The sequence below is a fragment of the Ranitomeya variabilis genome, chromosome 1 (assembly GCF_051348905.1).
Source record: "Ranitomeya variabilis isolate aRanVar5 chromosome 1, aRanVar5.hap1, whole genome shotgun sequence".
Lineage (NCBI taxonomy): Eukaryota > Metazoa > Chordata > Amphibia > Anura > Dendrobatidae > Ranitomeya > Ranitomeya variabilis.
In genome coordinates this window covers 486,258,090-486,783,544 of record NC_135232.1, presented here as the reverse complement: position 1 = coordinate 486,783,544, position 525,455 = coordinate 486,258,090, and the positions used below count along the sequence as shown (strand labels likewise).

Genomic DNA, 525,455 nt, shown 5'->3' with positions numbered 1-525,455 from the left:
GCACATATCCACATCAGTGCAAGGCATGCAGGCACTGTATGTGAGTATTTAGATCTCACTGAATACATCAAGAGGGTCCTTACTGTCTGCTGCTGCCTGTTTATATATACCTAGCTGCAGGTATCTGTGGCTAGGATTAATTTTTTTGGCACCTGAATCCTGCTAATTTTATTACAAAGCAATCCAGAGCCTCTTTTTTTCTACATTTATTTGCTTGGTCACACTGCAGACTACAGCCAAGTCATTTTAATATAATAGCGTGAAAATCTAGCAATTTAAAATGGCTTTTTTGTCCTAGGTATCAGATGTGAGTGCACAGAAAATTCTGGGTCTGGGTTTTAGGCCTGTCCCACACGTCCAGATAATTCCGGTACCGGAATAATCGGTACCGGAGTTATCCGTGTCCATGTGTCCGTGAGCTCACGTGGCACATCAGTGTGGCACACGTGCAGCAGCCGTGTGCCGCCCGTGTGCCGACTGGGTACCACACGGACCGTGCAGGAGACAGCGCTACAGTATGCGCTGTCCCCTGCTTTGGGTGCTGAAGCCGCCATTCATTTCTTCTCTCCAGCAGCGTTCGCTGGAGAGAAGAAATGAAAAATCATTGTTTTTTGTTTTTTTTGCAGTTGAAATAAAGATCTTTGTCACCACCCCCCTCCCACCCCCTGTGCGCCCGACCGCTGGAAATAAAATACTCACCCGGCTCCCTCGAAGCATCCTCTCCGCGCCGCAGCTTCTCCTGTATGAGCGGTCACGTGGTGCCGCCCATTACAGTGATGAATATGCGGCTCCAACCCTATGGGTATTTTATTTCCAGCGGTCGGGCGCACAGAGGGTGGGAGTGGGGTGGTGACAAAGATCTTTATTTCAACCGCGAAAAAAAAACAAAACAATGATTTTTCATTTCTTCTCTCCAGCGAACGCTGCTGGAGAGAAGAAATCAATGGCGGCTTCAGCACCACGCTGGGGGGACAGCGCTTACTGTAGCGCTGTCTCCTGCACGGCACACGGACGGCACACGGATGGCACACGGACAGCATCCGTGTGCGGTACGTGTTTTACACGGACCCATTGACTTTAATGGGTCCGTGTGATCCGTGCGCTCCCACGAACACTGACATGTCTCCGTGTTTTTAAAACGGACACATGGTCCGTGAAAACACGCTGACATGTGCAGAGACACATTGATTTTAATGAGTCTACGTGTGTCAGTGTCTCCGGTACGTGAGAAAACTGACACCTCACGTACCGGAATCACTGACGTGTGAAACCGGCCTTATATGGTATATTGGGTCTGGGTTTTATATGGTAATATTAAAAGTGAAGTTTTAAGGGATTATATGTACGTACACAGAAAATTCTGGCCTATTTTTGTATGGTAGTATTTTTTGGCGTGTCTTTCAACATTTTTGGACACAATTTAGCTGGCCAAAAAATATTTAGCCATAGTTCTTATATTTATCACTGTGTTTTGTAAGCCACACACATTGCATATCATTGCGCTAAATATTTTACAATTTTAGTACTCCAACATTTTTTTTTTGTGTGTCATAGCCTACTTATTGACACAATTTTGGTGGTCCCCCCAAAAAAGTAGACATATTTAACAGTTTACTATCTCTGTCAGATGCCAGATCTATCTGTGCTCTACAAATAGTTGCTTTTCAGGCCTACATTCCACTTTTTTGGCTGTCCGCTATTCTTGGTCTACATAGTATTTTGGGGTAAAAAAAATAAAAAAAACCCACCAGGCCACAAATTGAAGAGTGTAATATCTCCGTGAGACTCCTGGTCTATCTGTGCTCTCCAAATAGTTGCTTTTCAGGCCTACATTCCACTTTTTTTGCTGTCTGCTACCCTATGTCTATACAGTATTTTGGGGTAAAAAATAGAGACCACGTATTGAACAGTCTGTTATCTCCGTCAGACTCCTGGTCTATCTGTGGCCTACAAATTGTGGCAATTCAGGCCTACATTTCACTGTCTTTGCTGTCTGTTACCCTAGTTCTGTACACTATTTTGGGGTAAAAAATAAAAAAATACAGGAAACGTATTGAACAGTCTGTTATCTCTGTCAGACTCCTGGTCTATTTGTTGCCTACAAATTGTGGCAATTCATGCCTACATTCCACTGTCTTTGCTATCTGTTACCCTAGTTCTGTACACTATTTTAGGGTGTAAAATAAAAAAACTCCAGGCCATATATTGAAGAGTTCGATATCTTCGTCAGACTCCTGGTCTATGTGTGCTCTATAACTAGTTGCTTTTCAGGTCTACATTCCACTTTTTGGGCTGTCTGCTACCCTAGGTCTATACACTATTTTGGGGTAAAAAATAAAAAAATACCGGCCACATATTGAACAGTCTGGTATCTTTGTGACACGCCTCATCTATCTGTGGCCTACATATTGTATCATTAGATTAGAGTCGAGGCTTGCATTTACCTTTTTATTATAATGGGCAAGGCATGTGGAAAGGGACGGGGAAGTGGACGTGATGGTGATGGTGCATCCAGAGGTCGAGGCCGTGGGCAAGCTGAAATTGTGCCACAACAAAGACCCACATCTTCTTTCAACAGATTCCTGTCAGAATTCATAGGGCACAGCAGAACAACACTCTTGACACCAGAGCAGCGTGAAAAGGTAGTTGGTTGGATGGCAGATAATGCTTCCAGTCACTTTGCCACCACCACCAGCACCCTGTCTTCCACACGGTCAAGTCTGAGTAGCCATGACTCTGCAGTGCATATTCCTCAACCTGATCCTCCTTCCTCCCACCATGCTGAGTGCCCTGAGACAACTGACCCAACACTTGAACAGTCCGAAGAGCTGTTCATTTTTCCATTTATCGATTCGTGCCTCTCTCCCGATCCACTTGAAGCGAGGCAAGATGAGATAAGAGAAATGCATAAGCAAACAGTATGGGAGACACACTTTCTTCTAATGGGAACAATTTTGTCATGAGACCCTCAAGTACGTCTGCTGAAAGGGTTATTGTGGTGCATGTAACATTGATGCAGGGCAGGCCTTGCATTCAGTGCATAAGCAAACAGTATGGGAGACACAATTTCTTCCAATGGGAACAATTTTGTCATGAGGCCCTCAAGTTCATCTGCTGAAACAGTTATCGGAGTGCATGTAACATTGGTGCAGGGCAGGCCTTGCATTCTGTGCATAAGCAAACAGTATGGGAGAGACACTTTTTTCTAATGGGAACAATATTTACATGAGGCCCTCAAGTACGTCAGCTGAAACAGTTATTGGACTTCATGTAACTTTGGGTCAAGTCAGGACTTGCATTCAATACATTTTTTCAGGAGGCCCTCCTGTACGTATTGGGGATGGGGTATTGGGGTGCGTCCTAATTTTTGACAGTCCAGCCACTCACTGCATATGCAATAACAGTATAGGACACCCACTGTTTAATGGCCCTTTAAGAAGATTAATGTCGCCTGATGCCCCTCTAAAAATAGGCTCTGTGACTTTAAGGGTATGTGCACACGGATTGGCCTGCAGAGTTTTCCACACAGAATCTGCATCTCTTGGCAGAAAACGCAGGCCAAAATGCTTGCGGATTTCATGCGGAATTGATGCGGATTTGTTGCGGATTGTCATGCGTTTTTTGATATGCGGATTTGCCTTACTCAATGTATAGTCAATGGGTGTAGAAACACTGCGTTTACGCACAAAGAATTGACATGCTGCGGAAAAAAATGCAGCAAATATGCACAGATTTTTCCACAGCATGTGCACAGCGTTTTTGTATTTCCCATTGATTAGCATTGTGTGCAGAACGCACTGTGGATTTGAGGCAATTCCATGTGTCCAAAAACGCTGCGGAAATGCATCAAAATCCGGTATGTGCACATACCCCGAGTCCCTCCTTCATAAATGAAACAAGATGTGTCTCCTTATGTGTCACACACCACATGGCCAGCTAGGGTTGTTAAATGTTACAATGACATTTCCCAGTGAATGCATTTGTAGCGGTTGAAAGCAATGTTAAAGTTGAAAAACGCATCAAAAACGCTGAGTGTGAACATAGCCCTAGTGGGGGAGGAACATTTCAGTCTGGGGTAAATTATTTTGCCTTATATACAAGCCATTACCCTGGAAAGGATGTACCTTAATATATTTCACAGCAAAATCCATGTGGGTTTCAGTTTTGTATGTTTTTTGGTGCACCTGAAAAAATGGTGTGAAACTCTGACAACATTATTTACAGCTGTGACTTAGCAGTCAGAAATGCTTCCAGGGGCGATCTCCATGATGTTCTCGTGTCAGTTGAGCAGTGTTTCCATCATTTTCAGACGTTTTTAGACCTTCAAAGGACCTCTGGGGGGGATTGCGGTAAAAATGCTCTGGTTTCCCATAGACTTACATTGGTCTCGTTGTTCTGTTCGAGTACCTGAGTATTCAAATCTGCTCGACCCAAGGAACGAGCACCTGAGCATTTTAATGCTCGCTCATCACTATTTGACACCCATTACAGGTAGTGTATGGCTTCAAGGGTGCAGTTTACAGAGCAAGAGGAACAGAACTATTAAATTTTATATATTTTATCTGAAAAGGTAGACTTTGTTTATAAAAATATCCAAAGATGTCACAAAATGGGAACGAAACAATACAGGATATACAATCACATAAACTAAAAGGGATGGCAAAAGAAAAGTATTAAACCAGTGTCACGGAAATGTCTCAGAGCTTAACGAAGGAAGTACTCCTTAGGAGAATGGACAGAACCACAGCAAGCTGTTCCTTACAGGACTGACAAAAGATCAAAACCCAAACTCTGATTTTTATTACATCAAGGTGCCGCCCATATACCTAATGTACTACATATATTTTTTCAGTTTTTTTGACATATTTTAATTCTGACTGTCTCGTTTAAGAACAAAAATGCATCCATAAGCTCTTTCAATCTTTGCTATTGATTTGACATTTAGTTTTTTGGTACCATTCAGCTTCCATAGCTGAATGAATGTGGTAGCTGAATGTCAATGTGGTATACAGAATAATACAGTTTCTCCTATCTGGGATATTAAAAGTATGCCATTAGCTTACTGTTTTTTCATCACAAAATACCGGATTCATTAATGTATTTCGAAGTACTATTGGGTTTTTCATTATTTGATTTCATTTTGTCAAGTTTTATGATTTGTGCTTGACTGATTATATGGTGGAATGAAAGGTTGCTCTATTTTAAGTCTTCTATAGCCTCGAATACAAACATAATGCATATGCACACTGCAGTAAGTAAATAGTAACAAGTAAAAACAACCCAGTTAACATTTTTTTATCAAAGCGTAAAAGCAAACCCACTGTGACAAGATGAGCCCAAATCAAGATGGTCTCTAATTCTAACTCACTTCACTATGTACCTACCAAGGCCTCAAATTACAGTGGCTTGTGGAAATATTCACCCCCCCCCCCTTGACTTTTTACCTATCTTGTTACATTACAACCTTTGTTCAAATATTTGTGGAATTTGTACGTGACGAATCAGCACTAAATAGTCTAAGTTGGTGAAGTGAGAAAAATATAGACATAAATTGAATTTATGGGATCAAATAACTAAAAATTGGCATGTGTATACATATTCACCCTTTTTGCTATGAAGCCCCTACAAATTTTTGGTGCTTTTTGGTGCAAGCAATTAACTTCATAAGTCACATGCTTAGAGAGAGGAAGTCCACCTGTGTGCAATCTAAGTGTCACATAGTCTGTCAGTATTGTAGAGGTTTGTAGTCATTCAACTGGGATTGAGTTAGTCACAGGAAGTGGTTTCTTTAAAATGTGCAGGCAGGCTTATTACAACTCCACAAACCTCTCAGGAAACCAAACAAAAAAGCAGACTTTTTTGGCACAAAGTGAAAACACAAAGTAAAAAGTCCATTCAATATTGTTGGTTCACCCGCTCAGGTTAGTGTCCAGTTCTTAAGGCCTTAGCACAGACCAACACACAGGAGATCCATACATCTCCAGACCCAGACACTGAATGAGACACTTGGTCTCCATTAGGGTTGAGCGACTTTCATTTTTTTAAGATCGAGTAGGGTTTTGGGAAACCCGATTTTGTCCAGAGTCGAGTCGAGTGCAGTCGGCCGATTATCGCTAAAAGTCGGGGATCGACCGAAACACGAAACCCAATGCAAGTCAATGGGGAAGCATAGTCGGCAGTGAGTGGAGGCCAGGAAAACACCTACAGTGCCCATTTTAATGCCAAAAACATCCATTCTTGTTTCTGAAGCTTGCCAATCTTAATTAACTGTATAATAATAGTTGGGCATAAGGAATTGGGGGAAAGTTGTGGGGGGAGTAGGGCTGGCTCAAGTTTTTCGTGGGCCCAGGAAATGCGGACTACGTCACGGCGGTGTTGCAGGGAAAGGTAAGTATTTAAAAGTTGCAAGTGCTGTGATCCTGAGCAAGCAGGGGGGGCCCACTCGTTCGCATTGCCACTGGCACAGGGCCCCTCAAAGTACGGCGGTGTGTTTGCATGGCGGGGGCGCCTCCCACCAGCAGCGACACTTTTGCGTACTCTGAGGGGCCCTGTGCCAGTGACGTCGCCAACGAGTATGCCCCCCCACCTGATGAAGGAACCTGCACTTTCATCTGCACCTTCCTCTTTGTCCCTGTGTAAGGTGGTATAACATGCGGGAAGGGGAACCTTACTTTCAGCAGGGTCAGATTCTGGCTGTGTAGAGTACAAGGGGAATGTAGTGGTCTAGGTCAATGTACCAGCAGACTCATTTAGCAGTGGCTGGGCAATGGGCAGGATGAGGAGGAAACAGATATAGGGCCAAAGAATAAAGTAGGCTACATGCAGTTCAAAATTGGTAACAGGACTAAACAGGCGGCATTGCTTTGTTCAGTGGAGTAGCAAACCCAAGAGCAGCAGACACTGTTTCAAGGGCCTAACCACACTAGTAGGCCAAATGCAGTTTAATATCTGATAGTATAGGGCGAAAGCCAGAATGTGGAAGCTCAGCTTTGTTCAGTTGAGGACAACACCAGGGAGGGGCAGACACCTTTAGTAGGCCGGAAAAGCCTATTGCATTTTTTAAAATGGTAATTTGGAGCAGAAGGTTGAAGCTCAGCTTTATTTAGTTGAGGGCAACACCAGGGAGGGGCAGAAGCCGTTAGTAGGCCCTAACCACCATTTTTTTTTTTTTTAAAACCACTTAATGAGAGCCGGAAGGTTGAAGCTCAGCTTTATTTAGTTGAGGACAACACCAGGGAGGGGCAGAAGCCGTTAGTAGGCCCTAACCACCATTTTTTTTTTTTTTAAAACCACATAATGAGAGCCGGAAGGTTGAAGCTCAGCTTTATTTAGTTGAGGACAACACCAGGGAGGGGCAGAAGCCGTTAGTAGGCCCTAACCACCATTTTTTTTTTAAAACCACTTAATGAGAGCCGGAAGGTTGAAGCTCAGCTTTATTTAGTTGAGGACAACACCAGGGAGGGGCAGAAGCCGTTAGTAGGCCCTAACCACCATTTTTTTTTTTTAAACCACATAATGAGAGCCGGAAGGTTGAAGCTCAGCTTTATTTAGTTGAGGACAACACCAGGGAGGGGCAGAAGCCGTTAGTAGGCCCTAACCACCAATTTTTTTTTTTTTAAAACCACTTAATGAGAGCCGGAAGGTTGAAGCTCAGCTTTATTTAGTTGAGGACAACACCAGGGAGGGGCAGAAGCCGTTAGTAGGCCCTAACCACCAATTTTTTTTTTTTTAAAACCACTTAATGAGAGCCGGAAGGTTGAAGCTCAGCTTTATTTAGTTGAGGACAACACCAGGGAGGGGCAGAAGCCGTTAGTAGGCCCTAACCACCATTTTTTTTTTTTAAACCACATAATGAGAGCCGGAAGGTTGAAGCTCAGCTTTATTTAGTTGAGGACAACACCAGGGAGGGGCAGAAGCCGTTAGTAGGCCCTAACCACCAATTTTTTTTTTTTTAAAACCACTTAATGAGAGCCGGAAGGTTGAAGCTCAGCTTTATTTAGTTGAGGACAACACCAGGGAGGGGCAGAAGCCGTTAGTAGGCCCTAACCACCATTTTTTTTTAAAAACCACTTAATGAGAGCCGGAAGGTTGAAGCTCAGCTTTATTTAGTTGAGGACAACACCAGGGAGGGGCAGAAGCCGTTAGTAGGCCCTAACCACCATTTTTTTTTTTTAAACCACATAATGAGAGCCGGAAGGTTGAAGCTCAGCTTTATTTAGTTGAGGACAACACCAGGGAGGGGCAGAAGCCGTTAGTAGGCCCTAACCACCATTTTTTTTTTTTTTAAAACCACTTAATGAGAGCCGGAAGGTTGAAGCTCAGCTTTATTTAGTTGAGGACAACACCAGGGAGGGGCAGAAGCCGTTAGTAGGCCCTAACCACCAATTTTTTTTTTTTTAAAACCACTTAATGAGAGCCGGAAGGTTGAAGCTCAGCTTTATTTAGTTGAGGACAACACCAGGGAGGGGCAGAAGCCGTTAGTAGGCCCTAACCAAAGTTGAAGGCCAAATGCAGTTTAATTTCTGATACTATAGGCCGAAAGCCAGAAGGTGGAAGTTCCGATTTAGACAGTGGAGGACAATTTGAATTAGGGACTGCAGACAGACTTAGTAGGCTGTCCCCTGTGGACCATGCATCCACCACATTAACCCATTGCGCCGTAATGGACACGTAATCTTCCGTGGCCATGCCTACAGGTCCATGCGTCTGTTGTCAGGTGCACCTTTGTACTCACAGATTGCCAGAGTGCATGGACAATGCGGTCTTCTACATGCTGGTGGAGGGTTGGGATGGCTTTTCTCGCAAAAGAAGTGTCGACTGGTTAGCTTGTAGCGTGGTACAGCGTAGTCCATCATGGCCTTATTAATAGTAAATAAAATATATAACTAGGCTCTATGAACTTTTAAATAGGTTCCAGGGGTACACGGGCAGCATTGGTGTGGTCAGTGGAGGAGTATTGCAAGTAGGGGCTGCAGACAGGCTATCAAAGGCCTAAAATAACAAACAGTAGGCAGTCATGGCAGTTTTACATCGGTTACATGGATACACAGGCAGGCACTCCAGGCAGCATTGTGCTCAGTGGAGGAGTATTGCAAGTAGGGGCCGCAGACAGGCTATCAAAGGCCTAAAATAACAAACAGTAGGCAGTCATGGCAGTTTTACATCGGTTACATGGATACACAGGCAGGCACTCCAGGCAGCATTGTGGTCAGTGGAGGAGTATTGCAAGTAGGGGCCGCAGACAGGCTATCAAAGGCCTAAAATAACAAACAGTAGGCAGTCATGGCAGTTTTACATCGGTTACATGGATACACAGGCAGCTAGGTGGTGAGTGGAGGAGTATTTAAAGTAAGGACCGCAGACAGGCTATCAAAGGCCTAACATAACAAACAATAGGCTCATGGCAGTTTTACAGCGGTTACATGGATACACGGGCAGGCAGCTTGGTGGTGAGTGGAGGAGTATTTAAAGTATGGACCGCAGACAGGCTTCGAAGGCCTAACACAATAAAATGGGCTGGCTGTAGGCACTTTAAAATTGGTTCCAGGGGTACACGGGCAGCAGTGGTCTGGTCAGTGGAGGACTAGTGGAAGTATGGACCGCAGACAGGCTTCGAAGGCCTAACACAATAAAATGGGCTGGCTGTAGGCACTTTAAAATTGGTTCCAGGGGTACACGGGCAGCAGTGGTCTGGTCAGTGGAGGCCTAGTGGAAGTATGGACCGCAGACAGGCTTCGAAGGCCTAACACAATAAAATGGGCTGGCTGTAGGCACTTTAAAATTGGTTCCAGGGGTACACGGGCAGCAGTGGTCTGGTCAGTGGAGGCCTAGTGGAAGTATGGACCGCAGACAGGCTTCGAAGGCCTAACACAATAAAATGGGCTGGCTGTAGGCACTTTAAAATTGGTTCCAGGGGTACACGGGCAGCAGTGGTCTGGTCAGTGGAGGCCTAGTGGAAGGAGGGACCGCAGACAGGCTTCGAAGGCCTAACACAATAAAATGGGCTGGCTGTAGGCACTTTAAAATTGGTTCCAGGGGTACACGGGCAGCAGTGGTCTGGTCAGTGGAGGCCTAGTGGAAGGAGGGACCGCAGACAGGCTTCGAAGGCCTAACACAATAAAATGGGCTGGCTGTAGGCACTTTAAAATTGGTTCCAGGGGTACACGGGCAGCAGTGGTCTGGTCAGTGGAGGCCTAGTGGAAGTATGGACCGCAGACAGGCTTCGAAGGCCTAACACAATAAAATGGGCTGGCTGTAGGCACTTTAAAATTGGTTCCAGGGGTACACGGGCAGCAGTGGTCTGGTCAGTGGAGGCCTAGTGGAAGGAGGGACCGCAGACAGGCTTCGAAGGCCTAACACAATAAAATGGGCTGGCTGTAGGCACTTTAAAATTGGTTCCAGGGGTACACGGGCAGCAGTGGTCTGGTCAGTGGAGGCCTAGTGGAAGGAGGGACCGCAGACAGGCTTCGAAGGCCTAACACAATAAAATGGGCTGGCTGTAGGCACTTTAAAATTGGTTCCAGGGGTACACGGGCAGCAGTGGTCTGGTCAGTGGAGGCCTAGTGGAAGTATGGACCGCAGACAGGCTTCGAAGGCCTAACACAATAAAATGGGCTGGCTGTAGGCACTTTAAAATTGGTTCCAGGGGTACACGGGCAGCAGTGGTCTGGTCAGTGGAGGCCTAGTGGAAGTATGGACCGCAGACAGGCTTCGAAGGCCTAACACAATAAAATGGGCTGGCTGTAGGCACTTTAAAATTGGTTCCAGGGGTACACGGGCAGCAGTGGTCTGGTCAGTGGAGGCCTAGTGGAAGGAGGGACCGCAGACAGGCTTCGAAGGCCTAACACAATAAAATGGGCTGGCTGTAGGCACTTTAAAATTGGTTCCAGGGGTACACGGGCAGCAGTGGTCTGGTCAGTGGAGGCCTAGTGGAAGGAGGGACCGCAGACAGGCTTCGAAGGCCTAACACAATAAAATGGGCTGGCTGTAGGCACTTTAAAATTGGTTCCAGGGGTACACGGGCAGCAGTGGTCTGGTCAGTGGAGGCCTAGTGGAAGGAGGGACCGCAGACAGGCTTCGAAGGCCTAACACAATAAAATGGGCTGGCTGTAGGCACTTTAAAATTGGTTCCAGGGGTACACGGGCAGCAGTGGTCTGGTCAGTGGAGGCCTAGTGGAAGGAGGGACCGCAGACAGGCTTCGAAGGCCTAACACAATAAAATGGGCTGGCTGTAGGCACTTTAAAATTGGTTCCAGGGGTACACGGGCAGCAGTGGTCTGGTCAGTGGAGGACTAGTGGAAGGAGGGAGCGCAGAAAGGCTTCAAAGGCCTAAAATAACAAACAATAGGCTCATGGCAGTTTTACAGCGGTTACATGGATACACGGGCAGGCAGCTTGGTGGTCAGTGGAGGAGTAGGGACCGCAGACAGGCTATCAAAGGCCTAAAATAACAAACAATAGGCTCATGGCAGTTTTACAGCGGTTACATGGATACACGGGCAGGCAGCTTGGTGCTGAGTGGAGGAGTAGTGCAAGGAGTGTCTGTCCCAGTACTCCCAAAATATAAATAGATGTTAATGTCTCGCAAAACAACCAAAACAAAAAAAAAGATGGCATACTTAGGTACAGGGGTGGGCTCATCTGCTGTGTTTCTGACATAGTAATTTGGCAGTAACTATTTAATGGTGCCAATATAGGACACAGACACAGACTACTTTAAGTTGCATCATAGATGTCTACAAATTTGTATTGTCAGTGCCAGACATTGAATGATGTCAGCGAATAGACTAAAGATTGGTGGAGCTGTGCGACATAATTTTGCACGTAGTACAGCCCAGTTTGAGCTGGGGTAGGGGGGAACTCTCTTGAGGCCGGCGGGACCGCCCCAGGGCCACTCATGTTACAACGGTGTGTCTGACGTTGGGTGCGCACCACCACCGCCAGAGACACTACATTGTACTATGAGGGACCCAGTAGCAATGCCGTCAACCAAAAGCGAGCACACCCACCTCTTCAGACAAACAGCAGTCTCACGGGTGCTTGCGCCAAGTCGCGATACCACGGCCCCGTGTGGGGAGTTTGGCCATTTAGGGAGGTGTAAACATGTCGTATGCTGTACAATCTGCAGCAGCAAATTAGACATTAGAAAAGTAATTCACAGGCAAGAGCTTTTCATAGGAAAGCTAGGTGTCGGCCGGGCAAGGTGGGGCAAAAGATTTTGAAATCCAGTTGTGGTTCATTTTAATGAATGTTAGATCGTCAACATTTTGGGTAGCCAGACGAGTCCTTTTTTCGGTTAATATTGACCCTGCAGCACTGAATACTCTTTCTGATAGGACACTTGCTGCCGGGCAAGCAAGCTCCTGCAATGCATATTCTGCCAATTCTGGCCAGGTGTCTAATTTGGAGGCCCAGTAATCAAATGGGAATGACGGTTGAGGGAGAACATCGATAAGGGATGAAAAATAGTTAGTAACCATACTGGACAAATGTTGTCTCCTGTCACTTTCAATTGATGCAGCAGTACCTGTCCTGTCTGCGGTCATAGCAAAATCACTCCACAACCTGGTCAGAAAACCCCTCTGTCCAACGCCACTTCTGATGTGTGCACCCCTAACACTCCTAGTCTGCTGCCCCCTGGAGCTCGTGTGAGAACGATCACGTGCGCTGTGTGCTGGGAATGCCTGAAGCAAACGGTCAACAAGAGTTGATTGTTTGGTTGCTAATATTAGTTCCAAGTTCTCATGTGGCATAACATTTTGCAATTTGCCTTTATAGCGTGGATCAAGGAGGCAGGCCAACCAGTAATCGTCATCGTTCATCATTTTCGTAATGCGTGTGTCCCTTTGTAGGATACGTAAGGCATAATCCGCCATGTGGGCCAAAGTTCCACTTGTCAAATCTCCGGTTGTGATTGGTTGAGGGGCAGTTGCAGGCAAATCTACGTCACTTGTGTCCCTCAAAAAACCAGAACCCGGCCGTGACACGCAACCAATTTCCTGTGCCCCCGTGAAAGTTTCCGCATTAAAAATATACTCATCCCCATCATCCTCCTCGTCCTCCACCTCCTCTTCGCCCGCTACCTCGTCCTGTACACTGCCCTGACCAGACAATGGCTGACTGTCATCAAGGCTTCCCTCTTCCTCTGGTGCAGACGCCTGCTCCTTTATGTGCGTCAAACTTTGCATCAGCAGACGCATTAGGGGGATGCTCATGCTTATTACGGCGTTGTCTGCACTAACCAGCCGTGTGCATTCCTCAAAACACTGAAGGACTTGACACATGTCTTGTATCTTCGACCACTGCACACCTGACAACTCCATGTCTGCCATCCTACTGCCTGCCCGTGTATCCTCCCACAAATAAATAACAGCACGCCTCTGTTCGCACAGTCTCTGAAGCATGTGCAGTGTTGAGTTCCACCTTGTTGCAACGTCTATGATTAGGCGATGCTGGGGAAGGTTCAAAGACCGCTGATAGGTCTGCATACGGCTGGCGTGTACAGGCGAACGTCGGATATGTGAGCAAAGTGCACGCACTTTGAGGAGCAGGTCGGAGAACCCAGGATAAGTTTTCAATAAGCACTGCACCACCAGGTTTAAGGTGTGAGCCAGGCAAGGAATGTGTTTCAGTTGGGAAAGGGAGATGGCAGCCATGAAATTCCTTCCGTTATCACTCACTACCTTGCCTGCCTCAAGATCTACTGTGCCCAGCCACGACTGCGTTTCTTGTTGCAAGAACTCGGACAGAACTTCCGCGGTGTGTCTGTTGTCGCCCAAACACTTCATAGCCAATACAGCCTGCTGACGCTTGGCAGTAGCTGGCCCATAATGGGACAACTGGTGTGCAACAGTGTCATCTGCCGATGGAGTGGTTGGCCGACTGCGTTCTGTGGAAGAGCTGTAGCTTCTGCAGGAGGACGAGGAGGAGGAGGAGGGGGTGCGAACGCCTACAGCCAACTGTTTCCTAGACCGTGGGCTAGGCACAACTGTCCCTAAATTGATGTCGCCTGTGGACCCTGCATCCACCACATTCACCCAGTGTGCCGTGATGGACACATAACGTCCCTGGCCATGCCTACTGGTCCATGCATCTGTAGTCAGGTGCACCTTTGTACTCACAGATTGCCTGAGTGCATGGACGATGCGCTGTTTAACATGCTGGTGCAGGGCTGGGATGGCTTTTCTGGAAAAAAAGTGTCGACTGGGTAGCTCGTATCGTGGTTCAGCGTACTCCATCAGGGCTTTGAAAGCTTCGCTTTCAACTAACCGGTAGGGCATCATCTCTAACGAGATTAGTCTAGCTATGTGGGCGTTAAAACCCTGTGTACGCGGATGCGAGGATAAGTACTTCCTTTTTCTAACCAGAGTCTCATGTAGGGTGAGCTGGACTGGAGAGCTGTAGATCGTGGAACTTTCGGGTGTGCCGGTGGACATGGCAGACTGAGAGACGGTTGGAGACGGTATTGTTTCCGCCGGTGCCCTACATGCAATATTTCCTCCTACAAAACTGGTGATTCCCTGACCCTGACTGCTTTTGGCTGGCAAAGAAACCTGCACAGATACTGCCGGTGGTGCGGAAAATGGTGGCCTTACAGTGACGGAAGGGATGTTGCGTTGCTGACTAGCTTCATTGGCCGAGGGTGCTACAACCTTGAGGGACGTTTGGTAGTTAGTCCAGGCTTGAGAATGCATGGTGGTTAAGTGTCTATGCATGCAACTAGTATTTAGACTTTTCAGATTCTGACCTCTGCTTAAGCTAGTTGAACATTTTTGACAGATGACTTTGCGCTGATCAGTTGGATGTTGTTTAAAAAAATGCCAGACTGCACTCTTCCTAGACTCTGATCCCTTTTCAGGGATTGCAGACTGAGCTTTAACCGGATGGCAACGCTGTGCTCCAACAGGTTTTGGCTTTGACACGCGTTTTGGTCCAGATACGGGCCCGGCAGATGGAACCTGTTGCGATGTTGATGCCTGCTGCGGCCCCTCCTCCACCTCCGCTTCTGAACTACTGCCGCCTGCACCCTGTTCCCCCAATGGCTGCCAATCGGGGTCAATAACTGGGTCATCTATTACCTCCTCTTCGAGCTCGTGTGCAACTTCGTCTGTGTCACTGTGTCGGTCGGTGGTATAGCGTTCGTGGCGGGGCAACATAGTCTCATCAGGGTCTGATTGTGGATCTGTACCCTGAGAGGGCAATGTGGTGGTCTGAGTCAAAGGAGCAGCATAGTACTCTGGCTGTGGCTGTGCATCAGTGCACTCCATGTCAGAATATACTTGTAATGGGCATGGCCTGTTAAATGTTTCACTTTCTAAGCCAGGGACGGTATGTGTAAAGAGCTCCATGGAGTGACCCGTTGTGTCGCCTGCTGCATCCTTCTCTCTTGTTGTAGTTTTTGCTGAGGAGGACAAGGAAGCGACTTGTCCCTGACCGTGAACATCCACAAGCGACGCGCTGCTTTTACATTTACCAGTTTCGGAAGAGGAGGCAAAAGAGCTAGAGGCTGAGTCTGCAATGTAAGCCAAAACTTGCTGTTGCTGCTCCGCCTTTAAAAGCGGTTTTCCTACTCCCAGAAAAGAGAGCGTTCGAGGCCTTGTGTAGCCTGACGACGAAACTGGCTCCACAGCTCCAGACTTAGGTGGAATATTTTTATCCCCACGACCACCTGATGCTCCACTACCACTACCATCATTACCAGCTGACAATGAACGCCCACGACGACCTCTTGCACCAGACTTCCTCATTGTTTTAAAATCTTAACCAAAGTAACTTTATTTGTTGCTATCAAACAACTTACACGGTGAGCTATAACTTCAGTATGATTTCAATATCCCTTAACAGGTTGGTGAGACCACAAGGAAAATCAGGCACAATGTTACACACTCTGTTTTCTGTGGCACAAAATCACAGAGATGACACACACGCAGGACTGTCACTCAAGCACTAATGTCAATATTAATCTCCCACCTAATTTATTTATTTTTTTTTCTCAGGGAGACTTTAGAAACCAAATAATATTAAAAAAAAAAAAAAAAGGCTTTCTATGGCCCACAATTAGAGAGAGAGAGGTGGCACAACCAGGAGTCAAGACTGGCACACAAGCTGAAAGGGCAATATTACTCTCCCACTGTTTTTTTAGGTTTTTTTTTTTTTTTCAGGGAGAATTAGAAACCAAATAATATTAAAAAAAAAAAAAATAGGCTTTCTATGGCCCACTGAATGAAAGGGAGAGAGGTGGCACACCCAGGAGTCAAGACTGGCACACAAGCTGAAAGGGCAATATTACTCTCCCACTGTTTTTTTAGGTTTTTTTTTTTTTTTCAGGGAGAATTAGAAACCAAATAATATTAAAAAAAAAAAAAATAGGCTTTCTATGGCCCACTGAATGAAAGGGAGAGAGGTGGCACACCCAGGAGTCAAGACTGGCACACAAGCTGAAAGGGCAATATTACTCTCCCACTGTTTTTTTATGTATTTTTTGTTTTTTCAGGGAGACTTTAGAAACCCAATAATATTTTAAAAAAAAAATAAATAGGCTTTCTATGGCCCACTGAATGAGAGGGAGAGAGGTGGCACACCCAGGAGTCAAGACTGGCACACAAGCTGAAAGGGCAATATTACTCTCCCACTGTTTTTTTAGGTTTTTTTTTTTTTTTCAGGGAGAATTAGAAACCAAATAATATTAAAAAAAAAAAAAAAAAAAAAAAAAATAGGCTTGCTATAGCCCACTGAATGAGAGATAGCACACACAGCAGTGGCACACAAGCCCTTACTGAGGCCAATATTTTTCTCCCACTGATTGATGTAGTGTTTTTGTGTTGAGGTAGAATTTAGAACACAAATCACGGAAAAAATAAATAGGCTTTCTATGGCCCACTGAATGAAAGGGAGAGAGGTGGCACACCCAGGAGTCAAGACTGGCACACAAGCTGAAAGGGCAATATTACTCTCCCACTGTTTTTTTAGGTTTTTTTTTTTTTTTCAGGGAGAATTAGAAACCAAATAATATTAAAAAAAAAAAAATAGGCTTTCTATGGCCCACTGAATGAAAGGGAGAGAGGTGGCACACCCAGGAGTCAAGACTGGCACACAAGCTGAAAGGGCAATATTACTCTCCCACTGTTTTTTTATGTATTTTTTGTTTTTTTCAGGGAGACTTTAGAAACCCAATAATATTTAAAAAAAAAAATAAATAGGCTTTCTATGGCCCACTGAATGAGAGGGAGAGAGGTGGCACACCCAGGAGTCAAGACTGGCACACAAGCTGAAAGGGCAATATTACTCTCCCACTGTTTTTTTAGGTTTTTTTTTTTTTTCAGGGAGACTTTTGAAACCAAATAATATTAAAAAAAAAAAAAAAAAAAAAATATAGGCTTGCTATAGCCCACTGAATGATAGCGCACACACAGCAGTGGCACACAAGCCCTGACTGAGGCCAATATTTTTCTCCCACTGATTGATGTAGTGTTTCTGTGTTGAGGTAGATTTTAGAACACAAATCACGGAAAAAATAAATAGGCTTTCTATGGCCCACTCAGTGAGAGATGGCACACACAGGGATGGCACTGTAGCAGAAATGCCAATCTTAATCTCCCACAAAAAAAAAACAAAAAAAAAAAAAAACTGTCCTACAATTACTATCTCCCTGCAGTAATGTAAGCCAGGTATGGCAGGCAGCAATAGGAGTGGACTGATGCACAAATTAAATAAAAAGTGTGGACAAACAAAAAAGATAGCTGTGCAGAAAGGAAGGAACAAGAGGATATGTGCTTTGAAAAAAGCAGTTGGTTTCCACAGTGGCGTACACACAGCAATACAGCTATCACGGAGCCTTCTAGGGCAGCCCAATGAGCTACAGCGCTGAGGGGAAAAAAAAAAAAAAATAGCTTCCACTGTTCCTGCACACCGAAGGTGGTGTTGGACAGTGGAAATCGCTGCAGCACAAGCGGTTTGGTGGTTAGTGGACCCTGCCTAACGCTCTCCCTGCTTCTGACGAAGCGGCAGCAACCTGTCCCTAAGCTCAGATCAGCAGCAGTAAGATGGCGGTCGGCGGGAACGCCCCTTTATAGCCCCTGTGACGCCGCAGACAGCAAGCCAATCACTGCAATGCCCTTCTCTAAGATGGTGGGGACCAGGATCTATGTCATCACGCTGCCCACACTCTGCGTTCACCTTCATTGGCTGAGAAATGGCGCTTTTCGCGTCATTGAAACGCGACTTTGGCGCGAAAGTCGCGTACCGCATGGCCGACAAGCACAGGGGTCGGATCGGGTTTCATGAGACGCCGACTTAGCCAAAAGTCGGCGACTTTTGAAAATGATCGACCCGTTTCGCTCAACCCTAGTCTCCATTTTATCTGCTACACCAGACCCCAGAGGGGGGGGGGGGGTGTATATTTAAGCAGTCATTCCATCCTATGTCTTTTGAATGCTCATAACACCTGGCCCTGAAATGCCCTATTAACTCTCTCAGTACTATACGTGCTGGAGCATGCTTTACCAGGCTTACAACACCAAAGCTACAAACCTCGATGATACATATCTCCCCTCAAGGACCTGTCCGGCAGCCATCTTATAGTATATACACATCTTTTCTGAAAGGCCACAGAGGCTGCAACACCATAAAGCAAGAGGCACCACTAACCAAATAACACCATGAAGACCAAGGAGATCTCCAAACAAATCAGCAAATCAGGGACAAAGTTGTTGAAAGTCCATGTCAGGGTTGGGTTATAAAAAAAAAATCCCAATCTCTGATGATCCCCTGAAGCACCATCAAATCCATTATCATCAAATGGAAAGAACATGGCACTTTGATCAGAGCGACAGTGAATCTGTCCACATGACCACAATAAGCCATACACCCCATAGAGGTGGAAAGAAAAAAGCCTTTACTTACACACAACAATCGTAAGGCTCATTTTGAGTTTGCCAAAATACATTTGGGAGAATCCCAACTTTTTGGCCAACAAGGTAAACGCTACATCTCTGGCCAAACCAACACAGCTCATCACCCCAAGAACACCATCCCCAAAGTGAAACTTGGTGGGAGCATCATGCTGTGGGGATGTTTTTCAGCAGCAGGGACAGAGGAAATGATCCATGTTGAGGGAAAGATATATGTTGCGAAAATACAGGGATATTCTTCAGCAAAACCTGTTTGTCTGTCAGTGATTTGATACTGGGACGGAGGTTCACCTTACAAAGAGACAATGACCCAAGGCATACAGCTAAAGCAACACATCGGTGTTTTTGTTCAATGTCCATTATATTTTAATTGTTTTTCTGGGATGAGAAACAACAACAGCATCTGAGTTCTGTCCAATTTTTTAAAGGACCAAAAGACTTGCATTGCCGACACTTGGATCAATATCAAACATGTCACCACAATTTTGAGCGGACTGCTCAGTCTGCAAAGCCCCCGAAAGAAAATGAACATATGAACATCACAATAGAGTATACTAGGCACCAATAGGTATCCCGGGTGGACACAGATAGAAGAGGGCCACTGTGCAATGTGCATATGGGCCCTTTGCAGTCCTATAATTTATCATAATGCCCCTCTTTATGTGTCTGTGACAGAGCTACTTGCTGCTTTGGAGGTACAGTATAAATGGGGCACAAGTTGCACTATAGGTATGTCCACCCCTGCTAGGTGCGAGTTCTATCTGTGAAGAACAAAGATAGCTTTCACACGAGAAAAACTGATGTCTGAATGAGCCCTAAACTGTCCGAAAACTGTCTGCAAAAGTAGAAAAGCAACTTCAAACGCTATATGGAAATGCAAAGATCCGTGTTTTCATCTCAGTTTGTTTCTATGTATACTCCTGAAACATGACACTGGAATTTGAAATGTACACAAGCAATGGCAGATAAGGCAGTTATTTCTAACATCATTATTGAAAATGCCCTAAACTGAATTCAGTCACTCGGTATATTTCAGCATATTTTATAGTATTATTGTATAAAGGAAACATTGTAGTGCCTGGCACTATGTGGTTCAAACTAAAAACTTTTTATAGTCTTGGCTTCAATATCAGAAAAAGCAGCACAGCAAGATAAGAAAAGAGTAAAGTTCACCTCTCTGGAATATGCAGCGCAATGATCATATAAGTACAATTTCTGATCTAAGCAGAATAAGAGCGCCTAATGACCAGGATTGCAAAAAAGTCCCCCTAGATTTAATAGTTTAATATTCATTTTACCAACTGCCTAAATTGATATTTAATATGCTGAACAAAGTGAAGTTAAATGGTAGCTAGGTAATTCTTTGGAAAGTAGTTTCCATGCAAAGGACTCGTTTACACAACTATTTTTTTAGTCCCAGTGAGGACCATGGGAAAAAAAACAACAAAACTTGGAACAATGTTATTGAATGGGGCAGGGCAGATTTTTTTCACTGATAGAATCTGCGCTTGGAAAATATGGAAGCATGCTCTAGTTTCTTCCGGAAATCGGGTAAGACTCACCTATTCAAAACTCTGGGTGCGTAAAAAAAAAAAAGAGATTGTACACGGATGACTAATGGCAAATAAATTGTCATGATGAAGCTCTGAATGTGTAGCTTCACACTAAAATATTAAAAAATCAAACAGGAAGGTTTGATATAGTGCAGCACCCCAGAGTCCTGGTTGTTGCAGTACTGTGGCTCCGCCACTATGGGGAGCTATGGTACGTCTGATTGCACTAAGGAGTTTCTCTGACCAGGTACACTCACACCACACTTCACACTCCGGCCACCAGGGGGGGTGGTCCTATTTAGTAGGCCACTCCTCACAACTCTGGTAAAACTGGGGGTTGGACAGGAAGACAGGGAGAAGTAGCTGGGAAGAGCTAGTGAGAGGACCTGTCAGGGATGGGATCCTGGCAGACTCCTCAGAGCAGAACAAACCAGTGAACAACGGGAATACAGCAAAGAGGAATTAATACCAGAAGGAGTCGTGCTGTTAGACCGAGGCAACATCCTTCTGAGGCGCAAACAGTCGGTGGCCGGAACGCCGAGCAAGTAAGAGACTTTAAGTACACTGCAAACCACGGCCGGACAGCCAATTATAGGTTGGCTGTCTCACTTAACACCTAAGCAGACAACGGAGGCAGCTGTGGGAGAGGGGCGACTCTAGGGTCCCGGAAGAACTCCAGGCCTACCCCGTCATACGGGTGCGTCCTACCATATCATCTGGAGGACGGAGAAAACGAACATCAGAGACAGACAGAAACAGTTGTGAGGACTATCCCGGGAGCTCAGCAGGGAAGAACTACAACACCCAGCGCTAGCAGGTAGACACTGATTCCCACCTGTAAAGAGAACTCCTGATGTGCCTTTGGACCGGCCGGTCTCTGACAACCCAGTTAACAGCGCTCTGGACTGAGGTCTCCAAAAACCTTCAGTAAAGAGGTAAAGAGACTGCAACCTGGTGTCTTTGTTATTTACCGCGACCTGCACCTCACAACTGCACCGTTACAACACCACTTATTGCACCGGACGTCCCCCACTGACAGACAGGGCCACGGACCGGGTCTAGCCACCGTGACAACCCCAGGACTGAGACCTAGAGGCCCGGCTCCGGGTACCCCTCGGCCCTGCGGCGGTGTGGGGGCGCTCCAAACTTGGCGTCACGAACAGGATCTACTTAAGCTTGAAGAATCAGGTCATGTGTGCCTTGGAACTGTGATTTATTGCGCTTGAATTGTACTTTACTGAAAAGACTGTGTATCGCCATTTACCGCCAAAAATTCGCCATTGCCGCGCACGGAGGGAGGAGCCTTAGCTACGTGGGCGGAATCAGCCAAAAGAAGCGCGGAACGGAAAGCGCGGTAAAGCGCCAATCCCGGAAGAGGAACTCCGACCTCCAGCAGGTTCGTGGGAGGAAGGGACAGCCATGTCTGAGTCGGGAGGAGAGGAGGTGGTGGTCGCAGCCGCGGACGCAGGGGCAGCTCCGGTCCCCGCAGCGGACGGAGCCGCGGCCCTAATATCACCACCGGTAGCCGCAGAACCCACTGTTCCTCCCAACCAGCCGGACGCTGCCGCTAACACAAAAGCCATAATGCCCTTCTCTATGCCGTACCTGCCCGGAGCGGCTTGGCTTCCGCGATACTCTGGGGAGTCGCATACGTTCACTGACTTTAAAGAGGGGCTCTGCAGCCTGCTCGAGTTCTATCCCCTAACCGAGCCTCAGAAGGTCCATATGATAGCCGGCCAACTCTTTGGGGCGGCTCTGAGAGAATTGAAATCCTGGCCCGCTGAGGATAAAGAAACTGCACAACAGATTTTTGCCAAGCTTAAAGCCACCTTTGATACTCGCACTGCTACAGAAATTAAACTGACTTTTTATGGATGCAAACAAAGGCCACAGGATAGCTTACGGGACTATGCCCTTAATCTCCAGGAAGCGATGCGGGCCATGAAGCAGAGTGACCCCGGCAGCATGCAGGATGAGGATAAAATCCTGAAGGAGCGGTTCATTGAGGGGCTCCTGTGCAGTCACCAGCGGGGCCAATTGCACTTCCTGGCCATGCAAAATCCAGACTTGACTTTTGCGCAGTTTAAAGATAAAGCTATCCAGGCATTGCAGGAGCGACAGCCCAGCCGCGCAGTACCACCCAGGCGCCCCGCTCTCACATACCACCAGGAGGTGGCATCGGATACCCCAGTTGCCGCGGAGGCCGACGCCCAGAGCTTCGAGGACGACTCCCCTGCAGGACTCCGTCTCCAGATGCAAGAGCTAACCAAGAGCGTTGCTGCCCTGGCCCGGACGGTGCAGTCCCTACAGGAGGCCCCCAAAGAGAAGATCCAGTTGGCTTCCAGCCCGGAGGATGTCCCTTGGATGCGACAGAGGAGGACTCCGCCGACCAGGAGCCGGCCCGACGATCGCTTCCACCAGGATGGACGACCCATCTGCCGCCGCTGTCACCAGGTGGGCCATCTTGCAAGGTACTGTCCTTTAAACGAGCAACCCCTGGGGCAAAGGGCCAACCCCCAGGAGTAGGACGGTCAGGCCCGCAGCATTGGAGAACCAAGTATATTGGAGGACGACCAGTTCTCCCTGTAGTGATTGATGGAATCCCCTTGAATGCTTTGCTGGACACCGGTTCTCAGGTGACGACTATACCTTACGTGCTCTACAAACGGTATTGGGAGGACGCTGATATTACTCGTGGCCCTGACGATGATTTCACCATAATCGCCAGTAATGGTCAGCCGTTGCCACAAGTGGGGTATAAGGAGGTCACCATCAAAGTGGGGCGGGTGGAATTGAAAGCCCAAGGGATTGTGATTGTTGATATTGATCGTCGAGAATGTAATCCCATGATGACTCTTGGTACTAATGTTATAGAAAATTGTCTTGCAGAAGTGATTGTTTTGTTGCAACAGGTGGCAGAAACTGCTGGCCACAGTGAGCAACGTGCCCTGCAGAAGGAAATCAGAGCTCTGATGCAGAGACAGCAGGTAGAGCTGACTGGTGGTGAGATTGGTCGTGTCACTGTGAGTGATTCAAACCCCATCGCGATACCCCCCAAGAGTGAAATGTTAATATGGTGTCGAGCAGCCATAGGCCTCAGGGGTAGGGACTACCAGGCCTTGGTAGAACCCGTATATTCAGACCATAGGCCTACTGTTCTGACAGCCCGGGGGGTGGTCGACGTCCGTCAGGGGAGAGTGCCCATACGTGTCCTCAATTGTGGGGAGGAAGAGGTTCACCTCACCAAGTATACCACGCTCGCCAAATTGTTCACTGTTAATAATAATGTGATACAGACACCTGAACCCTTGGTCCCGTCAAACTTGGCGGAGAACAAAGGTTCTGCAGAGCCCTCGAAGGACTGGTGTCGGGAATTGCATGTGGGCACTGACTCTACCCCATCCCATCAAAAACAGGGGGCCTACAGGGTGGTACACGAGTACGAGCAGATATTCAGCAAACACCCCTCAGATTTTGGGCAGGTGAAAGGGATCCAACATCACATCCCCACGGGAGATCACCGACCCATAAAAGAGAGATATCGCCCTGTACCCCCAGCTCATTACCAGTGTGCCAAGGACATGTTGCGGGAAATGAAGGAGGCTGGGGTGGTGAGAGACAGCTGTAGCCCCTGGGCAGCTCCGTTAGTCCTTGTTAAAAAGAAAGATGGTACAATGAGGATGTGCGTTGATTACAGGCAGTTGAATCGCATTACACATAAGGACGCATACCCACTGCCTAGGATAGAGGAGTCTCTGGCTGCCTTAAAATCTGCTAATTACTTCTCTACCTTAGATCTCACCAGTGGGTACTGGCAGGTTCCTGTAGCGGAGGCGGACAAGGAGAAGACGGCCTTCACGACGCCAATGGGTCTCTGTGAGTTCAACTACATGCCCTTCGGATTGTGCAATGCTCCCGGAACGTTCCAGAGGATGATGGAGTGCTGCCTGGGACACCTGAACTTTGAAACCATGCTGCTATATTTGGATGATGTCATTGTCTTCTCTAAGACCTACGAAGACCACCTGAAGCACCTGGCCGAGGTGTTTGAAGCCCTATCCAACTTCGGTTTAAAGGTGAAACCGTCCAAGTGTCATCTGCTGAAACCTAAAGTGCAGTACCTGGGCCATGTGGTGAGCGCTGAAGGAGTGGCCCCAGACCCCGACAAGGTCACAGTGATTAAGGACTGGCCAAAGCCCAGTGACCTCCACGAAGTCCGGCAGTTCCTCGGGCTGGTAGGCTATTACCGGAGGTTCATTAAGGACTTCACCAAGAAGGCTGCACCCTTGCAAAACCTGTTGGTGGGCCAACCAAAGAAGACCAAGGGGAGGAACACCCCCTTTGATTGGAACGAAGAGCTGGAGGAATCCTTCACCTGTTTGAAGTCGGCACTGACGGGAGAAGAGGTACTGGCTTACCCCGAATACGACCAACCGTTTGTGCTGTACACAGATGCCAGTAATGTGGGACTAGGAGCCGTGCTGTCTCAAGTCCAGAAAGGCAAGGAAAGAGTGATCGCTTACGCCAGCAGGAAACTCCGTCCCACGGAAAGGAACCCTGATAACTACAGTTCCTTCAAACTGGAATTCCTTGCCCTTGTCTGGGCAGTGACAGAGAGGTTTAAGCACTACCTGGCCTCCGCGAAATTCACCGTCTTCACGGACAACAATCCGCTAACGCATCTGGGTACTGCCAAACTCGGGGCTTTGGAACAGCGGTGGATGGCCCGGCTGTCCAACTATGATTTCACCATCAAATACCGGGCAGGACACCAGAATGCCAATGCCGATGCTCTGTCCCGAATGCCCAATTTACCAGAAGTGGGAGAAGACCCAGAGGCACTTGAAGAGGTGGAGCTGCCTGCCTTCCATCGCCCAAAAGCCACTCAGCACTCTCACCATGTGAAGAACAGGCACAAGAACCAACCGGATGCCACGCTGAATCCCCTGCCCCACCATGGATGGGCAGAAACCCAGGATAGTGACCCCGCGGTCCGTCAGGTGAAGGAGCTCTTGACGCAGGCTGGGTTGCACCCTGGCCCAGATGATCCACAAGAAACCCAACAGCTGTGGAAGGGGAGAAGCAAGCTGTTTATCCATGATGGCAAGCTGTGCAGGAGGAGCATCGACCCACGTACTCATGAATTGGTGTGGCAGATAGTGGTGCCAAGGCGAGATGCGCCCATGGTTCTGGGAGCCTACCATGATGGAGCCAGACACTTCGGATGGAAGAAGCTGGAGAAGCTACTCCGAGGGAGGTTCTATTGGATTGGCATGAAGAGAACCATTGAGAAGTGGTGTCGGGAGTGTGGTCCATGTAGTCTGCGCAGAAAGGACCGTGACAGTCAACGGGCTCCCCTGCGGCCTATCATCACCAAACGGCCGCTTGAACTGGTCGCGCTGGATCATGTGAAGCTGACACCTAGCCGGTCGGGCTATATCTACGCCCTTACCATCGTGGACCACTACTCCAGGTTTTTGGTGGTTGTGCCTGTTAAAGACCTAACGGCCAGGACTGCCGCCAGGGCCTTCCAGCAGCACTTTTGTAGACCCCATGGCTACCCAGAGAAGGTACTGACCGACCAGGGTCCTGCCTTTGAAGCAGAAGTGTTCCAAGAATTCTGCCAGCTGTACGGGTGTAAGAAGATCAGAACCACCCCGTACCACCCTCAAACCAACGGGATGTGCGAGAAGATGAACCAGGTAGTGATCGATTTATTGAAGACCTTGCCTGTGGAAGAACGGAACCTGTGGCCGACAAAGTTGCCTGACCTGGTGGATATGTACAACCACATCCCAGTAAGTTCCACCAACTGTACTCCAGCGTACCTGATGCGAGGAAGGTCTAGTCGGTTACCCGTTGATCTGGACATGGGGGTCCTAGTACCCGAAGATACCTCGCCGGAGGCAGATTGGGATACAGAAAGGCAGCAAAGATACCGCGAAGTACAGGAGTGTGTAGAGAGAAGTCTCGCCCAGGCTAGGCAGAAACAAGAAAAGGACTACAATCAACACGCTCCTGCGATTCCCCTGTCACCTGGTGAGCAGGTACTTAAACGAAAGAGGAGATTACATAAGCTCGATGACCAATGGGAAGCGGAACCGTATACCATCCTGCCATCCGACTTCGACAACACAAAGGTCTGTCTCATCAGCAAGGACAGAGGGGAGACCTCGACAGCGGTATCCAGGGATCACCTTAAGGTCTGCCCCGATAAGTTGAAAGAGAGGGGCACGGCCCCAGAAATCTCCCCGCCGGTGGAAAAGGAGAAGATGTTCCATACCGTCCTTGGTGACTTTCCCCAATCCTGGACTCAGATAAACCAAGCCATCGCGGTGCCTGTTCTAATGTTTCAACAGCCGGACCCACCAGAACCAATGGTGGTACCAGATCATCTGGCCCCGCTACCTCAACAAGCCTTACCTGATGAAGCCATGCCAACCATTGAGCCGGCAAATCCTCCCTCTGCTATCAGTGAATCTGCTGTACCCACTGTTGATAACCGCAGCTCTGAGAGCCCCAACCTGCCAGTGCTACCCAGACTCACTAGAAGTGTAGTTAGAAGACAGTGCACTACACCAGCAGTAGCAAGCATAGCGGGCCCTGTTAGGCCAATAGCAACCCCTGCGCTGCGAAGGTCCACACGCAGCACTCAAAATCAAACTCCCCTCCGCTACAAAACTTGGAGGTATTGATAAGGGCTGCTATTTAATTGAAAATGTTTGTATGCATATATTTTGTTACAGGTTTTTAAATGGACACTAGAGTAATGGACGGTGAATTGCTCAAAAAACTTTCATACGGGGGACCCCTTTGTTTACCCGGGGTCCCCGCTGTTTCAACCACTGAACTGAGAGTCATAAACTGTGCATGACCTAACTTTTGCAACGTTCAAGAATCCTCACCTCCCGTAAAGGGAAGCATAGTTATGTTCAATTGTTATGCTATTTCAAAAATTTGTGTGTTTCCTGTTAACATGTATTATTGTTCTTGTTTTCCCAGTCCCGGAGTACTGGATTTAACCGGGGGGGAGTGCAGCACCCCAGAGTCCTGGTTGTTGCAGTACTGTGGCTCCGCCACTATGGGGAGCTATGGTACGTCTGATTGCACTAAGGAGTTTCTCTGACCAGGTACACTCACACCACACTTCACACTCCGGCCACCAGGGGGGGTGGTCCTATTTAGTAGGCCACTCCTCACAACTCTGGTAAAACTGGGGGTTGGACAGGAAGACAGGGAGAAGTAGCTGGGAAGAGCTAGTGAGAGGACCTGTCAGGGATGGGATCCTGGCAGACTCCTCAGAGCAGAACAAACCAGTGAACAACGGGAATACAGCAAAGAGGAATTAATACCAGAAGGAGTCATGCTGTTAGACCGAGGCAACATCCTTCTGAGGCGCAAACAGTCGGTGGCCGGAACGCCGAGCAAGTAAGAGACTTTAAGTACACTGCAAACCACGGCCGGACAGCCAATTATAGGTTGGCTGTCTCACTTAACACCTAAGCAGACAACGGAGGCAGCTGTGGGAGAGGGGCGACTCTAGGGTCCCGGAAGAACTCCAGGCCTACCCCGTCATACGGGTGCGTCCTACCATATCATCTGGAGGACAGAGAAAACGAACATCAGAGACAGACAGAAACAGTTGTGAGGACTATCCCGGGAGCTCAGCAGGGAAGAACTACAAGACCCAGCGCTAGCAGGTAGACACTGATTCCCACCTGTAAAGAGAACTCCTGATGTGCCTTTGGACCGGCCGGTCTCTGACAACCCAGTTAACAGCGCTCTGGACTGATGCAGCGCCCCAGAGTCCTGGTCGTTGCAGTACTGTGGCTCCGCCACTAAGGGGAGCCATGGCGCGTTCGATGGCACTGAAGGAGTTCCTCTGATCAGGTATCACAGACACCAATATGTTTCACAGCAGGGCCTCCGGGGGGAGCTAAGGGTGCTATTCATTAGGCCACTCCCCACCATAGTGGGTAAACTGGGGGTCAGGCAGGAAGTTAGAAGAGAACGCTGACGGGATTGAACGGAGCAACACCTTGTGGCAGAGGGTGTTGTGAAGGGAGAGACTGTAGGGTCTCTGCCAGGGGTGGGACCCTGGCAGAGGCTTGGCATTGAGAGAACGTAACGGGACCGTGCCTGCTCAGCTTAGCGGCGGTGCCCAAGAAAGGACTAGAAGCGAGGCAGATTGTGCTGAGTGAGAAACGAGATCAAGCAGAAGGCGAATACCAGCAGGGGTTTTGTTGAAAGAGGCAGCACCCTGCTGAGGCGCAATACCGGTGGCCGGAACGCCGAGGGAGTGGATTAGAATACAGCTTCAAGCCATACTCCAAACAGCGGCAGGACAGTCGGTCTCAGGCGGGCTGTCTACCACATATCACCTATGAAGTCTTGGGGGGCAATTGCGGGAGAGGGGCGTCTCTAGGGTCCCGGAAGAACTCCAGGCCTACCTGACAAACGGGTGCCATTCCAACCTGAATACAGGGAGGGGTGGATTACAGAGGAACATCAAATCGAGTTGTGAGGGAACTTAAGAAACAGACACAACCGTTGTGGGGTCACTTTCCGTGAGCACAGCAGGGAAGGACTACAACACATAGCGCTAGAAGGAAGGCACAGATTTTCACCTGAGAGGAGGACTCTGGAGGTGCCATTGGACCGGCTGGACTTGCGTAGCCTGGTGAACCGTGTTCTGGACTGAGGACTCAGAGATCTCCAGTAAAGAGGTAAAGAGACTGCAACCTGGTGTCCTTGTTATTTACTGCGACCTGCACCCCACAACTGCACCGCTACATCGCTATCATCACCACCATTAGCACCACTTATTGCACCGGACGTCCCCCACCGACGGACAGGGCCACGGACCGGGTCTAGCCACCGTGACAACCCCAGGACTGAGACCTAGAGGCCCGGCTCCGGGTACCCCTCGGCCCTGCGGCGGTGTGGGGGCGCGCCGCAGACTTGGCGTCACGAACAGGATCTACTTAAGCCTGAAGAATCAGGTCATGTGTGCCTTGGAACTGTGATTTATTGTGCTTGGACTGTACTTTATTAAGAGGACTGTGTGTTGTGCCAGTTGCCGCCAAAAGCAGCCAGAAGTTCCCGCCAAAACCGCCGCCATTACAGCGCTAAGGAGAGCGCAGGAGAAGAAGAAGGGCGTGGAAGTGGGCGTGAACAAGCTGAAGAGCGCGAAAGACAATGGCCGCCCAGTCTAAATATCTCGGCCCCTTGAGGACGTGTCCGTCAGCAGCCGAGATCCGCCTCCTGATCCTTAATGGTGGGCAGAGACAACGAAAACGAAACCGCCCACGAAGGAGAGAGCGGGAAAAGGACCAGGAAGAAGAATTCAGCGACATAGAGGACGCCATGGCCAGCCGCCCGGAGCCGGAGCGTGGGGTCGGAGCCGAGGACTCCCCCAGCTACCCGGAGAGGCACCGCAGCCAGACCTCCACAGTTGACGCTGACCTCCTGCAGACCGGAGCGGACGGGCTGATCCATCAACCCCGGCGGATGCAGCTGAGCACTGAGGCCGGGTGGAAGAATACCATCATCGGGAGCCTCGCCAGACGTCTGTCGGCAGCCTCGTCTGGTCCGGAGCAAGAAAGAAGTTCCAGCGCTCCGAAGCCAGAAAAGCAAGGCCCTGCCGGAAAGCGAGGTACTGCAAGCAGAGATGACAGCGTCGCAGCACAAGGCCCTGCAACCAGCGCTACAGGCCGCAGTGGAGACGGAGCAGACCGGCACCGGAGGGACCGCATCTGAAGCAGGTATGAAGGACGACCCTGCCCTGACGACCGACACCACTCCAGCGACTGCTAGTGCCACAGCTGCTGACTCCGTTCCAGTGACTGATCTTGCAGCAGCCGCTACCTCTGCTGCAGCAAATGCCCCTACTCAAGCTGCGCAGACCTCCATCACTGCGCATGATTTAACTGTACATGAGAGACGGATTAACGGCGTGTGTCCAGCACTAGGTGCAACCCTGGACTTCACTCTTCCCGGGCCAAGAGGGGTTAAGTGCCAGGTGCAGCCCTGGAAGCCGTTCAACTAAGCCTCGGAAACCTGAAACTGTAAATAGTTAACTGTTTATTTCCTTGCTGTTTTGCTGCTAAAACCCGTCCTGGGTTAACTCTTAAAGGGATCCCTTTGTTTACCCGGGATCCCTATTGCTTTTTATTTTGCTTTCACTTTCATTTTTGCTTTGTGTTCCACAATGTTATAAAAACTGCTGAATCATGAACAATGCATGATACAAACTTCCTGTATATAGTTTGCACCTTATTAAAGGCGCTTCCTACTGGTTTTGTTTAAAGACATTTTGCGAAGATACCATTCCGGAGCCTTTGCATGGACTGGTAGGCTGAGAAGAAGAGCTACCTCAGAAAGACTTGATCTCCTCTTAAAGGGGAGGTTAGAATTGAACTTGAAAGTGATACTGTTTTAGAACAGTAATGTCGAGATAATGCTTTGAAGGAAATGTAACTGTTTTTCATGGAAAAGTTATGTGTGTTTAATTTGTTTAAAATGTGAAACCTAGATAATGTTCTTTGAAGAGAAAGATGCAGAAAGCCCGTAGGGGTAGATGTAGAGTTCCATTTAACTAAAAGTAAAGAAGTAATAACGAATGTGAGGATAGAAGGTAAACCCTGCGTCCCCATAGAAAGTTAGTTCGTTACTAAGGACAGAAAGTAGACCCGTAGGGGTTAGTGAGTGAGTCCTTATAGGAGCCAGGCAGAGTGGGCTCCATGTTCTCAAACTGAAAGGAATGTTATGTCTATACTATGTATAGTAGAGAAAGGCAGTAGGCCCTGGCTGAACGGGGCGGTCCTGTAAAAGAAAGGAGAGGCAGTAGGTCTGGTGCCATAGGGACAGGCGGTCCTGCAGGTTCAAAAGTAGGAGAATGAAGAGTTACCTTGCCCTGTAATGTGATTATAGGAAGGCCTTTGGTAAACTAAGAGTGTATGTTTCTTAAAGGCAATGTTAATTTATTGTTCCAGCATTTGCACTTAGTAGAATACCCGGTTGTGTAATGAGAGTAAATTGTAGCCTGTTGCTATGATATTTGATTATGTTTTGTAACGTTAAAGTGTCCTCACCTCCCATAAAGGGAAGCCTGTTCAAGTATGCTTATTGTTTTGCACTCAACAAATTTGTATGTCTTTTTGCTAACCTGTATTGTTGTTTTCTTCCCAGTCCCGGAGTACTGTGTTTAACCAGGGGGGAGTGCAGCGCCCCAGAGTCCTGGTCGTTGCAGTACTGTGGCTCCGCCACTAAGGGGAGCCATGGCGTGTTCGATGGCACTGAAGGAGTTCCTCTGATCAGGTATCACAGACACCAATATGTTTCACAGCAGGGCCTCCGGGGGGAGCTAAGGGTGCTATTCATTAGGCCACTCCCCACCATAGTGGGTAAACTGGGGGTCAGGCAGGAAGTTAGAAGAGAACGCTGATGGGATTGAACGGAGCAACACCTTGTGGCAGAGGGTGTTGTGAAGGGAGAGACTGTAGGGTCTCTGCCAGGGGTGGGACCCTGGCAGAGGCTTGGCATTGAGAGAATGTAACGGGACCGTGCCTGCTCAGCTTAGCGGCGGTGCCCAAGAAAGGACTAGAAGCGAGGCAGATTGTGCTGAGTGAGAAGCGAGATCAAGCAGAAGGCGAATACCAGCAGGGGTTTTGTTGAAAGAGGCAGCACCCTGCTGAGGCGCAATACCGGTGGCCGGAACGCCGAGGGAGTGGATTAGAATACAGCTTCAAGCCATACTCCAAACAGCGGCAGGACAGTCGGTCTCAGGCGGGCTGTCTACCACATACCACCTATGAAGTCTTGGGGGGCAATTGCGGGAGAGGGGCGTCTCTAGGGTCCCGGAAGAACTCCAGGCCTACCTGACAAACGGGTGCCATTCCAACCTGAATACAAGGAGGGGTGGATTACAGAGGAACATCAAATCGAGTTGTGAGGGAACTTAAGAAACAGACACAACCGTTGTGGGGTCACTTTCCGTGAGCACAGCAGGGAAGGACTACAACACATAGCGCTAGAAGGAAGGCACAGATTTCCACCTGAGAGGAGGACTCTGGAGGTGCCATTGGACCGGCTGGACTTGCGTAGCCTGGTGAACCGTGTTCTGGACTGAGGACTCAGAGATCTCCAGTAAAGAGGTAAAGAGACTGCAACCTGGTGTCCTTGTTATTTACTGCGACCTGCACCCCACAACTGCACCGCTACATTGCTATCATCACCACCATTAGCACCACTTATTGCACCGGACGTCCCCCACCGACGGACAGGGCCACGGACCGGGTCTAGCCACCGTGACAACCCCAGGACTGAGACCTAGAGGCCCGGCTCCGGGTACCCCTCGGCCCTGCGGCGGTGTGGGGGCGCGCCGCACTGAGGTCTCCAAAAACCTTCAGTAAAGAGGTAAAGAGACTGCAACCTGGTGTCTTTGTTATTTACCGCGACCTGCACCTCACAACTGCACCGTTACAACACCACTTATTGCACCGGACGTCCCCCACTGACAGACAGGGCCACGGACCGGGTCTAGCCACCGTGACAACCCCAGGACTGAGACCTAGAGGCCCGGCTCCGGGTACCCCTCGGCCCTGCGGCGGTGTGGGGGCGCTCCAATACTATTCGCAACTAGGGTTGAGCGACTTTCATTTTTTTAAGATCGAGTCGGGTTTTGCGAAACCCGACTTTGTCCAAAGTCGAGTCGAGTGCAGTCGGCCGATTATCGCGAAAAGTCGGGGATCGACCGAAACATGAAACCCAATGCAAGTCAATGGGGAAGCATAGTCGGCAGTGAGTGGAGGCCAGGAAAACACCTACAGTGCCCATTTTAATGCCAAAAACATCCATTCTTGTTTCTGAAGCTTGTCAATCTTAATTAACTTTATAATAATAGTTGGGCATTGGAAATTGGGGGTCATTTGGAATGTTTAAATAAAAATGAACATTTAACTTTTTTTCACAAAAAATTTATTTCAGCTCCAATTTGTTTTATTTTACCAAGGGTAACAGGAGAAAATAGACCCCAAAATTTGTTGTACAATTTGTCCTGAGTACGCTGATACCCCATATGTGGGGGTAAACTACTGTTTGGGCGCATGGCAGAGCTCGGAAGGAAAGGAGCGCCATTTGACTTTTCAATGCAAAATTGACTGGAATTGAGATGGGACGCCATGTTGCATTTGGAGAGCCCCTGATGTGCCTAAACATTGAAACCCCCCACAAGTGACACCATTTTGGAAAGTAGACCCCCTAAGGATCTTATCTAGATGTGTGGTGAGCACTTTGACCCAACAAGTGCTTCACAGAAGTTTATAATGCAGAGCCGTAAAAATAAAAAATCATATTTTTTAACAAAAATGATATTTTCGCCCCCAATTTTTTATTTTCCCAAGGGTAAGAGAAGAAATTGGACCCCCAAAATTGTTGTGCAATTTGTCCTGAGTACGCTGATACCCCATATGTGGGTGTAAACCATTGTTTGGGCGCAGGGCAGAACTCGGAAGGGAAGGAGCGCCATTTGACTTTTCAATGCAAAATTGACTGGAATTGAGATGGGACGCCATGTTGCATTTGGAGAGCCCCTGATGTGCCTAAACATTGAAACCCCCCACAAGTGACACCATTTTGGAAATAAGACCCCTTAAGGAACTTATCTAGATGTGTGTTGAGCACTTTGACCCAACAAGTGCTTCACAGAAGTTTATAATGCAGAGCCGTAAAAATAAAAAATCATATTTTTTCACAAAAATGATCTTTTCGCCCCCAATTTTTTATTTTCCCAAGGGTAAGAGAAGAAATTGGACACCAAAAATTGTTGTGCAATTTGTCCTGAGTACGCTGATACCCCATATGTGGGTGTAAACCATTGTTTGGGCGCAGGGCAGAGCTCGGAAGGGAAGGAGCGCCATTTGACTTTTCAATGCAAAATTGACTGGAATTGAGATGGTACGCCATGTTGCGTTTGGAGAGCCCCTGATGTGCCTAAACATTGAAACTCCCCACAAGTGACACCATTTTGGAAAGTAGACCCCTTAAGGAACTTATCTAGATGTGTGGTGAGCACTTTGACCCAACAAGTGCTTCACAGAAGTTTATAATGCAGAGCCGTAAAAATAAAAAATCATATTTTTTCACAAAAATGATTTTTCGCCCCCATTTTTTTATTTCCCCAAGGGTAAGAGAAGAAATTAGACCACAAAAGTTGTTGTGCAATTTGTCCTGAGTACGACGATACCCCATATGTGGGGGTAAACCACTGTTTGGGCGCATGACAGAGCTTGGAAGGGAAGGAGCGCCATTTGGAATGCAGACTTAAATGGATTGATCTGCAGGCGTCACGTTGCATTTGCAGAGCCCCTGATGTACCCAAACAGTACAAACCCCCACAAGTGACCCCATATTAGAAACTAGACCCCCCCAAGGAACTTATCTAGATGTGTTGTGAGAGCTTTGAACCCCCAAGTGTTTCACTACAGTTTACAACGCAGAGCCGTGAAAATAAAAAATCTTTTTTTTCCCACAAAACTTATTTTTTGGCCCCCAGTTTTGTATTTTCCCAAGGGTAGCAGGAGAAATTGGACTCCAAAAGATGATGTCCAATTTGTCCTGAGTACGCTGATACCCCATATGTTGGGGTAAACCCCTGTTTGGGCACACGGGAGAGCTCTGAAGGGAAGGAGCACTGTTTTCCTTTTTCAACGCAGAATTGGCTGGAATTCAGATCGGATGCCATGTCCCGTTTGGAGAGCCTCTGATGTGCCTAAACAGTGGAAACCCCCCAATTATAACTGAAACCCTAATCCAAACACCCCTTACCCTAATCCCAACAGTAACCCTAACCACTCCTCTAACCCAGACACACCAACCCTATTCCCAACCATAAATGTAATCCAAACCCCAACCCTAACTGTAGCCCCAACCCTAGCCCTCACCCTAGCAATAACCCTAGCCCTATCACTAGCCCTAACACTAGCCGTAACACTAGCCCTAACCCTAACCCTAGCCCTAACCCTAACCCTAACCCTAGCCCCAACCCTAGCCCTAACCCTAGCCCCAACCCTAGCCCCAACCCTAGCCCTAACCCTAGCCCTAACCCTTGCCCTAACCCTTGCCCTAACCCTAACCCTAGCCCTAACTCTAGTCCTAACTCTAGCCCTAACCCTAACCCTAATGGGAAAATGGAAATAAATACATTTTTTAATTTTTTTATTTTTCCCTAACTAAGGGGGTGATGAAGGGGGGTTTGATTTACTTTTATAGCGGGTTTTTTAGCGGATTTTTATGATTGGCAGCCGTCACACACTGAAAGACGCTTTTCATTGCAAAAAATATTTTTTGCGTTACCACATTTTGAGAGCTGTAATTTTTCCATATTTGAGTCCACAGAGTCATGTGAGATCTTGTTTTTTGCGGGACGAGCTGACGTTTTTATTAGTAACATTTTCGGACACGTGACATTTTTTGATCGCTTTTTATTCCGATTTTTGTGAGGCAGAGTGATCAAAAACCAGCTATTCATGAATTTCTTTTGGGGGAGGCATTTATACCGTTCCGCGTTTGGTAAAATTGATAAAGCAGTTTTATTCGTCGGGTCAGTACGATTACAGCGATATCTCATTTATATAATTTTTTTTATGTTTTGGCGCTTTTATACGATAAAAACTATTTTATAGAAAAAATAATTATTTTGGTATCGCTTTATTCTCAGGACTATAACTTTTTTACTTTTTGCTGATGATGTTGTATGGCGGCTCGTTTTTTGCGGGACAAGATGACGTTTTCAGCGGTACCATGGTTTTTTATATCAGTCTTTTTGATCGCGTGTTATTCCACTTTTTGTTTGGCGGTATGATAATAAAGCGTTGTTTTTTGCCTCGTTTTTTTTTTTTTTTCTTACGGTGTTTACTGAAGGGGTTAACTAGTGGGGCAGTTTTATAGGTTGGGTCGTTACGGACGCGGCAATATTAAATATGTGTACTTTTATTGTTTTTTTTATTTTATTTAGCTAAAGAAATGTATTTATGAGAATAATATATATTTTTTTTTCTTTATTTAGGATATTTTTTTTATTTTTTTTTTACACACATGTGGGGAATTTTTTTTTTACTTTTTTACTTTGTGCCAGGGGGGGACATTACAGATCATTGATCTGACAGTGTGCACAGCACTCTGTCAGATCGACGATCTGCTGTGCAGGGCTGCAGGCTTACCAATGCCTGCTCTGAGCAGGCACTCGGTAAGCCACCTCCCTCCCTGCAGGAGCCGGATGCCGCAGCCATCTTGGATCCGGGACCTGCGGCGAGGAGGGAGGTAGGAGACCCTCACATCGCGTTGCTCCGGGGGTCTCAGGGAAGCCCGCAGGGAGCCCCCTCCCTGCGCGATGCTTCCCTATACCGCCGGTACACCGCGATCATGTTTAATCGCGGTGTGCCGGGGGTTAATGTGCCGGGGGCGGTCCGTGACCGCTCCAGGCACATAGTGCCGGATGTCAGCTGCGATATGCAGCTGACACCCGGCCGCGATCGGCCGCGCTCCCCCCGTGAGCGCGGCCGATCGCGTATGACGTACTATCCCGTCGGTGGTCATACGGGCCCACCCCACCTCGACGGGATAGTACGTCTAATGTCAGAAAGGGGTTAAATAGGTTCCAGGGGTACACGGGCAGCATTGGTGTGGTCAGCGGAGGACGATTGCAAGGAGGGACCGCAGACAGGCTTACTAGGCCTAAAATAAATAAAAATAGGCTCAAGGCACTTAGAGTTATCTCGCAGGGGTACACAGGCAGCATTGTTGTGGTCAGTGGAGGAGAATTAATTATCATATAATACTTAAATGAAACCAATTTATTATTAAATATCGTTTAAAAATCCACCAACCTGTGGTTACACCAACAGAGAACATACAAAAAAACACACCGTGGAAAAACTAGTGTGGAGGGACTAAGAAACCCCTACGCTCCGTCTATACTGGAGACTGCCTAACTGCGGGGGTTGGCGCCCTATGGGATGCGTATTGGCGCCCCCGCTCCACGTAGGCTGTCCCTGGGGTCCCTGGTATGCCCTTATTAACTTTTTGGGCCCCACTACCCACACAATGATGGCTGGAGGACCTCTATGAGCTAGACAAAGACCAATCCTGTGTCTAAGGAGTCCTATACCCCACACTGTGAAATTAAAAGCAGAACTGAGCACATGAAAAAAAGGCTGTCAGCGGCAATTGCAAAGTGACTAAAATGAATTTCTCCTTGATGGAATGATATTAGTGCGGTTTGATTGATAAATAATTTCCAGAACAATAGCCGCACTTTTCTAACTATAAACCATCATGAGGAAGCAGCCACATACAAAATCTTGCTGCCACTTTGCAGCTTATTGATGAAAGCCATATTGATACTTATCGCAATATCCAGATGCCGCCCTCCTTGTGCCTGTGTAGCCTCAACGCGTTTCGCCTCTCTGGCTCATCAGGAGGCTCGATTCAATACCATGTGTCTCGATGTATAATGACTTTCACTTATGTGGGGCATACCTTGGCTTATATATGGTCGTCCTGTCCCCAGGTTCTTAGGGAACATTTCATGTGATGTCATCATGGCTTATATAGCATAAATAGGTTTGGGAGATGATAAGTTGCCTAACTTTTGTATCTCATTTTTGCACACTCACTCCATGCCTGTAGGGTATACCTGGCAGCAGACGGACATGTATTAGTGTTCATTTTTATACAGATGTACATGTACTATCTTGTTACTAATGTTTTTTTGAATTGTTTGGTGCTTGATGGCATTTACTTCCAATTGTCTGGGGGGGGTTGCATGTGGCCTATCAGCCATACGACGTTGTCCTTTTTTGGTCTTTTAACTGTTTTTAAATGTGTGTCTTGCTCTGTTGTGCCTTTTTGTATTAATAAAGTTGTAATTTTTTGAAGGTTGATCCCATTGTTATGCATATCTCTCTTTTTTTGATTGTTCATGATGGAGCTACCTAGCGCCTGACACTGCTAACCTATGCACAAGAGCACGGTCCTTACTGCGTCTAACCAGCAGTGAGCCAGTGCGGCGCTGTACGCAATCTTTAATTACTCCTGATAACCGGTCAGTTTAGGGTTGGAACTCCCACTTGATCTGAGCATCTGATTCAGGGTGTCCTCAGGCACTAGCTCAAAAGCCACCGAGTGTCAGGGCGAGATCAATCACCAGCATAGTGGGGGTGAATTGTAGGGCTCACTAGCATTCATCTGCTGCACCCTGTGACTGCTAACAAGGCACAGTGTTTCCTTGTTTCCCTGCGACTCTGTGAAGCAACAGAGTTCGCATCTATACCGGGTGATGGAACCCGTGTTTATTCTGGCATAGTACTGCCATATAGTGCCGCCGTTACCTAGCAGCAGGATCCATTCCTGCACGGTGGACCCCGGGCTGCGAACACACCTTTTACTATCTTTATATTTATTCATTGCATTCCACCAGCCCTAACACAACCTTCCTCAAAAAGCCCACCCTTGACCCATCCTCTGTGTCTACATGTCGCCCCATATCATTTCTCCCCTATGCCTCCAAACTACTAGAACAACACATCCATTTTGAACCATCCTCCCACCTCTCCTCTTGCTCTCCCTTTGACCGCTTAGAATCTGGCTTCAGACCACACCATTGCACTGAAACTGCCCTGACTAAAGTCATCAACGACCTACTAAACGCCAAATGAAAGCGACGTGAGTTTGTCCTCCTCCTTCTCCTGGGCCTGGCATCTGTTTTTGACACAGTGGACCACTCCCTCTTACTACAGACTTGGCCCTTTGTTGGATTTCCTCGTACCTAACAGACAGGACATTCTGTGTCTCCCATTCACACACCACCTCCTCATCTCGCCCCCTATGTGTCGTTGTCCACCCAGGTTCAGTAGGAGGACCAGGAACTGTGCTTAGAGGGCGCACACACGCACTCCCTCCCTCTTAAGGGGCCTGCCCGCATCAACCTAAGGTATTTATAACCTGTAGCTGGGCGACATCTTCTATTTAAGACCTCCTCCAATATGGAGGTGCCTGAGCTGCGTTGTTAGTTTGCCTTGCATGCTTGCTTGTTGTCAAGTTCCCCAGGTTTGCCGTCTGCTTGTCTACAATGTACCCATCTGCTCTTACCTGTCTGTGCCCGTCTGATCATACCGGTCTGCGCTCTTCTGTCCAGATCGCACCTGCCAGCGCCCATCTGTCTAACACCCAGTAAGCCCGCACCTGCCAGTGCTTTTCTGTTCCTCAGCCGGTTCCATCTGCACCCGTCATTCCAGAGTCTGTACAGTGCCTGCCTGCACTTTTCATCCCTGATTTGGGATGTAGCAGCTTACCCGCTGTACGGGGTCAGCTGCCACATTCTGTAGGTCAGCCATAAAGAAGCACCTGGCGCCACCTCTTTGTACCTCCTTGGGTCGCAGTTTTTGCCTGCTGCCACTTGTCCGAGTAGGGATTTGGTAGGTCACCTAGTTACGCCCTTCCAGGATTTCAGAAGGATAAGGAATAGTGATTCCACCACCTTGTTCGTTACAGTCTCCATCCGCTGGGTTGGCTGTAGTGGAAGAGGTGTCGTTCCCCGCTATACTAATCTACTTTATTGCAATTGGTGCCACTTTGTTGATGTCTGCCAATAATTTTTGGAAATATGAACACTCCTTGTAAGGTGTCCATCTCATCTGCTGGATTGGGTGCAGTGAAAGACCTATCGGTCCCTATTATACTATTTCTACTGTGGTGACATTGATGCCATTTTGGTGGTGTCTGCCAATAAGTTTTGGAAATGTGAACACTCCTGGTTGGGTGTCCATCTGCTGGATTGGGTGTAGTGAAAGAGCTGTCGGTCCCTATTATACTATTTCTACTGTGGTGAAATTGATGCCACTTCCGTGGTGTAAGGGTCTCATTTCTTTAACCCCTTTACCCCCGAGGGTGGTTTGCACGATAATGACCGGGACAGTTTTTACAATTCTGACCACTATCCCTTTATGAGGCAATAACTCTAGAACGCTTCCATGGACATGGATCCTGGTAATTTTGACATTGTTTTTTCATGACATATTTTACTTCATGATATTGGTAAAATTTCTTTGATATAACTTTATTATTATTTATTATAAAGTTTATTTGTGAAAAAAAAGAAATTTGGTGAAAATTTCACAATTTTTCAACTTTGAATTTTCATGCCCTTAAATCATACAGATATGTCACACAAAATACTTAATAATTAACATTTCCCACATGTCACATTTGAGAGACAAATGATAGAACATACCCAAAAGTGACACCATTCTAAAAACTGCACCCCTCATGGTGCTCAAAACCACATTCAAGAAGTTTATTAATCCTTCTGGTGCTTCACAGGAATTTTTGGAATGTTTAAAAAAAAATGAACATTTAACTTTTTCACAAAAAAAATTACTTCAGAATCTTCAGATCCAAATTTTTGTTATTTTCCCAAGGGTAACAGGAGAAGTTGGACCCCAAAAGTTATTGTGCCATTTGTCCTGAGTTCGGTGATACCCCTTATGTGGGGGGAACCACTGTTTGGGAGCATGGCAGAGCTTGGAAGGGAAGGAGCACCGTTTGACTTTTTCAACGCAAAATTGGCTGAAATTGAGATCGGACGCCACGTCACATTTGGAGAGCCCCTGATGTGCCTAAACAGTGGAAACTCCCCACAAGTGGCCCCATTTTGGAAACTAGACCCCCAAGGACCTTATCTCCATGTGTGGTGAGAACTTTGAACCCCAAAGGGCTTCACAAAAGTTTATAGCATAGAGCCATAAAATTTAAAAAATCATATTTAAAAAAAATGTTCTTTTCACCCACAATTTTTATTTTTCCAAGAGTAGCAGGACCCGAAAAGTTATTGTTCAATTTGTGCTGAGTACGCTGATACCCAATATGTGAGGGTAAACTGCTGTTTGGGCACACGTTGGGGCTCAGAAGGGAAGTAGTGACGTTATAGAATGCAGACTTTGATGGAATGGTCTGCGGGCGTCCTGTTGCGTTTGGAGAGCCCCTGATGTGCCTAAATAGTGTAAACTCCCCACAAGTGACCCCATTTTAGGAACTAGACCCCCCAAGGAACTTATCTAGATGTGTGGTGAGTACTTTGAACCCCCAAGTGCTTCACAGAAGTTTATAACATAGAGCCGAAAAAATAAAAAATCAAATTTTTTCCACAAAAATAATTTTTTCACCACCAATATTTTATTTTCCCAGGGGTAAAAGAAGAAATTAGACCCTAAGAGTTATTGCACAATTTGTGCCCAGTATGCTGATACCCCATATGTGGGGATAAACCACTGTTTGGGCACATGGCAGAACTCAGAATGGAAGGAACGCCAGATTTTACTATTCTGGTTTGCAGGTGCCATGACCCACTGGGAGACCCCATGAGGTGCCAAAACAGCAGAACCCCCCATAAGTGACGCTATTTTACGAATTACACCTTTCAATGAATTCATCTAGGGGTACAGTGATCATATTGACACCATGGGTGTGTCACAGAATTTTATACCATTGGGCAGCCATGCGGAGAGATTCGGGAGGAACGGAGCGCTATTTGCCTATTCAAGTGAATGTGCAGTAAGTGCTGTTCCCTGGTGCTGAACGCGGCTCTCATCATTCTCCCCTGCTCTGCCGGTGATCGGCACAAGCAGGGGAGAATATGACTGGAGTGTGACTGTTTGAGATTGTGGACAGGTGTCTATTATACTGATAAAAAGTTCAATCAGGTGCTGTTAATACACGTAATGAGTGGAGAACTGAGGAGCCTCTTAAAGAAGAAGTTACAGGTCTGTGAGAGCCAGAAATCTTGCATGATTTTAGGTGACCAAATACTTATTTTCCACCATAATTTGAAAAATAAATCTTGCCAATCAGACAAGGTGATTTTCTGGATTTGTTTTCTCAATTTTGACTCTCATAGTTGTGGTCTGCCAAGATGTCAATTACAGGCCTCTCTCAACTTTTTAAGTGGGAGAACTTGCACAATTGGTGGCTGACTAAATACTTTTTTTCCCCACTGTATAACTAAAGAGGATAATAAGGGACGGCGTTATAAATAATTAAAGAGGAAACTATGTAATTAAGGACAGTGTTATACATAATAATTGAGTACACTATAGAATAAGGGACTCTGCTATGCATAATAAGGCTACATTTCCTGTATCTATGTGCAGTGTCAGTGTGCTGCCCAATTTTACAGACGCACTGAGCATGTCCTATTCTGATGCTGAAAATCAGATCAAAACAGAACATTCTCTGACCGTCACGGATCTCATTCTCAGATCCGTGATTTTCATGTATGTGTGAATTGACCTTTAAAACTCTATGAGCCCTTGTGCCATCGACAAAAAAACCCAGAAGCACACGGACATTTCACATAAATGTAAGAATGTAGAAATAGGGATTTTACAAAAAAACATTATCACTCCTCGTCACACAAAACAGATACAGAATAATATAATGTATATTATATATGTATATAATATAAGTTTTCATCCCCGCAGTTGAATGATTTACAGCTATTAGCCAGGCTGAGTACATGTGGGGGTTGCCTGGTTGCTAGGGAATCCCCACATGTAATCAAGCTGGCTAATAGCTGTAAATCATTCAGCTGCGGCGTTGAAAACTTAATCTCCGAACACTAACAAATACTAGGAGGTCACCTCAGCGTGCTCGGGAAAACCCGAGCAACGAGTACACTCGCTCATCACTAGTCTCTACGTGTTTCATCCATCCTATCTTGGGTGGGCACATCAGGGACGCACTTTCTGTTAATATAGATATGGCACCAGAGTCCTGATGTTGACCCTTGTGGCCACGATATGAGCCGCACATGGCGACACATATGCTGGTCTTTTATAAACAACTTTCCCTCAGAGTCACGCGACCACTGCAGAACCAATCTGATCACTTGCACTGTCCAGCCAATCAAAATGGACCACTAGCGGTCACATGTCTACGCATCACAGGGGGCGCAGTAACAACTATAGTAATCACAAACGTTTAATACTGAGGATACAGGTATTCTTAGCATCATAGCAATGCAAAAATATGAGAAGCCCCTGCAAAACACCCGGCACATTTCCCCTTGTACACTACACTACTGCTTAGCCATACAGCGAAACTTGAGAGGGATGGAGCGTTATTGCCAAATATGCAAATATTGCTCTACAAAGTACTGATTTTAAGCCGGTGAATGGATATGCACACTGAAGTTTCCAGTTATCTTGTCCTATTTATTTTTTGCTTCACAAAATAAGAAAACCAAATGCTCACAATTGTAGGCATGTTCTTTACATGAACTGATGCAAACCCTCAAAAATAAAGTGAAATTCCAGGTTGTGAGGTAGGAAACAGCAAAAAAAATGCCAAGGGTGGTGAACAGTGTTGAGCGATACCTTCCGATATTCGAAAATATCGGTATCGGATTGGATCCGATATCCAAAAAATATCAGATATCGCTGATACCGATACGCGATACCAATGCAAGTCAAGGGGACAAAAATATCGGAATTAAAATAAACCCTTTCTTTCCTTGTAGGTTAATTCTACATGAAGAAAAACAACTAAGAATAATGTAGGATGTATTGGGGGACGTGGCGGAGACATTAAAGGCATACAGGTTTAGCCCAATCAAATGGAATAGCAGGAATTAATTTTTTTTTTTAAGACGTTCGGAGTTACAAAGATATTGACTATGTTAATCTTTTTTATATTTTGTCAGATATTTATGTTTCACTACTTCCATGCTCTTCACCTTCTTTTTTACTTCTCCCACACTTTCTTCTTCATCATCCTCAGCAGCAGCATCTTTTTCATCAACTTCTCCTTCACCTTATTCATCTTCTTCTTCTTCACCTTCTTCCTATTCTTCTTTTTTTTTTACTTTCTTCATATTCTTTTTATTCAACTATTATTCTTCTTCATATTCTACTTCTTCATCTTCTTCATATTCTTCTTTTTCATCATATTCTTATTTGTGACAGGCATTCCTGTAGTTGTTATCTATAAAAGTTTGAAGATTACACCTTCCGTTCTGCCTGTCACAAAAGATTTACAACAGGATTTGTCAGCGTTCAGTTTGGCCTGCAGCAGCAGGTTTTTTCCAGGGGCACCACGAGGAGGAACGAACTCACCCCCATACATTGCTTAGTCTTCTTCTGCTTATAATTTAGATAATATCTTTTGCTCTGATTTTTAGCCTTATGCTTAATGTTCTTCTGCTTTTTGTTCTGCAGCTTCTTGTTTTTCTGCTTCTTGGTCTTCAGGGTCGTCATCTCCAGGGTCATTGTCTCCAGGGTCGTCGTCTCCGAGGTCGTCATCTTCTTCGGGGTGGTCTTCAGGGCCTTCGTCTCCAGGGTCATCGTCTTCTTCGGGGTGGTCTTCAGGGTTGTGGTCTTTAGGGTCGTCGTCAGGGAGATCCAGAGTGATTAGCAAAAACCATTTCCAAAAGCATGAACTTGGAAATGTAGCAGAAGGTACAAGAAGGCTGAGGAACTGCCGAGAACCAGCTGACGGTACTGGAACCCGGATGGCTACCCGAAGGTACAAGAGCCAATGGAACAACCGAGGACCAGCTGACGGTACTGGAACCCGGTTACTAAGCAGGAGGTACCCGTGTCAGAAAGCACTACCAAGGACCACCAGACATTGGTGGAACTCGGATACCCAGAAGGAGGCACTTAAGCTAAAGGCTCTGCACGGAACCAGCTGACGGTACTGGAACCAGGATGGGGAGCAGAAGGTACAAGAGCCAAAGACACTGCCGAGAACCAGCTGACGGTACTGGAACCCGGATGGGTAGCCGAAAGTTCAAGAGCCAATGGAACTACCGAGGACCAGCTGACGGCACTGGAACCTGGTTACTAAGCAGGAGGTACCTGTGCCAGAAAGCACTACCAAGGACCACCAGACGTTGGTGGAACTCGGATGCCCAGAAGGAGGAACCTTAGCCAAAGGCTCTGCCCGGAACCAGCTGACGGTACTGGAACCAAGATGGGGAGCAGAAGGTACAAGAGCAAAAGACACTGCCGAGAACCAGCTGACTGTACTGGAACCTGGATGGGTAGCCGAATGTACAAGAGCCAATGGAACTACCGAGGACCAGCTGACGGTACTGGAACCCGGTTGCTAAGCAGAAGCTACCTGTGCCAGAAAGCACTACCAAGGACCACCAGACATTGGTGGAACTCAGATACCCAGAAGGAGGTACCTTAGCCAAAGGCTCTGCCCGGAACCAGCTGACGGTACTGGAACCAGGATGGGGAGCCGAAGATACAAGAGCCAATGGAACTACCGAGGACCAGCTGACGGTACTGGAACCCGGTTACTAAGCAGGAGGTACCCGTGCCAGAAAACACTACCAAGGACCACCAGACGTTGGTGGAACTCGGATACCCAGAAGGAGGTACCTAAGCCAAAGGCTCTGCCTGGAACCAGTTGACGGTACTGGAACCCAGGAGGACCTATTCAAAATTGACTTCTAAAGAACCAGCTAAAGGAGCTGGAACTCAGATAGTCAGCAGAATGCCCACATGAACCAAAAATTGCAAGGGCGCGAGCCGGCCGGAGTTATAGAAACCCACAGTCCTACAGGGGGTGCTTGTCCTATTGGCACTACAGAACCAGCCTTCATTGCCAGATACCACATGTGACCTTGACACTACCCGGAAACAGCTGGAGTGCTGGAACCAGGCTGGGCAGGAGGGATGTTGTGAATTTGCTTTTTGGCTCCCTCTAGTGGTTACTAGTTTTTTGACTCTGGTTTTTCTGTCATTCCTTTTATCCGCACCTGGGTCGTTAGTTAGGGGTGTTGCTATATAAGCTCCCTGGACCTTCAGTTCAATGCCTGGCAACGTAGTTATCAGAGCTAATCTGCTGTGCTCTTGTCTACTGATCCTGGTTCCGGTTATATCAGCTAAGTCTGCTATTTTGCTTTTTGCTATTTGTTTTGTTTTGTATTTTTGTCCAGCTTGTTCCAAATCTGTATCCTGATCTTTGCTGGAAGCTCTAGGGGGGCTGGTGTTCTCCCCCTGGACCGTTAGACGGTTCGGGGGTTCTTGAATTTCCAGTGTGGATTTTGATAGGGTTTTTGTTGACCATATAAGTTACCTTTCTTTATTCTGCTATTAGTAAGCGGGCCTCTCTGTGCTAAACCTGGTTCATTTCTGTGTTTGTCATTTCCTCTTACCTCACCGTTATTATTTGTGGGGGGCTTCTATCCTGCTTTGGGGTCCCTTCCTCTGGAGGCAAGAGAGGTCTTTATTTTCTTCTACTAGGGGTAGTTAGATTCTCCGGCTGGCGCGTGTCATCTAGAATCAACGTAGGAATGATCCCCGGCTACTTCTAGTGTTGGCGTTAGGAGTAGATATATGGTCAACCCAGTTACCACTGCCCTATGAGCTGGATTTTTGTATCTTGCAGACTTCCACGTTCCTCTGAGACCCTCGCCATTGGGGTCATAACAGTTTGCCAGGCCAGTATTAAATGTTTAATGCATTGCAGAAGAGGGATTATAAGAAAGAAGATTCTGAGTTTTTTTTTTCTCCTCTCTCATTTTTTTCTTTTTTTTTTTTTTTTCTCCTTCCCCTTTACCTCAGAGTGGCTTAAGCTTGCTGCAGACATGAATGTCCAGACCTTGATTACAAGTGTGGACCAGCTGGCTACTCGTGTGCAGGGCTTACAAGACTATGTTATCAGAAGTCCTAGGTCAGAACCTAAGATACCGATTCCTGAACTGTTTTCCGGAGACAGGTTTAAGTTTAGGAATTTCATGAATAATTGCAAATTGTTTTTGTCCCTGAGACCCTGTTCATCTGGAGACTCCGCTCAGCAAGTAAAAATTGTTATTTCGTTCTTACGGGGCGACCCTCAAGATTGGGCTTTTTCGTTGGCGCCTGGAGATCCGGCATTGGCTGATATTGATGCGTTTTTTCTGGCGCTCGGTTTACTTTATGAGGAACCCAACCTTGAGATTCAGGCAGAAAAGGCCTTGCTGGCTATGTCTCAGGGGCAGGACGAGGCTGAAGTGTATTGCCAAAAATTTCGGAAATGGTCCGTGCTGACACATTGGAACGAGTGTGCACTGGCCGCTAATTTTAGAAATGGCCTTTCTGATGCCATTAAGAATGTTATGGTGGGTTTTCCCATTCCCACAGGTCTGAATGATACTATGGCACTGGCTATTCAAATTGACCGGCGGTTGCGGGAGCGCAAAACCGCAAATTCCCTCATGGTGTTGTCTGAACAGACACCTAATTCGGTGCAATGTGATAGAAAAACCGCAAATTCCCTCATGGTGTTGTCTGAACAGACACCTGATTTAATGCAATGTGATAGAATCCTGACTAGAAATGAGCGGAAAATTCATAGACGCCGGAATGGCTTGTGTTACTACTGTGGTGATTCTACACATGTTATCTCAGCATGCTCTAAACGTATAGCTAAGGTTGTTAGTCCGGTCACCGTTGGTAATTTGCAACCTAAATTTATTCTGTCTGTAACTTTGATTTGCTCACTGTCATCTTATCCTGTCATGGCGTTTGTAGATTCAGGTGCTGCCCTGAGTCTTATGGATCTGTCATTTGCTAAGCACTGTGGTTTTATTCTTGAACCATTAGAAAATCCTATTCCTCTTAGGGGTATTGATGCTACGCCATTGGCAGCAAATAAACCGCAGTATTGGACACAGGTTACCATGTGCATGACTCCTGAACACCGCGAGGTGATACGTTTTCTTGTTTTACATAAAATGCATGATTTGGTTGTTTTAGGGCTGCCATGGTTACAGACCCATAATCCCGTCCTGGACTGGAAGGCTATGTCAGTGTCAAGTTGGGGCTGTCGTGGTATTCATGGGGATTCCCTGCCTGTGTCTATTGCTTCTTCTACGCCTTCGGAAGTTCCGGAGTATTTGTCTGATTATCAGGATGTCTTTAGCGAGTCCAGGTCCAGTGCATTGCCTCCTCATAGGGACTGTGACTGTGCTATAGATTTGATCCCAGGCAGTAAATTTCCTAAGGGAAGACTGTTTAATCTGTCGGTACCTGAACATACCGCTATGCGTTCGTATATCAAGGAGTCTCTGGAGAAAGGACATATTCGTCCTTCTTCTTCCCCTCTTGGGGCGGGATTCTTTTTTGTGGCTAAAAAGGACGGATCTTTGAGGCCTTGTATTGATTATCGGCTTTTAAATAAGATCACTGTCAAATTTCAGTATCCTTTGCCGCTGTTGTCTGACTTGTTTGCCCGGATTAAAGGTGCCAAGTGGTTCACCAAGATAGACCTTCGTGGTGCGTACAACCTTGTGCGCATTAAGCAAGGTGATGAATGGAAAACCGCATTCAATACGCCCGAAGGTCATTTTGAGTACTTGGTGATGCCTTTTGGGCTCTCCAATGCGCCTTCAGTTTTTCAGTCCTTTATGCATGACATTTTCCGGAAGTATCTGGATAAATTTTTGATAGTTTATCTGGATGATATTTTGGTTTTTTCTGATAATTGGGACTCGCATGTGGAGCAGGTCAGGTTGGTCTTTAAAATTTTGCGTGAAAATTCTTTGTTTGTCAAGGGCTCAAAGTGTCTCTTTGGTGTACAGAAGGTTCCCTTTTTGGGGTTCATTTTTTCCCCTTCTGCTGTGGAGATGGACCCAGTCAAGGTCCGAGCTATTCTTGATTGGACTCAGCCCTCGTCAGTTAAGAGTCTTCAGAAGTTCTTGGGTTTCGCTAACTTCTACCGTCGTTTTATCGCAAATTTTTCTAGCATTGTGAAACCTTTGACGGATATGACCAAGAAGGGCTCCGATGTAGCTAACTGGGCTCCTGCTGCCGTGGAGGCTTTCCAGGAGTTAAAACGCCGGTTTACTTCGGCGCCTGTTTTGTGCCAGCCCGATGTCTCACTTCCCTTTCAGGTTGAGGTGGATGCTTCAGAGATAGGAGCTTTGTGCCTGATGCTCCTGGAGTCGCTGACCCTGTTGGTATTCTTAAGGATGGAGTTATCTTGTCAGCTATTTCTCCGGATCTGCGACGTGTGTTGCAGAGATTTCAGGCTGATAGGCCTGAGTCTTGTCCACCTGACAGACTGTTTGTCCCGGATAAGTGGACCAGCAGAGTCATTTCTGAGGTTCATTCCTCGGTGTTGGCAGGTCACCCGGGAATTTTTGGCACCAGAGATCTGGTGGCCAGGTCCTTTTGGTGGCCTTCCTTGTCAAGGGATGTGCGGTCATTTGTGCAGTCCTGTGGGACTTGTGCTCGAGCTAAGCCTTGCTGTTCTCGTGCCAGCGGGTTGCTCTTGCCCTTGCCTGTCCCGAAGAGACCTTGGACACATATCTCCATGGATTTCATTTCTGATCTTCCGGTGTCTCAGGGCATGTCTGTCATCTGGGTGATATGTGATCGCTTCTCCAAGATGGTCCATTTGGTTCCTTTGCCTAAGCTGCCTTCCTCTTCCGATCTGGTTCCTGTGTTTTTCCAGAACGTGGTTCGTTTGCACGGCATCCCTGAGAATATTGTGTCAGACAGAGGATCCCAGTTCGTTTCTAGGTTCTGGCGATCCTTTTGTAGTAGGATGGGCATTGATTTGTCGTTTTCATCTGCTTTCCATCCTCAGACTAATGGACAGACGGAGCGAACCAATCAGACTTTGGAGGCTTATTTGAGGTGCTTTGTCTCTGCTGATCAGGACGATTGGGTGACATTCTTGCCGTTGGCTGAGTTTGCCCTTAATAATCGGGCTAGTTCCGCCACCTTGGTTTCGCCTTTTTTCTGCAACTCTGGTTTCCATCCTCGCTTTTCTTCGGGTCATGTGGAGCCTTCTGACTGTCCTGGGGTGGATTCTGTGGTGGATAGGTTGCAGCGGATCTGGAATCATGTGGTGGACAACTTGAAGTTGTCACAGGAGAGGGCTCAGCGCTTTGCCAACCGCCGCCGCGGTGTGGGTCCCCGACTACGCGTTGGGGATTTGGTGTGGCTTTCTTCTCGCTTTGTTCCTATGAAGGTCTCCTCTCCAAAATGTAAACCTCGCTTCATTGGTCCTTACAAGATATTGGAAATCCTTAATCCTGTATCTTTTCGTCTGGATCTTCCTGTGTCGTTTGCTATTCACAATGTATTTCATAGGTCCTTGTTGCGGCGGTACGTTGTGCCTGTAGTTCCTTCTGCTGAGCCGCCTGCTCCGGTGTTGGTTGAGGGCGAGTTGGAGTACGTGGTGGAGAAGATCTTGGATTCGCGCCTCTCCAGGCGGAGGCTTCAGTACCTGGTCAAGTGGAAGGGCTATGGTCAGGAGGATAATTCCTGGGTGGTCGCCTCTGATGTTCATGCGGCCGATTTAGTTCGTGCCTTTCATGCCGCTCATCCTGATCGCCCTGGTGGTCGTGGTGAGGGTTCGGTGACCCCTCACTAAGGGGGGGGTACTGTTGTGAATTTGCTTTTTGGCTCCCTCTAGTGGTTACTAGTTTTTTGACTCTGGTTTTTCTGTCATTCCTTTTATCCGCACCTGGGTCGTTAGTTAGGGGTGTTGCTATATAAGCTCCCTGGACCTTCAGTTCAATGCCTGGCAACGTAGTTATCAGAGCTAATCTGCTGTGCTCTTGTCTACTGATCCTGGTTCCGGTTATATCAGCTAAGTCTGCTATTTTGCTTTTTGCTATTTGTTTTGTTTTGTATTTTTGTCCAGCTTGTTCCAAATCTGTATCCTGATCTTTGCTGGAAGCTCTAGGGGGGCTGGTGTTCTCCCCCTGGACCGTTAGACGGTTCGGGGGTTCTTGAATTTCCAGTGTGGATTTTGATAGGGTTTTTGTTGACCATATAAGTTACCTTTCTTTATTCTGCTATTAGTAAGCGGGCCTCTCTGTGCTAAACCTGGTTCATTTCTGTGTTTGTCATTTCCTCTTACCTCACCGTTATTATTTGTGGGGGGCTTCTATCCTGCTTTGGGGTCCCTTCCTCTGGAGGCAAGAGAGGTCTTTATTTTCTTCTACTAGGGGTAGTTAGATTCTCCGGCTGGCGCGTGTCATCTAGAATCAACGTAGGAATGATCCCCGGCTACTTCTAGTGTTGGCGTTAGGAGTAGATATATGGTCAACCCAGTTACCACTGCCCTATGAGCTGGATTTTTGTATCTTGCAGACTTCCACGTTCCTCTGAGACCCTCGCCATTGGGGTCATAACAGAGGGAGTACCCGTTGAAAAGACACGTCTGAGCAGCAACTGGTGGTGTTGGAGCCCAGAGATTACATGAGAAACAGAGTGTAGGCTGAGGCCTAATTGGAGCAAGTTGAAAGGGAACATTTAACCCCCCCCAGGCGCTTGTAACTAAAAGAGCCACCTTGTGCAGCACTAATGCTGCACAAGGAAAAGGTGGCTCTTTTACTTATGCTCCGTGCACACGCCGAAGTTAACAATTATAAAATGTGCCCCCTCATACCAGGAAACCATCCCTGAGGTGGGACTTTCCTTGCTAATCAGACGCGGCACAGCTGTCATTCATACCCCCTTGGTGCCGTGCTCTGCCTCCTGAGCGTTGTTTGAATCTGTCCCAGAGCCAGCGCTGTTATGTTATCCCTTGGCCATACGCAGTTAGCGCTGCCCATCTTCTGACATCATTTGATGTCAGGCTGACTCCGCCTGTGCGGCCACACTGCCCGAGATCAAGCCCCGCAGTGTCTTCTCATTTATACACACTGCGGGGCTGGGATTCATGGGCATGCGCTGTGCATATCTTCACCTCTCACTCATCTCCTTCCGCCTTCTTCAGACTGTGCGGCATCAGCGGATCCCTAAGCGCATGCCGCACAGGAGCAGTCAGCCTGACATCAAATGATGTCAGAAGACGGGCAGCGCTAACTGCGTATGGCCAAGGGTTAACCTAACAGCTCAGGCTCCGGGACAGATTCAAACAACGCTCAGGAGGTGGCGCACCGTGCCAAGGGGGTATGAATGATAGCTGTGCCGCGTCTGATTAGGAAGGAAAGTCCTAATTTCTGTAGTAGTGTGAGTGTGGAGAGAGCAGGAGAAATTGCCGGATACACAGCTGGGGAACAGCTGGCGTTACTGAACCCCAATAACAGAGGAGCAACTGTTGACTGTGCAGACAGCACTTCCGGGCAGCAACTGGCGGTGTTGGAGCCCAGGGTCAATGCTAGGAACTGATGGCAGAAATTGCCGCACACACAGCAGGGGAGCAGCTGGCATTTCTGAAATCCAATAACAGAGGAGCAACTGTTGACTGTGCAGACAGCACTTCCGGGCAGCAACTGGTGGTGTTGGAGCCCAGGGTCAATGCTAGAAACTGATGGCAGAAATTGCTGCACACACAGCAGGGGAGCAGCTGGTGTTACTGAACCCCAATAACAGAGGAGCAACTGTTGACTGTGCAGACAGCACTTCCAGGCAGCAACTAGCGGTGTTGGAGCCCAGGGTCAATGCTAGGAACTGATGGCAGAAATTGCCACACACACAGCAGGGGAGCAGCTGGCATTTCTGAAATCCAATAACAGACGAGCAACTGTTGACTGTGCAGACAGCACTTCCGGGCAGCAACTGGTGGTGTTGGAGCCCAGGGTCAATGCTAGAAACTGATGGCAGAAATTGCTGCACGCACAGCAGGGGAGCAGCTGGCGTTACTGAACCCCAATAACACTGGAGCAGGTGTTGACTGTGCAGACAGCACTTCCAGGCAGCAACTGGCGGTGTTGGAGCCTAGGGTCAATCAGGGTGTAGGCCGAGGCCTAATTGGAGCAAGTTTAATATCTGATCTGAATGTGGAGGGAGCAGGAGCAATTACCGTACACACAGCAGGGGAGCAGCTGACATTACTGAACCCCACTAACACAGGAGCTAGTGTTTTTCTCTGTGCAGACAGCACTTCCGGGCAGCAACTGGTGGTGTTGGAGCCCAGGGTCAATCAGCGTGTAGGCCAAAGCGTAATTGGAGCAAGTTTAATATCTGTTGTAGTGTGAGTGTGGAGGGAGCAGGACAAATTGCCGGATACACAGCAGGGGATCAGCTGACATTACTGAACCCCAATAACACGGCAGCAAGTGTTGACTGTGCAGACAGCACTTCCGAGCAGCAACTGGCGGTGTTGGAGCCCAGGGAATGCAGGAGAAGCAGAGTGGAGGCATTGCCGGATACACAGCAGGGGATCAGCTGACATTACGGTAACCCAATAACACGGCAACAAGTGTTGACTGTGCAGACGGCACTTCCGAGCAGCAACTGGCATTGCTGGATACACAGCAGGGGATCAGCTGACGTTACTGAAACCCAATAACTGAGGAGCAACTGTTGACTGTGCAGACGGCACTTCCGAGCAGCAACTGGTGGTGTTGGAGCCCAGGGTCAATCAGGGTGTAGGCCGAAGCCTAATTGGAGCAAGTTTAATATCTGAATTAGTGTGAGTGTGGAGAGAGCAGCAGGAGCAATTGCCGGACACACAGCAGGGGAGCAGCTGACGTTACAGAACCCCTCTAACACAGAAGCTAGTGTTTTTCTCTGTGCAGATGGCACTTCGGAGCAGCAATTGGTGGTGTTGGAGCCAAGGGTCAATCAGGGTGTAGGCCAAAGCCTAATTGGAGCAAGTTTAATATCTGAATTAGTGTGAGTGTGGAGGGAGCAGGAGCAATTGCCGGATACACAGCAGGGGATCAGCTGACATTACGGTAACCCAATAACACGGCAACAAGTGTTGACTGTGCAGACGGCACTTCCGAGCAGCAACTGGCATTGCTGGAGCCCAGGGAATGCAGGAGAAGCAGAGTGGAGGCATTGCTGGATACACAGCAGGGGATCAGCTGACGTTACTGAAACCCAATAACTGAGGAGCAACTGTTGACTGTGCAGACGGCACTTCCGAGCAGCAACTGGTGGTGTTGGAGCCCAGGGTCAATCAGGGTGTAGGCCGAAGCCTAATTGGAGCAAGTTTAATATCTGAATTAGTGTGAGTGTGGAGAGAGCAGCAGGAGCAATTGCCGGACACACAGCAGGGGAGCAGCTGACGTTACAGAACCCCTATAACACAGGAGCTAGTGTTTTTCTCTGTGCAGATGGCACTTCGGAGCAGCAATTGGTGGTGTTGGAGCCAAGGGTCAATCAGGGTGTAGGCCAAAGCCTAATTGGAGCAAGTTTAATATCTGAATTAGTGTGAGTGTGGAGGGAGCAGGAGCAATTGCCGGACACACAGCAGGGGATCAGCTGACATTACTGAACCCCTATAACAGAGGAGCAAGGGTTGACTGTGCAGACGTCACTTCCAAGCAGCAACTGGCAGTGTTGGAGCCCAGGGAATGCAGGAGAAGCAAAGTGGAGGCATTGCTGGATACACAGCAGGGAATCAGCTGACATTACTGAAACCCAATAACACTGGGTCATGTGTTGACTGTGCAGACGGCACTTCTGAGCAGCAACTGGCGGTGTTGGAGCCCAGGGATTGCAGTTCAGGTGGTAGAAACATGAACACAACAGGAGACCTGGATACTGTTGCCAACCAATTATTTAATCTGGAAGAGGAGTGGCAAATTCCTGCGAGATCCAGGCCATGTTCATTTTCAGAAAAGTAAGCCGGTCAACATTATCGGAGGATAGTCGCATGCGACGGTCTGTTAGTACACCACCTGCGGCACTAAAGACGCGTTCCGATAATACACTAGCAGCAGGGCAAGCCAGCACCTCCAATGCATACTGGCTAAGCTCTGGCCATGTATCCAGTTTAGAGACCCAAAACTTGAAGGGGGAAGAGCCATCTGGGAGTACATTGAGAGGGCAAGACATGTAGTCTGTCACCATCTGACGGAAACGTTACCTCCTGCTGACTGGAGCCGTCTGTGATGGTGTAGACATTTGTGGAGGGCACACAAAACTTGGCCATACTGGTCTTGCCTTGTGCTGAGCCACTGCTTCTGCTCCCTCTTTGTGCAGAGCTTCCTCCACTGCCTCGATGCACTGAGCTGCTTTGTAAAGCACTAGCAGCACTGCTCTCAGTTGTACTGGAGAAGATGATGGAATGCACCAGTGTGTCTTGGTACTCCCGCATTTTACGCTCCCGGTTCAACGGTGTTATGAGGCTTTGCAAGTTGTCCTGGTAGCGAGGATCTAGGAGGGTGTACACCCAATAATCAGCCGTCTTGAGAATGTGGGCGATGCAGCGGTCATTTCTCAGGCACTGCTGCATGAAAGCAACCATGTGCTGCAGACTGCCAACTGGCCAAAAAAACGCTGTCCCCTGCTTGAGGCGTGATCTCTGCCTGCTCTGCATCACCCCACCCTCGCTCTACACACTGACTACTGGAGAATTGTGTAACTCCCTCCTCTGGACAGATGTCTTCCTCCTCACAAAGTGTCCCCTGCCTCGGCCTTTGTGAGGAACCACGTTGTGCAGACTGTCCAGAAGCAGATGGCATTTGTGACTCCTCATTCTCCACCTCTTCCACAACCTCATCCCTTAGCACTTGCAGTGTTTTTTGAAGCAGGCAGATAAGGGGGATAGTCATGCTGACTAGTGCATCATCCGCGTGGAATCATCGAAGGCACGCAAAACCTAGCAGATGTCCTTCATAGTGGCCCACTCAGTGGTTGTGAAGTCCGAACGGCGCGAAGTGCGACTTCTTTGCGCCTGATGCAGCTGATACTCCATTACTGCTGCCTGCTGCTCACACAACCGCTCCAACATATGTAACGTTGAATTCCACCTGGTGGGTAGGTCACATATGATGCGATGTTCTTGAAGGCGGAATCGGCGCTGCAGAGCTGCAATGCGCGATCTTGCCATACTGGAACACCGCAAGTGAGCACCCTCTAGGCAGACCTTGTGCAGCAGTGCTTCAATATCTGGATAGTCCCTCAAAAAACTCTGCACGACCAAGTTCAGCACATGTGCCAGACATGGGAGGTGAGTGAGGTTGCCTAGGCCCAGAACTGCCACCAGATTTTGACCATTGTCACACACTACCATGCCTGGCTGGAGATTCGCTGGCACAAACCACACGTTTGTTTGCTATCCTGCTTGATGGCATTCCAGAGCTCCTGCGCTGTGTGGCTTCGATTCCCCCAAAGAAATTAATTTCACTACGACCTGTTGACATTTGGCCATGGCTGTGCTCATGTCGGTCGTAAAAGGTAAACGTTCACGGGTCCATGTGGAGGTGGACTGTGACGGCTCCTGCAGCGCTGATTCAGAGGAACTGGAGTATGAGGAGGAGTCAATGTGTACAGACTGGATTGCTGCAATCCTTGGAGTTGGCAGAACATGTACAGAGCCACTCCCAAGATCTATACCTGGCTCCACAACATTTACCCAATGGGCAGTGAGGGAAAGGTATCATCCCTGTCCATGGTGACTGGTCCATGAATTGGTGGTGAGTAGTGTTGAGCGATACCGTCCGATACTTGAAAGTATCGGTATCGGAAAGTATCGGCCGATACCGGCAAAGTATCGGATCTAATCCGATACCGATACCCGATACCAATACAAGTCAATGGGACACCAAGTATCGGACGGTATCCTGTATGGTTCCCAGGGTCTGAAGGAGAGGAAACTCTCCTTCAGGCCCTGGGATCCATATCAATGTGTAAAAGAAAGAATTAAAATAAAAAACAGGGATATACTCACCCTCTGACGCGCCCTGGACTTTACCGCCGTAACCGGGAGCCGTTGTACCTAAGAATGCGCGCTTGAAGGGCCTTAGATGACGTCACGGCGCTCTGATTGGTCCGTAGCGGTCGCGTGACCGCTACGCGACCAATCACAAAGCCGTGATGTCACCTAAGGTCTTTCAAGCGCTTGAAAGACCTTAGGTGACGTCACGGCTTTGTGATTGGTCGCGTAGCGGTCACGCGACCGCTACGGACCAATCAGCGCCGTGACGTCATCTAAGGCCCTTCAAGCGCGCATTCTTAGGTACAACGGCTCCCGGTTACGGCGGTAAAGTCCAGGGGCCGCCGGAGAGGTGAGTATATCCCTATTTTTTATTTTAATTCTTTCTTTTACACATTGATATTAATCCCGATACCGATTCCCGATACCACAAAAGTATCGGATCTCGGTATCGGAATTCCGATACCGCAAGTATCGGCCGATACCCGATACTTGTGGTATCGGAATGCTCAACACTAGTGGTGAGGTGGACCTTGCTACTGACAGCGTTTAGTAGCACATGTTTAATGTTTCCCTCCACATGCTTTTGCAGGGCAAGCCGCCTGCTGAAATAAAAGCGGCTGGGCACGTTGTATTGTGGGACTGCCAATGCCATCAAGTTACTTAAGGTGTTAGTCTCCACCAGCCTGAATGACAGCATTCAGCACTGATGGCTGTAGACTGGGCTGGGAATGTGAGGGTGACAGGGAACGTGGTGCTGTGGGTGGAATTACACTGGGTCTCTGTACAACAGTGCCAGAGGTTCTTCCTTGGCGATCTTGTGAGGAAGCCAAACCAGCTGTGTGTGAGCTGGAGGAAGAGGCTACAACACGAGCTGAAGAGGTGGTAGGTGCCGCTGTAGGTTGGCCTAGGTCTTCAGTGTGTTTTTGTAACTCCACCACGTGCTTGGTCCGCACATGTTTCCACATATTTGTGGTACTGAGGTTGCGGACACTTTTCCCTCTTTTGACTTTGTGATGACACACCTTGCATTTGACAAAGCAAATGTCATCTGCAACTGTGTCAAAAAAGGACCAGGCACTGCAAGTCTTGGGAGCGCCCGTTTTGGCTTTTGTAAGAGGCTTCCTCCTAATGGGTGCCGAAGTGGAGGCTACAGGCAACGCAGTCTTCCCCCTCCCTCTCCCTCCTTTTTGGGCCGTTCGGGGAATCTCTTCCTCAGAGCTGCTCCCACCACCTTCCTGTACCTCACGCCATGATGGGTCAAGGACCTCATCATCTACACTACCCTCTCCCAACAACTGCTTCTCCTGGGTAGTCTCGGCAGCACAGTATGCACCAGAAAGTGGCACCTGAGTCTCATCATCAGATGCGTACTGAGGTGTGCTGACCAGAGGCACTGGTCCACCCGCCTCTTCAGATTCAGAGAGACAAAGCAGTTGGGCATCACTGCATACTGCCTCTTCTTCCATTTCTCGAATGCTGCTTGGCTGGCCCCCTCTTTCCAAGCCAAGAGATTCAGAGAACAGAAGAAGAGATGGCTCCTGTACAGGGCTCTCTGACTGCCTGGGTAATTTGGCAGGTGGTGAAGAGACAGATGGGTGCTCTTCAGTGCTCTGTGCCTGAGAGGATGTGGCACTAATTGAAGTCGATGCTTTAGCTGCCATCCATCCGACAACGGCTTCAATTTGTTCGTCCCGCAGCAGTGGGGTAAGGCGAGCTCCTACAAAGCTGCGCATGAAGGACTGTTCCCTGGTGAACCTGGGGGATGACGAGTCACCGGTGCCCGCAGCAGGCACAGAATCCCCACGTCCTCTCCCTGCAGAAACTCCACACCCACGACCACGTGCCTTACTCCCTGCCTTCTTCATCTTGGTAGACTGATAAAGATAAGCAGAAAAGTACTAAGGGCTTAGTGTGCTTAATCCTGAACGGCTGCTTACAGGTATAAGAAACACTAATTTTATAGTGTGGACTAGACTTTAAAGGGAACCTGTCACCCCGTTTTTTCGGTATGAGATAAAAATACTGTTAAATAGGGCCTGAGCTGTGCATTGCAATAGTGTAGTTTGTGGACCCCGATTCCCCACCTATGCTGCCGAAATACGTTACCAAAGTAGTCGTTTTCGCCTGTCAATCAGGCTGGTCTGGTCAAAAGGGCGTGGTGTCTTCCCCCAGATTTTGCTTAGTTTTCCGTTGGTGGCGTAGTGGTGTGCGCATGCCCAAGGTCCCGAATCCTCTGCCAGGATATCGCGGCGGCCATTTTCCTGAAGCCAAGTTCGCATCTCGGCTTCAGGAAAATGGCCGCCGCGATATCCATCTGCGCACGCGCGGCATCCCGCGGCCATTTTCCTGAAGCCGCGGCCAGCAGAGCGCCGCTTCTGCGCACGCGCGGCCAAAGGAAGATGGCCGCGCCCACCGATCACCAATGAAATAACGAACATCGTGCTCTTTTCAATCCCCTGGCAGAGGATTCGGGACCTTGGGCATGCGCACACCACTACGCCACCAACGGAAAACTAAGCAAAATCTGGGGGAAGACACCACGCCCTTTTGACCAGACCAGCCTGATTGACAGGCGAAAACGACTACTTTGGTAACGTATTTCGGCAGCATAGGTGGGGAATCGGGGTCCACAAACTACACTATTGCAATGCACAGATCAGGCCCTATTTAACAGTATTTTTATCTCATACCGAAAAAACGGGGTGACAGGTTCCCTTTAATATGAACTAATGTGGCCTACACAACTGTAAAGTGGAGTGGAGTAAAGATAGCAAACAACACAGGTGCAAATAATACCGATGCAGCCAACCTACAATCAGGAATTGGCTGCTTGGAGCACCCATGCAAAAAAATAGTCTGTATGTGGCATGTTCACACAGGATGCATCATGGTTAGCCCGCTATATTTATGGCGTCATTAATAGGCTTTTCACCATATACTTTGCAGTCCTGTGTGAACATGCCACATACAGACTATTTTTTTGCATGGGTGCTCCAAGCAGCCAATTCCTGATTGTAGGTTGGCTGCATCGGTATTATTTGCACCTGTGTTGTTTGCTATCTTTACTTGGGCCTGGTGCACCCTGGGTAGTGCAATTGTTGGAGGCCTTGAACAGGTAAGCATGCCTGTGTTCTGGTGTTTTTTTTGAGTTTAGTGGAGGTTTTCCTCCAATGGTGTTTTTTTAGATTAGGACTGCCAAGATACAAGGACCCTTGACGTGGGTTGGCAGCTTCAATATTGTGGCCATAATATCAACCAATACCTTGCATACATTGTTATGTTTTTGGTGCACTGTACATTTTTCCAGGGTGCGCCTGGGCCCTAGATGGCTCTGTACACTGTGGCCTCTGTTCACACAGGATGCATCATGGTTAGCCCGCTATATTTATGGCGTCATTAATAGGCTTTTCACCATATACTTTGCAGTCCTGTGTGAACATGCCACATACAGACTATTTTTTTGCATGGGTGCTCCAAGCAGCCAATTCCTGATTGTAGGTTGGCTGCATCGGTATTATTTGCACCTGTGTTGTTTGCTATATTTACTTGGGCCTGGTGCACCCTGGGTAGTGCAATTGTTGGAGGCCTTGAACAGGTAAGCATGCCTGTGTTCTGGTGTTTTTTTTTAGTTTAGTGGAGGTTTTCCTCCAATGGTGTTTTTTCCACACTCTAGCAGGATACAGATGGAAACCCACTAATAGGATAAATCAGAAAAAATGTGCAGCAGGCTGCAAGAATTGAAAAAAGGACAATGGAACAGTATGAGGCAGTGACGCACTCTGAGCTGACTACAACCAGCGGTGGCTGCAGAACAGGCTACAGCGTGAGCTGCACTCACACACAGACCTTGCAGACAGCCGTGAACAGCGCTGCAAGGCAAAAACAAGGTTCTCACACAGCGATTGCTAAATTAACCTGGGTAAAGTACAATGAAGCAAATCGCTATCTCAAACTATCCCTCAGTCAGAACAGCAGCGTCCTGTCCCTAACTGAATTCACAGCAGTGAACCCAAAATGGCGGCGGCGGCTTTTATAGTGCATCATTACATCATTTCAGCAGCCAATCACAGCCATGCCCTTACTTACATGCCTAACATGCATAACAGGATGTGCCCACACTTCTTAGGATTCCTCATTGGCTGAATTAAATCACACTGGCTCATTGAATTATGGGAACTTCCGATTCCGGTATCCGATATTGAGAAAGTATCGGAACTCAGTATAGGAATTCCGTTAACGCGAATATCGGCTGATACCCGATATTTGCAGTATCGGAATGCTCAACACTAGTGGTGAATACTTTTGCAAATTACTGTAATATCTGACATCTCAATGAAAAACTTTGCCTTTTTCTTCTAGTCATTTCATATTTTTATTGTGGCTCTAGACAGTTTATTGTTAGACACACCTGATCACATGGAAACACTGTAAATATGAACTTTGATAAGGAATACTATACAGCACACAATTCAGAATCCTGAACTTCTCCAAACATTAAAAGTACCATAAGTATTCAGTAAGAGTGGGACATGTATAGGAGTAATGATTAGAAATTAGAAAACTTGTTCAAAAAACATCGGCCAATCTCAAATTTGGCACTAACGTAGCTCATTTAGCTTCCTGTTCAGATTCAGAGTATTTTCCCTCAAAGTCGGCAAAATTCGAGCACCATTCGGTAAATGATCATGTTTCCACTAACGCTTTTGTTAGGACTTTGGCTAGGATAGTGGTGCTGTATGATGAGCCTTGGTAATGTGTTTTAGGAGGGGAGGGGGAGGGTAGAGGTCAGAGGAGCAGGGGAGTATTATTTTTATTTTTTTTAATTACCTTAATGTGTGTAGATTCCGGCAGCCAATTATGGCACAGAAACCATCCACAACATCCAGACAAAAGGGCTTCTATCATTGGCTGCCGAAGTCACATCCCTCTCCATATAAACAATGGACATGTTTTGCTGGCACCATTTTGTCAGTGTAACAGCACAGAGAGACTGATCCAGCTGCTGCAAGTTGTCATATAGTTAGATAGCATCCTGTGTAAAATCGAGCTTCCAGCATCTAACTAATTTGTGCTAACAGTGTTGTCCAGACAGGAGCCCACATTTCTTAATCAATATTTTTTGGGGCGATACTGTGTTGCATTCAGGTCACATTTCCGGATCAAAAAATTTTGGGATAATATTGGGGTGCAGGCACCAGGCCCCATTTCCTGTTCAAAGTAATTCAGAACATGTACAGTATTTTTCGGACTATAAGATGGACCAGACCATAAGACGCACCCCAAATTTTGGGGTGGAAAATAGCAGAAAAAATGATTTTTATGAGATGGGGGTCCGTCTTATTGTCCGAAGTTAAGGTATCCTGCCTGAGGGCCATTGTTGGTACAGCGGGGTCACAGGAGACCAGCGGCGGCAGAAGTGGGGCAATGCTGCAATCCTGGAGAGCGATGCTGCCGGTCCGGTGTCGGCGGTGAGGCAGAGCACGGTCCATTCCTCAAGATGCCTGTGGCAGAAATATGTCCACGGTGCCGTCCGGTATCCACGGCGAGCGCACCACCGGTTTCCATGCGGCCATCTTCCTGAAGCCGCGCGTGCGCAGACTGAGATCGCGGTGGCCATTTTCCTGAAGCCGAGATCCGCCAAGATCTCAATCTGCACACGCGTGGCCTCCGGCGGCCATTTTTCTGAATCCTCTGGCGGTCCATGGCTTCAGAAAGATGACAGCAGGGAAACCGGTGATGCGCTCACCGTGGCCATCAGGCAGCGGCGTGGACACCGGGCCACGGCGTGGGTGGACACATTTCTTAGATAGCCCATAACAGGAGATTTAAATGGCACAGAGAACCAGACTGATTTTGCACAAGGAAAAGAATGGCGGTGCAGCATGTCACATGGTGTGCTGGCAAATGACAGCCATGCCAGTACTTTACAACTTGTATGTATCCATACATCCAAGTCGCCTAGTACTTCACAACCTTGGACGTATGGATAAGCCATGGCGATTGACCGCACACAGGGGCTGTGAGAGCGCGATTGCCGCCAAGTGGCAGTTGATTCTGACAGCTGACACCCGACACTCAGTGCCAGGAGCAGTGCTACACTGCTCCTGGCACTTTATTCCCCTAAAAGAGGAGATTGAAATCGATCACAGCATTTAGAGCATGCAAAGGAAGGAAGCCCCCTCTGCCCTTGGATCGGCACATCGGTGATGTAATATTGGAAGCCCGATCGTTGCTATAATGACCCAATGTCGTCATGACTACATCTGGGTCACCAGAGAGTTAGCAAACTTGCTAGATCATGCTCAGTTCATGATCTAACAAATTTGTCTGTTAGTTGTCAGTGCAGCGCTGACAGTTTGTACAGCATAGGAATGCTCCTGTATTCCTAAGCTTTACAAGTGATCAGCCTGCAAAAAGTGAAAGTCCCATAGTGGGACAAAGTAAAAATGTAAAAAAAAATAAAAATAAAAAATGTATTGTACCTATAAATATAAAAAAAGTAAAACAAAAAAGTAGACAGTAGTACATGTACGACCTATGAAACTGTCCCTCTAGTTAACCTTTAGTGAACACCGTAAAAAAATAAATAAAACGAGGCAAAAATCGATACTTTATCATATCGCCGAACAAAAGGTGGAATGAAAAGCGATAAACACGAATATAAATAAAAATGGTACAGCTGAAAATGTCATCTTGTCTTGCAAAATAACAAGCTGCCATACAGATCAATCAGTGGAAAAATAAAAAATGTTATAGCTCTCAGAATAAAGCAATGCAAAAATAAGTATTTTTTCTATAAAAGCTTTTATTGTGTAAGGGTATGTGAACACGTTGCGGAAAAGTGTGCGGAAAGATCTTTCCGCACTGATTTTGGTAAATCTGCAGGAAATCCGCACTGTGGATTTACCCTTGATTTACTGCATTTTTTTCATGGCGGATTTCTATAATGGAAGGGTGCAAAAACGCTGCAGATCCGCACAAAAGTAGTGACATACATTTCTTTTAAATCCGCAGCGTTTCTGCTCAGATTTTTCCGCACAGCTTTTTTTCTCCATTGATTTACATTGTACTGTAAATCACAGTGCGGATCTGCAGCGTTTCTGCGTGGAAAAATCCGCTGCGGATCCGCACTAAATCCGCATCGCGTGCACATAGCCTTATTATGTGAATGGCTCCCTCAGGGGTTTCATCGGAATCACATTACTCAGATTTAGATGGAAACCCCGATATAAGTGCTCAGCGTAGCGCACCAGATAAATGTAAGCCCAAACGTTATATAAAATGTTCCTAACAAAAGCTTCAAGTCAATCCGTAAAAAAAAGATATCTCCAGTCAGGTCTGTTATCTGTCAATGGAAGCACGAGCTGGGAACAAAAGTACTACACCGGCACTTTGCAAATTTTCACTCAGCAACATCCACTGGAAAACACCCATGTAGTCAAAATCATTACACCTGTTGATAAATTCCCAAAGGGGTATAATTTCCAAAATGGAGTCACTCAAGGAAGGGATTCTGCTCTTCTAGCACTTAGGGGCTCTGTACATGGAGTCCGCAAACAATTCTAGGAAAATCGGCACTTCATCAGGCAAATAGAGCTCCATCAGTCTATCCCTAGATGAATTGAGAGGTGGTTTGTAAAATGGTGTTTCTTATTGGGGGTTCTGTTGTGCTTCACCTCAGGGGCATGGTCAATGTGACATGGTGCCCTCAAACCAGTCCAGCAAAATCTGAATTTCAATATGGCAATTTTTCCCTTCTGAGTTTTGCACTGTGCCCCAAAAGTAGTTTTCAACCACATATGGAGTATCAACATACTCAGGAGAAATTCCACAACACATTTTGGCTTCTATTTTCTCCTGTCACCCTTGTGAAAATAAAAAAAAATTGAGGCCAACATAAAAAAAAAAAAAAATTCCCACAAAAATTTTATTATCATGGCGTTACATTAGAAGCTTCTGTGAAGCACCTGGTAGTTCAAGCTGCTGACCACACATCTAGTTTCATTCCTTGAGGGGTCTAGTTTCCAAAATGTGGTCACTTGTGGGAGGTTTACACTGTTTAAGCACATGCATTCCAAAACGTCACTCCTTCCTTTCTGAGCCCAGCCATGCTCATGAGAAATTTCACAACAAATTTTGTGGTCCAATTTTTCCTGCTACCGTCATGAAAATAAAAAATTGGGTCAAAATTAAAAAATTTTTGAAAAAAGTTAAATGTTCATTTTTTTTCTTCCACATTCTAAAAATTCCTGTGAAGTACTTGAAGGGTTAATAAACTTCTTGAATGTGGTTTTGAGCACCTTAAGGGGTGCAGTTTTCAGAATGGGGTAACTTGAGTATTTTGTCATGTAGACCCCTCAAAAAATATTCCCTAAAAAATATCGTTTTGTAAATTTTGTTGAAAAAAAGAGAATGAAAAGTTGCTTGTCAATTTTTAACACTGATAATCCTAACAAAATATGTTTAAAATATTGTACTGCTGCAAAGTAGACATGTTGGAAATGTTATTAACTATTTTGTGTGACATAACTCTCTGATTTAAGGGTACAAAAATTAAAAGTTTGAAAATTGCAAAATGTAACATTTTGTCCAAATTTCAAGTCATATCAGACTTCTGGTTTGGCCAATTATCCTAAGGCCTCTTTCACACTTCCGTCTTTTCAGATCCGTTGCAATGCGTCATTTTGGGGAAAAAACGGATCTTGCAAATGTGTCCGCAGGAACCGTTTTTTTTCCCATAGACTTGTATTAGCGACGGATGGCCCGTCGCATCCGTCATGCGACGGATCCGTCGTGTTTTGGCGGACCGTCGTCTGGAAAAAATGTTCAATGTAACATTTTTTGTCTGCGTCGGGAAAACGTGTTGCGACGGATCCTGCGGCATATGTCGTTGACTAGAATGGAAGCCTATGGAGGCAGGATCCGTCGTGACGTCATATGACGGAATCCAGCGCTGGAATCCGTTTTTTTTACACTGAGCATGCTCAGAATCAGGAATTTGTAGCCAATTGGCCAGACAGGCCCCAAATCTATATAAACCTGACCTGGGGCGTCACCCCCAAATGTGCCAGAAAGACTCCTGCCAGCCTGAAGACAGCCAGCCAGTCAATATATTGGTTTCCCTATTTTCCAGTAGCCAATCACATTTGGGAGACTCCCCTTTTTAGGCATGGAAAACGGATCCGTCAAAAAACCGGATGAAATGGATGCAACGCATCCAGTATTTCGACGGATCCGCTAGATGGTTCCGTCGAAATACTGGATGTGTTGCATCGGTTTTTCACTATTTTTGACGCATCCGTCGATACGTCGCGCATTGTGACGGATTCAAAAAAACAAGTGTGAAAGTAGCCTTAGTCATGTGACAAGGCTCGTTAAAGGGTCAACATTGACTTGTAGGATTGCTACCTTCCAATAGGTGGCACTAGAGTTCTAGCTCCCTTCCTCTCTGAAGAGACAATTTGCATAATTATAAACATATTGACCGTAGAGTTATTAAATTGTACTCAGTCATGAAGTGTTTGATACTAAAACGAAATCTTTATTCACATATAAACAAATACAAAAACATTAAAAACAGTGCCTCAAAATCAGATCAAACTTTCATATCAAGGTAAGCGAAGGGAGCCACAAGTATACCAAATCTAATTATTCAGGATTCCTACTATTTATAGAAATTTTTTAATAATTACCAGGAGAACATTCCCTTGTAGTCAATGCCACAATTCTCCAGTGACATTTGCAAAATTGCTACTACATATCTACCTAGAAATGCTCTTAAAGGGTACACAAACATCAAAATACCTCAATAAATTTCCCACGGTAAATGCTCAAAATCCCTTTCTAAAGTGATAGTGCGAAATTCATGTCAATGAATGGCACTACATGGGGGGATATACCCAAAAACGCAAAGCCAATCCCTTTTCCAAATTATCAGGGTGGGACCACAAAATATTGCACATTGTCCATATCTCATAATCTCAAACTGCGTTAGTGGAACCCAAAGCGAACAGTCCCACCATCAGAAATCCCACCGGACAAAACCGCAGATCATAGTATCTACCGTAGAACTAACACCTCTGTCACATCTGAAACATCACATGGGGTTATGAGCAAACTGCTCGGTACATATTACCTGAATGAACCCGCTGCTCCCCTGCCTCGTGGCACGCTGCACCTTGACTACCCCGACGCGCGTTTCGTATCCGCTTCCTCCTGGGGGCGTGTCTAAGATCAGGCATCATAGGATACTTAAAGCCCAATCTCACCAATAAGGTTCCTTGTACGGGGATATCCCAGGCGCGTCATCCGGAGACCCTATCCACATATCCACCAATCAAATACAGGGGGCTGTCCCCGGCGCGTCACCCAAAGGCCGCACCCATTGGCCAACATCACCTCCCCCAACTGCCGTACACACCAGGCCAGGCCCTCAGCCCCAGAGGGCGGGAATACGCCAATGAAGCAGGAGTTTGAATGTCATTCGTCATACGGGGAAACACACCCCCCAACGAAAACCCCGCTGTAATTGCCAAAGCGTAAAAATAACGTATAACTCCTTCCTAGCGCCGCCTCCCAGGGTTTATGCATCGATCGTCACAGGGGGAAACAAACCCCCAAACATAAACCCCACTGTGATTGCCAAAGCATTGGGATAACAGATAACTCCTTCCCAACGCCGCATCCCAGCGCCTTGCTAAATAACCAAGGAAAAATTAGAGCCGAGACGGGGGGAGTATAAACAAGAATAGAAACCCATGACAGAATGAATAAAAATAATGGGCAACTAATTCCCAGCACCATCCCTAATATAGGAAATGGGCAACACCTTCCCAACACCATCTCTGAGGACATTTCCTGTATAATACGCTACGCCAAATAGCAAAGATAGCACAAGTAAAAGGAAGGATGTAAACATGAATCATCCAAAAGCCCATATTAGAAATAGGATATACCGAGGCAACACCTAAGCCTGGATCACACAATGGGTTAGTGAGGAGCATCCGGGACCCCCCCTGCAGGACGGGGTGCCAAACAGCATCACCTCCTGTGCGATCCAGGGTGGTGCGCTCCAGTAGGATAAAGATCCCCAATCCCCGTGAAACAAAAGAGGACCACCACACTCACAACCAAAGTGGGGCTAACATCATGATGGCTAGTTGCCATCATAATAGTTAGAAATACGGCTAAGTCCGTTGTTTATTCCAGAAACCTCCATAGGCCATGATGACATACATCTGTCCAGCAAGATTTGGGCCAATATCTGTTAATTCCTTCCCCCACAGTCCAATCTCCCATTGCAAGTCAAACAAATCCCTTATACTTTCAAATCCGTATGTACAGAAAGGACAAGGGGACAGTTTTTCATTAGCACCCAAATTAATCCGCAATTGTAGAATACAAAAAGTCCATCATGTCATTTATTTGGAGCTGTGAATTGGGGATAAAGTCCATTGCATCAATTGTTTGGAGCTGTAAGCTGGGAGACATCACTTGACTGGTGATTACTTTATTGCTTCGGATGAAGTTGAGGACGCCACAGAGCTCACGACAGCCTCCTAGTGTTGTTTCTAAATCACATCCCCTGGTCAGCAATTCTTTGTTATATATAACCACAAAAAAGCAAGTACAAGAACCTGAAAAATAATGCACAAGAATTAAAAACAAGCTATATACAATCTAAAACCATAAAGAAACCTACACCCAAAAACAAGATAAAATAAGTTAGAACGACCGAAGAAAACACATATGTATATATGTACACAAGTGGCCCAAGAATGAGACCAAAGTCATCACAAAAAGGATCCAAGACCCAAATTCTCATTTAATCCCTACGGGGACAGGGTGCCTAACTGATAAATCCATCGGCTTTCAACCTGAGCCAGAATTTTCCCCAGATCTCCTCCTCTGGGGCCCAAACTAACAAGATCTATACCTTTCACGCTCATAAACCGGGGGGTTACAATCATGGAATTTTTTATAATGCCTCGGAATTGTCTTGAGACTCGAGATATCCTCTACCATTTTAGCTCTCTCGATATCTAGGATGTGCTCCCGAATGCGAACTCTTAACTCCCTAGTGGTGAGGCCAATGTATACCTTACAACATGGGCAGGTAGAGTGATAAATCACCCCCTTAGATGTGCATGAAATAAATTTCCTAATTTCAAAGGTTTTAGACCCATCAAAATTAGTAAACCTCTTAGTTTTAACACAGTTGGCGCAAGCTTTGCAGCGACCGCATGGAAAAAAAGCCCATTAAGTTATTGCTAGTACCTTTCTTCTTATTCGGCTCAATGGCTGTGTACCAAAATATCATGAATATTTCTTGACCTTTTAGCTACTATGGCAGGTTTGGGGGGTAGGATTAGTTTCAGGACTGGATCAGTGTGTAAAACTGCCCAATGTTTCTCCACAATCTGGCTAAATTCGAACTATTTATTATGTTATCCCGTGATCAGTCGTACCTGATCCTTGTTGTCATTTGTCGTCTTTGGATTGTTATTGTATAGTAAAGCATTTCTAGGCATATTCTTTGCTCTCACCAACCCCCTCCTAATTGTTTTTTGGCCATAGCCACGATGTAAAAATCTCTCAGCCAGCTCTTCCGATTGAGCCTCAAAGTCAGCCTCATTAGAACAAATGCGGCGAACTCGTAAAAATTGTCTGATGGGAATTCCTCTTATAGTAGAGGGCAAATGTGCAGACTGGGCGTGCAGCAAAGAATTCGTAGCTGTTTCCTTGCGGAAAACATTGGTAATCTCCCCCTCAGGGCGGGCACGTATCTGCAGATCCAAGAAATCCACTGATCTTCCATACTTGAAAGTAAGCTTAACCCCTTCATGACCGTGGGATTTTCCGTTTTTCACTCCCCTCCTTCCCAGAGCCATAACTTTTTTATTTTTCTGTCAATTTGGCCATGCAAGGGCTTATTTTTTGCGGGACGAGTTGTACTTTTGAACGACATCATTGGTTTTACCATGTCGTGTACTAGAAAACGGGAAAAAAATTCCAAGTGCGGTGAAATTGCAAAAAAAAGTGCAATCCCACACTTGTTTTTTGCTTGGCTTTTTTGCTAGGTTATGCTAAAACTGCAATTATGATTCTCCAGGTCATTACGAGTTCATAGACACCTAACATGACTAGGTTCTTTTTTACCTAAGTGGTGAAAAAAAAATCCAAACTTTGCTAAAAAAAAAAAAAAAAAAAAAAAAATTGCGCCATTTTCCGATACTCGTAGCGTCTCCATTTATCATGATCTGGGGTCGGTTGAGGGCTTATTTTTTGCGTGCCGAGCTGGCGTTTTTAATGATACCATTTTGGGGCAGATACCTTCTTTTGATCGCCTGTTATTGCATTTTAATGCAATGTCACGGCGACCAAAAAAACGTAATTCTGGCGTTTCGGATTTTTTTCTCATTACGCCGTTTATGGCGGTTATGTGTAGGTTTGATTTTTTTTATTGATTTATTTTGATTGGGGCGAAAGGGGGGCGATTTAAAATTTTATGTTTTTTTATTTTTTTCACATTTTTTTAACTTTTTTTTTTTTTTTTTTTACTTTTGCCATGCTTTAATAGCCTCCATGGGAGGCTAGAAGCAGGCACAACTCGATCGCCTCTGCTACAGAACAGCGATCATCAGATCGCTGCTATGCAGCAGAAAATCAGGTGTGCTGTGAGCGCCGACCACAGGGTTGCGCTCACAGCTACCGGCGATCAGTAACCATAGAGGTCTCAAGGACCTCTATGGTTACAATAATGAAGCATCGCCGACCCCGGATCATGTGACGGGGGTCGGCGATGACGTCATTTCCAGCCGCCCGGCCGGATGCGGTAGTTAAATGCCGCTGTCTGCGTTTGACAGCGGCATTTAACTAGTTAATAGCGGCGGGTGAATCGCGATTTCACCCGCCGCTATTGCGGGCACATGTCAGCTGTTCAAAACAGCTAACATGACCCGGCTTTGATGAGGGCTCACCGCGGAGCCCTGCATCAAAGCAGGGGACCCGACGTCGGACGTACTATCCCGTCCGACGTCAGGAAGGGGTTAATGTTGACACGGTTCTGGTTCAAATTAGCCATGAGGGCATTGAGATCTGCAATGCTCCCCTCCCACACAAACCAAATGGCATCAATATATCTCATCCATTCCTGGATGAGTTGACTCTGGGGGATGGGATTACTCATGAAGATGTCTCTCTCCCAAGCCCCCAGAAAGAGGTTTGCGTAGGAGGGAGCGCAGCATGCCCCCATCGCATTGCAGTGCCCTGTAACTGCAGATACATGCCCCGCCCAAAAACAAAAACATTGTGTGTGAGCACGAATTCCAACAGTTCGAGCAACAACACAATTAGCTTCCTGTCTAAATTACTGGACTCAAGATACCAAGCTACTGCCCTTACCCCGTCTGCATGCCTAATCGAGGTGTAAAGTGCCTCTACTTCGGCGGTAACCATGACACTATTGGGACCAAGCTGGAGGTTATCCAATCTGCGCAAAGCTGCTGTAGTGTCCTTAATAAAGGATGGTAACTGGCTGACCAAAGGCTTGAGGTAAAAATCAAGGACCTGAGTGACGATCTCACATAAACCCCCATTACCCGACACAATGGGTCTTCCCGGGGGGGTCTATGGGATCTTTATGCACTTTCGGTAATAAATATAGTGTTGGCATCCTTGGATGCATGTTTTTAATTAACTCCCATAATCTCTTAGGGATTGTGCCTTCCAAGAATGCCTTATCTATCATGTCACTCAATACATCCTGAAAATACCTCAAAGGGTTACTGGCCAGTTTTTTGTAGCAGTCTTTGTTATCCAGGAGTTTATAAGCCTGTTTCTCGTACTGGGTGTGGGGCCATATCACCAAATTTCCGCCCTTATCGGCTGGTTTGAATAAGACATCGCTCCACTCTTTAAGAGTATCCATTGCTCTTCTATCTGACTGCCTGACATTGGAATGACCAAACCCACTCCCGGCCAGCTTCTCAATCTCGCCAGTAACCAACTTTGTGAACACCTCCACTGCCGGGCAAATACTAAAAGCTGGAAACTTTTTTGGCTTCCCAACCAAATGGTTTGGAAACCCACTCACCTCCATGGGATTATTTTCCAGTTCTAAAGCTTCCAAATTTGCCAAAGCCTCCCTTTCCTCCTCCGTGTCAAAAATTAAATCCCCTTGCCCCTTGTGATGAAGTTTCTTTAAAATGAGTTTTCTTGAAAAAACATGTAAGTCTTTCACTGATGTGAATGCATCTAAAAAAAAATGAGGGACAAAAGGTAAGACCCTTTTCAAGAATAGCCGTTTGTTCATCAGACAACACGTGATGACAAATTGATCACCTTCATTTTGTCATTCCTTTGATACGGTCTCTTTTTGAAGAAGTCATGAGATTTAGACGTGCCACCATATCTGGTACGTTTATTCCATGGAACAGTTTCCGTACCCTGATTAGAGGTGCCCACATCAGACATTGATGAGGCAGAGCTAATGGAGGTGGCCCTAAAATCCCTCCTTTCCTTTTTGGGTCGTGGATCCTGCCATTTATAAACCCTCTTGTTCTCATAGTCTGACATCCCTCTAGGGATGATTTTTTTGGCTCACATAATTTTCGAGGGTAGTCTTGGTCCACCATACTTTTGTCTTCTTGTGTACATAATCCTTATACTGTTTCATTAAATCTTTTTCATTGCATAATTAGCATATTACCCAGAGGAGCATTGCAGCTTTAAGTCTCCTCATCTAGGCATGCTTAGCATGTCGATCTCCGCAAGGAGAAATGATACTTCTTGGATAACGGTCTGACGCCTCTCACTCAGCCAAACCAGATCTCCGCTTTGCACTGACGAAGGGCAGTACCCCGAAACACAGTCTGCAAATTGAGATTCTAGTTTGGCTATTATCCCAAGTCATGTGACAAGGCTCGTTAAAGGGTCAACATTGACTTGTAGGATTGCTACCTTCTAATAGGTGGCACTAGAGTTCTAGCTCTCTTCCTCTCTGAAGAGACAATTTGCATAATAAGTCATATCAGAGAAATTTTACCACTATCATGAAGTACAATATGCCACGAAAAAAATTTTTTTTCAGAAGCAGCGAGATTACCACCACAAAGTGACACTGGTCAGAATTGTAAAATTTGGCCTGGTCATGAAGGTGCAAACAGCCTTAGGGTGTAAAGGGGTTAAGAAAAATAGTCAGCTCCTCCCAAGCAAGCTATTCAGTGAGAAAAGCAGAAAAATATTAGTATACAATCACATGTCCATAGAGGAAAAGTGAACAAAACTGTGGGTGCTGTCACCCCCAATGAAGGCTATGAGAAAGGGATTTTACAGCAAGTCCAAAAATCCTCTTTTCTCGGCGCTTTATTCAGGAACACCATGGGACATTCCAAAGCATATAAATGTATAAACGTGCAATACAAATCTCTTTAGTAACCTTACCGACTGCTGCTTGTAGCACCTTTCTGCCCAGACTCCACCGTGGTGTAAACCCTGAATTTGGAGAAGTTTTGAGAAAGTGTAGATAGAGGGCCTAGTAGCAGCCTTACAAAGCTGCAGGATCAATGCCTGAGGGCGGACAGCCCTACCTGGGTAGAATTCGCATTGCCCCCTAAAACCTTGTGATTGTGTCGGAATGCCATCAGCTAAACATTTGATCGAACATGGATGGATAAACCTTTACGACTTAAGTCTATGGCCAAATTGTCTATTCTTGGAATGTGGATCACTGAGATTTCCAGGATTCATTGTTCTGCACAGTTGAGAATCTGATACCTCTGCCATTGCTTGACTTTTCAGTCCCACCTTGATAATTGATGGAAGCCACAGCGGTGGCGTTGTCATACTGGATCCGGATTTGGAGACCAGTCAGCTGGTACTGCCTTTGTAAGAGTGCAAGACAAACAGCTCTACAGTTCCAGGACATTGATAGTAATGACTTCATGATTCTTCCATCGACCCTGCACTGTCAGCTTCCAGCAGACTGCTCCCCAACCGAGAAGGTTTGCATCTGTCGTCACAGTCTGCCAGTAAATAGGAAGGAATGATGAGGGGTATTTTTTGGCTGACCACTATTCCTGAATTTCATGCTCTACCCAGCAAAAGAATCTCTCCTCCCTCCAATCACTTCTCCATGGACGCAACTCAGGTACCTCTGCATCAACGGCAAGTTGTCTGTGCAGAGCTAAAGGTGGTGAAGATCAGAGTGCCCATTGAGACCTGCCAAGTAGAGTGGCTTGTGCCAAGTGTGTCTGTGCACTCATCAGTGTAGTTAAAATAATTGATAAAGCTTGACTACAGGATTAATTTAGGAGACTGGAGATAAAATCAGGCATGTAGCAAAGCAGCATATAGTAGGTATAGACTTGTTTCACTCTTTCCCATCTACTTCACAGGTTGGGACCATGTTTAGACTGCTTTGCTGTGTGCCTGCTTTTGTCTTGGATACAGCACAGAGGTTAGGGCAGACCCACAATTTTCAGCATCCAAGCCTTAGTCATGACCACGGCCTGTACCCTGAAACGCGTCAGTCTGCCCTTAATCTCTGATGTCAGTAACAATTTATTTTTTTTTAAATCACTAATAAAAGTGAAGTTTTCTAGTTACCTTTTCATCGCTGCAGCTTTTCTATTTTTCCCCATTTGCCTCAACCTGCACCAGTGCGGCTTCATGCAAGGACTCCATTCCCACCCAGGCGCAGAGCAATAAAAGTGGTGAGCAGCATTTCTTTTTTGGCTAATTATTTTAAATGGTTTTGAGATCAAACTGTTTTATATGTGCCCCGCTTACAGGCTTCATGCATACTTTCTTCTCAGCAATAGAATTATTATTGTTGTTTGCCTATCTATCTAGTACACCTGAAACCATGATTTGAAGCACTATAGTGTTTCCTGCTGTCAGCACAACCTCCTGAATTGGTCGGCGCTGATTAGAGGACTCGCATACTGCTTCTTCGCATAGATTTATTTCAGAAAGAATATGAAAATCTGTATTGTAGTGGACAATATTTTGCAGGACACAAAAAGCAACAGAACAACCAATAACTGGTCAGTTTTAAATATATTAAACATAAAAGCAAACAACAGTCATAAGTGTACATCATACATTTATTACTGAACAACCCTCTCTCAACTCCAAAATTGGACACAAGGGGTAAAAAAAAAATAAAATAAAAATAATCAAAAAGAAAAATCATTGCACTACTTAGTAAAGCATTACTAGTAACTCTCATAAAAAATGTACAAATTTTGTTAAAAATTTATCAAGCCTTCAAACGATTTGGTTACAGATATTTATAATACATTTAAAACTACATGTCATGTTAAATGATACGATAGAGAACGATTTAAAGAAAAATATGAATCCAATAAAATTAATAAGCTTTCATTGGCAAATCTGAAAAACACATAAATAGCAAAATGAGGTAACTGTAAATGTACCAAGAGGGGAGAACAGGCAAAAGGCTCCTTTCCTGTAAGGCCTAACGATTATTCAGTTCAAAACATTTATGGGGAAGGGCAGGATAAAAATACTGTAACAGTGGCAAAGAAAATATATATATGTGTATATATATATATATATATATATATATATATATATATATATATATATATATATATATATATATATATATATATATATATATATATATATATATATATATATATATATATATATATATATATATATATATCTCTCAAAACCCTGAACATCTACAGGCCTTGATAACCACTCTTAGACAAGAAACATTAAACATGAAAAAGCAAAGACTTCATGCAAAATGAAAGGTAAATGCAAAACAAAATACCAGTTGCTGAAGCCAACAGTTGATTTAAAAAAAAAAAAAAAAAAAAAAGGTAACGGAGTGGTAGATGACAATATGTATTAATTCATGTGTGGGTCAGGCACTACTGCAGGCTAGGGCTAGAGGCATCAGATCTAGAACATATGGCAGTAACAACTGAGAAACATCCTCTGGCTCCTGGATAGGTTGGTCTTTAGAGAAAATTAAAAGAAAAAAAGGGAACTTTGTAATCAGTCCGAGCTGGTTCAGAACACATGCATGTGTGCTTTTTATAGATGAGGTCTATTCAATACATTAACCACAGAAAGAAGCAAGTAAGCATATGTCTAACAAGAGACCCATGCAAAAAAAGAAAAAAAAAATGATATAAAAGTTAATTCCAAAAACTTTCCAGGAGTACCAGCCTCCAGAGTGCAAAAACCCCCAAAAACTAGTGACCCTGCTCTTTGAACAATTTGCGGAAAAGAAATAAAGGAAAAAATAAAATAAAAATCAGTAAATTGCATTGTGCCAGAAAGTGAACATAATATTACATGTGTACCCTAGACTTTGTTTTTTTCCTTTATTTTATTATTTTTTTCTTCATTTTTGCATTTATCTCAGTCTATGCTAGAAAAAGTGCGATGCTTGCATGCTTTAATAAAGTGAATATTGAGTGTAGTAGTGTTATTAAGTCTATACAGGTAAAAAAACGTTTGCAATATATAAAAAGTATTCGTCGCACTATAAGAGGAGTGTGGTAGACAACATCTGCAATTATATGGTTTCATAAGGTTAATAAAAATGTGACATGACATCCAATGGCTGGTTAGTTTAAGCAAAGGTTGATTTAGAAGGATAGTAAAAGCAACTTTTCTCCATTTGGTTTGATTATATTGTGGATTTTACAGGATTTTTTTTTTTGCTTTTTTTTTTTCTTAAATGGTGTTGATTTTTTACTTTTGGGTAATGGAGGCAACATTGTGTAAAAAACCACAGGCAAATTGTGCTTTTGTTTTAGTCCACTGAACCACAAGCTGGGATAAAAGACAAGCAGCATGGAATAACACTGTCTGGAGAACCAGAACTGTGACATGTGGGAGGGTCAGACATGCATCACTAGTTAGGGGACACACACACACACACATATATACAACTTAAAGCTGGAACTGGCAGCAAAATACGGCAATATCGGTATTTGTGCTGCTTGTGCTATTGCAACCAAAAGTAGTAACCATTTAAGTAGCAAAAAAAGTTACATCACAAAATGTATGCTACAAACATTTCCGGGTGGGTTACCAAATCTTTTGTTTTGCCCACTTATCTTGTGCAAGTAAATATAGGTATTAGACAAGCACCACAGCCACTTCCACAAATGTGGAGAATCAGTAAGTTGTCCAGTGGCGCATGCCATGATTTCTACAGAACCCAACAGGAAACAACTAATTACCGCTAATTACTAACATGCAGTAATCACAAAAATTTCACTGATGGTGGATTGACTGGTAAGAGTACCACTATTTTATTGATAATGTTAATGTAAAAAATTAAAAATGGGGGAAAAAAAAAAAGCCTGCCTCATACAAGTGTCCTTTCTACATAATTTTATAATCCAGGACATCGATCAGCTTTGCTGACTATGTACGAGAAGACTGATTTAACAATGCAGTGTCATTAGTATCTGGCAAGGAGACTGGAGGAAACTTACTGTGAACCATCATTCTCTGAAGGCAGCCATTTCTTACAGCACCTTTCAATATACAAGGAGTCCCCAAAGTCTGGACACAGGCAAAAATACATATCTTCAAGAAATTAAATGTATTAATATTGTATTCAACTGGAATATTAAACATCATCTTCAATATGATTTCCAGCAAAGGTTGAGGCGCTTTGCAAAATTCTATTACAGTTAATTAAATTATTTTAAATTACAATTAATGAGCATTCCTGTGTCCAGATTTTAGGCACACCCTGTACATCAGCAGGTGAGGACCATGACTGGAGCAGATTTTGGCTTCCAACCAGCTGAGATACAGATTTGCATACCTTACCTAGAGGCGCTATTGCCTGGTAAATAAGGAACATGGGAAACAGAACAATGGACCAACTAGGGTGTGAGGTGGTGGCCTCGCTAGAACATACTGTATGAACGTACGTAGCATATTACACAAAGAAAAAACAGATTCTTAAAAGACCACTCGAGACATAGTTCTCCTGAAAGCCATGCTACTTTAGAAAGAAATAGTTACTTTGATTGGACTCTAGAATTATCTTACCAACTAAAGTAAGACGTAGGCCAGACCACTGGTCTAATATCTTAAAGTGACAGTAACAAATGTAAATTTAGGTCAGACTCATGACTAATATGGATGCTAAAATGCACCCGCATAACACTTATCTGAAACTGGCCTTAAAGGGTTTGGATACTAATGTTTTATGCATGGCCTATTGTATGATGGACCATCAACATATGACTGGTGGTGTTGCGACACCCATACTGATCAGCCGTTACTGAAAGTGTTTGGAAATTTTCCAATGGTGCTGGAACACAGCAGCTCTATTATTTCTATAGTGGCCACGACTGGCTGCTGCAGATCCACCACCCTATCATTTGAATAAGGGGTGGATTTGCTGTGACCACAATAAAAATGACAGTGCTGCTGTGTTCCGAAACCATCTGAGGACCTCCAGCCACCGGCAACAGCTGAGCGGCAGTGGTGCTGGGTGTCTCACCACCCCCAATCAGATATTAATGGCTCACATTTAGCTTAACTTATATGCTCCCTGGAAGCCTGTTCAGAAAGAAAACCAAGCAAAACCCCTCTGCATATATTTTTTGTAGAGTGTTATTCCCGTTATTCCTTACAGCACTGACCTGCTATAGAAGTGACTTAGGGTACCGTCACACAGTGCCATTTTCATCGCTACGACGGCACGATTCGTGACGTTGCAGCGTCGTATGATTATCGCTCCAGCGTCGTAGACTGCGGTCACACGGTGCAATACACGGCGCTGGAGCGATAATTTCATGACGTATTTGCGATGTAGAAGCCGTTGGTTACTGTGCGCACATCGTATACAACCTGTGTCACACGATGCAATCATGCCGCCACAGCGGGACACTAGACGACGAAAGAAAGTTTCAAACGATCTGCTACGACGTACGATTCTCAGCGGGGATCCGGATCGCAGTAGCGTGTCAGACACAACGATATCGTAACGATATCGCTAGAATGTCACGAATCGTGCCGTCGTAGCGATGAAAATGGCACTGTGTGACGGTACCCTTACAGTATATGAAGAGACCACTGGAACCTTACATTGAGGCAGAACCGGTCAAGTTAATCTATCAGGGTGGCTGAATTTTACGTTTTTGTTGCTTTATGTACACAAGAGATGCAATCACTAGAACAGAAATGCGACTTTATACAATGTGAAAAATAAACGGCTTAATGTGTAGCTGCTGAATTCGTGTATACAATCCCGCATTCTATTTAAAAAATACATTGCTTTTTATCCCTGCAGTGGCACAAATATGCAAAACGCGGTAAGCGGTATAAGTGGTAAGGTTGTATGGACGAAAGGCATGTGGGGGGAAAAAAAGGAAGGAAAAGGGTATGAAATGCCTATAGATTGCTACACCCTTAGCATTCAGTGTGCAACTGCAAACACATGAAAATAAACCAGTGTACAGTACTAGTACTGTTTAAATAACACAAGATTATACATTGCAGCATAAGTAATACTACACACATACGTTCTCAGTACATGCTGGTATATATGTTCTCAACCATACATACGCTCTTGTGCTTGACACAAGCAAACATACAAAAGCAACATAGCCACTACCACACAGTCTTACATTCCATCCGTCCGCTCTCACAGTATCTGAAGGCTCTATAATAAAGGTAGATTGCTAAATTGTTTGGAACTACCACTGTATCTTGGTTTTTTTTTTTTTTTGCTTTTTTTTCCCGTTTAAATATAAAAGCACATGCTAAAAGATCACATCCACGTAATCTTGCAGCAAAAACACTCGGAATGATCACACAAAAACCAGGGAATGTTAGTGCACACACAAAATAAGCTATAAAAAATAATAATCTTTGGAGTCCCAATCACACAGTTAGTATAACAATCCCTTAATTGTGAAGACTAATTAGAAGCTTTATAATTGATTAAATCACACAGTGCAAAAAGAGGTCCATTGACCCTTTTGTGTAAAGAAGAGGCTGGAAGCCAGACGGGTTAAGTTCAATGGATGGTTGTTGTGCATGTGTACTAAAGAACACACGTACACATGACTAGGCACACCCGAGCTGGACTTGTGCTCTCAGACTGGTCATTCTGAATCACGGTGCACTTCTGAAGCATCAGCTCGACATATAGGGCAGGTACGATTTGCCTAGAGAAAAAGAAGGGAAAAAAATACTGTAAAAAGAACAAACCAGAAAGAAAATATAACACCAATATGGCATGCCCCCTGAGGAAGGTTTCTTAACTGAAACGCGCGTCGGGGATCGCAGTGGACGGCGTGGTGACGGACATTATACCCTGGTATGTTGCTATCCTAGCGTATTCACTATATTGCCTTATGTATTTCCTATTACTAGTACCTGGGGAGCCAAGCATGGCTTCATAAGGGATTACGCCATGTTAAATCCTTGCTTCTACCATTACCTTTTTTTTAATATACTATATGGATACCGTCCACAGCTCTTTGGGCACTATAGTGCTGTGTTGTTATATGTGTTCCCATGTTTTCAAATGTACCTGTTTCTCTATTTTTTATAAATAAAATATAGCTTTTTGCTACTTTGGATATTTAAACTGCTGTGGTGCTTTTTTGTTTGCTTAGTGTTTATTGTAGTTTATCCCAATATGGTCCATATATGTGAGGGGGACCATACATTATATTCTTGGCTCTAATGTTGGGCCCTGTACTTAGGTCTTCTTTCCCTGCACATATAGAATGTCAATGTTGATATATTTACTATGCCAGCTTCTGAAGCATGGCAAAAGTAAAAAAAAAGTTTTACAAAAATATGAAATAAATAAAAAATATATATAAAAGTTTAAATCATCCCCTTTCGCCCCATTCAAAATAAAATAAAATCAAATATACACATATTTGGCATCCCCGCGTTCAGAATCGCCCGATCTATCAATAAAAAAAAGAATTAACCTGATCGATAAACAGCGTAGCGAGAAAAAAAAATTCGAAAAGCCAAAAAATACGTTTATTTGGTCGCTGCGACATTGCATTAAAATGCAATAACGGGCGATCAAAAGAACGTATCCGCACCAAAGTGGTATCACTAAAAATGTCAGCTCGGCATGCAAAAAATAAGCCCTCACCTGACCCCAGATCATGAAAAATGGAGGCGCTACGGGTATTGGAAAATGGCGCAATTTTTTTTTTTTTTTTTTAGCAAAGTTTGGAATTTTGTTTTTTCCACCACTTAGTTAAAAAATAATTTAGTCATGTTTGGTGTCTTTGAACTCGTAATGACCTGGAGAATCATAATGGCAGGTCAGTTTTAGCATTTAGTGAACCTAGCAAAAAAGCCAAAACAGAAAACACGCATTGGATTGCACTATTTTTGCAATCTCACCGCACTTGGAATTTTTGTCCCATTTTCTAGTACACGGCATGGTAAAACCAATGGTGTCGTTCAAAAGTACAACTCTTTCCGCAAAAAATAAGCCCTCACATGGCCATATTGACAGAAAAAAAAAAAAAAAAAAGTTATGGCTCTGGGAAGGAGGGGGAGCGAAAAACGAACACGCAAAAACGGAAAATCCCAAGGTCATGAAGGGGTAAAGGAACAATAACTTAGCCAGAATGTAAGGAGTATTTTAGGACAAAATCTCACCTTAAGCCACTTGTCGACACACTTGGCATGGAATTCATGGTTGCACGGTAAGACTCTTAGAAGTTGCCTCGACTCAAAATCACACATGCATACTACACACCTAGAATAAGAAAAAGAAATGTTCTATGACTCCATACTCAGCCAGACACACACATGTTTTCTGTTCTTACATGAATGTTACCATGGAGGGATTCTTTTGTCAATGTGTATCAATGGTATAGCAAGCATCAAAGGGGTTGTTTTATGTATATGTGCATTTAATTTTTTATTATACACAGCACGGTGGCTCAGTGGCTAGCACTGCAGCACTGGTGTTCTGGGTTCAAATCCCACCAAAAATATATTCTCCCTCCTCTGGGGTCTACAGTTTCCTCCCACACTCCAAACACATACTGATAGAGAATTTATATTGTGAGCCCCAATGGGGACAGTGCCGATACGGTCTGTGGACTATGATGGTGATTTAAGCGAGCATAATAAATATGGATGACCAAATGCTGCATTATGTTGTATTGCATTTGTGAATATGGATGTCAGAGGGAAGACCCCTGCTCTGGTCTTACGTCCAGAGAGATAAAACAAGACCGCTGCTTTTGTTCTAGCGGATATTTATGTATTACATACAGTGCCATGCACCGGATTCCCAAGCAAAATCAGCGATCTGCTATAGAAGCTGTACCCATCGCAATGGCTTCCATAAGAAGAAGTGGTTGTTTCCATCTCAAAGACATTTATTGCAATTTGGCCAGGCAGACATCGCTTGGCTGTGGTCAGCTTTAGACAAGTCTGAATTAATGGAACATAATAGCTCATGGGCGGTACACAGATAAGCTATTGCTATAGTTTGCAATTAAAACTTACAAGGTCTGCTCCGATTGGTGGTTGTTTGGGTTAAATCTATACGACGGAAGCTGTTCTATATCGGCTTTTGTTAATCCTCGTGGTTTAGCTTCTCCCAGTCTTTCAGCAAGATTTAGCAATGCCTGTAATGGAAAGGAGTTATGTGAATAAATCATTAATGGTGAGTTATTGGGCAGCATGGTGGCTCAGTGGATAGCACTGCTGGGGTCCTGGGTTCAAATCACACCAAGGACAACATCTGCAAAGAGTTTGTCCCCGTGTTACTGTGGGTTTCCTCCGGGGTCTCCAGTTTCCTCCCACAAACATAGGACTTTAGGGTTGTGCGTCCCAATGGGGACAATGGAGATAATGTCTAAAGCGCCGTGGAATTAATGGCGATATATAGGCGAGTAACACAAAATATTAAAGGGGTGAAAGTGGATAAATTATGAAATACAAGTTAACAGTTTGTAAGCCAAAGGTTTGAGATATGATACAGACAAGGATAGTTATCAATTATTTATCAATGAAAGCAGAGGTTTTGCTTTGTTCTAATTTTTTTATATAGCAAAAATAAAATATGTCTGAATACATACACCAACCTCATAGTTTTCCACCTCTCCATCTTCGACATCCAACTCGAAGCTAAAGGCTGGTCCCACAGTAGGAGGCACTGGAAGCATTGATCTAAAAGAGAATAAAGAAAAGAAGGATGATCATTGACGTTATATCCAAAGTGTGTATCTAATACTAGGATTATAGAAAGCTTCAGAGAATTACAGTGTAGTTCCCCACCATCAGTTTCCTTCGGATTTTAGGGAAATTACTTCACAAAAATCAACTATACACATCATAGCTGAAAGATGGTGCTCTTCTGCTCCTCAGTCTTTGGGGCAAGGCTTAGGAATTGAGGGATTTAGGAGAGGAGAAAACATCTATTCGGGTTCATATGGAATGTGAACGCTGTAGCCAATCAGTGCCAATTGATTGCCTGCAGTGATCACTCGACATTCCCTGTCGGAACAATCAGGAATGAAACCAGCAGGCCATGCAAACAGTGCTGCAGTGTCAGCGTGGTAGGTGAATGCTTGTTTTTTTATACTCCCATGTGCCACTTTGTAAAGAAGTTGTCCACTGCTAGGACAACCCCAAGCCCTTCTCATTAGTTCGTGCCGACTGGGGGCAGGACTCGTGTCAAAATACCGCACATGAGCCCTGGGAACACGAGTGCAGACACAGCTGGAACGGCATCGGCACAGGAGGGGAGTATAAGTGTTTTATTTTATCAGGGCCGAATATGGGGAATGAGAAGGGGTTGTGCTAGTAGTCGTCAACCCCTTTAAGGCCTCAATTTATCAATTGCATTTTGATATTGTGTTTCTTTTATTTTTTTGCTGATGGACTTTGTGTACCATTTTGATGAATTAAATGCAATGTTTGAAGAACCGGCACAAATTAAAATATGCTTTGTTTGTGCTTTTTTTTAATAAAATGTGAATTTTTAAAGCTTATTGAATGGATTGTTTTGCAAGTTATTACTGGAGTCCCATTTGGCAAAAAAAAGGTGACATTAGGAAAAAGTGCAAATGATGAATTAGCTGAAAACCTAAAAAAAAAACTAAACTAAAAAATTCCGTGCAAAAGCCATGATTTTAATGCTAAACAAATATCAAAAATTGTCTTAAAAACACCCATAAAAAATAGAATCTCTTCCACTGGACAGTCAAAATTAGCTCACTAATAAAATCTCAGTTAACCCGTTTACAGACACTAATAGACAGTGCAATGGAGGCTAATAGGAGAAAAACTGTCCAATTTTTAATGAAAGCCAGTTACATAAAATGATCTTTAGCCCAAAACATATACATTTAGGTAAAAGAAGAAAAATGACACCAAAGGTGGACAATCCTTTTCAGCTACATTTTGAAAAGCTTATTCAAGCAATGTGCCTTTCCATCTTGTGATACCTGAAATACTTACAGAACATAAGGTAAAAGGCTTGGATGGTAAGGTGGTGGTGGTATTGGCTGTTGTGATCGATATCTGCTACGACCAGTTAGTCTTCTAGGCATAAATGGAGGATATGGCTGAAAACACAAAAAGAAAATATAGGATTTAGAAACGGCTGTGAAAGATAACTGGAAATAAAATCCTTCAAGATCACTCGGCAGCTTCTTACAGGCATTAAGGTTATACTGCACATCTAGGATCACAAGTATGACCGCTGCCGCCGGCAGCCTGACGTTGAGAGGTTAGTGTCCAGATTACCCATTAGAGTGTTTGGTTCCTCTTATAGATACCGTGCAGACGTGTACCACACAAAAGAAGGGGGATTGTTAAGCCCAGGCTACTTGGACTTTTGGAGTCAATTGCTTCAGTCTACAGAGGTACACGGATCTGTATGCGAGCTTGTGGACTGCAGCTGTCACTTGGAGACAAGTCCCCGACTTATGTATGACCCCCTAGTTACAAACGTCGGATGTATTTAAAAAAAAAAACAATCCAAATATTCACTTCTTCAGACATCAACGGTTTCCTTCTTTCTGACCTCTTCACTATAGATCAGACTGTCTGCAATAACTAAGGCTATAACACAACTTTGTAAAAAAATAAGGCAATCAGAAACATTTACTTACAACTCCAAAGGAAACCTCCTGGTGCAAAGGATCGTGGGTTATGAACTGTAAGGGCGCAGAGGGTTGTAATGTGGGCGCATGAGCAGGCGGAGGATATGTAAACCCTCCTACAGGTAGATGTTCACCCAACAGCTCTACTTCATTCTCTATCCTCTGCAGAGGCTGGAACACCAAACAAACAATACAATGTTAAGCCAAGAGAACATAGTCCAATCCATAATGGATGTTTGGCAGGCACGACCGGAAATGGTACATTATCCTTTATTTTACCAAGACATCTTTGCATTCAATCTAAAATTAAGGTAGAATATTTTGACATGTTTGGATCACACCGACACTATTTTAGATTTTTACTAATTTTGTTTATAAAAATCATAGTATTATTGTTCGTAGGAACACGATTTTTGTTGCTAGCTAGATGTTTTCCGCACCCCTTAACATAACCCGGATTTTATGCTTTTCTCAAGGTGCACTACAATTAAGAAGCTATTGGCAGAGGCAGTAAAACGTTATGGAGACAGATTTTAGAACTTACCGATCGAGACTGTTGTGTCTGGAAGGGCACAAATTGGCCAGGAGGGGGCAGATGTGCATGGTGATGTGGAGAAAGGTGCGGTGGATGTAACAGGAATGGGTCACTGGAAATTAGGGGAGGGAAAGCAGCATAGGGAACTGGTAAATGCTGAACGGAGCAAGCCTGAAGCATCTGGAAATAGAGGAGAATATAGTTAATAGTATTCAATATGAGTTGCACAGAAAGTCGTGAATGTTATATTGCTAGGCATTCAGGACTATAGCTACAATTTCAAAAACTCAATATATTAAAAGCGACCTGCCACCCTCGTACCAAGAAACGACTATACCTAGCCTAATGGCCTCCAATTTCTTTCTTAATTGAGACAGCATTCTGGTCTTACTGCATCCAAGACGGCTGCCTATACTATGGGAGTGGAAAGGCAGATGAGGCGAGGTTCAGAGTCGCCACTGCAGCAGCCATGGAGGCACCAGGTGGGATGAGGATACATGGCAAATATATAGATTAGGGTAGAAGAGGGGAAAAATTATTTTCTATATGGAAAAGTTCAAGGGGGTATGAATACATAATATTACCCATTAGGGTGTTTGCTTGTACTGAGAAAGTAATTCCCCTTCTAGATACCGAGCAGATGAGTACACACAAAAAGGATCAGGAGATTGTGCGCAGTGTTAAGCCTGGGCTACATGAACCTTTGTAGTGAATTGCAGCAGTCTAGAGCGATACACTGATCTGTGCGTGCACATAAACCTATATACACACACACACACCTCTAAAAAGTATTCATACCCCGTGAATGCTTCCACATTACACCCACAAACTTAAAATGTATTTTATTGGGATTTTGTGATATACCAACACGAAGTAGCAACTTATTTGCTTGTGACAAGTAAAAATGACATGGTTTTTGAAATAATAATAAAAAAAAACTAATTGATCCATAATGTTCTCAAACAAGCCTCTGAGTCCTTCAGAGAACAGCTCTACTTAAACTGAGAAATTACACACAGGTAAACTCAATTTACTGGGACTTCTGGAAACAATTGGTGACTCAGGATATTAAATAGGGGCATCTCAGTACAGGGGACTGAATACAAATGCATGTCACAATTTACAGATTATTATATTTTAAAATACAGTAGTTATAAAACCATTTATCATTTCCCTTTAAGACACTGTGTGTAATAAAATATTTATTTTAATTTTTTTTAGTAAAGGGCTGACAAATAGCTTGGCACCCAATCAGCACTAGCATCACCATCTCTGCTAGAACAGGAGGGGCATATAGTTTTTTTGTTTTAAATCTGGGCCATACATTGAAATCAAGAAGAGCTTGTTCTAGTAGTGGACAACCCTTTTAACAGTACAGTCCCACTATCTGCTGTGATAAGTAGAGCTGCAGACTTTGTTGGTAAAAAGCATGGACTTTCTGTCCTTTCCCCTGCATACATTAACTTGCGCAGTTTGCATACAATCTCATTCACAATGCTGTTACTGTTATATGCAGTGGATTTAGCTCACACAAATCAGCCCACCGCATATTCGTCCAGAGGAAACCTGCCTTTTGATCTTTACAAAGGTATAGAAAGACTGGAATTAGCATCACATACCTTATTTACACAGACCTTTTTAAACATTTTTTGTTTACATTTCAGAGCACCCTAGGGACTGTGAAACGGGTTTGATTAGAAGTACAATACTGCGGGATTTTAGTATATTACACATCTCCTATAAAGCCCTACCCCAAGAGAAAAAGGTGGGAGTTCTGGGGGGCCGACAACCTGATGGCACCCTACAACTGAGTCACCCACAGTCTATCATGGTCACTACCATATTAACAAGGGATTACATTTACAGGCCAGTACTGGCTTTTAAACCCTGGCACCCCAGTGGCTCAATCTGGTTATGTAGGAGCAAATCCACTTACTGGAGGAGGCACGCTGCAGACTGGTAAGTGCTGGCCACTGAAGACCACAGAGCAGCCTGGAACCTGTTGTGCACTGCAAGCAGGGATGTGCTGTCCTGTACAAAGAGGGATTCCATGTGGGGCAACCGTCGTGACAGTGTATGAAACCGGAACCGTGCCCTGGTGAATCTGGAGATGGGAAAAAAGGAAACCATAAGTTATGAAAATAAGGAAAAACACATTAAAAAAAAAAGGAAAAGGAGACAAGCTACCTGTACAAATACCACCATCATTTCTCAGTTGTCCTGGTAAATTTGGGACCTTCTATTCACTGCACACAGGTAGACACTAGTCCCTAACAGCCACTTGTGCTGCTTTTAGTAGGAGGGAGCCAGGTATCACATTTCAAGATCTAAAGATAAAGAGTACCCATCATCCAATCTGGGACCGCCCCTTTTATTTAACAATACAATGGCTAGCTGGGTGGGGGGAGGGGGTATGTTAACTAGTAAAGTCACCAATGAAGAAAATGCTGGCAAGTGTCATTCATGGCCTCCTACTTTTGCTAGATTCCCACAGCCCACTGCAGCTCCTCTCACAGGGAAAGCGCAGGATCTCCAAGATCTCACACTTGGAACTAAACTGCGACATCCAATACAGAGATGTCACTGACTGTAACCGCAAGGCCGGAGTCACACTACAGCGAGATACGGCAGTCTCGCAGGTTAAAAACAAGCTCTGGCACCGGCACTCCGGAGCGGAGCGTGCGGCTCCATGTATTGTATGCGGCTGCATGACTCCGGCCTTAGAATGAGGCGACCATTTCGGCAACTGCTCAGTAAAGGATTATCGGTTTTATTTCTATAGCGGCAACACATTCCGCAGCAAAAGCTATACAAGACATTACAAAGCAAAACATTATTCCATAACGATAGGGGTGAGAGCTGCTCTGATCGCAAGTGTACGATCTATGAGGATATAGGTGGGACACAACTGGTTGAAAAAAAAAAAAAAAAAGTGCTTGTCATGTTTGGTCCAGCCATCATTATAATAAGTAGGAGCATTCAAATAAAGCTACATGAAGCGGTCATCAACCAGTATCTACACACAGATACAAGTAGGGACCAGTTTCTGGGGAAAGTTAAGAAGGGAGAAAGAGGTTTTAGAAGTACAAAGAAAGCTACAAATAGATGGTCTGGGGTAGTGCATTCCACAGAACTGGCGCAGCACAAGAGAATATTTGGAGACAGAGTACAAGGGTCGGCTCATGGAGGATGTTAGTCTTAGATCATTAGCAGGACAGAGAGCATGGGTGCAGGTAGACATATTGTGAGATGTAGGGTGGTAAAGAACTGTGGAGAGCTTTGTGGGTGAGATTCATAAGTTTATATTGGAAGGGCAATGACTGGCACTCGGGTGTTCTACAAGTATTTTGGCGTGCTCGGGATTTAGTTTCAGTCTCCGTAGTTGCATGATTTGTGGCTACTAGACAGCTTGAATAAATGTGGGGATTGTCTCTTTGTTAGGCAATCTCCACATGTATTCAGGCTGTCTAGTAGCCGCAAATCATGCAGCTACGGAGACAGAAACAATCTCCCACAAAATCTCCAAGCACGCCGAAATACTCGGAGAACATCGGAGCATGCTCAGAGAAACTAGAGTAAGGCTACGTTCACACTAGCGTTGTGCGCCGCTGCGTCGGCGACGCAATGCACAACGCACGCAAAAACGCGGCAAAACGCACGCAAAAACGCTGCGTTTTGCGACGCATGCGTCGGTTTTTGCCGAAAATCGGACGCAAGAAAAATGCAACTTGCTGCGTTTTCTTGGTCCGACGCTTGCGGCAAAAAAGACGCATGTGTGGCACAACGCAACAAAAAAAAACGCATGCGTCCCCCATGTTAAGTATAGGGGGCGCATGACGCATGCGTCGCCGCTGCGTCGCCGACGCAAACCCGACGCACATTAGCCAAACGCTAATGTGAACGTAGCCTAACGAGCACACTCGCTCATCACTAATAATGATCCTTAACCCCTTAATGACAGCCAATACGTCTTTTAACTGACCTGAGATATAAGAATAGCCTCCCCATACAGGTGACAATCCAGCAGCTGTCGGCTGTACACTATAGCTGACAACTTGCTGCATCAGCCACGATCAGTATTATCACTGTCCAGATCTGTTTAACCCCTTAGATGCTGCTGTCAATAGTGACTACATCTTATAAGTGGTGGGGGCTTCCTCTTTATCCCAGCTGGTGCCCTCAGATCATAATTGTGTGGTCCTGATGTTTGCCATGGCAATTCATAACCAAATAGCGGCCTTAGGCCGGTTTCACACTTGCGTTTGGAGCAGCTGCGGAGGGCTGCGGACTTCCTCTGCGAAGCCCCGCCCTCTGCCGCGAGCTCCGCCTACTTCGGCATGCGGCCTGTGTACCTATATTTAACATTAGGTACGCAGGTCGTGCGGCTGTATGTGGAGGCTGCCGCATGCGTCGTTTTGACGCTGCGGCGACCAGCGTAGGACGCAGCCTGTAACATTTTTTTTTTTATATCCGCAGCGTCAAAACGACGCATGCGGCAGCCTCCGCATACAGCCGCACGACCTGCGTACCTAATGTTAAAGATAGGAACGCAGGCCGCATGCGAGCGGCATGCAGAAGTAGGCAGAGCTAGCGGTGGAGAGCGGGGCTTCACGGAGGAAGTCCGCAGCTGCTCCAAACGCAAGTGTGAAACCGGCCTTACAGTCTGATGGCATTTGTAACCTGTTCAGAAGTTAGCGGCATTTAGGTGGTAAAAATACACATTTTCATTTCTGCTGTGCCACTTTGCATTAATTCCTGAAAAGCACCTGAAGGGTTAAACTACCTGACCTGTGTGGTTTTTAAAATGGTATCAGTTTTGGGGGATTTCCAATATATGGGACCCCTAAAGGCACTTCAAACATGGATATGTCCCCAAAAAATTACATTTGGTAAATTTCCTTGAAAAAAAAAAAAAATGAAAAATTACTGCTAGCATTTTAGGAGGTTTAAAAATGTAACAAAATAAAAGAACATTTTACAAATGGTGCTGATGTAAAGCAGACATGAGGGAAAAGGGGGTGTTACTAGGTACTAACCATGCAGGGTGTCCAAACTTTTGCATTGACCAATTATTCTTTTTGTAATTTTTAAAATGTAAAAAAAAATTACTTTTTTAGCCTACAATACAAAGTAATTGTGTCATTAACTTTCTGTTTTTTTTTTTTTTTTTTTTTTTTAAATCAGATACATTTTTATTTAATTTTTCAACATATAACAAAAGACAACACCCTGTCATCTTTAACTTTAGCCCTTTTAGAGATCATTTAATCGACGACTTGCTTAACTGTTAACAATAACTGTAATTTTGACCAGAGGTGCTTAAACTTTTACATGCCACTGTAAATGCCTAATTTAATAATCTAATCACTTTTCTACTTTAATTAAGAATTCCATACCAATCATCCTCTAGACTAAAAGCATTTAACTACTTTTTATGATGACACTTAGTTTGAGAATCCCAGTGCATGCTGGGATAGCCAAAGGAACAGTCATCAGGAAGCAGAGGCTGCGATCCCTGCTGCTACCTCCTCCGCCCGCTCCCTGAAACAAAGCATCATCAGTGCCCCCTATTTCAGGGGCTGGGCTAGTCCCTGTTCTACTGAGCATGTGTCAGTTGTCAAATTTGAAATAAACTTAATAGATTCTGTCACTAGCGCTGAAGTACTGTCAGCCCAGCAGTAGATTCTGCCACTGTGCAGAACAAAAAGCAGCAGCACGCTCGCTGGTCGGCTCTGAGCAGAAGTAATGACAAGAGAGTGCACTGTGTCTCTTTCTCTTTATATAAAAAAAAAAAAAGTAGCACAATCACAGAGAATTTAGAAGAATTATCATACCTGTTCATGAATGTCAACCATCACAGCATTTTGCTGTTGTGGATGTGCAGCTGGGTGGAGCATACGCGGAGATACATTCGGTGGGTGGAAAGCCCTAGGTTCTTCTACTGCCGGTTGCTGACCATACGAAAGGTGATGGTAATTTTCATCTTGGTTAATGGAATTGTGACGAGAAATTCTCTCTCTTCTTCCTCTTTGTCGCCTGACCGGAGGGCTATTCAAACATATCAGTAGTCTAAGATTAGAGTAACACTAACATAAAACACGCAACTACAAAGTAACAAGTGACCCTACACAAGTAATGTTTAGGCTGTCAGTATTTCTGTCATACTAGCTCTCCATTTAGTAAATAAGCAGAATGGCGGGTTAACGGTAAGGCGGACTGTCCTATATAGATGGTATCGGCAACTCTCGGCTATGCCCAGACAGCAGATGTCACAGACAGAACAATTAGGCATGTTGGATTTCAATACGCAGATTACATAACCATCCATCTCCAGGAGGTTAACCCTTCTGCACGATTATGCTGGACAGGTGCAAGCTTCCCCATAATGAAGCAAGTAGTACACAATAGCTTATCTTGTGGCTCTGTGCAGGTAGACTTAGGGTACCGTCTCACAGTGGCACTTTGGTTGCTACGACGGCACGATCCGTGACGTTCCAGCGATATACTTACGATCTCGCTGTGTCTGACACGCAGCAGCGATCAGGGACCCCGCTGAGAATCGTACGTCGTAGCAGATCATTTGAAACTTTCTTTCGTCGTCAGATCAACTGCTGTCATCGCTGGATCGTCGTGTGTGACGCCGATCCAGCGATGTGTTCACTTGTAACCAGGGTAAATATCGGGTTACTAAGCGCAGGGCCGCGCTTAGTAACCCGATATTTACCCTGGTTACCATTGTAAAAGTTAAAAAAACAAAACAAAAAAAAACACTACATACTCACATTCTGATGTCTGTCACGTCCCCCGCTGGCGTCCACTGGGTTAAAACTGCTTTCGGTAAGAGCGCTGCTAATGCACGCGCTGCTGCCGAGAGCTTCCCTGCACTGACTGTCAGCGCCGGCCGTAAAGCAGAGCACAGCGGTGACGTCACCGCTGTTACTGCCGGCGCTGACACAGTCAGTGCAGGGAAGCTCTCGGCAGCAGCGCGTGCATTAGCAGCGCTCTTACCGAAAGCAGTTTTAACCCAGTGGACGCCAGCGGGGGACGTGACAGACATCAGAATGTGAGTATGTAGTGTGTTTTTTTTTTTACTTTTACAATGGTAACCAGGGTAAATATCAGGTTACTAAGCGCGGCCCTACACTTAGTAACCCGATGTTTACCCGGGTTACCCGGGTGCTGCAGGGGGACTTCGGCATCGTTGAAGACAGTTTCAACGATGCCGAAGTCGTTCCCCTGATCGTTGGTCACTGGAGAGAGCTGTCTGTGTGGCAGCTCCCCAGCGACCACACAACGACTTACCAACGATCACAGCCAGGTCGTATCGCTGGTCGTGATCGTTGGTAAGTTTAGTGTGACTCCAGCTTTAGGGTTGGGGCTGAGGGTTATGGTTAGAGTTGGGATTAGAGTTAGAATTGTGGGGTTTCTACTGTTTAGGTACATCACAGGATCTCCAAACGAGACATGGCGCCCGCCATTGATTCCAGCCAATTTTGCATTCAAAAAGTAAAACGGTGCTCGCTCCTTTCTGAGCCCTACCATGCCCCAAAACAGTGGCTTTCCCCCACATACGGGGTATTGGCGTACTCAGGAGAAATTGCACAACAAATTTTGTGGTCCATTTTCTCCTGCTACCCTTGTAAAAATTAAAAAAAAAAAAAAGTTTGGTTCCAAAGTAAAAAATTTTGTGAAAAAAGTAAAATGTTCATTTTTTCCTTCAACATTGCTCTAGGTCTCATGAAGGACCTAAAGGGTTAATAAACTTCTTGAATGTGGTTTTTGGCACCTTGAGGGTGCATACATACACAGTACAGACCAAAAGTACTATGAAGAACCTAGAATATAAGATATAATTTCAGTTGTTTCACTCTTTTCTGTTAAGTATATAATTCCACATGTGTTAATTCATAGTTTTGATGCCTTCAGTGTGAATGTACAATTTTCATAGTCATTAAAATACAGAAAAATCTTTAAATGAGAAGGTGTCCAAACTTTTGGTCTGTACGGAGATAGATAGTTAGATAGATAGATATCCATCCTTGTATGCATGGCTCCTTAGGGTACTGTCACACAGTGGCACTTTTGTCGCCACGACGGTACGATCCGTGACGTTCCAGCGATATCCATACGATATCGCTGTGTCTGACACGCAGCAGCGATCAGGGACCCTGCTGAGAATCGTACGTCGTAGCAGATCATTTGGAACTTTCTTTCGTCGCTGGATCTCCCGCTGTCATCGCTGGATCGTTGTGTGTGACAGCGATCCAGCGATGCGTTCGCTTGTAACCAGGGTAAACATCGGGTTACTAAGCGCAGGGCCGCGCTTAGTAACCTGATGTTTACCGTGGTTACCAGCGTAAAAGTAAAAAAAACAAACAGTACATACTCACATTCCGGTGTCTGTCCCCCGGCGTTCTGCTTCTCTGCACTGTGAGCGCCGGCCAGCCGGAAAGCGAGCACAGCGGTGACGTCTGACGTCACCGCTCTGCTTTCCGGCTGGTGCAGACACAGTGGAGAGAAGCAGAACGCCGGGGGACAGACACCGGAATGTGAGTATGTACTGTTTGTTTTTTTTACTTTTACGCTGGTAACCACGGTAAACATCAGGTTACTAAGCGCGGCCCTGCGCTTAGTAACCCGATGTTTACTCTGGTTACCCGGGGACCTCGGCATCGTTGGTCGCTGGAGAGCGGTCTGTGTGACAGCTCCCCAGCGACCACACAACCACTTACCAATGATCACGGCCAGGTAAATCGTTTAGTGTGACAGTACCCTTACTCCCATCCTTGTATAGATGGGGATGAGTTACCATGAATATCAGAATAGGGATTAGGAGACAAGACAATGCATACCTGGCTCATACTAGAGTCAATAAGTTTTCCGAGGCAAAATTGGGTGCCTCGGCTTGTACTCGGGTCAACTCATACACGAGTATATACTGTACATATCAATGTTTTGCTTAAAAGAAAGCCATTTGCGATCCCGTGCTGTAATGTCAGACTATGTCCCTGTACAGTCAGGCAACCATTGAACAGCAGCAGCACATTTATAAAGATTATCTCAGCACAGGAACATTTTATTTAAAACACATCCAATTGTGCATATTATTCTTCCAAGTTCTATTGATTAAAATCAACTTCCTATGCGTACACAAAGTCATGGTGAATGTTGGGGGAAAAGTTGCTGGGATCTGCCTTGGACTAGTCAACTGAGACAAGTAGTTCCTGGCCGGCTTTTCAAAGCATGTAAAACATACACTGTTACAACAGCACAGTCAGTATCCGATTCATGCTGTCTGTGGTTCGGAAAGCATGATCCAGATGACCAGTTCCCTTTATAAGTTTTACATGCTCCATGCTAATAAAATATCTGATAGAGTATTGGGTAACCGAGTCAATCGCAGACAGTACTTTCAGTGTGCAAAAAGGTCATTCCATGAATACATAATGTATACAATTTACCTACACGGCACGGTAACATCCACAGCTGCCAGTAAAACAGCCATATAACATCACCATTAATAAGAATTACATGAGAACAGCCATGTAGTAACTTTTACCAATCTCTATGCAGACTGCACTGAAGGAGTATGTATGGCATGCATCCATGTCACTACAGTGCTTAAATCTACATTATTAGAGCCCTCAATTGCAATTACCTTCTTCGGTTTCTCGCAGGAGTGTTGCATCTTTCCCCTGAGAAATGGTGCTGATTGGGTCGGGCAGAAGGAGGCCGCCTATTTGATGACATCTCCCATGGTCGCATTGGCGGCGATGGTGCAGGCGATGGTGCTGGGTAATCAAAGACTGAATTTGACAGTCTTTGTCTTTTTGGACTGGGACTGTCTTCGTTCTGAAAGACATGGGAATTTACATAAATTAAAAAGAATGCAACACAACCTTTTGTCAATTGTCTCTAGTTATACAAATACTGAAATTACAGATAAAGAATGGGCACCCAATAGGCACCACTTTAATAGTGACTGCAGAGTTTGGGCAGCACTGTCATGCCGTCATCTCATCCCAGCACACATAGAATAAAGAAATACCGCACCTGGCAATCTGATAAAAGTTTAAAGAGCTGACAATAAGGTCTATTACAGACCAGGAAGAAACGAGGATAAAAAGCACCATGATCCTGCAGCCATTATGAAGCGTCAGAATAGCACACAGCAGATGTAATGTGCTGCTTACACTGGATGTATACAGTAGTCTACAGCTGAAACAATGTGACTGGTGCGTAACGACACATCGGAGATAAATAATGTAAATAGTGGCTCCTCTACTGTACACAGCTCAGGCTCTGCTCACATCACATCACATCCATGGGCTAATGTAACCCTACCGAGATGTTTACATGTACAGAAGCCAAAAACAGCACAAACCTGATGGGAACATTGCCTTACAAAAGGCTTTTCACCTATGCAAGTACAAGTTAGAGGTCTATGCATGGCAGGAATGGAGTTCACAGGAAAAAAAAAAAATACTAAAAAATGTCATATAAAGAAGACATTCGACCACATATCATGCAATATCTCAAAAAATTTAGATAATTGCCCTAACTAAAAGGGAATCTTATGATTTAGGGGCAGAGACCCCACTTACTGAGCTGCTTGCTGTCATTTTGGCAGATCTACCAGTTCTCTGAATGCTGTATACCCCCAGCCACAACACTGATTACCAGCTTTCTGTGAACACTGTGCATAGACAGAAAGCTGCCAGTCACTGGTGGGCTCGGGGTTATACAGCCCTCATTAATATGGAGGAATACAGCAGGTTTACTACTCTTAGTACAAGTGATAAAATCACAGCTTTATCAGCAGAAGATTATCAAAACTGGAATAAGGGTCTGTCTTTACTTTTTTTTTTTGCACCTGAAAACACCACAAACTGATGACAGATTCCCTTTAAAGGGCTCATACTCACCTGCGAGAAACTCGGATGAGTCCCGCATGTTAATACCTGGCACTCAGATCGGAGCATGCGGCCGCATAGCAATACATTCAAGCCGCACGCACCGTTCCAGACTGCCGGGTGTGTGAACTTACCCCAAGTCTATGGAGTGTCAGAACAAGAGTCCATAGACTTACATTGTAATGCATAGAGCGAGACAGATAATTAGAAGATTGGTGTCGTCACTACGAAGAGGAGCGGAGCGGTGCTAGATATTGAGGAGACAGCACAGTAACACTGATCGTACAATACATTACACACACAAGATATAGAAAAAATGTTCAGATGTGTGCTTCTTTCATTACCAGTCCTACTACTGAGTTCCTGAGCTGTGAATAAAGGCCCCGTCACACTTAGCGACGCTAAAGCGATCCCGACAACGATACGACCTGTCAGGGATCGTTGCTGCGTCGCTAGTGAGATGTCAAACAGTGAGATCTTCCCAACGACGCAGCAGAGCTGCGGCGACCTGTACAACGATGTCGTTGTGACCCTGTCACATGGCAGCTATTATGACGATTCAGACCTCGATGAGGGACGTCCTGTGTGACGTTGTAGTCACACAGGCGTGCATTTGCGTTGCCTTTTCCATGCCCATTCAGTTCCGATTGGTGGTCGCTACCGCGTTCTGATTGGTGGCGGCCTTGCCTTATGAGGCTTATGATTCTGTTGAAGGCATGACCGCCAATCAGAACGCAGTAGCGACCACCAATCGGAGCGGAGGGGTGCGGAAAAGGCAACGCAAATGCACGCCTATGTGTCGGTGTCTGAGTCGTCAACGAGGTCGTTGGTAAGTTGTCAAACACAGCGACGTGTGCTACCCAGCGGGACCTCAACGATCAAAAAAAGGTCCAGGCCATTCCGACACGACCAGCGATCTCACAGCAGGGGCCTGGTCGCTGCTACGTGTCAAACATAGCGAGATCGCTACGGAGGTCACTGTTGCGTCACAAAACTTGTGACTCAGCAGCGATCTCGCTAGCGACCTCGCTTAGTGTGACGGGGGCTTAAGGCATAAACTGTACACAAGCACTACATGCACTCTCACTTTATCTTAACAGTGTACATACTGGGGAGCTCAACAAGCTTAAATAGGGTCTTACAAGATAATGAGAGTGTTCAATACCCTGATGGAGTGGCAAAATTGCAACATCTAAAATGCATGAGAGAGCTGCAGCAGGACACGAAAAAGACCGGAGACGTTTGATCTAGGTGAATGGTGTCTATACCGGCGCTGCTGATGAAGATTCCAAGATATCAAGAAGTTCCATGAAAGGTTTTATTTAATCAGGTTTTTAAAAGTCAAAGCGTTTCGAAGTCTCACGACCTCTTCTTCAGGACATAACAGTATTGTGATCAAGGTGTTAGGTTATCATGGCAGACTGACAGGCTGTTACATCTCTAATAAAAGATGTGAGACGCAAGTACATGTCAGAGGTCTCCTTATGGACACGCATCTTGTACATAATCTAATATTACAACACTGTATAAACTAGGCCCCGCCATACCCAATCTTTACACCTCTCTGCCGAGGAGAAGAGGCACACAGTTGGCAGCTAACGACACCCAAAAGAATCCTCATTGCGCATGAAATCTTATTTTGTGTGGCCATGCTTAGCTTCTCCTTCCATAAACAGACTGAACGCCGTGTGCGAGATATAAAACACTTAGTGCAATGGAAGCATTGCGTCAGACATAACTATTCTGGAAATACACTGACAACTGAGAAGAAATTACACCCAGCACAGCAATCTCATCAAAGTTAGTCAAATTGAATTTTCAACACCATTTGCATGTCAAAGCCAGAACACTACATGAACTCCTTTTAAATACAAATTGCGGTATGCAAACACCAATCCAAGGCCTTTGAAATACAAGAAAAAAACCACATTTGCATTTCCCCTTTCTTTTCCTCTGAAAAGAAAAATGCATCAAACCAATTTAAATCTGGCTACTACTGAAACGACGGAGGGGAAACGCTTCCATTTTAATGCTGCACCATCAAGAGAAATGTTCAATGTAAAAGGAGCCTGCCACAATTCAGCCAAATGGTAGCTGGTTCAGGGCATGCATATAAATGGAGAGTTCAGGCGCTGCCTGGATTAGGGCCCCTCTGCATCTAGTGCATTGCCTCATACACCAACAATAACTTGGGGGGATAGGCAGCCCCACAGAGAAATAGGAGGCAGTCCTCTAACAGCGGATAGAGAATATCTGGAGACATTGTGAAAAGTCATCCGAAAAATAATGGAAGGCAACATAGTGCACATGGGACTCTACCCACACCAATGGTCCGCGGCAGCAAACAACTATTGTGGTCTGATGTGGACGAGCACACGGATCACGTCATTGAAGCCCAGTTTTCATCTGGTTTTCTGATCTTGGCCCAAGGCTGCTTCTACCCTAATTGTAGAGAGCAGCATGTTATAAGTATGCCAGCTATTAGTAACCTGAACGGTACAAGAAGTCTTCCAGGTTTACAGTTTTATGTAAAGGAAGCTTCTTACGTAACTTAAAGGGAACCGGTCCACAGTTTTGTCATATCAACTAAAATAAAACCATCACTGTGCTGCAGTCCGTCAATGGTTATGTAACCCCCTGACTCCCCCTATATACTCCCCAAAAAACCTTTTAAGAGTTCTCCTGTGCTGCATGTTAATCCTGTCAGTCCAAGCCGAATAAGGTGATTAAAGGGATCTTCCAATCAAACAATAATGATGTCCTACTGTTCAGACAATAGCACATTTATACAGGTCCAATGCCCTGCTCCACACCAATCATTAAAACCATGACTGAAGCAGCACAGTGCAGCTCTGTCCAATGTGTAGTAACCGCAGCAGAGTACTGCAAAATAGTTTACATCCAGCCGACTCCAGAGACAGTAGCAGCTGATCATTGGGGTACTGGGTGGCAGTCCTGCACTGACCGGTCAATCGCAAGCCGCAGGATAACAACACCTTTAATTTGTACTCAAACTCCCTCAAATTTTTTATATCTCAATTTGCTGTCATCCAATGGAAAATCAAAAACCCTGAGATGTGGTTACACACGAATCCAGTCTAGATGATTCTCTGAGATAAGCAGCCTGTACTCCAGACAGATACATAGCGGCAAATAACCAGGCCAAGAAATGTGCCAGTATTGCTGCCAGGAATGTCTAGACTGGATACAATAGTATCCACCTCTTACATGTAATTACTTTATGTCTATTCAGGTACTGGATCTAAAAACCATTTTCATTCACATACCATAAACTGATCATAAAAATGAAGAGGAATGTCGCCACACATCCCTTTGAAAATTCTTTGATTAAATATACGGTACCCAGCGGACTGTATCACGCATGATCGCTTTGATACACGTTTCAGCAGATTGTATCACACTTAAGGTTTAGATACATGGCTAAAAATTACTGTGATTTGAGCGAAGCAGCCATAATAATATCTGTTCTGCTCAGGTCACAGTAACTACCGGTACGGACAGGTCCAGGCACCAGGACTTCTTCCAATGGTGAGTACACATCACTGAATGAAGTCACCACTGGTGCCCGGACCTGTGCTCGCCGGTAATTACTGACATGACCGCTCCACTGAGAACAACCATTACAGGTGATAAGAGGGAAATGGTAGCCCAATGTATAGTGCTGTGCTACAATAACATGGCAGCTGGGAAGTGATATTCAAATGTCACATGCAACTACCAAAACATTTCTGGGGAACAAAAACATAAATTAAAAATAAAAAATAATAAAAAAAATAGATGACTATAGGGAAAGGAGTGGTGTGTAGACTGGAGAACATTTGCGCAAAAGTTTTCAAACTTTTTAAGTCTAGCATCATGAATTAGAAATATTTTTATTTCAAAAACCATAGCCAAAATGGTAAAGAGGGAGAAAAAAAAAAAAAAGACAGGAGAATAGGCTTCAATATACTGTATGTACAACATAAAAAGGCAGGGCAAAGAAAGGCCCAATTCAACACAACACAAAACTGCTTTGAAACAGGAAAAATTAAAACAAAAAATATGTACGAATGCGATAATTTGGGATCCCCTAAACCTTTATAAAAAGGGGATGTTGGCCAGGTAAAATTTAGCAATGGATGAGGTTTTAGCTGACTAATGTCATACCATCATCACATGGAAAGATGTCAGCCATGTTTAAAGTTTTTGTCAGATAGCCACTAATGACCTTTCCAGAACATGTGTGGTATGAACTATGTACGGTATATCTGGTTTGAATAACTAACACCCAATATGGTCTAAAAGGTGCAAGGCTGTGTCAGCTAGATGATCCTAATAGTCCATTCATCATCCTACTTCCATGTGCCCTTGTGGACTATGCAGGAGCCACATTTAGCACCAAGCATGGGAAAGACGTTTCCTGTCAGATGAGGAAAAAGATCTTTGCTTGGTTTCTGCACAAATCTGTGGTAACAGGGTTGCCACTGGTTCATACATTTTACAGTCCACAAAATATTGTCTACGGTGAAAAATATAAGCATAAATTAATGGGATCAAATAACTAAAAATTGGAATGTAAATATGTATTCACCCCTTTTGGTATTACCTTCATAAGTCACCTGCTTAGTGATAGGAAGTTCACCTGTGTGCAATCTAAGTGTCATATAGCCTGTCAGTATATACCAACCTTTTCTGAAGGGTTATGAGGCTGCAACACCATAAGGCTATGTGAACACGTTGCGGATTAGGCCGAGGAATTTCTGGCGCAGATTCTGCAACGCTTGGAAGAAAACGCAGGTGCGGATTTGACGCGTTTTTTTGTGCGGTTTTGCTGCGGATTTATTGTTTTTTACCCCTGCGGATTTCTATAATGGAATGGGTACAAAAACACTGCAGATCCATAAAAAAGAAGGGACATGCTACAACTTTTAATCCGCAGCGTTTCCACACGGAATTTTCTGCACCATTAGCAGAGCGTTTTTTTTTTACCATTGATTTACAATGTACTGTAAATCACTTGCGGATCTGCAGCGTTTCTGCACTGCAAAAAACGCTGCGGATCCGCAGGAAATCCACAACGTGTGCACATAGCCTTAAGCAAGGGGCAGCACTAACCAAACACCATGAAGACCAAGGAGATCTCCAAACAAGTCAGGGACAAAGTTGTTGAGAAGTACAAGTCAGGGTAGGTTATAAAAAATATCCCAATCTCTGAAGATCCCCAGGAGCACCATCCAATACATTGTCATCAAGTGGAAAGAACATGGCACCACAACTAACCTGCCCACCAAAGAGAGGGCTGCCCACCAAAACGCTCACCTTGGGGGAAGGAGAGCATTAATCAGAAAGGCAGCACGAGACCTATGGTAACCCTGAAGAGACTTTAGTATCTGTCCATACGACCACAATAAGCCCTACACTCTATAGAGGTGGCCATAATGGAAGAGAGGGCAAAAAAAAGCCTTTACTTACACACAAAATATTTTGAACTTGCCAAAAAACATGTGGGACTCTCCCAAAATGTATGGAGGAAGGTGCTGTGGTGAGAGGAGACCAAAATTGAACTTTGTGGCAAACCAACACAGCTCGTCACCCCTAGAACCCCATCCCCATAATGAAACATGGTGGTGGCAGTATCATACTGTGGGGATTTGGGGGGGGGGGGGGGTCAGCAAGGACAGGGGAAATGGTCCGATTGAAGGGGAAGATGAATGGTGGAAAATACAGGGATGTTCTTCAGCAAAACCTGCTTCAGTCTGTCAGTGATTTGAGGCTGGGGCGGAGGTTCACTTTCCAACAAGACAATGACCCAAAGCTTACTACTAAAGCAACACTCGCATGATTTGCGGGTATGTTCCTATGTTAAGGATCTGCTGCGGTTTTGTTGCTGCAGAATGTCCACACCTATTATGCAAATTAGCGGACATGCATTTACATTTTTTACACATGTGGATTTTCCTCATTAATGCAAATCTATAGGGAAAATCCATATGCGTACCCTCAAGAGAAATTGACATGCTGCGGATCTGAAAGACGCGCCGCATGTCATTTTCTGTGGGTGATCCACAGGTGCACAGACGCACAGTGGACATGGGATTTCTAGAAATCTCATCTACTATACTGTAACATCTGGCCGCTGCGTTTTGGCACTGCAAAAATACGTATTGTCAAAACAACAACAAAATTCTAAACATGGGAATGTACCCTAAGGAGAAATGTGTAAATGTTTTGGAGTGGCCAAGTCAAAGCCCAGGCTGTAACCCAATTGAGAGTTTGTGAATCTGGATTCGATTTCCACATGTAATGTGTATGCGCCGGCAGCAAGTGACGTGGGCAGGGAAAATACAGTAAACTTTGATTAAGCCATCTAGACTGTATGGTCCAGTGAATATAATTTACAGATCGGTGGGGGCTTCACACATGGCACCTTTAACTTTGTTAGAAGCAGTATTTTTTACAGGGCTGACGAAAAAACCCAAGTGCAGCACTCTGACGGGGAATGAATGGAGCTGCGGTCGAGCATGTGCATTGCTGGCTCCATTCTAACAGGAAGATCGGGATCAGTCCCCCACCAATCTTTAACTCATCACCTACCATGTGGAAAGTTAGGGACCCTGTTGTAACGATTAAGCCAATCTTAAGACTTGTTCAGATGAGCACATTTTTTGGTCAGCATGCTCTTCGTGTGCCAATAGACCACACACAGACCAAGGCAATTGAACTGGGTAGTTCACATGACTGTAGCCCGTGGTAAAAACAAGTAACCTGTATTATTCTTATTAGTTCCTTGGATCAGATTAAACTCAATATTTCCATTAAAAAACAAGATGCCATATGGATACTATCTGTACAGCCTCTGTTTTTGAAGGATCCACTGTAATAATTATATAGGTCTTCTATCATGTTTAACTGTGTTGATGTAAAAAATGAAGGGTCATTAGGAGGACATAGATGTAAGCGAGAATTGACATAGGGAGCGCCATATGGACTGGAAAAAAATGTCAGCAGCTGCAGCACTCATGTGATTTATGTCAGAAGAATGGCACTGGTCCGGGACATATACTTTTTTTAAATTTTGCTGCATAGTAATCCTGGGGTTATAAACAATGGATTGCCCAGTAGTGGACAAATCACTTAATGCAGGTCAAAATAATCAGGCTGACAGAAAATTCAGAGTCAAAGGCATTATGTTGAGGCGGTTTTGGAAAAATAGCCATTTTAGGTAGGGAGTGACAAACATTTGTTCCAGCCATGATTTTTTTTTTTCTGGGTTGAAATCCTCACAAATGAGGAGGTTGGCAACTGTGAAACAGTCATGTGAAAAGAGCAAGTCAATTTAGTATAGGAACCTGCAGGTATAGAGGAGAAAAAGCAGGTCTCTACCTGAATATTACCCCGTGGCTCCAGCATTAATGCAAGGATAACCAAACCATGGGATGCGATATACAGTTAGCACTAACACTACCAGAAGAGAAGCTATACCCCACTCTCCAAACACAGGATTTCTTCCAATAACATTTGTGTTTCTGCGGTATACAGCTTACAGTCTATCACAAGAGCGTCACAGGCTTGCGAATAAACACAAATGCCACACACACTCAGTATTTCCTTCACAAACCAGTATTGGGAAAAAAATTATACAAATTTGCCAATATATTATTGATATAGAGTACATACTGTAACAAAATAAACCAAGCCCACCTACTACTAGAGAGTGTGTGTGATAGACATTATATAGACTGTCCAAACCAAGTCCAGCACTCTGTGTGTCATGGCGGGGCCGATCATTTATCTACACCTTTCCACCTACTTGTTTTCACCCTCTATCTCCACTGAAAGAAGGGTGGTAGAGATAGATGGAAAGCAAGCAGGTGGGAAGGTGTATATAAGGGTATGAGCACACGTTGCGGATTTTGCTGTGGATCCACAGCGGATTTGCCTCTGCCTCCTTTTGCACATTAACATTAGTAGTGTGGAATATGCAAAAAAAAAAAAAAAAAAAAGGATATGAGATGGTTTACTGTATGTAAACCATGTCTCATATCCTGTCGGGTTTGTGACGGAGAAATGAAAAGCCGGCAATTGAATTACCGGCTTTTCTATAGAACACCGCTGCGTATTTCTCGCAAGTCACACGCATGGTCCGTGTGTAATCCGTATTTTTCTCGCCCCATAGACTTTCATTGGCGATTTTTTTGCGCAATACGCTGACAAACGCAGCGATTTTCTACGGCCGTAGAAGACCGTATAATACGGATCCGTAAAATACGGCTGATAGGAGCTGGGCCATAGAGAATCATTGGGCCGTGTGTTATGCGTATTTTACGGATGTATTTTCTGTGCTCATACGTCCGTAAAACTCGCCAGTGTGACGCCGGCCTCAGGATGAGTCTTAAATTCCAGTGGGGTTTGCACACCACCTTATCTAAATACTTTGGTATGCACATTTTCTTAATGCAACCTACCCTGCTGCATGACAGTTCTTCCAAGAAGCACCAAGATCGGCACTGTGCTATGCAATGTATTAAAAAAGTTGTCCAAAAAAATAAAAATCAAGATAACTTGCTTATTGCTGAAGGTACAAACCCTCAGCGATCCCAAGATCATAACATTGGAAGAATAGGGAGGAGGCCAAGCATAAGCAACTTTGCTCCATTAAGGATATAGTTCCAAAGCTCTGATCTCGAGATTCGGGGTCCCAGTGCTCAATTCTGGGTAAGTAGCTGTGCTGAAGCTGACAGCTGGGGGTTGCAGCTAGTGATGAGCAAGCATACTCGTTGCTCGGGTTTTCCTGAGTATTTGTGACTGCTCGGAGATTTAGTTTTTGTTGCCGCAGCTGAATGATTTACAGCTACTAGCCAGCCTGAGTACATTTGGGGACTCCCTAGCAACCAGGCAACCCCCACATGTGCTCAGGCTGGCTAGCAGCCATAAATCATGCAGCTGCGTCAACGAAAACTAAATCTCCGAGCAGTCACAAATACTCAGGAAAACCCGAGCAACGAGTATGCTTGCTCATCACTAGCTGCAACCCCCAGCTGTCAGCTTCAGCACAGCTAGTTACCCAGAATAGAGCACTGGGACCCCCAATCTCGAGATCAGAGCTTTGGAACTTTGGCTGCTAGCCAACTAGGGTTGGCTAGCAGCCGTAAATCATGCAGCTGCATCAACGAAAACTAAATTTCCGAGCAGTCACAAATACTCGGAGAACACCCGAGCAACGAGTATACTCGCTCATCACTAGTTGTGAGTTCTGTCTCACTGGTTATCAAAAATACAGGTGGGGGGGGGGGGGAGGTTTTAGAGTCCGCTCTGCTGGATGACAGGCTACACAGACACCATGCTGCCTGCCATCTAGATGTAGCAGAGCCGACTGACATCACATCCGGCTGTCCTTGACCTTCCTACAGCAAATATGCTGCAAGAAGAATCAACCTGCGTATTTGCAGCATTTTTTCACCACCCATTCAAGTCAATGGGTGAAAAATGCTGCAAACATGCTGAAAGAAGTGACATACCCTATATAAAAAAAAAAAAAAAAAAAACAGCAAAGCCCAAAATACTGATGATAAAAAAACAATGCGTGAGCATGAAATTTCGGATATCTCATAGGCTTTGCCAGTACTGTAAAAAGCAGCTGAAAAATAAAGCATAAAACACAGCAAAAACGTCCTGTGTGAACCTACCCCGAAAGTTAGCGGAAAAAAAGTTTCTTAAATTTTTTGTTTGTTTGTTTTTTTACATTAAAACCTCAAGTTTAGAAATATTTATTTCCGGAGGCCAGAAGAGTACATACTTTCACGCTTTTTTTTTTCCAACTTAAAGGCAAAAGGATGTTATTGTTTGCAGGTGTGTATATATATTAATAATTAATTAATAAACAATTAAAAATGAATGAGACTATATACCTCTGATGAAAGGCTGCTGTCTGCACAAGGCCTAATAAAACAAGCTGATAGATTAGGAGTCTCAATAGTAAGCAAGGTTTTCCATTGGTTTGAGTCAATTACATAAAATATAGGGCCATACATAAGAAAACTAAAAGTAATAGGAGGAGAAGGACTGAGGCCATATGCAGGAACATAACTAGTTCCCATCGTCTTATTATGCTGCTCTGAGTTTCAGATTACCATCAGACACTCCTACTAAATCATATGAAAGGGCGGCATGAAATCTCGAGCTGATAATGAGCGCTGTGACGCCTTAAGAAGGGGGTTCTGGTGCTGATAAGTAACAAGTGTCACATGTCAGTGGGTCTCCAGGTTTTACTTCTTGACAAGAGGACACCATTACATCTTTGAACTGCAATCTAGTTACACTGCATTTAGTATTTTTTAGTCATTGGCACAACATTTGCAAACAGTCCCTCTCTTTCATGGCCACTGCAAGGTCTAGTTCACACTTACAAGAAAATGGAGCAAATGACAAAACACTCACTGATGCATAGAAACGCAATGTGCTTCTATTTTCTCTATTAATTGAGTATGCCTGGCCAAATTAAAAAGTAAAAACTAAGCGCACAGCTTTTTTTTTTAAAGTATATTGAACAAAAAAAAAAAAAAAAAAAGAAACACAAAACACTTTCGGGCAACACAAGCACGAGTGTGTGCAAGATTCCATATTATATATACGGTACATATAAATAATGGCAGTGTCTAACATTGGATGTTCTAGTTCTACAGTTAAGTTGTATGACTTTTTGGCACATCCGTAGATCTGTGTAGGAGAGTCATCCAAAATACAAAAAAGTACATGCTGTGATTTTTTTGGCCAGTGTGAAAAAAAAAAATAAAAAAATAAAAATCTGAACAGTCAAAATGACACTGGTCTCAGTGGTCTGTGATCATTTTCTGCCTGCACTCTACAGAAAGTGAAGTTTAAGCCATCATAATTAGAGTGCTTGATGCCCTTCTGCATGGCCAAGAGGCTCAATATGTCATTCTGCACACTGGCTTTGCAACTTCAGTTTCTGCAGAATGGAATGGACGCAGCAAATTACAGAGGCCCTGATTCATCAAAGTGACTACTTCAAACAGCCGTGACATATGCAACTGCGGCGCTGAACATTATCGGGAGCGCTCCAGGTATCCAAGTTCCGGATGCAGCTATTCGGATAAGGAGTTATCGGAAGCTATTCGATCATCCCTACTCCGGGCCTAAGTATGCTAAACCAGCCTCTTACCAGCAGTCAAAACGGACAGTTTTCTCAAGCAAAATACAATAAAAGAATTGTTATTTTTCCCTGGAATTTTGCATCGCTGCGTTTTTGTTTGTTTTTTTAATTCGCTTTGAGTACTCTTTCATGTGTTTTTTTCCCACATTTTTTGGATGTCGTCTGGACTTTTTTTTTTTTTTTTATAAATCCGTTAAAAGACTTCCAGCACAGGGTGACTGCTCAAACTAAGTCCAGGCGCTCGGTGAACCTTTGGCATGGCCAACAGTGCAGTATGCCTTCCCACCTGCTCAATATGTCCTCCCCTCCCTTCTTTAGACAGCTCTGGCTTGAGGGAGCCAGTGAAGGGCATAGATGGAAAAGAAGCAGGTGGGAAGGTAGCGCTTGGCTCAGAAATGATGCACTGAGCACCTGGACTTTGTTTGAAATAATTTTTGTGCTAACAGACTCAGTTTAAACCAATTATATATATATATATATTTTTTTTTTTTTTTTTTTTAAGCAAATACGCTGACAAACCAAAGACAAAGACGCCAGGGCATCCTACAAATCTTCCCATGGACTTCTCTTGTAAACTTTTAAGGCTATGCGCACACGTTGCGGATTTGGCTGCGAATCCGCAGTGGATTGGACACTGCGGATTCGGAACAGTTTTCCATCAGGTGTACAGTACCATGTAAACCTATGGAAAACCAAAGCCGCTGTGCCCATTGTGCCGAAAAAACAGCACGGAAATGCTGCGTTGTATTTCCCGCAGCATGTCAATTCTTTGTGTGGATTCCGCGTTTTACACCTGTTCCTCAATAGGAATCTGCAGGTGTAAAACCGCAGGTGAAATCCGCACAAAAATAACACACAAAATCCGCGGGTAATCCGCAGGTAAAACGCAGTGCACTTAGCCACAAGGTGGGCACATAGCCTTAGTGTCTTCAAAAGAATGGTCAGCATACTTCTTTTATAAGCTTGGAAGCCTGAAACCATTAACCCCTTTCTGACCTCGGACGGGATAGTACGTCCGAGGTCAGAACCCCCGCTTTGATGCAGGGCTCCGGCAGTGAGCCCGCATCAAAGCCGGGACATGTCAGCTGTTTTGAACAGCTGACATGTGCCCGTAATAGGCGCGGGTGAAATCGCGATTCACCCGCCGCTATTAACTAGTTAAATGCCGCTGTCAAACGCAGACAGCGGCATTTAACCAGCGCTTAAGGCCGGGCGGCCGGAAATGAGCGCATCGCTGACCCCCGTCACATGATCGGGGGTCAGCGATGCTTCTGAATAGTAACCATAGAGGTCCTTGAGACCTCTATGGTTACTGATCGCCGTTAGCTGTGAGCGCCACCCTGTGGTTGGCACTCATAGCACACCTGCATTTCTGCTGCATAGCAGCATCTGATGATCGCTGCCATGTACCAGAGCCGATCGCGTTGTGCCAGCTTCTAGCCTCCTATGGAGGCTATTGAAGCATGGCAAAAGTAAAAAAAAAGTGAAAAAAAATATAAATAAAAGTTTAAAATCACCCCCCTTTCGCCCCATTCAAAATAAATCAATAAAAAAAAAAAAAAAAAAAAAATCAAACCTATACATACCGTATATACTCGAGTATAAGCCGACCCGAGTATAAGCCGACCCCCCTAATTTTGCCACAAAAAACTGGGAAAACTTATTGACTCGAGTATAAGCCTAGGGTGGAAAATGCAGCAGGTACCGGTGAATTTCAAAAATAAAAATAGATGCTCCATACCGTTCATTATGGCCCCATAGCTGTGCCATATAGTGCTCTGCACCGTTCATTATTGCCCCATAGCTGTACCATAGAAAGCTGTGCCATATAGTGCTCTGCACCGTTCATTATTGCCCTATAGCTGTGCCATATAGTGCTCTGCACCGTTCATTATTGCCCCATAGCTGTGCCATATAGTGCTCTGCACCGTTCATTATTGCCCCATAGATGTACCATAGAAAGCTTTGCCATTGCTGCTGCAATAAAAAAAAAGAATGACTCACCTCTCTTGCTTGCAGCTCCTCAGCGTCCTGTCCCAGTGTCTCTCCGCACTGACTGATCAGGCAGAGGGCGGCGCGCACACTATATGCGTCATCGCGCCCTCTGACCTGCACAGTCAGTGCGGAGAGACGCCGGGAAGATGGAGCGGCGCCCGGCGTGTGGAACGCGGACAGGTGAATATGTAATACTTACCTGCTCCCGGCGTCCCGCTCCTTCCCCCGGACAGCTGGTCTTCGGTGCCGCAGCCTCTTCCTCTGTGCAGCGGTCACTGCTACCGCTCATTAGAGAAATGAATATGCAGCTCCACCCCTATGGGAGTGGAGTCCATATTCATTTCTCTAATGAGCGGTCCCACGTGACCGCTGAACAGGGGAAGAGCTGCGGCACCCGGAGACCGTGGGACTGCAGGGACAGCGCCAGGAGCCCCGGAAGCAGGTAAGTATGCCTCAGCGCCCTCTCCCCCTCACCCGCCGACCCTGCCGCCAACCGTGACTCGAGTATAAGCCGAGAGGGACACTTTCAGCCCAAAAATTTGGGCTGAAAATCTCGGCTTATACTCGAGTATATACGGTATTTGGTATCGCTGTGTTCAGAATCGCCCTATCAATAAAAAAAAAGTATTAACCTGATCGCTAAACAGCATAGCGAGAAAAAAATTAGAAACGCCAGAATTAAGTTTTTTTGGTCGCTGCAACATTGCAGTAAAATGCAATAATGGGCGATCAAAAGAACTTATCTGCACCGAAAGGGTATCATTAAAAACGCCAGCTCGGCACGCAAAAAATAAGCCCTAAACCGACCCCAGATCATGAAAAATGGAGACGCTATGGGTATCGGAAAATGACGCAATTTTTATTAGCAAAGTTTGGATTTTTTTTTCACCACTTAGATAAAAAAGAACCTAGTCATGTTAGGTGTCTATGAACGCGTAATGACCTGGAGAATCATAATGGCAGGTCAGTTTTAGCATTTAGTGAACCTAGCAAAAAAGCCAAACAAAAAACAAGTGTGGGACTGCACTTTTTTTGCAATTTCACCGCACTTGGAATTTTTTTCCCGTTTTCTAGTACACGACATGGTAAAACCAATGATGTCGTTCAAAAGTACAACTCGTTCGGCAAAAAATAAGCCCTCACATGGCCATATTGACGGAAAAATAAAAAAGTTATGGCTCTGGGAAGGAGGGGAGCGAAAAATGAACACGGAAAAACGGAAAATCCCAAGGTCATGAAGGGGTTAAAGGGCACCTGGGTTCGCATCTCTGCTTCAGGAAAATGGCCGCAGCGATCTCCATCTGCGCACGCGCGGCATCCCGCGGCCATTTTCCTGAAGCCGCGGCCAGCAGAGCGCCGCTTCTGCGCACGCGCGGCCAAAGGAAGATGGCCGCCCCCACCGAGCACCAATGAAATAGTGCACATCGCACTCTTAACTCCCCTGTGCAGTGGATTCGGGACCTTGGGCATGCGCAAACCACTACGCCACCAACGGAAAACTAAGCAAGATCTGGGGGAAGACACCACACCCTTTTGACCAGACCAGCCTGATTGACAGGCGAAAACGGCTACTTTGGTAATGTATTTTGGCAGCATAGGTGGGGAATCGGGGTCCACAAAATACACTGTTGTAATGCACAGCTCAGGCCCTATTTAACAGTCTTTTTATCTCATACTGAAAAAACGAGGTGACAGGTGCCCTTTAAAGAAGCACTCCCATCAAAACATTTTTTTCCTCTCAATATATTACAATCATCATATTATGCATCATAATATAAAGCACTGAGTAATTACAATTGCTCATTTTTCCTTTGTTCTCAGTTAATTTTTCACTTTTCCATTAGGTCTATAACATCACGTGATCAAAAACTGAATTCTTCTACGCTCTATATAGAAAGTCACTGTAAAGGTCCCTGGCAATCACTCCTGCAGGGACAAGAGTCTCCCTATATAGAGTGCAGAAAAGGGAAGAAATAGCTGGTAGAAAGGCAAAAGGAGCAATTAGTGCTATATAATATGACGACTGCAATATATTAGAAGGATAAAATCTTTGATGGGAGGAGTGCTTCTTTAACCCCTTTCCAATGTTGGGAGACGTCAGACTCCGGTGCTGAGCCCACATCTTTTCCGGAACATGAACAGCTGACACGTGCCTCTAAGCCGTGGGTGTTATCGCAATCCACCCGTGGCGGTTAAATAGGTAAATGCCAATGTCAATCTCTGACAGCAGCATTCAAGAAGCGCTTCCGGTAAGCATGCCAGAAATCATGGGTCATCGATGGGTTGGCATGCCATCCAGAGGTCTCCAGCAGACCCGGTGGCCGACGCTCATAGCAAGTGAGCAATTCTGCTACATACAGGTGATCTGATCATCGCCTGCATGTAGCAGAGCCAATCAGGTTATGGCAGCTTCTAGTCTCCCATGGAGACTATTGAAGCATGCCAAAAGTAAAAAAAAAAAAAAAGGAAAATTGTAAAAATGCTACAAAAATAAAAAAATAAAGAATTAACCTGATTGCTAAAAGGCGTAACAAAAAAAAAAAAAGTCTGGTTGCTGCAACATTGCATTAAAATGCGATAATGGGTGATCAAAAGATCGTATCTGCATTAAAAACATTCTCAGCACGCAAAAAAAAAAAAAAAAGCCCTCACCCAACCCAAGATGACGAAAAATGGAGATGCTACGGGTATCGGAAAATGGTGGGTTTTTTGCTTTTTTTTATAAAATTTTGGAATTTTTTTTTCCCACCACTTAATAATCTTTATTTATATAGCGCCAACATATTCCGCAGCACTTTACAATTAAGCGGGGACATATACAGACAATTTAAACAGTGACATTAGGAGTGAGGTCCCTGCTCGCAAGCTTACAATCTACAAGGAAATGGGGGGGGACACAATAGGTGAAAAGTGCTTGTTATTTCAGGTCTGGCAATTATAATAAATAGGGATTTTCATATAAAGCTGCATGATCAGGTCATCAGCCCGTGTGTTTAAGTGCAATAGTCAAGTATCAAGTGCAGTTATCGTGTGCATGGAGGGTGTGGAGACAGATGAATAGTAGGGTGCAGATTCAGAATAATATTTGGAAGGAGGGAACAAGGCAAAGTTAGGTTACTGAGTAGTTGATGTGGTAGGCTTGTTTGTAGAGATGGGTTTTTAGAGCGCGCTTGAATAGGTCGGGCCATAGCCATGTTTGGTGTCTGAACTCATAATGACCTGGAGAATCATAATGGTAGGTCGGTTTTAGTATTTAGTGAACATGGTTAAAAAAAAAAAAACAACTGTGGGATTGCACTTTCACAGCACTTGGAATTTGTTTCCCGTTTTCAGTACACAATATGTTAAAACCAATGGTGTCGTTCAAAAGTATAACTCGTTCTGTACAAAAACAAACCCTCACATTGCCATATTGACGGAAAAATAAAAAAAGTTATGGCTCTGGGAAGAAGGGAAGCAACAAATAAAAATGCACAACCAAAAATACCTCTGGTCGGTCATTAAAGGGTTAAATACATTCAAAAGCCTGACATATGAACAGCAAGATGTTTTACTGCACAAATTATTAGCACCATTCTGTTAAGTGTTTTGTTGGTGCCCTTAAAAAATGTTTTTCTTTTTACCTTTTTGTAAAAACCATGTCACTTACAAAGCTATGTACTTACTTTATATTGTCAGTTTGGGTGATAAGACTTCATTTAACTCCTTCATGACCCGGGGTATTTTCATTTTTCGCTCCCCTCCTTCCCAGAGCCATAACTTTTTTATTTTTCTGTCAATATGGCCATGTGAGGGCTTATTTTTTGCGAAACAAGTTGTCCTTTTTAACGACATCATTGGTTTTACCATGTCGTGGACTAGAAAACGGGAAAAAAATTCCAAGCGTGGTGAAATTGCAAAAAAAAGTGCAATGCCACACTTGTTTTTTGTTTGGCTTTTTTGCTAGGTTCACTAAATGCTAAAACTGACCTGCCATTATAATTCTCCAGGTCATTACGAGTTCATAGACTCCAAACATGTCTAGGTTCTTATTTATCTAAGTGGTGAAAAAAAATTCCAAACATTTTTTTTTTTTTTAAAGCAAAGAGCCATTTTCCGATACCCGTAGTATCGCAATTTTTTGTGATCTGAGGTCGGGTGAGGGCTTATTTTTTGCATGCCGAGCTGACGTTTTAAATTATACCACATTTGTGCAGATACGATCTTTTGATCGCCCATTATTGCATTTTAATGCAATGTCGCGGCGACCAAAAAGATGTAATTCTGGAGTTTCAAATTTTTTTTTTATCGCTACGCTGTTTAGCGATCAGGTTACTCCTTTTTTTATTGATAGATCGGGCGATTCTGAACGCGGCAATACCAAATATGTGTATATTTGATTCTTTTTTATCTTATTTTGAATGGGGCAAAAGGGGGTGATTTAAACTTTTACATTTTATTCATATTTTTTTTAAACTTTTTTTTTTTTACTTTTGCCATGCTTCAATAGCCTCCATGGAAGGCTAGAAGCTGGCACAACTCGATCAGCTCTGCTACATAGGAGCGATGCTCAGATTGGTCCTATGCAGCTGAATTCCTGCATTGCCATGAGCACTGACCACAGGGTGGGGCACATAACAATACGGCATCAACAATCAGAGGTCTCAAGGAGACCTCTGGTTGTCATGCCGACGCATCGCTGACCCCAGATCACGTGATGACATGTCCCAGCTTTGATGCAGGCTCACCGCCAGAGCCCGCATCAAAGCAGGGGATCTGACCTCGGATGTACTATCCCGTCAGAGGACAGGAAGGGGTTAAGGCCAAAGCCAAAATTAGGGTGAGAAATGTAGAAGCAGTGTCGTGTTTACATTAGATTATTGTCACACGTTCCGTATTTTACATAAGTATGTGTAAGCTATGAGAGGAACAATCAGAGGAAAAAGTATAATAGGAACATGTCGCCACTTCTGTATTATCAACCCACTCCTGGTTTTGGCTTACAGATACTGAGGTAAAATACTCACCGAACACTGAGGTTATGTGCCCACGTTGCAGAAATGCTGCGGAAATGTCCGCAGCATTTCCACAACTCCCTGCTGCGGATAAAACACATGCGGAATTCACATGCGTTTTCCCGCAAAACACAAGTGTTTTGCAAGCGTTTTTAGCTTGCAGAATGCTTACGTTTTCCAAGCGATGTGAAACATCGCTTGGAAAAGTGATTGACAGGTTGGTCACACTTGTGACAAGTGTGACCAACTTTATACTATTGATGCTGCCTATGCGCTCACTTTACACATGTGGCTATGACCACCATGCGTAAAGTGAGCATTTCAATGCAATCGGCACGATTCCGCAGAAATAATGAACATGCTGCGGATTTTACCGCTATGCGATTCCGCAGCGGGAAAATCCGCAGCAGGAAAATCCGCAGCATGGGCACAGCAACTGCAGAATCCCATAGGATTGCATGGGATCGCGGTTTTTAAGCGTTTCCGCTGCTGCAAAAACATGGCAGAAATGCATAAAAAACGTAACATGGGCACACAGCCTAAATGTGTGAGTGTGGCATTAATCTTTGAAAATAAATTGGGAAGAAAAAACAAAACAAAAAAATAAAAAAAAACTTAAGACTCACAGCAAAGCATCATTATACAACCAAATGCTATTACTAACAAACACTCCAGATATAGCCAATGTCATTTCCATGTTCAGAAAAGATCAAATGTGTCACAGATGAAACAGGACACAAAACAACCATATAACGCACGGAGACAAAAATTATGCAATCAACAGAACGCCAGTGATTACTTCTGAACATTATATCATTTAGCTCTATAAGCAAGAAGGGAAGGAGGACGTGTGCATAAACCACAGTAACACTGGGCCCACCGAGTACGCTTGTATAGCACTTTCATGGTGTAGAAAGGCTGTATATGCTGTATGTCACGGAAATCTGTTCATCAGTTCCTATATGGCAGACACCCATCTGCTGCTTACAAAGACATCAGGAAGGTCACAAACAAGAACGTGAAATATTGGGATCCTACCGAGAGCAGCAAGATTTCGGAGAATGACAACATTCTGATCCCTGAGATTTCTCCTTGTACGAAAATGGATTTAGGACCATAGGGCCACGTTCAGTATATTTAAAAACCAGGAGTGGGTGATAATACAGAAGTGGTGATGTGTTTCTATTCTACGTTTCCTCTGATTGTTCCTCTCCTGGTTTTGGCTTACAAATACTGATGAAAAATACTGAACATGTTAACGTTGCCTAAGGGCTGTCCCACACGTCCAGATAATTCCGGTACCGGAAAAAATCGGTACCGGAGTTATCCGTGTCCGTGTGCCCGTGAGCTCACGTAGGCCATACGTGCGGCACACGTGTGCCGCCCGTGTGGCGAGTGGGTACCACACGGAGCGTGCAGGAGACAGCGCTAAAGTTTAGCGCTGTCCCCTGCATCGTGCTGAAGCCGCGATTCATATCTTCTGTGCAGCAGCGTTTGCTGCATAGAAGATATGAATAATAGTGTTTAAATGAAAGATCTATGTGTCCGCCACCCCCCACCCCCCTGTGCGCCCCCCCGCTGTTCAGAAAATACCCACCCGCTCCCACGTTGGCTGTCGCGGCTTCCTGGTCTGGCCCCATCTTCTCCTGTATGCGGTCACGTGGGGCCGATCATTTACAGTCATGAATAGGCGGCTCCACCTCCCATAGGGGCGGAGCCGACTATTCATGATTGTAAATGAGCGGCCCCACGTGACCGCATACAGTAGAAGCCGCGGCCAGACCAGGAAGCAGCGACAGCCAACGTGGGAGCGGGTGAGTATTTTCTGAACAGCGGGGGGGCGCACAGGGGGGTGGGGGGGTGGCGGACACATAGATCTTTCATTTAAACACTATTATTCATATCTTCTATGCAGCAAACGCTGCTGCACAGAAGATATGAATCGCGGCTTCAGCAGCATGTGGGGGGGACAGCGCTTACTGTAGCGCTGTCTCCTGAACGCCACAGGGACTGCACACGGAGACCGTCCGTGTGTAGTCCGTGTTTTACACGGACCCATTGACTTTAATGGGTCAGTGTAATACGTGCGCTCCCACGAACACTGACATGTCTCCGTGTTTGGCACACGGAGACACGGTCCGCAAAAAATCAATGACATCTGCACAGATGCATTGATTTTTATGGGTCTACGTGTGTCAGTGTCTCCGGTACGTGAGGAAACTGTCACCTCACGTACCGGAGCCACTGATGTTTGAAACCGGCCTAAGGCTGTGTGCCCAGGATAAATTTTTGACAGGTCAAAAACGCAACTTCTTACAGTTCCAGCAAAATGGATGGGATTTATAGAAAGGTCATGCCTGCTGCAACGTGTGCACATACCCAGAGTGTTTCTGCAGCACAATCATCAACAAGGCATGTAATCCGCACATAAATATCTATAACGTTTTGTCAAACACAAATGCCAGGAAGTATCAAACACAAAGCAGCTTTGTTTAAACCAGGGCATACAAACAAGATAGGAAAAAATGCAACGTTAAAATTAACACTGACAAACAATGTAACCTAAATAACTTAGGCCTTTTTCAAGCTCCCATCGAAATCCGTCGATTTTTGAAAAAAACTGATTTTTTCTGCTGGATCCTGGTTTTTCCTATAGACTTGTATTAGTGACGGATGGCCATCATTTTCATCCGTCGTGCACTGGATCTGTCCGAAAATTGCTGTCCGTCGGGCGGAGAAAGAGTATGTGCACAAGATGCGGAAAACGCTGCGGATCCGCAGCAGTTTGCCATGAGTTTACATTACAACGTAAACCTATGGGAAACAAAACACGCTGTGCACATGCTGCGGAAAAAAACGCGCGGAAACGAAGCGGTTTACATTCCGCAGCATGTCACTTCTTTCTGCGGATTATTATTATTATTATTATTATTAATTGTTATAGCGCCATTTATTCCATGGCGCTTTACAAGTGAGGAGGGGTATACATAATAAAAACAAGTACAATAATCTTGAACAATACAAGTCATAACTGGTACAGTAGGAGAGAGGACCCTGCCCGCGAAGGCTCACAATCTACAAGGATTCCGCAGCTGTTTTACAGCTGCTCCAATAGAAAACCGCAGGTGTAAAACCGCAGTGAAATCCGCAGCGGTTTTATTATATGTGTGCACATAGCCAAAACGTTCAGAGGAACGTATTTCTGTACGTTGGAAAATCTCAGCGATGGATCCTGCACTGTCCGTCGTTGGCTATAATGGAAGCCTATGGACACAGGATCCGTCGCTGACTGTGAAAAGCAGGAATCCAGCGACAGGTTCAGTCTTTTGAAACTGAGCATGAGTGGAAGAATTTCCCGCCAGGGAAATTCTCTCTCGCTCTCTTTTACTATTGATGCTGCCTTTATTTTTTGTTCCTTGTGTGGTAAAAGTGATAAGACCGATTTGTTTGTCGGGTTCAGTACGATTACAATGATATCAGATTTATATTGCTTTTTCATGCTTTGCTACTTTTACACACTAAAAACTTACTAAAATGAATTTCTTTTTGCATCGTCATTCTGAGAGCTACAACGTTTTCATTTAGGACCATTGTTTTTACTTCCTTGCATTTTATTTTGAGAAAACTTCACTGATACAGTGGCGTATGAAGTACAAAGCTGTACAGACAATGACGTAGGTACAAAGCCATTCACAATCTGACTCCTCCATACATATGTGACATGGTCTCCCGTTATCTACCTGCACGCAACCTTCGATCATCTCATGATCTCCTTCTCTACTCCTCTCTCATCTCGTCCTCCCACAACCGCATCCAAGACTTCTCCCGTGCTTCCCCCCTACTCTGGAACTCTCTACCCCAACACATCAGGCTCTCACCTACCACGGAAACCTTCAAAAGGAACCTGAAGACCCACCTCTTCCGTCAAGCCTACAACCTGCAGTGATCCCCAGTCTACTGAACCGCCACATGACCAGCTCTACCCTCCCCTAGTGTATCCTCACCCCCCTGTAGACTGTGAGCCCTCGCGGGCAGGGTCCTCTCTCCTCCTGTACTTGTGTGTGCCTTGTTTTACTCAGGTTTATTGTACTTGTCTATATTTGCACCGTTCACATGTAAGGCTACTTTCACACTAGCGTCGTGCACTGCACGTCGCTATGCGTCATTTTGTTGAAAAAACGCATCCTGCAAAAGTGCTTGCAGGATGCGTTTTTTCTACATAGACTTGCATTAGCGACGCAGTGCGATACATTGCCACACGTCGCAACCATCGTGCGACGGTTGCGTCAGATCGTCGCCACCAAAAAATGTTGCGTGTAACGTTTTTTGGTGCGTCGTGCCTGTCTTTTCCGACCGCGCATGCTCGGCCGGAACTCCGCCCCCCCCTCCCCGCAATCACAATGGGGCAGCGGATGTGTTGAAAAACAGCATCCGCTGCCTCCGTTGTGCAGCGCTTACATAGTATGCGTCGGTGCGCCGCAACGTCGCATTGCGACGTGCAGTGCACGACGCTAATGTGAAAGTAGTCTAAAGCGCCATGGAATAAATGGCGCTATAAAAATGAATAATAATAATAATAATAATAATAATACAGCCATATATGGATTACATGTGTTTTTAATGTGTTGCTACAACAGGTGTTTTTTTACCTGCACGCTTTCCACATCTAATCCAATTCTTTGGGGAAAATCCACCCCATAAAAGCTTTCAGAGAAATTGACAAATTGCAATTTCAAAAACGCACCGCAGATCAGTTTATGCAGAGTTAAAAAATTAAATAAATAAAACAGCGGGTGTGAGGTTCCTGTAAATCCTATTCATTTTACTGGGGTCTAAGGGGTAACGTTTCTTTTTTTGGAGAGTGACAGAGTTTAAGTCCTTTTTTTTTCTGAAGAGGCAGTTTGTATATTCATTTCACTGGAACAGAGAGACACTTTTTTTTTTGCAAAGCGAAAATAGTGTCAAACACTCATTGTGCCTTGAGCCACGGTCACACGTTCAGTTTTTTACCTCAGGATCTGTAAGCCAAAACCAGGAGAGGAACAATCAGAGGAAAAGTATAAGGGTATGTGCACACGTCCGGATTTCTTGCAGAAATTTCCTGAAGAAAACCGGAAATTTTCTGCAAGATATTCCGCATTTTTTTTTGCGTTTTTTTTAGCATTCTGCAAGCGTAATTAGCTTGCAGAATGCTAAAGTTTTCCAAGCGATCTGTAGCATCGCTTGGAAAACTGACTGACAGGTTGGTCACACTTGTCAAACATACTGTTTGACAAGTGTGACCAACTTTTTACTATAGATGCTGCCTATGCAGCATCAATAGTAAAAGATAGAATGTTTAAAAATAATAAAAAAAATTAAAAAAATGGTTATACTCACCCAGACGATCTCAGCGACGTCCGTTCCTCTTCCTATAGCTGGTGTGCGCGCGCAGGACCTTCCATGACGTCGCGGTCATGTGAGCGGTCACGTGAGCGGTCACGTGAGCGGTCACATGACCGCTCACGACCAATCACAAGACAGTGACGTCATCACAGGTCCTTCACCGCACAGCAGCTATAGGAACCGAAGCGGCAGCGTGCAGCGGTGAGCGGGAAGACATCGAGGGTGAGTATAGGACTATTTTTTATTTTAATTCTTTTATTTTTGACCACTTATATGGTGCCCAGTCCGTGGAGGAGAGTCTCCTCTCCTCCACCCTGGGTACCAACCGCACATGATCTGCTTACTTCCCGCATGGTGTGCACAGCCCCGTGCGGGAAGTAAGCAGATCAATGCACTCCTAGGTGTGCGGAATCCCCGCAATTCCGCATTTTTAATGAACATGTTGCTTTTTTTTCCGCGATGCGATTTTTTCGCGGAAAAAAATCGCAACATTTGCACAAAAAATGCGGAATACACTGTAAATAATAGGAGGCATATGTTAGCGTTTTTTTCGCGTTTTTATAGCGGGAAAAAACGCGAAAAAAACGCTAAAAATCCTGAACGTGTGCACATGGCCTAATAGAAACACATCACCACCTCTGTATTATCACCCACTCCTGGTTTTGCCTTACAGATACTGAGGTAAAATACTGACCAAATACTGAGGCTATAATATACTGACCAAATACTGAGGTAATATACTGACCAAATACTGAGGTAATATACTGACCAAATACTGAGGCTATAATATACTGACCAAATACTGAGGTAAAATGCTGAATGTGTGAACGTGGCTTTATTATGGGACAATTCCATGTTTAAAAGGTGCAAGTATCAGTGTAAACAAAATGACAGCCATAGTCTAGACTATACCAACTCCATAGATTAGCAGGACACCACCTTTGTCACTATGGGCAAAGGGGTCACCTTTAACTTAAGTAAGACGCCACATTAACACTTTACCGACTGGAGTGTTGATGGGACACATTTTAATATTTCACTCCTAGTGATGAGTGAACATGCTGGGATAAGGTGTTATGAGAGCACACTCGTGTCATATCTTGGGCATCCTCAAACAATATGTTCAAGACCCCCGCGCCTACATGTCTCGGAGCTGTTTGACAGCGCAACACATGCAGAGATTGCATGACAAAACATAATCCCTGCATATGTTGTGGCTGTCGGACAGCCACGAGAGCTCGAACATATTACTCGAGCACACCAAAGACACTTAGCACCTGAGCATGCACCTAGATCACCTTATCCCAGCACATTCACTCCACTACCCATTTGCCCCTCAATTTCACCAATATTATTACAAGACACCCATTAGTAATACATTCCCCTGCGCTGAGCATCCTTAGCCTAGGCCTGCCGAGCAGAAGACAAGCAGGAGCCCCTTATATTGTAAATCTTCACTACTGATCTGTCACATTAAAGCTTTGCCCATGTACAGGTGCAAGCGTCCTGACAGATACGACGATGATGCATACACGACCATGCCAAAGGGAGAAGTCACGCCGTGAGTGGTTATTGACACACTACTTTATCTACATGAGAACACGTGCACACCAGCCAGCGGATGTACACATGCAAATCAGCCACAGCTCACCCATGAGTCACACGGCAGGAGGTGGCTAGGATCACTACAGCTGGCAACAGTCACAACTTGCCAATGTGACTGGTAAGGGTACTTCCCGTCAGTCACGGATCTGTGCGAGTTCCTATTCCGCGCCCTGCTCGTCAACAACAGTCAGGAACGAAAGCTGTGCACAGGGCATTCACACCCGAGGACGTGAGCCGTGATGATGAAATATTAGTGGAGCACAGTCATATGCCCCATGTCCGCAGACAGAAAAGCCCCACATAACATGGCAGCCTCAATTCTGGGGACCCCTAGGGATTATACGAGTGTAGCCTGGCATGGTTACTACTGCATGGAAAGGGAGCAATTCACTAGGGACCGGTGTGAAGATCCACAAAGCCATAGGTTCATCAAATCCTTACCCTACAGTATGACAGCAGGGAGCGTTAACCCCTACAAAGCCTAGGCTTCTTGTGTCCTAAACCAGAGCTAATACACAAACACAAATAAAGAGGATATTATACAACATACAATGGATACATGTACATTCACATTCTCCCACAATACAAAAACCTGAGGCCAAAGAACCATCACAAGCAATGGAAAAAGTAAGGTGCACACATCAGTGACAGGAATCATAACCAAAATGCACACCGACACCGTACAGCTCACTAATTCATACTGTATCCATGTAGGCGCTGGATCAGCCATCTATTATGTAGCTAGTACAAGGGAAAGTAGCCAATCTGGTGTGTTGTGAAGGACGAGAGGGGAGCCATCATCTCCCCTGATGAGAAAGACAAGCCGGAGAGGAGACAAAGGCAGCTGCAGGCCTGTTGTGTGCCAGCACTGTGGTGATGGGGGAGCAACAGTACCAACATGGGGTGGTGGGCAGCCTGTCAGTGCCAGCATTGGGGCTGAGAGAAAGCAGGACCAGCATCGGAGGGTTTTTGTTTTTTTTTTAGGTGTGGGGAGGATATATGAGCTAGCACAGGGGAAACAGTACCAGCCGGGAGAATAGGGGACTCCAACAAGAGTGAGATCAGCAATCAGTTCTTTCAAGGATCTGGCAGAGTGTGTGCCGGATTCCTTCCCCCTCTCCAAACACATACGGAATATAGATTGTGATCCCCAATGGGGACAGATGATAATGTCTGTAGAGCGCTGCAGAATATGATGGCGCTATACAAGCAAAGTGTAATATAGGAGGAGGAAGGGGGGATTGGAGGGATGTGAGGTACCAGCACAGGAGGAGGAAGGGGGGATTGGTGGGATGAGAGGTACCAGCACAGGAGGAGGAAGGGGGGATTGGTGGGATGAGAGGTACCAGCACAGGAGGAGGAAGGGGGGATTGGTGGGATGAGAGGTACCAGCACAGGAGGAGGAAGGGGGGATTGGTGGGATGAGAGGTACCAGCACAGGAGGAGGAAGGGGGGATTGGTGGGATGAGAGGTACCAGCACAGGAGGAGGAAGGGGGGATTGGTGGGATGAGAGGTACCAGCACAGGAGGAGGAAGGGGGGATTGGTGGGATGAGAGGTACCAGCACAGGAGGAGGAAGGGGGGATTGGTGGGATGAGAGGTACCAGCACAGGAGGAGGAAGGGGGATTGGTGGGATGAGTGGTACCAGCACAGGAGGAGGAAGGGGGGGATTGGTGGGATGAGAGGTACCAGCACAGGAGGAGGAAGGGGGGGATTGGTGGGATGAGAGGTGCCAGCACAGGAGGAGGAAGGGGGGGATTGGTGGGATGAGAGGTGCCAGCACAGGAGGAGGAAGGGGGGATTGGTAGGATGAGAGGTGCCAGCACAGGAGGAGGAAGGGGGGGGGGGGGATTGGTGGGATGAGAGGTACCAGCACAGGAGGAGGAAGGGGGGGATTGGTGGGATGAGAGGTGCCAGCACAGGAGAAGGAAGGGGGGGGATTGGTGGGATGAGAGGTGCCAGCACAGGAGAAGGAAGGGGGGGGATTGGTGGGATGAGAGGTACCAGCACAGGAGGAGGAAGGGGGGGGATTGGTGGAATGAGAGGTGCCAGCACAGGAGGAGGAAGGGGGGGGGGGGATTGGTGGGATGAGAGGTGCCAGCACAGGAGGAGGAAGGGGGGGATTGGTGGGATGAGAGGTACCAGCACAGGAGGAGGAAGGGGGGGATTGGTGGGATGAGAGGTGCCAGCACAGGAGGAGGAAGGGGGGATTGGTGGGATGAGAGGTGCCAGCACAGGAGGAGGAAGGGGGGGGGGGGGGGGGATTGGTGGGATGAGAGGTACCAGCACAGGAGGAGGAAGGGGGGGATTGGTGGGATGAGAGGTGCCAGCACAGGAGGAGGAAGGGGGGGATTGGTGGGATGAGAGGTGCCAGCACAGGAGGAGGAAGGGGGGGGATTGGTGGGATGAGAGGTGCCAGCACAGGAGGAGGAAGGGGGGGGGGGGGATTGGTGGGATGAGAGGTGCCAGCACAGGAGGAGGAAGGGGGGGATTGGTGGGATGAGAGGTGCCAGCACAGGAGGAGGAAGGGGGGGGGGGGATTGGTGGGATGAGAGGTGCCAGCACAGGAGGAGGAAGGGGGGGATTGGTGGGATGAGAGGTGCCAGCACAGGAGGACGAAGGGGGGGATTGGTGGGATGAGAGGTGCCAGCACAGGAGGAGGAAGGGGGGGGGGGGATTGGTGGGATGAGAGGTGCCAGCACAGGAGGAGGAAGGGGGGGGGGGGGGGATTGGTGGGATGAGAGGTGCCAGCACAGGAGGAGGAAGGGGGGGATTGGTGGGATGAGAGGTGCCAGCACAGGAGGAGGAAGGGGGGGGGGGGATTGGTGGGATGAGAGGTGCCAGCACAGGAGGAGGAAGGGGGGGATTGGTGGGATGAGAGGTGCCAGCACAGGAGGACGAAGGGGGGGATTGGTGGGATGAGAGGTGCCAGCACAGGAGGAGGAAGGGGGGGGGGGATTGGTGGGATGAGAGGTGCCAGCACAGGAGGAGGAAGGGGGGGATTGGTGGGATGAGAGGTGCCAGCACAGGAGACAAGTGGCACCGATTCCCCCACCTTATTGGCTTGTTTCCCCCATTACAAGTGTCTAGCTTCCGATATAGGCGCAGACAATAACGGGGCGACACACAAAGCCAGGACACAATGCAGACCCCATACACACAGAACGCCACCCCCTCCCCGTCCCGGACACAGCACGGATGTACACAACCCCCGCCCGCCATGCTAGATGTAGGCACAGAGATATACATACAGAGTACATAACGCTATACACAACTCGCCTCCTTCGCCACCACAACGGCCGAGTGTCGTTACTGCACGGGTCCTACACGCGCCGAGGCCGCTGCTTCTCACTAGTGCACCGCCCGCCCCTCTCCATTCTCCGGATTTATCTCTCGCTCTGCTGCCTCTTCCTCACTGTATAATCTGGGCCTGGACAAGAACCGAACCCGCCCCCAATGCTTGGCCTGGGGTGCAGTGACGTCACGACAGTGGCCCCGCCCCTGCCTGCTATAAACACACCGGGAAGAGCAGCCATCTTTGATGTGGGCGCCGGGAGCAATATTAAGAGGACAGGGGACGTGTAGTCACGGGTGCGAGGAGCGGAATAGTTTATTTGCTGTTGATCATCTTAAAGAGGTTGGGTGGAGATTATCGGGTACTGAACAGTGTTGCCAGCATTAAACATGTCGCTGATGGCTCCGGGCACTGCTTGGATTTGTGTCTGGGGTGGGATAAGTCAGGCGAAGAAACAAGCGCAAAGAGTTCCGCCTGGTCTCCCTATTATTAATGCGTTTCGGTCTCCTGGAAAATGGCCGGAGGGCGACCCCTGACTTCTCCGCCGGCTAATCACACAGCTGTCTAGTTCAGTAGCGGCGCTGTCAGAGTGGGCAACTGCACGGCTTTGTGTTGTGCTGAGGCTGCGGCCGCCATGTTTGTTCTGGGCAGCGGTCCAGCAGTCAGAGCCACTATGGCTGTGTGGACGAGCGTGTACTCAAGAGTAGCAGCCATTAATAAGACTAAAATAACAAGAGCACACATATACTGTAATGAGGTCACACATGATGGCTCCACTGGTGTTTAGTTGCATTCTAAAGGGTGTTAGAAGATGCCCCAGTTGTACGCGCCCATGAGAGATAAGTCACCAAGACCCGATGACGTCAGAGCCATTGGCCGGCAGTCTAATGTGTATAGGCATCTACCACCTATTCCTCACTGATGTCTCATGGCGTAAGGATTGGGTGGTTGGTTGTCCATTGCGCACACCTGGTGTGTATATATACAGAGGGAGATGTGGTGGGGATTCCCAGGCCCTAAGCGGCCCTCTGTATAGGGGTGTCAGGAGAGATGGAGACGACTGTTCACCTGGCGGCTGCCAAATGTGACTGATATTGGCAACAGCGTACACACACACACGAAACCAGAAGTTTACATACACTATATAAAAAGACGCATCTGCATGTTTTTCTCAATATTTGACATGAAATCAGAATAAACCTTTCCTGTTTTAGGCCAATTAGGATTACCATAATTATTAATATTTGCCAAATGGCAGAATAATGAGAGAGAATGTTTTAAGGCATTTTTATTACTGCAAAGTCAAAAATTTACAAACACTAAGGCTACTTTCACACTAGCGTCGCACGACGAATTGCGTCGTTGTGACGTACCGACGCAAGCAGTGAATGCGCCGCACAACTGGGGCAGCGGATGCTGTTTTTCAACGCATCTGCTGCCCCATTGTGATGTGCGGGGAGGCGGGGGCGGAGTTCCGGCCACGCATGCGCAGTCGGAAAAGACGGTCACGACGCACCAAAAAACGTTACATGTAACGTTTTTTGGTGGCGACTGTCCGATGCAACCGTCGCACGACGGTTGCGACGTGTGGCAATGCGTCGCTAATGCAAGTCTATGGAGAAAAAACGCATCCTGCAAGCACTTTTGCAGGATGCGTTTTTTTCTACAAAAAGACGCATAGCGACGTGCAGTGCACGACACTAGTGTGAAAGTAGCCTAAGATTACTACGCCTTTAAACAATTCTGGACTGCCCATACGATGATGTCATGTGTTTGGAAGCTTCTGAGTTAGAGACACACCTGTGGATGTATTTTAATGCACACCTGAAACACACTGCTTCTTTGTGTAGCATCATGGGAAAGTCTAAAGAAATCAATTGTGGACTTGCCCAAGTCTGGCTCATCCATTGGTACAATTTCAAGATACCTGAAGGTACTTTGTTCATCTGTGCAAACAATTATATGCAAGGACAAACAAGATGGGAATGTCCAGCTGTCATACCGCTCAGGAAGGAGACAGGTTCTGTGTCCCAGAGATGAACGTGCTTTGGTACGACATGTGCATATCAATCCAAGGACAAAAGCAAAAGACCTTGTGGAGATGATGGCGGAAGCTGGTGAGATTGTGTCAATTTCCACAGTGAAATGAGTACTATATCAACATGGGCTGAAAGGCCATCACTCCAAAAGAAACATAAAAAAGCCAGATTAATGTTTCAAATGCACACAGGAACAAATACTTTAAATTTTGGAGACATGTCCTATGGTGTGATGAAACTAAAATTTAACTTTTGGGGCATAATGACCATCGTTACTTGGAGGAAAAAAAAGAGAAGCTTGAAAGCCTAAGAATGCCATCCCACCTGTGAAACACGGGGGTGTCAGCATCATGTTGTGCGGTTGTTGTTTTGCTGCAGGAGGGACTGGTGCACTTCACAAAATAGATGGCAACATGAGAAAAGAAGATTTTGTGTCAATACTGAAGCCACATCTCACGACATCAGCCAGTAAGTTACAGCTTGGGCGAAAATGGGTCTTCCAAATGGACAATAACCCAATGCATACTGCCAAAATGGTAACAAAGAGGCTTAAGGATAACAAAGTCAATATTTTAGTGAAAATGTATGGGCAAAACTGAAAAGGCAGGTGCGTGAAAGGCGACCTACAAATCTGGATCAGTTCCACCAGTTTTGTCAGGAGGAATGGGCCCAAATTCCAACCAACTATTGTGAGAAGCTTGTGGAAGGATATCCCAAATGTTTGACCCAAGTCATTCAGTAAGGGCAATGGTACCAAATAGTAATGAAATGTATGTAAACTTTTGACTTTGCAGTAAGTGATAAAAATGCCTTAAAACATTCTCTCATTATTTTGGCAAATATTAATAATGATGGTAATACTAATTGACTTAAAACAGGAAAGGTTTATTCTGATATCATGTGTCAGATATTGAGAAAAGCATGCATATGTGTTTTTTATATAGTGTATGGAAACTTCTAGTTTCAAGTGTGTGTGTGTGTGTGTGTGTGTGTGTGTGTGTGTGTGTGTGTGTGTGTGTGTGTGTGTGTGTGTGTGTGTGTGTGTGTGTGTGTGTGTGTGTGTGTGTGTGTGTGTGTGTATATTATATTTGCCTGCACCCCGCTATAGCCACAAGCTCATGGCTGCATTATTTTTGTATAGTGCGGTGCAGGATAGATGTGGTTCCTAGTGGGGTCTGCACCAGCTTTACATGTAATAAATTAATTTTTATGTATAGAACTGTATTGAGTGCTGCCCAATATATTATAGTATATTATATTCAGACCTCAGGGCAGAATATACTGTACATTGGGAGGGGAGAAGCCATACTCCACTCTCCTCACCCACAGCCCCAGAGAGTGGGCATCAGATCTGTTACTGCTGCTCCGCCATTCTCCCCATCACTGTGCACACTAGCCTCATTAACCCTTTACCTGCTCTGGGAACCGAACATTAGTGCCTGCACACAATGGTGACACACTATTCCCCTAGCAGTGAGAGGTGGCCTGTGGGTTCTGCCTGCCCTCCCTGCTGGGGCTCACCATGCTTTCAGTGCTTGTCTTGGCCAGTGGCATGTGCAGGTACTAAAATCCTGAGAAGGGAGAGCGGCCATAGAACACAGGTGACCTCTCGTAGCTCAGGGTTTGGAGACATCAGTGCAGCATCCAGTCACTCCAGGTGTCAAATCTGCAATTGATTTCCAAATATCAATACATTTTCTTTTCTAACATTTAAATCTTGCGACAAATCTTTTAAGGGTTGTCTAGTGTGAACAATACAATATAATGCAGTGAAAAACCCAAGCTGACAGAGAGGGGCACTATTTGTGATGCCTATCCACTGTGGACTCAGACAACCTTACTGTGGCGGCCTCAGCTTTCACTATGAGTCTGGGTTCAGATGGTCTGTTTATCATCTAGAAAAAAACTGCCGATTTTTCCATTTTGTTATCATCTGTTTTTGGCATCCATTTTTATACATCAGTACAGTTTCCCATGTTAATAATTGATAAGGGTCTGTTATATATGGACAGTGTTCAAATTGCATTGGTTTGTTTTTTTTTTACACACATTGAGTTCAATGGGTGACCCTGATCCGTAATTTTTACATGGTCATCAGTAAAAACCTTCATCTGAATCCCTCCATTCATTGACTTTGGTGTATATGCTATCCATGTTTGGCAAATGACCGCGTAGCGATGAACATGTCTGTAAATGGCGAACATCATTAGTTGTGTGCGCTTGACAGCATGGACAAAGGACCTGTCTACTATTCACGTGCACTAGTCTGGTTCATAAGTGGGACTACACAGACCTGTGCTGAGATTACTGCCCACACAGGCTTCACCCCTAAGTGTGAGTCGTGAGTACCAAGAAGGGACCATTAGCTGCATATACCCTCTATAAGGCTGACTAGAGGTGACTACATGCATACGGCACCCCTATGATAGCGTGGAGGAAGACCAGCCGGAAGTGTCACCATAAGGAGTCCAGCTGTGGCGGGAACTGGGCTTGTAGCACCTTACTTTTATGTGTTCTGTTCCATTCCTAATTGTAACTCAGCTTCTCTTACTTTTATCTTCTTACTGTAATGTCTGACAGTTCTTCAGTATCTCTTCTAGTATTTTTACCTTTCTGTACAATGTAATTCCATAAAGGGAAGAGCACTGAACCGTTTAAAGCAAAAAAAGTATTCTACATTTGGCTATACTATTATCTCATGGCGATAAGCTACTGCGGTCACCAATTGGTTACACATCCAATGTGACACAATGTAGCACATAATAACTATGGCACCAATGTAACAGTTGTCTCCATGATACACCGCTAATGGGGCAGGGACATGACTGCTGCTGTTCTTACTAGGCATCCATGATGAGGTCACTATCTTTATAGGTATTTGATTGTAGGCTGTATACGAGTCTGTGATTCACTGTGACGCACATTGGTCATACTCTGCTATTATTACAATTAACCATTTGAAATTAATGCATAATGATTGAATATATCATGCTTTTTAGTGTTATTCAATGTAATCTGAGAGCAGCATGATCTAGAGACAGAGAGCCTGATTCAAGCGATGTTCAAGTGGGCAGCTTGGTGTAATTTAGATAGAATCCCTGTTTTGTCTGATGTACAGTATATGTAGCAAAGCTAAGACTTCTGGGTTGTGTATAAGCCCGCAGACACTCCTGATTGGCAGCTTTCTACCTGTGTACACTGCATTGTTAGTCAGCTGGCAATCCGCGATGGGGTGGGGGTTACATTGATTAGCCTGACTGGCCTGCCCAAGACATGTAGTCCTCACTGATTGTTTTGAAGCTACAGCACAAAGCCTAATAAGAGACACATCCCTGTAATCAGTCTCTCGGCTCCTATATAGAATCATGTTGTTCACAGATGACATAACAAAACCTGCTGACAGATTCCCTTTAAAGAGAACGTGTCAGTGTGAGTTTGTAATATAAAGTAAACACATAGCTGTTACACTGATTACATAGATACCTTTGGTGGTGAAATCAGCTTTGTGGTTCTTCTCTAATAACCACTTGAAGTTTTCTGCTAATCAGATTTTGGTTTACAGGGGCCGAACTTTACACGGAGTCTTCTCCTCCTGTCTGTGATTCCTTGGACCCCCTACAGCATCCAGTCTATGAGTAATTGATCTCTGCTGAGATATCAAACAAAGGAGGCAGCAGGGGTCCAGGAATCACAGACAGGAGAAGACCCTGAGTACAGTCCGGCTCCTCCGCCTGCCTCTGGTCTATGAGTGACTGATCTCTGCTGAAATGTCAGAGGAGGCAGGAGAGGGTCCGGGGAATCACAGACAGGAGAAGAAGACCCCGAGTACAGTCCGGCTCCTCCGCCTGCCTCTGGTCTATGAGTGACTGATCTCTGCTGAAATGTCAGAGGAGGCAGGAGAGGGTCCGGGGAATCACAGACAGGAGAAGAAGACCCCGTGTACAGTCCAGCCTCTCCGCCTGCCTCTCCTCTATGAGTGATTGATCTCTGCTGAGATGTCAGAGGAGGCAGCAGAGGCTCTGGGAATCACAGGCAGGAGAAGACGACCCCGTGTACAGTCCGGCCCCTGTGCACCAAAATCTGATTAGCAGAAAACTTCAAGTGGTGATAAAAGAAGAACCACAAAGCTGATTTCACCACCAAAGGTATCTAAGTAATAAGTATAACAGCGCCATTACAGCCATGGCTTCACTTTACAAAATCCTGCTGGCAGGTTCTCCTTGTCACAGATATTTAAGCTTCTGGGCAACTTTACATACCATGTAAAAGAAAAAATGGAAATCTATTTGAACCAACCACTAACCATTGTATTTTAATGGCCAGTTCATTAGAGCTGCCAAATCTCATTTACATTTTTGTTCCATTTATTTTTTTATTTTACCCACTTATATAGCGCCATTAATTCCACAGCACCTTACAGACATTATCATCGCTGTCCCCATTGGGGCTCACAATCTAAATTGTATGTGTAAGGAGTGTGGGAGGAAACCAGAGAACCCAGAGGAAACCCAAGGGGAGAACATACAGACTCCTTGTAGATGTTGTCTTGGTGGGATTTGAACCCAGGACCCCATTCAGTCAGTTTTATCAGCACACTGCAGTGGCTGAGGTGGCATACACAGTCCATGGTGGACATCAGGTGGGCGACTATACGGTTATTCTAGAAGCATGGGTTCTAAGGGAGAATAGACAATGTAATGGAGCACACAGGAACCACCCAGAGATACAGTGAGGACCAATAAACCTCCTCAATGGGGAGAAGTAAAGCTTGCAATAATAATCTTTATTTTTATATAGCGCCAACATATTCCACAGCGCTTTACAGTTTGCACACATTATCATCGCTGTCCCTGATGGGGCTCACAGTCTACATTTTTTATCAGTATGTCTTTGGAATGTGGGAGGAATGAATCTCCGTGACATGTAGCTTCCTGTGTCTCCATTTACTGCCAAAGCCTATATTAGTGTAAAGTGTCCTAGAGACCGATCGATTGGTTTGTATACGTCTGGTAATATTTCACTACCTGCTTCTTCTGAAACTGTTGCCTGCTTTTGGATAAGCTCGGCTGTTTGGTAATTGCAGCTGCATACTGCCAGTGATGTCAGCCAGACTAGGAGAACTGGCAGCGAAACCTGGGCAGGAGAGTCAGACTGCCGGGCATGTGTATAATGAATGCAGCTCCTGATTGAACAGCAGCTATCGCCAATTCAATCAAGAGGCCTACTACTCACCACACACATATCCAGCCTTACACAGCTAATGGCTTGGATTCGCCAGAGCTGTCTTCTAGGTAACAGTATTGCAGTCGCTCTCTGGTAATAGTTAGATTACTACTTTGAAGTTATTTGCTTTGCAGCGATATTAAAACCCTAAACTGAGTTTGAATCCCTAATACAGCACCCATATCGCACTGTACCTTAGATATTGTAATATGGTGATTTTCACAAAAACCAGTACCATATGGAGATGCATACAGTGCCTACAGGTCCATAAGATTATCAGGGTTTTAGCATTTAAAATACACACTTATTCTCCCATCCCTCTAAGAAATGCAGGATGAGCATATTTTACGTGGGCCTATTGTAGATAGGGGGCACATGGTGCAGAGCGTGGCAGACATCTTGTGCATGCATGCATCAAGCCACACCCACTACCGCCTCTCATTGGCTGACACTCATTTTTAAACTCCCCTCAGATGACGCCATCCCCTGACAAAGGCAAATGCCGAAACGCGAGTTGGGGTAGTCTCCTCCTCCTGATTGTATCTGCTGTACACCGCACAGGTATATACTAATCTTAATTCTTTATTATTTTCAATATCTACTTACAAGGGGTAATTCATTTCACATATGTCTATGCACTTTCGCACTTTTGTATTCTAATAGACATATCATGATACGCTTCGGCTATTCCCTATGGGTTAGTATTACAGCACAGCAATTTCACAGCAATGAATAATGGCCATCATTTAGCGTTGCCTATTATAACATTGCGTCTCCATGCACATACTTTAATGACGCTTTCACATGGGTTATGCATACTGTAGTTGTCACCATACATGAACTTTGCCTAGTACACCAGTAGATTTAGGCACTCGGCAGCTTCCTTTCACATATTATCTTATATATTTATTTTTATGGTTCCAGATCATTTACTGTGTTTTTTTACTTGGCTGTGCGCCTGCTTTCTTCTGGCTGCATTTCTTTTGTGTACCAATTGCATGATCAATAAACTTGTGATTTTTCTACACCTCATTATATTTGGCCCACATTTCGGGGTGTTCTTTCTCGGTTTATATATAATAATTACCATGTGTATGGGTTTATTTTACCTTGCTTTTGAGTTTTCTAATGTATTGTAGATACAGCATCATCTCCAGACGATATGGGAACAGCTGACAACTTGTACCGTATGTATTTCCTATGGTTTCTGCTCATATTGGTGATACTATCATAATCCATATACCGGTAGATAAGTCTTAAAATTCAGAAATGTACATTTTTCGGGAGCATAACAACTCATATTTACCTAACAAAAGCAGTTTATAAAAACCTAATAAATGCACATTAAATGGAATCTGTCCGTAAGATCAACCCTCCTAAGCCATCTATATGAGCTTTTGGTCATAGGAAGCTGAATACAATGAGGTTTTGATCTCAACGATCTGATGTCTTGTTTCAGAGAAATCTACATTTTTCTTATACATAAATGAGCTGTTAAGATCTATAGGCCAGGCAGAGATCTCTCGGAGAATCTGTATCCAGAGCGGGCGTGTAAAGGACCTGGCCATTGGCCATTTTTTTAAATATTCAAAATGAATATTTTTGCAGGCAATTTACTGTGTTTTTATTTATCACCCAGAAAAATTAACGTTGCTCTGGGTTACAAGATAAGGCCCTCATTCTCATTATACTAGAGTCGATTGAAGCCACTGATAATGGAGGGATTGGACGTCAGTCTAATGTATATGAGGGGGCCTCCCAAGTCCTCCCCCACATATAATCATATACTGTTGAAGGAGAGAAGGGTTTGGCCTACTCAGTTTCAGTGTCCAATCCTTTTGTTCTCCCTAGAGATAAGAAGTCTGGCAGTAGCCATGGCTTTGACAAAGATCGTTGAGATCGAAACATGTTGCCTTTGTCCGTGTTTGGCATATATCCAAGGAAGCATGTACACCATGTGCATTTACTTTTAATGATGAAATAAAGAAGAATTTTAAGGAGCTAGAACTGCTTTTTCTTTTTCCATTAGAAAATAATCACAGATCTGCATTGCCCCATAGTATAACTTTCAGCCAACATCAGACAGCACTCGGCTGTGTTATATGCCCGTGTAAGCTTACCTTATAGTTTTGCTTACAGTTCATACATTACATTTACAGTCGTGGCCAAAACCCATGGCTACAGTGCCATGGGTTGTAAACGTCTTGACTATGTTGCGCACCGTAGACAAAGGAACATCAAGATCTCTGGAGATGGGTTTGTATCCTTGAGATTGTTGACGTTTTTCAACAATTTTGGTTCTCAAGTTCACAGACAGTTCTCTTCTCTTTTCTGTTCTCCATGCTTAGTGTGACACACATAGACACCCAATGCAAAGATTGAGCCAACTTATCCTCTTTTTATCTCGTTTCAGGTGTGATTTTCATACTGCCCACACCTGTTACTTGCCACAGGTGAGTTTAAACGAGCATCACACGCCTGAGACAAGTTGTGTACCCACAATTTTGGAAATGAACAAGAAAAGGAAAGAAAAAATCTGTGTTCAATGTTGACTGTATAGATAAAACTTCATGTTTATTGGAGCTTCATAAAAAATGACATGCTGGAATACCTCCGGGTACCCAAAGGACAAACCAGAGCATTTTGACTAAGGAGTCTTATTCATCGGTGGTATGCCAGCATGTGATATTTTATGAAGATCCAATAAATGTGAAGTTTTATCTATACAGCCAACGCTGGAGAATTTCTTTCTTTATCCTGTACATTTTGGAACGTTCCAGACTAGGACGGCTCCATGCTGTGATTCTCATCCAGGCAAGGTGCAGCGGACAACGGTGAGCTGACTTCTCTACCCCTTATATGCACAATTTTGGAAAGGTGGCAACAATTTTGTCCTGCTCATTTTTGGGATTGTATGTGAAATTATGTCCAATTTGCGTTTTTCTCAGTTTGTTTTGCATTGCTCCAATAAACACAAAGGAAATAAACGTGTACAACAAAACGTGCAATTGTAATAATTTTCTGGTGAGAAATACTTTGTGTATACAAGTGAAGACACTGGAGATAGAAGCAATAGTGACAGCAAACTTATTTCCTGTAGTTTATAGTCTATAGGCCACAGGAACAGAATTATGTTTCAGTGATTTTACATATCAGGAAAAGGGGCCTTCTGTCAGTAATCTCACAAAAGGGTTCTGCAGAGAGCTAATTGAGACCTAAGAGGAACTAACAGACAATGGATTGCATTCAGCATTGCAGGCTAGGTAAATACACTATCAACCAGCCAAAGTACGAGAACAACAATGTAGCGACACATTAAAGTAAAGTTCCCATAACATGGGCATGTAATCAGTTGAATGACCATTCTTATGACCCCATACACATTAGATTAATGTTGGTCGAACCTGTCAATATCGTTGGCTTCGACGGACAGTATAATTTGTATGGGAGCTGCCGCCGTGCAATGGAGAGATCTCGGTCCCATTGTTTTTCTGGAGATAACATTGGCCAGTGGCTTTCTTAGAGAACACAGGAGCGCTCCTGCGTATGGGAGGCTTGGCTGAAATGGCTGTTGGCTAAACAATCGGAAGAAGTATCATTCGGCCTACTTCCATCTAATGGGTATTACCAGCTTTAGGAATCGTGGTTCTTGATAATACCGAAACATACCAAAGTTCAGAAGACTAAAGCATAAAACACTGATTTGATCATTTACGCAGACCCTCTCCTGTATTAACGTATAATTGGTCCATCTATGCTTCTCAGACACGTTATCAATGCTGTGTCCCATAAAATAATAATTTTCTTAGAAGTCTTTGGGGAAAAATTATTTGAACCATTGTGTTTGAAATGCCGATCTTATGCTTAGGAAGAATGAGATTGGTCTCCACCCCAACTACTTATACCTTCTGATGCAAACCCAATAATCTGCCCCTATGTGATGTTCTGCTCCTATTTTATTCCTTTAAGAAATACTTACTGTGAGAGACATAATCTTAAAAAAAATCCAGAAAATCACACTGCATGATTTTATATAATTAATTTGCATTTTATTGCATGAAAATAAGTATTTGATACAATGGAAAAACAGAACTTAATATTTGATACAGAAACCTTTGTTTGCAATTACAGAGTTCAGATGTTTCCTATAGTTCTTGGCCAAGTTTGCACATACTGCAGCAGGGATTTTGGCCCACTCCTCCATACAGATCTTCTCCAGATCTTTCAGAATTCGGGGCTGTTGCTGGGCAACACTGAGTTTCAGCTCCCTCCAAGGATTTTCTACTGGTTTCAGGTCAGGAGACTGGCTAGGCCACTCCAGGACCTTAAAATACTTCTTACAGAGCCACTCCTTAGTAGCTCTGGCTGTGTATTTCTGGTCACGACCCATCTTCAATGCATTTACTTAGGGAAAGAAGTTGTTGGCCAAAATCTCGCGATACATGACTCCATCTCTTCAATACGGTGCAGTCATCCTGTCCCCTTTGCAGAAAACCACCCCCAAAGTATGATGTTTCCCCCACCATGCTTCACGGTTGGGACTGTGTTTATGGGGTTGTACTCATCCTTCTTCCTCCAAACACAGCGAGTGGAGTCGATACCAGAAAGTTCTATTTTGGTCTCATCTCACCACATGATTTTCACCCATACTTCCTCTGGATCATCCAGATGGTCAACTTCAAATGGGCCTGGACATGTGCTCACGTGAGCAGGGGGATGTTGCATGCCCTACATGATTTTAATCCATCACAATGTAGTATGTTGCTAATGGTAATGTTTGAGACTGTGGTCCCAGGTCTTTTCAGGTCATTGACCAGATCCTCCCGTGTAGTTCTGGGCTGATTACTGATCTTTCTCAGAATAATTCTTGCTCCACGAGACAAGATCTTACATGGAGCCCCAGACAGAGGAAGATTTACAGTCATGTTTCTTCCATTTTCTAATAATTGTGCCAACAGTTGTTGCCTTGTTAATGTCCTGTAGCCCATCCCAGCCTTGTGCAGGTCTTGTGCTCTTTGGTCTTGGCCATGGTGGAGTGGTTGAAGTGTGATTGAGTGTGTGGATAGGTGTCTTTTATAGCGGTAACAAGTTCAAACAGGTGCAATTAATACAGGTAATGAGTGCAGAGTAGGAGGGCTGCACAGTGGCTCAGTGGTTAGCACTGCAGTCTTGCAGCGCTGGAGTCCTGGGTTCAAACCCCACAAAGGACAACATCTGCAAGGAGTCTGTATGTTCTCCCTGTGTTAGCGTGGGTTTCCTCCGGGTTCTCCGGTTTCCTCCCACATTCCAAAGACATACTGATAGGGAATGATCTTACTGTCGCTCTTATTCATTTTCGTCTGGACTACTGCAACTCTCTTCTGATCGGTCTCCCTCTTACCAAACTTTCTCCTCTCCAATCCATCTTGAATGCGGCAGCCAGGGTGATATTTCTGTCCAGCCGCTTCACCGATGCCTCCATCTTGTGCCAGTCATTACACTGGCTACCCATTCGCTACAGGGTCCAGTATAAACTCATCGCTCTCACCCACAAAGCCCTCCACAGTTCTGCACCGCCTTATATCTGCTCTCTCATTTCTGTCTATCGCCCTACACATGCCCTCCGTTCTACAAATGACCTAAGACTAGCATCCCCCATAATCCGAACCTCACACCTCCATCTCCAAGACTTTTCTCGTGCTGCGCCAGCTCTCTGGAATGCACTTCCCCAGACTATCAGACTGATACCTAGCCCCGACCTATTCAAGCGCGCTTTGAAAACCCATCTCTTCAAACAAGCCTACCACATCAACTACTCAGTAAACTAACTTTGCCCTGTTCCCTCCTTCCAAATATTATTCTGAATCTGCACCCTACTATTCATCTGTCTCCACACCCTCCATGCACATGATAACTGCACTTGATACTTGACTATTGCACTTAAACACACGGGCTGATGACCGGATCATGCAGCTTTATATGAAAATCCCTATTTATTATAATTGCCAGACCTGAAATAACAAGCACTTTTCACGTGTCCCCCCATTTCCTTGTAGATTGTAAGCTTGCGAGCAGGGACCTCACTCCTAATGTCACTGTTTAAATAGTCTGTACATGTCCCCGCTTAATTGTAAAGTGCTGCGGAATATGTTGGCGCTATATAAATAAAAATTATTATTATTAATTATTATTATTATTATAATGTAGATTGTGAGCCCCATTGGGGACAGCGATGATAACGTGTGTAAACTGTAAAGCCCTGTGGAATATGTTAGCGTTTTATAAAAAAAAATAAAGAAGAAGAAGAAGGGCTTCTTAAAAAAAAAAAAACAACTAACATGTCTGTGAGAGCCAGAATTCTTGCTGGTTGGCAAGTGTTCAAATACTTATTTCATGCAATAAAATGCAATGTAATTATGGTATGTAAAAATCATACAATGTGATTTTATGGCTTTTATTTTTAGATTCTGTCTCTCTCAGGTGAATTGTACCCACGATAAAACTTACAGAACTCTACATTCTTTGTAGGTGAGAAAACTTGCAAAATTGGCAATGTATTAAACACTTATTTTCCTTACTATATATATATATATATATATATATATATATACATATATACATAAACACACACACACAACTGAATGACACCATAATATTTACCAATGAGGTGTTTGAGTACTTCAATGATGTCCTGCTCATGATTAGTTTATATTATCTGAAGAACGTTTGGACTGGCATTGGTATTATATAGCAACTGTGAATGGGCAATCAACTAACGCATGAGGAGTCATGAGTAGAAGCAGCTTTTGCTGCGGAATCCCACCCTAGTTAATGGTGGGGGGTTCTTGAGCAGGGAACCTTTCCATATCTTATATTCATATTATTCTTTTTTATTTGTCATAAATTCCCTTTTTTACTATTGGGATATATTTTCATATTTTTCTATACTGTGATCTGTTGGTGTTTCTAGCAAAATTCTATAGAAAATGCAAGTATATACCTTAAGTGTCCTCTAATAAACAGGACATAACCTAGGTAAAGCCACATCCATTTTTAGAGAGTGATGCGAGGGCTAACACATTTCACACAAGCACATGAAAAGTCATCATGGGAATCTAGAGATCCTAGGGATCTAGGAATGAAAATTCAGCTTATAACAGGAGGATATTTATAATGCCATGGGACGGCATCTGCTCAGAAAACATTTGGCTCAGAGGCCCATTAGTGATATAATGTAAGCCTCCCCTGCCACTGGCATATCAATTTAAGCCAACTGTACTTGCAAATGTTCTGGTATGTAAACACTAAGAACAGCTATCAATCCCACTTGCCATATAAATGATTCTGCTATCTGGAAAATAAACCCACGTCTCTCCCATCTAACTTTATTTGTACGTAGTAAAAAGCAATGTGGCATCACAACACAGCAATGTCTACCCACCCCGATCATAAATTCATTACAAATCAAGCCACGTATTAAAGCAGCATATGTGTAACTAGATGGGTAAGCATATTCACATTTCTGTGAGGTCAGAAAAACACATGAAACCCTGGACATTACCCATCTTCCAGTAACCAAAGATATGCAGAACATGGCTAAAGGTGTAATAGGAATCAAAAACTGTCACAGGCAAGGAGCTCAGCGGCATTTACCTGTAATGTATCTAGCAAAAAGTTTGTGTTTTTCCAGCATCAAGATTCACGCAAACGTTTGTTTTAGGGTTTAGATACATATTTAGGTAATGAGAGCAGTGTACACATGATTGGGTCTTATTAATTTATATGGGTTTGAAATGAATGCCAGGTTCAGGTAATAACACAGATGTACAGTGGCTTGCAAATGTATTCACCCCCCTTGGCTTTTAACCTATTTTGTTTCCTTACAACCCATGTTTAAATATTTTTGGAATCCAATTTGTGTCTGATACATCAGCACTAAATAGTCTAAGTTGGTAAAATGAAGTGAGAAAAACATACATTGCATTTATGGGATCAAATACCGTATATACTTGAGTATAAGCCGACCCGAGTGTAAGCCGAGGCACCTACTTTTGCTACGGAAAACGGGGTGAGCTTATTGACTCAAGTATAAGCCGGGTATGCATTGTCCCCCTCATCCCTGTCATGCTATGGGTGGCTGCCCTATCCCTGTCCTTGTCTGCATGCCTCCCCTGTCCCTGTTATTGCATGCATGCCTCACTCTTTCCTGGACGGTATGAATGCCTCCCCGTCCCTGCCCCTGTCTACATGCCTCCCCCGTTCCTTCCCTGTATGCATGCCTCCCCCCCGTTCAGTCCCTGTATGCATGCTTCCCCTTTCCTGTCCTCGTATGAATGCCTCCCCTTTCCTGTCCTCGTATGAATGCCTCCCCTGTTCAGTCCCTGTATGCATGCCTCCCCTTCCCTGTCCTGGTATGCATGGCTCCCCCGTTCCATCCCTGTATGCATGCCTCCCCCGTTCAGTCCCTTTAAGCATGCCTCCCCCGTTCAGTCCCTGTATGCATGCCTCCCCTTTCCTGTCCTCGTATGCATGGCTCCCCCGTTCCATCCCTGTATGCATGCCTCCCCCGTTCAGTCCCTTTAAGCATGCCTCCCCCGTTCAGTCCCTGTATACATGCCTCCCCCGTTCAGTCCCTGTATGCATGCCTCCCCCGTTCAGTCCCTGTACGCATGCCTCCCCCGTTCAGCCCCTGTATGAATGCCTCCCCCGTTCAGTCCCTGTATGCATGCCTCCCCCGTTCAGTCCCTGTATGCATGCCTCCCCCGTTCAGTCCCTGTATGCATGCCTCCCCCGTTCAGTCCCTGTATGCATGCCTGTCATGATCTCTGCAGGCAGAGATCATAGCAAGCCTATAGAGGGACAAGCTCTCGGAAGATGGAACTATACTGACCATGAACTAAGCCTGCCGCGCAACTAGAAATAGCCAGGTAGCATTTCCTATTTATCGCTAGATGCCCAGCTCTGGCCTAAGACCTAAATAGCTAGCAGAGGGAAATATAAGACCTGGCTCACCTCTAGAGAAATATTCCAAAGAAGACAGTAGCCCCCCACATATAATGACGGTGAGTTCAGATGAAACAACAAACGCAGCAGGAAAATAGTCTTAGCAAATTTGAGGTCCGCTTACTAGATAGCAGAAGACAGATAGTATACTTTCATGGTCAGCAGAAAAATACTAACAAAACACCATCCAGAGATTACCTTAAACTCTGGCATTAACTCATAACGCCAGAGTAGCAATCCCTGATCGACGAGAGCTTTCCAGACACAGTAACAAAACTTCAGCTGCAAACTGGAACAAATAGGCAAACAAAACATGGACAAAAGTCCAACTTATCAGTAGTTGTCTAGAAGCAGGAACAAGCACTGAGAGGCATCAGATAACATTGTTGACCGGCAAGAAACCACCAGAGAAATGAGCTTAAATAGCGACACCCACTACTGATGGAATCAGGTGAAACAGGAAAGAGGATGACAAGTCCAATTCCACAAGCGGCCACCGGGGGAGCCCAGAATCCAAATTCACAACAGTACCCCCCCCTCAAGGAGGGGGCACCGAACCCTCACCAGATCCACCAGGGCGACCAGGATGAGCCCTATGGAAGGCACGAACAAGATCAGAAGCATGAACATCAGATGCATTGACCCAAGAATTATCCTCCTGGCCGTAACCCTTCCAGTTGACCAGATACTGGAGTTTCCGTCTGGAAACACGAGAGTCCAAAATTTTCTCCACAACGTACTCCAACTCACCCTCAACCAACACCGGAGCAGGAGGCTCAACAGAAGGTACAACAGGTATCTCATACCTGCGCAATAACGACCGATGAAAAACGTTATGAATGGAAAAGGACGCAGGGAGGTCCAAACGGAAAGAAACAGGATTAAGAATCTCCAATATTCTATAAGGGCCGATGAACCGAGGTTTAAACTTAGGAGAAGAGACCCTCATAGGGACAAAACGAGAAGACAACCACACTAAATCTCCAACACAAAGCCGAGAACCAACACGACGATGACGGTTGGCAAAACGCTGAGTCTTCTCCTGGGACAACTTCAAATTGTCCATAACCTGCCCCCAGATGTGATGCAATCTCTCCACCACCGCATCCACTCCAGGACAATCCGAGGATTCCACCTGACCGGAGGAAAATCGAGGGTGAAACCCCGAATTACAGAAAAACGGGGACACCAAGGTGGAAGAACTGGCCCGATTATTGAGGGCGAACTCTGCCAATGGCAAAAAAGCAACCCAATCATCCTGGTCAGCAGAGACAAAACACCTCAGATATGTCTCAAGGGTCTGATTAGTCCGCTCTGTCTGGCCATTAGTCTGAGGGTGAAAAGCAGATGAAAAAGACAAATCTATGCCCATCCTAGCACAGAATGCCCGCCAAAATCTAGACACAAATTGGGTACCTCTGTCAGAAACAATATTCTCAGGAATACCGTGCAATCGGACAACATTCTGAAAAAACAGAGGAACCAACTCAGAAGAAGAAGGCAACTTGGGCAGAGGAACCAAATGGACCATTTTAGAGAAACGGTCACAGACCACCCAGATGACAGACATCTTCTGGGAAACAGGCAGATCTGAAATAAAATCCATCGAGATGTGTGTCCAAGGCCTCTTAGGAATAGGCAAGGGCAACAGCAGTCCGCTAGCCCGAGAACTACAAGACTTGGCCCGAGCACAAACGTCACATGACTGCACAAAGACTCGCACATCTCGTGACAGAGAAGGCCACCAGAAGGATCTTGCCACCAAATCCCTGGTACCAAAAATTCCGGGATGACCTACCAATGCAGAAGAATGTACCTCAGAGATGACTCTGCTGGTCCAATCATCCGGAACAAACAGTCTATCAGGCGGACAACGATCCGGTCTATCCGCCTGAAACTCTTGCAAGGACCGCCGCAGATCAGGAGAAACGGCCGACAAAATTACTCCCTCCCTAAGGATACCTGTGGGTTCAGAATTACCAGGAGAGTCCGGGTCAAAACTCCTAGAAAGGGCATCTGCCTTAACATTCTTAGAACCCGGTAGGTATGACACCACAAAATTAAAGCGAGAAAAAAATAAAGACCAGCGCGCCTGTCTAGGATTCAGGCGTCTGGCAGTCTCAAGATAAATCAAATTTTTGTGGTCAGTCAATACCACCACCTGATGCCTAGCCCCCTCGAGCCAATGGCGCCACTCCTCAAACGCCCACTTCATGGCCAAAAGCTCCCGATTCCCAACATCATAATTCCGCTCTGCGGGCGAAAATTTGCGAGAAAAGAAGGCACAAGGCCTAATGACGGAGCAGTCGGAACCTTTCTGCGACAACACTGCCCCAGCTCCGATCTCCGAAGCGTCAACCTCAACCTGAAAAGGCAGATTCACATCAGGCTGACGCAACACAGGGGCAGAGGCAAAACGGCGCTTAAGCTCCTGAAAGGCCTCTACAGCATGAGGGGACCAATTAGCAACATCAGCGCCTTGTCTGGTCAAATCAGTCAGTGGTTTAACGACATCCGAAAAACCAGCAATAAATCGGCGGTAAAAGTTGGCAAAGCCCAAAAATCTCTGAAGACCCTTAAGAGAGGAGGGCTGAGTCCAGTCACAAATAGCTTGCACCTTGACGGGATCCATCTCAATGGAAGAGGGAGAAAAAATATACCCCAAAAAGGAAATTTTCTGGACCCCAAAAACGCACTTAGACCCCTTCACACATAAAGAATTAGACCGCAGAACCTGAAAAACTCTCCTGACCTGCTGGACATGAGAGTCCCAGTCATCAGAAAAAATCAGAATATCATCCAGATATATTATCATAAATTTATCCAGAAAATCGCGGAAAATATCATGCATAAAAGACTGGAAAACTGAAGGGGCATTAGAAAGACCAAAAGGCATGACCAAATACTCAAAGTGGCCCTCGGGCGTATTAAATGCGGTCTTCCACTCATCCCCCTGCCTGATCCGCACCAAATTATACGCCCCACGAAGATCAATTTTAGAGAACCACTTAGCACCCTCTATACGAGCAAACAAATCAGTAAGCAATGGCAATGGGTATTGATACTTAACAGTGATCTTATTCAGAAGCCGATAATCAATACATGGTCTCAAAGAGCCGTCTTTTTTTGAGACAAAGAAAAACCCAGCTCCCAAGGGAGAAGAAGATGGACGAATAAGTCCCTTTTCCAAAGACTCCTTTATATATTCCCGCATAGCAGCATGTTCCGGCACAGACAAATTAAACAAACGACCCTTTGGATATTTACAACCCGGTATCAAATCTATGGCACAATCGCACTCACGGTGCGGAGGTAACGACCCAAGCTTGGGTTCGTCAAAGACGTCTTGATAATCAGAGAGGAACTCAGGGACTTCAGAGGGAATGGACGACGAAATAGAAACCAAAGGTACGTCCCCATGAATACCCTTACATCCCCAGCTCAACACAGACATAGCTCTCCAGTCCAAGACTGGGTTGTGAGACTGCAACCATGGCAATCCCAGTACCAAATCGTCATGTAAATTATACAGCACCAGGAAACGAATAATCTCCTGGTGATCCGGATTGATACGCATGGTTACTTGTGTCCAGTATTGTGGTTTATTATTAGCCAATGGGGTGGAGTCAATCCCCTTCAGAGGAATAAGAGTCTCCAAAGGCTCTAAATCAAAACCACAACGATTGGCAAAGGACCAATCCATAAGACTCAGAGCGGCGCCAGAGTCAACATAGGCGTCCGTGGCAATGGATGACAAAGAGCAAATCAGGGTTACAGACAAAATAAACTTAGACTGAATAGTGCCAATGGAAACAGACTTATCAAGCTTCTTTGTACGCCTAGAGCATGCCGATATAACATGAGTAGAATCCCCACAATAGAAACACAATCCATTCTTCCGTCTAAAATTCTGTCGCTCGCTCCTGGACAGAATTCTATCACACTGCATACTTTCTGGCGTCTTTTCCATAGACACCGCCAGATGGTGCATCGGTTTGCGCTCCCGCAGACGCCTATCAATCTGAATAGCCATTGTCATGGACTCATTCAGACCTGCAGGCAAAGGGAACCCCACCATAACATCCTTAACGGCATCAGAGAGACCTTCTCTGAAAGTTGCCGCCAAGGCGCACTCATTCCACTGAGTAAGCACAGACCATTTACGGAATTTTTGGCAGAAAACTTCAGCTTCGTCTTGCCCCTGAGATAGTGCCATCAAAGTTTTTTCTGCCTGAAGTTCCAAATGAGGTTCCTCATAAAGCAAGCCCAAGGCCAGAAAAAACGCATCCACATCGCGTAACGCAGGATCCCCTGCTGGCAATGAGAAGGCCCAATCTTGAGGGTCACCCCTGAGCAAGGAAATCACAATCCTAACCTGCTGAGCAGGGTCTCCAGCTGAACGAGACTTCAGGGACAAATAAAGCTTACAATTATTTCGGAAATTCTGGAAGCTATCTCTATTCCCTGTGAAGAACTCCGGCAAAGGAATTCTCGGCTCAGATACCGGAGCATGTACCACAAAATCTTGTAAATTTTGTACTTTCGTGATGAGATTATTCAAACCCGCAGTTACACTCTGGAGATCCATTATTGTCAGGTGCACACAGAGCATACAGAGATTAGGAGGAGAGAGAGAAAAAAGACTGCAGCAAGACAGACTGGAGGAAAAAAAAAAAAAAAAAAAAAAAAAATTCCAGCAGACTTCTTATAACTCTCCTTTCTCAACCTGGGTCTTTAACACTTTATTGGGCCGGTCAAACTGTCATGATCTCTGCAGGCAGAGATCATAGCAAGCCTATAGAGGGACAAGCTCTCGGAAGATGGAACTATACTGACCATGAACTAAGCCTGCCGCGCAACTAGAAATAGCCAGGTAGCATTTCCTATTTATCGCTAGATGCCCAGCTCTGGCCTAAGACCTAAATAGCTAGCAGAGGGAAATATAAGACCTGGCTCACCTCTAGAGAAATATTCCAAAGAAGACAGTAGCCCCCCACATATAATGACGGTGAGTTCAGATGAAACAACAAACGCAGCAGGAAAATAGTCTTAGCAAATTTGAGGTCCGCTTACTAGATAGCAGAAGACAGATAGTATACTTTCATGGTCAGCAGAAAAATACTAACAAAACACCATCCAGAGATTACCTTAAACTCTGGCATTAACTCATAACGCCAGAGTAGCAATCCCTGATCGACGAGAGCTTTCCAGACACAGTAACAAAACTTCAGCTGCAAACTGGAACAAATAGGCAAACAAAACATGGACAAAAGTCCAACTTATCAGTAGTTGTCTAGAAGCAGGAACAAGCACTGAGAGGCATCAGATAACATTGTTGACCGGCAAGAAACCACCAGAGAAATGAGCTTAAATAGCGACACCCACTACTGATGGAATCAGGTGAAACAGGAAAGAGGATGACAAGTCCAATTCCACAAGCGGCCACCGGGGGAGCCCAGAATCCAAATTCACAACACATGCCTCCCCCGTTCAGTCCCTGTATGAATGCCTCCCCCGTTCAGTCCCTGTATGAATACCTCCCCCATTCAGTCCCTATATGCATGCCTCTCCCATTCTGTCCCTGTATGCATGGCTCCCCCGGTCCATCCCTGTATGCATGCCTCCTCCGTTCAATCCTTGTATGCATTCCTCCCCTTCCCTGGTATGCATGGCTCCCCCGTTCCATCCCTGTAAGCATGCCTCCCCCGTTCAGTCCCTTTAAGCACGCCTCCCCCGTTCAGTCCCTTTAAGCATGCCTCCCCCGTTCAGTCCCTTTAAGCATGCCTCCCCCGTTCAGTCCCTGTATGCATGCCTCCCCCGTTCAGTCCCTGTATGCATGCCTCCCCCGTTCAGTCCCTGTATGCATGCCTCCCCCGTTCAGTCCCTGTATGCATGCCTCCCCCGTTCAGACCCTGTATGCATGCCTCCCCTGTTCAGTCCCTGAATGCATGGCTCCCCCGTTCCATCCCTGTATGCATGCCTCCTCTGTTCAGTCCTTGTATGCATGCTTCCCCTTCCCTGGTATGCATGGCTCCCCCGTTCAGTCCCTGTATGCATGGCTCCCCGTTCCATCCCTGTATGCATGCCTCCTCCGTTCAGTCCTTGTATGCATGCATCCCCTTCCCTGGTATGCATGGCTCCCCCGTTCCATCCCTGTATGCATGCCTCCTCCGTTCAGTCCTTGTATGCATGCATCCCCTTCCCTGGTATGCATGGCTCCCCCGTTCCATCCCTGTATGCATGCCTCCCCCGTTCAGTCCCTTTAAGCATGCCTCCCCCGTTCAGTCCCTGTATGCATGCCTCCCCTTTCCTGTCCTCGTATGAATACCGCCCCGGTTCAGTCCCTGTATGCATGCCTCCCCTTCCCTGTCCTGGTATGCATGGCTCCCCCGTTCCATCCCTGTATGCATGCCTCCCCTTCCCTGTAATGGTATAAATGCCTCCCCATTCAGTCCCTGTATGCATGCCTCCCCCATTCAGTCCCTCTATGCATGTCTCCTCTTCCCTGTCCTGGTATGCATGCCTCCCTTTCCCTGTCCTGGTATGCATGCCTCCCCTTCCCTGTCCTGGTATGCATGCCTCTCCCGTTCTGTCCCTGTATGCATGCCTCCCCTTCCCTGTAATGGTATAAATGCCTCCCCCGTTCAGTCCCTGTATGCATGCCTCCCCCATTCAGTCCCTGTATGAATGCCTCCCCCGTTCAGTCCCTGTATGCATGCCTCTCCCGTTCTGTCCCTGTATGCATGCCTCCCCTTTCCTGTAATGGTATAAATGCCTCCCCCATTCAGTCCCTGTATGCATGCCTCCCCCATTCAGTCCCTGTATGCATGCCTCCCCCATTCAGTCCCTGTGTGCATGCCTCCCCCGTTCAGTCCCTGTGTGCATGCCTCCCCCGTTCAGTCCCTGTGTGCATGCCTCCCCCGTTCAGTCCCTGTATGCATGCCTCCCCAGTTCAGTCCCTGTATGCATGCCTCCCCCGTTCAGTCCCTGTATGCATGCCTCCCTCGTTCAGTCCCTGTATGCATGCCTCCCCTTCCCTGTCCTGGCATGCGTGCCTCCCCTTCCCTGTCCTGGTATGCATGCCTCTCCCGTTCTGTCCCTGTATGCATGCCTCCCCTTCCCTGTAATGGTATAAATGCCTCCCCCGTTCAGTCCCTGTATGCATGCCTCCCCCATTCAGTCCCTGTATGAATGCCTCCCCCATTCAGTCCCTATATGCATGCCTCTCCCATTCTGTCCCTGTATGCATGCCTCCCCCATTCAGTCCCTGTATGCATGGCTCCCCCGTTCAGTCCCTGTATGCATGGCTCCCCCGTTCCATCCCTGTATGCATGCCTCCTCCGTTCAGTCCTTGTATGCATGCCTCCCCTTCCCTGGTATGCATGCCTCCCCCGTTCAGTCCCTGTATGCATGGCTCCCCCATTCCATCACTGTATGCATGCCTCCCCCGTTCAGTCCCTTTAAGCATGCCTCCCCCGTTCAGTCCCTGTATGCATGCCTCCCCTTTCCTGTCCTCGTATGAATGCCTCCCCGTTCAGTCCCTGTATGCATGCCTCCCCCGTTCCATCCCTGTATGCATGCCTTCCCCGTTTAGTCCCTGTATGCATGCCTCCCCTTCCCTGTAATGGTATAAATGCCTCCCCCGTTCAGTCCCTGTATGAATGCCTCCCCCATTCAGTCCCTGTATGAATGCCTCCCCCGTTCAGTCCCTGTATGCATGCCTCCCCATTCAGTCCCTGTATGCATGCCTCCCCTTCCCTGTCCTGGTATGCGTGCCTCCCCTTCCCTGTCCTAGTATGCATGCCTCCCCTTCCCTGTAATGGTATAAATGCCTCCCCCGTTCAGTCCCTGTATGCATGCCTCCCCCATTCAGTCCCTGTATGCATGCCTCTCCCGTTCTGTCCCTGTATGCATGCCTCCCCTTCCCTGTAATGGTATAAATGCCTCTCCCGTTCAGTCCCTGTATGCATGCCTCCCCCATTCAGTCCCTGTATGCTTGCCTCCCCCGTTCAGTCCCTGTATGCATGCCTCCCCCGTTCAGTCCCTGTATGCATGCCTCCCCTTTCCTGTAATGGTATAAATGCCTCCCCCATTCAGTCCCTGTATGCATGCCTCCCCCATTCAGTCCCTGTATGCATGCCTCCCCCGTTCAGTCCCTGTGTGCATGCCTCCCCCGTTCAGTCCCTGTGTGCATGCCTCCCCCGTTCAGTCCCTGTGTGCATGCCTCCCCCGTTCAGTCCCTGTATGCATGCCTCCCCAGTTCAGTCCCTGTATGCATGCCTCCCCCGTTCAGTCCCTGTATGCATGCCTCCCTCGTTCAGTCCCTGTATGCATGCCTCCCCTTCCCTGTCCTGGCATGCGTGCCTCCCCTTCCCTGTCCTGGTATGCATGCCTCTCCCGTTCTGTCCCTGTATGCATGCCTCCCCTTCCCTGTAATGGTATAAATGCCTCCCCCGTTCAGTCCCTGTATGCATGCCTCCCCCATTCAGTCCCTGTATGAATGCCTCCCCCATTCAGTCCCTATATGCATGCCTCTCCCATTCTGTCCCTGTATGCATGCCTCCCCCATTCAGTCCCTGTATGCATGGCTCCCCCGTTCAGTCCCTGTATGCATGGCTCCCCCGTTCCATCCCTGTATGCATGCCTCCTCCGTTCAGTCCTTGTATGCATGCCTCCCCTTCCCTGGTATGCATGCCTCCCCCATTCAGTCCCTTTAAGCATGCCTCCCCCGTTCAGTCCCTGTATGCATGCCTCCCCTTTCCTGTCCTCGTATGAATGCCTCCCCGTTCAGTCCCTGTATGCATGCCTCCCCCGTTCCATCCCTGTATGCATGCCTCCCCTTCCCTGTAATGGTATAAATGCCTCCCCCGTTCAGTCCCTGTATGCATGCCTCCCCCATTCAGTCCCTGTATGAATGCCTCCCCCATTCAGTCCCTATATGCATGCCTCTCCCATTCTGTCCCTGTATGCATGCCTCCCCCATTCAGTCCCTGTATGCATGGCTCCCCCGTTCAGTCCCTGTATGCATGGCTCCCCCGTTCCATCCCTGTATGCATGCCTCCTCCGTTCAGTCCTTGTATGCATGCCTCCCCTTCCCTGGTATGCATGCCTCCCCCATTCAGTCCCTGTATGCATGGCTCCCCCGTTCCATCCCTGTATGCATGCCTCCCCCGTTTAGTCCCTTTAAGCATGCCTCCCCCGTTCAGTCCCTGTATGCATGCCTCCCCTTTCCTGTCCTCGTATGAATGCCTCCCCGTTCAGTCCCTGTATGCATGCCTCCCCCGTTCCATCCCTGTATGCATGCCTTCCCTGTTTAGTCCCTGTATGCATGCCTCCCCTTCCCTGTAATGGTATAAATGCCTCCCCCGTTCAGTCCCTGTATGCATGCCTCCCCCATTCAGTCCCTGTATGAATGCCTCCCCCGTTCAGTCCCTGTATGCATGCCTCCCCATTCAGTCCCTGTATGCATGCCTCCCCTTCCCTGTCCTGGTATGCGTGCCTCCCCTTCCCTGTCCTAGTATGCATGCCTCCCCTTCCCTGTAATGGTATAAATGCCTCCCCCGTTCAGTCCCTGTATGCATGCCTCCCCCATTCAGTCCCTGTATGCATGCCTCTCCCGTTCTGTCCCTGTATGCATGCCTCCCCTTCCCTGTAATGGTATAAATGCCTCTCCCGTTCAGTCCCTGTATGCATGCCTCCCCCATTCAGTCCCTGTATGCTTGCCTCCCCCGTTCAGTCCCTGTATGCATGCCTCCCCCGTTCAGTCCCTGTATGCATGCCTCCCCGTTCAGTCCCTGTATGCATGCCTCCCCGTTCAGTCCCTGTATGCATGCCTCCCCCGTTCAGTCCCTGTATGCATGCCTCCCCTTCCCTGTCCTGGTATGCATGCCTCTCCCGTTCTGTCCCTGTATGCATGCCTCCCCTTCCCTGTAATGGTATAAATGCCTCCCCCATTCAGTCCCTGTATGCATGCCTCTCCCGTTCTGTCCCTGTATGCATGCCTCCCCTTCTCTGTAATGGTATAAATGCCTCCCCCGTTCAGTCCCTGTATGCATGCCTCCCCCATTCAGTCCCTGTATGCATGCCTCCCCCGTTCAGTCCCTGTATGCATGCCTCCCCCATTCAGTCCCTGTATGCATGCCTCCCCAGTTCAGTCCCTGTATGCATGCCTCCCCCGTTCAGTCCCTGTATGCATGCCTCCCCCGTTCAGTCCCTGTATGCATGCCTCCCCCGTTCAGTCCCTGTATGCATGCCTCCCCCGTTCAGTCCCTGTATGCATGCCTCCCCCGTTCAGTCCCTGTATGCATGCCTCCCCATTCAGTCCCTGTATGCATGCCTCCCCCGTTCAGTCCTTGTATGCATGCCTCCCCATTCAGTCCCTGTATGCATGCCTCCCCTTCCCTGTCCTGGTATGCATGCCTCTCCCGTTCTGTCCCTGTATGTATGCCTCCCCTTTCCTGTAATGGTATAAATGCCTCCCCCGTTCAGTCCCTGTATGCATGCCTCCCCCATTCAGTCCCTGTATGCATGCCTCCACCGTTCAGTCCCTGTATGCATGCCTCCCCCAGTCAGTCCCTGTATGAATGCCTCCCCCATTCAGTCCCTATATGCATGCCTCTCCCATTCTGTCCCTGTACGCATGCCTCCCCTTTCCTGTAATGGTATAAATGTCTCCCCCGTTCAGTTCCTGTATGCATGCCTCCCCCATTCAGTCCCTGTATGCATGCCTCCCCCGTTCAGTCTCTGTATGCATGCCTCCCCCGTTCAGTCCCTGTATGCATGCCTTCCCGTTCAGTCCCTGTATGCATGCCTCCCCCGTTCAGTCCCTGTATGCATGCCTCCCCGTTCAGTCCCTGTATGCATGTCTCCCCCGTTCAGTCCCTGTATGCATGCCTCCCCCGTTCAGTCCCTGTATGCATGCCTCCCCCGTTCAGTCCCTGTATGCATGCCTCCCCGTTCAGTCCCTGTATGCATGCCTCCCTCGTTCAGTCCCTGTATGCATGGCTCCCCCGTTCCATCCCTGTATGCATGCCTCCCCCGTTCAATCCTTGTATGCATGCCTCCTCCGTTCAGTCCTTGTATGCATACCTCCCCTTCCCTGTCCTGGTATGCATGCCTCTCCTGTTCTGTCCCTGTATGCATGCCTCCTTATTCCCTATCCCTGTGTCCATGTTTCCTATTGAAAAAAAACAAAAATCATACTCGCCTACCTGAGTGCCCTGGGTGCTGGCACCTCATCTGGTTCCGGCCGCCTGCCTATGGGAGTGGAGACGCGTCCATATTCATCACCTTAATGAGCGGTACCACGTGATGCACAGGACGAGCTGCAGGCAGGCGCCAGCGGCCCGAACGAGATGAAGTGCCAGCACCGAGGGTGCGCAGGTAGGTGAGTAGGATGTGTGCGCCAGCTCCTGGCACCCGCTGCTCTGACTCCCTCCCCTGCCGGCTTTCTGTACCGCGACTTGTGTATAAGCCAAGGGGGGTGTTTTCAGCACAATAAAATGTCCCCCAACGTCATCTGCCAGGGGAGAGTTGGGAAACCCCCATGCAGATTAGATTGATGGTTAATATCACCTTCATCGGCAGGTTTGTCTGACATTAGTCTTATGTGTAAGAGGGCCTTATGCATGATTTGGTCAGCCTTCATTGTATTTTCTGCAAGTTTCCGATTCATGTTTTCTATTAGTCATTCTTTATGATAGATTGAAAAATAATTTCAGGCTGTCCAGTCCTTTTGGGACCCTTAAATAAATAAATAAATAAATAAATTAAAAAAAGCAAGTGAATTGTGACTCTACTATGAGTCAATCTCTTAAACTTGGTGTAAGATCTACAACATATTTCAACACAAGAAATTCTAATATACGAGTACGTTCTCCATGCAATGACGTTTCTCACACACTAAAAGTGAATGATGTGTGATGCCATTCTAACTTAGTCATCTATATTCATAAAGGGATTTCCTCAGCTGATGATGTCAGACTGCCAGTAAGTAGGAGGCTCCAGATTTGACGGCAGGCAGTGAGAGCACACATGCAAACGTTTACTACGCTTTCTCTGATCCCTTTACACTGGTTCTTTATCCCTTAAACATTGATGGGAAATTTAGATATCATCTAAGCTCGGCATTGAGGGCTCCATTGAAACCCAATGATAGTTCTATCCATAGATCCGTATGACTGATATTTTAGTATGTCAAGACTAGAATTTAGTTGTATTAGTCACGTTAGCAGAATGTTTACTATAAGTTACACTGACTACAATATGCTACATTTATTCTGCCTTTTGTGTTAGTCATTCACTTCTCAGGAAAATGTTCTATTTAGTTATTAGTCAATATTTAGGGGTATAATAACGGGAAGTGTGGCAAAGAAAAACGTCACTGCCTCGCTAGTAATCATTTTACAATAAAATAATCTCTACAGAGTCTAATTGGCTTTAAGTAGTGATGAGCGAGTGTACTCGTTGCTCGGGTTTTCCCAAGCACGCTCAGGTGTCCTCCAAGTATTTGTTAGTGCTCGGAGATTTAGTTTTCATCACGGCAGCTGCATGATTCACAGCTATTAGCCAGGCTGAGTACATGTGGGGATTCCCTAGCAACCAGGCAACCCCCACATGTACTCAGCCTGGTAATAGCTGTAAATCATTCAGCTGCGGTGATGAAAACTAAATCTCAGAGCAGTCACAAATACTTAAAGAACATCCAAGCGTGCTCGAGAAAACCCGAGCAACGAGTATACTCGCTCCTCACTAGCTTTAAGTAATTGGTTCCGATTTTCCAGACAGGAGTACTGTAAAACTACATTCCCACGATGAGTATTTGGTGAGTTTTTGATACTGCAGATTTTCTGTATCATTTAGTCCTTGCACCTTAATCAACAATTATTAATCAAGCCAGACATGTCACTCGAAGCAAGGCTCACCAGGCTACGACTTCCCTACTTTGGACACATCATATGAAGAAAGTAATAACTGGGGGAGGACATCATGGTCAGAAGCATACAAGGAACAAGGTGAAGAGGGAGATCAGCAAACCAATGGCTTGATACAATCAAGAAAACGGCGGAGAAGACCCTGGTGGGCCTATCTAGGCTTGCACAAGATCAATCTTCCCACAGAGCGTTTATCCATCAAGTCTACATAACTCGAGATCAAGCTGAAGGCCGTTAAATAATAATAATAATTATGCACCTAGTTTTTTTTTCGTTGCATTTTTATTGATTTTTTTTTCACTGTGGTTTGTTTCTCTTTGTTATGTCATGTTTTAAATAAAGCAGCTTTGTTTTTCATATTTCCTAGTATTTGGCTTTGATAAAGCTTTTTTGATAGTCATGTGGAGATTAAATGCGGTTGTAATGCATTTCCACAGTGAATACACACTAAAAACAGATTTCATTTTTTTTACCTGCGGATTTTCTGCATCTTATGCAAGTTTATGGGTAAAATCTGCACATAATACTCAGGGTACTCGCAAGGGTACTCAGCGGTCATTTACTATCCTGTTTAAACAGGCAGACCACGGTTAACGGTGTGCAATGAACGATCTATAATAGCTCGCCCAATGCGCATAGGCTGCCATTGTTCTCAGCAGTGAGAGTCCTGTTTAGGCTTATGTGTAGCCGAGAACGATGATCTTTTGTGGTGCACAAAAGATTATTTCACCCAACGAATTAGTGTTCTGCTCACTCATCTGGTGATCAGCAGCCTGTTTACACTCAATTTGCAATAATATTTCAGTGTAAATTTCTAATCATTCCACTTCCTAAATGAAAGAGGTCATGGTATTTCACAGCCATTGGGATCTTGTGTAGAAAGCATGCTACAGGAAATCTCCAACACCGTGTTATTGGATTTTCCCAATTACATACATTTTCTACGCTGAAGGATTTAAGGGGAGGGAGGTTTACAAAGTTTAATGGTCATTTAATAGCATTAAATCAAACACCCCGAATGATAACGAGAGGAATCTGCCTATTCTATCCCAATCTATACAGCAACACTGACAAATGAGCTACACTGGGGAAGGAAAAACCTATTCTGACTGCTCCTGTGAAACTGGAATATCTCAAGATTCAATTAAAGATAAAGAAAATGATAGAAATATTAAAATAATGTAATTTTCTATTAATATATTCCTATAAGTGCCAGCTGTGGTCTAAACATATGGATTACTTACCATCAAAAGCATATTTTGACTTGCCAGAAGATGTTTTAAAGCCTTCTCTCTTTAAAGCGTACCTACAATTTTACTATTTTTTTAATATGCTGCAGCTGCTAAAGCGTCCGAATTTTCCACTGGCAAGATTGTTTAAAAGTGTGTAGAAGTGCTGAGCTCTAGTGGTAAAGGCGGTCAGCCCCTGCATGTGTGCATCATTGCTTCTGCACAGTCTTTTGAGCGATCGGGGGGGGGGGGGGGGAGGGTGCGTTTCAATATCTGCAACATGTAAAATAACTTGTTAAAAGTGTAGATACACCGTAAAGAGGTTTTCCAGGTCTTTTATTAATTTTGTGTATGAGGCAAAGAACTAACAGGCAGGTAGCTGCTGACTATCTGCCTATGCTGCATAGGGACAGTCTCTGCTGGTTCTGGTGAAGATTACCCTGATTCATTTTACCTCTTGTCAACAGAACAGCTCTTTCTCTTTCAGTCTGCTCATTTGACAGGCATCAATGCTGATGTTATGCTGATTAACAGACTGCTCACTGAAGTTAGGAGGCGAGTATCAAGCATGACATTGGCAGAGACGCCTTGTCAACAGAGCAGAGCGGGGAGAAGAAGCTGCTCTGTCGACATGATGTAAGCAGAAATAAGGGAGGAGAGAGCAGTATGTGATGGCAGCAGTGAGCAGTCTGTGACGACAGGAGTGAGCAGTCTGTGACGGCAGGAGTGAGCAGTCTGTGACGGCAGGAGTGAGCAGTCTGTGACAACAGGAGTGAGCAGTCTGTGACAACAGGAGTGAGCAGTCTGTGACGGCCGGAGTGAGCAGTCGGTGACGGCAGGAGTGAGCAGTCTGTGACAGAAGGAGTGAGCAGTCTGTGACGACAGGAGTGAGCAGTCGGTGACGGCAGGAGTGAGCAGTCTGTGACAGAAGGAGTGAGCAGTCTGTGACGGCCGGAGTGAGCAGTCTGTGACGGCCGGAGTGAGCAGTCTGTGACGGCAGGAGTGAGCAGTCTGTGACGGCAGGAGTGAGCAGTCTGTGACGGCAGGAGTGAGCAGTCTGTGACGGCAGGAGTGAGCAGTCTGTGACGGCAGGAGTGAGCAGTCTGTGACGGCAGGAGTGAGCAGTCTGTGACGGCAGGAGTGAGCAGTCTGTGACGGCAGGAGTGAGCAGTCTGTGACAACAGGAGTGAGCAGTCTGTGACAACAGGAGTGAGCAGCCTTTGCTGCAGGAGTGAGCAGTCTGTGACGGCAAGAGTGAGCAGTCTGTGACGACAGGAGTGAGCAGTCTGTGACGACAGGAGTGAGCAGCCTTTGCTGCAGGAGTGAGCAGTCTGTGATGGCAGAAGTGAGCAGTCTGTAATGGCAGGAGTGAGCAGTCTGTGATGGCAGGAGTGAGCAGTCTGACGACAGGAGTGGGGTGAGCAGTCTGTGACGACAGGAGTGAGCAGTCTGTGACGGAAGGAGTGAGCAGTCTGTGACGGCAGGAGTGAGCAGTCTGTGACGGCAGGAGTGAGCAGTCTGTGACGGCAGGAGTGAGCAGTCTGTGACGGCAGGAGTGAGCAGTCTGTGACGACAGGAGTGAGCAGTCTGTGACGAAAGGAGTGAGCAGTCTGTGACGACAGGAGTGAGCAGTCTGTGACGACAGGAGTGAGCAGTCTGTGACGGAAGGAGTGAGCAGTCTGTGACGGCAGGAGTGAGCAGTCTGTGACAACAGGAGTGAGCAGTCTGTGACGGCCGGAGTGAGCAATCTGTGACGACAGGAGTGAGCAGCCTTTGCTGCAGGAGTGAGCAGCCTTTGCTGCAGGAGTGAGCAGCCTTTGCTGCAGGAGTGAGCAGTCTGTGATGGCAGAAGTGAGCAGTCTGTGATGGCAGGAGTGAGCAGTCTGTGAAGGCAGGAGTGAGCAGTCTGTGACAACAGGAGTGAGCAGTCTGTGACGACAGGAGTGAGCAGTCTGTGACGGCAGGAGTGAGCAGTCTGTGACGAAAGGAGTGAGCAGTCTGTGACGAAAGGAGTGAGCAGTCTGTGACAACAGGAGTGAGCAGTCTGTGACGGCCGGAGTGAGCAGTCGGTGACGGCAGGAGTGAGCAGTCTGTGACGGCAGGAGTGAGCAGTCTGTGACGACAGGAGTGAGCAGTCGGTGACGGCAGGAGTGAGCAGTCTGTGACGGCCGGAGTGAGCAGTCTGTGACGGCCGGAGTGAGCAGTCTGTGACGGCAGGAGTGAGCAGTCTGTGACAACAGGAGTGAGCAGTCTGTGACGGCAGGAGTGAGCAGTCTGTGACGGCAGGAGTGAGCAGTCTGTGACGACAGGAGTGAGCAGTCTGTGACGACAGGAGTGAGCAGCCTTTGCTGCAGGAGTGAGCAGTCTGTGATGGCAGAAGTGAGCAGCCTTTGCTGCAGGAGTGAGCAGTCTGTGACGGCAAGAGTGAGCAGTCTGTGACGGCAGGAGTGAGCAGTCTGTGACGACAGGAGTGAGCAGTCTGTGACGACAGGAGTGAGCAGCCTTTGCTGCAGGAGTGAGCAGTCTGTGATGGCAGAAGTGAGCAGTCTGTAATGGCAGGAGTGAGCAGTCTGTGACGGCAGGAGTGAGCAGTCTGTGACGGCAGGAGTGAGCAGCCTTTGCTGCAGGAGTGAGCAGTCTGTGATGGCAGAAGTGAGCAGCCTTTGCTGCAGGAGTGAGCAGTCTGTGATGGCAGGAGTGAGCAGTCTGACGACAGGAGTGAGCAGTCTGTGACGACAGGAGTGAGCAGTCAGACGACAGGAGTAAGCAGCCTTTGCTGCAGGAGTGAGCAGTCTGTGACGGCAGGAGTGAGCAGTCTGTGACGACAGGAGTGAGCAGCCTTTGCTGCAGGAGTGAGCAGTCTGTGACGGCAGGAGTGAGCAGTCTGTGACGGCAGGAGTGAGCAGTCTGTGACGACAGGAGTGAGCAGTCTGTGACAACAGGAGTGAGCAGCCTTTGCTGCAGGAGTGAGCAGTCTGTGATGGCAGAAGTGAGCAGCCTTTGCTGCAGGAGTGAGCAGTCTGTGACGGCAAGAGTGAGCAGTCTGTGACGGCAGGAGTGAGCAGTCTGTGACGACAGGAGTGAGCAGTCTGTGACGACAGGAGTGAGCAGCCTTTGCTGCAGGAGTGAGCAGTCTGTGACGGCAGGAGTGAGCAGTCTGTGACGGCAGGAGTGAGCAGTCTGTGACAGCCGGAGTGAGCAGTCTGTGACGACAGGAGTGAGCAGTCTGTGACGGCAGGAGTGAGCAGTCTGTGATGGCAGAAGTGAGCAGCCTTTGCTGCAGGAGTGAGCAGTCTGTGACGGCAAGAGTGAGCAGTCTGTGACGGCAGGAGTGAGCAGTCTGTGACGACAGGAGTGATCAGTCTGTGACGACAGGAGTGAGCAGCCTTTGCTGCAGGAGTGAGCAGTCTGTGACGGCAGGAGTGAGCAGTCTGTGACGACAGGAGTGAGCAGTCTGTGACAACAGGAGTGAGCAGCCTTTGCTGCAGGAGTGAGCAGTCTGTGATGGCAGAAGTGAGCAGCCTTTGCTGCAGGAGTGAGCAGTCTGTGACGGCAAGAGTGAGCAGTCTGTGACGGCAGGAGTGAGCAGTCTGTGACGGCAGGAGTGAGCAGTCTGTGACGACAGGAGTGAGCAGTCTGTGATGACAGGAGTGAGCAGCCTTTGCTGCAGAAGTGAGCAGTCTGTGACGACAGGAGTGAGCAGTCTGTGACGGCAGGAGTGAGCAGTCTGTGACGGCAGGAGTGAGCAGCCTTTGCTGCAGGAGTGAGCAGTCTGTGATGGCAGAAGTGAGCAGCCTTTGCTGCAGGAGTGAGCAGTCTGTGACGGCAGGAGTGAGCAGTCTGTGACGGCAGGAGTGAGCAGTCTGTGACGACAGGAGTGAGCAGCCTTTGCTGCAGGAGTGAGCAGCCTTTGCTGCAGGAGTGAGCAGTCTGTGATGGCAGAAGTGAGCAGTCTGTGATGGCAGGAGTGAGCAGTCTGTGATGGCAGGAGTGAGCAGTCTGACGACAGGAGTGAGCAGTCTGTGACGACAGGAGTGAGCAGCCTTTGCTGCAGGAGTGAGCAGTCTGTGACGACAGGAGTGAGCAGTCTGTGACGGCAGGAGTGAGCAGTCTGTGACGGCAGGAGTGAGCAGTCTGTGACAACAGGAGTGAGCAGCCTTTGCTGCAGGAGTGAGCAGTCTGTGATGGCAGAAGTGAGCAGCCTTTGCTGCAGGAGTGAGCAGTCTGTGACGGCAAGAGTGAGCAGTCTGTGACGGCAGGAGTGAGCAGTCTGTGACGACAGGAGTGAGCAGTCTGTGACGACAGGAGTGAGCAGCCTTTGCTGCAGGAGTGAGCAGTCTGTGACGGCAGGAGTGAGCAGTCTGTGACGGCAGGAGTGAGCAGTCTGTGACAGCAGGAGTGAGCAGTCTGTGACGACAGGAGTGAGCAGTCTGTGACGGCAGGAGTGAGCAGTCTGTGATGGCAGAAGTGAGCAGCCTTTGCTGCAGGAGTGAGCAGTCTGTGACGGCAAGAGTGAGCAGTCTGTGACGGCAGGAGTGAGCAGTCTGTGACGACAGGAGTGAGCAGTCTGTGACGACAGGAGTGAGCAGCCTTTGCTGCAGGAGTGAGCAGTCTGTGATGGCAGAAGTGAGCAGTCTCTGATGGCAGGAGTGAGCAGTCTGTGATGGCAGGAGTGAGCAGTCTGACGACAGGAGTGAGCAGTCTGTGATGGCAGAAGTGAGCAGTCTGACGACAGGAGTAAGCAGCCTTTGCTGCAGGAGTGAGCAGTCTGTGACGGCAGGAGTGAGCAGTCTGTGACGACAGGAGTGAGCAGTCTGTGACAGCAGGAGTGAGCAGTCTGTGACGACAGGAGTGAGCAGCCTTTGCTGCAGGAGTGAGCAGTCTGTGACGGCAGGAGTGAGCAGTCTGTGATGGCAGAAGTGAGCAGCCTTTGCTGCAGGAGTGAGCAGTCTGTGACGGCAGGAGTGAGCAGTCTGTGACGGCAGGAGTGAGCAGTCTGTGACGACAGGAGTGAGCAGCCTTTGCTGCAGGAGTGAGCAGCCTTTGCTGCAGGAGTGAGCAGTCTGTGATGGCAGAAGTGAGCAGTCTGTGATGGCAGGAGTGAGCAGTCTGTGATGGCAGGAGTGAGCAGTCTGACGACAGGAGTGAGCAGTCTGTGACGACAGGAGTGAGCAGCCTTTGCTGCAGGAGTGAGCAGTCTGTGACGACAGGAGTGAGCAGTCTGTGACGGCAGGAGTGAGCAGTCTGTGACGGCAGGAGTGAGCAGTCTGTGACGACAGGAGTGAGCAGTCTGTGACAGCAGGAGTGAGCAGTCTGTGACGACAGGAGTGAGCAGCCTTTGCTGCAGGAGTGAGCAGTCTGTGATGGCAGAAGTGAGCAGCCTTTGCTGCAGGAGTGAGCAGTCTGTGACGGCAAGAGTGAGCAGTCTGTGACGGCAGGAGTGAGCAGTCTGTGACGACAGGAGTGAGCAGTCTGTGACGACAGGAGTGAGCAGCCTTTGCTGCAGGAGTGAGCAGTCTGTGATGGCAGGAGTGAGCAGTCTGTGACGGCAGGAGTGAGCAGTCTGTGACGGCAGGAGTGAGCAGTCTGTGACAGCAGGAGTGAGCAGTCTGTGACGACAGGAGTGAGCAGTCTGTGACGGCAGGAGTGAGCAGTCTGTGATGGCAGAAGTGAGCAGCCTTTGCTGCAGGAGTGAGCAGTCTGTGACGGCAGGAGTGAGCAGTCTGTGACGACAGGAGTGAGCAGTCTGTGACGACAGGAGTGAGCAGTCTGTGACGACAGGAGTGAGCAGCCTTTGCTGCAGGAGTGAGCAGTCTGTGATGGCAGAAGTGAGCAGTCTGTGATGGCAGGAGTGAGCAGTCTGTGATGGCAGGAGTGAGCAGTCTGACGACAGGAGTGAGCAGTCTGTGATGGCAGGAGTGAGCAGTCTGACGACAGGAGTAAGCAGCCTTTGCTGCAGGAGTGAGCAGTCTGTGACGGCAGGAGTGAGCAGTCTGTGACGGCAGGAGTGAGCAGTCTGTGATGACAGGAGTGAGCAGCCTTTGCTGCAGAAGTGAGCAGTCTGTGACGACAGGAGTGAGCAGTCTGTGACGGCAGGAGTGAGCAGTCTGTGACGGCAGGAGTGAGCAGCCTTTGCTGCAGGAGTGAGCAGTCTGTGATGGCAGAAGTGAGCAGCCTTTGCTGCAGGAGTGAGCAGTCTGTGACGGCAGGAGTGAGCAGTCTGTGACGGCAGGAGTGAGCAGTCTGTGACGACAGGAGTGAGCAGCCTTTGCTGCAGGAGTGAGCAGCCTTTGCTGCAGGAGTGAGCAGTCTGTGATGGCAGAAGTGAGCAGTCTGTGATGGCAGGAGTGAGCAGTCTGTGATGGCAGGAGTGAGCAGTCTGACGACAGGAGTGAGCAGTCTGTGACGACAGGAGTGAGCAGCCTTTGCTGCAGGAGTGAGCAGTCTGTGACGACAGGAGTGAGCAGTCTGTGACGGCAGGAGTGAGCAGTCTGTGACGGCAGGAGTGAGCAGTCTGTGACAACAGGAGTGAGCAGACTTTGCTGCAGGAGTGAGCAGTCTGTGATGGCAGAAGTGAGCAGCCTTTGCTGCAGGAGTGAGCAGTCTGTGACGGCAAGAGTGAGCAGTCTGTGACGGCAGGAGTGAGCAGTCTGTGACGACAGGAGTGAGCAGTCTGTGACGACAGGAGTGAGCAGTCTGTGACGACAGGAGTGAGCAGCCTTTGCTGCAGGAGTGAGCAGTCTGTGATGGCAGAAGTGAGCAGCCTTTGCTGCAGGAGTGAGCAGTCTGTGACGGCAAGAGTGAGCAGTCTGTGACGGCAGGAGTGAGCAGTCTGTGACGGCAGGAGTGAGCAGTCTGTGACGGCAGGAGTGAGCAGTCTGTGACAGCAGGAGTGAGCAGTCTGTGACGACAGGAGTGAGCAGTCTGTGACGGCAGGAGTGAGCAGTCTGTGATGGCAGAAGTGAGCAGCCTTTGCTGCAGGAGTGAGCAGTCTGTGATGGCAGAAGTGAGCAGTCTGTGATGGCAGGAGTGAGCAGTCTGTGATGGCAGGAGTGAGCAGTCTGACGACAGGAGTGAGCAGTCTGTGATGGCAGGAGTGAGCAGTCTGACGACAGGAGTAAGCAGCCTTTGCTGCAGGAGTGAGCAGTCTGTGACGGCAGGAGTGAGCAGTCTGTGATGACAGGAGTGAGCAGTCTGTGACGGCAGGAGTGAGCAGTCTGTGACGACAGGAGTGAGCAGTCTGTGACAACAGGAGTGAGCAGCCTTTGCTGCAGGAGTGAGCAGTCTGTGATGGCAGAAGTGAGCAGCCTTTGCTGCAGGAGTGAGCAGTCTGTGACGGCAAGAGTGAGCAGTCTGTGACGGCAGGAGTGAGCAGTCTGTGACGACAGGAGTGAGCAGTCTGTGACGACAGGAGTGAGCAGCCTTTGCTGCAGGAGTGAGCAGTCTGTGACGGCAGGAGTGAGCAGTCTGTGACGGCAGGAGTGAGCAGTCTGTGACGACAGGAGTGAGCAGTCTGTGACGACAGGAGTGAGCAGCCTTTGCTGCAGGAGTGAGCAGTCTGTGACGGCAGGAGTGAGCAGTCTGTGACGGCAGGAGTGAGCAGTCTGTGACGACAGGAGTGAGCAGTCTGTGACGACAGGAGTGAGCAGTCTGTGACGGCAGGAGTGAGCAGTCTGTGACGACAGGAGTGAGCAGTCTGTGACGACAGGAGTGAGCAGCCTTTGCTGCAGGAGTGAGCAGTCTGTGACGGCAGGAGTGAGCAGTCTGTGACGGCAGGAGTGAGCAGTCTGTGACGGAAGGAGTGAGCAGTCTGTGACGGAAGGAGTGAGCAGTCTGTGATGGCAGGAGTGAGCAGTCTGTGACGGCAGGAGTGAGCAGTCTGTGATGGCAGGAGTGAGCAGTCTGTGACGGCAGGAGTGAGCAGTCTGTGACGGAAGGAGTGAGCAGTCTGTGATGGCAGGAGTGAGCAGTCTGTGACGGCAGGAGTGAGCAGTCTGTGATGGCAGGAGTGAGCAGTCTGTGACGGCAGGAGTGAGCAGTCTGTGACGACAGGAGTGAGCAGTCTGTGACGGCAGGAGTGAGCAGTCTGTGACGGAAGGAGTGAGCAGTCTGTGACGGCCGGAGTGAGCAGTCTGTGATGGCAGGAGTGAGCAGTCTGTGACGACAGGAGTGAGCAGTCTGTGACGGCAGGAGTGAGCAGTCTGTGACGGAAGGAGTGAGCAGTCTGTGACGGCCGGAGTGAGCAGTCTGTGATGGCAGGAGTGAGCAGTCTGTGACGACAGGAGTGAGCAGTCTGTGATGGCAGGAGTGAGCAGTCTGACTGCTCTGAGCTAGCAGACATTGGTGCCTGGAGAACAGGTAGTTAGCAACTACCTGCCGGTAAGTTCTTTGCACCATAGTGAAAACAATTAATCTCAGACTGTTTATATATATGCCCTAGAAGCTCCAGTTCCATCACTTTCTGACACCATAATGCACAAAAGTGAAAAAGGGGTGAGTTTGTGTGTCCATCATGTAACAGATCTATCCACTGCATGAATTTTGGTTTTCGATTCCTATTCCCAGTCTTATACACTTTATATCACACCAAAATATTGCAATAATTTGGTCATAGTGACCCCTACTTCTGTTGTGGATTCTGTTTTTATCAAGAGCTAGTCAATATTTCCTTTTGTCAAGTAAACATGTGATATAAAGCTTAAAGCACAATGTTTTGTTTCATCAATGGTACCACAAAGCACAAAAAATAAGCAATTCAAGGTAAGAAACCAGTCATTGAGCAAAAAAAAAAGAATAATTTTCTATTATTAAGATACAGTTTTTGCCACTGCCCTCCCTTTCTGGGTACTGATACAGCACCTTCATATTTGTGTATGAAATACCTTACTGGTGTGTGTTATTTATAAGCAAAATGTCTAGTTCCCATTAAATGTCAGGTTATTTTGAAGAAACCTTTAATTACATTTCGCAAAGGAGCAGAGTTAATTTCTGCTGACATAATATGAATAATTCCGCCTGTGTGGAGGAGGGGAGCACAGGGAGTTTATGTGCTTACAGTACCCAGCATTTTCCACTGCAATGATTTATGTGTCTTTATAACAGTCTCTTATGGGGACAGACCAGGGCACAGTTATAACAAAAAGTAGTCATTTGTTCCACAGTTTTTCACTGGTATAATTGGTACAAATATAAAGCAAGAAATAGTACTTGTGTAAAAGGATAAACAAAGAAGGTGTAAGTAACATTTAACACAATATTTTCCAAAAAGCTTGTTTTAAATTTCCGCATTTTTTAGATTATAAAATGCACTTTATTCCCCCTAAATTTGGTGGGGAAAATGTGGGTGCGTCTTATAATTCAAATATACCGTTCCGCCTGCAGTGGAGCGGGGTCCCAGGGTCACTGCTGGCGGAGGCAAAAGTGGGGAGATATTGCGGGCAGCAAGCTGGGAGAAGGGGTTGTTCAGAGGTGCGTCGTATCACTGAACACCCGCAGCATCGCACCTCCGCTCTGAACACCCCTTCCTTCTAGCCTGGGGACCGCAGCATCGCCCCACTCCTGCCTCTGCCACCAGCAACCTTGGTACCCCGCTCTGCTGCAGCCGCCACCTCGGGTAAGTAATATGATGCACGGATTATAAGAAGCACCACCATTTTAATAATTATAATAATAATCTTTATTTATTTAGCGCCAAAATATTCCGCAGCGCTTTACAGTTTAACAGTTTCAAACATAACAGTCATAAGTAACAACGTTAACAATACAATAATAAAGCACAATAAGACGACCCTGCTCGTGAGAGCTTACAATCTACAATGAGGTGGGGGAGATACAAAGCACAGGTGTGTATTTACAATGATGTATTTACAATGATGGTCCAGCCATCTTCAGGAAGTGGGGGATAGATAGAAGTAGTGAATGGGCTACACACACAAACATAAAATGACTTTGATTAGGGAACGTGGTAGGCCGCTCTGAACAAATGTGTTTTGAGCGAGAGCCTAAAACAATGTAAATTGTGGATGATCCTAATATCTTGGGGTAGAGCATTCCAGAGGATTGGCACAGCACGGGAGAAGTCTTGGAGTCGGGAGTGGGAGGTACAGATTAGTGCAGAGGTTAGTCGAAAGTCGTTTGCAGAGCGCAGCGGTCGGCTAGGCCGATAGACAGAAATGAGGGAGGAGATGTAAGGGGGTGCCGCACTGTGGAGAGCTTTGTGGGTGAGAACAAGTACTTTGAATTGTATCCTGTAATGAATGGGCAGCCCGTGTAACGACTGGCGAAGAGCGGACATGTCCGAGTAACGATTAGCTACATAGACAACCCTGGCTGCTGCATTAAGGATAGACTGGAGAGGGGAAAGTCGCGTGAGGGGGAGGCCAATTAATAGAGCGCTGCAGTAGTCCGGGTGGGAGTGGATCAGGGTGATAGTCAGGGTTTTTGTTGTTTCCACGGTGAGAAAAGGGCGGATTCTAGAGATGTTCTTTAGGTGTAAGCGGCACGAGGGGGCAAGAAATTGCATATGAGATGTGAAGGAGAGATCGGAGTCAAACATAACACCCAGACAGCGTGCCTGCTGCCGGGGTGTTATTATGGTGCCACCCACGGAGAGGGAAACGTCAGATTTAGGGAGGTTAGTAGATGGCTAGATTTTTTTCCTATTTTTCTCCCCAAAATTTGGGGTGCGTCTTCTAATCTAGTGCGTCTTATAAATGGCAAAATACAGTTGTTTCTGATATTTTCCACAGTTGAGTTTTGTGGAGGCTTCAGCAGTCACATGACATTATTTATGTCAGTAGACCAGTGTGGGAGCCTAGAGGAGCAATATTGATCCAGGAGGTAAGTAAAGAAATATATATTTTTTTTAATTTGTGCCTTACACTGGGGCTATTAATAAAAGTTCATTGACTGAGGTGGACAACTAATACCTAAAACATAACTTTTAATATAATTTATTAATTAAACGGCCACCAAAAATTGTGTGCAGTCTATCCACTTTTGATTTACAATAGCGGATACAAATAAATAACTAGACACTGAAAACAGAGAAAAGGGAAAGGGGAAGTGACACTTATGGCACTATGACCCTAGTGATTTTGTTATTCTATTTCCACCCTATTATTAGTGATTTTGCTATTAATAAAAGATTGTGGATACAAGCAACATTGCTAATGTTTACTAATATTAGTCTGTTAACATTACTTTAGGTTAAAGCATGTGGACACGATATCTGTGCAGTTGGACACTGATCATTATGGGGACCTGTCAGAGGCGTAGCTAGGGTTTCAGCTTAGGGGGGGGCGAAACATCTGAGTGGGCCCCTAACCAGCTAACCCTGATTACAGCTATGGTTGCACACTTATTGTGAATATAGGGGAACCTCAGAATATTACCCTACTGTTATTGAAAATAAATCTATATACAAAAACGAACGTTAACTTTACCACCATATTGGACCATATGCACAATAATAATGTCCCCTAAGTTCCCCCATGTACTGCTCCATTATACACACTATTGTGAACTTAAAGCTTCCCTATACACAGTATAAGGCCCCCACAGCTCCCCTATACACGATATGATGTTCCCACTGCTCCCCTCTACACAGTATGAGCCCAATGCTCCCCTATACACAGTATAATGCTGACAGAACTCCACTATAGAAAGTATAATGCCTCCCAGAGCTCCCCTATATACCGTGTAATGGGCCAACAGCTCCCCTATGCACAATATGCATTCACAGTTCCCTATACACAGTGTGATGGGCCCGCTGCTCCCGTCAAACAGTATGATGTCCCTCACCGTTCCCCTGTACACAGTATGACGGGCCCGCAGCTCCTTTATACACAGTATGATGGGCCCGCAGCTCACTTATACACAGTATGATGGGCCCGCAGCTTCCTTATACACAGTATGATGGGCCCACAGCTCCCTTATACACAGTATGATGTCCCTCACCGTTCCCCTGTACACAGTATGACGGGCCCGCAGCTCCTTTATACACAGGATGATGGGCCCGCAGCTCCCTTATACACAGTATGATGGGCCCACAGCTCCCTTATACACAGTATGATGGGCCCGCAGCTCCTTTATACACAGTATGATGGGCCCACAGCTCCCTTATACACAGTATGATGGGCCCGCAGCTTCCTTATACACAGTATGATGGGCCCACAGCTCACTTATACACAGTATGGTGGGCCCGCAGCTCCCTTATACACAATATGATGGGCCCGCAGCTCCCGTATACACAGTATGATGGGCCCGCAGCTCCCTTATACACAGTATGATGAGCCCACAGCTCACTTATACACAGTATGATGGGCCCACAGCTCCCGTATACACAGTATGATGGGCCCACAGCTCCCTTATACACAGTATGATGGGCCCGCAGCTTCCTTATACACAGTATGATGGACCCACAGCTCCCATATACACAGTATGATGGGCCTGCAGCTCCCTTATACACAATATGATGGGCCCGCAGCTCCCGTATACACAGTATGATGGGCCCGCAGCTCCCTTATACACAGTATGATGAGCCCACAGCTCACTTATACACAGTATGATGGGCCCACAGCTCCCTTATACACAGTATGATGGGCCCGCAGCTTCCTTATACACAGTATGATGGGCCCGCAGCTTCCTTATACACAGTATGATGGGCCCACAGCTCACTTACACACAGTATGATGGGCCCGCAGCTTCCTTATACACAGTATGATGGGCCCACAGCTCCCTTATACATAGTATGATTGGCCCGCAACTCCCTTATACACAGTATGATGGGCCCGCAGCTCCCTTATACACAGTATGATGGACTCACAGCTCCCTTATACACAGTATGATGGACTCACAGCTCCCTTATACACAGTATGATGGGCCCGCAGCTCCCGTATACACAGTATGATGGGCCCGCAGCTCCCTTATACACAGTATGATGGACCCGCAGCTCCCTTATACACAGTATGATGGGCCCACAGCTCCCTTATACACAGTATGATTGGCCCGCAGCTCCCTTATACACAGTATGATGGGCCCGCAGCTCCCGTATACACAGTATGATGGACTCACAGCTCCCTTATACATAGTATGATGGACTCACAGCTCCCTGTAATGATTTGGATGTCCCGGTCATTTACTCATCCTCTGGCGTATTCACTATTTTGTGGCACTGCTGCAGTCCCATGGCTCAAACTTGTGAGCGCAGCTTCTGACAGGCCAGAAGTTAGAAGCTATGTCACAAGCGCTCAATGTAAGACTATGAGGCTATGTGCACTTGTTGCGGATTCGTGTGCAGATTTACCGTGTATTTCCTGCGGTTTTTGTGCAGATTTCACCTGCGTTTTTACACCTGCGGAATCCTATACAGGAGCAGATGTAAAATGCTGCGGAATCCGCAAAAGAATTGACATGCTGCGGAAAATACAACGCAGCGTTTCCGCGCGGTATTTTCCGCACCATGTGCACTGTGGATTTAGTTTTCCATAGGTTTACATGGCACTGTAAACCAGATGGAAAACTGCTGCGAATCCGCAGCGGCTAATCCGCACCGTGTGCACATAGCCTGAGAGGGAGAAAGAGGCCAGAACGAGGCTCCCACAGACTCACACTGATTAGTGACCTCTGCGCTGCTCCATGAAACACTGGAGCCTCGGACAGGTCACAAACTGCAGGAGACGGAGCCGAGCGGAGACAAAAACAGATGAAAACGCCAGAAGGCGAGTATCAGACAGAGGGCAGGGGACGAGGATTTTCAGCACCGCTCCAGCAATGAAATATAAAATAATGCTGGAGTGGTGCTGTAAATGTGACGCAGCTCTTGGTTACTGTATGGGGGCTCCTTATACTAATACTCCTAAAAGACCCAGGTGGTACGTATCAAAAGCCCCCTACCCCCCATCTCCAGCCTCCCCAGACAGCAAATATTACGTGATGGAGCACATATAATATCATAACTAAACATTATAATATTCAGCCCCCAGTGCCCTGTCCCCCCTCCCCCCTCCCCCACTTCAGCCCCAATACCCCCATCATCTCACATCCACCCCTCAGTGCCCTGTCCCACCTCACCCACCTTCTGCCCTCACAACCCCCAAATGGTCTCACATTCACCCCCCCAGTACCCTGTCCCCACTCACTCACTTTCCGCCCCCACAATACCCCAACGGTCTCACAGTGGCATACCTGAATTTAATATACCTAATAAGTTCCATCCCCACTTACTGATAAAGTTTGCACTTTCCAAGGGGCCAAATACTTTTGCAAGGCACTGTATATATATATATATATATATATATATATATATATATATATATATATATATATATATATATATATATATATATACACATACAGTATGTCCCTTATCCTAGGCTCCATCCTGGTATATATAGCCCACATCCTGGTATATATGTGCCTCATCCTAGTATATGTCCCCTATTCTGCAGCTGTTTTTTAACCCCTTCATGACCTGAGGTATTTTCGTTTTTGCGTTTTGGTTTTTTACTCTCCCTTCTTCCCACAGCCGTTATTTTTTTATTTTTTGGTCAAAATGGCCCTATTAGGGCTTGTTTTTTGCAGGACAAGTTGGACTTTTGAATAACACCATTGGTTTTAACATTTCGTGTACTAGAAAAACGAGAAAAACAATCCAAGTGCGCTGAAATTGCAAAAAAAGTGCAATTTTACAGTGGTTTCTTTTTTGTTTTTTTTACCATGCTCACTAAATGCTAAAACTGACCTGCCATTATGATTCTCCCGGTCATTAGGAGTTCATAGACACCAAACATGTCTAGGTTCATTTTTTATTTAAGTGTTAACAAAACTGGTGCCATTTTCTGAGACCTGTAGTGTCTCCATTTTTCGTGATTTGGGCTGGGTGAGGGCTTATTTTTTGTAAATACTAAACATGTATAAGTTCTTTTTTATTTAAGTAGTGATAAAAAAATCAAAAGTTTGTTAAAAAAAAAAAATGGCGCCATATTCCAAGACCCGTAGCGTCTCCATTTTTAGGGATCTGGGACTGGGTGAAGGCTTATTTTTTGAGCTAACATTTCTATCCAATCAATTTTTGGGTAGATAAAATCTTTTGATCAACTGTTATTGCGTTTTATTGCAACATTACAGCAACCAAAAAAAACGTAATTCTAGTGTTTTGAACTTTTTCCGCATGTGGTTTACTGATCAGATTAATTATTTTTATCGTTTGATAGATCGGGCATTTCTGAATGCAGCGATACCAAATATGTGTATTTTTGATTTTTTTTTATTGTTTTATTCTGAATAGAAAAAGAGGGTGAATTCAACTTTTATATATATTTTTTTACCAGATTTTTAAAAACTTTTTTTCACTTGCTTCAATAGTATACATGGCGATGACTATGCAGGGAGGAAGTGAGAAGAGCACCTTACCGGAGGTCACTGGAGCTGAAGTCGCCGGCGCCTGTGCAGAAGATCCCCAAATGCAGTGCCCATAGAAGGGAGGAAGAGGTATGGATTTTTAAGGGAGTTCAGGGCGCAGGCGCAGGATTCCAGGGCCATAACTTACATGCATGGGAGAGGGGTAGTACTGTATTGAAGAAAGGATGCATGGGGGATTTCTTCAAGGCACCGCACTCCCCGGAGCCTGGAAGAAATCATTAGCATAAAGACAGAATATAACATTCCTCAACAACAAGACCATTAATATGAGGCATACAGGTAGGACTAGTTTATCATTTTTCTATTACCAGTGTGCCCAAAATTAATAGGTCATATACGTCCCGGGGGGGGGGTGACAAGATTCCCTTTAACAGAAAGCAGGTTAGACTCTATGATTTTTTTGGGTGTTTAAAACCACTGTAAATTAACACAAAGCAGGTAAAACTGTATGGATGATAATAGTCAATTTTTTTCACAAAAAAATTGGTCACCTCCAGCAGGCAAAGTGTTTTTTTTTTTCTTTTTTTAGTTTAAAACTAACGTAATTAAACACAAACCAAGTTAAGCTGTATGAATGACAATACAGACAATTTTTTCACAAAAAATGGCAATCTGCAGCAGCTACTGTATATGTTTACCAATGGACTGAAAAGCACTAAGCCCTGCCTAGAGACTGTATTCAGCCACTTTTCCTGCTCCAGCAGCTGCCCTAGGCTAAATGCAGAATGTATCTGATACAAACTGCAGAGCACAAGATTAGCTGGTAGAAGGACTTTTAGTATGGTGGTTCAGCAAAGTATTACCACTAGAGGACTCTGATTTCTAAAACTGTGCCTAGAGATCTGAACAACGACTCTCTTCCTCCAATCAGAACTGTCCCTGAGCTGTGTAATGGTGTGAGTGTGCCGAGCGTGGCAGCATCTGTCCTTTTATAACTTCTAAGGAGGTAATGCGGCCAGCCAACCACAGTAATGCCACAACCAAGATGGATACCGCATTACAGTGACTGGCATGCAATCGCCACATGTTTATTGGTTGTACAGGTGCCAAACATGCAAGGCGGGTATTCGAGCATTACATCCAAACACCAGACAATGATTGTCAAATGCAGAGCATATCCGAGCACCCAGAATCTTGAGTGATATCAGAGAATCACCGAGCATGTTTGCTTATCCCTAGCTGGAAACTACCTTCCTGTAAGCCCATAGGCCCATACGAAAAAAAATAGTCCCTAATAACCCCTTTAAGGATTTAAAACATTAAAAACTATAACATTAAAAGTCTTCATAGTCTACCAACCTTCCAAAATAAAACATTCAATTTTGTTGAAAATATTAAATGTAAACCAGCGGCTGGGGATCAATTTTTTTTCATCTCTTAAAATTAAAAATATTACAAGAGGGTTTTTTTTCTACTTTTTGAACTTTGATTTACTGGGCAAACCTCTGAACAAAATGTGAAAGGGCTTGTGATTCCCTTTGCTTTATGGCTGTGGTTAGTTATAATTACATAATAGGTATGCTGTGGATGTGAGATCAAATCCACAGAGGAAATATTGCTACATTTTAAAGAGGTTTGAAAACGTCATTCTTGCGTGGTACTGTACATTGTTGTAGATTTTCAGTGCAGACACATCTGAACACATTCTAATGATCCAAGCCACAGAGAGATGGACAATATTCATAAGAAAATATTTAAAAAATTCAACTCCATTAGTAACTAGTTATGGAGCCGCTGACTAAATGCTGAAATCAGAGACAGTGAAAAAATGTCATATATGTCTATGACACATTGGTGCCAAAGCAGATTATTAATTACTAGATGGTGGCCCAATTCTAACGCATCGGGTATTCTAGAATATGTATGTATGTATGTATATAGCAGCCACATAGTATAAAGCACAGGCCACGTAGTATATAGGAGCCATGCAGTATATAGCAGACAAATACTACGTGGCCTGTGCTATATACTATGCGGCTGCTATATACATACATACATATTGTAGAATACCCGATGCGTTAATACAGGCCACGCAATATATAACAGTGGCCACGCAGTAACTAACACAGGCCATGCAGTATATAACACAGCTCACATACTATATAACACAGCCCACGTAGTATATAGCAGCCACGCAGTATATAACACAGGCGGCGCAGTATATAGCAGCCACACAGTATATAACACAGGCCACGTAACATATAGCACAGCCCACGCAGTACAAAACACAGGCCACATAGTATCTAACACTGGCCACGTAGTATATAGCACAGCCCATGCAGTACAAAACATAGCCCACATAGTATGTAACACTGGCCAGGTAGTATAAAGCAGCCACGCGGTATATAACACAGCCCACGTAGTATACAGCAGTGTGGGCACCATATCCCTGTTTAAAAAAAATAATTAAAATAAAAAATAGTTATATACTCACCCACCGAGATCCATCGAAGCTCTGGAGATGTGTGCGCGGCTGCCGCCATCTTCCGTTCCCAGGATTCGAGACCGCTAAGTCTTCTGGGTAATTTTTCAATGCATCTCTGGGAATGAAAGATGGCGGCAGCCACGCGCGCCTCGGCGGACTACGGAGGGTGAGAATAGCAGGTTTTTTGTTTTTTTATTATTTTTAACATTACAACTTTTTACTATTGATGCTGCATAGGCAGCATCAATAGTAAAAAGTTGGGGACACACAGCGTTAATAGCAGCGATAACGGAGTACGTTACCCGCGGCATAACGCGGTCCGTTACCGCTGGCAGTAACCCTGTGTTAGCGGTGACCGGAGGGGAGTATGCGGGCGCCGGGGACTGACTGCAGGGGATTAGGGAGGGACTAATCGGACTGTGCCCATCGCTGATTGGTCGCGGCAGCCATGACAGGCAGCTGGCAAGACCAATCAGCGACGCGGGATTTCCGTTATGGAAGTTGAGGACAGAAAGACGGAAGTACCCCTTAGACAATTATATATATAGATTTGCTGATATAAGCATACTGACACTAGAGTTATTAGACTCCCATAGTCAAGAAGCGCTGAATTTTAAACAAATATCTTTATTAACATATAAAATACACATACACATGGTTAAAAAATGCCTCTCAATCAAAGATTTAAATACCAGTACAGAGACCAGCGAGTTTTGACTTGTGCAGATCCAGGTAAATACGCACAGTAAATATAATTAGTATTGCACAGACTACAATGTAGCAAAAAAAGGAAATTAGAAAGTGACAGTGCAGAGTTTTAATTATTTGTGTGTGTTGTTTTGGTTTGGTTTTGTTCATAGATTGTTTTTAATTGTGAGTTCATCACTTCCAGAATCTGCTGCTCAGACTGTGGTGCTATTGGGACCAATGGCTAATTTCCCGACTACACGAATATGGATATGGATGTAATCCTGAAAATCTGTGTTTCCAAGTTGGAAGAGACTGCTTGTTAAAAGACAGGATCAACTTGCCACCGATATGATCAAGATGTTCTGGCATTATACTGAAGATGCCGAGAGTTTCGCCGGAGGCTTAATGGAATTATATGTTTTCTGCCAACATGGACTAACTCCTTATGAGTGCATCAGATGAATGATCTGGGCTGATGGACCTATGAGTCATTTATCGATTAACTACTGTGTTTTGAATTTATTGCTTTATTTATTTTTTTTTTGTTTTCATTATGGTCATATTTTGTGTTGGTAGGACAGTGGGGGTTGATTTATAGGTATTACAGTAGATTGACGATGCCTCTAATTGGCGGGTACGGTATATCTTCATCGGTGTCAATAGAAGTGTACCATCTTGGTTAGGATTAGCATATTTCTCTTGTGGTTTATTTACCAAATAGTGGGAGCGTTTTTGGGGTTTCGCTATGCACGGGGTTTTCCGCACGGAAAATGCCCCTGTGCTTTGGTATTTAGCGAGTGATTCCACATTTTGCTTTATAGATACGGATATCTTTATTCTGCTTATAGCTGCATCAATTTATTGTACATTAGATTATGTATGGCCCAGGGGGTGTGGGTTCATGCGGGGGCGATGGTGAGTGTCAATGCCCCATCCTGCAGGGGAGGCTTCGGCACTGCCTCGCTGTCCTTTGCGTGAATCTACCCCGCTGTGCTATGGATCTAGCATTAGAAGTCTCTTTATATTTATTTTTATTGTTATTTATTAGTTAACACTTATGCGGCTCATGTTCCATTGAGTATTGACAGTATAGATTGGTTATGCTTGTAATAATGTGGCCGTAAGGTCCTTTCCAAGTCCGGGAATATATTCTCGGCTTCACTAGCAGTGTGGGTGTGTAAATTATGGAGTATCTGATTGGCCTAGGTCTCCTTAGGAAACATCGCAGTGATTGGGCTGTGATTTCTGGAGAAGCATGACTCACTGAGGGTAAGCCTCATTCTAGCAACCTGATTGGTTGCTCGTGTTTTTTAAGAAGTAGCGACGCCTTACCAGAGACACGCCCCCAGGAAGAAGCAGATGCGAAACGCGCGTCGGGGTAACGGAGTCTCAGCGTGCCACGAGGTTACGAACGTCTACTTGTGTACCCAGGTAATATGTACTGCACCGGACTTTGTTTCCATGATTGAGTCTCCATAGTGAGATGTGTTCTCCGGATTCCGGGTTGAAATTGTGTTAGGTGCGGGTGACCATAATGTGATTTGGCCATTGTTAGGCTATAAGGTTTAGGAGCATATCAGGTGCAAATACATGCAATTATGTATGTCGGACAATTGTCCGCTATTACTGCTGGATAATTTATCCTTGCGTTATGATTTATCATAGTCCTCTGTTTGAGGAAATGGGAATGCACAATATTTATTGGCACCCTTAGGGGCCTTTTTTGGCTATTTACTCTGCACTGTCACTTTCTAATTTCCTTTTTTTGCTACATTGTAGTCTGTGCAATACTAATTATATTTACTGTGCGTATTTACCTGGATCTGCACAAGTCAAAACTCGCTGGTCTCTGTACTGGTATTTAAATCTTTGATTGAGAGGCATTTTTTAACCATGTGTATGTGTATTTTATATGTTAATAAAGATATTTGTTTAAAATTCAGCGCTTCTTGACTATGGGAGTCTAATAACTCTAGTGTCAGTATGCTTATATCGATTTTGAAGTGTTTCCCATTCTAGGGGTTGAAGAAATGGGTTGGTGCTTTATGTTTATCATAGATTTGCTGATGTCTGATCTTCTAGATTTCTACATATCTATAGCAATTGTGTACAGTATTTGCAGTGGAATGCTTTGATCCTTTAGGTGACATGACAACTCATAGGCCTTATTTACACAACCATATTTCAGATCCATATTCCCTTCCGTTTGGATCCCAGGAGGATGAAAAGGAAAACCTTTTTCTTTGGGAAAACTTGTATTGTGGGAAAACGCTTTCGTTCTTCCTCTTGTTGAGATACTTTTTTAGTCATGTCATGACACTTTTCAGGCAGAGACTAAATGATTTGTCGGTCTGGCTACTTTAAACATGAAACACAAGAAACATTACCACATTTGAAGAACTGTAAAGCTGAGCTGTATCTGCTTTATATGCCTCTTCATACCCTAAGGCTGTTTTTTTTTCAGGACTAAATCTGTTCATGTTTTCTTTTTTTCCTTTAGAAATTCTTCACTGTGTTTCTGAGAAGACTCCAAACAATACAATCTAGCAACATTATGTGTCTGCCGCTGTTCCCAAAAGAGCTTTGGACAGCAGAGATTAAATTCTTTATCTTTATTATTGTAGTTATTTTGCCAGCCTTGTAAATGTTTTTGAACTACATATTACAAAATCACAAGTAAAATGTGCCTTCCTGTCATTACCCTCTTGTAATTAACCCTAGATCAGCTTCTTCAGCTCCTGACCTAAAGGAAAACATTTGCAAATAAGTAAGCAAAGGCTGCAAAACTAATCAGTCAGTACTTGATGGATTTTTGCAGTCACCTTCCATTCAAAGTTGTACTTACCTACAGCCACCTAATGCAGAGAGCAATAGAAATTATTTTTATGTTTTTATTTCTACAGGGTGCTTCACTTGCTACTTTACCTAGAAAGATTGCTGTAACTTGTAAAAGAGACGATCTGAAATTTGGACTATACATACCTTGTGTGAGATATGGGAACATGATATCTAATTGATATTTTGATATCTGATAGTTTGGCCCAAAAATACTTGCTCCAAACTCAGCCCCCACCTTTGGCATTCCCCCAGGCCAAAACGGAAGTCAAATACGCATCAAAGGGACCTCATTATCGAGGGAAGGCACTTCCTTGGACAAGGCAGACCAATGGCTTTTTTTAATTAGCTCAAGCAAATAGGCCTTTGAAACTCTCTCCAGGGGGGGCAAAACACATAGACCCTGCGTCCCCCAGCACCAAGTCCAGCAATTATCACAGGAGTGTGAACTCTTGTGCAGTTACCAGCCAACTGGCTTCCTTTGTTGGACTCAGGCTGACACACAGACATATTGGCACCGCAGAACCCAGGCTCAACAGCACCAGGCTCTGAGATATTGAATCTAGAAAATGACCTTTAATAAAAGAATGCAATATCTCTGAACCTAGCCGAACACATAATCAGAATCTGCATTCCTTTCCCCACAAGCCCATACCATGCAGCCACCTCTAGAACCCTGCGTTATTGAGTTATAAAGCATAGCTACCAGCAATTAAATACTGTAGCCTGGAATTAAATACAGTCTCCCTGCACAGATAAAATCCAGCAGAAACCAGTGGTGCCGCTGCTATCCCATTTAGAGTGTCGGAGGGAAAGTTATGGGCATCCATGGTTCTGGATGGAAAACCATGCTCTCAGATATGGGAGGAGAGAGGCTGCACAGCCCAGGAGTTGGCTCAGCGTATGGGAGGGAGCAGCCTAGAGGATAATAGGCAGCTCCTCATTTTGGACTTAGTCTTTCCCTACTGGCAGGAGGCCCATTAGCTGATGCGGCCAGAGAATTATGTAACAAAGATTTGGACCTGTGATTCATCAGCGCCTCCCTGTGGTCACATGCTACATAACACGGTAATTGTAATCTATCTGTATACTACACTCCTGACTGTATAATTGTATATTGTTCTTGTATATATTGTAAGATAGTGCTTACGACATTGTCAGGACTCTGAACATTTTTTATTACCTTTTTGTGCATTACTGCCCTTTTCCAAGATGGCGTCTTTGGTCTCATGTGCACTGTGTCTTCCTGCTATAAAACTCCACCCGAGCCTTCAGTCTGTGCTAGAGTATTCTGCCTTGCATCCAGCTCCTGACCTCTGGTGACTCCATGGCTATATACCTGCTCCTGTGAACCTGTGGGGTTATCCTGCTACTCTGCTCTGAGTTCCTGCTGCATACACCAGTTCCAGTAATCCTCCTTCATCTGCTGCTCGTGTTTGCTTCCATCTGCATTTGCTGGACATGTAAGCTGTTTCTGCTCTGCAAGAACCTGAGACTATTAACCAGACCTCCCTGGTTGAGCTAAGATATTATTTGAACTGCCTTATAAGCATATCTATCTGTGTTGTGGACTAATGTCATGGTTCCCAATGGCAAGGGAACGTAAAGAACACATAAGTAACGAACGAGCTCTCGGGTGATGGAAACTCGAGTTGACCGTGAGCTAAATCTACCACACAACTAACAGTAGCCAGGGAGCATACCTACGGCTTCCTATATGCCACGCGCCAGCCGGAGGACTAACTACGCCTGGTAGAGGAAGAAACAGACCTGGCTTACCTCTAGGGAAATACCCCAAAAGATGATAGCAGCCCCCCACATGTAATAACGGTGAATTAAGAGGAAAAGACATACACAGTATGAAAGTAGATTTAGCAAAGAGAGGTCCACTTACTAGATAGCAGAAGGATACAAAAGAGGACTTCACGGTCAACTGAAAACCCTTTCAAAAACCATCCTGAAATTACTTTAAGACTCCTGTGTCAACTCATGACACAGGAGTGGCAATTTCAGCCCGCAAGAGCTTCCAGCTACAGAGAAATACAAAAACTGCAAACTGGACAAAAGGTACAAAACAAAAGGACAAAGTCCACTTAGCTGATCAGCAGACTAGTAGCAGGAACATGCAACCGAAGGCTCTGGTTACAATGATGACCGGCAAGGAAATGACTGGAGAGCAAGGCTAAATAGGAAACTCCCAAACACTGATGGAAGCAGGTGAACAGAAGAAGCAAAGTGCAAACAAGTCACCAGTACCACCAGCAACCACCAGTGGAGCCCAAAAAGCGGATACACAACAGTACCCTCCCCTTAAGGAGGGGGCGCCGAACCCTCACAAGAACCGCCAGGGCGATCTGGATGAGCCCTATGAAAGGCACGAACCAAATCCGAGGCATGAACATCAGAGGCAGTTACCCAAGAATTATCTTCCTGACCATAGCCTTTCCATTTAACCAGATATTGAAGTCTCCGTCTGGAAATACGGGAGTCCAAGATCTTCTCCACGACGTACTCCAATTCACCCTCCACCAGCACAGGAGCAGGAGGTTCAGTAGAAGGAACCACCGGTACCTCATATCTCCGCAACAACGACCGATGGAACACATTATGGATAGCGAAAGATGCCGGGAGGTCCAAACGAAAGGAAACAGGGTTAAGAATCTCCAAAATCCTATAAGGACCGATGAACCGAGGCTTAAATTTGGGAGAAGAAACCCTCATAGGGACAAAACAGGAAGAAAACCACACCAATTCCCCAACGCGAAGGTGGGGACCAACACGACGACGACGGTTAGCAAACTGCTGAGTCCTCTCCTGGGACAATTCCAAATTATCCACCACTTGTCCCCAAATCCGATGCAACCGATCCACCACCGCATCCACTCCAGGACAATCCGAAGATTCAACCTGACCAGATGAAAAACGCGGATGAAACCCTGAATTGCAAAAGAAAGGAGAAACCAAAGTGGCAGAACTAGCCCGATTATTAAGAGCAAACTCCGCCAACGGCAGAAAGGCAACCCAATCATCCTGATCCGCAGACACAAAACACCTCAAATAAGTCTCCAAAGTTTGATTAGTTCGCTCCGTCTGGCCATTGGTCTGAGGATGGAATGCAGACGAAAAGGACAAATCAATGCCCAACCTGGCACAGACTGCCCGCCAAAATCTAGACACGAACTGGGTACCCCTGTCAGAAACGATGTTTTCCGGAATACCATGCAAGCGAACCACATTTTGAAAAAACAGAGGGACCAACTCAGATGAGGAAGGCAACTTAGGCAATGGCACCAAATGAACCATTTTAGAAAAACGGTCACACACCACCCAGATGACAGACATCTTCTGAGAAACAGGGAGATCCGAGATAAAGTCCATAGAGATGTGCGTCCAAGGCCTCTTCGGAATAGGCAAGGGCAACAACAACCCACTAGCCCTAGAACAACAAGGCTTGGCCCGAGCACACACATCGCAAGACTGCACAAAAACACGCACATCTCGAGACAGGGAAGGCCACCAGAAGGATCTAGCCACCAAATCTCTGGTGCCAAAAATTCCCGGATGACCCGCCAGAGTAGAAGAATGAACTTCCGAGATGACTCTAGTGATCCACTCGTCAGGAACAAACAGTCTACCAGATGGACAACGATCAGGTCTATCCGCCTGAAATTCTTGCAAAGCACGTCGCAAATCTGGAGAGACAGCAGACAAAACCACTCCATCCTTAAGGACACCAGCAGGTTCAGAATTCCCAGGAGAGTCAGGCTCAAAACTCCTAGAAAGAGCATCTGCCTTCACATTCCTAGAACCCGGTAAGTACGAGACCACAAAATTAAACCGGGAAAAGAACAACGACCAACGTGCCTGTCTAGGGTTCAGGCGCCTGGCAGACTCCAAATAAATTAAATTCTTGTGATCAGTCAAAACTACCACCTGATGTTTGGCACCCTCAAGCCAATGACGCCACTCCTCAAATGCCCACTTCATGGCCAAAAGCTCCCGATTACCAACATCATAGTTTCGCTCGGCGGCCGAAAATTTTTGCGAAAAGAACGCACAAGGTCTCATCACTGAGCAGTCGGAACTTTTCTGCGACAAAACCGCCCCCGCTCCGATCTCGGAAGCATCGACCTCAACCTGAAAGGGAAGAGAAACATCAGGCTGGCGCAACACAGGGGCAGACAAAAAGCGGCGCTTAAGCTCCCGAAAGGCCTCCACGGCAGCAGGGGACCAATTGGCAACATCAGCACCCTTTTTAGTCAAATCCGTCAGAGGTTTAGCAACGCCAGAAAAACCAGCTATAAATCGACAATAAAAATTAGCAAAGCCCAAGAATTTCTGGAGACTCTTCAGAGAAGTAGGCTGCGTCCAGTCGTAAATAGCCCGAACCTTGACAGGGTCCATCTCAATAGAAGAAGGGGAAAAAATATACCCCAAAAATGAAATTTTTTGAACCCCAAAAACACACTTTGAACCGTTTACACACAAAGAATTCTCCCGCAAAACCTGAAAAACCCTCCTGACCTGCTGAACATGAGACTCCCAGTCATCAGAAAAAATCAAAATATCATCCAAGTACACAATCATAAATTTATCCAAATATTCCCGGAAAATATCATGCATTAAGGACTGAAAGACAGAAGGTGCATTAGAAAGGCCGAAAGGCATTACCAAATACTCAAAATGGCCCTCAGGCGTATTAAATGCGGTCTTCCACTCATCCCCCTGCTTAATTTGCACCAAATTATACGCCCCACGAAGATCAATCTTAGAGAACCACTTAGCCCCCCTTATGCGAGCAAACAAATCAGTCAGCAAAGGCAACGGATACTGATATTTGACTGTAATTTTATTCAGGAGACGATAATCAATACAAGGCCTCAGAGAGCCATCCTTTTTAGAGACAAAGAAAAAAACGGCTCCTAAAGGTGATGAAGAAGGACGAATATGTCCCTTTTCCAGGGACTCCTTAATATACTCGCGCATAGCAGCATGTTCAGGTACAGATAGATTAAACAAACGACCCTTTGGAAATTTACTGCCAGGAATCAGATCTATGGCGCAATCACAATCTCTGTGAGGAGGGAGTGAACCAATCTTAGGCTCTTCAAAAATATCACGATAATCAGACAAAAATGCCGGAATCTCAGATGGAATAGATGACGAAATGGACACCATAGGAGTGTCCCCATGAGCCCCCCGACATCCCCAGCTTAACACAGACATAGCCTTCCAGTCAAGGACTGGGTTATGAGACTGTAACCATGGTAATCCAAGCACCAAAACATCATGTAAATTGTACAACACAAGGAAGCGAATCACCTCCTGATGGTCTGGAGTCATACGCATAGTCACTTGCGTCCAGAACTGTGGTTTATTACAAGCCAAAGGTGTAGAATCAATACCCTTCAGAGGTATAGGGACTTCCAGAGGCTCTAAATCAAACCCACAGCGCCTGGCAAAGGACCAGTCCATAAGACTCAGAGCGGCGCCTGAGTCCACATAGGCACCCCCGGTAATAACTGATAATGAACAAATCAAGGTTACAGACAAAATAAATTTGGACTGTAAAGTGCCAATTGAAATGGACTTGTCAACCTTCCTAGTACGCTTAGAGCATGCCGATATAACATGAGCAGAATCACCACAATAGAAGCACAACCCATTTTTACGCCTATAATTCTGCCGCTCGCTTCTGGACATAACTCTGTCACATTGCATTTTCTCTGGCGTCTCTTCAGAAGATACCGCCAAATGGTGCACGGGTTTGCGCTCCCGCAAACGCCGATCAATCTGAATTGCCATTGTCATGGACTCATTCAGACCTGTAGGCGCAGGGAACCCGACCATAACATCCTTAACGGCATCAGAAAGGCCCTCTCTGAAATTTGCCGCCAAGGCGCACTCATTCCACTGAGTAAGCACAGACCACCTACGAAATTTTTGGCAGTATATCTCCGCTTCATCTTGCCCTTGAGATAGGGCTATCAAAGCTTTTTCAGCTTGAATCTCCAAATTAGGTTCCTCATAAAGCAACCCTAAAGCCAGGAAAAACGCATCCACATTGAGCAACGCAGGATCCCCTGGTGCCAATGAAAATGCCCAATTTTGAGGGTCACCTCGCAGCAAAGAGATTACAATCTTAACCTGCTGGACAGGATCTCCTGAGGAGTGAGGTCTGAGAGAAAGAAATAATTTACAATTATATTTGAAATTCAAAAACCGAGATCTATCTCCGGAAAACACCTCTGGAGTAGGGATTTTAGGTTCAGAAATAGGAGCATGTATAACAAAATCTTGTAAATTTTGAACCTTCGTAACAAGATTATTTAAACCTGCAGCCAAACTCTGGACATCCATGTTAAACAGCTAAGGTCAGAGCCATTCAAGGGTTAAGAGGAGGTAAGAAGCAGCTAGACAGCAATTAAGGGCTAGGCAGCAAAACTCTGAGGGAAAGAAAAAAAAAAAAAAAAATCTCCCTTCAACACTTCTTTTTCTCCTGCTTCAGCCCAAACAATTAACACTTTGTGGGCCGGTCATACTGTCATGGTTCCCAATGGCAAGGGAACGTAAAAAACACATAAGTAACGAACGAGCTCTCGGGTGATGGAAACTCGAGTTGACCGTGAGCTAAATCTACCACACAACTAACAGTAGCCAGGGAGCATACCTACGGCTTCCTATATGCCACGCGCCAGCCGGAGGACTAACTACGCCTGGTATAGGAAGAAACAGACCTGGCTTACCTCTAGGGAAATACCCCAAAAGATGATAGCAGCCCCCCACATGTAATAACGGTGAATTAAGAGGAAAAGACATACACAGTATGAAAGTAGATTTAGCAAAGAGAGGTCCACTTACTAGATAGCAGAAGGATACAAAAGAGGACTTCACGGTCAACTGAAAACCCTTTCAAAATCCATCCTGAAATTACTTTAAGACTCCTGTGTCAACTCATGACACAGGAGTGGCAATTTCAGCCCGCAAGAGCTTCCAGCTACAGAGAAATACAAAAACTGCAAACTGGACAAAAGGTACAAAACAAAAGGACAAAGTCCACTTAGCTGATCAGCAGACTAGTAGCAGGAACATGCAACCGAAGGCTCTGGTTACAATGATGACCGGCAAGGAAATGACTGGAGAGCAAGGCTAAATAGGAAACTCCCAAACACTGATGGAAGCAGGTGAACAGAAGAAGCCAAGTGCAAACAAGTCACCAGTACCACCAGCAACCACCAGGGGAGCCCAAAAAGCGGATACACAACAGACTAAGCAAGGACTTATTTGTGTCAAGTATCCTCAAGAATATTGTGCTTCATAGACTTTCTGCGTGATTGCATTTTCCTCTGGTTTCCTATAGACTGCTAAGCTGTGTTTATTATTTGCACCAAGTGTTGTGGACTTGAGTTTCTCTCTGCACCTGTTTGAATCACCGTGTGATAATATAGACTTTACCACTTATAAAACGGTGTCCTGTAGTTGTCTTGTTCCACGCAAAGTCTCCTGAGTTATCTCCTATAATTATTACACACATGTGTTGGGGGACTGTCATGATCTCTGCAGGCAGAGATCATAGCAAGCCTATAGAGGGACAAGCTCTCGGAAGATGGAACTATACTGACCATGAACTAAGCCTGCCGCGCAACTAGAAATAGCCAGGTAGCATTTCCTATTAATCGCTAGATGCCCAGCTCTGGCCTAAGACCTAAATAGCTAGCAGAGGGAAATATAAGACCTGGCTCACCTCTAGAGAAATATTCCAAAGAAGACAGTAGCCCCCCACATATAATGACGGTGAGTTCAGATGAAACAACAAACGCAGCAGGAAAATAGTCTTAGCAAATTTGAGGTCCGCTTACTAGATAGCAGAAGACAGATAGTATACTTTCATGGTCAGCAGAAAAATACTAACAAAACACCATCCAGAGATTACCTTAAACTCTGGCATTAACTCATAACGCCAGAGTAGCAATCCCTGATCGACGAGAGCTTTCCAGACACAGTAACAAAACTTCAGCTGCGAACTGGAACAAATAGGCAAAACAAAACATGGACAAAAGTCCAACTTATCAGTAGTTGACTAGAAGCAGGAACAAGCACTGAGAGGCATCAGATAACATTGTTGACCGGCAAGAAACCACCAGAGAAATGAGCTTAAATAGCGACACCCACTACTGATGGAATCAGGTGAAACAGGAAAGAGGATGACAAGTCCAATTCCACAAGCGGCCACCGGGGGAGCCCAGAATCCAAATTCACAACAGTACCCCCCCCTCAAGGAGGGGGCACCGAACCCTCACCAGATCCACCAGGGCGACCAGGATGAGCCCTATGGAAGGCACGAACAAGATCAGAAGCATGAACATCAGATGCATTGACCCAAGAATTATCCTCCTGGCCGTAACCCTTCCAGTTGACCAGATACTGGAGTCTCCGTCTGGAAACACGAGAGTCCAAAATTTTCTCCACAACGTACTCCAACTCACCCTCAACCAACACCGGAGCAGGAGGCTCAACAGAAGGTACAACAGGTACCTCATACCTGCGCAATAACGACCGATGAAAAACGTTATGAATGGAAAAGGACGCAGGGAGGTCCAAACGGAAAGAAACAGGATTAAGAATCTCCAATATTCTATAAGGGCCGATGAACCGAGGTTTAAACTTAGGAGAAGAGACCCTCATAGGGACAAAACGAGAAGACAGCCACACTAAATCTCCAACACAAAGCCGAGAACCAACACGACGATGACGGTTGGCAAAACGCTGAGTCTTCTCCTGTGACAACTTCAAATTGTCCATAACCTGCCCCCAGATGTGATGCAATCTCTCCACCACCGCATCCACTCCAGGACAATCCGAGGATTCCACCTGACCGGAGGAAAATCGAGGGTGAAACCCCGAATTACAGAAAAACGGGGACACCAAGGTGGAAGAACTGGCCCGATTATTGAGGGCGAACTCTGCCAATGGCAAAAAAGCAACCCAATCATCCTGGTCAGCAGAGACAAAACACCTCAGATATGTCTCAAGGGTCTGATTAGTCCGCTCGGTCTGGCCATTAGTCTGAGGGTGAAAAGCAGATGAAAAAGACAAATCTATGCCCATCCTAGCACAGAATGCCCGCCAAAATCTAGACACAAATTGGGTACCTCTGTCAGAAACAATATTCCCAGGAATACCGTGCAATCGGACAACATTCTGAAAAAACAGAGGAACCAACTCAGAAGAAGAAGGCAACTTGGGCAGAGGAACCAAATGGACCATTTTAGAGAAACGGTCACAGACCACCCAGATGACAGACATCTTCTGGGAAACAGGCAGATCTGAAATAAAATCCATCGAGATGTGTGTCCAAGGCCTCTTAGGAATAGGCAAGGGCAACAGCAGTCCGCTAGCCCGAGAACTACAAGACTTGGCCCGAGCACAAACGTCACATGACTGCACAAAGACTCGCACATCTCGTGACAGAGAAGGCCACCAGAAGGATCTTGCCACCAAATCCCTGGTACCAAAAATTCCGGGATGACCTGCCAATGCAGAAGAATGTACCTCAGAGATGACTCTGCTGGTCCAATCATCCGGAACAAACAGTCTATCAGGCGGACAACGATCCGGTCTATCCGCCTGAAACTCTTGCAAGGACCGCCGCAGATCAGGAGAAACGGCCGACAAAATTACTCCCTCCCTAAGGATACCTGTGGGTTCAGAATTACCAGGAGAGTCCGGGTCAAAACTCCTAGAAAGGGCATCTGCCTTAACATTCTTAGAACCCGGTAGGTATGACACCACAAAATTAAAGCGAGAAAAAAATAAAGACCAGCGCGCCTGTCTAGGATTCAGGCGTCTGGCAGTCTCAAGATAAATCAAATTTTTGTGGTCAGTCAATACCACCACCTGATGCCTAGCCCCCTCGAGCCAATGGCGCCACTCCTCAAACGCCCACTTCATGGCCAAAAGCTCCCGATTCCCAACATCATAATTCCGCTCTGCGGGCGAAAATTTGCGAGAAAAGAAGGCACAAGGCCTAATGACGGAGCAGTCGGAACCTTTCTGCGACAACACTGCCCCAGCTCCGATCTCCGAAGCGTCAACCTCAACCTGAAAAGGCAGATTCACATCAGGCTGACGCAACACAGGGGCAGAGGCAAAACGGCGCTTAAGCTCCTGAAAGGCCTCTACAGCATGAGGGGACCAATTAGCAACATCAGCGCCTTGTCTGGTCAAATCAGTCAGTGGTTTAACGACATCCGAAAAACCAGCAATAAATCGGCGGTAAAAGTTGGCAAAGCCCAAAAATCTCTGAAGACCCTTAAGAGAGGAGGGCTGAGTCCAGTCACAAATAGCTTGCACCTTGACGGGATCCATCCCAATGGAAGAGGGAGAAAAAATATACCCCAAAAAGGAAATTTTCTGGACCCCAAAAACGCACTTAGACCCCTTCACACATAAAGAATTAGACCGCAGAACCTGAAAAACTCTCCTGACCTGCTGGACATGAGAGTCCCAGTCATCAGAAAAAATCAGAATATCATCCAGATATATTATCATAAATCTATCCAGAAAATCGCGGAAAATATCATGCATAAAAGACTGGAAAACTGAAGGGGCATTAGAAAGACCAAAAGGCATGACCAAATACTCAAAGTGGCCCTCGGGCGTATTAAATGCGGTCTTCCACTCATCCCCCTGCCTGATCCGCACCAAATTATACGCCCCACGAAGATCAATTTTAGAGAACCACTTAGCACCCTCTATACGAGCAAACAAATCAGTAAGCAATGGCAATGGGTATTGATACTTAACAGTGATCTTATTCAGAAGCCGATAATCAATACATGGTCTCAAAGAGCCGTCTTTTTTTGAGACAAAGAAAAACCCAGCTCCCAAGGGAGAAGAAGATGGACGAATATGTCCCTTTTCCAAAGACTCCTTTATATATTCCCGCATAGCAGCATGTTCCGGCACAGACAAATTAAACAAACGACCCTTTGGATATTTACAACCCGGTATCAAATCTATGGCACAATCGCACTCACGGTGCGGAGGTAACGACCCAAGCTTGGGTTCGTCAAAGACGTCTTGATAATCAGAGAGGAACTCAGGGACTTCAGAGGGAATGGACGACGAAATAGAAACCAAAGGTACGTCCCCATGAATACCCTTACATCCCCACAATAGAAACACAATCCATTCTTCCGTCTAAAATTCTGTCGCTCGCTCCTGGACAGAATTCTATCACACTGCATACTTTCTGGCGTCTTTTCCATAGACACCGCCAGATGGTGCATCGGTTTGCGCTCCCGCAGACGCCTATCAATCTGAATAGCCATTGTCATGGACTCATTCAGACCTGCAGGCAAAGGGAACCCCACCATAACATCCTTAACGGCATCAGAGAGACCTTCTCTGAAAGTTGCCGCCAAGGCGCACTCATTCCACTGAGTAAGCACAGACCATTTACGGAATTTTTGGCAGAAAACTTCAGCTTCGTCTTGCCCCTGAGATAGTGCCATCAAAGTTTTTTCTGCCTGAAGTTCCAAATGAGGTTCCTCATAAAGCAAGCCCAAGGCCAGAAAAAACGCATCCACATCGCGTAACGCAGGATCCCCTGCTGGCAATGAGAAGGCCCAATCTTGAGGGTCACCCCTGAGCAAGGAAATCACAATCCTAACCTGCTGAGCAGGGTCTCCAGCTGAACGAGACTTCAGGGACAAATAAAGCTTACAATTATTTCGGAAATTCTGGAAGCTAGCTCTATTCCCTGTGAAGAACTCCGGCAAAGGAATTCTCGGCTCAGATACCGGAGCATGTACTACAAAATCTTGTAAATTTTGTACTTTCGTGATGAGATTATTCAAACCCGCAGTTACACTCTGGAGATCCATTATTGTCAGGTGCACACAGAGCATACAGAGATTAGGAGGAGAGAGAGAAAAAAGACTGCAGCAAGGCAGACTGGAGGAAAAAAAAAAAAAAAATTCCAGCAGACTTCTTATAACTCTCCTTTCTCAACCTGGGTCTTTAACACTTTATGGGCCGGTCAAACTGTCATGATCTCTGCAGGCAGAGATCATAGCAAGCCTATAGAGGGACAAGCTCTCGGAAGATGGAACTATACTGACCATGAACTAAGCCTGCCGCGCAACTAGAAATAGCCAGGTAGCATTTCCTATTAATCGCTAGATGCCCAGCTCTGGCCTAAGACCTAAATAGCTAGCAGAGGGAAATATAAGACCTGGCTCACCTCTAGAGAAATATTCCAAAGAAGACAGTAGCCCCCCACATATAATGACGGTGAGTTCAGATGAAACAACAAACGCAGCAGGAAAATAGTCTTAGCAAATTTGAGGTCCGCTTACTAGATAGCAGAAGACAGATAGTATACTTTCATGGTCAGCAGAAAAATACTAACAAAACACCATCCAGAGATTACCTTAAACTCTGGCATTAACTCATAACGCCAGAGTAGCAATCCCTGATCGACGAGAGCTTTCCAGACACAGTAACAAAACTTCAGCTGCGAACTGGAACAAATAGGCAAAACAAAACATGGACAAAAGTCCAACTTATCAGTAGTTGACTAGAAGCAGGAACAAGCACTGAGAGGCATCAGATAACATTGTTGACCGGCAAGAAACCACCAGAGAAATGAGCTTAAATAGCGACACCCACTACTGATGGAATCAGGTGAAACAGGAAAGAGGATGACAAGTCCAATTCCACAAGCGGCCACCGGGGGAGCCCAGAATCCAAATTCACAACAGGGGACACTCGCTTAGCAACGGGACTACTACACTCCTGACTGTATAATTGTATATTGTTCTTGTATATATTGTAAGATAGCGCTTACCACATGTGTTGGGGGACACTCGCTTAGCAACAGGACTCAGTCACACAGGCACGTTTTTCTCAGAAAAACAGTCCATGCAGTTTATAATGACATCATAAACCGGGTCATGCACAGTACATTACACTTCATGGAACACAATAGGCACCATCAGGTGACATTAAGTTGTGGCTTTAACTTAGATATTTCATATACGGCTTTTAACTCACAGTTCAGATACTACACCCGCCAGCCCTCCTTGACTAGTTCCCGGGGGTGTCCGTAAGCCATATCAATGTCTAGTCATATAGCGCACACGACATTGATTCATAGTCTCTAAACATGCTGGACCTCACTTCGTCCAGTTACCGTGGGAGACGACACAGTTCATTACTGACGCCCTGTCAGTGCACACAATTCCCCATACTCTGGGTTACCTTCCAGGAGCTCTTGCTCCACATGCTGACTCCTGTCAGTCCTCTCTCAGGGAAGCTGCCGATCTGGGATCACCAACCCGGACAATGCCTTGCTCACTAGGCCACCTGACAGTCCAGATCCTCAGATGGGCTGTAGCTCCCCAAATGCAGTGCTGTTGCAGACTCTGCCTCCACTCCTTCCCAAATGCTCTTCAAGAATCCTACTCCCTGGACTTCCAACACAGGTTGTGCTATTAAGGAATCCTACTCCCAGGACTTCCAACACAGGCCACTCAGTGCGCTATTCAGGATGTCCGTCCCCACCTGGGACTGTCCAACACACCAGTCTCTAAGTGCGCCGTTCAGGAATCCGATCCCACTCCCAGGATCTTCCAACATACAGGTCTTCAGATCAACGGCCTCTGTTGTGAACTCTATTTTTGGGCTCCCTCTAGTGGTCACAAGCGGTACTGTGTAGTGTTGTCTTTCTGCAGGTTGCAGCATCAGCTAGTTCATTATCCTTGGTTGGTTTCCTATTTAGCCCACCTGGATACTCAGTTCCTTGCCTGCTATCAATGTATTCAGTGCTCTTCAGATTCCTTGTGTCTACCTTGCTCCCAGTCTCTCCTAGACAAGCTAAGTTTTTGTTTGATCATTTTTTGATTATCAGCGTTCATTATGTTTTTAGTCCAGCTCGCTAAAATGTGATTTCCTCGCTTGCTGGTTGCTCTAGGGGACTGAGTTTCTCCCCCCACACCGTTAGTTGGTGTGGGGGTTCTTGAAATCTCAGAGTGGATATTTTGTAAGGGTTTTTTACTGACCGCATAGATTCCCTTTTCTATTTTCTGCTATCTAGTATTAGTGGGCCTCATTTGCTGAATCTGCTTTCACCCCTGTGTATGTGCCTTCCTCTTACCTCACCGTTATTATTTGTTGGGGGCTTCTATATCTTTAGGGATTATTTCTCTGGAGGCAAGAGAGGTCTTTCTTTCTCTCTAGGGGTAGTTAGTTCCTCAGGCTGGCTCGAGACGTCTAGGATTTTTAGGCACGTTCACCGGCTATTTCTAGTGTGTTTGGATAGGTTCAGATTTGCGGTCAGTCCAGTTTGCCACCTCCCTAGAGCTTGTCCTATGTTTGTTACTTAGCTGGAGTAATTTGTGATCCTCAACCACTAAGGATCATAACAGTATAGCAGGCCCAAAAAGTGTTTAATGCATCGCAGAAGTGGGATAAAAAGAAGACCTGAGTACATTTTTTTTTCCCTCCCGCTTTTCCTTTGCTGCAGTCTGTTTAGCTTCTTTCTTCCCCTTGAACTCTGGGTGGTTTTGAGCTCAGCTGCAGACATGAATGTTCAGACTCTGACTTCTAGTGTGGATCATCTTACTGCACGGGTGCAAAGTATTCAGGATTTTGTTATTCATAGCCCTATGTCAGAACCAAAGATACCCATTCCTGAGTTGTTTTCTGGAGATAGATCTAGGTTTCTAAATTTCAAGAATAATTGTAAGTTATTTCTATCTCTGAGACCTCGTTCCTCTGGTGATTCCGCTCAGCAAGTTAAAATTGTTATCTCCTTGTTGCGTGGCGACCCTCAAGATTGGGCTTTCTCTCTGGCGCCAGGAGATCCTGCATTGCTTAATGTAGATGCATTTTTTCTGGCTCTTGGACTGCTTTATGAGGAGCCTAATCTTGAGAATCAGGCAGAAAAAGCGTTGCTGGCTATCTCTCAAGGTCAGGATGAAGCAGAGGTGTATTGTCAAAAATTTCGGAAATGGTCGGTGCTTACTCAATGGAATGAGTGTGCCCTGGCTGCAAATTTCAGAGAAGGTCTTTCTGAGGCCGTTAAGAATGTTATGGTGGGGTTTCCCACCCCTAAAAGTCTGAGTGATTCTATGGCTTTAGACATTCAGGTTGATCGGCGTTTGCGGGAGCGCAAATCTGCTCATCCTTTGGCGGTATTTTCTGTAGAGACCTGAGTCTATGCAATGTGACCGAACTCTGACCAGAATTGAGCGACAAAGTCATAGACGTCAAAATGGGTTGTGCTTTTACTGTGGTGATTCTACTCATGTTATCTCAGCATGCTCTAAACGCTTAAAAAAAAAATCACTAAACCTGTCACCATTGGTACTATACAGCCTAAATTTATTTTGTCTGTTACTTTGATTTGTTCTTTGTCGTCCTACCCGGTTATGGCTTTTGTGGATTCGGGTGCTGCCCTGAATCTGATGGATTTGTCGTTTGCCAGGCGCTGTGGTTTTGTCCTGGAGCCTTTGGAATTTCCTATTCCTCTGAGGGGAATTGATGCTACGCCATTGGCTGAGAATAAGCCTCAGTATTGGACGCAAATGACCATGTGCATGACTCCCGTACATCAGGAGGTGATTCGCTTTCTTGTTCTGCATAATTTGCATGATGTTGTCGTTTTGGGTCTGCCATGGCTGCAAGCTCATAATCCAGTTTTAGATTGGAAAGCTATGTCTGTGTCGAGTTGGGGTTGTCAGGGAATTCATGGCGATACTCCGTTGGTGTCTATTGCTTCTTCCACTCCTTCTGAGGTCCCTGAGTTTTTGTCTGACTTCCAGGATGTATTTGATGAGCCCAGGTCCAGTGCCCTGCCCCCTCATAGGGATTGTGACTGTGCTATAAATTTAATTCCTGGTAGTAAATTCCCTAAGGGACGACTTTTTAATTTATCTATACCAGAGCATGCCGCGATGCGGAGTTACAGTGGGGCAAAAAAGTATTTAGTCAGTCAGCAATAGTGCAAGTTCCACCACTGAAAAAGATGAGAGGCGTCTGTAATTTACATCATAGGTAGACCTCAACTATGGGAGACAAACTGAGAAAAAAAAATCCAGAAAATCACATTGTCTGTTTTTTTTATCATTTTATTTGCATATTATGGTGGAAAATAAGTATTTGGTCAGAAACAAAATTTCATCTCAATACTTTGTAATATATCCTTTGTTGGCAATGACAGAGGTCAAACGTTTGCTGTAAGTCTTCACAAGGTTGCCACACACTGTTGTTGGTATGTTGGCCCATTCCTCCATGCAGATCTCCTCTAGAGCAGTGATGTTTTTGGCTTTTCGCTTGGCAACACGGACTTTCAACTCCCTCCAAAGGTTTTCTATAGGGTTGAGATCTGGAGACTGGCTAGGCCACTCCAGGACCTTGAAATGCTTCTTACGAAGCCACTCCTTCATTGCCCTGGTGGTGTGCTTTGGATCATTGTCATGTTGAAAGACCCAGCCACGTTTCATCTTCAATGCCCTTGCTGATGGAAGGAGGTTTGCACTCAAAATCTCACGATACATGGCCCCATTCATTCTTTCATGTACCCGGATCAGTCGTCCTGGCCCCTTGGCAGAGAAACAGCCCCAAAGCATGATGTTTCCACCACCATGCTTTACAGTAGGTATGGTGTTTGATGGATGCAACTCAGTATTCTTTTTCCTCCAAACACGACAAGTTGTGTTTCTACCAAACAGTTCCAGTTTGGTTTCATCAGACCATAGGACATTCTCCCAAAACTCCTCTGGATCATCCAAATGCTCTCTAGCAAACTTCAGACGGGCCCGGACATGTACTGGCTTAAGCAGTGGGACACGTCTGGCACTGCAGGATCTGAGTCCATGGTGGCGTAGTGTGTTACTTATGGTAGGCCTTGTTACATTGGTCCCAGCTCTCTGCAGTTCATTCACTAGGTCCCCCCGCGTGGTTCTGAGATTTTTGCTCACCGTTCTTGTGATCATTCTGACCCCACGGGGTGGGATTTTGCGTGGAGCCCCAGATCGAGGGAGATTATCAGTGGTCTTGAATGTCTTCCATTTTCTAATCATTGCTCCCACTGTTGATTTCTTCACTCCAAGCTGGTTGGCTATTGCAGATTCAGTCTTCCCAGCCTGGTGCAGGGCTACAATTTTGTTTCTGGTGTCCTTTGACAGCTCTTTGGTCTTCACCATAGTGGAGTTTGGAGTCAGACTGTTTGAGGGTGTGCACAGGTGTCTTTTTATACTGATAACAAGTTTAAACAGGTGCCATTACTACAGGTAATGAGGGGAGGAAAGAGGAGACTCTTAAAGAAGAAGTTACAGGTCTGTGAGAGCCAGAAATCTTGATTGTTTGTTTCTGACCAAATACTTATTTTCCACCATAATATGCAAATAAAATGATAAAAAAACAGACAATGTGATTTTCTGGATTTTTTTTTCTCAGTTTGTCTCCCATAGTTGAGGTCTACCTATGATGTAAATTACAGACGCCTCTCATCTTTTTAAGTGGTGGAACTTGCATTATTGCTGACTGACTAAATACTTTTTTGCCCCACTGTATATAAAGGAGTCTTTGGAGAAGGGACATATTCGCCCATCCTCTTCCCCTCTTGGTGCAGGATTTTTTTTTGTGGCCAAGAAGGACGGTTCTTTGAGACCTTGTATAGATTATCGTCTTCTGAATAAAATTACAGTCAAATTTCAGTATCCTTTGCCACTATTGTCTGATTTGTTTGCTCGGATTAAGGGTGCCAGTTGGTTCACCAAGATAGATCTCCGTGGTGCGTATAACCTTGTGCGCATTAAGCAGGGAGATGAATGGAAAACAGCATTTAATACGCCCAAAGGCCATTTTGAGTACTTGGTGATGCCTTTTGGACTCTCTAATGCTCCTTCTGTGTTTCAGTCCTTCATGCATGACATCTTCTGAGAATATCTGGATAAATTTATGATTGTTTATCTGGATGACATTTTGGTCTTTTCTGACGATTGGGAGTCCCATGTGAAGCAGGTCAGGATGGTGTTTCAGGTCCTGCGTGCTAATGCTTTATTTGTGAAGGGCTCAAAATGCCTCTTCGGAGTACAGAAGGTCTCCTTTTTGGGTTTTATTTTTTCTTCTTCTACTGTGGAGATGGACCCAGTCAAGGTCCAGGCTATTCATGACTGGACTCAGCCAACGTCTGTTAAGAGTCTTCAGAAGTTCTTGGGTTTTGCTAATTTTTACCGTCGTTTCATCGCTAATTTTTCTAGCGTGGTTAAACCTTTGACGGATTTGACCAAGAAGGGTTCTGATGTGACTAATTGGTCTCCTGCGGCCGTGGAGGCCTTTCGGGAGCTGAAGCACCGGTTTTCTTCAGCTCCAGTCTTATGTCAGCCAGATGTCTCTCTCCCCTTCCAGGTCGAGGTTGATGCTTCTGAGATTGGAGCAGGGGCTGTTTTGTCGCAGAGAAGCTCTGATGGCTCTGTGATGAAGCCATGTGCTTTCTTTTCAAGAAAGTTTTTGCCTGCCGAGCGGAATTATGATGTTGGTAATCGGGAGTTGTTGGCTATGAAGTGGGCATTTGAGGAGTGGCGACATTGGCTCGAAGGAGCTAAACATCGTGTGGTGGTGTTGACGGATCACAAAAATCTGATTTACCTTGAATCTGCCAAGCGCCTGAATCCTAGACAGGCTCGTTGGTCGTTGTTTTTCTCCCGTTTCAACTTCATGGTCTCATACCTGCCCGGTTCGAAGAACGTGAAAGCTGATGCACTTTCTAGGAGTTTTGTGCCTGACTCTCCAGGAGTTTCTGAGCCGGCTGGTATTCTCGGAGAGGGAGTTATTTTGTCTGCCATTTCCCCAGATTTGCGACGAGTGCTGCAGAAATTTCAGGCGGATAGACCTAACCGTTGTCCACCAGAGAGACTGTTTGTCCCGGATAGATGGACCAGCAGAGTTATTTCCGAGGTTCATTCTTCGGTGTTGGTGGGTCATCCTGGGATTTTTGGTACCAGAGATTTGGTGGCTAGGTCCTTCTGGTGGCCTTCCATGTCGCGGGATGTGCGTTCCTTTGTGCAGTCTTGTGGGATTTGTGCTCGGGCTAAGCCTTGCTGTTCTCGTGCCAGCAGTTTGCTTTTGCCTTTGCCTGTTCCGAAAAGGCCTTGGACGCACATTTCCATGGATTTTATTTCGGATCTTCCAGTATCTCAGAAAATGTCTGTCATCTGGGTGGTGTGTGATCGTTTTTCCAAGATGGTCCATTTGGTGCCCTTGCCTAAGTTGCCTTCTTCCTCCGATTTAGTTCCTCTATTTTTTCAGAATGTGGTTCGCTTGCACGGCATTCCTGAAAATATTGTGTCTGATAGAGGATCCCAGTTTGTGTCCAGGTTTTGGCGGACTTTTTGTGCTAAGATGGGCATTGATTTGTCTTTTTCGTCAGCCTTCCATCCTCAGACTAATGGCCAAACCAAGTGAACTAATCAGACGTTGGAAACTTATTTGAGATGTTTTGTTTCTGCTGATCAGGATGATTGGGTGACTTGTTTGCCTTTGGCCGAGTTTGCCCTTAATAATCGGGCTAGTTCTGCTACTTTGGTTTCGCCTTTTTTCTGCAATTCTGGTTTCCATCCTCGTTTTTCCTCGGGTCAGGTTGAGCCTTCTGACTGTCCTGGGGTGGATTCTGTGGTGGATAGGTTGCAGCAGATTTGGAACCATGTGGTGGACAATTTGAGGTTGTCACAGGAGAAGGCTCAGCGCTTTGCCAACCGCCGCGGTGTGGGTCCCCGACTTCGTGTTGGGGATTTGGTGTGGCTGTCTTCTCGGTATGTTCCTATGAAGGTCTCCTCTCCTAAATTCAAGCCTCGCTTCATCGGTCCTTATAAGATCTTGGAAATCCTTAACCCGGTGTCTTTTCGTTTGGATCTCCCAGCATGTTTTGCCATTCATAATGTGTTCCATAGGTCTTTGTTGCGGAGGTATGTGGTACCTGTGGTTCCTTCTGTTGAGCCTCCTGCTCCGGTGCTGGTCGAGGGTGAATTGGAGTACGTGGTGGAGAAGATTTTGGATTCTCGTATCTCTAGACGGAGGCTGCAATATTTGGTTAAGTGGAAGGGCTATGGTCAGGAGAATAATTCCTGGGTTGTCGCCTCTGATGTTCATGCGGCCGATTTGGTTCGTGCCTTCCACGCGGCTCATCCTGATCGCCCTGGGGGTCTTGATGAGGGTTCGGTGACCCCTCCTCAAGGGGGGGGGGTACTGTTGTGAACTCTATTTTTGGGCTCCCTCTAGTGGTCACAAGCGGTACTGTGTAGTGTTGTCTTTCTGCAGGTTGCAGCATCAGCTGGTTCGTTATCCTTGGTTGGTTTCCTATTTAGCCCACCTGGATACTCAGTTCCTTGCCTGCTATCAATGTATTCAGTGCTCTTCAGATTCCTTGTGTCTACCTTGCTCCCAGTCTCTCCTAGACAAGCTAAGTTTTTGTTTGATCATTTTTTGATTATCAGCGTTCATTATGTTATTAGTCCAGCTCGCTAAAATGTGATTTCCTCGCTTGCTGGTTGCTCTAGGGGACTGAGTTTCTCCCCCCACACCGTTAGTTGGTGTGGGGGTTCTTGAAATCTCAGAGTGGATATTTTGTAAGGGTTTTCTACTGACCGCATAGATTCCCTTTTCTATTTTCTGCTATCTAGTATTAGTGGGCCTCATTTGCTGAATCTGCTTTCACCCCTGTGTATGTGCCTTCCTCTTACCTCACCGTTATTATTTGTTGGGGGCTTCTATATCTTTGGGGATTATTTCTCTGGAGGCAAGAGAGGTCTTTCTTTCTCTCTAGGGGTAGTTAGTTCCTCAGGCTGGCTCGAGACGTCTAGGATTTTTAGGCACGTTCACCGGCTATTTCTAGTGTGTTTGGATAGGTTCAGATTTGCGGTCAGTCCAGTTTGCCACCTCCCTAGAGCTTGTCCTATGTTTGTTACTTAGCTGGAGTAATTTGTGATCCTCAACCACTAAGGATCATAACAGGCCTCACAGTGTGCTATTCAGGGATCAGTCTACACTCAGGACCTCCCAAAACATAAGCCGTCCAGGATCTACACAGTCTCCATTACAGAGACCACTACACCACCATGTGATGACACCATGGTCACATTATGCAGTTGTAACAACTCCCATAGATGGGAGGTTTGTGTGTGGCTAGTTCAACCAGCCCAGATCTCAGAACTAGCCCTGCCAGCCTCCCTCTAAAACAACACAATTATTTGTGGGAATACAGGTCCCAGAACATCCTTACTTCAGGCTTACAGAGCAGAGTATCTTCCTCTGCGACACACATATTGGCCATTTACAACTCTACCAGTCACTGTTTCACCATCATTATAACCACAGATAGACCTCCATGCATATCTCGAGGAGCACACACAGCACCCCCTAGCTGCAACAGCAGTCACTGCATCACAATATATACCTGTATCTTTCTAGTGCTCCTTTCAGTGGTTAAATATAAAATTAATCTTGGGCTGCTCTTTTATCCCAATTCACAAATCCCCACATCTGCACGCTCAGTTGGTTATTATTCGCTTCCCGAGGTTGGTTTCTGACCAGATATAAGCCTGTTGGCGGATGGTGATTATATCTAATGAGGAACTGGTGACAGCATACCATACAGTGCTAGTGAGGAACTCTGACAGTGATGGCCGGGAAATTTATATATATCCCCAGCCTGAATTGGTGATATATATCCCCACTCACTGGGAGTGCCACAATAACTCGTACCTATAAGGGAAGCCTTCCGGCAACTATTTGCCCTCAGTGCAGTTCCCTGACTGACCTGGGGTAAGTAGTGGCGCCTGAGAGCTGATCCCTGCTCTGTCATTCTCTCCCCTCCCCTATACAATCCGTCACACCTTGCTTCATGAGAAACTGATGTTTTAAAGCAAGTGTTGAAAATGTCACTGTTCACATCCAAGCATGCCTGCATGCGCCGTTCCATATTGTTGAATGTACTCCGCAGAATGTCTGGGTTCATAGCCTGAATTTCTCGCTGTATGTTCTCTCAGAGTGCCTGTAATGTTCGTGGCTTGTTATTATAAATCTGAACTTTCAAATGGCCCAAAAAGAAAAAATTTGACGGTGTATGCACTGCCCTTTTAAAAACAAGGGAGCGAGCATTAGCCGCACCGCTGGGAAGCCGTTACAGCATGAACAGGAAGCAGGAGATGTGCCAGGAGACGAACATACCCAAACCCCATTGACTTCAGTGGGAAGCAAATCCAAACGCATAGATAAAACCTTCATGCGGGGGGGGGGGGGGGGGAAGCTGCGAAAACAGCTAAAATTGCGCTATACATAATTTAAAAATAATTGACTTGCGTTCCCCTGTATTTTTGATAACCATCCAGGCAAAACTGACAGCTGCAGGCTGTGACTCTCAGCTGTCAGCTTATCAGGAATAGAGAGGTCCCCATGCTGTTTTTTCAAATTATTTAAATAAATAATTTTAAAAAACGGCATGGGTTCCCCCCATTTTTGACAACCAGCCAAACTAAAGCTGACAGCTGGTATTCTCATGCTGGCAAGGGGCCATGAAGATTGCCCCCTTCCCAGCCTAAAAATAGCCCACAGCTGCCCCAGAAAAGGCGCGTCTATTATATGTTCCAATTCTGGTGCTTTGCCCGGTTCTTCCCACTTGCCCTGTGGCGGTGTCAAGTGGAGTTCAGTATGTTTGTGGGGTTGATGTCACCTTTGTATTGTCTGGTGACATCAAGCCCATGACTAAAGGTACCTTCACACGAAACGACTTTACAACGAGAACGACAACGATCCGTGACGTTGCAGCGTCCTGGCTAGCGATATCGTTGTGTTTGACACGCAGCAGCGATCTGGATCCTGCTGTGATATCGCTGGTCGTTGAATAAAGTTCAGAACTTTATTTGGTCGTCAGACCGGCGTGTATCGTCAGGTTTGACACCAAAAGCAACGATACCAGCGATGTTTTACGCTGGTAACCAGGGTAAATATCGGGTTACTAAGCGCAGGACCGCGCTTAGTAACCCGATGTTTACCCTGGTTACCAGCGTATAAGTAAAAAAAACAAACAGTACATACTCACCTGCGCGTCCCCTGCCGTCCGCTTCCTGCTCTGACTAAGCACCGGCCCTAAAGTGAAAGTAAAAGCACAGCGGTGACGTCACCGCTCTGCTGTTAGGGCCGGCGCTGACACAGTACAGGAAGCGGACGCCGGGGGACGCGCAGGTGAGCATGTACTGTTTGTTATTTTTACTTTTACGCTGGTAACCAGGGTAAACATCGGGTTACTAAGCGCGGCCCTGCGCTTAGCAACCCGATGTTTACCCTGGTTACCTGGGGACCTCAGCATCGTTGGTCGCTGGAGAGCGGTCTGTGTGACAGCTCTCCAGCGACCAAACAGCGACGCTGCAGCGATCGGCATCGTTGTCGCTATCGCTGCAGCGTCGCTTCGTGTGAAGGTACCTTAAGTAAAGGAGAGGCATCTATAAGACACCTATCCATTACCAAACATTCAAATAGAGAATGAAGACAGCACCTCATACGTTGGTGAAAAATCACAGTTCCTTTATTTTGCCCTCTGTGGTGACGTTTTGATCTACATGATCTTTTTCAAGCTTGATACTTAACCCTTTATTTGCTACGAGGTGCTGTGAATTGTTTATTATTTGAATACCTATCCATTACTAATCCTATAGTTATATTGTAACTAAACACACAGCCAGAATAAAGTCCTTTAATTAAAAGAATGACACAGACTCCTTTAATGAGTCTAAATTAAACCATACTCACGTCATCACCAATTCCTCAGAAGCTGATCCAAAGGCAGAGGGGCTGTTAGCCCTCTGTCAGCACCTGGAATGCTGCAATCGTGTTTGATCGCAGCATTTCGGGAGTTAAAGTGCCTGGAGCGGTCTGTGACTGCTCCTGGTACCTAGTGCCGGGTGTCAACTGTCAGAATCAGCTGACAACTGGCAGCGATCGCCTGCACACCACCCATGTGCGCAGATGATAGTGCAGACGTTATTATCCGTCCAAGGTCAAATAGGCCCAGAACACATGGACAAATTATTCTGTCTGACGTCAGAAAGGGGTTAAAAGAAATCTGCTACCAGGTTTTTGTTCCTTCACCTGAGAGTAGCATAATGTAGAGAAAGAGACCTTGATTCCAACAATGTATAACTTACTTTAATGGGTGTAGCCATTGTAATACAATCAGACGATCTCTGAAAGCTATCCCCGCCCACACCATAGCTTTCTGGATAGATTTTGTTTTGACATTAGCCTAATTAGCAGATGGGGCACGGATGAACCAGGATGCAGGTGATCTGTAGTGTGGCAGGGATAATCTCCTGCCGATAAAACACTCATTGTATTGAAAGAACAGCACACAGCCTAATAAGTGAGATATCCCTGAAATCTGTGCCTCAGCCGCTGCCCTCAGACTACGTACAGTTGAAACTAGAAGTTTACATACACTATATATATGGTGGATCCGCGTAACCAGATATAGGAAACATGCTGATAATGTGCAGTGCATGATCAGCAAGTCTCTCTGTCAATGCAGAGCTGACAGTTTCTACAGCATGGGGATTCTGCTGCATCTCCATGCTGTAGAAGTGATCAGCCTACAAATTTTATTTTAAATAACTGTAAAAATATTTTTCTTAATCAAAAATAATAACAAAAATCATAAGATATTGTATCTATAAATAAATATTTGAATGAAAAAAAATATAAAATAATAAAAGTACACATATTTGGTATCACTGCATCCGCAACGACCCGACCCATAAACTGTCCCACTAGTTAACCCTTTAGTGAATACCATAAAAAACAAGCCAAAAAACAATGCTTTACAATCATGCTGCTGAAAAAAAAAGTGGAATAAAACACAATCAAAAAGACTCATATAAATAAGCATGGTGCCGCTGAAAATGTCATCTTGTCCTGCAAAAAACAAGCTGCCATACAGCTCCATCAGCGGAAAAATAAAAAAGCTATAGCTCTCACAATAAAGAGATGAAAAAATAATTATTTTTACTACAACATAGTTTTTATTGTGTAAAAGCGCCAAAACATAAGAAAACTTTACAACTGAGGTATCGCTGTAATCGTACTGACGCGAAGAATAAAGCTGCATTACCAATTTTTACCACACATAGAACTGCATAAAAAACCCACAAAAAACAATTCCTCAATTGCTGGTTTTTGTTTATTCTGGCGCCCAAACGGCAGTTTTCTTCCTCATATTGGGTATTGGTGTATAAATTGTACAACAAATTGGTGCGATTTTTCCTGTTACACTTATGAAAATGCAATATTTTGTGCTGAAAAGATATTTGTGGGGAAAATTTGATTTTTTTTTTACGGCTCAACATTATAAGCTTCTGTGAAACACCTGAGGCTTCAATTTGCTCACCACACATCTAGATCAGTTTCCAAAATGGTGTCACTTGTGGGGGATTCCCGCTGTTTAGGCCCATCACAGGCTCTCCAAATGCGACATAGTGTCCACCAATTGTTGCAGTAAATTTTGCATTCAAAAAGTCAAATGGCGCTCCTTCCCTTCCCGAGCCCTGCCGTGCGCCCAAACAGTGGTTTTCTCCCTCACATGGGGTATCGGCATACTCAGGAGAAGTTACACAACAAATTTTGAGGTCTATTTTTTTCTGATACCCTTGTCAAAATAAAAAAAATTGGAGCTGAAGTCAATTTTTTGTGAAAAAGTTAAATGTTAATTAAAAAAAAAAATCATGTGAAGCACCTGAAGGGTTAATATACTTCTTGAATGTGGATTTGAGCACTTTGAGGGGTTAAGTTTTTAGAATGGTGTCACTTTTTAGCATCTTCTTTCATATAGACCCCTCAAAGTGACTTCAAATGTGATGTAGTCCCTAAAAAAATGGTTTGTAAATTTTGTTGGAAAAATGAAAAATCTCTGGTCAAAGTCTAACTGATGTAAAGTACACATGTGGGAAATGCTATTTATTCACTATTTTCTGTGACACATCTCTGTGATTTAAGGGCATGAAAATTCAAAGTTTGAAAATTGTGAAATTTTCACCAAATGTCCTTTTTTTTCACAAATAAACGCAAGTCATACCAAAGAAATTTTAGCACTACCATGAAGTACAATATGTCACGGAAAAATAATCTCAGAATCACCAGGATCCGTTCCAGAGTTACTGTATAACCTCATAAAGTGACAGTGGTCAGAATTGTAAAAATTGGCCTGGTCATTAACGTGCAAACCACCCTCTGGGATAAAGGGGTTAAATAGCATGCTTCAAAATGATTTGGGAGAGAGCCATTACTTATACACAGAATTAATTTATGTTTTCTAAGTTTAGACTTCTATTCTACACATCTTTTTGAAATTAAAATCTCTGATAGTATTGTTTCTTGAGACCTTCTTTAATTGAATGTCTTAAATACATCATATACTATAAGTAGTGAACTATATAGTGCTGTATATTTCCATAGACAATGTAAATTACATATATACAGTATATGAGGCCATTGGTTTTGGGTCGGGAGACTTCAGGAATGTCTGTGAATTGCGGTGCATGTATGAACTGAGTTTCACTGATGTCTGCATTAGCCCTTATTGTTTAAAGGGAACCTGTCACCCCCAAAATGGCTGGTGAGGTAAGCTCACCGGCATCAGGGGCTTATCTACAGCATTCTGTAATGCTGTAGATAAGCCGCCAATGTATCCTGAAAGAGGAGAAAAAGAGGTTAGATTATACTCACCCAGGGGCGGTGCCGCTGTGGTCCGGTCGGATGGGTGTCTCCGGTCCGCTCCGGTGCCTCCCATCTTCGTTCCATGACGTCCTCTTCTGGTTTTCACGCCGCAGCTCCGGCGCAGGCGTACTTTGTCTGCCCTGTTACGGCCTCTCTGACCTTTCCCAGCGCCTGCGCACTGCAGTACTTTGCTCTGCCCTCAACAGGGCAGACAAAGTAGGCCTGCGCCGGAGCCGCGGCGTGAAGACCAGAAGAGGACGTCATGGAACGAAGATGGGAGGCGCTGTACCGGACCTGAGACACCCATCGGAGCGGGACCGCCCCTGGGTGAGTATAATATAACCTCTTTTTCTCCTCTTTCAGGTAACATCGGGGGCTTATCTACAGCATTACAGAATACTGTAGATAAGCCCCTGATGACGGTGAGCTTACCTCACCATCGATTTTGGGGGTGACAGGTTCCCTTTAAATCAGGCTCTTATATTAAACATATATTTTTTAAAGATTGCTGGCAATGTTTTTTTTTTTCATATCACGATCTGAAAAGAAAATAGAAATCTTGCAATTTTCTAATTAGCCATTGGGGGCTGTCTTAGACTAATTTTCCTGTTTTCAGCACTCTTCTTATCATCAGAGGCAGGAATGTAATAACAGGTAACTCCTGTATACACAGCTGATTACACAGGATGCACCAATCACAGTAGGTGATAACACAGCTCCCCCTACATCTCTTTCCTTCACATGATATTTGCACTAGATGCTTCAATGAAATACAAATGATGTGGTCAGAGCCAGCCAATATATTGTACATGTGGATTTCTTTAGCTCCTTAACGACCATAGGATTTTCCATTTTTGCATTTTTTTTTTTGCCTTCTTACCAAAGCCATAACTTTTTCATCAATATGGCAGTGTAAGGACTTGTTTTGTGTGGAACGAGTTGTACTTTTGAACAAAATCATTGATTTTACCGTATATTGTACTGGAAAATGGGAAACAAATTCCAAGTGGGGTGAAATTGCAAAAAAAAGTGTAATTCCACAATTGTTATTTGTTTTTTTTACCATGTTCACTAAATGCTAGAAACCGACCTGCCATTATGATTTTCCAGGTCATTACGAGTTTGCAGATATCAAACACATATTAGGCTATGTCTCCACGTTCAGGATGGCCGGCGGTATCGCCGCAGCAGCGAAGCCGCTCGGCGCTAAGCCCCGCCCCCTTTCTGGGACGCGATCATGCCGGATGTGTTAACTCTTCACATCCGGGATGATCGCTCGCTCCCATAGGGCCCTGTGATATGCCTTGCGGGGACGCTGCGTCCCCGCAAGGTGTACGGACATGCTGCGATCTGAAAAGACGCGCAGCATGTCCGGAGTCGCAGGGCCGCCGCGTGCGGGTTTCCACGCATAGTGGAGATGGGATTTCATAAAATCCCCTCCACTATGCAGGAACATCTGGACGCTGCTTGTATGACACTGCAGCTCTGCGCAGCGTCAAAAAAGCAGCGTTTCCTGACTGTGGAAACATACCCTTAGTTCTTTTCTATTTAAGTAGTGAAAAAAAAATCCAAAATTTGTAAAAAAAAAAAGTTGCCATTTTCCTCCGAGATCTGTACTGTCTCCTTTTTTGGGATCTGGGGCTGGTTGATGGTTTATTTTTTACGTGCTGAGCTAACTTTTCTTTATTGGTGTATACAGGGCCGTATTTGCCACTAGGCACTCGAGGGCACGTGCCTAGGGTGGGGACGATGCGGGGGGCGGCACCTGAGCAAGCGAGCAAGGTGTTGTTTTTTTTTGTTTTTTTTTTTCCCCACCTCCCGACCGCCCCAACCCCCGCCCCCCCAGCCCCCCACCCGGGACCAGCGAACCAACCCACCCTCCGACCGCCGCCCCCTGCCTCCCCCCGCCCTCCTTGAAGACGATACTCACCTTGCTCCAGCGATGCCTGGTCTCAGCTTCTGTAGCGCGTCCTGAGTGAGCGGTCATGTGGTACCGCTCATTAAGGCTCATGAATATGCGCATATTCATGAGCCTTAATGAGAGCGGTATCACGTGACCGCTCACGCAGGAAGAAGGAGCTGCGAGCCTGCGCCTGTGCGCCGGGAGTCGGGACAGAGAGCCGGAGGGATGTCGGCGCGCCCGCTTGGTGTGAGACAGCTGACAGGTGAGTATGAGGGACAGAGGACAGGGGGGATTGAAGGAGGACGGTAAGCCGCCCATGCCATGGGAGAAGGAGCGGGGAGCGGAGGCTGGTGGTGGAGTGATGAGCCATGCATGGGGGGGAGGGGGGAGTGATGAGCCATGCATGGGGGGGGAGGGGGGAGTGATGAGCCATGCATGGGGGGGAGGGGGGAGTGATGAGCCATGCATGGGGGGGGAGGGGGGAGTGATGAGCCATGCATGGGGGGGGAGGGGGGAGTGATGAGCCATGCATGAGGGGGGAGTGATGAGCCATGCATACGGGGGGGGGGGTTTGGGGGGAGAGATGAGCCATGCATAGGGGGAATATGAGTCATGCATACAAGAGGTGGGGGGTTATGAGCCATGCATACAGCCAGGGGGGCGGATATGAGCCATGCATACAGGAGGTGGGGGGGAATTATGAGCCATGCATAGGGGGATATGAGCCATGCATACAGGGGGGCGGATATGAGCCATGCATACAGGGGGGGGAATTATGAGCCATGCATAGGGGGATATGAGGCATGCATACGGGGGGGGGGTGGATATCAGCCATGCATACAGGGGGGAATTATGAGCCATGCATATAGGAAGTGGGGGGGAATTATGAGCCATGCATAGGGGGATATGAGCCATGCATACAGGGGAGGGGGGGTGGAGAGATGAGCCATGCATAGGGGGGAATATGAGTCATGCATACAAGAGGTGGGGGGATATGAGCCATGCATACAGGGGGCGGGGGGGGTGGATATGAGCCATGCATACAGGGGGAGAATTATGAGCCATGCATACAGGAGGTGGGGGGGAATTATGAGCCATGCATATGGGGATATGAGCCATGCATACGGGGGGGGAATTATGAGCCATGCATATGCGGGGGGATATGAGCCATGCATATGGGATGGGAGGAAGATGAGCCATGCATACAAGATGGGAGGGGGGCATTATACACTATTGAGCATCATATGGGGTCATTATACAGTATGGAGCATCATGTGGGGTCATTATACAGTATGGAGCATCATGTGGGGTCATTATACAGTATGGAGCATCATTTGTGGCCAATATACAGTATGGAGCATCATGTGCGGCCAATATACAGTATGGAGCATCATGTGCGGTCATTATACAGTATGGAGCATCATGTGCGGTCATTATATAGTATGGAGCATCATGTGCGGTCATTATACAGTATTAAACATCATTTGTGGCCATTACACAGTATGGAGCATCATGTGCGGTCATTATACAGTATGGAGCATCATGTGCGGTCATTATACAGTATGGAGCATCATGTGCGGTCATTATACAGTATGGAGCATCATGTGCGGTCATTATACAGTATGGAGCATCATGTGTGGTTATTATACAGTATTAAACATCATTTGTGGCCATTATACAGTATGGAGCATCATCTGCGGTCATTATACAGTATGGAGCATCATGTGCGGTCATTATACAGTATGGAGCATCATGTGCGGTCATTATACAGTATGGAGCATCATGTGCGGTCATTATACAGTATGGAGCATCATGTGCGGTCATTATACAGTATGGAGCATCATGTGTGGTCATTATACAGTATTAAACATCATTTGTGGCCATTATACAGTATGGAGCATCATGTGTGGTCATTATACAGTATGGAGCATCATGTGCGGTCATTATACAGTATGGAGCATCATGTGCGGTCATTATACAGTATGGAGCATCATGTGCGGTCATTATACAGTATGGAGCATCATGTGCGGTCATTATACAGTATGGAGCATCATGTGCGGTCATTATACAGTATGGAGCATCATGTGTGGCCATTATACAGTATGGAGCATCATGTGTGGCCATTATACAGTATGGAGCATCATGTGCGGCCATTATACAGTATGGAGCATCATGTGCGGTCATTATACAGTATGGAGCATCATGTGCGGTCATTATACAGTATGGAGCACTGTGTGGCCATTATACAGTATGGAGCACTGTGTGGCCATTATACAGTATGGAGCATCATGTGTGGCCATATTTTTTTGGTTATAATTATTGTATATGAAACAGTTGTGATCAGCAGTGCTAAATGGGTGTGGTTGGGACTTGGATATGGGTGTGACTAGTTGTGAAATGGGTGTGGTCAGAGGCGTGGCCTAAAATTTATGCCTCTTTCCCTTCAAGAGTTGGGAGGTATGGTACCGCATTTGCCAGATCACAGCAAGTGCCACAAATCCCATAGGGAATGAATGAAGCCAAACGCAGTGTTGCCGTAAGTGATCCGTTGTAAGTGATCCGTTACGCGGCAGATGCGAAAAAACTGCCCGATCTGCTGCAAAAGGCTATTTTCACAACAGCGATTCTTGCCAAAGTCACTGCCGATAGTGTCATACTCACCAATGGGGGAGGCAGCACTAAAAGTGCCTAGGGCAGCAGAAACTCTAAATACGGCCCTGGGTGTATATATGATGTTTTGATCATCTGTTACTGCATTTAATTGCCATGTTGCAGTGATCAAAAAAAGGTAATTCTAGAGTTTTCATTTTTTTTCTTGTTACATCATTTACTAATTTAGTTTATATTTTGATGTATTGTGTGTTTCTGAAAGCGGCAATACCAAATATGTGTATTTTTTAAATTGTTTTATTTTGAGCCAAAAGGGGTGATTTGGGGACAAAAGGTGAGTGATTTGAACTTTTATGTTTTTAAAATATTTTTTTAAAACATTTTATACTTTTTAACTTGCTTCAATAGTCCCCTTAGGAGACTTGAAGTGGAGATTATCCGATCGCTTGTGCTACAAATAGCAGGGCTTCAGCCCTGCTATGTGTAGCTAAAATCATCTCCTATGAGGAGAGCTACAATCTCAAGCCTGGGGTTCTTTTGGTTCTTTAACCCCTTCATGACCTTGGGATTTTCCATTTTTCCATGTTCGTTTTTCGTTCCCCTCCTTCCCAGAGCCATAACTTTTTTATTTTTCCATCAATTTGGCCATGTGAGGGCTTATTTTTTGTGGGACGAGTTGTACTTATGAATTACATCATTGGTTTTACCATGTCGTGTACTTGAAAACGGGAAAAAAATTCCAAGTGTGGTGAAATTGCAAAAAAGTGCAGTCCCACACTTGTTTTTTGTTTGGCTTTTTTGCTAGGTTCACTAAATGCTAAAACTGACCTGCCATTATAATTCTCCAGGTCAGTACGAGTTCATAGACACCTAACATGACTAGGTTATTTTTTATCTAAGTGGTGAAAAAAAATTCCAAACTTTGCAAAAAAAAAAAATTGCGCCATTTTCCGATACCCGTAGCGTCTCCATTTTTCATGATCTGGGGTCGGTTGAGGGCTTATTTTTTGTGTGCCGAGCTGGCGTTTTTAACGATACCATTTTGGTGCAGATGCGTTCTTTTGATCGCCCGTTATTGCATTTTGATGCAATGTCGCGGCGACCAAAAAAACTTAATTCTGGTGTTTCTAATTTTTTTCTCGCTACGCCGTTTAGCGATCAGGTTAATGCTTTTTTTTATTGATATATCGGGCGATTCTGAACGCGGCGATACCAAATATGTGTAGGTTTGATTATTTTTTTATTGATTTATTTTGAATGGGGAGAAAGGGGGGTGATTTAAACTTTTATATTTTTTTATTTTTTTCACATTTTTTTTACTTTTTTTTTTTTACTTTTGCCATGCTTCAATAGTCTCCATGGGAGGCTAGAAGCTGGCACAACACGATCAGCTCTGCTACATAGCAGCGATCTGATGTTCGCTGCTATGTAGCAGAAATGCAGGTGTGCTGTGAGCGCCGACCACAGGGCCGCCGCTTTCATCCTTTTCTAGCATCGCTCCTGTTGGTCTCCGGCAAAAAGTGACCTGTCGGCAGTTCCAGTGTTTCATGAGAGCCTCATTCAGGCTCTCAAAAACTTGCATTGATTGAGCTCTTCTGATGTAACTTCTGATATCTGGCCAGTCAGAAGTTATGGGCACAATATGGGGTTGTGGGCCCAAAACGGCATCTTTAAGAAATGAAGCAGCTGGAGGGTGAGTAAAAGAACAAGGGCAGAGGGCTTACATTTAACGTGCCACTCCAGAGCTGCAAAGAAAAAATAAAAGCTCAGTGGTGCTTTAAAGAACAAGAAGTGCAATTCTAGAATAGCCCCAGTTGTAGATAGTATAACGTGGCACTACTGGGAGGGTGCTCAAGTAGCTTCCCAAACCAATATGTAAAACAAGATACAACTTAAGTAATCTGTGAAAAGTTCTTTAATGCAGTCCCAAAACAAAACAGACGTTTCGGTCCTAAACAGACCTTCATCAGTGTGCAGCCTGCTCAATAGGAATGAGAAAATGTATAGACAGCGCTGTGCAAAAATACACCTGTTAAGACCTGAATGGACAAAATAAGACTGGTGTTCAAATGGGTAATCCACCCAAAGTCCTAGTTCAGATGCGTTTCCCAATCAAATATAGGTATTATCCGTTGTCCACCAGGTGTGAGGTATAAGTTGTACCAGTGGTGGTCAGTGGGTGCGCGTCCTTATCCAATGCAGTATCCGAAAAAAAAATGCCCAGTGTGAACTTAGCTTAAGTCATTTTCTGATGACAAATTCGCTTTAAGAAATTCAAAACTTTTTTTTCTTAAGTTCAGCAGCATGCTGATATGGTAAGATTACCATTCTAGACAGTGAGTCATATTTTATTGCAGTCATGCCACACAAGAAAGGTCCTGCCTCTCTTTTCCTTCTGATCACAAATACCATTAATTCATTACACTTGTAAATGAAGCTATGGGTACCGTCACACAGTACCATTTTCATCGCTACGACGGCACGATCCGTGACGTTGCAGCGTCGTATGAATATCGCTCCAGCGTCGTAGACTGCGGTCACACTTTGCAATCATGGCGCTGGAGCGATGCCGAAGTCCCTGGGTAACCAGGGTAAACATCGGGTTACTAAGCGCAGGGCCGCGCTTAGTAACCTGATGTTTACCCTGGTTACCAGCGTAAACGTAAAAAAAACAAACAGTACATACTTACATTCCGGTGTCTGTCCCCCGGCGTTCTGCTTCTCTCCACTGTGTAAGCGCCATAGCCGGAAAGCAGAGCGGTGACGTCAGACGTCACCGCTGTGCTCGCTTTCCGGCTGGCCGGCGCTCACAGTGCAGAGAAGCTGAGACGCCGGAGGACAGACACCGGAATGTGAGTATGTACTGTTTGTTTTTTTTACGTTTACGCTGGTAACCAGGGTAAACATCGGGTTACTAAGCGCGGCCCTGCGCTTAGTTACCCGATGTTTACCCTGGTTACAAGCGAACACATCGCTGGATCGGTGTCACACACAACGATCCAGCGATGTCAGCGGGTGATCAAGCGACGAAAGAAAGTTCCAAACGATCTGCTACGACGTACGATTCTCAGCAGGGTCCCTGATCGCTGCTGCGTGTCAGACACTGCGATATCGTAACGATATCGCTAGAACGTCACGGATCGTACCGTCGTAGCGATGAAAATGGCACTGTGTGACGGTACCCTAAGAGCAAATCCCAGGTGCTCTATCCCTATACAACCTATTTCTCAAATTTTTATTGTATTTCTGCAAATCTACTCAGCATACTAGAGACTAGATTTTACTGTCGGTGGAATGCTGCTTGCTTGTCTGAACAGGAATTTAGAGTGGTAGTCTACAGAAAGAAGCTAGTTGGTTTCCATTAGAAGGTTGGGTCAGGGAAGGTAAGTCAAAGCATAAACAGGTGCTTCTCACAAAATGAGAATATCATCAAATGGTTAATTTATTTTAGTTCTTCAATACAAAAAGTGAAACTCATATTATATAGAGTCATTACAAACAGTTACAAACAGAGTGATCTATTGTAAGTGTTTATTTCTGTTAATGTTGATGATTATGGCTTACAGCCAATGAAAACACAAAAGTCATTATCTCTGTAAATTAGAATAATTAACAAAAAACACCTGCAAAGGCTTCCTAAGCATTAAAAAAGATCCCTTAGTCTGTTTCGGAATGACACGTTCAGTCATGGCTGCTGCATGGTCAACGTGACATTAGAGCTGCACCCAGTACAGGATAACTAGAACAGTGGCAGAGACTCATTGCTGGACAAGGGGACAGTGAGTAAAGTGTGATTTTTTTTTAACCAAACTGTGCCAGGGAACCTGCTTTCTTCTGAAAAGGGACAACCCCTATAACTCTTATGTACAGGATTCTCTGATTTGCATGGACTTATTACAATCAGTACTATCATAGAATCATAAAATTATAGAATTTTAGAGTTGAAAGGATCTCAAGGGTCATCGTGTCCAACCCCCTGCTCAATGCAGGATTCACTAAACCATCTCAGACAGGTGTCTGTCCAGCCTCTGTTTGAAGACTTCCATTGAAGGAGAACTCACCACATCTCGTGGCAGCCTGTTCCACTCATTGATCGCCCTCACTATAGAATCAGTATTTAGAAGTAGTTCTTGTAAAGGGAATACCTCCATCATAAGGCCTTCAAGATGTGGCATATAATACTTCATAAAATGGAGCTATAGAAATTCTATTTGCCACTTTCTAGTCTCTGGTGGGCAAATGTTACCTTAAAGGGAGTAATCAGAACAAAATCCATATCCATAAGGCCAACTCATCTTCTTGCACAATGGAACAGAAAAAATATAAGTAAACAAAGGTAGGTTGGCACAATAATCTTGTCGAATCTTGCTATATGATGCCATCTATCTATATGGCTGCTTTGTACTTATGCTTAGTAGCTTCAAGATCACAGATACCACAATATCTAGCTATGGAGCTTCTACGCAGTGGCTCAGTGGTTAGTGCTGGGTTCCTGGGTTCAAATCCCACCAAGGACAACATCTGCAAGGGGTTTGTATCTTCTCCCTGTGTTTGTGTGGGTTTTCTCCTGGTTCTTCTATTTCTTCCCACACTTCAAAGACATACTCATAGGGAAAAATTGGAACCCCAATGGGGACAGTGATACAAATGTCTTTGAAGTGCTGAGAATATGCTGATGGATATGCAAGCATAATAAATAAAGATAGATACAGAATGCACAAAAAATATATATCCACCATGTTTCAGAGCTAGGCTTTGTAAAGTACATCTTATTATCCATTCATGTCACCTTCACCTTTGTTTGCTGCATTTCTTATTTTGTGCCTCTTTGACAATTACTTTCTGTTAATGCCTTTATCCTTAGACACAGCAATGCACATGAATAAATATATTAGGTTATATGTAGACACATATTTGAATTTCATGAGAAACATTCTTTAATAAAGGTTAAGCTTCCTCCTTAAGGCATCTGAGACTCCCGGGCTGTGCGCTGAAATGTTTAATGCACTTCTCGCCATGTGGTATTGCTTAAGTAATGAGCAATTATTGAATTTCTTTTTAAAGTGTGAAAGGTTGTCATGTTATTTATGAGCTTTTAAGGGCACATGTACCTTTTCGCTGTCATCGTTGCATATGTGGTCTTGATGTACTGGCTGACACTGAAACGAGGGGCCCAAATGACCTGCAAAAGAAAAATAATAAAAGAGGTATATCACTCATTGTTGCAAATGGCTCTTAAAAGGTGGCTGTGCATACACTATTAAACCCACAGTAAAATGAAGTCACATACTTAGTTTTACCATGTTCATTTGTATTAAAAATGGTCAATTTATATTAGAAATGCCATTCAATACATGGGCAGTGTGTTACCATAATTAGCAGGAAGAGCTCAACCGATTGATATATAGGGAAAAATTCAGTATACCTTTTATTTAAAAGCACTGAAATCCCTGCTCATTTTTGGGTTTAACAGCAGTCGAGAGGTGGAGCTAATCTGTGATTGACAGCCTTCTTTATACTTGTGTGTTTACAAAGATAACTGTCAGTCACTAATTAGGGCCACCCCCTTAACATCTATGCGTAGAATGAGCAGGAATTTCAATGACGAAAATACAAGTAAAGCTGGTCATACTCATTAGATGGCTGTTGGCCAAATGATGCTTTGGCTCGTCGTTCGGCTGATCGTTTGAATGACAGACAAGCCAGCCAGCCCTATGATGCAAAGGAGTGCTCATTTGGCTGAGCGCTCCTATGTTCTCTAGGAGAAAGCAGCCAACAGACATCTCTGCCAACCTATCTCTGGGAGAACATAGCGATTGGTAACTGGATCGACATTTCACCCCACGATCAGCCTCAATACACATCAGAGTATCGATATTGGTGGGTTCGGACAACATTAGCCTAATGTGTGCAGTGGGTCTAAGGCTAGGGCTCACACACCACTCAAATCACAGTGCTGCAATGCAACATCACATCTAATGATTTCCAATGGTATCACATAACCATCTGTGTCTGCAACAGAGTTGCAAATGTTTCCAGATGTGTTTGGTTTTTGGTCACTGGTCACAAGTCACACGCAAATCACTTGCCATAAACAGTTGCATGTGACTTTCGTGCAACACATGTCAACAAGTGGCCTGTGATATATGTGATGCAGTAACCCCTGTAACAGGTAGGGGGCGCTGCATGGTCTCCCCGGGATCTGCACGGAGTTGTATTGAGGCCGTGAGAATTGACCTGCAGTGATGTCAGGATCACGTGACCAGTCCATGTGATCCATTACTGTGGGTGTGGTTACAGGTACATAACGTGACCAGAGTGTGGGTCACATGTTCCTGTGTGGTTCCAGTGTTTGGACCTGAAGGGTCCAAGTGCAAAATCCCTGAGGGAGTTCCTGAGGGCTCGGTGTGTTCCTGTGTTGGAAGCCTGAGAGGAGGCTTCCTGGAAAGCACCTGCTGGCGTGGGAGGTCCTAGGAGGAGGACCGGATCCCGGAGCAGTGCACAGTGGAACTGGGGAAGCTGGAGTCCTTCGGTGAGGTCTGGACTAACTAGTGTGTGCCGGCCAGGCAAGTTGGTGATCCCTGTAAGGCAGCTTACCCGGAGGTGTGGACTGGCGAGGAGTCAGCAGGTGGAGCCGGAGCTCCCGTCAGGTATCGTACAGGCCGGTAGTGCTTGTGAAGTTCTATGAACTGTGTGGTCTCCCTTGGGAACTGGTTAAGGGAGGACCAGCGTGTTAGTGTCCGTGAGGCAAAGCCGTACACTGAAGTGTTAGAAGCTGCAAGTAAATATCACCAGTTGGTGCCTGTTGTGTTTCATGTTATGAACTGTGCGTACCCCGGTTTATGAGGCTTAATAAACCGCATGGACTGCTTTGTTTTATAAACCCGTGCCCGTGTGCTTGAATATCGCGGCCAAGTGAGTGTTCCCCAACACTCTCAGTAAGAGAAACCTTACAGGCCCTATACTGAATCTTTCCTCAAAAAATAAATATCACACTGTTCGGTACCTCCTGATTTATAGATTTCTGCTGGCAGATCAGTTTGTTTATTTAACCCCTTCACCCCCGGAGCTTTTTCCGTTTTTTCATTTTCGTTTTTCGCTCCCCTCCTTCCCAGAGCCATAACGTTTTTATTTTTCTGTCAATATGGCCATGTGAGGGCTTATTTTTTGCGGGACGAGATGTACTTTTGAACTATACCATTGGTTTTACCATGCCATGTAACAGAAAACGGGAAAAAAATTCCAAGTGTGATGAAATTGCAAAAAAGTGCAATCTCACACTTGTTTTTTGTTTGGCTTTTTTGCTAGATTCACCAAATGCTAAAACTAACCTGCCATTAATATTCTCCAGGTCATTACGAGTTCATAGACAGCTAACATGTCTAGGTTATTTTTTATCTAAGTGGTGAAAAAAAATTCCAAAATTTGCTAAAAAAAAAAAAAACAAAATTTGCGCGATTTTCCGATACCTGTAGCGTCTCCAATTTTCATGATCTGGGGTCGGTTGAGGGCTTATTTTTTTGCGTGCCGAGCTGGCGTTTTTAGTGATAGCATTTTGGTGTAGATACATTCTTTTGATCGCCCGTTATTGCATTTTAATGCAATGTTGCGGCGACCAAAAAAACGTAATTTTGGCGTTTTTATTTTTTTTCTCGCTACACCATTTAGCGGTCAGGTTAATCCTTTGTTTTTATTGATAGATCGGGCGATTCTGAACGTGGCGATACCAAATATGTGTGTGTTTTTTTTTTTTTTTTTATTGTTTTGTTTTGATTGGGGCGAAAGGGGGGTGATTTGAACTTTTATATATTTTTTTTTTTTTTATATTTTTAAACACTTTTTTTTCTTAATTTTGGCATGCTTCAATAGCCTCCATAGGAGGCACTACACGATCGGCTCTGCTACATAGAGGTGAAATACAGATCACCTCTATGTAGCAGAAAGGCAGGTGTACTTTGAGCGCCGACCACAGGGTGGTGCTCAAAGCAATCGGCCATCAACAACCATAGAGGTCTCAAGGAGACCTCTGGTTGTTATGGCAATGCACCGCTGACGGGGGTCAGCGGTGCGAGCACCTCCGGCCGCGCGGCCTGGAGCGCTAGTTAAATGCCGCTGTCAGCGCTTGACGGCGGCATTTATCTAGTTAATGGGCGCGGGCGGATCGCGATTCCGCTCGCGCTCATTGCGCGCACATGTCAGCTGTACAAAACAGCTGACATGTCGCGGCTTTAAGGTGGGCTCACCGCCGGAGCCCACCTTAAAGCAGGGGATCTGCCAGCTGACGTACTATTCCGTCAGCTGGCAGAAAGGGGTTAAAGTGACAGATTCCCTTTAAGATCAAAGTTCCAACTGTAATATAACGGAGCAATAGTCATTGGGATGCGTGTCAATGAATTATTCCATACAATTTAAATGAAAATGATTTTCAGTTATCCTTTCTGTACACATCAAAATACAATGCATGGTAAAATGATAGTATTTGCAGTTTTGTCCATTTGTTTCTCTTGGTAAGCAACTTTGGTCAACCAGGTACAGTGGGGAAAATAAGTAATTGATACACCACCGATTGTACAAGTTTTCCCACCTACAAAGAATGGAGAGGTCTGTAATTTTTATCGTAGGTACACTTCAATTGTAAGAGACAGAATCTAAAAATAAAAGACAGAAAATCACATTGTATGATTTTTAAATAATTAAATTGCATTATATTGCATGAAATAAGTATTTGATCACCTACGAACCAGTAAGAACTCTGGCTCTCACAGACATGTTACTTTTTCTTTAAGCAGCCCTCCTACTCTGCACTCATCACCTGTATTAATTGCACCTGTTTTAACTCATTACCTGTATAAAAGACACCTGTCCACACACTCAATCACACACTAACCTCTCTTTCATGGCCAAGACCTCAAAGCTGTCTAAGGACACCAGGTACAAAATTGTAGACCTGCACAAGGCTGGGATGGACTACAGGACAATAGGCAAGCAACTTGGTGAGAAGGTAACAAATGTTGGGGCAATTGTTAGAAAATGGAACCCAAGATCACTGTCAATTTTCCTTGGTCTGGGGCTCCATTCAAGATCTCGCCCTATGGGGTAAGGATGATCCTGAAAATGGTCATGAATCAGCCCAGAACTACATGGGAGGACTTGGTCAATAACACACTACACAGTCATGGATTAAAATCCTGCAGGGCAATTAAGGTCCCCCTGCTCATGCCAGCACATGTTCAGGCCCATTTGAAGTTCAACAATGACCAACTATATGCTCTAGAGGACGCATGGGCGAAGGTCATGTGGTCAGATGAGATCAAAATAGAACCTTTTTGGTATCAACTCCACTCGCCGTGTTTAGAAAAGAAGAAGGATGAATACAACCCCAAGGAAACATCATATTTTGGGGGTGCTTTTTCTGCAAATGGGACAGGACAACTGCACCGTATTGAAGGGAGGATGGATGGGGTCATGCATTGCACGATTTTGGCCAACAACCTCCTTCCCTCAGTAACAGCATTGAAGATGGGTCATGGCTGGATCTTCCAACATGACAATGACTCGAAACACACAGCTAGGTTAACTAAGGAGTGACTTCAAGGCATTTCAAGGTCCTGGAGTGGCCTAGCCAGCCTCCAGACGTGAACTCAAAAGAAAATCTTTTGAGGGAGCTGAAATTCAATGTTGTAAAGCGACAGCCCTGAAACCTGAAAGACCTGTATGGAAGAGTGAGCCAAAATCCCTGCTGCAGTGTGTGCAAACTTGGCAGTGACAGGTATTATATGCGAGGGTCGCTATGTGTCCCCCAGGATGCGCATAGAAGCATAATAAGGCCGATGGAGTGCATTGCAGGCACAGATGGTTACAATGGAGAATAAATGTTAGTGTGGTCTTGGATAAGTTATTTGCCCAAGGCAGATTTAAGAAAACCTGGCATGGGCTTTTATTTTTGAAGCGAACTACAGGATGGTAGTGGTGCGGTTCGGTCCTTCCAGGCCAGGTCTTACAAGTGGCCCATGGACACAGATTTCATTTAAAAACCCTGCAGCAAAGGGTTGGGTGTGACAGTCTTGGTTTGCAAACTGCAAAGCAGGTGGCTCTGCAAGGCTCTGCCTATGTGAAGTAACACGGAGCCAAGCGAAGCCAAAAGGCCTGGCACCCCTCAGCGTGACACGGTGGTGTAGTCGCCCACAGAAACCGGTCTCAGATATGGACTTTCTTGACTCCCGGCTGCGATCCATTTGTTTTCTGTTTGTGGGTACATTGGACATTAAAGACACTTTGTTTTGAACTTTCCTTTGGTCACTGCTTGTCTGTCACACTGCACCAACCCCGCTGCACTACAACTTATTTAATGCAATAAAATGCAAATTAATTATGTAAAAATAATACAATGTGATTTTCTGGAATTTTTTTAGATTCTGTCTCTCACAGTTGAAGTGTACCTTTAATAAACGTTACAGAACTCTACATTCTTTGTAGGTGGGAAAACTTGCACAATCAGCTGTGTATTAAATACCTATTTCAGCCATTGTAAGATTATACCAATAGTGACAATGCAAGCAGTTATGGCCTCATGCCAACTTTTGTTGTAGATGGTAAAGAATGAAAGTGGGGATCTTCATCATTTACACATAAAAGCCTACTGAACTTTACAGTACAAGAACAATGATCATACACATTGTTATTGTTGCGTTTGTGTCTGAACCCTCTCCTGTGAACTCTGCCGCTAGGTAGTGCTGTTATACATTAGTCTGTCTGGGACTTGTGTTTCCGCCAAGATAGGAAGTCTATGTCTTGTTGCAGGGTGCTGATTATCTGTTGCAATCCACTCTACTATGAGCCTTGAGTGGGGCCACTCCCTAATTAAACCCCCAACGGCTACTTCTGGCTGCTGGTTATAACTTGCAACTACCTGATGCTTCTCTATTCCTAGTATCCTGAGTATCCTGTATTTTTTTGGTGTACCGTTTTTGACCTCGGCTTGTATTTTGGCTTCCTGTTTCTCGATTTTGTCTGTGACTTTGATCTCCGGGTAAAGAGCTGCCTTTAGACCCTTCTTTCTGGCAGGTTGCCCCACTGGCCAGCAGACACTTCATATAGGGAACCCTGCATAAATTGAGATCCATGTTTAGTGGTCAAAGGGTAAATGCCACGGTGACATTTGCAAAGTCTGTCCATGAAAGTTTTGATAGCCAGGCTACTAAAGAACTCCATTACAGTTAACTACTCTTAACTCCTGATGGAAACCAATAGCAATTAATAGAAGTTGTCCACATCAAATTGTAAAAGAAATATGATATCTACAGTAGATGAAACCAGTATGCTGTATTTTGGACAAGGAATAAACAAATAAAATGATGAAATAAAAATACAGCATTTAATGTCCTTTGTATACATTTTCGAAAGATGAACTTGCAATGAGTGAACATTATATTATCCCACTAATAAATCACTGGAATATCAACTCTCATAGAACATCTGGTTAACCTGTATACAGAACCCATTACAGTAGCCAAAGCATCGTCCATGACCTTTCTAGCAGACTATGATTTGCTGGACATTCTTCGGAGACCTGTAACAATATGTTGTGTGACATTTGTGAATGTCACTGACTTGTTTTATAATAAAAGTATCTTGTTTACAACTATCCAACCAAAACTTTGCTTACTACTATTAAAAGAGTTTTGCCCTTCCGCATGTCCCGCATGTCTAGAGTTTAATGAACATCTCAACTAACTAAAGGGTCTTTTACATGGGCCAATAATGTTGGTTAATGAATGTTAGTCGCACCCCACTGTTGGCCATGCACAAATCTTCTGTCATTTGATTGTATTTTTTATGTGCAAATTAAAATCATAGTTTGTTTAAAGTACGTAACTCTGTGTAAACAGGGATGTTCTGCCTATAATGATAAAACTGTATGATAACGATTGCACTGACAATTGCTCGGTCACAGTACCAATGGTCGCTCCATGGAAATAGAACTAAATGAGCCCCAATTGACTCTTACAATTTTTTGCTGAGTAAATACATGGTCTGGCAGAGCAGGAAGTCTAGCTACTTTCACACTAGCGTCGGGCTCGGCCCGTCGCTGTGCATCGGCCGACGTTCCCGACGCTAGCGTTGTCTCCGCCGCACAACGGGGGCAGCGGATGCATTTTTCCAGCCCATCCGCTGCCCCATTGTGAGGTGCGGGGAAGTGCGGGGAGGTGGGGGCGGAGTTCCGGCCGCGCATGCGCGGTCGGAAAAAGCGGACCGTCGGGAGCAAAAAACGTTACATGTAGCGTTTTTTGCTCCCGACGGTCCGCCACTGCACGACGCATCCGTCGCACGACGGGTGCGACGTGTGGCAATCCGTCACAATGCGTCGCTTAATGTTAATCAATGGTGAAAAAACGCATCCTGCAAACACTTTTGCAGGATGCGTTTTTTCGGCAAAACGACGCATTGTGACGGAATGCAGTTAACGCTAGTGTGAAAGTAGCCTAAGAGGCCGACTCATCAAAGCTTTTTTACCACTTTGACTCAACACCACCAAAACAGTTAGAGCCAGGCGGTAAGTGATGTGGCTACACCCGCCAACACAGACAAAAAAAAATGTTGATGCTTTATAGGTCAGAATTGCTACTCTAGTATCCAATTGAAGTAGCATTTCTGGAGCACTATATGCCACTTACTAGAGTTGCCAAATTCATAAAGTGGCATGCACCTCTTAATTAATTTAGCTCACTCTATTTCACCAAGACTGACATAGTGCCAAAGAGTATATTCATAAAAATGCTACAAAAATGGCTTATCAAATGTTCAAAAGAATCATCCTATTCATTTCAATGAAAAATTACTTGCTGTTTGTATGTTCCGTCTTTAAAGCATCTTTTATGTGTTTCATACTTTCAAAGGTGCATATCGCTTAAAAGAAGTGTCCTGTCCATTTTCTGGTAGGAAGACACTACATACTGTTACGCTCGCAGGTGGAGCACGTGGTTTGCGTACCCACTGTGCCACAGGGTCGCACCTGTGTAGGAGGAGGCTTAGCTAAGTGGCTACCTGGTGTTGACTGGGGTTCACTGATGTTGGAGACAGCTTGGGCTCCAAGTAGCCACAGGTACCACTCCTAGGCAGTCGCCGGTACTGCAGCTGCCGATCCCAGGGGTCGGGTTCCCTGACATGGGGAGACAAGACTGGAGTCACTGACTAGCAGGATACGGAGTCTGACAGACTGCACGTACATCTTGGATCTAGAAGATAGGTTCTTGTTCGCACATGCAGTTAACAGGAAAGAGATCTTGAGATGGCCGCACTAGGACCAGGGACACGGACTCAGGACTGTCAGGACTGGCTGGCAAATGTGGGGGAAAACCACTGTTTCGGTGCACAGCAGAGCTCGGAAGGCAAGGAGCTCCATTTAGCTTTTTGAATGCAAAATTTGCTGGAACAATTAGCGAACACCATGTCGTGTTTGGAGAGCCCCTAATGTGCCTAATCAGTGGAAACCCCCCACAAGTTACCCCATTTTGGAAACTAGACACCTCAAGGAATGTATTTAGATGTGTGGTAATTACCTTGAACTCCCAGGTGCTTCACAGAAGTTTATAACGTTGAGCCATGAATATAAAATACAAAAAATAATTTTCTCGACAAAAATGTTTTTCAGCACCACATTTTGCATTTTCATAAGGGTAACAGGAGATATTGCATCATACAATTTGTTGTGCATTTTCTCCTGAGTACACTGATACACCATAAGGCTGCAGTCACACTAGCAGTATTTGGTCAGTATTTTACATCAGTATTTGTAAGCCAAAACCAGGAGTGGAACAATTAGAGGAAAAGTATAATAGAAACATATGCACCACTTCTGCATTTATCACCCACTCCTGGTTTTGGCTTACAAATACTGATGTAAAATACTGACCAAATACTGCTAGTGTGATGGCCGCATAAGTGGCAGAAAACTACTGTTTGGGTGCACGGCAGCTCTCGGAGAGTAAGGAACGTCATTTGACTTTTTGAATGTAAAATTTGCTGGAATCATTAACGGACGCCATATTGCATTTGGAGAGCTTCTGATGTGCCTAAATAGTGTAAATCCCTACAAGTGACTCTATTTGGAAATTAGACTCCTCAAGGAATGTATTTAGATGTTTGGTGAGCACCTTAAACCCCAGGTGCTTCACAGAAGTTTATTACGTTGAGCCATGAAAATAAAAAAAATCACATTTCCCCCACAAAAAATGTCATTTTAACCCCAAAATATTTTTTTCACAAGTGTGACAGGAGAAATTGCACCACACAACTTGTTGTGCAATTTCTCTTGAGCATGTTGATACTTCATATGTGGGGGAAAACTACAGTTCTTTTGAGGCACAGTGCAAAGCTCAGAAGGGAAGAAGTGGCAAATTGGAGTCCAGATTTTTTCTGGAATGCTTCGAGGGTGCCATATCACAATGGCAGAGTCACTGAGGTGTCAGAACAATGATGAAATTATGACATCACGGGGTCTCTGATCCAAGGGATGAGAGGGTATTTTTTCCCTTTGCCTGCTCCTGAAATGCTGTGATTCAGTTTGATTGCAGCATTTAGGGGGATATAGTCTCCATACATCTAAGGTCGAAAAGGCGAGCCAGAGCCCAGTGCGGTTTGCACAGGAAAGGAGGAGGATCATGAGGACGCTGTTGCAGCTGAGGCGTGAGCATGCCGGCGTCCCTGCATGGAGGGAGGAGGGGAACCATGCAAGGTTGCCGGCCACAGATGTTACACATACTATATACTTAAGAGACACATACAGAAGAGGGGCCCTGTGCAAGAACAGTGTATGGGCCCTTTGCAATCCAATAGTTCATCATAATGCACAATTCTATCTGCTATGGATGTGGACATGGGCTTCTTTACTTCTTCGGCTCCAGGTTGCACCAATGACATGTCAGCCCCTGATACTATGTAATAGAAGACAATAGAAGGCTAATAAAAAGTCCCAGGTGTCTTTTTGTGCATTCTGTAAGCATTTTTGCCTTAAAAAATGCAAGCATTTTATTAAATGCTTAATGGAGTTTAAAAAAAAACCAAAACAGAAAAATGCCAATGAAAAGAAGTTCATAAAATGCTGGAGAATGTTAACGCTGGTGAAAAACAGTGTTGTCAAAGCAAATCAGGAAACAAACAAAAGGCTTACAAAATGCTGAGATGACACCAGAGACACTTATTCCTAAAGTGTTTTCGGCTTGAAAAACTGACTTTTTAACACTGGAAAACGACGCAGTATGAACATACCCAAAGTAAAACTTCAGCTAATGGCTCCAGAGCAGAGTGATTTCAGAATACTAAGTGTCATTTTGACCAGTTCTCCTGTATGGCCTAATTGCTTTGTTGTTTCCCATAATGGAAGGATTTATAGTGTAAAGAGGACCTTGAAAGCTTGCAGTTGAAAGAGCAGAGTTAATGAATTAACAGTCTTGATTTTCTAATCCCCTTTGGAAGTAGTTATATGGAACTGAGGTTATTTCATATGCAGCAAGAACCAGTTGCAATAGAAAAGTTGGGCCCCTGTGCGATAACTCTGATCTGATCTGTCCATTTAACACTTTAGCTGCCATGGTAAATAATACCAGAAGCGGAAAGGAAGTGGTTTGCCAGAGAGAGAGAGGCATCCTATCAGGTGACTGAGGCTTTGTACTCTACCTTTTGTGTAAACTGACTCTCAAGTTCAAGTTTTTACTCTCAGTCCATTCCTCAGGGTGCCCACGGCACCATAATCTCTTACATAGCCAAGGTGGCAGAGACATAACAAGTTCCCTCCCTCTGTTCTTTTTTTTCAGGGTGAACTAATCCAATAATAAGAAAAAAGATCTCTCTAGAGAATGTATAAACATAATTAATCTTTATTGAATTGACAACAAGAAGAAAATTTACAAAAACATGAAAAACAAAAATAGGGAATAGTAGTGACTTGGAAAAAACAATGACAACAATACTATTCCTCATTTTTGTTTTTAATGTTTTTAGAAATTTTCTTCTTGTTGTTATTCAATAAAGATTAATCATGTTTATACATTTTTTCTTATTATTAGATTAGTTTGCATGTGACTACCTATTACTCTTAAGGCCTACGTGGTTATACGGGTCACCATGCAAGTCATGGGAGGAACAAAAGTAAAGGGGAATTAAGCAAAACTAAATCGTGAGGGATCCTCTGTAAGGAAATGTTATGTGGAGGAAGACTGCTAATGTAAGCACATATCAGTGTGCAACATCATGAAATCAATGATATTTAAAAATATACATTCTGACAGATTTATTTGGTAAGATAAAACCATTTTTTATTCTAAGTACAACTGAATACTTCAGAAATGTAGAAATGTCTATTCTGGGCCAAAATACAGCAAATGTTGATTTAGAAATTTTTATTTTAAACCTACTCAGAGCCCAAGATCATCTGAGGCCCCTTGAATTTAAGAACCTCTCTGCATTGAAAAATATAAAAGGAAATCACTCAAATAAGTCAACCAGTAATTTTGGTGTTATTTGTATATAGGCAGGGGCAGTTATAATTTAATAATATGTATTCTGCAGAGAAATACTTGATTCGAGATCTCACTTGGATATAATTTCAGGATATTTGCCGCTGAGAATTCTCATAGAGCGGTTTCCCTTAATATGTATTTATACAGGAATATGTGCAACAATATGAAGAAGAAATGAAAAATTTCAGCTAAATGTTACTTTACGGTTTGAATTATCACATTCAAACATCTGTCAGTCTAATATGGGTGAAAGGATGCATGGTAAATACTGATGACCTAGTAGGAATAGATGCGTAGAAATAGAGTGGAGAATTTGCTTATTGCTATTCATTTTTGTTTTTAACAAGATTACTTTGCGAGGACCAGGCATTTTTGAACCCCTGATGATCTTATTCTCCCAAGTGTTAAGCCACCATCAGAGCTGTTTGCCTCTCCTCTTTCCATTGAAACCTTGTGCACTCTTGAGCATGCATAGGTATGGGGCACTTGGGAGAGACAGCTGTCAGGCAACATCTATCTAGGCGTATGACCAGCTTTGCACAATGAGAAGGGGCTGAGGATGTTAGCTAAAAGTGAACCGATTAACTCATTATGACCCATGACGTCCACTTTTATTATAGGTAACTTAGGAAAGTATGAAGCCGGTTCAGGAGCTGAGCCTTCTTCATTAAAGATGGCGGCTGTATTACAGTGCCTTGCAAAAAATATTCCGCCCCCTGAAACTTTTCAACCTTTTCCCACATATCTTGCTTCAAACATAAAGATACCAAATGTAAATCAACAACAAGTGGAACACAATTGTGAAGTTGAAAGAAATTTATTGGTTATTTTAAATTTTTGTGGAAATTCAAAAACTGAAAAGTGGGGCGTGCAATATTATTCGGCCCCTTTACTTTCAGTGCAGCAAACTCACTCCAGAAGTTCATTGTGGAACTATCACAGAGCAGGTGCATTTATACGGAGACTTGATTACACACAGGTGCTTTATATTTATCATCATTAGGCATTTAGGATAACATTGGATCATTCAGAGATTTTTGATTCTTCACCAAAAATTTACATTTGGTATCTTTATGTTTGAAGCATGATATGTGGGAAAAGGCTGAAAAGTTCCAGGGGGCCGAATATTTTCGCAAGGTACTGTACATAGCCTGCATCTGCCTGTAACTGCAGCAACCAGAACCAGAGCTCCGATTGCTGCCGTCTTACCACACTTAAATGCTGCTGTAAATCTCTGGCAGCAGCATACACAGGGTCATGTAAAAGTTATGATCTAATTTTTTTAACAATGATCTTCAATTAATAGAAAGTTTCACTAGTCTTGTAGCTGGATTCATTGTGGAATAACAACAACAATATTAAAACTTGACTTATTATTCAAATTACATTTTTTAAGGACCCTGTTCCACATAATTTTATTTGTGAAATCTAATATGATCTTTTTCTGGCAATTCTGAAAAGAATAGTGGAAAAGAGAAATAATGTACTCTGCCTGTACTGTACTTACTGCCTTGTGTAGTATAACATATGAGGGTACACAGCTGTGGAGTATGGATGGTAAACTTTGTCAGCCATAAGAAGATATTTAAGTTCTTTGCACTCCCTGACATACTGATGCACATGTATGGGGAAAGGAACTAAGCCCACTCCATACCGGGCAGATGCGGGTTGTGCTGTGCACCCAGCATCTGCCTCTAACAACATCAATCAGAGCTATCCCCAATAGTTGCTGTTTAACAGTTTAGATGCCACTGTCAAGCACTGGTAGTGGCTCCTAAATAGTTTGGTCGTTGGTGCCCTGCATTCACTTTTGACATGATTTTGGGTTGTCAATGGGTTTCTATAGAAACTGATGCCTAATGAAGGCCCCCTGTTGCTACCCTCCTGCTCTTCTTATGAAGCTCAGCCAGTGGTTGGGCTTCATATGAGAATGTCTTTTTCACTATATACTATAATACTGTCTTGCAGTATAAAGTACAAATTAAATGATCCAGAGGGAATTAAAAAAAAGTTTAAATCACCTCTTTTTTCCCACTTCACAAATAACAAAAAAATAATAAAAAAACATATTTGGTATATCCACATCTGTAAAAGTCTGCACTATGAAAAAAAGATTAATTAACCAAAAAAAATTGAAATACCAGTACTGAGATTTTCGGCCACCACACTTCCCACAAAAATGCAATTAACGATCAAAACATCATATGTACTCCAAAATTACTTCTGACCACGGAAAAAAGCCCATCCATAGAAAAACAAAAAAGTTATTGGTCTAAAACAATGGTGACACCTAAAATACTAGGAATATACACTTTGCCCATTTGTCCTTATACCACTTTGCACAAAATATTTAACAATAGCGGAACAAATAGACAAAAACACTAATTTTTCTATGCATTAGCTCTTATTACGCCTGTGGACTTTACTATGCTATGGATGAACTGATGGAAAACGCCAAGCAAAATAACTAGTAGGTTAGTCATAAACTGTCACGGAAATCATTCTGCCAAAACCGCAGGCAACAAAAGTCGCAGCCTGGCTGAAAGATTGCAGCCAGGTATACTATTACCTAAAGCGCTCCAGCATTTCATAGAAAATATACTTTAAAGATCCCCGCGGATTTTCCCTGCGACACTGCAAGTGATTGACAGGTTTCGCCCATATGTACGCACGAGGAAGAAACCGGTCAATCACCAGCAATGGCGCCGGATAAGTCTGGTCACCGGCTACGGTTCCCGGCCGAATCTTCAAAGTATATTTTCTCTGAAACACCTGAGTGTTTCAGAGAATAATAAACTTGGCTACAAATATCAAGCCAGGCTATAATTCATTCTGCTAGAATTTGGGAAGCGTGAATCGCCTCACAGATGCCCTTTAAGTACAAGAATCCTAACACAATTGGGCCACATGCACACATTCAGTATTTGGTTAGTATTTTACCTCAGTATTTGGTCAGTTTTTTACCTCAGTATTTGGTCACTATTTTATCTCAGTATTTGGTCAGTATTTTACCTCAGTATTTGGTCAGTATTTTACCTCAGTATTTGGTCGGTATTTTACCTCAGTATTTGGTCAGTATTTTACCTCAGTATTTTACCTCAGTATCTGTAAGCCAAAACCAGGAGTGGGTGATAAATAATTTGGCTTACAAAAATTGATGTAAAATACTGACCAAATACTGACAGTGTGAACATGGCCTTAGGCCGGTTTCACACGTCAGTGGCTCCGGTACGTGAGGTGACAGTTTCCTCACGTACCGGAGACACTGACACACGTAGACCCATAAAAATCAATGCATCTGTTCAGATGTCATTGAATTTTTGCGGACCGTGTCTCCGTGTGCCAAACACGGAGACATGTCAGTGTTCGTGGGAGCGCACGTATTACACGGACCCAATAGAGTCAATGGGTCCGTGTAAAACACGGACCTCACACGGACGTTCTCCGTCTGGGGTCCGTGTGCGTGCAGGAGACAGCGCTACAGTAAGCGCTGTCCCCCCCACATGGTGCTGAAGCCGCGAATCATATGTTCCTTGCAGCAGCATTTGCTGCAGAGAAAATATGAATAATAGTGTTTAAAATAAAGATCTATGTGTCCGCCGCCCCCCCACCCCCTGTGCGCCCCCCCGCTGTCCTGAAAATACTCACCCGCTCCCACGTTGGCTGTCCCTCCTTCCTCTCTGCCCCGCGCCTCCTACTGTATGCGGTCATGTGGGGCCGCTCATTTACAATCATGAATAGTCGGCTCCGCCCCTATGGGAGGTGGAGCCACCTATTCATGACTGTAAATGATCGGCCCCACGTGACCGCATACACTAGAAGCCGCGGCCAGACCAGGAAGCAGCGAGGGAGGCGGGTAAGTATTTTCAGAACAGCGGGGGGGGGGCGCACAGGGGGGTGGGAGGGCTTTGGACACATAGATCTTTATTTTAAACACTGTTATTCATATTTTCTCTGCAGCAAACGCTGCTGCAGGGAACATATGAATCGCAGCTTCAGCACGATGCAGGGTACCACACGCGTGGGTACCACACGCTCCATGTGGTACCCACTCGCCATACGGGCGGCACACGTGTGCCGCACGTATGGCCTACGTGAGTTCCCAGGCACACAGACACGGATAACTCCGGTACCGATTTATTCCGGTACCGGAATTATCTGGACGTGTGGGACAGCCCTTAGGCTGAGTTCACATGAGTGTATGCATGTTTTATGTTCAGAAAAAACTGCCTATATTGTAATCATATTGTCATCCACGTGTCCCTATTTCACGTCCGTATGTTACATGTCTGGCTTGCACATCCATATGGCATCAGTTTTTTTTTTACATGAATTGTAATGTATTTGAAAAAAATGCATGACAAAGGATGGTAACCTGTATGTGATCTGTTTTTTGTGCACCCATTGACATATGATGAGCGTCTGATACAGAATACGGATAAAAGTAGCGCGCGCTGTGATTTTTTACATGTAGACTATTGGTCCGTGTGTAAAAACATATACCTGAACTACCACATTGACTTGCATTAGTTCTGGTGCTGTCCTTATGCTATCAGTTTTGCATATGGAGTGCACACGGATGTTTTATCAGTTCCTCTGAACTTACGTATACTGTGATACAGATATAATAACATTACCACAAGTGGATTTTACAAACATACATATACATAATGCTATGGAAATAGGGAGAGCTTTCGGTCCAGTCAAGTTGAGCAAGGAAAAAAAATCAAAGGGGAGCCACCTAGTGAACACTTCACTGTTTGCTTGGACACTTTTGCTAAAGCCTGGCTCTTTGAAAACATAGTTACATAGATTGAAATGTAAAACACAGGTCCATCAAGTTCAAGCTTTCTTGATCAATTATACATTATCTATCATTTTATTATATAACACAGAGGCAGATCTAGTAGTCTTCATGTTATCTCTCGTACAAGTTTCACACTTGCAGCCATGTGCAAACTGGCCGCTCTTCTTAATTCTCTCAATGTTCAGTGTAAAACTACAACCCCTGCTTCATGGAGAAAAGCAGGAAATGAAGCTAGTCGTCATGTGACCGTATGAAAATCATATATCAGTGGTCATGTGATGACCGCCGGAACTGGCAAGCAGAGCCAAATCCCGACAATTAGAATACTACACGCTATCAGGATGGAGGTGTCCATAAATATGAATGTTTGCATTTCTCTTGCCCGTCCCGGTACTGTATATTATAAGGTATATTTATGTGTAATGTTATGTTTTACCTTTGACTACTACTATTGGGTATGTTTAGTAATGCACGTACTTATTTCTGCTGCTATGTATAAGAAGATGTGCATAGTTTATCATAGGGAAAGTGTAGTACCCTGTTTTGCTCACTAGATGGGGATATAGAGATGCTCAGAGTGTAGATAGTTAAGTGGGAGGAGCTAATGGCCGTTAACCTGGGAAACATATAGAATTTGACTGAGTTGGGCTGGAGTGCCCCGACAAGGCAGTTAGCTCCGTAACGTTTTAAGACAGGAGCCCAGCCATCCATAGCCACAGGCCAGGACAGCAGCAAGATAGAGCTACAGTGGGATACAACAGTGTGGTGCAGAAGCTGAAGGAAAGGCCAGGAGAGTACAGGGACACAGGGAAAGATGAAGAGAACTCTTTTGTGCAACCTGTGATAAAAGCTGTGACGTACAAGGATGTGCTGTGTAAAGGAACTAGTAAAGTTGTTCATTTAAAAGTTGCAATGGTCTGTACCTCAGTTTGTGTGAAATCGTTTGGAGTGAGTCCCCTGCAGAAGAGAGGAGACTCTGAAGGAGTTGGACCTGGAGACACAGGTACACTTACTAATGGACACTATGTTTATGTGAGGGGAGGCCAGGGTGTGATGGAGCAGAACTCCTCAGCCATGACTACTGCCCTGGCTGACTCTTACACCAGCATCAAGAGAAGGCGGTCATGCGACCTCAAGTGAGATTTACATACTTCTGACCACATTCCGACTAGACGTGATGGATCTCACTCAATACAATCTCATTTGTTATGAGAAAAGGAACCAGCCTTTTTTAAATGCTATTATAGTGTCTGACATTACTACTTCTTGTGGTAAGGCATTCCACAATCTGACTGCTCTAACTGTAAAGAACCACTTCCTATTTAGATGCTGGAATCTCCTTTTCTCCACACTTAAAGGGGTTGTCCAGTCCTAATCAATAAGTCTGCAGTCACTCTGTGTGACTGCAACCTTATGAATCCCCTCAACGAACATACTGTGCGCTGCGAGGATTCGCCGGTTTCTGAGGGTATGCATGACTTATACATAGTCCTGGCCTGTGGGTGAGGCCATGCTTCATACACTTGTATAGAGCGAAGCCACACCCTCTAGTTGGCCACACCTTCTAGTTGAACATGCCCACTGGACGTCTTGCAGCCTTGCTCAATACAAGTGTATGGAGAGCGGCCGCGGGTTTCTTGCAGGGCCGAACTGGGGCTCAAATTCAGCCCTGGCATTTGAAGTTACACAGGCCCACTTGTCACATGGTGACTGTATAATATCTTTGTACACTTGTAGGCAGGACCGGTTTTAGGCAAAGTGGGGCCCTAGGCAAAGTTTAAAATGGGGCCCCAAATGCTAACATATTGCACATCACACAAAAGCATTTCGGTTGTATTTACAAGCTCTGAGTTCAGGCCGCTAAATGAGTTTGATCCACAATACTGAAGTTGTTCAACGCTTGTTTCCCTGCCTCTTTTCCACCAGCTGAGGAATAATGATGGGACAGAACGATCACTAATAGATTACTAACAGATCACTATACAGTATCCTGTTATCAGCAGCACATCTACAGTTTACATATACGATATGCTGCTGAGAACAATGATTTTTGTTCCAGCAAAAACAATCTGAATATGCAGCATTTTACTTGTTTAGTAAAATACACCCCATAGTCCTCCATATATTATAATGTGCACCACAGTCCTCCATATAGTATAATACACTTTCTATAGTCCTCCATATATTAAAATACACTGCTCAGTCCTCCATATAGCATAATACACTCCTCATAGTGCTCCATATAGTATAATGCACCGCCAGTCATCCATGTAGTACAATTCACTTCCCATAGTATAATGCACCCCATAGTTCTTATGATAGTATAGCGTATTCCCCATAGTCCTCGATACAGTATAATGCAGCACACATATAGTATAATGTAGCCACAACCCTACAGAATATAATGCAGCCACCAGAGAGTATAATGCAGCGACCCCATAGAATATAATGCAGCCCCCCTCATAGTTTAATGCAGCCCCCTCAGAGTATGATGCAATCACCCCTCAAAGAATATAAATATAATACAGCCCCCCATAGAATATAATGTAGCCCCGAATAGAATATAATACAGCCCACCTCCCCACAGAATATAATGCAGCCCTATCAAAGAGTATGATGCAATCATCCCTCATAAAATCTAATACAGCCCCCCATAGAATATAATACAGCCCACCTCCCCATAATATATAATGTAGCCCCCATAGAATATAATGCAGCCCCCCATAGTATATAACACAGCCTCCCCCATAGAATATAATATACCCCCATAGTATATAACATGACCTCCCCAAAGAATATAGTATACCCCATAGTATATAGCAAAGCCCGCATAGTATATAGCTCAACTCACATAGTATATAGCACAACCTGCATAGCAGATAACAGAGCCCATGTAGTAGTATACAGCACAGCCCACTTAGCAGTATACAGCACAGCCCACTTAGCAGTATACAGCACAGCTCACGTAGCAGTATACAGCACAGCCCACATAGCAGTATATAGCACGCCCAGGTAGCAGTATACAGCACGCCCACGTAGCAGTATACAACACAGCCCACGTATCAGTATACAGCACAGCCCACATCACATAGTAGTATATGCACAGCCCACATAGTAGTATACAGCACAGCCCACATAGTAGTATACAGCACAGCCCACATAGTAGTATACAGCACAGCCCGCATCTCTCCTCCCCTCCCCCGAGAATGGCCCCACAGTCCAGTAAAAAAAAAACCCGCTCCTCACCTCTCCTCGTGTCCGTGTTGCTCCCTGCTCCTGTCTAGGTGGCTGCCGCTGCACTGCCTGGCACGCAGTGAGTGCACGCGCACCCTCAGAGGCAGAGCAGGGAATGATGGGAGAGGGGGCATCAGCAGACGCTCTCTCCTCCATCATTGCATTCAACTGTACCGGCGTCATAGACGCCGGTATAGTTGAATGCGGCAGCAGTGGCACTGGTGGAGGGGTGAGTCGGCGTGCAGTGGCCCACTACTGGCACCGGCCCTTCTGGCATTTGCCAGAAGTGCCCTATGGCCAGTCCGGCCCTGGTTTCATGCCACTGTTTCAGATAGCATGACACTGACGCAGAGGTGTATCTAGCCTTTCCTGCATCCAGGGCAAAGGATCAGTTTGGCATATAGTGCTGCACAAACGTTGATTATGACCCCATACAGACACTTGCCCCACATAGTGCTGCACAAACGTTATGGCCCCATAAGATGCTTCATACAGACACTTGCCCCATTTGCTGTTGCTGCGATAAAAAAATCACATACTCACCTCTCGTCGCTCAGGCCCCCGGCACTTTCAATATTCACCGCTTATCGTTCCAGCCACAGTTCCATCTTCAGCGTCTTCTGCACTAATGTTCAGTCAGAGGGCGCGCACTAACCACGTCACCACGTCCGCGCCCTCTGACCTCAACATCACTGCAGAAGACGCTGAAGACGGAGCGGCGCCTGGAACGAGTAGCAGGTGAATATCGCGCAGCGCTCCCCTCCCGTCATACTCACCTGTTCCTGGCGCTGTGCAGTCCCTGCTTCCCCATCACCGTCAGCTTCTTCCTGTACTGAGCGGTCACCGTTACCGCTCATTACAGTAATGAATATGCGGTTCTACCCCTTTGGGAGGTGGAGCCACATATTCATTACTGTAATGAGCGGTACCATGTGACCGCTCAGTACAGGAAGAAGCTGGGGTGCCAGGGATCTGCAGGGACTGCTCCGGGAGCAGGTGAGTATAATTAGACAGCCCCCGCTCCCCCTCCCCTGCCGACCCCTGGGTATGACTCGACAAGGAGCCTCCTTGGACCGCCGCATCATCAGGCGGTCCGATGGCACCCCCTGTCGACTGCGCCCGGGGCACATGCCCCGGCTGCCCCCCCTGGATACGTCACTGCACTGACGACAGGTTCCCTTTAAATATGAAAGTTTTACTGTAACCAGTATGAGCAGCTCGGTGCCGGCTCCTTCTTACCATGTTTGCCTTTGAGGCGGAGTGGTACTCTCTGATAGGAGGTATGCCAGTGCCTATGAGGGTCACTAGCGCCACATGGTGACAATAAAAAACAATGATTTTCATAATATAAGAGTCTCAGTGCATTAACTATGCAAATGTATTGAAATTAAATATAGGACTATTACAGTAATTAAGAATTAGAGGCCGTCAGTCATAGAAATACAGCTAGGATTGCAGGAGTTAATCTAAGTATAATGTGTAAGCATTGGCGCAGGAACCCATATGAGGACGCTTTCACACCAAGATATGAAGCTTGGGAGCTGATGATCAGCAGGACACCACTGACTGGACTACAGATGTTCTCGGCTATCCGCACCACGCAGGTGCCAATGGTTCAACAAGCACGGACGGCTGCTGCTTTGCCCATATTAATGTACTCCGCCTAGCGCAGAAAAGAGTGGGAGAACTGTTTCTATCTTTGGCCGGAACCATATGCTCAGAGTCAGGCAAACGTCTGTCGTCTTACTTCTTAAACTGCAGGGAGAATTCTAATTCTAGAGCGGTAGTGATTATAGGGCGCTATTAAACCCTCCTTCACTTTCTTTATGACTCTCTCTACTCCAGTTCAGCACAAAATTTACCTCTTCATTTTGTCTCGGTTTGGCTCTTTCAAAAGATATATCTGCAATAGGAACGTGGTTATAGGGCTGTCTTGTGGCATTGGGACCAAGGATATTCTTGGCGCCATTTGACATGTACTTCATATCTTCATGTAAGCTCTATTGCCAAGTAGCTGCCACTGCCACGGCCAAAGAAATTGGCCCAGGAGTATGTACTTAATTTTTGGGTACAGTTATTGCAGAACCACAACTAGAGTAGCCACCTATATGAATGAATGATTTCTCAGAAAACACAATGCAAGAGTATGACAATAAAAGATAATTTTTTTTTTTACAAAGGGGTTATCTATGTTTATTATTTATTTTGGGGTTTGTTGACAGACTGAAGCAGTGATGTCATGACTACAGCATGTGACAACAGCAGCCAATCATTGGGTTTAATGTAGGTGGCACAAGGCTGCTGAGCCCAATGATTGGCTGCTGCAGTCATAGACTATAAACGTGTCAACAAAGACCAATAACAGCGGTAGAGTGGCAGCACTGGATCATCAGGGTAACTAATGCTCATTTTCTACTTGATAATTGGAACAGGGCTGTGGGTTAATTTTAATAAATTATTTAGGAAACCCCATTAAGGCCTGGTGACCTGGTGGAGTGAACTGTAAATGTAGGAAAAGTATAAAAGAAAAGCGTCCTCTGAAAAGTTACTTATTGTCTTTTACGTTCCATCATGGTCGTACTCCACCACATACACAGCAGACTTGTGAGCACAACTAGATGTACATAGAGAATATTCATTTTTAAGGATAATACTGAGCAAAGAAGCACGTCTCTGATTGCTGCAGCGTTATCAGATGTGATTTATGAAGATAGGAAGAAAGCTGCCCATACTGAGATGACCTAGAATAAATATGTGGAAATGTGGTTCCAGCATCACTACATTTCAGAACTGCGAGGGGCAACATACCGGAGATAAATTAGGTCCGCATGTGAACCAATAAAGAATAGTGACTCAACACTACACAATTAAGGTTAGAAGAAAGTACAGCAAATACTCTTTACTATCTCCTCCTAGTCTGTAAAACAACAGAGTATTCTAATGAGGATATTTTGGGACTAATTATTGTAGGTAGGGATATCTTACGTGGTTTATTGCCGACACATTCAGTTAGCAGATTGGCGATGGAGATCCAATCTCACAGCTGTCAAAAACTAATTGGTTTCTACAAAGTAACCTAATCTTAATAGCAGCAAATCAGTCTCACCGACGGTAATAATGCAAATACAGTACTTGTGTTCATTGCTTGGCTTATAAATTAAAATGTATTCTTCGACAGGACAGTCCGTTTTAGTCCTAAGCCTGCTCTCAGGCTATCTGTGTTCATATACATACATATTTTGAACCATTTGAATCAAAATCGGACATGTCACCTATTATTTTCTCAGATGACCTCGGTACAAGCAAAAAATCAGACCTGTGCACATCCCCATAGAATAAGATGGATATACGTGCTATTCATTAAAACCACAGATAGCACTCATCCATTATAATTGGTTGTGTGCATCTGCCCTTTCGCTGAGCCCAATAGTTGACATCACAAGTGGTGTGCCATAGTCATGAGGAGGCCACTGCAGTCTGGTAACAAAGACTGGGAGCAGCCGTGGAGAGATGTCACTGGAGAAGGGGATAGTGAAAAAAGATGAATGAATCTATTTGTAGTTAATCCAATTTGAATTTCCTGAAATCAGCAGGTCCCAACGAAATAGCAAAATAAGCATTTTGATTTGCGTTAAAATTGTTCTGCATATTTTCAAAACTTGACAGGTTCAGTTATGAAATGAGCCATTTCTTAATGATTTTGACTTCCTGAATTAAAATCTGACAATAACAACTTTAGTTGGCTCTTGTTTCTATGATATCAAAGAGTTTTTCTCTAAATACAATTAATGCATAAACGTTTCAGTACTTTGAAACATTAATATTTTTACAAATATAAAGATGCAGAATATTTTGCTATGGCAATTGTCTGATATTTAGAGGAAACTTGGCAACAATTCAAATAACTAAAACATGTCTGAACACTAATGCAAATTATAAACGGTTACATTAATTGCACTACAAAATGTGCTTCTCATTTTACAGACCACTCTTTTTTGCTTGTCAATCTGCAAGCATAGATGGGTTCCATTTTCCTTGATATCTTTTCTTAATAGCTGCAATATCTTGGAGAAATCTCACCATGCTCGTTGCTCAATGCTCCACAGTTTGGTAGAAAGCAGTCTAGATGCAAATGCAACAAATGAAGTTTTATGGACATGTTACAGACAAAATTCATATAGATTTTGAGGGCATTTTTCACCAACTCCTCATAGCTATCTGCTCTTGAGTTTTCTAAAAAATTAGTTACCACTAATGTGAATGCTACTCATGCAGCCTTTTCCTTGCCCTGCACCAAACTGAGAAACTCCGCATTTTGAATATCCTTATGAATCTCAGATCCAATAAAGACTCCTTCCTTTATCTTTGTTTCACTCAACCTTGGAAATTTATCAATAAGATAACTGAATGCTTCTACATTTTTATCCTTTGCCTTTACAAAGTTCTTCATTAGGCCCAACTTGATATGCAATGGTGGTAACAAAAACTTATGTGGGTCAACACGTAATGGATGCAGGACATTTTTACTCCATGGCTGGAGTGCTTGGCAGAGAGGCTAATCTCTTTTTGTTGTAGTGATATTCACTTGCACCATTATACCACTGACACAGAAAGTAGGAGTACTTTGTGTATCCACCATGGAGACAAAGAAAGAGGACAACAGCTGACATGTGCCTCCAACAGCCATGGGAGGAATCGTGATCCACCCGTGGCTGTTAACCTGTTAAGTGTCACTGTCAATCTCTGGCAGCAGCATTTAACTCACACTTCCTTTAAGCGCCGGAAATCCCGCCCACTGGTGACCCCATCCCTTGATTGCGAGTCACCAAAGGGTTGGCATGACAACCAGAGGTCTCCAGCAGAATTCTATGGTTGTCATAGTCAGATTGCTATGAGCGCCGCCCTGTGGTCGGCACTCATAGCAAGTGAGCATTTCTGCTACATACAGGCGATCTGATCATTGCCTGTATGTAGTAGAGCTGACAACTGCAGCTTCTAGTCTCCCATGCAAAAATTAAAAAAAAAAAATTTGTTTTAAATATTAAAAGAATATAAAAGTTCAAATCGCCCCATTCAAAATAAAACAATAAAAAAAATCAAACATACACATATTTGGTATTGCCGAGTTCAGAATCGCCCGATCTATCAATATAAAAAAGAATTAACCCGATCGGTAAACGGCGTAACGAGAAAAAAAGTAAAAATGCCATAATTACGTTTTTTTGGTCTCCGCTATACTGCAATAAAATGCAATAATGGGCGATCAAAAGATCGTATCTACACCAAAATGGGATTAATAGAAACATCAACTCGGTGCTCAAAAAATAAGCCCCCACCCAGCCTCAGATCACAAAAAATGGATACGCTACAGGCCTCAGAAAATGGGGCCATTTTTTTCACCAAAATTTGAATTTTTTTTCACCACTTAAATAAAAAATTACCTAGACATGCTTGGTATCTACAAACTCGTAATGACCTGGAGAACCATAATGGCAGGTCAGTTTTAGCATTTAGTGAACAAAACAAGTGTGGAATTACACTTTTTTTTGCAATTTCACCACAAAGAATTTTTTCCCCGTTTTCCAGTACACCATATGTTAAAACCAATCATGTCGTTCAAAAGTATAACTTGTCCCACAAAAAACAAGCCCTCACATGGCCTTTTTGACGGAAAAATAAAAACATTATGCAACCACTGGGTAAGATGGGATGAACATCTATTACAGCATATGTGTAGAGCCCAAATCTTATGCTGATCTCCTATTTTGCAGCCAAAATAAGGGTTGTAGGCTTTTCTTATCATTGTAGTCATGTTTCCAAATTACTTATCTGTATATGTAGCAAAAACTATCCGCTTTGTTAAACGGCAGGTGGCAAAACAATTTTTTTTTAAAAAATGAAAAAATGTTAAGTATTAATGCTTTAATCTTTAAAACAAATATTATCATTTGTTTTTAATTAAGTAAAATATGAAAATTTGTTTAAAAAGGTTTGATATTTCCACTTTTAAACACTAGGGGGAGCAACTGCTGAAATTTGCCATGAAACAATAGAGTACAACTAGCTCATATTATGACTACAGTAGAAGTGGGCTGGATGTGTGTGTGACCTCACCCTTCCCATTCTGGGTGATGTTGAAGAAGCAGGGTCACAAATTACACTACTGTTCCACTAGAAGTGGACACAGTAGAGTCACACATTACATCACTTCTCCCATAGAAGGGGATGGGACGGGGTCACGCATTACACCAGTGCTCCCATAGAAGTGGATGGGACGGGGTCACGCATTACACCACTGCTCCCATAGAAGTGGATGGGACGGGGTCACGCATTACACCACTGCTCCCATAGAAGTGGATGGGACGGGGTCACGCATTACACCACTGCTCACATTAAAAGGAGACATTAAAATGAGTTGCATGGAGTCCTCAGATCGTTAGACATGTTTTTTTCAGGGCAATTGCATATTGTTTAAGAATTTTTTGAGGGAAAAATTTGCTGGAGCTGGTGAATTTGAATTTCCAAAGGTTCAAACATCTATAATGGTAAATAATGCGGAGTTTATTTTTTAGCATAAGCAATCTGATAATCATTTAAAAATATTAAATGGAAAACCTTTTAAGGCTACAGTATAGGCTAGCCATCAAATCTCAAAACTCCTCGAAATCTTGAGAATTTCTGCTCAGTTCCTGCCCGGAACACTCAGCAAAAAAGACTCTGCATTGCATATAGTCTTAAGGTTTTTTGGATTAGGCCCGTTTCAAAAATGCTTAAAAGACTCTTCTTATTCATTTCTATTGTAAAGCAACTTTCATGTGTTCAGTCTTTTGAGTACGGTATTTATTAATGCTTTAGGCTTTGAAAAGTGCCCGGTGGGGGACAAAAGAAAGTGCAGGTCATTTTTTTTATAAGTTTCTGATGAAATTTACACCAAACTAGGCACTGAGCAATTAAAAGAATGCCAAAAAATAAACACTTCATGAAAAAAACACTCCAAAAACTCATCACGTCAAAAAAAATAATTTCAGGAGATGAAAAACTCTCCAAAGAAGAAGCAGTCTCCACTAGAAAACTATTTATTTTGACCAAGTAAAAAAAACTAAATCTTGTGTACATATACCCTAAAAAACAACGAGAGTTAAAGGGAATCAGTAGATTTTTTCTACCTCAGAGAGTAGCATGATGAAGAGGTGGAGACCATGATTCTAACAATGTATCACTTGCTTTACTTTGATTCAAAACTGTTTTACCTACTACAGATCTATCAATTTTCTGAATATTGAGCTCTGTATAACCCTGCCCCCACCACTGATTAACAGCTTTCTGCCTATGCAGTGTACACATAAAGCTGCCAATCAGTCGTGGGGGCGGAGTTATACAGCACTCATAAATATGGAAGAATAGATGGTACAGCTAGTCCTTTATAGGGAATCTGTCACCCCAAAAATCGTATAAGAGCTAAGGGCACCGGCATCAGGGGCTTATCTACATCATTCTGTAATGCTGTAGATAAGCCCCCGATGTAACCTGAAAGATGACAAATAAAGGTCATATTATACTCACTCAGGGGCGGACCCGCAGCCGGTCAGGGTCCGATGGGCGTCGCGGTCCAGTCCAGTGCCTCCTATCTTCATACGATGACGTCTTCTTCTTGTCTTCACGCTGCGGCTCCGGTGCAGGCGTACTTTGTCTGCCCTGTTGAGGGCAAAGTACTGCAGTGCGCAGGCGCCGGGAAAGGTCAGAGAGGCCCAACACCTGCGCACTGCAGTACTTTGCTGTCATGATCAGCTGCAGCTGCCGATGCGGCCCAGCCCATAGACGCCTCCAATCCGACCAACCTCAGAAGGTGTGGGGCGCGCGTCCCCCGAGGATGCAATACGGACCCTTTATACCGCAGTGGGGGACCTGGGCTACCCGAACTAGGGGAGGGCAGAGACCGGGGTTCTATGGCAGCTGAGCATGAGGACAAGGAAAGAGACACGTAGGACTTGATTACACCGCACAACTTCAGGTACAGAGAAAGTAAAGTTTACTAAAGTAAAGTCACACAGTACATAAACCAAACATGACTATGCCAGGCTCCCCATTCCACACCTCCAGAAGGGTACCACCCAGTGGACCCCAAGGCACCAACGGATCACCGAGGCACATATAGGTGGGACATCAGGACACAGACAGGACATCAGGGTAAACAAGGTCATCAGGACGCAGGCAAGACAACAGGGTACAGACAGGACATCAGGACACAGGCAGGGCATCAGGACATCAGGGATACCGGATAGACATCTGGGACACTGGCATAGCATCCCAGGTCATCAGCTGGGACACTGGCGTGGCAGCCCAGGGCATCAGTTAGATCAGGACATCGGACACAGGAAGGACATCAGGACATCAGAACACAGGCAGAGTTACAGGGTACAGACAGGACATCTGGACCCAGGGTCACCGGCAGACAGACAGGAGTCGTTCGGTTCCGGACATCCGACACGACCTACAAGCACCACCAGTCATCAGGCTCCAAGCTCCAGGCAGCGGTCATCAGGTTCCAGACTGCGGTCATCAGGCTCCGGGCCTCGGACTTAGGAAGGAATTCAAGCGTGATGGTGCAAGCACCGCCGTACTGGATGTGGGCCAGACGGGGTTAACACCGCATGGTAGTCAGAGCACAGAGTAGTAGATGCTCAGCAGAAACACGGGTTACAAGAGACTCAAAGTCACAGGGTGTGAGGCTCCAGATGCAGAGGGATTCCAGGAACATAATCACAGCAGACACAGTTCAGACAGGTTCAGGTACAGGACAGGTACAGGATCAAGGATTCAAGCCTGGATATACCGCCTCCAGGTCAGGCGCCAGAACAGGACAAAACAGGAATCAAGGCAAGGACTTTGATACCAAAACATAGAAAGGAGAGGTGCAGGAGCACAAGCACGCATATCAAAGTTCAGGAGCTTTGTGAATAGCTCAGGCCCCACCCATAGGGCAGGGGAACTTCATATAAGAGCTGCCCCTCAGCAATTGGCTGGGGAAAGCATTTCAAGTACACACACTAACCCTGATAAAAGCAGGGGAGGTGTGGTTGCGCACGCCCTTAGCACAAACAGTAACCTGTTATGAACTGGTGGTTTAGGAGCAACATGGGACGAGCTCTGGAGGAGGTGGTACCTGTACTAACCGCAGTTCCTGAGCTTATCACAACACTAGAAGTAGGCGTGGGATGTTCCTGCCACTCCCTAGACACCTCGTCACAGCCGGAGGACTAACTACCCCTAAAGATGGAAACAGGAAAGCTGTCTTGCCTCAGAGAAAATCCCCAAAGGAAAGGCAGCCCCCCACAAATATTGACTGAGAGTGGAGAGGGAAATGACATACGCAGAATGAAATCAGAATGTAGCAAAGGAGGCCAGTCTAGCTAGATAGATAGAACAGGACAGAATACTGTGCGGTCAGTATAAAAAAAACTAGAAAAATCCACCACAGAGTTTACAAAAATCTCCACACCTGACTAAAGGTGTGGAGGGTAAATCTGCTTCCCAGAGCTTCCAGCTTAACTGAATAAATCCATATTGACAAGCTGGACAAGAAAAAACATAGAAAGAGCTGAACGATTAAGTCCACAATATGTGGACAGCAAAAGAACAAGCAAGGACTTATCTTTGCTGAACTGGTCAGAATATCAGGGAAATCCAAGCAGAGATGTGAATCCAACCAGGAACCATTGACAACTGGCCCAGGCTGAAGGATAGAGCCAGGATAAATAGCCGAGCCAGAAAGACGATCAGTGGAAGCAGCTGCTGACTGCTAAATCCAAGGAGCAGCAGTTCCACTCAAAACCACCGGAGGGAGCCCAAGAGCAGAACTCACAAAAGTGCCACTTACAACCACCGGAGGGAGCCCAAGAGCGGAATTCACAACAGTACCCCCCCTTGAGGAGGGGTCACCGAACCCTCACCAGAGCCCCCAGGCCGATCAGGGCGAGGCAAGTGAAAGGCACGAACCAAATCGGCGGCATGGACATCGGAGGCAACAACCCAAGAATTATCCTCCTGGCCATAACCCTTCCACTTGACAAGATACTGAAGCCTCCGCCTCGAAAAACGAGAATCCAAAATTTTCTCCTCCAAATATTCCAACTCCCCCTCAACCAACACCGGGGCAGGAGGATCAACCGAGGGAACAACGGGCACCACATATCTCCGCAACAAAGATCTATGGAAAACATTATGGATGGCAAAAGAGGCTGGAAGGGCCAAACGAAAAGATACCGGATTGATAATCTCAGAAATCTTATAAGGACCAATAAACCGAGGCTTGAACTTAGGGGAAGAAACCTTCATAGGAACATGACGAGAAGATAACCAGACTAAATCCCCCACCCGAAGCCGGGGACCAACACACCGACGGCGGTTAGCAAAACGTTGAGCCTTTTCCTGAGACAACGTCAAATTGTCTACCACATGAGTCCAAATCTGCTGTAACCTGTCCACCACCGAATCTAAACCAGGACAATCAGAAGGCTCAACCTGCCCCGAAGAAAAACGAGGATGAAAACCAAAATTACAAAAGAAAGGCGAAACCAAAGTAGCCGAACTAGCCCGATTATTAAGGGCAAACTCGGCCAACGGCAAGAAAGCCACCCAATCATCCTGATCAGCAGACACAAAGCATCTCAAATAGGTTTCCAAGGTCTGATTAGTTCGCTCAGTTTGGCCATTTGTCTGAGGATGGAACGCCGAAGAAAAAGACAAATCAATGCCCATCCTAGCACAAAAGGCCTGCCAAAACCTAGAAACAAACTGGGAACCTCTGTCAGACACAATATTCTCCGGAATGCCATGCAAACGAACCACATGCTGAAAAAACAATGGAACCAAATCAGAGGAGGAAGGCAATTTAGGCAAAGGTACCAAATGGACCATTTTAGAGAACCGGTCACAAACCACCCAGATAACAGACATCTTCTGGGAAACAAGAAGATCCGAAATAAAATCCGAGGAAATATGCGTCCAGGGCTTCTCAGGGACCGGCAAAGGCAAAAGCAACCCACTAGCGCGGGAACAGCAAGGCTTGGCCCGGCACAAGTCCCACAGGACTGCACAAAAGAACGCACATCCCGCGACAAGGAAGGCCACCAAAAGGACCTAGCAACCAAATCTCTGGTACCAAAAATCCCAGGATGACCAGCCAACACTGAAGAATGAACCTCAGAAATTACCTTACTAGTCCATCTATCAGGAACAAACAGCTTCCCCACTGGACAACGGTCAGGTTTATCAGCCTGAAATTCCTGAAGCACCAGCCGCAAATCAGGGGAGATGGCAGAAAGAATCACCCCTTCCTTAAGAATGCCAACCGGCTCAAGGACTCCAGGAGAATCAGGCAAAAAAACTCCTAGACAAGGCATCAGCCTTCACATTCTTAGATCCCGGAAGATACGAGACCACAAAATCAAAACGGGAGAAAAACAGGGACAATCGAGCCTGTCTAGGGTTCAGCCGCTTGGCCGACTCGAGGTAAATCAGATTCTTATGATCGGTCAAGACCACAACGCGGTGCTTGGCTCCCTCAAGCCAATGTCGCCACTCCTCAAATGCCCACTTCATAGCCAACAACTCCCGATTGCCAACATCATAATTGCGCTCTGCAGGCAAAAACTTTCTGGAAAAAAAAAAGCACACGGTTTCATCAAAGAACCATCAGAATTCCTCTGAGACAAAACGGCCCCTGCCCCAATCTCAGAAGTGTCAACATCAACCTGAAAAGGAAGAGAAACATCCGGCTGACGCAACACAGGGGCAGAAGTAAATCGGCGTTTAAGCTCCTGAAAGGCCTCAACCGCCGCAGAGGACCAATTCGTCACATCAGCGCCTTTCTTCGTAAAATCGGTCAGGGGCTTAACCACACTGGAAAAGTTGGCAATGAAACGGCGATAAAAATTAGCAAAGCCCCAAAATTTCTGAAGGCTCTTCACCGATGTGGGTTGAATCCAGTCATGAATGGCTTGGACCTTAACAGGATCCATTTCTATAGACGAGGGAGAAAAAATAAAACACAAAAAAGAGACCTTCTGAACTCCAAAAAGGCACTTAGACCCCTTCACCAATAAAGCATTATCACGAAGGATCTGGAATACCATCCTGACCTGCTTCACATGAGACTCCCAATCATCGGAAAAAATCAAAATATCATCCAAATACACAATCATGAATTTATCAAGATAATTGCGGAAAATATCATGCATGAAGGACTGAAATACAGAAGGAGCATTAGAAAGCCCGAAAGGCATAACAAGGTATTCAAAATGGCCTTCGGGCGTATTAAATGCAGTTTTCCATTCATCACCCTGTTTAATACGAACAAGATTATATGCCCCTCGAAGGTCAATCTTAGTAAACCAACTAGCCCCCTTAATCCGAGCAAACAAATCAGAAAGCAAAGGTAAAGGGTATTGGAATTTGACAGTGATCTTATTAAGAAGGCGATAATCAATACAGGGTCTCAAGGAGCCATCCTTCTTGGCAACAAAAAAGAATCCCGCTCCCAATGGTGACGAAGACGGCCGAATATGCCCCTTTTCCAAAGACTCCTTGACATAACTCCGCATGGCGGCATGCTCTGGCACAGACAGATTGAAAATTCGGCCCTTAGGGAACTTACAGCCAGGAATCAAGTTAATAGCACAATCACAGTCCCTATGTGGAGGAAGGGAACTGGACTTGGGCTCATCAAATACATCCTGGAAATCCGACAAAAACTCAGGGACTTCAGAAGAGGGGGAAGAGGAAATTGACATCAAAGGAACGTCACAATGTACCCCTTGACAACCCCAACTAGTCACAGACATAGATTTCCAATCCAGTACCGGATTATGTTCCTGTAACCATGGAAAACCCAGTACAACAACATCATGCAAGTTATGCAACACCAGAAAACGGCAATCTTCCTGATGTGCTGGAGCCATACACATGGTCAGCTGAGTCCAATACTGAGGTTTATTCTTGGCCAATGGTGTAGCATCAATGCCCCTCAAAGGAATAGGGCTCTGCAAAGGCTGCAAGGAAAAACCACAGCGCCTGGCGAATTCCAAGTCCATTAAGTTCAGGGCAGCACCTGAATCCACAAATGCCATGACAGAAAAGGACGATAATGAGCAAATCAGGGTCACAGATAAGAGAAATTTAGGCTGTACAGTACTGATGGTAACAGACCTAGCGACCCTCTTAGTACGCTTAGGGCAATCAGAAATAACATGAGCAGAATCACCACAGTAAAAACACAGCTTATTCTGACGTCTGAATCCCTGCCGTTCTGCTCTAGTCAAAATCTTATCACATTGCATAGGCTCAGGACTCCGCTCAGAGGACACTGCCATATGGTGCACAACTTTGCGCTCGCGCAGGCGCCGATCAATCTGAATGGCTAGAGACATAGATTCGCTCAAACCAGCGGGTGTGGGGAACCCCACCATAACATCTTTAAGGGCTTCAGAAAGACCCTTTCTGAAAATTGCTGCCAGAGCCTCCTCATTCCATTTAGTGAGCACAGACCATTTTCTAAATTTCTGGCAGTATAATTCTGCCGCTTCCTGACCCTGACATAGGGCCAACAAGGTTTTTTCTGCATGATCCACAGAATTAGGTTCGTCATACAATAATCCGAGCGCTTGAAAAAATGCGTCTACATTAAGCAATGCCGGATTCCCTGATTCAAGGGAGAATGCCCAGTCCTGAGGGTCACCACTCAGCAGAGAGATGACAATCTTAACCTGCTGAATGGGATCACCAGAGGAACGGGGTTTCAAAGCAAAAAACAATTTGCAGTTATTTTTAAAGTTCAAAAACTTAGATCTGTCCCCAAAAAACAAATCAGGAGTAGGAATTTTAGGCTCTAAAGCCGGAGTCTGGACAACATAATCTTGGATACTCTGTTGTCATGGTTCCCAATGGCAAGGGAACGTAAAAAACACATAAGTAACGAACGAGCTCTCGGGTGATGGAAACTCGAGTTGACCGTGAGCTAAATCTACCACACAACTAACAGTAGCCAGGGAGCATACCTACGGCTTCCTATATGCCACGCGCCAGCCGGAGGACTAACTACGCCTGGTAGAGGAAGAAACAGACCTGGCTTACCTCTAGGGAAATACACCAAAAGATGATAGCAGCCCCCCACATGTAATAACGGTGAATTAAGAGGAAAAGACATACACAGTATGAAAGTAGATTTAGCAAAGAGAGGTCCACTTACTAGATAGCAGAAGGATACAAAAGAGGACTTCACGGTCAACTGAAAACCCTTTCAAAAACCATCCTGAAATTACTTTAAGACTCCTGTGTCAACTCATGACACAGGAGTGGCAATTTCAGCCCGCAAGAGCTTCCAGCTACAGAGAATTACAAAAACTGCAAACTGGACAAAAGGTACAAAACAAAAAGACAAAGTCCACTTAGCTGATCAGCAGACTAGTAGCAGGAACATGCAACCGAAGGCTCTGGTTACAATGATGACCGGCAAGGAAATGACTGGAGAGCAAGGCTAAATAGGAAACTCCCAAACACTGATGGAAGCAGGTGAACAGAAGAAGCAAAGTGCAAACAAGTCACCAGTACCACCAGCAACCACCAGGGGAGCCCAAAAAGCGGATACACAACACTCTGTACTCTTGCAGCAAGTTGATTCACACGAGAAAACAAACCCTGAACATCCATGCCAGCGCCAAAATCCTGAACCACCCAGAGATTAAGAGGAAAAATAAGACAAAACAGACTGCAAAAAAAAAAAGGCTCAGAACTTTTTTTTTCCTTCTTTTGAGATGCATTTAATTCATTTTTGGCCAGTTGTACTGTTATGAACTGGTGGTTTAGGAGCAACATGGGACGAGCTCTGGAGGAGGTGGTACCTGTACTAACCGCAGTTCCTGAGCTTATCACAACACTAGAAGTAGCCGTGGGATGTTCCTGTCACTCCCTAGACAACTCGTCACAGCCGGAGGACTAACTACCCCTAAAGATGGAAACAGGAAAGCTATCTTGCCTCAGAGAAAATCCCCCAAAGGAAAGGCAGCCCCCCACAAATATTGACTGAGAGTGGAGAGGGAAATGACATACGCAGAATGAAATCAGAATGTAGCAAAGGAGGTCAGTCTAGCTAGATAGATAGAACAGGACAGAATACTGTGCGGTCAGTATAAAAAAACTAGAAAAATCCACCACAGAGTTTACAAAAATCTCCACACCTGACTAAAGGTGTGGAGGGTAAATCTGCTTCCCAGAGCTTCCAGCTTAACTGAATAAATCCATATTGACAAGCTGGACAAGAAAAAACATAGAAAGAGCTGAACGATTAAGTCCACAATATGTGGACAGCAAAAGAACAAGCAAGGACTTATCTTTGCTGAACTGGTCAGAATATCAGGGAAATCCAAGCAGAGATGTGAATCCAACCAGGAACCATTGACAACTGGCCCAGGCTGAAGGATAGAGCCAGGATAAATAGCCGAGCCAGAAAGACGATAAGTGGAAGCAGCTGCTGACTGCTAAATCCAAGGAGCAGCAGTTCCACTCTAAACCACCGGAGGGAGCCCAAGAGCAGAACTCACAAAAGTGCCACTTACAACCACCGGAGGGAGCCCAAGAGCAGAATTCACAACAGTAACCATTACAGCACAATCAGTGCAGGAACTGAGGCTCAGGGCACCAGGCTGTGACTGCACGAACTGACACACGTGGAAAGCATGCACCAGCTGCAAATGACCTCCCAACCCGCGGATAGCTTCCACAGCGGCAACCAGGGACCGTACATGCAGATGGTCATGCAGCAAAGACCTAACCACCATGTACGGCTACGCAGCAAAGCAGGGAACTGAGATGGCTCCAAACAGGTAACAGCCAACAGTATCCCAGCTCAATTAGGGGGAAAGGAGCAAAGGGTTAAAGCAAAGACATGCATTGTCACGCCGAAAACCAGAGACAGACAGAACGGCGTGACATTTGCTCTGCCCTCAACAGGGAAGACAAAGTACGCCTGCACCGGAGCCGCGGTAGGAAGACAAGAAGATTACGTCATCGTAAGAAGATGGGAGGCGCTGGTCCGGACCGCGACGCCCATCGGACCAGAACCGCCCCGGGTGAGTATAATATAACCTTTTATTTCTCATCTTTCAGGATACATTGGGGGCTTATCTACAGCATTACAGAATGTTGTAGATAAGCCCCTGATGCCGGTGGCCACAGCTCATATATGATTTTTGGGGTGACAGATTCCCTTTAATGATAATCTCCTGCAGATAAAACAGTGATTTTATAAACACTACATTAAACAGCCCAGTAAGTGACACATTGCTGGAATCAGGGTCTTTGTGTCTACCTCATGCTGCTCTTGAGATAGGTAGTAACAACCTGCTGACAGATTCTCTGTCATTTTGTTTTCAGTTTTACACCAAACTTTACTCATACTAGATACTAGTATGCTCAAATATTGGGACCATCCCCCTAAAACAGCATTGATCTGTGACATCTCATATTTTAATGTTTGCATTACCCTATGATAATTAATTACTCATTGGTATTCTGACCACTAGGGCTTGCTTGGGAATAATAAAGTGACTTTTTGGTACAGGTATTGTTCTTTTAACATATCAATTGCAAATTGATGACTATTCTGCTACTGCAAAGCTGGGCAGTTTGATGACAGTATATTGTTTTTAATATAAAATGCTTTTGTTGCTTATGTTCCAGATTTATTTAATCAATGTGCTATAAGTTTTGCATTTCAGGACGCATCGCTGAAAGAAAAAGAAAGAGGCCAACAGCTGGAGGTCCAAAAGGAAAGAAGTTGAAAGTACATGGCAGCTGTTCCATGGCCCTTGTTCTGCACTGTGAGCAGGTGAGGGAGGAGAAGAATTGGTAGGCGTAAGGGATCCTTTATGTTCAGACCGAACAAGAAGGAACACAGACACTTCAGCACTCCAGTCTATAGCTCTCAATACATTGCGCTTTACACAAAGCGCTTGTGATAATAACTTCCACCTTGCACGTTTCATCCTGAGACCTAAATGCCTGTACTCCATGCACGATTCTAAATTAAAGGGAGTCCGTCAGCCCAGACTGACAGTATAAAGTAAGGTATATAGCCTTGTAGGGGATATCGCCCCTAGAAACTGCACTGCTAGGCTATGGGCAAGCAATGCCGCTTGGAAGCCATCACTGTTTTATATATAGAATGTGAAAAAAAGATGCAGATTTCAAAGTCATCAAAAAAGACACTTCTGGTCTTTTCCGAAAGCATCTAACTAAAAGACGCTGTGTGCACAACCCCTGAGAGAGCATCATGTATGATGTGAAACTGCCGTAGGTCATGGGCTGTTTGTTTTTATCACCATTCCTGTATAACCTTAAAGGGAACCAGTCACGTCCCAAAATACTATTACCCTGCAAATATGGAGCCAAGTTCATAGGGTTCCAAAGCAGCCCAGCTGAGAGCCCCGCTTCCTGGAGGAAATACACTCAGTACACAGTGAGAGGCCGCTGTAGCCACACCCTTCCACTGACTGACAGCCAGCTCTGTTCTGATGCACTGCTAACCTGGCTGTCAGTCAGTGCTGGGCGTAGTTACAGCCATCGCTCACTGTGTATTGAGCAGTGACTGAAGCTGAGCCGGCAGTACCCCTGTGACCATAATCCAGAGGCTGTCGGGAAGAATAAAGTTAATTTCCTCTCGGCAGCGAGGCTCTCAGTACAGGCACCGGGCAGCTTTGGAACGCTATTAACCTGCAGATTAACCCCATATCTGCAGGTTAATAGAGTTTTGGGATATGACAGGTTCCCTTTAATAAAGAAGATTTTTTCTAATTGTGAGTGCTGCAATTGTATTTTTCTTTCACAAAGAATTTGTGCCTTCACTTTGTATGTGCGTGTAGGAGAAAACATACATATAGTTCAAAATCAGTAAATGATAAGTAACATGATAAGAAAGGAAAAAGGACTTAGGTGGAATTATACTCGGAGACATAGGCCTTGAGATATGATAAGTAGAGTACTGGCTACAGTTTACTGTATCTATTCATCTATGGATATGACTTTTTTTTCAACCTGAAATTAAGGAAAAGCAACAGGAGAAATATAAAACATAGGCGCTGATTCATCAAATACGGTAGTTTTTACCAGAACTGTTTGAAATTACTTTTGTTTTTTTTACGCCATTCTGGCCAGCTGTGTCAACTTTGTGAAACGCGTGTGAAGATTAACTGGAAGATCAACTAATTTAACATAATTTACATCTCAAAAAAGTGGCGTAAATTACGATATAAATGTACTCTAGTCATTAACTGGAGTGCGTTTCTTGTAGTGGCACACATCAGATTACACAAGCGCCAAATTCATTAAGAGGCACACGCTTCTTATCAAATTTGGAATATCTTACACCAATGCAGTCTTGATGAATCGGGGCCATACATTTCTAACAAAGATCAACTTTGAACCAGTGACCCATTTCAGGAAGACCACCTTGGCACACTTTCTCTTTCTGTGCATTTTTATTTCCGTGCATTCTCTTCTGACCATTATTGTCCCAATGTTTTTTTTCCCAAAACCAATTAGATGAATCTTTGCTACAAAGGTGACTAAAAATGCAGCTGTCTATTGCTGCCCGCCACCATGCTGTAACTTTCTACTGGGAGATAGGCAAAGAGAGAAGCTTTAGGGAAGGTGCACACAGCGTCTTTTTCCGGTGGATTCCACCTAAGAAAAACACAAAAATGTTCTATTGTTTGTATCTTTCTTTTAATAGGCTTTGAAAACCGTTGAAAGGCTAAAACAAGTCTATTCCTCTATGCTATATATGGATTTTTAAAAAACGCCGCAAAACACATTCAATAAGGCTATATTCCCAAAAGGAGTATTTGGTGACTTTTTGATGTTGCAGATTTTCTGCACCAATTGTGTAAATTAGATCACTTGCGTTTTTTTTATACATACATACATGCATTTTTATAGTGTTCTTAATTCTATGGTTTTTGTCTCTTTTTGGTATGTCATGTTTTATATAAAGCTACTTTGTTTTAACTAAATTTTATTGACACTTTCATGTGTGGATTACATGAGTTTTTAGTGCGTGTCTGCATATGGAATGCATATGTGTTTTTAACCTGCGGATTATCCGCACCTAATGAAATTCAATAGGGAAAATCCCAACATACTCACAAGAGAAATTCACATTGTGCGGATTCAAAACTGCAGGTCAGTTTAAGCAGTGTAAAAATAAGCACAGTGGGCATGAGATTTCTATAGATCACATTTTATTTGCTGGAGCTGTAAAACGCTGCGTTTTCTTGTGCAGCGAAAATATGCAGCGTCAAAAACTCATCGTAGAAACTTAACATAAGGCATCAGAAAAGATGCTTCAGGGAATAAACACTGCCAGTGTTTCCTTAAAGAATCTTCTGCTTCAAAAACAATGCGGGTATGCCTAAAAGACGTCGTGTACATACACTTCATTTTAATTCTGGTAAAAGAGTAGCCACACTGATGTACTGGTAACCAGGGCTGTGGAGCCGGTAAGCCAAACCTCCAACTCCGACCCCACAGCACTGGTCACTACTGAGCATGTACATAAAGTGCAGCACAGATTCATCTTTACTAAAAGCCGAGAGATCCTTACATCAGAACAGACATTTATAGGACATTTCTTAACATTCCCAAATTCTTATGAAAACATTTATAGCACATCCTGCATTGTAGTTCTGTACCCAATTTATTATATATTTTATGAGTCAAAGCCAAAATGGCCACTGACTCCGTCTCCACAGACATGCTTGTAACCTAAACTGGGGATTCTTTTCTACAGTATGGATAAAATTTGTCTAATTTTCCTAATTTTGATGGGTTTTTTTAAGGCTACATCCCCGCAATGACCTTGTGGTGTGTTTTGGACACTGCTTATTTTCCCTGCGACAAAAACGCTGCGTCTTACAGTTCCAGCAAAGTGGATGGGATATATAGAAATCTCATGTCCACTGCGCTTTTATTTTACTCAGCGTAAACTGAAAAAACATGCAATCCGCACTTAAGTATGTCAATAAAGTTTTATCAAGGCCAGAAAACAGGATGTATAAAAAGTAAAGCAGCTTTAGGCCGGGGTTACACATGTGTTGGTTACACATTATGCCAGGCCATGCAGTTTGTTGACTTGTAAAACAGGGAAAGAAAAATTATGCAAATTAATTAAATAGTAAAAAAATGCTAATTAATCTCATCACCCCTTCTCCTTGACCTGTGAATAATGGCTTGAAGAACAGTTGTGAACTATAAAAAGAGGATATGCGCCTCTGTAACAATATATATATATTCAGAGATCCAGAGATCCAAAGAACCAGACATTTTTTACAAAACTGCAGCCAGGAACACTCTACAGGATAGCTGAGAGATCATGGCTCCATCACGAGAGACACAGATTTGACATTCTATAGGACATTCTTAGGGGATACAGATCTACTTCATTGACCATCACTGAACCATAGATACATTTGGGGTAGTCAAGATTGGGACCCATCGGCCACTTGAGCCCCATGAATACATTTGGGAAGCCAGGAATGGGAACCACCGGTCACCTGGCTCTATGGAGATGTTCGGAGAAGCCAGGTTGTGACCCTCCTGTCACCTGGCCTTGTACCTCAATGGGCTGTCAGCTTCCTAAGCTTGTCATTACCTCCTCTCTGGGTGTGCCACAGGTGGGGTAGTCAGCCATGAAAGCTCTGAAGTACTGCTTTAAAGCATTTCAATCCAAAAAAAGAGACAAAAAATGCAGCATCAAAAACGTGATAAAAGCGCAAGTTAAAAAAATGCACACAAAAATGCAATGAAAAACCACAAGTAACCCAATTTAAATAATAGGTGCAGAAATTCTGCAGCATCAAAAACTTACAAAAAGCTCATGGGAAAGTAGCCTAAGTGGAAAAAAACACTGAAGAATTATTTTGGAAATCTAATAATACAGACAGACACAGGCAGTACATTAGGGCATGGATGATGTGAGGTTTTACTTGTTTTAAAGACTCTTTCAGCATTTTATTCTAAATGGTTGACATGGCAACCTGAGTCTTCCATCCGGTGTAGCCTAACATTTCTTTAGAATTGTGCTCTGACATCAGTAGACTCACTAGCAGGCACATTTCTCTGTCAGTTAAGAAAATCAGAGGTCTTTGAAAGTATAATAAGGTCCTGGCTTGACTATATGACACATATGAGGTACCAAAGAGATAAAAGAAAACTCTAATATACAGTATTTTCAGAGAAGGAGTGAGCGGTGCGCATGCGCATAGACACCGGCTTGTGCACATCATGTTATTATGCCATCAGGGATGCTTCCCGTAGTTTTGATAAAATAAGAAGCAAATATTTTTTCAAAGTATGTTGTTATTGTGAAAAAGCAAAAAAACTTGAAAATTATATCAATTAGATATCTTTATGGATAAAACTAGTCACAGGGAAATGTTATAACATGAGATCGTTGGGAGGTCCGATTCAGTATCAGCTGATATCTGCCCCTGTATTGTATGGAGAGGAACACTGAGGCTCTGGACATTGCTTAGTAGCCACTGGCAAGTACTGCAGTTTATAGCGCACTCAGATAAATTCAGGTGAATGGGAGATACTGCAGTATGCAGCAGTGGCCACTAGGCAATGTAAGGGGCTGCGCTGTTCCTCTCCGTACATAGTTACATAGTTATTAAGGTTGAAGGAAGACTGTAAGTCCATCTAGTTCAACCCATAGCCTAACCTAACATGCCCTAACATGTTGATCCAGAGGAAGGCAAAAAAAACCCATGTGGCAAAGAGTAACTCCACCATGGGGAAAAAAATTCCTTCCTGACTCCACATACGGCAATCAGACTAGTTCCCTGGATCAACGCCTTATCATGGATTACATCCCATTACTGCTGGAGCGGTTACCACCTGATCGCAGAGAATGCCGGGTGTCGGGCCCCCATTGATCTCATATTGATGAATTATCAATGTGTTAAGCTGGCCACACATACTCGATGGCGGTCAGCCGAACAATGCTGACTCATATACAGTAGCGCTTGTTCAGTCAAGGACTCTCCGTGTTTTCTATAAGAAAGCCACTGACTGGCATGTCCACTGGCAGCTTATATCAGGGAGAATAATGCAATCTGCAGTCCGAAATTAGACCTGCATGACCAACATCTCTCCCAGCCCGGCGCCCCCATACACATTAGATTGTCAGCTAAACCTGTCAATATTGGCTGGAACAGCCAACTGAAGTCTAATGATTATGGGAACCTTAAGTTCTGAACAACTCTCTGTAAAACAGAGCAAATAAAAATGAATAAAAAATTTATTTTTTTTCCTTTCAGCATCTTCTTTATTAGAGGAAGGTCAAGTGATATTAATATAAGACAACGCCATACGTCCCCTAAAGAGAAAAAAATGGAATAAACTAAGATATAAAAAAGATGCATTTTAAAAGGAAAACTAAGGTCCAAAACACGTCTGTGAATGGAGAATTAACGCTTCTACTCCTAGCAGCGGCCCCAACGCTGTCTGATGACTGCACCTCCCTGACATACTGTATATCTTTACCTCTCTCCAGAACCAGGCTTTTTAAGTACAGTAATTTACCTCTGTAAATATTTCAACCGGTCCTGACAAAAATTGTGCCTCATCAATGGCCATTATGTCATTATGCTCTGTATATGGTTAGCAATTACCGGTACTTGATCATCTACTTGTTCACACTGGTGGTTTTGTTTCTTGTAGTTTTCGCTTTGCTTTAATGGAAATTAGCCATACAGGCAAGAACCTCCTGATGTATCATAGGCAGCAGGAAGTCTAAACAGGCAGAACAGCAGTGTAAAGCATGAGGGACTGACAAAAACTTTCATCTCAAAATCTGCTTGATATAAATAAAAGATTGGATGTGGCAACATCTGAGCTGAAACGCATAGTGATAATAATAATAAAATGGTTTAAATACAAGCCTGCCACGTGGAGCATACTGTGATACAATACCAGATCTTGGCGTGAATTCTTGGCCCCAAGGACCAAGCTTTGGTCGTCATAAGTGTATATGCTTTTCTTACTACACAGCTCTCTGGAGTGTACATCTGTACATAACAATAGTCCTCTTAAGAGCTTGTTCACAAGTTGAGTATTTGCAGCGTTTCTTCTATAAGTTTTTTGTGCTAAAAAATTAGCATTTCACTGTCATAGCAGAATGAATATATCTTCCAAAATGTCATCCATCCACATGCTTTTGTTTTCCTTTCCTTTTAAGCCATCGATAGGATTTTAAATCTGTTGATTCTTTCAGCGGTTTGCTGCTTTTTTCACATATTCAAAGTAATGTCTACAAAAATGAAACCAAAAATGCAGCAGAAAACACATAAAAAAGAATAAAAAGTGGGTAGAGGTTTTCCTACCAACACCTGCGTATTTCATGCAGGTGAAAAAAACCTGTAAAAACACCCTGTGCGAACATACCTTAATAGTGACAATTGTCTATATGAGCGTGTTTCTCCTTTTTAACTTGTATATTACTTAAAATTAGTGAACATGTGTTTGAGATGACTGATTGTGTATGATGAAATGTCAGCTTCTCACCTCAATAACAATATGCTATGTTTTGCATCATTTAACTCCATGAATTGTTCCATCTCCAGGTCTTCTATACAGAAGTGTATGCCTTATGTTATTACAGTCCCATATCAACTCCTACCATGAGCCCTCACAATACTCATTTTGTGATGACGGCGATGAATTCTACATTATTGGTGACATGGATGAGAAATGTATGTATTCATAGAGGGTCAATGTCCACATTCCTCATTCATTCCATGTACTCACACACAGTGCCAACAGCTATAAATATGAGTACTATAGTGCAAGCTAAAAGGTTTTTTTTCCGATTGGACAACCCCTTTTGCAAATAAGAACCTGCTGGCAATCAGTTCTTGTGACCAGAGAATCAGCGGGCAGCTGCATGTTTCCTCTACAGCCACTAGCGATAGGAGTGGGCAGGCACAACCTAAGTATAAGGCCTCGTTCACACGTTCCGTATTTGTTCAGCATTTGTAAAACCTAGGATAGAATAGAAACATAACAAAAAACCCTGCAGTAGATAAACAGCAATAGTGTGTGAAAATAATATAGAGTACTTAGTTAACATAATTTTGATTAAAAAAAGCAAAAGCCATCCCACCACGTCACGGTGACCCTAGTCAGAAAGACAATGAATAGTATATATAGTATATACTAAAAAGTATATACTAAAGTATATAATACACTTGGGAATAGATAAATGTAAATGTCAGGGTGCTACAGCTTCTATGAGAACAAGCTGCAAGCTGAAGCAAGGAAAGACCAATACAAATGTGGCATGCATACCTAAAATAGTATAAAATGTACGACAACTTTATTAAGCACCAAAAAACATACAGGAAAAGATTTAACTCGTTGTATTGCAGTGGGGTTGGTGCAGTGTGACAGATCGGCAGGGACCACAGGAAAGTTCAAAGCAAAGTGTCTCTAATGTCCAAAAGAAACTTACAAAGGGAAAACAACGGTATCCTCCAGATCGCAGCCGGGTCAAAACAGTCTGTATCCAAGATGCCATGGGCGACTGCACCACCCTGTCACGCTGAGGGGCGCCATGCATTCGCTTCCCTTGGCTCTGTGTCACTGCACACCTAAGCCGGATGTTGCATAGCCTCCTGCTCTGCAGTTTGCAAACAAACTCTGACACACTCAACCCTTTGCTGCAGGGTGTTTAACTGGAATCTGTGGCCATGGGCCACTTGTAAGACCCGGCTGGAGGGAGCAAACTGCCCCACTACCATCCTGTAGATCGCTCCAAAAATAAAAGCCCATGCCGGGTTTTCTTAAATCTTCCTTGGGCAAATTGTCTGTCCAAGACCACACTTACTTTTATTTTGCATTGCAACCACAGCTATGCCTGTAACTGCAATGTACTCCAGCAGCCTTAATACATTTATATGCGAATCCTGGGGGACACAGAGTGACCCTCGCGTATAACACCTGTCACTGCCTCACACCATCTAAAAACTTGTGCATAGGTGAAATCTAAAAACCTCACAGATTGTCAAGTGATATGCATGTGGACATGTGCTGAGAAGGACTGAGCCCAACTACTGGAAACCCAGCCATAAGGAGCCACACGAATATAGTGCACAGCTCAAAGAAAAGGCAGGCCACACCGTTATATGCACTGGGTGCAAACAAACTGAAAAAAAAACTTAAAGAAATGAACTGGGATATTAGTTGGTGTGCATGTAGCGTGTAAGCACATGTTCACACGGGCCACTACACAGACAAAACCCAAGATAGAAACATAATAAGTAAATACCCCGCAATAAATACATAAACAGCAATAGTGCATGAAAATAATAAAGGTGTGGCCTGCCTTTTCTTTTGAGCTGGACATTATTTTCATGTGGTTCCCCATGGCTGCTTGTCCACTAGTTGGGCTCAGTCCTTCTCAGCCCTTATCCACATGCATGTCACTTGACAAATGGTAAGGCTTTAATATTAGAGGTTAGGGCCATCTCGCATAGGGTCACTGTGATATGATTAGACGGCCTTTGCATTTTTTTTAATCAAAATTATGTTATTTAAGCACCCTATATTATTTTCATGCACTATTGCTGTTTAATTATTTACTGCAGGGTATTTGCTTATTATGTTTTTATCTTGGAAGAATGGGTAATAAATACAGAAATGGTGACGTGTTTCTATTATACTTTTCCTCTAATTGTTCCACTCCTGGTTTTGGCTTACAAATACTGATGTAAAATACTGACCAAATACTGAATGTGTGACGGCAGCCTAAGCTGGACTTCCAGTCAAACATGCAAAACAATGAGAAATACCAAACTAAAAAAAGGATAAATTCTTCTCTCTCCATGGTCTACTAAGATTTTTTCAGATCACCCTATTTTAGCCTATAGATGCCATTTTATCGTCTATCAATTGTTTGATATGTGTTCCTTTACTTTAAGTTTATTTCCATTGATTATAATTTTTTGCTTTATTTCTAGTGTTGTTATGTACCTTCCATATCCTGATAATCAATCTTCTCTCTCGTGGTATACTGCTTTGTTACAATTTGGATACATTGAGTAAACTATCCAGCATTTTCCTGGTGACCATGGGGTGAGTTGTCCTCTCCTCTCAACATTTTAAACAAGAAGAGAGGAGGAAATGGGTGGTGGGCCCCGGGCGCTGCCAAAGGTATCGGAAGTCACGAGGAAAAAAACTGGTTTATACATGCAACGCGTTTCGGAGATGATTTAACTTCTTCAGGCAAAAGCACAACATGGCCTCGGAATTACTGGTAGTTTTTATATGTCACCACCGTTTATTCAGTTTCAGTTTAGTCAGTTACATCTGTCCATTATGTTGTATCAATATGTTACTTGAATCCAATCAACAGTTATCATTAAATTGGATTGGCAGCTCTAAAGCAGATGTACCTAAAAGCTGATCCCTGGTAAGATGACCCTAATGGGATCAGGAACTATAGTATTGATTAATATTCAGTTATTCATTCCCACCATGTAACATGTAAAGTATAAATGGCGTCTAATAAAAATGTTATTTTACTATGAACAGATTGAATTTTCTATAGCTTAATCTTTTGTGTTAGACGCGTCAGGAGCCAAGGATATATTGACAGATATTCTCCCTTATTGCCATGTGGTAGACTTTATTTTGAAAGGAAATGAAGCGATATTATCATTAACTTTCATAAAACAGGTTTTATCACTCGCAAAGTGAAATGATTCCAGCAGTGATACATATATCAGGATATTCATAGGAGAAATGTATTTTGTGTCATCTAGCTATGTATTGATTCATGAGACACTATACGGTATTTTCTCTGCACAATGAAAAGTAAGCGCTCGATGATATGCAAATTACTGTGCAGAGGAAGAGATGCAGGTACAATACTGATCGCTGGCACATCGAGAGGGAGGACATAACTATAGCAGGGATAGATATATAAAATACGTTGGCTTTACTTTGTGATTTTTAGTCTGTAGTCATGGTTGTCATTTACATTAGTGAATGGAATATCAGTGTTTGCACAGTACAGATACAACAAAACTGCTACCATGAGATTATCAGTGGGAATTGTACCCAAACTTCTTCCCAAAGGCAGACCACCTGAGCGACAACTTCAATAGCTACACTAGAGGATACACCTGAACACCCGATTCCCACACAAAGTGGAAATATGGATCACACTATCACTAAAAACTGTACCCCAGTTGTCAGTGAACCCCCTCAATCAGTGAGGAGTAATACCCATTACAATGTATAGTAGTTACTCCGACTAATCACAACTATACACCACATCGTATGCACCCGTACCATCTAGCACTCAATGTAATAATAATAACAATTATTATTTATATAGTGCCAACACATTTCGCAGAGCTATACAAGTCAGCAGCTCATATAAAACAGTGAAAAGTCACAAAGTTTATGGTAATCGAACAATTAAAGCTAAAATAATGATGACCCTGCTCTTCAGACCTTACAATCTACAATGAGGTGGGGATGACACAAATTACAGGGGCTTATTTACAATCATGGTACAACCATCTTGAGGAAATGGGAGTAGATAAAAGCTGCATCAGTTGGTCACCAGCCAACATTTCTAGTGTGTTTAGGTGCGGTGAAGTTTGATGGAGAAATAGTGAATGGGTTATATACAGTGGGTATTCAGACCCCTTTACATTTTGCACTCTTTGTTCCATTGCAGGCATTTGGTAAATTCAAAAAAGTTCTTTTTTTCTCATTAATGTGTACTCTGCACCCCATCTTGACTGAAAAAAACCCCAGAAATGTAGAAATTTTTGCACCGGTTTGACTGGACAACTCCTTTAATTAATAGCCAATAATATTTACTAAGGGAGCCTTGGCTATAGCCACTATTGGGCAAGTTACAGTAATTTATTCTTTTAATTATAAGTTTTATTTTTTTCACATCTTATATTCCTTCTTCTCCTTCTGTAAGTTTGTGACTGACTTTTTGGAAGTGAAGGTAGTGCACTTCTTTGCGATACTAGGAAAATATTACTATCTCTGCAGCAGGAGCGTACACACATAGTATAGGGTCCTTGTGCAAGAACAATGTATGGGTCCTTTACAGTTTAATAGTTCATCATAATGCACAATTCCATCTGCTTTGGTGGTGTAAGTGGGCCCGTTACCACTCGGGCCCCTGTGTGGCTGCACAAGTAGCCCCAATGGTATGTCCGCCCCTGCTTGTCACGGGGAGACTAGGTGGGCAAGAGCTAATAACCCGGGCCCCTGCAATTTCCCTCAGACTAGGGAAATCCTGACTGACCCTCTACCTAGAGTTTACACTGATGGTGTGCATGTCTAGGCCTCGACCCTCGCCCAGTCTCCTGTTTCAACCCTAGGCTGAAACCATCGCCCACCACCCAGTGAAAAGATCATATACCAATACCCACAGTTAGAACAGCCAAGGATAACGGAAAATATACACCACGCCGCAGTCACTCAGGAATACACTATAAATGTGCAGGGCAAAATAAATACAAATATAGGAAGGAGTAAATAAGACAAAGGGAAATACACCACCAGCAACGATACTCCAACTACTAGCTCACCACTCCAGACCGAGATAAGAACGCACAAGACAGAAGCTATAATCGGCGACGCCCAATGTTCAGGAGAACTATTTAAAGGCAGTGGGCATGGCCCAGCTTCCAATCCGAGCATCAGGTAAATTAACCCCGGACCAGCTAGATAAAATCTAGCCGACGCCAATGAGCACATAGTGGTCAAAAGCGGAATTACCGCTGTCTGTCAAACGACCTGGTCTGAACAGCGTCCGACATGACACTGCTCTGCTGAACCTACAGTACAAAGATGCCTTACTTGTCATCTTTCATCTTCGGCATTACAGGAGGTATGTGAGCCCATAATCATGGCTGCTTTACCAGAACAAGCCTCTCCACCCACTATGCAAGCCTTGTTTTCCACTTTTTGATTGTGTAATTATCTGACAGGGCTCTATTTAATGTTGGAGCATCCTGGCATTACAAAAAACTTCTGAAAGCACAGATTTCCGGCAGACTTTGGCACAGGCTAGGAGACAACAATAAGTGACACATCACTGGAATCATGGTTTCTGTCTCTACATCATGCTGCTGTCAGATTATGTGGCCAAAATCTAATGAATCTGATGCATCTTTCAACTGCTGTGTGCCATGGCAAAAATGTATGCTAGTAATAGACGGGAGTACATTACTTTAGCAATTCATCATAAATTTGGCACTGAGTCCTGCCCCCTCATAGCTAAGTTATTTGTAAAAAGAAAAAAGCAGCTGCAGGCAACAGTGTGTCTGGGTGCCGTGCTTCCAAGTCAGCAACCAATCCCCTATATAGGAAACAAAAAACGGAGGCAGCAGACCAGTATAATGTGAAAAAAGTGCTTATTTAATAGCCCATAGTGACGATGTTTCAGCTCAAAAACTGAGCCTTTCTCAACGCTCCCAATTATACCCCGTGCCTTCTAAATTTACAATCCACTGTGAAAAAAGAGCAAGTCCATCTTGCCACAGAAAGTGCAGAGCACAAGTGGTTACTTCTGAGCTTTATTCAGATCAACACAGCTGAGCTCTGCTCTTGCTGCAGCTTTTCTCTGTGAATGAAGAGCAGGCATTCCCCTAGCCATGGGCGGACATACTGCCTGTTCAACCGGTGCAGCTGCACTGGGGCCCGGAGGCTCCAGGGGACCCTGTAGGGCAGCTAATAATGAGGGCAATCTGGCCAGCTTATCCAGCCCTGAGGCTCCGGGGGGCCCTTGGCCAGACTGCCCTCATGTGTGGTGAGCAGGGAGCAATACCTGTGCAGCTCTGCTGCCTGCAAGAGAAAACGGCAGCTGAGCAGAGCTGCAGGGAATGGATCCGTCTTGCTTCCTGCCAACGCTTCCTGTCTCACACAGCAGTGGCTGAATTACATCATCATTCAGCGCCGCAGCTGTGTGAGACAGGAAGCTGCCGGCAATGGTGCAGCTTCAGGATACCATGCGCAGGGGTGAGGTGTGTGTATAGAGGTGAATGGTGCTCTGTGTGGGTAGGTGGAGGAGAGGGCAATGATGGCGCAGAAAGCAATGATTGGGTTGACGGAGAGGGCAATGATGGGGCAGAAGGCAATGATTGGGTTGACGGAGAGGGCAATGATGGGGGTTATGGGGCAGAAGGCAATGATTGGGTTGACGGAGAGGGCAATGATGGGGGTGATGGGGCAGAAGGCAATGAGTGGGTTGATCGAGAGGGCAATGATGGGGTGGTGGGGGAGAAAGCAATGATGGGGTGGAGGAAAGGGCAATACTGGGGGTGGTGGGGGAGGAGGAAATGATGGGAGGTGGTGAATGGGCAATAATGGGGGTGGTGGAATGGGTAATGATTGGGTGGTGGGGGAGAAGGCAATGATGGTGGCAGTGGAAAGGACAATGATGAGGTGGTGGGGAGGAGGCAATGATAGAGGTGGTGGCATGGACAATAATGGGGTGGTGGGGAGAAAGCAATGATGGAGGTAGTGAAGAGGGCAATCATGGTGGTGGGGGAGAGGGCAATAATGGGAAGCAGGGGGAGGAGGACAATGAGGGGTGTGGGGGATTGGGATGGGAGGAAGGGGGATTTATAATGGATTTAGGAACGGGGAGGTGAAGGAAGACATTATTATCGATTATTATGGCTAACACAGTCCCTTAGTATAAAGGGTACTCACTTATGTATAGCACAGTCCCTTAGTATATAGTGTTCTCACTTATTATGTATAACACCATCCTTAGTTACACAGTTTCCTTTTATGTTATGTATAACACCGTCCCTTATTACGTACCATCCTCTCTAGTAATATATGATGCTCTCCCTTATTATATAGCTTCCTCTGCTGTTATGTACAGTACTGTCTCTTACATAGAGTATTCTTGTTATTTTTGTTATTCACAGTGCCTTTTTATTACATAGTCCCCTATCTTGTTAGATATAAAATGACTACTGATGGAGGAGCCGGTGACCAGACTACCAGTCCATCAGCTCCTCCTTTAGAAAAGAAGCTTTCTCATGCTCCATCAGCCATCAGTGCATTATACAGCTAATAAGATAGGATGGTATGTAACAAAAACAGGGCTCTATAAAATCCAATATGTAAGGGACGGTGCTGTAAATAACGAGAGAGGGCACTGTATAATAAGGGACGGCAATATACATAATAAAGGAGACTACGTAATATATACATGTATGTGTGTGGCTATATATATATATATATATATATATATATATATATATATATATATATATATATATATATATATATATATATATATATATACACACTCAGTACAGACCAAAAGTTTGGACACACCTTCTCATTTAAAGATTTTTCATAACTATGAAAATTGTACATTCACACTGAAGGCATCAAGACTATGAATTAACACATGTGAAATTGTATACTTAAAGGGCCACTGTCACCCCCCTCCAGCCATTATAAACTAAAAGAGCCACCTTGTGCAGCAGTAATGCTGCAGTCTAACAAGGTGGCTCTTTTAGTTTTTGATTCAGTTATTCCCTCAATAAAGCGTTTTCAAATTTGTACAAAATAACCTGTCCTTAGACCTGGAGGCGGTCCGAAGCTTCCTCTGTGAATCTCCCAACGGCCGTCACTCTTCTCTTCTGGGGATGTGGTCGCCGCCCCCTGAGCGCTGTTTCTTCTTAAATCTGGCGCCTGCGCTGTGCGTGCCTGCCTGGGGCAGGCACAGTCTTCATTGTCCGTCATAGGTCAGATCCAGGGTGCCTGACTGTGCCTATGCGGGCAGTGCGGCAACCCTGTTGCTGAATCCCCGCCCCGCACTGTGTTATTCATTATGCACAGTGCGGGGCTGGGGTTCCTGGGCATGCGCACTGCGCTGTTCAGACGCTATATATGTCACACAGACACAAATTATGTTATTATTAATGTACACACAGGACACTTAATTCTGAAAAGTTACTTGAAAGCACAGTTACCCTTTAACTCAAATAGTAAAATATTACATTATATAATATTCTTTCTGACTATAGGTTTTCTGACAAGTAGATCGGTACATTTTGCCCCCTGTGACATATGTGTCTAGGTAAAATACATTGCATTTCTTTTTCACAAAGCTCCAGTGGTGAAACCAAAGTAAAAAAAAAAAAATCACATTTTACCTTTGTACATTCTAAGGAAAAAGTAATGTTGGTGGGTTGTTGCCCTTTAAATGTACACTATGTCTTTAAAGGGCAGAAAATGAAAATTATATTTTAAGCAGATCAACTCAAAGAATAGTGTAACAGCATGTGACAGGCTCCACAGAATTTATCTGTCTTTAGTAAAAGAAAGGTCAATACAATCATTGCAGGAGACGATCTGCCAGCACACATACAGGTAGGAAAATAATTGAAAATATGTCACATGGGAATATTTGCCAAAATTCAACTGTTCGAGAGAAAGAAGAAAAACCTCTCAGTAGAAAATGTTGTCACAGGCCTGTTAGCAGCGATCATGCATGTTATTTATCTGTATACATTATATTACTGTACTCCGCAGCCATACGGTTCACAACACAGTGATGGATGTGGCCGTCTTCTGACATTTAATATAACGTGCCGAATACTTACGAGCCTTCACTCTCGTGTTCTCTTTGTACATACATAGGAACATGAAGTCTTGTTTATACATGTTCTCTCAAATCACAATGTTTTATGAGAGAATTAATGGAATCTAATTATTGTAAAAATTAAAGAACAAGCACCGAATGGCCATAAAATCAAATAATCGTTCTGCCTGTACCCTCCTTGCAGGACACATGCTCTAAAGCTGGATTCACATGTTGCCTCTGCACTTTGGCCGCTGTGTGCCGAAATATGACTGAAACCACACTAATTTAGCTGTACTCGATTTGGAAACTGCAATGACTAGTACGTTTACATGGTCCGGTCACGGTGGGGCAACGCTGCGTGAATTCAAAAGATGTACAGCACATGGATGCCATTTAAGTCTTAGATCTGTAGTCCAAGACGCAGCTTCTCCCCACCCTGCTCACCTTGACTAACAGGCCTCTTCCAATGTGTGTGCGTATAGGGAGCAGCTTGTCAGTTAAGGGGAGTGGGGTGCGGAGAAGTTGAGAACCAGCCTTTTGTACTAGTGATCTAAGACGCATGGTCCTCAGTCGGCTCTTCAAAGTATGTTTTCTCTGGCTACAATATTGGACCTGGTTTGGATGAATCCACTGTCCTATTTGAGAATTATTTTTTTTACGTTAAAAAACGTCAGCCTTTTGCACGTTTAAATCCGGTAAATAATTTTTTTTTAAAACCGCATACTCAACAAAACAATGGACAACGACAGATGTGATCATCATCCTTCCAAAATATATCATCCAGATAAAATGTTTGTGAGACCAGTCCACAAACTGTCTCCAACTGATTTTGATGGGCCACCAGCATTTCGGATTTCTCGCTGATCACAGGCTCTGTACGTATTCCGAGCCTGGGCCTCAGCAAATACACAAACTTCAACGGTAATATTTGCACAACTTATACACTGTGTTCCAAATTATTATGCAAATTGGATTTAAGTGTGATAAAGATTTAATTGTTTTGTTTTTCAAATAAACTCGTGGATGGTATTGTGTCTCAGGGCTCAATGGATCACTGAAATCAATCTTAAACACATGGGATAATTAGTTTTCCAGGTGATTCTAATTAAAGGAAAACTACTTGAAAATGATGTTCCACATTATTAAGCAGGTCACAGTTTTCAAGTAACATGGGAAAGAAAAAGGATCTCTCTGCTGCTAAAAAGCATCAAATAGTGAAGGGATGAAAACATTAGAAATTTCCCGAAAACTTAAGCGTGATCATCGTACTGTTAAGAGATTTGTGGCTGTATCTGAGCACAGATGTGTTTGTGTTGATAAAGGCATAATGAGGAAGATTTCTGCCAGGCAAGTTCATCGGATTAAGAGAGCAGCTGCTAAAAAGCCATTACAAAGCAGCCAACAGATATTTGAAGCTGCTGGTGCCTCTGGAGTCCCTCGAACCTCAAGGTGTAGGCTCTGTTATGACCCCAGTGGACAGGGTCTCAGAGGAACGTGTAAGTCTGCAAGATACAAAAATCCAGCTCATAGGGCTGTGGTAACTGGGTTGACCAAATAGCTACGCCTAACGCCAACACTAGAAGTAGCCGGGGATCATGCCTACGGTGATCGCTAGATGACTCGCGCCAGCCGGAGAATCTAACTACCCCTAGGAGAAGAAAACAAAGACCTCTCTTGCCTCCAGAGAAAGGGACCCCAAAGCAAGATACAAGCCCCCCACAAATAATAACGGTGAGGTAAGAGGAAATGACAAACACAGAAATGAACCAGGTTCAGCAAAGAGAGGCCAGCTTACTAATAGCAGAATATAGCAAGATAACTTATCTGGTCAACAAAAACCCTATAAAAATCCACGCTGGAGATTCAAGAACCCCCGAACCGTCTAACGGTCCGGGGGGAGAACACCAGCCCCCTAGAGCTTCCAGCAAAGGTCAGGATACAGATAGGAACAAGCTGGACAAAAATACCAAACAAAACAAAAGCAAAAAGCAAAGAAGCAGACTTAGCTTGAAAAACAGGAACCAGGATCAGAGGACAAGAGCACAACAGATTAGCTCTGATTTCAACGATGCCAGGCATTGAACTGAAGGTCCAGGGAGCTTATATAGCAACGCCCCTGAACTAACGGCCCAGGTGAGGATATAGGAAAAGACAGACGCTCCAGAGTCAAATCACTAATGACCACTAGAGGGAGCAAAAAGCAAAATCACAACAAGGCTCCTTCAAAGGCTTGCTGTGGTGCATAAACCTACTATTCGGCCACCCTTAAACAGTGTTCACAAGCAGAAATGGTTGCATTGGGCCCACACATACATGAAGACTAATTTCCAAACATTCTTGTTTACTGATAAGTGTTGAGCAACCCTGGATGGTCCAGATGGATGGAGTAGTGGATGGTTGGTGGATGGTCACTATGTCCCAACAAGGCTGCAACAACAGCAAGGAGGTGGACGAGTCATATTTTGGGCCGGAATCATGGAGAAACAGCTGGTAGGGCCCTTTAAGGTTCCTGAAGGTGTGAAAATGACCTCTGCAAAGTATATAGAGTTTCTGACTGACAACTTTCCTCCATGGTAGGAGCAAAATCATCTTCATGCATGACAATGCACCATCTCATGCTGCAAAGAAAACCTGTGAGTCATTGGCTGCTATGGGCATGCATAAAAGGAGATAAACTTATGGTGTGGCCACCATCTTTCCCTGACCTCAACCCTATAGAGAACCTTTGGAGTATCATCAAGCAAAAGATCTATGAGGGTGGGAGGCAGTTCACATCAAAACAGCAGCTCTGGGAGGCTATTCTGACTTCATGCAAAAAAATACAAGCAGAAACTCAATGGATGCAGGAATTGTGAAGGTGATATCAAAGAAGGGCTAACATGTAACTTGGCCTGTTAGGATGTTTTGGAGTTAAATAGCTTTTTGTTCAGTGAATGTGACCTCCTAATGCTGCAAATTCCACAAATGAGCATTTTCAGTTCTTTAACGCATATCAAATGTTTAGAAATTCTACTGTGCCTAATAATTTGGAACAGTGCATTTTGAGTTTTTATTCATTTTGGAGATTATACTGTTATCATTGGGAGGTTTATTCAATCAAATTCAATGTATACTCTAACGGGTGATTACTTTTATTAGACTGACTGTCATTTGCACCAACCATTTAGGAAAATCAGAGAAAAATGTCATTTGCATAATAATTTGGAACATAGTGTACATATATAACATACAGTGGGTACGGAAAGTATTCATACCCTTTACATTTTTCACTCTTTGTTTCATTGCAGCTATTTGGTAAATTCAAAAAGTTATTTCTTTTTCTCATTAACCCCTTCATGACCTTGGGATTTTCCGTTTTTCCGTGTTTGTTTTTCGCTCCCCTCCTTCCCAGAGCCGTAACTTTTTTATTTTTCTGTCAATTTGGCCATGTGAGGGCTTATTTTTTGCGGGACGAGTTGGACTTTTGAACGACATCATTGGTTTTACCATGTCGTGTACTAGAAAATGGGAAAGAAATTCCAAGTGCTGTGAAATTGCGAAAAAAGTGCAATCCCACACTTTTTTTTGCTTGGCTTTTTTGCTAGGTTCACTAAATGCTAAAACTGACCTGCCATTATGATTCTCCAGGTCAGTACGAGTTCATAAAATGCAGTAAAAAACTCGTCACTCTAATTTTTTACTGCATTTTATGGTATTGGAACCTACTCAGGCACCTCACTATTAGGCTGTGCACGCGCTTATCTTTCTAGTACGAGTTCATAGACTAAGTCTAAGTGGTGAAAAAAAATTGCAAACTTTACTAAAAAAAAAAAAAAAAAAAAAAAAAAATTGCGCCATTTTCCGATACTCGTAGCGTCTCCATTTTTCATGATCTGGGGTCGGTTGAGGGCTTATTTTTTGCGTGCCGAGCTGGCATTTTTAATGATAGCATTTTGGTGCAGATACGTTCTTTTGATCGCCTGTTATTGCATTTTAATGCAATGTCACGGCAACCAAAAAAACTTAATTCTGGCGTTTCTAATTTTTGTCTTGCTACGCGGTTTAGCGATCAGGTTAATGCTTTTTTTTATTGATAGATCGGGCGATTCTGAACGCATCGATACCAAATATGTGTAGGTTTGATTTTTTTTTTTTATTGATTTATTTTGATTGGGGCGAAAGGGGGGTGATTTAAACTTATTATTATTATTTTTATTTTTTTCACATTTTTTTTTTACTTTTTTTTTTTTTACTTTTTCCATGCTTCAATAGCCTCCATAGGAGGCTAGAAGCAGGCACAACGCGATCAGCTCTGCTATATGGCAGCGATCTGCTGTTCGCTGCTATGTAGCAGAAATGCAGGTGTGCTGTGAGCGCCGACCACAGGGAGGCGCTCACAGCTGCCGGGGATCAGTAACCATAGAGGTCTCAAGGACCTCTATGGTTACCATTCAGAAGCATCGCCGACCTCCGATCATGTGACGGGGGTCGGCGATGCGATCATTTCCGGCCGCTCGGCCGGAAGCGGTAGTTAAATGCCGCTGTCTGCGTTTGACAGCGGCATTTTAACTAATTAATAGGCGCGGGCAGATCGCGATTCTGCCCGCGCCTATTACGGGCACACGTCAGCTGTTCAAAACAGCTGACATGTCCCGGCTTTGATGCGGGCTCTCCGCCGGAGCCCGCATCAAAGCGGGGCTTCTGACCTCGGACGTACTATCCCGTCCGAGGTCAGAAAGGGGTTAATGTACACTCTGCACCCCATCTTGACTGAAAAAATAGAAATGTAGCAAATTTAATAAAAAAGAAAATTTGAAATCATATGATCATAATTATTCAGAACCTTTGCTCAGTACTGAGTAGAAGCACCCTTTTGAGCTAGTACAGCCATGAGTCTTCTTGGGAATGATGCAACAAGTTTTTCATGCCTGGATTTGGGGACCCTCTGCCACTCTTCCTTGCAGATCCTCTCCAGTTCTGTTGGATGGTGAATGTTGGTGGATAGCCATTTTCAGGTCTCTCCAGAGATGCTCAATTGTGTTTAGGTCAGGCCTCCAACTGGGCCAGTCAAGAATGGTCACAGAGTTGTTCTGAAGCCACTCCTTTGTTATTTTAGCTGTGTGCTTAGGGTCATTGCCTTGTTGGAAGGTGAACCCTCGGCCAAGTCTGAGGTCCAGAGCACTCTGGAAGAGGTTTTCATCCAGGAAATCTTTGTACTTGGCCGCATTCATGTTTCCTTCAATGACAACCAGTCGCCCTGTCCCTGCAGCTGAAAAACACCCCCATAGCATGATGCTGCCACCACCATGTTTCACTGTTGTGATTTTATTGGGCTGGTGATGATCAGTGCCTGGTTTTAGAATTAGAATTAGAATTAGGCTTAGAATTATCACCAAAAAGGTCTACCTTCGTCTCATCAGACCAGAGAATCTTATTTCTCATAGTCTGGGAGTCTTTCATGTGTTTTTTAGCAAACTCTATGCGGGCTTTCATGTCTTGCACTGAGGAAAGGCTTCTGTCGGGACACTCTGCCATAAAGGCCCGACTGGTGGAGTGCTGCAGTGATAGTTGCCTTTGTGGAGCTTTCTCCCATCTCCCTACTGCATCTCTGGAGCTCAGCCACAGTGATCTTGGGGTTCTTCTTTACCTCTTTTACCAAAGCTCTTCTCCCATGATGGCTCAGTTTGGCTGGATGGGCAGGTCTAGGAAGACTTCTGGTGGTCCCAAACTTCTGCCATTTAAGGATTATGGAGGCCACTGTCCTTTTAGGAACCTTGAGAACTGCAGGAATTCTTTTGTAACCTGGGCCAGATCTGTGCCTTGTCACAATTCTGTCTCTGAGCTCCTTGGCCAGTTTCTTTGACCTCATGATTCTCATTTGGTCTGACATGCACTGTGAGCTGTGAGGTCTTATATAGACAGATGTGTGCCTTTCTAAATCAAGTCCCATCAGTTTAATTAAACACAACTTGGCTCCAATGAAGGAGTAGAACCATCTCAAGGAGGATCACAAGGAAATGGACAACATGTGACTTAAATATGAGTGTGTGAGCAAAGTGTCTGAACACTCATGACCATGTGATATTTCAGTTTTTCTTTTTCACTCAAGATGGGGTGCAGAGTGTACATTAATGTGAAAAAAATGAACTTAAATTTACCAAGTGGCTGCAATGAAACAGTGAAAAATTTAAAGGGGTCTTAATACTTTATGTACCCACTGTATATAAATTGTATATCTATATACTGTATAGAAATATTTCCTAAACATCAATCTTCCAACTGAATGTTGTCCTGCTGGAGTTGATATTTAGATAATCATTAATTACACTGTATCACTAAAAGGGTTATTTACCTTAGACAAGAAGGAAAGAAAATAATGTCCTTGTCTGTTAAAATAATTTTACTGTACTATTAATAACAATATTGAATCGTGGAGGTCCAAAGCCAGGCACCCCCCCCACTCATTAATTTTTATCTCCTACAGTGGTCATCGGATGTTAACACTTTGAATGTAAAAAAAAAAAAATAATAATAATAATCAGCACCTCCATATAGAATAAAACTTGTGTGAACAGGTGCCAGCCGAAATGACTGCACATTATACAAAAAAGAGCGCATAGCAGCACTCTGTAAGCGCTAAGATGTGTACAGTATGCAAACACTAAATACATGAGATCTGAACTGCATTGTTGCTAAATAGAATATACTTACAAAAGTGATGGTTCTTAGCACGTAAATTGGTCAATTCATATGTGCTCGTCAACCACGGCAAGGTGACCTTTCTTTGATGGGTACCTAACCTAATATTTATCAAACAAGTCACTCTCATGCAATAAACCTACATTGAAATGGGTCTCCTTTCCTGACTGTGCATTCCTCCCATCAGCCCAAGGGTGTTTTAAATTAGTGCTGATTCCTACCTGCCCATTTAAATGTAGGGGTGTTGGGTTTTGGATCCCCACGATCCAATATTAGCGTATATACTTGAGTATAAGCTGATCCGAGTATAAGCCGAGACCCCTAATTTTGCCACAAAAAACTGGGAAAACATAATGACTTGAGTATAAGACTAGGGTGGGAAATGCAGCAGCTACTGGTAAATTTCAAAAATAAAAAGATACCAATAAAAGTAAAACTACTGCAGTTGTATGCTGAGGATCCCATCAGCAGGACTCAATGTAAACATCTTGATTTGCCTCCCAAGCACACATTTCTGATTTTTACAAGCATGCATGTACTCAGAATGAGAAGAAGGGAGTAAGTTGCTGGCAGGCACGATTTTTGTAGCATTAAAATTCAACAAACCGCATCCTTCTTCTCCCCATCATGATTTATTAGAAAAGAGAAGGGAAGTCATCACTTACATAGGAAATGAATCCAAGCCCACTGAAATCATTTGGGTACTGCTGGCATTGCTCTAATGTGTATGTTTGGAGTTGAGGTAGACCCAGTAAAATACAGTTTTAGGCTATGTGCACATGTTCAGAATTGCCGCGGAAATTTCTGCGGCAATTCCGAAACTCCCTGCCGCGGGAAAAACGCATGTGGAATTGGCATGCGTTTTCCCGCTAAACACTAGCATTTTGCAAGCATAATTAGCTAGCGTTTTCCAAGCGATCTGTAGCATCGCTTGGAAAACTGATTGACAGGTTGGTCACACTTGTCACATAGTGTTTGACAAGTGTGACCAACTTTTTACTATTGATGCTGCCTATGCAGCATCAATAGTAAAAAGATCTAATATTAAAAATATATAAAAAAAAAAAATCGTGATATTCTCACCTTCCGGCGTCCCGGCAGCCTTTCCTGCTCCTCGCGATGCTCCAGTCCCAGTAATGCTTTGCAGCAATGACCCCAGATGACGTAGCAGTCACGGGAGACCACACGTCATCACAGGTCATTCTCGCAATGCATTATTGGGAACGGGAGCATCACGAGGAGCGGGAACGCTGCGAGGGAAGCCGGAAGGTGAGAATATCATGATTTATTATTTTAATTCTTTTTTTTTTTTTTTTAACAATTATATGCTTCCAAGTGCCTGGAGGAGAGTCTCCTCTCCTCCACCCTGGGTACCAACCGCACATGATCCGCTTACTTCCCTCATGGTGGGCATGGCATTTTTTTCGCAGTTTTATTGCGTTTTTATAGTGAAAAAAGGCAAAAAAAAGTGAAAATTCCTGAACGTGTACAAACAGCCTAAGGCTAGCAATAACTGTGGGACGAACATTCTTTCAGCAGACACCTTTCAACAATCTGTCCACATACACGCTCAACTTGGCTGTGCATTCATGTGTTAATGAGAAGCAAAAGCTGCTGCCAGAATTCTCTGGCGGCAGCTTTTCTCTCCCTGAAAACATAAGGATTAGTTGAAAATCCAATTGCCCTATCCATCTTTTCCTGACATCAGTGGAGGACCCTTTACACATTTGTGGTTGGGCAGTCCCACTGAAGTGGGTAGGTTCTGTGGACTTTCATCTAAAGTGCGTGGGATTTTAAGTGTAAAACTGCTCTGATTGATTCAGGAAAAAAACTTTGAAGGTATTACATTTTCAACAAATGAAACAATGTAAAGTTTTTTCTATCAATTTTTTTTCTAACTTTTTTTAATGGTATAAAATCTAAAAAGTTATTTAAAAACTGAAAAAAATTGTCATGAAAACCCAGTGAATGCTAGTTTACCTTAGGACAGCAATAAATGTGAAAAGGATCTGCTCCCGTGTGTGATGTCATTCCTCATCTCCCATTCTGGGCATTTGCAATAGAGGTTAGAGGATAATAAAGTTTAGGATCACAGTGCAGATATATGGCCAGGTCATCTAGGACTGCTGGCAGGACCAGTTCTGGCTAAATGGGCTGAAATGGCGCCCCTCCCTGCAGTTCAAGATAATCATGCAGTGAATAAATGCAATTTGTCCATTATTTTTTGGGTTCTGTTTTTACGGCACTGAATGAATGGTAAAAATGACATTGTAACGTAATTCTCAGTATGATGATGGCGATACCTAAAAAATGCAAAGCTTTAAAAAAAAAGTAAGAAAAAATATTTTTTGTGTCACCATTTTCTGTTATGTTTTTATTTTTCCATTGTTTTTCTTTATGAGGGCTTGCTTTTTTTAACGGAGAGCTGACGTGTTTATTTCGGATACATACAATGTGTTTTATGTAATTTCTGTAGGGAAACAGAGCAACTGCAATTCTGGCATTTCGATTATTTTTCTGCTTATGGCATACCTGTGAGCATTCATCAGGTCCAGGGACCAGTGCTGCAGAGGTATCTTCATTCAGTGATGTGTACTGATGGATGAAACAATACTGACAACCTTGGTGACTGCACCTGGTAAGTGCTCAATGGTAATTACAGAGATCTGAGCGCTGCAGTTGCCAATGATTTGACGGCTACACTCTGATCGCAGTGAGTATATGAGACAGAAGGAAAATGTAACCCAGATCATAACTCCAACTACAGGGGGGTGCCCAGTTCTCAGTTAACGCAGTCGCAGTATAGGAGAAAGGGTTGGACTGACCACAGTCTCTTATGGCCTTTGACTGCCGTATTTGCAAGGTGGAAGTGTTGTGCTTGGCAAGTAAAAATGTATTAAAAAAAATACTACACTTAATAAATAATACACTTAATAAACAATAAACTTATAAATAATCTTTTTAACATCAATTCCAAATATTTTTAAAAAAATCATTTTGTGATATATTTTCTTTAATGTTATGAGATGATTTTCTGAAAAAAAAAAAATTCTGTGAATACACATACAATCTGATTAATAGCATTGTAAGCCAAATCTGTGAGGCCACTTTCACACTTCCGTCTTATAGCGTACGTCGCAATGCGTCGTTTTGGAGAAAAATGCATCCTGCAAAGTTGCCCGCAGGATGCTTTTTTTCTCCATAGACTTGCATTAGCGACGCATTGCGACGTATGGCCACACGTCGTGTTTTGGCAGCCGCGACGCACAAAAAAAGTTCAATGTAACTTTTTTTTGTCCGTCAGTGCCGCTTTTTCTCTGCCCCCTCCTCCCCGCTCATCACACTGGGCAGCGGATGCATCCGCTGCCCACGTTGTGCTAAATTTACCGTACCGACGGAAGTGTGAAAGTAGCCTAATATAAAAACAAAAAAAGATGTTGTGTGAACATAGCTTTTTGCATGCAATAGCCCATGCAAAGTGGCAATATAAAGGAATTTTATAAGATAGTTGCCTAGAAACAGTTTGGATAAAAAATATTAACTTATTTATTACAAGAAAATGTCTGCAAAAAGACTATGAACACTGTAATCAGAACAATTATTAATGAAATCATATTAAAAATAACCTAAAACACCTATAAACCAGATGGAACAAGCAGCAGGGAGCACAGCGCATATTAATCTATTTCTTATTAATGTGCACAGCACCCCCAAAGGTCGAACCATCTGTTTATTTTTTATTTTTTTCCTAACCTTTATTTTTACTATGAGCAACTTAAGGTTATATATGAGGACAAAAATTACAGGAAACCTGCCGAAGTGTTATAATTACTTTGTATGTAAAAAAAATATGCTAAAATAATTCTTACACCTGTATTTTTAATTTGCTACTTCTTGTAAGAAGAGCGCCCCTGCATGTGTCCCCGTGACACTTATTTGCCTGTACTAGCACTGGGTTTCTTAACAAACAATAGCCCTTATTCTATGCTGCTATGAGGCTCACTGTCCGTATATTAAGGCTGTTCATATTGACACCCCAGCTTCTACTTTTACAGGATACAAACTGAATATGACATTCATTATGATCTATCACGATCCACTTGACACCTCTGAGGACATACCAACGTAGTGTGAACTCTTTCCGGAGTGAAACGTGAGCAGCAGTTCATGGAAAAAATGGGAGGGTTTTTTGAAGGATGTGGCTTATATAAAAGTCCCCTAACCTAATTAAGACCCCAAACCAGGGACCCATCACTTCACAGCCAAAATAGAGATCGCACTGTGATAGAAGTCATATGCCTTTACTGCTCTCTTTCATTAGAGTACAACACGAGGTGAAGGGAGTCACATTCATTAACTGAGGCGCCCTTTGGTGAGGACATCACAGCTAATGCTCTTCTATTTTTGTTCTGGACCTGCAAGTGATAACATGTCCTGTTTAAAACTCCAATTTCAAAAAAGTTTGGATGCTGTGTAAAATGTAAAAACAATCTCGTATAGCCATATTTTGTTCAGAAAATAGAACAGATAGCAGAAGTTGAAAGACATTTTTTCTATTTCATTTGAAAAAATTAACTAATTTAGAAATTGATGGCAGCAACACATCATAAAAAAAAATGGGGACAGGGTTAACAAAAGGCTGTATAAGTAAGCGGTATTAATGAAAAACCCCTGGAGGGTCACATTTCTACTAAGTCACATAACAGTATAACAAGAGCATATTATAGAGGCAGAGTCTCTCAGAAGCAAAGATGGTCATAGGTTTACTAATCTATGAAAAATTACATCTAAAAATTGTGGAACAATTTGTGAAAAATGTTCCTTGACATAAAATTGCAAAGACTTTGAATATCTCACCATCAACACTATAATTGCATCAAAAGATTCAGAGATTATGGAGAAATCCATATGCACAAGGGACAAGGCCAACGGTCAGTGCTAGTTATCCATGGGTCCTCTGGTATTACATAATTAAAAACAGGCATGAATTGGTAATGCAAAGCACTGCATGGGCTTAGGAATACTTCCAGAAATCATTGTCTATGTGCACGGTTCACACTGCAATCCACAAATGAAAGTTAAAGCTCTATCATCCAAAGAAGCAGCCACATATAGGTATGTCACTCTCTATTGGCCCTCCATGTATAGTGCAACTCTCAACCTACTTGTCATGTCAGACGCTGTTCATACCAGGGCGTTCGACAGACAGAGGTAATTCCGCTTTTGTCCACTATGTGCTCAGTGGCGTCGGCTAGATTTTATCTAGCTGGTCCGGGGTTAATTTAGCTGGTGCTCGGATTGGAAGCTGGGCCACGCCCACTGCCTTTAAATAGTTCTTCTGAACATTGGGCGTCGCCGATTATAGCTTCTGTCTTGTGCTTGGTTATCTCGGTCTGGAGTGGTGAGCTAGGAGTTGGAGTATCGTTGCTGGTGGTGTATTTCCCTTTGTCTTATTTTCTCCTTCCTATATTTGTATTTATTTTGCCCTGTGCGCTTATAGTGTATTCCTGAGTGACTGCGGTGTGTTGCATATTTTTCCGTTATCCTTGTCTGTGCTAACTGTGGGTATTGGTGTGTGGTCTCTTCACTGGGTGGTGGGTGGTGGTTTCAGCCTAGGGTTGAAACAGGAGACAGGGTGAGGATGGAGGCCCAGATATGCACACCATATGTTGTGAGTTTGGTTTCTGGGCTCCCCTGGTGGTTTCTGGTGGTACTGCACTTGTGTGCTTCATCTCCTCTGTTCACCTGTTTCCATCAGGATGTGGGAGTTGTCTATTTAGCCTTGCTCCTCAGTCATTTCTATGCCGGCCAACAATGTTACCAGAAGCCTTTCTGTTGCATGTTCCTGCTCCTAGACTACTATCAGCTAAGTTGGACTTGTAGTCCTAAGATTGTTTTGCATTTTTGTTCCAGTTCTCTGTGTTTGAATATTTCTGAGGCTGGAAGCTCTTGTGAGCTGAAATTGCCACTCTGGTGTCATGAGTTGATATTAGAGTCTTAAAGTAATTTCAGGATGGTGTTTTGAAAGGGTTTTCAGCTGACTGTGAAGTTCCCTTTTCTGTCTTCCTACTATCTAGTAAGCGGACCTCAATTTGCTAAACCTATCTTCATACTTCGTATGTCAATTTCCTCTAAAATCACCGACAATATATGTGGGGGCTACTGTCTGCCTTTTGGGGAAAATTTCTCTAGAGGTAAGCCAGGTCTGTATTTTCCTCTGCTAGGGTCAGTCAGTCCTCCGGCTGGCGCTGGGCGTCTAGGGATAAAACGTAGGCACGCTACCCGGCCACTGTTAGTTGTGCGGTAGGTTTAGCTCACAGTCAGCTCGAGTTCCCATCTTCCAAGAGCTAGTCCTTTTGTATGCTTTACTACGGTCTCTTGCCATTGAGAACCATGACAGTTTGGCCGGCCAAGGGGTTAAAATAATTGGCAGAAGAAAGGAGAGAAAAGAAGTCTGCAGAGAATTTTTTTTTTTTTTTTGTGAGTTTGCTCATTAGTTGATTCACTTGCATCTCTGCTTTCTGCAGCCTTCGTCTCTCTCCCCTTCTAATCCTTGAATGGTTCTGATTTCACCTGATTAAAATGGATCCACAGAGTTTAGCTATAGGTTTGGATAATCTCGCTACGAAGGTTCAAAGTTTACAGGATTTTGTAATTCATGCTCCTATATCTGAACCTAGAATTCCTTTACCTGAATTTTTCTCCGGGGATAGATCTCGCTTCCAGAATTTCAAACATAATTGTAAATTATTTTTGTCTCTGAGATCTCGCTCCGCTGGAGATCCTGCACAGCAGGTCAGGATTGTAATTTCCTTGCTCCGGGGCGACCCTCAGGATTGAGCATTTGCTTTGGCACCAGGGGATCCTGCGTTGCTCAATGTGGATGCGTTTTTCCTGGCTTTGGGGTTGCTTTATGAGGAACCTCATTTAGAGATTCAGGCTGAAAAAGCCTTGATGGCTGTTGTGAAATTGGATTCTGGGCTCCCCCGGTGGCCACTTGTGGAATTTAACTTGTGTGCATCATCCCCTCTGTTCACCTGCTCCTATCAGGATGTGGGAGTCGCTATATAACCTTGCTCCTCTGTCAGTTTCTTGCCGGTCAACAATGTAATCAGTAGCCTTTCTGTGCTTGTTCCTGCTACTAGACAACTCCCAGCTAAGTTGGACTTTTGTCCTTGTGTGTTTTTGCATTTTGTTCCTGTTCACAGCTGCTGTTTCGTTACTGTGTCTGGAAAGCTCTTGTGAGCGGAAATTGCCACTCTGGTGTTATGAGTTAATGCTAGAGTCTTAAAGTAATTTCTGGATGGTGTTTTGATAGGGTTTTCTGCCGACCATGAAAGTGCCCTTTCTGTCTTCATGCTATCTAGTAAGCGGACCTCGATTTTGCTAAACCTATTTTCATACTACGTTTGTCATTTCATCTTAAATCACCGCCAATATATGTGGGGGCCTCTGTCTGCCTTTTGGGAAAATTTCTCTAGAGGTGAGCCAGGACTGTCTTTTCCTCTGCTAGGATTAGGTAGTTCTCCGGCTGGCGCTGGGCATCTAGGGATAAAAAAACGTAGGCATGCTACCCGGCCACTTCTAGTTGTGCGGCAGGTTTAGTTCATGGTCAGTATAGTTTCCATCCTCCAAGAGCTAGTTCTCATATATGCTGGGCTATGTTCTCTCGCCATTGAGAATCATGACAGTTTGACCGGCCCAAAAAAGGGTTAAATTACTGGCTGAGAAAGGAGAGAAAAAAGAAGTCTGCTACAATTTATTTTTTTTTTTTTCCCTCTAGTTCTGAGTGTGCTCTTAATTGAATCACTTGCTAGTCTGCCTATACTGCAGCCTTCCTCTCTTCCTCTCCTTCTAATCCTTGAATGGCTCTGTGTTCACCTGTTTCAAATGGATCTTCAGAGTGTAGCTACAGGTTTGAATAATCTCGCCACAAAGGTACAAAATTTGCAAGATTTTGTTGTTCATGCACCTATGTCTGAGCCTAGAGTTCCTTTGCCTGAATTCTTCTCGGGGAATAGATCTCACTTTCAAAATTTTAAAAATAATTGCAAATTGTTTTTGTCCCTGAAGTCTCGCTCTGCCGGAGACCCTGCACAGCAGGTCAGGATTGTAATTTCCTTGCTCCGGGGCGATCCTCAAGACTGGGCTTTTGCATTGGCGCCAGGGGATCCTGCGTTGCTCAATGTGGATGCGTTTTTTCTGGCCTTGGGGTTGCTTTATGAGGAACCTCATTTAGAGCTTCAGGCGGAAAAGGCCTTGATGTCCTTGTCTCAGGGGCAAGATGAAGCTGAAATATACTGCCAAAAATTCCGCAAATGGTCTGTGCTTACTCAGTGGAATGAGTGCGCCCTGGCGGCGATTTTCAGAGAAGGTCTCTCTGATGCCATTAAAGATGTTATGGTGGGGTTCCCTGTGCCTGCGAGTCTGAATGAGTCCATGACGATGGCTATTCAGATCGATAGGCGTCTGCGGGAGCGCAAACCTGTGCACCATTTGGCGGTGTCTACTGAGAAAACGCCAGAAAATATGCAATGTGATAGAATTCTGTCCAAAAGCGAGCGGCAGAATTTGAGACGAAAAAATGGGTTGTGCTTCTATTGTGGTGATTCAACTCATGTTATATCAGCATGCTTTAAGCGTACTAAGAAGCCTGACAAGTCTGTTTCAATTAGCACTTTACAGTCTAAGTTTATTCTATCTGTGACCCTGATTTGTTCTTTGTCATCTATTACCGCGGACGCCTATGTCGACTCTGGCGCTGCTTTGAGTCTTATGGATTGGTCCTTTGCCAAACGCTGTGGGTATGATTTGGAGCCATTGGAGGCTCCGATACCTCTGAAAGGGATTGACTCCACCCCATTGGCTAGTAATAAACCACAATACTGGACACAAGTGACTATGCGTGTTAATCCGGATCACCAGGAGGTTATTCGCTTTCTGGTGCTGTATAATCTACATGATGTTTTGGTGCTGGGATTGCCATGGCTGCAATCTCATAACCCAGTCCTCGACTGGAGAGCTATGTCTGTGTTAAGCTGGGGATGTAAAGGAACTCATGGGGACGTACCTTTGGTTTCCATTTCATCATCTATTCCCTCTGAGATTCCTGAATTCGTCTGACTTTCGTGACGTTTTTGAAGAACCCAAGGTTGGTTCACTACCTCCGCACCGGGAGTGCGATTGTGCCATAGACTTGATCCCGGGTAGTAAATACCCTAAGGGTCGTTTATTTAATCTGTCTGTGCCTGAACACGCTGCTATGCGAGAATATATAAAGGAGTCCTTGGAAAAGGGACATATTCGTCCTTCGTCATCTCCCTTAGGAGCCGGTTTTTTCTTTGTGTCTAAGAAAGACGGCTCTTTGAGGCCGTGTATTGATTATCGACTTTTGAATAAAATCACGGTTAAATATCAATATCCGTTACCACTGCTTACTGATTTGTTTGCTCGTATAAAGGGGGCCAAGTGGTTCTCTAAGATTGATCTCCGTGGGGCGTATAATTTGGTGCGAATCAAGCAGGGGGATGAGTGGAAAACCGCATTTAATACGCCCGAGGGCCATTTTGAGTATTTGGTGATGCCTTTTGGTCTTTCAAATGCCCCTTCAGTCTTCCAGTCCTTTATGCATGACATTTTCCGCGATTATTTGGATAAATTTATGATTGTGTATCTGGATGATATTCTGATTTTTTCGGATGACTGGGACTCTCATGTCCAGCAGGTCAGGAGGGTTTTTCAGGTTTTGCGGTCTAATTCCTTGTGTGTGAAGGGTTCTAAGTGTGTTTTTGGGGTTCAGAAGATTTCCTTCTTGGGATACATTTTTTCCCCCTCTTCCATCGAGATGGATCCTGTCAAGGTTCAGGCTATTGGTGATTGGACGCAACCCTCTTCTCTTAAGAGTCTTCAGAAATTTTTGGGCTTTGCTAACTTTTATCGTCGATTTATTGCTGGTTTTTCTGATGTTGTAAAACCATTGACTGATTTGACTAAGAAGGGTGCTGATGTTGCTGATTGGTCCCCTGATGCTGTGGAGGCCTTTCGGGAGCTCAAGCGCCGCTTTTCTTCCGCCCCAGTGTTGCGTCAGCCTGATGTTGCTCTTCCTTTTCAGGTTGAGGTCGACGCTTCTGAAATCGGAGCTGGGGCGGTGTTGTCGCAGAGAAGTTCCGACTGCTCCGTGATGAGACCTTGTGCTTTTTTTTCCCGTAAATTTTCGCCCGCCGAGCGGAATTATGATATTGGGAATCGGGAGCTTTTGGCCATGAAGTGGGCTTTTGAGGAGTGGCGTCACTGGCTTGAGGGGGCCAGACATCAGGTGGTGGTTTTGACTGACCACAAAAATTTAATTTACCTTGAGTCTGCCAGGCGCCTGAATCCTAGACAAGCGCGCTGGTCGTTGTTTTTCTCTCGGTTTAATTTTGTGGTGTCTTACCTACCGGGTTCTAAGAATGTTAAGGCGGATGCCCTTTCTAGGAGTTTTGAGCCTGACTCCCCTGGTAATTCTGAGCCCACAGGTATCCTTAAAGATGGAGTGATATTGTCTGCCGTTTCTCCAGACCTGCGGCGGGCCTTGCAGGAGTTTCAGGCGGATAGACCTGATCGTTGCCCACCTGGTAGACTGTTTGTTCCTGATGATTGGACCAGTAGAGTCATCTCTGAGGTTCATTCTTCTGCGTTGGCAGGTCATCCTGGAATCTTTGGTACCAGGGATTTGGTGGCAAGGTCCTTCTGGTGGCCTTCCCTGTCACGAGATGTGCGAGGCTTTGTGCAGTCTTGTGACGTTTGTGCTCGGGCCAAGCCTTGTTGTTCTCGGGCTAGTGGATTGTTGTTACCCTTGCCTATCCCGAAGAGGCCTTGGACGCACATCTCGATGGATTTTATTTCGGATCTGCCTGTTTCTCAGAAGATGTCTGTCATCTGGGTGGTGTGTGACCGTTTCTCTAAGATGGTCCATCTGGTTCCCTTGCCTAAGTTGCCTTCTTCTTCCGAGTTGGTTCCTCTGTTTTTTCAAAATGTTGTTCGTTTGCATGGTATTCCGGAGAATATCGTTTCTGACAGAGGGACCCAATTCGTGTCTAGATTTTGGTGGGCATTCTGTGCTAGGATGGGCATGGATTTGTCTTTTTCGTCTGCTTTCCATCCTCAGACTAATGGCCAGACCGAGCGGACTAATCAGACCTTGGAGACATATTTGAGGTGTTTTGTGTCTGCGGATCAGGATGATTGGGTTGCTTTTTTGCCTTTGGCGGAGTTCGCCCTCAATAATCGGGCCAGCTCTGCCACCTTGGTGTCCCCGTTTTTCTGTAATTCGGGGTTTCATCCTCGATTTTCCTCCGGTCAAGTGGAATCTTCGGATTGTCCTGGAGTGGATGCTGTGGTGGAGAGGTTGCATCAGATTTGGGGGCAGGTGGTGGACAATTTGAAGTTGTCCCAGGAGAAGACTCAGCTTTTTGCCAACCGCCGTCGTCGTGTTGGTCCTCGGCTTTGTGTTGGGGACTTGGTGTGGTTGTCTTCTCGTTTTGTCCCTATGAGGGTTTCTTCTCCTAAGTTTAAGCCTCGGTTCATCGGCCCGTACAAGATATTGGAGATTCTTAACCCTGTGTCCTTCCGTTTGGACCTCCCTGCATCCTTTTCGATTCATAATGTTTTTCATCGGTCATTGTTGCGCAGGTATGAGGTACCAGCTGTGCCTTCCGTTGAGCCTCCTGCTCCGGTGTTGGTTGAGGGTGAGTTGGAGTACGTTGTGGAAAAGATCTTGGACTCTCGTGTTTCCAGACGGAAACTCCAGTATCTGGTCAAATGGAAGGGATACGGTCAGGAGGATAATTCTTGGGTCACTGCCTCTGATGTTCATGCCTCCGATCTTGTCCGTGCCTTTCATAGGGCTCATCCTGATCGCCCTGGTGGTTCTGGTGAGGGTTCGGTGCCCCCTCCTTGAGGGGGGGGTACTGTTGTGAAATTGGATTCTGGGCTCCCCCGGTGGCCACTTGTGGAATTTAACTTGTGTGCATCATCCCCTCTGTTCACCTGCTCCTATCAGGATGTGGGAGTCGCTATATAACCTTGCTCCTCTGTCAGTTTCTTGCCGGTCAACAATGTAATCAGTAGCCTTTCTGTGCTTGTTCCTGCTACTAGACAACTCCCAGCTAAGTTGGACTTTTGTCCTTGTGTGTTTTTGCATTTTGTTCCTGTTCACAGCTGCTGTTTCGTTACTGTGTCTGGAAAGCTCTTGTGAGCGGAAATTGCCACTCTGGTGTTATGAGTTAATGCTAGAGTCTTAAAGTAATTTCTGGATGGTGTTTTGATAGGGTTTTCTGTCGACCATGAAAGTGCCCTTTCTGTCTTCATGCTATCTAGTAAGCGGACCTCGATTTTGCTAAACCTATTTTCATACTACGTTTGTCATTTCATCTTAAATCACCGCCAATATATGTGGGGGCCTCTGTCTGCCTTTTGGGAAAATTTCTCTAGAGGTGAGCCAGGACTGTCTTTTCCTCTGCTAGGATTAGGTAGTTCTCCGGCTGGCGCTGGGCATCTAGGGATAAAAAAACGTAGGCATGCTACCCGGCCACTTCTAGTTGTGCGGCAGGTTTAGTTCATGGTCAGTATAGTTTCCATCCTCCAAGAGCTAGTTCTCATATATGCTGGGCTATGTTCTCTCGCCATTGAGAATCATGACAGATGGCCCTGTCTCAAGGGCAAGATGAGGCTGAAATATACTGCCAAAAATTTCGTAAGTGGTCTGTGCTTACTCAGTGGAATGAGTGCGCCCTGGCGGCGAATTTCAGAGAGGGTCTCTCTGATGCCATTAAAGATGTTATGGTGGGGTTCCCTGTGCCTACAGGTCTGAATGAGTCCATGACAATGGCTATTCAGATTGATCGGCGTTTGCGGGAGCGCAAACCTGTGCACCATTTGGCGGTGTCTACTGAGAAGGCGCCAGAGATTATGCAATGTGATAGAATTCTGTCCAGAAGCGAACGACAGAATTTTAGGCGGAAAAATGGGTTATGCTTCTATTGTGGTGATTCAACTCATGTTATATCAGCATGCTCTAAACGTACTAAGAAGGTTGATAAGTCTGTTTCAATTGGCACTTTACAGTCTAAGTTTATTCTATCTGTGACCCTGATTTGCTCTTTATCGTCTATTACCGCGGACGCCTATGTCGACTCTGGCGCCGCTTTGAGTCTTATGGATTGGTCCTTTGCCAAACGCTGTGGGTTTAATTTAGAGCCTCTGGAAGTTCCTATACCTCTGAAGGGTATTGACTCCACGCCATTGGCTAGTAATAAACCACAATACTGGACACAAGTAACTATGCATATTAATCCGGATCACCAGGAGATTATTCGCTTCCTTGTGTTGTATAATCTACATGATGTGTTGGTGCTTGGATTGCCATGGCTGCAATCTCATAACCCAGTCCTCGACTGGAAAGCAATGTCTGTGTTAAGCTGGGGATGTCAGGGGACTCATGGGGACGTACCTTTGGTTTCCATTTCGTCATCTATTCCCTCTGAGATTCCGGAATTTTTATCTGATTATCGTGACGTTTTTGAGGAGCCTAAACTTGGTTCACTACCTCCGCACAGAGATTGCGATTGTACTATAGATCTGATTCCGGGCAGTAAGTTTCCAAAGGGTCGTTTATTTAATCTATCTGTGCCTGAACATGCTGCTATGCGGGAATATATTAAGGAGTCCTTGGAAAAGGGACATATTCGTCCTTCGTCATCTCCCTTAGGAGCCGGTTTTTTCTTTGTATCTAAAAAAGATGGCTCTTTGAGGCCGTGTATTGATTATCGGCTTTTGAATAAAATCACGGTTAAATATCAGTATCCTTTGCCACTGCTTACTGATTTGTTTGCTCGAATAAAGGGGGCTAAGTGGTTCTCTAAGATTGATCTTCGTGGGGCGTATAATTTAGTGCGAATTAAGCAGGGGGATGAGTGGAAAACCGCATTTAATACGCCTGAGGGCCATTTTGAGTATTTAGTAATGCCTTTTGGTCTTTCAAATGCCCCTTCAGTCTTTCAGTCTTTTATGCATGACATTTTCCGTGAATATTTGGATAAATTTATGATTGTGTATCTGGATGATATTTTGATTTTTTCGGATGACTGGGACTCTCATGTTCAACAGGTCAGGAGGGTTTTTCAGGTTTTGCGCTCTAATTCCTTGTGTGTAAAGGGTTCTAAGTGTGTTTTTGGGGTTCAAAAGATTTCGTTTTTGGGGTACATTTTTTCCCCCTCTTCCATTGAGATGGACCCTGTCAAGGTTCAGGCTATTTGTGATTGGACGCAACCCTCTTCTCTTAAGAGCCTTCAGAAGTTTTTGGGCTTTGCTAATTTTTATCGTCGATTTATAACTGGTTTTTCTGATGTTGCTAAGCCGTTGACTGATTTGACTAAGAAGGGTGCTGATGTTGCTGATTGGTCCCCTGCTGCTGTGGAGGCCTTTCGGGAGCTTAAGCGCCGCTTTTCTTCCGCCCCTGTATTGCGTCAGCCTGATGTTACTCTTCCTTTTCAGGTTGAGGTCGACGCTTCGGAAATCGGAGCTGGGGCGGTTTTGTCGCAGAAAAGTTCCGACTGCTCCGTGATGAGACCTTGCGCGTTCTTTTCTCGTAAATTTTCGCCCACTGAGCGAAATTATGATATTGGTAATCGGGAGCTCTTGGCTATGAAGTGGGCTTTTGAGGAGTGGCGTCATTGGCTTGAGGGGGCTAGACATCAGGTGGTGGTATTGACCGACCACAAGAATTTGATTTATCTTGAGTCTGCCAGGCGCCTGAATCCTAGACAGGCGCGCTGGTCGTAATTTTTCTCTCGGTTTAATTTTGTGGTTTCTTACCTACCGGGTTCTAAAAATGTGAAGGCGGATGCCCTTTCTAGGAGTTTTGAGCCTGATTCCCCTGGTAATTCTGAACCTACAGGTATCCTTAAGGATGGAGTGATATTATCTGCTGTTTCCCCAGACTTGCGACGGGTCTTGCAGGAGTTTCAGGCGGATAGACCTGATCGTTGCCCGCCTGGTAGACTGTTTGTTCCGGATGATTGGACCAGTAGAGTCATCTCGGAGGTCCATTCTTCTGCGTTAGCTGGTCATCCTGGAATCTTTGGTACCAGGGATTTGGTGGCTAGGTCCTTCTGGTGGCCTTCCCTGTCGCGAGATGTGCGAGGTTTTGTGCAGTCTTGTGATGTTTGTGCTCGGGCCAAGCCTTGTTGTTCTCGGGCTAGTGGATTGTTGTTATCTTTGCCTATTCCGAAGAGGCCTTGGACTCACATCTCCATGGATTTTATTTCTGATCTCCCTGTTTCTCAGAAGATGTCTGTCATCTGGGTGGTGTGTGACCGTTTCTCTAAGATGGTCCATTTGGTCCCCTTGCCTAAATTGCCTTCCTCATCCGAGCTGGTTCCTCTGTTTTTTCAAAATGTGGTTCGCTTGCATGGTATTCCGGAGAATATCGTTTCTGACAGGGGAACCCAATTCGTGTCTAGATTTTGGCGAGCGTTCTGTGCTAGGATGGGCATTGATTTGTCTTTTTCGTCTGCTTTCCATCCTCAGACTAATGGCCAGACCGAGCGAACTAATCAGACCTTGGAGACTTATTTGAGGTGTTTTGTGTCTGCGGATCAGGATGATTGGGTTGCCTTTTTGCCCTTGGCGGAGTTTGCCCTCAATAACCGGGCTAGTTCTGCCACCTTGGTTTCTCCTTTCTTCTGTAATTCGGGGTTTCATCCTCGTTTCTCTTCCGGTCAGGTGGAGTCTTCGGATTGTCCTGGAGTGGATGCTGTGGTGGAGAGGTTGCATCAGATTTGGGGGCATGTGGTGGACAATTTGAAGTTGTCCCAGGAGAAGACTCAGCAGTTTGCCAACCGCCGTCGTCGTGCTGGTCCTCGTCTTTGTGTTGGGGACTTGGTGTGGTTGTCTTCTCGTTTTGTCCCTATGAAGGTTTCTTCTCCTAAGTTTAAGCGTCGGTTCATCGGCCCGTACAAGATATTGGAGATTCTTAACCCTGTGTCCTTTCGTTTGGACCTCCCTGCATCTTTTTCTATTCATAATGTCTTCCATCGGTCATTGTTGCGCAGGTATGAGGTACCGGTTGTGCCTTCCGTTGAGCCTCCTGCTCCGGTGTTGGTTGAGGGTGAGTTGGAGTATGTTGTCGAGAAGATCTTGGACTCCCGTGTTTCCAGACGGAGACTTCAGTATTTGGTCAAGTGGAAGGGCTACGGTCAGGAGGATAACTCTTGGGTGACTGCCTCTGATGTTCATGCCTCCGATTTGGTCCGTGCCTTTCATAGGGCTCATCCTGATCGCCCTGGTGGTTCTGGTGAGGGTTCGGTGCCCCCTCCTTGAGGGGGGGGTACTGTTGTGAGTTTGGTTTCTGGGCTCCCCTGGTGGTTTCTGGTGGTACTGCACTTGTGTGCTTCATCTCCTCTGTTCACCTGTTTCCATCAGGATGTGGGAGTTGTCAATTTAGCCTTGCTCCTCAGTCATTTCTATGCCGGCCAACAATGTTACCAGAAGCCTTTCTGTTGCATGTTCCTGCTCCTAGACTACTATCAGCTAAGTTGGACTTGTAGTCCTAAGATTGTTTTGCATTTTTGTTCCAGTTCTCTGTGTTTGAATATTTCTTAAAGTAATTTCAGGATGGTGTTTTGAAAGGGTTTTCAGCTGACTGTGAAGTTCCCTTTTCTGTCTTCCTACTATCTAGTAAGCGGACCTCAATTTGCTAAACCTATCTTCATACTTCGTATGTCAATTTCCTCTAAAATCACCGACAATATATGTGGGGGCTACTGTCTGCCTTTTGGGGAAAATTTCTCTAGAGGTAAGCCAGGTCTGTATTTTCCTCTGCTAGGGTCAGTCAGTCCTCCGGCTGGCGCTGGGTGTCTAGGGATAAAACGTAGGCACGCTACCCGGCCACTGTTAGTTGTGCGGTAGGTTTAGCTCACAGTCAGCTCGAGTTCCCATCTTCCAAGAGCTAGTCCTTTTGTATGCTTTACTACGGTCTCTTGCCATTGAGAACCATGACAACCATCAGTGTAAACTCTGGGAGAGGGTCAGTCAGGGTTTCCCTAGTCTGAGGGAAATCGCAGGGGCCCGGGTCATTAGCTCTTGCATACCTAGGTCTCCCGTGACATTATAATCGGCCAACATTATTTGAATTCCATGGATCCCATGAATTCCATAACCCGCCAGTTGGAGGCGCTGTCCCTACAGGTCACTGAGTTGAGGGGGGCAGTGCAGCAACAGGGACTAGCAGTATCTAATGTGCAAGCCGGAGTGACAGGTAGAGTTGCTGAGCCTAAGTTTCCTTTGCCTGAAAAGTTTACTGGGGAACGCAGTAAATTTGTTACTTTTCGTGAAGCTTGCAAACTGTATTTTCGGATGCGTCCGATCTCCTCAGGTAATGAGGCTCAGCGTGTGGGTCTGGTGTTGTCATTATTAAACGGGGACCCCCAAGCATGGGCGTTTTCTTTGCCATCTGATTCTGCTGCATTTAACTCTGTGGAGAGTTTTTTTTCTGTTCTTGGGCACATTTACGATGATCCTGACAGAATGGCTCTAGCAGAATCTATGATACGCACTATTCGCCAGGGGGAGCGTGTTGCAGAGGATTACTGTTCTGAATTCCGCAGCTGGGCGGTCGACACTCAGTGGAATGATCCCGTGCTGTGGTGTCAGTTTATTCATGGGGTTTCTGGAAGGGTTAAAAAAGCCCTCCTGATGTATGAGACTCCTGCTTCCCTAGATTCCGCTATGAGTCTTGTTGTCCGCATTGATCGCCGTTTGCGTCAGGGGGAGCATGAGACGCCGCCTGTGGGAGAAGGTTTAGGCTCACGTGAGGTTGCTGCAGGTGAGCCCACAGAACCTATGCAAATCGCAGGGGTGTCACATGTTAAGCATCAAGCCCCTGTGCTCAGGAAGCAGGGAGCCTGTTTTTACTGTGGTAAAACTGGTCATTTTGTTAATATTTGTCCTCTGCTGTCAAAGAAAAACGCAACGGCGGAAAACTTCTAAGCTCAGAGGGTGTGGAGGAGACCAATCTGAGCTTATGTATATCCTCCATGGTGGTTTCTCAATGCATGCTCCCTGCCAAAGTTATTGTCGCTGGCAGAGAGCTGCCAATCACGGTTTTTGTGGATAGTGGTTCTGCCACAAATCTCATTGATGAGGAGTTTGCGCGCACAGCCGGTTTTAGGGTCGAAAAACTGCCTCATCCTATCCGCGTGGTCACCATCAATGCTGCTCCTCTCCCACAGGGGGAGATTACTGAGTTTGTGGCTGAGGTGAAACTCCACATTGGGGTTCTTCATTTCGAGCAGGTTACATGTAAGGTGCTCAAGAGTCTTCCAGCACAATTGGTTCTGGGTTTCCCATGGTTGTCTATGCACAACCCGGTTATTGACTGGAACACTCAGGACATAATTCAGTGCAGCGAATTTTGCCAGGAGAATTGCTTGGCCACATGTGTTTCTGCTGTGACTTCAAGAGTTCCTGAGTCACTTCTGGATTTTGTGGATGTGTTCTCTGAGAAGGGTTGTTCAGAGTTCCCACCACATCGCCCCTATGACTGTACTATCAGGTTTAAACCAGGACCCAAATTGCCTAAAGCAAGGATGTTTAACATCTCCGGTCTGGAGAGACAATCGCTAAAGGATTACATTGCTGAAAGTTTGAGCAAAGGGCACATCAGGCCTTCATCCTCACCAGTGGCAGCAGGGTTCTTCTTTGATAAGAAGAAAGATGGCGACTACGCCCGTGTCTGGATTTCAGGGAGTTAAACCAGATTACGGTTCGTGATCCATACCCTATGCCTCTGATACCGGATTTGTTCAACCAGGTGGCAGGTGCTAAGTGGTTTACCAAGCTTGACCTCAGGGGGCGTACAACCTCATAAGAGTCCATCAAGGTGATGAGTGGAAGACGGCTTTTAATACCCCTGAGGGTCATTTTGAAAATTTTGTGATGCCATTTGGGTTGACAATTGCACCTGCAGTGTTTCAACATTTCATAAATGATGTGTTCTCGCATGTTTTGGGGAAATTCGTTATTGTGTACCTAGATGACATTCTCATATATTCTTGCGACCGTGATACTCATTTAGATCATGTCAGGCAGGTGTTACAGCTTCTTAGAGAGAATAAGCTATATGCAAAACTTGAGAAATGTGTTTTTTCGGTTCAGGAGTTGCCTTTCTTGGGTTATATTGTGTCTGCTTCTGGTTTCAAAATGGACGCCGCTAAGGTGCAAGCGGTGTTGCATTGGGAACGGCCTGATAACCTAAAAGCACTTCAGCGGTTCCTTGGGTTTTCTAACTACTATAGGAAGTTTATCAAAGATTTTTCTATCATTGCTAAACCGCTAACTGACATGACTAAAAAGGGTACCAATTTCTCCGTTTGGCCTGAGGCGCGCATTTGAATTTCTTAAGAACAGTTTTGTTTCAGCCCTCATTCTTGTGCAGCCAGACGTATCGAAACCTTTTGTTGTGGAAGTCGATGCGACGGAGGTTGGTGTGGGGGCGGTGCTGTCACAAGGCTCATCCTTGAGCGGTTTGCGACCATGCGCATATTTTTCCAAGAAACTGTCGCCCGCCGAACGTAACTACGATATCGGCAACAGGGAGTTGTTGGCAATCAAATTGGCCTTTGAGGAATGGCGACACTTCTTGGAGGGGTCGGTTCATCAGGTTACTGTTATTACCGACCATAAGAATTTGCTTTATTTGGAGTCTGCCAAGCGTCTGTCTCCCAGGCAGGCTCGCTGGGCATTGTTTTTCACGCGGTTCAACTTTGTTGTCACTTACAGACCTGGGTCTAAAAACACTAAGGCGGATGCTCTGTCCAGGTGTTTTCCGGGGGGAGAACCTCGGGAAGATCCAGTACCAGGGGCGTAACTACCGCGGTCGCAGCGGTCGCAGCTGCGACGGGGCCCAGACTACTTAGGGGCCCCATGGACAGGAGTGGAGAATGAAATGACCCATGATTGGTGATGATCCACCATTTGTGAGTGACCCGCAGCAGGGAGCCGTCACCGCTCTCTAATTTTACTTACCTACTCCCGGCACGGTCCCTGGACGTCCCTGCTTCTTCCAGCGCTGCAGATTCTTCCTGCACTGAGCGGTCACATGGTCCCGCTCATTACAGAAATGAATATGCGGCTCCACCTCCCATGGGGGTGGAGCCGCATATTCATTTCTGTATTGAACGGTAACTGTGACCGCTCAATACAGGAAGAATCTGCAGCGCTGGAAGAAGCAGGGACGTCCAGGGACCGTGCCGGGAGTAGGTGAGTATACAGCGCTGCGCAGCGCTGCGCGATATTTACCGCTCCTCGTTCCGGTGCGGCTCTGTCATCAGCGTCCTCTGGCTGTGACGCTCAGGTCAGAGGGCGCGGTGACGTAGTCAGTGCGCGCCCTCTGCTGAACGTCAGTGCCGAAGACGGAGCCGCACGAGGAGCAGCCAGGTAAATATTGAAAGTGCCGGGGGTCCTGAGCGAAGAGAGAGAGGTGAGATGAGTATGTGATTTATTTTTTTTATGGCAGCAAAAGCATAAGGGGCAAGTGACTGTACGGAGCATTTTATGGGGCCATAACGCTTGTGCAGCGCCAGCACTATAAGGGGCAGTGACTGTGCGGAGCATCTTATGGGGCCATAACAATTGTGCAGCACTATAAGGGGCAGTGACTGTGCGGAGCATCTTATGGGGCCATAACAATTGTGCAGCACTATAAGGGGCAGTGGCTGTGCGGAGCATCTTATGGGGCCATAACAATTGTGCAGCACTATAAGGGGCAAGTGACTGTGCGGAGCATCTTACGGGGCCATAACACTTGTGCAGCACTATAAGGGGCAGTGGCTGTGCGGAGCATCTTATGGGGCCATAACAATTGTGCAGCACTATAAGGGGCAGTGGCTGTGCGGAGCATCTTATGGGGCCATAACAATTGTGCAGCACTATAAGGGGCAAGTGACTGTGCGGAGCATCTTACGGGGCCATAACACTTGTGCAGCACTATAAGGGGCAGTGGCTGTGCGGAGCATCTTATGGGGCCATAACAATTGTGCAGCATTATAAGGGGCAGTGGCTATACGGAGCATTTTATGGGGCCATAACACTTGTGCAGCGCCAGCACTATAAGGGGCAGTGGCTGTGCGGAGCATCTTATGGGGCCATAACGCTTGTGCAGCACTATAAGGGGCAAGTGGCTGTGCGGAGCATCTTATGGGGCCATAATGAACGGTGCAGAGCATTATATATGGCACAGCTTTATATGGCGTATCTATGGGGCCATAATGACCGGTGCAGAGCATAATACATGGCACAGCTTTCTATGGAGCATCTATGGGGCAATAATGAACGGTGCAGAGCATTATATATGGCACAGCTTTCTATGGAGCATCTATGGGGCCATAATGAATGGTGCAGAGCATTATATATGACACAGCTTTCTATGGAGTATCTATGGGGCCATAATGAACGGTGCAGAGCATTATATATGGCACAGCTTTCTATGGAGCATCTATGGGGCCATAATGAACGGTGCAGAGCATTATATATGGGGCAGCTTTATATGGAGCATCTATGGGGCAATAATCAACGGTATGGAGCACTATGAGGGGGGCTGCGTTGTATTCTATGGGGGTTACCTTGAGTTGTATGGCAGGGCTGCGGGGGGGGGGCCCATTTGGAAGTTCGCACCGGGGCCCATAACTTTGTAGTTACGCCACTGTCCAGTACCCATCCTCCAAAAGGGTGTTGTGGTTTCGGCTCTCACTACCAAGGTTGAGGCTGAGATTGCCGAGGCCCAGGAGGAGGTACCATCTGAGCTTCCCATTAACAAAACGTTTGTACCGCTTCATCTCCGCTTAAAGGTTTTGGCGGAGCATCATGATGCTGTCCTGGCTGGCCACCCAGGGGTTAGGGGTACCTTGGAGTTGGTGTCACGTCGGTTTTGGTGGCCCAAGATCCGACAGGACGTGGTCTCATACGTGTCAGCTTGCACCACGTGCGCTAGGGCTAAGACGCCCCGCTCCCGTCCTGTTGGCACACTACTTCCTCTCGAGGTACCTAGTAAGCCATGGACGGAAATCTCCATGGATTTTATCACTGACTTGCCCTCATCAGCTGGGAACACGGTCATCTTGGTGATTGTTGATCGGTTCTCAAAAATGTCACACTTTGTGTCTTTGCCTTCGTTGCCTAACGCTAAGACTCTGGCTCAGGTATTTGTGCAGGAGGTGGTCAGACTTCATGGGGTTCCGTCTGACATCATTTCTGATAGGGGGTCTCAGTTTGTGGCAACATTTTGGAAAGCATTTTGCTCACGGCTGGGGATCAAGTTGTCTCATTCTTCGGCGTTTCATCCTCAGTCAAATGGTCAGACCGAGCGTATGAACCAAAATTTGGAACAGTACTTACGCTGCTCTGTTTCTGATAACCAGGAGGAGTGGTCGACGTTCCTTCCTTTGGCTGAGTTTGCCATCAATAATCACCGCCAGGAGTCGTCTGGGGAGTCTCCTTTTTTTGTGTTTACGGGCTACATCCTCAATTTTGTACTTTGAGTCAGGGGGGCTCTTCCGGTGTCCCGGAGGAAAACCAGTTAGGAGCACAATTATCATCAGTCTGGAGGAGAGTTAAACAGTGCCTGTTGAGTGTGGGTGCTAGGTACAAATGTGTGGCTGACAGTAGGCGTGTGCCAGGTCCGGACCTGAGTGTGGATGACTGGGTGTGGTTATCCACAAAAAACATAAAATACCAATAACTCAAAATACCATCCCTTAAATTGGGTCCAAGGTTTATTGGTCCATTTAGGGCAGCCGCCGTCATTAACCCAGTAGCGTACCGGTTGGAGCTTCCTACGGTGTATAAGATACACAACGTGTTCCACAGATCGTTGCTAAAAAAGGTGGTGGGTCTTGTGGACGTGACACCAATGCCTTCTCCAGTCTTGGTGGATGGTAATTTGGAATTCGAAGTCTCCAAGGTGGTTGACTCTCGTGTAGTGCGCCGCACTTTACAGTACTTGGTACACTGGCATGGTTATGGGCCTGAGGAAAGGTCCTGGGTACCAGCCTCGGACGTTCATGCGGATCGGCTGGTCAGTATGTTTCACCGCCGTCATCCGGACAAGCCGGGTCCTATAAGCCGTGAGGGCCCTGGGGTCCCTCGTAGAAGGCGGGATACTGTCATGTCGGACGCTGTTCATACCAGGGCGTTCGACAGACAGCGGTAATTCCGCTTTTGTCCACTATGTGCTCAGTGGCGTCGGCTAGATTTTATCTAGCTGGTCCGGGGTTAATTTAGCTGGTGCTCGGATTGGAAGCTGGGCCACGCCCACTGCCTTTAAATAGTTCTTCTGAACATTGGGCGTCGCCGATTATAGCTTCTGTCTTGTGCTTGGTTATCTCGGTCTGGAGTGGTGAGCTAGGAGTTGGAGTATCGTTGCTGGTGGTGTATTTCCCTTTGTCTTATTTTCTCCTTCCTATATTTGTATTTATTTTGCCCTGTGCACTTATAGTGTATCCCTGAGTGACTGCGGCGTGTTGCATATTTTCCGTTATCCTTGTCTGTGCTAACTGTGGGTATTGGTGTGTGGTCTCTTCACTGGGTGGTGGGTGGTGGTTTCAGCCTAGGGTTGAAACAGGAGACAGGGTGAGGATGGAGGCCCAGACATGCACACCATCAGTGTAAACTCTGGGAGAGGGTCAGTCAGGGTTTCCTTAGTCTGAGGGAAATCGCAGGGACCCGGGTCATTAGCTCTTGCATACCTAGGTCTCCTGTGACACTACTTTCCTTATGCAGCACTGGGTATCTCATACTCTACCTGCCATTTATGTGCAGTGTGGGTTCTGTTACTCTCTACCGACCCTCTATGTGAAGTGTGAGGTCTATCACTTTCTACCTGCCATGCATATGTAGTGAGGAGTTTGGCACTCTCTACCGGCCACCCATGTATAGTACAGGGTACGTCACTCTACCTGCCCTCCATGTATAATGCGATGTATGTCACTCTCTACCTGCGCTCCATGTATAGTGTGTGGTCTGTTACTCTCGACTTGCCCTCCATGTGTAGGGTGTGGTCTGTTACTATTTATCTGCCCTCATGTGTAGTGTGTGGTCTGTTACTCTCTACCTGCCCTCCATGTGTAGTGTGGGGTCTGTTACTCTCTACCTGCCCTGAATGTGTAGCGTATGGTCTGTTACTCTCTACCTGCCCTCCATGTGTAGAGTGTGGTCTGTTACTCTTTACCTGCCCTCCATGTGTAGGGTGTGGTCTGTTACACTCTACCTGCCTTCCATGTGTAGTGTGGGGTCTGTTACTCTCTACCTGCCCTGCATGTGTAGCAAGTGGTCTAATACTCTCTACCTGCCCACCATGTGTAGTGTGTGATCTGTTACTCTCTACCTGCCCTCCATGTGTAGTGTGTGATCTGTTACACTCTAACTGCCCTCCATGTGTAGTGTGTGATCTGTTACTCTCTACCTGCCCTTCATGTGTAGCATGTGGTCTGTTACTCTCTACCTGCCCTGCATGTGTAGCGTGTGGTCTGTTACTCTCTACCTGCCCTCCATGTGTAGTGTGTGATCTGTTACTCTCTACCTGCCCTCCATGTGTAGTGTGTGGTCTGTTACTCTCTACCTGCCCTCCATGTGTAGTGTAGGGTCTGTTACTCTCTAACTGCTCTCCATGTGTAGTGTGTGGTCTGTTAGTCTCTACCTTCACTCCATATATATTGTTTTTCCATGTGGACTGTTTTTCAGTTGGATGTGGCAGATAATCTGATTACATACTCCTCCACCAGCAGCCATTTTATGGGGTTTTGCAGGTTGTGAGGATGGCTTTAAAAACAAGTTTATGGTGAGAAACTATAATTATATCCTCAAAGCCCAGAAGCTAATTTTTCTGGATTTTTTGTGCAAATGAGGAAAAAAAACATCTCTATAGTAATTCCTAAGTAATCTGTACTTCAATAGCCACCCTCTCTTTGGCACTGAATACATCATTAGTGAGACATCAGTCTTTCTTCAGTATAGGAAGCAATACTGCCAGTTTCCAAGAATGCACACAAGCACACAAAAATAATGTATAGTTGTGCAAAAATTGTGTGACTTTTGAGGTTATTATGCCCGTTTGGTTTTGTTTCATCATAATTTATGCAATAGAAGTGGGGTAAACTATGACAGAAATGCAGCTGTTAAGAGGCGTTGGGCTCTGAATGAATTTGGCACAACTATACTTCAGCACACTCTTCAGACTGGCATACAAAAATCTTACATTTTTCATTCATTATTGAAAATCAGAGCTTACATTTAATGCAGAGGAAACAATTAAATTAATCATCTACTCTCCATGTATGGCGCATACGACTTGTGAATTTGTGGAGTAAGACAGTCAGTGAATGATAAGACAAAGAACAGAAATGTGTTGTGACTTTGGTTTCTGGGCTCCCCCGGTGGTTACTGGTGGTACTGAACTTGTGTGCTTCATCTCCTCTGTTCACCTGTTTCCATCAGGATGTGGGAGTTTCTATTTAGCCTTGCTCCTCAGTCATTTCTATGCCGGCCAACAATGTTACCAGAAGCCTTTCTGTTGCATGTTCCTGCTCCTAGACTACTATCAGCTAAGTTGGACTTGTAGTCCTAAGATTGTTTTTGCATTTTTGTTCCAGTTCTCTGTGTTTGAATATTTCTGAGGCTGGAAGCTCTTGTGAGCTGAAATTGCCACTCTGGTGTCATGAGTTGATATTAGAGTCTTAAAGTAATTTCAGGATGGTGTTTTGAAAGGGTTTTCAGCTGACTGTGAAGTTCCCTTTTCTGTCTTCCTACTATCTAGTAAGCGGACCTCAATTTGCTAAACCTATCTTCATACTTCGTATGTCAAATTCCTCTAAAATCACTGACAATATATGTGGGGGCTACTGTCTGCCTTTTGGGGAAAATTTCTCTAGAGGTAAGCCAGGTCTGTATTTTCCTCTGCTAGGGTCAGTCAGTCCTCCGGCTGGCGCTGGGCGTCTAGGGATAAAACGTAGGCACGCTACCCGGCCACTGTTAGTTGTGCGGTAGGTTTAGCTCACAGTCAGCTCGAGTTTCCATCTTCCAAGAGCTAGTCCTTTTGTATGCTTTACTACGGTCTCTTGCCATTGAGAACCATGACAGTTTGGCCGGCCAAGGGTTAAAATAATTGGCAGAAGAAAGGAGAGAAAAGAAGTCTGCAGAGAATTTTTTTTTTTTTTTTCTGAGTTTGCTCATTAGTTGATTCACTTGCATCTCGGCTTACTGCAGCCTTCGTCTCTCTCTCCTTCTAATCCTTGAATGGTTCTGATTTCACCTGATTAAAATGGATCCACAGAGTTTAGCTACAGGTTTGAATAATCTCGCTATGAAGGTTCAAAGTTTACAGGATTTTGTAATTCATGCTCCTATATCTGAACCTAGAATTCCTTTACCTGAATTTTTCTCCGGGGATAGATCTCGCTTCCAGAATTTCAAACATAATTGTAAATTATTTTTGTCTCTGAGATCTCGCTCCGCTGGAGATCCTGCACAGCAGGTCAGGATTGTAATTTCCTTGCTCCGGGGCGACCCTCAGGATTGGGCATTTGCTTTGGCACCAGGGGATCCTGCGTTGCTCAATGTGGATGCGTTTTTCCTGGCTTTGGGGTTGCTTTATGAGGAACCTCATTTAGAGATTCAGGCTGAAAAAGCCTTGATGGCCCTGTCTCAAGAGCAAGATGAGGCTGAAATATACTGCCAAAAATTTCGTAAGTGGTCTGTGCTTACTCAGTGGAATGAGTGCGCCCTGGCGGCGAATTTCAGAGAGGGTCTCTCTGATGCCATTAAAGATGTTATGGTGGGGTTCCCTGTGCCTACAGGTCTGAATGAGTCCATGACAATGGCTATTCAGATTGATCGGCGTTTGCGGGAGCGCAAACCTGTGCACCATTTGGCGGTGTCTACTGAGAAGGCGCCAGAGATTATGCAATGTGATAGAATTCTGTCCAGAAGCGAACGGCAGAATTTTAGGCGAAAAAATGGGTTGTGCTTCTATTGTTGCGATTGGACGCAACCCTCTTCTCTTAAGAGCCTTCAGAAGTTTTTGGGCTTTGCTAATTTTTATCGTCGATTTATAACTGGTTTTTCTGATGTTGCTAAGCCGTTGACTGATTTGACTAAGAAGGGTGCTGATGTTGCTGATTGGTCCCCTGCTGCTGTGGAGGCCTTTCGGGAGCTTAAGCGCCGCTTTTCTTCCGCCCCTGTATTGCGTCAGCCTGATGTTACTCTTCCTTTTCAGGTTGAGGTCGACGCTTCAGAAATCGGAGCTGGGGCGGTTTTGTCGCAGAAAAGTTCCGACTGCTCCGTGATGAGACCTTGCGCGTTCTTTTCTCGTAAATTTTTGCCCACTGAGCGAAATTATGATATTGGTAATCGGGAGCTCTTGGCTATGAAGTGGGCTTTTGAGGAGTGGCGTCATTGGCTTGAGGGGGCTAGACATCAGGTGGTGGTATTGACCGACCACAAGAATTTGATTTATCTTGAGTCTGCCAGGCGCCTGAATCCTAGACAGGCGCGCTGGTCGTTATTTTTCTCTCGGTTTAATTTTGTGGTTTCTTACCTACCGGGTTCTAAAAATGTGAAGGCGGATGCCCTTTCTAGGAGTTTTGAGCCTGATTCCCCTGGTGATTCTGAACCTACAGGTATCCTTAAGGATGGAGTGATATTATCTGCTGTTTCCCCAGACTTGCGACGGGTCTTGCAGGAGTTTCAGGCGGATAGACCTGATCGTTGCCCGCCTGGTAGACTGTTTGTTCCGGATGATTGGACCAGTAGAGTCATCTCGGAGGTCCATTCTTCTGCGTTAGCTGGTCATCCTGGAATCTTTGGTACCAGGGATTTGGTGGCTAGGTCCTTCTGGTGGCCTTCCCTGTCGCGAGATGTGCGAGGTTTTGTGCAGTCTTGTGATGTTTGTGCTCGGGCCAAGCCTTGTTGTTCTCGGGCTAGTGGATTGTTGTTATCTTTGCCTATTCCGAAGAGGCCTTGGACTCACATCTCCATGGATTTTATTTCTGATCTCCCTGTTTCTCAGAAGATGTCTGTCATCTGGGTGGTGTGTGACCGTTTCTCTAAGATGGTCCATTTGGTCCCCTTGCCTAAATTGCCTTCCTCATCCGAGCTGGTTCCTCTGTTTTTTCAAAATGTGGTTCGCTTGCATGGTATTCCAGAGAATATCGTTTCTGACAGGGGAACCCAATTCGTGTCTAGATTTTGGCGAGCGTTCTGTGCTAGGATGGGCATTGATTTGTCTTTTTCGTCTGCTTTCCATCCTCAGACTAATGGCCAGACCGAGCGAACTAATCAGACCTTGGAGACTTATTTGAGGTGTTTTGTGTCTGCGGATCAGGATGATTGGGTTGCCTTTTTGCCCTTGGCGGAGTTTGCCCTCAATAACCGGGCTAGTTCTGCCACCTTGGTTTCTCCTTTCTTCTGTAATTCGGGGTTTCATCCTCGTTTCTCTTCCGGTCAGGTGGAGTCTTCGGATTGTCCTGGAGTGGATGCTGTGGTGGAGAGGTTGCATCAGATTTGGGGGCATGTGGTGGACAATTTGGGGTTGTCCCAGGAGAAGACTCAGCAGTTTGCCAACCGCCGTCGTCGTGCTGGTCCTCGTCTTTGTGTTGGGGACTTGGTGTGGTTGTCTTCTCGTTTTGTCCCTATGAAGGTTTCTTCTCCTAAGTTTAAGCCTCGGTTCATCGGCCCGTACAAGATATTGGAGATTCTTAACCCTGTGTCCTTTCGTTTGGACCTCCCTGCATCTTTTTCTATTCATAATGTCTTCCATCGGTCATTGTTGCGCAGGTATGAGGTACCGGTTGTGCCTTCCGTTGAGCCTCCTGCTCCGGTGTTGGTTGAGGGTGAGTTGGAGTACGTTGTCGAGAAGATCTTGGACTCCCGTGTTTCCAGACGGAGACTTCAGTATTTGGTCAAGTGGAAGGGCTACGGTCAGGAGGATAATTCTTGGGTGACAGCCTCTGATGTTCATGCCTCCGATTTGGTCCGTGCCTTTCATAGGGCTCATCCTGATCGCCCTGGTGGTTCTGGTGAGGGTTCGGTGCCCCCTCCTTGAGGGGGGGGTACTGTTGTGAATTTGGTTTCTGGGCTCCCCCGGTGGTTACTGGTGGTACTGAACTTGTGTGCTTCATCTCCTCTGTTCACCTGTTTCCATCAGGATGTGGGAGTTTCTATTTAGCCTTGCTCCTCAGTCATTTCTATGCCGGCCAACAATGTTACCAGAAGCCTTTCTGTTGCATGTTCCTGCTCCTAGACTACTATCAGCTAAGTTGGACTTGTAGTCCTAAGATTGTTTTTGCATTTTTGTTCCAGTTCTCTGTGTTTGAATATTTCTGAGGCTGGAAGCTCTTGTGAGCTGAAATTGCCACTCTGGTGTCATGAGTTGATATTAGAGTCTTAAAGTAATTTCAGGATGGTGTTTTGAAAGGGTTTTCAGCTGACTGTGAAGTTCCCTTTTCTGTCTTCCTACTATCTAGTAAGCGGACCTCAATTTGCTAAACCTATCTTCATACTTCGTATGTCAAATTCCTCTAAAATCACCGACAATATATGTGGGGGCTACTGTCTGCCTTTTGGGGAAAATTTCTCTAGAGGTAAGCCAGGTCTGTATTTTCCTCTGCTAGGGTCAGTCAGTCCTCCGGCTGGCGCTGGGCGTCTAGGGATAAAATGTAGGCACGCTACCCGGCCACTGTTAGTTGTGCGGTAGGTTTAGCTCACAGTCAGCTCGAGTTTCCATCTTCCAAGAGCTAGTCCTTTTGTATGCTTTACTACGGTCTCTTGCCATTGAGAACCATGACAGAAATGGCAATGTCTACCTGCCATGAAGATTTATGCAAGTCTGTTGTCATTAATGGGACAGAGAGAGCGCTCCTCCCCAGCCATATCTTATACATATACTGATAATTTTCTCTCCCATTAACAAATATTCAAAAAGTGATTTCAAGGCCTGCCGAACAGAAATTACTTTTCTACTCTCTACTTACTTTTCTACTCTGAGTTTTTGGTCTCACTCAAACGTCTGACCATTTGTGTTGTAAAGCTCTGCCTACTTTCTCCAATAATGCTCTTTTTCATCCCTTTCACTGTACCTAGTTTAATAGTGGGTAATAGTGGGAAAATAGCTTCCACTTATGTCACAGGTACCCAGTCCTTTTACCTCAGGCCATATTCAAATGGCTGGCTTATTACATTAAAAGGGAAGTATAGCTTGCTGAGTCTCATCCTGAGAAGTTTGCTTACCTAGGGTGCTTTGATTCTTGAGTTTTTTTTTGCTGTTCCTCTGGCTATTCTTTTTGGTGGCAGCAAGATCATGGACACACGGTTGTCAGACATCACCCTGTTCCTGTTAAAGTATTGCAGACTTTCCATTTTTTAGCATAGTCTATTGTGCTGAACCATATTTTTGACAGGATTGGGGAAAAATCTGTTAGGTCAGAGTCCCACTAAAAGTATTGAAAATCTGTCCGAGTCTCCCTGCCGAGAGTCGCACGAGTGTTCTGTGTATGGTCATCCGTGTGTAATCCATTTGCAATGCGATTATGCACTTCTGTATCCGTATGACATCTATATGGCTTTATATTTCTCACTGATTTTTCCCATTGAATTAAATTGCTCAATGGGCTGACATGAGGAAAATATGTGCGTATTTCTCACAAGCTAGACGGATGGTCCGTGTTTTGTCTGATTTTTTCTCGCACCCATATACTTGCATTGGCGAGACTCGGCCGATTTACGCATACAATTGCAGCATGCTGACATTTCTCTAAGGCCGGCGTCACACTAGCGTATTGCCTCCGATGCGAGAGCATCGGATGCGATATGCTAATGACACTCGGCTCCTGCTCGCAGCAGAGCAGGAGCCGAGTGTCATGCGTCTGTGCTCCGATTCTCTCGCACAGGGGGATCGGAGCACAGCTGCGGAGGAGGCGGAGAGATGAATTTCTCCATCTCCTCCATTGCTGGGGTCCGCTTATAACGCACAGCACTCGGATGATATCCGAGTGGTGTGCGCTGTCTCACTCGCACCCATAGGCGAGATTTCGCAATGTATTACTAGGAAAGCTAGCTGCCGGGAGCATCGCAGCGCGGGAACGCCGGTAGCTGAGAATACTGCGATTTTTAATTTTTTTTAACCGGGTTTGTGTTGTGTATGCGTTTTTGCAGTAGAAAACCTCTGCGAAGACTCATACACAATAGATGCAGATAGCCTCGACGGGTCCGTCAGAAAGACGGGCCCAGTGCACACGTTTTCCACAATCTGCACAGGATCCGTCATTTCAACGTCTTGACGGATCCTGTGCAGATTTGGAAGACGGAAGTGTGAAAGAAGCTTTAGCAACCGCAATTTACGTCAAATTTATCATTAAGGTGCAATTAATAAAAACAGAGTGGCGGAGTTGACAAGGGTAGACTAAAGATTTGGCAGAAACTGCACCATTTATTTTTTATAAATGTGATTATACTTTAGTAAGAAGTTTTATTTAGAAAAATATCATTATTTGCAGAACGGTGTTTGGGGCTCCTTACATCATGAAGGACATTTAAAAAAAAATCTAGTGCTGAGATGCTAATGGAAAGGATTTTTGCTTGAAAATAATCTAGTAATTCATTAGTACATTGTTCATTTACAGATATCTGTAACAATTGGCACAATTCTACACGCATATGAAGCTGTCACTCGGAATCCCTAGTGCTGCTCACGTAAACACCGTATTCTAGTGTGCTTAATGGGCAAACTGCTACAGAAAGTGGCTTTATGAGACTACTCCAAGAAATATAGAGGCATGTCTTATTAGCATAATATAAATCACTACACTCTTCAGCTGTTTTATTGTCCACGACTTCTCAAGTTTAATTTACTGCATCTTGATGCAGTCGTCTTCTTCATATTGTTGTTGTCATTTATCCCATCATACCAGGATGAAATATTCTTGAATATTTAGAGACTTCATTTTTCTTAATAAAAATTGACACACTGTATTCTCAGCTCAGTAATTGACACACAAACAAATGATTTCTTATGGTGGATTATAATGTTCCAGATGACTACTATGGTGCCTCTGTTCTGATGTTTCTTGTGTCAAAATGATCAAAATGGAGAACACATTTAATGAATTTTGGACAAAGTCAGCAATAATCTTTTCTTGTGTCTCTAACCATTTTTGCAACATTTTAGAGTAAAAAGTTACATGTTTTGAAAAACGTCATAAAAATTGCTCAAATATTTCTGGTTTACATAGTTACTTAGAATCACTACAGGGGAGGACGGGAGTACATTTGCTACAAATGATGAATCAAGCAAAGACATCCGGAGCCCTAAACAATGCCCAGAGGTGAACTAAAAAACAAACAAAAAGAAAACATGCAAACACATATAAAGCAGACTTCAGCAAAGGTACAAATGAAAGATGAATTCGGTACAGACAAAAAGGCGCAAAACATGTAAAAAATCCAACACAAACATGCGCAGATGTAATAATGAATAGGGCCCATGAAGATTGGTGATGTATTGCATTTCGGAGTAAGAGGCGCCAAATTCATTAAGAGAAAAATGCCACATAATGAATGAATTTGGCAAATATTCTCAGTTTGTGTGCTTTAGCAGAAATGTGCATTTCTGGTGTGAGTCTTGACATTAAAGTGGCATACCTTATGATTTTTGTGGGTAGGTGCTGCCACGCCCCATCCTGCCCATGCTCTGCCCACTTTTGCAGAACTGACTAGGACTGGTGTGAAAACTTCAGAAGTAACAACATTTTTGTGCAACTTTGCATTGCTCTAAACAATTGACTTCTCAAAATGTTTTACACCAGAAAACTGGCATAGACACTTTGATGAATCGGCCCCATAGACTTTTATTAGTGCTGCATTACAAATCAAGCACGAGCACTCAGGCTTAATTGACACAACCGTATATATATATACGTATCACCAAAAATGGAATTAGCTTCCATCAGGGAAATAAAGTACACCTTTTATGGCTCACACTCATCAGCGTAAATAAAATGGATCCAATGTTGTTCCTGAAAAGTAGGAAGAGTGTCATGCGAGTAAAATGCGATTTTTTTTCTCCTACTATCCGTATGACATCCATATGATGTGCATGCAATCCGTTTGCATTGAACATACACTCCGCTCAACAAACCATCCGGATGTAGCAGAGCTGGGGATTTTTGTGGGACATCATCTGTATGGATTATCTGTGGACAGGTGAGAATTACCGTATTTACTCAAGAATAAGCAGAGGCACCTAATTTTGCCACGAAAAACTGGGTAAGCTTATTGACTCGAGTATAAGCCGGGTATGCATTGTCCCCTTATCCCTGTCCTGCTATGCGTGGCTCCCCTAGTCCTGTCCTGGTATGTAGCTCCCTCGTTTTGTCCAGGTATGTGTGGCTCCTCTGTCCTGTTCTTCTATGTGTGGCTCCCCCTGTTGTATGCATGGCTCCCAGATCCAGCATGGCTCCCCTGGTCCCACATGGCTCGGCTCCCACGGTCCCGCATGGCTCACACACAACCACCATCCTACTTACCTTACCCTCCTCACGCCATCACTGCATGTCCGTTGTCCCGGCGCAGCAGCTCTTCCTGTGCTCAGCGGTCACATGGAACCACTCATTAAGGTAATAAATATGGGCTCCACACCTATGGGAGTGGAGATGCGTGCATATTCATTACCTTAATGAGCGTTACCACGTGACCGCTGAGCACAGGAAAAGCCGCCGGCGCCAGGGCGGAGATGCAGGGACAGCACAAGGAGGGCGAGTATGATGTCTTCTGTTAGCCAGCAGCTGCAGCTGTCACTATGCCACAGCTGTCGGCTCCTGCCGCTGCTCCACCGTTCCCCCTCCCCCACCAGCATTCTGGACAATGACGCGTGTATAAGCCGAATATCTCGGCTTATACACGAGTATATATGGTATTTTTTTATTTTAATGTGGTTATCAATAAATGGGTAAAAGAGGGTCGGGGAGATTTTTGTTTAAATAAAGGACTTTGTTCTGTGTGTGTTTTTTTACGTAAACTTATAGGGTTATCAACAAGGGTGTCTTATTGACACCTCTCTATTACTAAACTGGGTTTTATGTCAGGAAACATAAAACAGCTGACTTCAACCCCCAAACCATTACTCCCATTACTGCACAAGGGTGAGTGGGAAGAGCCAAGGCTAAGGGCCAGAATTGGTGCATCTAAAGGATGCGCTATGTCTGGAGTGGCTGAGGGCTGAAGTTATTAGTCTGGGAGGGGGCCGATATCCATGTCCCTACCCAGACTATTAATATCAGCCTGCAGCAGTCTGTTTAGTCTTTGCTGGTTAGTAAAATTAAGGGGACCACATTTTTTAGGGGTACCCCCTTTTTAATAACCAGTAAAGGCTACACAGACAGTTGGTAGCTGTTATTAATAAGCTGGGAAGATCCATGGATAGTGGCCCCTTCCCAAAATAATAGCACCAGCCCCCAGCTGTCTGCCTTACCTCAGCTGGTTAAGAAAATGAGGGGGACCCCACACCATTTTTTTTCTTTTATTACTTAGCTAAATAAATGTACATTAAACTACACAAGCAATGCACTAATTATATATGTCACTGACATCTTTCTATCTATTCAATGTATTTAACTATTCTATTCTGATGGTTCACGCTGTGAATTTACTGTACTTGGCTGATGAAATGTCGGGTTTTTCCTATGAGATGGGTGCATAAAAATCGGATTGCACACGCATGGCCCATGTGCCGTGCAATTTTTTCTTACACCCATTGACTTGCATTGGCGAATCTCGTCCAATATACACAGCCGTTCGCAGCACGCAGCGATTTTTTTTCTCAGCCTGATCCGAACTGATAAAAAAATTGCAGATGAGCACATAATCAGTCAATAACATTAGTCAGACTGCAATCCGATTTTTTTTTTTCAGATTGCACTCTTCCATTTTAAATGCAGATGAGTAGGAGCCCTTAGGATGCAGTGAGACTGCCGTACTACTCATTCGAGGATTGCATTGCAATACTCGGACTGGCCGTCGGCTCTCCTGACCTACGTGTGACAGCTGCACAGAAATACATGCTGTCACGCTCAGGTCAGGGGAGCCGACGGCCAGTCCTACTGCACCCTTAGATTGAATTCACACAATGTTTGAACACATATTTCTTGCATTTTAATGATATTTTCACAACTGTGGCAAGATGTTACGTCACAGTATATATTCAGCATACAGCCTACTGGTTGATCACTAATGCACTCAAATGAGCTTTATGACCTCAATAACCCTTCTATGTGGGAGTCACCCCACCATATTTTTTGTTATGCATGATCTGAGATGTGTAACTCATGTCATATTGTGGGTTTTTTCATATATGAATCTCTATTTCCTTGCTAGAAAAGTATAGCACTGGAAAGTGCTTATTCCCTGTTTAATATTTTAAATGTAAACTGTATACCAATGATATAGTTTATCTGAATGTAGGGCATAAGTACAGACCTTACCGCTGCTTCCCAAGTGATTAGCTGGGATAAACTGCTGTAACCCTGATGTGATCGCCAAGGAAAACTAAGGACAATTATATATTTTACAGCAGAGAAAAAATCCAGACTCATGGAACATATTCACAGGGTGTACACCACCAATTCAATATTGGAAAGAGGGGAAGTGAATAAAAATTGTACTTTATTATAAATCATAAACATAAAATGTTAAATTTAATTGAAATATTCATACATCATTAGATGTACATTGGATCATAGTGTGTGAATTGTTATGTTATAACACATATCCAATTTACATCTAACGATGTATGAATATTTCATTTAAATTCAACATTTTATGTTTATGATTTATAATAAAGTTCAAAAATTTTACTCTCTGAAAAGTCAAAAATTGTTACAAGTCTTACTGAGGGATGCATCAGTCTTAAAATTTCTTTGATATTGGGGCGTGATCACAGAACGATCACGCCCCAATCAAAAGTTTTGTTGCAAATAGGTAAGAGTTGCAAAAAAAAAAGTGTAAAAAAAACTAAACACATTAAATGACAATGATTTAGACACAGGCAGGAGGAGTGTCAACGCTTGCTATGAGCAGGAGCTTAGAGGCCTCTGTACCTACATGACCCTGTGGCCATCTTTCGGCTGGAGGTGACTATGGAGACCATCGGGGCAACATGCTCGCAATCGAGTTATGCTTATTGGTGCGGAGAGGGAGCTCAATCTCTCTGCAACCCATAAGAGGGGTTAAATATAATGCGATCGGTGCTCGCACGGATCACGGTTGCTGCCGCAGACTGTCTGCTCTCATATAGTGCTGACACCAACATTTGATCATGCCAGCACTCAGAGTGAGCTCATCACATGACCGTAACACCTTACATGTACGGCGGTTTGCGGGAACGCGCATCCCGCAGCGCTTTTTATATATACGGTGGCTAGTGTGAAGGGGTTAATGACATAGCCCCTTCCTATCCTCACTGAAACCCTATTGAGAACTTGTCGACCCTTCTTAAATGGGAGATTTTTGGTGAAGGAAAACAATACACCTCTGTGAATAGTGTCTGGGAGGATATGATTGGTGCTGCCCAAAGACTTGATAACAGATTAATTAAGAAACTGGCAGACTCCAAGGATGGAAGGCTTATGACTGTTATCAAAAAGAAGGCTGACTAATTTAGTCACTGATATCATTATGAAATTATGAAAGTTTTGCATTTTAAGGAGCTGGAATACACTTGTTTTTTTTTAAATGACAGAAATATACAGTTATATGAAAAAGTTTGGGCACCCCTATTAATCTTAAGCTTAATGTTTTATAAAAAATTATTTTTTTTGCAACAGCTATTTCAGTTTCATATATCTAATAACTGTTGGACACAGTAATGTTTCTGCCTTTAAATGAGGTTTATTGTACTAACAGAAAATGTGCAATCTGCATTCAAACAAAATTTGACAGATGCATAATTATGGGCACCTCACCAGAAAAGTGACATTAATATTTAGTAGATACTCCTTTTGCAAAAATAACAGCCTCTAGTCGCTTCCTGTAGCTTTTAATGAGTTCCTGGATTCTGGATGAAGGTATTTTTGACCATTCCTCTTTACAAAACAATTCCAGTTCAGTTAAGTTTGATGGTCGCCGAGCATGGACAGCCCTCTTCAAATGATCCCACAGATGTTCAATGATATTCAGGTCTGGGGACTGGGATGGCCATTCCAGAACAGTGTAATTGTTCCTCTGCATGAATGCCTGAGTAGATTTGGAGCGGTGTTTTGGATCATTGTTTTGCTGAAAAATCCATCCCCTACGTAACTTCAACTTTGTCACTGATTCATGAACATTATTGTCAAGAATCTGCTGATACTGAGAGGAATCCATGCGTCCCTCAACTTTAACAAGATTCCCGGTGCCGGCATTGGCCACACAGCCCCAAAGCATGATGGAACCTCCACCAAATTTTACTGTGGGTAGCAAGTGTTTTTCTTGGAATGCTGTGTTTTTTGCCGCCATGCATAACGCCTTTTTGTATGACCAAACAACTCAATCTTGGTTTCATCAGTCCACAGGACCTTCTTCCAAAAAGAAATTGGCTTCTCCAAATGTACTTTTGCATAACTCAGCCGACTCTGTTTGTGAGGTGTTTGCAGAAACGGCTTCTTTCGCATCACTCTCCCATACAGCTTCTCCTTGTGTAAAGTACGTTGTATAGTTGACCGATGCACAGTGACAGCATTTGCAGCAAGTTGATGCTGCAACTCTCTGGAGGTGGTCTGAGAATTGTCCTTGACTGATCTCACCATTCTTCTTCTCTGCCTTTCTGATGTTTTTCTTGGCCTGCCACTTCTGGCCTTAACAAGAACTGTACCTGTGTTCTTCCATTTCCTTACTATGTTCCTCACAGTGGAAATTGACAGGTTAAATCACTGAGACAGCTTTTTGTATCCTTCCCCTGAACAACTATGTTGAATAATCTTTGTTTTCAGATCATTTGACAGTTGTTTTGAGGAGCCCATGATGCCACTCTTCAGAGGAGATTCAAACAGGAGAACAACTTGCAAATGGCCACTTTAAGTAGCTTTTCTCATGATTGCATACACCTGGCTATGAAGTTCAAAGCTCAATGAGGTTACAAAACCAAAAAAAGTGCTTTAGTAAGTCAGTAAAAAGTAGGAGTATTTAAAACAAGAAAATGATAAGGGTGCCCATACTTATGCACCTGTCAAATTTTGTTTGAATGCAGATTGCACATTTTCTGTTAGTACAATAAACTTCATTTCAAGGCAGAAACCTTACTGTGTCCAACAGTTATTAGATATATGAAACTGAAATAGCTGTTGCAAAAAAAACTATTTTTATAAAATATTAAGCTTAAGATTAATAGGGGTGCCCAAACTTTTTCATATAACTGTATTTGTGAACATTTTGAGTTATTATTCTTACTGTAGCAGATGAAAATAAACAAAATAAACAGATCAGGTGGTAAAATGTACATTTTTAATTTCAGCTCTGCACACAAATAGTTGCCCCATAATTATGTACACAGATATTATCCTAAGGGCTCATTCACATTACTGTATTTTTGTAAAGAACGAGCGAGTAGAATCTAGCGCTACCCCCACAAGTGACGCCACTTGCAGCGGTGGCGTTGGCCTCTGCTCACTCGTTCTCTCCTTACAGAGTGCACTGACAGTGTGCTCTCTTGCCAGCTCTTCACTTCTGATCAAAACCGGTAAGGCTATGTGCACACGTTGTGGATTTTTTGCAGATCCACAGCGTTTTTTCTGCACGGAATTGCACCAAATCTGCAAAGGATTGCTCAAGCAAGGTTAATCTATGGGAATCCAGCATTGGTGTGCATATGCTGGAGAAAATTCTATCCTGATTCGCGTTTTATTTTCCGCAGCATGTCAAAATTCTTTTTGCAGATCTGCAGCATTTCTGCACCCATTTACTTACATTGAGTCAGTCAAATCCGTAGTCAATTCGCGGGTGTAAAAAGGTTTGCGGATTTGCTGCCAAAAACGCTGCAGAAAGGAAATGATGTCAGAAGGAGGAATAGTGTGTGGGCGGAGAATATGTGTGAGCGGAGAATATGTGCGTGTCTGCCTGTGTCTGTCTGCGGGTTTCTGTGTGTGCTTGTCTGCGTCTGTCTGCAGGTGTATGCGGGTGTCTGTGTGTGTGTGTGTGTGAACCCAGACTTCATCTGATGGAACGACTACTCCCATCTGGCTATGTCTGCTGTCACATATAACAGTGACAGCATGAGTCGATGATGGAAGAATAGTCTCATCATCCGGCGCCTGTGTTCAATTGTAAAAAAAAATAAAACATTTACATAATTACATACATATTCACATACAAACTACATACTCACCGAACACTTAATCCCCGACGCCAAATAATAAACCAACATATAATACTCCCTGTCCCACGACGATCTCACGTGTAGAACAATCACATTGAGAGATGTGACCGCCCTAGCCGGCCTCCGGCAATACACTAACAGGTGGTAATCGCTCCTGCAGTGTATCGCTAAGCCGCAGTGAGAGTCAGGGATTAGGAGTTCGGTGAGTATGTACTTTGTATGTGAATATGTATGTAAGGGGGGATTATTTCAGATTGCATTCGGACCAATGTTATTTTATCATTGTGTGCTCATCTGCGTTTTTTTCCAGCTCAGATCAGATCATGATCTGACTTAAAAAAAAAAAAACTTGCAGCATGCGGGCATGGCTGGCTCTCTGGTAGGCAGGCAGGTACGGCTGGCTCTCTGGCAGGACAGGTGGACAAGACTGGTACATTGGAAGAACTGGTAGGGACCTGTCTGCAGGCAGGTATGAAAAACAGGTAAGAACCTGTTCAGACAGGAGGACTTAAGAATAGGTAGAGAAAAACCGTAAGAGCAGATGCAGAGCGAAAGCACAGGATCTAGAGCCAAGAACAGAGACACAGGAGGTGGAGCCAAGAGCAGGAGGCGGAGCCAAGCGAAGAAATGCAGGAGGCGGAGCCAACAGCTGGAGGCGGAGCCAAATGCAGAAATGCAGGAGGTGGAGCCAAAAGCTGGAGGTGGAGCCAAGTGTAGACACGCAGGAGGCGGAGCCAAGAGCGGGAGAAGTAGAACCGCAAGGAGCGGAGCCAGGTAGAACCGCAAGGTGCGGAGCAAAGTAGAACCACAAGAAGCAGAGCCGCAGAGCGAGAGCTGAGAGGAGCCGCAGAGCAGGGCCACAGAGTGCAGAGCGAAGTCAGAGTACAGAGCAAAGTGCAGAGCAAAGCTACAGAGAGCAGAGCTGAGAGCAAAGCCACAGAGTGCAGAGCTAAGAACAGAGCAAAGTCAGAGTGCAGAGCAAGACACAGAGTGCAGACCAAGGTCACGGAATGCAGAGCAAAGAGCAAAGCAAGATCGCAGAGAGCGGAGCCGAAAGCAGAGCAAAGCAAGACACAGAGGGCAGAGCAGAGCAAAGCAAGACAGAGTATGCACAGCAGAAAAAGCAAACCAAGACAGGGATATAAACGGACACAGGAACGGGACTAGACTAAGACAGAGTCAGGAACGAGACTAGGCACAGAGACATGGACACAAGCCAGGGTACGACGCCCCTCTGGGTGGCGGACATAGGCCAGGGTACTAAGCCTCACCGGGTGGCTACACAGGACACAGACCAGGGTGCAACACCCCCCTGGGTGGCACACATGAGAGTAGGCAAGACAGGGCCTGGCACCTCAGCAGCTAAGCACTGACTGAGGGAGTAAGTTGCACAGGCCCCCACCAATGGGTGGGGATGTCTTAAATACAGGAAGCCTCATGGCAATTGTCCAGGGACACCTTAGCAAGGTGCACACAGTCTCTATAAGAAACAGGAGTTGCCGCCCCCGCCCCCCTATGCACACAGACAGAGCATGCACAGAGCAAACAGCAGATATGAGGCACACAGCATGGAGCTGGCAGCTGAGAGAAGTGACAACAAGGCCCAGCGAAGTAAATGAGTTTGAGTGTAATGCAGGTGGGGGGTGGGAGGCCATGCAGTGATGCCAGCAGAGTTGTTACAGATACATAAAAGAAAAGCTGGAAATTTTCCCACAGCGCTCGCATTGATGTCAGAAAGGTAACGTGAGTTCATTGTCTGTGAACACGCAGAACCTGTCTGACGGCACCACGAGCAGGAGAACTTTCTCATGCATGTGGTGCCCTCAGAGAGGGAATATGAGTTCACAGGGAGACACTGAGCACATGGTGCTTAGTGTCTTTCCTGGATGACAAGTTGTGTGGTCGCATCATGCAACCATGCAGCCTGCCATCTAGCTGTAGCAGAGCTGGACCCGTTGTGGAACAATGGATTTGCAGCATCTCTGCAGAAAGGTGAGGAACATTGCTGTTTTTCATTTTTAACTCTTTTGCAGATGACAAGGGCGTTGAGGGAATAGGCGAGGTCGTAAGTATGGTTTAATTAAGATTTATTAAAGGAGTCTGTGTCATTCTTTCAAATAAAGGACTTTATTCTAGGTGTCTGTGTTTTCATACAATGTGACTATGGGGTTAGTAATGGGGGCGTCTTATTGATCCTCTCCATTACTAACCTCGGGGCTTGATGTCACCTGTCAATACAAAGGTGACATCAACCCCCCAACTATCACCCCACTTGCCAGAGGCTAAGTGCCAGAATTGGCGCATTTTATAAATGCGCCTTTTCTATGGCAGCTGAGAGCTGATGTTTTCAGCCTGGGGGTGGGTGTGCAGTATCCATGGCCCCTTCCGAGGCTATTAATATCTGCCTGCAGCTGTCTGCATAGCCTTTACTGGTTATTAATTATAGAGGGACTCCACGTAATCTTTTTTTGGGGTGCCCCATTTTAATAGCCAGTGAAGGCTAATTATACAGCTGTGAGCTGATATTAATAACCTGGGAAGCTCCATTGTTATTACCCCTTCACAGACTATAAACATCTGGCCCCAGCTGTCGGCTTTCCCTCTGCTGGTTAACAAAATTACGTGGGAGCCCACAACATTTTTTTCAGAAAAATAATCTTTTATGAATTAAATACATGTACAGAAAGCTGCAAACACACTATACTAATTGTAAATGTCACTGACATCTATATATCTATCTATTATATGTGTATTTACTGTATGTAATCCATCTCTTCTATCCTGTCGGCTCCTGCAGTGATTTAACACTACATGGCTGCTGAATTGCAGACTTTTATTCTATCTATTGTAGTGCATCGGTAGCATCCTATGCAGTGATGAGGCAGTGACCCAGCAAAGTTCAAAGCAAAACGTCTCTATAATGATCAACTCGCAACAATACAGCACATGATATCTTCCGGATCGCAGTCGGGAACCATATTCTCTGGATTGCAGCCAATAAACACACCAGTTCACCTTTGTGACTGTTACTGTGGGCGACTGCACCGCCGTGTTAATGTTCAACTCATAGAATACATAGCACTCCAGTCCACCTCCAAGACTAGTTGCTGTGGGCGACTGAACCGCTGTGTATGTTGTGGGTGCCAGGTCTTCCACCTGCCATGGCTGCTTGGCTCCACTTGCCTGTGTTGCTTCACACAGGTGGAGCTCTGCAGAGCCTTCTGCTCTGTATTCCTCCAAACACCAGACTGACACTGACACTGACCCTGACATACCCAAAACCCTTTACTGCAGGATTTTTAACTAGAATCTGTGGCCTTGGGCCACATGGAAAACCCGGGCCGGGAATGAAAAGGACTTCACCACTACCATCATGTAGTCTGGTTCAAAACACAAAAGCCCAGAACAAGTTTTCCCTAAATCTGTCTTGGATAAATAGTTTGCCCAAGACTAATACTTACTTTTTATTCCGCATTGAACTCACAGCTATGCCTGTGACTGCAATGCACTCCCATGGCCTCAATACGCCTCTGTACGCATCCTGGAGGGAACACACATAGACCCCTACATGTAACACTAGTCACTGCCTCACACTATCTATCTATGTATCTGTCTTCCTATCTATTATATATTTTTATATATATATATATATATATATATATATATATATATATATATATATATATATATATATATATATGTATGTGTGTGTGTGTGTGTGTGTGTATACAGTATATATACAGTACAGACCAAAAGTTTGGACACACCTTCTCATTTAAAGATTTTTCTGTATTTTCGTGACTATGAAAATTGTACATTCACACTGAAGGCATCAAAACTATGAATTAACACATGTGGAATTATATACTTAACAAAAAAGTGTGTAACAACTGAAATTATGTCTTATATTCTAGGTTCTTCAAAGTAGCCTCCTTTTGCTTTGATGACTGCTTTGCACACTCTTGGCATTCTCTTGATGAGCTTCAAGATATAGTCTCTGGGAATGGTCTTCCAACAATCTTGATGGAGTTCCCAGAGATGCCTAGCACTTGTTGGCCCTTTTGCCTTCACTCTGCAGTCCAGCTCACCCCAAACCATCTTGATTGGGTTCAGGTCTTGTGACTGTAGAGGCCAGGTCATCTGGCGTAGCACCCCATCACTCTCCTTCTTGGTCAAATAGCCCTTACACAGCCTTGAGGTGTGTTTGGGGTCATTGTCCTGTCATTACACTCTTTCGACTCTCCTGCATCAAAATCGTACCGATTTTAAAATCGCTATTGTGTCTCCAGCCTAAGTGTGAATTCGGCCTACACTTAGATTACTATTAAATCACCAAGTGGCCAAAACACACTTTCGCGGTGAGTACATATGTGTCTTGGCTGGCCACTCGATGGAATGATGGTAATCCAATTCTGTACACAGAAAATACTTCAGATTTTTACTGAAACCAGCAAGGAGCTTCTCGAATGTTGTCAAATGGTGCGAAGAAGAAAATAGAAGCGGAGCCGAATTTGCACTTAACCTTTTAACTATGGATTCCTCTGTGTATTTTTCTTTGAACAGAGATGAATCCCAGCCAGAAAATATTAAAACATTCCTTTTTACTACAACAAATTTGCAGTTAAATACCATTTTATAACAACTTTGCTTTTCAGTTACAGAAAAAATCTAAAATACTATGTGTTCACAAACTGGCCAACTTTGATTTGATTCCCTACTTGGGGAACAAAGGATCAGATGTTAAACTCTAAAGTTCACTAAACAATAAAAAAGTGGCAGTGTATAAGAAATACCACTTGTAAAAACAGTGGAAAGAAGAGGGTAATAAGGGATGTCCGCTTTGGCCAATCCCTCTCTATCTCTTGGCTGATCACACACAGGTAGTCCCACTGCTTGGATCCCCATTCTTCAATAGTACAAAATAACTGGATTGCATGTATTCAATTTGTAAGCAGGAGTCCCAATGGGGACTTTCTCGGCATTGGACCACCCTTATTCTACATAATGTATTCTTCAAGTGTGGATCACCAGTGAAGCTACTGGTGACTTTTGCCTCAGTAAGTCATATTTTGTTATGCAAATGGTATGTTTCGTTTAACATTATTTTATTGCCCTTCACTTTTAATGCGTACCCATGGTTTATTTTATGTATGATGCTTTCTCAACTGTAATATGTGCAGGCTGGGTTGGCCGGTCAGAGGTCACAAGTGTAGACATTGGAGAGTCCCACTACCCAGGTTTCATTCTAGAGGTAGTGGTCCTCTAATCCAAAGGCGGGGAACAGTTTTTCTGCTGAGGACCATTTGGATATTTATACTATCCATCGGGGGCTGTACAAATAATGTGCTAACGCCGCCCACAAAGTACATCCCGATGCAAGCACTGCAGTGAAGACATAGTTTCATGGCACATGCTTCAGCTTTCAGTAGTTACACTGTGTACACGTGATCACGATGCAAAAAGAAATGAAAGGGCCGGCTTGCTTCTGGCCCAAGCACTGCAGTCCCCGCGAATCTGCCTGGGGGCTGGATAAAATGTCATTGAGGGCCGTAAATGGCCTGCGGGCCTGAGGTTTCCAGCTCTGATTAGCGTCTACTCCATCAGGACTGTTTCATGCTGCTTACACTATGAGTTTGTTCTGAATTACTTGGAGTATGACCTGAGGCAGTGACTAAGCCACTTTCTGTGGTGTGTTACATAAAGAAATTGTGGTAACAGATTGTCCTTAGTTCTCATGTGTAACTGTCACGCTCTGTGTTTCAACCCTAGCATGTTACCCCCAAGCTCTGTATCTCAACCCTAGCACATAATCCCCGAGATCTGTGCCTCAACCCTAGTACGTAACCCTTGAGCTTTGTGCCTCAACCCTAGCATGCAACCCCCAAGCTCTATGCCTCAACCCTAGCATGAAACCCCCAAGCTCTGTGCCTCAACCCTAGGACATAACCCCCAAGCTCTGTGCCTCGACCCTAGCATGTAACCCCCAAGCTCTGTGCCTCAACCCTAGGACATAACCCCCAAGCTCTGTGCCTCAACCCTAGCATGTAACCCCCAAGCTCTGTGCGTCAACCCTAGCATGTAACCCCAAAGCTTTGTGCCTCAACCCGAGGACGTAACCCCCAAGCTCTGTGCCTCAACACTAGCACGTAACCCCCAAGCTCTGTGCCTCAACCCTAGCATGTAACCCCCAAGCTCTGTACCTTTAGTCTATTTTCTAACCACAAAGCTTATACTATTTGTAACTGCAATTACTGAATATATAAATACTAACATCCATCCAAGGAGGTCACTGTGCTGCCGGTGGATGGCATATACATTTTCTCATCATAAAATGTTAACTAAGCACCTCACGTTTTGTGTGTATATCAATAATAAAATTCATGCATTCATTAATTGCAGTGTATGCACATGTGCTTGTATACTGGCCACAGTTTAAAACTATAGGAGTACTGGCCTTGTTCTATGTATTCTGCTTTGTGTATTGTGTATTAACTAGTGATGAGCGAATATACTCATTGCTCGGGTTTTCCCGAGCAACAAGTATATTCGCTCATCACTAGTATTAATAGTAAAGCGCTGCGGAATATGTTGGCGCTATATAAATAAAGATTATAATTATTATTATTATTGGGGGCATGTGGCTCCCTTTTTGATCATGCACCCTTATCCACCCATCTTCCCCAGACAGGTTTTAATTACAGCTATCGGCCCTGTATGTTGAGGACAGGGTGGGTGAGTCAGGAGGGCTGGGGTCCATCCATTGAGGTCACCTATTAGTTTGTTTTCTGACCAAAAAGATTTACTAAGTACTTCATGTTTTTTATGACAGTCATATTAGAAGAATTCATGTATTTATTCATTACAGAGTGTTTGTATACATATATCTGTATATTGGCCATTCACCTACACAACCAATAGCATAGGAGTGCTCGCCTTGTTCTATATTCCAGTCTTCAAAGTGCTTCCTCTACTATATAATGGGCATACCCTGCCTACACAAAACACGTGTATTACTAATAGGATCTGCACAGGGAAGTGGGATTACTAGACACAGTAACCGCTTCTGCTTCCCTACGTACGTCACAAAGTCTGCTACGAGGTTCGAAAATCATTTTGCTTTTTTACTGAGTACATAGAGAACAAGTATCTTACACAATGGAAACTTGACACTATTAATGCTTAACTGATCATGTCTGGGAGGAGATCACAAATGAATATCACAATAATAAAAACCGCAGTTATAGTACTATCACTCCGCAGTTGTAAAGTTGGGACATAGCACATTATGTTTTAGCTGGCACATAAATGCTCAGTATTGGGGTCAAACTTGATCCCCTACGAGCTGTGCCAGGTTTCGCATTGCTGGGAGGATGCCAATTACTGCAATGCTAGCTGCTTCCATGATCACAGACAGGTGTGACAAGCTGCAGAGCATTCCAGCCCACACAGGAAACGCTGAAGAGGTCCGAGGCGGCCAAGACTAACACAGCTCACAAGGCAAGGTCCTTAGTTTACTTAGTCCAACGTGCTGCACCGAGCTCTGCTAGGATACGGCCTCATACTGTATATCAGAACTGATGCAGATTTTGAGTTGGTATTTTTAAGCAGACAATCCGACGCAGAATGCAACAGCCGCAAAGTGAACAAGATTGGAACAAATCTCATCTGTCTGTTGCAGAAATGTTCCATTTCTTTTTTGCATGGGAACTGCTATTTACAATCTTTTTTTACATTTATTTTGCGATCCATACAAAATTAATAAACAAAAAATTTTCTGATTTTTTTTCCTAAAATGCATTTTTGTAATTGTGCCCACTTTCTGCTAAATTAAATTTTTTTTTATAGGTGATATATCATTTTGGAGGTGGGATTATAACTTGGGTATGAGCTATCAGTGTCATTCCTATTTTATTATTAAATTTAAGGGCTCATGCACATGACCGTATTTTCGGTCCCAGTGCGATCCGACAGAACATCGAATAGCACTTGGACCAATGTTATTGTATGGGGCCATGCATATGTTTTTCCTTAGACTGTGCATGTCCGAGGAAAAAAATCACAGCATGTCCAAGTTTGATCTAATATTCGGATCAAACTCGCCCATGCATGTCAATGGTTACATAGTTACATAGGTTGGAAAAAGACCTAGGTCCATCAAGGTCAACCTTTCTCCACCAATTGTACATTTCGTCACTAATTTAACTATAACCAGCAATTTTATGTGTATCAAGGAAACCGTCCAGCCCTTTTTAAAGGGAACATGTCACCCCCCCTCCCCAGGCGTTTGTAACTAAAAGAGCCACCTTGTGCAGCACTAATGCTGCATTCTGGCTCTTTTAGTTCTTGGTGATATAACTGCAGAAATAATCGATTTTGCAATTTGTCCAAAATACCTTGAAATAGTCCTGGGGACAGGTCTTTCCCCCCTTAATGCAGACGCAGCACCGCCATTACTCATGCCCTCTTGACGCCTGGAGCCGCCTCCTCAGCGTTGTTTTCAACTGTCCCGGCGCCTGCGCTGTTATCTTATGCCTTGGGCATGTGCAGTTAGCGCTGCCTGTTGTGATTTTGCTTTTTGCTCCCTCTAGTGGTCATTAGTGATTTGACTCTGGAGCTTCTGTCTTTTCCTATATCCTCACCTGGGCCGTTAGTTCAGGGGCGTTGCTATATAAGCTCCCTGGACCTTCAGTTCAATGCCTGGCATCGTTGAAATCAGAGCTAATCTGTTGTGCTCTTGTCCTATGATCCGGGTTCCTGTATTTCAAGCTAAGTCTGCTTCCTTGCTTTTTGCTTTTGTTTTGTTTGGTATTTTTGTCCAGCTTGTTCCAATCTGTATCCTGACCTTTGTTGGAAGCTCTAGGGGGCTGGTGTTCTCCCCCCGGACCGTTAGACGGTTCGGGGGTTCTTGAATCTCCAGCGTGGATTTTTATAGGGTTTTTGTTGACCAGATAAGTTATCTTGCTATATTCTGCTATTAGTAAGCTGGCCTCTCTTTGCTGAACCTGGTTCATTTCTGTGTTTGTCATTTCCTCTTACCTCACCGTTATTATTTGTGGGGGGCTTGTATCTTGCTTTGGGGTCCCTTTCTCTGGAGGCAAGAGAGGTCTTTGTTTTCTTCTCCTAGGGGTAGTTAGATTCTCCGGCTGGCGCGAGTCATCTAGCGATCACCGTAGGCATGATCCCCGGCTACTTCTAGTGTTGGCGTTAGTAGTAGCTATTTGGTCAACCCAGTTACCACAGCCCTATGAACTGGATTTTTGAATCTCGCAGACTTACACGTTCCTCTGAGACCCTGTCCACTGGGGTCATAACAGTATGCCAGGCCAGTATTAAATGTTTAATGCATTGCAGAAGTGGGATTATAAGAAAGAAAATTTTGAGTTTTTTTTTTCCCTCTCTCATTTTTTTTTTTTTTTTTTTTTTTTTTTCTTTTCCCCTTTACCTCAGAGTGGCTTAAGCTTGCTGCAGACATGAATGTCCAGACCTTGATTACAAGTGTGGACCAGCTTGCCGCTCGTGTGCAGGGTATACAAGATTATGTTACCAGAAATCCTAGGTCTGAACCCAAGATTCCGATTCCTGAACTGTTTTCAGGAGACCGATTTAAGTTTAGGAATTTCAGGAATAATTGTAAATTGTTTTTGTCCCTGAAACCTTGTTCGTCTGGAGACTCTGCTCAACAAGTAAAAATTGTTATTTCATTCTTACGGGGTGACCCTCAAGATTGGGCTTTTTCGTTGGCACCAGGAGATCTGGCATTGGCTGATATTGATGCGTTTTTTCTGGCGCTCGGTTTACTTTATGAGGGACCCAATCTTGAGATTCAGGCAGATAAAGCCTTGCTGGCTATGTCTCAGGGCCAGGACGAGGCTGAGGTGTATTGCCAAAAATTTCGGAAACCAGTTACCACAGCCCTATGAGCTGGATTTTTGAATCTCGCAGACTTACACGTTCCTCTGAGACCCTGTCCACTGGGGTCATAACAGCTGCCCGTCTTCTGACATCATTTGATGTCTTGCTGACTGCGCCTGTGCGGCCGCGCTGCCCGAGATCCCGCCCGACAGTGTCTTCTGATTTATTCACACTGCGGGGTGGGATCTCAGTGCTCACCTCCTCTGAGTGACGGAGGTGCTGCATCTGCATTGGGGGGAAAGACCTGCCCCAGGACTATTTAAAGGTATTTTGGACAAAATCGATTATTTCTGCAATTACAGCACCAAGAACTAAAAGAGCCACCTTGTCAGAATGCAGCATTAGTGCAGCACAAGGTGGCTCTTTTAGTAACAAACACCTGGGGGGGGGGTGACAGGTTCCCTTTAACCCCTTAATGACAGCCAATACGTCTTTTTACTGACCTGAGATATTAGGGAATAGCCTCCCCATACAGGTGAAAATCCAGCAGCTGTCCACTGTCCACTATAGCTGACAAATTGCTGTATAAGCCACGATCAGTGTTTGCCTCGTCCAAATCTGTTTAACCCCTTAGATGCTGCTGTCAATAGTGACTACTTCATTACAAATGGTTAACAGAGTATGGGGGCTTCCTCTTTATCCCAATTGGTGCCCTCAGATCATGATTGTGTGGTCCCGATGTTTGCCATGGCAATTCATGACCAAATAGCGGCCTTAGAGTCTGACTGCTGTAGTAATCTGTTCAGAAGTTAGAGGCATTTAGGTGGTAAAAATACACATTCTCATTTCTGCCATGCCACATTGCATTAATTCCTGAAAAGCACCTGAAGGGTTAATAAACTACCTGACAGCAGTTTCCAATATGCCAGGGGGTGCGGTTTCTAAAATGGTATCACTTTTGGGTGTTTCCCAATATATGGGACCCCTAAAGGCACTTCAAACATGGATTGGTCCCTAAAAAAATTAATTTTGTAAATTTCCTTGAAAAAATGAAAAATTACTGCTACATTTTTAAACCTCCTAAAATGCTAACAAAATAAAAGAACTTTTTATAAATGCTGCTGATGTAAAGAAGACATTAGAGAAATGTTATTTATTAATGTTTTGCAGTGCTATGATGATCTTGATTAACCCCTTCATGACCCAGCCTATTTTGGCCTTAATGACCTTGCCGTTTTTTGCAATTCTGACCAGTGTCCCTTTATGAGGTAATAACTCAGGAACGCTTCAACGGATCCTAGCGATTCTGAGATTGTTTTTTCGTGACATATTGGGCTTCATGTTAGTGGTAAATTTAGGTCGATAATTTCTGAGTTTATTTGTGAAAAAAACGGAAATTTGGCGAAAATTTTGAAAATTTCGCAATTTTCACATTTTGAATTTTTATTCTGTTAAACCAGAGAGTTATGTGACACAAAATAGTTAATAAATAACATTTCCCACATGTCTACTTTACATCAGCACAATTTTGGAAACAATTTTTTTTTTTGCTAGGAAGTTATAAGGGTTAAAATTTGACCAGTGATTTCTCATTTTTACAACAAAATTTACAAAACCATTTTTTTTAGGGACCACCTCACATTTGAAGTCAGTTTGAGGGTTCTATATGGCTGAAAATACCCCAAAGTGACACCATTCTAAAAACTGCACCCCTCAAGGTGCTCAAAACCACATTCAAGAAGTTTATTAACCCTTCAGGTGTTTCACAGCAGCAGAAGCAACATGGAAGGAAAAAATGAACATTTAACTTTTTAGTCACAAAAATGATCTTTTAGCAACAATTTTTTTATTTTCCCAAGGGTAAAAGGAAAAACTGGACCACGAACGATGTTGTCCAATTTGTCCTGAGTACGCTGATACCTCATATGTGGGGGTAAACCACTGTTTGGGCATACGGCAGGGCTTGGAAGGAAAGGAGCGCCATTTGACTTTTTGAATGAAAAATTGGCTCCAATCTTTAGCGGACACCATGTCGCGTTTGGAGAGCCCCCGTGTGCCTAAACATTGGAGCTCCCCCACAAGTGACCCCATTTTGGAAACTAGACCCCCCAAGGAACTTATCTAGAAGCATAGTGAGCACTTTAAACCCCCAGGTGCTTCACAAATTGATCCGTAAAAATTAAACAGTACTTTTTTTTCACAAAAAAATTATTTTAGCCTCAATTTTTTCATTTTCACATGGGCAACAGGATAAAATGGATCCTAAAATTTGTTGGACAATTTCTCCTGAGTACACTGATACCTCACATGTGGGGGTAAACCACTGTTTGGGCACATGGTAAGGCTCGGAAGGGAAGGAGCGCCATTTGACTTTTTGAATGAAAAATGATCTCCATCGCTAGCAGAGACCATGTCACGTTTGGAGAGCCCCCGTGTGCCTAAACATTGGAGCGCTCCCACAAGTGACCCCATTTTGGAAAGTAGACCCCCCAAGGAACTTATCTAGAAGCATAGTGAGCACTTTAAACTCTCAGGTGCTTCACAAATTGATCCGTAAAAATTAAAAAGTACTTTTTTTTCACACAAAATTTCTTTTAGCCTCAATTTTTTCATTTTCACATGGGCAACAGGATAAAATGGATCCTAAAATTTGTTGGGCAATTTCTGCTGAGTATGTTGATACCTCATATGTGGGGGTAAACCACTGTTTGGGTGCATGGCAAGGCTCGGAAGGGGAGGCGTGCCATTTGACTTTTTGAATGGAAAATTAGCTCCAATCGTTAGCGAACACCATGTCGCGTTTGGAGAGCCCCTGTGTGCCTAAACATTGGAGCTCCCCTACACGTGACCCCATTTTGGAAACTAGACCCCCCAAGGAACTTATCTAGATGCATAGTGAGCACTTATAACCCCCAGGTGCTTCACAGAAGTTTATAACGCAGAGCCGTGAAAATAAAAAAATAATTTTTCTTTCCTCAAAAATGAGTTTTAGCCCAGGATTTTTTAATTTTCCAAGGGTAATGGGAGAAATTTGACCCCAAATGTTGTTGTCCAGTTTGTCCTGAGTACGATGATACCCCATATGTGGGGGTAAACCACTGTTTGGGCACACGGCAGGGCTCGGAAGGGAAGGCACGCCATTTGGCTTTTTGAATGGAAAATTAGCTCCAATCATTAGCGGACACCATGTCACGTTTGGAGAGCCCCTGTGTGCCTAAACATTGGAGCTCCCGCACAAATGACACCATTTTGGAAACTAGACCTCCCAAGGAACTAATCTAGATGTGTGGTGAGCACTTTGAACCCCCAAGTGCTTCGCAGAAGTTTATAACGCAGAGCCGTGAAAATAATAAATGTGTTTCCTTTCCTCAAAAATATTTTTTTAGCCCAGAATTTTTTATTTTTGCAAGGGTAACAGGAGAAATTGGACCCCAAAAGTTGTTGTCCAGTTTCTCCTGAGTACGGTGATACCCCATATGTGGGGGTAAACCACTGTTTGGGCACATGCCGGGGCTCGGAAGGGAAGTAGTGACGTTTTGGAATGCAGACTTTGATGGAATGCTCTGCGGGCGTCACGTTGCATTTGCAGAGCCCCTGATGTGCCTAAACAGTAGAAACACCCCACAAGTGACCCCATTTTGGAAACTAGACCCCCCAAGGAACTTATCTAGATGTGTGATGAGCACATTCAACCCCCAAGTGCTTCACAGAAGTTTACAACGCAGAGCCGTGAAAATAAAAAATCATTTTTCTTTCCTCAAAAAAGATGTTTTAGCAAGCAATTTTTTATTTTCACAAGGGTAACAGGAGAAATTGGGCCCCAATGTTTGTTGCCCAGTTTGTTGTGAGTACAGTGATACCCCATATGTGGGGGTAAACCACTGTTTGGGCGCACGTCAGGGCTCGGAAGGGAAGTAGTGACATTTGAAATGCAGACTTTGATGGAATGCTCTGCGGGCGTCACGTTGCATTTGCAGAGCCCCTGATGTGCCTAAACAGTAGAAACACCCCACAAGTGACCCCATTTTGGAAACTAGACCCCCCAAGGAACTTATCTAGATGTGTGATGAGCACGTTCAACCTCCAAGTGCTTCACAGAAGTTTACAACGCAGAGCCGTGAAAATAAAAAATAATTCTTCTTTCCTCAAAAATTATGTCTTAGCAAGTAATTTTTTATTTTTGCAAGGGTAACAGGAGAAATTGGACCCCAACAGTTGTTGCCCAGTTTGTCCTGAGTACGCTGGTACCCCAAATGTGGGGGTAAACCACTGTTTGGGCACACGTCGGGGCTTGGAAGGGAGGGAGCACCATTTGACTTTTTGAATGCAAGATTGGCTGGAATCAATGGTGGCGCCATGTTGCGTTTGGAGACCCCTGATGTGCCCTAACAGTGGAAACCCCTCATTTCTAACTTCAACACTAACCCCAACACACCCCTAATCCTAATCCCAACTGTAGCCATAACCCTAATCCCAACCCTAACCCCAACACACCCCTAACCACAACCCTAACCCCAACACACCCGTAACCCTAATTCCAACCCTAGCCCTAATTCCAACCCTAACCCTAAGGGTATGTGCCCACGTAGCGGATTCGTGTGAGATTTTTCCGCACGACTTTTGAAAAATCTGCAAGTAAAAGGCACTGCGTTTTACCTGCGGATTTACAGCAGATTTCCAGTGTTTTTTTGTGCGGATTTCACCTGCGGATTCCTATTGAGGAACAGGTGTAAAACGCTGCGGAATCCGCACAAAGAATTGACATGCTGTGGAAAATACAACGCAGCGTTTCTGCACGGAATTTTCCGCACCATGGGCACAGCGGATTTGGTTTTCCATAGGTGTACACGGTACTGTAAACCTGATGGAAAACTGCTACGAATTCGCAGCGGCCAATCCGCTGCGGATCCGCGGCCGATCCGCTGCGGATCCGCGGCCGATCCGCTGCGGATCCGCGGCCGATCCGCTGCGGATCCGCGGCCGATCCGCTGCGGATCCGCTGCCAAATCCGCACATGCCATAACCCTAACCCTACCCGTAACCCTAACCCTAGATCTAACCCTAACCCTAGTTCTAACCCTAACCACAGTGGGAAAAAAAAATAAAAAAATTTTTCTTTATTTTATTATTGTCCCTATCTATGGGGGTGATAAAGGGGGGGGTTTATTTATTATTTTTTTTTATTTTGATCGCTGTGGTAGAACCTACCACAGCGATCAAAATGTACCTGTAAGGAATCTGCCGGCCGGCGGGCGTACTGAGCATGCGCCCGCCATTTTGGAAGATGGCGGCGCCCAGCGAGGAGACGGCCGGACACCGGGAGGATCGGTAAGTATGAAGGGGTGGTGGGGGGGTGGATCTGAGCACAGGGGGGGTGATCGGAGGACGGGGGGAGCGGACAGCAGGACGGGGGAGCGGGCAGGAGCACGGGGCAGCGGAGCACAGGACGGAGGGGACCGGACCCCATAACGGAGCGGTGGGGGGGCGATCGGTGGGGTGGGGGGTGGTCACTTCAGGTTTTCCAGCCATGGCCGATGATATTGCAGCATCGGCCATGGCTGGATTGTAATATTTCACCTGTTTTTTAGGTGAAATATTACAAATCGCTCTGATTGGCAGTTTCACTTTCAACAGCCAATCAGAGCGATCGTAGCCACGGGGGGGTGAAGCCACCCCCCCTGGGCTGAAGTACCACTCCCCCTCTCCCTGCAGATCGGGTAAAATAGGAGTTAACCCCTTCACCCGATCTGCAGGGACGCGATCATTCCATGACGCCACATAGGCGTCATGGGTCGGATTGGCACGGGTTTTCATGACGCCTATGTGGCGTCATGGGTCGGGAAGGGGTTAAAGGGATAATCATTCAAAATTTGAAACTTGCTAATTTTTTAACATTTTTTTCAAATTTCTGATATTTTTTTTATAAATAAACACAAAATATATCAACCTAAATTTACCATTATCATAAAGTATAATGTGTCATGAAAAAACAGTCTCAAAATCACTGGGATTTGTTGAAGTGTTCCAGAGTTATTACCACATAAATTGACACTGGTCAGATTTCAAAAATTTGGCTCCGTCACTAAGGGGTTAAAGCTGTTATAGTGGCTGCCATTACTACCTCCTGTGGTAGGGCATTCCACATTCTGACTGCTCTAACTGTAAAGAACCCTTTCCTGTTTAGCTGCTGGAATCTTCTTTCTTCCACCACCCATAATGAGTGCCCTCTAGTCTTCAGTATGGTCTTTGGAAGGAACAAGTCATGTGCCAGTATTTTGTACTGGCCACACATATATTTATACATGTAAATAAGATCTCCTCTGAGGTGTCTTTTTTCTAAGCTAAACAAGGCCAACTTTTCCAACTTCTCATCATATGAGAGGCCTTCAATCCCTTGTAATAATCTAGTTGCTCGTCTATGAATTGATTCTAACTCCTGAATATCCTTTTAAAAATGTGGAGACCAAAACTGGATCCCATATTCTAAATGTGGCCTCACCAGTGATTTATAAAGAGGTAATAATACGTTGGGATCGTGGGATTCTCTTTTTATACATCCTAAACTTATTTTTGCTTTTCCGGCTGCAGTTTGACATTGAATACAGCATACTTGTAACAAGAATGCCCAGGTCCTTCTCTTGATCTGTAGTCCCGAGTAGACTCCCATTTAATGGATATGCAGGAATAGGATTACTCCGTCCTAGATGCATTACTTTACATTTATCTACACTAAATCTCATTTGCCAAGTGTTTGCCCATTCAGGGATCTTATTCAGATCTTTTTGCAATATTGTAATGTCAAGGTCAGATTTTAATATCCTACATAGTTTGGTGTTGTAGGCAAAGGCTGACACTTTACTCTCAATCCCATCCACAATGTTATTAATAAAGGTGTTAAAAAGAATTGACCCTAGCACAGATCCCTGTGGTACCCCACTGCTGACTATATCCCAATTGGAGAATGTACCACTTATGACAACTCTTTGTTTCCTGTCATTTAGCCAATTCCTTACCCATCTGTATATAGTTTCCCACAGTCCTTGCTTCTGTAGCTTCATTATAAGGGTGCGTGTCCACGGTCCGTAATAACGGTGCTTTGGACGTAGCGGAAAACCCGCTCCGCCCAAAGTGCCACCCACTTCTGTATGCGCGGTGATTCCGGATGTGTTCATTGCACACATCCGGAATCTCCGCACCCCATACATAGGGCCGTTATTTACCTTGCGGCGACAGAGTGGCTGCAAGGTAAACAGACAATCTGCATTCTAAAAAGACACGTCGCATGTCCGGAAACGCAGGTCCACCGGATGCGTGTTCGCACACATAGCGGAGACGGGATTTCATAAAATCACCTCCACTATGCTATAACATCTGGACGCAGCGGATTGAACGCTGCAGGTGTATGCAGCGTTCAATCTGCAGCTAATCCGGATGTAATCCGGAATGTGGAAACATACCCTAAGTCTTTTATGTGGAACAGTGTCAAATGCCTTTGCAAAGCCCAGATAAATCACATCAGCTGCATTACGTACATCCACATTTGCACTTACTTCCTCATGTTGAGACATGTTAGTTAGACACGACTTATTTTTCATGAATCCATGCTGGTTGTCAGTTATTATATTATTATCTACAATACATTTTTGCAGGTCGTCTCTTATAATGCCTTCAAAAATTTTGAACACTACTGATGTCAGGCTTACCAAACAGTAGTTGACTGGATCCACCTTCTTACCTTTCTCAACCCCTTCACCCCCAAGGGTGGTTTGCACGTTAATGACCAGGCCAATTTTTGCAATTCTGACCACTGTCCCTTTATGAGGTTATAACTCTGGAACGCTTCAACAGATCCTGATGATTCTGACACTGTTTTCTCGTGACATATTGTACTTCATGATAGTGGTAACATTTCTTTGATATTACCTGCGTTTATTTGTGGAAAAAAATGGAAATTTGGCAAAAATTTATAAAATTTTGCAATTTTCCATCTTTGAATTTTTATGCCCTTAAATCACAGAGATATGTCACACAAAATACTTAATAACATTTCCCACATGTCTACTTTACATCAGCACAATTTTGGAACCAATTTTTTTTGTTAGGGAGTTATAAGGGTTAAAAGTTGACCAGCAATATCTCATTTTTACAACACCATTTTTTTTTTTTAGGGACCACATCACATTTGAAGTCACTTTGAGGGGTCTATATAATAGAAAATACCCAAATGTGACACCATTCTAAAAACTGCACCCCTCAAGGTGCTCAAAACCACATTCAAGAAGTTTATTAACCCTTCAGGTGTTTCACGGGAATTTTTGGAATGTTTTAAAAAAAAAAAATGAACAAAAAATGTACTTTAGCCCCAATTTGATTTATTTTACCAAGGGTAACAGGAGAAATTGAACCCCAAAAGTTGTTGTACAATTTGTCCTGAGTACGCTGATACCCCATATGTGGGCGCATGGCAGAGCTCGGAAGGGAAGGAGCGCCATTTGACTTTTCAATGCAAAATTGACTGGAATTGAGATGGGACGCCATGTCGCGTTTGGAGAGCCCCTGGTGTGCCTAAACAGTGGAAACCCCCCACAAGTGACACCATTTTGGAAAGAAGCCCACCTAAGGAACTTATCTAGATGTGTTGTGAAAACTTTGAACCTCCAAGTGTTTCACTACAGTTTATAACGCAGAGCTGTGAAAATAAAAATTATTTTTTTCCGCAAAAAATATTTTTTTCGGCCCCAGTTTTGTATTTTCCCAAGGGTAACAGGAGAAATTGGAACCAAACGTTGTTGTCCAATTCGTCCTGAGTACGCTGATACCCCATATGTGGGGGGGGAACCACCGTTTGGGTGCATGGCAGAGCTCGGAAGGGAAGGCGCGCCGTTTGGAATGCAGACTTAGATGGATTGGTCTGCAGGCCTCACGTTGCATTTGTAGAGCCCCTGATGTACCTAAACAGTAGAAACCCCCACAAATGACCCCATATTGGAAACTATACCCCCCAAGGAACTTATCTAGATGTGCTGTGAGAACTTTGCTCCCCCAAGTGTTTCAAAGTGTTTCACTACAGTTTATAACACAAAGCCGTGAAAATAAAAAATCCTTTTTTTTCCACAAAAATTATTTTTTAGCCCCCGGTTTTGTATTTTTCCAAGGGTAAAAGGGAAAATTGGACACCAAAAGTTGTTGTCCAATTTGTCCTGAGTATGCTGATACCCCATATGTTGGGGTAAACCCCTGTTTGGGCGCACGGAGAGCTCTGAAGGGAAAGAGCACTGTTTTACTTTTTCAACGCAGAATTAGCTGGAATTGAGATCGGATGCCATGTCGCATTTGGAGAGCCCCTGATGTGCCTAAACAGTGGAAACCACCCAATTCTAACTGAAACCCTAACCCAATCACACCCCTAACCCCAACCATAACCCTAACCACACCCCTAACCCTAATCCCAACCCTAATCCCAACCGTAAATGTAATCCAAACCCTAACTTTAGCCCCAACCCTAACTTTAGCCCAAACCCTGACTTTAGCCCCAACCCTAGCTTTAGCCCCAACCCTAACCCTAACTTTAGCCCCAACCCTAACCCTAACCCCAATCCTGACTTTAGCCCCAACCCTAACCCTAACTTTAGTTCCAACCCTAACCCTATCTTTAGCCTCAACCCTAAACCTAACCCCAAACCTAACTTTAGCCCCAACCCTAACCCTAATGGGAAATTGGAAATAAACACATTTTTTTAATTTTTTTTTATTAATTTTCCCCAAATAAGGGGGCGATGAAGAGGGGTTTGATTTAGTTTTATAGCGGGTTTTTTAGCGGATTTTTATGATTGGCAGCCGTCACACACTAAAAGACGCTTTTTATTGCAAAAAATTGTTTTTGTGTCTCCACATTTTGAGAGCTATAATTTTTCCATATTTTGGTCCACAGAGTCATGTGAGGTCTTGTTTTTTTGCGGGACTAGTTGGCGTTTTTATTGGTACCATTTTCGGGCACTTTGACATTTTTTAATCGTTTTTTATTCTGATTTTTGTGAGGTAGAATGAACAAAAAACAGCTATTCATGAATTTCTTTTGGTGGGGCGCTTATACCGTTCCATGATAAAATTGATAAAGCAGTTTTATTCTTCGGGTCGGAACAATTACAGCAATACCTCATTTATATAATTTTTTTATGTTTTGGCGCTTTTAGACGATAAAAACTATTTTATATTAAAAAAATAATTATATTTGCATCGCTTTATTCTGAGGATTATAACTTTTTTATTTTTTCGTGTATGGCGGCTCGTTTTTTGCAGGACAAGATGACGTTTTCAGTGGTACCATGGTTATTTATATCCGTCTTTTTGATCGCGTGTTATTCCACTTTTTGTTTGGCGGTATGATAATAAAGCGTCGTTTTTTGCCTCGGTTTTTTTTACGGTGTTCACTGAAGGGGTTAACTAGTGGGACAGTTTTATAGGTCGGGTCGTTACGGACGCAGCAATACTAAATATGTGTACTTTTATTGTTTAGTTTTTTTTATTTAGATAAAGAAATGTATTGGAACAATATTTTGTTTTTTTTTCTTTATTTGGGAATTGTTTTATTTTTTTACACATGTAAATATTTTTTTTTAACTTTTTTACATTGCCCCAGGGGGGGACATTATGCTATAGTGTCAGATCGCTGATCTGACACTTTGCAGTGCACTGTGTCAGATCAGTGATTGCACAGGCAGTGCAGGGAGGCTTCCCGGCGCCTGCTCTGAGTAGGCGCTTGCAAGCCATCTCCCTCCAGGACCCGTAAGGCCCCCCGCGGCCATTTTGGATCCAGGCCTTCAGGGAGGAGGAGGTAGGAGACCCTCGGAGCAATGCGATCACATCACGTTGCTCCGAGGGTCTCAGGGAAGCACGCAGGGAGCCCCCTCCCTGTGCGATGCTTCCCTGTGCTGTCGGCACGCTGCGATCATGATCGCAGTGTGCCGGGGGTTAATGTGCCATGAGTGGTCGTGACCACTCCTGGCACATAGTGCCGGATGTCAGCTGCGATAGTCAGCTGACACCCGGCGCCGATCGGCCACGCTCCCCCCGTGAGCGCAGCTGATCGGTGATGACGTACTATCCCATTGGTGTTCATACGGGCCTATACCACCTCGACGGGATAGTACGTCAGATGTCAGAAAGGGGTTAAATATTGGTACCATGTGAGCCATCCTCCAATTCTGTGCCACCACCCCGTTACAAGAGAGTTTAAGAATATAAGATACAGCGGTCTGTGAGTTATTGCGCTCAATTTCGTCAGTATCCGTGAATGAATCTGAGGGCCAGGGGATTTGTGAATGTTTAAATTGCTCAGACGTAGATGCACTTCTTTTTATGTTAAATTAATTATATCAGGTTGTGAATTTTGATTTTTGCCTTGTTGAATGATCCCTGTAACAGACAGTTCATTAGTGAACACGGATGAAAAGTGCCTGTTTAATATCTCAGTGTTTTCTATGTTCTCGGTAAGTATCTTGTTACTGTCATCTTTTAAGGGGCCAATACCATCTATTTTTTTCTTTTTGGCATTGATGTATTTATAAAAAAAAATTGGGATTTATTTTAATGTTGGTGGCGATTTGTTACTCTGTAGATAACTTTGCTCACTTCATTTCTTATTTTACATGTCTTATTAAGATCTTTATACTCCTGGAGTGCTATTTCAGTATTCTCGACTTCCAAAATTTTGAATGCCCTTTGTATTTGTCTTATTAAACTTTGTACTGTCTTATTTATCCATAATGGTTTATTTTTATTCCTTGACATTTTATTACCAGAGGGTATAGGTTTTCTGCAGGATTCTAGTAGTATTTCCTTAAATATACCCTATTTATGCTTGGTATCCCCAGGTACCATGAGATGGACCCAGTCCACACGATTAAGCTCTTCCCTTAATTTGTTGAAATCAGCTTTCTTTATGTTCCAGGTTTTGGCATTCCCCCTTTTCAAATGTTTGATTGACAATTACATTGAAACTTACCATGTTATGGTCACTGCTTTCCAAATACTCCCTGACCTGGAGATCTGAAATTTTATCTGGTTTATTTGACAGAATCAGATCCAGCAGATTACCTCCCCTGGTTGGTCCATGCAAAATATCGAACTGAACTCTGACTACATCTGAGTGCAGTCGGATTTTCACGCAGTGACAGAATGAAGAAGATGGAGACATTTTTTTTTCTCTATTTTCTCCTTATCCGAGAGACTCATCACACTCGGATCAGATTGTGATTAGCATAATCGTCCCGATTATCTCCAACGAAAGAGCACATGCTCGTTTTAATCTAGCCTAGTGTTTATTCATTATCTCTACGTACAGTACATCTCCTATTAGGTCATAAGCGACGATTGGTCTAAGGACAGGTGGCCCACAAGTGGTTAATGCATTTTTATGATATTTGTACCATAATATATAAAGCTACGGTACTTAAATATATGTCGTTAAAATCAAAGCATCCTTTACATCATCTACACCATCCTCATATAGCCACTAATCTATTGGGCTTTTAAATAAGTAAATAAAAATTAGAAAAAAATACACAAATGAGGGAAATCAGATACATATTTATTTTGTTTTATGACAGAATTCTGCCTATTTTTTATGTATTGTGAGATTTTCAATGATTTCTCAAAGGCAAACAAAAATCCCTAGTCTCTCAAGAAGACATAATGATTTTGCTGCCTAATTAATGAGCTCAAAGCTGAAATTTGACACTAGAAACACTGAAGTGTTTGAATAATTTGGCTGCATTGTGTCTTGTTTAGAAAAACATATGGGGAAGAAAGAGATATGAGAACCACTAGAGAGGTTGTCTCATAGGAACCTAATAGGATGGAGAAAGAAGAACCCATTACTATTTCAAGATGGTCATTAAAAATGTGAGTATGACCACCTCCATATTACTTCAGATACTATTCTAAAGCATCTACTTTCAACTAGTAAAAATCACTAAACGTTGGACTGACACAATTAAAAGGAAACGGTCACCAAGACCCATTAGCATGTGTAAGATGGTCATTTTGCAGCTACACTCTTGCCATCAAGTGACAGAATTTTATAAGACTACATGGTCCTTGATCTCTCCCCTCTCTTTCCTTTTGCTCTGTCTGTGATTACCCCTGTTTTGGCAGGCTGGGAAAAAAATGTGAATAAGGCATCAGTTTTAGAATAAATGTATAGTGTGTTAATTTATGTCAGGCTTACACGGTACAATCATAGTTCATAAAGTCCAATCGGTGGTCATTTAATGGAGTCCTTAGTCCACCCAACCACACTTCTGTACGCACAGAGTGACTGCATGAAAGAAGTTGTCCACTACTTTGACAACTTCTTCTCATGCTTCTCGCTTGGCCCCATAAAATGATAAAGCATATACGGTACTCCCCTCCTGTGCTGGCACCGTTCCCGCGGTGTCGGAACTCAGTCTCCTGGGGCTCCTGTTGTAACACATGAGTACTGGTGTCACTGTCCCTGCCTCCCTGTTGACTTGAGCAGGAAAAGGAAGCCCGAGATTAGCTGCAGCCCAGACTTCCTCTTCATGTTCGATATGTCCGAAGGCAGGTACAGTGATGTAACCGCATGGGAGCCCCAGGAGAGCGAGTGCCGACACAGCAGGAGTGGCGCCGGCACGGGAGGCGAGTATAGGCGTTATTATTTTATGGGGGACAAACATTTTTATCAAGAAGGGGTTGTCATAGTAAGTAGTGGACAACCCCTTTAGTGATATATTATCGGCAGCATATCACCTGTTTATAAAGGATGATAATCCAGCTTCAAAATCCTTGCACCCAACGAACAAGCGTTTTGCTCGTTCATCGGGTATTTGCTGTTCTGCTGAGGCAGTCAATAATAATGAACGAGTGTTCCAAAAAGGTTTGTTTCCCAAATGTCTGCCTATCTAGGGCCCTGTCTTGAGGGATCACATGAGGGGTTATAACAGTAACAACTTCATATTAAAACTCACATTGAGTTTCGCTACAAAAAGGGAAAGATATTATGTATGTATAGGTGTATGTTTCTATATAAATGTGCATCTATTTTTCTTAATTTTAAATATTGCAATTAAGTCTGCAACTACTATTCAGAAGAATTCAGTACATACAGAATGATGCAGCTCCCATATGCTACTTGGGTAACTTCTTCATGCTATGAGCTCCAACCTAGTGGCACTTGTATAAAATGTTTTAGTATTTTCCTTAATAACCATGTGAAAGGAAACAGCTGAAGCAGTTCAGTGTTGTCCCCCACCTCCCGTACTTTACAGGCCCCTTATTAGTAGTGTGGTCTACCTTTATGGTATGTAAGACAGTGACATTAGTTGGCCATACACTTTAGAAGGCTGACAGAGAACAATGCTTCGAACTATTGTTTGGCCAAGAGCCATCTCAGACAACAATTCCATACAGAAGAACGCTCATTCGGCCTAGTGCTCCCGTGTTCTTTATGAAAATGACATGCTGAACGGCAACTTATCTCCAAAAGAATGATGCGATCTGCAGTCCGAAATCAGACATGCGCTATCGACATCTCTGCTGACCATCAGTTGCCCGCCACCCTCTGTTGATATCGGCACGTTTGGCCGACATTGGTCTAATGTGAACAGGGGCCTTTAATGTCCAGCTGACAAGTAAGACATACCTACTATTCCACTATACACTTAGAACTTGTTACCTATTTTAAATAGAAAATAATTTATTGTTTTTTACTTTGGATATTCAGTTTTACACTAGAACATCGCTGAATTAATGCATTTGTGAAAAAAAGAACGCATCTCGAAAAATATTTAGCAATGCCACTCCAAGGATGCAGGAATACCACTTAAATGCTTCAAAAATCCCTTATTTTCTAGGACATTACTTGTCGATAAACAAAATTACCATTTTTAACTTTGATAAACATGGTGCAATTTTGTCGCTGGTGAAGAATGGGAAGGTAAACCTTGATAAAGGCTTCCTCTATGCAAACCTTTCATGAAAACAACTGATCTGATAACATCAAGGTACAATAAATTATTCAACTAGAGAAGAACACAGAGCGAGACGAAATCTCTAAAGGTGATCAGCATTATACCGGGATGACAAGAAGACACTGTTATTTGTGGAAATGAATGCCATACTAACTAGTTCATGAGTGGAGCCTTTTAACAGAAGCTCTTTCAATGTCATAAGACTTTCAGTTAAAAGAAATGCACGCAGGGACTGGGAGATCTGTGTTTTGATATCACTTTTCTGGAAACTTTAGAGTTGTTGTCTTACACCTATTGAAAACAGTTTGAGGAAAAGGTGTCTGTTTTCTAACTAACATTAAAGCCTGATCAGCTTCAGAAAGTTGCAACTTTAGACACAGTATTTTCACTGCTCTCTTAACTCAAAACAAAACTTTCTTTTCATTGAGCTAATAGGTAAAATTCTAGAAGATACTGCAACAGACTACACGCTTCATTGCCAGTAGTTCATCGAATGATGAAAATTGCAGGATGGATGGACATGTTAATGATATGCAAATTATGAAAAAATGGAGGAAACAAAATGTTCAAAACATCTGGTTCAGTATCGAATATGAGCATCACACACATAAATACTTGTACTTTCACAACTTGGTATTTTATCATTGATTGTCTGAAGAATGTACTACCACACTGAATGCACTTGCACATACAAATAATCAAGATCCGCTACTTGCAGCTTCCTTTGCATTTACCAACCAATGATGTCCCAAATGTGCACAATGGGGGACAAATCTGGAGACGCTGCAGGCCATGGTAGTGAAACTAGGCCACGTAGGTTAGTCACAGTAACACAAGCCTGGTGTTGTCTAGTGTTGCACCTACAACATTTAAGAAGGAGATGTCCAAATACTGGACAACCCCTTTGAAGGTAACTTGTCACCAGATTTTTCTGAATATAAACTAAAGCCATCACCTTTAACTAGTCTACTACCGCACTCCATCAACTTGTACATAAGCCCTCAACTCCAACCTGAGTATCACAAAAAATAACTTTTATAAGTCTCCCTAGCCATATGCAAATCAGCATGGTCCAGTGTGATGGGTGCCTGTGGTCTGTGATTCCTCTATTGGCAGAATTACCACCTTCCTACCTTGATTGATGTGGATGATGTGTCCTATGTCATCCATAGGTCCCTGCTAGTGATAAGCGAACGTGCTCGGATAAGGTGTTATCCTAGCAAGCTCGGTGCTGAGTGTCTTTGACATCCTTGAATAATATGTTTGCGTCCCCGCGCCTACATGTCTCGCGGATGTTAAACATTCGCAACACATGCAGGACCTAACAAACAGGCAATCTATGCATTTCGAATCTTGCACCTGTGTAGTTGAAGCTCAAGCCTGCACAGGCATACTTTGCTGTGTTCTACTAAGGGCAGGATAAAGTTATTTAATATGCACACGCCAGTGCTAACTTAGGAAGCAAGTCATAAGACGTGTCATCCACATCAATCAAGGCAGGAAGACGGCAATTCTGCCGATACAGAATTCGCAGACCACGAACCACCTACGCCCATTGGAATGAACTATGCAGATTGGCAAACGGCGCAGGAGATTTGGGTACATGAATGGGGAATTGGGGATTATTTATAGGTTAATGGACTGCGGGAGTAGGCCAGGTAAAGGTGGTGGTTTCAGTTTATATTGGAATAACTTCATGACAGGTTCCCTTTAACAATGAAGAGATCAAAATAAAATCATCTGTATTTCAGGATTGAGAGAACCAATGGTAAAACATCTAATAGAGAGCCAGAATAAGTGGACTTCAAGTGCTCTGCCACAGATAAACCACCTTCAACCAAACTGATTGTGATTCGTTCGTGATTCTGGCGCTCTATTATATACAACTATGTGGCTTTCTATATTGGACTTACAGTGGCTGACATCTAGCCTATGATAGTGGTCTTGTCACTCACAACCCTCAGAAGTGATCAGCTATTAAATCTCCACCCATAATACCAAGATAAGACCCCATTGCGCTTTTTATGATCTGCCTCAACTGGCGGGAACTAAAATACAAGATGTAGAAATACACAATCAACAGTGGGGCAACTAGCCAAACAAGCCATGTATATATATATATATATATATATATATATATATATATATATATATATATATATATATATATATATATATATATATATATATATATATATATATACACACACAGTACATATATATATATATATATATATATATATATATATATATTTGTTCTACATGAAGTAGATAAAATGTAAGTGTTATATCCCTTACTTCATTTTCTTCAAGAACTGCTGAAATCCTATTTAAACCTGTCGAATGATGTTGATTTTGCAAGTGTGAATGATAGTGTTAATGAGAGCAGCAACACATTTCTATGACATAGAACTTACACCTTGGGTAAACTCATAAGAATACTTTAAAAAAAAATAAGAATAATCATAACAATAACACCAATGACAAGTAAAATCTAATATTTCATGACAGTGGCACCTATGAGGCAGTGAACAGTGAATCCTTGAAGTTGATATATTGGAAGCAGGAAAAAGTGGGCAAGTTTGGGAAATTAAGGCTACTTTCACACATCCGTTTTTTGCTGTCAGGCACAATCCGGTGAATTTTAAACAAAAAGTTCAGGCAAATCACGCAACCAGATCCGTTTTTTCCCATAGACATGGCCTTCCATTTTGTCTGTTTTTCGCCGGATCTGGCAAAAATTGTGGACCGGCAGCCGGACAAAATGGACAGATTAACATTTTTTGTGTCCGGCAAAAAAACGTATAGGGCCTGATCTGGCGCTGTCCGGCTGTTCCTATAATGGAAGCCTATGGTGCCAGAATCCGTCAAAGACGGATTCCATTTTTTTTCAACTGCACATGCCCAGAAATTGTATTTTTCCATTCTGGGGTATCTCTACTCTCAGTATACATGATGCAAAACAATGTTTAGATAGGAGGTAAATAACACATACAAATGCCATAATGTTTGCCAGCAGAATATTGCTCAGAAAGTCATACTGCCTCTGCCAATCTTACCTTCTTTTTATTTTTATTTTCCTGGTGTCATCTCCTCCCCATAATGAAAGAGAAAACATTATTCATCAGACCATGCAACCGTCCTACATTACTTCATGGCTGAGTTCTAATGTTCAGTCAGCCACTTCTCAATCTGAATGTCCCCCCCCCCCCCCAGTGGCCTTTATTGCTACTGGGGAGGGAAACTTAGATCAACTAGTGTGAACCCTCAGACTAGCTACTGTAGCATACATTGTTGAGAAAAGTTATTGCTGGCTATGATAAAAATGTGTTGCAACACAGAGAACACTGCAGACTGCTGTGTATGGGGCTTCAGAGCAGAATAATCAGACTGTCTATGTTGACCACTGTCCTTTGCGAAAAGTGCCTATAATGAATGAACATTAGAACTCAGCCATGAAGTAATGGAGGACGGTTGCCTGGTCTGATGATTAATGTTTTCTCTTTTATTATGGGGAGGAGATGACACCAGGAAAATAAAAGAAGGTAAGATTGGCAGAGGCAGTATGACTTTCTGAGCAATATTCTGCTGGCAAACATTATGGCATTTATATGGGTTATTTACCTCCTACCTAAACATTGTTATACATCATGTATACCTCTTAATGGCAATAGTATTACCTAAGGACAATGGCTCTTTCAGCAGGATAATGTCCCCTGTCACATTACAAAAGTTCTTCAACATTAGTGCTTGGAAAATGATGAAGAGTTTAAGGTTTTGACTTGGCCTCTAAATTCTCCAGGTCAATAGTGGCCCACTTATTAATTTACAGGACAAAAATGATCTGCTAGAAACTATAAGACAATTTCAAAGGTCTTGTGGACACAGTGCCTCAATAGCCAGTGCTGTTTTGATGACAGGAGGGGAATATATAAATATTAGGCAGATGGTTTTAAGGCTACCGATTGCTCCAGATTTATCTATAAGACTTTGTTCCCACAGAGATTTCACGCTGACATCTGTTCATCTGACAGCCAGCAGCTGTGACCGGCAGTACAAAGTTTACTTCTGGTCACAAAGGCGTTAGCTGACATGAGTACTACTCCCATTAGCCTATGCCTGCTGCCGCTAATAATAGCGAGAGAAGGTGCGGCTGATGGGAGTATTCATCAGACAGCGTATGCGCTAAAGATAAATAATAAAACAAAATGAAATGGTGTCTTTCTCTTTTTGATAACCAGCATGGCAAAATTGACAGCTGTGTTCTACAACCCTCACCTACTTTAGGCATGCTCCCACCGCTCACTGACAGGGTGAGCGGGACAATGAAAGCTTTTAAACGCTAAAATTTTACTCCTAGAGATAATATAGGATAATGAAAAAGGGGTAAAAAAGTGCTCCTAACACCATTTAGCGGTAAATAGGTTTCTTTTAGAAATACATTTTGACCCTGGACAACCTTTATAACAGAAAAAAATACAATGACAACACAAGCCCAAGTTCACTTTTAGACAGTAGTCCTTGCAATGAAAGAAAAACATGGAAGATTGGCAGCTACATTTAAAGTTAGTGGTGGTCAATGATCTTGACTAGCGTTTTGTAGGGTGGGAGGCTGCGATCTCCATCTGTCCCTTGTGAATAAGATTTCTTTTTATATACTAGTTCATGCTGTTTTACTCAGGAAATGTGAAAAGGCATGCACATCCAGCAATGTCAATGTACATATTGCAATGTCAGGTACATATGGCATTATGAGAAGGTATTGGTTTTCATCGTCGTAAATGAAAACAGCCGGAGAGTTAATTTCCAGGCAGAACAGCAAACTGTCAGCATATTTACCATGTAAATAACATGCAGAGCACAGCAGCTGTTTGGGAAGATCCTAATACTGGAGATGGATGCCTCCTAGCATTCCATTGTAAATTCATAATCACAGCCAGGTATCGCTATTTTTGCATGTGCTTAAAAAACTATCCATTCCCCTCCCCAGATGAGCAGTTATTACTCTGATCATACCCAAATCCATTCACACATTCAGTATTTAGTCAGCATTTTACCTCAGTATTTGATCAGTATTTTACCTCAGTATTTGGTCAGTAACTTACCTCAGTATCTGTAAGCCAAAACCAGGAGTGGGTGATAAATACAGAAGTGGTGATGTGTTTCTATTCTACTTTTCCTCCGATTGTTCCTCTCATGGTTTTAGCTTAGACATACTGAGGTAAAATACTGACCAAATACTGAACGTGTGACCGTGGCCTAACTAAATCTCTCCCATGTCAGATGAGTCTCGCCTGCTCAAATCTATGGGTTCGCAAAATAAAATCGGATCCAATACGGATGAACTATATAGCATTCAAATTTACAGATGTATTGTAATTTTTTTAACATCTGAAACTATCTGTTCTTGTAAATTTTGATAACTGTGGAAGCATAAAGCATGACAGCTGACACTCAGCTCTCACTGTCAGGAGAGGTGCCCACACTACCCCCGGCTTTTTAACCCCCTAAATGCTAAAATCGATATTTAAAAGGCAGAGAGAGGGTGATTATGTTCTTCTAGCACTTAGGGGCTTTGTATATGAAGTCAGTGAACTATCCTAGCAAAATCTGCACTACAGGAGGCAAATAACACTTACACCAGGGTTTCCATGTAAATCTCTGAAATACCAGATTCATATAGAACCCCTGGCGGAAGATTCTCTATAGTGATACAGACACTGTGGACGCCATTTGTCTTTTTAGGTGTGCATAAAAGTGTGGTTGGCCACAGTTTTGTACACTCCTGAAGAGAAGGACAACACTAAACAGATGCCACACGGAGTCCAAAGTAACTCTGCTGCCTCACTGAAGTGAATGGATCCCTCAGGGGTTTCATCTGATTCATGTCATTCAGAGATTCAGTTGGAAACCCTTGCATTAAGTGCTCAGTGTAGAGCCCATGATAAATGTGATCCTAAATGTTATGTAAAATGTTCCCAACAAAAACTTCAAACCTATCCACAAATAAAGCAAGTCCACACTCAGGTCCATCATCTGTTAATGGAAATATAGGGGGCTTCCATGTTACTGGTAGCACAAAGGCTCTGGAAAAGAGCTATGGCTTCTAGCTCCCCAAAAGAAATCCAGCTAATTTTATGCTCCCAAATCCAAATGCCCCCTCCCTTCTGATCCCGAGTGTGCCTAAACCGCAGTTAGCATTCACACTTGGCATCTCTGTAGTGATGAGATCTCGCTTAATTTATGGGGTCCATGTCTCAAGAAACACTAGTGGGCACAATGTATGGGCAGTACAATCTACAGGCACTAAAATGTACGGGCACTACAATGGCAGATTTGCAAATTTCACTCAGCAACATTCAGTGCAGCTTGCTTCTTGCAGACATCCATGGAGCCAAAATCATCACTGCACCTGTAGATAAATTCCCAGAGGGGTGAAATTTCCAAAATGGGATCACTTGAGGAGGAATTCTTCTCTTCTGGCTTTTAGGGGCTCTGTATATTCAGTCCGCAAACTATTCTACGACAATTTATTCTCCAAGAGTCAGGCAGCACTCTGTCTGTTCCAAGTTTCGTCATGTGGCTAAGCAGTACTGTACAGCCACACATGGGGTATTGCCATGTTCAGCAGAAATTGTGTGCCAAATTTTGGTGCCATTTTTTACCTATTTTCCCATGTGAAAATGTAACTAGATTTTCTTTACCACCCAATGGCATAAACTTCAGTGACACACCTGTGGTGCCAATATGATCACTGCACCCCTAGATGAATTCATTAAGAGGTGTAGTTTGTAAAATGAGGCCACACTTGGGGGTATTCTGCTGTTCTGGGATCTCAGAAGCTCTGGCAATGTGACATGGCACCCTCAAACCTTTCCAGCATAATTTCCACTACAATAGGGCGCTTCTTCCCTTCTGAGCTTTGCACTGTGACTCAAAAATCATAGTTTTGTACCACATATGGGAATCAGTGTACTCAGGAGAAATTTAGTAACAAATTGAATGGTTCATTTTCTCTGATTAACCCTTTTGAATATTGAAAACTTGAAGCCAGAGTATCATTTTAGTTGAAAAAATGGTAATTTACCATTGACTCAGCCCAATGTTATCCAATTCTGTAAATCACTTGACAGTTAAAAATGCTCACTATGCCGCTCGATGAATTTCACAAGTTTTCCAACACAAAAGAATTATCAGTGTGCTCCTCTTACCCTTGTGAAAATGAAAAAATTGGGGTCAAAAGGAACATGTTTGTGGGAAATGTATTATTTAATTTTCACAGCTTAATGTTCTAAAATTTTGTGTAGCACCTGTGTGTTCAAGCTGCTCATCACACCTGTAGATAGTTCCTTGAGGAGTTTAGTTTCCAAAATGGGGTCACTTGTGGGGGGTTTCCACTGTTTAGGCACATCAGGGGCTCTGCAAACGTGACATGGTGTACGCTATCTATTCTAGCCAATTGTGTGCTCTAAAAGTCAAATGTCGCTCCTTCTTTCCTAGCCCTGACGTGCACCCAAACAGTAGTTTTCCACCACACATGGGTTATCAGCGTACCCAGGAGAAATTGTAGAACAACTTGTACTGTTCATTTTCTTCTGTTACCATTGTAAAAATGTAAAATTTGGGCTAATTTTTTTGTGGGAAAAATTTAAATGTTCATTTTTTCCTTCCCCAATGCTTTAATTCCTGTGAAGCACCTGAAGCACATAAAATTCTTGAATGTGGTTTTGAGCACATTGAGGGGTGCAGTTTTTTAGAATGGTGTCACGTTTGGATATTTTCTGTCATGTAGGCCCTCAAAGCCACTTCAAATGTGATGTGGTCCCTAAAAAAACAGTTTTGCAAGTTTTGTTGAAATAATGAGAAATTATTTATAAAGTTTTAACAATTCTAACAAAAAAATATGTTTCAAAAATTAAGCATATGAAAAGTGGACATATGGGAAATGTTTGTAAATTATTTTGCACTACATTACTAACTGGTTTAAAGGGAACCTGTCACCCCGGTTTTTCACTCAGAGATAAAAATACCGCTACATAGGGCATGAGCTGTGCTTTACAAAAGTGTTTTTTTTCTACCCTGATTCCCCACCTAAGCTGCCGAAATTACTTACCAAAGTCGCAGTTTTTGCTTGTCAATCATGCTGGTCTGGTCATAGGGGCGTGGTGACAAAGCTGTTTCTTCCCCCAGATCTTGCTTGCAGATGCGAACTCTGCTTCAGGAAAATGGCCGCCGTGATCCCCATCTGCGCACGCGCGGCATCCCGCGGCCATTTTCCTGAAGCCCCGGGCAGCAGAGCGCTCCAACTGTGCACGCGCGGCCACAGGAAGATGGCCGCCCCCACCGATCACCAGGGATATAGCGCAGAGCGCGCTGTTTTTCGTCACCTGCGCAGTCGCAAACCACTACGCCACCAACGGAAACCTAAGCAAGATCTGGGGGAAGAAACAGCTTTGTCACCACGCCCCTATGACCAGACCAGCATGATTGACAAGCGAAAACGGCGACTTTGGTAAGTAATTTCGGCAGCTTAGGTGGGGAATCAGGGTAGAAAAAAAACACTTTTGTAAAGCACAGCTCATGCCCTATGTAGCGGTATTTTTATCTCCGAATGAAAAACCGGGGTGACAGGTTCCCTTTAATGATATAAACATTGAAAGTTCGAAAATTTCCAATTTTTTTGCAGAAAATTCCACCTAAATTTTCCACTAACCTAAAGTACAATGTGTCACGAAAAAAACAATCTCAGAATCACTCTGATTTCAAAGTTATTACCTCATAAATTGACAGTGGTCAGAATTGTAAAATTTGGCTTGATAAGGTAGGTGAAAACATGTTCAGGGGTGAAGGGGTTAAGGCACAACATTTAACGAATCTGGAGCACCTTACAAGAGGTGGCGACTTTCTGTATCTTGCCAGGAATCTTATTCCAATCAGGACGAGAATGATTTATGGTTGGAAGGTACGCCATATCTGTTCATGAATTAGACGGGTGGACACTGCCACGCTCCCGCCCCACCCATGCTACTTCCATTTTGGCACAGTCAGCCATGACTGATGGAAAAAGGGCTAAAAGTTGTAAACTCTTTAACACACCTTTGCCTTGCACAAAGATTTTGCAACTTTACAAAGTGTTTTCTCACAGATTTCTGGCATAAACACTTCTGATGTATCAGCCCCAATGTCTTTTTTACATTCTATGTCTACCATTTTTTGTTAATTTGTGAACTTTTTTACAGCTTTTGTATGGGTTCTACAATATTGTATCCATCATGCATTACATAGTATGCATATATATTAAAATGACTAACAGTTTAGTCTCCCTGGAAATGGAACAAGTAACACTACCAATATGTAGGTCACTTGTTATATTCATGCTGATTTTCATATACTAGGTCAGAGGTGTCAAACTGCATTCCTCGAGGGCCGCCAACAGGTCATGTTTTCAGGATTTCCTTGTATTGCACAGGTGATAATTTAATCACCTGCACAGAATGATTCCAGCACCTTGTGGAATGCTAAGGAAATCCTGAAAACATGACCTGTTGGCGGCCCTCGAGGAATGCAGTTTGACACCTCTGTACTAGGTTATCAAGAAGAATTGCAGTAGGTTTCCTTCAGCTTATGTAAATGTTTGCAATAAATGCCAGAAATATAAATGTCTAACTTGTTGTTTTTTTTTCTTCATTTGCTACTTCTTGTAAAATTGTAATTACAAGGCACATTGGTCCCATGAGATCCATACTACCGTAGTATTCCACTTTGCGATTATGGTGTGTGAAGTGGTTTAATGCAAAAAACCTGAGTGACTGAAAATTCGCAATGTGCAATATGTCTGAAATTATCACTTCTCATTTGGGAGTTGGAAAGAATTGTTTAAAAAAATCCCACAAAAAAATCACATTCATATATAACGCCATTTACAGTACATTTAAACATTAAGTTAACTTGTCATTTCCATAAATTGTATAAAGATGTGTGTTTGTAACTTTAATATTATAAGATAGAAAAGCAAAATGTGGTTAGGAAAACAACATCCCTGTATTATAGGGGACTAAGAGATTTTTCAGTTTTATGTAAATATAGGTTGAAGTATTCCATAAATCAATGGTACATGTGAAAATAAGTAACTTTGTGATATATTATCAAAGAAATCTACTTCTTTCTCATCTAGGACTGATCTTTAATTCTCCAAATTAACAATTCACGGGTAAAATCTATTTTCAGTGACTACAGACTTTTTATGACACGTACATTGTTGGGTTTTCCAAATTTTCTATTTTTATAATAATATGGACAGAAGACTATGGTAGATACAATTTAATGGCGTGTAGTTTCATCATTTTTTTAATACAGTACAACATGTTCTTTTTAGGAGCCTTGTACTATTCCATCTGCTCCTTTAAGCTTGGCCTGTATGACTTGAGTGGAATCTTGCTGACCTTGCTGAACGGCAGAAAAAAAAAACATGCAGGTCCAGAATTTAAACCATGTAGACCATATTATTTTTGGCTGCACTACCGAAAAAGTTAGGAAACGGCTAACAAGAATACTCCCTAGTTAATATGGGAAAATTAGCATTCTTTAAGATAAACTCTACCAACACATATCCTACACAAGTGCTCTAATGAAAATCTCAGACTGTGAAAACATAGAACAGCATCAGTCTCTGCTGTGAAGCTCTTAGCCAAATTGGTGTGAAACCTCAGCTAAAGAGTCAAAAGTGTACAAAAACAAGGTGCACACGACTGAGAGCTCTATAGGGCTTTTGTAGTGCAAACGTAAACTTACCATAGTATTTTGACACCATTACTAAAGGGAACGAGGAGACAACGTAGTAACATGCACAACCTGAAACAAGCAGATAAAATCTAAGAAGACCATCCTGTAATGCAAGAAAGTATTTGGATGAAATGGTGTACTGGCCGCTGAGCGATGGCAAACATTAGCAATCATTCTTTTTATATACAGGCGAGATCAATATGTATCTGCTCTTTGAGTGATATTTACTACAACTAGTGTTTCCTAAACTGGGCTTAGTCCAAACTATTCTGCAATAAACAGAGACCAACATATTTAGATGTGTGGGAGCCATATTTAAAGGGAATCTGTCACCAGGTTTTTGCTAATTAATCTGAGAGCTGCCTAATATGGAGCACAAGACCCTGATTCCAGGAAAGTGTCACTTACTCGACTGTATGTTGCAGTTTCAATACAATGAGTGTTTTATCAACAGGAGAGTATCACTATTGGACTACTTCTCATGTGCATGGCAGTCAGGCTAATCTGTGTAACCCCACCCCCACCACTGAGTAGCAGCTTGCTCCCAGTTCACAGGAAGCTGGCAGTCATGGTTGTGGGCAGGGATATACACAAATCAGCTTTCTGAGCACTGCTCCATCTACAAGAAAACAAGATTCTAGCAAAACTGCACCAAGCGGTCCAGTAAGCAATGTATTGCTGTGTTCAGCATCTCTGTCCCTATATTATGCTGATTTAAAAAAACGTGCTGACGGATTCTCTTTACATTTTTGTATATTTGCCTGCTTGTCCGGAGCGCGCGAGGAGTATCAGTAAATGCTTCGCCTGGATCCGGGGGCCAACGGAAGGTGAGTATATCACTATTTTTTATTTTAATTCTTTTTTTTAAACAGGGATATGATGCCCACATTGCTATATACTACGTTGGCTGTGCAATATACTACATGGGCTGTGCAATATACTACGTGGGCTGTGCAACATACTACGTGGGCTGTGCAACATACTACGTGGGCTGTGCAATATACTATGTGGGCTGTGCAATATACTATGTGGGCTGTACAATATACTACATGGCTGTGCTATATACTATGTGGGCTGTGCTATATACTCTGTGGGCTGTGCAATATACTACGTGGCTGTGCAATATACTATGTGGGCTGTGCTATATACTACGTGGCTGTGCAATATACTACGTGGCAGTGTTATACACTACATGGGCTGTTATATACTATGTGGGCTGTTTATACTACGTGGGCTGTGCTATATACTACATGGGCTGTGCTATATACTACGTGGGCTGTGCTATATACTACGTGGGCTGTGCAATATACTGTGTGGCTGTGCAATATACTATGTGGCTGTGCAATATACTACTTGGGCTGTGCTATATACTATGTGGGCTATGCTATATACTATGCGGGCTGTGCTATATACTACGTGGGCTGTGTTATACACTACGTGGGCTGTTATATACTACGTGGGCTGTGTTATACACTACGTGGGCTGTGTTATACACTATGTGGGCTGCATTATATACTGCGTGCGTGGGCTTTTATATACTACGTGAGCTGTGTTATAAGCTATGCGGGCTGTTATACACTCTGTGGGCTGTGCTATATACTCCGTGGGCTGTTATATACTACGTGTCTGTGCTATATACTCCGTGGGCTGTGTTATATACTCCGTGGGCTGTGCTATATACTCCATGGGCTGTGTTATATACTCCGTGGGCTGTGCTATATACTACGTGGGCTGTGCTCTATACTACGTGGGCTGTGCTATAGACTACGTGGCTGTGTTATACACTACATGGGCTGTTATATACTACGTGGGCTGTGCTATATACTATGTGGGCTATGCTATATACTACGCGGGCTGTGCTATATACTACGTGGGCTGTGTTATACACTACGTGGGCTGTGTTATACACTACGTGGGCTGTGTTATACACTATGTGGGCGTGGGCTGTTATATACTACGTGAGCTGTGTTATAAGCTATGTGGGCTGTTATACACTCCGTGGGCTGAGCTATATACTCCGTGGGCTGTGTTATATACTACGTGGCTGTGCTATATACTCCGTGGGCTGTGTTATATACTCCGTGGGCTGTGCTATATACTCCATGGGCTGTGCTATATACTACGTGGCTGTGCTATATACTACGTGACTGTGCAATATACTACGTGGCTGTGCTATGTACTACGTGGCTGTGCTATTTACTACGTGGGCTGTTATATACTACATGGCTGTGCTATATACTACATGGCCGGCCGTGAACAATCAGCGACAGGCGCAGTCCAGCTGCGAATTGGCGTGGGATCTGAACCACGCTTCGCTAATTGGTCGCGGTTGGCCAAATCCTGTGTATTCAATGTATTATTCTAAAATCTTCATAAATAAACTACATACATATTCCAGAATACCCGATGCGTTAGAATCGGGCTACCATCTAGTTTTTTATTATTTGCTTCTGAGCAGATCCAGCAAAATGCCTTTGGCCATAGAGCAAAGTACTGCAGTGCGCAGGCGCTGGGCCTCTCTGACCTTTCCCGGCGCCTGCGCACTGCAGTACTTTGCGCTGCCCTTAACAGGGCAGACAAAATACGACTGCGCCGGAGCCGCAGCGTGAAGATCAGAAGAGAATGTCATCTAATGAAGATAGGAGGCGCCGGACCGGACTGCGACACCCACCGGATCGGACCGCGACACCCACCGGATCGGACCGCCCCTGGGTAAGTATAATCTAACCTCTTTGTCTCATCTTTTAGGATACATCGGGGGCTTATCTACAGCATTACAGAATGCTGTAGATAAGCCCCTGATGCCGGTGGGCATAGCTCATCTTGGATTTTTGGGGTGACAGGTTCCCTTTAATAAAAAATACCAAGGATTGTCTGTCCACTGTCTCTAACATCATGTCCTCCCTCTATCTGAAACTGAATCTCTCCAAAACTGAATTTCTCGTGTTTCCTCCCTCAACTAACCTACCTACACCCGATATTGCAATTTTCTTGGGTTGTTCAACCATAAAAGCACACCTGCTGTCTTGGATCATATTTGACACACAATTATCCTTTATTTCCTATATCCGATCACTCACTCGCTCTTGTCACCTGCATCTTAAAAACATCTCAAAAATCCGACCATTTCTCACCTTTGAAATTGAAAAAACTCACTGTTGCTCTTATTCATTGTCATTTTGACTACTGCAACTCTCTATACTGATCGGTCTCACTCCAAACTTTCTTTTCTCCAATCCATCCTGAATGCAGAAGCCAGGGTTGTATTTCAGTCCAGCGGCTTCACCGATGCTTCCACCTTGTACCAATCATTGCATCGGTTACCCATTCACTACAGAATACAATACAAACGTATCTCCCTCACCTACAAAGCTCTCCACAGTTCTGCACCAACCGACAGCTCCACTCTCCTTTCTGCCTATCGTCCTACCCGTGTTCTCCATTCAGCAACTGATCTAAGACTAATATCCTCCGTATTCTGAACCTCCCACCTTCATCTCTAAGACTTCTCTTGCGCTGTGCGAGTTTTCTGGAATGCACTACCCCAGATGATTCGACTAGTACTCAGCCCCCACATTTTTAAGTGTGCTTATAAAACACATCTGTTTAGAAAGGTCTATCACCTCACTTCACTAATCTAATTCTTCCCTTTTTCCCCTTTCTAAATTTTCCTCAGAATCTGTCTTCACATCCTCCATTTGGCAACTGTACATAGATACTGAATGATGACTGGATCATGCAGCTTATTTGAAATTCCCTATTAATAATAATAATAATAATAATGATGATTGGACCATACATAATAAGCACTTTTTACCTATCATGTCCCCCTATTTCCTTATAGACTAAGTGAGCAGGGTCCTCACACCTGTAACTGGTAAACTATGAGTTACTTTGTATGGTCAGCGAAGAACGCTTACACTAATGTGTCATTTTGGCATTTTTGGCCAATAATACATATCCTTCATTGTGCCTGAACTGTAACACACATTGAACTCTAAAAGGTGGTTTTGTTGCCCATGGAGGCTAGAGAATGTTTCAGTTGTTTCACTGTGGATAAGAAAATGATATTTTTGTTACTACAGCCAACAAGAACAGCACAATGCCCAGTATGTCCTGAGCGCTCTTCAGTCAACATTTTACAGTACTAGAGAATCCCTATAAAAAAGAATGGATGATATATATGAAAACGTACAATAGAGGTTTAATTAAATGTATAAAATTCTATTATAATATTCTAATAATAACATTTTTAAATAAATTGTATTGTGCTTGGGTGACAAACGATATCATATAACAAACGATTAGTTTACATTATTGTCTTAATTTTATTTTTTGCTTTTCCAATGGGAAATGAAGCAGCAATACTTTTCAGAATAAATAAGTGCTAATATACATACCTAAATAACCACTATCTGACAAAAAAACACAACAGGAAAAGCATAGTGCACTGAAAGATGAATGCTTCTTTTCCGTAACCAGCAAGTGAACATTCAGTTATTGAAGTTGACGTATTGGAAGTAAGAATAACGGGCAAGCGTAAATTATTTTGACAAGGGTCAAATAGTAATACCTAAATGACTGGGTCAGAGTGTTTCCAAAACTTGCGACAGGGTAATACCCCAGAAACATTTCAGTGTACCCTAGTTCGATGAGATTTGAGGATGCTAAAGAAACATTTTCAACTTCTCAAAAAAAATAGCTTTGGGAGCAGAGAAAAAAGTAATATATTGAAATATTTGTGGAAGCTGTATAATAGGGAAGAGCAAATATTTAGATGTTCTAATTTGACAGCTTTGACAAATTTTCCCCAACATTTTTACTTGAGGTGAATTACTAGTACTGACTAGCATCATATTGACCAGAGAAGATGTGCATGGAATTTTGAGGTATCATAGGACTGTATCCAACCCTTTTCAAGCGCTTTAATACAAATATTCTGTACAGCATGGTGGCTCAGTGGTTAGCATTGCAGCGCTGGAGTCCTGGGTTCAAGCCTCACCCTGGACAACATCTGCAAAGAGATTGTATATTCTCTCTGTGTTTGCGTGGGTTTCCTCTGGGTTCTCCGGTTTCCAAAGACATACTGATAGGGAATTTGGATTGTGAGCCCCATTGGGGACAGTGATGATAATGTGTGCAAACTGTAAAGCGCTGCGGAATATGTTAGCGCTATATAAAGATTATTATTATTATTACAGTTTATATAGCATTTCTGGCATAAGAAACCCCGTCACTTTTGCTGAACTTGATGGGCAGGCATAGTCACCTACCATCGTCCACTGACACCACCCTAGCTCTACCTGTTTTGTAATATCTGCTTGAAATTGGCATAAAAATGCCCAAAGTTTCCAAATTTTCAAAGAGTTTACTATAGTTTACTGCCAAAAACACTATGATGCATTGCCCTCAAAGGCGTTAGAATTAGAGGTGCAGCCGGCGCTGTTTCAGTCACAGCTCAGTACACAGTGAGTGGTGGCTGTAACCACGCCCCAGTAGTGACTGACAGCCGGATGTACAGTGCATTAATACAGGGCTGGCTGTCAGTCAGTGCTGTCAGTGTATTGAGCAGTGACTGAAGCCATGCATGACGGGCCTCTATGACTAAAAGCCAGAATCTGCCAGGAGGAATAAAGTTCAGCCGGCCTAAAAATGCGGCGGCTGCACGGCTGCAGAATGCTGTTAACCTGCAGATTAACCTCATATCTGCAGGCTAAGGGTACGTTCACACAGGACTTTTTTGCTGCTTTTTTTTGCTGCTTTTTTTTATGCTAATTTAGGTGCGTTTTTTTGGTGCGTTTTTGGTGCGTTTTTTGGGTACGTTCACACAGGACTTTTTTGCTGCAGATTTTTGCTGCAGATTTTTGCTGCTTTTTTTATGCCAATTTTCAGCTGCTAGGACACCTCACAATGGCTCTTCACACCTTACTACCAGGAACTCCCTCACAATAGATCACAATCAGGACACCTCACAATGGCTCACAATGGCTCTTCACACCTCACTACCAGGAACTCCCTCACAATAGATCACAATCAGGACACCTCACAATGGCTCTTCACACCTCACAATGGCTCACAATGGCTCTTCACACCTCACTAACCACACCCCTAAGCTCTTGGCTGTGAGATCCCTTCCTGCTGGCCATGATTTTCTGCACAAAAAACGCAGCAAATAATGCTACATGCGTTTTTTCAGCGTTTTTGCAGCGTTTTTTTCATCACCCATTCAAGTCAATGGGTGAAAAAACGCTGCAAAAACGCAGCAAAAACGCTGAAAGAAGTGACATGCCCTATGTCCAAAAAAAGCAGCAAAGCAGAAAAAACTGATCAAACAAAAAACCAACGTGTGTGCATGAGATTTCTGAAATCTCATAGGCTTTACTGGTACTGTAAAAAGCAGCTGAAAATTAGCATAAAAAAAAGCAGCAAAAAAAAGCAGCAAAAAAGTCCTGTGTGAACGTACCCTAAGGGTACGTTCACACAGGACTTTTTTGCTGCTTTTTTTTGCTGCTTTTTTTTATGCTAATTTTCAGCTGCTTTTTACAGAACCAGTAAAGCCTATGAGATTTCAGAAATCTCATGCACACACGTTGGTTTTTTGTTTGATCAGTTTTTTCTGCTTTGCTGCTTTTTTTGGACATAGGGCATGTCACTTCTTTCAGCGTTTTTGCTGCGTTTTTGCAGCGTTTTTTCACCCATTGACTTGAATGGGTGATGAAAAAAACGCTGCAAAAACGCTGAAAAAACGCATGTAGCATTATTTGCTGCTTTTTTTGTGCAGAAAATCATGGCCAGCAGGAAGGGATCTCACAGCCAAGAGCTTAGGGGTGTGGTTAGGGAGGTGTGAAGAGCCATTGTGAGCCATTGTGAGGTGTGAAGAGCCATTGTGAGGTGTCCTGATTGTGATCTATTGTGAGGGAGTTCCTGGTAGTGAGGTGTGAAGAGCCATTGTGAGCCATTGTCAGGTGTGAAGAGCCATTGTGAGGTGTCCTGATTGTGATCTATTGTGAGGGAGTTCCTGGTAGTAAGGTGTGAAGAGCCATTGTGAGCCATTGTCAGGTGTGAAGAGCCATTGTGAGGTGTCCTTTTCTAACAAATTAAATGACCAGGTAGTAGGTAAATACTAGTGATGTGAACGTGCTCTGATAACGTGTTATGTGAGCGTGCTTGAGTACTAACTGAGTGTCTTTGGTGTAGTCATCAAACATGTTTGATTCACCATATACCACAAAAAAAGCATGAAAAAAACGCACCAAAAACGCACCAAAAACGCCCATCAACGCACCATAAAAACGCACAAAAAACGCACCTATAAGCAGCTGAAAATTAGCATAAAAAAAAGCAGCAAAAAAAAAGCAGCAAAAAAGTCCTGTGTGAACGTACCCTAATAGTGTTTTTTCACATGACAGGTTACCTTTAAAGAAACACAAAAAACTAGTAATGAATGTGAAAGGGGTTATGTTATGTGGGACTTTGGTTTTTTTTGACTATTAGTGTACAAAATTACCGGCTAGCTACCTGCCTGTTCTGCCCTGAAAAAAATGGTTTCTAGTTCAGGCTGCGATTCTCTTACTTCATTTGATCTCATGTCAAAAGAACAGCTTTTTCACTTCTGGTCGGCTCTGTCAATGCCAACTGCCGATGTTACGCTGACTACAGCTGACTACCTGCAGTTAGGCAGTGAGGATCCAGCTGTCAATCAGCATCACATTGGCAGTGACGTAGACAGCACAGAAGCTGCTCTGTAAACATCACAGGAAGCTGGAGAATCACCAGCAGGTGCGGTATGTGAAGGCTATCAGCCAAAATACAGGTCCTTCTCAAAAAATTAGCATATAGTGTTAAATTTCATTATTTACCATAATGTAATGATTACAATGAAACTTTCATATATTATAGATTCATTATCCACCAACTGAAATTTGTCAGGTCTTTTATTGTTTTAATACTGATGATTTTGGCATACAACTCCTGATAACCCAAAAAACCTGTCTCAATAAATTAGCATATTTCACCCGACCAATCAAATAAAAGTGTTTTTTAATACCAAACAAAAAAACCATCAAATAATAATGTTCAGTTATGCACTCAATACTTGGTCGGGAATCCTTTGGCAGAAATGACTGCTTCAATGCGGCGTGGCATGGAGGCAATCAGCCTGTGACACTGCTGAGATGTTATGGAGGCCCAGGATGCTTCAATAGCGGCCTTAAGCTCATCCAGAGTGTTGGGTCTTGCGTTTCTCAACTTTCTCTTCACAATATCCCACAGATTCTCTATGGGGTTCAGGTCAGGAGAGTTGGCAGGCCAATTGAGCACAGTAATACCATGGTCAGTAAACCATTTACCAGTGGTTTTGGCACTGTGAGCAGGTGCCAGGTCGTGCTGAAAAATGAAATCTTCATCTCCATAAAGCATTTCAGCCGATGGAAGCATGAAGTGCTCCAAAATCTCCTGATAGCTAGCTGCATTGACCCTGCCCTTGATGAAACACAGTGGACCAACACCAGCAGCTGACATGGCACCCCACACCATCACTGACTGTGGGTACTTGACACTGGACTTCAGGCATTTTGGCATTTCCTTCTCCCCAGTCTTCCTCCAGACTCTGGCACCTTGATTTCCGAATGACATGCAAAATTTGCTTTCATCAGAAAAAAGTACTTGGGACCACTTAGCAACAGTCCAGTGCTGCTTCTCTGTAGCCCAGGTCAGGCGCATCTGCCGCTGTTTATGGTTCAAAAGTGGCTTTACCTGGGGAATGCGGCACCTGTAACCCATTTCCTGCACACGCCTGTGCACGGTGGCTCTGGATGTTTCCACACCAGACTCAGTCCACTGCTTCCTCAGGTTCCCCAAGGTCTGGAATCGGTCCTTCTCCACAATCTTCCTCAGGGTCCGGTCACCACTTCTCGTTGTACAGCGTTTTCTGCCACATTGTTTCCTTCCAACAGACTTACCATTGAGGTGCCTTGATACAGCACTCTGGGAACAGCCTATTTGTTGAGAAATTTCTTTCTGGGTCTTACCCTCTTGCTTGAGGGTGTCAATGATGGCCTTCTTGACATCTGTCAGGTCGCTAGTCTTACCCATGATGGGGGTTTTGAGTAATGAACCAGGCAGGGAGTTTTTAAAAGCCTCAGGTATCTTTTGCATGTGTTTAGAGTTAATTAGTTGATTCAGAAGATTAGGGTAATAGGTCATTTAGAGAACCTTTTCTTGATATGCTAATTTATTGAGACAGGTTTTTTGGGTTATCAGGAGTTGTATGCCAAAATCATCAGTATTAAAACAATAAAAGACCTGACAAATTTCAGTTGGTGGATAATGAATCTATAATATATGAAAGTTTAATTGTAATCATTACATTATGGTAAATAATGAAATTTAACACTATATGCTAATTTTTTGAGAAGGACCTGTAGATGGAGCAGGGCAGAAAAGGCAGGTAGTTAGCAACTACCTGCCGATAAGTGCTTAGATCTATAGCCAAAAAAACCCCAACAAAGTCCAGGATAACCGCTTTGAATAAAAAATATAGTTGTCCTTACTGTTTACTAGTCTACAGCATTCCTGAGACAGTATTGAGTCAGTCTTGTACAAATCCTACAGAGAACAAAGAGCTTAAACTCCTGCTGAACAGGCCTGTTAAAGGCCTGTTCCTAAAGCATAAAGGGAACCTGTCATCAGGCTTTCCCTATATAAACTAAATTTACCACCTACCTTTACATTGACTTTACTAGCACTCTAGCAGCCTGTTTAGGAAAGCCCAACTGTCCCACATATCTAAAAAAAATCCCTTTTATAATAATGAGATCAGACTTCGCAGATGAGCATAAGGCACAGTCCAGTCATTTTGTGTCTGCACTGAAGAGAACAAGAGCTGTGAAGGCACAACAGACTCTGTGGATGAAGTAGGAGACGCCAGTCACGTCAATCAAGGCATGAAGATGGGGACAGAAGAGGCACTGAGCACAGACCAGCGTCACTGATCGGACCAGACCGTGCTGGTTAGCATATGACGGAGGATTATGAAATGTATTTTCCTAGATATTCAGGAAGTTGGGCAGATATGAGCAGATGGAATGCTAGTAAAAATGACTTAAAATGAAGTTCAGGTAGGAAAAACCTGGTGACAAAGTCCCTTTAATCATAGAACTTAAGGTACCGTCACACTAAACGATATCGCTAGCGATCCGTGACGTTGCAGCGTCCTCGCTAGCGATATTGTTTCGTTTGACACGCAGCAGCGATCAGGATCCTGCTGTGATGTCGCTGGTTGCTGAATAAAGTCCAGAACTTTATTTGGTCGTCCGATCGCCGTGTATCGTTGTGTTTGACACCAAAAGCAACGATACCAGCGATGTTTTACACTGGTAACCAGGGTAAACATCGGGTTACTAAGCGCAGGGCCGCGCTTAGTAACCCGATGTTTACCCTGGTTACCAGCGTAAAAGTAAAAAAAACAAACAGTACATACTCACCTGCGCGTCCCCCAGCCTCTGCTTCCTGACACTGACTGAGCTCCGGCCCTAAAGTGAAAGTGAAAGCACAGCGGTGACGTCACCGCTCTGCTGTTAGGGCCGGAGCTCAGTCAGTGTCAGGAAGCAGAGGCTGGGGGACGCGCAGGTGAGCATGTACTGTTTGTTTTTTTTACTTTTACGCTGGTAACCAGGGTAAACATCGGGTTACTAAGCGCGGCCCTGCGCTTAGCAACCCGATGTTTACCCTGGTTACCCGGGGACCTCGGCATCGTTGGTCGCTGGAGAGCGGTCTGTGTGACAGCTCTCCAGCGACCAAACAGCGACGCTGCAGCGATCGGCATCGTTGTCGCTATCGCTGTAGCGTCGCTTAATGTGACGGTACCTTTAGAAATATTATGCCCTACTACTGAGAAGGCATGGCCAGGAAACTTCTGCTACAGCTAGTTGTCTTAGGCTATGTGGCACACGTTGCGGTTTTTACCGCAGAACCGCAGCGATTTTGATGCTGTGGGTCCGCAGCAGTTTCCATTGCATTTACAGTAAACATGTAAACCAATGGGAAACCGCAAACCGCGGTGCACATGCTGCGGGAAAAACCGCGCAGAAATGCAGCGGTTTACAACCCGCAGCATGTCACTTTTTTGTGCAGAATCGCTGCGATTCTGCACACATAGGAATGCATTGATCCGCTAACTTCCCGCATGGGGCTGTGCCCACGATGCGGGAAGTAAGCGGATAATGTGCAGATGGTACCCAGGGTGGAGGAGAGGAGACTCTCCTCCAGGCCCTGGGAACCATATTTGTGGTAAAAAAAAAGAATTAAAATAAAAAATAATGATATACTCACCTCTCAGCGCTGCACGCGGCTGTCCGGTCTCAGGTTTGCTGTGCGAGCAGGACCTGCGGTGACGTCGCGGTCACATGACCGTGACGTCGCGGTTACATGACCGTGACGTCACGAAGGTCCTTCTCGCACAGCATCTTTGGAAAAGAACCGCCGCGTGCAGCGCTGAGGAGATCCGGACGTCAGAGGGTGAGTATAACCATTTTTTTATTTTTAACATTACTATTGATGCTGCATATTGCTGCATCAATAGTAAAACCAAAACCCGCAGCGGAAACCGCAAGACAAAACGTGATAAATCTGCAGGGATAACCGCAGCAGTTTTGCCCTGCAGATTTATCAAATCCGCTGCGGGAGAACCCGCAGGGACCCGAACCTACGTGTGCACATGGCCTTACAATCACAGTCAGGACAGTGAGGAGGAGTAGGCGGAGGAAGAGGCTAACCTCCTGAGACTAGAGAGATTTCCTCTATATAATTTTCCTGTTATTTCTCATTTTTATTGGCAATAAGTGTAACAATGGGTCAAAGCATATAATATGATTAAGGTAGGAACTACTGGGAATTTTTTTCTATAGTTACTGTCCCTTTAAACCAAAACTCAATGGATGTTGACTTTTGGTTTAAAAAAACATGCACTAGATGGAAGATCCCTTTAATAAAGGATGATCAACGTTCCATAGTGTCATGGTTTTATGGAATAACTGACAAAATTGTCTGGTTAGTTTGTTATAAAACCAAAAGTTTTTTTCATTTTTGAGACAGAAGTTTGTGTTTATTGTCCACTCTGTGATAAAAAGTCTATTCTTTGGCACATGCAGCACCAGTGTTTCATGTCCAACATTCTATAATCCAGATTAAGTCTTTATCACTGCACCTCTCAGAATACGCAATTCTCTACACTGCCATACCCTTCAAGCAGAAGACCTCTCTAATAAGAAACATTCTCTAACCTGGTATTAGCAAAATCCCCGGATTGACAGATTAGAAAGACTCCAGATGTAATATATTTTGTTTTAAGACCACACATCTGCTTTCTGTTACATACCGCCCAACGGCTTTACTAAGAAAAACCTTATTTTGTGTTTACTATACATACTTTGTGAGGTTTGTAAAAATAATAACAATAATAATAAAAATAAATATTATCGTAAATTAGACAACAATAAATAAAACTAAATGCTATGCATTGTAAACATTGCTTATCTCTTCTTAACCCTTTACATTTCATATTTGCAGAAAGCACCTTCAAAGAGGCGGACAGACAGAATAGTGCCCCTGTGCAAGAACAGAATATGGGCTATTTGCAGTCCAATAGCTCATGATTATGCACAATTCAACCTGTTTTGGAGATGAAAATGCCCCTCCTTACCTTTTGGGCCCCTGTGCGGCTCCACAGGTTGCATTGGTAAATCACTAGATCAAGGTCCATTTTTGAAAAAGAGGTTATTCAGCAGCTGCAGTGAGTATTATACAAGTTTGTGGAATAAGCAACTGGGATGCTGCAGAGTTTTTTTTCTATGGGATGATTGAGTTTCATATCAGTCATGAATGATGGATAAAGAGAAATAATCCGTGCAACATAAGTAATAATGATAAATTATATATTAGAAGTCACCACTAGTGTTGAGCGATACCGTCCGATACTTGAAAGTATCGGTATCGGAAAGTATCGGCCGATACCGGCAAAGTATCGGATCTAATCCGATACCGATACCCGATACCAATACAAGTCAATGGGACTCATGTATCGGACGGTATCCCTGATGGTTCCCAGGGTCTGAAGGAGAGGAAACTCTCCTTCAGGCCCTGGGAACCATATTAATGTGTAAAAGAAAGAATTAAAATAAAAAATATTGCTATACTCACCTCTCCGACGCAGCCTGCACCTTACCGAGGGAAGCGGCAGCGTTCTTTGTTTAAAATTCGCGCTTTTCTTTCCTTTACGTGAAGTCCCGGCTTGTGATTGGTCGCGTGCCACCCATGTGGCCGGGACGCAACCAATCACAGCAAGCCGTGACGTAATTTCAGGTCCTTCAGGATTTTAAAATTACGTTCCGGCGTTGTGATTGGTTGCGTCGCAGTCACATGGGCGACGCAACCAATCACAGCAAGCCGTGACGTAATTTCAGGTCCTTCAGGATTTTAAAATTACGTCCCGGCTTTGTGATTGGTTGCGTCGCGGTCAACCAATCACAAGCCGGGAGGCTGGACACGCGCGCATTTTAAAATGCGCGCTTGTCCAGCCTCCCGGCTTGTGATTGGTTGATCGCGACGCAACCAATCACAAGCCGGGACGTCACGGGAGGCTGGACAAGCGCGCATTTTAAAATGCGCGCGTGTCCAGCCTCCCGTGACGTCACGGCTTGTGATTGGTTGCGTCGCCCATGTGACTGCGACGCAACCAATCACAAAGCCGGGACGTAATTTTAAAATCCTTAAGGACCTGAAATTACGTCACGGCTTGCTGTGATTGGTTGTGTCGCCCATGTGACTGCGACGCAACCAATCACAAAGCCGGGACTTCACGTAAGGAAAGAAAAGCGCAAATTTTAAACAAAGAACGCTGCCGCTTCCCTCGGTAAGGTGCAGGCTGCGTCGGAGAGGTGAGTATAGCAATATTTTTTATTTTAATTCTCTCTTTTACACATTTTTACATTAATGTTGTTTCGATACCGATACCCGATACCACAAAAGTATCGGATCTCGGTATCGGAATTCCGATACAGCAAGTATCGGCCGATACCCGATACTTGCGGTATCGGAATGCTCAACACTAGTCACCACAGATTTGTGTGAGCGGTATCCATTCATAGCCTTGTTCTTTTATATAGACACAGAACTCCTTAGATAGTTGTAATCGCCATATAATTAACAGTAGGTTGGTCATTACCCCATGTATAACTGAGATAGCCCCATCACACAGATTCAGTACTGGAGTTTATAATGTTCCTTAGTGTACACTATGTTCCAAATTATTATGCAAATTACATTTTTCTCTGATTTTCCTAAATGGTCAGTGCAAATGACAGTCAGTCTAATAAAAGTAATCACCCGTTAGAGTATACATTGAATTTGATTGAATAAACCTCCCAACGATAACAGTATAATCTCCAAAATGAATAAAAACTTAAAATGCACTGTTCCAAATTATTATGCACAGTAGAATTTCTAAACATTTGATATGTTTTAAAGAACTGAAAATGCTCATTTGTGGAATTTGCAGCATTAGGAGGTCACATTTACTGAACAAAAAGCTATTTAACTCCAAAACATCCTAACAGGCCAAGTTACCTGTTACCATAGGAACCCTTCTTTGATATCACCTTCACAATTCCTGCATCCATTGAGTTTCTGCTTGTATTTCTTTGCATGAAGTTGGAATAGCCTCCCAGAGCTGCTGTTTTGATGTGAACTGCCTCCCACCCTCATAGATCTTTTGCTTTATGATACTCCAAAGGTTCTCTATAGGGCTGTGGTCAGGGGAAGATGGTGGCCACACCATGAGTTTATCTCCTTTTATGCCCATAGCAGCCAATGACTCAGAGGTATTCTTTGCAGCATGAGATGGTGCATTGTCATGCATGAAGATGATTTTGCTCCTGAAGGCACATTTCTGCTTTTTATACCATGGAGGAAAGTTGTCAGTCAGAAACTCTATATACTTTGCAGATGTCATTTTCACACCTTCAGGAACCTTAAAGGGCCCTACCAGCTGTTTCTTCATGATTCCGGCCCAAAACATGACTCCTCCACCTCCTTGCTGTTGTTGCAGCCTTGTTGGGACATGGTGGCCATACACCAACCATCCACTACTCCATCCATTTGGACCATCCAGGGTTGCTCAACACTTATCAGTAAACAAGAATGTTTGGAAATTAGTCTTCATGTATGTGTGGGCCCAATGCAACCATTTCTGTTTGTGAACACTGTTTAAGGGTGGCCGAATGGTAGGTTTAGGCACCACAGAAAGCCTTTGAAGGAGCCTACACCTTGAGGTTCGAGGGACTCCAGAGGCACCAGCAGCTTCTAATATCTGTTTGCTGGTTTGTAATGGCTTTTTAGCAGCTGCTCTTTTAATCCGATGAACTTGCCTGGCAGAAATCTTCCTCATTATGCCTTTATCAGCAAAAACACATCTGTGCTCAGATACAGCCTCAAATCTCTTAACAGTACGATGATCACGCTAAAGTTTTCGGGAAATTTTAATTTTAATGTTTTCATCCCTTCATCAAGGCATTGCACTATTTGATGCTTTTCAGCAGCAGAGAGATCCTTTTTCTTTCCCATGTTACTTGAAAACTGTGACCTGCTTAATAATGTGGAACATCATTTTTAAGTAGTTTTCCTTTAATTAGAATCACCTGGAAAACTAATTATCCCATGTGTTTAAGATTGATTTCAGTGATCCATTGAGCCCTGAGACACAATACCATCCACGAGTTTATTTGAAAATCAAAACAATTAAATCTTTATCACACTTAAATCCAATTTGCATAATAATTTGGAACACAGTGTATTAAAAGTAAGAAATGGCCCAATGAACTAGGATCGATGACCTAGATGAACACATTACTGTTCAGAAGTAAGCGCATTTCGAATACACTAACATATACAATGTACCCAAGCACTCAAAATTCATATTTGCAATTGTTACCTGAAATTAGAAATGCATTATGAAGTATTATAAAAAATCTTAGCATTTTATGGTTTACTGTACAGAAGCGGCATCAGAGAACATTTAAATGACTGGCACATTAAATGCTGTGTCCCAGTGAGTCAAAGTAGCCATAATAACTTTGATAAGGACGGTGACACGAGAGACATAATAGCATTTCAGGATTTCGACAACCACGGCACATTTACAAATACGGTAACTATGCAGCGCAGGCCTTTTATGTACAATGCTATCTTTAATGTAGTTGACAAAACAGTCCATTGCCATGCCAAATACATTTCCGTTATTTTAGCAGTATTAGTAATAATAATAAATATTATGTAATTAATTGGGATGGTTGTCTGTCAAAGACATTCCAAGTTAGGATAAGAGTCCAGTACTGCAATCAGTTAGCCATAGGGAAAGGGGCTCATTATCAGGGATGTCAAACTCAAATGCACAGAGGGACAAAATTAGAAACTTGGACAGTGTTGCGGGCTGACCTTGAAATTTATTAAAACAATGTCTACAATTGAGGAAGTTTTTCCTTCAAATGTGACGGTAAAGCTGTCAGCTTCAGCAAGGCTGCTTATCAAGAATAGAGGAGTCGGCTGATGGGAGCAGTAGTCCCATCAGCTGACATCTGTGACCAGAGGTAAACTTTATACGTCTGATCATAGCTGCGGAATTATGCTGTTTATTGACAGGAACCGCTGCTGTCTGACCGACGGTAATGATTTTACCGCCGATCAGAAGTGGTGTTTGCCGCGTTGTCATGCACATAACAGCGCGACAAACACTTGGTGTTCGGGGGGCCATGTTCGGTGTCCATGCCCAACAGTAGGTGTTCGGTACGGATGCTGAACTTTACTGTTCGGGTTCATCCATCTCTAGTCGCCAGCCAGTTTGTGTATAGTACAGACACAGAGGGCTATTAGGTACATGGAGGGTGCTACACGGGTCATGATTTTGAAGAAAATTTTGTATGGGAAAAACAGGGATAGTTAGATAAGTGAAGTGGGGAGATAGGCCAGTCTAAAGAAATGCGTTTTTATGTCACGCTTAAAACTGTGGGTATTGTGAAACAATCGACTCCTGGGTAGCGCATTTCAAAGAATTGCCGCAGCACGCAAGAAATCTTGGAGACAGGAATGGGAGGTTTGGATTATTGAGGATTTTAGTTTTAAGTCATTAGCATAATGTAGGGCACTGGTAGGGTGGTAGATTGTGATGAGGGAGGAGATGCAGAGTGGTACTGAAATGTGGAGCACTTTGTGGGTGAGATTAATAAGTTTATATTGAACTCTGCAGCTGACGGGTAACCAGTGCAATGACTGGCACAGGGCAGAGGCATCTGTGTAGTGGTTAGAAAAGAATATGATCCTCACTGCTGCATTTAGGAAGGATTGGAGAAGGGAGAGTTTAGTAAGAGGAAGACCGGTCAGTAAATAGTTTCAATAATCCAGATGAAAATGAATAAGAGCAACAGTAACAGTTTTTGCTGATTCAAAGTTGAGAAAAGATCTAATTCTAGAGATATTTTTGAGGTGTAGGTGACATGAGCAGGTGACTGATCAGATACGGGCAGTGAAAGAAAGATCTGAATCAAAGATGATACCAAGATAGCGGGCATGTTGATGGGGAGTAGTGGTGGAGCCACCCTCAGAAATGGCAATATTGGGCATAGATAGGTTAGTGGAGGAAACATGAAACAATAAAGCATGATGCCACCAAAAGTGCCCATCAAACATAGTAAATTATCCCACTGTGAATTCCTCCACAGTACCCTCCACACACACAATATGATGACCCTACTGTACTAACCCCTCAACCCTTTGGCAAAGTATGGTGATCTCATCACTGTATGATTCTCCAACTATAATCCCCACACAGTATAATGGGCCCATATAGTCATCCATACAACATAATGGGTCTCACATTTCCTTCACACAGTATAATGGCCCCACATAGTCTTCTATACAGTATGATGGGCCTTGTATTTCTTTCGTACAGTACAATAGCCCAACATCATCCTCCATACAGTATAATGGCCACAGATTACCTTCCATGCAGTATAATGGGCACCACATAGCTTTCCACATAGCATGATGGGCCCCACATAGTCCTCTAAACAGAATAATGGCCCAGCATAGCCTTCCATATAGTATGATGGGCCCCACATAGTCCTCCATACAGAATAATGGCCCCACATAGCTTTTCATACAGTATAAAAGCCCCACAGAGTCTTCTATACAGTATAATAGGCCCTCATTGCATTCCATACAGTATAATGACCCCACATAGTCCTCCATACTGTATTTTGACCCCACCTAGTCCTACATACAGTATAATGGGTTCTACATAGTCCTCCATTCAGTATAACTGGCCCTACATTAAAATAAATACTCACCTCTCCCTACTCCCCCGGTCTTGGCAGCGATCGCTCTGAACAGGGCCGGCGTCAGAACCCGGCGTACCCGGGCAAGTGCCGGGGCCCTGACGAGACGGAGGGGGCCCATAACCGTAAGACACTGCTGCCGACACTAATGCGCATCATGCGCTCCTGGGGGGGCCCCGAAGCCGGACTTCATCCCCCCCTGCAGGGCCACCATCAGGGCATTACAGCCCTACCCTTACTGGCGTATGGTGCCCGCCCGGTGAGCAGAGAGGGGCCCGAGCGGCCCCTCACTTCTGCTCTCCACTCCTGGTACAGCCGGCGTGCTGGAACACCGGGTATCAGTGCATCTGCGCGCACTCATTCTCTGCTCCTTCCTCTCTGCATAGTGAGGACTGGAGCAGAGCGCTGGCAGTGCGCGTGGCCGTGCAGAGAGTTGCTGGCTGCAGTGTAGCAGGGGCACACAGTCAGTCACACACGCTGTGACACTACTCACCGCACCTGCAGTCAGCAGCAGAAGCATCGGATCCCTCCCCTCCAGCAGCGTCACAGCTCTCACACTGTGAAGAGCCATGGAGGGGCGGGACTAAATGTCGGGGGTGGAGCCACAGACAAGCAGGGAGAAGAAGGCAGAAAGGATTAAGGAAATATAAAAATCAGAGCGGGAGACAGAAAAGATGTAAGAAGAGAGACAGAAAACACAACAGAGAGGCAAGACACAGGTGAGAAGTTTACACATATATATATATATACTATATAATTGTCTAAGGGTCACACTTCCGTCTTTCTGTCTGTCCTTCTGTCTTTCTTTCTGTCACGGATATTCATTGGTCGCGGCCTCTGTCGTCGCTGATTGGTCTCGGCAGCTGCCTGTCATGGCTGCCGCAACCAATCAGCGACGGGCACAGTCCGATTAGTCCCTCCCCTGCAGTCAGTGCCCGGCGCCCACTCCTTCCTCCCCACAATCAGTGCCCGCTCCATAATCCCCTCCAGTCACCACTCACACAGGGTTAATGGCAGCGGTAACGGACCACGGTGTAACGCACTCTGTTACTGCTGCTATTAACCCTGTGTGTCCCCAACTATTTACTATTGATGCTGCCTATGCAGCATCAATAGTAAAAATATGTCATGTTAAAAACAATAAAAAAACCTGCTATACTCACCATCCGTCGCCTTTCCCGCTCCTCGCAACACTCCAGTGACCGCTCCATGCAAGCGGCAGCTTCCGGTGCCAAGGATGGTATGCGAGAAGGACCTGCCATGACGTCACGGTCATGTGACCGCAACATCATCACAGGTCCTGCGCTTATACCAGGCCTGGGACCGGAAGCTGCCGCGTGCGGTACAGGGCCAGAACTTCATCGGAGGGTGAGTATATGTTTATTTTTTATTTTAAGTCTGTATACTACGTGACTCTGTGCTGTATACTCCGTCACTGGGCAATATACTACGTGGCTGGGCAATATACTACGTGGCTGGGCAATATACTACGTGGCTGGGCAATATACTACGTGACTGGGCAATATACTACGTGACTGGGCAATATACTACGTGGCTGGCCAATATACTACGTGGCTGGCCAATATACTACGTGGCTGGTCAATATACTACGTGGCTGGGCAATATGCTACGTGGGCTGTGCAATATACTACATGGCTGTGTTATATACTACGTGGCTGTGTTATATGCTATGTGGGCTGTGCAATATACTACGTGGCTGTGTTATATACTACGTGGCTGTGTTATATACTACATGGCTGTGCTATACGCTACGTGGGCTGTGTTATATACTGCGTGGGCTGTGTTATCCACTACGTGGTTGTGCTATATGCTACGTGGGCTGTGTTATATGCTATGTGGCTATGCTATATTTCTCTGCTGTATCTGTGCATCATGAATCGTGCTATGTGTTAAAGGGGGGGCCCACTGAGACTCTTTCGCCTGGGGCCCTCTAAAACCTGGAGCCGGCCCTGGCTCTGAACCATTGCTTTCAACTGTTTCGTCATCCAGGATACGGATATAGTTGAAAGTGGGATGCTTGGCAGAGGTTCGCCTGTCGTCCCACACCACAGGCATAATACACTTACTGTGGGGCACACTTGGCCCATGGGCCAGAGTTTAACGTGTCTGTATTACATGGACAGGCTATTGATTTCAAAGGACACCATAAAAAGCTTAATTTCCTTGGTGAACAAGCTCCTGCAAGGTTTCTTTCCCATAAGTTACATCTGATCACTGCAAAACCTATCATTAGTACGCCCCTCTTGTATTTTTTAAGGTTACTAAATCTTGTTTTCAGGACAGCTGAAAGTAATCATCTTACACATATGTTAGAAGATTAAATAATATTGAAAGCATGTTAAGTAATTAAAGGCAACCAGTCATGTTGAAAATAGTACCTGATCTGCTGGTAGGCTCTTATGGAGCAGGAGGAGATGATCAGATAGATATGCATTTTTGTAGAAAAAGCTTCAGTAAAAATTGCATTTATTCATTGAAATATGTGGTGTTTGTATGCATAGGAGTCCAGTGGGTGGTCCTAGTAAGTCTCCCCTTTATGGCTATGTATGCAGAGATAGCTGTCAATCTCTATTCTATACCATGCGGTCCATAGATTCGACTGCATGTACAATGTGGCATTAGTAACTTCATAAAAGGACTGTACAGGCAGTTCTATACACAGCTTGAACTGGTTGCTTTAGGATTCACTAGACTATAAAACCATACTGATTTAATGGTATAGATTTAAATCTTAGTATCGTAGCAGAATCTGAAATATAGGCTATTGTGGGTAAGCCCTACATTGTTCCATAGTGGTTACCAATGTGGCTCACAAACCCACCAAATATTGTGACTACTCTTATTAAGTTCAGCCTCTGATTAATTTCACCATATACTGTAGTAGTAAAGACAAAATATCAGAGGTGTGGGTCACATATACAAGAAAAAAAATACAATTTGAAAAAAGCATGCTTAGCATTGTCACATCCATAGAATTCTCATTTTTCTAAATATTAATTTTTTTAACCTATATGCTAAACATAGTAAAGAAAAAAAGTAAAACATCAGAATTGCTGAATAAAAGCAATCAGAAAAATGTATGTATGTAGCTCAAAATAGAATTAAAAGGACTCTGTCATTAGGATTTCAGCCTCCAAACTATTTACATGTGTATGTAACTTTTTCAAAGACAAGTCCAGCAATAACTTTATATGTTCAATCAGCTCCTCTGTTACTGAGAAATCAGCATTTGAATCAATATACAAAAGAGGCTGAAGAGTTATCGAGATCTGAAGCCTCTGTCACTCCAGCTCTATTCCCCGTCTAGCGTCACCTCCTCCTGCTTCACTGACGACTACTTTCCCTGAAGTCACACAGCAAAGAAGCTGTCAGTCAAGCAGGAGGAGGCAGCGCTGAGCACAGAATAGAGCTGGAGTGACAGAGGCTTGAGAAAAGCTTCCAGGCACCAAAAGCACTTCAGCCTCATTTGCACATCAATTCAAACACTGATTTCTCAGGGAAAAATGAACGGACTTAGGGAAATATAATGCTGGATTAGTCTTTGAAAGAGCTACATGCACACAAAAATAATCTGGCGACAGATTTCCTTTAGCAATAATATCAGCTCTACATTGAAGTCCTCCTACAGCTCCACTAATGGAAAAATCAAAATCTTATAGTAAGTGATGACGTAAATCAAATCTTTTATTGTACAGTTCTGCATTTTTTACAAGCAGTAAAATATTAAAAAGACTAAAAATGTTGTATTGCCGTAACACTACCGACCTTGAGAATCATGTTACCAAGTCAGTTTTACCGCGCAATAAATGTTGGAAGAGCAAAACACTTAAAACAATTGTCTAATTTTTTTCCACCATTTCTTCTCACTTAGGATTTTTTGTTTCCTGTTTTAGCGCTTTAGATGGAAAAGTGAATTGAAAAAAAAAAACAATTGTAAAACATTGTAGATGGAAAAAAGTTATGGCTTGTGGAAGAATGAGAAGAAAAAAAAATAAAAGCACCAAAAATAAAATTGACCTGGTTTTAATGGAGTTCATTATTAAAAACAATAGAGGTGATAAACTCCCATTAACAGAAGTGTCCACAATTGAAAAGACTTGAGCAATAGACCTCTATGTGTTACACATGCATGTTTGGGAAACCCCTACATCTTTTAACATACTACCGTCAGCTCATTGGAGCTATAACTTGCTATAAATTGTTTACAGGCTTCTCCTAGCCTTTAGAAACATTGCTGGAGGCTGGTAGAAACACGTTACCAAGTATATATAGTGTGCATCTGCCACATGCCACTACCAATGCCAGGGTGGCTCTACAAAGCCTGCCTCCCTAATCATTGTTCATGAATATGCCCTACATTAGAAACTATGCCCCTACTACACAATCAATTATTTCTGCGATAAATGGTGCTTCCAAAAGAGCATAGCCTACAATGAATATTAGAGATGGACAAAAAAAAAAATGGTCCTAAATAGTTTACCTGCAGGGCCTCTCTGACATTTCCCGGCTCCTGCGCTCTGCAACACTTTGCTCTGTCCTCAACAGGGCAGACAAAGTACGCCTGTGCAGGAGACACGGACGAAGCAAAGAAGAGGACGTGATCGTATAAAATAGGAGGCATTGGACCCAGACCGCGACGCCCATCGGACCGGACCTGGATGAGTATAATCTAACTTGTTTTTCTTATCTATCATGTTACATTGGGGGCTACAGCATTACAGAATGCTGTGAATAAGCCCCTGGTGCCGGTGGCCTTAGATTATAGGCCTAAAATGGGGTGACAGATTGCCTTTAAGGAAAGTTGAACATTTTGTTCTTTGTTCCTGAAGTGTACGGATTCCCACAGCAACAAGGTCTGTGCCATATGTTTTGTTTTCGTTTTCTCTGTTAGGCCACGGAGGCCAGGTTTGTTTTGTTAACATTTCACTGATTTATGCAGTACTTTTAATAAAACAGTGGAAGATTTAAAAAGATAGTGTTCCTGTGTCTACATCTTAAGTTCAGCCAAGTGAGTGGATCTACCACACTATATACTGTATATATACACACAACACATACATAATAGATACGCGTGATTATATATAATTTGTATGTGTTGTGTGTGTATACGTATATGCAGTACATAAATATATTATGTATGTGTGTGTTTGTATGTATTTATATATCTATAGACTACCGTTCAAAAGTTTAGGGTCACCCAGACAATTTTGTGTTTTCCATGAAAACTCGTACTTTTATTAATCAAATGAGTTGCCAAATGAATTGAAAATCTAGTCCAGACATTGACAAGGTTCGAAAAAAAGATTTTTATTTGAAATAATAATTTTCTCCTTCAAACTTTGCTTTCGTCAAAGAATGCTCCCTTTGCAGCAATTCCAGCATTGCAGACCTTTGGCATTATAGCAGTTAATTTGCTGAGGTAATCTGGAGAAATTTCACCCCATGCTTCCAGAACCCCCTCCCACAAGTTGGTTTGGCTTGAAGGACACTTTTTGCGTACCATACGGTCAAGCTGCTCCAACAACAGCTCAATGGGGTTGAGATCTGGTGACTGCGCTGGCCACTCCATTACAGATAGAATACCAGCTGCCTGCTTCTTCCCTAGATAGTTCTTGCATAATTTAGAGGTGTGCTTTGGGTGATTGTCCTGTTGTAGGATGAAATTGGCTCCAATCAAGCGCTGTCCACAGGGTATGGCATGGCATGGAAAAATGGAGTGATAGCCTTCCTTATTCAAAATCCCTTTTACCTTGTACAAGTCTCCCACTTAACCAGCACCAAAGCAACCCCAGACCATCACATTACCTCCACCATGCTTGACAGATGCCGTCAGGCACTCTTCCAGCATCTTTTCAGTCGTTCTGCGTCTCACAAATGTTTTTCTGTGTGATCCAAACACCTCAAACTTGGATTCGTCTGTCCATAACCCTTTTTTCCACTCTTCCTCTGTCCAATGTCTGTGTTCTTTCGCCCATATTAATCTTTTCCTTTTATTAGCCAGTCTCAGATATGACTTTTTCTTTGCCACTATGCCTGAAGGCCAGCATCCCGGAGTCGCCTCTTCAGTGTAGACGTTGACACTGGCGTTTTACGTGTACTATTTAATGAAGCTGCCAGTTGAGGACCTGTGAGGTGTCGATTTCTCAAACTACAGACTATAATGTATAATGTACTTGTCTTGTACAGCGTGGCCTCCGATTTCTCTCTCTACTCTGGTTAGAGCCTGTTTGTGCTCTCCTCTGAAGGGAGTAGTACACACGATTGTACGAAATCTTCAGTTTTTTTGCAACTTCTCGCATGGAATAGCCTTCATTTCTAAGAACAAGAAAAGACTGTCGAGTTTCACATGAAAGTTTTATCTTTTCTGGCCATTTTGAGAGTTTAATTGAACCAACAAATGTAATGCTCAGATTCTCAACTAGCTCAAAGGAAGGTCAGGTTTATAGTTTCTCTAATCAGCCAAACTGTTTCCAGCTGTGCTAACATACTTGCACAAGGGTCTTCAAGGGTATTCAAACCATCCATTAGCCTTCTTACACAGTTAGCAAACACAAAGTACCATAAGAACTCTGGAGTGATGGTTGTTGGAAATGGGCCTCTATACACCTATGAAGATATTGCATTACAAACCAGACGTTTGCAGCTACAATAGTAATTTCCCACATTAGCAATGTATAGAGTGTATTTATGAATCATTTAATGTTAGCTTCATTGGAAAAAACTGCTTTTCTTTCAAAATAAGGAAAATTCGAAGTGACCCTAAATTTTTACACGGTAGTGAATATAAATGTGTATGTGTGTGTTTATATATGTTATGTATACAGTACAGACCAAAAGTTTGGACTCACCTGCTCATTTAAAGATTTTTCTGTATTTTCATGACTGTGAAAATTGTACATTCACACTGAAGGCATCAAAACTATCAATTAGCACATGTGGAATTATATACTTAATAAAAAAGTGTGAAACAACTGAAATTATGTCTTATATTCTAGGTTCTTCAAAGTAGCCACCTTTTGCTTTGATGACTGCTTTGCACACTCTTGGCAATCTCTTGATGAGTTTCAAGAGGTAGTCACCGGGAATGGTCTTCAATTCACAGGTGTGCCCTGTCAGGTTTAATAAGTGGGATTTCTTGCCTTATAAATGGGGCTGGGACCATCAGTTGAGTTGTGCAGAAGTCTGGTGGATACACAGCTGATAATCCTACTGAATAGACTGTTAGAATTTGTATTATGGCAAGAAAAAAGCAGCTAAGTAAAGAAAAACGAGTGGCCATCATTACTTTAAGAAATGAAGGTCAGTCAGTCCGAAAAATTGGGAAAACTTTGAAAGTGTCCCCAAGTGCAGTGGCAAAAACCATCAAGCGCTACAAAGAAACTGGCTTACATGAGGACCGCCCCAGGAAAGGAAGACCAAGAGTCACCTCTGCTTCTGAGGATAAGTTTATCTGAGTCACCAGCCTCAGAAATCACAGGTTAACAGCAGCTCAGATTAGAGACCAGGTCAATGCCACACAGAATTCTAGCAGCAGACACATCTCTACAACAACTGTTAAGAGGAGACTTTGTGCATCAGGCCTTCATGGTAAAATAGCTGCTAGGAAACCACTGCTAAGGACAGGCAACAAGCAGAAGAGACTTGTTTGGGCTAAAGAACACAATGAATGGACATTAGACCAGTGGAAATCTGTGCTTTGGTCTGATGAGTCCAAATTTGAGATCTTTGGTTCCAACCACCGTGCCTTTGTGCGACGCAGAAAAGGTGAACGGATGGACTCTACATGCCTGGTTCCCACCGTGAAGCATGGATGGTGTGGGGGTGCTTTGCTGGTGACACTGATGGGGATATATTCAAAATTGAAGGCATACTGAACCTGCATGGCTACCACAGCATCTTGCAGCGGCATGCTATTCCATCCAGTTTTCGTTTAGTTGGACCATCATTTATTTTTCAACAGGACAATGACCTCAAACACACCTCCAAGCTGTGTAAGGGCTATCTGACCAAGAAGGGGAGTGATGGGGTGCTACGCCAGATGACCTGGCCTCCACAGTCACCAGACCTGAACCCAATTGAGATGGTTTGGGGTGAGCTGGACCACTGTTATGACCCCAATGGCAGAGGGTCTCTGCAATAAATACCAAGTATGCAAACACAAAAAACCAGCTCATAGGGCAGTGGTAACTGGGCTGACCGTATATCTAATCCTAGCACCACAAATAGCAGCAGCCGGGGAACGTGCCTACGTTGGTTCTAGACGTCTCGCGCCAGCCGGAGAACTAACTAACCCTAGAAGGGAAAAGATAGACCTTTCTTGCCTCCAGAGAAAAGACCCCAAAAGTTGGATACAAGCCCCCAACAAATAATAACGGTGAGGTAAGAAGAAAAGACAAACGTAAGAATGAACTAGGTATTTAGCAAAGAGAGGCCCACTGACTAATAGCAGAATATAGTAAGATGACTTATACGGTCAGCAAAAACCCTATCAAAAATATCCACGCTGGATATTCAAGAACCCCCGAACCGTCTAACGGCCCGGGGGGAGAATACCAGCCCCCTAGAGCTTCCAGCAAAATCAGGAATCACATTTAGTACAAGCTGGATAAAAAATAAGAGCAATACAAATAACCAAAAAACAAGGAAGCAGGACTTAGCTTAATTTTGCATGAACCAGGACCAGCAGACAGGAGCAAACAGAAAGGACTGATTACAACGATGCCAGGCACCAGACTAAGAATTCAGGAAGTTCATATAGCAACACCCCTGGACTAACGACCCAGGTGGGTGCCAAACTAGGGAAAGACAATCTCAGAGTCATACCACTAGTGACCACAAAAGGGAGTCAAAAAAGTCTAATTCACAACAGACCACAGAGTGAAGGCAAAAGTGCTAAGCATCTCTGGGAACTCCTTCAAGATTGTTGGAAGACCATTCCCGGTGACTACCTCTTGAAGCTCATCACGAGAATGCCAAGAGTGTGCAAAGCAGTCATCAAAGCAAAAGGTAGCTACTTTGAAGAACCTAGAATAGACATAATTTCAGTTATTTCACACTTTTTTGTTAAGTATATAATTCCACATGTGTTAATTCATAGTTTTGATGCCTTCAGTGTGAATGTACAATTTTCATTGTCATGAAAATACAGAAAAATCTTTAAATGAGAAGGTGTGTCCAAACTTTTGGTACTGTATGTGTGCATGTGTTTTGTGTGTATGTATACAGTATATACATATACCGTATATACTCGCGTATAAGATGAGATTTTCAGCCCACTTTTTTGGGCTGAAATTGCCCCTCTCGGCTTATACTCGAGTCATACCCGGGGGTCGGCAGGGGAGGGGGAGCGGGGGCTGTCTAAAAATACTCACCTAGTCCAGGCGCGGTCCCTGCAGGTCCCTGTCTTCCCCGGCGCCGGCAGCAGCAGCTTCAGCTTCTTCCTGTACTCAGCGGTCACATGGTCCCGCTGATTACAGTAAATGAATATGCGGCTCCACCTCCCATAGGGGTGGAGCCGCATAGTCATTACTGTAATCAGAGGTACCATGTGACCGCTGAGTACAGGATGAAGCGCTGCGGCGTCGGGGAAGCAGGATTTACACAGCGGCAGGACCAGGTGAGTACACGGGGAGGGGAGCGCTGCGCTGCGCGATAGTCACCTGCTCCTCGTTCCGGGCGCCGATCTGTCTCCAGCACTGACGCTGAGGTCAGCGGGCGTGGTGACGTGGTCAGTGCGCGCCCTCTGTTGAACGTCAGTGCTGGAGACAGATCGGCGCCCAGAACGAGGAGCAGGTGACTATTGAAAGTGCGGGGGCCTGAGCGACGGAGAGGTGAGTATGTGATTTTTTTTTATCGCAGCAAATGGGGCAAGTGTCTGTATGGAGCATCTATGGGGCCATAACGTTCCTGCAGCACTATATGGGGCCATAATATTCCTGTGTCACTATATGGGGCCATAACATTTCTGCGGCACTATATGGGGCCATAACATTCCTGCAGCACTATATGGGGGCCATAACATTCCTGCAGCACTATATGGGGCCATAACATTCCTGCGGCACTATATGGGGGCCATAACATTCCTGCGGCACTATATGGGGCCATAACATTCCTACAGCACTATATGGGGCCATAACATTCCTGCGGCACTATATGGGGGCCATAACATTCCTGCAGCACTATATGGGGCCATAATGTTTCTGCAGCACTATATGGGGCCATAACGTTTCTGCAGCACTATATGGGGCCATAACGTTTCTGCAGCACTACATAGGGGCATAATGTTTGTGCAGCACTATATGGGGCAAGTGTCTATATGGGGCCATAAATAACGTTTGTAGGGCACTACGGCATATGGGGCAAGTGTCTGTATGGAGCATCTTATAGGGCCATAACGTTTGTGCAGCACTATAAGGGGCAAATATCTTTATAGAGCATCTTATGGGGCCATAATCGGCATTTGTGCAGCATTATATTGGGCAAATGTGTCTATGGAGCATCTTATGGGACCTTTATTAACCTTTATGCAGCATTATATGGGGCATATTTTAATATGGAACATCTTATGGGGCCATAATGAACAGTATGGAGCATTATATGGGGCTCCTGATTCAATATGGATATTCAAAGACACTTAACCTACTGATGTCTCAATTAATTTTACTTTTATTGGTATCTATTATTACTTTTGACATTTACCGGTAGCTGCTGCATTTTCCCCCCTAGGCTTATACTCGAGTCAATAAGTTTTCCCAGTTTTTTGAAGCAAAATTAGGGGGGTCGGCGTATACTCGGGTCGGCTTATACTCGAGTATATACGGTATATTGTGTGTGTGTCTGTATGTATATATAAACATATATATATATATATATATATATATATATATATATATATGTATATATATATATATATACATACACACATATGCACACACACGTAAATCTAATATATAATTGCCTAGAATACTACTTCCTGCAATTTGTGCCAACTTCCGTGGCTTTGTCCGGAGCTATTGTCCGGAGCTAATGTCCGTAGCTAATGTCCGGAGCTAATGTCCGGAGATAAGTGACGTCACCAGTGTCCTACACCCAGGCAGAGCACAGTGGCCCCAGGCAGAGCACAGGGGCCCCAGGCAGAACATGGGGCCCCAGGCAGAGCATAGGGGCCCCAGGCAGAGCACAGGGGCCCCAGGCAGCATATGGGGCCCCAGGCAGAGCACAGGGGCCCCAGGCAGCATATGGGGCCCCAGGCAGAGCACAGTGGCCCCAGGCAGAGCACACACCAAATCAGAGGCCGAGGGGCCCCGCCAACCAAATCGGAGGCCGAGGAGCCCCGCCCACCAAATCGAAGGCCGAGCGGCCCCGCCCACCAAAGCGGAGGCCGAGGGTCCACACCAACCAAATCGGAGGCCGAGGGGCCCCGCCCACCACATCGAAGGCCGAGGGGCCCCGCCCACCAAAGCGGAGGCTGAGAGTCCCCGCACACCAAATCGGAGGCAGAGGGACCCCGCCCACCAAATCGGAGGCCGAGGGGCCCCACCCACCAAAGCGGAGGCCGAGGGTCCCCGCCCACCAAATCGGAGGCCGAGGGTCCCGGCCCACCAAATCGGAGGCCGAGGGTCCCCGCCCACCAAATCGGAGGCCGAGGGTCCCCGCCCACCAAATCGGAGGCCGAGAGTCCCCGCCCACCAAATCGGAGGCCGAGGGGCCCCGCCAACCAAATCGGAGGCCGAGGGGCCCCGCCAACCAAATCGGAGGCCGAGGAGCCCCGCCCACCAAATCGAAGGCCGAGCGGCCCCGCCCACCAAAGCGGAGGCCGAGGGGCCCGACCCCGCCCACCAAAGCGGAGGCCGAGGGGCCCCGCCCACCACATCGGAGGCCGAGGGGCCCCGCCCACCAAATCGGAGGCCGAGGGTCCCCACCCACCAAATCGGAGGCCGAGGGTCCCTGCCCACCAAATCGGAGGCCGAGGGTCCCCGCCCACCAAATCGGAGGCCGAGGGGCCCCACCAACCAAATCGGAGGCCGAGGGGCCCCGCCCACCAAATCGGAGGCCGAGGGTCCCCGCCCACCAAATCGGAGGCCGAGGGTCCCCGCCCACCAAATCGGAGGCCGAGGGTCCCCGCCCACCAAATCGGAGGCCGAGGGTCCCCGCCCACCAAATCGGAGGCCAGGGGTCCCCGCCCACCAAATCGGAGGCCGAGGGGCCCCGCCCACCACATCGGAGGCCGATGGGCCCCGCCCACCAAATCGGAGGCCGAGGGTCCCCGCCCACCAAATCGGAGGCCAAGGGTCCCCGCCCACCAAAGCGGAGGCCAAGGGTCCCCGCCCACCAAAGCGGAGGCCAAGGGTCCCCGCCCACCAAATCGGAGGCCGAGGGTCCCTGCCCACCAAATTGGAGGCCGGTCCCCGCCCACCAAATCGGAGGCCGAGGGTCCCCGCCCATCAAATTGGAGGACGAGGGGCCCCACCAACCAAATCGGAGGCCGAGGAGCCCCGCCCACCAAAAGTAAGTGCGGCCCCAAAAGTAAGTGCGCCCCCGGGTGCAAAAGTAAGTGCGCCCCGGGTGCAAAAGTAAGTGCGCCCCCGGGTGCAAAAGTAAGTGCGCCCCCGGGTGCAAAAGTAAGTGCGCCCCCGGGTGCAAAAGTAAGTGCGCCCCCGGGTGCAAAAGTAAGTGCGCCCCCGGGTGCAAAAGTAAGTGCGCCCCCCGGGTGCAAAAGTTAGTGCGCCTCCGGGTGCAAAAGTAAGTGCGCCCCCGGGTGCAAAAGTAAGCGCGCCCCCGGCCCCGGGTGCAAAAGTAAGCGCGCCCCCCAGTCCCGTGTGTGAAAAGTGCTGCTGTAAAGCTGGTAGCGCTGTTCAAGCACCATGTATTTCCTTCAGGAAATGCCCATCTAATATATAATTGCCTAGAATACTACTTCCTGCAATTTGTGCCAACTTCCGTGGCTTTGTCCGGAGCTAATGTCCGGAGATAATGTCCGGAGCTAATGTCCGGAGATAATGTCCGGAGCTAATGTCCGGAGATAAGTGACGTCACCAGTGTCCTACACCCAGGCAGAGCACAGGGGCCCCAGGCAGCATTTGGGGCCCCAGGCAGAGCACAGTGGCCCCAGGCAGAGCACAGGGGCCCCAGGCAGCATATGGGGCCCCAGGCAGAGCACAGTGGTCCCAGGCAGAGCACAGGGGCCCCAGGCAGCCTATGGGGCCCCAGGCAGAGCACAGTGGCCCCAGGCAGAGCACAGGGGCCCCAGGCAGCATATGGGGCCCCAGGCAGAGCACAGGGGCCCCAGGCAGCATATGGGGCCCCAGGCAGAGCACAGTGGCCCCAGGCAGAGCACAGGGGCCCCAGGCAGAGCACAGGGGCCCCAGGCAGCATATGGGGCCCCAGGCAGAGCACAGTGGCCCCAGGCAGAGCACAGCGGCCCCAGGCAGCATATGGGGCCCCAGGCAGAACACAGTGGCCCCAGGCAGAGCACAGGGGCCCCAGGCAGCCTATGGGGCCCCAGGCAGAGCACAGTGGCCCCAGGCAGAGCACAGGGGCCCCAGGCAGCATATGGGGCCCCTGGCAGCCTATGGGGCCCCAGGCAGAGCACAGTGGCCCCAGGCAGAGCACAGGGGCCCCAGGCAGCATATGGGGCCCCAGGCAGAGCACAGGGGCCCCAGGCAGCATATGGGGCCCCAGGCAGAGCACAGTGGCCCCAGGCAGAGCACAGGGGCCTCAGGCAGAGCACAGGGGCCCCAGGCAGCATATGGGGCCCCAGGCAAAGCACAGGGGCCCCAGGCAGCATATGGGGCCCCAGGCAGAGCACAGTGGCCCCAGGCAGAGCACAGGGGCCCCAGGCAGAACATGGGGCCACAGGCAGAGCACAGGGGCCCCAGGCAGAGCACAGGGGCCCCAGGCAGCATATGGGGCCCCAGGCAGAGCACAGGGGCCCCAGGCAGCATATGGGGCCCCAGGCAGAGCACAGTGGCCCCAGGCAGCATATGGGGCCCCAGGCAGAGCACAGTGGCCCCAGGCAGAGCACAGGGGCCCCAGGCAGCATATGGGGCCCCAGGCAGAGCACAGTGGTCCCAGGCAGAGCACAGGGGCCCCAGGCAGCTTATGGGGCCCCAGGCAGAGCACAGTGGCCCCAGGCAGAACATGGGGCCCCAGGCAGAGCCCAGGGGCCCCAGGCAGAGCACAGGGGCCCCAGGCAGAACATGGGGCCCCAGGCAGAGCACAGGGGCCCCAGGCAGCATATGGGGCCCCAGGCAGAGCACAGGGGCCCCAGGCAGCATATGGGGCCCCAGGCAGAGCACAGGGGCCCCAGGCAGCATATGGGGCCCCAGGCAGAGCACATTGGTCCCAGGCAGAGCACAGGGGCCCCAGGCAGCCTATGGGGCCCCAGGCAGAGCACAGTGGCCCCAGGCAGAACATGGGGCCCCAGGCAGAGCACAGGGGCCCCAGGCAGAGCACAGGGGCCCCAGGCAGCATATGGGGCCCCAGGCAGAGCAGTGGTCCCAGATAGAGCACAGGGGCCCCAGGCAGCCTATGGGGCCCCAGGCAGAGCACAGGGGCCCCAGGCAGCATATGGGGCCCCAGGCAGAGCACAGGGGCCCCAGGCAGCATATGGGGCCCCAGGCAGAGCACAGTGGCCCCAGGCAGAGCACAGGGGCCCCAGGCAGAACATGGGGCCCCAGGCAGCATATGGGGCCCCAGGCAGAGCACAGGGGCCCCAGGCAGCATATGGGGCCCCAGGCAGAGCACAGCGATATTTTGGACCACTGTGCGGTGTTTCAGACCCCCTGTGTGATGTCTGGGGCTCTGTTCTTAAGTATATTAAAGATTAAAGTAACATATATTAAAGTATATTATAGATCAAATTTGACACGTTTATGAGCACCATTGAGTGATATACTCAAGAATGACATAATTTTTCAACATTTTATGGTTTCAAACTGTAAACACTCAGAGTTTTTTTTACTTCAACCAGAAAACCTTAACGGTTCATAAAAAACTTGACTGTTCAGGATATGATAAAAGTCATAGTATTCTGAATCTTTAACTTATAAAGATACCTTTACATGGGGTGATTATTGGTTCCAGAGAGGCTTTCGGCCGATAATCGTACACATGGCTGGTGACAGGACAATACAATATAAACGTTCAAAGGTAAACACTGATAACATTAAAATCTAATATATAATTGCCTAGAATACTACTTCCGGCAATTTGTGCCAACTTCCGTGGCTTTGTCCGGAGATAATGTCCGGAGATAAGTGACGTCACCAGCGTCCTACACCCGCTCAGGGTGGACAAAGATATATGCCTTCGTGGTGCGCGGCACTTTTCTGATTGGTTGCCGCCTGCCGCGAGCGACCAATCAGAAATGTGCCGTACTGTCAAGAATTGTCAAGAGCTGGTGAGTGCAGCCATTTTTTGTTCTTTCTTACTATTATTTATTAATTGTATTATTCTTACATTTGAATAAATAAAGTATATATGGATTCTAGACTCCCGATTCTTTAGAATCGGGCTGCCATCTAGTAGTATATAAATATACAAACTCAATCAGCCTAAATTAAAGATAAAAACCTTCCTGATTACTTCTCCGGAGCAGTCTGCATACTGTGCTACCATAGCAACCGGGCTTCTGGGTGGAGACATGAAAATGAGAACATGTGCAATAAACACAGTGTGTTACTTTATATGGGAACACATCCAAATTTATCCTAAAGTATATTTATCTACAATCTGGAAGAAATATTCAGCATTCTTTTCATTATTTTTTTTATTTCAGTAATGTAAATATGTATTGGAATTGTATTATTGACATCTGAAGAATATCTATGCTCTTTTTCTAATTTGCCTGTCTATATAATCTATCCAGAGGCTTATACAGAAATCAATGAGCCCCATAGCAAAAGTCTGAATTGAGTAAAGAGATACATTCTCTTTCCACTCCAGCAGCTTAGCCATTTTCAGAGTTTTCACGATATGTAAGGGTACCATCACACATTGAAATTTCCATCGCTACGACGTTACGATTCGTGACGTTCTAGCGATATCGTTACGATATCGCTGTGTCTGACACGCTACTGCGATCAGACACCCTGCTGAGAATCGTACGTCGTAGCAGATCGTTTGGAACTTTCTTTCGTCGCTTGATCACCCGCTGACATCGCTGGATCGTTGTGTGTGACAGCGATCCAGCGATGTCTTCGCTTGTAACCAGGGTAAACATCGGGTAACTAAGCGCAGGGCCGCGCTTAGTAACCCGATGTTTACCCTGGTTACAAGCGTAAACGTAAAAAAACAAACCGTGCATACTCACCCGTCGGTGTCCTTCAGGTCCCTTGCCGTCTGCTTCCTGCTCTGACTAGTGCCGGCCGGAAAGTGAGAGCAGAGCGCAGCGGTGCTGCGCTCTGCTCTCACTGTACGGCTGCACTCAGAGCAGGAAGCAGACGGCAAGGGACCTGAAGGACACCGACGGGTGAGTATGTACTGTTTGTTTTTTTACGTTTACGCTGGTAACCAGGGTAAACATCGGGTTACTAAGCGCGGCCCTGCGCTTAGTTACCCGATGTTTACCCTGGTTACCCGGGGACTTCGGCATCGCTCCAGCGCCGTGATTGCAACGTGTGACCGCAGTCTACGACGCTGGAGCGATGATTATACGACGCTGCGACGTCACGGATCGTGCCGTCGCAGCGATGAAAATTTCAATGTGTGACGGTACCCTAAGAGCGGACATCACACTGAAGGTTCTCAAAGATATGAGCTATAAAGTAATGATCACAGCGATTAATTGCTTGGGCTGGCTGATAATCATGAACAATAGATTACAGTGGTATGTAAAAGTTTGGGCACCCCTGGTCAAAATAACTGTTATTGTGAACAATTAAGCAAGTTGAAGCTGAAATGAGCTCTAAAAGGCCTAAAGTTAAAGCTGATGCAAACGTTTGGGCAACCTGCATGGTAAGTACCTAGTAACACCCCCTTTTACAAGTATCCCAGATTGTAAACGATTTTTGTAAACGATTTTTGTAGCCAGATAAGAGTGTTTCAATACTTGTTTCAGGATTTTTCTCCATTCATTATTTGTAGTTTTACATTGATCCTATCAATATAAGTTGTAAAGGTTCCCCCTCCCCGCCCATGTGCGTGGAAAGCAATAAATAGTAATTTCTCTTTAGCAGCGGGCACAGGCTTTAGCTGCAGAAGCTGGCTCCTTCCTCTGTGACCCGCTGCTCCGTCACTGCCGCTTTCCCACCTCCCCACCACAAATAGAGCAGGTACATCCGGACTAGACACAATCCCATTTTCCTACACATTTTTGGAGTAAAAAGTGCATCTTATAGTCCTACAAATACAGTAGATATCTGGCATAGGTCTTTTTTTTTCTGCTATACAGTTTTTATGTGATTTTGGCTTAGATTAGAAAAGCAATTAATATTTTTTTTATAATATCTGTAGTGTTTCTACATGATATTATTAACATAGACAATAGAAATTCATGTTTACGGAATTAGTTTAGGATACTGATGAGAATACCAAATCTTTAGGCACATGATGTCCACTTGAACAAGGCAAAGTCTTGTTTACGGAAGCTTTGATGGTGGCATTTATTGTCCCCAGGGGTTTTGTATTAGAGAGCAATAGGCTCTCGAAGCTTGGCCCTATGGGTCCTTCAGATTCTCCTTGAATAACATTTCTATGTGTGCTATAATATAGATCAGTACAGCACAGACATGCCTATATGTTAGGCTTCATTCATACATCCGCTTCGAATGTACGTGTTGTATCCATTTTTTTCACACAATCAACATGTACTCATTATATTCTATGGTGCTATTCACATGTCCATTGTGACAATGCTACTCACTTGGTAGCAATCTGAGGTATCACAGGAACTGTTTCTAATTAAAGTCCGGCTGGTTTATTTCGGTCCTCATAAACCACATCACAGGAAAACTTAAATACGGCCTTTGTCCAGCATTAAATAAAACATAAAGTAACAAGTCCATACAATAGTGCAGGTTAGCCCACCTGGTTTAGACTCCAACTTCTTAGTCCTTTAGCAAAGGCACTCATTCCAGGAGATCTGCACACCTCCATACACCCATCATGTGTGAGACAAACATTTTACTAAGTGAATCACACCTACGGGTGGAGATATGGGGAGGAGCCATTCAGCTGCTCATAATCAACCTGTCATTGCTGATTAATCCTTTTTAGTCCTATATGCACCAAAACAATACAGGTTTATCTCCCATCACCGAAATAGCCACCTTACCCCATGTTTTCCACGGACCATGTGTCTATACAAGACACACGTAGACATGTCCAGGTCTGTCTTTAGTGAATCTCTAGAATCTCCAACAAACAGTTCAGGGTTCCTGTCATAATATCATGAAATTATAGTTGTGGTAAATTATGTTGTATTGGTTTCTTAAACCACCAAGACAGATAGTCTTGTGTCTTAGCACGATGACTTAAGAAATGTGGATATTTATTAAAATGTGCATGGCCTATATAATTTATTTATTTGGTCCAAATGAGGTCCTCGGTAAACAGCAGCTCCAAGGCAATAAAAGAATTATAATATTAGCGGAGAAGGAAGTATTAATAATTGATATTCTATAACCTCCGGTTCAGCGCGATGCTCCATTAGATACATAGGTCAGAGTGCACCGTCCACTTACAGTCATTTGTATATTTTTTAAGAAAGCTTCTGGATATTCACAAGCACTTCTCTGCCCCTGCACAATCCTCTGATATAATGGAAGTGTGCAGGTATGGAAACAAAAACCTGAAATGTACAGAAACTTTTCTATCATGTGTTTATACCTCACTTTTATGTACAGAGAGTAATTTTCATTAATATGTTATATAGGATTGTTAAAATGTATTTTTTTTTTGTATATGAAAAGTGTTTTTTTCCAAGATAAGATTTTCACATAATTCTGTATGCCATTATTTAACCAGTACCAGTGCTTTTCTACAACCTATAATTGACATACTAGTAGTTCAACCATGAAACATTTTTGGAAGCTATAAATGCATTAGTGCAAAATAAATTTGGTTTTATTTTTAGTCAAAAACATCATCAATAAAATATTTTCGTTCACTGTGAAATCCTGCTGGTTTCATTTTTTCTGTTATATAAAAGGGGGAGTTTTCTTTATTGATGTAAAGCAGCACTGACCAAGCCGCATGTGTGCTCTAAAATTGTAATATACAAGTGTAGCGCCCCCACGTCCGCAGGGTCGAGGGGTACCCGGTACCGGGCCTCTAAGTCTCGGTCCCGGGGTTGTCACGGTGGCTAGACCCGGTCCGTGACCCTGCTGAGGGGCGCCCAATGAAAGGTGTAGGTGGTGACGATGTTGTGGTGCGATGCAGGTCGCAGTAAATAACGAGGACACCAGGTTGCAGTCTCTTTACCTCTTTACTGAAGGCCTCAGGATCCTCAGTCCGGAATACGGTTAACCGGGCTGTGGGAGTCCGGCCGGTCCGATGGCACCTCCAGAGTTCCCTTTGCAGGTGGAAATCTGTGCCTACCTTCTAGCGCTTGTGTGTTGTGGTCCTCCCCTGCTGTGCTTACGGGATAGTCCCCACAACTGTTGTGTCTGTTTCTGAAGTTCCCTCACAACTCGATTATGATGTTCTGCTTCGTCCCCCAGATGATATGGCTAGGACGCACCCGTATGACGGGTAGGCTCGGAACTCTTCCTGGACCCTAGTGTCGCCCCTCTCCAGTTGTTGCCCCCTATGTCTTCTTAGGTGATTTGAGTGAGACAGCCCGCCTATAACTGACTGTCCTGCCGTAGGTTTGAAGTAAGGCCTGGAGCTCAATACTTCCTCGGCATTCCGGCCACCGGCTACGCGCCTCAGTAGGATGTTGCCTCGATCTTACAGCACGACTCCTACTGGTGTTTCTCCTTGCTGCGTCAATCTCGTTTCTCACTCAGCACAATAAACCTCGCTTCTTGTCCTTTCTTGGGGTACCGCCGCGATCAAGTGCAGGCGCGGTCCCGTAACGTTCTCTCTGTTCGCTAGGCCTCTGTCAGGATCCCACCCCTGACAGGGACCCCCCTGAATCTTCCCCTGCAACACCCTCTGCCACAGGATGTTGCCTGGTTCCAACCCAGTCAGCTTCTTCCTAACTTCCTCTCTAACCCCCAGTTTTACCAGATTGTGAGGAGTGGCCTAATACATAGCACCCTTAGCTCCCCCTGGAGGCCAGACTGTGAAGTGTATTGGTGTCTGTGATACCTGGTCAGGTGAACTCCTTCAGTGCCATCAGACGTACCATAGCCCCCCCTTAGCGGCGGAGCATCAGTACTGCAATGACCAGGACTCTGGGGTGCTGCACAAGCATTTACAATTTACAATTTGGTCCATGTAAGATCTTGTTCATCCCAGAAGTTGCTGTGTCCATATACCGTATACAGCTCTTAGAACAGTGTTCCCCAACTCCGGTCCTCAAAAGCCACCAACAGGTCATATTTTCAGGATTACCTTAGTATTGCATAGGTGATTGAATTATTGCCTGTGCAGGTGATGCAATTATCACCTGTGCAATACTAAGGAAATCCTGAAAACAAGACCTGTTGCTGGCTCTTGAGGACTGGAGTTGGGGAACACTGTCTTAGAAGGAGCCCATATACTCATATACTAAGAAGATGAGGGAATCGATTTGCAGGGCTGGGTTCCAGTGGACATGCCAATGATTCATGGCTATCGGACGGGCTGCTTCCTACCTGCCAGAATCCTTGGCAACTCTCTTGATTAGTAGGATCAGCAATATATCATGCCGCAACAATAGTGTTGCATGGGCCTACAAATCTGAAAAGGCACTGGGGATTCCAGCAGGTACGAGGCGGTTCACAAGACTTGACTTTCGTAATAAGGTTTCCACATGGTGTTGTCACAATCCATTTTTAGATTTGTGGCAGCTCTGGCTCCACCCTGTTTTAAAAGTAGCTTTTTTCCTTTCAGGACCAGCGAAGGTTAATGTCAGTTTTTCCCCCTGGCAATCAGCTGTAACTGCAGAGTGCTGGGTCAGCTGATGTGGGTGTGACCACTCCCACCATCCTTTATATGGTCACCTGATGCATCTGCTGACTGTTGGTGAGTTTCTCTATGGAGACCAGCCATGCAGTTGCAGCTCTCTGGTCTCAGCTACTTCTGGTGTTTGAAGTCCTGCCTCTGTGTCATCTACGGTGTGGAGCTTGGCAGCGGTGTCTGGAAGCTAAGGCTACTTTCACACATCAGTTTTTTGCCATGAGGCACAATCGGATGAATTTTGAAAAAAACTGATCTGGCAAAATTTGCCGCCGGATCCGTTTTTTTCTCATAGACTTGTATTAGCGCTGGATTGCGATGGATGGCCTCCCTTTTCACCCGTTTTTTGCCGGATCCGTCTAAAATTTGTTTTCCAGCGTCCAGAGAAAACGTACATAGGAACGTTTTTTCTGTCTGGCGAAAAAAACTACCAGTGATAGATCCGGCAAAAAACATATGAAATGTGAGGTGAAATGACCGAATCAGTTTTTTACACAAATCATAAATTTTCCATTTAAATCATGAATTTTCCATTCTGGAAAATCTGAATTTTCCATTCTCTCTCACTCTCTCTCTCTCTTCCCCGGAACAGGAAGTCCAAACTCTATCCCCGGGTTAAAAAAAACAAACGGATCCAACAAAAAAACAGATGTGTTGCATCATTTTTTCACAATTTGCACCGAATCCGTTTTTTCAAAATTAACCGGATTGTGCCTGACAGCAAAAAAACTGATGTGTGAAAGTAGCCTGTGTTGCGTTTATTTCTTGTCTATTTCGTGTTTGTCACTGTGCCCTGTGTGGTACTATCTGCAGTGGTGAGGCTAGAGCCCCTTGTCAGCCAGTGCACTACCCAGGGCAGTGCTATGTGACAATGAGGGACGAGGTTCCTGACGGTGGTGGGGGAAGTACCCACTTAGGGTGTTAGGGGAGTGCAGGGACAGGCTCAGGTTTGAGCTCAGGTGGTGACCATCTCCCATTTCCCTATCAGTAGGGCCTTCCTCTCCCCATTTCCATCCTGTTGTGTGTGTTGCGCCGCCAGCTGACCGACCCCCCACTGGGTTGTATCACTTCATGACAGGTGTCTCCAGGACGCTGCCAGAATCTTGTGAACGCTGCTCATGAAGACTGGCAATGAACGCATGGCTAAAAGCTGAGGAACCGTCCCAGTCTGTGAAATAATTATATTTCTTATTTTATGTAGCACCTTGGGGCCATTAATATGGGGTTGTCAAGTCATGTACAACCCCTTTAATTTGCCTGCTCCCTAAAGATAATGTTGCCAAAGTCCAAAACAGCACAACTCGTGGGTGCTGCTGAAACCTCCTGGAAAGCAGGACTTTCAGAAGGATCTTGTGTGACACCATTATTATTATTATTTTACTCGCTCGCTTTAGATGTTATCATTAGGGTTGAGCGACTTTCATTTTTTTAAGATCGAGTAGGGTTTTGGGAAACCCGATTTTGTCCAGAGTCGAGTCGAGTGCAGTCGGCCGATTATCGCTAAAAGTCGGGGATCGACCGAAACACGAAACCCAATGCAAGTCAATGGGGAAGCATAGTCGGCAGTGAGTGGAGGCCAGGAAAACACCTACAGTGCCCATTTTAATGCCAAAAACATCCATTCTTGTTTCTGAAGCTTGCCAATCTTAATTAACTGTATAATAATAGTTGGGCATAGGGAATTGGGGGAAAGTTGTGGGGGGAGTAGGGCTGGCTCAAGTTTTTCGTGGGCCCAGGAAATGCGGACTACGTCACGGCGGTGTTGCAGGGAAAGGTAAGTATTTAAAAGTTGCAAGTGCTGTGATCCTGAGCAAGCAGGGGGGGCCCACTCGTTCGCATTGCCACTGGCACAGGGCCCCTCAAAGTACGGCGGTGTGTTTGCATGGCGGGGGCGCCTCCCACCAGCAGCGACACTTTTGCGTACTCTGAGGGGCCCTGTGCCAGTGACGTCGCCAACGAGTATGCCCCCCCACCTGATGAAGGAACCTGCACTTTCATCTGCACCTTCCTCTTTGTCCCTGTGTAAGGTGGTATAACATGCGGGAAGGGGAACCTTACTTTCAGCAGGGACAGATTCTGGCTGTGTAGAGTACAAGGGGAATGTAGTGGTCTAGGTCAATGTACCAGCAGACTCATTTAGCAGTGGCTGGGCAATGGGCAGGATGAGGAGGAAACAGATATAGGGCCAAAGAATAAAGTAGGCTACATGCAGTTCAAAATTGGTAACAGGACTAAACAGGCGGCATTGCTTTGTTCAGTGGAGTAGCAAACCCAAGAGCAGCAGACACTGTTTCAAGGGCCTAACCACACTAGTAGGCCAAATGCAGTTTAATATCTGATAGTATAGGGCGAAAGCCAGAATGTGGAAGCTCAGCTTTGTTCAGTTGAGGACAACACCAGGGAGGGGCAGACACCTTTAGTAGGCCGGAAAAGCCTATTGCATTTTTTAAAATGGTAATTTGGAGCAGAAGGTTGAAGCTCAGCTTTATTTACTTGAGGGCAACACCAGGGAGGGGCAGAAGCCGTTAGTAGGCCCTAACCACCATTTTTTTTTTTTAAACCACATAATGAGAGCCGGAAGGTTGAAGCTCAGCTTTATTTAGTTGAGGACAACACCAGGGAGGGGCACACAGACAGACACCTTTAGTAGGCCTGAAAAGCCTATTGCATTTTTCAAAATGGTAATTTGGAGCAGAAGGTTGAAGCTCAGCTTTATTTAGTTGAGGGCAACACCAGGGAGGGGCAGAAGCCGTTAGTAGGCCCTAACCACCATTTTTTTTTTAAAACCACATAATGAGAGCCGGAAGGTTGAAGCTCAGCTTTGTTCAGTTGAGGACAACACCAGGGAGGGGCAGACACCTTTAGTAGGCCGGAAAAGCCTATTGCATTTTTTAAAATGGTAATTTGGAGCAGAAGGTTGAAGCTCAGCTTTATTTAGTTGAGGGCAACACCAGGGAGGGGCAGAAGCCGTTAGTAGGCCCTAACCACCATTTTTTTTTTTTAAACCACATAATGAGAGCCGGAAGGTTGAAGCTCAGCTTTATTTAGTTGAGGACAACACCAGGGAGGGGCACACAGACAGACACCTTTAGTAGGCCTGAAAAGCCTATTGCATTTTTTAAAATGGTAATTTGGAGCAGAAGGTTGAAGCTCAGCTTTATTTAGTTGAGGGCAACACCAGGGAGGGGCAGAAGCCGTTAGTAGGCCCTAACCACCATTTTTTTTTTTAAAACCACATAATGAGAGCCGGAAGGTTGAAGCTCAGCTTTATTTAGTTGAGGACAACACCAGGGAGGGGCACACAGACAGACACCTTTAGTAGGCCTGAAAAGCCTATTGCATTTTTTAAAATGGTAATTTGGAGCAGAAGGTTGAAGCTCAGCTTTATTTACTTGAGGGCAACACCAGGGAGGGGCAGAAGCCGTTAGTAGGCCCTAACCACCATTTTTTTTTTTTAAACCACATAATGAGAGCCGGAAGGTTGAAGCTCAGCTTTATTTAGTTGAGGACAACACCAGGGAGGGGCACACAGACAGACACCTTTAGTAGGCCTGAAAAGCCTATTGCATTTTTCAAAATGGTAATTTGGAGCAGAAGGTTGAAGCTCAGCTTTATTTAGTTGAGGGCAACACCAGGGAGGGGCAGAAGCCGTTAGTAGGCCCTAACCACCATTTTTTTTTTAAAACCACATAATGAGAGCCGGAAGGTTGAAGCTCAGCTTTGTTCAGTTGAGGACAACACCAGGGAGGGGCAGACACCTTTAGTAGGCCGGAAAAGCCTATTGCATTTTTTAAAATGGTAATTTGGAGCAGAAGGTTGAAGCTCAGCTTTATTTAGTTGAGGGCAACACCAGGGAGGGGCAGAAGCCGTTAGTAGGCCCTAACCACCATTTTTTTTTTAAAACCACATAATGAGAGCCGGAAGGTTGAAGCTCAGCTTTATTTAGTTGAGGACAACACCAGGGAGGGGCAGAAGCCGTTAGTAGGCCCTAACCACCATTTTTTTTTTTAAAACCACATAATGAGAGCCGGAAGGTTGAAGCTCAGCTTTATTTAGTTGAGGACAACACCAGGGAGGGGCACACAGACAGACACCTTTAGTAGGCCTGAAAAGCCTATTGCATTTTTTAAAATGGTAATTTGGAGCAGAAGGTTGAAGCTCAGCTTTATTTAGTTGAGGGCAACACCAGGGAGGGGCAGAAGCCGTTAGTAGGCCCTAACCACCATTTTTTTTTTTTAAACCACATAATGAGAGCCGGAAGGTTGAAGCTCAGCTTTATTTAGTTGAGGACAACACCAGGGAGGGGCACACAGACAGACACCTTTAGTAGGCCTGAAAAGCCTATTGCATTTTTTAAAATGGTAATTTGGAGCAGAAGGTTGAAGCTCAGCTTTATTTAGTTGAGGGCAACACCAGGGAGGGGCAGAAGCCGTTAGTAGGCCCTAACCACCATTTTTTTTTTTAAAACCACATAATGAGAGCCGGAAGGTTGAAGCTCAGCTTTATTTAGTTGAGGACAACACCAGGGAGGGGCACACAGACAGACACCTTTAGTAGGCCTGAAAAGCCTATTGCATTTTTTAAAATGGTAATTTGGAGCAGAAGGTTGAAGCTCAGCTTTATTTACTTGAGGGCAACACCAGGGAGGGGCAGAAGCCGTTAGTAGGCCCTAACCACCATTTTTTTTTTTTAAACCACATAATGAGAGCCGGAAGGTTGAAGCTCAGCTTTATTTAGTTGAGGACAACACCAGGGAGGGGCACACAGACAGACACCTTTAGTAGGCCTGAAAAGCCTATTGCATTTTTCAAAATGGTAATTTGGAGCAGAAGGTTGAAGCTCAGCTTTATTTAGTTGAGGGCAACACCAGGGAGGGGCAGAAGCCGTTAGTAGGCCCTAACCACCATTTTTTTTTTAAAACCACATAATGAGAGCCGGAAGGTTGAAGCTCAGCTTTATTTAGTTGAGGACAACACCAGGGAGGGGCAGAAGCCGTTAGTAGGCCCTAACCACCATTTTTTTTTTTAAAACCACATAATGAGAGCCGGAAGGTTGAAGCTCAGCTTTATTTAGTTGAGGACAACACCAGGGAGGGGCACACAGACAGACACCTTTAGTAGGCCTGAAAAGCCTATTGCATTTTTCAAAATGGTAATTTGGAGCAGAAGGTTGAAGCTCAGCTTTATTTAGTTGAGGGCAACACCAGGGAGGGGCAGAAGCCGTTAGTAGGCCCTAACCACCATTTTTTTTTTAAAACCACATAATGAGAGCCGGAAGGTTGAAGCTCAGCTTTATTTAGTTGAGGACAACACCAGGGAGGGGCAGAAGCCGTTAGTAGGCCCTAACCACCATTTTTTTTTTAAAACCACATAATGAGAGCCGGAAGGTTGAAGCTCAGCTTTATTTAGTTGAGGACAACACCAGGGAGGGGCAGAAGCCGTTAGTAGGCCCTAACCACCATTTTTTTTTTTAAAACCACATAATGAGAGCCGGAAGGTTGAAGCTCAGCTTTATTTAGTTGAGGACAACACCAGGGAGGGGCACACAGACAGACACCTTTTGTAGGCCTGAAAAGCCTATTGCATTTTTCAAAATGGTAATTTGGAGCAGAAGGTTGAAGCTCAGCTTTATTTAGTTGAGGGCAACACCAGGGAGGGGCAGAAGCCGTTAGTAGGCCCTAACCACCATTTTTTTTTTAAAACCACATAATGAGAGCCGGAAGGTTGAAGCTCAGCTTTATTTAGTTGAGGACAACACCAGGGAGGGGCAGAAGCCGTTAGTAGGCCCTAACCACCATTTTTTTTTTTAAAACCACATAATGAGAGCCGGAAGGTTGAAGCTCAGCTTTATTTAGTTGAGGACAACACCAGGGAGGGGCAGAAGCCGTTAGTAGGCCCTAACCACCATTTTTTTTTTTAAAACCACATAATGAGAGCCGGAAGGTTGAAGCTCAGCTTTATTTAGTTGAGGACAACACCAGGGAGGGGCACACAGACAGACACCTTTAGTAGGCCTGAAAAGCCTATTGCATTTTTCAAAATGGTAATTTGGAGCAGAAGGTTGAAGCTCAGCTTTATTTAGTTGAGGGCAACACCAGGGAGGGGCAGAAGCCGTTAGTAGGCCCTAACCACCATTTTTTTTTTAAAACCACATAATGAGAGCCGGAAGGTTGAAGCTCAGCTTTATTTAGTTGAGGACAACACCAGGGAGGGGCAGAAGCCGTTAGTAGGCCCTAACCACCATTTTTTTTTTTAAAACCACATAATGAGAGCCGGAAGGTTGAAGCTCAGCTTTATTTAGTTGAGGACAACACCAGGGAGGGGCACACAGACAGACACCTTTTGTAGGCCTGAAAAGCCTATTGCATTTTTCAAAATGGTAATTTGGAGCAGAAGGTTGAAGCTCAGCTTTATTTAGTTGAGGGCAACACCAGGGAGGGGCAGAAGCCGTTAGTAGGCCCTAACCACCATTTTTTTTTTAAAACCACATAATGAGAGCCGGAAGGTTGAAGCTCAGCTTTATTTAGTTGAGGACAACACCAGGGAGGGGCAGAAGCCGTTAGTAGGCCCTAACCACCATTTTTTTTTTTAAAACCACATAATGAGAGCCGGAAGGTTGAAGCTCAGCTTTATTTAGTTGAGGACAACACCAGGGAGGGGCAGAAGCCGTTAGTAGGCCCTAACCACCATTTTTTTTTTTAAAACCACATAATGAGAGCCGGAAGGTTGAAGCTCAGCTTTATTTAGTTGAGGACAACACCAGGGAGGGGCACACAGACAGACACCTTTAGTAGGCCTGAAAAGCCTATTGCATTTTTCAAAATGGTAATTTGGAGCAGAAGGTTGAAGCTCAGCTTTATTTAGTTGAGGGCAACACCAGGGAGGGGCAGAAGCCGTTAGTAGGCCCTAACCACCATTTTTTTTTTAAAACCACATAATGAGAGCCGGAAGGTTGAAGCTCAGCTTTATTTAGTTGAGGACAACACCAGGGAGGGGCAGAAGCCGTTAGTAGGCCCTAACCACCATTTTTTTTTTAAAACCACATAATGAGAGCCGGAAGGTTGAAGCTCAGCTTTATTTAGTTGAGGACAACACCAGGGAGGGGCAGAAGCCGTTAGTAGGCCCTAACCACCATTTTTTTTTTTAAAACCACATAATGAGAGCCGGAAGGTTGAAGCTCAGCTTTATTTAGTTGAGGACAACACCAGGGAGGGGCACACAGACAGACACCTTTTGTAGGCCTGAAAAGCCTATTGCATTTTTCAAAATGGTAATTTGGAGCAGAAGGTTGAAGCTCAGCTTTATTTAGTTGAGGGCAACACCAGGGAGGGGCAGAAGCCGTTAGTAGGCCCTAACCACCATTTTTTTTTTAAAACCACATAATGAGAGCCGGAAGGTTGAAGCTCAGCTTTATTTAGTTGAGGACAACACCAGGGAGGGGCAGAAGCCGTTAGTAGGCCCTAACCACCATTTTTTTTTTTAAAACCACATAATGAGAGCCGGAAGGTTGAAGCTCAGCTTTATTTAGTTGAGGACAACACCAGGGAGGGGCAGAAGCCGTTAGTAGGCCCTAACCACCATTTTTTTTTTTAAAACCACATAATGAGAGCCGGAAGGTTGAAGCTCAGCTTTATTTAGTTGAGGACAACACCAGGGAGGGGCACACAGACAGACACCTTTAGTAGGCCTGAAAAGCCTATTGCATTTTTCAAAATGGTAATTTGGAGCAGAAGGTTGAAGCTCAGCTTTATTTAGTTGAGGGCAACACCAGGGAGGGGCAGAAGCCGTTAGTAGGCCCTAACCACCATTTTTTTTTTAAAACCACATAATGAGAGCCGGAAGGTTGAAGCTCAGCTTTATTTAGTTGAGGACAACACCAGGGAGGGGCACACAGACAGACACCTTTTGTAGGCCTGAAAAGCCTATTGCATTTTTCAAAATGGTAATTTGGAGCAGAAGGTTGAAGCTCAGCTTTATTTAGTTGAGGGCAACACCAGGGAGGGGCAGAAGCCGTTAGTAGGCCCTAACCACCATTTTTTTTTTAAAACCACATAATGAGAGCCGGAAGGTTGAAGCTCAGCTTTATTTAGTTGAGGACAACACCAGGGAGGGGCAGAAGCCGTTAGTAGGCCCTAACCACCATTTTTTTTTTTAAAACCACATAATGAGAGCCGGAAGGTTGAAGCTCAGCTTTATTTAGTTGAGGACAACACCAGGGAGGGGCACACAGACAGACACCTTTAGTAGGCCTGAAAAGCCTATTGCATTTTTTAAAATGGTAATTTGGAGCAGAAGGTTGAAGCTCAGCTTTATTTAGTTGAGGGCAACACCAGGGAGGGGCAGAAGCCGTTAGTAGGCCCTAACCACCATTTTTTTTTTTTAAACCACATAATGAGAGCCGGAAGGTTGAAGCTCAGCTTTATTTAGTTGAGGGCAACACCAGGGAGGGGCAGAAGCCGTTAGTAGGCCCTAACCAAAGTTGAAGGCCAAATGCAGTTTAATTTCTGATACTATAGGCCGAAAGCCAGAAGGTGGAAGTTCCGATTTAGACAGTGGAGGACAATTTGAATTAGGGACTGCAGACAGACTTAGTAGGCTGTCCCCTGTGGACCATGCATCCACCACATTAACCCATTGCGCCGTAATGGACACGTAATCTTCCGTGGCCATGCCTACAGGTCCATGCGTCTATTGTCAGGTGCACCTTTGTACTCACAGATTGCCAGAGTGCATGGACAATGCGGTCTTCTACATGCTGGTGGAGGGTTGGGATGGCTTTTCTCGCAAAAGAAGTGTCGACTGGTTAGCTTGTAGCGTGGTACAGCGTAGTCCATCATGGCCTTATTAATAGTAAATAAAATATATAACTAGGCTCTATGAACTTTTAAATAGGTTCCAGGGGTACACGGGCAGCATTGGTGTGGTCAGTGGAGGAGTATTGCAAGTAGGGGCTGCAGACAGGCTATCAAAGGCCTAAAATAACAAACAGTAGGCAGTCATGGCAGTTTTACATCGGTTACATGGATACACAGGCAGGCACTCCAGGCAGCATTGTGGTCAGTGGAGGAGTATTGCAAGTAGGGGCCGCAGACAGGCTATCAAAGGCCTAAAATAACAAACAATAGGCTCATGGCAGTTTTACAGCGGTTACATGGATACACGGGCAGGCAGCTTGGTGGTCAGTGGAGGAGTATTTAAAGTAGGGACCGCAGACAGGCTTCAAAGGCCTAACATAAGAAAATGGGCTGGCTGTAGGCACTTTATAATTGGTTCCAGGGGTACACGGGCAGCAGTGGTCTGGTCAGTGGAGGAGTATTTAAAGTAGGGACCGCAGACAGGCTATCAAAGGCCTAACATAACAAACAATAGGCTCATGGCAGTTTCACAGCGGTTACATGGATACACGGGCAGGCAGCTTGGTGGTCAGTGGAGGAGTATTGCAAGTAGGGGCTGCAGACAGGCTATCAAAGGCCTAAAATAACAAACAGTAGGCAGTCATGGCAGTTTTACATCGGTTACATGGATACACAGGCAGGCACTCCAGGCAGCATTGTGGTCAGTGGAGGAGTATTGCAAGTAGGGGCCGCAGACAGGCTATCAAAGGCCTAAAATAACAAACAATAGGCTCATGGCAGTTTTACAGCGGTTACATGGATACACGGGCAGGCAGCTTGGTGGTCAGTGGAGGAGTATTTAAAGTAGGGACCGCAGACAGGCTTCAAAGGCCTAACATAAGAAAATGGGCTGGCTGTAGGCACTTTATAATTGGTTCCAGGGGTACACGGGCAGCAGTGGTCTGGTCAGTGGAGGAGTATTTAAAGTAGGGACCGCAGACAGGCTATCAAAGGCCTAACATAACAAACAATAGGCTCATGGCAGTTTCACAGCGGTTACATGGATACACGGGCAGGCAGCTTGGTGGTCAGTGGAGGAGTATTGCAAGTAGGGGCCGCAGACAGGCTATCAAAGGCCTAAAATAACAAACAATAGGCTCATGGCAGTTTTACAGCGGTTACATGGATACACAGGCAGCTTGGTGGTGAGTGGAGGAGTAGTGCAAGGAGTGTCTGTCCCAGTACTCCCAAAATATAAATAGATGTTAATGTCTCGCAAAACAACCAAAACAAAAAAAAAAGGTGGCATACTTAGGTACAGGGGTGGGCTCATCTACTGAGTTTCTGACATAGTAATTTGGCAGTAACTATTTAATGGTGCCAATATAGGACACAGACACAGACTACTTTAAGTTGCATCATAGATGTCTACAAATTTGTATTGTCAGTGCCAGACATTGAATGATGTCAGCGAATAGACTAAAGATTGGTGGAGCTGTGCGACATAATTTTGCACGTGGTAGAGCACATTTTGAGCTGGGGTAGGGGGGAACTCTCTTGAGGCCGGCGGGACCGCCCCAGGGCCCCTCATGTTACAACGGTGTGTCTGACGTTGGGTGCGCACCACCACCGCCAGAGACACTACATTGTACTATGAGGGACCCAGTAGCAATGCCGTCAACCAAAAGCGAGCACACCCACCTCTTCAGACAAACAGCAGTCTCACGGGTGCTTGCGCCAAGTCGCGATACCACGGCCCCGTGTGGGGAGTTTTGCCATTTAGGGAGGTGTAAACATGTCGTATGCTGTACAATCAGCTGCAGCAAATTAGACATTAGAAAAGTAATTCACAGGCAAGAGCTTTTCATAGGAAAGCTAGGTGTCGGCCGGGCAAGGTGGGGCAAAAGATTTCGAAATCCAGTTGTGGTTCATTTTAATGAATGTTAGATCGTCAACATTTTGGGTAGCCAGACGAGTCCTTTTTTCGGTTAATATTGAACCTGCAGCACTGAATACTCTTTCTGATAGGACACTTGCTGCCGGGCAAGCAAGCTCCTGCAATGCATATTCTGCCAATTCTGGCCAGGTGTCTAATTTGGAGGCCCAGTAATCAAATGGGAATGACGGTTGAGGGAGAACATCGATAAGGGATGAAAAATAGTTAGTAACCATACTGGACAAATGTTGTCTCCTGTCACTTTCAATTGATGCAGCAGTACCTGTCCTGTCTGCGGTCATAGCAAAATCACTCCACAACCTGGTCAGAAAACCCCTCTGTCCAATGCCACTTCTGATGTGTGCACCCCTAACACTCCTAGTCTGCTGCCCCCTGGAGCTCGTGTGAGAACGATCACGTGCGCTGTGTGCTGGGAATGCCTGAAGCAAACGGTCAACAAGAGTTGATTGTTTGGTTGCTAATATTAGTTCCAAGTTCTCATGTGGCATAATATTTTGCAATTTGCCTTTATAGCGTGGATCAAGGAGGCAGGCCAACCAGTAATCGTCATCGTTCATCATTTTCGTAATGCGTGTGTCCCTTTTTAGGATACGTAAGGCATAATCCGCCATGTGGGCCAAAGTTCCAGTTGTCAAATCTCCGGTTGTGATTGGTTGAGGGGCAGTTGCAGGCAAATCTACGTCACTTGTGTCCCTCAAAAAACCAGAACCCGGCCGTGACACGCAACCAAATTCCTGTGCCCCCGGGAAAGGTTCGGCATTAAAAATATACTCATCCCCATCATCCTCCTCGTCCTCCACCTCCTCTTCGCCCGCTACCTCGTCCTGTACACTGCCCTGACCAGACAATGGCTGACTGTCATCAAGGCTTTCCTCTTCCTCTGGTGCAGACGCCTGCTCCTTTATGTGCGTCAAACTTTGCATCAGCAGACGCATTAGGGGGATGCTCATGCTTATTACGGCGTTGTCTGCACTAACCAGCCGTGTGCATTCCTCAAAGCACTGAAGGACTTGACACATGTCTTGTATCTTAGACCACTGCACACCTGACAACTCCATGTCTGCCATCCTACTGCCTGCCCGTGTATCCTCCCACAAATAAATAACAGCACGCCTCTGTTCGCACAGTCTCTGAAGCATGTGCAGTGTTGAGTTCCACCTTGTTGCAACGTCTATGATTAGGCGATGCTGGGGAAGGTTCAAAGACCGCTGATAGGTCTGCATACGGCTGGCGTGTACAGGCGAACGTCGGATATGTGAGCAAAGTGCACGCACTTTGAGGAGCAGGTCGGAGAACCCAGGATAAGTTTTCAATAAGCACTGCACCACCAGGTTTAAGGTGTGAGCCAGGCAAGGAATGTGTTTCAGTTGGGAAAGGGAGATGGCAGCCATGAAATTCCTTCCGTTATCACTCACTACCTTGCCTGCCTCAAGATCTACTGTGCCCAGCCACGACTGCGTTTCTTGTTGCAAGAACTCGGACAGAACTTCCGCGGTGTGTCTATTGTCGCCCAAGCACTTCATAGCCAATACAGCCTGCTGACGCTTGGCAGTAGCTGGCCCATAATGGGACAACTGGTGTGCAACAGTGTCATCTGCCGATGGAGTGGTTGGCAGACTGCGTTCTGTGGAAGAGCTGTAGCTTCTGCAGGAGGACGAGGAGGAGGAGGAGGAGGGGGTGCGAACGCCTACAGCCAACTGTTTCCTAGACCGTGGGCTAGGCACAACTGTCCCTAAATTGATGTCGCCTGTGGACCCTGCATCCACCACATTCACCCAGTGTGCCGTGATGGACACATAACGTCCCTGGCCATGCCTACTGGTCCATGCATCTGTAGTCAGGTGCACCTTTGTACTCACAGATTGCCTGAGTGCATGGACGATGCGCTGTTTAACATGCTGGTGCAGGGCTGGGATGGCTTTTCTGGAAAAAAAGTGTCGACTGGGTAGCTCGTATCGTGGTTCAGCGTACTCCATCAGGGCTTTGAAAGCTTCGCTTTCAACTAACCGGTAGGGCATCATCTCTAACGAGATTAGTCTAGCTATGTGGGCGTTAAAACCCTGTGTACGCGGATGCGAGGATAAGTACTTCCTTTTTCTAACCAGAGTCTCATGTAGGGTGAGCTGGACTGGAGAGCTGGAGATCGTGGAACTTTCGGGTGTGCCGGTGTACATGGCAGACTGAGAGACGGTTGGAGACGGTATTGTTTCCGCCGGTGCCCTAGATGCAATATTTCCTCCTACAAAACTGGTGATTCCCTGACCCTGACTGCTTTTGGCTGGCAAAGAAACCTGCACAGATACTGCCTGTGGTGCGGAAAATGGTGGCCTTACAGTGACGGAAGGGATGTTGCGTTGCTGACTAGCTTCATTGGCCGAGGGTGCTACAACCTTGAGGGACGTTTGGTAGTTAGTCCAGGCTTGAAAATGCATGGTGGTTAAGTGTCTATGCATGCAACTAGTATTTAGACTTTTCAGATTCTGACCTCTGCTTAAGCTAGTTGAACATTTTTGACAGATGACTTTGCGCTGATCAGTTGGATGTTGTTTAAAAAAATGCCAGACTGCACTCTTCCTAGACTCGGATCCCTTTTCAGGGATTGCAGACTGAGCTTTAACCGGATGGCAACGCTGTGCTCCAACAGGTTTTGGCTTTGACACGCGTTTTGGGCCAGATACGGGCCCGGCAGATGTAACCTGTTGCGATGTTGATGCCTGCTGCGGCCCCTCCTCCACCTCCGCTTCTGAACTACTGCCGCCTGCACCCTGTTCCCCCAATGGCTGCCAATCGGGGTCAATAACTGGGTCATCTATTACCTCCTCTTCGAGCTCGTGTGCAACTTCGTCTGTGTCACTGTGTCGGTCGGTGGTATAGCGTTCGTGGCGGGGCAACATAGTCTCATCAGGGTCTGATTGTGGATCTGTACCCTGAGAGGGCAATGTGGTGGTCTGAGTCAAAGGAGCAGCATAGTACTCTGGCTGTGGCTGTGCATCAGTGCACTCCATGTCAGAATATACTTGTAATGGGCATGGCCTGTTAAATGTTTCACTTTCTAAGCCAGGGACGGTATGTGTAAAGAGCTCCATGGAGTGACCCGTTGTGTCGCCTGCTGCATCCTTCTCTCTTGTTGTAGTTTTTGCTGAGGAGGACAAGGAAGCGACTTGTCCCTGACCGTGAACATCCACAAGCGACGCGCTGCTTTTACATTTACCAGTTTCGGAAGAGGAGGCAAAAGAGCTAGAGGCTGAGTCTGCAATGTAAGCCAAAACTTGCTGTTGCTGCTCCGCCTTTAAAAGCGGTTTTCCTACTCCCAGAAAAGAGAGCGTTCGAGGCCTTGTGTAGCCTGACGACGAAACTGGCTCCACAGCTCCAGACTTAGGTGGAATATTTTTATCCCCACGACCACCTGATGCTCCTCTACCACTACCATCATTACCAGCTGACAATGAACGCCCACGACGACCTCTTGCACCAGACTTCCTCATTGTTTTAAAATCTTAACCAAAGTAACTTTATTTGTTGCTGTCAAACAACTTACACGGTGAGCTATAACTTCAGTATGATTTCAATATCCCTTAACAGGTTGGTGAGACCACAAGGAAAATCAGGCACAATGTTACACACTCTGTTTTCTGTGGCACAAAATCACAGAGATGACACACACGCAGGACTGTCACTCAAGCACTAATGTCAATATTAATCTCCCACCTAATTTATTTTTTTTTTTTTCTCAGGGAGACTTTAGAAACCAAATAATATTAAAAAAAAAAAAAAAAAAGGCTTTCTATGGCCCACAATTAGAGAGAGAGAGGTGGCACACCCAGGAGTCAAGACTGGCACACAAGCTGAGAGGGCAATATTACTCTCCCACTGTTTTTTTATGTATTTTTTGTTTTTTCAGGGAGACTTTAGAAACCCAATAATATTTTAAAAAAAAAATAAATAGGCTTTCTATGGCCCACTGAATGAGAGGGAGAGAGGTGGCACACCCAGGAGTCAAGACTGGCACACAAGCTGAAAGGGCAATATTACTCTCCCACTGTTTTTTTATGTATTTTTTGTTTTTTCAGGGAGACTTTAGAAACCCAATAATATTTTTAAAAAAAAATAAATAGGCTTTCTATGGCCCGCTGAATGAGAGGGAGAGAGGTGGCACACCCAGGAGTCAAGACTGGCACACAAGCTGAAAGGGCAATATTATTCTCCCACTGTTTTTTTAGGTTTTTTTTTTTTTTTCAGGGAGAATTAGAAACCAAATAATATTAAAAAAAAAAAATAAATAGGCTTTCTATGGCCCACTGAATGAGAGGGAGAGAGGTGGCACACCCAGGAGTCAAGACTGGCACACAAGCTGAAAGGGCAATATTACTCTCCCACTGTTTTTTTATGTATTTTTTGTTTTTTCAGGGAGACTTTAGAAACCCAATAATATTTAAAAAAAAAAATAAATAGGCTTTCTATGGCCCACTGAATGAGAGGGAGAGAGGTGGCACACCCAGGAGTCAAGACTGGCACACAAGCTGAAAGGGCAATATTACTCTCCCACTGTTTTTTTAGGTTTTTTTTTTTTTTTCAGGGAGACTTTAGAAACCAAATAATATAAAAAAAAAAAAAAAAATAGGCTTGCTATAGCCCACTGAATGAGAGATAGCACACACAGCAGTGGCACACAAGCCCTGACTGAGGCCAATATTTTTCTCCCACTGATTGATGTAGTGTTTTTGTGTTGAGGTAGAATTTAGAACACAAATCACGGAAAAAATAAATAGGCTTTCTATGGCCCACTGAATGAAAGGGAGAGAGGTGGCACACCCAGGAGTCAAGACTGGCACACAAGCTGAAAGGGCAATATTACTCTCCCACTGTTTTTTTATGTATTTTTTGTTTTTTCAGGGAGACTTTAGAAACCCAATAATATTTAAAAAAAAAAATAAATAGGCTTTCTATGGCCCACTGAATGAGAGGGAGAGAGGTGGCACACCCAGGAGTCAAGACTGGCACACAAGCTGAAAGGGCAATATTACTCTCCCACTGTTTTTTTAGGTTTTTTTTTTTTTTTCAGGGAGACTTTAGAAACCAAATAATATAAAAAAAAAAAAAAAAAATAGGCTTGCTATAGCCCACTGAATGAGAGATAGCACACACAGCAGTGGCACACAAGCCCTGACTGAGGCCAATATTTTTCTCCCACTGATTGATGTAGTGTTTTTGTGTTGAGGTAGAATTTAGAACACAAATCACGGAAAAAATAAATAGGCTTTCTATGGCCCACTGAATGAAAGGGAGAGAGGTGGCACACCCAGGAGTCAAGACTGGCACACAAGCTGAAAGGGCAATATTACTCTCCCACTGTTTTTTTATGTATTTTTTGTTTTTTCAGGGAGACTTTAGAAACCCAATAATATTTAAAAAAAAAAATAAATAGGCTTTCTATGGCCCACTGAATGAGAGGGAGAGAGGTGGCACACCCAGGAGTCAAGACTGGCACACAAGCTGAAAGGGCAATATTACTCTCCCACTGTTTTTTTAGGTTTTTTTTTTTTTTTTCAGGGAGACTTTAGAAACCCAATAATATTTTAAAAAAAAAATAAATAGGCTTTCTATGGCCCACTGAATGAGAGGGAGAGAGGTGGCACACCCAGGAGTCAAGACTGGCACACAAGCTGAAAGGGCAATATTACTCTCCCACTGTTTTTTTAGGTTTTTTTTTTTTTTTCAGGGAGACTTTAGAAACCCAATAATATTTAAAAAAAAAAATAAATAGGCTTTCTATGGCCCACTGAATGAAAGGGAGAGAGGTGGCACACCCAGGAGTCAAGACTGGCACACAAGCTGAAAGGGCAATATTACTCTCCCACTGTTTTTTTATGTATTTTTTGTTTTTTCAGGGAGACTTTAGAAACCCAATAATATTTTTAAAAAAAAATAAATAGGCTTTCTATGGCCCGCTGAATGAGAGGGAGAGAGGTGGCACACCCAGGAGTCAAGACTGGCACACAAGCTGAAAGGGCAATATTATTCTCCCACTGTTTTTTTAGGTTTTTTTTTTTTTTTCAGGGAGAATTAGAAACCAAATAATATTAAAAAAAAAAAATAAATAGGCTTTCTATGGCCCACTGAATGAGAGGGAGAGAGGTGGCACACCCAGGAGTCAAGACTGGCACACAAGCTGAAAGGGCAATATTACTCTCCCACTGTTTTTTTAGGTTTTTTTTTTTTTTTCAGGGAGACTTTAGAAACCAAATAATATTAAAAAAAAAAAAAAAAAAAAAAAAATAGGCTTGCTATAGCCCACTGAATGAGAGATAGCACACACAGCAGTGGCACACAAGCCCTGACTGAGGCCAATATTTTTCTCCCACTGATTGATGTAGTGTTTTTGTGTTGAGGTAGAATTTAGAACACAAATCACGGAAAAAATAAATAGGCTTTCTATGGCCCACTGAATGAAAGGGAGAGAGGTGGCACACCCAGGAGTCAAGACTGGCACACAAGCTGAAAGGGCAATATTACTCTCCCACTGTTTTTTTATGTATTTTTTGTTTTTTCAGGGAGACTTTAGAAACCCAATAATATTTTTTAAAAAAAATAAATAGGCTTTCTATGGCCCACTGAATGAGAGGGAGAGAGGTGGCACACCCAGGAGTCAAGACTGGCACACAAGCTGAAAGGGCAATATTACTCTCCCACTGTTTTTTTAGGTTTTTTTTTTTTTTCAGGGAGACTTTAGAAACCAAATAATATTAAAAAAAAAAAAAAAAAATAGGCTTGCTATAGCCCACTGAATGAGAGATAGCACACACAGCAGTGGCACACAAGCCCTGACTGAGGCCAATATTTTTCTCCCACTGATTGATGTAGTGTTTTTGTGTTGAGGTAGATTTTAGAACACAAATCACGGAAAAAATAAATAGGCTTTCTATGGCCCACTCAGTGAGAGATGGCACACACAGGGATGGCACTGTAGCAGAAATGCCAATCTTAATCTCCCACAAAAAAAAAAAAAAAAAAAAAAAAAAACTGTCCTACAATTACTATCTCCCTGCAGTAATGTAAGCCAGGTATGGCAGGCAGCAATAGGAGTGGACTGATGCACAAATTAAATAAAAAGTGTGGACAAACAAAAAAGATAGCTGTGCAGAAAGGAAGGAACAAGAGGATATGTGCTTTGAAAAAAGCAGTTGGTTTCCACAGTGGCGTACACACAGCAATACAGCTATCACGGAGCCTTCTAGGGCAGCCCAATGAGCTACAGCGCTGAGGGGAAAAAAAAAAAAAAATAGCTTCCACAGTCCCTGCACACCGAAGGTGGTGTTGGACAGTGGAAATCGCTGCAGCACAAGCGGTTTGGTGGTTAGTGGACCCTGCCTAACGCTCTCCCTGCTTCTGACGAAGCGGCAGCAACCTCTCCCTAAGCTCAGATCAGCAGCAGTAAGATGGCGGTCGGCGGGAACGCCCCTTTATAGCCCCTGTGACGCCGCAGACAGCAAGCCAATCACTGCAATGCCCTTCTCTAAGATGGTGGGGACCAGGATCTATGTCATCACGCTGCCCACACTCTGCGTTCACCTTCATTGGCTGAGAAATGGCGCTTTTCGCGTCATTGAAACGCGACTTTGGCGCGAAAGTCGCGTACCGCATGGCCGACAAGCACAGGGGTCGGATCGGGTTTCATGAGACGCCGACTTAGCCAAAAGTCGGCGACTTTTGAAAATGATCGACCCGTTTCGCTCAACCCTAGTTATCATCACTGTCCCTGATCTAAATTCCCTATCAGTATGTCTTTGGAGTGTGGGAGGCAACTGGAGACCCGGGAAGAAACCTACACAAACATGGGGAGAACATACTCACTCTGAACCACTGAGACAACACAACACTGAGCCAACATACTGCGCCAATATGCCACCAGATTAACCATCCCTGCATGTAAACATGCTTTCTGAGGGTGTAAGGCTATGTGCACACTTTGCGGATTCCACTGCGGATTTTTCCGCAGCGGAATTCCAAAATCCGCAGTGAAAACCCATTGCCGTTTTTACTGCGGATTTATCACAGTTTTTACTGCAGATTCTTCTGCGGTTTTTCATCTGCCTTTTCCTATTGGAGCAGGTGAAAATCTGCAGAAAAGAAGTGACATGCTGCGGAATGTAATCCGCTGCGTTTCCGCGTGGCTTTTTCCGCAGCATGTGCACAGCGTTTTTTGTTTCCCATAGGTTTACATTGTACTGTAAACTCATGGGAAACTGCTGCGGATCCGCAGCGGTCAAATCCGCTGCGGATCCGCAGTGGAATCCGCAAAGTGTGCACATAGCCTAAAAGAGATGTGTAGGGGCTATGGTTTGAAAAGGGAATGTAGCTGTATATCCTTTACCTTTATATAAGAAAAATAACAAATGAGCTACAGAGAACATAAAATATCAGCTTATTGTCAAACTCTAGTGGAAAATAAAAGAACTAGAATATGTGAAGATTTATTTTTAGGTGGAGCTACATAAATTCTAAAAATACTAATAATATTTCAAACACAGTATATACAAAATTAATAATACAACGCTGATTTTAAATAATATGTCATTTCCCGATGATACAGCCATTTGATCAAGGTTAATACTGAAAGAACTTAGATGATATACAGGAGATAACCATCATTTACTTTTCAAACATCTCAAATATATATATATATATATATATATATATATATATATATATATATATATATATATATATATATATATATATATATATATACTAGATGGCAGCCCGATTCTAAAGAATCGGGAGTCTAGAATCCATATATACTTTATTTATTCAAATGTAAGAATAATTTGGTGGGCGGGGACCCTCGGCCTCCGATTTGGTTGGCGGGGCCCCACGGCCTCCGATTTGGTGGGCGGGGTCCCTCTGCCTCCGCTTTGGTGGGCGGGGCCGCTCGGCCTTCGATTTGGTGGGCGGGGCTCCTCGGCCTCCGATTTGGTTGGTGGGGCCCCTCGGCCTCCGATTTGGTGGGCGGGGCCCCTTATCCTCCGATTTGGTGGGCGGGGACCCTCGGCCTCCAATTTGGTGGGCGGGGCCCCTCGGCCTCCGATTTGGTTGGCGGGGCCCCTCGGCCTCCGATTTGGTGGGCAGGGACCCTCGGCGTCCGATTTGGTGGGCGGGGCCCCTCGGCCTCCGATTTGGTTGGTGGGGCCCCTCGGCCTCCGATTTGGTGGGCGGGGACCCTCGGCCTCCGATTTGGTGGGCGGGGACCCTCGGCCTCCGATTTGGTGGGCGGGGACCCTCGGCCTCCGATTTGGAGGGTGGGGACCCTCGGACTCCGATTTGGTGGGCGGGGCCCCTTGGCCTCCGATGTGGGCGGGGCCCCTCGGCCTCCGCTTTGGTGGGCGGGGCCGGGCCCCTCGGCCTCCGCTTTGGTGGGCGGGGCCGCTCGGCCTTCGATTTGGTGGGCGGGGCTCCTCGGCCTCCGATTTGGTTGGCGGGACCCCTCGGCCTCCGATTTGGTTGGTGGGGCCCCTCGGCCTCCGATTTGGTGGGCAGGGACTCTCGGCCTCCGATTTGGTGGGCGGGGACCCTCGGCCTCCCATTTGGTGGGCGGGGACCCTCGGCCTCCCATTTGGTGGGCAGGGACCCTCGGCCTCCGATTTGGTGGGCAGGGACCCTCGGCCTCCGATTTGGTGGGCGGGGACCCTCGGCCTCCGATTTGGTGGGCGGGGCCCCTCGGCCTCCGATTTGGTGGGCGGGGCCCCTCGGCCTCCGATTTGGTGGGTGGGGCCCCTCGGCCTCCGATGTGGTGGTCGGGGCCCCTCGGCCTCCGCTTTGGTGGGCGGGGCCGGGCCCCTCGGCCTCCACTTTGGTGGGTGGGGCCGCTCGGCCTTCGATTTGTTGAGCGGGGCTCCTCGGCCTCCGATTTGGTTGGCGGGGCCCCTCGGCCTCCGATTTGGTTGGCGGGGCCCCTTATCCTCCGATTTGGTGGGCGGGGACTCTCGGCCTCCGATTTGGTGGTCGGGGACCCTCGGCCTCCGATTTGGTGGGCGGGGTCCCTCTGCCTCCGATTTGGTGTGCGGGGACCCTCGGCCTCCGCTTTCGTGGGCGGGGCCCCTCGACCTTCGATTTGGTGGGCGGGGCTCCTCGGCTTCCGATTTGGTTGGTGGGGCCCCTTGGCCTCCAATTTGGTGGGCGGGGACCCTCGGCCTCCGATTTGGTGGGCGGGGACCCTCGGCCTCCGATTTGGTGGGCGGGGACCCTCGGCCTCCGCTTTGGTGGGCGGGGACCCTCGGCCTCCGCTTTGGTGGGCGGGGACCCTTGGCCTCCGATTTGGATGGTGTGGACCCTCGGCCTCCGATTTGGTGGTCGGGGACCCTCGGCCTCCGATTTGGTGGGCGGGGACCCTCGGCCTCCGATTTGGTGGGCGGGGACCCTCGGCCTCCGATTTGGTGGGTGGGGCCCCTCGGCCTCCGATGTGGTGGGCGGGGCCCCTCGGCCTCCGATTTGGAGGGCGGGGACCCCCGGCCTCCGATTTGGTGGGTGGGGACCCTCGGCCTCCGATTTGGTGGGCGGGGACCCTCGGCCTCCGATTTGGTGGGCGGGGACCCTCGGCCTCCGATTTGGTAGGCGAGGCCCCTCGGCCTCCGATTTGGTGGGCGGGGACCCTCGGCCTCCGATTTGGTGGGCGGGGACCCTCGGCCTCCGATTTGGTGTGTGCTCTGCCTGGGGCCACTGTGCTCTGCCTGGGGCCCCATATGCTGCCTGGTGCCCCTGTGCTCTGCCTGGGGCCCCATATGCTGCCTGGGGCCCCTGTGCTCTGCCTGGGGCCCCTGTGCTCTGCCTGGGGCCCCTGTGCTCTGCCTGGGGCCCCATGTTCTGCCTGGGGCCCCTGTGCTCTGCCTGGGGCCACTGTGCTCTGCCTGGGGCCCCATGTTCTGCCTGGGGCCACTGTGCTCTGCCTGGGGCCCCATAAGCTGCCTGGGGCCCCATAAGCTGCCTGGGGCCCCTGTGCTCTGCCTGGGACCACTGTGCTCTGCCTGGGGCCCCATATGCTGCCTGGGGCCCCTGTGCTCTGCCTGGGGCCACTGTGCTCTGCCTGGGGCCCCATATGCTGCCTGGGGCCACTGTGCTCTGCCTGGGGCCCCATATGCTGCCTGGGGCCCCTGTGCTCTGCCTGGGGCCCCATATGCTGCCTGGGGCCCCTGTGCTCTGCCTGGGGCCCCTGTGCTCTGCCTGGGGCCCCATGTTCTGCCTGGGGCCCCTGTGCTCTGCCTGGGGCCACTGTGCTCTGCCTGGGTGTAGGACACTGGTGACGTCACTTATCTCCGGACATTAGCTCCGGACATTAGCTCCGGACAATAGCTCCGGACAATAGCTCCGGACAAAGCCACGGAAGTTGGCACAAATTGCAGGAAGTAGTATTCTAGGCAATTATATAATATATATATATATATATATATATATATATATATATATATATATATATATATATATATATATACAGTACATATTTTATATATGTATAAATAGGGTCTTACTTAGAAAAGTAAAAAGTGAATAAATGTCATTTTTATAAATCATTTTAATTGGTAAATGTGTTGCTTTATTCACCGGTGACATGTTTTCCTTAGAAATACCAATCTAGACATTGTCCATTAGGCCTAGGATCAATGGTGATAAATATTTCATGATTTTTACACACAATCACAGTGTCGTGTCGTACAGGAAAGCACATGTAGATATATAATTTCATGTAATCATGTTATTTTGTACCTATTTATAATCACTTGTGATTCCATGCGATCATGACTTTATACACTATTTTTAGGACTATTTCTTGATTTCAATAGAAACATTTGCTGTTGCCGATGTTCCTCCATATATTGTCATATAATAATATAGAGGAAAGGTAAAGCAATCTATATAGGCCTGACTTCCGATGTCGCATGTTCATTTACAGTGTACGTATAAGACATATTGACCTTTGTCCCTTGAGTCACGGGAATACTGAAGGGCAAAGAAGAATGAAAATGACATTCAACCAGTGGAATCCAATAAAGAAAAGTTTACGTAGAACTGTAAAAATGAAGTAAGCTTGAAAGACAGCGCCAAGTATTATTATAGCAGCTATAAAGAGGTTTATGACCTATAAACTAATATTAAATATGACAACCTACAGAAACCAGAGTAAGCTCCTGTTATCGAGACGCGAACAGCTGAATTCAAGCCGCATGTAGTCAACGTAATGCTATAATTTATGGATTTCATCTGTATTAAGGACTCACACAAAAGCTTTTTTCTGTGACCGTGGTACATCCAGTACAAGTGCTCTCTAGGTCAGCATCAGTATAAAATGAAACGATCCTACCAGAACATCTGCATGGGACTTTATTGCTGCGGAATTCTAGAATAGCAAACCTACAGCCGCACAATTTACACCAGATTGTGTGAATTTTGCTGTAGAAAAGGTGCAGATTTCATTCAAAGGTCTCTATGGAAAAATGCAGGAAATCTTTTTGGTACTGAAATAACCTGGTTAATGAAGGAAGAATACTTAATCATCATAAGAGATGCCAGAATTGATTTTCACCAGTGGCTATGTACAATTGTGCCAATCTTAGCTTCAGGAACACCACCTGAACCAGCACACTTCAATATTCCGACATGCATTCTAGTGGGCACTGTCTGGGCATTTTTGTTTTTTTTAAATTTAACTCTTCATCAGACATGAAGTATTGCAGTGGGTCCAAATAGCTGTCTGCAATCATATTCAGTAGCTAACTGCAACATGCCGAACACTTCTGGTTAGTTCCCTCTTTTAACTCTTGCACAACCTACAGGTGATGCTATTTCAGCACACTCGGCAGGTTCTATTAACGTACGCCAGCTGGGATCAATTTTTCATTGATTTCCACAGGCTTTTCATAATCCTTTCCTTGGCATCTGCATTAACTTGGTTGTCCATTTTTGTCATCTGCAATGCATCCTCTGTTATGCTCCTTCCATACCAAACTATGTACAGTAAGGAATCATTTTATTCACCTTCCTATGGCGGCCATTATGCCCATATAGACGGCTTAGGAGGTTTCACCCCACTGTCAAATTCCCTTTAAACTAGGAAATAGTGATGGTGAGCGTGCTCGGATAAGGTGTTATCAGAGCATGCTCACGTGCTAATAGAGCATTTTTGGTGTGTCTAATACTATGTCTGTGTCTACGTGGATGCATGTGTCGCGGATGTTAAGACAGCCACAAAACATGCATGTCTCCCTAACAAACACATAATCCCTACATGTGATGCGGCTGTCGAACAGCCCTGAGACGTGCAGCCACAGAGACACAGATATAGTATTAGAGCACACCAAAAATGCTCTATTAGCATGCGAGCATGCTCTGATAACACCTCATCTGAGAATGCTCACTCATCACTAATAGGAAACTGTACCTGGCTTTTTGTTCTTTACTAAATTGTTCATGTAAAAACCAGATGTCATATTGATGGAAAAAAATGTATATGGCAGATGGATGGAAAAAACAGATGCATGGATTGTATACGTACAGAAAATATAGACATAAAGATGGCATACAGATGTAATAAAGGACCGAATGGATTGAATAGTGAGGAAAATACGGATTAAAAATTGTCTGAATGAAAAAAGGATAATTTGCATACAACCCGGCCTTAAGAGATCATTCGAAGATAACAAATATCTTCTTGATCAATTGGCTAATGACAGACTTAGGTGTTGTACACATGACTGTATGATGGCTCCATACAAAATCTATAGGCCAATGGAGCACTTGTAGGGGCCATATCGTACCTCTACATGTCTCTGCTTTTTCCAGATCGATATTGAATACAAGAAAAAAGTGCTATGTGTTACTAAATTGCCGCATTAATAATGCTTCCTAACGCTTATAATGTTTGAGAGGCGCTTTCTAGTGATAACACGGCACAAACTCACATGCAACATGAGCATTATGACTGGTGAAACATGGAGAGAGAAAATAATTAAGATTCCCATCATTTTCAAAACATTCAACACGTTTGTATTTTCTTGTGAGGGAATAACATCGTATGTACAAATGTACTATAATGCTCACCTACATTAGAGGCAATATGGCACTGTTTTAGGACTAGGGCTCGTGCAGACGACTTTATTGTCAGTCCGATTGCGATCTGACAAAACATTGGATCCGCTTGGACTATCGTCATACTATCGGGCAGTGCACATGTCTGATTCAAGGCGTGCCAGAGTTTGATCTGATATTCGGATTTTGTGGAAATCATCGGACTGCACTCGGATGATATCTGAGTGCATTCCGATTTGCATACACTCACAGAATGGAGAAGATGGAGACATTTTTTTCCCGTCTTCTCATCTGAGAAAATCAGATCACACTATGATCATATACGTTAGATACGTTGTTTAAGATACTAAATATGTCTATATGTTTAATGGTTAACTCCACAACTCCTTTATAAATTAGAGAGATGTTTGTCCTGGATTAGAAAATGGATCCAATTTTTTTCAATAGCAGCACCACTCTTATCCATTGCCTCTGGCTGATATTCCAGTTTAGCTATGATCACCTTTACAAAGATAGGTTACAACACCAAATACATCCTATAATAAACAAGAAAGACTTTGGCCTTGATTCATTATTTGCCATTTTAAGTCACATTTTTTACCTGCCTTCTCTTGTTGTCCCTTCTTTAAAATGTCACCTGTACTCCACTAATATTGTGCAAAATCAAAAATGCTCTCTTTTGGCTTTGAGCTCTTTTACGACTTTTAAGAGCAAATGGTGCAAAAATACTCCAAAAGGGGGTACTGGAGTACATTTGCACCAAATTTTGTCATACTTTCTCCCCCCCCCCCCCCTCAAAAAAAAAAAAAAAATCACAATTGATGAATCAGTCTAAAATATGATTGATGTAGAAATCAAAACATAGGACGACTTTAAGAAAGGGTGCAAAAAAAAAAAAAAAAAAAAAAGAAAAAAAATTTTTTTTTCTACACTCTGAGTATCTGAAAGACATCTGGGCGTGAAGAGTTATTCCCATGTCAGGCATTCAAGGCCAACCTCAGGAGATGGAAACAGGCGAGAGACCGAGCTATAGAAATTAAAGGCACTCTGTCACCTGAATTTGGAGGGAACAATTTTCAGCCATAGGGGCGGGGTTTTCGGGTGTTTGATTCACCCTTTCCTTACCCGCTGGCTGCATGCTGGCTACAATATTGGATTGAAGTTCATTCTCTGTCCTCCGTAGTACATGCCTGCACAAGGCAATCTTACATTACGCAGGCGTGTACTATGGAGGACAGATAATGAACTTCAATCCAATATTGCAGCCAGCGGGTAAGGAAAGGGTGAATCAAACACCCGAAAACCCCGCCTCTATGGCTGAAAATTGTTCCCTCCAAATGCAGGTGACAGAGTCCCTTTAATGGGACTTATGGAAACAGAGTAGAAAATATCTACCGTATATATATATTTCTGGGGAACTTTTTTTAATTATTTTAAATAACTATATTTATTTATGTATCTAATTACATTACGAAACAAGAGAATATTCCAAAATGCATGTCATATCGAGTACTAGGGAAGATTTATTATACTTTTTCCACGTGACAATGAAAAAGCCTTTTTTTTAGACTAATATACTGACGTCTTAAAGACACAGCATGCCTCCGCTCTGAGTATTTATAAAAAATGATGGTGCCATCACACACAAATACATTTAATTATAGTATCTCATGATGTGCGTACTATAAAAAGAGAAAAGCATTGATTGTTCATGAGCGCCAATAAAACAAAAGTGTGACTTTACGGCCGCCTGGTTATTTCAAGAGGAAAAAAATAGATAGCTTCAGATAAAAAGTACCATAGCTGGTACTTAAGATTTACTACAAATCTTGTAGCTCTTCACATTCCGAAAATTTATTGTCAACTAAATAGAAGAAATTTGTTGCATTGTGCTGCATTCTCCATTGCTACCTAGAGACATAAAAAGCAACACTGCGAAGAGAATTCAGCATGGCTAGTGATAAACATGGGCTGGAGCTTTGGCCAGTCTGACACTGGCGATCCTTCATTACTTTGCATATGCTAAAGAGCCAGTAGCAACTACTGATTTATTCACTGTGTTATGCATCTGCAATATGGCCGCCCTACCTAAATGGTTAAACCACCGATCACTGAGTAACCCCTGAAACCAGAGTATGTGCCGCCTCACTGGACCTCTATCTTGTTGCTGAACTGGTCTACAAAATGTACTGGAAAAGAAAAAAACAAAAACAAATGTAGGCTGTGTTCACAGATTGCGGTATTTTGCCACAGTCACGGTACAAGTGTCTACTGCGATTTGTAAAATCGTAGCAAAACGGTGGGGTTTTTTTTTGCCATAACCGAAGCAAAAAAAAACCCAACATGGCCGCAACGTGAGAACGTAGTCTTATGGGCAGATCTCTATAATTGAATATATAGAAGTAGCTCATCTTTTAAAGGTCCATTCACACAAACACACCCAACTTGAGGACAGAATGACTGTTAATCTATTTGTTTTGCTCCATACCACATGCACGTCGTGGTCAGCTCATCCCTGGTTAACGTGCAGCGATGTGCTGTCGACAATAATCATTTAATGGACTGCTGAATGATCAAATCAGCTGATGATTGTTTTCCATCAACTGCATATTTACATGGGCCAACGAGCTCCCTATGAGCGTTCGTTTCCTGATTATTGCCTTTGGAAAGGGGCACTTAGAGAACTATCATGGCAGTGAGCTTTTACATGCAAGGATTCGTCCAGACAAATGGAGTGAGTTTAGATACTGCTAGTTTAACTCTTTATGTACCTCCTAGAGATATCTCATAATTTTACATAAAGGGGGTATATGTGCCTTTATAAAAAACAAAAAATGGAACTAAGAACTAACAGACAGGTAAATGCAACTTGCCTACCTGTTGTGCATGGTGCCGTTCTTCCCCGGTACACAGCGGTGACAGACGCTTCTGCCGGGGATTCAGAAGCCTCTTTTGAAGTCACATCTACAGAGCGGAGGCTTCTTTTTCGCTCCGTTCTCACGGGGCGGGACTTCTGAGGTACTTCTGATTGACAGCTGGATCCACACTGCCTAACCGGGGGAGCTGGCTGTCAATAAGAATGACGCCGGAAGTCCCACTCCGTCACATCAGCAGAGACAGTTGAATCCCTGGCAGGAGCGGACTGTGAGCACTCAGTGCCAGGGACGAATGGCGTTGTGCACAACAGGCAGGTAAGTTAAATTTACCTTCCTGTAAGTGCTTAGGTACATTTTACATTTTTTGTTTGTAAAAAAGTCCCGGATACCTCCTTTAACTTATTAGCTTATTATTTTATCCAATATTTCTACCACCACACTACACACAGATTACCGTAAGTGCCCCAATAAACTCCAGTGAAGCTTACATTCTAATTTTTCTATCTCACAAACACATACATTACGACTTATGTCAAAGACAGACAATTAAGCTACGAGAATTTTTTTATTTGCGAGAACAAACCAATACAACAGGCAGATGTTGCCCTTAGTTGGATCTGAGCCCAATGTTATTAAAGGGAATTTGTCACCAGGATTTTGTTACCTCATCTAAGAGCAGCATGATGGAGGAAAAGAGACCCTGATTCCAGCGATGTATCACTTAGTTTACTGGGTGCAGCATTTGAGACACAATCAGAGTTTTTAGGTGCATCATGTAGTAAAGCTGAGAAAACTAACCCAGCCCACACCACAGCTTTCTATGTACATTGTACATTGTCAGTGAGCTGCTAATCAGAGGAGGGGGCGTGGATGGACCAGGGCTCATGTGTCATGTAATCTGGGCAGTGACAATCTCCTGGTGCTAAAGCTTTCATAGAAACAACAGCACACAGCCTAATAAGTGACACATCGCCAAAATCTGAGTCTCAGCTGCTACATTACGCTGTCCTCAGATTACATAGCAAAAAACTGTTGTAGATTGCCTTTAACTATAGTACCAACCTTAGCGATACAAAACCTCTGGGGTTGCACAGGAGCTATCTTTATCAAAGACCTCTAAACTAGCCCTGGGGAGGGCAATCCAAAGCTCGTGTCCAAAAATTTTAGCCCAAGTCTATAGAAAGTCAGTTTTACATGATGGAGTTTATTCTTTTTGACCCATATTTGTATGCACCAGAAATAGTCATCATTAAACTTTACTGTACAGGGGAACATCCAATATGATGCCAATCTTGTTTTACAATACGGTACATAGCTATTTTAAAGGCTGCAAATGATAAAAATGTAGGTGCAACTATTAAACTAAGTGTTCAGCATACAGCATCTTCACTACCAAGCCCATGAGCAGATAGTTTCATAAGACTGGTGAAGCGGCATCTTTAGTAAGCATTATATTACAAATAAGAAATAAGAAAAAAATAATAGAAAAAGAACAGCTGAAGATCAGCCTGGAAGTTGTGCCACCAACAAGCTGTTCTGGTAAACACAGCTGGCATGGTACAGTAGGTGGTGAGGTGTTTTTGTTTTTTTTTATTCTAGCAGTTCTCTTCCTCTTGCGATTGTCATGTTACATAGCTTGCACCTCTGCCAATTCCTAAGTTGTCATTTCTGAGAATGCCTTGATTCCATATAATATAGTTCTGGATTTCCAAACAGTATATTCCCAAACAAATATAAAGGAAAGACATTCCCTTCCTTAAACAGCTTCTTCTAACAATGCTGTTATTCCAACAATATGAGCTGGTCATATAGTCTACTTAAAGCACCACTCCAGCTCTTTTTTTACTGCTGGAGTGGTGCCACTAATCTAAGTTCTCTGCCCCTAGTATTATACTCACCGGCCGGCGTCTTCATCAACTATTGATGCAGCTCCGGTTGTCTCCAGCAGATTGTGACCTGCCGGATCGATCTAGTGGTCGCTGGGTGATCCAGAAGTCACTATTGAATGTAATGCTATGAGAGCCGGAACGAAGCCAGAACAAGGTTCTCATAGACCTACATTGAGGGCTTGTGACCGTTCCCTCTGGCTTCGGGTCAGTCAGAAGTTGTGGTCACCACGAACTGGTGAAGATGGCGGCTGGTCAGTATAATATTAGGGGCAGGGAATTCACATTAGTGCCACTAGCATTGAAATAAAAAAACACTAGAGTGGTGCTTTAAAACTTTAATGGCCTGACTCATCAAGGAGTTGGTGTAAAACTGCTTGATATGTTGCTCATTTTTTGCGCTTACGTATAGCTGCTAATGGAATTTTTACACCAGTGATAGCCAGCTGCGCCAATTTTTGGAACAGTAGAAAAGAGTTGTGGAGAGAGGACATGGCAGGGAGCGTTTGACAAATACATCATTATTTGTGCCACAAAAGTGGTGCAAATTACTAGTCTCTGACTGGCTTACGTTTATTGTGATGTACAGCAGCTGAAAGATGGGGCAAGAGGCTCTCACTGGCATGGCATGCTTCTTAATGAATTTGGTGCATCTTATTCTAGTGCACTGTTCACCATGACTAGTAAATGACATAGTAATGCATCAAGGTCTATTTTTTTTACAGACATCAGTTTATTAAATTTTTTGTTTTATAGTTGTCAGAAACATAACACAAACACATACAAAAATAAATACATACACATACATTAACATATATATGCACATACATACATATATACTGTACATACACATACAAACTGTACATATACACACATACTGTACATACACACATATCCATACATACTGTACATACACATAATGTACATACACACACATACTGTACATACACACATACATATATACTGTACAGACACATACAAACTGTACATATACACACATACTGTACATACACACATATCCATACATACTGTACATACACATAATGTACATACACACACATACTGTACATACATACATACATATATACTGTACAGACACATACAAACTGTACATATACACACATACTGTACATACACACATATCCATACATACTGTACATACACATACATAATGTACATACACACATACTGTACATACACACACATATACTCACATCCATACATACTGTACATACACATACATAATGTACATACATACACACATACTGTACATACATACATTAACATACATATACACACACATCCATACTGTACATACACACACACTGTACATACATACATACATATATACTGTACATACACATACAAACTGTATATATACACACATACTGTACATACACACATATCCATACATACTGTACATACACATACAAACTGTACATATACACACATACTGTACATACACACATACATATACTCACATCCATACATACTGTACATACACATACATAATGTACATACATACACACATACTGTACATACATACATTAACATACATATGCACACACATCCATACATACTGAACATACACACACTGTACATACATACATATATACTGTACATACACATACAAACTGTACATATACACACATACTGTACATACACACATATCCATACATACTGTACATACACATAATGTACATACACACATACTGTACATACATACATTAACATACATATACACAAACATCCATACTGTACATACACACACACTGTACATACATACATATACTATACATACATTCAGATACATACGCACACACATACATACACAAATATCCATACATATACACATACACACAATACATACATACTGTACATACACACATACTGTACATACATACATATACTGTACATACATACATTCAGATACATACACACACACACATACACAAATATCCATACATATACACATACACACAATAAATACATACATACATATGCATGCACACAAATACATACATGCATATACATTATACATTTTGATTTTCTTTCTTTTTTTTTCTTTTAGGGCTGCAGATTTCTTCAATGACAGGAGAGTGATATTGTCATAAAACAGGTACATGTAGTGCCCTAAACCACTACCAACCATGCCAAATAAGAGTCATACAATTTATGCATAATACTGTCCCGTAATGAAAACATAATAGTGTCATATAATGAACACAAAACTAAAAGTGCCCTAATAACAGTATACCATTGTGCTGTAATAATAAAACCATGGAAAAAGGGAGGACCAGGAGCAATAGTGAATTTTTATAAAAGCGAAAATAAATTTTATTAATCAGTGTATAAAGATAAAAAATTACATATCATATCACATAGTAACAAGAAAGCACCAATTCAATGTAGAAACCCCCCTTGAACACCCCTTGAGAAAGCAGCACTCTGCTACTGTGAAACAACGCGCGTCGGGGTTCCACTATCCGGCTGCTGCTCTGCTCATTTATACTGCTTATTATGGCGTCTACCGACCTATGTCCCCTCTTTGTGGAATCCTCATTGTTGTACTATTGGTTTACATTTCCTCCTCTAAAGGGATCTATCTATGACCTCATTTGGTGTTTGATACTACTCCTGTTATGACCTGGTGGTTACGGAGCGGTACTGAGATGACCTGGTGGGTAAAACCAATCATGGGCAAGCTCAGAGGAGGTGGCAGCTCCACAGACAGAAATCACTGATATGACCTAGTGATTACGAAGCAGCACTGAAATGACCTGGTGGGTAAAACAAATAATGTACAAGCTCTGAGGAGGTGGTAGCTTTACTGACCGCAATCCCTACTCCTAACACCAACACTAGAAATAGCCGTGGAGCATTCCTATCTCTGCCTAGACGCCTCTTCACAGCCTAAGAACTAGCTACCCCTGAAGATGGAAACGGAAAACTATCTCGCCTCAGAGAAACCCCCAAAGGAAGATAGCCCCCCACAAATATTGACAGTGAGTGGAGAGGGAAATGACAAACTCAGAAATGAAACTAGATTTTAGCAAAGGAGGCCAATACTATCTAAATAGACAGAGATAGAAAAGGCTACTGTGCGGTCAGTATAAAAACTAAATGTCCACGCAGAGTTTACAAAAATAACCTCCACACCGACTCACGGTGTGGAAGGGCAAATCTGCGACCCCAGAACTTCCAACTAGCCGGAATATTTCATAATGACAAGCTGGACAAAAGAGACATAACTTAAACTGAACAGAAGGTCATAAGCAGGGAAACACCCAAAAACTAGCAGAACTTATCTTAAGCTGAAATGGACTGGCCAACAGAGAACTTCCAGGAAAGAACTGAATCCACAGGAAAAACATTGACAGCTGGCATCAACTACAGCCAAAAGCCCAGTTAAATAACAAGGCCAGGGAACCGATTAGTGAAAGCAGCTGCTAAGTTCCACTCGAAACCACCAGAGGGAGCCCAAGAGCAGAACTCCCAAAAATACCATTCGTAACCACAGGATGGAGCCCAAGAACGGAATTCACAACATACTGCTTTACTTGTCATTTGACATTTGGCTATTCTTTGGGATGTTTGGGGTTTATTTTTCTGTATTGTATTGGTGCTTTTTTGTTACTATGTGATATGATATGTAATTTTTTATCTTTATACATTGATTAATAAAATTTATTTTCGATTTTATTAAAATTCACTAATGCTCCTGGTCCTCCCTTTTCCCATGTACATTGGAGCTGGTCTTTTTTGTCAGGGGGTGGTTCATATTTTGCGTCATTGCCCTGGCCTTTAAATATGCATTTGGGATCTATATTTTTAATAATAAAACCATGCAGTTCCTATAAAATACCACAGCATGCACTATGATTTATGATCATTGAGAGTGGTGGGAAGTATCTTATTGGACAATTGCCTTTCTTCCCTATACTATAATCGCTGTAGCATTGTATGGTCGCACAAAAGGAGAACATAACTAGCAGAAAAATTCCCAAGAGTGATCTGAGAAATAGTCAAGAATATTGTAAAATACAAAAATCTTTATTAATACAATCTATAAAAATAATGCTTTCCGTGTGAAAGATAATCTTGTAGTTATGATATCTTTTTTTTTTTTTTCACACTGAGAGCATTATTTTTTCAACTGGCTAACACAGTACCAAACCACTCTTTTTTTTTCTTTTAACTACAATCTATAAAAACAGGTTAGAGTAACAACATTGAGTAAATACATAATGAACAGAACAGGGTAGTGACAATACAGCCGCGAGGACAGTGGCACACGTCATAATGCACAGGGGCAATGCCTGAGTACACCAGGAACACCATAGAAATCTTAGTTCGTGATTCTGAACCTGCTCAGAAGGGAGAAATTACCACAAATCAAAAAAGCCCAGCACCTATAGGGCTAGTTATCCAAGTATACATCCGATGTACAGACAGACTGATCCCTATATGTCGGAATAATCAGATATAGCGCTGCCTACAACACCAGAATTCAGGGTTGGTGTAAAACTACTGAGCAGTACTGGTCAAAGTACAGTTGAAACCAGAAATTTACATACACTATATGAAAAGACACATATGCATGTTTTTCAATTATGATTACAATAATTATTAATATTTGCTAAATGCAAGAATAATGAGAGAGAGAGAATGTTTTAAGGCAATTTTATCACTTACTGTAAAGTCAAAAGTTTACATACATTTCATTAGTATTTGGTACCATTGCCCTCAAACTGAATGACTTGGGTCAAACGTTTGGGATATCCTTCCATAAGCTTCTCACAATAGTTGGTTGGAATTTGGGCCCATTCCTCCTGACAAAACTGGTGTAACGGATTCAGGTTTGTAGGTCACCTTGCTCGCACCTGCCATTTCAGCTTTGCCCATAAATTTTCAATAGGATTGAGATCAGGGCTTTGTGATGGCCACTCCAAAACATTGACTTTGTTATCCATAAGCCCCTTTGTTACCATTTTGGCAGTGTATTTCAGGTTATTGTCCATTTGGAAGACCCATTTCAGCCCAAGCTTTAACTTCCTGGCTGATGTCTTGAGATGTTGCTTCAGTAGTGTCACATAATCTTCTTTTCTCATGTTGCCATCTATTTTGTGAAGTGCACCAGCCCTTCCTGCAGCAAAACAACCCCACAACATGATGCTACCACCTCTGTGTTTCACAGGTGGGATGGCATTCTTGGGCTTCCAAGCTTCTCCCTTTTTCTTCCAAAACTAACAATGGTCATTATGCCCAAAAACTTCTTTTTAAGTTTCATCAGACCATCACAGGACATGTCTCCAAAACTAAGATGTTTGTTCCTGTGTGCATTTGCAAACATTAATCTGGCTTTTTTATGTTTCTTTTGGAGTAATGGCTACTTCTTGGCAGAGTGGCCTTTCAGCCCATGTTGACACTGTACTCATTTCACTGTGGATATTGACACAATCTTACCAGCTTCCGCCATCATCTTCACAAGGTCTTTTGCTTTTGTCCTTGGGCTGATATGCACATGTCGGGCCAAAGCACGTTCATCTTTGGGAAATAGAACTGGAGATGAGCGAATATGTGCAGCTCCCTTATTCGGCAAGCTATAGTGCTTACCGAATAAAGCTGCAGAACCGGCTACCTGAATTGCTCCTGCTGATGAGCTGCTCAGCGCTACAGCTTCATGTGTTGCGGCTGTGTGATAGTCACAACACATGCATAGAGAGCCCAACAAACAGGTTCTCCATGTATGTGTTGTTACTCTGAAACAGCCACGACACATGCAGCTGCGGCGCCGGACATCTGATCAGCAGGAGCGATCCAGGTAGCTGGGTTCCCTCTGCAGTTTATTCGGTAAGCGCTATAGCTTGCCAAATAAGGAGGGAGCTGAACATATTTGCTCATCACTAAACAGAACCTGTCTCCTTCCTGAGCGGCATGATGGCTGGACAAAACCCATCTTGTTTGTACTTGCGTATAATTGTTTGTACAGATGAACGATGCACCTTCAGGTATCTTGAAATTGTACCCAAGGATGAGTCAGACTTGTGCAAGTCCACAATTCTCTTCCTCATATCTTGGCTGATTTCTTTGAGACTTACCCATGATGCTACACAAAGAAGCAGTGTGTTTCAGGTGTGCATTAAAATACATCCACATGTGTATTTCTAATTAACTTAGTTGTTGCCAAAAAACAGAAGGAAGGCTATACAAACTTCTATGGGCAACTTGTGAACAGGCTATAGTTGGGTACTGCCCTTGTAAGGACTGGAGCATTGTAGGCACAAAACATGGAGTTTTAGGGAAAGAAGTGTAACTTAATCTCCCCCTGTCACCATTGTTTCACTTCTGCTCCTGTTTCGTGCATCCAGCAATGAAAACTACATTGGTGAGATCAAACCATATTTCTGTACGAGCACTGGTTACCGTGAGCACTAGCACTTTATGTCTTGTCTGGATTGTTATATGTATATACGTTGGCCTTAATTTTATGGTACTTATTAAAAGCTTCACGGAAGACCATCAGAAGAAATCCTCTCCTGCCTCCTCACCATAAAATTCAACATCAGAAGTATTCAAAAGAACATCTGCCTCACGCATTTTGCAAATAAGTCCTGTGGACCAATAAGGTTAAAATAAAACTCTTTGGCCACAAAGATCAAAGGTACGTGTGGAGAAAAAAGGGCACAGAATTTCAGGAAAAGAACATCTCACCAACCATTAAGCAAGAGGGTGGATCAATCAAGCTTTGGGGTTGTGTTGCAGACAAATGGCATGAGGTACATTTCACGGGTAGAGGGAAGAATGGAATCAATGACATTTCAACAAATTTGTAATGCAAACAAAACACCAGCTGAAAAAAAGCTGAAGTTGTGAAGAGGGTGGCTTCTACAAATGGATAATGATTTCAAACACACGTCAAAATCCACAATAGACTACCCCAAAAGGCACAAGCTGAAGGTTTTACAATGGCCCTCACAGTCCCCTGATCTGAACATGATTGAAAATCTGTGACTTGACTTCAAAACAGCAGTGCAAGCAAGACGACCCAGAAATCTCACATAACCGGAAGAATTTTCCAAAGAAGAATGGATGAAAATCCCTCAAACAAGAACTGAAAGATTCTTGGCTGCCTACAAAAAAGGGTTTACAAGCGCTAATACTTTCAAAGGGGGTTTTCTAGGTACTAACTATGCAGGGTGCCCAAACTATTGCAGCTGCCCATTTTCCTTTTTGTAACTTTTAAAATGTAAAAGATGAAAAACAAATTATATATACCATATATATTTACTAAAATACAGAGGAAGTGTGTCATCTTTAACTTTATGCCTTTTAGAGAGCATTTCATCTTCAACTTGCTTAACTGTTAACAATAACAGTAATTTTGACAAAGGGTGCCCAAACTTTTACATGCCACTGTATATGAAACACCAAAAGTAATAAAGAAATATGCAGATGAGTGTATAAATCGGAAGTGTGCATGATTTTTACTCAAATAGCACAATAGCACACGGACAGCACAGTGACCTATGTTATTCAATAGGGTTGTTCAGATAAATTATTTTTTTCTCAGTCCACCTGTCCGTGAAAAGAAAAATTGCAGCATGCACCAGGGCCGGCTCTAGGTTTTTGAGCGCCCCGGGCGAAAGAGTCCCAGTGCCCCCCCCTTTAACACATACCACGACTCATGATGCCCAGATACAGCAGAGAAATATAGCTATATAGTACAATGCCAGATTTCACTTCTTACATGAGTGATAGCTATTGTAAATTCTGCAGTGTATATATACAGGACAGGAGGAGTGGTACTGTGCAGTGTATATATACAGGAGAGGAGGAGTGGTACTGTGCAGTGTATATATACAGGACAGGAGGAGTGGTACTGTGCAGTGTATATATACAGGAGAGGAGGAGTGGTACTGTGCAGTGTATATATACAGGACAGGAGGAGTGGTACTGTGCAGTGTATATATACAGGAGAGGAGGAGTGGTACTGTGCAGTGTACATATACAGGACAGGAGGGTGTGATACTGTGCAGTGTATATATACAGAAGAGGAGGAGTGGTACTGTGCAGTGTATGTATACAGGACAGGAGGAGTGGTACTGTGCAGTGTATATATACAGGACAGGGGGAGTGGTACTGTGCAGTGTATATATACAGGTGGAGTGGTACTGTGCAGTGTATATATACAGGACAGGGGGAGTGGTACTGTGCAGTGTATATATACAGGACAGGAGGAGTGGTACTGTGCAGTGTATATATACAGGACAGGGGGAGTGGTACTGTGCAGTGTATATATACAGGAGGAGTGGTACTTTGCAGTGTATATATACAGGAGAGGAGGAGTGGTACTGTGCAGTGTATATATACAGGAGGAGTGGTACTGTGCAGTGTATATATACAGGACAGGAGGAGTGGTACTGTGCAGTGTATATATACAGGAGAAGTGGTACTGTGCAGTGTATATATACAGGAGAGGAGTGGTACTGTGCAGTGTATATATACAGGACAGGAGGAGTGGTACTGTGCAGTGTATATATACAGGACAGGGGGAGTGGTACTGTGCAGTGTATATATACAGGAGGAGTGGTACTGTGCAGTGTATATATACAGGAGAGGAGGAGTGGTACTGTGCAGTGTATATACAGGACAGGAGGAGTGGTACTGTGCAGTGTATATATACAGGACAGGAGGATTGGTACTGCGCAGTGTATATATACAGGACAGGAGGAGTGGTACTGCGCAGTGTATATATACAGGACAGGAGGAGTGGTACTGTGCAGTGTATATATATACAGGAGAGGAGGAGTGGTACTCTGCAGTGTACATATACAGGACAGGAGGGTGCGGTACTGTGCAGTGTATATATACAGATATACAGAAGAGGAGGAGTGGTACTGTGCAGTGTATGTATACAGGACAGGAGGAGTGGTACTGTGCAGTGTATATATACAGGAGAGGAGGAGTGGTACTGTGCAGTGTATATATACAGGACAGGAGGAGTGGTACTGTGCAGTGTATATATACAGGACAGGGGGAATGGTACTGTGCAGTGTATATATACAGGAGGAGTGGTACTGTGCAGTGTATATATACAGGAGAGGAGGAGTGGTACTGTGCAGTGTATATATACAGGAGTGGTACTGTGCAGTGTATATATACAGGACAGGAGGAGTGGTACTGTGCAGTGTATATATACAGGAGAAGTGGTACTGTACAGTGTATATATACAGGAGAGGAGGAGTGGTACTGTGCAGTGTATATATACAGGACAGGAGGAGTGGTACTGTGCAGTGTATATATACAGGACAGGGGGAGTGGTACTGTGCAGTGTATATATACAGGAGGAGTGGTACTGTGCAGTGTATATATACAGGACAGGAGGAGTGGCACTGTGCAGTGTATATATACAGGAGGAGTGGTACTGTGCAGTGTATATATACAGGACAGGAGTGGTACTGTGCAGTATATATATACAGGACAGGAGGAGTGGCACTGTGCAGTGTATATATACAGGAGGAGTGGTACTGTGCAGTGTATATATACAGGACAGGAGTGGTACTGTGCAGTATATATAAAGGACAGGAGGGGTGGTACTGTGCAGTGTATATATACAGGACAGGAGGAGTGGTACTGTGCAGTGTATATATAAAGGACAGGAGGATTGGTACTGTGCAGTGTATATATACAGGACAGGAGGAGTGGTACTGTGCAGTGTATATATACAGGACAGGAGGAGTGGTACTGTGCAGTGTATATATAAAGGACAGGAGGATTGGTACTGTGCAGTGTATATATACAGGACAGGAGGAGTGGTACTGTGCAGTGTATATATACAGGACAGGAGAAGTGGTACTGTGCAGTGTATATATATATACAGGATAGGAGGAGTGGTACTATGCAGTGTATATATATATACAGGACAGGAGGAGTGGTACTGTGCAGTGCATATATACAGCACAGGAGGAGTGGTACTGTGCAGTGTATATATACAGGACAGGGGGAGTGGTACTGTGCAGTGTATATATACAGGAGGAGTGGTACTGTGCAGTGTATATATAGGGGGAGTGGTACTGTGCAGTGTATATATACAGGACAGGAGAAGTGGTACTGTGCAGTGTATATATACAGGGGGGAGTGGTACTGTGCAGTGTATATATACAGGAGTGGTACTGTGCAGTGTATATATAGGGGGAGTGGCACTGTGCAGTGTATATATACAGGACAGGAGAAGTAGTACTATGCAGTGTATATATACAGGGGGGAGTGGTACTGTGCAGTGTATATACACAGGGGGAGTGGTACTGTGCATTGTATATATACAGGAGGAGTGGTACTGTGCAGTGTATATATAGGGGGAGTGGTACTGTGCAGTGTATATATACAGGGGGAGTGGTACTGTGCAGTGTATATATATACAGGACAGGAGAAGTGGTACTGTGCAGTGTATATACAGGGGGGAGCGGTACTGTGCAGTGTATATATACAGGGGGAGTGGTACAGTGCAGTGTATATATACAGGACAGGAGGAGTGGTACTGTGCAGTGTATATATACAGGACAGGAGAAGTGGTACTGTGCAGTGTATATATACAGGGGGAGTGGTACTGTACAGTGTATATACTTTAACAGCCGCCGAATCCAGGCCCCCAGCATCTGTCTTGTATATATATTATATGTACTGTATCTATACAGCCTGTATAGATACAGTATATATAATACATATACAGGACAGCTGCTGGGGCCTGGGCTGGGTGGCTGTTGAAGTATATAATATACTTCAGCAGCTCAGCTGCAGCCGCCCAGCCCATGGAAGCTCCAGCTCACCCAGACTGTCAGAATACAGCTATATCATTGCACTCACTGAGGCGCAGGTAGGAGCTCCTCCGGAATCTGCCTGATAAGTTCAGCACTGCAGCCAGGGGCTGGAGAGCAGAGCAGGAGAACGTGCTCTCTCCGCCCACAATGTCACGCTGGCTGCGTTCTTAACCCCTATGTGCCTGCCTTCCTGGCCCTGCACGGGCGGAGAAGATGTTTGTGCCAGTTCCCACTGCCCGCACCTGTAAGAACTCCGTGCCCGCAAATTGAAAGGGCAAGCGGCCAGATGGATCTATGACAGCGTGAGTTGGCCCCCCCCATTTCGCCAGGGCCCCGGCACTTGCCTAGGTGTGCCGGGTGCTGACGCCGGCCCTGGCATGCTATATACTTTCTTCCGAGTCTCACCCATTCAAGTCTATAGGTGAGTAAAAAAAAAATCGGATCCCACACACAACATCCAAGTGGCAGACAATTTTTATGGATACATTTCTATTACAAATCTCGGAAACTGTGTGTGGTCAAGTACATTTTTTAGTGCAGATGTATGAAAACAGATCGCACACGGACGTCACAGTGACATAAAAAACGGACATCATGTTAAAAATTAGTTGAAAATCTTCTGAGGTTTCTGAATGAAACTTGTACAATTTTTCAGACACTCATCCTTGGCCGGCCTAAAATGGATTAAGACTGCTAAGGCATTATTCAGACATCTGTTTATCATGTAGTGTTCTATCCAGGATTTTTTAAGGATAGGACACGTACCCATTATAACCTATGGGGCTGTTCACATAGTATTTTTTCAGAAATTAACAATGTAAAGAAGGGTTCTATGGAATTTTGTAATGGTTTAAAATGAATAAAGAAGTAATACTCACCCCTATCGATTCCTCAAAGCTCCTGTTTTGGTGCTAACCTGGTGCCGCTGCTCTTTGCTCCATGGTCTCGTCGTTGACACACCAGAGGTGATTGGAAATGCCTGATTAAATAATCAGTGAGTGACGCACCTCAGCTAAAGACTGGCACAGCAGGCATATTGCAGCTAATTTCTGGTGAGCTAAGGAAGGGACTTAGAAAGGCAGACTGGTGGGACGAAATAAGCTCCAGACCTGGAGTTTTGGGGGATCAAAGAGGGTATAATTTATTTTATCAGTTTAAAGCATTTAAAAAATCCTTGATGCAGCACCCCATTAATTCTGCAGCTAATTACACTGAAAGTAACCCAACATATACACTCACCGGCCACTTTATTAGGTACACCTGTCCAACTTCTTGTTAACACTTAATTTCTAATCAGCCAATCACATGGCGGCAACTCAGTGCATTTAGGCATGTAGACATGGTCAAGACAATCTCCTGCAGTTCAAACCGAGCATTAGTATGGGGAAGAAAGGTGATTTGAGTGCCTTTGAACGTGGCATGGTTGTTGGTGCCAGAAGGGCTGGTCTGAGTATTTCAGAAACTGCTGATCTACTGGGATTTTCACGCACAACCATCTCTAGGGTTTACAGAGAATGGTCCGAAAAAGAAAAAAAATCCAGTGAGCGGCAGTTCTGTGGGCGGAAATGCCTTGTTGATGCCAGAGGTCAGAGGAGAATGGGCAGACTGGTTCGAGCTGATAGAAAGGCAACAGTGACTCAAATCACCACCCGTTACAACCAAGGTAGGCCTAAGAGCATCTCTGAACGCACAGTGCGTCGAACTTTGAGACAGATGGGCTACAGCAGCAGAAGACCACACCGGGTACCACTCCTTTCAGCTAAGAACAGGAAACTGAGGCTACAATTTGTACAAGCTCATCGAAATTGGACAGTAGAAGATTGGAAAAACGTTGCTTGGTCTGATGAGTCTCGATTTCTGCTGCGACATTCGGATGGTAGGGTCAGAATTTGGCGTAAACAACATGAAAGCATGGATCCATCCTGCCTTGTATGGAGCATCTTTGGGATGTGCAGCCGACAAATCTGCAGCAACTGTGTGATGCCATCATGTCAATATGGACCAAAATCTCTGAGGAATGCTTCCAGCACCTTGTTGAATCTATGCCACGAAGAATTGAGGCAGTTCTGAAGGCAAAAGGGGGTCCAACCCGTTACTAGCATGGTGTACCTAATAAAGTGGCCGGTGAGTGTATATCCCTATTATACCATAAAGGGGTATGAATATACAGGTCCTTTGAAGAAATATTGGAACTTAACTCACTCTGCTCAAGCAGCTTCCAACGCTTGTTATTCTTCTATAAGTCAAGTCCCAAAAGTGCTGTGCCTATATACAGCACATTGGTCAATCATATGACAAATATGCAATTTACATATGAAACACTGAGAACTTAGATAATAGCGCACCCATGAGACTTTAACAAGAGAAGCAGCACATGCATGGGGGGCTTTAACATGATATTCTCAAGCTGTTGTGAGTGATCATGATTTTGGGGCCATAATTTGTTAGATAAAGGCTGCATTCTTATGAATGTAATACAGTCATATTTTTGGGTCCATACTTCATCCGTAAAATCCAAGAAAACAGAACTTTTGAATCCGGCCATTGTGAATGTAATACAGATGATAACATTAGCCCGATTTTTACTGAAAAAATAAATAGTTATTCCACTAGAAACCTTATAGCATGTATTTAAACACTATGTACCCAATGGTTGAAAGCTGTACAAACAGTGCACTTTAGTTTGTGCTTGTAAAGGGAGAGATCCCTCATGGGGAGCTGGGTGGGTGAGAAGCTACCGTCTGTCCCGGACTAGTCATCCAAGCTACATAGTCCCTTGGCAGCTTTAAAAATTTTATTTTCTATGAAACACTGTGGTATTTCAGAGGAAGACAAACATGTCCGCTATAATGTGGTTGGATCAGCATGAATCAGTATAATGCACCCCATAGTCCTCCATATAGTATAATGCATCCCATAGTCCTCTATATAGTATAATGCACTCCCCATAGTTCTCCATACAGTATAATGCACTCCCCATAGTCCTCCATACAGTATAATGCACCCCAAAGTCCTCCATATAGCATAATGCATCCCACAGGCATCCATACAGTATAATGCTCCCCATAATCCTCCTTTAGTATACTGAATACCCTACAGTCCTCAATATAGTATAATGTACCCCCCATAGTCCTACATACAGTATAATGGCCACCACAATGTATTTACTGATTAAAACAAAATACAATACTCACCTCGTCTCCTTATTCTCTTGCTGCTTTGGTCTCTGCAGTGATTGTTCTGAAGAGTCGTACATCTCAAAGCATCAGTTACAATGTGACGTCATGGTGCCAGCTGCGCTGAGACGACACACACAGAGGGAGAATGATGAAGGAGGGATTGTCAGTTGACGCACTCTTTCCTACATCATTGCTTTCAACTGTATTGGCCCCTGCTTTAGGTTAGTAATGGTGTTGAATGTATTTTCCATTTTTAAATAGTAAAAAGGTCTAATGTTCCATTTACCAACAGCTCTCACCTTCAATACAAATGTGCAGTTGTTGCTAAAATGACTTTCAAAAATAAAACAAAGTTTTATGTATACCTGGTACAAGATCTCAAAGCTGATACACTGCCAACTACTTAACAAAGCATTGCATGCCACCGAGATGCCAGCGTCTGGCCTTGTTGCCAACTGTGTAGCTTTTGAAAGAAGGAGCCTTTTTTTCAAGGTCAAAGTCTGAACAATTTTACAATTGCACACCTTGTTCTCATTCTAAACTGTTTGAGTACAGCTTTTTTTTTGCTGTACAGCTTATTTTTAGCTAAACATATTGTATCGTTCTAGAATACGGCACCTGTCAAGGGCACACATAGCCTGCAAAAATATTCCTGTCCATTTCAGATAACTATCTAATGAATAATATCATACACCAGGGCCCAAAGTAAGGAAGAATGTTATGATACAAATATTTAATGTATATTTTACAGTTATCATCTCCACGGCTTAATTTCTGAACATGAGAATTTGACTTGTGGCAATGAAATCTGAAGGATAGCCGGGCACAGGGTGATTTTAATGTAGTTGAGCAGATTTATGAACAAAGCAGAAATAGGAAGAGAAGCAGCACTAGGTATTCTTCACGTGTTCTTTTCGGGTATGTGAGTAGAGCACTGGCTCTCTCTAGTTCCTTCTCACATTATCTTTTAAGTGTTAACAGATCGCCTCTGGCTATTTTGTACACAAAGACTTTAGGATTTCTTGGTCTGACAAAATTGATTTGGTTTATATTCTTCTATTTTGTAATGTAATGACAAAATCACTTAGACCCAATGTTGTAGCATTCACCCATAAGTTAATTTAGCGACTACCTCTGTGCAATAACATTTGCAGAACTATTTCACTTTTAAATACCATTTTGCCCTAAAGCTATCTGATACAAACGGCATTGGATATGCCATAATAATTTAGAAATATTTTGTTTCATTCTGAGATGGCAAGCAATGAGATCAGAGGCGTAAAAGGGAGTCTGTGCTTAATTCTAGCTTACACAGATAAGCATACAACCTTAAATGGATACAATGAAACATATCAAAAAAAAGCAGGACTGTTTGTATTCGAACTTAGTAATATATATAGAATGGAACAACTAATGGGTCAAAGCAATGGGAGTTCAAATATGGTCTACAATACTTGGGCGCCTGATTGTATTCATAGAAACTATGGAATTAAATACTTGGCTAAACCAGTTTAGCAAACACGAACACCACAAACTTCTATACTCATCCCGAGAAGACGCTATATGACCATGACCTGTAGTCTTGATATTTTAATTAAGACCTTTGGATTGTGGAACCAGATCTCCCACAACCTACCTGCCCCCCTTCCTTATCCTACCCTACTGTGTCTAGCCGCTCTACTTTCTCTCTATATCACATGTACTCCTAGAAGAGGATAATTCATATATAGCTTCCCCTTCTACTCTCTTACACTTCGTTTAGAAACGGTTTACGAGTACCCATATAGTACTTAAACGTTTTTGATGATTTATGTAAGTTTTTACTTAACTACTATATAACTTGGAACAAGCTCATTCTGAAATGTTTTGTCATGATAACACTTGGCGAGCTTAATACTTGTTAAGATTGAATTTACTAAATGTTTGTATTTCCAACTTGAATATAATCAATAAAATACTGATTTTCGAAAAAAAAAGAGCAGGACTGGACTACATTGCTCTCATCAAAGGCTAATGATTCTACAATTGGTCATATACTCAGGATACCAGTCTTTCAATTGTATGCAAATTAGCTCTTTACCACTGCCACCTTGAGGAGAAGACTCCAACCCTTTATTGAGCCTTACAAGATGACTATGAATATTAGCCAAGCTAGGTAAAATTCTACAGATAGTTGTTTCGAGATACTCAGCCCCTCACCAAACTTGTAAGGATGAGATCACTGCTTTGGGGAACTTGTACAGTCTCTGGTTCAAGAACAGAACCAGAAAGCACAAGTTTGTACAGCATTCACCCAAACAGCACCATGGATCCAATCCTTCTAATGACTTTTCTTTATTGGTACATATTACAAATAACCAAAAAGCTTTAACATCAGCTCCAGTGGTTTATGCATTATGAAATGGCACCTTGCTCATGGCTAGTGTACAACAGGATTTGGCTCGCAAAATATGCCTCTGAAGCAGGTCTAAGAGACCAGTTATGCATGGGGAAAAATGTAGGGAAAAGTCTTGCCTGTGTCATCTAATGGAGGTAGCTATCCTATAAGTCAATGTCTAACCATGTCAATGTAACAAGCCCTGCATTTTCCCAACAGCTAGTCCTCCTGACTTCACCATAAGCATGCATTGAAGGAGAAAAACCAGCAACACTGTCCTTATTGTTTTTAAAAAATATAGTGTGCTCAAAGAAGGGACTCTTGGTCCAGATTAACTGAAGTGGGAACCTCAGCACCACAAAAGAAAATGAGACTGTAGGTCTTGCTGCAGTGTTAAATTACTTGATCCGGCAAGTTGTCAAAAACAGATCTGGATCATATCTGTTTTTCACGCCTTGCTGGATCAAATAAATTAACAATGCACCAAGACCTACAGTATCATTTTCTTTTGTGGTGCTGAGGTTCCCACTTCAATTTACCATAAGCATGGATGCTCCACACAGATGAACATGTATGTATGTAAAGTTTTCATTGGGGAGAGGCAATATTCATTTGCCACACATTTACTCATATTTATAGACAGTCAGTATAATGGCAGATAAGCATTAAAGGAGTATAATAGTTATCAATTATCCCATTCAATGGCTCAAACATACTGAAAGCTTTCTCCACACCATTCCGAGCTTCCTTATATAAAATGATCACATATAACCTGCATTTAAAGTAAAACCTTCATCCAGGGACCTCCTCACTTGGAATTGGAGAACCACTGCCTATGTTCTGTACGATGATAGGGACATGGCAGTTCTCTTACTATTGCCTGACAGTTAAACCTGAGAGTGGCAGAAGGATTACAATAAAAACAAGATGAGATCCACTAAAATTTGTAAATGGTACCAAGACCAGTCCATTTACAGAAGGCAGAAATGAAGAGCAAGATAGTAAACTTTTCAGGGAAGGGTTGTACACAGTCAGTGTAGATAAGCATTCAACGTTGGCAGAAAGAGCTCTTTAGAGGGTATTTCCATCTCGGACACTGGTCATGAGAATGATTCCTTGTAGGAGTTGAGAGTACCACTCTAAACTTTGTTAGAAATGCACCCTTTATTGCTATATGGATTTTATATAATCTCTTATTGTTCTACGTAAAGTCACTTTAGAGAAAACAAGATCAGTCACACAACCCAAGTAAACAATGAAGCAGAATAGATTCCGATAGAATCTGCTACCAAAAAGAAGCATGAAAATGAGCAAGATCTAATGGATCCATTGCTTTCCTATTCTCCTACAGGAAAAACCAGCTTCTTATTAAGGGTAAGTTCACAAAGGGAGTTTTTGCAGCATTTTTTGCTAATTTTCAGCTGCTTTTTCCATTACCAGCAAAGCCTATGAGATTTCAGAAATCTCCTGCACACACATTGGGTTTTTGTGTGATCAGTATTTTGTGCTTTGCAGCGTTTTTTTGATATAGAGCATGTCACTTCTTTCAGTGTTTTTTCAGTGTTTTTCACCCATTGACTTGAATGGATGGTGAAAAAAACACTGCAAATATGCAAGTTGACTTTTCTTGCAGCGTATTTGCTGCAGAAAAGTGAAGGACAGCTGGATGTGATGTCACACTCGGCTCTGCTACATCTAGATTACAGGCTGCATGATGCGTCCATGCAGCCTGTCATCCAACAGAGTGGATCTGAACCCCATTCACTTGAATGGGGGGTTCTGACAATACAGTGTTTGACACGCTGTCATATGCATGACAGTGCCGCAAACACGGCTTCTGATCGTCGAGGAAATCATTCCTGCCGTACAGAGAACCACGGTTTCTACGCTGTCAGAAGACAGTGGGAGTGCTCAGCTGTGATCGAAGGTATTAACTTCACCTCCAGTCACTGGTGCCAGCTGATGGGACTACTGATCCCATCATCTGACTCCTGCTAACGCTAATAACAGTGACAGCAGGAGCGGGGGATGGGAGTTTTCATCTGCCGCTCCTGTGCTATAAATAATTTTTTTTTCAAACCGGCGTGGGTTCCCCCCTATTTTTGATAACCAGCCAGACAAAACTCAGGCTGCAACCCCCAGCTGTCAGCTTCAGCAAGGCTAGTTATCAAGAATAGGGGGGGTCCTCATGCTTTTTTTTTTAATTATTTAAAATTTTTTTTAAAAACATCGGGGGATCCCCCCTGTTTTGACAACCAGCCTTGCTAAAGCTCACAGCTTGGGGCTGGTATTCTCAGGCTGGTAAGGGGCCATTGATATATATATATATATATATATATATATATATATATATATATATATATATATATATATATATATATTGATATAATTCATGCAATCCATGCGACGCCCTCGATCTCCTGTAACAAAAATAAAAATAATAAACCAACACAAATACTCCCTGGTCCGACACAGTCCAATATAACGAGTGTACCATGCAGTAATCCACATCTGGGTAGATTAAGTTTACAATCGGGAGCGCTGCTAATGCGACCACTCCCGGCTGTAAACTACTGGGGAATGAGGAGATGCTGCCGGCGCTTGCTTCAGTGACCGGGGGTGATGTCACTGAGCCTGCGCTCCCTCACAGACTGACTTGAGGTAACCTCTGGACCGTGGGAAAATGCCAGTGAAGAGGTTACTGCAGGTAATCTATCTATCTATCTATTGATTCTGTCTATCATGTATCCATTCTATCTATTCATTCTCTATCTACAGGAATTTTTTTCATCTGGGGGCACTCAACTTTATTGGCATGCATAAAGAGAAAAAAAACGCATGAAAAAACGCGCCAAAAACGTGTAGAAAAATGCACCAAAAAATGCACCTAAACCTGCGCTTTTGACGCAGCTTCTTTCCTGGCAAGAAATCAGGTTTTGCTGCAGAAACAAAAAAGCATCAAAAACACCCTGTGTGAACTTACCCCAAGGCTATGTGCACACGTTGCAGATTCTCTGCGGATACGCAGCGTTTTTTGCGGTGCAGAAACACTGCAGATCCGCAATTGATTCACAGTACAATGTAAATCAATCAGAAATTTAAAAAAAAGCTGTGCACACGTTGCGGAAAATCCGCTGCGGAAACGCTGCAGTTTAAAAGAAGTAGCATGTCACTTCTTTTTTGCATATCTGCAGCGTTTTTGTACCCATTCCATTATAGAAATCCGCAGGGGTAAAAAATGCAGCAAATCCGCAAAAAAAACACAGCAAAAACGCCCAAAAAACGCTGCAGATCCGCACAAAAAACGCGAGAAAATCCGCAGCTGCGTTTTCTGCCAGGAGAGGCAGAATCTGCTCCAGAAATTCCTAAGGCTAATCCGCAACGTGTGTACATAGCCTAATACTCAAATTTGGTCATCCTTGAGTTCTAAAACATCCGCGTAACTGATTTATTCTCTGTACAGATGATAGGAATGAGTACTATGATGATCATACAGAGCCACCTATTATTATAGCTTTCTATTACACTAGCAGTAAATTATAGCATATGAGCGTTAAGCACATAAAATATCTTAAGGCTAAACATAGTGGAAAGAAGCGATAAAAAGTAGAAATGACGCTCACCATAATGACTGCACTGCTCATTTTGTTATATATCATTGGGAGATCTGGGGAAATAATAGGAATCACATTTGCAGAAGCCATTATCCATATGCATTATCAGAAACAAAGGTTAATAAGTGCATGGGGGGAGGGGAGAGTACGCTGAACGCTTGCAATATGCTCACTTTGTTGTGATATATCGCATAATCCTGGATGAAGCTGAGCTGAAAGTTGGAATTATTTTCACACATTTTTAGTTAGTGAAATTAACACCCGTCAGTGCTGTTCATGGTGGTGTGGAATACATGAACAAGGTGACATGCAACTTATTAGACGGAGACACGTTATAGAGTCCATATGTCTCCATTCTAGTCCTCATTTTACGTGGGTGAATGGCAAAGCTGCATTCACATACAGATGTGACATAAAACTGATACATTGTGTTGACTTTACCGCAATCACCCCTTTTTCTATTTGAAACTGGCAACATTTAATTAGGCCACTTACATTTGTCATATTTTAGGTGTCTTATAAAAGAATGTAATATTCCTTCCAGGGTAGTAAAAGTGCAAATTTTATCAATCTCATTATCACTGTGAATGCAATGTAATCCCACCAAAATCTCATCAAGGTGCTATCTAAGAATGGAACTGATGAATTAGCTCCATGATAAGAACTGTCCGTGTGGTTTGTAATCTGATTACTTCTACAGCGAGTGGGATCTTATTCTCTGCAGATATCAAAATTCAGTGCTGGTCATCACACAGGGGTTAGCTGTTGGAGTGAAGCCTAGACGTGGCACTGCCACGGATACCCTACGCAATAGAAACCGGTCACAAAAGAGACCCATGTTTAGTAAAGAGATGGTACAATTTCTGGTACAGGCTCTACATAGCTGGAAGAAAGAAGATCACAAAGTTCTAGTTGGTTGTTGGAAGCACATTAATCTGGGCATCGGAGTGATACCAACTCTTACAGACACAGGCCTATTCACTCTCTAACCACAAAGAACTTTACAAGCAACAGCACTTGGTGAGAATATGACTTTTCAATTTTCATCCAAATAATTTCCATCCAAAATTCCAAAATGAGTTTTGCCCATGCAAGAATATAAATTCCTTGCAAGTGTTGCCCTTGGTGGAATTTGAACCCGGGACCCCAATTCTGCTCTCACCCCACTGACTCACTGTGCTGCCCATATTGCGTGATTATCGGGGACGAGTGTTCTTAGAAATGCTTGTTTCCCAATAATTGTGCAGTATTAGCAGGCTGTCAATCACTAGACAAACAAGCAAAACACTTGTTCGTTGGGTGAAATGATCTTTTGACTAGTTTAAAGGGAACCTGTCACCTCGGATATCTATTTTTAACTGCATATACAGGTCCTTCTCAAAAAATTAGCATATAGTGTTAAATTTCATTATTTACCATAATGTAATGATTACAATTAAACTTTCATATATTATAGATTCATTATCCACCAACTGAAATTTGTCAGGTCTTTTATTGTTTTAATACTGATGAATTTGGCATACAACTCCTGATAACCCAAAAAACCTGTCTCAATAAATTAGCATATCAAGAAAAGGTTCTCTAAACGACCTATTACCCTAATCTTCTGAATCAACTAATTAACTCTAAACACATGCAAAAGATACCTGAGGCTTTTAAAAACTCCCTGCCTGGTTCATTACTCAAAACCCCCATCATGGGTAAGACTAGCGACCTGACAGATGTCAAGAAGGCCATCATTGACACCCTCAAGCAAGAGGGTAAGACCCAGAAAGAAATTTCTCAACAAATAGGCTGTTCCCAGAGTGCTGTATCAAGGCACCTCAATGGTAAGTCTGTTGGAAGGAAACAATGTGGCAGAAAACGCTGTACAACGAGAAGAGGTGACCGGACCCTGAGGAAGATTGTGGAGAAGGACCGATTCCAGACCTTGGGGAACCTGAGGAAGCAGTGGACTGAGTCTGGTGTGCAGGAAATGGGCTACAGGTGCCGCATTCCCCAGGTAAAGCCACTTTTGAACCATAAACAGCGGCAGAAGCGCCTGACCTGGGCTACAGAGAAGCAGCACTGGACTGTTGCTAAGTGGTCCCAAGTACTTTTTTCTGATGAAAGCAAATTTTACATGTCATTCGGAAATCAAGGTGCCAGAGTCTGGAGGAAGACTGGGGAGAAGGAAATGCCAAAATGCCTGAAGTCCAGTGTCAAGTACCCACAGTCAGTGATGGTGGGGGGTGCCATGTCAGCTGCTGGTGTTGGTCCACTGTGTTTCATCAAGGGCAGGGTAAATGCAGCTAGCTATCAGGAGATTTTGGAGCACTTCATGCTTCCATCGGCTGAAATGCTTTATGGAGATGAAGATTTCATTTTTCAGCACGACCTGGCACCTGCTCACAGTGCCAAAACCACTGGTAAATGGTTTACTGACCATGGTATTACTGTGCTCAATTGGCCTGCCAACTCTCCTGACCTGAACCCCATAGAGAATCTGTGGGATATTGTGAAGAGAAAGTTGAGAGACGCAAGACCCAACACTCTGGATGAGCTTAAGGCCGCTATTGAAGCATCCTGGGCCTCCATAACATCTCAGCAGTGTCACAGGCTGATTGCCTCCATGCCACGCCGCATTGAAGCAGTAATTTCTGCCAAAGGATTCCCAACCAAGTATTGAGTGCATAACTGAACATTATTATTTGATGTTTTTTTTGTTTGTTATTAAAAAACACTTTTATTTGATTGGACGGGTGAAATATGCTAATTTATTGAGACAGGTTTTTTGGGTTATCAGGAGTTGTAGGCCAAAATCATCAGTATTAAAACAATAAAAGACCTGACAAATTTCAGTTGGTGGATAATGAATCTATAATATATGAAAGTTTAATTGTAATCATTACATTATGGTAAATAATGAAATTTAACACTATATGCTAATTTTTTGAGAAGGACCTGTATAGGGATAAAGGGAACCTGTCACCACCAAAATCGAAGGTGAGCTAAGCCAACTGGCATCAGGGGCCTATCTACTGCATTCTGTAATGCTGTAGATAAGCCCCCCGATGTATCCTGAAAGATAAGAAAAAGAGGTTAGATTATACTCACCCAGGGGCGGTCCCACTGTGGTTCGTTCCCTTGGGCGTCGCGGTCTGGTCCGGGGCCTCCCATCTTCTTACAATGACGTCCTCTTGTTGTCTTCACGCTGCGGCTCTGGCGCAGGCGTACTAGTACTCAACAGGGCAGACAGCCGGAGCCGCAGCGTGAAGACAAGAGGACATCATCCTATGAAGATGGGAGGCCCTGGACCGGACCCCAACGCCCATCGGACCGGACCCCAACGCCCATCGGATCAGACCGCCCACCCAGGTGAGTATAATCTAACCTCTTTTTCTCATCTTTCAGGATACATCAGGGGCTTATCTACAGCATTACAGAATACTGTAGATAAGCCCCTGATGCCGGTGGGCTTAGCGCACCTTCGATTTTGGGGGTGACAGGTTCCCTTTAATCTATTTGTAAATAACTAATCTACAGTTAAATAACATTACAATGCTGCCCGCCTTACTGAAAGTGTGGCTACCAGAAGAAAATTAATTTCCTCCTGGGAGCAGCCTGTTCAGTCCTAGGGGTGGGCGTGGAGCGGCTACAGACATCACTCAAAGCACTGCTCACTACACTTTGCACAAATGAGCAGTTAGCCAATCAAAGTGCCTGGTCGTGCTTACAGCCACTGGTGACATTATAAGGAGTGATGCTGTGCATGCAGTTATGACTGAAAGCCCGTGGCTTCTGAGAGGACCCTCCTACAGGCCCTTCCAGGAGCACAAGCATCTCATTAACTTATGCAGAATAAACAACAACCACAAGATGGTTTTGTTCAACCCATGTATCATTTTAATCAGTGTAATGGTGCCAACCTGACAATGTCTGCAATTTAGGGCCCCTTCACACTGGTCGATTCTGCTACGATTACGACGCATTTGCGTCATATTCGACATCGCAGTACGAGCTCGTAGCCAGCGGTCACACTCTACGATGTTAACGCTTTTTCTGACGTAGTTGCGATGTGAACGTCACGCGTCGCAATCGTACGCTACCCTTCACACCGCCATAGTCCTACGACTCCGAGCGTGACGTATTACCAGCATGGGCGTGCTAAAACGTCACGCCCAATCAGGAGACAGGTATGCGGAAGCCCAACCCACGTAGTCGCATTACGAGCTCGTATGACCGCCGTCACATACTACGATTTCGACCGCCACAGCGAGACATTTACGACGAAAGAAAGTTCTGCTCTTTCTTTCACATCGTACGATGCTGGGCTGCGTCGCAGATCGTAACGCCATGTCACACTTTGCAACCTCGGAACGAGGACGGATAAACGTCACAAATCGAACGCTCGTTCAGACTTTGATTGCACAGTGTGAAGGGGCCCTTACTTAGCAAAACCCTGATGACCGGTTCACTTTAAATGTGAAGATATACTGTATTTTAGCCTTTTTTTTTGCTTGACGATTCCTTGTCTGTCTAGGTAATTTTTTATCTAGGCCTTTCTAGAGAACAATAGCTCTGTGTTTGTTATCCTCCACCTACTGTTATATTGAGATTATTTGCAGCAGGTTGTAAACTGACATTACTCTGTTCTACCATTCAGGACTTTTACCTCTTTATGATCACTGCTAGAGAAAAACAATATTTTTATTTTATTTTTATTGCATTGTCCTACTGAAATAAAAAAAAAGAAATAAACAGCTACAAATGTAAAAAAATGTAAATTGTTTTCCAGTGAATACTGATCTGCTGACTGCTGTAAAATTTGCAGTGTTTGGGTCTATTAGACTGTAATAAAAAATGAAAAACAAAGTAGAAACAATCCTGTCATGAATCATGATTTAACACAGCAAAAAAAAGAAAACGTACTTTCATGTTCTCTGAGAAGGTTTCTGAATGTATGTGGCGTAGATCTCTGAGAAAAAAAATTGTCCTTTATTCCAAAAATAAATATGCTTTCAAATCAAAGCTGTTCCCAAGGGATAAAAAGAGTCGGGATGATTATGTAACTATGTGTATGATACCAGCAAATGACACGTAATATGGTACAAGCATCTTCACGCATTACCAATGAGACGGTTAGCACTCATAACTAAATTACTATGTTTACAGTTATTCCTTAAATGTGTTCATATCTGTTATTGTTCTAAATATTATTGGGACAAACAGAGTTGTAACTAGACGTTCTGTCACCTCGGACAAAGATGCAGTTTATTTGCGGGGCCTTGAGTCTAAATGCCCAGTTAGAGTTCCCTGTCAGGCCCCAACTTTCCACATTAAATGTACAACTTCATAAAACATATCTTGTATACTGCAGATGTAACTTAAAGGGATACTTTCATCTCAACCTTTGATTTCAAAGAATCCCATTACACCAGACCTGTACAATATATAGCCCACGGCTCAAAGGATTTATGGAGCCCCTCAGAGAACTGGTAGGCCATGGTTCCCTTCAATCTGTAATCAATTATATACAAGTTCTTCAAATACATTTGAGCACATGAGCACCAAGACAGGAGCAGAGGAGCATCAATCAGCTCCCCGCCCTGACATGAATCAATGTGATGAGACCATCACGCTGCTGACCTCACCACACTGCTGCTGTCATCACTGTGCCGCAAAGGGAGTAAAGTAAGTGCTCTATGGAGAATATTGTATTTATGAACTTTTATGGGCGGTAGATGGGCGGTTGTTAGTGTGAGGGCACAATATGGAATGTGAGGGCAAAAGTGTGAGAGTCGGTATAATATAGAGAAGTAGCAGCATGGAGGGATGTTATGCAGATTGGGCAACGAGAGGGGGCAGAATGGAGAGGTGGTTTCTTTGGACATTATGGAGATGTGCAATCATGGGAGGGGTACAGTGTGGTACAACAGAATGGAGAGGTGGGAAAGTGTGGAGGGTCAGGATAGACACATACTATACGCTCACAGTGAGTTCCCCAATAACTGGCCTAGTAGGGAACAGAGCCAAGACCCCGTTCAACGATTGCAGTCAGCGTTGTTGCGTCACCTTACACTATTATTTTTGAGAGAACCATGTCAAGATGTGATGCAGAAGTCCAGAGAAGAAGGGAATTCTGCAGGGTCAAGCACTTACAGCATTACCTTACCATTGTTAAGAACATACTGGGAATTGTAGGTTCATACGATACAAATGTATATGGGGCTGAAGTGACATTACAATTAATCACTGTACTAAGCATGGTGCTGCATTCATGTACTAATGATGGTTCTAATGATGTATTCCAGGACTGATTATGGTTCTGGTGCTGTATTCCTGTACTAACAGTAGTTCTGTTGATGTATTTCTATTCTGATGGTTTTTCTTGTGCTGTATTCAAGTACTAATAGTGGTTCTTGTGATGGATTCATGTAGTGTTAGTGGTTCTGGTACTGTATTCATTTACTTATGCTGGTTCTGGTGATGTATTTCTAAACAAACAGTTGTTTTGGTGCTGTATTCATGTAATGACCGCTGTTCTGGTGATGGATTATTGTACTGATGGTGGTTTTGGTGATGGACTTATGTAAGTAACCCTTTAAATTAATTAGTTCAGTATAACAGTGTGGCTCTTGGACCAAAAAGAAATTGTGCATTCATGCCCTATACCTGGGTTCCCCAACTACGGTCCTCAAGAGCCACCAACAGGGCATGTTTTCAGGATTTCCTTAATATTGCACAGGTGATGGAATTATTGCCTGGCCAGGTGATGCAATTATCACCTGTGCAATACTAAGGAAATCCTGAAAACAAGACCTGTTGGTGGCTCTTGAGGACCGGAGTTGCGGAACACTGCCCTATACAATAAACAGGCATTCTGGAATGGTGGTGACCTGCTTTCTATTCACTGTTTAATCCCCACTGAGAAGTTTCCATTTATGGAAAGTAGATATTTACATTGCAATGTTAAGGGTCCAACCGACATACTATACCAAGAAAATGTATCCTTTAATTCTTCATAAAAGCATACAATATTGGGCTTTCTTCAACAGCACTGAAGAACAAACACTTCTATTTTTTTATTGTTGCATGTTCCATAAAGGGAAAATGTAAACCTTTTACTTAAATCAGATTTTTATTTTAAATGTATTTTTTTAATTTGCTAATGATTTTTCAAATTTCCTTATCACTATATACATTTAAAAAAATTCTGCCATTTTTACAGTACCCATTTGGCCTACTATTAAACTCACACATACATTGTGTTTTCAACAGTCTCATAATCATAACGGATAATTTAAGCATGAACGTTAACACCTGCATACACCGTTGATAACACAAGATCCAACATTTACCATTGGTTATATCACAGTGCAACTCCTCTCCCCCTTTTCATAATGACCTTTTCCATGATTACTCATGCTCCGATAATACTTCTATTCAAAAATAGGGTTTGAGTCCATCTATTGCAGCCAATGTCCTTGTGTCTAACATGAATAAGGAGTCTTACATTAGTTCCAGTAACCAGGATGAACATTGCAAGATCTTGCAATTCTGGGTTACAAGTTTGGGTTGACTTCCTCTGGGCGATTTCTAAAGTATAATTCTAATGTGATACTATCAATATATTCTTCCGTAGAGACTCTGCTCCTGCTGCAGTTTCCTTTTGTTTTAGTCCATGACTCAATATGCTGCTTATTCTCATTAAAACAAATTAAAAATAGGGATCTGGCAGACATATGAGAATGAGACTTGCAGCTCGTTTGGGCTACTTTGAAATCTAACCCTTTGAAGTCTCTTATGTAGTTTACTGACCAACACAATGGAACACATTTCTAAGAAAAAAAGTGTCAATTAGCAACAAGGTATCTACAGGGCAAAACAGGACAATATGGTTATAAAGTCTGACAAATGCACAAAGACGCATGTGAAATTAGCACATAACCTTGCTATACTATATGAATGCTCTGCAGTGGCAAATTCAGCCAGACAGTTTTATGACAGAGAAAATGTTGCACATGCTTTTTAGCTTTGGTGGCATTTGCAACCAATTAAACCTCATTCCCAAATTGAGAAGTCAGACATCATGAAAATATAAAAAAGGAATCCAGATATTTAATATAGAGAGTACGGTACATGATGGCATCATTTTCTTCTCCATAGAGCAAAATATGCCCCAATGCGCCCTTGAAAAACAACTGGAAGAAATGTCTTATAGATGTTATTGATCTTCTAGATTGATTTTAATGTAAAGTCAGATATTAGTACACATCCCAGATGTCATAAAGTGTGAAAGCTATTTCTTTCTTTAATCAGCCACATGGATCCCCCCAAAAAATCATTAAACCACTGCACTTTCACCACTTATCAATAAAGAGAGAAAATAGATAACTTGTATGCTTTTTAAGAACTATTTATGTGACAGACAACCAACATACCGTACATTATGCATTCCTAGTAGAAACATATATATTCTACGTAGATACGGTAGATCAGATACAAAATCACAGGAACCGATATCATAATAGTAGTCTTTGGAACCAACTCATAAAGCTACTATAAGTAATGACATGTAATGCTTCTTACTAATCACCAAAACACGAAATTGAAGCATAAACTCACATCAAAAGAGTAAAAGTAAAAATACACTTTATTTAACACTTGTAATAAATACACAACAACTGTGCAAAGCTTATATATGACAATCAAGAATAATTAACACAACCAGAGTAAATTTGAATCAGGAGCAAAGGTGCACCCACTAAAATGTGTAGCCCCGCAGGGCCATGCATGCTGCCCCCGAGGAAGCCGAGGGCGAAACGCGCATTGGGGCGCGTGTGTATGCACATGGACAGGAACATGGGTAAGACGACCTGATGGGAACACTGTTTTGTGGACATTTAGAGGCTCCTTTTCTGTTTGATTCTGACTGACTGTGATTACGTTGGTAATACCTATATATATTTGACTAGTGATTAGATTACGACTACTATGACTCTTTAAAGATGCACTGGCACTTTAGTTCTCTATTTACTGGTTTTTATTGAGATAGGACCCTCCATCCATATACCCATTATGGCCCTGCGGTGCTACACATTTTAGTGGGTGCACCTTTGCACTGTATATTCAGCTCTGGCAAAAATTAAGAGACCACCACATCAAAACCCTGTCATGGCCAGCCCAATCTCCAGACCTGAACCCCATTGAAAACCTCTGGAATGTAATCAAGAGGAAGATGGATAGTCACAAGCCATCAAACAAAGAAGAACTGCTTACATTTTTGTACCAGGAGTGGCATAAGGTCACCCAAAAGCAGTGTGAAAGACTGGTGGAAAGCATGCCAAGATGCATTAAAGCTGTGATTAAAAATCATGGTTTTTCCACAAAATATTGATCTCTGAACTCTTCCTGAGTTAAAACATTAATATTGCTGTTTTTAAATGATTATGAACTTGTTTTCTTTGCATTATTTGAGGTCTGAAAGCCCTGGAAATTTGGAGACATGTTGTTAGAAGTTTATAGAATAAAAGAACAATTTACATTTTACTAAAAAATATACATATAAAGAGAAAAATCAGACAAACTGAACATTTTGCGGTGGTCTCTTAATTTTTGCTTACATTAAGTCACAACTCTGTTGTCGGGTTACCCGGGAGCAGCAGCTCCTTCCCTATCCCTAACGCTAGGGGGAGCCCTAGCTCACCCTGTTCCCCGGGTTACTTCTGAAGGTGAAGATGCCGGGGCCACGTACCTTGCTTTGCTAATGAATCCGCCCTCAATCTGTACCCTTCTCCCACCAAGGAAAGGGGGGAGTAGTAGTGTACCGTAGTACACCAACGAGACGAACAAGGTAACACGAACAGGGATAAAGGAAAATACCAAACATACAAATATACTCACACATATAACAGAGGAATGCACCAGGGAGTGGTCACAGATAAATCCACCAAACACCTATACCAATAACCACCAACTCCTATCCTCCCAGCCATGCATCATAAGCTAGCTCTGATGATGTGTCAGTCAGGACCCAGATTAGATAGGTGGCTAGCAATGCTCAGCTGAGAGCCCTAGCTCCCAGAGCACTGAAACTCCATGCCTCGGATCTCTCTCTACATTTGGGTGAGCTGATGATACCAATTTTTTTCTATTTACTTCACCAGTATGTATGATGTAGTCCAATAAAACAATAGGTCGAAGATAAGATAAATCTTATTGCAATGTCTAAAACATGGACATGGACACCTGGTTAGGGTTTCCCAGAAAGACATCATCAGCAAGAACAGTCACTTTTACAAAATTCATAGTCCGTACATACTGAAAATGTTGGAAATGTCATTTTTTTTATTACCATTAACTATTTTATATAGAAATATGATCAATAGGTACACTTCACTTCCAGTCTGGAATATTTATGCCATTTTTGATGCATTTAATTCAGGTGATTTTTTTCCTGGAGAGATGTTGGCTGTGGATCGATAGGAAGATAAATTATGGCATACATGCCATGTCCCACATTTATTATTATAAGGGCTTTAGACACAGACTGAACCTCATTAGACACTTTACAAAGTGCTCCACTTTTTTGACTTAAAGTGTTCTAAAGTAAGACTAAACTTGCACCATATTTATCATCCAACACAAGCAAATGTGATAAATGTTAAGACTGCCTTGGTTAAGTTTATGCTGTCTAAGGCCGGGATCACACATGCGAGAAATACGGCCGAATCTCGCATGTTAATACCCGGCATTGCCGCCATCACTCAGGAGCGTAGCGTGCGGCTGCATGTATTGCTATAAGGCCGCATGCTCTGCTCCTGAGTGACGGCGGCAATGCCGGGTATTAACATGCGAGACTCGGCCGTATTTTCCGCATGTGTGATCCCGGCTTAACAATTACAAAAGGTTAGTTAATCTGCAACAATGTGTTTATTTTTTGTACCACTTTTTCACACTTTTGGGTCTCAGGTGTTTTTCTCTAAGGCCAAGGGATGAAAACATTAGATATTTCCCGAAAACTTAAGCGTGATCATCGTACTGTTAAGAGATTTGTGGCTGAATCTGAGCACAGACGTGTTTGTGCTGATAAAGGCATAATGAGGAAGGTTTCTGCCAGGCAAGTTCATCGGATTAAGAGAGCAGCTGCTAAAAAGCCATTATAAACCAGAAAACACATATTTGAAGCTGCTGGTGCCTCTGGAGTCCCTTGAACCTCAAGGTGTAGGATCCTTCAAAGGCTTGCTTTGGTTCATAAACATACTATTCGGCCACCCGTAAACAGTGTTCACAAGCAGAAACGGTTGCAGTGGGCCCAGACATACATGAAGACTAATTATCAAACAGTTTTGTTTACTGATGAATGTCGAGCAACCCTGGATGGTCCAGATGCATGGAGAAGTGGATGGTTGGTGGATGGCCACCATGTCCCAACAAGGCTGCAACATCAGCAAAGAGGTGGAGTCATGTTTTAGGCCGGAATCATTGGGAAACAGCAGGTAGGGCCCTTGAAAGTTCCTGAAGGTGTGAAAATGACCTCTGCAAAGTATATAGAGTTTCTGACTGACAACTTTCTTCCATGGTATAAAAAGCAGAAACGTGCCTTCAGGAGCAAAATCATCTTCATGCATGACAATGCACCATCTCATGCTGCAAAGAATACCTCTGAGTCATTGGCTGCTATGGGCATAAAAGGAGATAAATTCATGGTGTGGCCACCATCTTCCCCTGATCTCAACCCTATAGAGAACCTTTGGAGTATCATCAAGCAAAAGATCTATGAGGGTGGGAGGCAGTTCACATAAAAACAGCAGGAGGCTATTCTGACCATGCAAAGAAATACATGCAGAATCTCTCCAAAAACTCACAAGTTCAATGGATGCAAGAATTGTGAAGGTTATATCAAAGAAGGGTTCCCATGGTAACATGTAACTTGGCCTGTTAGGATGTTTTGGAGTTAAATAGCTTTTTTTGTTTAGTGAATGTGACCTCCTAATGCTGTAAATTCCACAAATGACCATTTTCAGTTCTTTAAAACATATCAAATGTTTAGAAATTCTACTGTGCCTAATAATTTGGAACAGTGCATTTTGAGTTTTTATTCATTTTGGAGATTATAGTGTTATCATTGGGAGGTTTCTTAAATAAAATTTGATGTATAATCTAACGGGTGATGACTTTTATTAGACTGACTGTCATTTGCACTGACCATTTAGAAAAATCCAAGAAAAATATCATTTGCATAATAATTCGGAACATGGTGTAGTTTTAAAAATATTACAAAGACCTCATTCAGACGTTTTCCAATGTTTTTCATGTATGCGTTATATCCTTGATTTTGACGGAAAAATATACCGTACCTATTATACTCTATAGGGTTTACACATGTACATGCTTTTTTCTGTGGACTAAGTTGTCCCCAAAAATAAAAAAACAGAGACGCGTCAAATTTTAATTCTAGTGACAGATCAAACTCCCCAATTCAGGTCTATGAGTCTGTCAAAAACTTGGACAGCACGCTGATAACATCCTAGCTACTGTCTTGCACTATCTATTTTTCATTGAGTGTTTGATAGGAGAATCTTGAGAAACCTCTATAAATTTTTTACTGCATACAAGAAAAACTGATGAAACTCTGATGCTGCAAAAAGCTGACACATTGACCAAGTATGAAAATTGTTTCGTTTTTCACGAACACAAAAAAAGTAGACGTATAAATGAGGCCTAATGTTGGGTTTACATATTTTAATCGCGGACATTATATGACCACTGATCAGCTACATGCAAGGTAATAGTCGGCTCTTTACACCGGCCACCACAAATCTGTACAGAATGCCATCAGTGCATTACTGCCCTTACTGCTGTGTGGGGCCCAGGCCATGTCCGGGCCCCCCTCTTATACTTTGGCTCATCGGGCCCCAGGGTATAATGTACTATGCGCTTGTGTGCCGCCTAGAGCAGCGCACATTTCTGCGCTGCCAGATTTCCTGCCTGGTGTTGCACATCCGTCAATACAGAACGGCCGTGCAGCTCCAGGGCTCCCTCCGCCTCTTCTGTGCCATGCTACTGACGGTGCGTATGCGATGTACACAGGACAATGTGCTGCAGAGAACTATGATTTTTTAAGCAACCTTAAAATAAATTTCACTTGACAAACAAGCATTTTGCTTGTTCACAGGTGACTGCAGGCCTGTTTTTACAGCTTGATAGTCGTGAACCAATCAGTCCAACTAAAAGCAGCCAAAGACTACAATCAGGCAAACATTACAATTCCACCCTGTCCGCAAATTGCACATCCTACTGAATCTAATTTTTGCTTAATGTGCTCATCCAAATGGCGGATGGATGCAAAAACACAGTGTCGTTAAAATCCAGGACTATGTGTTCCGCAGTACTCATGTTCACTAGTAATTTGATTTACACTGGTCATTGTGCAGTCAATTGAGCACACCGTCAGCATCCTGACTGAAAATACATAAGTCTGAATATAGTCTAAGAAAGATAAGCAGCAGTTTGGATAATTAGTGGGTCATTCATCAAAGCTTTTACACCAGAACACTGGCTTAAAATGCTATGAAAAGTTGCAAAATTTTTGTGCAAAATGGAGTTGCACAAAAATGTTATGACTTTTGTATTTTTACGCTAGGTTGTAACAGCTGCGCCAAGACTGGGATAAGTGGGGAAGAGCAGTGGCAGGATGGGGAGAGGCTATTCCTACCCATCAAATTCAGCAAAATTGCCAGCATTTTATATTCCAGAAATGCTACTCCAGTCCTTGACAACGGAAGGTCCAATAAATTAAGTGGCGCTAGCCTCTTAATGAATTACATGGATGGTACTCCAGCGAGCCCTTCGTGAACACTTGTGTATGAAACGCCAGAATTAGTGAATCAGCCCCATAAATCCTAACACATTTGCTTTATTATTCAATTATTTCCTGTAGTGATACTACTAATTTAAAGCCTGTATATGTGATAAACTGATCTGCAATATTAAGAATTACCAAACTTACAAATGGTATAAAGTAAGTTTTACCAGGCAAGCCAGATTGCTTTTCTACAAAAAGAACAGCCATAAGGCAACAATTTCAACTGCTGAGGCCAAAGCTTCATATTGAAATGGAATAATAGTGGCAGCAAACATGCCTGTGATATTCCACAACCCGAGCTACAATATCTCTGTCATTTTCTCAGAATTAACATAGTTAACTTGGTTATGAAGAAAAAGCTAAATTATTGTGCACACCAAAAACAACTTAATTGAAGACATTCTGCATAATTTTCTGTTGCTATGTGACTAAAAATGGCACATGACCTACTAAGCAGCATTACAGTCTGCACTACTGTCAAGTACTGTCGTGGATTTTACAGTTTTTATAGTCATTTCCAATGAACGTATATATTAACACATTTATGTACATTCAGCGAAGCCAAGTGACAGCCATGATTTATAAGCCATACTTTATAAAAGGGGAAAATGCACATATTACTCAGGTTTGAGTCTAGCAGAAGAAAACAGCGAAGGATATCAAAATGCCAGTGATTCTCACAGGTACTAGAAACCGCTCAAGCTGCAGTGTCAACTGTCTTAAAAGTCTCTTATTGGTCCACTGGTAAAATGGCCGGCTGACACATGTCAACTAGTGGAGATGAAAAGGACCCGAGTGTCACCATTTCAAGCCGCGTGTCACTACTTCATGTAGTCAAGCATTACTAATCAGAGAAAAAAATGCCAACAGGATACAGGCTTGGCAAGGAAAAACTCTAGAACCGAACATGATTTATGAAAATGTTGCAACCCTCTTGGACTTTATGGAAAACTGATTGACAGAAAATGTAGTTAGACTTAAAGATGAGAAAACAGCTGTAAATAATCTACAATTATGAAAATCATTCTTAAAGCCTTGACTGCATTATCAATTTTTCAAATACAATATGTGTACAGTCACCTACAGTACAGACCAAAAGTTTGGACACACCTTCTCATTTAAAGATTTTTCTGTATTTTCATGACTATGAAAATTGTAAATTCACACTGAAGGCATCAAAACTATGAATTAACATGTGTGGAATTACATACTTAACAAAAAAGTTTGAAACAACTGAAAATATGTCTTATATTCTAGGTTCTTCAAAGTAGACACCTTTTGCTTTGATCACTGCTTTGCACACTCTCGGCATTCTCTTGATAAGCTTCAAGAGGTAGTCACCGGGAATGGTCTTCCAACACTCTTGAAGGAGTTCCCAGAGATGCTTAGCACTTGTTGGCCCTTTTGCCTTCACTCTGCGGTCCAGCTCACCCAAACCATCTCGATTGGGTTCAGGTCTGGTGACTGTGGAGGCCAGGTCATCTGGCGTAGCACCCCATCACTCTCCTTCTTGGTCAAATAGCCCTTACACAGCCTGGAGGTGTGTTTGGGGTCACTGTCCTATTGAAAAATAAGTGATGGTCCAACTAAATGCAAACCCGATGGAATAGCATGCCGCTGCAAGATGCTATGGTAGCCATGCTGGTTCAGTATGCCTTCAATTTTGAATAAATCCCCAACAGTGTCACCAGCAAAGCACCCCCACACCATCACACCTCCTCCTCCATGCTTCACGGGGGGAACCAGGCATGTAGAGTCCATCCATTCACCTTTACTGCTTCACATAAAGACATGGTGGTTGTAACAAAAGATCTCAAATTTGGACTCATCAGACCAAAGCACAGATTTCCACTGGTCTAATGTCCATTCCTTGTGTTCTTTAGTCCAAACAAGTCTCTTCTGCTTGTTGCCTGTCCTTAGCAGTGGTTTCCTAGCAGCTATTTTACCATGAAGGCCTGCTGCACAAAGTCTCCTCTTAACAGTTGTTGTAGAGATGTGTCTGCTGCTAGAACTCTGTGTGGCATTGACCTGGTCTCTAATCTGAGCTGCTGTTAACCTGCGATTTTGGAGGCTGGTGACTCGGATAAACTTATCCTCAGAAGCAGAGGTGACTCTTGGTCTTCCTTTCCTGGGGCGGTCCTCATGTGAGCCAGTGTCTTTGTAGCACTTGAAGGTTTTTTGCCACTGCACTTGGGGACACTCTCAAAGTTTGCCCAATTTTTCGGACTGAGTGACCTTCATTTCTTAAAGTAATGATGGCCACTCATTTTTCTCTACTTAGCTGCTTTTTTCTTGCCATAATACAAATTCTAACAGTCTATTCAGTAGGACTATCAGCTGTGTATCCACCAGACTTCTGCTCAACACAACTGATGGTCCCAACCCTATTTATAAGGCAAGAAATCCCTCTTACTAAACCTGACAGGGCACACCTGTGAAGTGAAAACCATTTCCGGTGACTACCTCTTGAAGCTTATAAAGAGAAAGCCAAGAGTGTGCAAAGCAGTCATCAAAGCAAAAGGTGGCTACTTTGAAGAACCTAGAATATATGACATATTTTGAGCTGTTTCACACTTTTTGTTTCGTATATAATTCCACATGTGTCAATTCATAGTTTTGATGCCTTCAGTGTGAATTTACAATTTTCATAGTCATGAAAATACAGAAAAATCTTTAAATGAGAAGGTGTGTCCAAACTTTCGGTCTGTACTATATGTTAAGAAAAACATACATTGGTCAACTCTGAAAATTGCACGGTTGCCTCTCTATTTTTTACTTCACACATTGCGAACCCAGTCTTGAGACAGATGTAGATCCTAGTGGTGGGATCTGTTTTATTTAATTTACTCTCATATGTGGAGCCATTAATCACACATCAGTGTCTCCATCGGAGCTCACAATCTACATTCCTTATCAGAATGTCTTTGGAGTGTGGGAAGAAACCGTAGAACCCTGAGGAACCCACGCAAACATGGCAAGAACATACAAACACTTGCTGATGTTGTCCTTGGTGGAATGTGAACCCACAAGGACTCCTCGTTGCAAGACTACAGCAGTGCTAACCGCTGAGCGACTGTACAGCTCTACTATATTGGTAAGCCATAAGTGTCACATGGGATAACACCTTGAACTGCTGAATAAAGTACTTAATGAGTTTGGTGTGTCTAGTAAGTGGCATGCACTAATGTGCCAGAAATGTTACTCTAGTTAACTTATGTGGCATGCACGTGACCGGGGGTTATCTCCGGTCATTAGTCTGGTTCTCACGGTCAGCTGATCGGCTGATTGTGAGAACGCTGCAGTGTAGGTGATCGCTGGAGAGTTATCTCCAGCGATCATCTACAAGCTCTGCTACATCTGGATGTCAGGCATCCAGATGTAGCAGAGCTGGACTTGTCGTAGGACACTCGTTATTAAGGACTACATCGAACTCAGGGAGTATTCTGTTGGTTTATTATTTTTCCTTTTTTTCTAGGAGACGATGGCTTTGTTTGGATTACCAGTACAATAAAAATATGGTCAAAACTGTGTGGTGTTTTATTTCATTAAAATACCTTATTCTGCATGTGTGTGTGTTTTATTAACCCTTTCACAAGTATAGGATTAATAATGGTAGGTATCTTATTGATGCCTCTCCATTACTAAGCCGGCTTAATGTCACCTTACAAAGGTGACATTAACCCTTTATTACCCCATATCCCACCACTACAGGGGAGTGGGAAGAGAGAGGAATTACAGATGCGCCATTTCTGGGGTGGCTAGGGTCTGGTATTTGTAGCCGGGGGGGGGGGGGGGGCAATATCCATGGCCCCTCTCTAGGCTATGAATATCAGCCCACAGAATACATGCAACAGCACACTTCGCTCCCGAGTGCTGTTGGCAGCATGTAAAAACATATCAAAAACGAAGGTGACCTGCTAGTGACCTCAGGTGCAGATTTGGTGCAGATTTTACCTCCGTCAAATCCTTAGCGAATCCTGATGCAATCCTGACTGTTGAAACATACCCTTATAGTGATAAAGAGTAAAGCTAAAAAGAAGTGTCTAATAATATATTTCTGGCCAATAAAAAAAATACATGTCAGAAATAACTTTACCAAAATTTTGACTGATATTTCACCAGAAAATTTTAGTAACTGTAAGGCTATGTGCACACGTTGCGGATTTGTTGCGCTTCCACAGCATTTTTTCCATGCAGAAATGCTATAAATCCTCACTGGATAAGTAACGCAATGTTAGTCAAAGGCATTCCTGAATTGTTTTGCACATGCTGCGGAAATTTCTGTCCTTATTCTCAGCATTTTATTTTCTGCAGCATGTCAATTCTTTTTGCGGATCTGCAGCGTTTCTGCACCCATTGATTTCCATTGAGTCAGATAAATCTGCAGCAAAACCACAGGTGTAAAAAAGTTTGCGGATTTGCTGCGGATGTGCTTGCAAAAACGCTGCAGAAAAGGAAATGATGTCAGAAGGAGGACCAGTGTGTGGGCAGAGAATATGTGTGTGTGTGGGCGGAGAATATGTGCGTCTGTCTGCGGGTGTCTGCGTGTGTCTCTGTGTGCGTGTGCGGGTGTCTGTGTGTGTGCAGGTGTCTGTGCGGCTGTGAGCGGGTGTCTGTGTGTGCGGTTGTCTGTGCTTGCAGGTGTCTGTGCGTGTGCAGTAACGCTACAGCCTGTACTGTCTGCGACAGAGCAGCGGGATCATGCTTGCAGATGTCAGCGTGCTTCCACAGCAGACTGTGACCTGCGGTAAAAAAGCAGGCGTGGGCCGATGAGACTACTGCTCCCATCTGGCTATGTCTGCTGTTACTGATAACAGTGACAGCAGGTGCCACTGATGGGAGAGTAGTATCATCTGCCGGCGCTTGTGCTCACAGCTAAAAAATTTTTTTTTACAGGAGAACGAGGGCGTCGGGGATTAGGCGTTTAGTAAGTATGGTAAATTAAGATTCAATAAAGGAGTCTGTGTGATTATTTCAAATAAAGGACTTTATTCTGGTCTTTATTTACCATTTAACTATAGGATTAACAATGGATAGGTGTCTTATAGACACTTCTCCATTGCTAAGCTGTGGGCTAGATGTCACCCGACAATACAAAGGTGACATCAACCCCACAAATATGAACCTCACTTGCCACCACTGCAGGGTAAGTGGGAAGAGCGAGGCTAAGTGCCAGAATTGGCACATCTTAGAGATGCGCCTTTTCTGGTGTGGCTGAGAGCTGATGTTTTTAGCCTGGGGGGCCAATATCCATGGACCCTTCCCAGGCTATTAATATCGGCTCACAGCTGTCTGCCTAGTCTTTGCTGGTTCACTTTTATAGGGGTACCCCAGGTCAATTTTTTTCTGGGGTTCCCCTGTAAACTAGCCAGTAAAGGCCAAGCAAACAGCTGTGAGCTGATACTAATAGCCTTGGATCCTTTATGGCTATTTGCTCCTTCACAGAATATTAACATCAGCCATTGGCTTTTCCTCTGCTGGTTATTAAAATTAAGTGGGAGCCCACGCCTTTTTTTTATTAATTTTTTTTTTTTTTTTAATAAACAGATATTGCATTTCATGCAGATTTCTGAGGGTATGTTCCCACAGTCACTAAATGCTGCTGGTTGGACGCTGCGTACATCCACACCGTCCAACCTGCAGCTGCCAGATGTTTCAGCATAGTGGATGGGTTTTCAAGAAATCCCATGTGCACTATGCGTGCAACGGTGTCCGCGGCTTCCCTGCAGAGTCGGACACGTGGCGCGTCTTTCCAGACAGCAACATGTCTTTTTATCTTGCGGAGACACTCAGTCTCCAGAGGATAAATATCGCCTGTCCAATGTATAGGGCGCAGTGATTCCGCACGGTAAAATGAACACCTGCGTTCAAAAGCCAGCAGCGCTTTGGACACAGCAGACATGTGCTGCGTCCAAAGCGCTGCCGATTACTGGCGTTGGGGATGTAGCCTAATAACAGTTGCTGTTTCATTACAGCATATGTAGGTTAATTATGTTAATGCTCCTACATAGGCTGGTGTGTGTCTTTATTTTTGTGTGTGTTTGTGTGTCTTTATTTAATGTTAATGAGGGTATTTGGCTGAAGAAGTTGAACAAGGAAATGACATCACATTTTTTTTAATAATATATCTTTATTTAGCTTACAAATACGCATGAAAAACGTATCAAATCTGCAAGGAATTTCCACTGCGTTTTCTGCCAAGAGATGCAGAAACCGCGCAGAAATTTCCACAAGCAAATCCGCAACGTGGCACATAGCCTAAATATGGTAAGTAGCCTTTGAGAGTACCTATCACCAATATGTGGCAACCCTTTTTATTTAATAAAACAGTGGACAGCCCCCGACTGAAAATTTGTCCACATATAACAAACTAGCTCAGAAGTAGCCATTATGACCGCCAACAGAACCCAACTTTGTTAGAAATTATTTGTGGCATTTCACAAGCCTCTGTGGCAGCTATCTCAGTGAAATTGTGAGATCTCACGAGTCACGAAATCGTGTTCTTTCCACTGACCCAGCGTTGCTGTGTACTTTATTAATCTGTTACTAAATGGTAATAGCTGTAATGATTTTACCTTTTGGTAACAGCTTAACAGAATACAGTACATGGCAGCACTGTAAGAGTGGTCACAGAATGTTGTGGAATCCCACTCTGTACCCCGGAATCCCACAACCTGGGAGTTCAGGCCTGACTTTCTATCAAAGACTAAGCCTTACACCCTAAGGAGACATTAGGGCTACTTCTGGGCAGTTTTGTTACTCGATTTAATAAAGAAAAAGAACAAAAACACCAATCTGGAGTTGACTATTACTTTAATAAATAAAACTGCAGTCCCATATTGGTGATAGGTGGTCTTTACTGAGATAGTCATCTGCAGCAGATTTATTGTGTGTCACATTAATCTGAATGGGGCTTGAGAAACTCCATCCACATGCTGCAAAAAGTTTGATTCACATTTATGAGACTGAATTTCTTCGGCATACATTTCTGTAGAAAATCTGTCATGTGTGAATATACCATCCATTTCGCAATTCTTCTTCAATGATATAGTTCCCTTCTGTCTCAACATATCAGTGACAGGTTCTCCAAGAATAGGAATGGATTCCAAAAGAGAGAACAAGGAAAAACATTAAATTTTAGAAGCATGGAAGAGAAAGTGGATCTGTCTTACTGGTGAGTAGTGATGAGCATTCCGATACCGCAAGTATGGGGTATCGGCCGATATTTGCGGTATCAGAATTCCGATACCGAGTTCCGATATTTTCAGTATATCGGATACTGGAATCGGAAGTTCCCACAATTCAAAGTGCCCGAATTCAGCCAATGAGAAATGATTAGAAGTGTGGGCACATCCTGTTCTGCATGGTGGGCATGGAAGTACTGGCATGGCTGTGATTGGCTGCTGAAATGATGTCATGATGCACTATGAAAGTCGCTGCCACCATTTAGGGCTCACACTGCTGTGAATTCAGTTAGAAACAGGACGCTGTGTTCTGACTGAGGTCCAGTTTAGAAATAGCGATTTGCTTCATTGTGCTTTACAAAGGCTAATTTAGCAACCGCTGTGTGAGATCCCTGCTTTTGCCTTGCAGCGCTGTTCACAGCTGTCTGCACGGTCTCTGTGTGAGTGCACATCGTTCTGTAGTCTGTCTGCAGCCTCAGCCTGTTGTAGTCAGCTCAGAGTGCGTCACTGCCTCATACTGTTCTATCCATTGTCCTTTTTTGCAATTAGTGCAGCCTGCTGCACATTTTTTCAAATATTTCCTATTAGTGGCTTTCCATCCGTATCCAGCAAAATTGTGGAAAAACACTACATAGGATTACATAGAGCAGCTTTTTTTGGCCTTGCAGCGCCGTTTACAGCTGTCTGCACTGTCTGAGTGCACATCGCTCTGTAGTCTGTCTGTAGCCACAGCCGGTTGCAGTCAGCTCAGGGTGCGTGACTGCCTCATACCGTTCAATCCATTGTCCTTTTTTGCAATTAGTGCAGCCTGCTGCACATTTTTTCAAATATTTCCTATTAGTGGCTTTCCATCCGTATCCAGCAAAATTGTGGAAAAACACTACATAGGATTACATAGAGCAGCTTTTTTTGGCCTTGCAGTGCCGTTTACGGCTGTCTGCACTGTCTGTGTGAGTGCACATCGCTCTGTAGTCTGTCAGCAGCCACAGCTGGTTGCAGTCAGCTCAGGGTGCGTGACTGCCTCATACCGTTCAATCCATTGTCCTTTTTTACAATTAGTGCAGCCTGCTGCACATTTTTTCAAATATTTCCTATTAGTGGCTTTCCATCCGTATCCAGCAAAATTGTGGAAAAACACTACATAGGATTACATAGAGCAGCTTTTTTTGGCCTTGCAGCGCCGTTTACGGCTGTCTGCACGGTCTCTGTGTGAGTGCACATCGCTCTGTAGTCTGTCTGTAGCCACAGCCGGTTGTAGTCAGCTCAGGGTGCGTGACTGCCTCATACCGTTCCATTGTCTGTTTCGCAATTAGTGCAACCAGCTGCACATTTTTTCAAATTTATCCTATTAGTGGCTTTTCCTCCGTATCCTGCTAGATTGTGGAAAAACACTACATAGGATTATATAGAGGAGCTTGTTTTGGCCTTGCAGCGCTGTTCACGGCTGTCTGCATGGTCTGTGTGTGAGGGCAGCTCACTCTGTAGTCAGTTCTACAAAAAAAAAAAAAAAAATTAAAAAAGTTCACCAAACACACCACTTTACAGTTGTGTAGGCCACATTAGCTCATATTAAAGTCTAGTCCACACTTTAGCAAATTAGTGCTTGTTATACCTGTTAGGAGCTGTTCAGGAATAAGCACACTAAGCCGTTAGTACTTTTCTGCTTATCTTTATCAGTCAACCAAGATGAAGAAGGCAGGGAGTAAGGCACGTGGGCGTGGGCGCGGAGCAGGGAGCGGACGTGGGGATTCTGTGCCTGCTGCGGGCACCGATGATTCATCATCACCCAGTTTCAGCAGGGAACAGTCCTTAATGCGCAACTTTGTAGGAGATCGCCATACACCGCTGCTGCGTGAAGAACAAATTAAAGCCGTTGTCGGATGGATGGAAGCTAACGCATCGACTTCAATTAGTGCCACATCCTCTCAGGCACGGAGCACTGGAGAGCACCCATCTGCCTCTTCACCACCTGCCAAATTGCCCAGGCAGTCAGAGAGCCCAGTACAGGAGCCATCTCTACTTCTGTTCTCTGAATCTCTTGGCTTGGAAACAGGGGGCCAGCCAACCAGCATTGGAGAAATGGAAGAAGAGGCAGTATGTAGTGATGCCCAACAGCTTTGTCTCTCTGACTCTGAAGAGATGGGTGGGCCAGTGCCTCCGGTCACCACACTGCAGTACTGTGCTGCTGAGACTACCCAGGAGAAGCAGTTGGTGGCAGAGGGTAGAGTAGATGATGAGGTCCTTGACCCATTGTGGCGTGAGGTACAGGAAGGTGGTGGGCGCAGCTATGAGGAAGAGATTCCCCGAACGGGCCAAAGAGGGAGAGGGAGGGGGAAGACTGCGGTTCCTGTAGCCTCCACTTCGGCACCCGTTAGGAGCATGCCTCTTCCAAAAGCCAAAACGGGCGCTCCCAAGACTTTCAGTGCCTGGTCCTTTTTTGACACAGTTGCAGATGACATTTGCTTTGTCAAATGCAAGGTGTGTCATCAGAAAGTCAAAAGAGGGAAAAATGTCAGCAACCTCAATACCACAAATATGTGGAAACATGTGGGGACCAAGCACGCGGTGGAGTTACAAAAACACACTGAAGACCTAGGCCAACCAACAGCGGCACCTACCACCTCTTCAGCTCGTGTTGTTGCCTCTTCCTCCAGCTCACATACAGCTGGTTCTGCTTCCTCACAGGATCGCCATAGAAGAACCACTGGCACTGTTGTCCACAGACCCAGTGTAATTCCACCCACAGCACTACGTTCCCAGTCATCCTCACACTCCCAGCCCAGTCTACAGCCATCAGTAGCACAGGCATGGGAGAAAAGGCGGCCTTTCTCGGCAAACCACCCCTGGAGCACAGGCTCTAAATGCTGGCATTGCAAAACTACTCTCCCTTGAAATGCTGTCATTCAGGCTGGTGGAGACTGACAGCTTCCGAAACTTGATGGCATTGGCAGTCACACAATACAATGTGCCCAGCCGCTTTTATTTCAGCAGGCAAGCCGTCCCTGCCCTGCACAAGCATGTGGAGGGAAACATAAAACACGCGCTACTGAACGCCGTCAGTAGCAAGGTCCACCTCACCACCGATGCGTGGACCAGTCACCATGGACAGGGGCGATACCTTTCCCTCACTGCCCATTGGGTTAATGTTGTTGAGCCGGGCGCAGATCGTGCGAGTGGCGCAGGACGTGTTCTGCCAACTCCAAGGATTGCAGGAATCCATTCTGTACGCATTGACTCCTCCTCTTACACCAGTTCCTCAGAATCATCGCTGCAGGAGCCGTCACAGTCCACCTCCACATGGACCCGTGAACGTTTACCTGTTACGACCGACATGAGCACAGCTGTGGCCAAATGTCAACAGGCCGTCTTGAAATTAATTTCTTTGGGGAATCGAAGCCACACAGCGCAGGAGCTCTGGAATGCCATCAAGCAGGAGAGTGACGTGTGGTTTGTGCCAGCGAATCTCCAGCCTGGCATGGTAGTGTGTGACAATGGCTGAAATCTGGTGGCAGCTCTTGCCCTAGGCAACCTCACTCACATCCCATGTCTGGCACATGTGCTCAACTTGGTCGTGCAGAGTTTTTTGAAGGACTATCAGGATATTGATGCACTGCTGCACAAGGTCCGCCTAGAGAGTGCTCACTTGCGGTGTTCCAGAATTGCAAGATCGCGCATTGCAGCTCTGCAGCGCCGAGTCCGCCTTCCGGAACATCGCATCATATGTGACCTACCCACCAGGTGGAATTCCACGTTACATATGTTGGAGCGGTTGTGTGAGCAGCAGCCAGCAGTAATGGAGTACCAGCTGCATCAGGCGCAAAGAAATCGCACTCCGCGTCGTTCATACTTCACAACCACTGAGTGGGCCACTATGAAGGACGTCTGCCAGGTTTTGTGTTCCTTCGATGATTCCACGCGGATGGCGAGTGCAGATGATGCACTAGTCAGCATGACTGTCCCCCTTATCTGCCTGCTTCAACAAACACTGCAAGCGCTAAGGGATGATGTTGTGGAAGAGGTGGAGGATGAGGAGTCACCAATTCCATCAGCTTCTGGACAGTCAGCGCTACGTGGTTTCTCACAAAGGCCTAGGCAGGGGACACTTTGTGAGGAGGATGAGGAGGAGTCAATGGAGGAGGAAGACATCGGTCCAGAGGAGGGAGTTACACAATTCTCCAGTAGCCAGTGTGTATAGCGAGGGTGCAGTGATGCAGAGCAGGCAGATATCACGCCTCAAGCAGGAGACAGCATTTCTTGGCCAGTTGGCAGTCTGCAGCCCATGGCTGATTACATGCTGCAGTGCCTGAGAAACGACCGCCGCATTGCCCACATTCTCAACACGGCTGATTATTGGGTGTACACCCTCCTAGATCCTCGCTACCAGGACAACTTTCAAAGCCTCATAACACCGTTGAACTGGGAGCGTAAAATGCGGGAGTACCAAGACACACTGGTGAATTCCATCATCTTCTCCAGTGCAACTGAGAGCAGTGCTGCTAGTGCTTTACATAGCAGCTCAGTGCGTCGAGGCAGTGGAGGAAGCTCTGCACAAAGAAGGAGCAGAAGCAGTGCCTCAGCACAAGGCAAGACCAGTATGGCCCAACTGTGGCACAGTTTTGTGTGCCCACCACACATGTCTACACCATCACAGACGGATCCAGTCAGCAGAAGGCAACGTTTCCGTCAGATGGTGACAGACTACATGTCTTGCCCTATTACTGTACTCCCAGACGGCTCTTCCCCCTTCAAATTTTGGGTCTCTAAGCTGGATACATGGACAGAGCTAAGCCAGTATGCATTGGAGGTGATGGCTTGCCCTGCTGCTAGTGTATTATCGGAACGCGTCTTTAGTGCCGCAGGTGGTGTACTAACAGGCCGTCGCATGCGACTATCCTCCGATAACGTTGACCGGCTTACTTTTCTGAAAACGAACAAGGCCTGGATCTTGCAGGAATTTGCCACTCCTCTTCCAGATTAAATAATTGGTTGGCTACAGTATCCAGGTCTCCTGTTGCATTCATGTTTCTACCACCTGAACTGTAATCCTTGGGCTCCAACACCGCCAGTTGATGCTCAGAAGTGCCGTCTGCACAGTCAACACTTGCTGCCGTGTTATTGGGGTTCAGTAACGTCAGCTGATCCCCAGCTGTGTATCCGGCAATGTGTCCTGCGACCGCCACGCTAACACAGCTGAAATGTAAGGGAACCTGTCTCCCCCAGGCGTTTGTTACTGAAAGAGCCACCTTGTGCAGCAGTAATGCTGCACAAGGAAAAGGTAGCTCTTTTAGTTTTGCTCCTTGCACACGCTGAACTTAACACTTATAAAATGTGTCCCCTGATACCGTAAAACCGTCCCAGAGGTGGGACTTTCCTTCGTAATGGGATGCAGCACAGCCGTCATCCCTACCCCCTTGGCGCCGTGCGCTGCCTCCTTAGCGTTGTTTGAATCTGTCCCGTAGCCTGCGCTGTTTTGTTCAACCTTGGCCATGCGCAGTTAGCTCTGCCCGTCTTCTGACATCATTTCGTGTCAGGCGGACTGGGCCTGTGCGGCCGAGCTGCCCTAGATCCCGCCTCGCAGTCTCTTCTGATTTAATCATACTGCGGGACTGGGATCCATGGGCATGCGCAGTGCATATAACTCTAGCCTGCTCCTCCTGCTATCCCTGGGCTCTAACACCGCCAGTTGGTGCTCTGAAGTGCTGTCTGCACAGTTAACAGTTGCTCCTCTGTTATTGGGGTTCAGTAACGCCAGCTGCTCCCCTTCTGTGTTGCGGCATTAACTCTAGCCTGCTCCTCCTGCTATCCCTGGGCTCTAAAAGCGCCAGTTGGTGCTCGGAAGTACTGTCTGCACAGTTAACAGTTGATCCTCTGTTATTGGGGTTCAGTAACGCCAGCTGCTCCCCTGCTGTGTTGCGGCAATAACTCTAGCCTGCTCCTCCTGCTATCCCTGGGCTCTAACACCGCCAGTTGGTGCTCGGAAGTGCTGTCTGCACAGTTAACAGTTGCTCCTCTGTTATTGGGGTTCAGTAACGCCAGCTGCTCCCCTGCTGTGTTGCAGCAATGTGTCCTGAGACCGCTACGCTGACACAACAACTTAAATGTAAGGGAACCTGTCCCCCCCAGGCGTTTGTTACTGAAAGAGCCACCTTGTGCAGCTGTAATGCTGCACAAGGAAAAGGTAGCTCTTTTAGTTTTGCTCCTTGCACACGCGGAACTTAACACTTATAAAATGTGTCCCCTGATACCGTAAAACAGTCCCGGAGGTGGGACTTTCCTTCGTAATGGGACGCAGCACAGCCGTCATCCCTACCCCCTTGGCGCCGTGACGCCGCACAGTCTGAAGAAGCCGAAAGGAGGTGAGTGAGAGGCGAAGATATGCACTGCGCATGCCCATGGATCCCAGGCCTGCAGTGTGATTACATTAGACGACACTGCAAGGCGGGATCTCTGGCATCGCGGACGCACAGGCGCAGCCAGCCTGATACCAAATGATGTCAGAAGATGGGCAGCGCAAACTACGCATGGCCAAGGTTGAACATAACAGCACAGGCTCCAGGACAGATTCAAACAACGCTGAGGAGGCGGCGCACGGCATCAAGGGGGTAGGAATAATGGCTGTGCTGCGTCCCATTACGAAGGAAAGTCCCACCTCCGGGACAGTTTTACGGTATCAGGGGACACATTTTATAAGTGTTAAGTTCAGCGTGTGCAAGGAGCAAAACTAAAAGAGCTACCTTTTCCTTGTGCAGCATTACTGCTGCACAAGGTGGCTCTTTCAGCTACAAACATATGGGGGGGTTAAAGGTTACCTTTCAGCTTGCTCCAATTAGGCCTCATCCTACACTCTGCTCCTCCTACTGTCCCTGGGCTCTAACACCGCCAGTTGGTGCTCAGAAGTGCTAGCTGCACAGAGAAAAACACTCGCCACTGTGTCAGTGGGGTTCAGTAATGCCAGCTGTTCCCCTGCTGTGTAGCCGGCAACATGTCCTGCAAACGCCATGCAGACACAACAGACACTAAGCTGCCTCCAGTGCAGGCTTCGGCCTACACTCTGCTCCTCCTTGATTACCTGGGCTCTAACACCGCCAGTTGGTGCTCGGAAGTGCTGGCTGCACAGAGAAAAACACTCGCCACTGTGTCAGTGGGGTTCAGTAACGCCAGCTGTTCCCCTGCTGTGTAGCCAGCAAAGTGTCCTGCAAATGCCACACAGACACAACAGACACTAAGCTGCCTCCAGTGCAGGCTTCGGCCTACACTCTGCTCTTCCTTGATTCCCTGGGCTCTAACACCGCCAGTTGGTGCTCGGCAGTGCTGGCTGCACAGAGAAAAACACTCGCCACTGTGTCAGTGGGGTTCAGTAACACCAGCTGTTCCCCTGCTGTGTAGCTGGCAACGTGTCCTGCAAACGCCACGCAGACACAACAGACACTAAGCTGCCTCCAGTGCAGGCTTCGGCCTACACTCTGCTCCTCCTGCTGTCCCTGGGCTCTAACACTGCCAGTTGGTGCTCGGAAGTGCTGGCTGCACAGAGAAAAACACTCGCCACTGTGTCAGTGGGGTTCAATAACGTCAGCTGTTCCCCTGCTGTGTAGCCGGCAACGTGTCCTGCAAATGCCACGCAGACACAACAGACACTAAGCTGCCTCCAGTGCAGGCTTCGGCCTACACTCTGCTCCCTCTGCTGACCCTTGGCTCCAACACCGCTAGTTGGGGCTCTAGGAAGACAATCTTGAATAGGTCCCCCTGGTTCCAGTACCATCAGCTGGTTCCAGGCAGAGCCTTTGGCTTAGGTGCCTCCTTCTGGGTATCCGAGTTCCACCAATGTCAGGTGGTCCTTGGTAGTGCTTTCTGGCACGGGTACCTCCTGCTTAGTAACCGGGTTCCAGTAACGTCAGCTGGTCCTTGGTAGTTCCGTTGGCTCTCGTACCTTCGGCTACCCATCTGGGTTCCAGTACCGTCAGCTGGTTCTCGGCAGTGTCTTTTGCTCTTGTACCTTTTGCTCCCCATCCTGGTTCCAGTACCGTCAGCTGGTTCCGGGCAGAGCCTTTGGCTTAGGTGCCTCCTTCTGGGTATCCGAGTTCCACCAACGTCAGGTGGTTCTTGGTAGTGCTTTCTGGCACGGGTACCTACTGCTTAGTAACCGGGTTCCAGTAACGTCAGCTGGTCCTCGGTAGTTCCATTGGCTCTTGTACCTTCGGCTACCCATCCGGGTTCCAGTACCATCAGCTGGTTCTCGGCAGTGTCTTTTGCTCTTGTACCTTATGCTCCCCATCCTGGTTCCAATACCGTCAGCTGGTTCCGGGCAGAGCCTTTGGCTTACGTGCCTCCTTCTGGGTATCCGAGTTCCACCAACGTCAGGTGGTCATTGGTAGTGCTTTCTGGCACGGGTACCTCCTGCTTAGTAACCGGGTTCCAGTAACTTCAGCTGGTCCTCGGTAGTTCCATTGGCTCTTGGACCTTCGGGTAGCCATCAGAGTTCCAGTTCCATCAGCTGGTTCTCGGCATTTTCTCAGCCTTCTTATACCTTCTGCTACATTTCCAAGTTCAAAACCCTAAAGACGACGACCCGGAAGACCGAAAAGCAGTAGAACAAGAGGCTGCAGAACAAAGAGCAGAAGAACATTAAGCGTAAGACTAAACATCAGAGCAAAAGATATTATCTAAATTATAAGCAGAAGAAGACTAAGCAGTGTATGGGGGTGAGTCCGTTCCTCCTCGTGGTGCCCCTGGAAAAAGCCTGCTGCTGCAGGCCTAACTGAACGCGGACAAATCCTGTTGTAACTCTTTTGTGACAGGCAGAACGTAAGGTGTAATCTTCAAACTTTTATAGATAACAACTACAGGAATGCCTGCCACAAATAAGAATATGATGAAGAAGTAGAATATGAAGAAGAATAATAGTTTAATAAAAAGAATATGAAGAATGAAACAAAAAAAAATAATAGGTAGAAGATAAAGAAGAAGATGAATAAGGTGAAGAAGAAGTTGATGTCAAAGATGCTGCTGCTGAGGATGATGAAGAAGAAAGTGTGGGAGAAGTAAAAAAGAAGGTGAAGGGCATGGAAGTAGTGAAACATCAATATCTGACAAAATAAAAAAAATCTTAACATAGTCAATATCTTTGTAACTCCGAACGTCTTAAAAAAAAAATAAATTTCTGCTATTCTATTTGATTGGGCTAAACCTATATGCCTTTAATGTCTCCGCCACCTCCCCCAATACATCCTACATTATTCTTAGTTGTTTTCCTTCTTTAGAATGAACCTACAAGGAAAGAAAGGGTTTATTTTAATTCCGATATTTTGGTCCCATTGACTTGCATTGGTATCGGGTATCGGTATCGGCGATATCCGATATTTTTTTAATATCGGCCGATCCAATCCGATACCGATACTTTCTGATATCGGAAGGTATCGCTCAACACTACTGGTGAGACATTGTTATGTGAAGATGCATTCGACAGATACCAAGTGTAATTAAGAAAACAATCCTTAGCTCCAGGTCCCTAAATATCTATTTTGTCTGAAGGAAAAGCTGCCTCCCATTTTAATATTACATTTTGTAGAGTCAAAAGGAAAATTAAATAATAGCTTCATACATCAGGCAATGATGGACAGTATTATATTTTCTGCTTTCAGTCCATATAACGTGAGAACCCTCTATGTAAGCTCTGTCCCTAAAATCAGGTCAACAGTTTCTTATCATGCAAGGAATAGAAAATGTACAGTATTAAGATTAAGGTTATATGTAAACAATGTATATCTGTAAAATACATGTACAGTACAGAGCAAAAGTTTGGACACACCTTCTCATTTAAAGGTTTTTCTGTATTTTCATGACTATGAAAATTGTAAATTTACACTGAAGGCATCAAAACTATGAATTAACACATGTGGAATTATATACTTAACAAAAAAGTGTGAAACAACTGAAAATATGTCTTATATTCTAGGTTCTTCAAAGTAGCCACCTTTTGCTTTGATGACATGAGCAATACCATGTGACCGCTCAATACAGGAAGAAGCAGCCGGCGCCTGGAGAAGCAGGGACTGTAGTGACCGCGCCAGGTGCAGGTGAGTATAACGCAGTGCGCGATATTCACCTGCTCCCCGTTCAACCGCTGCATCTTCCCCATCCTCTGCAGTGACGCTCAGGTCAGAGGGCGCGATGACGTGATTAGTGTGCGTGCCGCCTTCTGACTGAACAGTCAGTGCAGAGGACGGGGAAGACACAGTGCCGGGGGCCTGAGAGGTGAGTATGTCATTTTTTATTTTTTTTTAATTGCAGCAACAGCATATGGGGCAAATGTCTGTATGGAGCATCTTATGGGGCCATGTGCAACATTCACGGCCGCCATCAGGGCATTACTGCCCTGACTGGCGTATGGGGCCTGGTGGGCAGAGGGGGACCGCATCGGGCCCCATCTCATCTGCACATCGGGCCCGGGCCCCAGCGGTAGGCTTCTGACAGTACACTGTCACTAAGTTCAGTGTTCTCTGTTGCCTTGTGGGCTCGTCCGGGCCTGCAAGGCAACAGTTAAAACCGCCAGCCAATCGGAGGCTGGCAGCTGACGTCAGCGCGCACGTCGCCGGCGTATGACATTATCGTCATTCGCCGGCGAGTCCGCGCTGAAATGCACAGGATGGATGTCCGCGCTGGACAGCAGCCAGGTAAGGTGTTTGTTTGTTTGTTTTACTGAATGCGGCAAGCCTGGGGCATGATAAAGACAGGAGGGAAGGATAGGGGACACAGGGGCTGGAAAGAAAAGAACACAGGGGGCAGGAATGAAATCAGGCTGGCAGGAATGAAAAACACAGGGGGCAGGAATGAAATCAGGGGGGCAAGAATGGAAACATTGGGGGCAGGAATGGAAACACCACAGGGGGCAGGAATGGAAACACCACAGGGGGCAGGAATGGAAACACCACAGGGGGGCAGGAATGAATACACTGGGGGCAGGAATAGAAACACCACAGGGGGGCAGGAATAAAAACAACAGGGGGTAGGAATGAAAACAACATAGGAGGACAGAATGTGTGACACGTGGCAGAATGTGAGACACAGGGGGCAGGTATGGAAACTACACAGGGGGCAGAATTTGAGAAAGGGGGCAAGATGTGAGACACAGGGGGCAGAATTTGTGACACAGGGGGCAGAATGTAAGACAGGGGGGCAGGATTAGAGACGGGGCAGGATGTGAGACACGGGGCAGAATGTGAGACACGGGGGCAGAATTTGTGACACAGGGGGCAGAATGTAAGACGGGGGCAGGATTAGAGACGGGGCAGAATGTGAGACACGGGGCAGGATGTGAGACAGAGGGGCAGGATGTGAGACAGGGGGGCAAAATGTGAGACACGGGGCAGAATGTGAGACACAGGGGGGCAGGATGTGAGACAGGATGGAGACAGATGGGGCAGGATGGAGACAGATGGGGCAGGATCATGGTGCAGGATCACGGGGCAGGATGGATACGATGGAGACAGATGGGGCGGCAGGATAATGGGACAGATGGGTCAGGATCATGGGACAGATGGGGCAGGATGGGGAGATCATATGGGGGCAGAATGGATACTCATGAGGGCAGGATGGGAGAACATATGGCTGGAGTAAGGAATGAGATACACGGGGCCAGGATGCGGATATTATTACCATAGGGGCTAATTAAGGGATATTATTACTGCAGTGATGTATTTATTTTATTTTTTGAGGATACTGTTTTAAATGGGGGGGCGGTCCTGTTACTGTGCAGAGCGAATGTGCAGAGCGACACTAGGTCGCCTTTTTTTCTTCGTCTGGTGTAGTATAGAAGTCGGGAAAAAAATAAGCAATGTGTTCTGCAAGCGGAGCTCTAGATAACTATGTTATTTCCTGCAGAGACAAGCCCTGGCTGGAAGAAGTGATGGCGGTCTGTGCTGGATGAAGATGGAAAGCGAGGCTGAAGGACTTCACCGAGACGTCACTGGTGAGTTAGTGTGTTACCTGTACACAGACACTGCATACTAAGTACAAACCTCCTGTGTATAATGGCACTTATGGTGATAGCATTGTGGGTTTTTTTTATTATTAATGATCAGTATTGCAGTATTCAGTTACTATGCGGTGGTAATATGTTGTCCGGCCAAGGTGTGGCGGTATTTGTCCTTTGTATGTGCTATTATTTGGTCACTGTGGTGGTAATATGTGTTCTGGTCATGGTGTGGTGGTAGTTGTCCCTTGTATGTGGTATTATTGGTCACCATATGGTGGAAATGTGTGATCTGGACATGGTGTGGCGGTATTTGTTTCTTGTATGTGGTATTATAGGTCACTATGTGGTAGTAATATGGTGTCTGATCATGGTGTGGCGGAATTTTTCCTTGTTTGTGATATTATTGGTCATTTAAAAATTGAAAAATAAATAAAAATATACCTAAATTGTATTGGATATTTTAACAAATGTTTAGTAAGTTACAATAGAGTCCGGCCAGAAGAGTCTACCTTGTCTTGGTGGTGGATTAAAAAATCTTTTGGCCAAAACAAAAGCAGCTGGCCATGTATGTGGTGATGGGAACTGTAAATGTGTGATTGGTGAGGATGTGGTACAGAAGTGGAGTTTATGCAAGAGAGGGCAGTGGGACTGTGGATGGTACGAGGGGTGGAGATGGGGCTGGGGCTGGGTCTCAAGGGGGCCCCGAAAATGTTGCCAGTATGGGGCCCCAAAATTCCTAGTGGCAGCTCTGGCAACATTATATGGGGCAAATATCTGTATGGGGCCATGTCCAGCATTATATGGGGCAAATATCTGTATGGAGCATCTTATGGGGCCATGTGCAGCATTATATGGGGCAAATATCTGTATGAGGCCATGTGCAGCATTATATGGGGCAAATATCTGTATGGGGCCATGTGCAGCATTATATAGGGCAAATATCTGTATAGGGCCATGTGCAGCATTATATGGGTCAAATATCTGAATGGGGCCATGTGCAGCATTATATGGGGCAAATATCTGTATGGAGCATCTTATGTGGCCATGAGCAACATTATATGGGGCAAATATCTGTATGGGGCCATGTGCAGCATTATATGGGGTAAATATCTGTTTGTGGGCATGTGCAGCATTATATGGGGCAAATATCTGTATGGAGCATCTTATGGGGCCATGTGCAGCATTATATGGGGCAAATATCTGTATGGGGCCATGTGCAGCATTATATGGGGCAAATATCTCTATGGGGCCATGTGCAGCATTATATGGGGCAAATATCTGAATAGGGCCATGTGCAGCATTATATGGGGCAAATATCTGTATGGGGCCATGTGCAGTGTAACAACCCTGCTGGCATCACGGCATGGCTTCTCATCTCTCACACTATCTTACCCACTGCTCCAGGTCATGATGTGGTTTTTGTTTCTTGCCAGCTCCATATTCTGTGCCTCTGCTCTCTGCATGCTTCCTGGCTGTGTGCATAGGGGGCGGCGCCTGATGTCTCTGGTTCTTATAGGAATCAGGTGCACCTGTCTAATCTGTTCCTGACAAATTACCAAGAGGCCACCCAGTGGACTGGGCCTGTGCAATGTGTTAGCTCAGTTTGTGTTTAGCTTCTGCGTTTGCCAGGCCTTGCTCTGTGTTACTCCCTCTCTAGAGGCTTTTCTCAGTGCTCTTGCCTTGATCTTGTTGTCCGCCCTCCAGGAGACAGAATATCTTGGTCCCTGTGTCTTTGTTCTTGTTCCTTGTCTTGTTCCATTACCTTATCTGAACTTAGTCTTATCTCTGTCTCCTTGTCTGTGACTTCCTTCCCTGCTGTGTCTTTCCTTGTGTTCTCAGTCTGCTTATGCTCCCCACTCTTGCGGCTCTGTCTGCTCTGAACCCTTGTGACTTTGCCTGGGCTCCGCTCTCTTGCAGCTTTTCCTCTGCTCCGCACTCCTGCGGTTCTGCTCCATTCTACTCTGCTCTGCTGCTGCAGCTCCTCTCTGCATTCCTTGCGGTTCTGCTCTGCTTAGCTTTTGTTGCTGCAGAAACCTCTTGCTGCAGCTTCTCTCTGCATTCCTTGTGGTTCCGCTCTGCTTAGCTTCTGTTGCTGCTCCATCTCCTGCTGCTCTACCATTCCTATCCGCAGCCTTGCGGTTCTCTCTTGTGTGAACAGGTCCCAACCTGTTCCTTCACACTCTATTCCTTCCTGCTTGTTTCCGTACCTGCATCTTCTGTGTAAACAGGTCCCTACCTGTTCCTTCATAATTCATTCCTTTCTGCTTGTTTTTTTACCTGCACCTCCTGTGTGAACAGGTCCCTACCTGTTCCTTCATACTACATATCCGTACCTGCACCTCCTGTGTGAACAGGTCCCTACCTGTTCCTTCATACTACATATCCGTACCTGCACCTCCTGTGTGAACAGGTCCCTCCCTGTTCCTTCATGCACCACACCAGCCAGCCCTGTGTCTCTGCCGTTCCTGCCAGCCCTGTGTCTCTGCCGTTCCTGCCAGCCCTGTGTCTCTGCCGTTCCTGCCAGCCCTGTCTCTGCCGTTCCTGCCAGCCCTGTGTCTCTGCTGTTCCTGCCAGTCCTGTCTCTGCCAGCCTTGTGTCTCAGCCGTGCCAGCCTACTCGTCTGAGTTTCATCCGTACTCATCTGCTAGTCCTGCCTGATGCCCACACCTGTCCTAGTGTTCCTGTTCTCCAAGTGGGATCAGCAGCCACAGCCAGACACCACCCTGGAGTAGCACCTGGCAGCTGCCTGCCACACAAGCCTGACCTCACCATCAGAGGCTCCAGTGAAAACCAAGGCAGCTGTCATAGTCACGCCCCTTCCAGGGTAGTCTGGTTCATGGCACGGTGGGGCCACAAACCGCCCGAGCTCACGCCCACCAGTCAGAGCGTGATATGCAGCATTATATGGGGCAAATATCTGTATGGAGCATCTTATGTGGCCATGTGCAGCATTATATGGGGCAAATATCTGTATGGGGCCATCTGCAGCATTATATGGGGCAAATATCTGTATGGAGCATCTTATGGGGCCGTAATCAGCATTTGTGGAACATTATACGGGGCAAATGTGTCTATGGAGCATCTTTTGGGGCCATAATCACATATGTGGAGCATTATATGGGGCAAATGTCTGTATGGAGCATCTTATGGGGCCATAATCAACATTTGTGCAGCATTATATGGGGCATATTTTAATATGGAGCATCTTATGGGGCCCATCATAAACTGTATGGATCATTATATGGGGCTCCTGATTCACTATGGATATTCAATAACACTTAACCTACTGATGTATCAATTAATTTTACTTTTATTGGTATCTATTTTTATTTTTGAAATTTACCAGTAGCTGCTGCATTTTCCACCCTAGGCTTATACTCGAGTCATTAAGTTTTCCCAGTTTTTTGTGGCAAAATTATGGGTCTCGGCTCATACTAGGGTCGGCTTATACTCGAGTATATACGGTACTTTTTACTCAAAAATATAAAGCGAAAAATCAGACAAACTGAAAATTTTGCAGTGGTCTCAATTTGTATTCTTTGCCAGATATATATGTGTGTGTATATATATATATATATATATATATATATATATATCTATATATATATACATACACACACACACACACACACACACACACACACACACACAGTGCCTTGCGAAAGTATTCGGCCCCCTGGAACTTTTTAACCTTTTCCCGCAAACATAAACATAAAGATACCAAATGTAAATTTTTGGTGAAGAGTCAACAACAAGTGGAACACAATTGTGAAGTTAAATGAAATTTATTGGTTATTTTGAATTTTTGTAGAAGTTCAAAAACTGAAAAGTGGGGCGAGCATTATTATTCGGCCCCTTTGCTTTCAGTGCAGCAAACTCACTCCAGAAGTTCATTGTGGATCTCTGAATGATCCAATGTTTTCCTAAATGCCTAATGATGATAAATATAATCCACCTGTGTGTAATCAAATCTCCGTATAAATGCACCTGCCTTGTAATAGTCTCAGGGTTCTGTTTGAAGCACAGAGAGCATCATGAAGACCAAGGAACACAACAGGCAGGTCTGTGATACTGTTGTGGAGAAGTCTAAAGCCGGATTTGGATACAAAATGATTTCCAAAACTTTAGACATCCCAAGGAGCACTGTGCAAGCGATCATATTGAAATGGAAGGAGTATCATACCACTGCAAATCTACCAAGACTCGTCCGTCCCTCTAAACTTTCATCTCAAACAAGGAGAAGACTGATCAGAGATGCAGCCAAGAGGCCCATGATCACTCTGGATGAACTGCAGAGATCTACAGCTGAGGTGGGACAGTCTGTCCATAGAACAGGAATCAGTCGTACACTGCACAAATCTGGCCTTTATGGAAGAGAGGCAAGAAGAAAGCCATTTCTCAAAGAAATCCATAAAAGTGTTGTTAAAGTTTGCAACAAGCCACCTGGGAGACACATCAAACATGTGGAAGAAGGTGCTCTGGTCAGATGAAACCAAAATCTTGCTTTTCTTCAGCAGGGACTGGGAAGATGGTTAAAATTGATGGGAAGATGGATGGAGACAAATACAGGACCATTCTTGAAGAAAACCTGTTGGAGTCTGCAAAAGACCTGAGACTGAGATCTGTCTTCCAACAAGACAATGGTCCCAAACATAAAGCAAAATCTACAATGGAATGGTTCACAAATAAACATATTCAGGTGTTAGAATGGCCAAGTCAAAGTCCAGACCTCAATCCAATCGAGAATCTGTGGAAAGAGCTGAAAACTGCTGTTCACAAACGATCTCCATCAAACCTCACTGAGCTCAAGCTGTTTGCCAAGGTAGAATGGGCAAGAATTTCAGTCTCTCGATGTACAAAACTGATAGACATACCCTAAGCGACTTGCAGCTGTAATCGCAGCAAAAGGTGGCGCAACAAAGTATTAAGTTAAAAGGGGCCGAATAATATTGCACGCCCCACTTTTCAGTTTTTGAATTTCCACAAAAATTTCAAATAACCAATAAATTTTGTTCAACCCCACAATTGTGTTCCACTTGTTGATGATTCTTCACCAAAAATTTACATTTGGTATCTTTATGTTTGAAGCATGAAATGTGGGAAAAGGTTGAAAAGTTCCAGGGGGCCGAATACTTTCGCAATGCACTGTATATATATATATATATGGATATTTTTATTACATATATGTTAACATGTATTTGAATATATGCATACTGTAAATGATAATAATATTAGAAGTAAGCAAAACGTTTTGACCTCATATTTAATAACCATAAGGATGCAGTCTGAGGGCATTTATACTGAACATAGAATAATTTACAAATATGGTATTTAAAGACTGGCCGTCAAAAGTCTGACCTACAAATGCGATTGTAGGCTTTAAGCCTGGGAGAGATATCATATTAGGTTAGGTTCCCAACAGAAAAGGTCACCGTTGGGCACACATGAATTGGCCACTTTATGTGCTAAGTATCTTCATTTCTAACTTACTTTCTATAGCAGTAATGAAATTCCAATCTCATATTTTCAATGTTTGCATATTATACGGTTACAGATTGCAGCTTTAATTTGTTACACATAGAATAATTTAGGTTAGCATGTACATTAAGCGTTATAAAATAGGTTTCAGCTACTGCACAGCCTCTTTATGGCTAAATAGTAAGAATTTTCTAACTGTGGCACTGTATCAATCACAGTGGCTCCCCTATACATGGTCAACCTCAATGTCCTTATACCAGTATCAGCCACTGAAATTGAGCAAAAAGGTGCACAGGACACTGGACTAGTGTCACGGTGTTGGTACAAAGCATTGTGAACTTCTGTTTACCTGCAATATTTCCAATGCCTCTACCTGGGTCACATCACAACATAATGGCATTGCAGGCCTACTACTCAAAAGAGGCACTGTGGATTCTGGCAGATAGAATAAGGTTCCCACTGCTCTGGTCTGCTGCCACAGAAGTAGCTGCGGAACCAGGGTCGGGCAAATCTTTTTGTTCAACTCCACCACCCACACTCATAAGCTACAAGCTTTACATTATCCATAAACATTCTCATCTACAGGAGTTTCTACACTCTACTTTCATTTTTAACTATATATCTTATCTTATTTCAATGCACATTTGGCTTATCAACTATGATTTGAGGCTCGATTATGATTTCTTATGGAGTAGAGCTATACAGGTTCCTTCTTTTATTCTAACTTCCTGATGATTCAGCTACGGTTACATGTAACAGCCAATACAATGTTTTACATAAAACTCACAAATGAAGTAGTAAAGGAAAAATACTAAGTGTGATGAAAACAAGTCGGCAATAAGCTCTGAGCAGTGTCCCCACCAGCCCAGCATTACAGGAATGTCTGACAGGAGGGAGGGGAAGGAAACTGTGCAATTACTGCTGTTTTAACCCATTCAGCAGCACAGCTACTAACACAGATTTATCATTATTTTCGGTTTATATTTTAATATACGGTAACTCTTTCTGCTGCCATATAGAAAAACCCGGGCCTCACACTTTCTATATTTACCTTTACCATTCCTTCAGTCCTACTTTATCATCTTTACCATACACTCCAATTTACAGCCATCACTCTAGTTTCATGGTCGTATTTCCTTACAGACATATCAGGTTGAAAAAGCTACAACTCAATTAATCTTCATAACATTGCAGCTAAACTCCTGACATGTGGCGGTACCCAGCCGATGTCAAACTAGGGCAACACACACATCCTGGCCAGTTGTTACAAGATAATAAAGATACACTTTTTAATCTTGGATGGTTCCAAATGTAATGATGTATATTAGTTTTAGACAGTAAGAATCGTGACACATAAGTATAGACTCATGGCATTTTACTTGCTGGCTTGTAGTATGTGACATATATGAAAAGTCAACTTTCAATGTCAATGCAAGCAAGTAACATCTGCTCCTACCTGCTGGAGACCGTATGTGGTGGAGATGTTGTTCACTGGGGGTCAAACTGTTTAGCCTCCTTCCTGTAACTATTGGGGGGCTCTGGGGTTGCCTTCTTCCCTCTGAAGTGTTGTTATAGCTTCTGTCGATACCTGGCCCATGTATGCTGTTTGACATTAGGTGAGGAAGTGGGGATGTCTGAAGCTGGTGGTGGAAATGAGGTACCATGCCAAGCAGCTGCTGTTGTGGGTGCATGATGAATCCAGACCTAGATCTGGATCTAGTTCTTGGGGGCTCCAGGAAAGCTGGGAGAAGGAATCAGGGTGTACTTGGAGTAGATATGAGCAGGATGGAAGAAGAGAGCCTGAAAGGAGGATCGGGAAGGGAAAACACGGCAATCCGTACAAGCGTGATGGGGGAATTGGAAAGCAATCTTCTCTGCTGCTTCTCTGCTGGTGGCTGATGCAGCTTCAGCCCCTGTCTAAGATTGAGGTAAAATGGGAAAAGAAACGCTGTATTTCTTCAACACAATACTCCCTCCTTCCTCTGTTGTGCTAACAGAAGGAAAGAAATAAAGAGCTTAATCTACCTCTCAGTTTTATAAAGGCAGACTTCAGCTACATATCCAACACCCGGTTCTGTGAAATCTCGCCTCCCTCCTTCCCTGATGAGGATTTCCTGCTCTGTATGACTTGAACCCTGAGTGTTCTTGTTTCTATGATGTCAGCACAAGTCCAAGCAACGGTGCCCTGTACCCACCACCCATGGAGATAGGGAGGGAAATGTTCAAGATGAGCCATATCCTTGCCTATCTGTCCTTCTCTGAGCTGTTACCGTCTTTCAATCGATTATCACTGTTCCCTAAGACAGTGGGAGGTCTTATTATTACTACTATTAGCGAACCCCTAAGCTCCCCATCCTAAAGCTGCATTTACACTGAAAGATAATTTGTGAAAGAGCGTTCTTAAAACCAATCGTTTCATGATTATCTTGCAAATAGGCTGTCAATTACCCGATGAGCCAGCAAAACACTCGTTCATTGGATGAAATTATGTTTTGCCCAGTGCAAAAGATTATCGTTTTCAGTGGTGTATCGTCATGTGTAAACAGGAATTACACTGTAGAGAATCATAGCAGCCTACTCTCATGAAACAATCTGTTACTGATCATTCAGTGTGCATTGTTTATTTTGGTCTGAATGTGTAAACAGCTATTAAACGACCACCGATTGGGAAAGGTTTACTGACTGGAGGTCATATAGTGCCACCGGTCGGGCCATGTAAACGGACCCTAATGATCACTCCTTCAGATGTGTGTGGCAACTACTATTAGTACAAAAGTGGGTTACTGCGGGATCATCAGCATTAGCAGAAGAAAAAAGAAGTCTATCAAGTGCAAGCAATAGTCAGTTCACTGTGTCTAATCTTGGTTCAAAAATCCCCAATATTCTGTGAGAAGCACATACATAAAACTGTTGAAACAGCACTATTACACAGATATGTTCCAGCAAAATCTCTAGGGGAACCAGTTAGGGTCCTGTCCATATCGTTTTGGCCACAACAGTAAGATAATCACATATAGAAAATAGGTAGCCCCAAATGAGTATAAGCTCCGACATTGAGTGACACGAGTCTCCCATCAGCCGTGGTATCAACAGTTGTGGCTTACTTGGGTCAGTAGCTAGGATCGCTCCATTGGTTTTTGGTTTGCTACTGATAAGTTCCAATAATACAGGACACTCCACCGACTTGTCAAAATATCCAAAAGTTTGGAATTGTGATGTCACAGGTGTACGGCGGCCTCCAGGACTAAAAAGTAGGTCACCAGAACATGCATTACAGCATGGCGTCCTTCGTTGGGGTAGCCTCCTAACCGCTTTACTCTTCCTTACATACCCACTATGGGGTTTATTTTTGTCATTTAGACTTGATGAGATTAACCTCACATGTGATCTACCTCTCTTTGGGCCATCATTCTCACCAACATCACCTTCAACCACATCTGCAATTACATGTAATCTATGTTATTTGTCTTGATATAATAATTGCTAAAAGTAACTTTTGTTACATGTGTAAAACTAATTGCACATTGGTAAAAAGAATAAAATATGGGTGAGGGGTACTAGAAACATGGAAAAATATGCATGAATGTATTGCTAACGTGCATAAATAATGTCAACTATACATTTATCTATAAAGTGGAAATATTTAAAGTCTCACCCTCTTATGTGCTTATTATAAATGGTAATTATAGCTAAAATACAAATAGCTTTAGTTATTGAGTTAGTTATCTTAGAGCAAACATGTTCAAATTGTATACCCACTTGCTTTCTGCTGCTGACATTTTTGGAATAAAATACCCTTTTCCCCATTCTTGACAGATTATCTCCAGACCAAAGAAAGAGGTAACTGAACATCAAACTTGGTTACGCTAGGGTCACACAACCGATTTCCTCTCATCTGAGAAATTTAGTCCAATTATGCTGATCACACTTTGATCTGATTTTCTCAGATGAGAAGATGGAAAAAAAACTAGATCTCCATCTTCTACATTCTATCAGTCCGTGGAAATAGGACTGAACTCAGATGTCATCAATGTGCAGTCTGGACTCATGGACTTGCATGGCCGACTGAGATCCGACATGTGCACGGTCCGACAGAAAAACATTGGTCTGAGTGTGATGTTTTATCAGATTGCACTTGGACCGAACATACAGTTGACGTCATTCTTTGGGCTGATTCTAGTTCTATGGCTAAATGATAGGGATCGGCCACTACACAGGCCCACACAGATATTGCCGAGACTCATGGGCTCCATAGTAGTGTTGTTTCGGCAGTGAGTTATTAAACCAAGATTTGGTGGAGTGCGCTGACTATTGCTGGCAACAGATAAGGTTGGATTTGAACTAGTCCGATCTTTCTATAGGCATATACTTCAGAAATATGTTCTAATATTCTAAAAAATTTTCTCCGCAAAAGAAATTAAGAAAATGAACTCCTTTCCAGCTCCCTATTAAAATGACAAACTATGTGTATGCTAGAGATATCCATGAGCCTCACTGGGGACAGGGAATAATGTGAGCGGTATGTTCTCACTACAGCATTGTGGAATATGTCATTGGTATGTAAATATACAAATGTGCCTAAATAATGGAAATTGAATAACTAGAAAAAATATTAGAATTAATTAAAACAAAAAACTTTAACACAATTTGTATTTATGAATGATATAAAAAAAGTATTGGCTTTACTAAAACATGAGACAATGATTTAAAGCACCACTCCAGCGTTTTTTATTGCAGCACTGGAGTGGTGCCACTAAATTCTCTGCCCCTAGAAGTATACTCACCAGCTGTTCCTGATGCTCCTGTCAGTCTCCGGCAGTTTATGACCTGCAGGATCACTCCAGAGTTTTCTGGATGATCCGAAGTCACAACTCAATGTAAGTCTATGAGAGCTGGAACGAAGCCAGAACGAGGTTCTCATAGACCTACATTGAGAGCATGTGACCGTTACCTCTGACTTTCGGTCAGTAAGAAGTTGCGGTGGGCCAGAGCAGCTCTGGGAAGAGCTGAAGATGGCAGTTGATAAATGTAATACAAGGGTCAGGGAACTTAAATTAGTAGCACCTCTACAGCGCAGAAATAAAAAAAAAAATGCTGGAGGGGTTCTTTAAAAAAATGGTTAAAATATATTCAAAATAAATGGTGAAAAGAATTAAAGATTAATATCACAGATGCTACAGATCGCTTGGAAAACTTTAGCATTCTGCAAGCTAATTACGCTTGCAGAATGCTAAAAAAACGCGAAAAAACGGAAAAAAAACGCAAAAAAAAAAAATGCGGATTTCTTGCAGAAAATTTCCGGTTTTCTTCAGGAAATTTCTGCAAGAAATCCGGACGTGTGCACATACCCTTAAAGTCTTCCTTCAACCTTAATAACTATGTAATCAGTAGGGGCGGGGTTATACAGAGCTAATGAACATGGAGCACTACATGGCAGCAGGTTTACTAGCCCCTTAATGACCGCCAATACGTCTTTTAACTGACCTGAAATATAAGATAATAGCCTCCCCATACAGGTGACAATCCAGCAGCTGTCGGCTGTACACTACAGCTGACAACTTGCTGCATCAGCAACGATCAGTGTTGTCACTGTCCATATCTGTTTAACCCCTTAAGGTACTTTCACACTGAACAACTTAACAACGATATCGCTAGCGATCCGTGACGTTGCAGCGTCCTGGATAGCGATATCGTTGTGTTTGACATGCAGCAGCGATCAGGATCCTGCTGTGACATCGTTGGTCGGAGCTAGAAGGCCAGCACCTTATTTCGTCGCTGGATCACCTGCTGACATCGCTGAGTCGGTGTGTGTGACGCGGATTCAGCGATGTCTTCACTGGTAACCAGGGTAAACATCGGGTTACTAAGCGCAGGGCCGCGCTTAGTAACCCGATATTTACCCTGGTTACCAGTGTAAATGTAAAAAAAAAAAAAAACACTACATACTTACATTCCGATGTCTGTCGCGTCCCCCGGCGTCCGCTTCCCTGCAGTGTGTCAGCGCCGGCCCTAAAGCAGAGCACAGCGGTGACGTCACCGCTCTGCTTTAGGGCCGGCGCTTACACAGTGCAGGGAAGCGGACCCGACAGACACCGGAATGTAAGTATGTAGTGTTTTTTTTTTTTTTACATTTACACTGGTAACCAGGGTAAATATCGGGTTACTAAGCGCGGCCCTGCGCTTAGTAACCCGATGTTTACCCTGGTTACCCGGGGACTTCGGCATCGTTGGTCGCTGGAGAGCTGTCTGTGTGACAGCTCTCCATCGACCACACGGCGACGCTGCAGCGATCGGCATCGTTGTCTAGATCGCTGCAGCGTCGCTAAATGTGACGGTACCTTTAGATGCTGCTGTTAATAATGACTATATCATATAAATGGTTAAAAGAGTGTGGGGGCTTCCTCTTTATCCCCATTGTCAACACTGAGATCATGATTGTGTGGTCCTGATGTTTTCCTTGGCAATTCCCGAGCAAATAGTGGCCTTAGGGTACCGTTACACTAAACGATTTACCAACGATCATGACCAGCGATACGACCTGGCCGTGATCAATGGTAAGTCGTTGTGTGGTCGCTGGAGAGCTGTCACACAGACAGCTCTCCAGCGACCAACGATGCCGAGGTCCCCGGGTAACCAGGGTAAACATCGGGTTACTAAACGCAGGGCCGCGCTTAGTAACCCGATGTTTACCCTGGTTACCATTGTAAATGTAAAAAAAAAAAAAAACCACTACATACTCACATTCCGGGGACTGTCACGTCCCTCGCCGTCAGTGCCGGCCTTAAAGCACAGCACAGCGGTGACGTCACTGCTGTGCTCTGCTTTTACTTTACGGCCGGCGCTCACAGTCAGTGCGAGAAGCAGAACGCCGGGGGACCCGACAGACACCGGAATGTAAGTATGTAGTGTTTTTTTTTTTACATTTACAATGGTAACCAGGGTAAACATCGGGTTACTAAGCGCGGCCCTGCGCTTAGTAACCCGATGTTTACCCTGGTTACAAGCGAACACATCGCTGGATCGGTGTCACACACACCGATCCAGCGATGACAGCGGGTGATCCAGCGACGAAATAAAGTTTCAAACGATCTGCTACGACGTACGATTCTCAGCGGGGTCCCTGATCGCAGTACCATGTCAGACACAGCAAGATCGTATGAATATCGCTGGAATGTCACGGATCGTGCCGTCGTAGCGACCAAAGTGCCACTGTGAGACGGTACCCTTAGAGTCTGCCTGCTAGACTAACCTGTTAAAAAATCAGTGGCATTTAGGTGGTAAAAATACACTTTTTCCTTCCTATCATGCCACTTTGCATTAATTACTGAAAAGCACCTGAAGGGATAATAAACTACCTGACTGCAGTTTTCAGTATGTCAAGGGGTGCTGTTTTTAAAATGGTATCAGTTTGTTTTTTTTTCCAATACATAGGACCCCTAAAGGCACTTCAAACCAGGATAGGCCCCTAAAAAAATAATTTTGTAAATTTCCTTGAAAAAATGAAAATATACTGCTACATTTGTAAGCCTCCTAAAATGCTAACAAAAGAAAATAACATTTTACAAATGGTGCAGATGTAAAGCAGACATGTGGGAAATATTATTTATTAATGTTCTGCTATGGTATGACGATCTGAATTAAAGGGATAATCATTCAAAGTTTGAAAATTGCTAATTTTTTTACATTTTTGTCAAATTTCTGATATTTTTTATAAATAAACACAAAACATATTGACCTAAATTTACCATCCCTGGGATTTGTCAAACCGTTCCAGAGTTATTACCACATAAAGTGAAACTGGTCAGATTTTTTTTAATTTGGCTCTGTCACTATGGGGCCTAGTCCTCTAGTGATAATCTCCTGCTGATAAAACAGTGTTATTATCAAAGCTACAGCAAGCAGCCCAATAAATGACATACTGTTGAAATCATGGTCTCTGTCTCTACATTATGCTGCTTTCAGATTAGGTGGTAAAAATCTGGTGGCAGATTCCCTTTGAGGCTCACAGTTATGGGTGCTGTGCCCTAGTCTGGATAATTTGGTGATGAGAAGAAAGCAGTCACAGAGCCGAAATCCCCACATGCTCCCTGAGCTAAGCCTAACAGCAGGACCATTACTACTGACTACAGCAATATGTTCCCATGTAAAGTGTGATTCTCTCACCAGCCCTGATCTGCTTCTCTAGCTGTGTGATTGAGGGCAGTAAGTAACTTATTTCGGCAGTGCTAGGAATGTCCATATTGTTGAACCTTTAAAAGCTGCAATAAAAGCACATAATAAAACAGTCATCAATACCAATTAAAAATCAGTATGTAAATGGACTTGGTATTAGGCTGCCATCACACTAGCAGTATTTGGTCGGTATTTTACATCAGTATCTGTAAGCCAAAACCAGGAGTGGGTGATAAATACAGAAGTGGTGACGTGTTTCTATTATTCTTTTCCTCTATTTGTTCCACTCCTGGTTTTGGCTTACAAATACTGATGTAAAATTCTGACCAAATACTGCTAGTGTGACGGCAGCCTTAGTGACTATAGGGCAGACATGTTAAATTTTCTGCACTTCCTGTTTGCAATTCCATTACAGAACAGTAGAGTCAGCGTGTCAGCAGCCTGTAATCCCTCTGTACACAACAGTGGACTGCATTCAGCAAGGCTAAAAAAATGATATTGTGTAACAAAAAGACATTTTTGCCCTCAGTTACTGCACCAAGATTTAACCTCTGCATGACCAGCTGACTTCTCGTTTTACCTTTTTGTTTTTTTCATTTCTCCCCTTTTTCACTGTTGTCACAGACATATTAGCTTTTGTTTTTTTGCGGGACAAGTTATACTTTTGAAAAAAACATGAACTGTATCTTACTGACTACCTGCGGAAAAGTGAGGTGAAATTGTAGAACACAATTCCACCATTATAGTTTGGGTTTTGTTCTTACAGTGTTCATTGTATAATAAAAATGATTTGGTAATATTATTCTACAGATCAGTATGATTACAGTGAAACGTTTTATAAGATTATATACAGTATATATATATATATATATATATATATATATATATATATATATATATATATATACACACACACACGGGAAAAAAGTATTTGATATACTCCAGATTTTGTAAGTTTTCCCACCTACAAAGAATGGAGAGGCCTGTAATTTTTAATATAAACTTCACCTGTGAGAGACAGAATCTTGGAAAAAAATCCGGAAAATCACATTGTATGAGTGATTTTTACATAATTAATTTGCATTTTATTGCATGAAATAAGTATTTGATACATTAGAAAAACAGAAGTTAATATTTGATACAGAAACCTTTGCTTGCAATTACAGAGGTCAGACAGTTCCTGTAGTTCCTGACCAAGTTTGCACACACTGCAGCAGGGATTTTGGCCCACTCGTCCATACAGATCTTCTCCACATCTTTCTGCTGTTACAAGCACAGCCAGCATCTGCCCAGTACAGAATGGGCTCAGATCCTAACCAAATCCACACACGTCAACTCTGACTGTGACATACATTAATATTGGCTGTGCTAAAAGGGTTAAGAAGGCTGCAGTTCTGTTAAAGTAAAAAAGATAAGTGCAGGTATATATGGATTGTGCAGATTTCTGTTTTACCTTTTTAGAGTACCAAAAAAGTAAAGCATTTTGGTTTGTCTTAGGCACAACAGCCTATGCTTAACTAAATCATATTTGAGCCAAAGGAATCTGAGACATAGCATATAATCTAAGATTATTATTGTTACTAGTGATGAGCGAATATACTTGTTACTCGAGATTTCCTGAGCAGGCTCGGGGGTCCTCCGAGTATTTTTTAGTGCTCGGAGATTTAGTTTTCTTGCCGCAGCTGAATGATTTACATCTGTTAGCCAGCATAAGTACATGTGGGGGTTGCCTGGTTGCTAGGGAATCCCCCCATGTACTTATGCTGGCTAACAGATGTAAATCATTCAGCTGCGGCAAGAAAACTAAATCTCCGAGCACTAAAAAATACTCGGAGGACCCCTGAGCATGCTCGAGAAATCTCAAGTAACGAGTATATTCGCTCTTCACTAATTGTTACAAAATGGATTACAAACTAAAGAATGGATATATTTTCATTAGTTTTCTTCAAAATAAAAGAAATGGAAAAAAAAGACAACACAAGTGAAAATGTAAACTGGATTATATTCTGTTTTCAAACGCTCGCTGTTTGCTACAAGACAACATTTGATATTTTAAAGATGAAATAATAACATTTTACTCATTGCCAAAATTTGGATCAATACGATGCAAGTAAAAGAGAAGAAACAATGAAACAAAGATTAGTTTGTTTCATAAACTCCGTATACAGACATTATAATGATATCATTCAGAATTTTGTTTTTAACCAAAAGTTGACTGAAATATTATTTCATATAGTGATCTATTATCTATGTGCCTGACAATTGCTTCAGTAATTGCTGACTGGGGATAAATACGCATATAATGTATCAATAAAGAAATAGGAACACCAAGATGGAAAAGCGGTGGCATTATGAATATCACAGAATCGATTAAACATGTCAATGATATGTAAATGATAAAAAGATGAAAACAGAATTTTCATCTCGATTTAATCAGTAACAAGCTAGAGCACCATGTGCAGAAATACACACACTTACACACCTTGGTGTACTATCAATGAGGTTATTAATGGCTGTCTGAGGCATGTTCTGCCATGCTGAATGCAGTTGGGCAAATCATCAAGATCCGCTGCTGGCAGCTCTCTTTATAATTGCCAAACAATGATATGCCAAATGTGGTCAATGGGAGACAAGTCCGGAGACACTGCAGGACGTTTTGGCCACGCAGGCTGTTCACAGTAGCATGAGCAACATACGGTTTAGCGTTCATACTGAAAAACGGCAACGCCTGTTGCTTCCTTGATTTGTATAACCTTACAGCTTGTTTTTTTTGGTATTGCAATTTCAACTTTGAGGAATGTATATAAAAATTCCACTTTCATATCTGCTTTTTATTAATTTTTATAGGAAAAAATATAAACTAAGAGTTCACAAAAGTCTCCAAATATCCCACACAACAATGATTTGTGTTGAGAGGTGCTGCACTTGTAAAACGTAAGTTTCCTTACGATGGTAGAACAAAAGTGTAGACACCCAATCATCACATCCATATGTGTTTAGTTCACATGTCACATTAAAGGTACCCATATACACCTAAGGAAAAAGTCAGCTGAGAGCGATATCTCCCAACATCAACACACTTAGCCGGTTGTGCATGTATTCTGTATTTATGGAGCAGAGTTGGCCACTACTAGACATCTGTAGTGGCGGTTTATCTCCTGTTAGGACAAATGAATCATATGATGGACAACAAGTTTGGGTGACTGCTACCTAGTATGTATGTAGGCTTTAAGGCCATGGTCAACAATAAGGACTTGGTTTTATTTTTGCCCTTATAAGAGGTTAGTCATTGAAACTGTGTAATAGGATCTAGCGTGGAGTTGATATTTTACTCAATACTAACGCTGTTTGTTGGAGTTGGAGACCAAGTTATCTGTACAAAAAGTCAAATTTCCCCATGCCATATTATTATTATTTTTTTTTTGCACCTGACATTGTTGAAGGTTTGCCTTCCAATAATGATGTATAGATAGGGTTCAGTACAATGATGTAGTATGTTATAGTATTAAGTCGTAAACGATGAAGCTAGGTTTACACATTGAAGTCATGGGGCTAAAGTGCGCTGTGTGGCCTAACACAACATGCATGGTTTTTTGTGATTTGCCTATACTAGCTCTGGCAATTCACATGTGGTTTTGCTGCATGGAATAACCCAGCCTTATTCTATTTCTACCATACTTTATAGTTTGAGCCACACATGCAGCCAGGAAGTGTTTTCTTGGCATCCACAAAACCCAGAATCTCCTGTCAAGCTGACACATTATAAATCATCGTGCTAGAGAATATATTTCCACTGCTTCAGAGTCTAGTGATGGTGTGCTTTACACCATTCCAGTAGAAGCTTGGCATTGTGTAGAATTTATGTGCAGATGATTGGCTATAAAAGCCCAATCTACATAGATCAAGGTAAATAGCTTCTCACAATTGACCAGGTCAAATGATAAGAAATGGTGGAAAGACATTCTACCATCGTGCTATGTTCAAAGTCAATGAGCATTCAGTATGAGTCTTTCTACTCAAAACGTTGTCTATTCATAGTTGTATTTCATTACACTGTAAAGATAGGTGTAACTTATATCGCAGTTCTTTAGGGGGCCGTATGACCAGGAGTATGCTTTGCCATGTTAGTGCACAGCAGCATAGGATACAAGTGAACTACAAGATTGACAGGCGTCAATCTTAGATTTCAGATAACAACATTGCTCGTCTACATCTCCTGAAGGAACATCAGAGTGCAGATATGGTGCAGATCTGGAATACCTTGCACATCTGTGACATATATAGTCATGATTACAATATCTCTAAGGCTACGGTCACACTTGCGTACGGGCGCTTTGCAGACGGCTACATACTTTCTCCCTGAAGCTCTGCCCACTTCCGCACGTCTTCCGTTTAGGTCTGCATACTTCTGCACACGTACTGCATATCTATCTTTAACATTGGGTACGCAGGACATGCGGATGTATGCGGATGTGTCGTTTTGACTGGCCCCCGCCGACCGCACGGGAGCACAACTTGTTAGGCGGACCTAAACGTAAGAAGTGCGGAAGTGGGTGGAGCTTCAGGGAGGAAGTATGCAGCCGTCCGCAAAGCCCCCCGTACGCAAGTGTGAACGTAGCCTAAGAAACCACTAACCATTATAAAAGCATTTCTGGGGGAAAGACAGAAAAAAATGTTTATATATTTACAAATATACACAGTGCCATGTAAAGTTTTGGCACACCTGGTTAAAATTACCGTTACTTTCAAAAGAGGGTGCTACTATGTATTAACCATGCAGGGTGCCCAAACGTTTGCTTTGGCCCATTTTTCTTTTTGTAATTTTTAAAATGTAAAAATTGACTATATATATATATTTTTTTTTTTTTTTTGCCTAAAACACAAAGGAAATGTGTCATCTTTAACTTTAGGCCTTTTAGAGATATTTTCATCATTTTGACCAGAGGTGCCCAAACTTTTATATTTTTGGGTCAGATTTTGCATTTGCATTCACCAACTTTATCAAAGTGTCACATGATATCTGATAAATTCATAAGACTGTACCTAGAAATAATTTTTCACCTTTTTTAGATACTCCAACCAAAACTGGAGCGATTTTACTATATTTTGTACAACTATTTTTATTTGTTTTTTTTTTAAAATTGCATAGCCCACATACATAGCTGAAACTATACATCTGCCAGAGACTTACCTCTTTTAACAAATTCTAACTAAAAATGACAGACTTGGTGCAAAATGCTTTGAAAAAAAGGCAATCGACTTTTATAAATGTGTCTAAAAACGAGAAAAACCAAACAAAATGTGCCAACAAACAAAATTCTGATGCAAAAAATTAAAATAAAAAACATAAAAAATCTGAGCTCCAGAAAAAAAGCAAATCTATGCCAGCTACAGTATGACCTGTAGTAGATTTGTATTATAATTTATAAATTATTGTAAAATTATAGGTCATGCCCCCTACACTATGCCCCAATTGGTGACAGTGACATAAAGACGAAAAAGGAACACATTTCTTTGCATACAAGCGGGTGCAAAAATGTCTTTTTTCCACCAGAATTCTGGCTAAAGACCTATAGATACATTTTCCTTAGAGTATCAGAAGTCTAGCCAAGTAGAATGGATGACTTATCAATTGATCAAATGTATCGAATCCAATATCATTTTTTGTAACACAACATTCTCACATCAGAAATAGAGTCCATTCTAAAGTTTTCTGCCAGGTAAAACTGATCAGAAGCTAGGTAAATCAGAAGACATCTTGGGAGCTAAATTCTAACAAAAAGGAACAGAAGCTGGCCACACATGTAAGAATTCAATCAGGAATGTTACTGTTTAGGTCACAGATGTTTTTATTAAACGTTTGGCTAAATAACACGGATCAGACACAAATGCTCATTATTGTAATAGATAGAAATACATAAACATAAATACCCCCATTGTAAAACACATGCTCCAAACTAGGAAATCATCTGCGAAACAATTCTTCCCCCACCAAAATGACTGTCTTACTGGAAGCATGGTAGCCCTGGGGTCCTGGGATCAAAAACCAACCAAGCACAACATCTGTAAGAAGCTCCTATGTTTTCCCAGTGTTTGTACAGGACTTCTGCTAGGTTTTCCTCCCACAGTCCAAATACTTAATCATTGAAACCATACAGGTCCTTCTCAAAAAATTAGCATATAGTGTAAAATTTCATTATTTACCATAATGTAATGATTACAATTAAACTTTCATATATTATAGATTCATTATCCACCAACTGAAATTTGTCAGGTCTTTTATTGTTTTAATACTGATGATTTTGGCATACAACTCCTGATAACCCAAAAAACCTGTCTCAATAAATTAGCATATCAAGAAAAGGTTCTCTAAATGACCTATTACCCTAATCTTCTGAATCAACTAATTAACTCTAAACACATGCAAAAGATACCTGAGGCTTTTAAAAACTCCCTGCCTGGTTCATTACTCAAAACCCCCATCATGGGTAAGACTAGCGACCTGACAGATGTCAAGAAGGCCATCATTGACACCCTCAAGCAAGAGGGTAAGACCCAGAAAGAAATTTCTCAACAAATAGGCTGTTCCCAGAGTGCTGTATCAAGGCACCTCAATGGTAAGTCTGTTGGAAGGAAACAATGTGGCAGAAAACGCTGTACAACGAGAAGAGGTGACCGGACCCTGAGGAAGATTGTGGAGAAGGACCGATTCCAGACCTTGGGGAACCTGAGGAAGCAGTGGACTGAGTCTGGTGTGTCAGGAAATGGGCTACAGGTGCCGCATTCCCCAGGTAAAGCCACTTTTGAACCATAAACAGCGGCAGAAGCGCCTGACCTGGGCTACAGAGAAGCAGCACTGGACTGTTGCTAAGTGGTCCCAAGTACTTTTTTTCTGATGAAAGCAAATTTTGCATGTCATTCGGAAATCAAGGTGCTAGAGTCTGGAGGAAGACTGGGGAGAAGGAAATGCCAAAATGCCTGAAGTCCAGTGTCAAGTACCCACAGTCAGTGATGGTGTGGGGTGCCATGTCAGCTGCTGGTGTTGGTCCACTGTGTTTCATCAAGGGCAGGGTCAATGCAGCTAGCTATCAGGAGATTTTGGAGCACTTCATGCTTCCATCGGCTGAAATGCTTTATGGAGATGAAGATTTCATTTTTCAGCACGACCTGGCACCTGCTCACAGTGCCAAAACCACTGGTAAATGGTTTACTGACCATGGTATTACTGTGCTCAATTGGCCTGCCAACTCTCCTGACCTGAACCCCATAGAGAATCTGTGGGATATTGTGAAGAGAAAGTTGAGAGACGCAAGACCCAACACTCTGGATGAGCTTAAGGCCGCTATTGAAGCATCCTGGGCCTCCATAACATCTCAGCAGTGTCACAGGCTGATTGCCTCCATGCCACGCCGCATTGAAGCAGTCATTTCTGCCAAAGGATTCCCGACCAAGTATTGAGTGCATAACTGAACATTATTATTTGATGGTTTTTTTGTTTGTTATTAAAAAACACTTTTATTTGATTGGACAGGTGAAATATGCTAATTTATTGAGACAGGTTTTTTGGGTTATCAGGAGTTGTATGCCAAAATCATCAGTATTAAAACAATAAAAGACCTGACAAATTTCAGTTGGTGGATAATGAATCTATAATATATGAAAGTTTAATTGTAATCATTACATTATGGTAAATAATGAAATTTTACACTATATGCTAATTTTTTGAGAAGGACCTGTATTTCTATGAAATTAACTCCAGTATCTGTGATAGGGAAATTAGATTGGGACCGATGGGAGAAATTGCACTCTCTGTACAGCTCTGGGGTATATGCTGGGGTTTTGGATGCCTATTACAACGTTGGTGGCCATGCTGTGAACTGATATAACCTCGCTCATTCCCATACATGTATTTTCTTTACATGTAGGCGGCTTTAAGGGTGATCAAGCATGACCTGGGGCTGGAATGATTTGCTCTGCAGCAGACAAATACTGTTTCATATCTATATGTATATTTCGTTAGTCACATCCAGCAGCCGTTGTGCCCCCACTCCCCCAGAACTGAGAATTCAAGTGATCTAGAAAAGTAGCAGCAGTATAATCCTTCCAAGACCCTTCTCACCCCCTACAGGAGCATGTGTCCAGCATTACAGGAATGTATGACAGGCAGGAGGGAGAGGAGAACTGTGCCTTAGCTACTGCCTTAACCCATTCAGCTGCATTGCTACTTGATTGCCCAACAAGGTCCTTTAAATGTAACTCCTTCACTTCCACCACTGACATACACACAAGCGAGTCAAACTGCACAAGTCCATGTAGCTCCTTGTTGACAATATCATGTTCCAAAAAAATTAAAAAACAACACACCATACGTCCTTTCCATTTGCCATGTCATGGTACCCATGGGTTTCATAATGAGAGCAGGTAACCCAAGGGTTAATACGTTTTGCCCCCTGTTTACAAGACACATCACTTTACAGTAGTCACAATGGCCAAGACTTGCTCAGAACTGAGTGGGAAAAGTTTTGTAAACATGGAAGTGACAGATCTGAGAAGTGACTGTTATGTATGCAGCAAGATCTGCTCCTACCTGGCAGAGGTCGTATGTGGTGGTGGTGGTAATGATCAGTGGTGGTCGGGCTGGTGGTTACCCTCCTCCTGGCCACTACTGGCGGACTGTGGGGCTGCCTCGCTCCCTCTGGGGGGTTGTGATCAGTTCTGTCCATGCCCGGCACTCGCAGGGCAGCTGAGAGGAGGTGAGGAGGAGGTGCTGGGGGGGTCGGCAGCTGGTGGTAGAGGTGTACCCCAGGCATGCCATGCAGCTGCTGCTGCTGATGGTTCATGATGAATCCAGACCTAGATCTGGATCTAGTCCTTGGGGGCTCCAGGAAAGCTGGGAGTAGGAAGGAAGGAGCACCAGGAGGTAGAGGAGACGAGGGAGGTGAGGAAGCAGAGTACACAGCCTGGAAGAAGGAGGAAGGGGAAGAGAAAGACGGGGTGACCTGCACAAGAAGTGGGTGCTGGGGGGAGGCGGCCAGCAATCTGCTGGTGGCTGCTGCAGCCTCGGCCCCTGCTTCAGCCTGGCCGGGATTGAGGCAAATCGGGAAAGGCAACAGCCCACCTCCTCCTCCTCCACCACCACCCCCGCTGTCACCGCCTCCTGCTGGCGGCTGCTGCTTGGGGTCCCGGAGCCTGTCTGCCGGATGACAGGAGGTAAAGCAGCCGGGGTCCTGAGCGGAGGCTTGTCCGGAGGCGATTGGCATCACCCACAATGCCAGCTAGAGGCAGCACCCACAGCAGAGAAGTTCCTGGCGTCCCCCTCCTGGGTGCTCCGGGCTGGGAAGTGTCACTCCATTCCAGGCTGTGCCCAGCACCGGGTTCCCACAGAGCCAGCAGTGGAGCTGTGCACAACATCCAGCAGAATGCTAGCAGGGAGAGGACTGACACTCCATCCGCGGCACGATCCCCCTCCTCCCCACTCTGTGCCTGGAGAGGGGAAGGAGGAAGGAGCTGAATCCGCCTCTCAGGGCTGGAAGGCAGACTCCATAGCCAGCACTCTCCCTCCACCTCCCTGCTAGAGGATTCCCCCTCTGTCTTCATGATGTCACCAGCATTGGAAACATGGAAGTATCTCCCTCAGCCTGGGCTGCCTGGTACCTAGGTGCCAGTGCCCATGCCCTCCTCATTCTGGCTCATTCCCTGCTTGCAACCCATATTTCTGTCCTATAGACTGGACATAAGAGAGAGAAATTGGACTACTTTCCACCTATAAAGAGACCATTGTTGTGAGCAAAGCTGTCAACATGTCTTATTCTTGTATAGTAATCACTCAGTGATACTTAGTTTACAATCTTACAGTATCAATGTAAATATCTTTCTGCTTAAAACTGACAAAAGTATTATTATTATAATAAAGTATTCTAGGAATGATACCTATATAAAGCCACGGTCACATGTTCAGTTTTTGATCAGTTTTTTATCTCCACATCTGTAAGGCCTCTTTCACATTTCCGTCTGTACAGGCCCGTCGCAATGCGCAACGCAACTTTGCAGGATGCGTTTTTTGCACAAAACGACGCATTGCGACGTTCACATTCTGAGAGAAGTGTGAAAGAGGCCTAAGCCAAAACCAGAAGAGGAACAGTCAAGACTGAGGAAAAGTATGAGGCTATGTGCACACATTGCAGATTTGCTGCAGATTCCGCACCAGAAATTCCTAAGCCTAATCCGCAACGTGTGCACATAGCCCAAAATGCATTCCGCAATTTTTGTGCACATGCTGAGTTTTTTTCCTAGAAAAAAACGCATCGCGATAAAAAACGCAGCATATTCATTAATTTTGCAGATGTTTTCAATTTTTGCCACTATATTATTGCATTGGGAAGCGTACAATGCTCAAAAAACGTGCAAAAAAATGCGCAAAAAAACGCGAGTGGATTTCCTGCAGAAAAAGTCCAGTTTTGTTCAGGAAAATTCTGCAGACATTCCTGAACGTGTGCACATAGCCTAATAGAAACTTGTCACCACTTTTGTATTTTTCACCCACTCCTGGTTTTGGCTTACAAATACTGAGGTAAAATACTGACCAAATACTGAGCTAAAATACTGACCAAATACTGAGGTAAAAACTGTCCAAATGCTGAGGTAAATACTGACCACATACTGAGGTAAAAAACTGTCCAAATACTGAGGTAAAATACTGACCAAATACGGAGGTAAAATACTGACCAAATACTGAGGTAAAAAAACTGACTAAATACTGAGGTAAAATACTGTCCAAATACTGAGGTAAAAAAACTGACTAAATACTGAGGTAAAGTACTGTCCAAATACTGAGGTAAAATACTGACCAAATACTGCAGGTGTGAACGTGGCCTAAGCATCTGTGACTGACCAGATACCATAATGAAACATAAAGAATAATCAATACTGTCTTTTTTACCCATAACAGCCAATCAGACTGCAGCTTTCATTATTTAAACTGTTCTAATAAAATGAAAGCTGTGCTGTGATTTGCTGTTATGGGCAACAAAGACCATTTTTGTTTCAGACAATGAATTGGGATGACTTGAATGCTGTATTCCAAAAAAAACATTATGCCGGTCAGCCACAATATTAAAACTGCTAACACGAAGTAAATAACATTGTGACAATGTGACAATGGCACCTGTTTCTCTGACAAATAGCATAAACCTAAATATTATCTCTGACCAAGTACGCCACTACATGGCAGACATGTTCCACAGTAATCTTCGTTCGGCAGCTTAATCCGTCCTGCTGAAAAAAATTGTATTTGATTAAATAGGATTAAGAACATGGTGATTTATTGATCAGATGCAAAAATATATGCCACCTAACTATCCTAGGAAGCAGTGTGCAAGAAAGAACCCCAAAAACGTCATGAGTGTGCATTGTTGTGGTGCTTCTTCACAGCGGGAATGGAAGGGTTAAGCTTTTGTAGGTGTGATCAGTTGGGAGGGAAATGGAAGGAGGGCGGGGAGCCTGCCCAAAGCTGGGTTAGAAAAGGCAGAAGATATGGTATCTGTGGTGGAAACTTCTTGGAAGAGCTGCAGGACCTATATCAGGCCCATAGGTCACAGTTATGGGTGCTGTGTCCTAGTCTGGATAATTTGGTGAGAGTAAAGCAGTCACAGAGCTGAGATCTAACAGCAGGGTAATAAGACTAACAGCAGGGTAATAAGACTAACAGCAGGGTAATAAGTGCAGACTATTACTACTGACTACAGCAAAATGCTGCCATGTATACACCCTGGCTTATTCGGCCTCCTCCCGAGTGCCCTCTGCCAGCCCTGAAATATCTGTAGAAGCGTTCCCTGAGCTTTGTGCCAGCAGTGCTTGAGGGGCTAACGGTGTTATTACATATTGTGGTATTTGTGCCACGCAGAACTGTAATGCTAAGACTTATTCCATCAACGTTTATCTTGGTTCGGCAGCCTAGTGTGCCACAGTTTAGTTTTATAAAAGCCATATACGGTAAATCAATGTTCCTACAGCTGTTTCTGGGAAAAAATGACATCTCGATATCACATCTGTAAAAACCAAAATCAGGATTATCCACAATCTGTCTCTCAGGATTTAATTACTCTTTCGAGAGAATAAGATAGTATCCAAAAATACCAAAAAATGCAACCTAGCCTTGATTGTCTCACATTACATTTTACGTATAATAAATAGAGCATATGCCATGTAAACGGAGCACATTAAGTCATAAGCACCCCATGTGCTCCTGTATGATGCCTTCATACAACACACTATTATGTGATTAGTTTATGCCATGCTTATTGGGGGGGAATGTCCTAGACAGGGACGTCTGTTGTAGCATGATGCATGCTATTTTATTCAAGAGGACCTACAGTATCACCAGATTAAAAGTGGCCACTTTTTCCTTTTATTCTATTCTCATTGCTCCCCTGGGTATTCTATTTTTTTTTTAACCCACCATATGGTTCCAGAAATGAAAGCCTTTTTATGTAGAGCTAATTTCTATAGTCTTTACCAAGGGTGCGTTACTCACTGGATTCTCTTAGGATAGCTGCTGTGCATTATTACCCCTGTGAGCACCATCCACTTGGCAAAAATTAACACTAAATAAAAAGGCCCATAGGTCTGAAACTGTATGGTGGATTTTAACACAGCAGCAAAAAAATGAATATTTAGGGAAGCAGAGATCGTAAAATAAAAAGCAAAAAATAGCCACTTTTGACCTACTGATGGGTGAGCCACTACTATGACAACTCCTTCTTAAACTAAGGGTATGTGTCCACGTTCAGGAAACACTGAGTTTTCGACGCAGCGTTGAGCAGCCTGCATAAAAAACGCTGCGTCCAGATGTTACAGCATAGTGGAGGGGATTTCATGAAATCCTGTCTCCACTATGCAGTAAAAGACGCATGCGGCACACCCAAGAAAACTCACATGTGGCGCGTCTTTTAAGAACGCAGCATGTCCTTACATTGCAGAAAAAACTCAAGGACAACGCAGGTGACCTGCCAGTGACCTCAGGTGCAGATTTGGTCAGGATTTTACCTGCATAAAATCCTGACCAAATCCTGAAGCAATCTTGAACGTGGACACATACCCTAAATGTTTGGCCCCCATAAAATAAAAAACCCTATACTCACCTCCCATACTGGTGCCATTTAATTGGGGCCTAACATTTAGTTCAAGAAGGGGTTGTTCTAGTAGTAGACAACCCCTTTAAATTCTATGTGTATCCACAAATGAAATTCGAAGCATACAGAGGTACAGTAAAGGCAAATAGACTTACAGGTGTTTCTCAGAAAATTAGAATATCAAAAAGTTTATTTCAGTTCTTCAAAACAAAAAGTGAAACTCGTATATAATAGAGAGTCATTACAAACAGAGTGATCTATTTCAGGTGTTTATTTCTGTTAATGTTGATGATTATGGCTTACAGCTTTCTTTAGAACACCAGCTTGAAAAATCATTTTAAAATCCAAAATGTTGGTCTACTGAAATGTATTTTCAGTAAATGCACTCAATACTTGGTCGGGGTTCCTTTTGCATCAATTGCTGCATCAATGCGGCGTGGCATGGAGGCGATCAGCCTGTGGCACTGCTGAGGTGTTATGGAAACCCAGGTTGCTTTGATAGCAGCCTTCAGCTCATCTGCATTGTAGGGTCTGGTGTCTCTCATCTTCCTCTTAATAATACCCCATAGATTCTCTATCCCAAAAAATTTAAATGACCTGGCGATGAAGAATCCGCTGCACCTTCAGAGGTCTTATGTGTGTAAAACTTCCATTTTATTGAAGAATAGTAGAAAAATATAAAAGAGCACAGTTACATGCAGTCAGATCAGCCAGTGGACATCTAGAACCAACATGTTTTGGCCTGTAACAAGGCCTTAATCATGGTCTCACTGATCAAACAAAAATAGACATGCCTAAAATGGAAGTTTTACACATATAAGACCTCTGAAGGTGCAGCGGATTCTTCATCGCCGGGTCATTTCCATTTTTTGGGATTTTGTTGCTGTGGCTGCCGAGTCGCGACCCTGGCTGACGGACGGACTCCTGGAGTGAGAAGAGGACGGTGAGCTGACAAAAAATGTTTCCTTTTCTTTTTAAGCCATAAAATCTCTATGTGGTTAACGTCAGGCGAGTTTGCTGGCCAATCAAACCCTGTGATACTGCTGTTTTTAAACCAGGTATTGGTACTTTTTGCAGTGTGGACAGGTGCCAAGTCCTGGAGAATTAAGTTTCCATTTCCAAAAAGCTTGTCGGCAGAGGGAAGCATGAATTGCTCGAAAATTTCCTGGTAGAAGGCTGCGCTGACTTTGGGCTTGATAAAACACAGTGGACTGATTGCGGAAATTTCACACTAGACTTCAAGCATCTTGGATTGTGTGCCTCTCCACTGAACAGCCAGCTTCATTAGCAATGACCATTTGTGGCTTACCCTCCTTGTGGAGTGTGTCAGTGACTGCCTTCTGGACATCTGTCACGTCAGCAGTCTTCCCGATGATTGTGGAGCCTACTGAAACAGACTAAGGGAACTTTTTAAATGCTTAGGAATCTTTGCAGGTGTTTTTTGCTAAGTATTTTAATTCACTGAGGTAATGACTTTTGGGTTTTCATTGGCTGTAAGCCATAATCATCAACATTAACGGAAATAAACACTTGAAATAGATCACTCTATTTGTAATAACTCTGTATAATATGTGAGTTTCACTCTTTGTATTGAAGAACTGAATTAAATTAACTTTTTGAAGATATTCTAATTTTGTGTGAAGCACCTGTATATATGTTCTATTTTAAATCTCTGGGTGTTTTACAATCTGTGCTTCCATATGCGCACGGCGATTTGGAGCGCCCCCACGCAAGGGCAATGCGGTACTCGGTACCGGGTCCCTCTCGGTTCTGGGGATGTCACGGTGGCCTGACCCGGTCCGTGGCCCTTTGAGGGGCGTCCAATTAAAGGTGTAGTTTGTACGGTGTTCGTGACGCCACCTGTTGTGAATTTGCTTTTTGCTCCCTCTAGTGGTTACTAGTTTTTTGACTCTGGTTTTTCTGTCATTCCTTTTATCCGCACCTGGGTCGTTAGTTAGGGGTGTTGCTATATAAGCTCCCTAGACCTTCAGTTCAATGCCTAGCAACGTAGTTATCAGAGCTAGTCTGCTGTGCTCTTGTCTACTGATCCTGGTTCCAGTTATATCAGCTAAGTCTGCCTTTTGCTTTTTGCTATTTGTTTTGGTTTTGTATTTTTGTCCAGCTTGTTCCAAATCTATATCCTGACCTTTGCTGGAAGCTCTAGGGGGCTGGTGTTCTCCCCCCGGACCGTTAGACGGTTCGGGGGTTCTTGAATTTCCAGTGTGGATTTTGATAGGGTTTTTGTTGACCATATAAGTTACCTTTCTTTATTCTGCTATCAGTAAGCGGGCCTCTCTGCGCTAAACCTGGTTCATTTCTGTGTTTGTCATTTCCTCTTACCTCACCGTTATTATTTGTGGGGGGCTTCTATCCAGCTTTGGGGTCCCCTTCTCTGGAGGCAAGAAAGGTCTTTTGTTTTCCTCTACTAGGGGTAGCTAGATTCTCCGGCTGGAGCGTGTCATCTAGAATCAACGTAGGAATGATCCCCGGCTACTTCTAGTGTTGGCGTTAGGAGTAGATATATGGTCAACCCAGCTACCACTGCCCTATGAGCTGGATTTTTGTATTCTGCAGACTTCCACGTACCTCTGAGACCCTCGCCATTGGGGTCATAACAGTTTGCCAGGCCAGTATTAAATGTTTAATGCGTTGCAGAAGAGGGATTATAAGAAAGAAGATTCTGAGTTTTTTTTTTTTTTCTTTCTTCTTCCCCTTTACCTCAGAGTGGCTATGCTTGCTGCAGACATGAATGTCCAGACCTTGATTACAAGTGTGGACCAGCTGGCTACTCGTGTGCAGGGCATACAAGACTATGTTATCAGAAATCCTAGGTCAGAACCTAAAATACCGATTCCTGAACTGTTTTCCGGAGACAGGTTTAAGTTTAGGAATTTTGTGAATAATTGTAAATTGTTTTTGTCCCTGAGACCCTGTTCATCTGGAGACTCTGCTCAGCAAGTAAAAATAGTTATTTCGTTCTTACGGGGCGACCCTCAGGATTGGGCTTTTTCGCTGGCGCCAGGAGATCCGGCATTGGCTGATATTGATGCGTTTTTTCTGGCGCTCGGTTTACTTTATGAGGAACCCAATCTTGAGATTCAGGCAGAAAAGGCCTTGCTGGCTATGTCTCAGGGGCAGGACGAGGCTGAAGTGTATTGCCAAAAATTTCGAAAATGGTCCGTGCTGACACATTGGAACGAGTGTGCACTGGCCGCTAATTTTAGAAATGGCCTATCTGAAGCCATTAACCCCTTCACCCCCGGAGCTTTTTCCGTTTTCGTTTTTCGCTCCCCTCCTTCCCAGAGCCATAACTTTTTTATTTTTCCGTCAATTTGGCCATGTGAGGGCTTATTTTTTGCGGGACGAGTTGTACTTTTGAACGACATCATTGGTTTTAGCATGTCGTGTACTAGAAAACGGGAAAAAAATTCCAAGTGCAGTGAAATTGCAAAAAAAGTGCAATCCCACACTTGTTTTTTGCTTGCCTATTTTGCTAGGTTCACTAAATGCTAAAACTGACCTGCCATTATGATTCTCCAGGTCACTACGAGTTCATAGACACCTAACATGACTAGGTTATTTTTCACCTAAGTGGTGAAAAAAAATTCCAAACTTTGCAAAAAACAAAACAAAACAAAATTGCGCCATTTTCCGATACTCGTAGCGTCTCCATTTTTCGTGATCTGGGATCAGGTGAGGGCTTATTTTTTGCGTGCCGAGCTGGCGTTTTTAATGATAGCATTTTGGTGCACATACGTTCTTTTGATCGCCCGTTATTGCATTTTAATGCAATGTCGTGGCGACCAAAAAAACATAAATCTGGCGTTTCGAATTTTTTTCTCATTACGCCATTTAGCGATCAGGTTAATGCTTTTTTTTTATTGATAGATCGGGCGATTCTGAACGCGGCGATACCAAATATGTGTAGGTTGGGTTTTTTTTAAATTGATTTATTTTGATTGGGGCGAAAGGGGGGTGATTTAAACTTTTATATTTTTTTTACTTTTTTCACATTTTTAAAAACTTTTTTTTTTTACTTTTGCCATGCTTCTATAGCCTCCATGGGAGGCTAGAAGCAGGCACAGCCCGATCGGCTCTGCTATGCAGCAGTGATCATAAGATCGCTGCTACACAGCAGATTTGCAGGTGTGCTGTGAGCGCCGACCACAGGGGGGCGCTCACAGCCACCGGCAATCAGTAACCATAGAGGTCTCAAGGACCTCTATGGTTACAATGGAGGAGCATCGCCAACCCCCGATCATGTGACGGGGGTCGGCGATGCGCTCATATCCGGCCGCACGGCCGGATGCGGTAGTTAAATGCCGCTGTCTGCGTTTGACAGCGGCATTTAACTAGTTAATAGGCGCGCGCAGATCGCGATTCTGCTCGCGCCTATTGCGGGCACATGTCAGCTGTTCAAAACAGCTGACATGTCCCGGCTTTGATGTGCGCTCACCGCCGGAGCGCACATCAAAGCGGGGGTCCCGACATGTGACGTACTATACCGTCACATGTCGGGAAGGGGTTAAGAATGTTATGGTGGGTTTTCCCATTCCCACAGGTCTCAATGATACTATGGCACTGGCTATTCAAATTGACCGGCGGTTGCGGGAGCGCAAAACCGCAAATTCCCTCATGGTGTTGTCTGAACAGACACCTAATTCGGTGCAATGTGATAGAAAAACCGCAAATTCCCTCATGGTGTTGTCTGAACAGACACCTGATTTAATGCAATGTGATAGAATCCTGACTAGAAATGAGCGGAAAATTCATAGACGCCGGAATGGCTTGTGCTACTACTGTGGTGATTCTACACATGTTATCTCAGCATGCTCTAAACGTATAGCTAAGGTTGTTAGTCCTGTCACCGTTGGTAATTTGCAACCTAAATTTATTCTGTCTGTAACTTTGATTTGCTCACTGTCGTCTTATCCTGTCATGGCGTTTGTAGATTCAGGTGCTGCCCTGAGTCTTATGGATCTGTCATTTGCTAAGCACTGTGGTTTTACTCTTGAACCATTAGAAAATCCTATTCCTCTTAGGGGTATTGATGCTACGCCATTGGCAGCAAATAAACCGCAGTATTGGACACAGGTTATCATGTGCATGACTCCTGAACACCGCGAGGTGATACGTTTCCTGGTTTTACATAAAATGCATGATTTGGTTGTTTTAGGGCTGCCATGGTTACAGACCCATAATCCAGTCCTGGACTGGAAGGCTATGTCAGTCTCAAGTTGGGGCTGTCGTGGTATTCATGGGGATTCCCTGCCTGTGTCTATTGCTTCTTCTACGCCTTCGGAAGTTCCGGAGTATTTGTCTGATTATCAGGATGTCTTCAGTGAGTCTGAGTCCAGTGCACTGCCTCCTCATAGGGACTGTGACTGTGCTATAGATTTGATCCCAGGCAGTAAGTTTCCTAAGGGAAGACTGTTTAATCTGTCGGTACCTGAACATACCGCTATGCGTTCATATATCAAGGAGTCTCTGGAGAAAGGACATATTCGTCGGTCTTCTTCCCCCCCTTGGTGCGGGATTCTTTTTTGTGGCAAAAAAGGACGGATCTTTGAGACCTTGTATTGATTATCGGCTTTTAAATAAGATCACTGTCAAATTTCAGTATCCTTTACCGCTGTTGTCTGACTTGTTTGCCCGGATTAAAGGTGCCAAGTGGTTCACCAAGATAGACCTTCGTGGTGCGTACAACCTTGTGCGCATTAAGCAAGGTGATGAATGGAAAACCGCATTCAATACGCCCGAAGGTCATTTTGAGTACTTGGTGATGCCTTTTGGGCTCTCCAATGCGCCTTCAGTTTTTCAGTCCTTTATGCATGACATTTTCCGGAAGTATCTGGATAAATTTTTGATTGTTTATCTGGATGATATTTTGGTTTTTTCTGATGATTGGGATTCGCATGTGGAGCAGGTCAGGTTGGTCTTTAAAATTTTGCGTGAAAATTCTTTGTTTGTCAAGGGCTCAAAGTGTCTCTTTAGTGTACAGAAGGTTCCCTTTTTGGGGTTCATTTTTTCCCCTTCTGCTGTGGAGATGGACCCAGTCAAGGTCCGAGCTATTCTTGATTGGACTCAGCCCTCGTCGGTTAAGAGTCTTCAGAAGTTCTTGGGTTTCGCTAACTTCTACCGTCGTTTTATCGCTAATTTTTCTAGCATTGTGAAACCGTTGACGGATATGACCAAGAAGGGCTCCGATGTAGCTAACTGGGCTCCTGCTGCCGTGGAGGCTTTCCAGGAGTTGAAGCGCCGGTTTACTTCGGCGCCTGTTTTGTGCCAGCCCGATGTCTCACTTCCCTTTCAGGTTGAGGTGGATGCTTCAGAGATTGGAGCAGGGGCCGTTTTGTCGCAGAGAGGCCCTGGTTGCTCTGTTATGAAACCTTGTGCCTTTTTCTCCAGGAAGTTTTCGCCTGCCGAGCGAAATTATGATGTGGGCAATCGGGAGTTGTTGGCCATGAAATGGGCATTTGAGGAGTGGCGTCATTGGCTCGAGGGTGCTAAGCATCGTGTGGTGGTCTTGACTGATCACAAAAATCTGATGTATCTCGAGTCTGCTAAACGCCTTAATCCGAGACAGGCCCGCTGGTCATTGTTTTTCTCCCGCTTTGATTTTGTTGTCTCGTATTTACCAGGTTCAAAGAATGTGAAGGCCGATGCTCTTTCTAGGAGCTTTGTGCCTGATGCTCCTGGAGTCGCTGAACCTGAGGGTATTCTTAAGGAAGGAGTTATCTTGTCAGCTATTTCTCCGGATCTGCGACGTGTGTTGCAGAGATTTCAGGCTGATAGGCCTGAGTCTTGTCCACCTGACAGACTGTTTGTCCCGGATAAATGGACCAGCAGAGTCATTTCCGAGGTTCATTCCTCGGTGTTGGCAGGTCACCCGGGAATTTTTGGCACCAGAGATCTGGTGGCCAGGTCCTTTTGGTGGCCTTCCTTGTCAAGGGATGTGCGGTCATTTGTGCAGTCCTGTGGGACTTGTGCTCGAGCTAAGCCTTGCTGTTCTCGTGCCAGCGGTTTGCTCTTGCCCTTGCCTGTCCCGAAGAGACCTTGGACACATATCTCCATGGATTTCATTTCTGATCTTCCGCTATCTCAGGGCATGTCCGTTATCTGGGTGATATGTGATCGCTTCTCCAAGATGGTCCATTTGGTTCCTTTGCCTAAGCTGCCTTCCTCTTCCGATCTGGTTCCTGTGTTTTTCCAGAACGTGGTTCGTTTGCACGGCATCCCTGAGAATATTGTGTCAGACAGAGGATCCCAGTTCGTTTCTAGGTTCTGGCGATCCTTTTGTAGTAGGATGGGCATTGATTTGTCGTTTTCGTCTGCTTTCCATCCTCCGACTAATGGACAGACGGAGCGAACCAATCAGACTTTGGAGGCTTATTTGAGGTGTTTTGTCTCTGCTGATCAGGACGATTGGGTGACATTCTTGCCGTTGGCTGAGTTTGCCCTTAATAATCGGGCTAGTTCCGCCACCTTGGTTTCGCCTTTTTTCTGCAACTCTGGTTTCCATCCTCGCTTTTCTTCGGGTCATGTGGAGCCTTCTGACTGTCCTGGGGTGGATTCTGTGGTAGATAGGTTGCAGCGGATCTGGAATCATGTGGTGGACAACTTGAAGTTGTCACAGGAGAGGGCTCAGCGCTTTGCCAACCGCCGCCGCGGTGTGGGTCCCCGACTACGCGTTGGGGATTTGGTATGGCTTTCTTCCCGCTTTGTTCCTATGAAGGTCTCCTCTCCCAAATTTAAACCTCGTTTTATTGGGCCTTACAAGATATTGGAAATCCTTAATCCTGTATCTTTTCGTCTGGATCTTCCTGTGTCGTTTGCTATTCACAATGTATTTCATAGGTCCTTGTTGCGGCGGTACATTGTGCCTGTAGTTCCTTCTGCTGAGCCTCCTGCTCCGGTGTTGGTTGAGGGCGAGTTGGAGTACGTCGTGGAGAAGATCTTGGATTCTCGCCTCTCCAGGCGGAGGCTTCAGTACCTGGTCAAGTGGAAGGGCTATGGTCAGGAGGATAATTCCTGGGTGGTCGCCTCTGATGTTCATGCGGCCGATTTAGTTCGTGCCTTTCATGCCGCTCATCCTGATCGCCCTGGTGGTCGTGGTGAGGGTTCGGTGACCCCTCACTAAGGGGGGGGTACTGTTGTGAATTTGCTTTTTGCTCCCTCTAGTGGTTACTAGTTTTTTGACTCTGGTTTTTCTGTCATTCCTTTTATCCGCACCTGGGTCGTTAGTTAGGGGTGTTGCTATATAAGCTCCCTAGACCTTCAGTTCAATGCCTGGCAACGTAGTTATCAGAGCTAGTCTGCTGTGCTCTTGTCTACTGATCCTGGTTCCAGTTATATCAGCTAAGTCTGCCTTTTGCTTTTTGCTATTTGTTTTGGTTTTGTATTTTTGTCCAGCTTGTTCCAAATCTATATCCTGACCTTTGCTGGAAGCTCTAGGGGGCTGGTGTTCTCCCCCCGGACCGTTAGACGGTTCGGGGGTTCTTGAATTTCCAGTGTGGATTTTGATAGGGTTTTTGTTGACCATATAAGTTACCTTTCTTTATTCTGCTATCAGTAAGCGGGCCTCTCTGCGCTAAACCTGGTTCATTTCTGTGTTTGTCATTTCCTCTTACCTCACCGTTATTATTTGTGGGGGGCTTCTATCCAGCTTTGGGGTCCCCTTCTCTGGAGGCAAGAAAGGTCTTTTGTTTTCCTCTACTAGGGGTAGCTAGATTCTCCGGCTGGAGCGTGTCATCTAGAATCAACGTAGGAATGATCCCCGGCTACTTCTAGTGTTGGCGTTAGGAGTAGATATATGGTCAACCCAGTTACCACTGCCCTATGAGCTGGATTTTTGTATTCTGCAGACTTCCACGTACCTCTGAGACCCTCGCCATTGGGGTCATAACAGCCACCTGTGGTACTCGGTCAGGGTGACCGACGCTGCTTAGGGGTCCACTGGGGTGGTGTTATAGCAGCAAGATGGTATACCTTCCTACAGGTGAAGTATTTCCCCAGGGCTTCCCTTTAGTGTATGTAGTGATGGTAGGTGATGCAAGGTGCAGTAAATAACAAGGACACAAGGTTGCAGTCTCTTTACCTTTTACTGAAGACTTCAGCGTCCAGAGTACAGATCACAGGGCAGGCAGAGTCTGGCCGGTCCGAAGGCAAATCCAGAGTTCTCTTATCCAGGTGGAAATCAGTAGCCTTCCTACTAGCGCCTGTGTGTTGTAGTACTTCCCTGCGGAGCACCACGGAATAGTCCTCACAACTTCGTGGATGTTCTAGATCAGAGGTGTCAAACTGCATTCCTCGAGGGCCGCCAACAGGTCATGTTTTCAGGATTTCCTTAGCATTCCACAAGGTGCTGGAATCATTCTGTGCAGGTGATTAAATTATCACCTGTGCAATACAAGGAAATCCTGAAAACATGACCTGTTGGCGGCCCTCGAGGAATGCAGTTTGACACCTCTGTTCTAGATGTCTTTCTCTCTCTGTCCCCCAGATGGTATGGATAGGACAAACCCGTATAACTGATGGCCTGAAGCTTGTTTATAGGGACCCTAGAGACACTCCGACCCCCACAATTTGCCACCGTGTCTTCTTAGGTATTAAGGTCAGGCAGCCAACTTGGAATTGACTGTCCTGACAGTCTCTGAAGTAATGCGTAGAGTCAATTACTCCCTCGGTGTTCCGGCCCCGGCTACGGAAGGAGGCTGCCTGTCTCGGGGCAGAACTCCTCCCGGTGTTTTCTCCTTGTGCTGTGACTTTGTTTCTCACTCTCTACAATACAATTCTCTTCGTGTCCTTTCTTAGGATGCTGCCGCACGTGGGGCAGGCGCAGCTCCGTGTCTTTCTGTCTCGTGCTAGGCCTCTGCCAGGATCCCACCCCTGACAGGGACCCTCTGTCTGCAGCTCAGATGTTCCTCCTTTCCCCCTGTCTGCCTGACAGGTGTTGCCTGGGCAAAGCCCAGTCAGCTTCTCCCTAACTTCCTATCCAACCCACCAGTTTTACCCTTCTGTGAGGAGTGCCCTACTAGATAGGAGCATGGCTCCCCCTGGTGGTCTGGAGTGTGAAGTGTGTTGTGATGCTGTGATACCTGGAAAGATGAACTCCTTTATTACCTTCAGGCGTAATATCACTCCCCCTGGTGGAAGAATAATATTACTGCAGCAACCAGGACTCTGGGGCAACACTTCAATATCTATCCTTATAAGAAAAAGACAGAAAACAAAAATCAGCTTGTTACTCTTACATACTGAAAAAATTCTTTGTTTTGGTGCCAATTGATGCTCCAATACAACTAACCAGCAGGGTGGAAGTATTTTTTCCTCCCACTAGGACACTTCACAATTCAATTGTTAGTTCACTTCTATAATGCTTTGTTATACCCTGGCTGCCATAGAAGTATCAACGTCCTGAAAAACCATGTTAAAAAGAAGCCAATAGAGCAACTGTCACGATCCATTTTTGGATTCGTGGCAGCTCTGATTCCATTATGATTTAAATGAAGCTTTTTTCTTTTCTAGACCAGCGGGGGTTAATATCAGTTTCCCTCCCTTGCAATCTGTTGTAACTGCAGAGTTGTTAGGTCAGCTGATGTGGTGATTACTCCCACCATCCTTTATATGGTCGCCTGATGCATCGGATGACTGTCGGTGATAGAGCAATCTACAGTGACCAAGCCTGGAGTAAGGAGCTTGCTGGCTGCTGTGGTTTATCAGCTGGTTTCGTGAGTTTGTGATCCTGGTGCCTTTATTCTGCTGTGCGGTGCTTTGCAGCAAATGAAATTGTAAAGCTAAGTTGTGTTATTTCCCCATCTGTCTCGTGTTTGTCACTGTCCCCTGTGTTGTACTATCTGCAGTGGTGAGGCTAGCACCCTTGCCGGCCAGTGCACTAGCCAGGGCAGTGTGAGGTGACGGCGAGGGACAAGGTTCCTGACGGCAGTAGGGGGAAAGACCCACTTAGGGCGTTAGGGGAGTGCAAGCTCAGGTTTGAGCAGGCGGTGATTATTCCTCTTTTCCCTATTAGTAGGGCCTTCCTCACCCCTTTACCATTTTATTGTATGTCGTGCTATCCGCTGATCGAGCCCCCCATAGGGTCGCTATGTATATCATGACAGCAACAGTTAAAGCAAATGTTAGAAGTTTTAAAAACCTTGAAGTGTTTTTTTTTTCTTCTACTACATAAGTTAAAATTTTAGTTAATAAAAAAGCCTTTTCTAAATTGAAGCTTAAAGAAGTTGTCCACTACTTTTACATTGATGACCTATCCTTATAATAGGTCTGATCAGTGGGGGTTTGACACCCGACACCCTCGCCGATCAGCTGTTATCGACAGAGAGCTGCTCTGTCTTATGATAGTGGCCGAGGCTTGGTGCTGCACATCCACCTCCTATAAAAATCAATAGGAGGCGGATGTGCAGCAGCCTGCAGCGGCCACTGTTATCATCCGGTGGTAGGATCTCAAAACTGACCTGATACATATAACCAGAATGTTGGGACAAGTTCTGGGGATGTGGAAGCTATACTGACCGCAATCCTGATCCTATCCAACACACTAAAGGCAGCCGTGGAGCGTTACCTAAAAACCTAGACGCCTCTTCACAGCCTGAGAAACTGACTGCCCCTAGCGAGAAAGCAAAGACCTCACTTGCCTCAGAGAAATAACCCCAAAGTTATAGACAGCCCCCCACAAATAATAACGGTGAGTTAAGGGGAAAATACAAACGTAGAAATGAAACAGGTTTAGCAAATGAGGCCCGCTAACACTAGATAGACAGAAAATAGATAGGAATCTGTGCGGTCAGTACCAAAACTATCAAAAATAAACCACGCAGAGAATACAAGAACCCCCACACCGACTCACGATGTGAGGGGCGCACTCTGCACCCCAGAACTAACCAGAAAGCAAAAAATCACATAAAAGCAAGCTGGACTGAACTCATCATATACTGAGAAACGTTTTCAAGGAAATAATGAGCAAAATGAACAAGCAAACTTAGCTTCTCCAGCAGGAGACTGGACACAAGGAATATTCAGGAGAGCTCAGAATCAGGACTGAATACACCGACAGCAGGCAACAAATGAAGGTCCAGGTGAGTTAAATAGGCCCAGCATAGAAGGAAATGAAGCAGCTGAGCCCAGCCATATCGCTAAAGGCCACCAGAGGGAGCCCAAGAACAAACTCACACAGTACCACTCATGACCACAGGAGGGAGCCCGAGAACGGAATTCACAACAGGCCACTATCTGGATATGGCCATGACAGCTTCGCAAGTGGGCAATTCCGGCTGGCGGTGGCCGACACCCCTGTCATTCAGTAATTACCTATCCTAAGGATAGGTCATCAATGTAAAAATAGTGGACAACCTCTTTAAAGTATAAAAATGAATTAATACTGTACTGAATACAGCAGTAAGCCATAACATTGGAAAAAATTGCCTAATGCTGTCGTCCTCATGCCACCAAAATTGCTCTGATGCATTTAAGCATTCAGAGGTAGACAGTGACAGACAGGTGGATCCTGTACATGAATATACACTAGAGTTTAGCAGAAAGATCCGCAAGTCTACCAGACTGTGGCCACTACAACAGAGCCCTGCGAAACTCCTCTGACCTTCTGGCATCCATGGTACCTCTTCTGAGTAGTAGACCTGGCGCAATGTCATGCATCCATCATGTTGCAACAATGACATCACGCACAAACTACTAATTGGAAGAGGCCCCACAGATGCCAACAGGTTGGAGGAGGTTTTGTAGGGCTCTGGTGTAGTGGCCATAGACAACCGAGGTGGCTGGCTGACCAAGATCCTGTGAATATTTTTGCTCAACTCTAATTAGATACACAAATATACAAAATTGCATAAATATATAAAATAGCATAAATATATTTTCAACCAACGCCAGAAAATCAGCATGCTTGAACGTACCTGACTGGATCAATATTTGTCCTCACTTAAATTATTGTTGGTAGGTACCAACCATTGTATACTAAGGACACCCCAAAGATCTGCTATTTTGGTTATCATCCTATCCTTGCGTTTTCAGAGGCGTAACTTTAGGAAATTAAAAGATATCTCTTACACATGGGCCCTAGTATTAGAAATGGCACATAGTTGGTGGTGGCCTAGTAATTGGTTTTACATTGGGGCCCAGTAGCTACAAGTAATCATATGACTATTGTAAAAGATGCTCGGATCCTTACATTTGCCATTTTGTCTTTCTTCCAGGACAAAAACATTAAGAACTGAGTGTTCACTATCTGCCTAATAAATCCCCCTCTTTTAAAGCTGCCATTGTAGTGAGATATTCAATGTTATTCGCTTAACCTATCAGACAAAGGCTAATAATTACATATAGCAAAGATATGCCGCAGTATATTGTGCATGGAGGCAAAGCCGAGCACTTTCTTGTCCCTAAAGATTTTCATAGTGTACAGAAATAATGTTACACTCGGGCATGGCAGCAATTATAAGAGACACATGAGGTTAAAAATAATCTTTATTTTTATATAGCACTAACATATTCTGCAGCGCTTTACATACATTTTCATCGCTGTCCCCGATGGGGCTCACAATCTAAATTGCCTATCAGTATGTTTTTGGAATGTGGGAGGAAACCCACGCAAACACGGGGGGGAACATATAAACTCCTTGCAGATTACAGTTCGTTAATGTCCACTTCATTAATAAGTCATCATGAGCTGTATGACACTACCCATATAAAAATACATTCAGTAGTAGGTTTTGCTAAGCTACATGCTCCAGAATTCTTGGTTGCCCACCTAGATCAAACTTGGTTTAAAAATTAAGGAAAAAACAGATAAACGCATTTACCAATCCGGAGTTGTTTTTCTATACCTTTGACAAGGTCCCCTGGCGGTCTTTTCACTTTTGTAGCCAATCACTGGCCTCAAAGGTGATATATTGCAGTGTCAAATGATCAGTTTGTGATTAGATATCAGAAAAGGGTATGGCTTGTTAGGAAAGGGGTGTGAATTACATTGGGGAAAAAAAGGATTTAGCCACCAACTGTGCAAGTTCTCCCACTTAAAAAGACATCATAGGTAGACTAAAACTATGAGAGTCAAAATGAAAAAGCAAATCCAGAAAATTACCTTGTCTGATTTGGCAAGATTTATTTTGCAAATTATCGTGGAAAATAAATATTTGGTCACCTAAAAACATGCAAGATTTCTGGCTCTCACAGACCTGTAACTTTTTCTTTAAGAGGCTCCTCTGTCCTCCACTCATTACCTGTAGTAATGGCACCTGTTTGAACTTGCTATTAGTATAAAAGACACCTGTCCACAACCTCAAACAGTCACACTCCAAACTCCACTATGGTGATGACCAAAGAGCTGTGGAAGGATACCAGAAACAAAATTGTAGTCCTGCACCAGGCTGGGAAGACTGAATCTGCAATAGGCAAGCAGCTTGGTGTGATGAAATCAACTATTGGAGCAATAATAAGAAAATTGAAGCCATACAAGACCACTGATAATCTCCCTCCATCTGGGGCTGCATGCAAGATCTCAACCCGTGCCGTCAAAATGATCACAAGAACGGTGAGAAAAAATCCCAGAACCGCATGGGGAGGACTTAGTGAATGACCTACATAGAGCTGGGACAACAATAAAAAAGGCTACCATCAGTAACACAGTACGCCACCAGGGACTTAGATCCTGAAGTGCCAGACGTGTTTCCCTGCTTAAGCCAGTACATGTCTGGGCCCATCTTAAGTTTGCTAAAGAGCATTTGGATTATCCAGACGAGTACTGGGAGAATGTCATATGGTCTGATGAAACCCAAGTAGAACTGTTTGGTAGAAACAAAACTCGTCGTGTTTGGAGAGACAGAATGCTGATTTGCATCCAAAGAACAACATACCTAGTGTGAAACATGGGGGTGGCAACATCATGCTTTGGGGCTGTTTCTCTGCAAAGGGACCAGGGTGACAGATCCGTGTACATGAAAGAATGAATGGGGCCATGTATCGTGAGATTTTGAGTACAAACCTCCTTCCATCAGCAAGGGCATTGAAGATGAAACATGGATGGGTCTTTCCGCATGATAATGTTCCCAAGCACACTGCCAGGGCAACGAAGGAGTGGCTTCGTAAGAAGCATATGAAGGTCCTGGAGTGGTCTAGCCAATCTCCAGATCTCAACCCCATAGAAACCTTTGGAGGGAGTTGAAAGTCCGAGTTGCCCAGTGACAGGCCCAAAACATCACTGCTCTAGAGGAGATCTGCATGGAGGAGTGGGCCAAAATACCACCAACAGTGTGTGCCAACCTTGTGAAGACTTTCAGAAAACATTTGACCTCTGTCATTGCCAACAAAGGATATATAACAAAATATTGAGATTAACTTTTGTTAATGACCAAATACTTATTTTCTACAATAATTTGCAAAAATATATCTTGACAAATCAGACAAGGTAATTTTCTGGATTTGTTTTCTCATTTTGACTCTCATAGTTGTGGTCTACCTATGATTTCAATTACAGGCCTCTCTAATCTTTTTAATTGGGAGAACTTGTACAATTGGTGTCTGACTAAATACTTTTTTCCCCACTGTAAATTGTGACGCTATATGACAAAATTGTGCCAAAATTTTGCATAAATTATTAGTGCACTGTAGGACAACTAATAGGCAATGTAAACTTAGGCTCTACAGTCTAAAGATAAACTCATTGATACATTTGATGCATTTTAACATTGTCTAAAATTTAACTCTTTTTAATAAATCTTTTCAATTTCTTTTGTATGATGCCATATTAAAGGTATTTGGTGCCTAGAGAGGAGCACAAAAATGTGCATGTCCTTGGTTCAGTGGCCATGGCTGTAGGATGGAAGCCCTGTTAATAGACTGCTACCGCCAGAATCATCAGAGTCTCTTCTGATTTGTAGGTCAATGGTTTGACCCACACATGATGTCACGTTGGACTGCTAATCCGAAGAGGCTCTGAGGATGCCGCCCAGCAGAAGATTGTTCTCAAAGCTCCTGTCTGGCAGTTGAGGAATGCTGACATGGACCAGGGTTCTACAAGTCATTTCGTTCATCTCTTCCATGTGCATCAAACCTTGGAGGTGATTCAAGATGAGCTATACATGAACATTTTGCCAGTGTGCTGGGCATTCCTCCTGATGTGACTTATATGAACCTAATATATGACAAAAAAATTTATTTTATATTAATCATTTTTTAACAGTTCGCTATGCTTTTAAATACAGAAGCATCCAGAAAAAAACCTATACCGAGAGGGAGAATCAATGGGCAATGAGAGCAACTATATGGCAAATAGCTTTGTAACAGTAGCGTAGCTACTGGGGGGGGGGCAGAGGGAGTGGTCACCCCGTGCTCCTTGCTCTGAGGGGGCCCACCGGGAGCTACGCTACTATAACTATCGGCGTCCACATCGTGCCGATACAGTTACTTTCTGTGGCAGAGCAGGGAGAAACGATCTCCCTGCTCTGCCACCCAGCCACTTTGGGACCCCTGAGCAGGCGGGCGAGGGCATGGTGCCAGCAGTGGATCCCCGGCCCATCATCGCAGGTTCAACTGTATCGGCTAAATGCCAATACAGCTGACTGTATTGATGTGAGAAAGAGTGTTACGCTCCCTCTCCCATCATCCCCCTGTCAGCGTCTGACGTCACCGACGCTGACACTGACAGCGGGCACTATGACGTCACTACTCGGCGTCTGTGGTCCAGAGATGAGCTTTAGCTCGGAACAGCACAGGAACCAAGCGGAAGAGAGGTATTTATTTTATGGGGCTGCATTATGCTATAGAGGCTGTCTATGGGGGTGCATTATAATATAGAGGCTGCCTATGAGGGTGCATTATGCTATAGAGGTTGCCTAAGGGGCTGCAAAACCCTATACAGGCTGCCTATGGGGGTTCATTATGCTATAGAGTCTGCCTATGGGGCTGCATTACACTATAGAGGCTGCTTATGGGGGTGCATTACACAATAGAGGCTGCCTAGGGGGTGCATTATGCTATAGAGGCTGCTCAAAGGGCTGCATTACACTATAGAGGCTGCCTATGGGGGTGCATTATCCTATATGGAGACTTATGGGGAGTACTTTATACTATATTGAGGACTATCTGATGCATTATACTATATGGAGGCTATCTAGGGAGCCATCATACAGTGTGAAGATTACAGTGATGGGGCTATCATAGTGTTGGAGCCATTAAACAGTTTGGGGGATATTAAGGGGTCACTATATAAACAGTGAGGGGACATACTGTGTATAGGGGGAGACTCGGGACATTATTAAATTTAAATTGGGCACTTATTGTTATAGGGGAATTCAGGTTACTGTGACTGTCAAAGGGGCACACACAGGGCAATATTACTTTTTAGGGGACAAAATGTGGGCACTGTTTTCTAGGGCACTTGCACCCGGCATTACTATATTCTAGAGGGTTGCAGGTGACGTAAGAGGGTCACATGCAGCAGCAGCGGCTCAGCATTGGGGTAGCAGCAGGATGACGAGTTTGTGCCGGTTGAGAGTAGTCCCATCGGGAACAGTGCTGAAAATGTGAGAAGTCAGATGTGTATTTGTTGTATTCTCTAAAGCTGAGTCCTGGCTGGAGAAAGTTTTCATGTCGGTCTGGGCCAGATGGAAAAGATGTGCAAAGTGAACGACTCCATCAGTAAGAACGTCAGCGGTAAGTCATTATCTGTAACTGTGCTGTGATCTCTTATATGTTTTGTAGGGCTGGTATCTTCCACTGACCATATGGCGGTAATATCTATGTTGGTCTTTATATAGCTACTAGATGGTGGCCCGATTTTAATGCATCAGGCATTCTAGAATATGTATGTAGTTTATTTATGAAGATTTAAGAATAATGCAATCAATACACAGGATTTTCCGGGTAAAATATATACATTATCAGTGAAGCGGTGTTTAAATCCCGCGCCAATATCACTGATTGGACGCGGCCGGCCGGGCGCGACCAATCAGCGCAGTGGGGTTTAAATCTCGAGCCAATATCGCTGATTGGTCGTGGCCAGCCGGGCGTGACCAATCAGCGATGCATGGTTAAAATCCCGCACCAATTTGCGGCTGGACTGCGCCTGTCGCTGATTGGTCGCACCCAGCCGGCCGTGACCAATCAGTGAAGCAGTGTTTAAATCCTTAAATCCTGCGCCAATATCACTGATTGGTTGCGTCCAGCCGCGGGCGACCAATCAGCGCAGCGGGGTTTAATTCCTGAGCCAATATCGCTGATTGCTCGCAGCCGGCCGGGCGTGACCAATCAGCAAAGTGTGGTTCAAATCCCGGGCCAATTCACGTCCGGACTGCGCCTGTGGCTGATTGGTCGTGGCTGGCCGGGACCAATCAGCGAAGCGTGGTTCAAATCCCGTGCCAATTCACGGCCGGACTGCACCTGTCGCTGATTTGTGGCGGGCAGCTGGCGAGACCAATTAGTGATGCAGGATTTCCGTTACAGACAAACAGACAGAACTAGACGATTATATAGTAGATACCTGATTCGTTAGAATCGGGCCACCATCTAGTATTCATATAAATATTGGTGCTTACATTTATGTTTTAACCCATTGTACACACTGCCATTGTTTTTCTCCTGTCTTTATTTTAAGAGTCAAAACTTTATTAGTCATCTATCGCTGTATGACAGCTTGTTTTCTACAGGATGACGTATAGTTTTCAAAGACACCATTTATTTTACCATATGATAAACTTAAAAACGGAGAAAAATTTTATTCTCTCCCTTACACAATGTCCTCCATGTTGTTCTCTCCCTCACACACTGTCCTCCATGTTATTCTCTCCCTCACAGATTGTTTTCCATGTTATTCTCTCCCTCACAGACTGTCCTCCATGTTATTCTCTCCCTCACAGACTGTCCTCCATGTTATTCTCTCCCTCAAAGACTGTCCTCCATGTTATTCTCTCCCTCACAGACTGTCCTCCATGTTATTCTCTCCCTCACAGACTGTCCTCCATGTTAGTCTCTCCCTCACAGACTGTCCTCCATGTTATTCTCTCCCTCACCGACTGTTCTCCATGTTATTCTCTCCCTCACAGACTGTCCTCCATGTTATTCTCTCCCTCACACTGTCCTCCATGTTATTCTCTCCCTCACAGACTGTCCTCCATGTTATTCTCTCCCTCACAGACTGTCCTCCATGTTATTCTGTCCCTCACAGACTGTCCTCCATGTTATTTTCTCCCTCACAGACTGCCCTCCATGTTATTCTCTCCCTCACAGACTGTCCTCCATGTTATTCTCTCCCTCACAGACTGTCCTCCATGTTATTCTGTCCCTCACAGACTGTCCTCCATGTTATTTTCTCCCTCACAGACTGCCCTCCATGTTATTCTGTCCCTCACAGACTGTCCTCCATGTTATTTTCTCCCTCACAGACTGTCCTCCATGTTAGTCTCTCCCTCACAGACTGTCCTCCATGTTATTCTCTCCCTCACAGACTGTTCTCCATGTTATTCTCTCCCTCACAGACTGTCCTCCATGTTATTCTCTCCCTCACAGACTGCCCTCCATGTTATTCTCTCCCTCACAGACTGTCCTCCATGTTATTCTCTCCCTCACAGACTGTCCTTCATGTTATTCTCGTTCTAGTATACGCTGATTGGTCGAGGCTGGCGGGTGTGACCAATCAGCGACGCGGGATTTCGGTTACAGACAAACAGACCCTTAGACAATTATATATGTAGATTATCTTCAGTAACAGTGCTGTCATCTGCAGAGGTTCTCCTCCACTATTAGGGTGCATCACCCAGTTGTAATCAAGGTTACCTGGTTAGATGCCCACTCAAAAGCTTCGCCCCCCTGAACCAAGACCCTAGCTACGCCTCTGTTTGTACATTTAGATTAAGTGCATAACATTTATGTCAAGTTGGCTTCCCCAATGAAGTCGCGGGTTGTACATTACAAACACAGTGTTAAGAGAACTATACTGCAGAAAGGAGGGTTTGTTAACATAGTATTTACCGTATTATTAGTTGCTAGTATTAATACTATTACTACATTTCAGATTATTTCAAAACCGATCCTAAGGTTACAAATAAAATCACATAAGGGTAAACTTCTATTTTTCTTTTTTTTTCTATTGGCCACTAGAATTTCAAGCAGTTTCAATTTAACTAGAGAGGGGCTGAGGTTGAAAGCTGATTTAATCGACCTTGCTGTGTATCGATTACACTTGTCTAGATTCTCTATGTGTTTGGGCTTCATCCATCATCATGCTTGATGGCTTTAGGTGGAAGTGGAAACTCTGGATATAGTAGTGAGGTGGGATGGTGGGGGAGGGTGCATACAGAGAGGAGGTGTTGGCCTGGCTGATAAATAATTTAGAAGAAATACTGCTGCTTCTAAGAACAGGGAAATAAAGGAGATGGCAGGATCCTTGAGTTTAGCTTCTCTCCACACTCCTGGGATGTCATCTGCCTGAATTTTGGCATTTCACTGCCATTTTAAAGACAATTAATGTGGAACACATTTGCATTGCAATTCTGCTGTCTCTTTTGTATTTCTGAGAGCTGCTGTGTCAGATAATACAAGGGAGAAATTTCTTGTACAGAACATGATTTTTTCAATATACATTGTTTTATGGACATACGTACTTACTGATGGATCTTCATGCAACATCGTATTGTTCATTAGGCTTTTTGTACAACATACATGTATATTGTTGTATTTATGCAATTTTTTTCCAAGGTCTTGAGAATAAATTATTTTTTTTTGCATTGAGTATTTTACAGGTTATGTCTAATTACTTGTAATTTATTCTAATCATATACAGTAAAACTAATGTCACAGGTCGGAGATTGACAACTAATGATAAAAAGTACCTTGACAGTTTACATTGTCTTCTGTCAGTCCTTACTCATTATAAAAACAGCGATGCTATATTTGGTTCTGCAAAACACGTTTCACATTTGTTCAGCCTTGTGTACCGAGATATTTATGGACTGTTCTAAACAGTTACATTTCTATATATACTTGTAAGTGAGGCTGAAATAAAAGTGATTGCATTTTGCAACATAGACTGTAGGTCAGTCTTTAGGCCTCATTCAGAAATCCATGAATTATACATTTTCTTTCCATGTACCCATAGAACATGTACCCATTGTTTATGGAGCTGTTCACATGTCTGTGTTTTCTTTGCGATTTTTGTGTGCAAAAAAATCACGGAGACGTCTATTTTTGATCCAATTCTTGGAATTACTTATACAAGTCTATGGGTCCGTACAGAATCAGTGACGGCAGAGATTGCCATTCGTGTGCTTTCCATTTTTAACATTACAATGAGTCGGTTGCAATTTTTTTTCATTCAAGAAAATTACTGATAACACACTGATGTTAAAAAGTGACACACTGACAAAGACTGATGAAAATGAGATCAAACACTGATGAAACGCGGCCCGTATTTTTAGGCACGAGAAGATTCACTGAATGAGGTGTGAATTAGGGCTTAGGTTTAGTTACAAGTAACCTAGCATCAGTTTGCATACAGTTGTTAATATATTAGTGTCCTCCTCATTCTTGTATCACTTTTTTATGTCCGAGAAAAACAGACTGAGTTTAGTTAGAGTTTCATCAGTATCATCAGATTTTCATCAGTTTGTTCAGCGTTTTCAACTATTTTTTTGACTAATGAAAAAAAAAAATGTTTCTCCATCTCCTATCAGTTAGTGCAAAAATGGATGGCATGCAAATGCTGTCAGATTTTTCACTGACCCACAGACTTGTTTTGGCGATTTTAATGCAACACTCAGATCAATATTGGGCATGTCTCCATGATCATGCGCAGAGCACTCAGCCCGAGAAAAAATTCTGACACGTGAACAGCCCTATAGACTGTCCAAGGTAGGGTGATTAGAAGAAAGCAAGGCACTTTGAAAAAATATAATGGTGCACAAGTGGGATAACCAAATACAGTACAACTGTGATGATGAGACACTTGGCACTTGTGTAGGTGTATTCAAAGGACATTTATTGAATGTGGTAAATCCAGAAAAATAAGAATCTTTTTGATCAACACCATTAATAGTGTTTTTTCTTTATTTTCCTTTAATTTACATTTTTTTTGTATTTGTGTTATAAGACTGTCAAAGGTCTTGTGTTGAACAAAACATTTTTTTGTTTTTCTGGATTTACCACGTTCAATAAATTTCCTTTCAATACACATACACGAGTGCCAAGTGTCTCTACATCATAGGTACGAGTAATGTCCATTAAAATAAAAAAAGAGAGCACTCGTATAGGAAAACTTACTTGTGAATGAGCCCTTAGTATCAGCAATTACCATTATTTTTTAATAGTTCTGTATTGAAAAGCTATAGCATTACCTCTTTTTTTTATTTCAACCAAATGTTTATGAGGTCACGTGCCTTGCAGTCATGACGGTGAACTTGCGGTGCGTGAGTAAAGTTCATTTTCTTATTTTTACACTGACAAGGCAAGGAATGAGTGGTAATGATTCCTGGAACCCCCCCCCCCCCACACACACACACACACGCACACGCACGCACACACACACTTTTTAAGGACACTGTGCAAAACCCTTATGCTAGACTAGTGATATTTGAGACATTCAATCCACTACCTGACAACAACCTGCACTATATGTTTTTCTCCTATACTATCTTTAGCTATGACACATTCCCTGTCTTCTCTCATGCAGCTTAACATACACCAGTTGCATATGTTTTATGAATCTGTCACAGAATAAACAAATGTATTGACATACATTAACATCATATTGCTTGAAATAAGCTTGCATTAACCTATTTCATTATTAGAAAATATCTATCTATAAGGGCATTATACTACCTACCAACAGCACGTATAGTGTGATATATTAATATGTGACATAACATTAGAATAGCATTCACTGCATTATGATGAAACCTGCATAACTACAAAGTAACTGAGATACCTGGTAGTATTTTCCCTGCAACATGGTCAATGTAATGCATAACAACTCTTAAAGGATATAGCAGTCTTGTACATAATCGTGGTGTCTGGGGCATATCAATTGTGGTTGCAGAGGGTGAAAACGCAACCCAGTCTGCGCAGGAGGGGTCTTGCCGATGCCAATTTAACCTGAATGTGTATCCGAGGATGCACATTCAGCTGAAATGTATTGCAGCGCCGAGACCTGCTGGCTCCCTGTATTGAAATACATGCTGCCAGAAAATCAGAGGCTTGCAGCAGATGTCGGCTTTGCTGTGATGGGCGGGACACGGCAGTGATGTCATCTGCTTCCCATGACTGCACCCCAAAGTCAGCTGCCGGCTTTTAAGCCAGTTAAAAAGAAGGATGCCACACGTCCTGGAAGGAAGGGAAGATAAGAATAATAGTGTGTTTATTTTTAAAATGTGCTGGAATAAAAAAAAGGGGCCCAAGATGGGGAGGATTATATCAGGGGTGACCCAAAATCGTGAGCATTACACTGGGAAAGTGCCTGTCACAGGTTTACCGTGACAGAGAGGAGCCAGAAGTCCGCAGCATCTGATTTCTCCTACTTCTGCACTGTTTCGAAGTTATTCACCTTAATATTAAATGGTGCAGGTTTCTTTTAGAAGTGCAGGTGTTAATCTGCTCAGTAGAGAGCTCTTGGAAGCTTTCCTGCATTAAGGCTCCCAGCTGTTCACTGTTAGCCACTCCCATCTCCTATATTATCTAGACCCTGGCTAGCAGTCATTGCCCTCAGAGATAGCTTATCCTGCATGGTTAGGAGATAGTGGTTTTTGTGAAAGTGTTTTGGTGGATTTATCTGACACTGTTTCTAGGTTTCAGGTGTGTGCTAATTCCCCTCCTTCTTCCACTTTGTTTTTACGCCATTCTTCACTCCCCAGTGTTTACATCAATTGTTTGTATGAGTATATTTGTATGATTGGTATTTTCCTTTATTCCTTTATTATGTACTGTCATGGGGATACCGCAACAAAAAGGATCTAAAATACCGCAGTGTCTTATTGCTCCTACTCCTGCGCTGAAAAGAAGCACTTCTCCTTTTTAAATGGTGTTTATTTCTTTTGGCAGAACAGTATGAGCTATGGGAGTATGAGCTCTCAGCTGAGCTTGGTTAGCCACTCCCATCCCCTTCATAATCTGGGTCCTGATTCAAACCCGTGTCAGAGCTAGCTTTTGCTGCATGGCTTGGAGGAGAGGTTTTTATACGAGAAGGAGTTTTGGAAGAGTTAGCTGTGACTGTTGCGTGGTGTCTCTTCCCTCCTCTTACTTTGGTTATTCGCACGTCCTCCACTCCCCGATGCATTCCTCTGTTATATGTGAGTGAATATTTGTATGCTTGGTATTTTCAGTTTACCCTTATTTGTGTTGCCTTGTTTGTCTGGTTGTTGTACTGCGGTGCACAATAGCGCCCCTCTTCCTTGGGTGAGGGAAGAGAACAGATGGAGGGCTGATTCAGGAGATAAGGCAAGCATGATGGCCCTGGCATCGTCACCTTCAGAAGTATCCCAGAGAATAGGGCGAGCTAGAGCTACCCTTATTGGTAGGGACAGGGAAGGAGCCCTAAGTCCTGGATCACCTGACAGCTGGGTCGTGACATTAGCTGTGACCATAACCATTTTCTAATCCATTATGGATCCTATTACTGCTCTGATGGGGCAACTGCAGCAGCTCAGCCTGGAGATGGCAGATTTGCATACTGTTTTGCAGCACCCTAATACACCTGGTGTAGGAATCACATCTCCCGGGCAAACTGTAGTGGAGCCCTAGATCGCTTTGACTGACAGGTACTCTGTGGGGCGTGACAAGTTCGCTGTTTTCAGAGAGGCCTGTAAACTGTACTTTAAGTTACGTCCTGTTTCCTCAGGTACAGAGGAGCAAAGTGTGGGGATAATAATATCGCTCCTTCAGGGGGACCCCCAAGCATGGGCATTTTCTCTCCCGTCTGACTCCTAGTCGCTTCAGATGGTGGAGGAATATTTTTTTGCTCTGAGCCTTGTATATAACAACCCCAACTGCATCTCCTTGGCTGATTTCACATTACATCAACTTCAGCAAGGAGACCGGCCGGCGAAGGAGTATTGCTCCGAGTTTTGGAAGTGTGTCATGGACAGTGGAATGATCCCGCATTCCGAAGCCTGTTCTGTGAGAGGCTTACAGTAAGGGTGAAGGATGCTTTAGCCCTGTATGAGACTCCAGTCTTCCTTGAGGTGGCCATGTCTCTGGCGATCTGAGTTAATCACCATCTTCACCGGAGACATAGGGAGACAACCCAAGGTGCGGGAGGTCTGGGGCCAAGGGAGATCGGTCATCTGAGGAACCCATGCAGGTGGGTGCGGCAACTCACTCTGGAAAACTGTCTGGTGTTCAGCGAAAAGGGGGAGTCTGTTTTCACTGTGTTAAAAAGGGCCATTTTGTGGGCATGTGTCCTTCCCTATCTCTCAGTAAACAGCTGCCAGGAAAACTAAGAGGTCCGGGCTACGGGGAGGATAACAACCCGGGTGTACTCTTGACCTCTTTGGGTGATGTGTCGGCATTTTTGGCAAATGGGGCGGTGTTTAACTTGATCGACTCTAGGTTTGTCCAGGTCCGAGGCCTCAATCCACATACACTGTCTAGACTCATACCCATAATCCCCATCGACTCTGCCCTCTTGAGACAGGGGTATTTCACTCAAGTCGTCCGAGGTTTACATCTTCAGGTAGGGCCCATGCACTCTGAGGTGATTGACTGTTATGTGCTAGAAGGTCTGCACTCACCAGTGGTTCTTGGACTTCCTTGACTCGCTCTGCACAATCCTATAGTAGATTGGCAGACTCAGTAAGTGGTAAAGTGCAGTGAGTATTGTCAAGAACACAGCTTGGGTACCCGGCTTGCTAGGGTGGATGCCCAGTCTGTGCTGAAATACCTGTCTGATTTTGGGTATGTGTTCTCCTAGCAGGGGTGCCAAGAAATCCCTCCCCATTGTACTTGTGACTGCGCTGTTTCTCTAGTTCCCGGTAACAAGCTGCCTAAGAGCAGTTTCAGAAAGGCAGGCCATGAAGGACTATATAGTGGAAAGTTTGTCAAAGGGTCATATCAGACCATCCACATCCCCCATTTCCGTGGGGTTCTTGTTTGTAAACAAAAAGATGGGGGGTTACGCCCATGCCTAGATTTCCATAAACTCAATATGATTACAGTCCAGGATCCATATTCACTCCCTCTCACCCGGACCTCTTTAATCAGATTGTAGCAGCAAAGTGGTTTTCAAAACTGGACCTCAGGGGGCGTATAATCTCATTTGCATTAAAGATTGGGATGAGTGGAAAACAGCAGTCAATACGCCTGAGGGACACTATGAGAACCTAATGATGCCTTTGGGTTGATGAAAGTGCCCGCCGTCTTTCAGCACTTTGTAAATAACATCTTTTGCAGATTTCTAGTTATCTGGATGACATATTAATGTATTCACCTGACCCTGAGTCAGATCAGGTACATGTAAGACAGGTTTTATGTATACTCAGAGACAATAAATTACATGTCAAACTCAAGAAGTGTATGTTCTTGGGTGAGGAGATCCCTTTCTTAGGATATGTGTTATCATCCACCAGTTATCGCATGGATCCGGCGAAAGTCGGGGCGGTATTGGATTAGGATTGTCCTGAGGGCGTTACAAAGGTTTTTAGCTTTTGCCAACTACTACTGTAAGTTCTTCAAAACCATTTCGGTTTTAGCCAAGCCTCTTACAGATATGACTAGGAAGGGGATGAACTTCTCAAAGTGGTCCAGTCCCACCAGGGAGGCATTTGATACTTTGAAGAGGTGTTTTCATCTGCGCCAATCCTCATTCAGAAACATGTCTCTCAGGCTTTTATTATTGAGGTTGATGCGTCTGAGGTGGGAGTGGGGGCTGTGTTGTCGCAGGGTGCGTCTCCTGGTAAATGGCATCCATGTGCTTTTTTTTTTTAAAACTGCAGAGAAAAATTATGTAATGGAACTCTTGGCAATTAAGTGGGCTTTTGCAGAATGGCATAATTTTCTTGAGAGAACTGTTCATCAGGTTATGGTGATCTCAGATCATACGAATCTGGTATATTTTGAATCGACAAAATGTCTAACGCCTCGACAGGCAAGATGTGCATTGTTCTTTACCAGGTTTAACTTTTTTGTCACATAAAGGCCGGGGAACAAAAACATTAAGGCAGATGCCTTATCTCATTGTTTTTCTGGGAGAGGAAATAATTGTGAACCAGTACCTATTCTACAAAAAGGGGTGGTTATAGTGTCTATATGCTCTGATCTTGAAAGAGAGGTTGTTGATGCTCAAGGGGACACCCCTGCTGCCTGTCCAATAGGTAAATTATTTGTTCCTTAGTGAACATCACGATTTGGTTTTAGTCAGACATCAGGGTAATAAAGCCACCACTGATCTTCTTACTCAGCATTTTTAGTGGCCATTCATTAGTGGGGTTCATCAGGATGTCCGGGAGTATGTAGCCGCCTGTAGTGTCTGTGCGCATTTTAAGACCTCTCATACTAGTCCATCGGGGACTCCCCAACCATTGGAGAATCCCAGTTTTGGAGGGCATTTTGCACCTGTCTGGAGATCCATCTGTCATTTTCTTTTGCATTTCACCCGCAGTCTAATGGGCAGACTGAACGGGTTAACAAGAATCTGGAGACTTATCTTAGGTGTTTTGTGTCTGAGAATCAGGAGGATTGGGTTACCTAGTTACCGTTAGCCAAATTTGCAGTAATCGTTGCAATGAATCTACTGGTAAGTCCCCATTTTTCAGGGCGTATGGCTTCCATCCTCTGTTCAGTTTGTCTGGGGATGGTAAGTGGAAGAGAGACAGACATTAATATTGAGTGCAGAGCAAAACCCCTTCCAGAATCTTGAAGTGAACTGTACGCCACGGTCAGAGATGATCTCATCTGGGACCCCATGCAGCCGGAAGACATTCTGAATAACTAAGTTCACTGTATCCTTAGCGGAGGGGAGGCCGGTGCATGGAACAAAATGAGTGGCTTTAGTCAAGCGATCAACTACTATCATGATCGTATTCATGCCCCCCGATGTATGCAGCTCCACAATAAAGTCCATTGATATAGACCCCCCAAGATCCGGACGGAACAGGTAATGGTTGCAGGAGACCCGCAGGTGCCACACGAGGAGTCTTGTAACGAGCACATACCTTGCAAGAGAGAACATAGTCCTTAGTGTTGTGTATCCGCTTTTTGGGCTCCCCTGGTGGTTGCTGGTGGTACTGGTGACTTGTTTGCACTTTGCTTCTTCTGTTCACCTGCTTCCATCAGTGTTTGGGAGTTTCCTATTTAGCCTTGCTCTCCAGTCATTTCCTTGCCGGTCATCATTGTAACCAGAGCCTTCGGTTGCATGTTCCTGCTACTAGTCTGCTGATCAGCTAAGTGGACTTTGTCCTTTTGTTTTGTACCTTTTGTCCAGTTTGCAGTTTTTGTAATTCTCTGTAGCTGGAAGCTCTTGCGGGCTGAAATTGCCACTCCTGTGTCATGAGTTGACACAGGAGTCTTAAAGTAATTTCAGGATGGTTTTTGAAAGGGTTTTCAGTTGACCGTGAAGTCCTCTTTTGTATCCTTCTGCTATCTAGTAAGTGGACCTCTCTTTGCTAAATCTACTTTCATACTGTGTATGTCTTTTCCTCTTAATTCACCGTTATTACATGTGGGGGGCTGCTATCATCTTTTGGGGTATTTCCCTAGAGGTAAGCCAGGTCTGTTTCTTCCTCTACCAGGCGTAGTTAGTCCTCCGGCTGGCGCGTGGCATATAGGAAGCCGTAGGTATGCTCCCTGGCTACTGCTAGTTGTGTGGTAGATTTAGCTCACGGTCAACTCGAGTTTCCATCACCCGAGAGCTCGTTCGTTACTTATGTGTTTTTTACGTTCCCTTGCCATTGGGAACCATGACAGTATGACCGGCCTACAAAGTGTTAATTGTTTGGGCTGAAGCAGGAGAAAAAGAAGTGTTGAAAGGAAATTTTTTTTTTTTCTTTCCCTCAGAGTTTTGCTGCCTAGCCCTTAATTGCTGTCTAGCTGCTTCTTACCTCCTCTTAACCCTTGAATGGCTCTGACCTTAGCTGTTTAACATGGATGTCCAGAGTTTGGCTGCAGGTTTAAATAATCTTGCTACGAAGGTTCAAAATTTACAAGATTTTGTTATACATGCTCCTATTTCTGAACCTAAAATCCCTACACCAGAGGTGTTTTCCGGAGATAGATCTCGGTTTTTGAATTTCAAATATAATTGTAAATTATTCCTTTCTCTCAGACCTCACTCCTCAGGAGATCCTGTCCAGCAGGTTAAGATTGTAATCTCTTTTCTGCGAGGTGACCCTCAAAATTGGGCATTTTCATTGGCACCAGGGGATCCTGCGTTGCTCAATGTGGATGCGTTTTTCCTGGCTTTAGGGTTGCTTTATGAGGAACCTAATTTGGAGATTCAAGCTGAAAAAG

General features: G+C 44.5%; 1 protein-coding gene across 7 annotated transcripts; it reads right to left on the bottom strand.

The window, feature by feature from the left end:
- Window positions 1–66,605: 66,605 nt before the first annotated feature.
- Window positions 66,606–492,347, bottom strand: RNF38 (ring finger protein 38). Of its 7 annotated transcripts, none has more exons than XM_077251683.1 (13): window positions 491,456–492,269; window positions 213,277–213,347; window positions 95,403–95,596; window positions 91,579–91,792; window positions 87,681–87,848; window positions 85,754–85,924; window positions 85,219–85,380; window positions 84,563–84,669; window positions 83,179–83,269; window positions 82,604–82,725; window positions 81,743–81,842; window positions 80,165–80,271; window positions 68,583–68,718 (listed from the first exon to the last, which is right to left on the bottom strand). In XM_077251683.1, exons 1-12 carry the CDS (start codon window positions 492,126–492,128, stop codon window positions 80,209–80,211), a joined length of 2,136 nt encoding a protein of 711 aa, XP_077107798.1. In that variant the 5' UTR covers window positions 492,129–492,269; the 3' UTR covers window positions 68,583–68,718; window positions 80,165–80,208. The 7 variants fall into 7 exon arrangements, with proteins under 7 accessions (XP_077107850.1, XP_077107833.1, XP_077107798.1 ...); XM_077251691.1 differs by lacking the exon at window positions 68,583–68,718 and adding an exon at window positions 74,053–74,106; XM_077251699.1 differs by lacking the exon at window positions 68,583–68,718 and adding an exon at window positions 76,808–78,756 and having other exon boundaries at window positions 79,152–80,271; window positions 83,185–83,269; window positions 491,456–492,347.
- Between the last annotated feature and the right edge of the window lie 33,108 nt (window positions 492,348–525,455).

Excerpts from the sequence above, each read along its gene's own strand:
- RNF38 (XM_077251683.1), bottom strand. The coding sequence starts at position 492,128 with ATGCCAATCGCCTCCGGACAAGCCTCCGCTCAGGACCCCGGCTGCTTT. Across the intron at positions 84,670-85,218 it reads AGGAGGTTTCCTTTGGAGTT|CCATATCCTCCATTTATGCC; the intron begins GTAAGTAAATGT and ends TTGTGTTTTCAG. Across the intron at positions 80,272-81,742 it reads GTGTCGACAAGTGGCTTAAG|GCAAATCGTACCTGCCCTAT; the intron begins GTGAGATTTTGT and ends CTTTTTCTCTAG.